A 576,716-nucleotide genomic window follows, 5' to 3' on the forward strand; every position below is an offset into this window, starting at 1 on the left:
GGGCGGCCCCGATGATATACGGACCCCTTTACTGGATACCAGGTGCAGTGGGAGAGTGATTCCGGGCAGTTTTAGAATGGAGCCCCAGGAGATCCCTGAAAATGCGGCCGCTCTGTTGCCTGGTTAGCCACGCCCCCCCATATGTACTCATTTTAACAAAATAATTTTAATCAGGAGAGATCACAACTAAGGTCAGGCAGCCGGTAATCATGAAAAAAGTGGAAATTATATTTGCCATGCAGAGGATTACCTTTAAATGCAGTAGGCAAAAATAGTGCAGTCATTTTTATTTCTCCAACCATATATTTATTAGTTTCATCAATACAGATTACACATATTGCTAATGTCTCTTTTGCTGCACTCCAAGTGCATTTTATCTGGGTATCTTTTATTTGTAGCTACAGAGATTTAAATTTGTCCAAAACAACCGCTCATTTCAATACGGACCTTGTGCACCTGATTATTCAACAGTGGAACTGTTACATAGTTACATAGTTAAATTGGGTTGAAAAAAGACAAAGTCCATCAAGTTCAACCCCTCCAAATGAAAACCCAGCATCCATACACACACCCCTCCCTACTTTTAATTAAAATTCTATATACCCATACCTATACTAACTATAGAGTTTAGTATCACAATAGCCTTTGATATTATGTCTGTCCAAGAAATCATCCAAGCCATTCTTAAAGGCATTAACTGAATCAGCCATCACAACATCACCCGGCAGTGCATTCCACAACCTCACTGTCCTGACTGTGAAGAACCCTCTACGTTGCTTCAAATGAAAGTTCTTTTCTTCTAGTCTAAAGGGGTGGCCTCTGGTACGTGATCCTCTTTATGGGTAAAAAGGTCCCCTGCCATTTGTCTATAATGTCCTCTAATGTACTTGTAAAGTGTAATCATGTCCCCTCGCAAGCGCCTTTTTTCCAGAGAAAACAACCCCAACCTTGACAGTCTACCCTCATAATTTAAGTCTTCCGTCCCTCTAACCAATTTAGTTGCAAGTCTCTGCACTCTCTCCAGCTCATTTATATCCCTCTTAAGGACTGGAGTCCAAAACTGAACTGCATACTCCAGATGAGGCCTTACCAGGGACCTATAAAGAGGCATAATTATGTTTTCATCCCTTGAGTTAATGCCCTTTTTTATGCAAGACAGAACTGTATTTGCTTTAGTGACCACAGAATGACACTGCCCAGATTTAGACAACGTGTTATCTACAAAGACCCCTAGATCCTTTTCATTTAAGGAAACTCCCAACACATTGCCATTTAGTGTATAACTTGCATTTATATTATTTTTGCCAAAGTGCATAACCTTGCATTTATCAACATTGAACCTCATTTTCCAGTTTGCTGCCCAGTTTTCCAGTTTAGACAGATCACTTTGCAAAGTGGCAGCATCCTGCATGGAATCTATAGTTCTGCACAATTTAGTATCATCTGCAAAGGTCATTAATAAACAAGTTGAAAAGCAAGGGACCTAGTACAGAGCCCTGTGGTACTCCACTAACAACACTGGTCCAATTAGAAAATGTTCCCTTTACCACCACTCTTTGTAGTCTATCTTTTAGCCAGTTCTCTATCCAGGTACAAATACTATGTTCCAGGCCAACATTCCTTAATTTAACCAGTAACCTTTTGTGTGGCACTGTATCAAATGCTTTAGCAAAGTCTAAGTAAATCACATCCACTGCCATCCCAGAATCGAGGTCTCTACTTACATTCTCGTAAAAAGAAATTAAGTTAGTCTGGCAAGATCTATTACGCATAAAACCATGCTGGCACAAACTCATAGTATTATGATTTGCTATGAAGTCCAGTATCTTATCCTTTATTAACCCTTCGAAAAGCTTTCCTACCACTGACGTCAGACTAACTGGCCTATAGTTTTGAGGCTGAGAACGGGATCCTTTTTTGAATAGAGGCACCACATTAGCAATTCGCCAGTCTCTCGGCACTATGCCAGATCTCAATGAATCCTGAAAAATTAAGTAAAGAGGTTTGGCAATCACAGAGCTAAGCTCGCTAATTACCCTGGGATGAATACCATCTGGCCCTGGACCTTTGTTAATCTTAACATTTTCAAGTCTCTTTTGAATTTCTTCATGTGTGAACCATGCATCATTAGTTGTATTACTAGAATTGGGACTGTTAAGAAGGAAACCTTCACTTACTGGTTCCTCATTTGTGTAGACAGACGAAAAATATGAGTTCAGAATCTGTGCTTTTATTTTGTTTTCATCAACCAGCTGACCCCCCTCTGATAGTAAGGGTCCCACCCCTTCCTGCTTCATTTTTTTACTATTAACATATTTAAAAAATAATTTTGGATTTTTTTTACTGCTTGCTGCAATATCCTTTTCTATAGCAATTTTAGCTTGCCTTATAGCTTCTTTGCATGATTTATTGGCCTCCTTGTACCTTATAAATGTTTCGGCTGTACCAGCTAACTTGAAAGCCTTAAAAGCACGTCTTTTCATACCCACCTCAACACCAACGCTTCTATTGAACCAAAAAGGTTTTGCTTTGCAATGACGTTCCTTGCTTACAAGTTGTAGTTGCATCCCCATTTACATTGCAATCCCCCATAGATTGTGCCCAAAGGGCAATTTCCGATTTCCTGGGTCACAGTTTGACTCATAGCTATCCCCTGTTTTGCCACTAGATGGCAGTGTGCTTTAATATAAAAGGGTGAGACATGCGACTCTAAGCAAATTGGAGTCATCTGTGGAGGCATCATTAGTCAGGGCTAGTGAGAATTAGCTAGATCTTGTAATAGTCTCTCTAGGAGAGCCAGCCAGGCTTAGGGTTACCTATATTGAGCAGCTTTGGGCTCCATCAAGGAGTGATAGAAGGGATTAGATCCCAAGGCTTTTGTGGCCTAGTCGGGAACTAGAGGCAGGTAATAGGGACTAGATTTCCCCTGGGTATTCCATAAGAGGTGTCCCCAGAGGAAACAGGAGAAACTCTGGGTATACGGATATCCCCCCTCAATCTGCAATTGATCTTACAAAATATATATATCCTCTGTATGTCGTTGTTGTTCTTCTATGAGAATCTATGTTAATAAATCGGTTCAGTAATTATTTCAAAAACCACTGGCCGCATTTTTTTATATTTACAGTGTGTTATACCCTGCCTCCACACAGTTGCGAGGGCTTGCTCCCTGGGAACTAAGGTCTCATCCTGGGCACATATTGGAGTAAGGCTACAGTTGGAGCAATGGTGGCGCTCATTTTACTATTAGCTTACACTGTTATATTAAAAAAAAAGAGTAAATCTAGATGCTGAAAATGTTTATTTTTTTCTTACAGATTTTGATATATAAAATTGTTTCTTGAAGTTCTTCCTCAACTGAATGATTTTTATACAGGTATGGGATCCACTGTCCAGAACCCATTATCCAGAAAGCTACGAATTACAGAAAGGCCATCTCCCATAGACTCCATTTTATCCAAATAATCCAAATTTGTATAAATGATTTCCTTTTTCTCTATAATAATAAAACAGTACCTTGTACTTGATCCAAACTAAGATATAATTATTGGAAGCAAAATCAGTCTACGGGTTTATTTAATGTTCATATGATTTTCTTGTAGACTTAAAGTATGAAGATCCAAATTACGGAAAGATCCCTTATCCAGAAAACCCCAGATCCCAAACATTCTAAATAACAGGTCCCATACCTTCACTTCCAAACTAAGATATAATTCATCTTTATTGAAAGCAAAACCAATCTATTGCGTTTATATAATGTTTACATGATTTTCTAGTAGACTAAAGGTATGAAGTTCCAAATTACAGTAACATCTGTTATCCCGAAAACCCCAGGTCCCGAGCATTCTGGATAACAGGTCCATACCTGTACATGCAAAAAACTAAATTATGATGTTTTTCAGTAGCACCTTGCAAATTGTTGCTTTATGCTGAAATTAGCCAAAAGGTCAAATTTGTCAGTGACTTGTAGTATGAGTGTTGGCTGAAGCTCAAAAATTGCACAAATAAATTGCCTAATATATAAAATAACTGACTTATTCAACAACCACTAAATTGAAAGTAGATTTAGATACGTTTTTCCTAATGTTGACTGTTCACCTTGAGGCCAGCTTCATCTAAAGAGGCATATATATATATATATATATATATATATATATATATATATATATATATATATATATATATATATATATATATATATATATATATATATATATATATATATATATATATATATATATATATATATATATATATATATATATATATATACAGTGTATATATATAGTGAATAAAGTACCCCCTCTTGTAAAATATAAGGATATTATTAGTTACCGAGGAGTTTCATGACCATATAAAACACGAGGCCGAAGGCCGAGTGTTTTTATACAGGTCATGGAACTCCGAGGTAACTTCTAATATCCTCATATTTTACAACTGGGGTACTTTATTTATTATAATACACAAATTTTAGTGAGTCATGTGACAGAAATGACATCACTACTCACCGTTTATAACTGATGACATCACTACTCACCGTTTATAAGGATATAATTTACAGGATATTCATGGCTTTTGTGTATTATATATAAATACACAATGCTCCCCTAGAGCAGAGGTTCTGAACCTTTAACTGTGAGCCATATTCAAATGTATAAAGCACTAAAGAGCAACACAAACAGAAAAAAATCCTGGGTGCTGCTAAATAAGAGCCATGATTGGCTGTTTATTAGCTTTTTATATGGATTTCCACCTTGGGGGCTTTGTTTGGCAGTATAGTTGTGTCTTATACTGCCAAAACTGCCATGAAAGGGAGTGATGAGCAACGTTACCTGTGAGGAAACAGTGCCCCAGAGTTTATTGCTTGTAAATGAAACTTATCCATGAAAGTTTACTTGATACTTTCCGTCCTTTTAGTAGCTTATGAAATAATGAAATAGAGACTGGAAAAAATACCTAATTTACCTCCCATAACACCTTCATTAACCAAAATGAGTCACAAAAATGTCATCATTAACACTTCTTACAATCCACAATGTCCATTTAATGAACAAACCATGAGTAGCAGAAACATCTCAGAAAAGGACAAAGTGAACAAAGCATATTGCGTTTGGACACAGACAAATATGGTAACAATAAAGGGGATTAAATTGTGCCTGGTAGTAGCTAATAAAACACAGGTAAGGTAGACTGCTAAAACATCAGGAACATTAAATATAATCTCTGGATTCACTGTATTGAGCTGTGCTGAAGTACATGTATTTAAAGGATCTCATACTAATTTATAGTAACTGCTAACTGCTAAGCAACAAGCCAGCCAACATGTATGGACCACAAAAACAAGTCTTATTTTAAACACATGCAAATGTCAAGGTAGTCAACCACGTCCTTCCTGATTAGTGGAAACAACAATACACGTCAGCATCCTTTTAGGAAAGTAATATTACTTACTGAGTACTTTACACAAGACCTTTTTACATTTTTTTACTGGTATAGGATCTGTTATCCAGACACCTATTATCCAGAAAGCTCAGAATTACAGGAAGGTCATCTCCCATAGACCCCATTTTCATTCTTTGTTGGCAAAAGTAATTGTGCACACAAATTCTGATAATGGCCTGTGTGCTTCAAATCAAAATCACACAGTTAAATAAATGTTCAATGCTTTGTGAGAGTAGGCTCTCTTTTCTTGGACATGCAGATACAGATGTACTGTATGTAACCTACTTTACTTGGTAGGAAATTATTTATCATTTACATTTAAAAACAAGAATTTTCTGAGAAGTAGAAGAAATAATAATTATAAGTGCCTCAGTGTGGGGAGAATTGCTTTTGTCTATAAAACAATTTTCCCCACATTTGCATGCAGTGTAAGAAAGTGTATTTAAATTCCTTAAAGGGAGCCTCCCATTCAACACATATCTGTTAATGCTGCTCCAGCACTGAAAATGCACTGAAATTCATTTTTCAAAAGAGCAAACAGAATTTTTTTTTTATTTAATTTTGAAATCTCACAAGGGTCTAGACATGTTAGTTTCCCAGGTGCCCTCAGTCATGTGACTTGTGCTCTGATAAACTTCAGTCACTCTTTACTGCTGTACTGCAAGTTGGAGTGATATCACCCCCTCCCCCCCCCCGAAGCCCTTCACTAGAACATGGGAAAGTTAACCAAATAACAGCTCCCTGACACAAGATAACCACTCCCTGGTAGATATGAGAATAGCACTCAATAATTAAAATCTAAGTCCAATTATGACTCCTCCAGTTACAGTAGGAGAAACAATGGTCTATCTGAAAGCAGTTCCATTGTGCTCCACTGGCTCTTTCCGAAATCACACAACTAGGCAAAAAGACCTGAGATGGCTGCCTACAAACCAATATTACAGCTAAAAAAAATACACTTTTTGGTTCAGGAATAAAATTTGATGGTGGATTGAATTATTTGTAATGTAAACATCATGACAGAATCCCGTTAAAAAAAAGATTTAACTATATGCTGCAGTCTCTATATATACAGTCATGCAGGATCAACCTGAATGCGATCAGCATGTGAACTTTGTGTTTCTCAGTCAAGTCCCATTTGCATTTTTTGAGCTTAACAAGAAAGCTAAGTCACGCATTTTGTTTGCTGAATAATTTCTGTCCCAGTAGTATTGCCATGCTTTGTATTTAGCTTAGCTTGAGTTTACAGAGGGTTACAGAAAGGTCTGAATATTTTAAATGGTTCAAATTGATAAATACCTTGTTATCTTAAAAATAAAAAGTATGCTATGATATTATGAAATATATGCTGTTATACAGCACTAAAGCTACTGCCACATTGTGTATAAGCACAGTCCGACAAACAGTCCCTTCGCTTGCATCTGTGGTTTCATGTGGTGTCTGCACCCAGAGAACACGCATTGGCCTGGGTGCAGCAATATGGAGTGGATTTCAGTGCAAACAATATATACTCAAGCATTTGGGAACCAAAATCTGCTCCATGTGTTTGAAAAAATAGCCTAGTGTGTCAGAAGCCTAATAGGGTATTGCAATCAAACTCTTAATATGAACAATTTGAAAACAAAACATTTTTAATTCGTGATTATTTAATAATAAAAGCAAGAAAATGTTGCACATTTTATAGTGTATCTAGTAGTGATGGGCGAATTTATTCGCCAGGCGCGAATTCGCGGCGAATTTGCGTGATTCGCGGCAGGCGAATAAATTTGCGAAACGCCCGCGAAAATTCGCCGAAAAAATTCGCCGGCGTCAAAAACGGGCGCCTGCGTCGGAAAACGGGCGCCGGCGTCGGAAAAAATGGGCGCCGGCGTCAAAAACGAGACGCCGGCGCCGTTTCGTGAATTTTTCGCCGTTTCGCGAATTTCGCGCGAAATTCGCGAATTTTTCAGCGAAGCGAAACGGCGCAAATTCGCCCATGACTAGTATCTAGTAAATTGTATGAAAAAAAACTTCTTGCTAGAATTATTTATATAGCGCCAGCATATTTCGCAGCGCTGTGCATCAGATTGAGAAAGAAACGCACTGTGCACATTTACGGAATTTGTTTCCAACCTCAACTATTACTTTCCTCTGTGATTTTTGATAGATAATTACAGTTAAGTTTTCAGCGCTTTTTAGTTCATTATTATATCAACATTTCTCCTCTAGATGGAGCTGGCCACGTGTTGTATTAGTAAGCATTCATGAATATTAGCCACAAGTCAAAAATTTATCGGGGGAAGTTATAGTCACTGAAAAAATATGAGCAAAGCAGAAATGTTTGCTGTGTATGGCAACATTTTCTTTACGCATGATTAATATATGTTTTTAGCATATTTAATGACACAAGAGCAAACTGAAAATATGAAGGTTTTACAAGTGGACAGTATATGTAATAAAATACCTTTAGCTTTAAGCATATGTGCAGTTTAAATTTCATTTTTTAAAAATGTTTATATTGTGGTTTTAAAGCATAAATATGCAAAATCAACAGTTATGAGCTATTTGGTTTACATCACTGGGTCCTCAGAGTTGTATGAATACCTACAATACATATAAAATTGTTATACAGGTATGGGGTTTGTTTGCTGGAAACCTCTGAATTACGGAAAGGCCATCAAATAATCCAAACATTTTAAAATGATTTCCTTTTTCTCTGTACTAATAAAACAGTACCTTTTACTTGATCCAACTAAGATATAATTCATTCTTATTGGAAGCAACACCAGCCTATTGGGTTTATTTAATGTTTACACACTTTTCCAGTAGACTTTACTTATGAAGATCCAAATTATGAAAAGATCTCTTATCTGGAAAACCCCAGATTCCAAACATTCTGGATAACTGGTCCCATACCTGTACCTGTGACTCTTCACTTTTTGTATTTTTTTACTTCATACTGACCCAAAATATTATTCTAGACCTAATTAGTATAAACCTCAAAAAGTTATTTATGACAAATGAATCCTTATTTAATAATTACTATGAAATGCACATTGTCATGTTTGTCTTACTTGTATTATCTTTGCTCTTTCTACGTTACCTGACATTTGGCAATTAATTAGATTTCCAGGCTTGAATGAATACAAAATTCAAGTTGGGGAAAAAATAAAGTTCATCCGTAAATATTTAAATATAATCCCTTTTCCTGATGTTGTGCTTATTATAGTATATTACTACAGAAGAACAGTTTAAAGAAGTGGTTTCCAAACTGTGTACCTGTCCCCCCTGGAAGGACCACAACAGTGATTGGGGAAGTCTAAGGGCTAGAAAAGTTGAGATTTGTAGGGAATTTGCTCTCCTAGACATTGCTGGAAGCCCAGGCTGTGGACCAGATAAGGCAGTGATCCCCAAGCAGTAGCTCAGCACCCCATTTGGTGTTGCTTCCAGGGGGCCTAAAGCAAGTGCTTATTTTACAATTCCAGGCTAATAAGCACATTTTTAAGATACAAAAACCAAGTGCCTTCTGCAGGCTGCCAGTGGTGCTATCAAATAGCCAATCAATTTCCTTATTTGGAGCACCCTCCCTGGCTCATTTTATGCTAGTGTTGCTCCCCAACTCTTTTTACAATTGAATGTGGCTCACTGGTAAAAAAGCTTGTGGATCCCTGAGATAAGGTGTGAATTGGGGTAACTGTTTTTTTTTTGTCTGTCCTGGATTTTCTTTTTAACTATGCCTGAATAACTGATATACAGAGTAGTATTTATTTATAGGCACACAAGGGCCAGTGCCTAGGGTGGCAGCTTTAAGGGGGTGGCTCAGGGGTGCCTATATAATCGCTAATTTATTTTAAAGAAAGATAAATAAACCTTCCCAGCCACCAGAGATTATTTGCATAAATCCAGCAATGGAGCTGGGGTGGGGTGAGGGGGTCAGAAGGTGATTCTTAGGAGGTGTGACGTCAAGAAAGTGCACCTAAATGATCACTGATGATATAGCATGAGGTAAATGAAAGGGCCCTAACCATATTGGATCAGAAAGGGCAGCGTGAACTGAAAAACATATAAAAGCCTTTGATTTAAAGGGGTGGTTCACCTTTAAGGTAACTTTTATTATGTTATAGAACGGCCAATTCTAAGCAACTTTTCAATTGGTTTTCATTATTTTTTTTTTTTATAGTTTTATAGTTATTTGTCTTTTTCTTATGATTCTTTGCAGCATTCAAGTGGCCGTCGCTGTCCCCTTCTAAAAAAACAAATGTTTTGTAAGGCTACAAATGTATTGTTATTGTTACTTTTTATTACTGATCCTTCTATTTAGACCTCTCCCATTCATATTCCAGTCTCTTATTCAAATCAATTCATGGTTGCTAGGGTAATTTGAACCCTAGTTACCAGACGCAAATTGAAGAACTGCTGAGTAAAAAGCTAAATAACTCAAAAACTTTAATAATAAAAAATAAAAACCAATTGCAAATTTTCTCAGAATATCACTCTCTAAATCATACTAAAAAGTATCTCAAAATTGAAAAACTAACACATATAGGCCTGATCCGTTTAATATGACTGTAGAACATACAACAAATAAAGTTTTCCTACCTACTGTATGTTTGTAACATTTACCATACGGTAATTAGATTTCCATTTTTACTGTAAATCTAAAGTCCAAACGCAATGTCCTGGGTTAGGCCCTGCAGTTGGTTTCTCCCCTTCAGAGTTAATTGTAACAAAGCTGTTAATGTCTGTCAATACCGAAAACTGTACAGTAATTCAACAACAACTTGAGGGCTTCTGTGTACCATTTAGCGTACTATTTCATTCGGGTATTGGCAACAGCCAAACTGTCAATAATGGTGAATTTAAACAGCAAAATCTAAAGGGCTTTGTGCTGCATATGAATTTCTAAATAGTGTACGAATCTGGTTAATATTTTAGATCAGCAGTAGATAGAAGCAACATTTAACACAGTTTAGCAGAGGAAGGTCCAGTCTGTGGTCCTCAAACTGTTGACATACAGCTTCTTCTCTCTAAAAGCTCCTCAAAACAGCTTACTAGCCCACAAATCAGTAAGCTTTTTCCACCTTATCCCATTGCTACAAGCAAATGTATTTCCTCCTTCTAGTCCCATTTACAAGCCACTGTTCTATCATGATCCATGCAGAGCATTACACACATGCAAAGCATATTAAATCTTACAAAGCCCTTGTTATATACATGCATGGCCAATATACTGTTAAGAACTGATAAGCATGATTGCCAAGTACCATCAGCCTCAGCCATAAGGAATTAACTGTAATTCTTCCTTGCCAAGACACACTTTATTTCATTTCCGCTTCGTTTCATAAGTCATAAAAAGACCAGGCAAGTGACAGTGAAAAGGTTTGAAACAAATCCTGTTCAAATGTTTATTTTTCCATCACTTCTAGTTTATTTTTTGTGACCTTCTTTAAGTGAGATTAGAGCAGCTTCTGTAAAGCCCCTGCAATCTGTGGTTAAACAAAATACATATTTTCTGTATCCTGTGTATGTAGGTTCTCAGAGGGCTCTTCAAATATTTTTTTTTTGTTGCAAACAGTAGGCCTGGATGCATTAAGAGCCATTATTCCTTTTATGTGTTGCAAAGGAGAGTTAATAGCTATGCGGCAATTAAAAAATGAACATAATTTTACACACTCACAAACCACTCACACACACACAAAAAGAACAAAAAATACAGCATCAATGGTGAAAAAAACATATTGCTACATAGTATGTATATCAGATCTTACTGCAAATATCCAGAAAGCATTCTGGATATTTGAATTGTGATGCGTGGCTCCTAAAGAGCTGAACTCTACCCTCCAGTTTAATGGTTTTCTAAACAAGAGATAATGCATCTGGTTGAAATGTTAGTGAAACAATATTACTTGCTTTAATTTACTTCTAACTATATAATAGACTTTGAAGCCATTGGCAGTTTGAAACATTGTTATTTATACTATCATTTTGAATGAACCAATATGTTATGTGTACTATGGGTCTATCATATCCGTAAGGTGGTACAATACGTATGGCGAAGGTGTTTTTAAAGATTTTTAACAAGAACACAGGTATAAGCATTTATGAAACATTATATCAATTTTACTAGGAAGTTTTAAATATGTGAGATACAGCAGCATATGTTTGCACAATTGCTGGTTATCAGCCATACAAAGGGTTAAATTTGCACATGATGTCACAGGCACTGCCACGTGACGTGGGTGGAGGTTATTTAATGAAACAATTGTGTATGTATTAGTACCCAATGGGGACCGAAACGTCGGTTATACATACAATGTAACAATATGTTCCTCTTCAGTGCACAGGGGCAGCTATTTGGAGAGAGGTGCTGTCCATTAATGAAATATATATATATATATATATATATATATATATATATATATATATATATATATATATATATATATATATATATATATATATATATATATATATATATAACTTTTGCAACAAATCCCAGTGTGCACCAATTCTTTGAGGAGCAAATGATACAAATTGGTTGCTATGGGTCACTGCACCTGGGAAAACATAGTTTATTTTACAGTTATGGGATATGTTATCCGGAAACACATTATACAGAAAGCTCAGAATTAAGAGAAGGCCAGTCCCCTTTAATCAAATAATTTGGGTTATTAAAATTATTTCCTTTTCCTCTGTTATAATAAAGCAGTACAATCCCATCTAAGATATAATTAATCCTTATTGGAGGCAAACCAATCCTACTGGGTATAACTGATGTTCAAAAATCTTTTTAGTAGATTTAAGGAATGGAGTTTTCGCTGTGGTTCAATATTTGCCATTATTAATCTGGATTGGAAATTGTTGTAGTTTAACGAGAGAGATCTCTTATAACTGGCTTCCCTTATATCTATTGAAAAGACATAAAGTGCAGGTATGAACTATATCATTATCAGCTCTGCATCAAGTATTATTTTAGGTGTTATTCAAATGTATCAGTAGCACAGTGCATACCTCCCAACATTTTGGAAATAAAAAGAGGGACAACAACGCGTAGCAAAGTGACTACGCCCATTTTTGGCCACACCCCCTAATTACCATGTTCATTTTACAAAATTTGGCAGGTTATGAAAGTTTGAACATATTTCTGTGTTTTTTTCAGTTATTACAGTTTTGGTCAGTGGTGGAACTACCGGGGGAGCAGGGGGTGCGAGCGGGTCAGGGCCCCCCCGGCAGCCCGCGTGCCACTGAAATGCGGGGCGAAAATTTCGTACGGAGGGGGGGCGAGGGGCCCAGCTGCGTGTCACACACCAGGGCTCGCCCCCCTCTAGTTACATTACTGGTTTTGGTAATGAAGGTAAATTGCCCTTTAAGCTGGGAGTCTAACTTCTCCCAAGGGGCCGCCTTATCTAAATTGTCACATTTACCTATTTGTTTATATCAAAATTGTTACAAAGTATCTTAGTTGCACCTGGTAGTTGTTCTGGGCTCTCTGCCAAAAGCCAATTGGGTTAGAAACTTTGTTTCTTTTTCTGGCTGTTCCGTGCAGAGAAAAAAACGGGACTTTTCAGTACAAACGTGGAACTGCTGTTGAGCTGTCAAAAGCCGGACCGTCCCGCTGAAAACGGGACAGTTGGGAGGTATGTAGTGTGTGGCAGTGTGGACTCCAGTACAGCTTACACTGTGTATCTGAGTGGATTTACCACCATTTAACTGGGGACACTTACAAAAGTGACAATTATAATTTAAGGGGAAAACCTACTCTTCCTACAGCTATACAGAATTATAAATTGAACCAACCTAATCATCTCATCAAACAGAAAAAAATAATTACTAAAATGATACATTATTTATCTAATAATATAAGAGATCCATTTTAAAGAGGAATGTAACCATACATCCCCCAAAATGTGCTTTATTAAGCACTACGGCAATTAACATCTATTTTTTATTTTAAGAAGTTCCTGAATTATTTGCATGATTAGACTTCTAATACCAGGCTTGTGACATAACTAAGAGTCAGAAAAGTAAGAGTTAAACTAGGAAGTGCTTAGAATCTGTATAGTTAGGGTCACTCTTCTTGGCTGTCAAAGAATGCTGTTGAGCTGGAGCCTGCCTATCAGCATAACTGGTGAAAATTGTTATTATTTCTGCTAAGAATACAAAAAGAATGCAAATTGAGAAGAAGTTGATAAAGAAGCACTTTATCAACAAACTCTACAAATTATTAAAAAATATTTCCTTTTTCTCTGTAATAATAAAACAGTAACTTGTACTTGATCCAAACTAAGATATAATTAATCCTTCTTGGAAGCAAAAACGGCCTATTGGGTTTATTTAATGTTTAAATTATTTTCTAGTAGACTTAAGAAATGAAAATCTACATTACACAAAGATTCATTATCTGGAAAACCCCAGGTTCCGTGCATTCCGGATAACAGGTCCAATACCCGTATCATGATACCTGTAAAATTAGGGTGTATTAAAGCAATGTCTGTTAGCCTCTTCTAGTAAACTGGTAACATCTCAGTGGACAGAATTTGTAACTACTGAGAAATTATTTGGTCACATAAATATAATTATTGATGAAGGATGTCCTTACCATACTTGGCCTTGGCACATAAATATGCATTCCATATACCAGTAATGGCCTAGGCAAATATCTAGCACTGCAAAAGCCATAGGTTCCTAAATTTGATTGGGTGCCCCAATACCTCCAGGGAGACCCTGAATTCTAGATGAGTAGGATGGAGCAAAGGTATAAAGAACATATACAAAGACTGAAATATGAATGCTTATAAGCTGCCCTGGAAACTCTTAGATTAGAGCACTTTGACTCAAAGGCATTGAATGAATTTGAAGATCTATGAATCAGGTCTCATGCACAGAGTCTCATGTCTCACTAACATAGTATTCATATTCTACTGAGGTTTCTTTTTTCCCCTCTGTTCTTTTGTTTATTTCAGATCGAGCATTCTTTAATAAAAACATCCTGCAAGCATATAAATGTGTCTGGTAGGTAGTTAATCGAGAATGATGCTGCATTTTTGCTCACAGTGGACATGGCACTCCAAGTGCACCAGTAAGGCCTACCGAATGCATTATTATTAATATTTGCATATACAAAAGATATATATAGCAACCCAAATATTTGTTGGATATAAACAGAAAATATTGGGTAAAAACTTGGCAAAATCCCAGGACATCAACTTTAGAATGCTACATTAATGATAGTTACACTATATTAAAGGCATCTAATGGCAGCAGTAATCACTCCCATACCACTGAGATGCCACCAGATATCTCTAAGATACTAAGTCAAATTTGTGAAATCCCTTTTTCTAAAGATAATGTAGCAAATATATTATCCCAGGTACATTCCAAAAGGCACCCAATAGATACATATTATTCCGCCAGTGGAAAATACAGACAGTTGCAAACACTGATGTGATGTTCACAAATTACCTAGCATTTTCAAAACTCCATGTCCCTAGCGATTGCCAACGAAATTAACAAGCTAAAATTAGTTATGTCATTTGATAAATTGTATGGATTATTATTAAATGAAGCAGAAACTCGCGTTACAGGAATTAAACATAAATGAAGCATTTATAAAATGTGCAATTTCCGAATCCCTGTGCAAAACGACTTGTGCTTTTAATGTGAATATCGATAATAATGGATGCATTTAGTTTTTTTTTATCTCCATATCCCCCTTTTTTGAGAATTGGGCTTACAGTATATATTAAAAAATCAGTGTATGATGGCTTTACATCACCATAATGCTGTTCAGTACCTTTCATTGCCTGTGGATTCCATAACATTTCCTATGTGCTGCCTGTAATCCTGCAATGTCTGATATTGGTACAGGTATGGGATCCATTATCCAGAAAGCTCCAAATTACAGAAAGGCCATCTCCCATAGATTCTATTTCATCCAAATAATCCAAATTTTTAAAAAGGATTCCCTTTTTCTCTGTAATAATAAAACAGTAGTGATGAGCGAATCTGTCTTGTATCGAAAAATCCACAAAACGGCATAAAATTCACAAAACGCATTAAAGTCAATGGGCGTTTGACTAATTCGGTTGCGCACCAATTTTGACGCGATCAACAATTTTTACACGCGTGACTCTTTTGTCCAAATGCATTGAAGTCAATGGGCGTCAAAATAATTTCATCGCTCAACAAATTTTTTTTGAATGAATTTTTCCATGGCGAATTTTTGCAGCAGTTTCACATAAACATTCGCAGTCTGCAAAGTGAGGAAATTCGATGCGAATCCATGCCTGGCAAATAAATTCGCCCATCACTATAAAACAGTAGCTTCACTAGCTTGTACTTGATCCAAACTAAGATATAATTAATCCTTATTGGAAGCAAAACCAGTCTATTTTTAATTAATTTTTTTTTGTTTATTTAGGGGCCAATTCGCTAACTTCGAGTGAAGGATTCGAAGTAAAAAAACTTCGAATTTCGAAGTTTTTTTTGGGCTACTTCGACCATCGAATGGGCGACTATGACTTCGAATCGAAGGATTCGAAGTAAAAATCGTTCGACTATTCGACCATTCGATAGTCGAAGTACTGTCTCTAAAAAAAACTTCGTCCCCCTAGTTCGCCATCTAAAAGCTACCAAAGTCAATGTTAGCCTATGGGGAAGGTCCCCATAGGCTTGCCTAACTTTTTTTGATCGAAGGATATTCCTTCGATCGTTGGATTTAAATCCTTCGGATTTTATCGTTCGATCGAAGGAATAATCCTTCAATCGTACTATCGTACTATCTGCGCTAAATCCTTCGACTTCGTTATTCGAAGTCGAAGGATTTAAATTCCCAGTCGAATATCGAGGGTTAATTAACCCTCGATATTCGACCCTAAGTGAATCAGCCCCTTAATGTTTACATGATTCAAAATCCAAATTACTGAAAGATCTGTTATCCAGAATACCCCAGGTCCCCAGTATTCTGGATAACATGTCCCATACCTGTATGAGCCGTCCCAAAATTCCTTTTCACTTTTTCCACTACACAGTCTTAGTAGAGTCCTGCAGATCGTAATGTTATTTTCAGTTGCTTTTTTCATTAGTTGTTCCTTTCTTATGATGATCGGCATGTATCAAGAGACCACTGCCCCCCTCAGCCTATGACCCTGTTCCCATGCCCACAACCAACATTTATCCTTCAGCTATGCAAACTTAAGGCTGCCTATTTGGAAACTCAACTCTGTAGATAAACTTATTGGGCCATGAGATGTATACCAAAATCCAAAACACAGAGATAACGATCACGTAAAAATGAATATACTCAAATAAATATGATAATGTAAAAATTGAATATGCTCAAATAAATAAGGAGGCATGCTTTTGAACAAAAATACAGTAAGAAAAAAATGGCTTAAATTCATGTGGCATTAAATACCAAAGTAAATAACCCATATTACTTTATTGCTATCATACTGTATAACAGGAAACCAATCAAGGCAAAATAACCAGTGAAACATTCCTCACAACTTTAGCTTTTGAAGAAAGCATGTTTAATGCCTTTACATTCAATAGGCAACTCTGAGAGACAGGTTTTACCTACACATCCCTTTGTGATTTGATTCCATCACTGAGTAACCGCAGTAAGCGAAAACAGAGCCAGTCTTAGGACAGCAACTCATAATATAATCCCTGAAATGTATTGCTTACTGCCTTACCCAAGGGACTTCATTTATTCAGCAAGGAAAAGCAATGCCATACTGAATGTTTCAGCTTATTTTCCTTCAGAATTGCCTCTTACCTAAAAAATTGAGCTTGTCATAAAAGCAAAATAAACCTTTAGCAGAGCTGTGCCTCGACAAGCTACTTCAGCCGTTAGTCTACAAGTGCATCGAACCAGAATAAAAGCGTTGTTAAAAGTAGACCAATGGTCATGATTTTTGGAGTGTGGATGCCATTTATAGAAATATTTTGGGTTTAAAAAAAGGCATCAGAATATACATTACATTTTTTTCCTGTGGACGCCTCTGAACCACGAGAAGCTCACCTTTGTAAATCTGGAGATGCAAGGACAGTAAAATTAACTAAAGTAGGAAGGACGGAGCTCATTCAGATTTATGTTATAGTAAATTTTCATTTTGAATCTCACTGGTTTCTAAAAATTCATCTTTCATCTACTGAATAAACACCAGAAGAGCGCGAGAGAGAAAATAATTGCTTGTCATGTTCAAAAGAGGAAGCTCTAAGCACTGGAAATATCAAGGTGCTGAATGTGCAGCCATTTGAAGGCTGTAAACAGCTGCAACTATAGGCAGGAGTTGTCATCTCAGCCTTTTAAAAGATGACATATATGAAATCCCTAACCAACATGGCTAATTAGCAAATTATTTAGATGCATGCCACAGACTGCATTACCTACCTACCTTCCTACCTTAATTGTTAATGTTGCATGTGGCTTTCATATGTGCCCATATTAAAATGAGCTGAGAGATGTCTGTGCTATCAGACATTTACAGCAACTGATACAGGAATGTGAGTTTTTGTTCCAATACAAGCAAGCAATTATCTATAGCTCCATTGTATTAACTTGGCGAAATATATGCGGTATGGCTCACAGTCCTTTTACATAGTGTCACTATATAGGTTTACAATGAATTCTTTTTCTATAGTGTGTGATAAGCAGCATGTTAGACATTTATTTCCATGTGCTTGGTTCTTTTTCTTTGCCTATGTCCTCCAATTTTTTTAAATTTGCAACCTTATCCAATCAAGAAGTGTTAACTTGTTGTTACATAGTAAGTACAGTGATTGTGTCATTGGTTCCCATTTAGTTACATGTTACGTGCACCCGAGGAAGGACCGTTGTGGTCCGAAACATGTTGTGCTTCAATAAAGAAATTCAGACTACATTGAAAGGCTCTCCAGTCCCTATTTTCGTCTATGATACTAAGTGGAGGTGCTTTCTCCAGCAACTGTTGATGAGCCTTAAAGAATTTACAAACAAGTGGATTAACAAGGAATTCATTGCTTAACATATTAATATATATGCAGCCAATGTTAGAGGGATTCTGTCATGATTTTTATTGTTGTTTTTATATCTAAATTACACTGTTTGCTCTGCAAATAATTCACTCTACCATGTAAAATTTTATTCCTAACCCAACAAATGTATATTTTTAGTTGTAATATTGGTGTGTAGGCAGCCATCTCAAGTCAATTGCTTGATCAAGAGCTTTCAGAAAGAGCCAGGATGGAACTGCTTTCATGCAGGCTATTGTTTATCCTACTCAATGTAACTGAAGGTGTCGCAGTGGGACATGGATTTTTACTATTTAGTGCTGTTCTTATATTTTATATATACCAGGGAGCTGTAATCTGGTTACCTTCCCATTGTTCTGATAATGGGCTGTTGGGGGAAGGGATAGGGGCAATATCACTCCAACTTGAAATACAGCAGTAAAGAGTGACTGAAGTTTATTAGAGCACAAGTCACATGACTGGGGCCACTTGGGAAACTGACTAGGTCTAACCCCATGTCAGATTTCAAAATAAAATATAATAAAAACTGTTTGCTCTTTTGAAATACAGATTTCAGTGCAGGTGTCTGTTTCAGCAGCACTTTTTCCCATGACAATATCCCTTTAATATTTCACAGAGTTTATGCTGTAGTCTAATGAATAGAAATACCCAATAACAGGTATATTGTGTGCTGTGAGTTTTAGAGGGTTATGTACTAAAAAATCTCTACTTTTTCTCACTTTAAAAAAAATAATTCGACCAAACTCCCAAACCTGAATCCCCTTAAATTTACGAATAAAAGTTTTTGAAAAATCGGGGGGACTAAGGATTCTGATTTTTTTTTCAGCTTCAGAGCTTAATAAATCTAAAAAAAAATAGTTTTTTTTCCTCTAAAAATGCGACGTTCGCAAATCAGATTGTACAAAAACCATTGCAGATCATGATCTCTTCCAATTGTAAACAGGAAATCTACCATTGTCTTCTACATGACCTTGGCAGGTTTGAGATGGAGTACTTTTTTTATTCAGAGTGACTTTTAGCAGCCTCAGGGTTGAATAAATCACGAAAAAATGTTGTTTTCCCTTTTAAAACTCCGACCATAAAAAAAAAAATCAGACTTTAATAAAGAACCCACTAAATGTATAATTTTGCCATATAATGAAGTTCACTCCAAAACTTGGGCATAGAGTGGGCATTTCAAACGTTTGCCTTCTCCCTGGTCTCTGTATTCTTTGAATTCTTGGGTCCAGTAAAAAGTAGCATCATCCCATATTCACTTTAGAAAATGGTAGTCTATTACCTCTCAAGCCAGAATTCAAATTCCTAAACAGACATGTCTGATCTTTTCATTGAACGTACTTGTGCCTAAACACATTCCCTGCACTGTAATTCGCAAAAGCTATACTGAATTTGTGCAGAGAAAAATTTTTTGCGCAAAGGCATAATTTTTGGCAAACTAATATTTTTCCATTACCGACTTTTATACATTTCCCAGTTAGCATACTGTCCTTTATATTTACCTCTTCCCATCTTAGTTCTTGGAACTGCCTTACTAAAGCTGTTTGAATGTCATAACAAATAATGTTTGTCTCCACTGTTAAGCACCATCCCATAGAAAGCTGGCATATACACAGAACATATTTATTCTAGCAATTTTCGAATATAAGGCAGAATTCAGACTCATTTTAACTAATTCCTTGTACCCTTTACTTTATCATTTGTAACTGTGGTGTTTATACAAATGGCCTGCAGGTGTCACTGTCTACATGAGTTACTGTGCATACTTCCTGTCAGCTTAAAAGTGAAAGTGAAAGTTACTGTTGTGTAATGGCTGCTTGAGCCTGCTAATAAAGCACTGTTATACTCTACTCATTCTCGGCTACCCAAAACATAACAGTAAACTCAGTTAAATATTTTTGTTGAGGGGGAGTGGGGGGTTTACATAAAAAGCATTGAAGTCAATGGGCGTCTTTTTTTGCTGTGTTATTTTTTTTTTCACGCGAAATGTATTGAAGTCAATGGAAGGTTTTTGCAGTGTTATTCTTGAACACTTTTTCTCATGTGTTTATTATGGAGACTTTTGCTGTGTTTTGGGGGCAAAAATTTGCTAATGGCCAAATGCACAATTTTGCTGCAAACCCATGACTGGTGAAAAATCTTGTTCATCACTAATTCGTTTTTCATACCATACAGCCTGAACACCAGGATGGAAATATACATCACCAGTCTGCAGTTGGGATCAGATCAACTGTGCTGTAGTGGGTAACCTTTGGCCTGTAGGGTTTTCCATAAAAAATGGAACTCTCTTTTCATCCCTATGGGATTTTTAGAGGCATATTTATCAATGGGTTCATAATTTGATTAATACACCTCTAAAATCCTATAGGAATGAACAGAGAGTACCGTATATACTCGTGTATAAGCCGAGTTTTTCAGCACCCAAAATGTACTGAAAAAGTCTGCCTCGGCTTATACTCGAGTAAGTGATAAAAAAAAAAAAGTCTGGTAGATGAAATATATGCATTAAAAAGAGCCCCCTCATCCGTGCAACACACATACGTGAGATACGTACATACACAGATGGTCTGCAATGCTGGACTGCCAGCTACCGCGCTGCAGTCAATAAACTTTAACCCAGAGATAACCCCCAGGAAACCGCGAGTGCGTCCTGTTACATGCTATTAAGAAACGAGCCTTCTCTCACCTTGGTGACCGGACGCGGCTGTTTGAATCTAACCGGAACCAGTGCTGGGTTTCTGTGCGCGCCGCCGAGTTCACGAAGCACATACAAGACCACGCGCATGGAGCGGTGTGTGCGCCTTAGCCTCCCTCACAACCGCACTGCCGCGTCAGTTTGTAAATATGGAAACTACCCGACCCCCACCTTAACCGACCCACTGGCTCCTGTGTCCCCCGCGGCCTGGGCATACGAATGGAGCGCCGCCAGGATCAACCTTTGGTAAGAGCGGTATTTGTAATATCTCCCAACTCCTCACTGATGTTATTTATCCTCATAATTTACAGTAATGATTTCATTAGTATATTTATACTTTACAGGCATTTATTGTAGTATTGCTTGGGGTTTTAAATCCTAATCAAACAGTGTTTTGGGCAGTTAGTCATGTATAAAACATCTGCCCAGTTGTAGGCTCATTTCCATTCAGGCACGGAGTTTAGTTGAATTGCATTGAGTTGTTTAATTTACATATATATACATGTATATGTTTGGGGAGTTTGTGGGTATAGTAAGTGTGTGATTATTGTGTGGGGAGAGTGTGTGTATAGTATATGTGTGTGTGTCTATGTGTGTATAATTGCTAGTGGAAAGTATATTTTGTCTCAGCTGAAAAAATGTCTGTAATATAAATCCACTGGGGGGGACATATTTTCAGTGATTTCGTTTTGCGCTGTAGTGATTGCAGCATTAAAGGGTTATAAATGGAACTTTCTGTTAATAAAAGGTTTAATTTTTCCAAAAATTACCGGCTATACCTGCTTGTCTAATGGTCTTAGTTGTGTCTAGGCTTATACTCGAGTCAATAAGTTTTCCCAGTTTTCGTAAGTAAAATTAGGTACCTCGGCTTATACTCGGGTCGGATTATACACGAGTATATACGGTAATTGCCTTTTACTGTGGTAAGCTTTAATTTCACACTTTGATAAATCTGCCCCTAAAGGCATATATCAAACATCTCACTTCGCCCTTTGTTGTTTTTCAGAAGTCACCCTTTCCATCAAGCAAGCTAAATGTATTGCCCAGCTACACTCCCTTTTCTCTAATTTTCATTTCTCTTAATTTAATATTTTCCCAGAAGTACAATGTCATGTTCTACATTCTGCCTGACAAAAGCTTCCTGCATACTATTCTATGTAATGTCATTTCAAAAATACACAAGGTAGAACAGTCCAGCAAAATGTACGCACTATAAATAGCAAATGAGGAAACAATATTTAAATAAATAACATTTCATGACAAACAAACATTATTTGCAGAAAAGAAAGATTTCCGAATGGAATTTTGTATAACTGGGGAAAAAATATATGATTTTGTAACTTTTGAGCTGAATGTTCCAATAACCGTTTTGTCAACAAGGGATTTAAGATTCACGTAGAGGGATTGAAATCCCTTGCAAAAGATTGGCACTTGTTTGTGATAACAATGTTAGATGCAGTCAGCATTCTAACTACATGAAACCATAATGAGCAGCAGCTTTTATCAGAAAGAGGCTTTAGGGCAGGCAGTGAAAGGATAAATATCTAAAAAATGAAATATGGGCTAACAGAGGACAAGACAGAAATCTGACACAAAAAGGAAGTTGTGTGGGTTTGTTTGGATGTTTAATTCTAGAAATACAGTATGCCAAGAACTTGATTAATATAATGTTTCAAATAGGACAACCCACTCATTCATTTAACTTTTATATCATGTATAGGGATGTAGCGAACTGTTCGCCCGCGAACTAGTTCGCGCGAACTTCGACCGTTCGCGTCCGCCGAATGTTCGCGAACGTTTGGGAACGTTCGCATTTTGAGTTCGCGTTCGATCGTTCGACCATTCGACCATTCGAATTCCTTCGACCGCTAAAAATCGAACGATTTCCATTCGTTCGAACGATTTCCATTCGTTCGAACGATTGTAAGCATTCGATCGAATGAAAATCATTCGATCGAATGGCTTCGATCGTTCGATTCGAATGAAAATCCTTCGATCGAACGATTAAAATCCTTCGATCGTTCGAATCGAACGATTTTAGCGGGTGTTCGAAGTTCGCGAACGTTCGCATTTTTTGCCGGTGTTCGCGAACGGCGTTCGCGAACACCAAATCGGCAGTTCGACATCCCTAATCATGTATGATGAAGTTAAAACCTAATTGGGATTACAAATAGTCAATTTTGCTATTAGGAGTACCAATACAGTATATATAATATAAATGTTGACATTTGTACTAGGTCTAGTAACCCATAGCAACCAATCATTCCTTGAATCAATTGAAACCTTTATTATATCAATCGTGTATAGACAGGCTTTACTAAAACGGTGTACCAGGGCATATAAAATAAGCTTCAAAAAGAAAGAGATTTGGAATGAGGCAGACAACAACTAAACTGCAGTATCAATCACCAAAAACATCCCATGTAGGAAAAAGTGGTAAAAACTAGATATACCATCAGTATCAGACTGGAGGCCCTGCAAAGCCCCCTTTGCCCCCACCAGCCACAACCCCCCTCTGGCCACCCCCTCCCCCCTTAACATTTGAGTAGTAGCTTTTCCTTCACCTGGGCCAGGGAGGGATATTGTGGCAGTGATGGGGGCAGGGAGGGAGGTCGGAAGAGCAGCAGTGCCGGAGCCCACTGGGTTTTTTCCTGGTGTCCCAACGGCCCAATCTGACCCTGTATACCATAGAAAAGATAGTGTAAGGGGCACTATGATGGGACTTATGACATTAAGAGGAGCTAGACTAAGAGTAAGTCAGTAAGAACATGTCAACAAAGATGTTTGCATCAACAGAGATTAAGCAACCTTAGCCCCCTTTTAAATTAGCTTTTTGCCACCCTAACACAGAATAATATTAACATCTTAAAGTGTTTCACGTTTACACCTAATAAAATTTAAATATTCATAGATATAAATAAATTTCCCAGGTAAATTGAAGTGTCACTATCCCTTTAATATGTGTCACAATTGTTGGTGATATAAAAAAACACTTACAAACACACACATATATATATATATCTATATAGACAGAACATAAAACATATATATATATATAAAACACTTACAAAAACATGCTAAAATACACTGTTGTTTAAAAATGCACTGCATTCATTATATCTTACTTGTCATTTATTAACTTCCATGCAGATGTAAAACTGCAATAACATTACTCAAATTAATGCAATAAACAATATGTATTAAGTTGCATTCCAACAGCATAAGGGCTCTTACAGACGAGCGTTTTTACCTGCGCTCCCCTGCGTTGCGTTTTTCTGCGTTCAGCCGCAGGGGACCGCAGGAATAGACGCATTACATTTTTTCCAATGGGGCTGTACTCACACAGGCACGTGTAAGCGCCGAATGCAGGTTGAGACGCAACATGCTGCATTTTTCCTGCATTCGGCGCCTACACACGCCTGTGTGAGTACAGCCCCATTGGAAAAAATGTAATGCGTCTATTCCTGCACTCCCCTGCGGCTGAACGCAGAAAAACGGAACGCAGGGGAGCGCAGGTAAAAACGCTCGTCTAAGAGCCCTAAAACAGTTGCCTGTGCCAAGATGGGTACGATCTCATAGGAAATACAGGTCTTCGTTTATTTCTGTGTTCTCCTGCACAGGAATGCATGAGACGTCTACCATAGGGGAATGCAGGCAGGGTTGCCACCTCACCCTTTTAACCTGGCCAGATATTTAATGCATATCCTGCATGGATAATTATCAGTTGATTTAGGAGCATGCTGCTGACTGAACTGATTTATGTGCAGCCATGCAGCATGCATCTAAACTAGTTACTAACTAGCCATGCAGAGTGTGGATTCAGTATGTGGCCGGTATTAATCTCCCCCAATGTAAGAGATATTTGGCTGGTTACCTAAAAAATTGTCTGCCTGCATTTTCCTTTCTCTACTTTGATTCTGACACTACCTGTGAACATTGCATATAACTAGCAACAATATGACGTGTTTTGTGTTGACTTAAATGTGTATCAGGTTAATGCTAAGTGATTTTTATGCACTGAAAATGCAAATTGTTTATTTTAATTATATTGTTGCAAACTTTGTATTAAAAAACAGCCTTACTAGTTATTTAATTTATACACACAAAAAGCATTTCCATAGCTAAGATGGTGCAGGGGGTGATGGCTTGTAACTGTACACTGTACTTGATCCAAACTAAGATATAATGAATCCTTATTGGAAGCAGAACCATCCTGTATAAAAAAAAATGGAAAATGATTAGATGATGTTCACCTAAAGTTATTTATAGTAGTGCAGGGATCAAGTTTTATTAAGTTTTAATAAACATTTTAAAAAAAATTAGGGTTGAGCTTTTGTTTCCAGGCCATCCATCAAAATTCTCCGGCTATACAGGATGTTATCTTAAAATATTGTGTCTTTTTTTTTTTACGTCTTAGTAAAATTAAAGTGATTTCTGTTTCAGGAAACAACTGCTACTGAAAATAAAACTTTTTCACTTAACACTTTCACACATTAAATTCTTATCATTAAAGTAAGGTTAATTTTTCATTCCATCCTGTTTTTTTGTTATTAAGATTAACTTTAGTGATGTGCGAATTTGTTCCATTTAGCTACCCCTCAAAATTTTAAAGGGGTGGTTCACCTTTAAGTTAACTTCTAGTATTATATAGAGTGGCAAATTCTAAGCAACTTTTCAATTGGTCTTCATTATTCATTTTTTAATGTTTTATAGTTATTTGCCTTTTTCTTCTGACTCTTTCAAATGGGGGTCACTGACCCCATCTAAAAAGCAAATACACTGTAAGACTACAAATGTATTGTTATTGCTACTTTTTATTACTCATCTTTCTATCCAGGCCTCTCCTATTCATATTCCAGTCTCTTATTCAACTCAGTGCATGGTTGCTAGGGGAATTTGATACAAAGAAGTTCAGCAACACTTCCTGGATACATGGGAGATTCCACTGTGCATTTTGGGAGTTTTAATTTCCGATGAAACCTCGAGAAAAGTGTCACTCACTGCCGCATAGTACACAACCGTTTTTTTGTTATTTGTGAACATGTCTACATTGTAATTGTTAAACTATAGTATATGCTCATATATATATGGGATTGCTAACCAAAAGAAATATATTTTAATTCAAATGTAAATAGTATCAGCAATGTGCCAGCAGGTGGCACTAACTTGTAAGGTTGGCCTGTAGGAGTTTAGAAAGGGGAGTGTACAAACTAGGGTTACTAGGCACTTCCTTTGTGGCCTATGAAGATCCAGTGACAAGACAAGCAACTGGGCCAGATGTAAATAACAGGGGACTGCACGTAGTTAGAACTAGGTTAAGTAGGTGCACAGTGTGCCAGGTTCACCTCAGAGTAGTTTAGGCATCTGTTAAGTAGCAAGAGCAGTTTTTGGCCCTGGCAAGAAGGTAGTGTTCTAGGTTAGCACTCTGGGTAATTTTGCACAAGTTATGGACTGAGCGTTCAGTAGGGAACCTACAGGCTGTAGTGAAACAGTCGGGAAAAGCTTGTGCACTACATGTGGACAGAACAGAGAAGGCGGATTGATGTGAGCCAAACAGTCACACCAATCTGCTAGTGCCTTTCCACAGGGTAAGATACTGGAGGCCTCTGTGAGAGAGAGGGAAAGAGAGAAAACTAAATTACCCCTTCTATTCACTTTTCCAAATATTCCTTATTGCTTGTTCCAGGTAGATTAAACAACTGACCCCTTACAGATGAGCCCTTGTATACATTTGAGAATTGTATGCACTAAATGGTTCCAACAGTGCTTATTTAACATTTAAAGGGGTGGTTTACTTTTGAGTTCACTTTTAGTTTGTTATAGAATGGATAATTGTACAACATTTTTCATTTAAATGTTCTGACTCTTTCCAGCTTTCAAATGGAGATCACTGACCCAATTCTAAAAAAAGAAATGCTCTGTAAGGCTACAAATGTATTGTTATTGGTACCTGTCATTACCTATCTTTCTAATCAGGCCCTCTCCTATTCATATTCTAGTCTCCTATTCAAATCCTAATGCTAGGGTAATTTGAACCCTAGCAACCAGACTGCTAACTTGCAAACTTCAGAGCTGCTGAATAAAAAAACAAATAACCTAAAAACCACAGATAATGAAAAAAATAGAAACAACTGCAAATTGTCTCAGAATATCACTCTCTACTAAAAGTCAATTTAAAGGTGAACAACCCCTTTTACAGATTTGTTATTATGGGCATTTTCATATGCGTTTCTGTGTGGTGGAACTGATAATAAAGCCAACACAAGGGAACCTATATTAAAATATCTTTGTGTAAGAGCCTTTAAAGGAACAGTAACATCCAAAAATGTAAGTGTTTTAAAGTAATGAAAATATCATGTACTGTTGCCCTGCACTGGTAAAACTGATTTGTTTGCTTCAGAAACACTACTATAGTAGTATAAAAACAAGCTTCTGTCGAGCAATGGCAGAAATTGAAAAACGGCTATATGGCACAGGATAACTAATGGATAACAGATAACACCATTAGACAGACAGAGCTTATTTGCTATCTGCTGTGTAACCTGAGCCTTTTCTACTTTAAATGGCTGCCCCCATTGCTACACAGCAGCTTATTTATATAAACAATAGTAGTGTTTCTTAAGCAAATGCAGCAGTTTTACCAGTGCAGGGCAACACTGCATTATATTTTCATTACTTTAAAACACTTTTATTTTTTGACATTACTGTTCCTTTAACCAAAAAAATTATAGTTCAGTAGCTAAAAAACAGGTAGCTCCAGCCAAGAGGCACAAGAGTACTTGCAACCCAGGGTGGATTGAAAATCCAGTGGGAGGAGTAGAGTGCAACATCAGAAGGCATAGCTGAGCCCTGTCCTTACTGCCTGAATGATTTGCAAGTCAGGGGCAGTTAGTAAACGGGCAGGGTGTATCTACATACCTCCCACCAGGGGCATAACTATAGAGGAAGCAGACCCTGCGGCTGCCAGGGGGACCCAGGAGGTATATGGGCTCCATGAGGCCCTAATTCATATACAATTTCAATAAATATTGGTAAAACAAGTCAACCTCTAAACATTTTGGGGGCCTGAAAAATAATTTGCTGTGGGGCCCAGTGTTATCTGGTTATACCAATGCCTCCCACCCTTTTTGGGTAGAGCACTTTTTTGAAAACAGAGTACCGAGCCCTCATGCCATTCAAGAAAGGAAGAAAGCAGTGAACAAAGTGCAAAAATGGCGAATTGCAACACCTTGGTAAGGGTGCCAGCGATTGATGTTAACCTGGCATTAGAGTATGCTTCTTTGGGCTCAAGCCTGTTCAGAATAGCAGTGGAGCAAGGGTTTCCTTACATCAGTAGTTGCAAAAACACACACGTTTGTGCCATCTCAGTGCACAATGCAGAACTGCAAGAAATGTGTTTGGATGCAATAGAGTCGATACACACACAGCCTTGCTTTCACTTGCACTTGTGGTTATTATATTGTCCTATAATCTCCACTCAGATTGTTCCAAGTTTGGAATTCAACTGAGGACCCCAGATAGATAGTAAAGCATTTAGGTGGGCATGATGTAAAGTGTAATTATTCAGACCCAAATGCTATATTATTAACCCATAATGTATTGTGTTTTCAGAATAATAGCAGTGTATTTAAAAAAGTGAATAAATCCTTAGAACAGCTTTTATTTCCATACACACAAATGCATTGGGAACACTGCACATTCTATTCCAAATCAAAACATGAAAAAACATTTATCAAATTTGTGTTATTCCTTTACAGAAAGGGAAGACAAGGGAATATTAGGCTGTTCAAAAAAATAGCAGTGTCTGCATTCTTCTTTACAAACTCAAACATTCACTATATAAACTAAAAAATGTTTCAAGATTTTGCTTTCCTTTGAATCACTGAACTAATATTTAGTTGTATAATCAGTGTTTCTGAGAACTGCTGCACATCTGTGTTACATGGAGTCCACCAACTTCTGGCACCTGTTACATTCCACAATTCTTCTGCATTTCTTGGTTTTGCCTCAGAAACAGCATTTTTGTCACCCCACAAGTTTTTTTTTATTGGATTAAGATCCAGGGATTGTGCTGATTACTTCATAACATCAATCTTGTTGATCTGGAACCAAGATGTTGCTCGTTTACTGGTGTGTGTTGGGGTTGTTGTCTTGTTGAAAACCCCATTTCAAGGGCATTTCGTCTTCGGCATAAGGCAACATGACCTCTTCAAGTATTTTGATGTGTTGAAACTGATCCATGATCCCTGGTATGTGATAAATAGGCCTAACACCATAGTATTAGAAACATCCACATATCATGATACTTGTGCCACCATGCATTTACTGTCTTCACACTGTACTGTGACTTGAATTCAGTGTTTGGGAGTCGTCTGACAAACTGTCTGTGACCCCCTAGACCCAAAAAGAACAATCTTGCTTTCATCAGTCCACTAAAATGTTGCACCATTTCTCTGTAGGCCAATCAATGTGTTATTTTGCAATTGTAACCCCTTCAGAACGTCTATTTTCCAACAATGTGACTTTGTGGGGGTTTCATACTTGGCTTGGCTTCACATAGTCATCTAATTGTAACAGTACTCACAGGTAACATCTTCTAGACCTTCTTTGATCCTCCTGGAGCTAATCATTGTCGTTTTATGTGCTTCTTTATATGTGCATATATATGTGTATCACCACTCCAACCAACTTTTTAATCAAAGTACGCTGTTCATCTGAACAACGTCTAGAACAACTCAATTTGCTCTAATTTTCAGAGAAATGCACTATGACCAGCATGCACAACTTTGCTGCCTTCCTCCCAGGGCAGTAATTGACACCTGTTTTTTCACAGAATGAATGACCTCACTAATTGAACTCCCCACTGCTATTATTAGGACCAAGCCTCAATTAATGATTCAGTTACACAGAATCAGCAGTCTGCATGACATGACTGTTGGGTCTGTTGGTTTTCTATTACTCTACTACACCAAAAAGAGGTAGCCGGAGAGCACTTGTTTCTTTAGTTTAAAAGATCATTTCTTTATTTTGCAGGCATTTACTGCACAATAGAGTTGAATACTCTACTACACCTACTAGTAAATCATTTCTACCAAAAACAGTGATTGATCAGCTTTGTAATGTGGGACTGCTATTATTCTGAACTCAACTGTGTGTATACTGTGTGTGTGTGTGTGTGTGTGTGTGTGTGTATGTATGTATTATGTATATATATATATATATATATATATATATATATATATATATATATATATATATATATATATATATATATATATATATATATACCAATAGTTTCTAAACCAGCACTCCCTTTGGTGAAAAAATGTAATTTGTATTGTTACATAGTATCTGCTTACATAGCAATACATAACAATAAAAATGAATTTTTTTCACCAAAGGGAGTGCTGGTTTGGAAACTATTGGTGTATGCAAAATTACCGTGCACCCCTCTCTTTATCTAAATTGCCTTGGAGTGCGGATACTCATTGGAAAATTATATATATATATATATATATATATATATATATATATATAATTAAATATATATATGAAATAATGTATTATAATAAATTAAAAATCTGCTTATAAACTGTGATTCCCTGCATTTAGTTTTAAAGTGTTCAGCTGCCGGGGAGTTTAGGAAGGAACACAGTTAATTCATTTAAAGGGGTCTGTACTGACACAGGCTCATGTAAGTACCAAATGCAGGTAGAATGTGGCATGTTGAGTTCCACCTGCTTTAAGAGCTTACATAATCATGTGTCAGATTAATGTCTATAAGGAAGAGTTGGCTGCGTTTCATCATCGAAAAATGGCTTGATGAAAGTTAGTCACTGAATACAGATGGTGATAACATATAGGGCTGCTGCTCTTCTGAGTTCATATTAAGCTAAACATATGTGCTAGCTTACAGTACTACTTTAGTTTCCTTAAGCTTAAATACAATATAGGGACAGAGAAATTCCCCTTCTAGTGTTTAGTACTCAACCATGCAGTTATTATATGTTTAACCTTTCTTGTTCTGTTATGAAGGGCACAGACAATGTAAGCTTTGATTGCAATTGAGATCCAGCCTTTTCAGACTGTTTAGCAGAAAAAAGACAGCTTGCTTCACTTTCAGCAGTCATAGATTTTGCAGCTGTAGTAATTGACTGTGACAGTCACGCCACTTCCCTGCGTTTTTCTTTAATATAGGGGAGGCATAGAAATCTGAACCTGGCTGTTTCTCTTGAAGATGTGGCATAATAATACTTCTGATTTGCTATCTGTCACTTTTCAAAAATGTAGATTTAACAGTTTTTCGTATATGTATTAACTTTGCCTAGTGACAGGCTCTGATCACAAGAAAAAGCAACACCTCCAGTGTCATTCCCATCCACCAAAGCAATATACCAGTCTTTTAACTTAAAGGAATTCTTTTATGATTTTATGCAAATAATTTACTCTACAATATAAAATTTCATTCCTGAACGAGCAAGTATATTTTTTATGTTGTTGTAATATTGGTGTGTAGGCAGCCATCTCAGGTCATTTTGCCTGGTCATGTGATTTCGGATAGAGCCAGCATTTAGGATGGAACTGCTTTCTAGCAGGTTGTTGCTTCTCTTACTCGATATACCCGAATGAGTCTCAGTGGGACCTGGATTTTTACTATTGAGTGCTGTTCTTATATCTACCATGGAGCTGTTATCTTGTGTTAGGAAGCTGCTATCTGGTTACCTGCCCATTGTTCTATTGTTAGGCTGTTGGGGGGAGGAGGGGGTGATATCACTCCAACTTTTAATATAGCAGTAAAGAGTGACTGAAGTTTATCAGAGCACAAGTCACATGACTGGTTACAGCTGGGAAACTAACAATATGTCTAGCCCCATGTCAGATTTCAAATTTAATATAAATAAATATGTTTGCTCTTCTGATGGAGCAGCACTATTAACTGTGTTTTGAAAAAAAAAACCCATAATGTCTTCTAAAGTGCTGTGGAATATGCCAGCATTAAAAAATTAAAGAACAGTAACGATAACTTGGCATATGCCCTTGTATTCAGATCTAAATAACCAATAATTGATTATGTGATGATATCACAATGGTATGTTTGTTTCCAGTAGCTGCAGGGATCTAGACAAACAAGTTGCCAAAAGCAGTAACCTATCTGACATTTTCTATAATTTTCTGACCTTCCCTAAATTCAATCAGTTTTTACAATGACTGCAGACTCTGAACCCCGAACCAGCATTTCTTTCTGACAGCTTTCAAGCTGACTGCTGTTTCTGCTAATAATTAAACATTTTAAGAAGCATTGAAAATCAAGCCACCCCCTTGTACATTTTCAAACACCAATAAAACTGGTCTCTATCAGCTTCCCTGGAAATGTGCCGAAATGCATGCCCTCTCAGTCAAACAGAAGGGCAAAGGTCTCTGACATTCTCCCTTGAGAAATTGCAAACATCAATATTTTTAATTCTTGCCGGGTCCTAAAGAAAGTTGCAGTAATATTGTTTTGCAATATCTGTTGTTAAAGAGGAACTATCATGAAAATTGTCATTCTCGCAATAGTTTCCCTTTAATAAGAAATGCTGTCCAGCTCAGCCATGATATCAGTACATTATATAAAGATGTTTCTTTGCAAAGAAAACAGCATTTAACAAAATAATTGTCTTTTTTTGCTCCACATAAGCAAATGCCAGATCAATACATTGTTAAACGTCACATTTTTACTTTGGTGCCTTTACATTGTAGTAGCAAATTTGTTCCTTCCTACAAAGTTTACAGCAGATGCGGGTTTTCTTTTTGTCTCCATAGAAAAATAAAAATTTCCTTAGAAAACTGAGCATCGGGTTAGATGCACTTTTGTCTTTGGCACTAAAACATTGTTGTAAAAGGATGACATACAGTGTTGTATCACAGTTTAAACTGGGGACATGACCACAGGAAAATAAAATGTATGGGGGGGGGGTAGGTATTTAGTACGAAATATTGCAGTTTGCCTATTCTTTCTATAGTCTTGAAAGCATTCATTCAGGATTAGGGATATCACGGCAGCAGAAGCTGCTTCAGATTGATGGGACCCCATCAGGCACCCAGCCCACTCTATTATAAAGATCTGTTTCGTCAGTGGCAGTGACGTTCTAAAGGAAATTGCCCATTTATGGCTACTCAGGCAAATGATATCATCACAATAGGTTCTCCTGTCTCAATGTGGATCATTTCTAAAATGAAATTACAGGCGCTTTCTGGAAAACAGGAGGCAAAAGCACCTGTTCTGTGTAACTACTATCCTGAGGAATAACAGCATCCAGTAATGAATGCATAAATCCTATTTGCAAGTCTGTAGCAAGAGAAGACAGCGCTTCTGCTGTTATAAAACAAGCCCCACATCCACAAGAAGTAAAGCTCCACGTCCATGTTTTCTGTTCTGCTTGAATATATAGGACATGTATTGCAATGCTATGCTTGCCACACTGCTGCAGTATACTTGTTTTGCAGCGCTCCATAGCAGGCTAAGCACAATTGGGAATTACCAGCACCTTGGATACATAATTTGAAATCTCTGGCCTTCATGCTGTTGTACGATCTGTGTGATGTTGCTGCGGGAATGTGCATATTCCTGTTCACTGAGTGGCCAAATCATCTTTTTGGATGCTGCTAGCAATACGTTAGCCATTTAAGGTAAGACAACGATGACTCCTTCCTTACTTACAAAAGCTTATGTTTGTGATCATTTCTCAGTTCTGAGAATGGAATTATGTGGCTGCAGTTAGTTCGGCTATTGTACATTTTAATTCTCTGCACTTTGTTCTGTTTCATCCCCTCTCTGTTAGTCAACTACCTTGACAGCATTAGGTAACTACGGCTATTAGGCATAGTACCAGTGCACCTTGCATGCAGGATAGCATTGCTTTAATTCAGCCTGTATCTTGCTTACTGTATTAGGCTGAATGGGAAATTAAGTAGAACACATGCAGTGGGATCAGTGCTGAGCCTTTTCATATTGCCATTTGCAATTCGTGTTAAGCGTGCCCTTAAAGCTTTTCTCATATTTTCTATTGGAACAACAAAAATGTACCAGCCTTCAGCCTTCGCTTGAGAAACAGCTTCTTTAGGGATTTACGGCAACAGAAGGAAGGCTTTATTACATTCAGAACGAAGGGTAATAGGCAGGCAGCATGCTTCTCGGAGACCAGTGAAGTGCACTGTGCCATCCATTAACCCCTACTGAATGAAGCTCTCAATAGAGAAAGCAACTTTCACGTTTTGTGTGGAGACATGCTAGAAAAAGATTGTTATGCAAATCAGACATCTGTAGATCTGTCACTGGCGACAATGATTGCTGTCCAGAATCCAGCAAGGAGTAAAGGCAACATCTTGTAGTTCTGAGTGTCCTTCTGCCAGACAGCATTTCATAATGTCACAGTCCTTACTGGGGTCAAAGAAGGTGCCTGTGTGACAGAATCTCACAGGAGGTTAGCCCAGCCATTGGCAAACTCTGATATCAAGTCATGGTTGGTTATTTCTGCATAAAAGAATACAGCAGCAGGATGGGTTTGACTGTGCAAAAGAGAAGACTTAAAAATGGGATGTTCAAACAAATGCTGCTTTTATTTTTACATTTATGATATTCAAAATATCCCAAAAATGCCTGATTTATTTTCCCACATAAGCTTCAAACTTGAAACCCAAGGGCAAATCTGCCGTATGCATTGCTTTTAAAAACCAACTTTTCCAAAAAGTCACCCTGTACACAATGTTTCTTATCCGTTCTAACTGTCTAGTTACGTTATTAATAAGGAAAAAGAAGCAAATTATTACTGACTTTCTTGACATAGAATCAAGTTCTACAGCAACACATTTCATTCCATAACCTTTCAACCTATATTTCACATTTATTATTTTAGTTAACAACAGAATAGTGAAGGAATAATTTTGCTCTGGTTATACCTTTTTATATGGCTTATGTTACACATACTTTACATATTTCTCCAATCTGTTAATTCTTTTAAAAAAAAATGAGAAAGAGGATGGACTGCTTATCTGTTTTAGACTCATTGTCCTTAGTATTTTGTAAATTACAATTCCAAACATCTTTATCCAGACAGTAGCTGTCAGAGGGTGCTGGGAATTGTGGTCCAAACTGTCTTAGTCTGATGGTTTATGACTTTGCAGCAGTTTTGCAGCTATCCATTTTGTATAAGCTTCAATTCATTAAATGCTCAATAAAACTATTTTTTATTTACAGGGCATAAAAACCATGTTAAAAAAAAAGAAAATATTAAGAATAATATATGCATAAAGCAATGGCTTTGCCACCTGCAGACTGCTCTCTTTCTGACCTTGCTTAGTAGTTATGCATAGCTAATGGACTGTGAGGTTTTTTTATTAATGATCTGAGATCTGTGAGCTTCTTTCTTTTTTTTTCAAAAGCTTTCGATTGGTATAATTGATCGCAATTAGCTATTTCTTTCGCTTTACTGTGCAAGCTCTTTACCATGAAGCTCTCTGAATAATAATGATTTTTTTCAAGTAGGCCCTTTCACCACAGGACGTGTGAAGCAAGTTGTCTGACAAAGCAGAAAAGCCCAAATGCTGTCCACACACACAGAGAGAGCCAGTTCATGTTTAGCAACTGGCTTTCCGTGTCAGCAAGATTTTATACTCATTTAGTATCATTTGATATTCACAACTCCAGACATTTTTTTATGATAAATAACAGATTTCTATAAGCATGGATGTACAATTTAGACCTCTGTAGCCAAAGATCTCAGTCAAGACCAATAGCAATGCTCATTTTATTTAATATCCTTACAGGAGCTCAGAGGGCTGTAGTATTAAAACAGTAAGAGGTGTCACAATGATTCACTGCTGACTGATCTAAGGTCTTAAGTGTATAGAAAATAAAATGAATGCCTCAGGGTATAACAATTACTACTATCTTTGTTTTTTTATATAAAGGAAACTGTTATGAAAGAGATGCTTACATGCTTGATTTACAGCCACAAACATTAAATACAAGGAAGTAGTTAAGACGGACTATGTTCAAATACCTCATTTAGTCTACACTGTCTACTGATTTGGCTCTATAATGGGACACAGTTAGACATAGGCATGTGCAATGACAAATTGGTGTGAATTCGATGGATACCTTCTTCCTCCGGTAGAAAGATGGAGCTTGCAAAGTATGTTGTATAGCAGAGTCTTCCCTTTTCAGTTTCATTGTCACTTGTTGTCACTTGATCGCTGTGGGAACTGGAGAAGACCTTGGCATTCTATTACGTACAAAGGATGTAGTAGGAGTATGTTGAGGATATTCAATGAAATAAATAGAATTGGTGAGCAGAACAGATTAGATGCAAGGATTCATTGTTAAATCACAGATGTGTCATCTAAAATGTTCTAAAATGTCATTTGTGTTTTTCTATTTATGTATTGCTATAATACTACTGCATAGTCTTAATGCAATTAAAGGGGTGTCAAAACCATGTTTCTATATTAGAGCAGTCCAAGTTTTCCCTTGTGGCAGACCAGATAGATATTAGACAGTCAGGTTAGAAATACCATTTTGGAAAACCAATTTCTTTGGTCAGTGTCGAACTGGGGTACCTGGGGCCCATGAGAGCATCTCACCCCAGGGGCACCCCTAACATACCCAAGGGGCTACTCCGCTCACAGCTTTCCCCTCCCCCCAAGTCACTGCAGAAATTAACATTAAGCATTAACTGCAGACATGCCATGAAAAAATTGCTAACAAGTTTATTAACCCCAGAAATGACAATAAGAAATGGACAAAGAGCATATTAGCACCATACATGACCGTAAGAAATGGGCAATAAGCATATTAATCTTAGATATGTCAGTAATGACCATATTAACCCCACACACGCCAGTATGATTACTGCAGAGAATGAATAGACTGAAAGCATTACCTTACGTTCTCTTGCACAAGCAGAATTTTACCATGCCATGGCCATCTTTAATCTTTCAAAGCAGAGAATTATTGCCAGTCCCACAGTAGTCTGCACACTCCTTGTGTGTTACCCCTCAATACACTCTATCAAAGCTCATCCTGTGCCTCAAATCACATATCCTCTTATCTACCTTCCAAATGTCAGGCCACTCAACTACAACATCTTCTTTGCCCCCATGCCACCGTGTCTCCTGTTCCATAGCCCTCACCTTTTCTTGGGCACCACGCTCTCAGTATCTTCTTCTCCCATATTTCCTAAAGAAGCCATTGTATCTTCTCCATTTGTTGCTCACACCCCTTCATCTTTTAGTCTTGTGTGTTTCACATCCTATACATTTTTTTTAGGAAAGTGTTTCCCCCTTTACTTTCATGTTCACTTTGTTTGTCATGTTCTTAACCTCTACTTATGCACTTTACCCCATATGCATCTCCTACTGTCGTCTTACTGTGTCACACTCCTTAACTTCTTTCATGACCCCGTGTGCTGCACCTTGTTCCATCTCACCTCCCTTAATACTATGCTGCACATACTCTTGCCTTCTTCAGTATATAACACCCCTGGTGTTAGGGCGGCTGGGGGTCCAGCAGGCAGACAGGAAGGTCAGTGGGAAGCCCATCAGGCTGACAGGAAGGTTGGCAGGGGGCCCATCAGGCAGACAGGAAGCACTAAAGGAAAATTAAGGATAAATTTATCCTTATGAAGCACATAACATTGTCAGACCCATATTAGGGGGTTCAGTGGAAGGGGTCCAGCAGCATGAAGGGAGGTCTGCGTGGGGCAGAGTAGGGTTATGGGGAGGATGGCAGAGGACTCAGCAGGGTGATGGTGTGCGTTGATGCTGGCAAGATGGAGACAACAGGGAGTGAGACTAGCTGTGTGCAGTGAGTGGGCCCACTGGGCTTTTTCCAGTACCCTGGAGGGCCAGTCCGACTCTGTGTCCTCCTACAAAGAAGTCTATAGACCTCATGGATAGGCTTGGGGCACTATGAAACCTTTAGATTGATATACAACCTATCAACCTTTATTTGGGAAGCTGTACTTGTTGGCTTTTATTGGCTTACAATCACATGAGGAATGCAAGTTTAGGAATCCTAGGTATCAATGAACTAAAGAACTACAATTTTGAAAATATTTTGTGTTACTGTATGTGCATTATCCAGAATGCTGGCGACCTGGGATTTTCCATAAATGAATCTTTCCATTATTTGGATCTTCATACCTTAAGTCTACTAGAAAATCAAGTAAACATTAAATAAACCCGATAGGCTGGTTTTGCTTCTCATACAGATGAATTACTATATCTTTGTTTGGATCTTGTACAAGGTAATGTTTTATTATCAAAGAGAAAAATCTTTTTTTAACTTTTGGATTATTTGGATAGAAAGAGTCTATGGGAAATGACCTGTCAATAATTCGGAGCTTTGTGGAGAACTGCTTTCCGGATAATGGATCGAATTTATGTGTAAGCTAAGAATATTGTTTCTTTCCCAAGTTAAAAGCTTTAGAGTCATATTTTGCTATAATATATGGATTACAATTTGCTTTGGGTATACTTTTATTTGCTGTTGAAGCAGTTTTGGAAAATACTAACTTAAAGACTCGTTAAGACTAGGCTAATGGCTAAAAATTGCACAGAAAAGTAGATAAACATTTTGAGGTGCATGCTAAGATTAACAGTACACAGGTAATGTATTATTTGGTCCAGTTGAAAAGGGTTGCTAAGAACACCAACATGAAGAAGGCCTAGAATAACTGGATATTCCATGATAGAAACTTTACGGTGTTGTCTTTTGAAAAATAGGATATAAGAATGTGAGATTTGTACATGTCTCAATGTAACATTACTTTTTTTTCACCAGCCTTGTGAGACCAACTTTAAGTGACGTTACAATCATTACTTTTTGAAGAGAAATATAATTAGGAGTCATTACATATAGGCTTTCTATCCAATGCATACACACAGTTCTGATTTTACAGTAAAAAGGGCCAGTTACAAAAATCTACAGCTCCACCGAAATGTTTGAATATGTTCAGTCATGATCCCAGAATAATTTTTTTGTATTTATTCCTAAATGTGTGTGAGATTAAGTAATGCAAGATGAAGATATTTCATATAATGCAATGGTTATAAAATGCCATGGTTATAATAACCACAGTTAAAGGAGAATTCAACCCAAATGTTAAAAAAACCCTACCCCCTAACCTACATAGACTCCCTCCCTACTCCCACCAGCTTAGCTGCTACCCCGGACAAATGCCCCTAACTCTTTACTTACCCTCCGTGCAGATTCTGTCCAGCGGAGTTCAAGGGCGGCATCTTCAGCCGATTCGGTAATCTTCTGAATGAGACCGGCGCTTCGGCAATTTTCGTGTGTTTCGGCGCATTCGCAGTTGTCGCGAAACAGAAAATTGCTCCAACTGCGCTTGCGCTGATACGCTGGTGTCTCCTTTAAAAACATTCTCTTCAAATTTCTGCTTTTAAGAGTTGTCCTGAATCATTCTGCCTTTCTTATGTGTGCCATACTCTGCCTGTCATATGCCTCCTGTGTGTGCCATACTCTATCTGCCCTATGCTCCCTGTGTGTGCCATACTCTGCCTGTCCTATGCTCCCTGTGTGTGTGTCATACTCTACCTGCCGTATGCTCCCTGTGTGTGCCATCATTTGCCTGCCCTATGATCCCTGTGTGTACCCTAATCTGCCTCCCCATGCTCCCTCTGTGTGTACATACTCTGCCTGCCCTATGCTCCCTGTGGCCTACTCTGCTTGCCCTACACTACCTGTGGGACGTGAGCATGGTAGGGGTTTGTTCTGGAAGTTTGTTAGCATTTGAAAATTGTTGTTAGGAGGCCTATGGCGTTTAATCATGAGCTGGGGGGGGGGGGTTCCTGTGTTATCCACAGGGGAGGAGGAGGCATATGGATTTAAGGGTATGTTTTAATATGACTTTCATTTCTACATAGTAGCGAAGAGTGATATCTCTGCAGTGAACATCAACCATTTGTTTTTTTGGTGTGCTACCACCATTAATGTGAATACGTTCTTTTGGTAATATGGGTGTGGTTTAAAGTAGGTGTGGTTTAAAAACAGGGAGTGGTCAACGCTGACTTCCATTATAGACCCTCCACCACGTAAACCAGAAAAATTCTGGCCCTCGGCACCACAGAAGTTGGACAGCATTGTACTGGATGATTGCTGTGAGTGGGTACATTTAAATAAAGGGATGTCATTGCTGAGGCTTTGCCCTGGTTGTTTGGACAAGCTGCTCCTCCTTTTCAATTCCTCATTTGCTTTGGAAGTAGTAGGAAGATCTGACACCAATTGTAAATTGTTTCAAGTTATCAATGTTCTACCCTACATCAATCCTGACTCACAGACATAACAGATTCCACTATCATATATCACCCATTTCCAAGGAAAAAATCAAGTGCTGTTGGTTAGACACATAGGGGGTTATTTACTAAGCTCCGAATACCTGATTTTTTATAAAATCGGACTTTTAAAAAAATCACAAATTTTTCGGAATTTATTAAACCCAGAGGGCTAAAAAGCCGGAATATAAAACCACGGCATCTCAAACCTGTTGAGGTTGCATAAAAGTCAATGGGAATAGTCCCATTGATTTTTTATTGTGTCTGGGGTTTCGGGCAATTTCACGATGTTTTCGGGCTGTCGTGTGAAAACGCAGAAAAATTTTGAGTTTTTGGGGAAAATTCACAGGAAAAATTGTGAAAATTTGAGCTTTTCCCGCAAATGTAATTTTTGGGAAAATGTAATCATAAATAAGCGTTAAAAACCCGAACGGGTTAGATCGGAGTTTGTAACAGCCGATATTGAGATAAATTCGGACCTTGATAAATAACCCCCATACGTATATGTTTACCAAGTGTGGGACCAGTTATCCATAATGTTCAGGACCTGGGCTTTTCCAGATAATGAATCTTTCTGTAATTTGGATCTTCAAACCAAAACTTTACTAGAAAATCATGTAAACATTAAATAAACCCAATAGTTTGGTATTGCTTCCAGTAAGTATTAATTATATCTTAGACTGGATCAAGTACAATGTACTGTTTTATTATTACAGAGAAAAAGGAAATTACTTTTTAAAATTTGTATTATTTGAACAAACTGGAAGAAAGGCTTTCAGGACTTTGGAGATTCCAGCATTTGTATTGTTCCTGGAGTGTGTAGGTGTTATATGCAAGAAGCAAGCAGAATTTTTACAGAGATCTGTGTCTTGGATGAAGTATAACATTCTTATTGTATGCAGGCAATTGGTACAGATAACAGCAAATGTTTATTGTGTGAAATCTTCTCACTTTCAAAAAGTTACTGTACATAGGGTCAAGAGTAAGTGTAGAATAAAACATCTGCACTGAACATATTAATAAACATTAAAACATTTATGACACATATTTTTCAAAAGCTTAACTCAAAATATTAATTATATATCAGCAGTACATTATTTATCTGATTCCCACCACAACAAAGTAACTATTTTCTTCATTAGATGTTGTAATTTGGCACAGGATAGCACTACCATAGTCACAACATGAGGTCTGGTGTTAGAGATGTTAGCCCACCCAGGAATTGCAGTAAGGGGTCTCAGTCTACAGAAAAATGTACAGTGTAGCTTGGCTATCAAATGGAGTGTTAGGTCCACAACAGCTGGAAATCTGCATCTGATTTATAAACTAATAATATTTATTTATACTCATATGGAGTTAGTTTACCCAGCAGCATATTTTCTTGTGATGAGAGGTCCAGGGGAGGTACCCTCTCTGTCCTGCATTAAAATTATATTATTGGAAAGAGGTCTAGTTATGTTCTACTGGGGACTGTCTGAGGGCAAGTTATAGGGATAATTTAACATTGTGTAGATATTATCATTTATTTTTATTTTTATACTTATTGTAAGTCACTTATTGTAAGGTACCCAGTCTTTGGGATCCCAGTTAGTGTTACAGTACATTTTCCCAGACCCGGCATCCTTCCAACAGACTATGTGGAAGTGAATGCAGTTGTAAAACAGTTAGATGCAGGTTGGACCACTTCCATTAGCAGATTTGTTTCCATTTTTAAATTGGTATCCCACCATCCCTGCTAATTGCAGATGACTAGCCATCGGTTAATTGTTTTCTGTTGGGTAAGGGGTCTGTTATGCCCCCTCAACAAAAAAATGAAATCTATTTTTACATTGTTGTGACACAAGGTTATTTTCAGGCTTTGTTCTAACAGGTCCCAGCTGCTCTTTGAAGTGAGGCTAACTACCTTTGAGAACTGCTGATTTGCAAAACCCATTGTAGTTATAAATAGATATTTTTCTGGACAGTCATTGTGGTTGCTCAAAATTTGCTGCAGTCATTATGCAAAAAAATTCTTTAAACGTTCTTGTATCCAAAATTAATCCTAACATTTCCATATTATTGTGTTAAATGCCACTGCCTTTGTTCCTACTCCTGCTACTAATTTTGTGCAAATGTATCCATTAATGCTGGGGAACCCCTTGAGCTACTGTCACCTCTGATGGCCTTATTTTAATTTGCTGCTCTAATGGACTTTGAAGCTGTCTGGATATGAGTAGCGTTCTTCTTGGCAGCCATGGTTTTGATTGCATAAGTTGGCAGCCCCATGTAAAGGTGGGGCTTAGCCCTTATTCTGCATTTGTATGATACTGATAATATATCTGCAACCATTTCCATGAATCTCCTGATCATTCTGGTTGGGAACAATAAAGAGTGGAGAATGTTGTCACTCTCTCAAGAGAGAGTGAGAGCCAGAGGATAAGTGGGCAAATCTTACAGGGATATGGGTGTAGGGCCATGTAAATACCAGCTTATAGTCTTCTATTTAGTTATTTACGGTATTGCCATTGTGTAATAGTTAATTAGATGATTTTTTGGCCTCCGACTGAAAATCTTAGACACTTTTATGGAAAAGAGGGTCAGAGAATTCTGAGTTTGAATTAAATGTCAGAACTTTGGAAAGTATAATGCCTAAATCATTCTGTGTATATAGCAATATTAGGAGCTATATGTAACAACCAATAATGAGTCCATATATTTATCTGTGGATTTGCAAACAAATGTGCCCACTAACTTGGCCTGCTGCCTTGATATCTTTAAATAAAAATAATGAGGCCATGTTTTGTCTGAAGATTGAGAAGGCAAGCAAATACTGTAATGCAAGCAGCTGTGTAATGCAGTGAGTTCTACTTCCTCTACATATTCACTGATTTTCTTTATGAATCAGTTGCAGTGATTAACTATAATACTGTTGTAATGGACCCATGGAAAATTAGCACTTCAGGCAAACTGCATGGCTGTATCAAAGCCAAACTAAACATTATCACTGGTGGCTGATACAGAATATCATTTTGGAACTGTCTAGTGGCAACATTAGAAGAACTGCAAATCCTTCCAAAGGTGTATTTGCAATTATAGTCATAGCAGCATCAGCTGACACATCAGTTCCCCACTTTTATTTACCTCTCTACCTGGGATATTGGATGCTAGAAGGCAATAGCACAGCAGTATGTCTGGAAAGGGAAAGTGGTCTTCCTGCCAAGATGAAACACTTTACACTAGGTTTACTGTATCTTCCGGCTTTAAAACCTACTTTAGACTCAAGGTTTATAGACTGCTGATCTGGCAATAAAAGAGTAATAATGGCTAGTACTTGTGAATTGGACTATCACATGTAGAGGATGGATAATAATGTCTTCTTGTCAGATTTATGTGGCTGATATGCTCACACACACTGTTTTCTTATATATTTTATCCAGCACCTTGCAGATGTTCTCTGTGTTTACATGGGAGTCTGAAATGCCTGTCTGGTGAGCACTAGCAATAGGGACTGATCATCCTTTGTAAAAAAAACTACTAAAATACATACATTGTACAATAACAATATGGCACAGGATTCAATTACATTAGTCCACACTTCATTGTAACAGGAGATCCCCTATCTGAACTTCTGAAAGGGAAACACTGAATAATTAAAATCATCTGCTAATTAAAAGGCAGAGGTGTTTAAAAAGTCAAATGCCTGAACAATCATTGAATTAACCGGAATCCTGCCAAAGTATGTATGCTCTACTTTTTTTCATAAATTCCAAATGCAGAGTGGATACAGAATATTTGTAATGCAGAACAAAAGGTTTATATATTTTGGCATTTGCTAAAACTGTTCAAACATCAGGCTATGTTTGATATAAGCATCTATCATGGCAGTCGCAGCTGTCACATTTGTCTAGGAGGAAAGTGGTTTTGCCAAAATACTGGGGCAAAGTGCTATTGCTTAAACAGTTACTGGTTGGTTATACCAGTATAATAAACAGTGTTTGTTTTCTAATCAGTGGTTTTAATCAGGTGTTTGTTCATCAGGTGATGAGTATATGCTGCTTCTATATCTGGCATATATGACTGAAAGCAAACTTGCAATTGTTGTTACATTCTCCCTAACCACTTCACCCTCATCTGGTAGCCACTTATAATAAAATAATATGAAACCAGATTTCAATTTCAGCTAAAGCAATTACTTTTAACACCTATACTAGAGTTGCCTGACTGGTTATTGGTGCTGTGGGGGTGTGTTGACTTTTCTTTGCCCAGAAGCAGAGTAGTATATATGTAGCCCCTCACAGCTCTGCTTTCAGACTATGGAATATAAACTGCAATTCGTTGTAAGGTTGAAAGCTGTTGGCTGCCTGTTCAGCAGATGGGAATTGCTTGGCTCTCCTGCACAGCTTGGGAAATCAGCCAGCCAGAAGTGAATTGAAAGGTTGGCACTAGTGGGAAATTTTGAGCATTACAAAAGACAACTTATTTCACTATTTTCTGGCTGTATTGAAACGCATCTTTAGAATTGTCCAAGTTTTTATGCTTAAAATTGTTTACCTAGATTGGGTAATGTGTTATATTGAATGGCAGGATTGTTAACATTCCAATTGCATTGTTTAGAAACATCAGTATGTAACAACCAATAGCTAACTTTCCTTGAGTGACCACAGTATATGCCCTTTCACCCCTTTTTACAGGTGGAAACTGTACCTAACTTTTTAACTGTGGAAACTGAACCTAAGCTTCAGTGGGCCTATCATTATTCATGTAGTTAGAGACCTCATCAATGGTGGAGCCTCTAAAACCTTTAAGTCTCTCATTGTGGGGATCAGAACCTTCTTTCTGCAGTTTTCCATAAGCTGCTCCTTGCTTTTATTAATAAAGTTATGATATATATATATATATATATATATATATATATATATATATATATATATATATATATATATATATATATATATATATATATATATATATATATATATATATAAGACCAGTGAGAACAACCCCTTATTGTTATCTTATAGCATCAAGTATTTTATACTTCCGTCATCATGTTGGGCATGAAGTTTCCAGATCTCTATAACGATCCTCCTTATAATGTCCTCTTTGCATTTCATGAAACCTCAAGATGGTCCCAGCACTAACTTGTACAGTGGTCTAGGTGTTCCTCTTTAGAACCACACATTCTCATATTAGAACCTCTGTCTCAAGATGCTGTAGAGGTTTCTTGACATCTTTTTTTTCCCTCCTCTGCAAGTGTGATTGGTGGACAGTCTTTATTATAGACACCACCCTAAGAAAAGATACAACAGGGGTACTTCCTCATCTTTCTGCATGTATTTTAGGTATATCATACACCTGGTATATATTCTTTTTGCTGTATTTCAGGTGGTAGAAAATCAACTAAATCAGGTGTTCCATGGCGTCCACATGACCTTTACTTTGCATGTTGTATGTTATGCAGAAAAGCAGAAGCAAGTAGTGTGTTTTGGTACAATGCACAAATATAGTGTTGCATATATGGATGTGATTACTTTTGTGAGTTTAAGTGTGTGAGGGTGTTTTTGTATATTGGGTTTGTAAATCATCCTTATTATTATGTTGGTTCATAAAATATGCAATTCTTGTTCACATGTCAGAAAATTCAAAATTTCAATCTGCATCTAGAAACTACAAGAGGTTTCATACAACCTAAACTTCATGCTTCTGACTTAGTTCAAGCTTCAACAGTAGTTGCACACTATTGCAGACCTGATATGGCTCTGTAACACCTTGTCCTGGTGCTAATGCCATTATTTTTGGACTCTGAAGAGTTTAAACAAGAAAATGCACAATCAAATATTGTATTATAATTCATTGTGTTGAATGCTGGTTATATGCTAATTAACCAAAAATGATTTATTAAAATAGGCAGTAGGGTAGATCACTCTTTGTGCAGCTGGAGAACCATGGGCAAAAGGTGAGAATTCTTATTAGACATAAGGGGTCATTTACTGTACCTCCTCACCAAAGTCTGCAATGTAGAAATTTTCAAAGTAGTTGGCATGCCTTTTACCAACAATGTAGCAGAAGTCTGGTTAGAATCATTTCTGGTATTAGGAGTGATGTATGCGCCCACTTCTTGAAACTGTGCTGCAGTACTTGAAGAAGACCACTGTGAGAACCCTGAAGCTACCATCTGGTTTGTAGGTGGTGGTATCTCAAGAGAAAGCAGCAGTGCAGTGAGCACAACTATACAAAAGTATACTATTAAGTACTTTTAATTAATTTGATTTTTACCACAAGTGACTTGTGGTCGTAAATTACCCTTATTGTAAAGAAGACAATAGACCTAAAAGTTGCACAGCGTTGCCATTATCAATGGCTTAATAGAAAATATACCACGGAACAACTTGGAACAAAATAGAATGCTGCAGTTTAGGTATATCCAGCATTTACTATTGATACTTAAGTACTGTTGCTCTGCCAGTGTAGTGTATGGGAGACAATACTAAGCAGCTTCTTTAATTTTCTAACCACTATTAATTACTGTTACTTATTATTCAAGCATTAGCTGTAAGAAGCAAAAGCAATATAATACATTTTAAGGGGTGCAGTTTAAAGGAAGTCTCTAACTAAAGAAGCACTACATTCATTAAATAAGTTAAGCAGGAAGGCAGAATATATACAGGTATGCAACCTAGTATCCAGATCGCTCGGGACCTGGGGCTTTCCAGATAACAGATCTTTCTGTATTTTGGTCTCCGTACCTTAAGTCTACTAGAAAATTTTGTAAACATTAAATAAACCCAATAGACTTGTTTTGCTTCCAATAAGTATTAATTATATCTTAGTTTGGATCAAGTACAAGGTACTTTTTTATTATTACAGAGAAAAAGGAAATAATTATTAAAAATTTGGATTATTTGAATAATGGAGTCTAAGGGAGATGGCCTTCCGAGCTTCCTGGATAACAGGTTTCCAGAATTACAGAAAATGTGCATGACCAATATGGTTACCTCAATGAAGCTGAACCATACTTTAGTGAATTGCTATAGCGTTACCTGCTTTAGCCTGTCAGAATGTTTAATGATTTGCTACGCTCTCACAAGTTGAGAAATCTGCTGTAGCAGTGAAAGTACCTTGCTTATGCACAGCTTCTAATATTCAGTCTAATATTGTTTTATTAATAAACATATTTATTAAGAATGATCTGTTTTATACATGATCTTGGAGAGGGTTCTCTGAGCATTCCTTTATCCATCACTACTCTCTCTAAACATTGCCAGAAACCTATAAACAATTCAGATGTTGCTGTATTCAGTGTTTTGCCAGCTTCCATACATGTCAAATAGTGGATTCTAGTTTGGTCGGACCATTTTCATTTTTTATTTATTTTAAAAAAATCAGAAGAATTCGGATTTTGATAAATAACCCCCCTAATGTTTGTTTGATTGTTGGCTGAACATTGGAGTCAATGATCTTGGTACCATGGTCGTATTTGTTAGTTAGTTAGCTAGCAGTACTAGCTATCGTCTCTTGTATATATGTTTAAGGGTTTTTATTAAATGTATTACATGTCTGTAATAGAGATCTAACCCCAACTCAGCATACAATTTGATGTACAATATGGTGGCTGATGGGGATGGTTATAGAATATATTTCCCTGTGCAAATCCTTGCATTATATTGTGCCAGTTGGTTGAGAGAATACACATGCTGTGGAAGGATTCATGTCCTGTACTGTAAGTTTTTTTGTAGGATTACAGATACTATAACAATCACTAACACCTGCTCTATATCCTAGTTGGGTCATTACAGATGATGTTGAACGTATACAATTAATACAATCATTTAGGTGATTAGCTGTAATTATTCATAGATTATCTTGAAAATTATGCATATTTAATCTTTTTTGCTGCATAATGACTAAAAAAACATTCTTTATGCACAGGATTGATATTACATTATCACTCAGTGTCCTCTCCAAATGTTCTGCCAGCTTGTGAATGTCAAGAAAAACCAAGTGTATTATGAGGCAGGAAAGAGTATTTATGAAATATGTTTCATACACCAGTCGGAGGTCCCTGTCACCCCTTACATAGTACAAGAATTACAATGGCAGTGTATCATTGATACACTAACAAACCATTATGATATCTGATATTAGTTAAAATCAAAACACATTCATTCAAATCAGTTTGACAGTTGATCTAACCAAGTAAATCCAAGGGGCAGGTTTATTAAGGGTCGAATAGTAAATTAGAATCCGAATTTTCGAAATTTTAAAATGCACACATTCGAATTTTAATCCCCCTATTTGAATGTAAATTTGAATGTGAGATTTATCAAACCTTGACCATGGAAACAGTCCTAATGTGAATATTCGCCACCTAAAACCTGCTGAGTTCATGTACAAGTCAATGGCAGAGGTCCGTTGAGCCATTTGGAGATGTTAATAGCCTTCCCGACTTTTTTTTCAGGAGAAAAATTTGATTCCTACCGAATATTAATATATATTATCATATTATTATTATAATATATTATAATATACTCCTATCGAATTTTCGGGTTGGAACCATTCAATTAAATATTCAAATCAATATTTGATCAAATATTAGACATTCAAAATTTTTCTTAACTTCCCAGTCGAATTGTGAGTATATTCGAATAAAAAAAAAAATTTAACTGAATTCAAAATTCGACCTTTGATAAATCGGCCTCTAAATATCATTTCTGTCATCACTCAGGATCGCTCTTGAAGGGACAACTCTGCACCATGCTGTCCATTGTGCAAATTTATAGAAGCCAATTTATACAATGTATACATTTATACTAATCATTGAAAAGGTGATTATATGAGTAAGAGCACATAAATTACTGTGGGGCCTTTATTTTTTCCTCAAGGATCTATTTGCATAGAACTATAGAATAACAGATACACTTGTTGCCAGGAAACAAGAGAACTTCATTCTACCTCTTACAACTTGAAAGAAACTGACTCATCGTACAACACAGATGAAACAATGTGATTTTGTATATATTTATAACTTTCTTATTTTCCACATTTGAACACTGGTATTTCATCTAGTCAGAATAATCAAATCACTCTTTATGGTATAAAAATAATGTAGTGATGCCAAGCTACTGCATTATAATACTTCTTTTTCCTGTCTCCTGTTGCCATGGTGTTTTATGCATCATACAAATCAAATATATGCATAAATGCTAATTTTCTTTGAGACTCAAATACCTTTTCTGTGGAATTGAATTTTCCTAAACACCCCTTTGCTTGAGTTTGTGCAATAATTACACCTGCCATGCTGTACATATTTCTACACATTCTGGAAACTGTAGTAACTTTCATCTTCAAGCACCAAACAAAGATAAAAAGGCTCCGTTGTGAATGCAAGTGCAAGTGTGATAGAGAAAAAGAAATCAAACATTGCACATATTGACATTATTCATTAATGGTCATTGCATTACAATTTGCTCCTTACTTTCCTATATTTTTGCACTGAGCCCATGTGCATCTATTGACACAAAGTGAGAAAGGCTGGTATTCCTGCCGAAATGTCAGTTTCTGTGCCCACATTACATTACATGTTTGTGTTTATTTGTAAGACCTGTGAGTGCTCCTTCTTGGGGACAATGTATATATATATATATATATATATATATATATATATATATATATATATATATATATATTTATTTATATTGTGGTAGAGTGACAAGGAAAAGGGGAAAGGGAAAAATGTCACTCTAGGCTTTAGTTTCTCCCCAGAGACTGAGATAGGCTCCAGGAAGGGAGTTATTAAACAGAGAATCAGTGCTCTGTTTAAAGACTTTAGTAGCCAGGGACTCCACTCCGGAAATCCAGCCCAGACATTGGAGTTCACCTTCCACAGGAAAGCTGTCTCTCAGCAGGGCACAGCAGGTAGGAGACCTGGCTGTGTAAAGAACTCTCAGAGGAGCTGGGAGTGCTGCCTGTGACCGCCTGAAGCAGAAAGTGACCAAGACCGTGAGTGGGGCAAGCTGGTGAGTCTGACTACAAGAGTGAAGGAAGCCAAAAAGCTGAGCTCTTTAACAGGAAAGAGGAAAGGGCCCAGTCTAGTCAGGGACTGCTTCTATGTGTGAAGTTAGTGTCCAGTGGGCAAGGTTTTTATTTTATGATTTATGTTTGTTTGCTTCAATGTTCACCCCTGTGCAAAATTGACATGTTTGTTTAAAAGTGGGAAAATAAACCTGGGTTTTCCTTATAGAGCCGTGTCTCACTGTCTAATTGCTCCTTTGTCCTATGCTGCCTGCCTACGATTGACAAATTCCCCCAAAATATACATGTGCAAGCTGCCAGTTTGCCACAATATATATACGGTATGACTTCTTTTTTATTAGTCAGTGTTCTTCAGTAGTTGGTAGAATTGCTGATTGGTACACTACTGTAAATCTCCTAGTCATTTGAGTTTTAGGAGTAATCTCTTTTGAGTGGGTTTCTCTTGATTTTTTCTATTTTGCCTGAGTATTCATTTGTTCCCAGCTCTTTGCTATTTAGGCACAATCAAGTCTTTAACTGACTAAATGAAAAATAATAGATTTTTTCCTTTAGGAAAGCAAACCAGTTATCTGTTGTTGACATTTTAGTGACATCTTATCCAACTCAGTGCTTGCAATGCAAATGTAACCAGAAACTCCATCAATACACAATTAAATCCCTGACTTTAACTCAGAGGAGAAAATCTTAGGGTGAAGACACACTGAGCTACTAGTAGCAACTACAGTACTTGTCACGCCTACAAAAATTGACAATGCTGATAATTTACTGATAATTATCTCTGTCTGTTTTAGCATAGGCAATTATAGGTATGGTTTATGGCAGGATATTTTCTAGTGTTTTGTAGCAGTGAGAAGTAGCTCTGTGTGTCTTCACCCTTATTTTTGTGAAACTGTTACTTAACTCATTAGGAAACAAAGTATTTGACCTCTGCAGTCTTTTTATTGTGCAGTTTTGTCAACAACGGCACCAATTATTGACCTGGGCAGCGTCAAGTCCTCCGGCTTATCCCCTCTACCTAACCCCCAATTTTCCTGCAATACTATAATGACGACACTTGGAGCCCAGGATGGAGTTTAAAGGTCACCACTTTATTAAAAACATCAATATAAATAACATGTAACTGTAGTATAACATTATACCATTAACCCACAGGAATGCTTGCCTAACCAGTTACTCCACTGACTGAACTGGCCACCACCATGCCGGCCACCCAAATGCAATGCACCTGGATGGACATGTCGGCGCAAATTACCTCACTCAAAGCTACCTCCCCAGACTCTTACCCAGAGAGGTACCACCACACTCCACAGATTTGGGAATACTACTCCATTACCCCACTCTGGCAAGCATTCCCCCACCAACCCCACTGCCATATGCAGCATACTTACAACCTACCAGAGCTGTCACAATTCTAACACCAGGGGCTAGGCCCGGATTTGTGGAAAGGCCACCTAGGCCCGGGCCAAGGGTTGCAGGATTTTAGGGGGGCGGCATGCTGCCCAACCACACCCACGTTGGTTCAAAAATCAATCATTTTTTAAATTTCCTGTGCGCTCTCTCTACCTCTGTGCCTGGTAAGCCCTAACCCTTATGCTCCTTATGGCCTGCCTAACCAGGTCAAAGCTTCCCTCCCTCCACTGCACTTCTCCTGGAAGCCCTATTCTTATTGGGGGAATGTAAAATAAGTAGCTAACAGAAAAATTGTTCATAGTGCATTCACAATTTGAACAAATATTTGCATTCCAAACAATTTTGACTTTACAAACATTTTGCAAAGCCTTTGCCCCTCATGTGACAGTAGGATAGCTATTGTGAATTTCATAGTTTGTTCACTTTGCGGATTTTATTACATCCACCCATTATTGTTTTAATAAGAGTCTCTTTGTCTATAGACCTGTTAACTCCACAGATTTTTTCAGGCGTCACCTGGGGGAAATTCAACATTTTGCCACTGGTGAATATTTTGTAAAACTGCCAGAAACTTTTGCCACAGAAAAACAAAGCGGCAAAGCACCTATAGGCCCCATTGTATATGATTGTGAATATTATTGTAAATTGCTGCAAATGTTTTCCAATGAAAACAACACAGTGACAAAGAACCCCTAGACCCCAATGTATTGTGCCATATTGCTGCTTAAAAAAATATGCATTGACTTCAATGGATTTTGCAAATTTCACAGTTTTGCTAATTTTCCCAAAAGGGACAAATTCACTCATCACTAGTTGTGGTTATGGTGGGATAGGATGTGGTTTGGTGTATTGGGGAATGGTCCTGGTGTAACTCAGTATGATTGGGGCATGTCACGAGAGTGGCCAAATAATATGAAAATCAGGCAGACTTCTAATTGATGTTATAGTATCTGTACTGCACTGAATGCAAAGTGATTGCATTTTAATTAAACCAATCAGTACATCCCTTCTAGCTCAAATTTGTATCTCATCTAGTAACCTTAAATTATGGTACATGAGAGTAAGGGCATTTACATTTGCTTGACATTATTCCAATGTGCCATAAGCTATGTGCTTTATATTCATTATAATCAGTAGTTATCAGGTTGTTCACTGTGTTTCTTCATAAGGAAATTGCAAAATCTAAAATGTCCAACAGATGCTGAGAGGATACTGTGTTTAACATAACAAATATTGCTTATAGGAAGGTTAAATGAGAAATTCATGAGAAACACAAGGAATAGGCAAAAGAACTTGGGGGTGACTAGCAGCGGGCTGGGTTTATTTGAAGGGGATAGTATTTAGGGCAGTGATCAGAAATTGTCCTTCTTGGAAATTTGCCTTCTTGGGCATTGTAGAGAGAGGATTTTTGTGGCCCCTGTGAAATACTGTACTGAGTACTGATCAGGACAGCAGAATTGACTGGTTATTCAACAGCTATGTATTGTGTTTCCCCTGAGAACTGCCCTATTCGGGATACAATCAGCGATGATCAATAAATTCAGTTAAGGTGGCTGTAATGCTCTTGAATATGTTAATTCAAGAGTAGCTATATAATAAAAAAATTTAAATATAGAAAATCATTTTTATGAAGCACAAAAAACCAAGTTCTTGCATTGGATAAATATTTAAATAAATCTGTACCTAACAGCACTGAAATGTACTGCTAAAACAACATATCAGGGTCCTATCCTTATAAATAAGTTTTAATGCTAGTTACTGTAACTAGGAACCCAAGGAGACTGCTAGGAGGCACCTTTCAGTGAACAAGGCCACCCCTGACGACCCTGGTCTTCACCGATGACAGGGAACCAGAACACATCAAGGATACTCGAAGTACAGACAAGGAGTAGGCGGAATCAAGGTCAAAGGCCAGGCAAGGTTCGGGACAGGCAGCACTTAGTTGAAGGTCAGGCTGGAGTCAAAACCAGGATATCAAACACGGACATGGTAAAGGCAGGATCAGAGTCAAAAGGCAGGCAGGAGGCAAAAACAAGAGTAGCAATCACAAGCAAGAACTGAATAAACAGAAGCCAGCTTGGGTAAGTAGGGAAAAGGGTAAGGAGCTATTTAAGGAACAAGGGGCCAATGGGAGAGAGGATAGGCTTGATGGACAAGAAGGGAACCCAATGGACACAATTCAGCCTAGAGCGTGCATATTTGGCAGGTGCGCAGGAACATTATGCGCAAATCTGCCAGATGTCTTGGCGCCAGAACCAGGCACAAATCCGCCTACCCAAGAGATCAAGAGTGTTACCACTGGGTGCCTAAGTGACAAAAGGGAATGCTCCATAGGCGCCTCCACCCGCACCCGCCTGTCCACGCGTCTGGGGGTAAGCTTTGACGGCCAACTGGAGGGAAGGGTTACAGAAAGCCAACACTATCTGTAACTAATGTAAATTCATTATTGAAGGTGAAATAGCTCTGAATAATCTTCATTCACTCTTAGAAGCCCATTTATCAAAGGTCGAATTTCGTATTCATGTGTCTAATATTCGATAGTTCCGACCCGAAAATTCTAATCATATTTGAATCGTATTAGATTCATACAAATCGAGTTTTTACTTTGAAAAAAAAAAACCTCGAATGTCAGGAAGGCTATTAACATATTTGACCCTTGATAAATCTGACCCTTAAAGTACAGTGATTAAAAAAGGCCTACATTGATGTCAGTGTTTAACTATCTATGTAAAATGACAGCAGCAGATTTGGTTTTAAAAATCTCCATGGATTATGTGAATTATGATCTAGGGTTTGGTATATCATTAGTTGATATTTTGTTTATGAGTTGTACCAATGTGTGCAGCTTGTAACATTATGCCAGTGTTTTTCTAGTTGACTTTTTATCTTCAGTGCGGAAATATTTGGTTCCAGATTGGAAAATAATTGTCCAAAACTTAATACTTGCATGCTGTTTGCATTGGTGAATAATGATTGTGATGGATATAACAATACCAATGTTCATGTGTCATTTTGCTAGGCATTTTATTGCACCTTAAGAATTAAATCCTTTTGACCACATTGTTTTGTTCTTGCCATATCACATCACTGAGGCGATTATAAGTATAATGTATAAATATAAGCGTAATATTTCATCTAGTGACTGAAGAAAATAAACTACTGAGATAGAGGACTGGTGATTCTCTATACTCTTAGATACCTTAGTCAACCAATGAAATATTGGTACTTTGGCTGATTCATCAAAACATTATAATTGTTCATTTGTTCATTTGTAATGCTCTTCATTATTGTCTAACTCAGTAAAGTTTATTGTTTATAATATTGTGTGTCTAAAAACACATTCCTAACCTTTGCCCGTCAGATTCATTCATCCAAAACTTTTAATCAACTTTTTTTGTAGTAAATGTGGATTTAGTGAAACTGTATTCTCAACAAATCATTAAACACCTGCATGCATATTCTACATATTCTATCACAATGAAGTAAGATAAAGGGCAATAAATGCATTTAACAAATATGTGTTCAGTCAATTTTCCCTTGCATAACAGTTTTTCATCATCGTATTAAATAGTACACTTTCTGAAATGTCAAGAATGATTTAGGATGTTAGTTAGGGAGAATAGTTGTGGCAGAAGAGTCCTTAAGAAGGGGATAGAATTGTTGTGGGATATTATATTAGGAGATATTATAGGACAAGTAAGCAGAATTTCCCCTTTTAGCCATGTGTTTTTTTTATTTGTTTTGTATATTAGTCCCTAAAACATCTGCGGCAAGAGTATTCCAAATATCATTCATTCTTTCTAAAAAGAAATAAACTATCCCTTCCTATTGGATTCTGTTGTTCAGTGTTCAAGCCATTCTTCTCTTCTGAACTATGCTTTCCCCAGGTTTCTGTTTTGTCTCTCCCTTTATTTCACATCATTATGTGATAAGCTCATAAACTTTGCCTGAATCTGTTCTCTTATTTAGACCATGCTCTGTTTTAGAGGCCTTTAGCGTTATGCAATCAGTTTAACAGCTACTTTATGTATAATTAACGCTTGTACAGTTTAAGAGTGATAGGCTTAAGATGATAGTGTTGATTGTTGTAAATAAATCCCCGGAGTGTAAAAAGTTGCAGCTTTCTACATTAAAACTGATTCAGATGTACTTAAGGATGAATAATTAATTCTGTTTTCCTGGTTAAAATTCCCTCTGGTACTTTTCCTGTTTTCTGCTGATTTTGAACTTTATAGCCCACTGACAATGTATTATATCCTCCAATATATCTTGTTTCCATGGATACCCCAATGATCTTCACTTGCATTTCTAGCCTTTTCCAACATATCACAGAAAGAGGTTACTCCAGTGATCCCTTTAGGCGTTGTTGTGAGTTTGTGGTTAATTATTAGACTCCTTTGCTGTCAGATGTGATATTTTTGTGTTATATCTCTTTCCCTTTATTTGATATTTTAGTTAAATGTGGTCTTTAAACACCAAAATTCTTGATTATGGAATGATGACTTTCTCACATATTGTAAACTTGTTAAATGCTGTGTGTGCAATAAATATATATATATATATATATATATATATATATATATATATATATATATATATATATATATATATATATATATATATATATATATATATATATATACACGGTGTAGTGAATGGTACAAAGTGCAAAAAAATGGAAAAAAATAATGAGCTACACCTTGCATCCGGGGCAAAAACTGATTTTATGCAGCAATTGCTCTGTAACTTGCACGCAATTTTTAACCCAGCATGAGATACAGAGCACAGATATGTGTTAAAAGCAAGTGCTGAATAAACGAGCAGTAGCTTTCCTGACTAAGAATCTTTTTGTGGCATACTCTTGTGAAACTATGAATATAGTAATATGGCATGTTCATACTGACTTAAAGGAAAATCAAACCTTTGGCTTCAAGGACAAGGAAATGGTTAATCACTGCAGGAGGGCTATCTTACTATCTAACTATCTATCTATCTATCTATCTATCTATCTATCTATCTATCTATCTATCTATCTAATCTAGCTATCTATCTAATCTAGCTATCTAGCTATCTAGCTATCTAGCTAGCTATCTAGCTATCTATCTAGCTATCTAGCTATCTAGCTATCTATCTATCTATCTATCTAGCTATCTAGCTATCTAGCTATCTATCTAGCTATCTATCTAGCTATCTTGCTATCTATCTTGCTATCTATCTTGCTATCTATCTATCTATCTATCTATCTATCTATCTATCTATCTATCTATCTATCTATCTATCTATCTAGCTAGCTAGCTATCTAGCTATCTAGCTATCTAGCTATCTAGCTATCTAGCTATCTAGCTATCTAGCTATCTATCTTGCTATCTATCTATCCATCTTGTTTCCTATACCAGTGATCCAGGACCATTGAGACTGCCCTGGGTAGTGCACGTGTGCAGAAGAAGAATATCTAAGGACTTACAATCTGAAATTTCACTCTGCTGCATATGTGCACCACCCTGGGCAGTTGAAAGGCAAGATGGCAGTGCAAAGCATTACAGAATTGTAGCCTGCTGTGTTTTTCAGTGAAACGTTTGGTTTAATGTTTTAATAATACTAGCAGGCAGGTAGCAGTTTGGAACAGGAATGATAGAAGCAATCTATTTACCGTTTCTTGGGATCAGCATTTTCAACTACAGGCTGGCAAAGGAGTCAGAAACTGGAGGCAGAAAAGGAAGTCTAATAATTCAAAGACCATAAAAACTGAAGACCAGATAAGAAGTTACTTAGAATATTCATTCTTTCTTTGCACTGATGTGATGTGCAACAAGAAGCAGAAATAGGATCACAATGTGGGTTTAAGGAGAAGTACCCTGGTCCTCTGCCCTGGCTCAGGGTATCAGGTAAGTGATTATAATTACTATGGGGTGCCTAATCTTTGACAACCCCTGGCAATTGCTGACTTTCCTTCTCCTTTAATGTTCTTTATTTTGGTTTTACAATCGTAGGGTAGTTACTTCATATTGTTATATTATTCAGTTTATTAAATAATACTGACAATTGGGAATGGAACTACATAGTAAATGATTTCCTATTGTTAGAAAATAGATGAAAATTTGCATTATCATTATATCTAAACAGTGTTTGCTTCTATATGTTAGCAAAGATTTAGATCTACTGAATCTTTAGAATATTTATTCTATTCTCCTTCAAACCAGTTGGTTGAATAATCATCCCATATTCTCTTGTGCAAAATATGACTTGCCACACAAGCATCCCTATCAGTTAATATTCTTTTCTCGCCTCATCTCCCCATGCATAGCCTTTTATTTCTGGACATGGAACTTTTATGCCAAATCTAAATGTATGTGTTTGTGATCTCCCGTTTGTTGTACCCCCCATTGAATGTGTCAAAAAAGAAGTTGCAGTGTGTCAAAAAATATCTACAGAATACTCCACAAAGAAAGAATTTGTCATAGCTAAGTTCAATTGCAAGTAAATGCTAATCTAATATAATTAAAGGAGAACTAAAGCTTAAGTAAAGAAGTAGGCTGGAAACGTTGTACATTATGTTTTGGGCTTCTATACCAGCCCAAGGCAACCACTGGCCTTTAGCAGGGAAGATCCTTCTGAAGACGACCCCAGTAGCTCCCCATCTTCTGCTGATTCACTGCACATGTTCTGTGCTGCTGTCACTTACTGAGCTTAGGGACTGACTCAAAATATACAGTACACATAGAATATAAATCACAGTAAGTCACAATTTAAGACGGATTAGTAATTAATACAGATAATTACTACATGGCAGCACAGAAACTAGTGCAACTAGCATCAGATTTTAATAATCAGTCCTGTAGCGTCATCTTATTTTACAGGCAAACCTCATTTTTCTGCTTGATGATTTGCGATGACTTCTAAGCTTAGCTTCTCAACAACTGATCAGAGCCCACTGAGCATGTGAGTGACACTTTCCCTGTGACAAGGCTGAAGTCCTGGATCATTGCTGCTATTGAGAAGCTGAAACTTTAGGCTGGTGCAATAAGTTCAATATCGAAAATATGCCATTTTTAGCCATATTCATTGTTCGTGTTTAGTTCTCCTGTAGTGGCTTTATTATATTGATTGAGGCCCAGAGTAACTGTTTAATTTTTAATTTTTTTAAATGTGTAAATTATAACTCCTTTATAACTTAATAAAACTTCAATGTGAGTTCTTGCTAATCCCAGTAAATGTGATTATTTGTCACAGTGAGCTAGCTTTTTGCAGCAAGGTGATAGCTTGCACAAGTGCACTTGTCAGTAGCAGCCAATCAAGTCTTTGCTTTCATTTCCTAAATTGTAGAAGACTGCTCAAAACTACAGTACTTGCTGATTGGTTCCTATTGGTAAGTTTAAATGTACCTTTGTTCGTAAATGAGTCTCGTAGTGTGAAAGAAATGGCTAATCATTTGCCATTATGCCACTACATTTCAAAAGAACATTCTTACACCTTTTTCATGGAAATAAATTCTATTACTTGTGTGCTATGGGGCACTGTAGCATACTGGGTGGGTCATGTGATGTCACAAGAAATTTTTCTCATCTGTGGCCCCCCTGGTGGACTTTGGAGCTGTGTCAGCTGGGCTCAGCCATAAGGCTGGTTAGGGTAAAAATGGAGGTGAATGGCCTAAGGAGAGTAACTATGTATTTGCTGTCATAGATATTCTTGAAACTTTGACTGAATGACTGATGCTGTATATGTGCTCATTCATAAACTAAGGGGGACCTTGGGCAAGAGTTGGACCTTCAAGTAGGGCTTCAACTGAAAAAAGTGTAGCAATATATAATAATCTACATTTTAAGCTTAATGGTTAGTGTGCTTCAGCAAGGTTCAGCTGTAGCCAAAAGCCAACCTTGTAGCAATAATTATCCTTTGTATCTCGGTCAAGTCACGACTTGACTTTTTAATTATTTACCATCAAACTACAAATGTGTATTTAACACCTTAAAGCTGGTTTGAATGTGTCTGAAGATTATTTCGCTTTTGTAAAAACTCCCATTGGTCTCTTCAAAGCAGTAGAGGACATATCTACACATTTAGAAACTTTAGTGGGAAATGATAAGGCTTGTTGTAAAGCAGGAGCTAAGGATATATATAACATGATAATTCCTAGGAAAAGTACAGTACAATACAGTGTCTTGATCTGAGGGAAATAAACCTGCTGGCTACCAAAGAAATAGGCAGTGATAAAATATATTATTATTTTACGCTATAAAGCTATAACATGCGTTCTTTGTGTTGCCCACAAAGTACAGGGCACTTGATGAAGAACTTAGTAAGACACCGACTCTTATTCGTGGAAATGTAACTTTGATTTCTATTGATAATTTTTATGACATTGGGCAGGTCTTAAGGCATCAAAACTCATATTGTAAATTCTAGATGGCAAACATGCTTTGCCCTTGAAAGTCTGTTCAGCAATGTAATTTATTTATAGTCTCTTACAACCCTGACTTCTGTCTTTAGTCCGACTGGTTGGAAAGCATTATAAATATGGCTATAATAAGCTATATCTATGGCAGTGTGGGATACAGATGGATACAGCACTGTGTTGGTGTAGACATATCAAAATCATATTCCTGCAGCTTGACCTTCACTCAAGATTTGTCTTTAATATGAACCACATGACAAATCTAAGGACAATTTCTATACTGTAGCATGTCAAGTACTATACCCTATTTATAAAAAAAAACATTATCAAAATGTGGGTTTTTTTTCAAACTTGTTTTTTATTGTCATTTTTGTTTGAATCAAATCCATTGATACATAACATTCTTCAGAAAGAGAGTGTACATTAAACATCAGATGACATTAAGGAAGTGTAACAAAAGTTCTTGTGCACAATGTATTATTAATGAAATCGTATGCAGTAGAGTCATAAGAGAAAGATTGGTTACAGTTAGCCATCTGTAATATACAATAAACAATTGAATACATTTTCCCAATAAACTATGCCTACTGTTGTTTCTCAGTAAGGGGGGGAGTTGAAGGTGGAAAAAAAAGGGGGGGGGGAAAGGGGTGGGTGAGCCGGGACCCTGTAAACTTGTAAGGATTATCTATTGTGTGTGGTCGCTCTGATTTAGTAGTGAAGGAATATGTTCAGTTAACCACGGGGACCATACCTTTACAAATTTGTTTGGACAACCACGGTTAAAATAGGTTAGTCGATAAAGGGGATTGAACTGTTTACTAATTCTATCCATTGCTTTTTCGTTGGAGGTTGGTCAGACTTCCATTTTAGGGCTATCAGCCTTTTCGCTGGTATAAGTAAAAACATACCAATGTCCTTTCCGCCACAGTAGGAGCAGTGTCTACAGTTTGGTGGAGGATAAAAAGGGTTATGTCCATTGGTATAATAAGCGCTAGGAGGGAGCTAATCTCCTGTGCAATCCTACTCCAGAATCTTTGGATTTGTGGACACTGCCACACCATATGGATAAAACCAGCCGGGGAGCCTTGACATTTTGGGCATATATCTGGGATAGAAGGCTTAATAAGATGTAGCCTATGTGGGGTCAGATAAGTTCTATGGAGGTATCTAAATTGGATCATTCTGTCCTTCGAGCTAATTAATGCAGAGTTATACGTTTCAAGTATTTCTTGCCACATTTCAGGGGTTAAGAGAGGGACTTCTACCTCCCATTTCTTGTAAAGTTTATCTAAGACTGGTTCTTTGGGGTTATTCAGGATAGAGTAGAATTGAGAGACTGGTTTTAGTAAGGTAGGGCTAAAAATTAAGGTCTCCAGTTTCCTGGGGGTGGTGTCCACTTTATCCCTGCCTAGTTGAGATTGGAGAGCATGTCTCAGTTGGAGAAAACGGAAGAGCATCTTATTGGGCAAGTCAAAGGTGTCTTTAAGGGCTGCAAAGGTAGGTATTCACCCTGTACTAAAACCTGACCTATGTACTTGATCCCGTAGTCTGCCCAGACTTTGGGGTCTGGTACTGTCAAGAGGTGAGGGAGGTTATGGTTATGCCATAGGGGTGTATAACTGGACACATGGGTGTCACCATTGGGAAAGTGGATCAAAAGGTGTTTCTATGTTATCAGGTTTTTATCCATATGATTAAGTAAAGGACTGAATGTCTAAGTTATGTTAGGATGGGCAAGAATAATGCTGTTATTTACACTTGTCCTATAGGTCTTTAAACAAAACAACTCAAAGCAATATAAATATATATAACAATTGAGGGTGCTGTTAAAGTATGACCACTTTATAGTGTGCATTAATGTGATATTTGAAGCTAAGACTCACAAGCATAAATACACTTTGCTGTTTAAAAGAAAATAGTTCTTTATTAATTGATTAATTTTTAAACATTGGATGGATAATTTTTTTCCATCTCTTAAAGAGCAGTTTGCAGTGTAACTGTGAAGAACATACAGAATATATAACCTTTTAAAGCTTTTCATGCTACTTTGATAGTTCTAATTATTTATCAGCAGTGAAGATTCCATAACTCACCAAAGTGAAACAGATGGGTAATTCACCAGAGGTTCGTCAGGCCAGTGAATATAGCTGTCACAGGAATGGCCAGTAACTGGGAAGAGAGATAAAATACAAAACACTACATGGAATAAAACAAATGGGATAACCGTAAACATGGCAGTAAGTAACTCCTTGAGTCTGACAAACTGCCATGCCAGACGTCTTTTATATTCTCAGTACTGAACAGTCAGTAATAATATCAAATTCTCTGGACTTCAAATACAGCAATTAATGCTACTTAAAATGCGGAAACATATTTTTTCAAGTGCTACTGAAGGAAACCTTCATAATGAAAAGGCTGCCCATGTTTTCAATTCTTTTACCAAACATATAATAAAATAGTGATGCCTATGTCTAGTTGGACTGGTATGCATTCTGGAAACTATTAAATACCGGTTTGGGATCTGTTATCCAGACACCCGTTATCCAGAAAGCGCCGAATTACAGAAAGGCCATTCCCCATAGACTACATTTTATCCAAATTTATCCTGGGTAAAAAGCCTTTTCCTGAATGTTATCAGAATCTAATATGGTTCTTTGTTTGCCCTGCAGGTGACAGTATAATTTTAAGTTAGTGGCAGTTCAGCTAGTGAGCTTTCTGGCTCCAACAAGGAGAGTAGTTGGGGTTTGTACCTTTGCGGTGATCAAGCCGCCAGACAAGGACATGAATGGATGAGTTCAGGAGCAGGGCAAGTGCCAAGGACCATTCCCCGTGGGATCCTTTGTGCTGGGGAAGATTCACCAACACATGCTAGTCTCCCTAAAAGAAACTGAACTGTATTTATCTCAAAGTGTGAGGATTTCCACTGATTGATCTGAATAACTATTTAAACCTTGTGATGCTGCTTAACTACCCGTCGTTCAATAAAGAAGTTCATTTGGTTTGAAGCAACAAATAGACTGCAATTTATTTCAGTCTGGTTGGTCTGTACACCAGAAAACAAGCCACGATCCACTTGATTGACGCAGGTTCTCCTTGCTCCTGGCCTCACCCCTGTATTAAAGTTTAGCATAGAGTCTATTTTATAATTAAGTGCTGGAGTGCTGCTGAAGCCCTGTCCTCACACTGGGCCTCTTTACCTTCTGTATCGATAAGTATCATTTGTGTGATTGATGTATACATCATTTTACTGTACAACAACATACAATATGTTGGTGCTTTATAAATACACGGTAATAATGATAATAGCTATGAAAAGTAACTGGGCATGCATGGCCAGAGGTATTTGAACATTTACAAATAACTAAAATCACTGAATAGTTTTAATTAATATATATTGAAAAAATAAAAGGAAGAATAATAAATAAACAATTAACACTATAAACAATTACACCAGTTTTGGGTTGGTGTTCATTACAGTGCACAATAAGCATAACAGAGAGATGCCTTTGGTTTGGTTCTTGAATGTCAAGGACATATCATTTTTTTATGTTTTTGAATTTGTCAAAAACATCTGGGGAGTCCAGTGTAACCAAAACCTTCTAGAACCTTAACCCTATGTTGTAGATGGATTGTCTGCCAAATACTACTAGTATTTGGCAGACAATCCATCTACAAAAATATGACAAATCTGCAAAAATATGACAAATATGAGAAAAAAAGAAAGAAGGGCTCCATCTATTTTTGACATATTTGTGAGCTTTTAAGCAAGTTATTCCTGCTTTAAGGTGTCCTTGATCAGCATGGCACTCTAATCCTTTATCTGTTTATAAATTATATTTCGAAGCTTTATTATATTGCAGTTCTTGGTCCACCGTTTATTGTTATCTTTACATTCTTCCTCTCAACACAAATTACAATATTTGTATTTGAATACAAAAGAAGAGCGTCAGGAAATTAGCAGTACCAGAAACTGTTGGAATTCTGCAAACATGTAGTTTGGTTTATTACTGATACTAAACACATTTATATAGGTATACTGCTGTTCAGATAATCTGAAAACGGCAGACTGGTATTTAGCATTAGTGTTCATGGAATGCTATAACACGCTGAGCAGTTTCTGTCCATCAGCAGAATATGTGAGGCAGTGAGTGAAAGCCTGGACTTGGCGCTGAGTCAAGTTCAAGTCTTGTTGCTAACAGATTCAGATGTCCGTTTGCTAGATTGAGGCAGTAAGTAACTCCTTGAGTCTGACAAACTGCCATGCCAGACGTCTTTTATATTCTCAGTACTGAACAGTCAGTAATAATATCAAATTCTCTGGACTTCAAATACAGCAATTAATGCTACTTAAAATGCGGAAACATATTTTTTCAAGTGCTACTGAAGGAAACCTTCATAATGAAAAGGCTGCCCATGTTTTCAATTCTTTTACCAAACATATAATAAAATAGTGATGCCTATGTCTAGTTGGACTGGTATGCATTCTGGAAACTATTAAATACCGGTTTGGGATCTGTTATCCAGACACCCGTTATCCAGAAAGCGCCGAATTACAGAAAGGCCATTCCCCATAGACTACATTTTATCCAAATTTATCCTGGGTAAAAAGCCTTTTCCTGAATGTTATCAGAATCTAATATGGTTCTTTGTTTGCCCTGCAGGTGACAGTATAATTTTAAGTTAGTGGCAGTTCAGCTAGTGAGCTTTCTGGCTCCAACAAGGAGAGTAGTTGGGGTTTGTACCTTTGCGGTGATCAAGCCGCCAGACAAGGACATGAATGGATGAGTTCAGGAGCAGGGCAAGTGCCAAGGACCATTCCCCGTGGGATCCTTTGTGCTGGGGAAGATTCACCAACACATGCTAGTCTCCCTAAAGAAACTGAACTGTATTTATCTCAAAGTGTGAGGATTTCCACTGATTGATCTGAATAACTATTTAAACCTTGTGATGCTGCTTAACTACCCGTCGTTCAATAAAGAAGTTCATTTGGTTTGAAGCAACAAATAGACTGCAATTTATTTCAGTCTGGTTGGTCTGTACACCAGAAAACAAGCCACGATCCACTTGATTGACGCAGGTTCTCCTTGCTCCTGGCCTCACCCCTGTATTAAAGTTTAGCATAGAGTCTATTTTATAATTAAGTGCTGGAGTGCTGCTGAAGCCCTGTCCTCACACTGGGCCTCTTTACCTTCTGTATCGATAAGTATCATTTGTGTGATTGATGTATACATCATTTTACTGTACAACAACATACAATATGTTGGTGCTTTATAAATACACGGTAATAATGATAATAGCTATGAAAAGTAACTGGGCATGCATGGCCAGAGGTATTTGAACATTTACAAATAACTAAAATCACTGAATAGTTTTAATTAATATATATTGAAAAAATAAAAGGAAGAATAATAAATAAACAATTAACACTATAAACAATTACACCAGTTTTGGGTTGGTGTTCATTACAGTGCACAATAAGCATAACAGAGAGATGCCTTTGGTTTGGTTCTTGAATGTCAAGGACATATCATTTTTTTATGTTTTTGAATTTGTCAAAAACATCTGGGGAGTCCAGTGTAACCAAAACCTTCTAGAACCTTAACCCTATGTTGTAGATGGATTGTCTGCCAAATACTACTAGTATTTGGCAGACAATCCATCTACAAAAATATGACAAATCTGCAAAAATATGACAAATATGAGAAAAAAAGAAAGAAGGGCTCCATCTATTTTTGACATATTTGTGAGCTTTTAAGCAAGTTATTCCTGCTTTAAGGTGTCCTTGATCAGCATGGCACTCTAATCCTTTATCTGTTTATAAATTATATTTCGAAGCTTTATTATATTGCAGTTCTTGGTCCACCGTTTATTGTTATCTTTACATTCTTCCTCTCAACACAAATTACAATATTTACACTATAGTGTCCTCTGTAAGCAGATTGTCTAAGGGGCAAGGTCATTTATTTCAGTGCGTTTGTTCCATTATTGGATCCTTCCATTTCAATTTAGTTTTCACTAACTTCGAGTGAAGGATTCGAAGTAAAAAAACTTAGAATTTTTGTGCTCCTCGACTATCGAATTGGCGTAAATTCGCCTGAGTAGAATGATTCGAATAGATCGAGCGCAAAAACGCTGTGACTATTCGCCATTCGATAGTCGAAGTACTGTCTCTTTTAAAAATACTTTGACTGCCTACTTCGCCACCTAAAACCTACCGAATTGCTTTAAAAGCCTATGGGAAAGTCCCATAGGCTTGTTTTCCAAGTTTTTGATCGAATAAAAAGGCATTTGATTGAATGAAAATCCTTCAAGCGAATATTCGATCGAGCGCCTATTCGCCAATTCGACTATTCGCCAGCGCGTAAATTCGCCCGAATTGTCTATTCGATTCTATTCCCCAGTTGAATTTCGAGGGATTTAACCCCTCGAAATTCGACCCTTGATGAATTTGCCCCTAAAGGGCAGATTTACTAAGGTTCGAATAGTAAATTCAAATTTGAATTTTTTTGGGGTCAATAGTCACAAATTTGAATTTAAAACCACCAACTCTAATTTGAATTCGAATGTGAGATTTACCACACCTTGACCCTGGAAACAGTTCTAATTTGACTATTCTCCACCTAAAACCTGCTGAGTTCATGTTTAAGTCAATGGCAGAGGTCCCTTGAACTATTTGAAGATGTTAGTAGTAATGATGAGTCACATTTTTGCCAAGCTTCGCTTTAAAGACTTCAATGGGAGAAAAAAAATGTTGCGAGTCAAAAACAGTCAGGTGTCAAAAAAAATTTTTTTCCCAAGGAAAACACAATTCGAATTTGATTCAAGTTTTTGGGTCGGGGCTATTCAATCGAATTTTAGACCTTCGAATTTGTTCATAAATAACATACTATTCGAATTGTGAATAAAATCACATTTATTAGAGTTTAAAAAAAATTACATTACTCTAAAATTTAACCTTTGATAAATAACCCCCTAACTGTAAAAAAAGTATGTGTGTGTTTTTTTTATTACGCTTAAACTAGTGTATACGAGATAAAAATGTAAGATTGTTCCACAAACATATTCTTTAATTTAATCCTGAAAAAATATCTTTTTTTTATTTTCTTAAAGGGGTTGTTCGCCTTTGAGAAAACTTTTAAGTATGCTGTAGAGAGTGATAGTCTGAGACAATTTGCAATTGGTTTTATTTTTTTTTATTATTGAAGGTTTTCGAGTTATTTAGATTTTTATTCAGCAGCTCTTCAATTTTCATCTTAACCAATCTGGTAACTAGGGTCCAAATTACCCTAGCAACCATGCATTGATTTGAAGAAGAGACTGAAATATGAATAGGAGAGGACATGAATAGAAGGGTCAGTAATAAAAAGTAGCAATAATAATACATTTGTAGCCTTACAGAGCATTTGTTTTTTTAGAAGGGAGTCAGCAACACCCATTTGAAAGCTGCAAAGAGTCAGAAGAAAAAGGCAAATAACTATAAAACTATAAAAAATAAATAATGAAAACCAATGGAAAAGTTACTTAGAATTGACTATTCTATAACATAATAAAAGTTACCTTAAAGGTGAACCACCCCTTTAATTGCCATAAAATTAACTGCTTAAATCCAAAAAAAATGGACATAACATATGGATAAATAACATCTGTGTTTATTTAATTTTACTTTATATCAAAATGTTAGCATTTGAGTTTTCTACTGCAATTCGAGTTTTTTTGTGTGCTTAAACTTACAAATTTGAATCAAGATTTATTAAGCAAAAAGGAAAAACTCAAAAATTCTGATTTTGATTTTTAGGCCTCCCGATGTTTTATTTAATTTAAAAAAAAGGGTATTTTTGTATTTGGATAGGGGTTTGTAGTATATTTTCCCTTTTATGTCACAAAACAATGGTCCTGTGATGTTCTGACTTCATAATATAGATTTTAATAAGGGAAATATTGGGCTGACATAAGACCTTTAAAATGTATTGCTGCTGTTATACTTCTCTTTAGATGCAGTAACTTAGCATTCAAATCCTGTTCCTAATGTTGTCCTTTTTTCACCTCAAAATTCTGTGCATTTGAATACAAAAGAAGAGCGTCAGGAAATTAGCAGTACCAGAAACTGTTGGAATTCTGCAAACATGTAGTTTGGTTTATTACTGATACTAAACACATTTATATAGGTATACTGCTGTTCAGATAATCTGAAAACGGCAGACTGGTATTTAGCATTAGTGTTCATGGAATGCTATAACACGCTGAGCAGTTTCTGTCCATCAGCAGAATATGTGAGGCAGTGAGTGAAAGCCTGGACTTGGCGCTGAGTCAAGTTCAAGTCTTGTTGCTAACAGATTCAGATGTCCGTTTGCTAGATTGAGTTAAAATGGTGTAGAAATCATTGTCCAATGATACTGTACATTTTTGAGCACAAAAAGTATTGCTGTTTTAAAGTGTATATTCCCTAGTTTGTTTTTTAGTCACTGACATTATTTACATAATTGCAAACATTAATTTAAGCATGTTGAAGGTTTTAAGCATTCATTGGGGGGTAGATTTCTTATTTATTGGGGGGGATAAAGGCACCAAATATAATTTCTTTCAGAAAAACGTATCGACACTCCCGTACATGTAGGGTGCTATCAGCCTCTCCCAGTTCAATTAACTGTGTGAAAGTCCACATGCAATAGAATAGAGGCAAGCACACTGACATTTCAAATATAATTACTGCGTAAGACAAGACTAATGTACAGTTTATTATAAATCAATTGCGTGTATATATGTGCATGTATCAATTATCTATTAACAGTTATCACTTTTTCTCATATTATTTATGGCTGTTTAACATCAATGAACAAATAGTTTCCTTTAATTAGGATTATTAATTTATTGTCACCAATAATAAATTCATGCTGATCATGCTTCCATCATTAGAAAAACCAGTGAATATCCATCATGTTAAAAATGGGAGTCACATCCTACCAACTAGATACTTTTTGGGTATTTTGACATTATTGTTACTTTTCAGGTGGTTCATTTTTGTACATTATCCCTTAGCAAACCTTACCAAACAGCTTAGTTTAAGGGGGTTATTTACTAAACTCGGAATGCAAAAATCGCGCAAAATTAGTGATTTTTTTTTTATAAAATCAGACCTTTAATAAAATTCAAAATTTTTCAGAATTTATTAAACCCCGAGGATGGAAAAGTCTGAATCAGAAAACCCTGCATCTCAGACCTGTCAAGGTTGCATATAGGTCAATGGAGAAGTCCCAATAATTTTTTAATGTGCGCTTGGTTTTGTGCAATACCCTGAAGTTTTTAGAGTTTTGTGGCAAAAATCAAAGTTTTCGGGTGAAAAATCCCAAAAAATTTTTGAAAATCGGATGAAAAATCTGAAAAAATTGTGAATTTTTTTTCCCGCAAAGCAAATTTTCGGGAAAATATAATAATAAATAAACCAAACCCAAGCAGATTTGATCAGAGTTTGTAGCAGTAAATATTGATTATTGATAAATTCTGACTTTGATAAATAACCCCCATGGTGTAAATGCAATAAAAGGTGATTTTGTTTTTTGGTTTTTTTGGGAAATGTTTTTTAAATTAAAGTTGGTGCAAGCTATTATTGCACTTTAGTAACTAGGCACCTTAGCATGTAAATAGTGTTGATCTTTATATCTTAATCTGTAGGTAGGCAGCAGGAAGCAAGACAGTTTACAAATTAAATCTCCAGGGCAGAATGCTTCTTGTATTCAGTATTAAAAAATGTAACCAAATTAATCATTCAATCTACTTTATTTCAAATATAATATCATTCCATTACTTTTGTTGGGGGAATTCCATTATGCAACTGCCCAACAATAATACACAGTGAAACATCTGTTCCTCCAGTCTCAGTTTATGTGCTTTGCTCATATGAATTATGCCATATATGAAGACTTCACTTTACCTGCTTTTCTTAAGAGCTTCTATTATCCATTGCATTACAGAAGAGAAATAAAGTATGTAACATGATGATAAGAAATGCATTATATATATATATATATATATATATATATATATATATCTATATATATATATATATATATATATATATATATATATATATAGTGATCTATAGTATATGGCCAAAGTATTCAGACATCACTTAATACATTTATTAATTCATTAATTAATGTGATGGGTCATTTTAGCTAAAGTCCTTGCTGAAACAAGTGTGTAATTAAGAACGCAGCCAAGCAATCTACAGCAACATATACTTGCAAACGTCTTGTATTGTAGAGCTCAGTGACTCTAGAGCAAAAGAAATGTGTTGCCTGTAGTTATCAGTCACACTGACTACTAACTACTTGTCCATTGTCTGAGTTTGACAGATGGCAGGAGAACACTATCTTTCTGACTGTAATGCAGACTGTAAAGTTTGGTGGAGGAGAAATAATTTTCTGGTTTTCATATTTTTGGCTAGAGTTGGTTCCAGTGAAAGCAAACCTTAATGCTATAGTATTTGTAGCTCACCCTTGAGTGTACTTTAGCTGTGTGTAATGTAGTGTGTGGACAGGACTACTGCTGATTGTATTGTGTTACCGACCCATTGGTACTTGAGCCTTGAGCAACTCCCGATACCTTTAATGCTCCCTGTAGCAAAGGATCAAGTCACAGAGAGGTTGTCTTGCAGCAAAATAACTGGTTTATTAACAGTGAACAGTTGAAATGAAGGAATTTACAGGCAATTGGATGTAATACAGTGTAATAATTGCAGAATCCCTGCCAAAGATGAAATAAGCAAGATATAGGTTACCGCACTCCTGGGGCAAATCTTCCCATCTAGTAGAACTTTGTGAATAGGCATACTCACCTTGACTGGTCCTCAACTCACCCACTGAATTCTCTGCACTAGATGTGGGCTCACCACAGGCTCCTAACTCCGCTATTTCTCCTCATTTGAGTGGAAGCTGCTCACTATCTTCCCTGAGCCTGCCTCTTGCTCCTAGTGCAACTATGACAAAACTTACTAGCACTATCTAACTCTATCTAACTTTTACCAAAACTGCAGCCCTGGACCTGTAACACCTCCCAGAGAGGTGAGGTCCCAGAAAAGACCTTGAGCACATGGTGCTGTATACATTTATAGTTTCACATACTACCCCCTGATGGGCAAACCTTAGCCTAGAGTCAATCCCAGTGGACCCAGGAAGGGAGACAGAGCTGCCTGGATATACTAAAGGACCACTTAGGTGTCCAAATACAAAGAGGGAACTGCCTGAGTTACTATACCTAAAACTCAGGATCCCTACATATATAATAACAGTCTTGAAAGCTGTGCTAACTTATTTGTGGAAACTGTTTGGGGGAGGGCCTTTCACAATAACGCTCCATGCACAAATGAGGTCTGTTTGTAATTAGTTTGCTGATAATAGAATGGGGGAGCTTGACTGTGTTGTGCAAAGTCATGACTCAAACCAACAGAACACTTGTGGGATGAACACTTAATTCACTAACATGACTGCCAGCCTCACCAATGCTCTTGTGGCTTAATCAAGAAGCAAATCAAATCAGCAATGTTATAACTTTTAATTAAAAGCCTTCTAAGACTAGTACAGGCCATTACAGATGCAAAAGGAAGAACAATTTTATACTAATACCTTTGAATTTGAAATCAGATGTAAATCCAGGTAGTGTACTGTATATACCGATATGAACATCTCATTATACTTTGCTGGGTTTCAACGATTTAACTTACAGGACAGGTGGTAAGATATAAAACTCTAAAAATAGCAAAACAAGGTTATATTGAATATAACTGTTAAAGGTTGCTTGTTTGTTCGGTATGTTAACTTTTATTAAACAGAATTAAAAAGATCTTCTTTATTTTCTTTTTGCTTAAGACATTGCCTTTCCACTTCGGTGACAGCATTTTAAAGCAGTTATCTCCATAACAGGCAATTTTTGCAAGGTTACTAAAATGCCAATAGAGATTTTTCCAAGCATTACATGTAATTTATATTGTAATGAACAGCAGCGTTGCCTCTCTGCAGCAGAAATTCCTTGCCAAGTTTGATTGATATTGTGTGTAATACAGGAAAAAATATTCTAAATCGAAATATTCCAATATTTGTACAATGTGCAATTGTCATAATTTGTTCCTTAGCCTGGTACAAGGAAAAACACAATTTATCCAAACTGTTAATTTAAACTTTTTTAGGCTTTGTTTAATGTTACTGCACCCAATTTCTTTATTTTCTTGTACAAAAAAACTTTCTGAAATGGAAATGAATAGTTGTGCACCACGGCACTTATTTTTAATAGGACATTGTGATACCTATAAACACTTCCATATTCACTGGCGCTGTCCAAGACTTCCAAGGAGGACCATGGTAATTTCAAAATCAGCTTTATTTTAACACACTGTGTGGTACAAACATTGTGCAGTGGGCGCGCTTTGACTAACGCGTTTCTTGCCCGAACACTCTGCACTTCCTCTCTGAGACGAGAGGACACATATCCCGGGTGAGCTCTGATGCGATCCGCATTTGTTTTTATATTTGCATTGTGATACCAATGTCTAGATCCATCCATATGTTTGTCACAACAATAAGGAAAGATGGGGATCGTATAATTAGTTTTCATGTGCCATTTGAGTGTTCTTTAAATAAATAATATGTTCCACCAATAGCATTAATATATAACCTGCCTATCATTTATGGTGACATAAGGGGTTATTAACTTACCACAGTGCAGGTGTGGTTGCTCAAAATTTGTTGCTGAGCACCAAGTGACTCCATCTGGACTTGGGACATTTTCAGCACACCTTTAATGCTTTTTCTGTGATTGTGTGCATCTCCCCCTCATAGATTTAATAAATAATGGGAAAAATGCTGCATTGTGGTTTAAAACATGGCAAATCCTATATAAATTGCAGTTTGCACGGTGAGAATTGGCAAGTGAACTGCCCCTTTAGTCTGATCCTCCTCTCAACAAAGCCTCAACTGCAAAGATTAATTAAAAATTACAAAACTACTCGTAGCCAAACTGTACATGTTAATGTGTGTGTTGTTTTGTTGTGAAAAGCAAAATAAAAACCTTTAAAAAAAAAAAAACTAAGCTTAAATGTTCATATTTTTCCAATACTAGTTAAACCTTCACTCTTTCCTCTTTTCTATGTTAGCTGCTACTTGCAAAACTCCATCAAGGTTCTTGGCCACTCCACTTTTATTTTATTGATTGTTATCAGCAGGTTTACATTTATTTTTAACCAAACTTAATAAAAGTTATTTTATTGTAAAAGATGTGTTTTTACTATTTCTATTTTTTTCAACCTTTCTTAATGCATCTCCTTGTAATATAATACCCATTATACATATTTCCTTGTGACAAGAGTGATGCAACTAGGACAGATCTTTTCTGTCTGTATTTATTTTCCATTGTTTGTTGTTTCCATGTACACTTGCCCAGAGGTTGTTTCTCTTGTTCACAGTGGTGGATGGTCTCAGGTCCTGCCTTTTTGGCCCAAAATTCAGTCTAGTGGGGCACCCCAGTAGGAACCCCAATACTTTTACAGCACTTACAGGGTCTGCTGTCATTGTTGTCATGCGCCTGTTCAATAAAGGGATACTGTCATAGAAAAAAAAAATTTTTTTCAAAATGCATCAGTTAATAGTGCTGTGATAAGACAGAAAAGGGGTTTTCATGAATGTAGTATTTACCTGATTCACACTGGTCCTCTTTTCCCCTCCTCTCCTTTAGCTTAAGCCCGGTGCTGGTTAGAGAGGTCAGCGCCTCTCCTACTTGAAGATCAGTGAAAGATAACAGACACACGATGGCAAGTGTAGCGGGGGTGACCCCTGCACGTTTATTACGTCAGATGTAACGTTTCGGGGGCGTGCCCCTTCGTCAGACATGCAGAACATCTCACACAACGTGCTTTATACCGTAAACAATTAACAAATGAATCCAAGTGAAAGGTGCAAAACTCAAAAAAAGCGCAAGTCCATATGTTTTAGAAATAAATCTCTCGGTCCTTTTAGATAGTAACCTTTTGGTTTTGTAGATTCTTAAGGTTGGTGTTCACACAAAAAGATTCACTGCTGCAGATGAATGAAATCTCAATTTCCTTATAAGAGTGAATGGACTGATGTCTAAATACAGTATACTGAATAGGTTACTATCCAAGAGGATATGTTCTAAAACATATGGACTTGCGCTTTTTGAGTTTTGCACCTTTCACTTGCATTAATATGTTAATTGTTTACGGTATAAAGCACATTGTGTGAGATGTTCTGCATGTCTGACGAAGGGGCACACCGCCGAAACGTTACATCTGACGTAATAAACGTACGTGGAGTATTTACTCACCACATATAGGAAGTGGCCCAGGTGCACCACCCTGAGGCCTCAGCTTGGGGAGCGAACAACCGTGAATAAGTCTGGTGGCAGGCACTCAAATAAAGGCAATCCTCCAACAAATTGTAGAAATCAAGTAGAAAACATTTATTGTGTCCTCCGCCTTACCCGTTTCTCGTTACAAACACCCAATCAATTCTGCGATGAAATCCGTTTCTCAAAAGAGCAAACAGATTTTTTTTATATTTAATTTTGAAATTTGACATGGGGCTAGACATATTGTTAGTTTCACAGTGGCCCCAAGTCATGTGACTTGTGCTCTGATAAATTTGAGTCACTCTTTACTGCTGTACTGCAAGTTGGAGAGATATCATCCCCCTTCCTTTCCCCCCCAGCAGCCTAACAACAGAACAATGGGAAGGTTACATGATAGCAGCTCCCTTGCACAAGATAACAGCTGCCTGGTAGATCTAAGAACAGCACTCACTAGAAAAAGCCAGGTGCCTTTGTGTCACTTTCAGTTACATTGAGTAGGAGAAACACATGAAAAAGCACATGATTTCAGAAAGCACATGACTGGGCAAAATGACCTGAGATGGCTGCCTACACACCAATACTAAAACTTAAAAAAACTATACTTGCTAGTTCCAGAATTATTTTTTTTATTTTTAAATGTATTTATTTTATTTTGTAGAGTGAATTATTTGCAGTGTAAACAGTGTAATTTAGAAATAAAAAATACATCGTAAAAATCATGACAGAATCTCTTTAAGTATTTGGGAATGGCTTGAGATATAGATATATATATATATATATATATATTTATACTGTATTTATATATATATTAAAAAAAAATGACAAGCCGCTTGTCCTGTGATTCTTAGGTACACCTTTCAATAATTCACCAATATCGCAGAGTTGCTGGTCATTTTTTCAATATATATATATACAGTATAACTCTCCTTTGTGTTTTACGGTGAAACCTCAATTATACACTGATTTTGAGCTTTCCTGCAGTTTACACCTTTTTTTGTGGTCCCAACAAATATAATGTATGATGCATTTCCCTGATTTTACAATTTCCCTGATTATACACCATTTATTTCTGGTCCCCTAAATATAAGCTTTGATTTAATGCTTGTTGAAGAAGTCTTCCAAGCCACTCTTAAAGGCATTAATGTAATCTGCATCACAACTTCAATAAACAACCGTATTTAATATTATTACATGAATTTATGTACAACGCTGTGCCAGTACTATATTTTCATAAAAATGTAATAAATGCTAATGTGAGCAGCATGAGTTTTACTTATGAAAGCTTCAACTCTAAGAAAAACTCTTAGAAGAAGAAATGTTCACATGCAATATTTCTATGCAGTGAACATTTCATAATGTATATTTTATCACTAGCTCATGCAGCCTGTACAATATTTAAGGAGATACTTTTCGTACCCCTTGAAATTCACATACAGTCTGGTGTTCAGTTCCTCCATGCTAATTGATTTAAGACAAGAGATTAAATACACCAGGCACAAATATGTGGCATCTGTGATATTCAGGGTTGTAGTCCTGTTGCAGGGTTTGCACTTTTGGGGTAAAAATTAACTGTTAAGGGCATGTGTATCAGAGAGTGAAAATTGAGCTTGCCAGTACACCAAACTCCTAAACTCCTTTGCAATTTTTTTGTACATGAATTTTAGGCATATTTATTATTAGGATTTACTTATTGTATATGATATAATGAAATATTATTATATTTTTTGTAGCATATTTATAAAAAGATGATAATAGAGATCCTTCTATGTTACAGGTATGGCATATATTATCCAGAATGCATGGGACTTTTCTGGATGAGGGATCTTTCTATTTGTATCACCATGCCTTAAATCTTGATAAAAATGTATTTAAACATTAAATAAACCAGTTATGATTGTTTTCCCACCAATGTGGATTCATGCAGCTTAGTTTGGATCAAGTACTGTTTTATTATTACAGGGAAAAAGGAAAAATGTTAATTATTTGTTTAAAATGGACTCTGTGAAAATTTGGATTAATTTAACCAAAAATTAAGATTCCAATTTATGAATAGGAGAATACAACACGTTTTGGAGATTTAACTTCTCAGTGGTGAAAATTCTCTTTGCAATGGGGCAAATTCCCATCTCTTCTCCAGGTGACTTCCAGTGAATATTCACCACATTTCTCTTGAAAAAGTGTACTAAAGATGAGTTGTGTTGTGAAAATACACCTGGCGAATTAAGTTGAACGTTGATGAAGTTAGTTGAGGAGAAAATTCATACTTTAGTAAATGTGCCCTATGGGAGATGGTCTTCATACAATTTAGAGCTTTTTGAATTATGGGTTTCCAGGTATAGAGATCACATACCTACTGTATATATGTTGCATAAATGTTGTTGAAATACTATAATATTTACAATATATTCATAATTTTTGTATAATTCTTTATGATTTTAATGTTGTGTGGGTGATCTATCGGAGATCATTCTTATTCCATGACTATGTCCTATAACTTGCATGCATTGGGCTGCATTATATAAACCTGGAAAGATACAGGAGAAGATCCAGCTGGGGCACCTGGACAGATTCCCAGCAGTCTTATCTGTTTTCCTATTTAGCAAAGCTTTCCTGAATGTCAGCAATATGGTCAACTACAGTAATTGCCAAAAATACTGTACCTGTATCAGTATATTAGAATACTGATTTGTGTTATTCCTGATGAAAAATCTATTTATTTTCCCCACTTGAAGGAATTGTTCTAGCATAGAAAATAAATGGTTTAGATTTAGAAGGAAAGTGTTTCTATATTTGTGACCTAGGTTCAAGTGCCGATTTTGGTTGCAAAACTTGTCAGGTTGGTCTTGACTATTGATGAGCAAATTTATTCACCAGGCATGAATTTGTGGTGAATTTTCCCATTTCGTCACCTGAGATTTTTTTCCTCGAAAATGCTGCAAACATTTGTAGTTGGAAAAATTAGCTGCGACTAAAAAGTCGTTCCTGTAAAAAATGTTGCACATTAAAATAGTTTTTGCTGCCTACTGACTTTAATGCTTTTGCCCAAAAAAAAGTCTTGATTGTAAAAACTGTTGCGCGTGTAAAAATTATTGCGCATCAAAATAATTTTGACACCCAATGACTTTAATGCATTTGGACAAAAAGCCACATGGGTAAAAATTTTCGCGCTCATAAAAATTGTCGTGCATCAAAATTATTTTGACGCCCTTTGTGTTTTGTGAGTTTCGCAAATTTTTCAGTGAAGTGAAACGGGACAGATTTGCTCACCTCTAGTCTTGACTCCTTGCACACCTTCTGCATTAAGCCTGTCTAGAACATTGCACTACCGTATTTCTGATTATAATATAAAATTGAAGATACAACCTTGTTTGCACCTATAATCATAATTCTGACATTGGTAAGTGTGTGAGATGCCCAAATGTAACCTATAAAAGCTAAGTTGGTGAATTAAGTGGAAAACAAAGTTACCTGATGTCAATGTCTACTCAGAAGGTACAGTGGATTCAAGTTCCTTTCCATACCCCTGTGCATGGCTATAATGTACAATAGACACACCCTGCCTGATACAAAGTGCCCATACAGTTTGGCAATTACATTCCTACTGTGACATAAAATGTACTTGGGAAACAAAAGTTTAGTCTCAGTCCCTTATTAGTCTTTGGGCACTTTGACAGGGGATTCCTAAAAGAGGTTTTCATATATTTCAAGGCTTGTGTTCCCAATATTCCAAAGCAAAATCCAGAGTGCCAAATACAGTATTACATTATATTTGGCTAAGCAGCTATTTTTTGACAGGTACGACACCAACATTTAGGTAGTTATTTACTAAAATCGGAAAAATTTCTCACTATTTTCTAAAAACCAATTTGTCCAAACTCGCACTTCACATTTTTACCAAACTTATCAATAAAACAAACACATTCAAATCGTGAAATAATCTGAACCATACAATTTTCTCGGATTTGACACCTAAAAAACCCTAAACGTTTTTTTCAGACTATACCCCGGAAACCACAAATTATTCAGATTATTGAACAAAACCCAGAGCAGATCATGACATCTTCCAAATGTAACCTCTGCCGGGACATCTACCATTGACTAATACATGACCTTGACAGATTTGAGATGGAGTACTTTTTTATGCAGACTTTTAGCAGCCTCAGGGTTTAATAAATCACACATTCCAGTTTTTTTTTCTATGAAAAAATAGTTTTCCCCTTTAAAACGCCGACCATCAAACTAGACAGTATCTATTTTTTAGAGTAAAGAGCTAAAGTGGCCTTCTACTCTATTGCTGCTAGCTTTAATGATCATGTCAGTGTGGAAAGAATGACCAGCAAGAGCCATCATAATGGTTGTATATCATTAACAAATGTGCATGGATCAGCTTCATTGCATTCACTGGAATTTCTAATTTTCATTCAGTGTATAAAATGTTAAAGTAAAAAGAGGTTTGGGTATGGGACCTGTTATGCAGAATGCTCTGGACCTTGGTTTTTCTGGATAAGCGGCCTTTCTGTAATTCGGATCTCTATGCCTTAAGTCTAATAAAAAATCATTGAAATGTACCCAACAAGATAGTTTTGCATCGAATAAGGATTAATTAAAAATTATATCTTAGCTGGGCTCAAATTTAAGGCAGTGTTTTATTATTACAGAGAAAAAGCTAATATTTTTTTTACATTTTTAATTATTTAATTAAAATCGTCTACGGGAGATGACCTTCCTATAATTTGGAGCTTTCTGTATTACGGATCCCATACCTGTACTAGCTTTAAAAATGTCACATGCAGGTGCATGCCTGTTTTGTTATGCAGCAATTATACTCCAAAAATTCTTTGCCACCTAAATTGTGTTTTAATGAAACACTTTAATGAGTTACAACAGGTCTAGTGTGGTGTAAAATATAATGTATCATTTTAGGCATTAGTCTGGCATTAAAGTAAATACACCCACTATCTCTTTGTAATAGATCATTTCTTGGATGACAAAGCTTGGTGGTGATTCCTCCATAAAGACTACATCAGTATTTAATAAGGAAGCCACTTAATTTAGACCAATGTGCTTTGGCAAGTAATATTTACACTGCTCAGGCAGCTACTGTAGTACAACACATGATCATGAAGCAATCAGCTGAAACACAGCGCATTTACAGGAAGGATGATTTATTTATGCTTAAGCTTGAAAACTAGTCCAAGACAAGGTTCAGCACTGGATAGGTTTGTCTGTGAGCAAATCAAGCAAACAAGTCCAGAAAGCATTTTTTTAATGAATTACAGATTAGTCAAATAAAACTAATATTTAAACCTGAACGCTGCTACCAGTGCCGGACTGAGAATTAAAATAGGCCCTTGCATTTCTGGTACACAGAGACCCAATCAGCCCACAGAGAGACCCAAACAGCCCACACCAGCCCACTAATTCTGACTTTCTATGACACCTTATAGCAGCCCCTCTGGCATTTGCCAGAACCCACAGATAGTGATGGGCGAATTTGCGGCGTTTCGCCAAAAAAATAGCGAATTTCGTGCGAAATTCGCGAAACAGCGTTTTTGACGCCGGCGTCCGTTTTTTGAAAAAAATTTTGACGCCGGCGAATTTTTGCCACGAATTTTCACGGGCATTTCGCGAATTTATTTGCTGGCGGCAAATCATGCAAATTCGCCACAAATTCGCGCCTGGCGAATAAATTCGCCCATCACTAACCACAGATTGCCAGTCCGGGCCTAGCTGCTACTGTTATCGGTAGATCTTGTACACAATACCCATTATCCCAATGCACCACGATACGGTCTTTTGAGAGAACAAGGTATGGCAGCTTCAGAAAACAAATGTTGATTCATTTAATGGCAATTACATCGAGAAACATGAACTCTCATTCTAGCATTTAGCAGAGGATGACAATAAAACTCCCTGACATCCAAACTGTCCCCTGTTCTCATTTAATTCAGTTATGTAAAAAAGGACAGGTGTCTTATTCTTTAACAGCTAAATCTAATTTAATTATTAATGTCTTTCAGCAGCTCAGATATTATATTTTGCTCACTACAAATTCTACAGTTTCTCTACACTAACCTTTGCAATTATTTAGTGGGTCATTGGCTCATGTCATTTGCTATAACAATATCTTGGTTTGTGAAAGGAATCATTTTGCCAAATCTTTTCAGTGGTTAAAGACAATATATTTATACTGACAAGAAGTAGATGTCAGCATTGTTAGAGGTTGTTTTTTTTTAATTACTGATATGCTAGTAGTAGTATATTTAGGTTATCCAGAAAGCTCCAATTTACAGAAAGGCCATCTCCCATTTTATCCAAATAATCCAAAGTTTTAAAAATGATTTCCTTTTTCTCTGTAATAATAAAACAGTAGCTTGTACTTGATCCAAACTAAGATATAATTATTGGGAGCACAACCCTAACAATGTTTACATGATTTTCTAGTAGACTTAAGGTATGAAGATCCAAATTACAGAAAGATCTGTTATCTGGAATATCCCAGGTTTCAAGCATTATGGATAACAGGTCCTATACCTGTATTACAGATGTGAATATTGATGTTGTCAATTCACTAAACTCATGGGGGTAAATTTATCAAAGAGTGAAGTTCCGCCACTAGAGTGAAATTCCGCCACTAGAGTGAAATTCCGCAGCTCTCAATTCATTTCTATGGGATTTTGAAAGGCGTATTTATCAATGGGTGAAAGTGAAAGTTCACCCTTTGATAAATACGCCTATAAAAATCCCATAGAAATGAATGGAGTGGCGGAATTTCACTCTAGTGGCGGAACTTCACTATTAACTTCACGCTTTGATAAATATACCCCATGGTTATTGGCTGCTTGGCAACTATCACCCATCTGACTTTTGGCATTAAGAGTCACATGCGTTATAGAATAATTTGCATTGTCTCAAGAAGTGCGGATCTTGTAGAGTTTGATGCCCAATAAAATGGTGAATGTCTTGATAATTTGATGAAATGGTCTTTATGGCTGGCACCAAATATTTCCTTTTAAAGGGAAGGATTTACATACAGTGTCATGTGCAGGTCACAGTCCATGTTCTTGGGTATTTTTCTTCATTGTCCTCTTAGTGGATAATCACTACTTGAGGCTGTGATCTCCTTGTATTGTGCAACACACAGTGGCAATAGACTTCATGAGACTAAAAGAAGAATAAACTGTAATTTGCTTTTATATTCATTGATATCACTGCAGTCTCCTCTGGATTCTCCTTCATCTCAGCCTGGAAATTCACTTGCCAAGAAGGAAATATCTAACATCACCCATTCAGCTCACAAATTGCTTAGTTTAGCTTTAGTAAAATACATATATTGAGTAGTTATTGAAATTAAATTTTACTTTTTGTATAAGTAGAATGAAAAATCTCTGTTTATCCACTTCTTGCCATAGTTACCAATTCTTTGAATTGGAGTGGGGAATTACTAAGCTAAAATACTTGTTCATTCTTGTAAGCATTTATATATTGACTGGGAAGAGAGAAGAGAACAGTGCAAGGGTTGAATGGAAACGGCAGTATAATTCATAAATGAATGCAAAGCACAATGATGGAACAAGAAGCTTGAATTAGCAGTCATTTTCTTTATGTATTACTGTGCCCACTATGTTATTGAAAGCTACTAAGAAAGGAAAGAGCAACATTTTTTAAACTGGTAAATAGTGTACATATTTATTTTAAGGCGACTGGGTCGGGGAAGTTAGGATTTAAATGGCAAACATAGTCTACAAATAATGCAAATAATTAGTTGACAGGATACCAAGATGATGAAAAAATAGAATTAATTGATACATTGTTATTGAGAAGACAAAGGAGTTATTCATTGTGGGGGAGTCAGTCAGGAGACACATATGATTTGGAAAATTGTGAGATTGAGTAGAGATGGATGATGGGCTGTGTCTATGAAGGGACATCAAAAAAGTACAGCAGATACTGTATGTACTAATAAGAGAATTTATAGAACATTAAACAGGGATTAATAAAGGGTGGCTAGGTCCAGTGGCAGAACTACTGGGGTTGTGGCGGGTGTGATTGCACCAGAGTCCACACCCTTTCAGGGCCTGGCAGTCGCTCGTGCCTGCGTAAATCCACTGTGAAAAATGTGCCCTGATGGCTGCCTACACCGGGGCCCAGGAACTACTTGTTCCATTACTGGCTAGGTCTTCCTCCCTACAAAATCTTTACCTACTGATCTTGGATAATGTTCTAGGCTTTATTTAATGTTAACTTGATTTTCTAGTAGACTTAAGGTGCAAAGATCCCAATAACAGAAAGATCCATTATCTGGAAAGTCCCAGGTCCCAAACATTCTGGCTAATAGGTCCCATACCTGTGTGTGTGTGTGTGTGTGTGTGTGTGTATATCTATATATATATATATATATATATATATATATATATATATATATATATATATATATATATATATATAATACACAAAAGCGATGAATATCTTGTAAATTATATCCTTATAAACGGTTAGTAGTGATGTCATCAGTTATAAACGGTGAGTAGTGATGTAATTTCTGTCACATGACTCACTAAAATTTGTGTATTATAATTAATAAAGTACCCCCAGTTGTAAAATATGAGGATATTATAAGTTACCTCGGAGTTCCATGACCTGTATAAAAACACTCGGCCTTCGGCCTCGTGTTTTTATATGGTCATGAAACTCCTCGGTAACTTATAATATCCTTATATTTTACAAGAGGGGGTACTTTATTCACTATATTTTTTTTTTTTTTTTTTTTATTTATAGAGAGCTGCAATGATCAGGGGTTTAGTTTCCTTTTATATTGTGTATGCTTTAAGGTCAGTTCTTCTCATTCTCATCGGGTAAATTCTGAATATCTTATGTAGATCAAAATAACTCAAGTATCATACAGTGGAGAAATCACTTTCACTCTACAAGGTTTTAGCATGGTATTGTTAGATAAAATGTTGCTGGCTCAGTGCTTAATGGTGCTCAGTTTAATTGGTATTTTTATGGTAACCTTGAAAAATCTGGCACATATTCTACCCTTATTACTGCAGTCTTCCAACTGATGGATTTATTTTATAATCAACTTAATATATTTTACCTTCTCTTATTAATGTTTGTAACGTTGCATTATATTTACTGTATAATTATGTTCCATTGTCAAGCCCAACTATTTTTTGCAGCAAACTGATGCTACTTTGTGAAATACACACGCCATTTTAAAAATATGTCTAAATAAATACAATTACAAATACAGTATTAACCACTTTATGGGGAGGTACAATCATTTCCATCATTGCAAAAGTGCACAGCCACTGTAGGTTGGTCCTATAATCTGTGGCACCGTATGGTCATTGCACAAACTCCCGTGTGAGTTCTAATGCTCATAAACACTTTTTTTTCAGTAATTCAGCATTTTTGACATTTGATTTTCTGTTATAGAGATTTTGTAGATCTTAGCATCAACCCCAGCAGTATGTCAGTCAGCCATTATGAAGCATTACGTAGACTTGCATCCAAATATATCAGTCAGATAATGTTTTCCAGCTTGTTTAATCCAATAACTGCAAATCCTAAGAAGCAATTATGTTAACTTACAGTGACTTGCCTACTAAATGCTGTCCTTGTAGCATGGCTAGTGATGGAATGGAGGAGTTTCCTTTACAGGAAGTTGATTCCAACCATCTCCTTTTGAACCCAAAGAAACAAAAAGAAAACTGGTAGCAAATGCTCAGTTTGCTAATTAATAAGAATATTAATATCCCAAAGAACCAAGTACGAACCACAGCTTTTCCTTACCCTGACTACTTGTTAAATAACTACATATAAAATAAACTGTTGGATTTATTATGAAATGCAAGTAATCTTTGCAGGATGGTTAATCACAATAATAGGCACAATACATTATAATACACCAATGACCAATTCCAGCTGGTGCTCATTTTATACTATCAAAATAAGGACCTTTCAGACACAGTTTATTTGGAAACAAGCTTTATATATCTGCTGTGCTTTTTTTTATTTTGTACACATATCACTCCTTCATTCCAACTTCAGCCTATTGCTATTCTTCTGGATCAATACGGCAATCAATAATTTCTGCTATAGTAACATTTGACTTCTGTATGTTTTCCCTGTTGTTTGTTTTAGTGGATAATTAATTGTAAATACTCCCCGTGGGTTCATATTTCATCAATGTTTCCTTATGGTAAGAAAATGTCTAGGTAAAAAGCACAACTATAATAACTGTGGAAATAGTTCTTGTTGGAGCTAATCAAATGATTTCCATGGTTTCTAGGAAAGGGCTGAAACACTAGGATATGTATATTTAGACTGAGTTGGGCCCTCTGACCCTATTTGTACTCTGTAACCCTTGTTTGTTACATTATTGGAAGACCCCTTTTTGTTATAAATTAATGTAAAGGGCTTGCTGGCACTATATAAATAAATGAGGATGAGTTGCAGGGTTGCACTAGCCAACTACAGGAATCTGATTCTAAGTTTATTTTCATCCACTTAAATGACTAGTGTGTCCATAAATATGAGTTAAAGAGTTGTCCACCCAGGGAATGGAAAAATGTTAATGCCAAGTAACATTCCAACATAAGTAAGTAACATACTGGTACTCTACTCGTAACAGATTGAAACACTCTTTCTGTTGCCAAGCAATAGAAATGTGAATGGAAAAGCATTAATTTCTTAAGCTCTGCCACCTGCCCCATATTCTGGGTAATAGTGATGCTTTCTGGTGAATTTACAGTGTTAAGTGTTATGCCATCTGCTGTAAATTCGTAAAGAAATCTCTACCACACTTCTAAAATGGCAGTGAGCAAAGCAGTAACAGGAACATAAAATATGTAATTGCCATGAATATTGTGCATCCTCCCTCCATGTGTGGGAAAAGATGTGAGAGTCAATGAGGATATAACATAGAGGGAGGACAAGTTAACAAGATATTGGTTATAGTATTGAAAATATGAGAAGGCAAAACCACTGGACAGAAAACAGTGGGCGTGGATTGAGAGAAAGAAGATGAATAGAGATTCTGGAATCAATTGAGAAAGAAATGTGGCATACATGAACTAGAGGAGCAGATAGAGATTGAAGGATTGAGAAGAAAGAAGGGAGTAAAGGCAGAATGAACAATGCTAAGGAGAAAAAGAAAGGTTTATGGAGAGAGATGTGACTGTTGGAAGGAAAACATGGAAGGAACTGAAATTCAGGCGTTTTCTATATTTGTGTAGATCATCAATTATCATCAAGTCCAAATGACAGAAAAAAACACTTATCCAGAAAAAACCCAGTTCAAGAGCAATCTGGATAACATTTCCCATTCCTGTACAATGTAAGAAAAATAAAACACTTTGGGGCAGATTTATCAAGGGTCGAATTTCGAAGATAAAAATACTTCGAAATTCGACCATCGAATTGAAATACTTCGACTTAGAATATCGAAGTTGAAGTTTTTTTCATCGAATTGGGGTATCATGCGGTCGAAGTAAAATTGTATTGAATCGAACGATTCTAAGGATTTCAGCGATCGATCGAACGATTTTACTTCAACTTCCAAAAACGTAGAAAAATGCTCTAGAAGGTCCCCATAGGCTAACATAGCACTTTGGCAGGTATAATTTGGCGAAGTATTGAAGTCAAAGTTTTTTTAAAGAGACAGTTCTTCGATTATCGAATGGTCGAATTTGTGACGTTTTTTCAATTCTAATCAAATTTTGGCCTATTCGAAAATTCACTTCGACCCTTAGTAAATGGGCCCCTTAGTAAATCTGCCCCTTAGTGTTGAAAACTAAATTGAAATGGAAGGATCCAACAATGGAACAAACACACTGAAATAAATGACCTTGCCCCTTCTTGCCCAATCTGCTTACAGAGGACACTATAGTGTAAATATTGTAATTTGTGTTGAGAGGAAGAATTTTTGAACGATTTTACTTCGAGTCGAAGTCGAAGTATCCTATTCGATGGTTGAAGTTTCCAAAAAATTACTTCGAATTTCGATTTTTTTTACTTCGAAAATTCCCTCAAATTCACATCGACCCTTGATAAATCTGCCCCAAGTGTGCTCTAAGTCCCACTATGCTCTAAATTGTCTTGTGCAAAACACTTTCCATCTGCATTTCTGGAATAAATGATTACCTAAAGTGTAATGACTTTCATGCAGTGTGTAAAAGACTGGATCATTTATGTTACATTAAGGTTTCAATACCCTAATGTACAACAAGCAAGCACCCCTGTCACCAACCACTGAACGTTGTAATGTACCTATATTATTCTAGCGACACTGTCAAATTGTCCAGCAGGTGTTGCTAAATGATTTCACCTAATACTTTTAGGAATATTCTTATGATTTGCTTTCCTGACTCTTCTCTTTATTCTCTGGCGCTCCATAGAAAGTGTATTAATATGCAATATGAAACGAGACACTAACATGTTCATAAGGCTTGCATCTAGTGCAGGTGAATGATGTAACCATGGAAACCGTAAATTGTTTGTTTCAAGCGTGTATTTGGCTTCATCACCTCACATTTCTGCACAGTATTATTAATGATGAATATTCATTTATTTTCTCTATTTCAAGGAATGATCCATATTTCTAAAAGAAAATAATGCTCTCTTTCTCTCTCTCTCTCTCTATATATATATGTGGATATAGATATAGATATAGATATAGATATATAGTATATAAAGACTCTTGCCCATTTTTTTTCCTTTAGAACAAATTCTTTAATGAAATTTTATCATTTGTGATTATTTCACATGGCTTAAATGACTGTACCCTTCAGAAGTTTGACGGCTTTGCAGTTGCTTTTATTGACCTGTAGAATTTCTAGCTAACCTACAAGGCATGGATAATAAAAAAAAGGTACTTTGAACACAAAACAATTGTGATAATAGTGTTAATTTGTTATGCACAGGAGGCCAAACAGCAAAGTGTGAAAACACAATATGAAAAGTGCATTAAAACTAAAAGGGTTCACAGATATATGATAGACAGAAAGGATACATCACAATTGATTTTGCTTAATGACTGCAAATGTTAAAAGAATTATGCGGTGATGCAACTTAAATGCAATTTAATTTCACCTTCTCATTGACTCCAATGAATTGTAGCGAAATTTCACCATGTTGTGACTTTTTTTCACTAATTGTAATGTATGCTCTGTGCTGCTGTAATTTTTCATAAAAAAAATGTATTTGGTACAAATTATGAACAGTCATGGGTGACAGTTTGAGCATATTTCTTTATTGTTGAATCCACATATATTTTGCTCTTTCAGTTCATGTGACTCAAGTTGTGAATGAAACTTTTTCCCACGAGTGCTGGTTTATGATTTGTATGATTTCTAGGAAATGTAGATTTATTTGCCAATAAAATGCAAGTTGGGCCCCGTTCTGGAGCACAGCGCATTAGATTTGGTGAATTAGGAAGGAGGGAATGAAAGTCCGCGCTTGCTGGGAAAATGGAGGATTAAAGCTGCACCAATCAAAAATGTGGATCCACATATCCACATACAAATAAACTGTAAAAACAAAGTGAGGTGCGCTATGTTAGAATGTCAAAAAACCTAGAAAAGAAAAAAAAACCAATAGTGTATTAACCTTTAAGATAAAGGGTAATGTGCGCTAAGAACTACTCACAGGCGATTAATAGAATGTCTTGCAGTGTTAAACCGTTATCACTTCAGTGTCCTGTTGGAGTGGGTCTCGTCAGCGCTGTACCTAGCGGGGAGAATCTCAAGATAGAGCAGAAAAGTCGGCTTGCGTGTAAAGAGGGACAGAAGGGTTTAGGCTTACCGGACAGTGGTATTTCAGTGCAATTCAAACCTCTGCTGGTAACGGTCCGGTGGTGCTGTCCTCCTGAGATAATTTGCGCATTTCGTATCCTGGAATACTTCATCAGGGACTGTAATATATATATATATATATATATATATATATATATATATATATATATATATATATAATCAAACAGAATGGAATGCACAACCATTAGTATGCAGAAACCTGGGTGCTAGTCTGAGAAGTATGTAGACAAAATGCAGGGATTGACAGCACTCCAAGGAAATACATCAAGTCAATAATTCAAATGAAAGTGGAGATTTATTGGTGATCCAACGTTTCGGCTCTGCACAGAAGCCTTCGTCAGGGAAAGAAAAGCAGTGCACAAGTGTTTGGGGGTTTAAATAGGGTAAAAAATGGCTCCAAGACACCTGTATACGATGCCTGTCACTCATCGTTTGTTATGCAAAGCAGTATATACATGTGGATACAAAGGCAAATGTTGTTATCCATGTTAGGTATGCCCCTTTGTATGGGAGAGTTCTGCTTATACACAGGGTGCGTCCTACTGTTACCCCACTCTGTCACATTATTCTGATGTGTAGCAAGCTACCCGTCCTATGCCCTGTATAGATGGGCTGGAAATGCACCACAAACCCACAGTGAGCGGCGTTCTACCGTTGCTAGGCAACCGATGTCTGTCGCCGAGCACTCAACTGCTAGCAACCGCAAAGGGGAGCCAGAAGAGACAGCGCTTGTGGGCGAATGTTAGCAGAGGGTTTTGCGGAGTGTGCAGTCACTGAAACCAACGGCTGCCTACTGCCAGCAGTTCTACCCAGCCGCATCATTAGGGTTACATGGGTGCCACCGGCCTGCGTCCTGCTTGTGCTCAGCTCACCTTGGTATAGGGACCCACATGCAGGGCAGGGTAGTACAAACACGTTAGGGCCATGCAGAGTTATGTTAGGGGAACTGACTAAAGCACTACCGCGTCCTTAAGCCAATTAACCTCCCAGTGGTCATCAGTTGGACAGACAGACAGGGCAAATATGGATACATAACAGATGCATATAGTCAGAGTGAACTGCGCTGTGTTTACATAAGAAGGGGAGGACAAACGGGTAAACCAAAATGACACTAAACATAATTGGACAAAAAAGCAACATTTGTAGCAAGCTAAATGGCAACAAAACAGGATACAAGGTAGTAAAAGTCAATATTGTTTCACAAAAAGCAACCCAAAGGCAAGGTCTCATTGAGACCTCGGGGAGCAACTGTGTCCAGTTTCAAAATCCAGCGGGACTCCATTCTCAGTAGGGCCTGGTCCCTATCACCCCCTCTTACCAAGGGGGGTTGATGGTCAATTGCCATGCACCTGAATGTAGGGAGAGAGTGTCCTTTGTTGAGAAAATGTTTTGCCACTGGTTGTAGAGCCTTACCCTCTTTAAGAGCCCTGCTGATGGCAGACCGATGGTTTGCTATTCTCTCCCTTAAAGTCGTACAAGTTTTTCCCACGTAATATAGTCCACATGGGCAAGTAATGATGTATATAAGATAAGATGAGGTACAGTTAAGTCTGTGATGGATTTTGAACCTTTTGCCAGTATGGGGGTGTGGAAAATCAGGTCCAATTAACAGGCATCTACACGTCACACAATTCGGGCATTTATAACATCCCAGCTTTTTATTCTGTGTTAGCCAATTGGTTTCTTTATGATAATGTCCCTTGAAATCTGTGCGGACCAATAAGTCCCTTAAGCTTTTGTCTCTCTTGTATCCCATCATGGGCCTTGGGGCTAAATGGAGAGACAGCGAATCGTCCATACTCAGCATGGGCCAATGTTCTCTGATGCTGGATGAAAGTTGTCGTGAGGCTGAAGAAAATGTTGTAGTGAATATCAAGGGGTTAGCTGATGATTTTTTTCTGTGTACACTTGTCAGGAGGTCGGATTGTGAGTTCTAACGCGCTCTGTTTAATTGCCCCTGAAGGAAGTCATCCGAATATCCCCTCTCCTTGAACCGAATAAACATTTCCTGTAATTGTGTCTCTGTTGTGTTCTTTGTACTGTTGTTACGGATCACCCTGAGGAACTGCGAGTAAGGGATGCCTCTAATTGTTGACGGTGGATGGTTGCTGGCAGCGTGCAGTATTGAATTCCGATCCGTGGGTTTCCAGCCCATCTATACAGGGCATAGGACGGGTAGCTTGCTACACATCAGAATAATGTGACAGAGTGGGGTAACAGTAGGACGCACCCTGTGTATAAGCAGAACTCTCCCATACAAAGGGGCATACCTAACATGGATAACAACATTTGCCTTTGTATCCACATGTATATACTGCTTTGCATAACAAACGATGAGTGACAGGCATCATATACAGGTGTCTTGGAGCCATTTTTTACCATATTTAAACCCCCAAACACTTGTGCACTGCTTTTCTTTCCCTGACGAAGGCTTCTGTGCGGAGCCGAAACGTTGGATCACCAATAAATCTCCACTTTCATTTGAATTATTGACTTGATGTATTTCCTTGGAGTGCTGTCAATCCCTGCATTTTATATATATATATATATATATATATATATATATATATATATATATATATATATATATATATATATATATATATATATATATGCAGTCCCACAGTACCAGCACTCATCACGATCAACGATCAATAAATCGTATATAGTCTTATGAAGGACAAAACACATTTTTATCCGACGTTTCGGTCCCACCTGGGGACCTTTTTGAAAAAGGTCCCCAGGTGGGACCGAAACGTCGAATAAAAATGTGTTTTGTTTGAAAATAAACACTATTACTTCACTACAGAACAGTGTGTGCTGATCCTTCATAAGACTATATATATATATATATATATATATATATATATATATATATATATATATATATATATATACAAACGCTCGCACTCTGATCCAGTCTTGGAATTACTGTGGGTGCTGGGTCAAAGCTTTAGCATACAGTAATTGGATAGGGACCCGCACTCCAATGTTTCGTGAAAAAAAGGTTTTTATTTCAACTTGTGCATCCAACGTTTCGGCCTTTATCAAGGATAAAATACAAGTGTTAGTAGGTGCATATTTATACACATGGCCCATCCCAAAAGGGGGCGCTCAATTATGACGTCATACATGTGAATCACATCTCATTAGAATCATTAGCTTAGTGAGCATATTAAATCGAATTGATTAATTTGATTTAATATGCTCACTAAGCTAATGATTCTAATGAGTTGTGATTCACATGTATGACGTCATAATTGAGCGCCTACTAACACTTGTATTTTATCCTTGATAAAGGCCCAGGCATGGGCCGAAACGTTGGATGCACAAGTTGAAATAAAAACCTTTTTTTCACGAAACATTGGAGTGCGGGTCCCTATCCAATTACTATATATATATATATATATATATATATATACAAGTTGTAGGACTGTTGCACACACTTCAAAAGAAGGTAATGCCCTGGTGCCAACAGAATATATATATATAGAATCTGTAGAAGGAGAGCTGTTGCACGCAAGGGACTCTTGTCTGAAGGTAAAAAATATCTTGATAAAGGCCTCACTGAGGGTCGAAACGTCGATCTAAATAAAACTTATATTTTTTACCTTCAGACAAGAGTCCCTTGCGTGCAACAGCTCTCCTTCTACAGATTCTATATATATATATATATATATATATATATATATATATATATATATATATATATATATATATATATATATATATATATTAAAAGGATTATATTGCATAAAACTGACATTAAACAATTACATAGATATTTTTTCATCATTAGGAAAAAAAAGTACCTCAAATGCTTTAAAAAAAAGCAAAACTGGATATATTTCTAACAGAGATGTTAACTAAAACATTTGAATGCAATTACTTTAGGAATTGTAGTTTAATCAGTCATAATAATCCGTTTTCATCTTCACAGTAATGTTTTCTTAATGCCAAATTTACCCATTTTCATTAAAGTATTTATGAACAAAGGCATGCAAGTAAGCGCAGGCATCAGGGAAATGTGTCACTGGCATGTGCTTTTACATTTTTGAATGAGCAGTTGTTTTTTTTTCAAAAAAATTATTTTTGATGTGAAAAAAAGAATATTCTAATAATAGTTCAGAGCAGGGCTGTCCAACTGGCGGCTGTGGCTCCGACCCCCCCCTTCTGTGGCCCCCCACATGCTGTCTTCTTACCATATGTAAAATTTAAATGGTATCACTACAAAGATTAAATGGTCCCTGCATTGTTTAAACCTCAAATTCAGACGAACCCACTGTATTTTCACATCCTCCGACACACTCCGTTCACACTTGTGACACCTCTATTGTTTATATCCTAAAGCCCTGTACTGTTCACACCTGAGACCCAGACTGAAACTGCCCACATTGTTCACCTGTTCACACTTTATTCAAAATGCTAATGGAGCACCAGCACTGTGTCACTGTATGTAGTACATATTAGAATGATAGCTTTCCCTGTCTCCTGCTCTGTTCTGCCTTCCCTCCCTGTGTGTGCCATTCTCTGCTTGCCCATTGCTGCTTGCGTGTGCCATTCTTTGCTTGCCCTATGCTACCTGTGGAATGTAAGCCTGTTAGGGGTTTGTTCTTGGGGTTTGTTAGCATTTGGAAATTGTTGTTAAGGGCCCCTAAAAAAAAATCCACATTAACGGTGGTTAATGTGGATTTTTTTTAAGGGCCCTTAGGGGGTTGATCTTAAAAGTTCTTGTGGTAACATGCACTGTATAGCTACAAAAAATTTGGATTTTAGGGCCTTTGGCCTTGCAAATAGATGAGGGCAAGGGAACCTAGTAAGAACGAGAGAGATATATACTATATGTTTGATGGTGATGGTGGCACTGGGTCACTAAAAATAGGGACTGGATTTCTTTTTCTATCATAGAGTGTGAAGGAAGCCACAAAACCGCAGAACTATGCTGCTACTTTTTATTGCATGACAGATCACATGGACTCTTTCTCAATTAAGAAGCCCTATGCTCCCTGTGTGCCATACTCTGCCTGCCCTATGCTTCCTGTGTGTGCCATACTCTGCCTGCCCTATGTTCCCTGTGCGTGTCATACTCTGTCTGCCTTATGCTCCTTGAGCATGCCCTGCTCTGCCTGTGTGTGTCCTACTCTGCCGGCCCTATGCTCCTCGTGTGTGCTCAATTCTGCCTGCCTATGCTCTGTATGTATGCCATACTCTGCCTGCCCTATACTCCCTGTGTGTACCATACTCTGCCTGCCATATACTCTGTGTGTGCCACACTCTGCCTGTTCTGCCTGCCCTATGCGCCCTATGTGTGCCCTACTCTACCTGCCCTAAGCTCCTTGTGTGTGCCCTACTCTCATTGCCTTATGCCCCCTGTGTGTGCCATATTGTGCCTGCCCTGTGTTCCCTGTGTGTCCCTACTCTGCCTGTCTATGCTCCATATGTGTGACATACTCTGCCTGCCCTATGCTCAATGTGTATGCCATACTTTGCATGCACTATGCTCCCTAAGTGTGCCCTACTCTACCTGCCCTAAGCCCCTTGTGTGTCCCCTACTCTCATTGCCCTATGCCCCCGTGTGTGCCATACTTTACCTGCCCTAGGTTCCCTGTGTGTCCTTACTCTGCCTGCCTATGCTCCGTATGTGTGCCATAATCTGCCTGCCCTATACTCCCTGTGTGTGCCATACTCTGACTGCCCTATGCTCCATGTGTGCCAAGTGTGACACTTGACAAAGAGCCTAGCTCGAAACATGTTGTGTCGAATAAAGCACTGATTTTGCAGCAACCCACTGCGTTGGACTGAAATTCATCACTTTCTTGTTCCAGGGGTGGAGAGGGGTGGTGATCGGGAATTGAAACTAAAAAGAAGGGAGGTGTGGTGGATCAATAAATTGAAATCTCTTCATCCATTAGGTCTTAATAGAATCTATGATTTGTTTCTGTTTTTATTAGATTAATATACTTTCAGAGGATTCTGATGTGATGTATCCCTTGTAGGGTTAATTAATGATGAATAAATTAGATTTTTCTCTCAATTGTGATGTGATTTCTCTCTCTCTCTCTCTCTCTCTCTCTCTCTCTCTCTCTCTCTCTCTCTCTCTCTCTCTCTCTCTCTCTCTCTCTCTCTCTCTCTCTCTCTCTCTCTCTCTCTCTCTCTCTCTCTCTATATATATATATATATATATATATATATATATATATATCATATATATATATATGTCAGTGTTGCTAATAAAGGGTAATGTCATTTTTTTTTAAAAAACCACTGCCAAGCCCACATGTTAGCCCAGCATTACCTTGGGGTTCTGACAACCGATCACACTTAACTGTGCAGTCACAGAAGTACTGAACCTGTCACTCAGATGGACTTTGCTATTAGATCACCAGAACAAAGACTTGACAAGCTAAGTATGCACAATAATTTGCTGATTTACATTGGGCTGCCAGCAGTGTGTTGCTCTGCAGTACTGTCAGCATTTGTTCTTCAGTCTTTAAAAGGATCAAACCAAAACCAATCTAGTGTGATTTATACATGTGGCTTTCCTTGAGCAGCTGTTATATTAAGAAGTTGATGCTGAATTGTGGATGTCTGGAAGTAATGCTGCCCACTTTAAAAGTTAGCTGCATTTGTTAAGTAGCATGCAGTCCTATGGCAGACATATTGATCTATGTAAACCATGTAATACAGCGATATATTTCAACAAAAGACTGCAACATTGTTCTGATCCAGTTACTCAAAGCTTGTTTTTATGAAGTTTCACAGAAATTGTATCCTGGCAAATGATTCAGTTTCACAAGGGGACTCCTCAATTGACCATCCACGTTCAGCCATCCCACTGAACCCCATTATTAAATACCTTAATGAAATACCAGGAATCAAAAATGGTGTAAAATGGCCACAGCATTTATTCACATTTTATCAAATAAATAGAACCTTGCCAGCCTAAGCCCAAAGGCAATATTCAAAGCCAGAATTCCACAAGAGATCGCTACTATGCTCTGTCATACCTCAATGAAGACTTGAGATCAGTACTATGTCATTATATCCACCACTGAGTATTAGGCTGCCTCTACCTACAGAGAGGATGGCCCCAAACTCTGCTACCAGCAGGGGCTACATCTTCCACCATGAGAGAAGTTCAGCAGCCCGACTGTCAGTCCTGAATCTGCAGTGTGTTGATGATAGGAAATCCAAGCAGGCTGTCACCTAGCACAAGGAGTAGTACTGTCTGTATCAACCCACTGTGCAGTTACAGGAGAGAACCTCTTTTCTCCCTCTTCTAAAATTTCCTGTGCAGTACTCTGGCAAGTTCCAACCACTGCTGTGACAAATAAAACTTACGATACATTATTATAGATCCACTGTTTGGATCCAGAGTAAAGCAAAAAACCCAGCCTGAAGCCACTGCCAATTATGCCTCAAGAGGGAAAAAAATTCCTTCCTGATCCCAATGGCGATTGGAAACATTCCCTGGATCAAGCATTTGACATTCACTTAACAAGAATAATACCATGCAGTGCATACTGAATAACCATACCGAAACCACAATATAACAGTACATGCAGGAATACATCCACATTCAATTATTAATATATAATATGAGGACATAAAGAAGAAAAAACTCCTGAAATTTCACAAAATATGCAAAAAGAGGGTTGGGTGGGTGAGATGTTTCTACCTGCTCAGAAGATAAGGAAATAAACTGCTTTTTCCTTTGACATCACATCCCTATCTTTCTCCACCCCCAGCTTTCCCCTGCCTTAACTCATTCCTTCTCACCCAAAAACAGCTGCATCTGATTCTGCCAGTCTTTTAACATAAACCAGTGTAATCTGGCTGCTGGCCATTCAGATCCCTATTCATGCAGCCCCTACGTTTAAAGCTCCATGGCTTCCCTATATATTGACCCTGATTCTACTTGTGAGTAGTCCATGTTAAAAACACCATGCAACTGTTGTCAGTAGCATTAAAATAGTTTCCCCAATATTTATTTAGGCCATGGTTCAGTAAAAGATCTAAAGCTAAAACCCAAGACCTTATTTATATTTTTGACTTCCATTTCTTGTGATAAGGACTTACTTTAATTCTCCTCTTCATGTGCTGAAAAAGATCAAGAGGAGGTGAAAAGCCCGGACACGCAATATACATTTGCCATAGTGAAGTCATTTTAATGAGACCAGCGAATATGCTGCCCTCTGCTTGAATATATATATATATGTGTATTTTATTTAGAATCAGCACTATTGATCTCCCAAAAGATCTGATTAAAGGTTTTGAAGAAGTCCCAAAGGTGATATAGTCTCCAAAACAAAGCACAATTAAACAACAGGGTTCTTTTTTTCATCCTCTGATGTACAATTACTGCTGAGCTATCTCACTTATTACCCCAGAAAAATGTGCTAAACAAAGCACTTCAACATTAGTCGCAATCACTACCTGCTTTGTGTGCTAGTATTGCTGCTGACAATATAGTTAAAAGACAGAAACACCCACTGTAACTGCACACAGCAGGCAAATGGGCAATGGCTATTCATTATAGTACTGGGATATTTATGCTAAAAGTGTATAAAGAGGGCAGAAAAGGCTCTTTAGGGATTCTTGTAGTCAGTCAGAATAATAAGTGTACCATTGCCAAAAATGTAACAATGGTAGTTACAAATGACAACAGCAAATCTGAAACAATTGCAGTAGAAACAGCACACTGAGGGTATAATTAGCAACTAGGAGGTAGCCATGTCATTATAAAATATTTCCAAGCAGTCTGTCAATAAAAGGTTAGGATAAGTTAGGACTTATATTATTAGTTTGTACTTTTTAAATTTGGCACTGCTGCATACAGAATACTGTACTTTGGGCATATCAGAAGCTGCACACATTTCAGCACATCTGATATCTTCTAAATACCACCTTTCATATAATAAAACTGGCTTTGTACAACATTGCTCTGAGTGTGCATCTTAAAGGATACATACAGTATAGGATAAACAACACCCCCCCTAATTTTGAAGTCATGTAAAATATATGGTGTTGGTTTTACTTTTGGCTGTAATTTAATTTTGTCTTAAAAAATTGCCCCTTTGTTGAGCTCCCTATAGATGTTCTCTGGTCCCTTCCTGTGTTTAAAATGAGGGTTGGGCATGTCCTAATGGTCCCTGCCAAACGCACAGTAGGAGGGGGACAGCCAATCACAGCCCTGCAGTCACACAAGCAAAGACAGGCGTCAGATCCCTATCAGGTCCTGCTAGCTGCTGATTGGTTCCTACAGTGTGCTGAGTGCTGCCGGCTCACCTGCACAGCCAGAGAATTCATTGAGCAGGAAGTGAAAGAAAAGGGAGAGATTATGAGGGTTTATGCAGAAATATTCAATAAATCAGCCCGAAACACTACTTTTTAAAGCACATTCCTTCTATATTTAAAAGAGTATAATGCACTGGTACATTCTTATTTTCTACACAAAATATCTCTTTTAAGTGCCATACAGTACAAACATTTAATTACTGGCTGTAAAGTAACATAGTTCCATCACTGTAGATTTTATTTGTATGGTTTATACGCTGCCCTGTGTCAAGCCATCATCTGTTTAATGGCGAATCACTGTGCAGCAAAATGTATAGACTGATGCAAAAGTTTAAACAGGGTTACTAATGGAACAATCCTAGTGTGGGGCTGCTTAGATTTTAGTATATCCAGCATTAGGCATTTTGAAGGCAAATGTTGGAATGTATCTGTGAATAGTGAGTTGAGTATACTACTAAAGCAGTCAGTTGGGTAACGGTAAGAAAGCCTAGTGTAGAGAGAGGCAAAGGGCTAGGCCAAGACAAACTGTGGTTATAGGGGTTGACATCATTAGGAAAGTAGATAAAGTAATGTGTTGTTCAGATCACTGCAACTGAATTGTTTGCTGTAGCTTTAAGAAAGATGTTCTTTTGTATCTAGTAATAACTAATAATACAAAATTCATATCCAGCACTAGTGTAAGTGAGCATTTAGCAAATAGAGATCATAGAGCCAGATTCAATTCAGTAAGAAAAAGGTTTACCATGTATAAAGGCATTAAATTTGACACGCAATTCAATTAAAAGAAACTTACCTCATGGCTTATCACATGAAAACTCTATTTAAGTCTATGGGTCAGATTTAATTAATCGAGAAAAAGTAATGGACGAGATTCAATTCGAGGAGAAAAAAAGGTTTCTCCCAGGTCACTTACCATGTTTTTCCATAGACTTCAATAGAATTTACCACGAGATACGTTTTTTTAATTGAATTGCATCTCAGGTTAAATCTCATCCATGACTTTTCATGTGAAAACCCTTTTGCTCACTGAATTGAATCTGGCCCAATGGGAAACAAATGGAAGTCAATTAGGAGAAAAGTGTTTTCTCCTTGAATTTAATCTTTTCGTGAGTTTTCACATGATAAACCATGAGCTAACTTTTTCTCAATGAATTTAATCTGACCCAAATGTTAAATGGGCAAACTCTGGCAGTTTAAGGGCATCTTGCAGTATATTAGCTGGAAATACTTTTCACATGTTTAAATGCAGAAGGAAATGGAATGTCTTTAAAATGCTGCTAAATAAATATATCTGTCAGTTTTTTCCCCTTGAAAGCAAGGAAAGAAAAACCATTATGGTTTGATAGAAAGGTTAGCATTGAGGTTGGTAAGAAAAAAACATGCATTTAAGGCATTCAAGTTAGCTAGGACTGCTGAAACTTTTATTAGGTACAAATTGCCCAGTAAATAACCAGTGCAATAAAGCAACTACACAAGCTAAAATAGAGAATCACAAGGGCATAGCAGCAAAGAGTAAAATAAATGTTTGTTTAGATATGTAAAAAGTATAATGAAGAGGAGAGACCCTAAAAGCTGCCTAAATTTTTCTTTGCTATTAAAGCCCCTTTGCCGAAAATTACAGAAATTGGCAAGCTTTTTCAGCAAAAATAGGTAGAGTCAAAAAGCACAAGCAATCTTAAATAGGCCTTAATTGGAGTGTGTTGGGTGTATCCTAAACTGAGAAGGATTTGGGGATTTTTGTGCATAGCTAACTGTGTAACTCTAGACTTTGTCCATCAGTGACTACTAAAGCAAATAATATACTATCTTGAATGGAATGGGCATTCATTTTAGTGATGAAAGCATCATTTGCCTCTTCCAGGTAAGGCCTCACCATGAGTATACAGTGCAGTATTGGGGGCCAGTTCTTAAAGGAGACACAACCCCTTAATAAAAAAAAACCTACCCCCCCTACCCTACATAGACCTCCCCTCTCTCCTCCCCCCAGCCTAGCTGCCCCCCGGGAAAATGCCTCTAACTCTTTACTTACACCTCTGTGCGGATTCTGTCCAGCGGAGTTCACGGCACCCACGGTCCTCTTTTCAGTAATCTTTGTAAATGAGACCGGCGAAGTGGTGCATGCGCAGTTGGAGAAATTTTCTGTTTCACGACAACTGTGCATGTGCCGAAACTCATGAAAATTGCCGAAGCGATGGTCTCATTTAGAAGATTACCAAAGCAGCTGAAGATGGCGCCCGTGAACTCTGCTGGACAGAATCTGCACGGAGGGGTAAGTAAAGAGTTAGGGGCAGTAAGGCTGGAGGGTCTATGTAGGCTAGGGGGTAGGGGGTAGGGTTTTTTTATATTAAGGGTTTGTTTCTCCTTTGAGGAAGATATTCGTGGGTTAGAAAGAGTACAGAGATGTGCAACAAATTGAAGAATTAAGCTCTAAGAAAAGACACTGTCAGGATTAGAGTTGTTTTCTCTGCAGAAAAGGCACTTACACAGGGTAATGACTACAGAGGAACGGTGTACACAAGCTGCTGTTCTGTTGAACTTTGAATGTGCTTAACATAGCTCTGCTGTGTGACGTTAATGTTATTATCTATGGTATCTCTCAGAAACATTTCTAATTAAACATTTAGACCACAGTAAATTCATCACTACATAATTTAAATTTCATGCCATTAGGTACATGGTCAAAGTTCTTATGTTATCAGTGCACTGCCTATACAAGCTTGGACATCTGAAAAATGTTATTAATGAAGTCATTATGTGAATTAACATATTCAGAGAATGTAATAAATCAGTTAAAATTGCTTTAACCACAAAGAGATGTAATAGAACGACTCACTGTATCACGGTCATTTAAATACATCTTTGTATTTCCACTCACTTTGATCTAAAGGAACAAACAATTGTACTACAAGAAATGATTTAATAATATGTTTAGTGTTGTGAAAAAAAGGTGTAAAAACAAAAAAAAATATATATCCCATAAAAGAAGTATAAACAGTTGAGGAAAAGTCATGCAGGTCAGGATTTTTTTTTATCTTCCTTGGACTTCAAAAGGTGCGGTACACCTTTAATGCCTGCTTTGAATCATTACATTAGTATCGAATGCAACGGTCTTTCAGTCTTGAGCAGTGCAATGTTGGTGTTGTATGGATTGCTAAGATTTAAATCTTTGGTTGCTGAAGAAATGGTTTGGGAATTGTTGCTGTCCCATGAAGACTTTAGTCTGACAATTCTTTAACTAACTTCTCTGCACTACATTATTTTTAATTTCATTTTGATCCCTTTGTTTCTTTTTAATCCCTTTTTAATTTTTTGGTCCCTTTGTTTATAAACAATCATTTCCATAGTCATGTTTTTTTACCTTAGTTACTGGGTGAAGGTTTGGCAGCATAAATCCGCTGGGAGCTATAAAGGTTTTGCTTGGATGCCAGGTCTGGTTGTTGCACATTTCCCACTCCTCATGAAGCTTCCTGTTGGGGACAGAAACATTGAATAAATAAAGTTTTCTTCACCTTACTAAATTCATCTTCTGTAAATGATGTGATGTTTTTGATGACATGTAAATTTGCTTAAGCACCCAGAAAATTAGAGACCACAATTTAAAATACAAAAAAAGAATATAGAAAAACATAAGGAGGGGGTTGGGCATTTTGGTAGCATCAAGTTGCAAATTATATAAATAGTGTGATGCTTTAGGATACTTTGGGCTGCTTTTCATCAGCAGGGACTGTGCATCTTGTTAAAAGACAAGAAATAATGCATGGTGTAGAATACAATAGCAATACTGCAAAAGAAGCTGTTTAAGTCTATTAAAAAGTGAATCTTATACAAATAATCATAATTTTTTTTACAAAATGATAACCCTTCTCGGTAATAATAAGCAGCACTTGCAGTGGATTCCCAACTAAGTATCCAAAGGGGCTGCAGTTGCACTGTGTGTCCATAAGTGCTTGACTTTTCTGAAAATACAGTGTAAAGCATTCAAAGAGACTTTTGGAGTGAGCATGTTAATTAAAGTGACAGTATCCTAAAGGAATACTTGAAGATTTAATTGACTGAATCAAAGGACTTCTTTGCTTTTCTTTAGTTATTCAGACAGTTTGTGCCTGCCTCGGGCCCCTATTAACACTGACAGAAGGAGTGTCAAAAGGGTTACATGGTGACACCCATCAGGAGGTGCAGGAAGCTCTTTTGCAAAGGTTACAGAAGTTACCATTACTATATCACTTATACAGCCGAAGTTCCAAGAGATTTACTTATACAGGTATAGGCTCTATAATCACAAATTCTTGGGACCCAATCATTTAAATCTTAATTAAACCCAATAGGATTATTTTGCCACCAATATGGATTCATGCATCTTAGTTTGGATTAAGTACAGCATACTGTTTTATTACTACGGCGAAAAATGGAAACCATTGTTAAAATTTTTTTATTTAAAATGGAGTCTATGGGAGATGGTCGTCTTGTAATTCGGAGCTTTCTGGATAAGGAATCACAAACCTGTAATAGATAAGCCTGTTGTACCCTAAATGATTTCTAGCTGGGCTTTCAGGATTATCAAAAGAGTTCTCTTTTTGTGTACAGGTATGGGAACCGTTATCCTGAAACCCATCCAAATAAAACATATTTTTAAAGTTGATTTCCTTTTTCTCTGTAATAATAAAATAGTAGCTTGTACTTGATCCAATTACTTGATATAATTAATCCTTATTGGAAGCTCAACCAGCCTATTGAGTTTATTGATTGCTTACGTGATTTTCTAGTAGACTTATGGTATCAAGATCCGAATTTTGGAAAGATCCGTTATCCAGAAAAGCCCAGGTGCCAAGCATTCTGGATAACAGGTAACAGGTGTATATCTTAAACAGCAAAACATGGAAGCAGCTTATTACATTTTAAATACCGTATCTTAAATAAGCTTTTAGTGTGACTTGGAAATCTTAAAGTATATGTTATCACTATAATAGAAAATACATATATAAATTCCCAGTGAGTATCTTATTTCTCACAGAGAGAGGTATTGGTAAAGAGTTAAGGTAAAGTGCCGGAAGCTGTTTTGTCTCCATAGCAGCCAACAGACAATGTACTCCATGAATAGAAATCAGATGAGAATTATAAAGCTTTAAAAGCAGAAACAAGTGATTAAATATGTATATAAGAAAAGGTGATGGGGAAAACAGGAATATGGATCTGTGTGAGTCAGTGAATGACTTGTACATTGTTGTCAAAGAGAGAGTATATAGTTCAGAAAGTATATCAGCTAAGGTGATATTGCATGGATGGAATGAGACCTGCTATGCAGACTGTTCAGGGGGTTTTCTGGATAAGTGATCTTTCTGAACTTTGGATCTCCATAACTTAAATCTACTAAAAAAAATAACCCAATAGGATTATTTTGCCACCAGTACGGATTGATTATATCTTATTTAGAATTAAGCATGGAGTTCTGTTATATTAGAGAAATCAGAGAAAACGGAAATCCTTTTTAAAATGTGAATTATTTTATTAACATGTAATCTATGGGAGATGGACTTCTAATTCAGAACTTTCTGGATAACAGTTTTCTGGATAAGGGATCCCATATCTGTAGCTTCATGTGGGCACTGAGCAATAATCTGATAATGTTTTAGGTAGATATGTGCAATGTGTAGTATATAACTAATGGATAAGTGTTCAGATATACAAGTAGTTGTAGTAATGGACATGGCAAGTTGCCCTAGATAGGGTATCCATTAGGGAAAAAGATATAGGGCTATGTTATAGGGCTATGTATGTCACTGAATTAAATGTATTAAATATCTGTTATTTTCAGCACAGCTGGAACATAGAATAACATAGCACAGAGTTATTTATATAAACATAGAATTAATAAACTTCCAATACAATTTCTTTCTGCACAACAATAGCTGCGTGTATTTTCTAACCTTGTTCCAAGCTGTTAGATCTTTACTATATCAAGTCCTCGCTGTTTCCCCCCTAAGCATACACAATGTCGTTCAATTCTGCATATTATATAGAAACTAGCAGAAACAGTTACCATAACAACCATAGTAACCACATTTCAACATTAGTATGTGTTTGGTAGATATTAAGGTGACAAAAAAACTGCCTGTTCTTTTTAAACCAGATTAAAAAAGATTGTATTATCAATATGGCCTTTTATTAGAAGCCTTTTCTGTATGGATTGACAACAGGGCTATTATTTTATATCTGCTGAATGGAAAGGAAGAGAATTTGTTGTCACATTCCTTTTTGCAAACACAAAAGATATGTGATACAGCTTATAATTTTATTTGCCCACTTTAGATTCATTTCATACAGTATTTTTTATGGACTGGCATCCTAGGCAAGAGCCTGTTCTGCTCACTACACACAAAGCCAGAGTTGTGATCTTTGTGCAGTATATATATATATATATACTGTATAGTACCTTTATTTGAGAAAAGGATGAACACAAGGTTTCACAACAGGAGTTTTCACTCTGGATTAGCAATATTCTACTACTGTACTGTAAGTATATAACTGGCGTTACTATAGAGAAAGCAGACTCCACGGTTGTGGGGGGGGGGGGGGACTACGGCATTGGCTTCCTCTATAGCACTAAAATCTCCCCTTCCTGCTGCTCTTCCTTTCAAGTTGTCACTCCCTGGCGGGAGCATGCAGTGGTTAAGGGCTTGCGGCGAGGGAGGGAATTATGGGCAGGAGCAGCTATGAGCACCAGAAATGACGGGGGTGCAGCGCTCTTGTTAAAAAAACGATGCTACCAAACTATCCTTCTGCTCTTGATACTATCCAATGAGCAGCTGTAGAGGAAGCAGTCAACATGGTCATAGGGGGGGCCACAGATTGTAGAAGAACCAATTCATTGCAGTCAAAGATATTAAAGAAAGAAATTCACCAACCCCAAAGATCAAATATGTACTCTCTGCTTCTGTAGCAGTTATGCCTAAACTTTTCTCACTGCTTACCATGTTGAACTTCTAGAAGTTGCCTATCTGAAATACAAATAGCAAGACTACAGTCAGGCTTTTCTAAAGCCTTATACATATATTTTTTTTAATATTGCCTTCACAAAGTTTTTGTATTTGAAATAGGTTCTTTGTAAGAAATAGAACCAGGTACTGTCATATGGTATGTGGGGGAGCAAGTGTCACGGTCGGCACCCTAAACCAGAACAAGTGCCAAGCTCCCTGGTCTCGGCTTCACCAGTAGTGTGACCGCCTTTGGCTTCGGGAGGAGCCCTCAGCGTACTCAGATGCCACCTGGACTTTTCGAGTGGAGCAAGGCAAGGAGTTCTGGCAGGCAAAGGGGCACAACTGTTTTTAGAGTCATTTAGGCCAAAGGTCACGGTACAAAAGGATTAGGCAGAAGGATGGTCAGACAGGCTGGGTCGAGGTAGGCGGATATCAGAATGGTCAAACAGGCAAAGGGTCAAACCGGGTGATCAAACAAAGGGTTAAGCAGAAGAGTTGTCGTAGGCAGGCAAAGGTCAGGATACAGATTGTCCGATAGTCAGGAAGCAGGCTAGGTCAAACACGGATAATCAGATCAGAATTCAAAGACAGACGCACAAGGCTCAGGAAACCACAAGAACTAAGGTCTATCACGGGCAAAGGGCTGTACAATGAATGGCCCTTAAATAGCATTCAAATTTAGTGCCAAAACGTGCGTCTAAACGTGCTGGTGCAAACACGCCAGCGTGCCTGCACCTTTAAGAGGCGTACCCTAGAAACAACATGGCGCCGGCGCTTAAGGACCATGCGGCGGGCGTCCCCGCCGCACAGGTACTTTCTTTACAGCAAGTAATGCAAAGGGATTATTTTAGCAGAAAACTGCCTTGGTCTGGGGTTCTTCCAGTGAGCACTTTTCATTCTGCTGTGCATATGTCAGTCCTGGGATTCTGAAAAAAAATAATCGTATGATGATTATAATCACTTGGAAGTGCCTAACCTGTGGCACCCCCAAGTGATTGTGACTTTCCTTCTCCTTTAAGCTGCCCTTGCTTTAACATCAGTACAATAATGAAACCATAGCTTCGATTTAGCTATCATATTTTGTAAAGCTTTAAAATATATTGCCCTCATAATGTAACATAGAAAACATTTTAATATTTGAAATTAAATTAACAAGGGTTCATATTTGGTAGCAATTCAATGATTCTGCTCTTAACCAGCCAGAGGCTCTTGTAGAGACAATGTGTGTGTGTGTGTGTGTCTGGCAAATGACAGGAAGCTGATCTGTTGTGTAGATGAAATGAAGCAATGACACTCAGCAATGACACAGGCTGATGAGACAGAAACCAATGTATCTTGATAAATGATGGCGCCAGTACCTATTTCCTAATTTGATATTAACCACTTTAAATCACTTATTTAAATGACTTGACTTCTAACAGCAACATTTACTGTAGGCTAGGGTTGTGGTGGGAAAAAATAAGAATGAGTATGTTTATGCTTATGAAAAAGACACAAAGGTTCATTTATGTACCGTATGCAAGTGCAGTGGGAAAAGTGCAATTTAGACCATATATTTTACCCACAATGCAGCAGATTAGTGATGGGCGAATAAATTCACCAGTCGCAAATTCGTGGCGAATTTCCATGTTTCACTGCCGACGAAAATTGGCTGGCGTCAAAAAAAACTCGTCGAACACTATTAGGACGTGGGCGTCAATATTTGAGTTTCGAATTTTTCCGGCGAATCGAAACAGGAAAAATTTGCCCATCGCTACAGCAGATTTCTAATAATTCCAGCAAAACTGCATCAGCGACGGGAAACTGCATCTGTCACAATTGCAGCTGATGTGTCAAAATGCACACAATTGCATTTGCACCTTTTGCTGAATCCGACACAAATTAATTTTTCAGGACAGTGTCATAATTTGATTCTTTAAGTGCACCTATTGACACTGCCTACAGAAGGCAACTTTGGCATTATTGCCGACTGCACTGAACTTGTACACTATTTGGAACAGGAGGTGGGAAGGACACACTGGTGGCCAGAGCATCTATATGAAATACAAGTACCTTTAATTTATGGTGTCAAAGTGAAACAAGTGATTTTTTTTTTAATAGATTGAAACCTATACTAACATTATAGTGGGATTCCTACAGCTTTACTGTGGATTGATAGATATATCACAAAAAGCATAGCTATAGCACAGTAGTTCTACATTTATTAACCTGATTTAGTTTGAGACTTCCCATTTCTTCCTTTCCTTATCTTATTGGTCCTCATCTTCCCTCAGGGGCCTATTTATTAAGCCTCAAGTTTTTCTGGTGGCGTTTTTAAGGGGAAAAAACTTGAATGTTTTTGAGATTTATTATGCTTCAACGCTGGTAAAACTCTGAATACAAAAATAGTCCAGCTAAAACCTGTCTAAGTCATGTACAAATCAATGGCAGATATCCCTTACAATTGGAAGATTTGTTTTGCCTTCAGGCTTGTCAAGGGTTTTAGACTGTTTAACACTGGTTTTTGTTTAAAAACTTGAAAAATTCCAGGTTCAAGTTGTCACAGAATTTTGTCAAGACTTTGCCCATACATACAATTTTAATTCTGATTTTTTTGTAAATTAAGCCAAACTGTAGTTGGAACTGGGGTCAAACTTTTATATTTAAATATTTTCACTTTTTTTTAAGCTTCGGATTATTGAAGAAATCCATCGCAGATCAGGTATCTTCCAATTTTAAAAGGGCCATCTGCCATTGACTTCTACATGAACTTGGCAGGTCTGATTTGGAGTACTTTTTTATTTGGACTTTTAACAAAATCAAAATAATTGTTTTTTTCCCTTTAAAAGTCTGAACAGAAAAAAATCAGACTTTAATAAATAACACGCTTAATGAATACCCCCTCTTAATGCAATCAAGCAAAATTCAGCTGGCAAAATTCATGTTATACATTTAGGGGGGAAGTCCGAATTTATCTCAATACTTTCTGAAAAAAACTCTGCAAATACGCACTTTTTTTTGGCTTATTTAACAATACACTAAATGAAAATTTTATTTGCGGGAAAAAAACTGAAAAAAAAAAAACAATTTTACCAATTTTTCTGAATTGCCCCGTAAACTCAAATTTTTTTTGGATGTTTGCCCGGAAACTACGAAACTTCGGATTAATGCACGAAACCCAGCTCAGATCAAAAAATCTTTGGGACTTCTCCCAGTGACTTATCTGCAACCTCAGCAGTTCTGAGATGCTGGATTTCGGATTCTGACTTTTTCCATCCTCGGGGTATAATAAATTCCAATTATAATTGTGATTTTTGTTTTCACTAAAAATTCGGATTTTATACTAAAAAAACACAAATTTTTCAGGTTTTTGCCATTAGGAGTTTAGGAAATAACCCCCTTACAATAAGATTTAAGAAGTGACAGGGATTACATTGTGTTAAGCAATTCAGATCTACAGGTTTCACCTCACATCACTTGACCAAAAATGCTATAATGCCTTTCAGAATGGAAGAATGATCTATAAAGGAACCACAACACTTTAATATTTAGTGTACTGAAGCAAACACAGCAGTTGTCAAGTGCGGAAGGTATTGATAGAAATGGCCCTAAGAGAAGACGCACTGATAAATGATCTGATAAGTGAGAAAGCAAGCCATCCATGAAGGGGGGAATAAATAAAATAATGCCTTGTCTCCATTTCCAACAATTTAAAAACTTCAATATCTTCAGCAAAACCCTGAACATATTCTCTGTGTTCAGAGTTCATGATCAGCTAATAGAACGTAGTACTTAAAGAGATCATAAATCTAACAAGATTATCAAGGTATAACATATAAAGATGGGTTTTATGGTCCAAGCCTAACCAATATCCCCTTAAGTTAAAATTTTATTGTTCAGCCACAGGGGAAAATCATTCCTTAAAAAATCATTATGCATCTCCGAGGGAATAGCAGAATAGCTTTAGTCCCTTTATTGATATAGTTTAAAAATCCATATTGCATATTGATGTATTTTTATTTTTGCTTTTTTCTTGGGCTGTAGTAAAAATGCAATACTTTTATACTATGACAGTCTTTTTCTGTGGTCGAAAACAGACTAGAAAACTGAATTGTACCAGTAATTTTAGAACTTTAGTATAGAATGCTGCAAGTTTAATATGTGGAGAAATGGCAGTTGTAAACTCCGATACTGGGAAAAATTGAGTTATGTTTGGGTTTGTAACAACCATTAAACAAGTAGTCTATCATTATATTTGTATAAGGCTTGCTAATGCGTAACAATGATAATTTAAGGTATGGGATATGTTATCTGGAAACCCATTATATATAAAGCTTCAAATTATGGAAAGGCCATCTCCCATAGACTCCATAACATCCAAATAATACAATTTTCTTTTAATTATTTCCTTTTTTTTTGTAATAATAAAACAGTATCTTGTACTGCAAAAAAAATTGCAAAACATGGAAAAACTTGTGAAATGCATTGAAGTCAATAGGCGCCAACATTTTTTACGTGAGACAATTTCACAGCAAATCAATGCTAGTGAAAACTTTCGTAACAGTACACTCAAGGCTACATACCTGTATATTATTACCAAATATTCGAACAAAACACTTTTGTGCTTTAATTGTTAAATGGGTTTTAATGGGCTTATTTTATTTTTATAAAATATCTAATTTGTAAGGTTTTTACTACTTTGAATAAACTCACAATTACAAAACACTTGAATGTTTGCTTATTTATTAAACAGTCTCAATGCAAGAAACTCGATTGAATACATTCGTGGAAAAAACTTGAATATCTCCGTATATAAGGAAAGCACTTTGCATTCATCAGATTTGAACTTTTTCTGCAATAAGTTGCCACGTTCCTTGTTTTATCTTAAGTTCTCTGTGGAATTTAAATCTTCTTTTCTACTTTCATTGCCAGCATTAAAGTAATCAATGAATCAATTAAACTGAGGCTAGTAAAGGACAGAACTCTGTGGTGTTCCTCCTGTAAGAATGGCCAAACTGGCAAAGCTTCCATAAACTCACCTCTCTATTTATGTATTATGGGCTATTTTCTAGCCAAGAACAAATATTTGGCATAAGCTTTAAACAGTTAATTACAGCCCTTTATTTAGCATTTTACTGAGAATATATATTTCATATTAGCCTGTACACCTGTACAGCTTACTGTCTAGTTTTTCCAATAGAGGCACTCACACACAAATAAGGTTTCATTTCATCAGATGACAATTATCACACAATGTCTGGGCTATGAGAGTAACTCTGTAAAAATACCAGAACATACAAACTTCCCCAAAGAAAGCACCCTGATCAAATGGACTCCATATTGTGAAGCAGCAGTTCTAACTACTGAGACACCATGCTGCCCTCACAAAACAGCATTAAGAGCAGCATCAGATAACTATACTGTATGTTGTCTACATAAACGTCAACATGTTGCACTACATTTCTGCCATTTGAACAAAATAGCACTTGTGTTATTCCCTATGTATCATGACAAAACCAATGTGTAGCAATGCCATATTTTATATATTAAACTTACTGTCTGGATTGTCTGGAAGCATGTGAGTTTCATGTATGTGCATATGTGTGAATGCAAGAATAAGGTGGGGACTTAAAGAGATAATGGGGCTCATTTATCAACATTGGGCAAATTTGCCCATGGGCAGTTACCTATAGCAACCAATCAGTGATTAGCTTTTTAAAGCCAGCTGCAAGTAGAACAATGCATGCAGCAATCTGATTGGTTGCCTCGGGTTACTGCCCATGGGCAAATTTGCCCAGTGTTGATAAATGACCCCCAGTGACACCAGAAATAAAACCATTTTTTTTACATCTATCATAATATTGTCTTCGCATGCTATCTATAATTTTGCCATACAAGTATTTATGATACTTTTAGATTACCCAACTGATCCCCCATGTTCCTTTCTAAGGGGGCTGCCATATTTGAGCTTCAACAGTCTGTTTGCTTTAGAAACTCTAACTGACATGTTGACATGGGACAGTCAGGTTGTCATAACAGTCAGGTTTAGGAACTTCACCTAATAACTACATACAAAAGCAGCCGTATGAATGAAAATTACCAACATGAGCTATAGGTAACTTTTGATGCACATTAATATTTTGAATAATATTTTTTTTGTGTGTCAGTATCACTTTAAGAGGGACCTGAACCTCCCTGTTGTCCCAACCTAAATGTATCCTTAAAAAACAACTGCATACTTTAAAGGAGTCTAACAGTATTCCAAGGATGTGTACCTAGGTGTATCTAACGCTGTATTCCTGTTAATTGCCTATGTATAAGATTCTACAATTACACATACTCAACTATGGGCAATATTATCAGAGGCCTACTAAGTATCAGTTTGTTTTTGGAATGTCGAATGAGTGGAGACAAATACAGAACCTAGATGTAATCCATAATATAATAAAATGACTAGAAAAGTAGCCATATATAATATTACCCCCTATAGTTTGCTGATTGAAATTGGACTTGAGACCTAAGGGCAGATTTACTAAGGTTCGAATGGTAAATTTCGAATTTAAAACCATCAACTCAAATTTGAATTCAAATGTGAGATTTATCTCTGTTTTCTTGAACCTGGAAACAGTTCTAATTTGATAATTTGCCACCTAAAACCTGCCGAATTCACGTAGAAGCCAATGGCAGAGGTCTGTTGAACCATTTGAAGATGTTAATTGCCTTCCTGACATTCAAGTTTTTTTCAAGGGAAAACTTAATTAGAATTTGATTCGATTTGGATTTTTGGGTTGTTCCTATTCAATCGAAAGTTAGACATTAACGTTTTTTTTTCTTAAATAACCTCCCATTTGAGTTGTGAGTACTTTTCGAATTTATTAGTTAAAAAAAAATTCACAAAACTTTGCAATTCGACCTTTGATAAATAACCCCCTTAGAGCTGAAATGTAATAATATTAACCACTGTGCCCCCATACTCTACATGTTTAAATTAGAACATTGTTAAGGAATGTTTGTTTTACTAACCTTTATTTCCACAAATACCTTTATGTCTATTTAGTGATGGGCGAAATTTGTGAAACTCAAAAATTGTCGTCCGAGGCAATTTTGGACGTGCGTGCAAAAAGTCTCTTGCATCAATTTTGACGCCGGCGTTAATGTCAATGGGCATCTGAATAATGTTGACATGTAGCGATTTTGATGCAACTTTTCAGACACGTTTCCAAAAAATTTTGACGCAGAGAATTTTCGCTGGAGTTTTGTGAATTTTTTCGCCGCCGGCGAAACACGGAAATATTCTGCAAATTCGCGCCATGCTAATTTATTCGCCCATCACTACTATTTAAAATAGCTAAGATCAAGACTTCTCACAAGTCCTATACATTTAGTTTTAAAGTTAGAATGAGATTAAGGTTATTTAGAATGTCACATTGAATTAACCTCAGAGAAGCTCATTCTTCCCTATATGTTAAATTAAGAGTTTTAACTATAGTATCTGAAACCCACCGCAGCAAATAATAAGGTTTGCACATTCTCTAATAAGCTGCAAGGGGTGTTATATTTATCAAACATAAAATTAATTCCTTACAAGGTGCTTTATTGTTACTATGTTATTTTGTTCAGTATCACCATATCTGGCCAGATTTTAGCCTACAGAAATTCAGTTTTGTTTTTTTATTATCCCCGTTTTACTGGAGAAAGTGTTAAAGCAAAGGATAAATGTTCCATGCTATCCCTCATATGTAATAAAAGGCACTAAGTTTGCCCAGAAGCAGTAACATATAGCAACCATAAGATGTTTGCTTTTATACAGGTGAGCAGTAAATTCTACTTGCTCATTGGTTGCTAAGGGTTACTGCTCCTGGGCAAACGTAGTGCCTTTTATTACATAATCCCCTACCTCCCATACGTAATAAAAGGCACTACGTTTGACCAGGTGCAGTAACCAATAGCAACCACTAAGATGCATGCTTTTAAAAAGGTGACCAGTAAATGCTTACCGCTGATTGGTTGCTATGGGTTACTGCTCCTGGGCAAACTTAGTGTCTTTTTTATAACCCCGTATTTATGTGTCTAAAGTTTGAATCCACTTATAAGAAGGGCAAACAGTGCTATTACCTGCACTACCCTGCACTAACTACTCCTAAACGCAGGCCTGGATTTGTGGAAAGGCCACAAAGGCGTGGGCCTAGGGCAGCAGGGGAGCAGGATGCAATCCAACCACACCCACATTGGTTCAGAAGCACTGGGGATTCGCAGGAGGTACAATTGTTTTTTAAATTCCCTGTACACCAGTCCCCAGTAGTCTAAACCTGATGCTGAAAATTTGTGCATGTACACAAAGGAAAAGGAGGTGACAGGGGCAATGAACGGCAGCGGGCCTAGGGGCTCCTGTAATGTAAATCCGGCCCTGCCTAAACGTCTTAGTAATCAGCAACGTAACTAGAGGGGGGCGGGACGTGCAGCCGGGCCCCGCCCCCTCCATACGGCCAGAAATGGCCGCATTAGAACAGTGGCGCGAGCTGCCGGGGGGGCCCTGAGGGGGTGCGGGCCCTGGCCCAATCGCTCCCCCAGTAGTTATGCCACTGTTGGTAATCAGACTGGGTCTGACTCACCCAGTGCCGGGGCCATGCTGGCAACCCAGCCAGTCGTGACGCCCCCTCCACTGCACACATAGGAAGCGCGCGCATGCGCACTGACCGCACACATGCACACTGACCACACGCATAAGAGGCGCGCACACTAACCGGTTGACCTCTCCAGGTACGCTCTCCCCCTCCCCTCATGTACGCACGCATGAGCACAAACAGGCGCATTGACTGGAGAAGAGCGGCACTCACTCAGCTGGACTAGGGGTAGGTAGCAGTGAAAGGTACGTGCCTGGCGCCCCTCAAGTTTTATGCCCTAGGCACATGCCTACTCTGCCTACCCCTAGTTCCAGCCCTGGACTCACCCCTTCCAGTTTGGGCCATTGAAACTACAGAACATGAGCCTTTTTTACTCCCTGTATCAATCCTCTGGTGACTCATTTCTCACATTGCAACGTACAGTCCCTTTACATTGACTCAAACTTGAAACAATGAAACATGTACATTCAACAGTCACATATTTCCTGTGCACACTGTGGTTATAGTAAGGCAGAAATAAATTAGCTAGGTTTCTAAAAGTTTTTTTTTAAAAGTTAACACAACCATATTGAGAGAACTATATTACCTATTATAAAAGCTACAGGCTTTAACCCATATGCATGTTTACAGGTCATGGAACACTGAGGGGTCCTGTAATATGAGTTGAAAGTAAGGGGGACATTATTTAACATAATTGCCATATTTCGGTGAGTCATGTGATACAAATATCAGCTCTAAGCAGGGTTTAATGTATGTAGATCAATGCTTAAACTGACCCAGTTTTTTGCTTCTATTTTATTGCATATAATCGAATTCAAAATAATTAGGTGCAAGTAATGTTCTAATGCTAATGCAATGTTACCCTGGAAAATCTGGAGTTTACTATACTTTAAATACCTCACCTTTCCAATGCATTTCCTCATAATTTGTGATTGTTCTATTTATCTTGGGCCACAAATAATTCCTTTCTGCTTTTGCTAATTTCAGGTTATTAGGGCTGATTAAACAAAGATTAGAGAATTTAAAGCCTCATAACCGATAATTGCTAGTTTAGGTAATTCAGTATCTCACACTAGATCTTCTTAGTAGAAATGTGTGAGTAAAAATACATGCAAGCAATGTAATCTATGAACTGGAGCTTTTAATGAGGCAGCAAAAGTCATGACTGACTGAATAATCATTCATATAAAACCACTGACTATGCAATTTAAAACTCAGCTGAAAAATACTGTTGAGCATAACTCAAGAGGCCCATCAGAGAGCTTATTTATTGTTTTTATAATCTATGTAAATAAAAATTCCTATTGTGGAAGCTTAATTAAGAGGACTTCTTATACTATATGTATTAGAAATTATATTTCTGGTGCATGTGCAAGAGTTCCATGTTGCTTTCAGTGGTTGGGAATATGAAGATGTAACGTCTTAAAGGAGAAGGAAAGATACTGAGGCAGTTTATTACCAATAGATTAGCTACAAAAGTACAAGCTAGAAGGCTATATTTATTCTGTAAAATGCTTTACCATAGCTGAGTAAATAGCTCTAGAAGCTCTCTGTTTGTTTAGGATAGCAGCTGCCATATTAGCTTGGTGTGACATCACTTCCTGCCTGAGCCTCTCCCTACTCGCTCATAGCACTGGGCTCAGATTACAGCAAGGACGGGAGGAGGGAGAAGGGAGGGGGAGTGAGGAGCAGACTGACAAGCCCTAGCCTGGAGGTTTAAGCTGAAAGAAGGAAGTCAGATACAAAAGGCCAATTGCACACAGTACTTTGAGGGTTTACTAGTGTTTTTATATAGACCTTTCTGATAAAGCATACTTAGTTTTAACCTATACTTCCCCTTTAAAACCTTTGGGATCTGTGTTTGCTATGTTTAAATGATTTAGTAGGCAGTATGCAGGATGGAGTATGCAGAACAGGAACTAAAGGATTTCAAAGGAATATCCATCGAAGAAAAAGCCTATAAAAATTCAAATGCCAATTTCTAAAAGCTTACAGTATAGGAATTTTAATGGCCACGCCATACATTACCATATGGAAGCAGCTTGCATTCTTTTTAACATTTGTTTTGCATCTCATACACATTTAAATCACAACTGTAGTTACAGTGGAACTGTTGTGTGTTGCTCTTTGCCATGTCCCAGTGTGTGTCAGATGCTGAAGGTATACCGATCATTACGAGCGCAGATGCTTTACATTGCTGCAGGTCAGATTGTATTCCCTAATGATCATTTGTTGGATAAACATTCCTCAAGCAAAATCCTGGAAGAAAGCACAGGGAAATGAGAGGCATGTTGGTACATCAGCAATAGCAGGAGTTATCTTTTAAAATAAGCTCTTCTTATATGACATGATATATAGTGGCATTTCAAAGAACCATTTGTCAAAACTAAATAGGCAGCAATGGAGGCTAAGACATGCTTTCTCAGGGCTGTTAATATGCCATACTGACATTCTCATATATTCTGTTATGGTGATGGCTTGAAGGTTGCATTTGTTTGTGTTTTAATTTTAAATATTATTTCATGAAAAAAAATATTTCACATGTGGACAATTATAAAACTGTGGAGTTAAGTAATAGCAGAGAGTCGCTTACTGCTTGAGAATGGAGCACCCCGGACACTGAAGGGTAAACAGATTAAGAAGGCAGGGTAGACAAGTTTAGGTTAGGAATGGGGGAAGGATACCAATAGGTGGAGGGTGAATGGAGAGCAGTGGTTACAAATAGTTATACCTCCTTTTCCACTGTAGGTAGCACAGGGAGAGACATCCCACAATCCCATGCTTATTTTAGTTTGGAGTATACTTGGTGTACTCACAGCTGGAGTTGGAAAGGAATGAATGGTTGAGTGAATTTTAGTGCAATAAAATATTTTATTACCGCACACCTCCTTCCACTTTTCTGCGTGGTGGTGCTGGTCCTCATGGTGACTGACATGGCAGATGGTCTTTTTACTCCAGTGGAGTCTTTGTTGCATTACTGTTTGTTTGTTTATTTATTATTGTTGGGTGAATAAAGCTTTGGACTTTCACAGCCATCCTGGACTTTGTATATATTTATATTAGGGTTTGCAAGGTGTTAACGTGGTTAATGGGTATGATTTTAAGTGACAACTGGATGCATTGATGCTGCCTGGCCAAATTTACATATGCACCAAATTACATTGAGAAAAGCCAGTTTTAGAGGGGCTGATTATATTACTTCATCCACCACCGCTGTCAGCACCAAAAATTGCAGGTGACTGTTAAGAATATAAAAACTGTTGCATATCATTTCCACAACTAAATGGGCATTTTCACTCTCTCCTTACTCGAAGGCAGATTGATTTGCAGACTCCCAGGGATGCAGAAATACAGTGGGGCTCATTTACAAACTTCACGCATGGCAGATTTGTTTGCAAAGTGAATATATTTGCACTGCACATGGTTACATTTATAAAGCTGAATAAGTGGCTGCAAATAGAATTGCAATTTTTTCACACTGCGAATGTCTATAACAGCTTTTTAAAAATACCAAAAATTGCAAATTGCGAATATTATGTGCACACTCTGCGTTTGAATTACGCCATAACTTAAAAATATTTGCAAAACACTTTCGCAAATTGCGAATTTAAGTTACTGCCAACGATATTTTTGCGCACAACAACCTCGCACAGTGGGAGCTCTCACGCAAACACCTGTCTCATTTGCGAGCCATTTGCGAAAATGTATTCTCAATGCGAATTCGCAAAAACTGGAAAGACGGGCACAGCTGTGCAATATTTTGGAATTCAGGAAAAAGGCCAATATGGCCATTTGCGAATAAATAGGCACTGTGCAAACTTTTTAAACGATCCCCAGTATGTTTGTTAGTATAATGGCTAAAGTGTTTCTTATTTATAAATCAGCTTTGGATATATGAACATTTTGTGAAATGCAACGATATACAGTAATGCCCCAAATCGTTCTTTTCCCAAGGAAAACGCTCCCATTTGGACATAATCAGAAGGCAAGACACATTAACCCTTTAACCGCCAAGCACGTACGGCGTACGTGCTGGCGGTTCAGGGCTCAGGCTGCCAAGAACGTACCTCGTACGTTCTTTTGCAGCTGAGCCCTTCTCTCTGCATCGGCGGCTTTTGCCGCCTCTGCAGAGAGTCAGGAGGGTAGACAGCCCCCTGGGCAACGTGGCTGGGGGGCTGTCAAGTCGGATCTGCGACGCGATTGTCGCAGATCCGACTTCAAAGTAGCAGAAGCGCAATGTAAGCGCTGCTGCTGCTGGCTTACCTCCTCCTCGTCGCACCACGCGCCCAGTCACTTCCTGCTGCGCAGTAACTCTGCAGACACGCTGCCAGGAGTCGTCCTTCGGTTCCAGCGATCCTCCTGCTACAAAAACGGTAAGTGCACTTTTTTTTACACACTTACCTGCACTTACACATACCTACAGTACATTTATACACTTACATGAACATTTTAGTAAAAATTTGTGTTTTTTTATTTTTTATTTTTTTATTTTAGCACACTTAGTCGATTTTGTACACTTATTTACACTTAATTACATGTATTTGCACACTCAGACAACTTTTATTAGTGCACAAATATGTATACACAAAAACTCACAAACAGGGTTTTTTTTTTTTTTTTACTTATTCATTGTACTGTTTGTTTTGCCTAAAAGCATGTTATTTTGACAGCGTGACTATTGGATAATCGATTTCGGCCACTAATTACGCTGCCGGATCAATTATTTTGTTATTTCATTGATTTACGCTATTTTTGTGGTTTTATTGCAATTTTATCCATGCATTATTGTTCCTTATGTATCTTTAGTATAGTTTTGCTGTTTGGTGCTTTGGTATAGAAAGATTTATTTTACTTAGTTTGATTCGCCAGAATATATGCTTTCCAAAAATATATGGGTTTCTGGGGGTCTTTTTACAGTTTTGGGGTCTTATGGCACATAACGCACAGTTGGGGCTCTCTTTTCTGCAGCTTAGTTGGCTAGCGTGAAAATTCATAGGCATGTTTTTCATTTGGGGTCTGTACACGCCACATACTTTGGTAAATCTATGCATATTGGGCATCAAACTATTTAGTAGACCTCTGACGTCCATATTTAGGGTGATTTTTCTTTATACGTAAAACAGTGTGTGTGATAAATGCGGCAAACTGCAACAATTTTAGGCGATTTTCAGAAATGTAAAAACCTCTGCGTTTAGAAAAGCTTTGCAGTTTGGTGTAGAAAGACGTCTTTATCTTTTTTGGATTCGTCAGAATGTGTACTTTCCAAAAATATATGGTTTTGGGGGGGTCTTTGCTGTTAGGAGGGTCTTGAGGCATATAATATGAAGTCAAGGGTCTATGTTCACAGAAGGCGAATCGGCAGCAGAGAAAAATCATATGCACTATTTTCATTTTGGGTCCGCACATGCCAGCTGCCTTGGTATATCAATGCATATTGGGCATCAAACGGTTCAATTGACCCTTGGCATCAGTATTTATGGTGTTTTAGAATTGTATGTAAGAAATTGGGTGAGATAAATGCGGCCAATTGCAATATTTTTAGGCAATTTTCAAAAATGTAAAAACTGTTGCTTTTATCGCCAAATTTAGGAAAGGCTTGCGGCTTGGTACTTTGGAGTACAAGGACATGCATACCCAATTTGGATTCGTGGGAATGTGTACTTTCCGAAAATATATGGTTTTCTGGGGTGAATGCACTTTTTTTTACCTTTGCTCCCCCCAAAACTATGTATATGTGTTGATTTTGCAGTACCTGAAATGACAGACTATATGGGGGTCTTCCTTTTGGGGCCCCTGTATGCCACGTGCTTGGGTACACCTATACATATCGGGCATCAAACTGTTCAGAGCACCCTAGGCTTTCATATTTGGGGTGATTTGTCTTGATACCTAAAAGTATGTGGGTAATACGATGCTTCAGGGTAGATATTTTGAGGTGATTTTTGGAAATGTCACCTAAATCACCAAATTTAGGAATGATTTGCGGCTTGGTACTTTGGCGTAGAAAGACATGCATACCCAATTTGAATTCGTGGGAATGTGTACTTTCCAAAAATATATGGTTTTCTGGGGTGAACTTACTTTTTTCTACATTTGCCCCCCTCAAAACAATGTAAATGTGTTGATTTTGCAGTACCTGAAATGACAGACCATATGGGGGTCTTCGTTTTGCGGCCCCTATACGCCACGTGCTTGGGTACACCTATACATATTGGGCATCAAACTGTTCAGAGGACCCCAGGCTTTCATATTTGGGGTGATTTGTCTTGATACCTAAAAGTATGTGGGTAATACGATGCTGCAGGGTCGAAATTTTGAAGTCATTTTTGGAAATGTCCCCAAAATCACCAAATTTAGGAATGGTTTGCGGCTTGGTACTTTGTAGTAGAAAGACATGCATACCCAATTTAGATTCGTGGGAATGTGTACTTTCCGAAAATATATGGTTTTCTGGGGTGAACTTACTTTTTTCTACCTTTGCCCCCCCCAAAACGATGTAAATGTGTTGATTTTGCAGTACCTGAAATGACAGAACATACAAGGAGGGGTCTTCATTTTAGGGCCCCTATATGCCACGTGCTTGGGTACACCTATACATATCGGGCATCAAACTGTTCAGAGGACCCTAGGCTTTCATATTTGGGGTGATTTCTCTTGATACCTAAAAGTATGTGGGTAATACGATGCTGCAGAGTAGATATTTTGAGGTCATTTTTGGAAATGTCACCAAAATCACCAGATTTAGGAATGATTTGCGGCTTGGTACTTTGGCGTAGAAAGACATGCATACCCAATTTGGATTCGTTGGAATGTGTACTTTCCGAAAATATATGGTTTTCTGGGGTGAACTTACTGTTTTCTACTTTTGCCCCCCCCCAAAACGATGTAAATGTGTTGATTTTGCAGTACCTGAAATGACAGACTATATGGGGGTCTTCCTTTTGGGGCCCCTGTATGCCACGTGCTGGGGTACACCTATACATATCGGGCATCAAACTGTTCAGAGGACCCTAGGCTTTCATATTTGGGGTGATTTCTCTTGATACCTAAAAGTATGTGGGTAATACGATGCTGCAGGGTAGATATTTTGAGGTGATTTTTGGAAATGTCACCTAAATCACCAAATTTAGGAATGATTTGCGGCTTGGTACTTTGGCGTAGAAAGACATGCATACCCAATTTGGATTCGTTGGAATGTGTACTTTCCGAAAATATATGGTTTTCTGGGGTGAACTTACTGTTTTCTACTTTTGCCCCCCCCAAAACGATGTAAATGTGTTGATTTTGCAGTACCTGAAATGACAGACTATATGGGGTCTTCCTTTTGGGGCCCCTGTATGCCACGTGCTTGGGTACAACTATACATATCGGGCATCAAACTGTTCAGAGGACCCTAGGCTTTCATATTTGGGGTGATTTCTCTTGATACCTAAAAGTATGTGGGTAATACGATGCTGCAGGGTAGATATTTTGAGGTGATTTTTGGAAATGTCACCTAAATCACCAAATTTAGGAATGATTTGCGGCTTGGTACTTTGGCGTAGAAAGACATGCATACCCAATTTGGATTCGTTGGAATGTGTACTTTCCGAAAATATATGGTTTTCTGGGGTGAACTTACTGTTTTCTACTTTTGCCCCCCCCCAAAACGATGTAAATGTGTTGATTTTGCAGTACCTGAAATGACAGACTATATGGGGTCTTCCTTTTGGGGCCCCTGTATGCCACGTGCTTGGGTACACCTATACATATCGGGCATCAAACTGTTCAGAGGACCCTAGGCTTTCATATTTGGGGTGATTTGTCTTGATACCTAAAAGTATGTGGGTAATACGATGCTGCAGGGTAGATATTTTGAGGTGATTTTTGGAAATGTCACCTAAATCACCAAATTTAGGAATGATTTGCGGCTTGGTACTTTGGCGTAGAAAGACATGCATACCCAATTTGGATTCGTTGGAATGTGTACTTTCCGAAAATATATGGTTTTCTGGGGTGAACTTACTGTTTTCTACTTTTGCCCCCCCAAAACGATGTAAATGTGTTGATTTTGCAGTATCTGAAATGACAGACTATATGGGGGTCTTCCTTTTGGGGCCCCTGTATGCCACGTGCTTGGGTACACCTATACATATCGGGCATCAAACTGTTCAGAGGACCCTAGGCTTTCATATTTGGGGTGATTTGTCTTGATACCTAAAAGTATGTGGGTAATACGATGCTGCAGGGTAGATATTTTGAGGTGATTTTTGGAAATGTCACCTAAATCACCAAATTTAGGAATGATTTGCGGCTTGGTACTTTGGCGTAGAAAGACATGCATACCCAATTTGAATTCGTGGGAATGTGTACTTTCCGAAAATATATGGTTTTCTGGGGTGAACTTACTGTTTTCTACTTTTGCCCCCCCAAAACAATGTAAATGTGTTGATTTTGCAGTACCTGAAATGTCAGACTATATGGGGGTCTTCCTTTTAGGGCCCCTATATGCCACATGCTTGGGTACACCTATACATATTGGGCATCAAACTGTTCAGAGGACCCTAGGCTTTCATATTTGGGGTGATTTGTCTTGATACCTAAAAGTATGTGGGTAATACGATGCTGCAGGGTAGATATTTTGAGGTGATTTTTGGAAATGTCACCTAAATCACCAAATTTAGGAATGATTTGCGGCTTGGTACTTTGGCGTAGAAAGACATGCATACCCAATTTGGATTCGTTGGAATGTGTACTTTCCGAAAATATATGGTTTTCTGGGGTGAACTTACTGTTTTCTACTTTTGCCCCCCCCCCAAAACGATGTAAATGTGTTGATTTTGCAGTACCTCAAATGACAGACCATATGGGAGTCTTCCTTTTGGGGCCCCTATATGCCACGTGCTTGGGTACACCTATATATATTGGGCATCAAACTGTTCAGAGGACCCTAGGCTTTCATATTTGGGGTGATTTCTCTTGATACCTAAAAGTATGTGGGAAATACGATGCTGCAGGGTAGACATTTTTAAGTGATTTTTGGAAATGTCACCAAAATCACCAAATTTAGGAATGATTTGCGGCTTGGTACTTTGTAGTACAAAGACATGCATACCCAATTTAGATTCGTGGCAATGTGTACTTTCCGAAAATATATGGTTTTCTGGGGTGAACTTACTTTTTTCTACCTTTGCCGCCCCCCAAAACGATGTAAATGTGTTGATTTTGCAGTATCTGAAATGACAGACCATATGGGGTCTTCCTTTTCAGGCCTCTATATGCCACTTGCTTGGGTACACCTATACATATTGGGCATCAAACTGTTCAGAGGACCCTAGGCTTTCATATTTGGGGTGATTTGTCTTGATACCTAAAAGTATGTGGGTAATACGATGCTGCAGGGTAGAAATTTTTAAGTGATTTTTGGAAATGTCGCCAAAATCACCAACTTTAGTAATGGTTTGCCGCTTGGTACTTTGGTGTAGAAAGACATGCATACCCAATTTGGATTCAGGGGAATGTGTACTTTCCGAAAATATATGGTTTTCTGGGGTGAACATACTTTTTTCTACCTTTGCCGCCCCCCAAAACGATGTAAATGTGTTGATTTTGCAGTATCTGAAATGACAGAACAAATGGGGGGTCTTCCTTTTGGGGCCTCCTATGCCACGTGCTTGGGTACATCTATTCATATTGGGCATCAAACTGTTCAGTGGACCCAGGATTTTATATTTGGGGTGTTTTACATTGATACCTAATGATGTGTGGGAGATATGTTGCTGTAGAGTGGAAGCTTTGAGGTCATTTTTCAAAAAATTCACCAATTTCTATAAAACATTATAACTTTAGGAAACAATTGCAACTTGGTGGTTTGGAGTACAAAGATATTTCTACCCATTTTTGATTCACCAGAATCTGTTCTTTCTAGTAATGGGTAGTTTTCTAGGGTAAACCTACTGTTAGCGGAATGTTTGGCCTTGAAATCAAAAGTATGCCGTTTGGGAAGTGTTGCTTTGGAAATTTGGTTGTGTACTGCTTGTAGATTTTGAGCTATACAAGTGAGAAATCTCCATAAAACTATATATATTTGGTATTGTCGCGTTCAGGAGACATAGACCTTTCTAAATCGGCTGTGTTCTCGTACATAAAATGAATGATGTTTCTGATATATGTGATTGTTCTTCGTGCAACATGATTTTTTTCATTTTATTTGACACTTAGAATCCAATATTTTATTAGAGAAGTAGAATTACACCAAAATTCTTGCATATTGTGAAAGTTCAGGTTGTCCTGAAAAAAACAATACATTGTTTTCCTGGGTTAACTAAAAGACCACCCCAGGAAAGGCCCTTAAAGTGAAAGAGTGCAAAATATCTAAAAACTGCTTGGCAGTAGATGTTCGCATCTAGGACAAAACGGCTGGCAGGGAAAGGGTTAATGGTACACATGACTATGTTCTAGAAGAAAGACACACAGTCACAGAGCAAATAAATAAAAGCAAAGATAAGGGGAAGGTTTAACCATGTACAGATATGAATTAATTATCCAGAAACCTATTACCCAGAAAGTTCCAAATTATGGGAAGGCCATCTCCCACAGAGTCCATTTTCATCAAATAATTTAAATTCTTAAAATGTATTTCCTTTTTCCCTGCAATAAGAAAACAGTATATGTTACATGATGTACAAAATATATTTAATACTTATTGGAAGCAAAACAATCCCATTGGTTTTATGTAATGTTTAAATCAATCTTAAGTAGACTTACTGTAAGTTATGGAGATCCGAATTACAGAAAGAGCCCCTATCCAGAAAACACCAGGTCCCAGGAATTCTGGATAAAAGGTCCCATACCTGTACTTATCTGTTGCACGGCCCTTAATAACTAACCCAAGAGCAATCTTGCACTTTATTACCCTCTAATGAGTCCCATGTTTTTAAATTCAGTACTCACTTTACTGTGGATCACAGTGTGTGCTTTGCTCATGAGTAACAATTGCACAGAAAGGGAAAAAAGCCTCAAAAAAGAGAGTTTGATTTATCATTCTAATGACAGAGAAACCACTTGAATAGCTGCCCTATAAAGTTACATTTTACACTATTAATAAGCAGTTGAATGAGACTCTATTAGCCTCTAGGCATAATTTCAGGGCTTTGGATGGAGGCCATTTGAATTCTTGTAATATTGTCAGTTTGTCTTTGGCTAAAGAGCTTTATGGGAATCAAAATATACTGTACATTATACAGCTTGTTATCTACAGCTGCCTTGTGCTTTCACAGTAATATAGACTTAGCATCTGCCATGTAAGAGAATTGATGGCTTTACTGATTTGAGATCTTGGTAGTGTAATATAATCTGCTGAAATCTAGTCTTGGAATTCTATTATTTAGCTCATTTATCTTCACTGCTGCATACATATAAATACTATGAACATATAGTAATGTTGTAAAACAGGAGCCATGCTCTATTCTATACATCATTACAGTGCAACTACAGTAAATAGGGATATACTAATTACTAATCAGAATTATGGGGGGATGTCATAAAAGCTGTTAACAGAATCAAATATATGCAATGAAAGAAAAAGTATTGCTTTGTGTGAACAATTTTAATTTTATGTGAATTTAATATAGCTTTTGTGAATATGGAAAGTATTTGTTCAATTTTATAGCTGGAGTTCATATTTAACAACAGAATAATATAGGGAAGCCATGTCAGTGATTACCGACAAATCTGTTTTGCCCATGGGTCGATGACTTTTTAAATGTTGAGCATTCCCTGTGAATCCCTGTGATCACTTTCCCAATTTCTATACCTGTTTAAAGATGGCCACACACGGGCCGATAAAAGCTGCTGACAGACGAGTTGGCAGCTTATTGGCCCGTGTATGGGGCCCTCCATCGGGCTTCCCCGATTGATATCTGGCCAAAAGTCAGCCAGATGTCGATCGGAAGGGACTAAAAATCCCGTTGGATTGTGGCTGCATCTGTTCGTTGATGCGGCCCCGCGATCCGACCGCCCGTTACCCATCATTAGGATCCAATCATTGGGCCCTGGGGCCCACAATCGGATCAGCCCGATATCTCCCACCTCATGGTGGGCATATCGGGAAGAGATCTGCTCGTTTGGCAACATCGCCAAATGAGAGGATCTCTCCGTGTATGGCCACCTTTAGCCTGCCCTGACAGATATCTGGCTAAATATTGGTGTCCATTAAGTGAGTACTGCATTGGCGTGTTAACGCGGTCATCTTCCGACAGGTCTGCATAGGGCACACTGTATGTAGGTCCTAGTGACGATTGGATCAGCCCAATTTCATAAAAAACGTGTTGTAATAAAAGTTATTTTTTATTTTGTGCACTTATGGTCATGACTTATGTCATCTAAACACATTAGCTAATTAAAGCAATACCGACATGTTCCTATAAAAATCATAGGAATTAGTAGAATCTGTGGCGTTTCGCAAAACGACGAATAATTCGCAAAACAAGTTGAAGTCAATGGGTGTCAAAATAATTTTGACGCACGTCAATTTTTATACGCTGTGGATATATTTCGGGGAACAACCGATTCCTCCGACGGGTGAATGGCAGGAATGTAGAAATGTATATTTCAGTAAGTTTCCTTGCCAGACCATGTATGGTATTTCTGTGTACCCCTTTTCACAATTACTGTAAATGCCAAGAGGTGTGTCTTTGGTAAGTCCTCCGGTCTCACCCAGGTGTCATGCTCGGGTGTTACTGTGACAGCTTAACCAGACAAAACCTTATCAGGTAGCCAGCTTGACATATGCATGCAGACGCTGTTGCTTGATGGACTAAATAAATTGCCTCATTATTACTAAAGGTTTTCCTTTCTGAGATTTTGTCTTACACAAGGTCAGTGGTATAATAAAATACCATCAACGCATGACTATTTTGTCCAAATGCATTAAGGTCAATGGACGTCCGAATAATTTTGACGCGTGATAATTCTGACGAGCGGCAATTCTGATGTGCAGCAATTTTTTTTGTCACAACAGATTTTTTGCTGCAAATCCATGCCTGGTGAATTTAATCACCCATCACTAATAGGAACATGTTAGTATCAAGTAGGTGCTACACCCAGAATAGTTCCCCTCAAAGCCGCCCCCAGCCCCGTGCAGCCGACCCGCTGACACTACTAAAAGATCTTCCGCGTTGCTTCAGTGACGCTGGGCTGGGGTTGGAGCGATCCTTCCTTTTTTCATTCGTAATTAGCCCATGGAAGTATTGCGCCGCCCCCAGCCCAGTGTCACTGAAACAGCACAGAGGATAATTTAGCAATGTCGAAAGGTTGGGTTTAATGCAGGTTCGCGGGCTGGGCGGCTTTGAGGGGAACTATTCCAGGTGCAGCACTTACTTGATACTGACCCCTTCCTATGATTTTATAGGATTTTGTCAGTATCGCTTTAATTCAATTATATTCTGCCTAGATCAATAAAAGAAGAGAAGAAAAACTTCAAAATGTTTCATTTGTGAATATTGGAAATTTGCTCAAGATTAACATTTTATTTGCACGTCAGAAAGAGCTTTTGGCTAGAGCTGTCTGTTTTTTTTTAACAATCTGTAAATTGCTATTAAAAGTAGTATCTTTCTATGCTTTGCTATTCTCTTCACTATTTACTTGACTACAGAAACAATCTTAAGGCGATGTAATTGGATCCTTGCCTCAGTGTAACAGGGAGATATGCATACAATGTAAGGGTCATTTACATGCACAAGCGCAGTGTGCACAGTACAATTTGGGATGCAGTTTGTCATGTTTCTTACCTACAATACACCATCCTTTCCCACAATTCCAGAGTAATTGTAGAAGTGAGGAGAATTGCATCCACTCCAACTGCAATAAGTACTGTACATGAAAGCTTGAATAACTGTGCTTACATTTCCATAATTTGGATCTCCATACCTTAAGTCTACTAGAAAATCATGTAAACATTAAATAAATCTACTTAGCTCGAGTGAAGGAATAGAAGAAAAAAACCGTTGAATTTCGAATGTTTTTTTTGGCTACTTCGACCATCGAATGGGCTACTTCGACCTTCGACTACGACTTTGACTTCGAATCGAACGATTCGAACTAAAAATCGTTCGACTATTCGACCATTCGATAGTCGAAGTACTGTCTCTTTAAGAAAAAACTTCGACCCCCTAGTTCGCCACCTAAAACCTACCGAAGGTCCCCATAGGCTTTCTAAACTTTTTTGGGTCGAAGAAAAATCGTTCGATCGATGGATTAAAATCCTTCGAATCGAACGATTCGAAGGATTTAATCGTTCGATCGAGCGATTTTTCGTTCGATCAAACGAATTGCGGTAAATCCTTTGAATTCGATATTCAAAGTCGAAGGATTTCCATTCGGCAGTCGAATATCAAGGGTTAATTAACCCTCGATATTCGACCATAAGTAAATTTGCCCCTATAATTTTATAGTGTAGGTAAAGTTTATTTTGCACAACAAACACAATAGAAATGAGTAATTTGGATCACCATATCTTAATGGTGATCCAATGGGAGGATTTAGCCCTCCAGAAACCAAGGTTCAGCAGACTTTTACTTTTTACTTTACTATTGCTATTATGCAGAGAGACACAGGATCCTCAATACTATGACTGGTAGGTAAACAAGTTAGGGACCGCCATATGGGGTTTACCTTGACGTGGTATGGTGGCTTTTCAACTTTATGATCATAACTTTGCAACTAAAAACCCCTGTCTTTGTTAACACATGCATTTGCATATCTACTGAATTACTTAGACAGGGGCCCAGGGAATGTGCACTGACCCATTTGGATATGCCAGTAGCACTTTCCCTTATACTTATATATATTTTTACTTAGCAATGCGGGTGCTCCCACAACCCCCCTTGTGTATTCACCATATCTTAAGTCTACCTTAAGTTCTGCCATATGGATTCATGCAGATTAGTTACTATCAAGTACAATGTATTGTTTTATTATTACAGAGAGAAAATAAATAAGGCATTGGAATTATTTGCTTAACATGGACTCTATGGAAAATGGCCATCCTGTATTTCAGAGCTTCCTGGATAAGGGTTTCCTGATAATAGACCCCATGCCTTTTATTTTCCCAAAAATAAAAAATAATTATGGGGTGTAGCCAGCTGCATACTTTTGTAGTTTATAGATGACCTGAGAAACTGTCCATAGCCATGCATGCATCAGTGACACATAAAGGGTCATTTCCAAATTTAGGCAAAGCCACTCCAACAACTGCCACCATTCCTTAAAGGTTCTCGCATCTCAAGCCACTTTCAAGTCACTTTCCTATAGTTGCCTCCCTGCTGCATGAGTACTGTGTAAATGCACAGAACCCTCTTAATCCATAATCACATACCAGCCGGAGGGCTGCCAGCTCACATCACTGCCTTGTTAGAACAATTTCATTTCAAATGGATCACTAGCAGTTTCTGCCATCCTTCATTGTACAATTCTGCAATATATCAAGAACCAAGGTGCATTTTTTCTAAGCATTCATCCCGTCACGTATACATTTTAAGGCACCCAGTTTCCATGATTTCAGTTATGTCATTTAAGAGGAAAGACAGCAGAACTGTCAGAAATATATATATATATATATCCACTAAATAAGACCTGCACTCTTAGGTCTTAAGAAAGTATAAAAAGATTTATTGTTTAAATGCGAGACTCAAAAGGAAAGTGCCTCGGAGGAGGCCGAAACGTTAGTCTCGCATTTAAACAATAAAACTTTTTATACTTTCTTAAGACCCGAGAGTGCGGATCTTATTTAGTGGATTTAAATTGAAATTATTGATACTGCACCCAGGCAACGTATATATTATTTTTCGAGAGTGCTGGCTACCTCGTGGAATATATATATATATATATATATATATATATATATATATACGTATAAGTTTCAGAAAGTACCTGCACTTTAACCCTCTCAGTTCGTGGTGGGTGCCCGGTCAAGTGGTATTATGCAACTTGTCAAGATGGACCAGCACTCCAGTTTGTTCAATCAAACGTGAATATTTATTTGAATAGTCACTCTCGTGTCCAACGTTTCGGCCCACATCTGGGCCTTTATCAAGATAAAGGCCCAGATGTGGGCCGAAACGTTGGACACGAGAGTGGGCCCAGATGTGGGCCGAAACGTTGGACACGAGAGTGACTATTCAAATAAATATTCACGTTTGATTGAACAAACTGGAGTGCTGGTCCATCTTGACAAGTTATATATATACGTATATATATGTGTATATATATATATATATATATATATATATATATATATATATATATATATATACACACACACACACACACACATACATTTTATACACTGGATTAAATAAAATGATTCACATACCGTTTGTATATTTTTTTTTAGTGTACTGGTCCTACCTGCAAAACTGTACATATTTTTGACACCTCAAACAAAAAGTAGGGATAGAGTGCCAATACTATTTTCAAAAAGATAGAGTGCCAATAATTTTTTCAAATATATGCATATATATATATATATATATATTTTTAATTTATGTGTTTTGATATCAAGTATTTGGAGCGTATATAAGAAGTCAATGCATACATTAACCTGTAATTATTTTAACAAGTAATTTGTGTAAAACCAATAACAAAAGTTTATAGTCATCTATCTCATTCCTGGCAAATAAAAAAAAAAAATTTCTCAAGAAGTAAAATATACTCGTAGTATGCTATTTATTCTTGTTTGCATAAGCACCCATTTTTCCTACTAACTGGATAACAAAGCAAACCACTCTAGCGAAGCCTTTATTTTCAGATGCCATTTAACATATGTCAATAATGGATTCCGATTGGCTGACAGCCATCAAGTGATTTATAGAGCTAAGCAGCTCTCCCCCAGCCCTTTTTTTTCTTCTGTGACTTGATAATGTAGCTACTCTGTTGAACAGCTGAGCATCAGCTTTATGTAGTCAGTGCCTTGGATAGCAGTGGGGAAATTCACAAGCTGTCCCAATTCCAGCAAAATTCAACAGCAAAGCTTCAGTTCTGGTTAGGAACAAAGGTAACACACAAATGCTCTGTTACTTTTATGTTGTGCAGAACAGTTGTTTCGTGAATATATTAACGTGTATTCCTGTTTGTTTTCATCATATATTGACATAGGATGTGTGGCTCACTTTATAAGGTTAAGTAAATATAGAAACTGTTCATAATCATAAATCCAATTATGTTTTTTTACTTTTATGGGAATGATATACTTTACAATATACTTTACAATTCATACATTTTTTACAAAATGTGCTATTCCCCATTATAACTAACACTGATGTCCCTGTGCTGCAAGCTTCACATGAATGGCTATGTATCACAACGAGGAGCATGATGACATCTGTGCTAGAATTTAGCTCCCAATCAGCTCCACTGCTTCACATTCTGTTATCAGCAGAATAATGCAAAGCTGATTCCAACACAGCAGCAGAACATTCTGTAGTTCCTTGAAGCCCTGGCTGGGCTCTGCTTAAGAATAACATCTGCTCATCATCTTGTTCGTGTGCTCTCTCACCATGGGAACTCTGATGTATTTGCGACCTTCTTAGTGATGTCTGTGTGCTAATTGGTGTGCACCACATGCAATTCTACTGTATGTGTATTTCTGCACATTAATGGTAAGCAGGCGTGTCTACTGGGATCTCAGGGAAACCTATCCTGTGAATGAGCATTCTGTAAGCTGCTAATTGAGGCTATCATTTGGCCAGTGTGCTTGGCTTTGCAAATGTAATGTATAAATCTCCTTGAATTAAAGTGCATGTAACCTGCAATTCATTTTTCTAGCAAGCTTTTTATTTATTCCTTTGTAGAGTGAAACAGACGAGTGTTTTTGGTTTGGATATTAGATGTGCAGTACTTCAGCTTTATTACAGTACTGGCTTTCATCTAGTTTGCTGTGTGCACTGGGGTCATTCAATGTACTGTGTTTTCTCTAATTATATTACTTTGGTTTGATTTGATTTGCACATGCTCTGAGGTTATTAGATAAACTTTGTATCTTTTTTATTACATTATATAATTTTGCTTTCCATGTTCCTTGGGATTTTGTTTTCAATACACTGTGCCTCAGTATCACTACAACTAATTTCACTTGTGCTGTTTGTTCCATGTACATTGCCTCATTAAAAACCTTATTGGTTTTATTCCCCTCCCCAAATGACTTACAGAGCCTGCCTGTACTTGATCAATTTGCTAATATGTAACTTTTAACAGAGCCTGTTTCATTATATATTAAAAAGGAGAAGATGTATGGGCAGGATTAACAGAAATCATTTCACTGCTGAAAATGGAGTCAATGTAGACTTCTAATTCCTGAGAGGTGGAAGGGGATAATAAAACGGGGAGATATAACAAGTGCCTTCCGCAGAATCACAAATATCCTGGCAATGACACTTTAATAAACAATGAGCTTTTCCAGTCTGTGAGGAAATGGCTAGATCTGCTTGAGAATTCCAGATGTTATTTGCTACCAGTTTGCTCTTCATCCTCCTGTTGGGTTGATTTCTATTTATAGGAACTTAAATGTTTTAAATAATAAATATACAACCAAAAATTATAAAACTTATATTTAGTGATGTGGGATGAAATACTTAGAGGAAATGAGGCCAAATATAGGAGGATACTTTAGGCTTATTGACATGGTGTAAGTACCAGCCTGTTTGGTTCTGTAGAGCCAGAGATTCTAAATGATGGTTCTGTATGAGTTATTGGCAGCTGCTAAGTGACATATTACAGTGGAAATTGTGAGCGCATTAGTTCTCATTTTCAAGTCATGCAAATTGTAAATATGGGACATGTTCTTATAATGTATCGTGGGTTGTAAATCAGGAACAATTGCACCTGTTTTAGAATAGTCAATAATGTTTTGGATTTAGGCCTAACTTGTGGTAACTAATTCAGATTAATAGGCACAATTGGCACAAAACAGTTTTAGCACAATCACTCATTTACTCTGAGTTAAAGGTTACAAGTCCGTGCATATTAAAAGGCAAGGAGCAAACTTTTGTACTCAGTCTGCTAAGTCTAAGGCCACACTGGGGCCAAAATCATCTAGCTGCAGTCTTTGCAATTGAAATCCAGTGAAGTCTGTTCGCAACAAGCCGGTTCAATGAAGAAGAGATTGGAGGCTATTTTTTTTTGCCCTATTTATGGTTGATTTCAGCTCCCATGTGACCCTAGCCTTAGAGTAAAGAGGTCTATGACATTTAACCCCTATATGTAATAAAAGTCAGTAAGTTTGCCCAGGAGCAGTAACCATAGCAACCATTGAGATGTTTGTTTTCAAACAGGTAACCAGTAAATTCTACCTGCTGATTAGTTTCTATGGGTTACTGCTCCTGGGCAAACTTACTGACTTTTATTACATAACCCCAACGTGTTCTGAGCTAAAACATATGCTGATTTGCGTAAACATTCAAAAATTTAAAATAAAATGGGAAAAAATGATTTTCCGCATGGACCGTTCTTTAGATTGACAACCACAAGTGCAGTTTTTAGCACAACTGCCATGTTTTTCCCACAATGCAGCACTCCCCCCCCAAATTCTGCCATTATTGCAGTTAACAGGGGGAGTTGCACCTGAAGCACTAAAATCACTGTAATTTAACTAGCACATTGACGCAAATCAGTTACACTTGGGCTAAAAAGTCCAATTGGTATTAATTCCCACATCTGATATGCAAGGGACATGTGTTCCCTATTCTTTCGGCACAAATGTGCTGCGTTTATTGACATCTGGTACTATAGGGACCCGGGAGCTACAGCCTGATTCAGAGGGGACAGTAGCTCCATGGTTCCTCTGCATCAGTAGGTGCAACTGTGCTGCATTTAGTATAGGAGGCAAGAAGGACGTATGCCAAAATGCAACTATGAGTAAGTGCAAGAAGTGCCTTTTGCACCTTTATGAATAGGATTTTTCATGCAACTGAGTGCGTTGAAATTTGCACATCTGTGCTAGTGGTCAGAAATGACCCCTTCTGTTTTAAGTTGATTGTGAGCACAAGGGGAGCTCACCAAACTCTACAGAAAGCTCTTGCTTGTAATCATCAATTATCAAACATATTCATTCGTACACAAAAACTGGTACAGACGCAGTCTTGTCACTTTTTCACAGTGTACACAAGTGGAAAAGCTAAAGTGTATTATACTTTTGTGCCAAAATCTGCTCTGTCTGTGCACGGATGGACTGATCCCATGGCTGCCAGCTTACTTATTAAGGAAAAAGAAGGAGGAGGATTACCTTTTTTTCCGCTTGTGTATATACAGTATATAAACTGATCCATATACTGTACATTAGCCTTAAAGGAAAACTATACCCCCCAAACAATGTAGGTCTCTATAAAAAGATATTGCATAAAACAGCTCATATGTAAAATCCTGCTTCATGTAAATAAACCATTTTCATAATAATATACTTTTCTAGTAGTATGTGCCATTGGGTAATCATAAATAGAAAATTGCCATTTTAAAAAATAAGGGCCGCCCCCTGGGATCGTAGGATTCACTGTACTCACAAACATACCAACAAACCATACATGTTAGGTCACATGAGCCAATTAACAGACAGAGTTGTGTCTTTTGCTTCCACACTTCTTCCTGTTACAGTTAGAGTTGAAGTATTTCTGGTCAGGTGATCTCTGAGGCAGCACACAGACCATCACGAAATGGTGGCTCAAGGCAAGAGATGTAAAAGGGCAATATTTACTTAAATATATATTCCAGTTTGGTAAGATTCTTTAATATGCCACTTAATATGATATGAACTATCTGTTGCTTAAGTGTTCATTTTGGGGGTATAGTTTTCCTTTAAGCAGATATTTCACCTGTAAAGAGATTTTCATTTCACATGTATTGATTTTCACTTGAAAGTAAAGGGGCATTTTGGTAACCCACTAGAGTTTTGGACATCAGCCATTGTATCTATTATTAACATCAAAATGTCATGCCAGAATCAATATGCTGAATTTATTTAATCTTTTATTTATGAGAAGGAAAATCAGCAACATCACTCAATAATCATTTATTATGATGAATTAATGTCCACATTGTAAGTATTAACATTTCTGACTTGAGGGGTCACCTGGGATTGGTGTATCAGTGTATCCAGTCAGTCACACTGATGCTTTAGACAGCTCCTTACTTATACAGGCAGCTATACATTGGCTAGCTGTACATTCTGTAAGCTGACATTCAACAGATCAGGATTCTCTTCTCTAGTTTAACTTAATCCAATGACATAAATCAGATTCTGAAGAGGATTACATACACTATATTCAGAGCATCTTTGTTGTATATTTGCCTTGCAAAGCTCTGTTATTCTTTATTTTTGATCAAATATATATATATATAAAAACCCCACCAAATTAAACTTAAAAATCGCAAGGCCTTTATTAAGAAATAACTTACCGAAACTCCACTTCCGTTTCCTCTTCAGAAAGGGCGATGATCCATCGTGCAGCGCTCGATTTCTCTGGCTATCTCCTATAAGGAAGGCATGGAGAAATCGGGAGCCACACGATTGATTGCCTGAATGTTTCTGAAGAGGGGTGCAATCTGAGTTTCGGTAAGTTATTTCTTAATAAAGACTTTGCGATTTTAAAGTTTAATTTGTCTTGGTGTTTTTTTTCAATGTATACTTTCAATTTTTTTTAAAAAAAAATTTGATGTTAGTGGTCCTTTAAAATTTTTCTTAAGCTTATAAACTCACAAATTTGAGGTATGTTCCACAATTGTATTCAATCAAGAATCTATATTCATATTGAATACATAAGCAAACAATCAAGTTTTAAATGGACATTTATTCAAATTATTAAAAACTCTAAAATTACACAAATTCAAATGTTGATAAATACGGCTCCCCGATGTATAGAATGTGCTGATTTAATGAAAGTTCTGGTAATATATATATATATTTTTTAAGGTTAACTTAGTACCCTGTGGTAGACAATGCAATTAAAGGTAAGATATTCCTACAATACAATACAAACTGATCCTGTGTGAAGGAAATTGCACATTTACTATGGGTCGAATATCGAGGGTTAATTTGAAGTTGAAGGATTTACTGCATTTCAATCCAACGATCAAACGATTTTCCTTCGATCCCAAATTGGCTAGAAAGCCTATGGGGACCTTTCCCATAGGCTAACATTGATGTTCGGTAGGTTTTAGGTGGCGAAGTAGGTGGTCGAAGTTTTTTTAAAGAGATAGTACTTCGACTATCGAATGGTCGAATAGTTGAACCATTTTTAGTTTGAATCGAAGTCATAGTCGAAGGTCGAAGTAGCCAATTCGATGGTCGAAGTAGCCAAAAAAATACTTTTATTCTAATCCTTCACTCGAGCTAAGTAAATGTGCCCCATACAGTTAATTAAAATGATTGGGGTAACGTAATCCACTAGCATAAAAGTACAATTATAGGTATATGATCCATTATGTAGAATACCTGGTTTTTAAGACAAGAGGTTTTTCTGAAAATTATCCACCATACCTTAAATCTACTAAAATAATCATTTAAACGTATAAAAATCCCAATAGGATGGTTTTGCCACCATTATGAATTCAGCTTAATTACAGTCACATACACATATGGGATCTATTATCTGTAATGCTTTGGAGCTGAGGTTTTCCATATAATGGTCCGTTCAGGCATTGGGGCATTAGGATTTTCTTTGAACTCAGCCTTGTTGTGCTTAGCAGTAAGCTGCCCCTGGTCTCTTGACAGACACAAACATGATGCATTTCATATTTCTAGTAATGGAAATTCACTTTAACCATCATTTCCCTTTAATCGAATCTGTTTGAAAAAGTTTGCTTTGGCAGCTGGAAGTATCTTCAGCTTAAAGCAATCATGCATTTCTGAAATTTATTTTTAATATCTGTACGTTTATATAAGCCAATGGGAAACTTTTTCCTTTTTTTCCTTTATTAAACCAATAGTAATATCCAAGAGCCAAGTGAGGTAACATACTTCTATGGGGGTGAAATGAATATATTTAAAATTAAAGCACGATGTGTGTGAAGAAAAGATAATGCACATATAGGCAAGTAACTAGAGCTGCTAACATGTGCCCCTTACAGGACTGCATCATGCCAAAGACTAAGCACATGTTTCACTCAGCCATGATGAGAACAAGAAGTTGGAGAATAGGGAAATCTCAGGATTTCTTCCCAATATAAGTGAATACAGTACTTACGACAAATAAACAATTTAAATTGAATGCATTTATATATTGGACTAAATTAACCTTATACATTGAGCTTGCCTTAGAGATGAGCACTGACATGTAAGATACAGAACCTGTGCACAGTACATACAGTATGTCAAAGCAGACAGCTGACCTTTGCACTGCAGCGACAAGACTGAGTAAATGATTATCTTATATTTATATAGCTCTGGCATATTCCACAGCACTTCAAACACTTCACAGAGATTATGCCTTATCCCGGTGGAAGTGGAGCCTCTAGTCTAACTCTCTATCACACACATAATGGGATCAATTTAATCAGAAGGCAGTGCATGTTCCTGTATGCTAGAAACAGGAAACAGAAACAGTAAATATGATTTTATTTTAACAAAGCTAGACACAGAGGCATCTGCATTCACAAATTTATTCCTGCTGATGAGACTTTCAAGTCATGCTTAGTAGAGGTACTAGTGGTGGCACTGTTCACTGATGTCCGGGATATAGTGGCTGGGTCACACAAATGTAACACAGAACTTATTGAAAACCGGCTAAAAAAACCAACAGCTTAGCTTCCTTCATTTTGCCTGTAAGGAAACATTTTCATCTGCCCCCCCCCCATTAAGATTTACATTGTATTTAAATACTGGATAGAAGTCCTGCATGGATTGATAATGTCAGATATTGGACACAGCTAGCATTATTCTGATGACGAGCTATTCCTTCCATTTGAAAGGTGACCAGTGTCATGAAAAGCTCTGTTGTGCCTCATATGCTAGCTGCAAATGTCTTTAAGTAACTCGTTTTAGGTTAGCCAATGGATCTAATCCATCAATCCCAAACGTTCCAGTCTGTGAGGTTTTTATCACGTTTCTCAGACATTCTTGGTGTGACCATAACATTAGCAATCCATCGAGCAAATGCAAGGACATGCACAATCATTTCCATAATTTGGATCACTATACCTTAAGGGTGTTGATTATGTATCCAAATTTTAATTTAACTCAACATTTTCTGCTACAAGCTCCAATCAAATCCTCTCGGTTTTTTATGCTTATTTATTATTACATTTTCCCGAAAATTTGCTTTGCTGGAAAAAATCAGACTTTTGCGTTTTTTTCGGATTTTTCACTGAAATCTTATTTTTTGACAAAAACTTGCACGAAACCCAGTGCACATCAAAAAATCATTGGGACTTCTCCTATTGACTTATATGCAACCTTGACAGGTCTGAGATGCCTGACTTGGACTTTTCCATCCTTGGGGTTTAATAAATGATTTTTTAAAAGTCCGAATTTTATTTTAAAAAAATCACAACCTTTTCAGGATTTTTGCATTCGGAGTTTAGTAAATAACCCCCTAAGTGTTCTAGAAAACATTAAATAAAGCCAGCAGGGATTTGCCACCAATATAAATGTATGCAACTTACTTACCATGCTGCTTTTTTTTTTTTTTTTACTAAGATAACATTCTGTTGGAGATGGGATCTGGGGGGTTTGCAGACAAAATTCCTGTACCCATCTCGTGAGTCTTTCCAGTTATGCAATCAAAAAACATACTTTAAAAATGCAAAATCATTTCATTAAAACTGATGCAAATGGAAAATAGGTGCTCAGCAAATGCTACAATGAGTGATTACAGACTGTCAATATTGCCAATAGTCAATAGTTTGTTACCCCAAGCTTCTACTGTATTATAAGCTGATTAAGCCTGATGCTTGGTATTTCAACAGAAAATAAAACCTGCACAGCAAGGCAAGTGTATAAGAGAAACCCCTGAAAGTTACAGCACACAATGGCATTTTCAGGGCAATTCACTACAAATCATCCCTTCATTTACATTTAAACCCATATTGAACAATCCAAGGAATCAGTCCATACGTATCCAAGTACTTTTCTTTGCAATAAAGACAGTGGGAGTTATTTGGTCTAAAATCCTACGTTCAAATGAATGCCCTGTGAGAAATTGTAATTAGAAAACCTTTGAATATATTTATTCAAAACTATGTTACTCTGTTAACTGACCCTGGGTAGATATTTTTTCAGTGTTTGTATCTAAAAGGGAACGCTATATGAGATGTGTTATAGGGGATATTTTGAGCTTTCTGCAGGACAGATTTCTGGATACGAGATCTCATACCTGTACCCATCTATTCTGAGTCTGTCCAGTAATGTAATTATAAATGTAATTTTAAAAGCAAAATAATTTCATTGAAACTGGTGCAAATTGAAGATATGTGTTCAGTAACTGTTACTATGAGCATAAAACACTCAAGGTACAGTGGCACAGTAAGTGGCAAAACCCAAGATGGAGTGGCTCACACTAGCAAAGTGGCTAACACTAGCGACTTTTCGTCAGCGTTGCCACCCGCAAGGACATCTCCAATTCACTAACAGGTGCAGGCACCAATTAGCTAGCAAACGGGACCATTGCTAGCGGTCATTCACACTTTAATGCCAGGTTACTTTTCGCTCTGGCGAACGGACGTTACTCCGCAAATTCACTAAAATGCGGATTTTCATGGACGTTACCTCTTTCGGCAGAGTTGCCTTCGCCAAGTGCTATAAAGCAGCTAGATCTCACTCAATCTCAGTCACATACATGATATCCTGTATGCTGACAATGCATTACAGTTTAAAATATGGTGGCGACTTTTTTCCTTTTTTTAAGCGGGATTTCCTGCAAAAGTCCTAACCTTGATAAGCATGGCTGTGGTGCATACAGAAAAGGATTCTTAGATAATTAGGCCAGTGAACCAGCCTTTTCTGGTTTCATAAATATGAGTTTCAAGTTGAACATCGTACCTGACAAGTTTTGGAACACCAATTCAGATATCCCTGTGTTCTAAAAGATAACAGATATAAATAATGGAACATAACACATTTCATATTATTCATATTAAGAAAATGTAAGGTGATTTATTCTTAGCTGTTCTTGATATAGAATTTTAATGAGAAACAGAAAGCCAACAGATTCATATACTGTATACTGTGCCAAATGAACATATCTAAAGACTTGCGTTTCTCTAATAAATGTGTTATGTGTGGGCGTTGTAAGGAAAATGGGATTTGATTGACAAGAGAACCTGTAGAAACTCTTATCCAAAACTCTCATATATTGAGCAAATTTTGTATCTGTAATTATATTCCTTTCTAAATATCATTTGGTTGATTGTAATTGACACAAGCACCTTGGCTAACATTTCTGGATAATCATTTTTTTTTTGTTTTTGTATTATTGAATCCTATTCCAACTGTTTCTTATCTGTTAGTTACCATTATTGTTATCTTCAGATATAATGATAGTATGTACACCCACGTTTATATCAGAATAGAAGAGCCTTATCAATATTTAGTGGATCACATTATAGTTATACTCAAAGACTATGTAAGGCTCCCACATTTGTGGGACAGATTTATTTATTTTGTTAACTATCTAAGGTGTATAGTTTGCTCTAGAGCTTTGTAAGGGTGGAGGACATAGAACATTTACTAAGGAGCATGGAGCCAGCTAATAAAAGAGGGTAATAAGGGTTGTGGTCAAATAATATTCCAATCTTAACAATGTGGGTTCACCTAACTCTACTCCACTTTTACTCTACCTTGTAGAATATCACATATTGGCAGATAGCATAATATAAGGTAGGCCCAGTGGCATAACTACAGAGGAAGCAGATCCTGCAGTCACAGGGGTTCCCAAGGAACAGGGGGGGGGCCCGGACCGCGGGGTCTTCTTCCTCTATAGAGCTAAACAATTCCCCTCTGTCTTACAGACAGTGAAAAGGGGGTGGTGGGAGGCGGGGAGTATGTGGAGAGCAAGGGTTGGATAGGGAGCTCAGGGGCCCTTCAGAAGATTTTTTGCAACAGTAGTTAACAGTAGTAACAGTAGTTACGCTGCTGGATTGGTCTCTTTATGACCAACCTGGTTTCGGTTTTGAAATGCCTAGTAGCTGGTTTTATTGGCAAAAGCATAACGGTCATTAGCGAGAGTGGAAGAAAATTGCTGAACATTTGAAAATAACAAAGACCTTGTTTTTGTATGGATTATGGTAATATATTGCCTTTTTTGTCTTTTTAGAGTCTCAATGCACATTGTGTGGTGAACCAGAAGGTGAGTGTGAAATTATTTCATGACTTCAAGAGAATTCAAACACAAATATATTCGCAAATGTGTTTTTTGGGTAGATCCTGTTTGTGTTTATCTTGCTGATTTAATTGATGGCATCAACACAATGCCAAGCTTATTTAATGTTGCCATTCTTTGAAGTCTCAATTGAATTAAATCGAGTGGGCACAGTACAAGCTTTAGGCTGCAGTATGTCTTTTAACCAATACTACTGAATAAACAAACTGAATCTCATTTGTTATATAGTAGCCTGAGGTGTGGTGAGTTTGTTTATTGTTTTCTCCTTTACGGACATAAGTGTTCTGTTGAGGTGCTCATAAAAATACGAGATGTGTAAACTAGCATCACCATTCTTTTTACAGTGTGTTGTTGAAATCTTCATCATTTGTAAAATGTAATGAAGAGTGTTTATAGGAATTTATGCTGATTGTATCTTCTGGCTAAATGTAACCTGTTGTCCTTGCAGTTGTCCTTGCTATTGTCCTTGCTGTTGTCCTTGCTGTTGTCCTTGCTGCTTCCTATAAGCATATTATGAGGTTGGTTAGAATGTTTACTGTAATCAATATAATATAACATAATACAGGCATAGGTATTGCCCACCTTTACTAAATCATTGCTATCTATCATCTGTATCAACACATTTGGTTCAGATGGCTAAAAAATGCCCCACCACTTCCATACCATTTAAATTATAGATTATTTATAAATTATTTCCCCATCTGTAAAGTTCTCATAGTATACAATGTCATATTTTAATCCACTCTGCATATGGCAACAAGGAGCTTCATCTAACCTTAAAGGAGTAAAATCTTACCTTCCTCAAGTCAGAGATAATATTAGATCCTAAGCCACATGGGTGATTTAATCATAACAGATTTTAAAGGGATTCTGTCATAGGAAAGCATGTTTTTTTCAAAACGCATCAGTTAATAGTGCTGCTACTACAGGATTCTGCACTGAAATCCATTTTTCAAAAGAGTAAACAGATTTTTTTTATATTTAAATTTAAAATCTGACATGGGGCTAGACATAATGTTAGTTTCTCAGGTGCCTCCAGTCATGTGATAAACTTCAGTCACTCTTTAATGCTGAACTGCAAGTTGAAGTGATATCAACCCTCTCCCCCCCCCAGCAACAATAGAACAATGGGAAGGTAACCAGATAACAGCTCTCTGACACAAGATAACAGCTCCCTGGTAGATTTAAGAACAACACTTTAGGGCTAGTCCACACGGGGAGATCGGCAGGCGTTTGCGGTCGCGGCGACAAAGCGCCGCGCCAGTCGCCGCGACCGGCGCAGGCGACAGTTTTGTATGGGCGCCTATGTAAAAACGCCTGTGCTAACCACACCAGGCGATGCGCTTTTCAAAAGTCGCCTGAAAAAGCCTGGCGAGGCATTTTCAGGCGACTGTTGAAAAGCGCATCGCCTCGTGTGGTTAGCACAGGCGTTTTTACATAGGCGCCCATACAAAACTGTCGCCTGCGCCGGTCGCGGCGACTGGCGCTGCGCTTTGTCGCCGCGACCGCAAACGCCTGCCGATCTCCCCGTGTGGAATAGCCCTTATAGTAAAAATTCATGTCCCACTGTGACTCCTCCATTACATTGAGGTAGGAAAAGCAATAGCCTGTCAGAAAGTAGTTCATGCTGGATATATCTGAAAGCACAGGGTCAGGCAAAATGATCTGAGATGGCTGCCTACACACCCCTATTTCAAGTAAAAAATATTCTTTTGGTTCAGGAATTATATTTTATATGGTAGAGTAAATTATTTGCAGTGTAAACAATGTAATTTAGAAATAAAAATTACACCATAAAAATCATGACAGTATGAATGGCAAATGTTGACACCAGTAGCCATATTCAGAGAATAGCAGTAGCAGTTTTATGTGACCAATTCAGCCTTTGTCCAAAATGATAAAAATCTTTCTGACTTCATGAAGGCAAAACGTGTAAAAATAAATAAAAACATTATTCCAGCTTCTGAGGGCTAGTAACAAAAGAGGGCTTATGACTATTGTGTGACTATTTTGGTCTCACAATCCTACTTGCATTGCATTACCCCCGTCGTAAAGAATGTTGATAACTATTTATTAACTATATTTAACTATAAATTCAATTAATCCCACAGTGATAAGGGTAGTGAAAATAAGCGGAGCTCATCCTTCCTGCTGTGTAGTTTGTCGGCCGCAGCTCCCACGATAGTCCAGCAACTCCAAGCCGGAACCTGCAACACTCTCTGTACAAACTAACACGTTTCGTGCCCTTACATGATGAAGTGCCAATAGTAAGGGCACAAAACACGTTAGTTTGTACCACCCACTGCCGATGTAACCTACTGTGTTGAATAAAAGCCGCCTTTCAAAGAAAATTGTAGCGACGTTGCGTGATTTGGCCATCGCTGAACTGCGGTATACAGAGAGTATAAATTCAATAAACCTATACCATACCAGCTAGCTCTAAGTTATCAAAGTTGAGCACAGTAATTTTTCTGCCTTCAAGTCAATAAATATTATTTACTTTAACCTGTTCTGAAATAAGAAAAGGGTCACTGTCATCAAAATAATATCATTTTCTTAATTAATGTGTAGCCCAAGTTCTTTTTAGGGAATGTGTATCTAAAGTTCTAAAATATTATGCAAACATAATAATGCTGTTTTCATCCCCTCACACATAAAGTTGCAATGAATTGACCTCTTTTTTTCCTTCAACTGGGTCTTACTAATTGGCAGAGCCTTCGTTACTATATTTTTGTAAATAAAGGCAGTTGCAAATTATGCAAGTAGCATCTGACTCTCCAGATGGTCTGCTAAAATGTTCTAAACACATTGGGAATTTAAGTTTTTGAGAAGAAAGGTATTAATAATAACTGTAAAATAATCTTTAGGGAGTTCCTATCACTTATTGGTCACTTCACCATAATACTCCCACGTGGCTGCCCATTTCATTAGTTTAGCATTTATGACTGTACACTTATTATAATATAGAGAAATATATATTATAATAATAAAGAGTATATATGTATATATATATATATATATATATATATATATATATATCAGTGATCCCCAACCAGTAGCTCGTGAGCAACGTGTTTCTCACCAACCCCTTGGATGTTGCTCCCAGTGCCATCAAAGCAGCTGCTTATTTTTTAATTCTTGGCTTGGATGCAAGTTTTGGTTGCATAAAAACCAGGTGTACTAACAAACAGAGCCTCATGTAGGCTGCCAGTGTTGCTCTCCAACTCTTTTTTACATTTAAAATTCATGAGTAACAAAGGTTGGGGACCCCTGATATACGATTAGGTCCATAAATCATTGGACGGAGACAACTTTTTTCTAATCTTGGTTCTGTACATTACCACAATAATTTTTAAATGAAACAACTCAGATGCAGTTGAACTGCAGACTTTCAGCTTTAATTCAGTGGGTTGAACAAAACGATTGCATAAAAATTTGAGGAACTAAAGCCTTTTTTAAACACAATCACTTAATTTCAGGTGCTCAAAAGCAATTGGACGAATTAAAAAACTAAAAATAAAATGTTCATTTCTAATACTTGGTTGAAAACCCTTTGCTGGCAATGACAGCCTGAAGTCTTGAACTCATGGACATCACCAGATTCTGGGTTTCCTATTAAATGCTCTGCCAGTTCTTTACTGCAGCGGCTTTCAGTTGCTGTTTGTTTGTGGCCTTTCTGTCAGAAGTTTCAACAAGTTAAATGCATGCTCAGTTGGGTTCAGATCAGGTGACTGACTTGGTGCTGGCTTTTTTTTAGATGTTTTTAGCAAAGTCCAATCTAGCCTTTCTATTCTTGATGCTTAGGAGTGGCTTGCAATTTGCAGTGCACCCTCTGTATTTACTTTCATACAGTCTTCTCTTTATGGTAGACTTGGATATCGATACGCCTGCCTTGTGGAGAGTGTTGTTCACTTGTTTGGCTGTTGTGAAGGGGTTTCCCTTCACCATGGAAATTATTCAGCGATCATCCACCATTGTTGTCTTCTGTGGACGTCCAGGTCTTTTTGCGTTGTTGGGTTCACCAGTGCTTTCTTTCTTTCTCCAGATGAACCGAACTGTAGATTTTGCCACTCCTAATATTGTAGCAATTATTTGGATGTGTTTTTTCTGTTTTTGCAGCTTAAGGATGGCTTGTTTCATCTGCATGGAGAACTCCTTTGACTGATGTTGTTTGTTCACAGCAAAATCTTCCACATACAAGCACCACCCTCAAATCAACAGGGCTTTTATCTGCTTCATTTATAATGACATACCGAAGGAATTGCCCACACCTGCCTATGAAATAGCCTTTGAGTCAATTGTCCAATTGCTTTTGAGCCCCTGAAATGGCTTTAGTTCCTCACATTTTTATGCAATCTTTTTGTTCAACCCACTGAATTAAAGCTGAAAGATTGCAGTTCAACTGCATCATTTAAAATTCATTGTGGTAATGGACAGAAACAAAATTTTAAAAAAGTTGTCTCTGTCCAAAGATTTATGGACCTAACTGTATATTATGTGACAAGCTGGATGCCTGTACATGCATTCAAGACATTTCCCCTCTCTTGGATTCCCACCATACAGAGTGGCTTCCATGGTCTGGAACTTCATTCACAGCTGTTTTGTAGGTGTTTTGTAGATGGCAGAGGTACTTGGCACATGCATGGATGTCTAAATCATGTTTTGCGATTGGCCCATAGTCTTTGGTGTGCACAGAAGTAAAGAATTTAGTTCAGGATTGCACTTTAGCAAGTGCAAGATTCTTTTGGAATACAGTTTATTTTTATCCGTGCCAATTGGCTCCTGTAGTGCGTGTCCTTTTCTACAAATTGTCGATATTACTCCCCAAGCTATGGGTTCGGGCGCTGCACCCAAGCCACCAGATGGCATTGGTGAGTGTGGTACATTTACTGTGATTTTCACTTCATGCTTTAGATGTGTTAAGGCTGCACCTGAACGTGATAGACCTGGGGTTTGCACCGCCATGTCCAACTTTGCACTGGGTGAGCCACATTTGGAAATTTTAATTCTTTACTCGTGGGATTGAGCCGCAAATTTTTCTGTCTTAAATGCAAATCTCCCCTGAGTGAAAAATGACAGATTCCTCTCCTGTCTGAATAGGCCACATTTGTGCTTTCTCTGCTAGACTTTTCTGTTGAGGAGAGAAATTGTGTGCCATTGGCCAAAAATGCTACCTAGGTTTGTATTCGCTTAACACTTTTGGCAAAATCTTTTGTGGCAGATTAAGTATTTCTTGAGACCAAAAAGTCATGTTTTCTTAAACCCTCATGACAGTGCAGAAATTCAAACAGAATGAAATACTCTATTAAGCATGGGTCATGGGGTAGCCGGAAATCATGTTTAAAATGCGGCACAATGAAATTCTATGTGCTATGTCTGTACCCAGATACAGGATGCTGAGAGCTAGAGCTGTATGTTTGGCATTAATGTTGTATGGATTGTCTTTATTGCTTAAGATTTATTGAGCATTTCTAACTACTGTACTTAACCTTCGTACCCCACAGCAGAAGCTTGGCCTGTCAACTAAATATAGATGCTTTGTTTGCTTTGTTAGTATTCTGTCTACGGCTATTCTAATTCAATTACTCCGCATAGGAGATACAGGGTATATATTCCTTACAAGATTTAACATGGCTGTGTGTAGCTATTTATATTCTTTTCAGGATGGCGTACGATATTGAATTCATAACAGGTATTTAGAAGGGTAAAAGAAAAACTAAATAGAATGTGTTGCCTGTATAAACCCTATGCATGCTTTACTTTAACATATCTCTTCACATTATTGCATTGGATTTCATGTTCTTCTTTGCATTGTTGTTGTTTGTACGTAAACATTTTAGGGACAATTATTGTAATGTTTTACACATGGTTTAAAAAGGGGATGGGATTTTACTATAAAAATAACAGTTAAGATGCAATCCACATCAGGGTTGCAAAGTAAATCTGTCATCAATTGTGTACTCAGTATATTAGCATGAGAGTGTTCTTGTTACAGTTCCTGGGGTTATGTGTGTACCCTGCAGAGTTCAATGTACATAGTGGCTCCATCTGTGCTGTGGATTGTCCTCACTGCGCAGAAGGATCTGTATTACATTAGAACCAGCAGATTATTTCCCCTACAGACGTGATTTAATCTTGATACAGTGGAACTTTCCCCTTCTGATATCTAGAGCCAGGCAGCTAATTCACAATATCACCGATTAATAAGCCTATGGAACTTGCTGCTTCTATGCCATTTTTGACAACTGTGGGTCTAAGGTATTTTGGACATTTCGTTACCTGTGCTAGAGGAGTGAGAGTGACAAAATGCACAGTGTGACATTACCCTAAAAGGAGGACAATAGGAGCTTGTATTGCTGAGAATCAGAGATTTAAAACTTACTATACTTGTGGACCCAATTTTCAGAGAAATTCTGGAGAAAGATATTAGGGAATTTTAAGCAGTGGTGGGGTTTGTATATCTGTGTTGAGTGAATGGGACTTTAATATGAACAAGAACTCTATTTTATTCTATAATTTTATTCTATAGATTACTAATTTATAATTTGTGCTTATACCAACAATAATTTGTCATCCAAGGGCTACCCACTCAGGCACGGGCACTAAATTTAATCGACTACACCTTACTGCCTTAAAATAGGTTTTAATAATTGTAAGTGCCAACCAATTTTTAACAATGGAAGTAGTTAGATAGGACATTATAGCCCTTCACTCTCTGGAGAGACAGGCAACATGAGAGACAGAAAATGATCTTTGTAGATAGTATTACTGACATTCAAGCAAGCTCATTGCAACTGTCTACTCACAAATGACTCACAAATACTGTAACTAAACAGCGATGCATCTTGTTTGTGCCAATCACACACACACATTGGCTAACACAGTTATATTTATTATCCCTTCCATCAACTGATGTGCTGAAAGTCACACAGCTTATATCAAGGTAACTAGCACTAACAGTGTAAAGCACCAAACACTGGAAATCTGTGAATTATTTTATATCAATTCATTTTATCACAAAAAAGGACAAGAACAAGTTTTGTACAAGAAAATGACAAATGCTATTAGGTCAACATAGGAGCTATACTATCTCCCTAGTTAATGGATTCCGTATATTTGACTTTAGCCCGTTAACCAATTCTCTTGTTTTTTTGTGAATAAAACGTCAACACTGAAAATATATTTGTCTTAAAGCACTAAAACGATGTTGGATAAAAATGAAAAAATAATATTTGTGCAAGGATTCAGTCTCCATGCTTTAATATGTTGTGAAATTGTGAAGTGTATTTCACCACCGCTGAATGATCATCTTTCCTACCCAGAGCCAAAATATGCTAACAAAAATGAACATCGGCAGATCAGATTAGTGTCTTCCCTACATACTGTGCTGGCTACCACATTGGAAGTTTGCCAATGCAGTAGTAACATAGTAAGTTAGGTTGAAAAAAGACACATGTCTATCAAGTTCAACCTTTTAAGTCACATAAAACCTACCTAACTGCTAGTTGATCCAGAGGAAGGCAAACAAACCCATTTGAAGCCTCTCCAATTTGCTCAGAAGGGGGGAAGAAATTTCTTCTTGACCCCAAGATGGACTAGTCCCTGGATCAACTTGTACTATGAGCTTTCTTCCATAACCCTGTCAAATGCCAACTTTAAATATGGGATTGATGGAGTCATCCAAAGTTTCTACCCTTGGAAATATCTTTAGTTCTAACATTATCATTTATTTTTGTTCCACTGAAGATTTGTTATTTGCGAGGCAAAATCTGACTTAAACACTATTTTTTTTTTGATTTTGTTACCACTACAAGCTGTCATCATTTTCAAGCTTTTAAAGTCATTCCAGTTGGTCAGTTCATCAGATTGTGCAGGAATTGTTTTCTGATAAGGTGTTTCTTGCACAGTCTGGCAAGCTCTGCTGACATATTGTCTAAGATATCTTATTCTATTTGGAAGATTGATAGAGCTTTTAATATAGCTGTAAAAAAGGACAGATTGGAGCTTCGATCAGATGTATGTAGGAACGACGGAATTTATCAAAACTGTAAGAAAACTGGTGATTCTCACATCAATAGCCAAAGGACATTTTATGCTATAATTTCTGTAGAATTTAAAACTTTAAAAAATTAAAAACATGGTCTAGTTATTATAATACTAGGGGGCAAATTTACTAAAGGGTGAAGCGACAAATTCGCCAGCGTGACGTCATTTCGGTACTTCGCCGATTTACGTACGGTCACTGGCGTAACTTCACTAGCGAAGGAGATAGACTCTAGCGGTACTTCGCTCCCTAACGCCTGGTGAATTTTCACTCTGGCGAATGGATATAACTCTGCAAATTCCCTAAGATGTGCGTTCGCCACCTCAGACCAGTTGAAGTGCAATAGAGTAGATAGGACTTCCTCAAAGTTTAGTTGAAAAATTTTCTAAGTCCCACAAAACGCTGGCGTCTTCCTTTTTTCAGGGTGATAGGCTGCAAAAGAGTGCGGGGTAACCCGCTTCCCCCTACATTTCCCAACATATGGCACATAAACTATATATGGGCTCATGTGTAGGGCAATATAACAACTCTATTTTCTTGTATTAATGTTTCCCGGGCTTGTGTAGTGTAATATATTTGCTGCAACATATACGTCCATTCAACTTTAATTTCCCGCCGTATGCAAATTAGGCAATGCTAGTGCAACTTCGCTTTGCTTGGCGCTGTAAAACTAGCGCAACTTTGCCAGCATATGGCGCCCTGGACGCAACTTTGGATTTTAGTGAATTATCTTTGTCCTGGAGAATCTACGCCTTGCGAAGTGTTGCGATGGGAGCGAAGCCGTCGCTGGCGAATTTTCAGAGGTTAGTAAATTTGCCCTAGGTGTTCCACAATGATTTCCAATATATTGATTTAACACCCTTATATATCCTTAAATTGAAATCGCAACACTGGTTAAAAGTGGAGGGCATGTGCAGGCCCGGACTGGCAATCTGTGGGTTCTGGCAAATGCCAGAGGGGCTGCTATAAGGTCCCATAGAAAGTCAGTATTTAGTGGGCTGGTGGGGACTGTTTGGGCCTCTATGTGGGCTGATTAGGCCTCTGTGTACCTGGAATGCCAGGGCCTATTTTAATTCTCAGTCCGGCCCTGGGCATGTGTCATGTTCTGGTCCCTCAATGACATACTATACTGTATGTTTCCTACACATTTTGGTACTTAAAGGAGAAACAAACCCTTTACCAAAAAAAACTCCTAACCCCACCCCACGTAGACCCCCCCTCCCTCCCCAGCCTAGCTCCCCCCCCCCCGGCGAAATGCCCAACTTTTTACTTACACCTTGGTGCAGAGTCACAGCATTGGAGTTCACAACAGCCTTCTTCTGGGTCTTCGTGTCTTCCTCTGGTGCTTTGGCAATTTCTGTCCATTTTAGCGCATACGCAGTTGTCACAAACGGGTAAATTGCTCCAACTGCGCATGCGCAACTTCTCCGGTCCTTTGCAGGCAGATGCAAAAAACGTAAAGGCCTGTTTATCAACAGTCCAGTTTTAGAGGTTTTTGAAACCACGACTAAACACACTTTTTTCATTCACCATGAATGTCATGGAATTTATTAAAAGATCAAAACTGAAAAAGTATGAGCGGGAAAAGTTGCGAAAACAGCAACTTTTTTGACTTGTCGCACAACTATGAGTTTTTCGTATTAATGCAAGAAAGCCAGTGTCAAAAACACCTTAAACATCTAAAACCACAAATAAAAGAAAGCTCCTCCTGTTGTAAAAGGGACATCTGCCATTTACTTCTACATGATTTCTAAAGATTTTAGCTGGAGTATTTTCGTGTTAGGATTTTTTTGCAATTTTGTCTCATAATAAACCCTCTGAAGAGTTTTTTAATGTCAAAAAGCCCAACCTAAAAAAGTTGTGGTTTAATAAATTGGTCCCGGAGTCTGATCATTTATTGAGTTACCTTCTTCATGGCTAGGTGGCAGAGATTTATTTGTAATTCTACACAAAAAGCAAAACCATTTGTGATTCATTTTCCCTAGTGGGAGGTGTTCCTATTTTTTGCATTCCCTTCCTATTTAGCACCAAAGCAATTTAATAAACTGCCCCAGGTAAATGCAAAACTAATGTAAATAAAAATGATAACATGCAGAGTTATATACTCTGTGTAAAGTCTTAGGATATGGCAGGGATTTTTAGATACAGAATGTAACAAATATCTTCCAAGATACAATGCAGGACCAAATTCCATTTGTATGAACAGCTTGTTTACAATTTACTACACTGCACAGCACTATTAAAACTTGGCTAGAGCATTGTAAAAAACAGGGTCACTTTTTTATTAAGAGTATTCTTTTCAATAAACACAGGTCATGGACAACCATATTTATTCTAGCTGGGGACAACAGATTTTAATAGAAAAAAATAATAATGATGATGCAGAAAAAACCTGCATAATTTAGTGCTGCCCTCCCTGACATGACAACCTTTTCCCGAAAGTCCAAGGTTATCCCATCCTCATTTTGGGACCTATGCCCATACTTTTATTTTTTATCAAAAGATAAAAAAAACAACAACAACAGATTCTACATCCTGGAGTCATTAAATCCATTATAAACTGTATGACTTTAATCATCAATCATGAATTTGTTAGCATTGTATTAACACATATTTAAATATTTTAATCCAAATTAACCATGGAACCGAAAGTGCGTTCTTAGAATGTATTGAGTGACTGTATAATAATTATTGAGTAATTATTAACATGTTGTTGTTTACCAGGAAGCACTGTAGCAAGAATGCAAGGGAAAAAAATCTAATTACCCAATGCTGTTAAAAAGCTTTGCCATGAGGCTTGTTGGGTTATTTTGACACTAAACTTTTATATGTAAATTAGCAGAGTTGGTGTGACACTGATTACCTTGCCTGTCTGAATGAGAATTGGATGTCACACAGAATTTAGGTCCTGTCTGAGCTCATTAAATGCAGACTTATTCTAGCCACATTTTTAAGAAAAACAGAAACACGTCAAGCCAAGAGAACTTCCAACAACATTCTCAATCATGTTTGCTACAGGTGGAAATTGTGTCTAATGTACTGCTTCACAATAAAAGTGTTTTCCATGAACATGCCATTAGTTCTGTAAATTGACATTATTTCTAAACACAGCCATGTGCCTTTATCTTAAACCAACACTATTGCTTTCTTTTAAAACCTTCTGTTGATCTTTTACTTTCACCACTATTCCCTAAGGGGGCTAATTTATCAAAAATCCAGTTGGCTTTTTTTTATTGATTCATCAAAATGGCTTCCAAGAATTCCATATTGTTAGTCTTTTTATATACATGGAAGATCACAGAGACTGACCAGCTGTAAACCATCACACCTGCACCCACATGTTCCAGTGACCAGCAGTAGCAGTGCCCAACTCTGGCTCCAAGGCTGGCCAAGTGCCCTATAATGGCAGAGGGAGCACAACAGGGCAGAAGACCCTTTAACAGGTACCTGCCCAGCCCCCCCCCCATTGTTGTGCCCTAGGCAGGTGCCTCTTCTGTCTACTGTTCCTGCCCTGCCTGGCATCATTTGCAGGCTGAACCACTAAATGCTGGGTGTCTACCATAGAAACTCTGAGAAACTTGTAACAACAGATCTACAATACAACGCCTAATTTCCTACAGGAGTTGCCTATGCCCATGTCCTCTCTTGGTTCTGTCACAATAATAACCAATGTAATTTGTGCTTTAATTTTCTAACAATACTTTATTTTTTTGAACGATGTACTAGATCAGTGTGTACTGATTTTATTGCTTTGGGTAGGTGTCCTTGTGCAGTTTAGTTCTTGTTAGCAATTGTGCATGTGTGTGTGTTTTACACCTGATGAATTGATTTGCATACCATAAATGATATGAATGCATTCTACAAGAGTTATTAGCATCAAACAGTAGAAAAGTCAATATGGCTCAGCTAGAACTTTTCTTCACAGCTTTCTCCTCAGAGACCCCAGCCATTGGTTCAACAAAAAGCAATCTGGAAAGAAAATAACCCACCGTACTCTAGGGTACTCTCCTCTGTTTCATTGCAATCACTGTGCATTAAGTTTGTGCCAATGTGTATGAGCTCTCGAGTTCTAAAAGCACAAAGACTTACAATCGTCTTTGTGTTTAGCCTTCCATATACAACAAAAGCTCATCCCAAGAAATATTCAAATTGACGCCTTCAAGAAAAGATGCCTAGCCTTATATTTTGTCTCTTTAATTTGTGTTTTGTTTTTTTAAGCAAGTTAATTCCCCTCGGGACTACCAGTGATGAAGAATAGAACTCAAACCATAATGTTTAAGTTAGTATTTGTATGATTTAGAAATTTCAATTTTTCAATGAATATATTATTTAACTTCATATTTCCCTTGAAGCTCCATGGTTAGTGGCTGCAAATTATATTCCATGAGTACAAAGTTTCTAGATTGGTCTGTCCAATTTGAAGTTCAAAGAACATGGCGTTTTAGTTGTAAAGGGTAGATGACCTGTTAGATTACCTTTTTTAAACCTTCATCTCTATGTGCACACCATATGAATAAAATTCTTTGCCCACATTTGTACTGTCTATTCTATAAGTCATGTCTATTAACCTTGTATTTTGTAAAACTAGCAGTATTAATGAAAAATGTTTTTTCTTCTGTCCATGTCGTAGCCTTAGACTGTACAACGGAGTATCTTAGTTATGCAAACTCACATTGCTTCAATTATTTGACCCTGTTACGATGAATTAGAATTATCCATATCTCAGTAGACCAGCAATATGCTGCCAGTTGCTTGATCAACTCTGACAACCTTAGTAAAGATCTAGGGAAAAATGAAAAGTTCAACAGCTATAAAGCTTTAAGGTTCCCAGGGTTAAAGCTTAGCTTATTTTTTACTGCTGCAATAAGATCACAGATGGTGACTGCATTCGAAAATCTTATTATAAAAGTACATTTAATTGGATGCAGCGCATTATAAATATAAAACTGAGGATTTTTGTTGCTGATTTGAAGTTAGCATAAAGAATAATTATACAAATGTACATGTTACATGTTCTTGTAAAGATTATATAGCAGGTACTATATGGGACCTGTTATCCAGAATGCTTGGGACCTGGGTTTTTCCAGATAACAGATCTTTCTATGATTTGGATCTTCTTAAGATCATGTTAACATTAAATAAACCCAATAAGCCAATACGGATTCATTATATCTTAGTTAGGATCAAGGTACTTTTTATTAGTAAAGAGTAAAAGGAAATAATTTGAAAACATTTGGATAAAATGGAGTCTATGGGAGATGCCCTTTCTATAATTTGAAGCTTTCTGGATAACCGGATTTTGGATAACAGATCCTATACCTGTTCAGCAAAAAATCAGGTCTGGATAGTTCATGTTACATGTGTGCTTGTGCATTGAATGAACATATATATACATGTATATAAATGTATATATATATATATATATATATATATATATATAATGTTTAGATAGGGACCCGCACTCCAATGTTTCCGTGAAAAAAGGTTTTTATTTTAACTTGTGCATCCAACGTTTCGGCCCATGTTTGGCCCAGCACCCACAGTGACTTCAAGACTGGATCAGAGTGCGAGCGTTTGCTGATATATATATATATATATATATATATATATATATATATATATATATATATATATATATATATATATATATATATATATATATATATATATATATATAAGCAATGCAGAATAACGGCACTCACAGGACTTGCTGAATCAATCTTCCAAAGGTGTATTTTGCTCAGCGTTTGACCCTCAATTTGACCCTTCATCTTGAGCTATCCCACTGAACCCCATTATTATATACCTTTATGAACCTAGGAGATGGGTGTAAAATGGCCACATCATTTAGTCATATTTTATATTTAGGACCTTGCCAGCCTCACCCCCAGGGCAATTTTCTAAAGCCAGGATTTAACAAGAGATCGCTATTATGCTCTGCCGCCAACATGAGAGAAGTTCAGCAACCCTGCTGCCGGTCCTCCTGTCACCTCCTGGCACAAGCAGTAGTAGCCTCTGGATCAATCAACACGCTGTGCAGTCACAGGAGAGAACCTCCTTTTTCACTCTTCTAAAATAAACCTGTTACCTGTGCAAGGTCTTACTACTGCTGTGACAAGTAAAACTTAAAATACATTATCATCATCTGCCGGGCCAGACCCCCTCTCCCGATATCTACATTTTGGGGGGGGAAAAGTTTGCGGCACCGCACATGCGCGCTGACGGACGCAGCTCGCGCATGTGCATGGCGCGTGTTCATCACACAGTAATGCCAAGCTTGGCGCATCACAGTAGGGGGCCAGGGGGGCCGGAGGGGGGCCCTGGACCAGAAGTCCTGGTGGGCCCCGGGCCCCCCAGTCCGACCCTGATTATCATAGATCCACTGTTTTGATCCAGAGGAAGGCAAAAAACTCAGCCTAAAGCCTGTGCCAATAATGTTTTGAGAGGGAATAAATTCCTTCCTGACCCCAATGGCAATTGGAAACATTCATTGGATCAAGCATTTGACATTCATTTAACATGAATTAATATAATGCTGACTCTCACATTTATACTGTATAAAGATACAGAAACCACGATACAACAGCGCATTCAGGAAAACATCCATATTCAGTTATTAATAGATAATATGAAAACATAAAGAAGAAAACTCCTGAGATTTCACAAAATATGAAAAAAAGAGGAGGATGGATGGGATGTTTCTACCTGCTCAGAAGATAAGGAAGTGAATTGCTTCCTCCCCTGACATCACATCCCTCTCTTTCTCCACCCCCAGCCCAGCTTTTCCCCTGCCTTAAATCATTCCTTCTCACTAGTGATGAGTATTTTTTCCAGACATGGATTTGCTGCAAATTTTTTCATTTCACCATCTGCAAAAAAGTTGCTGAGACAAAAAAGTCGCTGAGACAAAAAAGTCGCTGAGACAAAATAGTCACCACAAGAAAAACACACATTGACTTTTGCATTTTGCATTGCATCCGGAGTGAGAAAAAAATTGACGCATGCATAAAAATTTGTCCCACGCAAAAAAAAAAATGTTGACACCCATTGATTTCAATGCGTTTCACGAATTATTCAGACAGATTCATCACTACTACTCACCTAAACACAGCTGCATCTGATTCTGCCCATCTCTAATCTAGACCAGTAAAATCTAACCTTGTCATTCAGCCCCTTGGCTTATACTGTACCTCCAGGGCTTTCCTTTCCTTTATAAACCCATTGCATTATGATCAACTATGTTTCTTTGTTTTACCCAGTTAGCTTCATTTGATTATTCTCTGTTTTGCAAATTTCTGCTTTGTTTGGTGCCTTGACATAAAGCATTTTTAATTTAAGCGTCAATTAGTGAAACGCTACTTTTCTTGTTATTTTTAGCCAACAAATCACTTTGGGGATTCCAGTGATAGTCTGCACCCCAGGAGTTTATACAAATTGGGGAAATAACCGTGTGTAGCTAACAGATTACATCTGTGATTTATGAAAGGAAGTCGTTCTCTGTAGGGAGCAGCTACTGGTATCATATGAAAGGGATATATCTTCATGGGGCTGCAAGTTGTATGAATTTCTGATGACACTGTTGTGTAATGCATGTACAGTAACATCTTTTGTAATTAGCATTTCTTCCAGCCTGGCTGCTAAATGAATTATAAAACCTCTTCTCTGTTTCAATATTGATGAAACATTTCTAATAGAAAAAAATTAATCTGTTTAGCGTATTCTCTTTCTTGCTTGCAATCCTAATCTCTGTATGTGGTAATTATCGTGAGGCTGAGAACAAGCAACATTCACCACTAAACCTGTATTAGTTAATAGGGAATGGTTGGTGTTCCCATCACCCAAAAAAGTGTTGCCTTACAAGTAAATATGTTTGTCTTTATTCATTTGCTTATTAAAACAAGCTGTTGTACTGTCATCTTTTAGCTTGTAAGGCTTTTTTGGACACTCTTCGCCTCTTGTATCAGTTGTTGGTTGCTTTGTATGCAATTCTGCATGTTCAGTGTATAAACCTATTAACTGCGCAGAGTATGTTGGAGCTTTATGAACACATGTTTCAATACAGTTTCACCTAAGATGATGATTATTATAATCAATAATGATAACAATAATCATAATAATGATATTACATGCATTCTAAAGTCCCTGGCTCTTTCAAAAAGGACAACGTTTAATTGCAGAAGTGCCTTTATTATGTTAGATGCTTCACTAAAGCCTACTACTCATTCTATGATAAAACTAATGGGATACGCTGCATGTATGTTCTCTGCTCTTGACTGCAGTTATTATATAGCTGACAGTATAACTCCAAGCAAGTCATCAAGGATGCCTCATGTGTAATGAAAAGGTGTGTTGTACCTTGGAAAATGTATAAGTATTATCAGTAGAAATAACGTATTCAATGCCAAATACAAAGTGTTGAGCCTCTGTATGTATCAAGTTAAAATCTACAGTGCAAAATTGTACCTGTGAACCCTCTTCTGCACAAAGTACATCCCAGTAGGAGAACTGCTCTTCAATCTCAGCCTCTTGTAGCATGCTCAGCTCCCATTTGCCAACATTACCCGTGGTGCCAAGGCTGCTGAGCTAACTGTTTCATGCACCCAATTTCATTGTTGGGCATATCCCTCCAATTTCTACAGCAAGATTAATTTCTCATAAAACAGCATACCTCCCAGTGCCAAAGAAATCCCTCTAATTTACCTAAGCCAAGGCTCCCAAATGTCTTAGCTTCCATCAATCTCAAATCCCTATTGTATTGAATTCCCTGTTTTAATCACTCAGCTGTCTGTTCTAAGCCAAATGTCAGGCCTTTGAGCATTAAACCAGAAGTGAGATTTCAAGCTAGCTACCAAAATCTTTTAGATCTACACAGTAACACAAATATCCAGTCTCCAACTGTGAGTCCCCTATAGTTGTATTAAAGGGCACCTCTTGGGCAAAATCCAACCAAAAGTGCCGGCTAATAAATTGCCCCTCGCCAGCCTCCCCCCAGCCTAACTGCCCCCCCCCAGGGAATTGCCCCATACTTTATACTTACACTTGGTGCAGATTCTGGCATCGGAGTTCCACGCAGTCATCTTCCAGGTCTCTGTGTCTTCTTCTGGCGCATCAACAATTTTTGCATGCGCAAACCGCCAAATTTCTCCAACTGCACATGCGACGACATGCAAATCTCTCAATCAGCTTGCTGAAGACCAGGAAAATGGGTGCATAGAACTCCAATGCGCCGAGAGGTAAGTATAAAGTATGGGGCATTTCCCCAGGGGGAGGCAGTTAGGCTGGGGGGAGGAGGGAGGGGGGTCTACTTGGGGTGGAGGGTACAGGTTTTTTGGTTAAAAGGGTTGAATTTTCCTTTAAGCACATGCATGTGACGTCAGAAGAACAATTGTGCATGTGCTCTGAATAACATGGTCAGTCGTACCAGGAGCTCGCTCCCCATGCGAGTATCCCTTGCGAGTATCCTAATGCTAGGAAAAAAAACTATTAGCCCAAAACCTTTGGTTGGGAATAATATTTTTGCCCAACAGGTGCTGTTTAAGCATACATTGCTAGATACTTCATTGCCAATAAAAGAAGCCAACGAAACCTAAAATCGAGGGCCTCAACAACTACAGACCTATCGCATTAATATTGGTTGCTATGAAGAGCCTTGAAAATTGATTCTCAATTCTTCAATATCAATTTCATTTTTCCCAACTCTCTGGGCCCACTCCAATTTTCATATTACCCAAACAGATCTACAGAAGATAGAGTTGCCCTAGCTCTGCACTCTGCTTTACTACACCTAGAGAAGCCCGACATTTACATACATATGCTGAACCTAGACTACAGTTCCACTTTCAATACTATAAACCCTCACATACTCATCAACAAACTCACAACTCTAACTCTGCCTCAGCACCTCTGTAACTGGATTTTTGATTTTCTTACTAACAGACCACAGTTTGTTAAGATTGGGAATTGCATGTCTATAAGTTTGCAGATGACATGACAGTGCTTGGTCTTATCCAGAACAGTGATGAAACCGGATACTGACAGCTAGGGACACATTTACTAAGGGTCAAATTTCGAAGTTAAAAAACTTCGAAATTCGACCATCCAATTTGATACTTCGATAGTCTAAGTATTTTTTAGATCAAAAACGGCCGTTTTCAAGGGAAGTAAAAATTTAACGATTCGAAGGATCGTACAAAAAAAAAAACTTTGACTTCTAAAAACTTAGCCAAAGACTCATAGAGGTTCTAGGAGGTCCCCCATAGGCTAAACAGCAATTCGGCAGGTTTAAAGTGGTGAAGTGTCAAAGTCGAAGTTTTTAAAGAGACAGAACTTCGATTTTCGAATAGTCGAATTTGTAAAGTTTTTTGAATTCGAATTGAATTTTGGCCTATTCGATGGTCGAAGTACCCAAAAATTACTTAGAAATTCAAAGTTTTTGAATTTGAAAATTCACTTCGACCCTTAGTAAATGGGCCCCCTAGTGTGCAACATTATTGTATATGGTAGCAGGGCCACCATCAGGGAGGCACAGAGGGTACTATTGTACCGGGCCTGAAGAGGGGCACGGCTGTGCTGGACTTTTCAAAAAGCCAGGCCCCCCCTTAACCGCGGAAAAGCCATGCCACCTCTTCCGTCCCAAAAAGCCGAGGTGCCGAACAGCTGAAGTTCTGAAAGCAGCGAAAAGATCAGAAGTCACGAAAACAGCTGAAACTGAAGTCCGGAAGCAGAGAAAAGACCTAAAGTCTTTTTTTTTCAAAGGTGTCGAAGTTGAAGTCCTGAAGCCACGAGTTCAATTCTACTCAACACCAATTTTTTTTTTTAAACCCCTGGCCACCAATGTATTATTTTAATACTCTAGAGGCCCCTGCCACCAATGTTTTTTTTAAAAAATATTCTCTGGGGCCCCAAATTTTTTTAACTTGTAAGGGGGCCCTGGCGCCAATGGTTTTTTTAAAAAAAAAAATTCTCTGGGCACCAATATATTTTTACTTGTAAGGGGGGCCCAATTTAAAAAAAAAAAAAGTTAAACTTGTAGGGGGGGCAATTTTTTTAACTTGCAGGGGGGCCCTGACCACCAATTTGTTTACAAAAAAACTTTAATGGGGGCCTTGGTGCCACAGGTTTTTTTTAACTTATAAGGGGGCCCTGACCATCAATAGCTTTTTATAACTTTTGTGTGTGTTACATTTTTTAGCGCTGATGTCTGTGTGGTGTTTTAACTGTGGTGTGGAGTGGGCGGAATCTGGGGTGGGGCTTGGGGTGAGCGGGGCCCCAAAAATGTTGTTGTACAGGCCCCGCGATTTCTAATGGAAGCCCTGTATGGCAGAGAGCATGAACTGGTTTACAGATGATCATAGATTTAAGAAAACATCCATATCAACACAAACCCTTACATGTCAAAATAGAGCAGATTGAAAGCATCAATTTCCTAGGTCTATACATTGCTAATTCTTTAAAATGGACTCACAACACAAGGTCATAATCTGGAAAGCTCATCATCATCAACTGGACTGCACAAATCTTCTTTTAAAGAGCCACGTTTGAAAAGCATTCTAACAGGCAACATAGCAATGTGGTATGGTAGCATCACACAGCAAGAAAAAATCTCCCTCCAGAGGGTGGTAAAAAACTCTGAACAAATCATCTCCACCACAATTCCATCACTGTCCGATCTAGACAACGTCAGATGTAAGAACAAAATTAAAGCCATCACTAGTGACCAGAGTCACCAAGGACATAAAAATATTCATCTGGCACAAGCTCAACTATTCACTGAGGTACAAAGAGGGCCGGATTTACATAGTGGGCGCCCCTAGGCCTGCAGTTATTCATCGCCCCCATCCCCTCCCCTTTATTTGTGGAGCAATGGGGATTGGCGCACAGGAAGTTTAAAAAACTATTGTATCTCCTGTGCATCCCCAGTGTTTCTAAACCAATGTGGGTGTTGTTTAGAACTTGTTGAGTTACAAAAACTAGAAATAGTATAATAGAATCCTTAGACTGAATGGGGTCACAAAAAACCTATATCTGCCCTCCAGACCTCCTGATCTATAGTCCTCCACCAATATATTCAATTTACTATTATGAGTAGAAGCAAGCAGGTGGACTTCTGCAATAAATGTGAAATGTGAATAGCCAAAAGACCTCTCTAAAATACAGTTAAAATAAGTTGGCAAATATCCACTGTATTGTGTGCTGGGTTGCATTCTCTACATATCATTACCTCTTATATTGAAAATTCCCAAAATCCACATTGCCTGTTTTTTAATAGTTGTTGATTTGTTAAAATACTGCTCTGCTCTTTATCTTCTGCATAGATACCTTGTCATCTTTTGTACAACTATGTATTTCCAACTGAAATATTAGATTCCACTTCAGGTGCAATTTTGTAGCGCATATGTTATCTGGGCAACAGTAAGGTGAACAGATGGCTGTGAATATCATTAACAAGTTTATTAAATGTTGTGTGTAGACTTTCCATCTTAGCGTATTTTCCTTTGGGACTACTTAACAAATGTTGTGTTGAGTGAGAGCTGAACCAAAGGGATCTATACACTGTCACCGTTAGGCTATGTTACAGGTAAATGCCCCACATTTCTCAACAGAGACTTTACAGGGAAAATTATAAATATGCATCTTTAGATAAGGCAGGATACCTTTTTTATTATAAGATGGCCCAGCATAACCTTCAATACTTCAGTTACTCACCTCAGGGGATGTGTACATTCATAAATGGCTACAGGAATGTACTGCTGATTTTTAGCATATGGTTTGCTTTTTGGTAGAAAATCATCATTTTAACTCAGCATTTTAAATGAAATGTTAAATAAGCTCCTTGGCTGATAGAGCAAAGCCATATTTATAATTATAAAACTCTAATAAAAATATAATCTTTCAGGTCTACATACATTACATCACTTACCTGCAAATTGCATATGTTCCCAATATTACACTGTAAATGATAAAACATGAAGCTATGAGATATATTTGTTGTGCATTTAAGAGGGAGCAGATTTGTTTGTAAAACAATCTATAATAGAGACTTAAGAAGTGCGTATGGTGCATATGTGGATTAGACCTTTATATGTGGATTAGACCTTTCTTATTCTAGTGAAAGGGATAGGCTATACTGACTGTGCTATGCTTTAAAGGAAAACTATACCCCCAAAAAATGTAGGTCTCTATAAAAAGAGATTGCATAAAAAAGCTCATGTGTAAAACCCTGCTTCATGTAAATAAACCATTTTCATAATAATATACTTTTCTAGTAGTATGTGCCATTGGGTAATCATAAAATTGCCATTTTCAAAAAATAAGGGCCGCCCCCTGGGATCGTATGATTCACGGTGCACACAAACAATCTTTACTTGTTAGGTCACATGAGCCAATTAACAGACAGAGTTGTGTCTTTTGCTTCAACCCTTCTTCCTGTTACAGTTAGAGCTGCAGAATTTCTGGTCAGGTGATCTCTGAGGCAGCACACAGACCATCACAAAATAGGGGTTCAAGGCAAGAGATGTAAAAGTGCAACATTTACTTAAATATATATTCCAGTTTGGTAAGATTTTATAATATGCCACTTAATATGATATAAACTATCTGTTGCTTAAGTATTCATTTTTTCCTTTAAAGAACACAGCCGCTTCAATGAGTTGTGGAGGATGTTGCGCATATATATATATATATATATATATATATATATATATATATATATATATATATATAAAATCATTAAACCATTACATTGCTTAACTATTACATTGCTCAACCCCAGCAGAACTTTTTATCAAAGTATGTTGTGCTTGTGTTACCTGCATTCTGCATGAACTTTACAGCTTACATGTCCTGTTTGCAGATGTCAATGTTACTGATAATGTGTCAGGAAAATGTAGGCTTTACATGTCCTTTAAAGTTAGGTATATCACTCTTTAAGGCAATAACAAGTGCAAAGCACAAAATGTATATGTTAACAATGATACGCCCACACATGCTTTATATACACAATGTGCCAAGAGCCAATGTTCTGGCTCAGCCGCCTCTGATGAGTTGTGTGTGAACCCTAGGGAGCTGTGAGGAGGCAATACTTCAGGAGATTCTTTAGTATGTTGTGCCTTTACATGCTAACTTGTGCATAGTGAACCACATGTCAATGCTTTAACTACAACTGTGTGCATCAATGTGCAGGAAGTCACATACTAAGAAAAAAATCACATACTAAGATAAACTTGCCCCACCACTTTTATGATGGTTCATTAAACTTGTGTTCACATAGGTAAATCATGCGTAAATTGCAGTAAATAATTGCATCTGTAAAATCTTGGCCTTTTTATTTGTAATACATTGTATAAAAGTCCAACGTTCTAGTACAAAAAAAAAAAAAGACAAAGATTTTACAAGGATCTGTATATACCGGCACTCACCAAACTTCAATCGAATTCCGGGTGCTCCTCGTTTGATGCATGTTGTAGAAGATTTTAGGACCACTCACAGATATAACTGTGAATTTATTGAAGTTTCACAAAATCCTCCACATCTACAGGTTTCTTGCACACATTTGATATGCTAAAGGTTTACTTAAAGAATTTCAGGCGTGAAGTCCTCCTTGTTCCCTCCTCTTTTGGTACAGAACTGTTCCTGCACAGCGCTTCTTCAGCAGTCACAGTCACACACCGGAACAGCATCACTCCCTCCCCCAGTCTTGGAAGCTTGCATTGCAATGTTTGATTTGTTTATTAGAGTTAAAAAAAAGTCAGATTATGTACATCTATACATACTATATATATTGTGAGTTGCATATTTAATTAGTTAAAATTGGGGCTTAAAATGTCTGCTTTAATGTCACAACAGTTGGCGGTTATAGTCCTTGGCCTCATAATGTTTGGTGTATTCAGGGTTATTTCATATGCCCACTTTGGCATTCGGATTAAAATACAGCTATAATGCGTTATCGTTTGTTATGTCAATATATTGGTGAAAATATGGATGCCAAAGATGATTCATGATGTTATAATAAAGCTGTGGCCGAACTCTTACCCACACAAGCTTATGTCTCTGTGTCTTTTTGTCAGCCCTCAGTAACAGGTAAGGGGAGGGAATCAGTCTTAAAAGCCAAGGAAAACTCTATAGTGAGTACAATTATGTAGCAGATTGTTTAGAAAAACATCCTCTAACAAATATAATTTAATTCTTCGACAGCGCATCATAGAGAGCAGATGGGAGGGAGGCAGTGGACTTTATCTGGACTTCCAAAAGGCAATTGCCATTGTACAACACAAGAATATTAACAAATATGGCATTGAGGGAAATAAACTGAAATGGATAGAAAACTGTCTTGGCGGAAGAAGACCGAAGGTCAGTATAATTATTGCAACTGTAGGTCACATGGTCATAAATGGTTTTGTTAAATGAACATAAACTAAATTTGAAGCAAGATAACACTTTCAGGTAATTAAATATCTTAGCAGTTAAGGAACCTCTAGTTAAAATAAGAATGAACACATGCAAATATGTTTTGTAATGTGTAAACCAGCATATGTTATAGTAAAGTGTAATGAACCAGTGTCTTTGTAAGGAATGGTCTGGAATCTCTATGTCATCAGATCATTAAATAGTTTCTTTTCTAGTTATTGGGAGCCTGTTTGAGATAATTGGTATATATACTGCACTGATGGGCCAGTGGTTATTTCATTTCCTGACTCATTAGTTAGTAGACAGAAGTTGTCATGTCAAATTAGATATTATTAGTGGAGTTCCAATAAACACATATTGTTGCAGGTGTTGCACTGGGAAAAAAGAAAAAAGATATTTTATACAAATATGGTTATAAGTGCAGATATTATTCAGTACAGGTAACATTATCTTTTTGCCAATTCGAAGTTCTTCATATGAGTGGAAACCAATATACCTCTTGCTCTACTTAGAGAAAATAACACACAATCAACTAGTCTCCATTGAAATAATGTAACATAATAATTCATTGTGGCTGAGGTACCATGCACTAACAGGAAAATAGCATGAACATATACAATACATAGTAACATTGAAATTTAGGCTGTAAAATACACACGTCCATCAAGTTCAGCCTTTAAGGTCCATATACAGTTTATCGAGACAAAGGCAAAAAACCTGTTTGAAGCCTCTCCAATTTGCCTCAGAGGGGGGAAAAAAATTCTTCCAGACTCCAAGATGGCAATCGGACTAGTCCCTGGATTGTACTATGAGCTATCTCCCATAACCCTGTATTCCCTCCCTTGCTAAAAAGCCATCCAACCCTTTCTTAAAGCTATCTAAAGTCTCAGTCATCACAACTGATTCAGGGAGAGAATTCAACATCTTCACAACTTTCACTGTAAAAAACATCTTCTGAATATTTTGCCGGAACCTCCTTTCTTCTAATTGGAATAGGCGCCCACGTGTAAGCTGGAAGGAACTACCAGTAAATAAAGCATCAGAAAGCTTATTATATGATCCCCTTATTTATTTATACATAGTTATCATATCACCCCTTAAGCGCCTCTTCTCCAGGGTGAACAACCCCAACTTGGCCAGTCTTTCCTCAGAGCTAAGATTTCCATATCTTTTACCAGCTTAGTTGCCCTTATCTGTACCCTATCTAAGTCAATGTCCTGGTTGAGCACTGGAGACCAAAACTGTATGGCATATTCTAGATGGGGCCTTACCAGTGCTCAATAAAGTGGAACAATTACCCCCTCCTCCCATGAATCTATGTCCTTTTTAATACAGCTCAAGTGTATAAGTGGCTTGGATATTTTAAACATCCCAGATGCATGACTTTACATTTATCAACATTGAATCTCAATAACTCCAGTGTATTTGAATGTACAAATTTATATGTGTTGTGAAAAATGAAGTAATTCACATTTTTACTAATAAAATAAGTAAACCAATATATAATCATTAAATCCTTGGTGCTCATGTAACAGAACCTGCACCTTTACATTTCAATATTTTTTTTTTTACTTTAAGGGCCTAGTTCCGACATGTGAATTTCTTTTTTTTTCACAAATCTCTAACAATGCGTGCTTTTTCTATATTTTTTCTAAAGCTCAGCAAAAAATCATAGGAGTCGAACGATTTTATCTTGTGTGAAAAAAGTCATCATAAAATTGTAAAAAAAAATCTGAATTCTATGATTTTTTTCGGATTTTGTGCTAGAAACCCAGCTCAACTCAGAAAATCTTCAAATTGTTAACAGACATCCATTGGCTTTTACATGTTCTCGCCAGGTTTAAGTTGGAGTACTTTTACATCTGACTTTTAACACCACTGGACTTTAATAAATCTTTTTTTTTTTCTCTGAAATTTTCCCTTTTAAAGGTCCTACTAGAAAAATGTGTTAGAACCACAGGCACCCAATATCTTTCTTGGACTATATATAAGGGATCTTTTTTAAGAGTGTGCCCCTTAGTGATCTTCTAACAAGCATGTACTGCTCCCCAGGGAATTAGGAGGTGCAAACCAGTCACAGTGCTTTCACAGTGCAGGAAGTAAGGACAGGGGATTATTTATTAAAGTCCCATTTATTCTGGTCTGAGTTTAAAAGGGGAAAAAATGTTCTTCATAGAAACTCTTCGAGATTCATTAAACCCTGAGGCTGTTCCACATCCGAATAAAAGAGTACTCCAACTCAAACCTGCCGAGGTCCCGTAGAAGTCAATGATAGATTGACTGCTACAGGAGGTTTATGATTGGACTGGGTTACATATAATACAGTAAATTCAGTAAAAATGTGCATGGGAGTTTGGTTGAAGTGGTTTTAAGAAAATAGTGAGACATTTTTGGATCTTAGTAAATAACCCCTAACGTTTCAACAATCCTTGTTTTGGACAAACAGAAAATACACATACCCATAATTAAAGATTTTTTGTAGTTCATTGCCCTGATATTACCCATATGTATAATTTACTATTTTAGCTTTACATTTCCCCAAGAAATGACTGATCCTGCACTACTAAGCTTCTTCAATCCGCTTAACATAATACTTATACACTGCTTGTCAGAATAGGAAAAGAAAAAATCCTTCAAGGAAGGCTAACGTCTTATATTTTTCTGTGCAAAACTTTCTCCACATTTATAAATATTTAAATATTTATTTTGGAGTTATCGTGCCTCGGCAGATCTTGTGAAACGCAAGCATTCTTTTTAAATGTGAAAAACAGGCTACTTTTGTACTCATAGATTCACGTTCTTTGTAGCAACACCCTGCTGTGTTCAAGAGGCTAGTAATTGGGCACCAGTAGCAGCTTACTGAAGTATTCAGTAGAAGGAATTGTTTTTTTTTCTGAGACACAGCAAATATCATTTTGAATATACTTCGAACAAACTTTTTATAATTCTTTCAGTTTTGGAACACAAAAACTTTCCATGGGAAACAGTTTATCCTTAACTTTTTGCTTTTAAAGTAATCAGCATTGGTGTGAGGGCAGAAGCCCATACGATATTGTATATAATATAAAGTAAACCACTGTGCAGTATTTATTAATGGATCCCATACCTGTATTATAAATGACTAGTGTATGGAAATACTCCAGCCAGGTAAAATAAGAACCATACCAACATATTAAAGAAAACTAGATGGTTGACCATAAATGGGATTTATATTTATGAATAGTAGGATGGTTAAACAACTTAAGTTTGTATGTGGTCTTGAACTTTAATTGTAATTTATTTTAATGGGGGCTAATTCTGTATAAGACTTCTATGTGGTTTATAATTTACTGTAGTTGCTAGGGTGATAAATATAACAATGACATGTATTAAATATAGAGAAAAAGAGTCCAGCATTGCAGACCTTTTTAATTTATCAGCGTTAAACATATTTTTTCCAAACCATCACCCACTGATGTATACTTTATGTTCTTAAACACGGAATTCTTGCTCATTACCCTTTTTCAACAAGTCAGATAGCAGAACTGAATCAGAGAGGGTAAACTAACCTAGATAAGAGGAGAAATTTATATAGATTGATTAGAAAATCGTAGAAAAGCAGGACCTAAAAACTATGTACAAAATAAACAAAAATGGATTATATTATAATTCAGTCCTGAGTTTTGTGGGATAATAGGGTTCTTAATCCCTATAACTGTACATTTCCAGCTGAAATATTACATTCTGCTTCAGGTGAATTCTTGTAGGGCACAAGTTATCTGAGCAACAGTAAGGTGAACAGTAGGCTGTGGATAACAAGTTTACTATGTACTCTGTGTAGACTTTCTATCATAATGTATTTTCCTTTGGGACTACTAAACATATGTTATTGTGAGTGAGAGTTAAAGCAAAGGGATATATACACTGTTATGCTCTGTTGCTGGAAAATGCCCCACAACAGAAATTGCATAAGGCAGTATACTAGTTAATTTATTAATAAATAGACCATTATATCCACACTGTGGTCAAACAATGAACATGCTTTGTATATCTGCTGAAATATAATTATAAAGCAATGTAATCACTTGGACTGCAAGCTCTGTGGGGCAGGTTCCTTCTGTGTATCTGAACACTTGCAGCGTATTCTTTGATGTTGTTGTACTTCTGCATATCTATTTTATTTCTGCATTCATTTAGAGAGCTATTACCCTGCCATGTTATAAATGTATTTAATATAAATGAATAATATTTAAATAACTATGAACACAAGTACTGTAGCTCTATACAAATACACTGGAAAAAACTCTCTTTATCTCTCACCACTAAACATTGGCAATAGAATAATTTGTTCTAAAGAGTCCGAATTTCAAAATGATACAATTATTGCATGCCAGCTTTCCAGCAAGCTGTAGTGTATTAAGATGGTATTTCTTCAGTTGAAACACACACTTGAAACTGTGGACCAGGGCCGATTGCCCACAATCAGTGCCAGCTGGTGTCTGAATGTAAGCAAATTCGACTAACAATATTGCACACATGCAAATCACTGCTGTAATTGTGTTATGTCAATTGGGTGGTTATTTATGAAAATCCGAATGTATCGGATTTTTTTTTAAAAAAAGACCAAACCAGAATCCACGATTTGACCTTATTTATTATCAAAAAAAAAAAAGCATGATTTAATTGGATTGGGGAAAAAAGTAGATAAAATCGAGTGAAAACCCGAATCATACGATTTTTTTCCCGAATTGCTCAATTTCAAAAAAATTTTTTGCCTGAAAAGCCCAAAATATTTACTTAATTCCAAAGCAGACCACAGAAACTTCTAAATAGAATAGGGAACTCTCCCACCTTGGCAAGTCTGAGATGGCAGATTTTCAGCCTTTTTGCAGCCTTGGAGTATAACAAATCTTGAAAAATTCTTTCCACTAAAAATCCGGATTTTCTTGTAAAAAAAAAAACTTGACGATTTTTAGTTTTTAATATCAGAGACATAAGGGGTCATTAACTTAACCCCTGGGTGCACAAACAAGAGCACTAAAAGCATGCCCCTTAGGGGCAGATTTATCAAAGGTCGAGGTGAATTTTTGAATTGAAAAAATTCGAATTTCAAGCTATTTTTGTGTACTTCGACTAGGGAATAGTCCAAATTCTATTCGAATTTGCAAAAAATTCGAAAATTCAAAATTTTTCATGTACTGTCTCTTTAAAATTCAACTTTGACCATTCACCATCTAAAACCGAATTGCTGTTTTAACCTATCTGGAGTCAATCAAATTTTTGGGAAAAACTTTGAATCGAATTCGATCGAATGCGATATTTCTTCGATTCGATCTATTTGAATTTGGCCGAATACGGACCTATTCGATCGTAAACTGAACTATTCGACCCAAAAAAAACTTCGACTTCATTTCGGTTGGTCTTTTTGAATTCGAATTCCGAAGTTTTTTCAAATCAAAATTTGACCCTTAATAAATATGCCCATATATAGTGAATAAAGTGCCCCCTCTTGTAAAATATAAGGATATTATAAGTTACCGAGGAGTTTCATGACCATATAAAAACACGAGGCCGAAGGCCGAGTGTTTTTATACAGGTCATGGAACTCCGAGGTTACTTCTAATATCCTCATATTTTACAACTGGGGGTACTTTATTTATTATAATACACAAATTTAAGTGAGTCATGTGACAGAAATGACATCAGAACTCACCGTTTATAACTGATGACATCAGAACTCACCGTTTATAAGGATATATTTTACAGGATATTCATGGCTTTTGTGTATTATATATATATATATATATATATATATATATATATATATATTATTTTTTTTTATCCTTAATAATATCCATACGTTATAAGTGTTAATATTCACTAGGTATCAACAGATACATTCTGCAAAAAAGCTTTTTTATCAGAATTTTTTTAAATTCTGTAGATGTCCAATTGAGGATAAAACTTAGAGCATTTAATACAGTGTGATAGTATCCCTTTGAATTTCAAGCTGGAGAACTCCAGACAGAAATAAAAAAAAAACTTAAATAATTGAAAAGCCATATAAATGAAGATCAGTCATAAAATGTATCAGAATGTCATTGCCTACATTGTGCTGAAAGTTATAAGGTGACATGAGATGATCTTATTCTTTAATTCCAGCCTCATCAGGCCAGTTAAATGCCAAGTTTTTAAAATGTATGATGTATTTAAAATGTAAAATGTATTTAAACACTTTGGAGATACTGCTCTTTGCATTCCCATTGTAAATTAACCCTTACATCTCATCTAGCCAGCAGTGCTACTATGTAATTAGATTGCATAATATAATTCTGAGTGCATCTAAATATACAGCCATAAAGCAAGGCTGGTGTGCTATAGTTTGCCAAAAAGGAACTACGAGAGTTCTCAAAAACTAGAAACAAGTACAAAAATGTGCTACATCATTTTTTATTTTAGCCTAACACTACATTTTTACTTTATACAGTATTACAAATTATATTAAGGAAGCACCAAAAACATTTTTTTTTCATGGGATGAAAAATCTCAGGACTCTCAACACGGTCCAAAAATCGTACGGATTGAGGATTCGTACGATCGGATCTTTGCGTCTATGGCCAGCAGTGAGAAATATCCCACCAGTGTTATTCATTATAGTTTTATTCTTCTTATTGTTGCTTCTGTGCTCTTTAATTATTAACATGCAGCATTTTTCAAGACACCACTGCTTTTTATAGCAGAATTATTATACTGGACTATGCACCTTAAATCCATACACAGCTTTAAAAAAGTTACATGCAGTTGCTTTGTGTTCTGCCAGTCATTTGGCAGAAAAAGTTTACAAAGGCTCCTTTTATTTTCCTGACTGTGTTTTGTGTATGGCCACTATATGAAATTCAGTTCTCTTGTGTACTGTATATAACCAGGGAACTAGAATACACCTTCTTTTAACCTTGCTGCTGGGGGCAGGTTCTCTGTAGCTATGAAGCCTTGCATTCTGCAATCTAGGGTTCACCCCAGTTCATATGTTTGAATGTACGTGTAGGATGTATTTAATTAATCTAATTTAGAGGAAAAGGATTTTTAACAATAATATGGCTGTACACCTAAGATATTCTGACACAGGCAATTAAGAACAATCATAGCAATAGGCAGTAAAGAACTTAGTTGCATGTTACAAAATAGAAACAGAACAGTATGTAATTCAGCCACATCTGTGAGCATTCCCCAACAAGTAAATAACATAACCTCACTTTGTTTATTTCCTATTGTAACGCCTGACAGTACAAAGTCTTGTGAGTTTCCTTCTTTTATGAGTTTGATTGAAGCATCACAATTTAAAAGACAAACAAGCAAACACTGACCAATCAAATAATATCTGATTTACTGACTGATTGCACTTGAACTTGGTTACTGGAAAACAATTGTATTCACTTTCATGGAAACCCAAACAAAACAACTCAAGTGTCCTCAGAGAATGACATCACATTGTGTATACTGTCTGTAGCTAAAACCACTGTATTTATACATTTATAAAGTACCTTTATTTTATAGGAAAAAGGTTTTATTGAGAAGACTGTGCAGTTATCCATAGTAACAAACAGATTTAATCAAACTATTTTAGAATGATAAAAAAAAGAAAAAGGGCGATTAGTTGCTAAGGTTTAGGCTGGACATTCTCAGGCAGACATTGTTTGCCAGTGAGCTCCTCCTGATCAAGTACGCAGCTTTTTGACCTATGTTTGGAGCTAAAACAATCCCTTTGTGACAATATCTGGTTATAAATAATAGGAAGGTTATATATATATATGAAATCATTCATAGTTACAGCCATTTCAGGAGTATACCGAACACCGAATTCCGTGCCATAAATAGAATCTTCCTATTTATCAGCTTTGAGTACCTCTACGGTGAGACCCACAGTTTGGGTACCTTTAGATTTTTAAGACCAATATAGTAGCCACAGTAACTCTGATAATGTAGCTTCACCAACAACTTTTCCCAGCCATTGACGTATAAATGATGTTGGGGATTTCTAAATCTGTAATTGTTTAATATAATGTCCTTTTATGAAAACTCCCAAGAGAGATAAGCTGTAGCTCATGAAGCTCAGAGATCATAAATGAAGGTAATACATTAACATATATGATATTTTAGCCCTTGGCGATTCCAAAAAATAAAAAGGAAGATTTCATTACTCATTACTTTCATTACTCTTTTCATTACTCTCCTGCAAATCTTAGGGCAATGGCACACAGTATATTTTTTTTGCCATTCGTAGTAAAATTGGTATGTGATCCTAATCACTCCTTGTGTTGTATGTACCCAGTGGAAGACCACTGCAAATCCAAAACTCACTTTTCCTAATGGCCGTAACATTCTTGCATAGGTTAATTATGTTGTTACTCATATAGTTTATCTTTTCTATTATACATAGTATAAGCCATTACATTTTCCCAAATGCTAGTTACTGTATATGTCAATCAAACACAAACTAGTACTTAGTTCTTCAGATCTATATACTCAACAGTATTTGTAACATAGTAAGTTTTGTTGATAAAAGACATACGTCCATCAAGTTCAACCTTTTAACTTTTTTTTAACCTGCCTAACTGCCAGTTTGTCATACAGTTAAAATAATTATTTTACAGTATATGTACATTTTTGTTCAAGGCATAGCAATAAACCCAGCAATATGACTATATTTATGTTGGAACCTTTTTTTTCCTGCTTATTTAAAATAAAACTTGCATCTCATCCTATTTGTCACCTTGAATGAAATGCCGACCGATACTATTTTTACTGCTACAGCTGTGCCATTCATAGCTTAAAGAATGGCAGCCGGATATTTTCGTTCTTGTTTCTTTGTCAGCATGCAGTTCAAGCTGTTTACAGGCTAAAATATACAGAGCCCTGTTTTTCTGACATTTAGGAAAGCCATTTGTGAAAGCAGACAGATAAAGGACATCACTGCAAATGCCAGAGGATCATTCTGTGGTCCTGCAAACAGGCAGCAGGGTAGAGCCTTTACAACACTGCTCGTTTGCTGCTCATTTATTTGCCTGTAATTACAGAGTCTTTGGGTCATTTACAAAACTGTCTCATAAAAGTCAAACATTTCAAAATGCTTTGGATGCCAATTAGTCTTTGCCATATCTTTTTTTTTTTAATTAAGTATTTATCAGACACCAGTACAGTATGGGATCCGTTATCCGGAAACCTGTTATCCAGAAAGCTCTGAATTATGGAAAGGCAGTCTCCCATAGACTCCCTTAAAATCAAATAATCCAACTTTTTAAAAATGATTCCCTTTTTCTCTGTATTAATAAAAAAGTACCTTGCACTTGATCCAAACTAAGATATAATTAATCCATAATGGAAGCAAAACAACCCTGATGGTTTTTTTTAATGTTTACATGATTTTCTAGTAGACTAGTAGGTATGGAAATCCAAGTTACAGAAATATATGTTATCCGTAAAACCCCAAGTCCCAAGCATTCTGGATAACAGGTCCCATACCTGTATAGAAAACATTCAAACAAAACTTCATTTTACATTCATCCACACGTTTGCTGTTTTTCAACAACCTTTACCTATTTTCACACAGCTTTATATCGTACCCCTTACCATTTAAACTTTTGTTATTTAGTCCTTAAACAAATTCTATTCTAATACAGGCAGCCAAAAAAAAAAATCTTGTAGAAAGTGAGTTCAACTTGCTGAGAAAAAGTTCAATTCAATTCATCACAAAGCTTGGCGTCTGTATATGGGAAGCATAAATGTAAAACATTAACCATATTTGATATTAGAAAACTCTGGGGAGGCAGGATATTAAAAGCTGTTGATATCAGAAGATTCATATTGCTTTCAGAAATCCTGAAACAGATGGATAAGAAAATGTGCCCATAGTAGAAATCAAGCAGAGGTCTGGTGCTGGAAGGCTTATATGGGTACAGTATTTGTGGATATTTAAAATGACCGATTGCTCTATCAATTCCATATAAACTGCCCACAGTTTTCGCTAGAGCTGTGTGAGCATTTCATAGCGAAGATGCTCTAGCATTCATTTGTGCCTAGAGAAACTTCGCTAGTGATCTTGCGCTTAGGTCAATTTGCATAGGGCAGGAAATCTAAAGTTGTATGGACGTCTTTATTATAAATGTTGCTGCAAATGGTTTAAGTTACTGGTTTATATTACACATGTCCAGGGAACCTTAATAAAGAGTTAATATAATGCTCTACACATGAGCCCACTGTAAAATAAATTTTCTGTATGTTATAAAATGTCTGGAGAAAACCACTTACCCAAAAAAGTAAATTAGGACTTTTGCAGCCAATCCCGCCAGCATTGTTTGAATTTTAATGCATTTTCAGCAAACAGGATATGATGTAAGTGACAGAAGATTGAGGAAGATCTAGCTGCTTTTTAGCACTTTGCTAGGTCTGATGCGAAGTCAACTCTGGCGAAAACGGTAACGTTCAGTAAAATCCACACTTTAGTGAGTTTGAGGAGTAACGATCATTTGCCAGAGCAAAAAGTCGCCTGGCAATAGAGTGCGAATGAACGCTAGCCACGGTCCCGTTCTAACTGAAAGATACACAATTTTAATAATAAATATAGTATAAATAAAGTTTATTTTGCACAACTAACATGATAGAAAATAATTTGGAATTATTTCTTAGGGTGACAGGTCCCCTTTAAAAATCTTCCAATTACATTAACATTAAAACTAAGGCTGTCATGTAAATGGAGCACAGACTGTCACAAATTATTTTCAAGCAAGTTGAATTTTCTTAGATGGAATCCTGAAGGTTAATGTCTGCAATAGGAATAGGAACTTTTTTATATATATTTATATCCCAAAGAAGTTGAGCAATCTAATAAAATATAAACACAAGAATATAGGAAAATACAGGAAATATGATTTAAAAATATTGTTTAAAAATAAAGGAAATTATCAGAAATATCCTAAGATATCATTTGATATGTAGTTGATTCCATTTCTTTAAAAAATAAAGGAAATTATCAGAAATATCCTAAGATATCATTTGATATGTAGTTGATTCCATTTCTTAGCATTGCTGGTTTTTGTTTAAATCTTTTTGATAGGTTACATTGGAAATTAATGATGTAATCTATTGTCTACCTACCTACCTACCTGACTTGGCGGCCAACAATGGAGACAGAGGGAGAGTAAAGAGGGACCTGCCAATTAGAGGTTACAATATAAAAGAGAAGTACATTGTATTTTAAACACAATTCCATTGGACAAAATCAAATATAAAAAACCCACAAATGTAGTGTATGTAATAGAGGCCCTACTGAAAAAGTTATTTCTAAGCAGGTCTTTCTATGTACAATTAAAATTCACACTGTAATAACTGTTTAATGAAGAATATCACAATGTGAAATGTGAGTTTTATGTGTATTTTTTTTAACTTTTATGACTTTTATTGCATTTCCCTAGTATAGTTTTATCTGAAACAAAGCTCAGCGGGAATTGCATTTAAGCAGCTTGTGCAAATGACAGAGTTGTTGTTATACCTCTTTGACTGAAAATATTATCATCATGCAATAATCCAAAGCTAAGTTTGCAGGTATAAAACTGTCACCTATGCAGAATGAAATAAATGGAGCCATGACTAAATATAGACAAGTAGAAGTGAAGGTCATCTTTAACATCAAGCTAATGCGAGAATACCGGTTCTGGCTGACAGGCTGCGAGCTGAGAATGAATAGAGGGCTTATAGTATCTTAGAATAACCTTAAACCAAATGTATTAGGAAGAGGGCTCTCTATACGATCTATTATCTGTTTGGTCATGTACCACTTTCTCTTTTATTACCAATTATTGTTTTGTGTGTGTTTTAGTATTGTTTTATGTGTTGAAGAGGGAGGATTTTATTTTCAGGATCTTATCATAGTTCCAAACATAGTTCTTAACATTTGGCACCCCCAAGTGCACCAAGTCTTTCCTTCTCCTTTAAATCAGCCCTAACAATTACATTAGTATTAACAAATAAAAGCTAAATACTGTACAGTAATAAAAGAACATGCAATACTTGAAGCATAAATCCATAGTTTGGGTGATTGAATCATACCTTTAAAGGAAATGTCAACCCAAAATATATTTTTTTTGCCTAATGCATTGCTGAAAACAGTGTTTGTCTGGCCTGTTCTGTTCTCTTCTTGGTCTTTGGTGCATCTTTAGTATTCTTTTGATTAACCATGTGGAGCTGTATGTGTTTTATATTGGGATTGTCATGCATTGAAGCCGTTCATATGCAGTGTCGGACTGGCCCACCGGGATACCAGGAAATATCCCAGTGTGCCAAGGTCTCATGCTTTTAAATTTGTGGCCTATTTCATGGCCATTCCCTATTCTATGAGGCTAAATAGATGGAATAATAGATTATAGTGTGTTAAGAAAATAGACTAGGAGAATAGAGGTTGATTGAGGAGATGAAGAATAATAGTACTGAGAGTGGGCCCCTGGTCTAAGGTTTTTGGGTGGGCCCCTGGTGTCCCAGTCCAACACTGTTCATATGCATGGCCCATTTAACAGTTGGGTATATATAGTGATGCAGTATTCCAATATCCTGTTTATAACTGCTTGATAAGGCCTTATAGAGGCTATAGCTTCTCAGTACAGAGGTGGTTTGTCACTTCAAAATTCTAAACAGTACTGCTGGTGAATTTACCCCATAAATCACTAATTCGGCAACTTGCTGGGACCTGGTGTGAGAACGATCGGAGAGTTGTGTTCCTCAGTGGAATGTACGCGCTAAACAACAGCCAGTGCCATCTTGGATTGGCAGAGAAAGCATCCTAAAGCTGAGGCACCTAGCTGGATTGGCTAGAAGTGAGCCGGCACAGAGGGAAGGTGCCTTATCTTGCCCTTAGGAGAAATCGGAGCACAGGATCTCATGAGATTAGTCCATTATTAGGGGGCACATGTGTGTGGAAAAAGAAGGGTTGTAAGGGACGCCCCATTACACCCTTTTGTTTTGTGAACAATTGTACACATCCCCTGTATACAGCAATATTTTGAGACCTGCTCTAGGAGGAGTACCTCTCACTTAATTTCTATTGTGGACATTAATCACTTCAGAGAACTATAACTCCCACATAATAATTTTGCTTGCATAAACTCCATTTGTAGATTGGGGGGGACTACCCAGCTGTTACCTGTTCTAAAAGGAAATCTTTAAGGAATTGTTTATTATTGTGTTTTATAAATAAGTGACCATCTACTTCAATTTTACAAATTGTTTTTCATGAATATTTGGTACCTGGCCGGCCAAGTTTTATTTAATTGACCTAGTAAAAAAAGAGAAAATTATAAAGATGAACTTTCCATATCAACGTGGTTTTTAATTATACCTTTTAAATTATTTATCTTATTTATTGTTACCCTCAAACGGACCTTGGGGATTAAAGGTGTCATAACGACTAGTTGGAAAAAATACTTTCCCTTTAATGCAACATTACTTAATAATTGTCTTGGTTATTTAAGGTCAGTTACTACAGAATTCACTTGCCCCAGCTGGCTTCTGTCTCAGATCCTACCTAAGCCTACTACTTTAGTTGTATTTTCTGGTATTGACCTCTGCCTGTTCTTTGACCTTGTAGTTGCCACTTGGCCTGACCTATTGCCTGTCTTTCCTGCCTGTACCTTGTTATTGCCAAACACAAGAGTCCTCTGCACTCAACCCATTATCAATATATTTAAGACAGCGACATTTTGTGCATACTGCTACTAAAAAATGCCTTACCCTTTAAACAAAACAGGGATTGTTTGTCCATATATTGCAATATATTTAAGCTGGCCAACTACCTCAAAGTCATCCCATATCTGGCCAGTCCTATGCTCACTGATTCATTAAGAATTCAATTGCTTCATTATACATTTTACAAAGGGACTGGGTTTTACCTGCAACTTACTTGCTGCTTTCAAAGTAAACCTCCATACTTGGCTGCCCTTTATTAGACACCAGTGGGATCACCTGACTATAGCTGGTGAGCACAACTTTCCCTTGTTTGTCCTTGTTATTGCCAGTCAGATTTCTGTAGTGCACAGTTTGCCTGTTTGTATGACAGCAGAAAGTCTTATGGTCCCAAAACAGTGTTAGTGAAGATCAGTACTAGTATAGCTGTTCTGTTTGGGTTGAGTTCAACATTCACTTTTGCATATGTGAGAAAGCATAGCATAGGGTAGCAGACAATTTTGCTCTCTGATACAATATTTTGGTATTTATGATATTTATATGTAGATAAAAAAAACTATATTCAAATGAACTGTTGCTAGGTCAAATTACATTATTCCACATATTAAAAAAGTGTAACAGTCTCTTTAAGCTAAAATTGTTCTTAGGAAGTATTATTGATACGAAGCTTCAACAGTAATTGTAAATCTCACATTTAGCATTAATGGGCTGTACAATTAGCATTTATTTGTATTCTAAAAAGAAAATATTATTCAGAAAATGGATATGCACTCTTTTTTATCAATCCTCCTTTCTTATTTTCTGTTCCTACATGAAAAAAACCGAGCTACCTTTTAAATGATGATATACAGCTTTTGCATTGATTTAATGACATCCTTGTTTTATATTTTTAATTTGACATTATATTCACCCATTATAGTTTCTTTTTCATCTTTTAAAGATCAGACTGTAGGTAAATCCAGGCTTCGCTTTGCTTCCTTGTCAATAAATCAAGTTGAGCAGGGGTATTGGCGCTCCCACAATTAAATGTATGAGCATGACTTCTATGGCCATAAAATTATACAAATCTTTTCACTTTACCTATGTTTATCAGCCATCAGTAAGCAGTGTCCTTTAAACTATATATTGAGGGTTTCTTAAAATTCCAGTTTCAAGCAAAAAAGCCTGAATGCCAATATTTTAAGTGGTGCTTTGTATGAGTGAATTATCTCAAGAACTTAGGTATGACAGTCTCATAAGATAGTGATGTTCAGTTGAATCACCAAGAACAATATGAGCAAAATGTCAGAATAAAACTGCTTTCAAAATAACATGATAAATGGCAACAGCCAAAACATTTTCTTTGAAGCAGTACTTCTAGTACAAATGCCTTTGGAAAGTGCTACAGACATAACCTTTTGTGAATCAAAAGGACCTCAAGCTCCCTTCCTCTAAAAATACACTGCCACCATACTCTTCTGGCACGTATAGCGATGTGGTGGTAAGAAGAAAATTACCCTGGACAGGTGCATTTTGTTTTTTTTTTACTTTTTTACTTTTAAAAGTAAATTTAGCAAAATCTATGGTATAAAATGATGTTTTTGTTACTTTTTAATTGCTTTTTTTAAATACTTATTTCTTAAAGTTCTCATTTAATTCAGAATGTTTTCCAAAATCTAAGAGAAATTATATATTCCTCTCAAAAGGTATATTATTCAAAGAACATATCTTTTAAAGGAAAGGGATAGGTTAATCTTTTTTTCAGCTGACGTGGGGAGGCCTATTTGTGTATTTTTTAAGGTATTTTTCAACCTCGACTAAACTCAGATTTTAAAAAAAGTACAAATGTCTACTAAAAATTCTAATATAAATGGCACCAACAAATAAAAAAGCAGAACAAATCCGAATAAGAATTTCATAAGAATTTTCATGCGATTACAAACTAAAAACTGAAAATCTCTAAGCAAAGAAAGATTCAACAGTTTGATAAGGACATCTCCCATTGACTTCTACATGACCCTTGCCAACTTTTAGATGGAGAAGTTGTTCATGGTTTTTACACTTATTAAATATCAAAATTTTAATGGTTCAGTATAATTAAATACACAATTTGATTCGGGGAAACGAAAAAATACATACATTAGCAAATCATCCCAGGAACTGAAACTGAACAAAAAAAAGATATTATAGCTATAGATAAACACCAATTACACAAATCTATTTTACAATTATTTGAAGATCCAAAATTAAATAAAATCATGAGTTATTTTTACATCTCTTTTTAGCATATCTTCAGCTGTCTCTCCTGCTTTCCAGAGAGCAGCAAGAAAATAGTCTCTATATTTGAAGACAGGCATAACTCCCATCATTAATCCCATGTTTAAAATCCTTGCCTCCAAGTAGCGACAAGGTTCAGATTTGGGAATCCAAAAACTAGAAACATGTGATGATAAGGAATGACAGTTCATATATACATTTTTAGACACCACAAACAATACAGCTAATACTTCAAATTCACGATGGAATGGTTATTCTCATAACTGAAGGATTGAGTGTTCTTTTTGGTTCCTACATCAAGCAGAGAGAGAATGTTATTGCTACAGCCTTATCTAGTTATAATAAGATATTTTGCATATACAGTATATTGTTATTGGAGATTCTAGTTTTTTATTTATTTATTTTATTACTAACATGGTGTTTAATGATCAATTGGTTATATATATAGATAGATAGATAGATAGATAGATAGATAGATAGATAGATAGATAGATAGATAGATATTCTATCACAGATCTTGACTGTTTATTTCAAAAATTATTTGCAGAAAAGGAGTGCTAATTTGAAAAAAAGAGGTTCCGTGCCAGATTAGGGTGGCTGGTGGTGGAGTATAGCTAAGGTTTGGTGCAGAATTTATCAAGTAAAGGTTAAATGTAGTGATGGGCGAATTTGTGCCGTTTCGCTTCGCCGAAAAATTCGCGAATTTCGCGCGAAATTCGCGAAACGAAACATTTTTGACGCCGGCGCCCGTTTTTTAGACGCCGGCGCCCGTTTTTGGTGCCGGCGTCCGTTTTTTCGGAAATTTTTTTTTGACGCCGGCGAATTTTTGCTGCGAATTTTCGCGGGAGTTTCGCAAATTTATTCGCTGGCGGCGAATCGCGCAAATTCACCGCGAATTCGCGCCTGGCGAATAAATTCGCCCATCACTAGTTAAATGGGTTTGATAGCAGCTTTTTCCAGCTCATGAAATGAATTAATAATTTAATTATATACAGTAAACAACGATAATAATGGATAAACCAACCTTTCAATAACTGTCATTTCTGGAATGCATGGCTGTTAAATACATAACTCATATTACAAGTAGACTGATATGAGAGATTATTCTTCATTTTCATTTTATTGATGGTCATAAATCAGCAGCACAGAGAGACTATGGAAATAACAACACATGAGTTATAGAAAAAATAAAGTGGCTCAATACACACACACATGCTATGCTTTACTACTTAGGGGCCTATTTATTATTCTGTGAAAAACTAAAAAAAGAGAAGTAAAAAGACATGTCAAATAAATGGTGAATTTATCAAGGTGTGTGTTATTTTACACCATGCCAGATTTGCCGCCATTATTTTACATTGCTTCAGACCTTTGTAAGTAAAGCTGGCCATAGACGCAAAGATCCGATCTTACAAATCCTTGATTTGTACGGTTTTCAGACCGTGTGTGGAGAGTCCTGACATTTTTCGTTCCATGGAGATCCGCCATTTTGTCGATCGGACAGGTTAAAAGATTTCTGTCGGCTGCAGGTAATATCTCTGCATGTATTGCCGATCATATGATTTTTAGTGGGAGACTGTCACCAGCTTTAACTTTCGTACGATTGCTGTCAGGGGCAGAACATTGGCTGATCTGTTCTTTTCTACTTTATGTGATCTGAATGGTTAGTTGCAGGTGGGAGATGGGGAGGTCCGATCGTTTGAGGATTCTAACGATCGGATCTTTGCATCTATGGCCACCTTAAGTTCCAGCAGAAGTTTCTCAAAGAAAAGGCCGTTATGCTGCACCGCAACGTCTTTCAAATTATTCTGGCAATTTTTACACCACATGATAAATCTGCCCTTTAGTGTGATGTAAGTTATACAACAGTGTGTGGAATGCACAATATTATGGGAGAACCCTTTCTCCCTTCTTCAGGTACAGATCATCCTAATGATAACCAGCAAGCGATGTTATAATGCCTTTAAGTGCTTTAGAAATTCTGGATGGAACTGTAATATTTTATGTAAAAGCTCTCACTGTTTGCTGGTGATTAGGCCTCAGGGGGTTTGAGCATCTTGAGTTTAAGCCCTCCTTTGTGTAATAGAACCCTCCTTACATCTTCTGGAGGGTTTCTATAAATGATAGAAAATGCTGTTTCAGTTCAGTTCAATCCTGCTATATAGTTCTAAAATTATTTGGGACAACATATAAATTCCTTAAAAAATGAATACATTGTAACGGATAGCTTTGATCGGGTATAGCTATAATGTGGTTATATATGTATAAAATGCTTGAATGACCCCTTCTCAGTCTTTCATATGCTATCTTAAAATGTGACAATTGAAACTGAAAAACTGTTATTAAAAATGAAAAAAGGACTAATACAAACTGAATTTTCTTCCAGTAAATATTTAGGGAAACAAAAGACGCCCTTAACCTAAATCTCGTTTTAGCAGAGTGAGAAGCTACAGTCTATACCCCAAAATAAATACTTAAGCAGCAGATTTATATCATATTAAGAGGCAAAGTGATCTGTGTGCTGCCTCAGAGATCACATGACCAGAAATACGACAGCTTTAACTGTAACAGGATAAAGTGTGAAGCAAAAGACAGAACTCTGTCTGTTAATTGGCTCATGTGAATTAACGTGTATGGTTTGTTTGTGTGCATTGTGAATGGTAGGATCCCAGGGAGAGGCCATGTTTCTTACAATGGCAATTTTCTATTTAGGATTACCCAGTGGCACATACTACAAAAAACGATATTATTATGAAAATTGTTTATTTACATGAAGCAGGGTTTTTTACATATGAACTGTTTTATGTAATATATTTTATAGAAAACTACTTTACTTTGTTAATGTTATAGTTTTACTCTGTACTGTTTTGGAATAATAACTGCCCTGCTCCTGGGTGAAAATAAAAGTCACTTAGGGGCACATTTACTAAGGGTCGAATATCAAGGGTTACTAAACCCTCAAATTCGACCCTCAAAGTAAAATCCTACGAATTTGAATATCGAATTCAAAGGATTTACCGCAAACCCTACGATCGAAGGAAAAATCGTTCGATGAAATCCTTCGAATTGAATGATTTGAAGGATTTTAATCGATCGATCAAACGATTTTCCTTTGATCAAAAAAACCTTAGAAAAGTGATGGGGAAGGTCCCCAAAGGCTAACATTGTACCTCGGTAGGTTTAAACTGCCGAAGTATGTAGTCGAAGTATTTTTTAAAGAGAAAGTACTTCGACTATCGAATGGTCGAATAGTCAAAAGATTTTTAGTTCGAATCGTTCAAAACACAGTCGAGGTTGTAGTCGAAGGTCGTAGTAGCCTATTCGATGGTTGAAGCCAGGCCCGGATTTGTGGAAAGGCCACCTAGGCCCGGGCCTAGGGCGGCAGGATTTTAGGGGGGCGGCATGCTGCCCAACCACACCCACGTTGGTTCAAAAACACTGGGAATGTGTTGGAGATACAATAATTTTTTACATGTCCTATTGATGATGAACATTTGCACGAATAAAGGGGAGGGGACAGGGGCGACGAAAGGAAGTGGGCCTAGGGGCGCCCACTATGTAAATCCGCCCCTGGTTGAAGCACCATCAAATACTTCACTTGAGCTTAGTAAATGTGCCCCTTATTCTTTAAAACATCCTGACTCCTTGCAATTACTTTGTGGAGACCTGTCACAATCACCCTAACTATCCATTACCGTTGCCCCCCCATCCCCTACGTATAGAATAGTACCTGGGGAACTGAGTACAATATAGTATGACTGAAGATTCTTGTACCGTCTGTGGTTTATACTTTCCCTGAACGATAGCTCTCAGCTTGCTGCCCAGCTAAGGATCAGATTGCTGAATAACTGGTTGCCTCTGGGATTTGTGACACACAGCACACACAAATATATAGGTTTTCATTCACTCTCATATTGTATGCAGAGGCCTCCCTTGGGATGAAAGTGAGTGTAATGCTTTGCAGAGAACTAGTTAGGAAAGAAAGGGAACCATATGGGGAACACTGATCACAGATAGAAGGAGCTACAAACAGATTTAAATGATTTAGGATTTATGTAATACAGAGATATCTGAATAATTCATATTTTAAAACCTCTCAGCTCAGAAAAAAAGTGCTAAAGGCCCTAAAGCATATAAGATTGTTTAAGTCGTGTTTTTCAGTCTTGGAAAATGTGAGAGGAATTATTTTTTAGCAGCTCAAGAGACTGCTGTTCTATTTCTGGCAACGCTGTGCCTGATGAGAATCATAATCCAAGCTGCTTGCAGTATGTCTGAATTAAATATTCTATGCAAAAACCCTCTCTTTCTCACTATAGGCCCCACAGGGAGGTGAGATGAGAGGGACTGAAATTAAAGCAGCTTTCCGTCATTAAACTTATGTGCACTGTTGTGAATCAAAGGTTAGTTGTTATCATTGAATTGGTGCTCTGGGAAATGCTACAGATGGGCACTTTTGGGCAATGCCATTGGAAAAGACGGTTGCTGAAAACAAGTGATAACAAAGACAAAGAAGCATAAAAAATTGTGCAGCAACAAGAAAAATATCAGAAACAAAAGACTTGTTAATTTTAATAATCTTTCAATAAACTTCAGCAAATCCAACATACTTGGAGGAATGACCCCCCCCCCTGCACCAAGCCAACCACACACATAAAGTACATGTTTACTATGCAGTAAGAGAGCTATAGATGTGTTGGGTTAGAAAGGAAAAACTAAGGCAGGAATGATGGGTATACCACCATGGCCAGATCTAAGGTTCAAAGTCTACCCCAACAAAGTATTTTATTTTTTATTATACTGTGTCCATATTTAGTGATGAGCAAATTTGTTTGCCTGGCATGGATTATCGTTATAATCCTGCATCAATATCGATAATGGCATTTCACCAGATTCCCTTGCTTCTTACAGCTCTGCTTTTCTCAGGGCACAACTTGCATGGACCAAAAGCACAGGAGCACGTGCTCCCCCTGCATTGGCCCAATGAATTGTAATTTTGCGCCTCTTTGTGTTCCAGCACCTGTTTCCATGCCATTGGTAAATGGGCACTAAAGAGTTCTCATTAATTTATGCAACATATGCCATTAAGCTCTAACTGTGTACAGGAGTATACCATAGTAATAGTATATGAATAATCCAGAGACAAACATGCTTTTCATTATTTGTATTTTTCAGCCTTGTAAAACCTAGTATTTTTTTTGTGCACTCTTACGTAAATTATAGAATTTTAAGGCAACTAGACTGCTCTGTCAAAGTAAAATCCTTGCAAGTGACAACCCTCTTATTGTATTATGTGGCGCCTACTTATTAAAGTGTCTGCAAACCTTACGGTTTTATAACTAGGTCACTTAAGATTAAATTTAATCACTACCTGCTTGCATAGTAAATAAAAGAATGTGTGATCTCTAACAGAAATATAGAAAAACAAGGATTTGTTTATTCAGTATATTTCTACTACATAGACCTTTAGATACACTGACATAGTTTGTTCTTTTCCTGTAAACATTTCTACCTAAGCTGCCATTGATGGAGCAGATTGTTATAATGAATCAATGTTGTGAGCATCAGTTTCAAAGAAAGTTTGCTATTTGTTATCAATATCAGCACACAACTGTGGGAACATTTTCTTTCATATACCTACAGTGTACAGGTATGGGATCCATTATCCGGAAACCCGTTATCCAGAAAGCTCCAAATTACGCAAAGGCCTTCTCCCATAGGCTCCATTTTATCCAAAGAATCCAAATTTTTAAAAATGATTTCCCTTTTCTCTGTAATAATAAAACAGTACCTTGTACTTGATCCAGACTAAGATATAATGAATCCTTACTGGAAGCAAAACCAGCCTATTGGGTTTATTTAATGTTTACATGAGGTATGAAGATCCAAATTAGGGAAAACGCCATTATCCGGAAACCCCAGGTCTGGGATAACCAGGTCCCATACCTGTATATAAATATATTATAAATTATACAGGTATGGGAATTGTTATCCGGAAACCCGTTATTCCGAATTACAGGAAGGCGGTATACCATCGACTCCATTTTATCCAATTAGTCCAAATCTAGGGACCCCCCTTAGATGTCTAAACATATTTCGGAGACCCGCTTATATGGCCAAGCCTTATGAGGACAACTTCACTTAAAGGGGAAGCAAAATTACCAGTCCCCTACAAGAGCATCTTTTTCAAGTATATGTTATGTACCCAAGCATGCTTTACATTAATTCAGTGCTATTTTTGGTATAAATAACACAAATGTGTTATTAAAGAAAATTCTGTAATTCTGCTATTAGTTATACTAAAATTGTGTCTATACTAAGTAACAAAGTAAAGTGATTTCAAAAGTACTGCAAAAAAATACAAAATAAAAGCTATTTGGAGCATTCAATAAGCTTCACATATTTCCTTACAAAAACTGGTTGCATTTGCATAAACTGGAAACATGTATCTACAGATTTAAAGCCAAAATTCTTACTGTTTCTGATAAAATTAGATGTTACAAATTGAAATCTAGTTTAAGAATATTCAGGACAATAATAATGATTATATAGTTTATTATTTGTATAATTTTCTGCTAAACAACAATACAAAAATTGCATCAAATTTTACACCTGAACTTTATAATTCTGTCTTAGTTAAAAAGATGTAAAAAGCAGTTAAATTTATAAAGCAGCTTGTTAACGGTAGTCAGGTTTATCAACCCACACAAGCCAAGTTACCATGGATGCTGAATTTCCAAACTATAATTAAGTCTATATAGCATGCATATAAATGCATTCAAAAGAAACTGACATCTTAGAAGGATTTCGTCCTGTTTATCATTATCCTATAGCAAATACCAACAGGAAGTTTCTATCTGGGCAGATACAGGGTTCGGGCTTCATTAAAGGAACAGTGAAAATAAAAACTGGCTAAATAGATAGGCTGTGCAAAATAAAAAATGTTCCTAACAGAGTTAGTTAGCCAAAAATGTAACGTATAATGACTGGAATGACTGGATGTCTAACATAACAGAACTTCCTGCTTTTCAGCTCTCTAACTCTGAGTTAGTCAGCGACTTGAAGGGGGGCCACATGGGACATAACTGTTCAGTGAGTTTGTAATTGACCCTCAGCATTCAGCTTATATTCAAAAGCAGCAGGAATGACCCATGTGCCTGGTAACCAATCAGTGTAAACCAAGAGAGCTGAAAAGCAGGAAGTAGTGTTCTGGCTATTATGTTAGACATCCAGTCACTCCAGTCTTTATACATTACATTTTTGGCTAACTAACTATATTAGAAACAATTGTAATTTTGCACAGCCTTTCTATGTAGCCAGTTTTTATTTTTACCCTGAACAATTTCTTTAACTAATCGCCTAGTTTTTGCGGCGACCAATATCCCCAAACACCTTCCCTGACTCTGTGCCGGCTTAAAATGAAAAAACTGTGCTAATCACATGCGACGGCTCATTTTCCAAAGTCGCCCGAAGTTGCCTCATGAGGAAACCGAATCGCCACGTGTGATTAATGCCGCCATTTTTTTCATTTTAGCTGGCGCAGAGTAAGGGAAGGTGTTTGGGGAGATTGGTTGCCGCAAAAAAACGAGGCGATTAGTCACCAGGCAACCAAATCTCCCCAAAACGCCCTGTTTGGCCTGACCCTAAGACACTGTCATGAAAAAATGGCTGTACTCTATACTGGCACACTTGGCATGTTGTTGGGAATGTCTGGTAAAAAGGTACTTTTTACACTTTATTTTCTAATAAAACCCTAACCTATCTGTATTTGTACATTTTTATGCAATAATAGGATCGGTTGTATCCTTTTAGTCAGTGTTTTTGAGCTCTTCTGTTTTTTTAGCTGCTCTTGTCATCTGCTATACAAGTGTAATGTTATTTTGACCAATGGGCTACCCCCATTCTATTATTTCTGTAAAATAGCAGAATGGGGGTAAAATTCAGCAACAAAAGTATTTGCTATCTCTTTGGTGGACTGTGTCTCTATTTGACCAGGTGGTAAAATAAACACTTTAAACACTTGTTCATCCAATTGATAATGTAACACAGGCAAGTGGCTTCCTTTACAATGCCCAACACTGTAAACTTCAAAAAACCTTACAATCTGCATTTTTTTTAATTATGGAGGGATGGGAGGGGGTTGGCACATAGGTGCCCCCAGCCCCTGAGTGAGTCAGAAGGTATGGAGCGGCAGGAGCGGAGTCTGCATCAGGGCTAAAGCTGCTCTCTTCCCTGAGTGGGAATCCAGTGCTCCATGCAGAGAGCAGAGCCCTGGGGATACAAGTGCTCTGTAATGAGCACTATGGTGCATGTTTTTGCACCTCTTAACAATCCTGCACTTGTGCCCCAGTGGTTTGTAAATGACCCATATAGTGCAGATGACAAACCAGCCTGTCCCCGGCACTACCAGATACTCACATTAGTGTATTACTCCAGAAATTTCTATTCCTGAGCCTAACTGTCAAGTGACGCTGCAAAGTACTAACCCTTCTGGTCTATTGATTGGAACCTCTGGTAGCTCTATACCCTGATCTCATCTGTCACTCCTAAAGCGAGCTTTTACAAATCTTTTCTGACATGGTCCCATACCTCCCAACTGTCCTGATTTGCGCAGGAAAGTCCTAATTTTGACAACTGATCCTGCAGTCCCGGATTCCTATTAAAATGTTCAGAGTTTCTCTTTGATCTCCTGCACTGATGCCAGAAAAAAAGATACAAAGTTTCTGAAACTGAAACTAAATCAGAGGCCTTTGGCAGAGAGCCCATTATACTATGTAACTGCACTTAGATGCAATTGTAACTAAGATACAAGTACAAGTCTCTTGGGAAAACTAAAGCCCTAAAACCCTCAGAAATGTGTTCAAACATTCCATAACCTGCCACGTGCCGTGGGAGGGGGGGTCGCCGACCCTGTAAACTGTTCTAAACTGATACATTTAGTTGATACATTTGTTATCTTTGTCCCTTCTGAGCAGAATCCCATGGTTTCATTACAGGCAGCTGTTAGAATTGATACAATAGTTGCTAATACTCCAGAGATGCTGCTGAGAAATGTATCAACTCACTGTTGCAAAATTTAGAGTCTGCAAATGAATTACTGAGCTGTCAGACTCAAACACAAGAGACAGGAACATTCAACTTTAAACTTAGATTTTGGAAAAACAGTAAAAAAGAAATAATGGAAAGTAATTGAAAAAAAATCTTAATTTCTGGGGAACAATCTAAAAACAAATGAAATGAAAAAAGTGTTTGGAAGATGAACAACCCCTTTAGGTTAACTTTTAGTATGTTATAGAGTTTTAAGTGATTTTTTAATAGGTCTTCATTATTTTTTTTTGTTATAATTTGTAATTATTTCCTTTGCCTTTAAATGGGGGTCACTGACCCAATCTAAGACTACAAATTTATAGTTTATAGCATGATTGCTAGGGTAACTTGGACATTAGCAACCAGGTTACTTTTAACAGCAATTTTATTGGGTTTTCATAAACACAACAGATTATAATTCACATATTAAGTATGTCAAGATAAAAATTGCAAATTGGAGAGCTGCTGAATAAAAGGCTAAACAACTCAAAAAACACAAATAATAATGAAAAACACTTGCAAATTGTCTCAGAATATCACTCTCTACATCATGCTAAACTCAAAGGTGAACAACCCCTTCAAGTAAAATACACAGATGGAGATTGCAGGAAAATGAGATCCAGAGTGAGATGTAGATTAGAATCTAATAAAAGCAGACAAGTGATGAATTTGATTCGCTATTTCTTTTTACTACCGCTATCTAGTTAGTTTTGTAAAGGCTAATCAGCATTTTGTCTTGCCAAGGCTCTATCTACCACTGTTACACACTGCCACATGCAAGATGTCTCAATTGTGGCCACTGGCTTATGAAATGGGCCCCCTATTGTGTTTGATACAGGTGATGGCATATATAATTTAATAAAAGAAAAACATCCATATTTTCTTTTGTGCGATTTTATAGAAATCTAAGTGCAATACTGTATATGTACAGCATGCATGTTGTCCAACAAAACTCTATTTTGATTCTGTGGCAACATGATTTATTATGTATTTTGCACACAAAAATATTGTATATATATACCGAGTATTCCATATATCTGTGCAGGCATCATAGGGGCAGATTCACTAACAGGCGAATTTTCGCCAGCGTCCTCTTCACACCCCTAGCACCACTTCACCAGGTGCAAATGCGATACGAATACGCTAATTCACTAAAATGCGAAGTTTCACAGTTAGCACTTTACCCTGGTCTGAGGTGACAAAGTCAACTCTGGCGAAAGAGGTAATGTGCAGTAAAATCAGCACTTTGGTGAATTTGCAGAGTAACGAACGTTCACCAGAGCGAAAAGTCGCCTGGTGATAGAGTGCGAATGAACGCTAGCAACAGTCCCATTCGCTAGCGAATTGGTGCCTGTTAGTGAATTGGCGATGTCCCTGTGGCTGGCAACACTGGCAAAAAAGTTGCTAGCGTTAGCCACTTTGCCCTTTAGTGAATCTGCCCCATAGAGATCTCGTCGGGTCCCCTAGCATGGGGCCACAGCTGAGAACAAGGGGCTGCCTGTTGGGTAGCACTGGGACACAGAAAAAAAGTAATATGGGAGTACAGAATCCTACTTCACAGAGTAAGATATTCGCTGAATTAAAAAGCACAGAAGCCTTTACATGTCCTTTTACTTTCTATAAAACTCTGAAAAGGTCACATCACATACGAAAGCAACAATCCAGCATGAAAATATGATCTTGTCTGCAATTACCTTTACTTAGTTCCTTCGCTCAGTTTATAGAATGTTAAAATAGGTATAAATGTCACCAATTATTTCTGTAAGTGTTAAATTACCTTATTTTAGCCCATTAAGAACTTTTAGCATTATTCCTTGTACCAAAAAAGAACCTCACTTTATCTTGGCAGCTCTTAAGAATGCTGATTTACAAAATGACTGTTGCTAAGAGTGGCCTGTGTTATGAATGTCCTCAATAAATATTAAGCCCGTGGTTAGTATGTATATTGTACATCCCACGTGGCAGCCTAGTAGCACCACAGACCTCTTGCCAAAACATTTTATTACATGATGTGCTTTTCAAAGCAATATAATGCAGCATTTCATTTTACAATGTGTGACCTTATCAGAGTGTAATTACTTAATGAAAGGACACTACGCCAGTTTCTTCTTAGATGTATCCGTCTTTACTGCCTGTTATTTCCATCTGATTACACTAGCATTAGAATGTAAATTATTGCTTTGGGGTTGACGAGCATCTTTGCTTAGAAGTGTAGCTGTTGGGGGACTGTGCAGTTATGGGTATCAAGCAGAATTGTGTTTGATTAGATAGCATCATAAATCAAATATATTGCTATTATAAACTGGCAGTTTAATAAACTAGTAGTGTTTGTATAGATAATTCTCTATTCTGATCTAGTGCAGTTCTGCCAGGCACAAAATTGGTGACACCTGTTTTCTACGCCTTTCAAACCCCATAAAAGGAGTTTACTAAGGGGGTTTAGCTATACAAAGGGGGTTATTTATCAGAATCTGAATTTATCTCATTATTTTCTGAAATATATCCCAACCAAATCTGCACAAGTTATTTCCGCTTATTTACCAATACATTCTCCCTAAAAATTCCAGTGTGGGAAAAAACTCGTGAAAATCGTACCAAATATTTGAATTGTACAAACTTTTCGGATTTTCCGCCTAATTTTTGCCCAAAAACCACCAAATCTTCGGATGTTTGCACAAAAAACCCAGCGCAAATCGGGATATCTTCGGGACTCCTCCTATTGACGTATACACAACCTCGGGAGGTCTGAGATGCAGGCGAATTTTGACTTTTTCCATTCTCGGACTATAATAAATAAATAAATCATGAAAAATTCGAGGTTTTTGTTTCACTAAAATTTTATAGTCAAACAAACTTGAATTTTTCATGATTTTGACATTCGGACTTTAATAAATAACCCCCATGTGTTATTAAGGCTTATAAAGATAATGCGTGAAATAAAATGTGAAACTGAACTTTGCTGTTGCTCTCATTTACCTCTTTCTGTTCCATAGAGGTTTCTCTGTTGGGCACATACTGTTATATAACCCCTTAGCCACCACAAGGTTTAAACACCCTTCCAGACCTTTAAATAAGATTAAGCGCTCAGCCCCTTAGCCCCCATAATGGTCTGTATCTGGATTGAACATCCTGCCTTTCCCCCCCAATCCCCTTGTTAATTAGCACCCAGCAGGACTAAACAACCCTCATTCCTCAAGAAGAAGCATTTTCTTCCTGAATGCTGCTTTATTCTAATCCCATAAAAACACTGTCCAGTCCTAGATCTACCCTAATTAAAGGGATTGTTCCCCTTTAAATTAACTTTTAGTCTGTAGAGAGTGATATTCTGAGACAATTTGCAATTCGTTTTTATTATTTGTGGTTTTCGAAGATCGAAGTCGAAGGATTTTGCGCAAATACTTAGATCGAACGATCGAAGGAATAATCGTGTGATCGAACGATTAAATCCTTCGAATCGAACAATTCGAAGGATTTTAATCCAACGATCGAAGGATTATCCTTCGAGCAAAAAAATTTAGCCAAGCCTATGGGGACCTTCCCCATAGGCTAACATTGGGTTTGGTAGCTTTTAGGTGGCGAACTAGGGGGTCAAAGTTTTTTCTTAAAGAGACAGTACTTAGACTATCGAATGGTCGAAAAGTTGAACGATTTTTAGTTCGAAGTAGCCCATTAGATGGTCGAAGTAGCCAAAAAAACTCGAAGTTAATGAATTGGCCCCTAGGAGTTTAAATGGTTCAATCTGAATTTAGGCTCCTCTAGTGCCAAAAGAGCAATTTTGTTTTATGCATTTGCAATGTGCCCCCAGCTCTGATGCTACACAGCAGCGGGTCTGAAATGCCCCTGATTAAACCAATGAGTCAACTTAATTTGTTCTGTAATTGACATTACAGTGCATTTAAATGTTATTTTATATAAAAATAAAGCCTAGTATAAATAAATTCAGCTTCCACTAATTTATACCACAGCCATAGAGTTTTTTTTACAGGCTGTTTATTTAATGGGAACATGATTAAAACTATATATACAGGATTAAATAATGTTTGGGTTATATGATTTTGGCTTTGGAGAACACATCCCTCCACACGCTCAATATAGCTAGGCAGACAGACAAAATCGCGGACGTATAGTTGAGTGTATATTTGTAACTTTGATGTGACTTTACCCTTAGTGAGTGAGCATGATAAATATACGTTGTTATAATGCCATCATATTTCATCCACAATACATGCGTTTGCCCTTGCACTGAGGTCCATTTCTGGTCTTTTACGTTCTTGGCCTCTGTTGTCAACAACGATAGATTTTACATTTAGTGATTTATTATAGTTCTTGGCCTGACACATTACTATTTTGAAATAGTAATGTAAATGTAGTAATGTATTGTAAACATGACAAAGTAGCCAATACTCAGAAAGTCTTCCAGACTGCATCTGTATCTATTTATATATACAGTAGATTTATGTATTATTAGGTTTAGGAAAATTAAGCAGAAATATATTGAAAAATGATCTTAAAAAGAGTTTATTAACCTGGCACAACATACAAATTTGCTGCAGAGAATGTGGCTATATTGATTACAAGTTTGTAGCCAAATAACATTTATCAAGGGTTGAATCTCGAATTCATGTGAGTTTTAGTGATGGGCGAATTTCCATGTTTTGCCGCCCGCGAATGTTTTTGCGAAACTGCAGCGTCAAAAATTGTTGTGAAAAAAATTGCCTCGCTCATAAAAATAGTTGCGCATAAAAATTATTTGGACACCCATTGACTTTAATGCATTTGGACCAAATAAATGCGCATATAAAAATTGTCGCGTGCGTCAAAATTGACGCGCATTAAAATTATTTTGATGCCCATTGACTTCAAATTACCAGGGTTTTTTTTTAACCCACAATGCAGCACATGCTGCTGCTTGCATACAATTTTATGTTGCAAGAGCGAATTGTTAACCAATTCTCTTGTAGAACAAAACAAAAATAGAGACTACACAATGGCGCAAATTTACTAACCTCTGAAAATTCGTTAGTGACGGCTTTGCTCACAGGGCAACACTTCGGCAGGCGTAGATTCGCCAGGACAACTCTAATTCACTGAAATCCAAAGTTGCGTCCAGGGCGCCTAATGCTGGCAAAGTTGCGCTACCTTTACTGTGCCAAGCAAAGTGAAGTTGAGCTAGCGTTGCCTAATTTGCATACGGCGGGAAGTTAAAGTTCAATGGACGTATATGTTGCAGCAAATACATTAAATTACACAAGCCTGGTTGAGGTTGAGCCTTTTATTACATATGGGGATATTTATTTTATAACCAACAATTAGTCAGATTGCACTGCCTCTAATTGTTGTTTTGTACTATGACTGGCACATTGCTGTACATCTAGTGACCAGGCACCACTGCGCTATTTTTATTTTATTTTTTAAGGTGAAATATAACTGGAAAACCTTCTGTATTTACAGCTGCCATTTGGAGTCAGAATGGATTTTTTATTCACCCTCAAAATGGAGATGGTTATTAACGGGCTTATCTGCTTCCTTTGGATTACTTTTAAGTAGGTTACCCCTATTTCTGGACAACTAGAAGGGTTACATAGTTAAATTGGGTTGAAAAAAAAGTCCATCAAGTTCAACCCCTCCAAATGAAAACCCAGCATCCATACACACACCCCTCCCTACTTTTAATTAAAATTCTATATACCCATACCTATACTAACTATAGAGCTTAGTATCACAATAGCCTTTGATATTATGTCTGTCCAAAAAATCATCCAAGCCATTCTTAAAGGCATTAACTGAATCAGCCATCACAACATCACCCGGCAGTGCATTCCACAACCTCACTGTCCTGACTGTGAAGAACCCTCAACGTTGCTTCAAATGAAAGTTCTTTTCTTCTAGTCTAAAGGGGTGGCCTCTGGTACGGTGATCCTCTTTATGGGTAAAAAGGTCCCCTGCCATTTGTCTATAATGTCCTCTAATGTACTTGTAAAGTGTAATCATGTCCCCTCGCAAGCGCCTTTTTTCCAGAGAAAACAACCCCAACCTTGACAGTCTACCCTCATAATTTAAGTCTTCCGTCCCTCTAACCAATTTAGTTGCACGTCTCTGCACTCTCTCCAGCTCATTTATATGCCTCTTAAGGACTGGAGTCCAAAACTGAACTGCATACTCCAGATGAGGCCTTACCAGGGACCTATAAAGAGGCATAATTATGTTTTCATCCCTTAAGTTAATGCCCTTTTTTATGCAAGACAGAACTTTATTTGCTTTAGTAGCCACAGAATGACACTGCCCAGAATTAGACAACGTGTTATCTACAAAGACCCCTAGATCCTTTTCATTTAAGGAAACTCCCAACACACTCCCATTTAGTGTATAACTTGCATTTATATTATTTTTGCCAAATAGCATAACCTTGCATTTATCAACATTGAACCTCATTTTCCAGTTTGCTGCCCAGTTTTCCAGTTTAGACAAATCACTTTGCAAAGTGGCAGCATCCTGCATGGAACCTATAGTTCTGCACAATTTAGTATCATCTGCAAAAATAGAAACAGTACTTTCAATGCCCACCTCCAGGTCATTAATAAACAAGTTGAAAAGCAAGGGACCTAGTACAGAGCCCTGCGGTACTCCACTAACAACACTGGTCCAACACTGGTTGAATGGAAAATATAACTAATTGGCTGTCACGCCTCTATGCCTAAGGCATAGACAAGGGGCAGGCAATATATGATTGACATCTGAAAGTTTTAAGAGTTTATAACAGGTATGGATGTTTTTATAAAAACAAAATTTGGGCTTTAAGGTTAATTTGAAGAGGACATTTATTAAACGGCTTTTAACATTAGGGGGACAGGTCTCCTTTAATGTTATTTTAAGACTTGGCAGCTGTAGGCTTTTAGGAGCGAACAGCACAGATAAATACAAGTTGCAGCTACTGTGTGTGGCGTTAGTCTTAAAATTCATGTTCAACTAGTCTTTAGTAGTTTGTTGATTCTGAGTCACTCTTTTTCTGTTGTTTTTTTTTTTTTTTTTGTTCAATTATTTGCCTTTTTATCCTGGAATCAGTGACACTTGGGTGACAATTTCAACATGATACCAGTTTTATTCTGAGTCTGGTTTTGTATTTACGATTATTTTTTATCATTTGTATTCTTATTTGGGTCCTCTCCTATTGATATCTCAATCACTCAAGCCATTTTCTCATTGCTACTAAGGTAAAAAGAAGCCTAGCAACTACATTACCGTTTAAATTCCAAATTAGATAAGTATAGCCCAAAATGTTAACAAAAAAAAAAAAGCTTTTTGACATCTTACTTTTTAAGAATGAAATTCAATAAACTACGCTAGACAATCAATCTGAATAAATTCTTCTTTAATGAATATGAATAATGTAGGGTGACATAACCAACACTCTGGCGTATGCTTTGATCTTCATTTCATAATATACTTTACTAAGCTTTGATCTTAGTTTTTTTTCTTTTGCAAAAAGGGACATCTGCATATTTCTTCATTATGTAAGAGCAGCACATGTAAAATGGAAACCGTAGGAATAAATGCACATCCTGTAAATTCCCCAAGTGCTTGATGCATTATGGAACTTGACACCTATGGCCTCTTCTCTGGAGTGTTTGTATTTTGCACTGAGGCTTCAGTCTTCATATTACAGTCAACTGACATTGGCAGATTTCAACATGGGTTATAAATTTCATTAAATCACATTTATGCTTCTGATATTTTTATTAATTCAGAAAGAGGACATGGTGCTCATGGAATATGAAAACTATTCCCTCACTCCCACCTGCGTCAAGTAAGTAAATACGCCGGAGGCAGAACTTCAGGGCATACAGCACTATAGTTAATGTAGGTTTCCTCTGCAAATACCCAGGTCCTGAATCTAAACGGAAAAATGTGCTATAACAAGCAAACATTACATGCAGATGTGTTTTTTTTGCATGCTGAGCATAACCTACCTAACCTACCTCAAAAACGTGGGAAATATTGTGAACCTGCAAAATTTAACTGAAATTAGAATCAATGAGAAGGCTGAGTTCTTTTTCAGTTAAGGTAAAAGTGTCAAAATATATCCCAAGTATATATAATTGTCAGGGTTAACGTCAAAAATGTTCATTGTGATAATAAACATTATTGTTAATAATACTATGCTCCATATTCCACCCCTGAATCGAATGAAGAGTTCCTTAGCTCCCCTAAAAAACAATACCCCTGACTAAAACATCGCTATAATTCATTCCTACTTATATCATCTCTTGAATTGGGAGTCATGTGGCTTTGTTCTCCCTTAAAAATGAATCCCCAACCTCCATAATTTCTATTTACAATCAAGGGACATTACAGAAGATGCCATGTGCCATACATGAGCCCAAGAATGATTAGGAGCATATTAGCAGAACCATGATTATAACTAAATGCAGCATGTACCTGGGATTTTTACTTATGGAGATAGCTGCAAGGAATCCTACAATAATATGGGAATGGTCCATTCTTATCATGTTTGGCTGATACCAGGCTTATAGATAGTGCTATTCTACAGTTACAGGAGTAGGCACACCACTACTGCCATAGAAAAGTTATCACTGCTAAGAGGTACACTGTCATGTCATGCATTGTATAGTTTAGAAGCACATTTTTTCATAAATGTGTCTTTTATATTCAATCAGAAGTTGAAGATCATACCCAGAGGATGTGCTGCCATAATAAGGTATCGCTGAACTGTACAAACATTGTGCTTCACATGAATGAGTTCACAGTAGCAGGCATAGGGAAACAAATCAGTGGATGCAGTGGATGCATGATTGCTTATAGTGTTGGCTGCAGGGAATCCTGTATGGATTGGAAGGATTCATAGTATATGGTGCCCCCCGGAATATTCATTGTTATAGGATATTGCTGAAACTATTACTTTACAGAATTGTTGAGTGTAGTGTGCCCAAGAGCAGGAGTAAGGAAATATAGTTATGGACACCATATCACATAGCTTCCATATAACTAACAAGCAGCCTTTTCTGAGATCACTTAACAAGTCTTTTAAGTTGCCGGGGAAAATCATTCTGATATTCCTAATTTGAAATTAGTAGTCCCTACCATGTAAATTTCAGGACATTTCCTACATGTGACTTTTACTATGTCAGTTGTCAGGACAAATGTACATAAAACTTATGCACAAACTGTGATCCATTCTACTGTCTTCCAGTTAATCGTTTAAGTCAGGACCCAGGAGTAGTGATGAGCGAATTTTTCACCAGATTTCGCCACAATATGCCCATAGACGTCAAAATAAATGCTGTCACCCATAGACCAATCCATTTTTTTTTTGCAGTTTCGTGAATTTTTGACAAAGCAAAGGTAAGATTCGCCAATCACTATCCAGGAGTCCTACCTCCATACTCCAGATCTACTCCATTCTACATCTCTGCTCCTTCTTCCAAACACTGTCAGGCTTCCTGTATGCATTATCAAATATGCCTCAGATAGGGTAGATGAAGGTAGGGTGATAGGATGAAGGAAGGAGCTTAGAGAACAGCAGAGGAACAATTGCACAGGGAGGAAGAGCCACGGCACACAAAGGACAAACCAGAGCAAACCAAAAGATATAGGGGAGAAAAAGCTGAATGTGTGAGGCAGTTTGCAAGGGGGCAAATGATAATTTGTAGGTTTGACAGGGGCAACTAATATCATGATTGCTTTCAATGCTCGGCCGGACGAAAACAAGCAAATCAATGATTGGTTGCTACAGCTTGCTGCACAGGTAGACATTTGAGAATGATACAGAATGAACCTGCCATGGGGAAGCAGTGTGGCAAAAAGCTAAACACATACATTTTTTAAAAATGGTACAAAATTGCCCTATAGGCTATGCTATATTAGAATGGTATTTTATTTTAAATACTTCTTGTAATGGTAAATATTAATTTGTAAGGTTTACATTACTCATTATATTACTCCAAAAATGTAGATAGGCAGTGATTTGATAGATTCTGTAGATAGATAGATAGATAGATAGATAGATAGATAGATAGAAACACATATACACATAACTAGGTAGATAGACACAAATATATATATATATATATATATATATATATATATATATATATATATATATATATATATATATATATATATAGTTCATCAAAAAATCTTGATGCACACTGGGATTTTATAGAAAAATATAAAAAAATTAACTCTTTTATTTAATATATCATTAAAAGAAAACAGCCCCAACCCCATCTTGGACCTTTATCAAGACACAGTTTCATGTTTAAAACCCCAATAAAAAGATAAGATCAAATTGGTAAACCAATCAGTGTACAGCTACACCGTGCATCATGACATCATTAAATTACAACCACTCCTACAGGTAGGTTGAAGAGAACTAAACTTTATATGTCATTGCAACACTGTATCAGAGGTAGTTAAGTCAGTGTCGGACTGGTCCACAGGGATACCAGGAAAACTCCCGGTGGGCCCAGGTGTCAGTGGCCCCTCATGCTGTTAAACTTTTGGCCTATTTCATGGCCATTCCCTATTTCTATGAGAACAACATGGCTAAATAGGTGGAATAATGTGCTACGCAATATGTTGGCGCTATATAAATACATTTTAATAATAATAATAGATTATGGTATGTAAAGAATAGAGACTAGGAGAATAGAGGTTGAGTGAGGAGAGGAAGAATAATAGTACTGAGGATGGGCCTCTGGTCTAAAAACCTTTGATGGGCCCCTGGTCTAAGGTTTTTTGGTGGGCCCCTGGTATCCCAGTCCGACACTGAGTTAAGGTAAGCACACTACTTGCAGTATATATATTCTAAAAGATCGGTTAAAAATGTTTATAGATATTGCATTCTGCAGTTATATACCATATGCAAAGGATATATATTGCAAATGCCTTGCTAAGTTACTGTACAGATGAAGCCACACACCATTTGTTAATGCTAAATCCTGTTTCTAGATGGTGCTAAAGTGCTTGAGTTTTTTCAGTACATTGTTTCTTATGGACTAAGACTGTTACACTCTAGCACCATCTAGAGGCAGGATTTAGCACTAAAAGAAATTACATGGTGCGACAAATTGTGAAATCCTGATGGCTTCATCTGTACTTAAGCAGAATGTTGTAACATGGTGTAATCTACTTATTGCATCACGAATATTTTTCAATAAAACAAATTTAGATTGGCTGTCCTTGTCTGGTTGATCTGATAACATCCCTTAAATCTACAGTAGACAGATTCACTTCAAAAACGACATGCAAAGCTTTTGCCCTTATGAAAATATATTTACTTTAAGCTATTTGCCAATTTCTAAAGTGGCCTGACAATAAATGCTTGGCAACCCCATTTGTATAAGAAGCCTAGCTGGACTGGAAAGTTCATCTAAAAGAATTTCTACACACTAGAAATCTATACCGAGCAGTAGAAATTGGCAGACAAGGTAGATAAAATGATCTCTGCGATCAATTCATGTGCTGCTTTGAAAGCTATCTGCTATCCTTCAAATTCTGGGATACAATGTTCAACATAAATGACCTTTTAAAGAATGGTCTGGATTCTGGAACATATCTTATGTCAGAGTACTGCATGCTATTAGTATCGTTTTCATAGAACCTTGTTAAAATGGCATTTTATATTGCAGTAACCTATACGACAAGAGTGCACAATTAAGAGGAAGTCAGTTTTGTTAAGGTCATTTCTTGATATTAATGGCAGAGCAGTAAATTGTTTTGCTTTTTTTTTCTCAGCCTGGGATATATAGCACAGACACATGCATGTTCATTGCAACTAAACATTCTAGTCTGTACACTTTATTTTTTTATATTATTTTATAATCCATGGATTCATTCCATGTATTTTCATTCTTTTTCAAACAGTAAAGGTAGGTGTTGACTGCATATAAAAGTTTTCTTTCTTGGGTTGTTCTGATAAAAAGACAGTGTAATATCACTTCTCTTGCTGAGTAAGTTTGATCCTGTGATGCTGCATTTAACAATAATTACTTGGTAAAGCAAGCAAGCAAACCCAAGAGATGAGGCGAGCACAGGGGGAAGCATTTTATGGGTAGTTGGTTCAGGACAGCTTCAGGGTAGTAAAGAAGAACTATTTATTTTTATATCTTCTAATAAAAAAATAACTTGACAACTTGGCGTTACTGGTATCATACTAGGCAGCCTGCCATGTCTCAAATTTAACCAAAGTTTTAATAGAAATGTCTGTACTTGTCAAATCAACTCCAAGTAAATCTTCCGGTCAGTTTTTTAATGTACTTTTTCATAGTAAAATAGTAAGTTAGGTTAAAAAAGCACCCTCATTCATTTTACATTCACTTGTTTTAAAGTTTTACTTATCCTTTAAACTTCAATATTAGAGAAATGGTCACAGATAGAAAATAGAAAGTAATTGGAAAAAGTCTGTATTTCCTGTGAACTATCTGAAACCAAACAAACTGAAAAAGTGTTTGAAGTTGAACCCCTTTAAGTCTATATATAACCTGCAAATTGCTAGTTGATCAGTTCAGTTTGAAGCCTCTCCAATTTGACTCAGAGGGGAAGAAATTCCTGACTCCAAGATGGCAATTGGACTAGTCCCTGGATCAACTTGTACTATGAGCTATCTTCTATAACACTGTATTCCCTCCCTTGTTAAAAAGCCATCCAACCTAATGTATCAGCCTGTACAACTGATTCAGGGAGAGAAATCCACATCTTCACAGCTCTCCCTTCCAAATATTTAGTTCGAACCTCCTTTCTTCATTCATTCGGATTATTTGGATATAATTGAGTCTATGGGAAACAGTCTTTCTGTAATTCCGAGCTTTCTGCATAACGGGTTTCCAGATAACGCATCACATACTTGCATTATGTATGTTGATTTACTTAGTAGAAAAAACACAGCATCCACAATGTAACCAAATTGTATGAGCTAGGCTGTTCTGCAAGGTTGTATATAAAGTAACAATATTAAATAGAAACATTAGGGTTGGAGCCGTGCACCCAGTTGGCCAAGTACATCATGCCCCGCCCCTCTGCAACCCAGTTCAGAACCCCTGCTCCAGTCTCGTGCACAAACCAGGCTATTCTAAAATTTAACTTTTAATAATTCTATTATAAAAATGTATGAACTCGTAAAGCATGAACCTCGTGACACCCCACAAACACACTGACAAATTCACTGCGTATAAGTACACAGTGCTGGACCGTGTCCATAAAAAACAATTAATTAAAACAACGCAAAGGTGGACAGATGGCAGGACCCTCGTAAGATCCTTGATTTAGGCTTAAATGGCACCTTGCTTGATAATCAAGTCAGTAGCGGATCGCAATGGACTGCCCCCCTCCATTCCAGTCCCACACAGAACGCCTGCCTGTCTACGTTGGGAGAAATAGGAGCTTCTCTCACCATCCTCCACCTATGCCGCCTTGCCCTACGCGTTTCGCCGCGTGACCGGCTTCCTCAGGGGCATAAGTGAGTTGCGGTCCTGGAGTGACCGTTTAAATACCGTCTCGCCGGTATCTCCAAGAAGCACTTCCGCCGTATTACGTCATTTCCGGAAGCGTCTGGGTTGGTGCGGTTCAGCTTGGTTTAGATTCCAATGCGCATGCGTGTACAGCGCACGTCTGTGCTACGATTCACTGTATTGCAGATTCTACTTCGCATGCGTGCTTAGTGCAAATCCACTCCGTGAATACCTATAACTTCTATTGGTTTTAATAATCAGTGGGGGACTATTACAACCGTAATATATGAGTATAGTTATACTCTTAGGTATACATTGACCCATATTTAGCCCTATCAATTATGTACTCAGCACAATAAATCATAATAAAAGAGTCAAATAAACAAAAAAAAAAAAAAGGAAAAGAACACGGAAAAGAACACGGAAAAGAAAAAAGAAAGAAACAATATAAGTATATAAATGGGGAAATAAGATAAGTATATATATATGGGAGCCCTACAGTGAACTGCTCCACGGAATCATAAAAAAGGTGAAAAAGTAAATCCTTCATTAAGGCCATTGGGGGATTTGCTATTCATGGCATAAATCCATCTGGCTTCTGCCTGCAATAATTTTTTATTGACATCTCCTATTCTTGAAGTCTGTTTTAATTGTTCTACTGCAAAGAACTGCATCACTTTGGTGTTACCATTGTGACATTCATTTATATGTACTGCTACTGAGGTACAGTATTGCGCTTATGTTTAACGTCCCCCACATGCTCCAAGACTCTCCTGCGAAATTCACGTAGAGTTTTGCCTACATATACTTTTCCACATATACATTGCATCAAGTAGACTACACAGGTACTCTTACAGTTGATATAGTTCTTTATGGTATACTCTACATTGTCCCGTGGTTGAGTGACATTTAGTGTTTTTGTCACTAAAGGGCAAGCTAGACAGTCTCCACATTTGTGACAGCCCTTCATTTTTGATGTTAACCATGTTGTTTTAGTGGCTTGAGTATAATGGCTCCTTGTTAATGTATCTCTCAAATTTTTGCTCCGTCTAAAAGTTATTAGCGGAGTTTCACCAATCACTTCCTTTAACTGTGAGTCTTGCTGTAATATATGCCAATGTTTATTCACTATCTGTTTAATTTTATTATGTTCTGCACTGAAATCACCAATCAATCTGAACAATTTAGTGTTATCATTGCCATTCCGACTATTCACTTTACTGTTGCTATTTTTAGAAATCAAAAGGGATTGTCTGTCCGTATCCAAGGCCCTTTTGTAAGCTTTTTTTTAGAGAATTATGACTGTATCCCCTCTCTCGGAAACGTTCATATAGCTTTTTGGCCTCACTCTTAAAATCTTCTGGATTGCTACCTATTCGTTTGATTCTTAAATATTGTCCCACTGGGATTCCCGTGATGGTTCTTTGGGGATGTTGGCTACGTGCATGAAGTAAACTGTTAGTTGCCGTTTCCTTCCTATACAGAGTTGTTGCTAAATTTCCCTGTTGATCACGGTAAATTTTTATATCCAAAAAGTTCACCATTTCTTTATGTATCTGTGCTGTCACCTTCAAATTAATATTGTTATTGTTAAGTTTGTCAACAAATGTAAAGAATTGCTCACTGGTGCCTGACCATATAATAACTATATCGTCTATATAACGAAGCCATAGCGATATCAGTTGTGCGTATTCAGCTAGTTGCTCGTTGAATACATGATTACGTTCCCACCATCCAAGAAATATATTGGCATAGGTAGGTGCGCACGGACTCCCCATCGCAGTACCTCTAATCTGATGGTAGTATTTGTTATTGAATGTAAAATAATTGTGTGTTAACACAAACTCTAATAGTTCAACTATGAAATCATTATGTTTGGAATATTGTTGACCTCTTTGTTTGAGGGTTTCCCTTACTGATTCTAGCCCAATTGTGTGTAAAATGCTAGTGTATAGGGACTCTACATCCAAGCAAGCTAAGAATTGGTGCTCTTCTAAAGTAATGCCATCTAAATGGTGAATGGCATCTGTTGTGTCCTGTACAAAGGAAGGAAGACTGTTCACAAATGTTTTCAAAATTTCATCCAAATAAATGCTGGAATTTTCAGTGAGACTACCTATGCCTGAAACGATTGGGCGACCTGGGGGCAATTTAGAATTCTTTTGAATTTTGGGAATGGTATAGAACGTGGGTATTATCGGATGTTTGGCTGTCATAAAGTCACATTCCTCCTTACTCAATATTTCTGATTCTCTGCCTGTTTTCAAAATCTTTGATGGGTCTAATTGAAATTTTGCAGTGGGATCCGCATGTAATTTATTATAACAATTTCTGTCATTGAGAAGTCTCAGACACTCCACTACGTATGCTTTCCTGTCTTGAATGACAATGTTGCCACCCTTATCGCTTGGTTTTATGATAATGTCACTATTTGATTCAAGATCTCTGAGTCCTTTACGTTCTTTCCACGACAGGTTATTATATGACTTAGGTCCATATTTGATGTTATTGTAAAGTGTTTTAAACTCTGTTGTACATGCTTCTATGAAGACCTCTATTTTAGGGCATAGTGAATAAGGTGGGGTAAAGGTACTTTTAGGTTTTAATGTGGAGAATGGACTTTTAATTTCCCTTCTGTACTTATACGCAGTGAATTTGTCAGTGTGTTTGTGGGGTGTCACGAGGTTCATGCTTTACGAGTTCATACATTTTTATAATAGAATTATTAAAAGTTAAATTTTAGAATAGCCTGGTTCGTGCACGAGACTGGAGCAGGGGTTCTGAACTGGGTTGCAGAGGGGCAGGGCATGATGTACTTGGCCAGCTGGGTGCACGGCTCCAACCCTAATGTTTCTATGTATATTGATTTATTTGATCTACAAAATGTATCCTCAAAATTAAGTTCAAAACCTTGATGAAGTAGGTTTAGTTCTTGGTTCACTGGCATCTGGTGTTGAAGTTGGTGGTATCTGAATGTAAAAGAATGGGATGAAATAGTAGTTTTGGGATGTAAAGCAATAGTGGTAATTTAGGAAACAGAACACAGTGGGGCTCATTTATAAAGTCTGAGCAGCACAGAATGGTTCTCCCAGTGAACATATTTGGTTTTTATTATTATTATTATTAACATGTATTTATATAGCGCCAACATATTGCGTAGCACTGTAAAGTAACTGTGATTATACAACTACATCACATGAATTACATACATAGAATATATGGAGTAACAAACATCACAATCAATACAGGTACAAAGAGGTGAGGAAGGCCCTATGCATAGGCATACAGTCTAAAGGGAAGGGAGTAATACACAAGGTGTGGGAGTGGGCAAGATCGAAGTAAGTGGGTGAGAAATGTGGTGTTGTATGTGGTGTTGCGTTTGGTAGTTAAGCAGAGTGAGGGTAGGCTTCTCGAAAGAAGTGCGTTTTCAGAGATTTTTTGAAAGCAGAAAGGTTGGGAGAAAGTCGGACAGATCGTGGGAGAGCGTTCCAGAGGAGGGGTGCAGCCCTTCCAAAGTCTTGAATGCGAGCATGTGAGGAGGTAATGAGAGAAGAGTTGAGTAGCAGGTCAGTAGAGGAGCGAAGTAAGCGAGTGGGTGAGTATATAGAGATGAGTTCAGAGATGTAGGGTGGAGCAGAGTTGTGAAGTGCTTTGAAAGTCAGTGTCATTAATTTGAATTTGATTCTGAAAGGTAACGGAAGCCAGTGCAGGGATTGACAGAATGGCGAGGCAGAGGATGAGCGGTTGCTGAGGTGTATGAGCCTCGCAGCAGTGTTCATTATGGACTGGAGAGGTGACAGTCTCTGGAGGGGGAGGCCGATTAAAAGAGAGTTACAGTAGTCTAGACGCGATATGATGAGAGAGTGAATAAGAATTTTGGCAGCGTCTTGGGTGATAAATGATCGTATTTTGGATATGTTCCTTAGGTGGAAGTGACATGATTTAATAAGTGACTGAATATGAGGAGTGAATGACAGGGCAGAATCTAGGATAACCCCAAGGCACCGGGCCTGGGGAGAGGGGGTGATAGTGGAATTGTTAACTATGATGGATACTTCGGGGATGCTACTGGTGTTTCTTGGAGGAAAGAGAACCATTTCAGTTTTAGAGAGGTTTAATTTAAGGTAGCGTTGCGACATCCAGGTAGAGATAGCGGACAGGCAGGAGGAGACGCGAGTTAGGAGTTCTGGGTTGAGATCAGGAGATGAGAGATAGATTTGAGTATCGTCAGCATAGAGGTGGTAGTGGAAACCATACGAATTTATTAATTTGCCAAGGGAGGAAGTATAGAGGGAGAATAGTAATGGTCCCAGGACAGAGCCTTGAGGAACTCCAACAGAAAGAGGTAGGGGAGAAGATGATACTCCATTGTAGGAGACACTGAAGGAACGATTGGTGATGTAAGAAGAGAACCAGGACAGGGCTGTGTCACGAAGGCCAAGCGACTGGAGGGACTGGAGGAGGAGAGGGTGATCTACAGTGTCAAATGCGGCTGAGAGGTCAAGCAGTATTAGTAGTGAGAAATGATTGTTGGCTTTAGCGGTTAAAAGGTCATTAGTTAGTCGAGTCAGGGCAGTTTCTGTGGAGTGTTGTGGCTTAAAACCAGATTGTAGGGGGTCCAGCAGGTTATTGTCAGAGAGGAATGAGGTAAGTCGGTTGTAGACTAGGCGCTCAAGTAGTTTAGAGATGAAAGGTAGCAGAGAGATAGGTCGGAGGTTGTCAAGATTGGAGGGATCAAGAGAGGGTTTTTTCAGAATGGGGGTGACAAGAGCATGTTTTAGTTGAGAAGGAAACAGTCCAGTTGAGAGCGAAAGATTAAATAGGTGAGTTAAGGCTTTGATTAGACAAGGATTGGTATTGCGGAGAAGTTTCGAGGGAATTGGATCAAGCGGGCAGGTGGTAAGGTGAGAAGAGGCCAGAAGCTTTGAGACTTCCTCATCAGTGACAGGGGTGAAGGAGCACAGGAGAGACTGGGCAGTGTGCAGGGAGGGTGGTGGAAGTCTAGGGGGGTTGAGTAGTGTAATGTCCCTTCTGATAGTGTCAATTTTGTTTTTGAAGTGCTCAGCAATATCTTGAGCAGAGACAGGTGTGCATGGAGGGGGTGGAGAAGGGGAAAGGAGAGTGTTAAAGGTGGAGAAAAGTTGTGCTGGTTTTTTAGAAAGGGAGTTAATGAGTGAAGTAAAGTATGTTTGTTTGGCTTGGAAGAGGCTGGTGTTAAAGGAGCGCAGGGCGGATTAGTAGCTCCAAAAGTCTGATTCTGAACGGGATTTGCGCCAGCGACGCTCAAGTGCACGTGAGTGTCTTTGGAGCGCTTTTGTATGAGCAGTATGCCAAGGTTGAAGTGGTTTGGGTCGAGAACGTTTAGTTTTTATAGGAGCAAGCTCATTTAGGGCAGTGGTGAGAGTACTATAGTAGACAGAGGTAGCCTCATTAGGACATGAGATGGCTGAGATATTAGAGTGAAGAGAGTCAAAGGAAGAAGAGAGATGCGACACGTCTACAGCTTGCAAGTCACGGTAAGTACGTGTTTGGGGAATAGCAGGGGGTGAGGAGGGAGTTAGTGAGAGTTGAAATGTGAGCATATTGTGATCAGAGAGGGGAAATGGGGAGTTAGTAAAATTGGAGGTTGAACAGAGTCTGGTAAATATGAGATCCAGAGCATTACCATTGGAGTGAGAGGGGGAGTCTGAGCACAAAGATAAGCCTAGGGAGGAGGTTAGTGAAAGAAGTTTAGAGACAGAAGAGTTGTTAATGTTGTTAACGGGTATATTAAAGTCACCTAATATGATGGATGGGATGTTAGATGAAAGAAAGTAAGGAAGCCAGGCTGCAAAGTTGTCCAGAAATTGTGCAGTTGGTCCTGGTGGTCGATATATAACAGCAATGCAGAGTGAAACAGGAGAAAAGAGCCTAATGCAGTGAGCCTCAAATGAGGAGAATGATAAAGAGGGAACAGGTGGAAGAACTTTAAAAGTACAGCGGGGAGAGAGAAGCAAACCTACCCCACCTCCAGGTCTGTTACCAGGTCTAGGAGTATGAGTAAGGTGTAGACCCCCATAGGACAGGGCAGCAGGTGAGGCAGTGTCAGTAGGAGAGAGCCAGGTTTCAGTAAGCGCAAGTAGGTTAAAGGAATTTGCAATGAAATGGTCGTGTATAGCGGTAAGTTTGTTGCAAACAGATCTGGCATTCCAGAGAGCACATGAAAGATTAACTGGGTTTTTGGGTATAGGAGTAAGTGTTCTGTACTGATTGAATTTGCTCCGGAGAGAAGGAGCTCGTGGTCGTGATATAACTGGGATGGGGTAAGGGCCAGGGTTTGGGGAAATGTCCCCAGCTGCCAGCAATAGAAAGGAAAGATAGACTAGGTGAGAGTGGGATTTATAAGTCCTTGGTTTGTATGAAAAGGAGGAGTTTTGTGGAATAACTAAACAGAGTACTTTATAAACTTCATGTGTGGAGAGGGAAGGAGAGGAGAGTAGAGAGGCTGAGATTTGTATAGAACTGGGATTTGATGGAGGAGGTAGTGAAAAGTGTTTTATGAAGCATGAGAGTGAAAGGAGGAGAAATGCAGGATAAAGCATGTTTGGAGTAAGAAGTAATAAACTAGCAGGTACAAGCAAATCTGTTTTCTTCTTATCCCAGATGGTTCGCTGTTGATTGCAGGGGAATCCGGTTCCTTTTGCCTTGTCAATGCCTTGTCCAACTGTCTTGTTTAACTGTCATTTCTAAGCACTTGTGAAACTTTAGCACTTAGGAAAGGTTAGCACTCGTGCCATGCCCCAGACACGAGTTTGGTTTGGTTATATTTATAAAGCTAGTTAAGAGTGGTGTATTTAATGTGCAAACAGAATTGTGAATGTTCATAAGGGCTTTTTAACTATGGCATAATTGCAAATAGTGAATATTTATGTGAACACTCTGGGGTATATTTATCAAAGTTAGAAATCGACACAGTCCTCTAGACTGAAATTCCGCCACTCTGCATTCATTGCTATGGGATTTTGAAAGGTGTATTTATCAAATGAACTTTCACTTTCACCCATTGATAAATACCCATGAAAATGACTGGAGAGTGGTGGAATTTCACTCTAGTGGACTGTGGCGATCTCTAACTTTACTCTTAGATAAATTTACCCCTCCGTGTTTGATTTACCCCACAGCTTTGGTGGTGGAGAAATTTTTTGCAAAACAGTTTTTTCAAGTTGCGAATTTAATTACTGTAAACACTATTTTCGTGCACAATAACCTCGCACAGTGCCTGCACTCATGCAAACACCCATCTAATTTGCGAGCCATTTACAAAAATTTTTGTGCAATGCAAATTTGCAAAATACAGAAAGATGGGCATAGCAGTGCAATATTTTAGTGTTCAGGAAAGAACATTGGCAATACAACCCATGTTGTATTGTGAATAAAAACGAATATATGTGCTGCGCATTAAGTAAAGTAAAGAAAATTCATATTTTTAATACATGTGCTATTTATTTGGTTTATGTGTGCATACTGTCTTTTTACTGAGCAATGAATAAATGCATGCTTTTGAGATTATCAATATATATTGATATATAACTGCCAGTCAGTGTGTAAAGGGATAAAAATAGTGTTCAAACATTATCTATGGAATGCCACTGCATACAGGTTTTTATTCAGTCTTCTGTTAAACTGTAAATGCAAAGAGAATTTTAAAAAATTGCTTCACACATTCACACAAGAACTTGGTTTCCAGGAATACCGAACCTGAAAATAACGGCAATTACATCCTGTTTATAAAATGTACAAATGATTTACTTTTAAGGACTTGTTAATGCACATCAAGAATATGCAAAATATATAAGGGCCTCTCTGTTATTTTTTAATTATGCTTTTTTTCATGAGTTGGAAATGATACAGTCTACATTAATTAATGCTATCGATAGTTCAATTTCTCTTCTTTTCTTTTTATTTATCCTCTGGTCAGGGTGTATTTATTCTATTTGTTTATTTTATTTATTTATTCGATATTGCTGCTTACTTCTTTTCCAATGTCCTTAGTTGGAAGGGGGATATTAGAATGCCTATAAATAAAGTATCAAGAGCAACAAAATAAGTAAAGCAATTAGCCAATCAAATGTCAGATTTCATGACAAATGGACTGCTCTATTGACCCTTTGCTTTCAGCCATCCCACTGAACCCCATGTTACATACTGTACCTTAATGAAACACCAGGAGCTAGAAATGGTGTAAAACGGCCACAACATTTATTCACATTTTATCAAATAAATAGGATCTTGCCAGCCTCACCCAAGACAATATTCTAAACCCCAAATTCCAGAAGAGTTCGCGACTATGCTCTGCTATTCCTAACTTAAGACTTAGCACTATGTCATTATATCAGTAAATCAAAACAAAAAAATGGAAGAGGAACTCCAGCAAGATAACTGCAAATTATTTATTCCAGGTTGTGGTAACCATGTAACCACAACCTGTAACAAATATTTTGCAGTCATTCTGCTGGAGTTCCTCTTCGGTTTTTTTGTTTTGATATACTGGTACAGTGGAGTTGCAAGCACAGAGCAACTACATGGAAGTCAAACACTTTAATTGTATTGTACAGACCACTTACACCTACAACCTCTTTTTATTTCCTTATATCCACCACTGAGTATTTGGCTGCCTCTACCAAGAGAAAGAATGGCCCCCAAACCTGCTATGACCAGGAGCTGCATCTCCCACCATGAGAGAAGTTCAGAAGCCCTACTGTCGGTCCTGAATCTGCAGTGTGTTGATGATAGGAAATCCCTGCACCCTAGCACAAGCAGTAGTAACCCACCGTGCAGTCACAGGAGAGAACCTCCTTTCTCCCTCTTCTAAACTTACCTAAACTAAACTTATATTTCCACTGTTTTGATCCAGAGGAAAGCAAAAAAAAAACCCAGCCAGAAGCCAGTGCCAATTATGCCTAAAGAGACAAAAAATTCCTTCCTGACCCCAATGGTGATCGGAAACTTTACCTGGATCAAGCATTTGAAATTCATTTAGCATGAATAACATGCAAAATCTGACATTTATACTGTATACAGTACCAAAACCACAATATAACATGCAGGAAAACATCAACATTCAGGTTATTAACAGATAATATGAGAACACAAAGAAGAGAAACTCTTGAAATATGCAAAAAAAGGAGGAGGGTGGGTGGGATGTTTCTGCCTGTTTAGAAGATAAGGAAGTGAAATGTTTATTCTTTTGACATCACATCCCTCTATTTCTCTGTCCCAGTCCAGCTACCCCTGCCTTAACTCATTGCTTCTCATCCAATCACAGCTGCATCTGATTCTGCCAGTCTCTAAACATAAACCAGTGTAATGTGGCTGCTGGTCATTCAGATCCTTTGTCATGCAGCCCCTGCATTTATAGCTCCAGGGCTTTCTATTATAAAATCTCCAGCAGACAAGGAAACTCTAAAGGGCTGATTTACTGTATATTATATAATTTGAGTGGTACAGATATTTACTCTTTAGTTATAATAATTATAATTTCCATATTTCCAGAAAATGAATTGTACCAATTTGACAAGTTTCATATAGAACCACGCTGCATTATAATTAATCCAAAGCTCATCATTTTCGAGGGGCTTAACAAATCAGTCAGGATTCAGTAACAGTTGGCCTCTGATAAAACGGCACACTTAAAAAATGCCTAAAGGTTTTGATAGGTAGGATAGATGTAAATTCATTAAAACTCATTCCTGACTGCCACAAATTTTTTCCTGACAGTGAGGAATATTTTAATAAATGTGACAAAAATCAAGCTGCTTGAAGTCTATAAACTGAAATTTGGGATAGGAAGGTGCTAAGTGTATATTCCATTCTATTTAATGACTGAAATGACACATGACCCCTATAATATTTCTTTTTAACTTCCACAGTATAAGGAATTTCATAAAAACCAGGCATCATTAAGAAACAGAGAAATGCACATCATCAATTTAACATTTGTTAACATTTAACATTATTGGAAATCCCTGCTGTGACTCTCTATCTTTCTCTCTTGATCCCAATTTTTTTTCTGCATGTTTTCTTCCAGTTACTTCTTTGCATACAGTTTATCTATCTCTCTCCAACCCCTTCCATCGTTCAAGCTCTCTCTTTTACATTTTATAGTTTGTCCCCTGGACCTAATGTAACACTTTCACCACTGCAAATATGGCCTATAAAGTAATAGCCAGTGACAATTATATTGAAGGAAAATGCTTACCTTTCATTAATAATTAATAACAATATAATTTTATCACAGTCAAAAGGTTGTGATTAAAGAAGAAAACAGATGTGAAATAAAGATAATCACTCAGTGGGTCATGTAAAATTGTCATGTTAAGCAATAACATACTATAGCAGCATCGCTCAAGTGACACAGGATATTTAAATGGGCCCATAGGTTAACTCAACAAATATAAAATAGTTGAAAATATTCTTGTCATATCTGCATATCTTTGCTCATGTAAAGAGGGTTATTCAAGATTATTCAAAAATCAGTTAGCATTACATTTACAATGGCTTGAATATATCAATACTTAGTACCTTTCATACAATATGGGGCCCATTTACTTAGTTCGAGTGAAAGAATGGAATTAAAAAAACTTCGAATTTCGAATGGTTTTTTTGGCTACTTCGACCATCGAATTGGCTACTTCGACCTTTGACTACGACTTTGAATCGAACGATTCGAACTAGAAATCGTTCAACTATTCGAGTCGAAGTACTGTCTCTTTAAAAAAAAACTTCGACCCCCTAGTTCGCCACCTAAAACCTATTGAAGTTAATGTTAGCCTATGGGGAAGGTCCCCATAGGCTTAGCAATCTTTTTTTGGTCAAAGAAAAATCGTTCGATCGATGGATTAAAATCCTTAGAATCGAACGATTCGAAGGATGTTATCGTTCGATCGATTTTTCGTTTGATCATTCGATCAAACGAATTGTGGTAAATCCTTCGACTTCAATATTCAAAGTCGAAGGATTTCCATTCGGCAGTCGAATATCGAGGGTTAATTAACCCTCGATATTCGACCATAAGTAAATTTGCCCCTATATGTATGATTGACTTCTCTTTTAATTCTATTTATGAGATAAGCAGCAGGAGGCTCTCCATCTGTTACTGAACTACAATTCCCAGCTATAGCTTAAAAAGGAATTGTGACTTTCAAGTTCAGCAGCATCTGAAAATAGGGTTGGACTGGGGGGCCTGGGACCCACTGGGACTGCTGTCCAGGGCACCCCTCCGGACCCCCTTCTGCGACGCTGCGCATGTGCGCACAGGAGCCGCACGGCGCACATACGACTCAAGTGGCGTGCATGCACGCACAGGAGCCGCACATGTGCACGGAGCCGCAAATTGGTGCACTGCGCCGCAAATAGTTTTTTTTTTTTTTTTTTAGGTCCAGGAGATTGGGAGAGTGGAGTCTGGCCCGGCAGGGGCCCATAAGGGCCAGGGCCCCCCGGGTTTTTTCCCGGTGTCCCGCCAGGCCAGTCCGACCCTGTCTAAAAACCCAATTAACCGCAACAATTAGAGACAGAGGGCTGTGGACAAAATGTCCCTGAATTATCTGCTTGGTAGACCATGAGATCAATTGTCTGTTGGCTTGGAAAAGGAGTTGTGGTTAGATAAAACCACAGTAGAGGTTTTTGGCTAAAGTTCAGTGAAAAAGGGGTAGAAATCAGTGCACTAGAGTACATTATAGAGGGGAAAGAATTAAACAGTGGGTCAGATTTTCATCAGCAGGGACTGCAATCCTTGTTACAACAGAAGATGGGGGTGTTTTATTATGTTATTGAACAGTGATTTGACATGTAAACAAATAGGAGCATTTTACCGTGACTGTTTACACCCTTGTAAATAATCTATTTTATATGGACAATATGTAATGAGCATTGCAACCACACACAACAGAATGTTCTAAAAAAAAATTCAAAGGTTTGGTATGATTTCAAGCTAAAAAAGCCCAGTTTAGTTGTTCTTCTTCAAAGGGCAGTATACACCCTTGTTCAAATTGAGTTAAATAAGGGTTTGTGCTGAACAAACTTTTTGCCTATTGTTGTAATCATGAAACATTTATGTTTTTTGTTATTGATTGAGCTAAACATGCAAACAGGAAAACTAAAGCTTCTCCATGTTTGGCCTTTGCAAGTTAGATAATTAGATTCCCAGAGCACAGAGATTCTACTGGCATTATGGACTTCTGCTAACAAAACCGTCACAACAAAGGTTAAAAGGTAGGGGATTAAAATACTGTAATCTCATTATATAGGATTAAAATACTGTAATCTCATTATATACATCGGGAACCAATCATGGAATAGCTTCAGTTTTTCCTGCTTGGCTACAATGGGCAAAACATATGTTTGGCACAAGCATTATTCGTTGAAATCATGTTGAATTGGTGGTATGCTGCCCATTTAATTATTCTGCACTGTTACTAAATTGTCTTTGATAAATAAATTATCACTTGATTTTTGGTTATTGTATTTAGTCTCGACAAGATGATTTTTCTGCAATATCATTTTGTGTCTCATTTTCTAATAAGGTCACTTAGCCTACTCAAATTATATTATATAGAGGCTGATAAATTAATTTTGAATGGAACTTTTAATTTAAAGAAGAACTCAACTTCAAATTGCTGGGGGTATGCCAAAATGTTAGGCACCATCCAGTGATTAAACTTGCTTACCTGATACCTCAGCCCAGTGCTCCTGTTCACTAAAAACTGCACCTGCCTGGAGTATTAGTGCAGAAGCCCACTCTTTCCCCATCTTCTTCAGGTTCTTTAGTCTTCTGTTAATAGATATGTGTAAGGTAAACCCTATATTTAGAACATTTTGATCCTCCTGAAAGCAAGTATGCCATTGCTTAGACTGATGAATTAATGAATCATAAAAACAGATGTTTATAGCCACAATGCTCAATATGTTGTCAATAATTAATAACAAATATGTATTACAATGTATAAGTTTATAATATTCTCATTTTGTTCCTTAGATCAACAGCAATATTCATGGTCACCTTCACAGCAGTTCAATGAAGAAAAATATTCGCCCGCCCTAAGAAGCATGAAAGGATTATCTGGTAGTCGTAACCAATCCCAGCTATGCTCTGGACATACATGTGGTCTAGCATCTTCTGAGGATTGTGAACATGTGCATGAACATGTCCATCATGGTCAAGAGCCTAGGCAATCATATCTCCTTAGCCCGACAGAGAGCTATCAAATGGACCATCACCATTGCTCACCACGGAGCTCCATTCATTCAGAATGCATGATGATGCCTGTGATGATGAGTGATCACATGTCAAGTAGCACTTTTCCCAGGATGCACTATAGTTCACATTACGATACCCGAGATGACTGTACTGTGACACATACTAGTAGCACTAAAATAAATAGAATTCCAGCAAATCTGTTGGATCAATTTGAGAAGCAGCTTCCTCTACATAGGGATGGATTTCATACCTTACAATATCAAAAGGCATCCACCGCTACTGAACAGCGAACAGAAAGCCCAGGGAGAATAAGACATCTTGTTCATTCGGTTCAGAAACTTTTTACAAAATCTCATTCTTTGGAAGGTTCCTCAAAAGGAAATGTGAATGGTACAAAGGGAGACAGCCGAGATGATCACCATCATAGTCACTACTCAAAGCATAGCAAGAGGAGTAAAAGTAAGGAACGAAAGCCAGAGAGCAAGCCTAAATCTGGGATGACAGGTTGGTGGAGCTCTGATGATAATTTGGACAGTGATAGTACTTATCGAACATCTAGTGTAATGAATAGGCATCATGCTGATCACATATCTCATTGTTATCCTGAAAATCTTCAGGGCCACTTTGGAGATCTTTCCCTAAAAACATCTAAAAGTAACAATGATATGAAATGTTCTGCATGTGAAGGGCTGTCCATGACACCTGAAGGTAAATTTATGAAAAGGAGTTCCTGGTCTACACTTACTGTAAGCCAAGCTAAAGAAGCTTATCGCAAATCATCATTGAACCTGGATAAGCCTCTAGTTCATCAAGATATTAAATCTTCCTTGCGACCATGTCATTACCTTCAGGTAAGATTCTGGCTCAAATGACTTTCCTAATAAATTTGTTTGATAATGATCTAAGTAGGTAAAAGAGAGTTTGAAAAATATATAAATGGAAAGTCAGAATATCTTGTGCAGCTCTGAACTATTATTTACTCATATTTCTTTGTTGAAGTTCCATTGAAATGTGCATTGGTTTGTAGGTGCAGATGCAGTGTGAGCTGTCTAATGATTTTCCAGGATATTCCAAATAATTAGATTTTTATGGATACCTTGCCTTCTGTTTTTTCTATTTTTCCTATGGTGTGTTTTGTCTAGTAGATATATCAAGTAGCAAATATACAGTGGTTTATATGTGCTAGTGCTTAGTTTTTCCTGGCTTTTTGAAGGTGTTTCAGCCTTGTCCATGGTACTAAAAATGTTGCGAGGATCCACACACAATTCAAAAATCGTACTATATCTTTGTGTCTATGGGCAGCTCCTGTTCCTACAAGCATGAGCAAAACAAATGACCAGTAACATTGAGAACCCCTCAATTTGTAAATATATTTCTATAGTAAACTGAAATAGCTAGCCATATTCATTGAATCAATGAAATGGGCTGAAGGGGAGCTGACCTATTCCCTTTACTGTTTAAAGACTAAAATAAACTGCTGCAGACACTGTAAGGTTTGTCCTGTCAAAGGAGATGCAGTAATTTGTTCAAACAATTTTAAAATTATTTTAGAAATCTCCCAGTTAGAAGTTTGAACAGGCTGATCATCTTAATTGTATATTGCATTGGTTTTTATGCTTGAAAAGACTAACTACCTAATTATGCACCATATGAATGTTTTAGTCCTCTGTTTTAAAGGATGATGTAACATGCATTTCCCTGTAAAGCAAAGTATGCTTAGGAAACAGTGGAGCCTGAAGTATGCACCAGAACTTTTTAATATTCAGCCCTACAACATTGATGTTTTATAGGTGTTAACTTGCAAAGAATATAGAGATAGAGAACCTAGCAGGCAGATGTTCCTCTTGCTTGAGCTAACTTGAAAGCCATGCTGTTGAACCTTATGATTTACTTGATAAACGCAGCACTATTTGGTTAGCAAAAGATCTGCTAACACAAGGATACAAGGACACAAGGATTGCCCAGTGATAGTGCATCTTGGAAAAAAGAGCAATTGAGATTCTGTTGATAGTAAGATATTCAAAGTAAGCTTATAAAGGAAACGTGGGGTTTAGACATTGAGAAAGGAGGTAAAAGAGGATAAACGATAGGTGAAACATGGCTCTTTTATTATTCACTGTTTACAGCTGGACTTTTCATATTTGCCCTCACACAAACCAGTATTGTGTGTGAGGATTAATATATTTAGATTTTAAAGGGAAACAACCACCTAGAAAATTGTTAGTTGGATGAAAACTGTGCCCTAAGCTCCATCAATGAGAGAAGCATTGGAAAATAAATGATTTACTTTATTTTGAAAAAGTTACAGCTACTTGGAATTTTCTGGTACATGTGGGCTTTTGTGATTTATTCCAAAGCTGTGATTCAAAAAGGTTTGATTGGTTGAAAATGTCTGTGTTCTCTTATCACAACCCTGCATCCTAATGATTTGTTTTAGTGTAGAAAGCTCATGATTACAGTATCTTTTCTCCCTAACCTGTAAAATACAGTTGTTAGAGATTTAGATGAGGACCACTCAATCATGCCCGTGCAGACAGCTAAGATAAAATAAAATGCAGTCAAATATCTTAGTTCAATTTTAGCCAGGCCACTTTTTCAGATTTTTTTCAGACTACCTTTCATGAGATATTGTACCTATGACTTGAAGTAAAACTAATGTAAGTGCATTATTTACAAAGGGATTATGATCTTAGTGTGGCACTTATAGGCCTGTAAATTTAATATCTGCGGTGGGCAAATTATATGAGGTTTGAATGTGATCATTCTGGAAAATGACTTTATAAACAGTATCAGTGTGACTTTATGAAGGACAACACATGTCAGACATATTTAATTTTTATGTTAAGGTTAGTAAGAAGTTAGACAGTGGGGTTGCAGTAGATGTGATTAGTTTGGATTTTTCCAAACCTTTTGATACAGTGTAGTATTTGACTAAGTCACTAAGTCGCCTATACTCCTAATGGGGCTAAGTTAGGCAAATCCTTGATGGTGAATAACCTAGGGGTACTTGTAGATAATAAACTTGCCTGTAACAAGCAATGGCAGTCAGCAACTGCAAGGGTAAACTAAATTTTGAGCTGTATTAAAAAGAAAAAAAAGAAGAAATTAGAAGAGAGGGTAATTCTTCCCAAATACAAAACACTGGTAAGGCCCCACCTAGAATATGCAGTTTTGTTCTCAGAGTTTAAACATGAATTATTGAATATTATGGAATCAGCAAAATTCATAAGAAGGGCAATTAAGATTTTTAAGGGTATGGAAATTCATAAAGTTATATTGAACAGCAGGAAGAATTTCTTTTTTCCCTCTGGAGGCAAATTAAAGAGACTTCCAATGGTTTTTTTGCCTTTCTCTAAATCAATGAGCAGTTATGAAGTTTTCATTTGGATGAAAAGGTTGAACTGTATAAATGTGTCTTTCTTCAGCCTAAATTACCAAGTTACTAAAGAGGACCTTTAATTTATCTATAAATAAAACCAAGGTTGAAATAGTGAAACAGTAGGCATATCAAAGTGAGAAAATATAAAATTAGGGAGGGAAGAGGGGTAATGATGAGAACAAGGAGCGTGAAAGGAATAATGCTATGGAAAGGCATAATGCAAACAAAAAAGAAAGAAATCACACAGATGCAAAGAGTGTGAGGAGGTTGAATAAAATAGCAAGGGGTACCTGTGCCTCTCTGGATAGATAAACATGGGTAAGTGCAGAAATATTTGCTTGTGGCTTTCCAGTGCTGCTGTAATTCTTTTTGACTGTTGGCTTGTGTACAGAGCTGCAACATTACTTAAATTTCATAAGTGCATCCTTCCAGACTTGAGTCAGGTAATACGTTTAGTTCAAAAATACATAGCCATTAACAGAAGTAAATCATGCTGTGCCTCTCCATTGTCGGTGACTTTGCAAGAGCCTGTAAGAGCATCAACATTAAACTCTAGGAGTGTTAATGATTGGCAAAACAAGAGTAGAAACAAAAATAAAATTGCTATAATTTTATGCTTTTTAACCAAGGTGCATTTTGCATTTAACTAACTCAATAATTTTGTTTTACCTTCCCAATATTAATCACAAACTTTAATTCTCAGGTACGAGTATGGGATCTGTTATCAAGAAACCCATTATCCAGAAAGCTCTGAATTACTGGTAGGCCATCTTCCATAGACTCCATTTTAATGAAACAATTCAAACATTTTAAAACAGATTTCCTTTTCCACTGTAATAATAAGACAGTACTTGTACTTAGAATTAATCCTTATTGGAGGCAAAACATTTGGTTTATTAAACCCTATTGGGTTTATTAAATGTTTAAATGATTTCTTGGACATATAAATAATGAAAAATCCTCTTTTATGGAAAATGCCAGGTCATGAGCATTCTGGACAACAGGTCCCATACCTGTATAATGGGAAACTACGGCTATACATAAAAATTCAGCTAGAAATGCTACACCTTGTTTGGTCATTTATAAAGTGCCGCCTGCACTGCATTCTGCACCGAGCACCAGCTCTTCAATCACTACAGTATTTAAGCACTCAATTATCTAGTGGTTACATTTTCTTTTAGAGCACAAAGTCCCCCCCCTCATGAGGCACAGTCAATGGATCCACTGAATGTATAAACAATTTCAATACATAAAATCACATTCTTTAGTGTGACTGCAAATAAATAAACACTATTTAAGCTTGTGTACATAATGAAAAAGCATTATCCTAAAATGCGGTGACAGCACATCTTTTAACTGTTTTACACTTATTTCCTAATAGATTGAATAGAGATCTGTTCACTGGCTGCATATTGTCAGTGTTTCTTTTGCACTTTTATTGCCAGGTGCCTCAAGATGAATGGGGAGGGTACCCATCAGGTAGCAAAGATGAAGAGATTCCCTGTCGGAGAATGCGAAGTGGAAGTTACATAAAAGCCATGGAGGAAGATAGTGGAGACTCTGATACAAGCCCTAAAACATCTCCGAAAATATCGCCAAGGCCAGAGCCTTTGTTAAAATCAGTTGGACACAGATCCCATGTGGAGATTCAGAAGTAAGTGTTCTTCTGTTCACCGTTTAGTTAAACTCTTCATTATTTAATATGTCTGCATAAATTCAGAGTATTTTATCACTCCATTCTGAGTAACATAAACTTGAGCATAATGAACTTACTATGGATATTTATTCAGTACATTTCTATTTAGAAAATGAAAAATTTTAAATATTGTGGGGAAATGTAATATAGGTCACAAACAGAAAAATAGTTCGCAATGTGAATAACATTCCCATTGCGAATAATTTTGCGAACATTTTAAGAACCCTTTGCACCTGATGCATGTAATAAAACTTCTTAATGAAAAAGTTGTTACATTTGCTCCAAAGGTTAACACCACTTTCAAGCAGGTGTTAAATGTTTGCAATGCGCAATTAAGATTCGCAAAGTTCTAAAAGCCTAATGAAGAATATTACATTGGGACGTGCACATTTTTATTCTTATTTGTTCTCTTTGCAATGTTTAGTACATTTTGCCCTTAATATCTTGTTAATGACTGTAAAGGCATGGATATACTGTAAGTAACTTGGGGATAGTGAATCTATAACTCTCATGATATCCTTGTGCTACTGCAAATGACCATGATTTTGCACTTTTTGCACATTATTACCATTTTGATGCATATAGACCTTATTGAGCCCCATGAATACAGTTCTATAGTCAAAGTGGTCAGTGGGGATGGGGCGCATTATTTTTATTTAGAAGCGGAGGGAGTGCTGGGGGCACAGGCTACAACAAGTCCACATACCAACTACCTGCTTTATAGCACAAGTGTTTGTGTCCCAGGTCATAGTAAATGACCCAAGTTTTATGACATGAAGCAACCTCAGACTGATGGCACATCCTAATTAAAGGTTAAGTAAACCTTTAAAATAAGTGAGTGTAAAATTGATGAGGGGGCTATTCTAAGCCCTTTTGTCACTTACATTCATTATTTATTTTGTTTTTATTCCATGATATTAAGAGATACATGTACTGTTATTATGAATAAATTTTGTTACCACAGCGCCACCTGCAGGTCATTTCCCACCAGTCTGACCACCAAGTAGTCAAGGAAGTTGTCAGGAGAAAGAAAGAGGCTGCTCTGATGTTCTTCTGCTTAGGAAAAACATTCAAAACCTTTCTCACATATTTCCTAAGCAGAAGAACATCAGAGAAGCCTTTTTCTTTCTCCTGACAACTTCCTTGACTACTTGGTGGTCAGACTGGTCAGAAAATGACCAGCAGGTGGTGCTGTTGTATCAAAATTCATTCATATTAACAGTACATGTATCCCTTAATATCTTGGGGAAAAAAATCAAAATAAATAATGAATGTAAATTACAAAAGTGCTTAGAATAGCCCCCTCGTCTGTTTTACATTCACTTATTTTAAAGGTTTACTTATCCTTTAAAAGTAGTTCCAACCACTAAATTCCATAGTAAATTCACTCTGTTGCTGAGCAGTTTACAGAAAGTATTTAGTTCTACAGCAAATTTTTTTTAGAAGAAGAAGATATGTTTTTGTATTGATTTGTTATTTATTTTTCACTAGGAATATAGCTCTTAACACTATAATGCGCTCAAGAGAGTTCAGGTGACTGAAGGTCCGACAGCCCACTAGGGACCAAACATATTTGAAAAATGATCCTGTCTAGTAACAATTCCCTATGGCAGTTGCTTGTCTCTGGAAGAATGCAGGCACACTGCTTGTATGAATTGGGCTGTTTATCAACAGTTTTCAAGTTGAACAAATACATGCCAAAAAGTCAGTAACCACCACAATGCCCCGTGCAAAGCCAACATAGCAGCTTAATGATAATGGAAATTAAGCATTTAAACCATAGCCAGCCTTCTTTATGAGCATCATGCATGTGTAGTAATAGCCATCCGGAGTCAAGCACATTCCTCATGAATTCACAGAACATAAACTAAGACGTAATTGTGGTGCAAAATAAATTTGGTGTATTGGTTGTAATATGACTTATGTCACACTGATCACCCAGCTACACTTCTCGTAACATAATAGCTGCACAGCAGAAACCTTTCAACTGTTTAGAGTTTTATGAAAAGCTGTCAGAAGTTTAACATTATTTACTGCTCTATTGTGCGTTGCCTTTAGATACCAGAAAATAATTCAGAAATATAAAAACGGAGCCGATGAGTGAGTAAAATGACTGAAAAAGTAGAGAATAAACAGCACTCCAGTTGCCAATTAGATGAAAAATTGAATGTAAGTATTTATTGATCTTTAGGTCATTGAATCAAATGCCCCATCCCCTTATAAAACTAGCAGTGCTGGATGTGGGATTTGTTGTTGATTATCAATCAATGCTTTATACAGAGTTTTCATTTAATTGGTACCTAGAGTGCTGTTTCTCTTTGCTTGGAGAATAAACATTTGTGTATCTAAAACAGGAAGTTGACAAGTCACAATCACATTAATCATTTAACTTGTATAATTTGTTTTAATGCATTAAATACCATCTGTTTTGGCTTTTCAAGGCAGTATATAAATTCCTGCTCCCAAAAGAACAAGATGCGAGAGTCCATATATTGTACTATATTTTACATTTTACATCATTTGGATTGAAAAAGTCCATCAAATTCAACACCCCCAGTGTATATAGTGAATAAAGTACCCCCTCTTGTAAAATATAAGGATATTATAAGTTACCGAGGAGTTTCATGACCATATAAAAACACAAGGCCGAAGGCCGAGTGTTTTTATACAGGTCATGGAACTCCGAGGTAACTTATAATATCCTCATATTTTGCAACTGGGGGTACTTTATTAATTATAATACACAAATTTCAATGAGTCATGTGACAGAAATTACATCAGAACTCACCGTTTATAACTGATGACATCAGAACTCACCGTTTATAAGGATATAATTTACAGGATATTCATGGCTTTTGTGTATTAAATATTGATACTGTATATACAAATATCAATATATTAATATACAGACCTATCAATACAGTTCCCATTCATATATATATTAAAATATATATACACTAGTGATGAGCACAATTTTTTGGAATGGATTTGCGTCAAAATTCCGAATTTCGCCCATCTGCTGCAAATGGATCCATGGATATTAAGAAGTCATTAAAGCCCCTCTTAAAGATGATGCCATCACAACATCATCTGTATTCAACAACTTCATGTTATTGTTTCAAATTAAGGTACTGTTCCGCAAGTATAAAGGGGTGGATTCTGTTGCTTGATATTTTATACGTGAAAAAAATCCTCCGCTATTTGTTTATAATGTAAATTGTTATCAAGTCCCTTAAAACTCAAAACTGCACTATATACTCAAGGTGAGGCCTTGCCAGGGATCTACAAATAGGCAAAATTATACCATTCCTTAATTCAATGGCCTTTTTTCATGAAAGAGAACACTTTATTTGCTGTCACTCACAGAGCGAAACACATTTAGTACCCTGAGATAAATACTATATGGTTCTGGATTGGATCTTTGTTTAGTTTCACATGAGCAAGACTTTTTTGAATCTTCCCTAATCAACCAACTATCAATACTTACATTATTATGAATTGGTGTAATAAAAATTAAATCTTTTTAGATTGTTCTTCTGACAAAAAACTGTTCAATATCTATGCTTTTTCCCTGTTCTCATCAACTAATTTCCCTCTCTCTGATACTAACTGCCTCGTCCCTTTTCCTTCATTATTTACATATTTAAAAAATAATTTCAGACTTAATTTATTCCTTGTTGTAACACCCTTTTTACTCTCTATATAAGCTTGTCAAATGGCTTTTTTTTTTGCATGCTTTATTGGCTTTCTGCCTAACAAAAGTTTCATCTGTCCCAGCTAATATGGATGTCTTACATGAAAGTATTTTCTTACCAACCTCAACACTAACCTTTCTATTAAAACATAATAGTTTTGCTTTGCTATGTCTTTCCTTGCTTACATGGGAAATATACTGATATGTATATTTGTTAAGCAGCATTTTAATGACATTCCATTTTTCCTTCTCTGTTTAACCCTGTGAAAAGTCTTTCCTAGGTTATATGTTGCCAAATTTGAATGCTTAAAATGTATCAGTTAATATTATATAAAATGCTAAATTTGCCTGCATCTAGCAACCAATAAGATGTTTGTTTTCAAACAGCTGACCAGTAAAAGCAACCTGCTGATTGGTTGCTATGGGTTACAAGATATGTAGCAAACGTAAAACCACATATTATATAATCCCCATAACCTCAAAGGAGACCATGTTATCACCCACAATAGTTTTGTAGACACATTCTGTATTACTACAAAAAAAGCCTCTTTCCTAGTAGGATCCTGAGCTACCTAAAATAAAAAGTTTTCATTAAGCAAACATATTAGCTTTTTCTAACTTGGTTTCCCCATTACAACAGTCAATATTTAGATAACTGAAGTCACCCATAATACAAGTTGACCTAGTTATGAAACCTCTTTCATTTGTGAAAGTAGCTGGGCTTCATTCCTTCCCACTCATACTGCTAATATGCTTAGTAACCTTAAATCCAGCTAAAATCTCTACTCACAGAGCTTCAACCCCCCCCATAACACCCTGTGCCATCTTTAGTGCATGTCTTTAATTCTGACTTTACATAAAGACAAACATTCCCCCCTTTTCTTAGATCCTAAATCCCTGAACTCCATCCCCCATTAATTTTATTATTAGTGACAATATGTACCAATACAGCCTTGTCATATCCAGCTCCACCTAATAATTTGCCTACCAGATCGACCACATGCCGAACCCTGGCACCCTCAGAGATAGCAAACTATTTGGTTGTTTTAATCCAGATTACTTTATCTGGTTTCTTAAAGGGATTCTGTCATGATTTTTATGATGTAGTTTTTATTTCTATATTAAACTGTTTACACTGCAAATAATTCACTTTACAATATAAAATCTAATTCCTGAACCAGCAAGTGTATTTTTTTTAAGTTGTAATATTGATGTGTAGGCAGCCATCTTGGCTGGTCACATGCTTTCAGAAAGAGCCAGCACTTTAGGATGGAACTGCTTTCTGGCAGGCTGTTGTTTCTCCTACTCAGTGTAACTGAATGTGTCTCAGTGGGACCAGGATTTTACTATTAAGTGCTGTTCTTAGCTCTCCCCGGCAGCTGTTATTGTGTTACCTTCTCATTGTTCTGTTGTTAGGCTACTGGGGGGAAAGGGAGGGGTCTGATATCACTCCAACTTGCAGTACAGCAGTAAAGACTGATTGAAGTTCATCAGAGCACAAGTCACATTACTGGGGAAAGCTGGGAAACTGACAATATGTCTAGCCCCATGTCAGATTTCAAAATTAAATATAAAAAAACAGTTTTTTTTGAGAAATGGATTTCAGTGCAGAATTCTGCTGGAGCAGCACTTTTCACTGATGCGTTTTGAAAAAAAAAATTTGTCCTGCGTTGTTTCGCAAATTTTTCGCCGTATGATGAATTTGCCGCGAAATTCACAAATTTTTTGGCGAAGCGATTTTTATTTGATCAAAAAAAACATAGAAAAGTGCTCTGGAAGGTCCCCATAGGCTAACATTGCACTTCGGTAGCTTTAATGGTGCGGTCGAGGTTTTTTTAAAGAGACAGTACTTCTATTATCGAATGGTCGAGCGATTTTTACTTCGAATCGTTCGAATCATTCGATTCAATTGAATTCGATCAAATTTGACCAATTCGATGGTCGAAGTACCCAAAAAAATACTTCGAAATTTGAATATTTTTGCATTCAAACTGTTCACTCAAGCTTAGTAAATCTGCCCCCAAAAGTATGTTAAGCTCCCCATAGACGCAACGATTCTTCTTGCCGAACGACCGATTTTAGGGAAGTCCGACCAATCATTCGAAATCATCGTGCGATTATTGGTATTCGAACAATCGATTTTTCGGCCGACATCTGTCAGGAAATTGATCGGCCAGGTCAAAAAATCTTTGTCGGTCCCAGTGCAATCTATCTATGTTTGCAGGGCCAAGTAGGCAGCTCCCCTTTGTTTTCCTGGCAAATTGGTCTTTTTAGTTGATGGTCACTTCGTATGATCATACGATTGTTCCGAGAAAATCGTAGTCTCACGATGAGGATCGGCTCTTTTAAAAATCTCAACGTCTATGGCCAGCTTTATTTTAACCAGAGATTTTATGTGTCTGTCTGGTCTCCAGGAAATGAATAGATATAGAGGCCTGGAAGGAAGAATAATTTAGATTGCCCTGATTTGCAAAGATCTATCAATGATTTGCAATGTTCTCTGACGAATAGAGAAGAGTTTTTTTGTAATGAAAAGGCGTAAAACAGGCATCCACCTTTGTTCCAAAGATTTGCTAGTAATACTGTGTATTAATATTGCCCTATACAAATTGTTCCAATAAAATCTACGAAATTAGAGATAGTATAAGAATAATGATGATAACATATATGATAATATAAGAGTTATAATGTGATACAGCAGAATTCCAGTGAATAAATGTTACTTGTTACATTTTACTTTAATGCTTAAAATGGATAAGCTTATTGAACTAAAAGGCAAAAGATGACCCACCCACAGTAATAAGTCATCATTAACACTATTTATTTCTTGCGCACCAGGAAGAGAAGATTCATTTTGTGTAATAAGGCTTCCAGTAAATAACTGTGTGCTTTTCCTTCATCACACGCCCATTGCACAGCCTTGCCTATTTCCAAACATGTTTAGCCAAGTGCAGCTGGGTGCAGACTTTGAATGATTCAAGTAGGATTCTTTATAATTTTACATTTCTGTGATTATCATTGAATGTTTTTGAATTCATATCAGACGTTGAATATAAGGAAGTAGTTAATTGAATACTGATGGATTAAATGAAGAAAACTAAAGCCAAGTTGAACAGAGAATGGCAATGTACAAGGAATTATATTCCTTATTATATTAGTCTCACTAAAATATGGGGGGAATTCACTAAAAGGCATTACAATTATGTGATGGGGAGGTAATTGTAGCCAAATGCTGTTTATCATCAGTAAATACATCTAGTAACATTGCATTAAATGAATTAACGTAGTAACTTAATTGAGGTAAAAAAGCACAGGGCCGAAAACAAGTGTAATTTGATTAGATCTCTAATAGAAAGATGTAAGATGCTTGGAAGACTTATGTCGGTGACCTGGCAACCCTCAGCCTGTTTTCTACAATAAATGTTGGAACTGACTGCAAGTACCAGATCCTAAATTACCATCACCTGTCAATTATTTAAATGACAGCTGACAGTATGAGCTGTTCCAAACACAAAAACATGGTTATGAATATTAGCTGTAGTTTATACAAGAAAGTTTGTTTTAGTTAATGTCAACATCTGTTGGTATATTTCATTAATTTCTTCCTACTAGTTTTTAATGTTCCTGTTGGGGAAAAATCCAAAACCAAGTTTATTATTTATATTATAAACATACATGAGCTACGTGGATCCTGTACTCAAGTGAGACAGAATACAGAATAAAGGATTGACTAGACATTAAGGGGCCGATTCACTAACTTCGAGTGAAGGATTCGAAGTAAAAAAACTTCGAATTTCGAAGTGTTTTTTGGGCTACTTCGACCATCGAATGGGCTACTTCGACCTTCTTCGAACTATCCGAACTAAAAATCGTTTGATCGACCAGTACTGTCTCTTTAAGAAAAAACTTCGACCCCCTATTTCGCCACCTAAAAGCTACCGAAGTCAATGTTAGCCTATGGGGAAGGTCCCCATAGTCTTTCCAAAGTTTTTTTGGTCGAAGGATAATCCTTCGATCGTTGGATTAAAATCCTTCGAATTGTTCGATTCGAAGGATTTTATCGTTCGATCGAAGGAATAATCCTTCGATCGTTCGATCGCACTATTTGCGCTAAAATCCTTCGACTTCGATATTCCAAGTAGAAGGATTTTAATTCCCAGTCAAATATCGAGGGTTAATTAACCCTCAATATTCGACCCTTTGTGAATCGGCCCCTAAATACCCTCTGATCATGGGAAGGGAGGTAAGCGAGTACAAGGGAGTGATGAGCAGAACATTTCAGTGTCCAATTAACTCGTATGGGAAAATAAAGAAGTAGCTGTAGATGAGCTCAGGGACGATACTCATAGGCACAAGGATACAAAAACAATACAGGATACTGATAAGAACCGACTCGGCAGATGTTACACATAACCTTCAAGAAGGGTCTCATGGGCACATGGAAACTGTTCACTCCACTAAGGGGGGCCAAGCATGGCCTGCAAAACGATTCCTCCACAATTCTAACAGTGAAGAGTAGAAGAGGAGGCTACTGAATCACAGGCCTCTTAAAGCAGGAAAATGTTTCAATATTATAACAATGGTGCTCAGATTTTAGGTACTGAAACCCATTTGTTGCTAGGCAGTGCTAATCGGAATACAATTGACTTGGCCTCTTGATTTTACCTTGATTTAACGTGATTTTAATTTTCATTATCATTCTTTGCTGATCTGTCCACCTCTAACAGAGCCTGTCTAGCTCAGCATTCTTCTAATTTCTGTACCAGTAATATTACAAGGCAACATCAGACCACAGAAAAATGGAAAGGGAAACTGGGTTAATGGGCTTAACCATTTGCTCTCCACAATGTGTAGTTCTATATTGTGACTGTGAGGACCCCATCCACAAATAACTTTTTCTATGTGCTGGCAGAGTTGGGAATAAATAATGTATTTTATTTTTTACGTTTTTTTGGTCTTGTTTGTAGAATCGCTTACGGCTATCCGGGGGTTAAGTCTTTTAGCAACGAATGCATGAGGTATAATGAAACATATTTAAGACACCCGGGATAACCAGAGGTGGTATTAATTGTATATTACTGAACCTAAATATTGCTTTGTTTTGAGCCAAAAATTAGAGTAGCTACTCAGTAAAGGCCAGTCAGGTTATATGCAATTTAATGCTCTGTAAGGAATTTATATGGAACTTGATAAGTCCCACTAAGGAAATCATTATAACCCACTGCTACATCCAGTGAAACCAGTTTTCCCAGATTTATACCATGGATATGTGGTGCTACAGAAGTTCACCAAGTGTAGATGTACATATATTTTGGCATATCACTCGCTCTTCAAATTCAATGGTATTCTCTAGCTCAAAAAGCTCTGCAGACCTGTCAAATCCTCCCATTCTAAATTCTTTAGTTAATTTGTATTACTGTTGTCATGTAGAAAAAGTAAAAAAAAGTCAGAGGAAAGTTTAAAAAATCTTTTGCGATCAGGTAACACAGCAAGCCAAAGTAGCATTAATGTTAAAACTTTTTAATGTCAAACAATAAATTAGACTCATGGGACATATATTATGTACAATGAAATCAGTAAAAATTAGTCTTATGATGTAATTCATTTTTACATGAATTCAAATAATAGGATAAAAGGTTGTGTTTTGAACTGTGGTATAGACAATGCATAAGAAAATTCTTTGGCAATTCTTGTACAGTGATGACCATATTAGTTCTGTAAAACAGATTACCTGACTCTCACTCGAAAGGACCTTTTAGACTGTCACAGATGGTAGTACAATGTTTATTGTGATTCTTCTCTTGAAAATGATCAAGGATTCCTTCATTGTAGATAATTGTAATGCCAGAATCATTGCCTGAAATCACTCCTGACAACAAAATGCTATTTATGGAGTATTATATGCTATATAACACAACAAGGCAGAAAACTCATTCTTCTTGCAGAGATAATCTATATGTCATAAAGTTGAGTACATGGTAGACAAATATTCACCAAACTTGTTAGCACCAGTTCAGTGCATGGCTGTAAACATCCCGAATTCCAGTTGAAACACTGGTGGGTGCCCTTTAGACTGGTATTATTATTATCTTCCCAAATAATCAATGGTGAGATTATCCTATATCCAACAACTGTCAAATCGAAATTGTAAAAGAGAGGCATCTTCATTATCACTATAAAGTGTTTTATGTGTGTCTGGCTTTTAATGGGATACTATGTCAGCTAAGCACTATTAGAATTCCCTTTCACTCCCTTCAAATCAGATATAGAAATTAGTCATGCGGCAGCAATAATGATTTGATTATTTGAGATGCAGTGTGTAGTGTGTGTGCAGAACGATGCATTGCCCAGGCAATTATTGAATTATGCGTCAATGTACTGATGACATATTAAGGAGGGCAATGGGAATTATTTTCATTTATGTACTAGCATAACATTTCTGAGTACTCCATGAACCCTTTGCAGCTAGGTCCCCTAACATAGAGACTAGAGTTAAACATAGATGGGCTACATGTAGCTACCCAGACACCGATTGGGCATCACTGATTTGATAACGACAGCGTGCTTTTCATATGTCTATTTTAAAGGAAAATTACAAGAAATCTACACCTTGAATTATGTCTTCTGTACTATCCAAAGCAACCATAGACTTTTGGCAGAAAAGACCCATACCTTCAATACCCATACCCCCAATAATTCCCCTTTTTTCTACTGATGCATGACACATACTTGTGGCTGCTGTCAATTACTTGAGCATAGGGACTGACTCACAGTATGTATAAAAAGTAAAATTGACATGACATGTAAGCACAGACAACAGTGCATCCTGCATCAGAATTGATTATCAATATGTCATCTTACCATCTTAAAGGAACATACTGGTCTGCTGTAGGAGAGGATTGGGGAACTGGAGGACCACACAGCACAGGTTCCAGGAGACTTCACCCAAATCAAATAACTATCAAACAGCCACTGATTATACTGATGACCTTGAAAGCAGGCAGAGGCGTTTAAGTGTAAGAATTGTGGGTCACCATGAATGGGCTGAAGGATCTAGCCCTGGCATGTTTGCTAAGAGGTGCCTTAAAGATCTACTGGGCCCTGAACAATCATCTGTCCAATTTGTGGCTGAGCAGGCTTGTAGGGTTCCAAAATGGCCCTTTCCCCCAGGGGCTCCTCTTTGGGCCTATTTATTATATGGGCAGGTGATCCTGCCACAGACAGATTGAAACCCTATTCGCATACATCTTTATTGACACTCAGCAATATGCATGCTACATGGGCAGCACTGCTGCATTATCTCATATTGACCTTAAACTAGTCACAACTGAAATGCTACAAATTCTAGGAGATATCAAGACACTTCCCCAAGTCTGCTCTGATCATGCCAAAGTGTCTCTCTTTGTGGGGAGCATAGATCCGCTTCCAGAAGGCAGCCCCTGCGTGGTGGGCAACTTGCAGGTGTTCAATTACTTAAATACCTGGGTATTTCTGTTCACAAGGATCTTCATGCCTACTATAGCTTTACCGTATATACTCGCGTATAAGCCGAGTTTTTCAGCACTCAAAATATGCTGAAAAAGTCCTCCTCGGCTTATACCCGAGTCAGTGCTGAAAAACTCTGCTTTGGAATCCAAATTGCTAAATACTGTAATTTGTGAGGACAGATTCGGTCTTTAAACTGTACAAGCTTTTCAGAACGTGGGCCAAAGCTTTCAGTTTAGTGAATCTTAAGGACGGGCCTGGGAGAGGGGATCCGAGTCACTGTACGATAGATAACCCTACAAATTTGCATCGGGAGTCTCAGTCTTTGTAGCGCGTAAGGGAAAGAACGCTACCTGTTACCCAACGTTCCAGCGCAGATCACTTCCACGTCACAGCCTCGATCTCGATCTTACGTTTGGACGTTGGTCAGTGGCGGAACTAATGCCCCCCCCCCGCAGCTCGTGTACCGCCGATACTGCTGTATCTTTCAATGATGTTCCTGCCATCCTTTTTGGTATCTGCCTCGCAGGGCGATATTATTTGATTGTGATAGAAGATACCATTCTGCAAGCACAGGGGGGAGTGGGGATTACCCCAGTTGACGAGGAAGAACTGCGACCGGAGCAGGTTAGTGTCACTGTGGTGCGCATTTTCATCCCGTGAGGGAAACGCCAGTTGGGGTTTCCCTGTCAGTGGAGTGTGTTGTTAAAGTCTTTTATCATGTTGCCTTTGGTGGCAGCAGTAGATTTTCCATTGTGGGGGAGAGGGGCAAAACTATCAAGAAAAAGTTTTAGGGTGTTAAGGTGCTGAGAGATTAACTGAAAATTGAATGAATGTAGTAGAATACTCAAGCTTTAACTGCTCACAACATTCTGTAACCAGAGCTTATGAGAACCTTACCTCAGAGGGCAGCACCCCACATGTAAAAAAAAAAAAAAACATTCCTGGTGTTATACATGGAATTGCCATGCCATCCTACAGTGAATTCTGGGGGCATTTATATATGGAATTGCACTGTGCAATCCTACTGTGAATTCTGGGCTCTTGAGTTTTTTTTAGGTCAGTAATGCTGTGTTCCAGCAACCTCTAAACATACCTGTCTATAACAATTATTTAGAATAGAAAATGCCTGTTTTTACAGCATTGAAAAGTCTCCTTTTACCTGCTGCATTTCTCACCCTCGGTTTATACTCGAGTCAATAAGGTTTCCCAGTTTTTGCAGGTAAAATTAGGTACCTCGGCTTATACTCGGGTCGGCTTATACACGAGTATATACGGTAATCTTAATCCAATAGTGCAGTCCTTAAATGCAAATCTTGCTATTTGGCAGAATCCCCCCCCCCCAAACACACACACACACACACCTCTATAGCTGCCAGCAGAGTTAGAATATTGAAAATGCTTTTTTCTATTAGCACTGCATAATTATCTCATTACCCTTCATGCTCATTTGTTTAAACAGGAGGACAGGCTTCTAAAAAACTTGTATAGGTATGGGATCATCCATGGTTAGCTTTTAGAAAACTATGTGCCCTGTAACAGTAGGTGGGCTTGCCCTACAAGACCTTAAATTATATTTCCCTTTCAGGAAATGTATTAATCCTAAACTAGACATAATAATAAATAATTAAGCCATTATACAACTCATGTATCTATATAGAGGTCCACCCCCATACATACTATAATCCACTCATCCCAAAAGGCCTTGTATATAGAGCTCTCTCAGTCTGGTTGTTATGGATTCCTTTATGCAGAACACCTATCTACTTCAATTTCAACTTGTCCCCAAATACATTGTTGGGTCAAATATAGCATTAAAACCCTAGGGAATATTGATAAAGATGGTGAAAAGATGGTGAATATAAGCAATGCCCGGCTCTTAGAGGGGAATTTCTCCTTCCTTTTAATATGGTATTCCGATACATTCATATATTGATAAAAAAAAACTTTTAAAAAATAATTGATTATCAGCCCTGCAGCAGCAATTTCTATTCATTTCACTTTCTGATATTGTTTTTATGATTTCCAAGCAGATCCGAGATAGGAGTCTGGTGGGGACATCTTTTAAGGCACAATACTGTTATAGGGATCCTGAACCTCTGGTCTTGTGGGTTACTTTAATCTATAAAATACAGCATTTCTAGCTATATTCATTTTATGCTTTAGTTCCTGTCAGAATATACAGTAACCCATATGATTTGTTATGAATTACACAGCTCTGCATGATGGGAAAGTAACTTCTAAATGATTGGCTAGAGGCGAGGATGGGTTTGTCAATTACCATTTTCAGTACTGGAAGCTTAGAAAGCAGGTCTGTGTTTTGGATATAAAATTTCAATTTCAATGCAAATGCTGCTCAGTAACCATACTGGATAACACATTCGCATTTTGTATTCAAGGTTAGCTTAGCATATCAGTCAAGAAGAAAATGTTGTACCTAGCAAGTTACTGTGAAGAGCTGGAGAAGAGATTTTGTCATTTGAATTCTGAATTAGCATGTGGCATGTTTAATAAGAGCATTTAGTGAAAAAAAAATCTATTTATGTTCATACTGCTGAAAAACATATTGAAACTGGAACCTTTTAGGACAAAACGTTGTATAAAATGGGGCAATGATTTTATCATAAAGAAAATGTATGGCTGTGTCTAAATATATTAATACTAACATGTTATACCTGCCAATTGAGAGACAATCAAATCAAGCCCTTTGATGAGTTAGAATGCTTAGATTCTGTTTTTATGATCACTTTACAGCAAAAAGGAGTCAATGAAATTCCAGATGGCAGAGAACAAGAACTCTCAACAGCCACTACTTCATAAGGGAAATGTTAGATGGTGAAGTTCTGCAATAGCTGGAGTGCTTTGGATATATATTTTGAAGACACAAAAACACAACAGACTTTTGAATCTCTGGCATTTCTGGGTTGTTGATAAATGCCCCTGAAATTGCATTGTCTAATGAAGCATTTATGCTGTTCTGACAAGTGTCTTCGTTGTGCTGTAGAATTTGATGAAAAATGTTTTTTTAACTACTATGTAGAGAGCAATTTCTCATTCTTTATCTTGCAGCTGCCTAAGAGCTGGTACTTCCCTTTCCTCAATCAATTATTACTGAATAAGAAACTGATTATGGTTCATTATCACTGCAGTCATGGATAAAGTAGGCATTTATATAAATTGCTTCAAGTGGAGCAATGACATTTGTAACACTTTTTTATTTATATTTAGTACCACTGACAATCACTTATCAACAATCTGCAACTCTACTAATATATTTTACATGGCTGACAAATGCTAATCTGTATTAAAGAAAACATAAACTAATTTTAATTAAGAGTACATGTGTTGCTATAATCATTTAAAGATGTGACCTTTCATTAACAGTAGTTCCATATTGAACAAGATCTGCCTACGTTCTTTTTATTGATTCAAAGTGACAGCTGTGAAACTATGGCAAATGGTAGTCATTTCTCACCACAGAAGATACCATGGAAGACTGTTGATGTTTTTTTTTCTAATTAATCTGTTTATTATGTTGTAATTTAGAGTAATGGCAAGGTATAAGTTATTTGACAGGTGGAACTTTCCTCTGGCTGCTTACCTTGATATTTCCATATAATGAGCAGATTAAGCAGCAAAATAATATTAGAGGAAGGCATTTAACGGTTTCACATTAAGACAAAGTCTTTACGTAGTTTTCATATTTTTCTTACTTTCATTTACAGAGTTTACATATACTGAATGTAATGTTGAGTAATGTAATGAGTGCTTTGGTTGCACCAGGAAAAACTGCTGCATTGGGGAAAAGGATGAAGTAACAGATTAGTAAATTTATGAAAACACCTTATTTGTTAAGATGATTCTTCAGATATTCAGTACAAGCAGTACTGATTTTATGTAAATAACAGGTGCCTTTAAAAAAAAATTATATATATATATATATATATATATATATATATATATATATATATATATATATATATATATATATATATATATATATATATGGCTGTATTTGTGGACCAGCTCAAGAAAAGCCAAATAAATGGGTCCCTGGAGTGAATGGAGGAGAGCAGGGTGGGGCTTGCATTCCATGCTCCATTGAGTGTTTTCAGTTGCCCAGCTAGAGGTTGATGTCTAATTAAAAAAGAGGTGTGAGACTTTCATTTGAAGCAACGCAGGTGGTTCTTCACAGTGAGGACAGTGAGGTTGTGGAATGCACTGCCAGGTGATGTTGTGATGGCTGATTCAGTTAATGCCTTTAAGAATGGCTTGGATGATTTCTTGGACAGATAATATCAAATGTTATTGTGATACTAAACTCTATAGTTAGTATAGATATGGGTATATATAATTTATGTGAAAGTATGGAGGGGTATGTGTATGGATGCTGAAAATCACAAATTTTTCGGAATGTATTAAACCTCGATGATGGAAAAGTCAGAATCTGAAAATCCGGCATCTCAGACCTGTCAATGTTGCATATAAGTCAAAGGGAGAATTCCCAATGATTTTTTGATGTGCATTGGGTTGAGGACAAAACCCCAAAGTTTTCGGAGGTTTCAGTGAAAATTAAGAAAAAATCTTGAAAATCGGATGAAAAAATCTGAAAAATTAGTGAAAACCTGATTTTTTCCCGCAAAGCAAATTTTCGGGGAAATGTAATAATAAATAACAGTAGAAAACCAGAGTGGAGTTTGTAGCAGAAAATATTGAGATAGATTATGACTTTGATAAATAACCCCCTTAGTCATAGGCTGTGGCTAAGTATGTGCAACAGGAAGTGCCCGCGTGCGCATGCCCAATTGAGCGAGAGGCATTCGCTAGCAAGCATCAGGAGATTGGTGCGCAATACCGGTGCTTGCTTGGCCCCAACAATCACTTAAAATTGCTGAACTAGGGGTAGGCGACATGGAAGCTACGTGCCTGACACCCCCCAAGCTTTGTGCCCTAGGCATGTGCCTCTCCTGCCTACCCCTAGTTCCGGCCCTGAGGCTCAGGTTACAGACAAATAAGCTGTGTAGAATACAATGGGATTGTACATAACTTTTCTTATGTAACATGTGCCTCTTCTCCATTTTTCAGACTGAATGGCTGCCCCCACGGCTATACAGCAGCTTGTTGATATGAACAATAGTAGTGTTTCTAACGCAAATATTACCAGTACAGGGCAACAGCATTATTATGATTTTCAAGGTTTGAATATGACATTTGTTTTGCGTATATATGCTGGCATTTTTTAAGAAAAAAAAACTCAAACGTGAATGTAAATCTAAAAGCTGGCGAGTTCATGTCAACGTCTATGGGCGTTGGCAAAATTCTATGGCAAAATTCAAGCCGTTTTTCTTTATTCGGGTTTTCAGAGGTTTTTTTTGAGCTTATAAACTCACAAATTCAAGTTTGTTTAAGCCTATAAACTCAACAAATTTGAGGTACATTAATTTTTGTCACAATTGTATTAATTGTAAACTTTTTCACAAATAAGCAAACATTCAAGTTTTTTTAAATTGTGACTTCACTTTGAACTATTTTGATAAATAGGCCTCCATATATATATATATATATATATATATATATATATATATATATATATATATATATATTCAAGGAGAACCGAAACAAAGTCCGCACACGCTCTCCTTCACTTAATGAACTCCATTCATTGTGGGTTCTGTGCTTAAATTGGAATGTATAAAAGAAATTGGAAGCAGCACGCACTCCAAGTTAATTTACTATTTATTATATAAAGGCATCAACATTTCGGTTCTCTGTCTAGAACCTTTGTCAAGATGGAAAACCAGAATAAAACATTTGTTACAAAATTACAAAATTTAAAACCACCTATACTCCACCTTCTGTTTGACAAAGGGGACTCATCAACAACAGGATCAGCTTGAAAACATAGTGTAGGTTTATTAGACCAACGTTTCAGTTCCTCACAGGAACTTTGGTCAGGGAAGGGGCTCACAGAGCACTGTGATGTGTGTAAAATAAAAAGACACTTGTTTCACAAGGGTACTGCTGGCTCAGGAATGCTTTGTTCCAAACTTTGACTATATGATTGAGAATTGGCCGTGCACCCCTGAGATTGCTTGATTGGAGTGTATAAATTTTACTGAGGCAGAGACTAGTGTGAATTATTAAGCCTCCTTTGTAAAATGCTAGGGAATATGCCTGTCTCTATCAAGTCAAGGGCAATATGTATCTAGAACATTTCTTATTGTTGTATTTATGTTATATATATCCGATAAAGAAGCTGATTTCTGAATAATGTATGTTTGCAGCTTGTACATGCTGTTGCTCTTGACATTGTTCACTTTGTTTTACTATTATTTATGCTGCAATATAAACTGTGATTATGTTTTTCTTGAACATGATAAAAAAGGATTTCAGGATAAGAAATATATCTGTTCTCCCAAGACTGAGATCAGATTCATTGCTCCACTGTCAACAGGTTGACATGAAAAGCAGAATAATTTGATAGTATTTTATTCAGGCATAGTGCTTTTTTCTAGAATCACATCAAACAGACTAGGCACAGATCCCTTGGCTAGCTCACGCAGTATCTTCAGATAAAGTATGGCAAATTGCAGTTAGATCTACATGGGGTTTGCCATTCTGCATGGACCACACTACATATTAATTGTGGCTCAAGACCATCCCGTTAAAGAAAAATTAAACCCTTAAATGTATACTATCATAAGCATAGTGCGAGGCTCCACATTCATTATCTAAGGGTAGAATGCATGCGGTTTTGACCAAAGACAAAACAAAAGCCACAAGTCCTTCCAGGTCACTCTCCATCGAAGATTCATCTACTGTAAAGGGTAAAAATAGCCTGCATGTTTTTAAATCCAAAGTACACAAGCTTGCATATTTTGACAAAATTGCATTTGCCACCCAGACCCCCCCCCCCCCCCCAAGGATCTCACATCCTGGACTGAATCAATGGTTCTGCCTAAGTTTTTGTCATCACCAAACAGACACACAGATACATTGCATCCAATCCACCATGCCTTCCCATTAATAGAATAAAAAAGGAACTGATACTGAACTCTGTGTTATGTTTTGGTAGCCGAGGATTAGTAGAGTATAACAGTGCTTTATTAGCAGGCTCATGCAGCATTACACAACAGGAAGCAACTCTAACACCACAAGCTATATAGTAAGTATGCACAGTATAAATCTTGAGCACAGTGACATCTACAGGCCATTTGTATAAACACCACATATTCCCCCTATAGTAGGAAAGCATTTGGACAACTATAATAAACAGCAACAATTAAACAGTATGCATTTTAAAACAATTTTATACATTTTTCACATCACAATGTCCTTGGTCCATGCAGGTAGTTTTCTGATTCTCTCATTACGCCTTATAGTTTCACTTTCTTCAGGCATCTTGCAGTTGACATCAGGAGTAGGAAAATGTCCTTCATCAAATGGAGTTTCTCCAAAGTCATTCCTAACAGGAGCAAGACGACATGCATTCCATATGCGACCATCAGACAGTTCATATGTGTATGGTCCTCGCTGGCGTCTCACTTCAAGTGGTGTAGTCGATTTAGATTGTCCTTGTTTCAGTATTCCTGGTTTCTTAATTCTGACAAAAGATCCAGGCTGAAAGTGCACTTCCCTTGCACCACGTTTTTTGTCTGTATAAGCCTTGCATTTGGCTTATTGACGTTTCAAAATGTCAGCAGTAGATGATTTTGTAGGCACAGTATTTTGTGGAAGTTTGATGTCTCCAACATGTAATTTAGTGCGCATCTGTCTGCCATGTAATAATTCAACTGGAGATGATTGGGTTGTTGCATGGCGCATTGCTCTGTAGTTATGTAGGAACTCTGTTGTAAATACTTTCCAAGATTTCCCAGTAAGATTTGCTGTCTGTAGTGTTTCTTTCAGACTTCTGTTGAATCGCTCGATTTCTCCATTTGCTTGTGGGTAATACACTGAAGGTTTCGGATGCACAATCTTCATGAACATCTTTAGCAGAACTACGGCAGATCTTAGCAAAATGTCCTTCCTTTTTGCATTTGCGGCACTGTAAAGCTTTTGCAGGACATGTAGCATAATTTGCAGTGTGTTGTGTTGAACCACAGCAAAAGCAGTATTTTTTATTTGTATTTGCTGCACGGTTTTGCAGTGAATCCCTTTCCTTAGCACTGTATTTTGCCTCTGACTGTGCATTATTAGGCCACAGTGTTGAATTCACAGAAAGACTTCTAGCCTCTGCCACTGCTGTTTCAATTTGGCTAGCAACTGTAATAGCCTTTACAAGGGTTAAATCCTGCTCTAGGAGCAGTCTCTCTCTAATGCGAGGGGAGTTTGTTTTTTCCACTATTTAGTCTCTTAGCATTTCATCTGTTAGATTCCCAAAGTCACAGGTAACAACCAGCTCTCCCAAAGCTGCTACAATTTGTTCTGTGGATTCGCCATTACGTTGTCCACGTTGGCGGAATTTATATCTTTCAGCAACCACATTTACTCTTGGCATGAAAAGGTTCTTTATAGCATTAAAAGCAGTTTCATAAATCATCAGCTAATGGTAATGTATAGAATATATGCTGTCCCTCTGCTCCCAGGCAGTGAATAAGTAAAGCACGCTTTCTAGCAGCAGAAATCTCCCCTTGATCAGCAGCAATAATGTGATTTTCAAACATACGGATCCAAGCAGTAAAAGGTATGGTAGGTTCACCAGGGTTTGGAAGAAAAGCTGCAGGCTGCTGCAGAATTGTTGCCAATTTGTTATGTTTTGGTAGCTGAGGATGAGTAGAGTATAACAGTGCTTTATTAGCAGGCTCATGCAGCATTACACAACAGGAAGCAACTCTAACACCACAAGCTGTATAGTTAGTATGCACAGTATACATTTTGAGCACAGTGACATCTACAGGCCATTTGTATAAACACCACACTCTGCAATACATCGCTTAGAATCCCAGTATAGTATCCAATGTTCCCTATCCACATTCCTTTAGCCAGTTCTCATCTGCCCCTCTTTTAATGGCAACTTTACTGGCCCTAACCACTGCCTATGTCAGAGACCAGTCACCCTCCAGGTTTTATTCATCTTGTATAATTCCTTTTTTTGTGAGTTCTAATGCCTTCTGTGTCTTCTGTTTCTAACACTTGTCACACTTCAAATGCAACACATATTTTACTTGCAACTTACTCACTGTGCAACCTCTAACTTTTAGTTTTACAGCAAATAAGTGCATCACACCACTTATTTCATATAACAACATGCCCTTGGCAAATATATTGTTATTTAACTTTATTCTTACCAAATTACATTACCTTTCCCCTCCACTAATACAGAGTTGTCTATTCCTTGCATTTTGAAAAGTGGAATTAAAAGCATCTTTTGCATTTATAATGTAGCTGTCAGGTCGTGTTATTAAGCAGCTCCAGTTCTTCACGCTGCAATCACCTTGCCTTGTACAAAACATATTGCATACAATCTTCTCTTAGACAATAAAAGATAAAATAGCTACCATGCCTGCTTTGCAAATCTGACGTGCCAATGGGTTTTTTTAGTGTAAATGATGGCTTGCTAAGGTTCATAAAGGATGTAGATCAAGAGTGATCTTTATTTGTTGCTCTGCATTCATCAACCATGTTCCTTTTCTCTTTTTATTTCTTTTTTAGCCAGAGCTACCTACAAGCTGCAAGTGAAATGCTTCCTGGCCTTGTTCTGGACCCATCAGGGAATTACAATTCTCCTAAATTTCGTTCTCGAAACCAGAGTTATATGAGGGCGGTCAGCACACTCAGTCAGGCCAGCTGTGTCAGTCAGGTTAGAACACTTACTTCCTGTTTAATATTTACACCCTGTTTTGTTGTACAGATATAAATCTAATGACCGTTTTCATTTGACTGCAGTAGATACATATCTGATTATTAGGAAATAATCTATGCAAGCAGAACAAGTGCCTTTGTTGTCTTTTTTGCAATGAAGTACTCTCTGTAACGTACCTTACTTTCCATTTTCTTTCAATGACTGATGTGTTGGTCAGAAATATATCAGGTGATTTTTTTTTTTATTCAGGTTCCTGGTTCTACTAACACCACTAACTTCTCCTTTCTTCTCAGTTTGAAAGACGATTATTGTTCTGGATTGGCAAAAGTTGCTATGCAAGTTCTCCTACAGGCAGGAAAAAAATGTGGCAGTTTTATTAAAATTCAGAATGGGAAATCTGAAATGTTCCTGACAGTCAGGAAAGTGTTTTAATAACCTGGAATATTTATCAAGCCCTTTTGGCTTTTTTTTAAAATGTGGCAGTTTGTTAGAAAGTATTTGTTGGCATTGAGTAGTCAATCCAATTGTTTCCTGTGCAACAGTAGCACAGAGCTATTACACCTGATTCAGATGGTAAGTCCCCAAATAAAACAGGCAGGGCCGGGCCGAACCAGCCGGGCGCCCCAGGCAACCCCACTGGCTGCATCTCCCCCTCCGTCGCGCGCATGCGCACTTAAACCTGAGCACACGCATGCGCACTCGAACCTCAGGCGCGCATGCGCACTGACCGGATACGTCACCCCTCACGGAAGTGTGAATGCGCACAAATGAGCACAACGAGAAGAACTGCAGAATGGACAGGGGTAGGCAGCAGTGAAAGGTACGTGCCTGGCGCCCCTCAAGCTTTGCGCCCTAGGCACGTGCCTACTCTGCCTACCCCTAGTTCCGGCCCTGAAATTGCACAGGAATTGCATTAGATCTAATTCAGGGTAGGACTTTGTCAGGCTAGCCAGATTGATTTTCTGTGTTACTAAATATAAGTATTAACATGGAAAATAATTTTGAAATCTGAGCCTTTTTGTGCATTTTTAACACACAGCAGCAATTCCCTGCACAATAGATACTGTATACTCTTGACAATCATTGGGCTTTGAATTTGACAAAAAAAATGATTGGTATGTGTATGTGAATAAATGCTTCTAAATAAATCTGTGTCATTTTATAAGCCTAATTACTTTCATATTAAAGTCATTTCAACAATCTTTTTGCAACATATTCTTGTACTCTGTACAATTGTTTCTAGAAAAAAAATCCTTACATTTTTGCTGCTTTTGGGAGTGAAATCCACTCCCAAATAATATATAATTAAACTGTAAATTTTATGCTTAGAAACCGTGCTTAGTTATATCAGTAATAATCAATGGTCAGTGATGTAACGTGTCATATGACTCACTGAAACTTGCATATTATAAAAATAATGTTCCATGACCTGCATGAAAGCATTTGACCTTCAGCTTCATGTTTTTATATGGTTATGGATCTTCTTTGTAATTTATATATAATAATATTATTAAAATTATTATTTATAATAAGGGGTACATTATTCCCTATATTATATTTGTCACAACTGATAGGGGCAGATTTATCAAGGGTCAAATTTCGAGGGTAAAAAAACCCCTCAAATTCGACCCTCGAAGTAATATCGAATTCGAAGAATTTTAGCGCAAATCTTTGATCGAATAAAAATCGAACGATTTTAAGTGATCGATCGAATGATTTTTGTGTGCTGGGGAAGGTCCCCATATGCTAACATTGCACCTCGGTAGGTTTAAAGTGGCGAAGTATGAAGTCTAAGTATTTTTTAAAGAGACAGTACTTCGATTATCGAATGGTCGAATAGTCGAACGATTTTTACTTCGTATCATTCGAATCATTAGATTCGATCGAATTTGACCAATTTGATGGTCAACATGCCCAAATTCGAATTATTTACTCGAGCTAAGTAAATCTGCCCCCTAGTATTAGTATTAATTAGTATTAGTATTCGTTGGCGGTTCACCTGTCATCAAATGTGTGTGTGTCAGCCATGGTGCTTTTTTTTTTTTAAATAACATATAGAATGGTGGACATTTTGACATTCTTCATCACATAACAACCAACCCATATTCAAGAGACCTACTGTGATTATTTATCTGCTATAAAAATATCTAAAATCCCAGGCTTGAAGGAAGAAAACACAGACATATATGAAACAATAAATATTGTTTTCAGTTACAAATAAAACCTTTTTACAAATATCCTTTAAATCAACTTTCTTTTTTATGCCAGTGTCCCCTAAGCCATTTTTAGATATTGTTGCACACATAAAACATTTAAGTGTTTTAAAGTAATAAAAATATAGGGAATTATTTATTAAAGTCTGAATGCCAAAAATAAATACAAATTTTTTGGGATTTATTATACCCCAAGGATGGAAAAAGTCTGAATTTGAAAATCCGGCATGTTAGAACTGCCGAGGTTGCATATACAGTAAGTCAGTAGGAGAAGTCCTGAAAATATCTTGATCTGCGCTGAGTTTTGTGCAATAATGCGAAGATTTCGTGGTATTCAGGCAAACATTTTCGGGTGGAAAATCTGAAAAATTTGTATGGTTTTTTTTTTTACGATTTTTTGGTTTTTTTTTCCCGCACAGGAAATCTTTGGGAAAATGTATTGATAAATAAGGGGAAAAAAACCCATGCAGATTTGGTCAGAGTATTTTTCCTTTAACACATGACAGTTATTTGACTGATTTTGCTTTCTTAATTTCAGTATTCTTTCCACTCTGTTGGCTTTGTTTCACTCTAACTCTTAAACACACTGACTGTACTGAAGTTCCATAAGACTGTTATGATTGATTACCTTTGCACAGTTTCTCTAGTCTCTGAGGGTGCAGTCGCAGCTCCTTTATATACTGTAATTGTTGGTTTAAATGAGCTATCCATCAATTTCATTTTATCCTTTTCTCTGCAGAGATTCCCTTCTAAGTCATGAAAGGCTCAGCACATTTTAAGTGAGATTCAACTCAGCAATGCCACCATTCAAACATACTGTATACAGTCCTTAGCTCAGGGAATATAAATTCTGCTTCCTTTTGGTTGGTTTACTCCTTTTGTAAATGTATTCTGCACAAAAGAGTAGGAGACTATTCAAAGAAGGCTGGAAAATTGAATTTAGATTTTCTTAAGCACAAATAAATCCCATTCATTTTTTTCCTATGTAAATAAATAAAATTCCCTTTAAAATTTATATTTTTGATGAAGTAATTTCTTATCTATGTTTCTTGTACTCCTGAAATGTTTCACCCATGCCCAACAACGCTTGGCTTTTGGGAATTGCGGTTTTGTCCAGGATTTACATAGTGTGCACCCGTAGACCCATTTCCGCTTGTATTCCTGTTCCCGTCCCCTTTTGTAGGACAAATTTTCATCATTGGGACTGGAGCAATGGAGATCGGTGCATAGGAAATTCAAAAAACTATTGTATCTCCAACACATCCCCAGTGTTTCTGAACCAATATGGGTGTGGTTGGGCAGCATGCGGCCCCCTAAAACCCTGCCTCCGTAGGCCTGGGCCTTTCCACAATTCCGGGCCTGGTTATGTAGCAGACAGAACCAGTAGGTGGAATACCCTGCAACTAAAGTAAATCCAAACATGTATTTCCTGGTATCCGCCTCCTGCTTCCTCCTATGCCCTCTGCTGCCACTGAGGCCATCAGTATTTCTGTTCCCATTTGGACAAACAACATAAATAAAGTATTCATCATCTATCTATCTATCTATCTGTCTATATATATTTATATCGGAAAGGATACGGAACTTCCCCTTTAAGGCCGTGCACCAATAACACATAATCTAGCTGTAATCAAGCGAGTGCTGCTGTATACTATATATATTTATATATAGATTCCCAGTATTAATATACATATCAATACTTAAGGACAGTGTCATGGTTATGTGATTGTTTAATTAAAACCATAATTAATCTATATGTTTAATAATCTATTATACATGTTATATGAAAGCATAATATGTAAAACTGTACAATTATTTGCACAATAGAATAATTCCCATTGTTTCTATGTCCTCATTATTTGGGGTAAATAATAAATTCATGTTCCTGTAAAATGTAATTGTTTCTACATTTTGTGAATTTTCCAAAAGAGGTGATGCTATGCTGCCGATACTCTGGAATTTCCATATTGGGTTTGTACATGGTAATTCCATTGAGATCTCAGTGAAATCTAATAAGAGATTGTTCTTTTCTTTTTTTGCAGGATTTCCTCATTGAAAGTCTGCAAGAATGCTTTACCTCAAAGGAATATCCTGAGATCAAGGTGGCAGTACCCTGTATATTCCCAGGCTAGGAGAAGTCTTTACCTGTTTTCAGATACACAGCATCATACTTCCTTATTTTACTGCTAAAATCCACTTTATAGCTGTATGATATCATTGTTGTTCATTGCAGGTCCCACACTGCAATGATTATACACATCATACAGAAACACTGCAAATTTGGAGTTCTAAAGTCATGCAAGTAACTTCTCTTTCTGATTTTCATAATTACCAAAGTTTGTCTGAGCAGTGATACTTAGGGGCAGATTTACTAAGGGTCGAATTTCGAAGTTAAAAAAACTTCAAAATTCGACCCTCGAATTGAAATCCCTTGACTTCGAATATCGAAGTCGAGGGATTTTTACCGTATTCAATCAATCGAATAGAAATCGTTCGAACGTTTTCTAGCGATCGATCGAAGAATTTTTATTCGATCAAAAAAAAAACGTCGAAAAGTGCTCTGGAAGGTCCCCATAGGCTAACATTGCACTTCGGTAGCTTTAATTTGGCGAAGTATGAAGTCAAAGTTTTTTTTAAAGAGACAGTACTTTGATTATCGAATGATCGCTTAGTCGAAAGATTTTTAATTCGAATCGTTCGAATCGAAGTCGAATGTTCGAATATAGCCTATTTGATGGTTTTTTGATGAAATTTTTGAAATTCAAACCATCACTCGAGCTTAGTAAATCTGCCCCTTAGAGGCACATTTATCAAGGGTTACATTTCAAATTCATTTTTTAAAAATTGTAAATGTGACAAATCTAAATGTATTAATGAAATCTAATTTGCTCAGCTCAAATTAATTGAATTGATGCGAAAACTCGAATCAAATTCAGTTTGAAATGAAAAAACTCAATGCCAGGAAGGCTGCAAACATCACCAAATTGATCCCTGGACCTCACCCATTGACTTCTATAGTAATTTGGCAGGTTTTAGGTAGTGAATATTCTAATTTAAGTCATTCAAGGGCCGGAGTATGATAATGAGAGTTTTGACCAAAAGAAAGTTTATAAAGTCGAATACAAATTTTAATTTAGTCCCTTAATAAATCTGCCCCTTACAGTATTATTCAGCATGTTAAGGACGTCCCTTCTAATTCAAATGGCTGCAATTTTTAGATTGAAGGTGTACATTTGATGTGATAAATGATTTTTGAACCTGAAATGATGACAGAGCAAGTCATTTGCACTGACAGATCTCTGTGTATGGACTATACCATAGTGAGGAAAACTCTCATTTCATTTTACATTTTCCTGTCATTTACATTGAATGCAAACTTACTATGGTATAAAAATGCCTGGTAATTACTCACACATTATAAATGTTTCTAAAAAAATATTTCCATTTGTATAAACAAACTTGAACACCCAACTTTAGGTTTTAATATCTAATGATATTAATGAATGGACTGTGCAAATATTCAATTGATTTAGTACAACAGCTGTACGTTCTACACAATATTTCATCAGTATTCTGCACAATAGAAGAATTCTCCTTCTCTGGGAGTGATATGACATAACAACTGCCATCTTGTATGCTTTAATGGAATAAAGAAGTGGAATTTGTTGTACAGTTGTTAAGGGAAAAAAAATATCAACTTTGTATATACTTTGAAATTTAAATCAATCTATTAATCTTTATCTAAATTCCCTTCTTCTTCCATAGATTCTGAAAGTCATATGAGATACGTATTTTCATTATTTGTTAAATGTGATGCTCTTAGTTGCTCATTTAGAAAATTATTTCAAACCAGCATTTATATTGCTTTAAAGGTTTTCTGTTCAAAAGTTTGATACACTTGAATTGTAGTGTATGTGACTGTAACTATACAGCTTCTTCTATGCACTGTTAGCTGAGTTTTACATTCCCAAATGAAGCTAAAGTCTCTTTAGTAATAACCAATAGTAAAAAATATATAAACAATTATTCTGCCAATATAAAACACATGCTGTATGATTGTTGCATTTTTATTAATGACTGAGAGACAACATGCAAGACATAAAAAAAATGACTTTTTAAAGGAATACTGTCTAGATTTTAAATGTGTAGTTCTTATTTCTAAATTGCACTTTTTACATTACAAAAAAATCACTCTTGTAAAATGTTATGCCTGAAACAACAAATGTGTTTTTAGCTATAATATTGGTGTGTAGGTAGCCATCTCAGGTTATTGTGCCTGATCCTGTGCTTTCAGAAAGAGCCAGCACTGCTTTCAGATAAGATATTATTTCTCCTACTCAGTTTCATAGGAGGAGTCCCAATGGGACTTGGGTTTTTATTATTGAGTGCTATTCTCATATCTACCAGGGAGCTGTTATCTTGTTCCATGGAGCTGCTACATTGTAACCTTACCTTTGGTCTGTTGATTGGCTGCTGGGAGGAAAGGGAGGGGGTGAAAACATTCCAACTGGCAGTGCAGCACTAAAGAGTGACTGAAGTTTATCAGGGAACAAGTTCCATGACTGAGGGCACTTGGGAAACTAAAAACATGTCTACCCCATGCCAGTTTTCAAAATTAAATATATAAAAAGTGTTTTGCTCCTTGAAAAATGCATTTCCCTGCAGAATTCTGCCGGAGCAGCACTATTAACTGAGACAGAATCCCTTTAAGGAGGAATTGTTAGTTGTTAATAGATGTTATTTCACCACAGAGTATATGAGTAGCAAACTAAACTGTAAATGAGGCAGATTTAACAAAAAGCTTATCATAGGAAATTCTTAACATTTCCAAACTTATAATGTCATCAGAATTAGAGGGGAATGATTCAAATAACAATTCTAATTTGCATTATACTGACCTTTGGATTTTTCTAAGCACTTATCTATCTACAAAAAGATAAAACCGTTTCTCATTTCTCTTTTACTAACAGTCATCTACCATCGTTTTAACAGCAAATTTACAAATGTTTGAAACAAGAGTCTCATGATGCTGCAATCATCACCCTTTCCCGTCATCTTCTTGTGCTTCATTGAACAACATTTTGTTCACTCTGTTCCTTCTAACTGTTGTTGCTATTATGGTAATTATCATGAATTATTTTACCTAGTGCTATAATACCAATGTATTGTATCCTCTCATTTCAGATGAGCGAGAAAGAAATAAATGGACAATATGAGTCGGTAAATGAATCGGTCTTCAGTGAAGCTGACTCGCATGCAGTGGATGCTTTGGACCTCCCAGGATGCTTTAGAACAAGGAGCCACAGTTATTTAAGAGCTATACAGGCTGGTTATTCACAGGATGATGACTGTATCCCTGCTATCACTACTTCCAATGTCACCTCATCTACCAGGTCAACAACAGGTAAAAAAGAAATACTTTGTAATGATGTCATATAGCCATCTTATAAACAAATTGCTTTGCTATATATGTAAAACTACAAGAATGTAATCATTTATTATTATAGTATCTATTATGTTAAAATAAAATCATGTTCTGAGGAGCATTTAATGTATATGTAGTTATCTCAGATGCTCTACTAAACCAGCAGCATCCTCACACCCAAGTGTCAATTGGGCCTACTTAGATGGCCTAGATTGTGGGTTAAAATCCTTAAAGGAGACATAATTGTGTCTTCTAGTTTTATATACCCCATCCCTTTGACTGTATAGTGCTCTGGTAAAAAATGGTTTAAATCAAGCAGACAGGCCACACCAAAGTATATCAGAACTGTTGCTTTAATCGAGACTTTCATACATAGTAACATAATAAATTAGGTTGAAAAAAGACACATGTCCAAGTTCAACCTTTAAGGTCTATATTTCCTTCCTAACTGCTAGTTGATCCAGAGGAAGGCAAAAAAAAAAACCCTGTTTGAAGCCTCTCCAATTAAACTCAGAGGGGGAAAAATTCCTTCCTTCCAGTCCCAGGATCAACTTGTACTATGAGCTTTTTTCCCTCACTTGCTAAAAAGCCAACAAACCCCTTCTTAAAGCTATCTAACTTCTCAGTCTTTATGACTCATTTAGGGAGAGAATTCCACTTCTTCGCTGTAAAAAAAACCTTTAGAATATTTAACCAGAACCTCCTTTCTTCTATTGGAATGGGTGTCCATGTGTCACCTGAAAGGACCCACTGGTAAATAAAGCATTAGAGTGATTATTATATGATCCCCTTGTATATTTCTGCATATTTATCATATCACCACTTAAGCGCCTCTTCTCCAGCATGAACATCCCCAACTTGGCCAGTCTTTCCTCATAGCTGAGATTTTCCATACCTTTTACCTGCTTAGTTGCCCTTCTATGAAACCTGTCTAATTCAATAATGTCTTGTTTGAATATATATTCACAGGCATTCAATATATACAGGTCACTCACCGCAAGTCCCTGGTCCGGGTGCAGTGCCCCGAACCCGAGCTTTGGGAAACTCAACAGTCAGTAAAATCCAATATTGCGCGCACTTTCACGGATCAGCAGACAGCAGGTGTTTTAAAAGGCTTTATTTCCCCAACAATTCACCTAACGCGTTTCGTGTGTCATCACTCATAGGCATGGAATTGAATTTAACTCAATTTTTCATGGGGACAAAGAGTCTAAAATAGGGTCAGTCGCTGTGGCACGGAGATGGACAGTTGCCATATGGTGAGAGCTGAGAGACATGCGGGAGGGACTTGGGCTAAGCTAACTGAAAAATCACACTATAAGAGAATTTCAGTCTTTTACAACTTTATGATCCTACATGCAATTATTTAGTAGATCCCCCATATTTCAAGTATTTTCATCATATTTCAATGAAGTGGAATAAAGATCTGTGTTAAAGGCTTATTCAATATATGTACTTATGTAGGTCACAATTTTTTATTTCTCCTTACACATTATACAATATGAATTCCTTAATACGTACTGCATAATATGTAATTACATTATCAGACCATTACATTCCACAGGGGGTATGAAATAATAACCTTCTGTTCTATGGTACTAGCTATGAAAGATACTTTTAAAACATGAAGTATGTGTGCAACAAGCTTATGTCAAGATTTCCTGTTCTCAACCTCAAAACTATAACACGGTTATTCTAACATCAGTGGTAGCTTTTCGAAAGGGTATTAAGGGATAAGATACTGGACTTAATTGCAAATCCTAATACTATGAGTTTGTGCCAGCATGGTTTTATGCGTAATATCTTTATATCTTTTATGCGTAATGATCTTACCAGACTAATTTAATTTCCTTTTATGAGAAGTTGAGCAGGGACCTCAATTCTAGGAAGGCAGTGGATGTGCTAAAGCAATTGATACAGTGCCACACAGAAGGTTACTGGTTAAATTAAGGAATGTTGGCCTGGAACATAATATTTATTTGTACCTGGATAGAGAACTGGCTAAAAGATAGATCACAAAGAGTGGTGGTAAATGGAACATTTTCTAATTGGACCAGTGGTGTTAGTTGAGTACCACAGGGGTCTGTACTTGGTCCTTTGCTTGGTCCTTTGTTTATTAATGACCAGGAGGTGGGCATTGAAAGTACTGTTTCTATTTTTGCTGATGATACAAAAGTGTGCATAACTATAGGTTCCATGCAGGATGCTGCCACTTTGCAAAGTGATTTGTCTAAATTGGGAAACTGGGCAGCAAACTGGAAAATGAGGTTCAATGTTGATAAATGCAAGGTTATGCACTTTGGCAAAAATAGTATAAATGCAAGTTAAACACTAAATGGCAGTTTGTTGGGAGTTTCTGTAGCCCCTAAAGCAAGTACTGTCTTGCATAAAAAGGGCATAAACTCAAGGGATGAAAAGATAATTTTGCCTCTTTATAGGTCCCTCATAAGGCCTCATCATTTAACATCTTAAATTAAAGTGGGCATCAAGCATAACTTTCAAGCACACAATGTATTTGGTTTCACTAAATGGTCTCTTAATTATAGTCTGCACACTTACTGGGTCATTATGCTCATCAGAGCTTCCTCTTACCTCCCCTAGATATATTTCAAGATCACTACAACTTTGACATTTTCTGCTAAGCTTCATCAGACCCTATCAGGCATTTACTCCATCAAATACTGCTTTGGTTGATGTAACAACCCTTCACCATTATTGGCTTTTTGCCAATGGCTCTGTTGCTCCTGAGAGATCAGAGTGTACTTAGATTAAAGTGCTCTTTTGCAGCTTCTGATTAACATTCCTTTTACTAAACTAAGCCCTCACAAGCTAGGGCTAAACACAAGCTTACCATGACTAAACACATTTGTGAACAAAGAGCAAATTGAGAGTACTTTAATGTGTTAAAAGTCACAAACTTTGCCCGAGGTTTAATAACCTATAGCAACAAATCACCTGGTATTGTACCGGTCATGGGACAGCAAACATCTGATTGGTTGTTATAGATATCTAGAGCTTGTTCAAAGTTTGTGACGTTTACTACATTACAGTACTCTCAGTGTAATTCCATAATTCATATAGAAGCTCAGCTAAATATATTTTGGAGCCAATAAATATGGCAAGTATTCAACAGCTAATTTGTTTCACCATCAGGCTTATTAAGGATATTTTAACTTTACTTCAAAGGGGTATTCTGGTCAAGGAAACTTTCCATAATTTTGATCACCAAACCTTAGGTCTACAAAACATTTAAGCATTAAATTAATCCAGTAGATTTTTTTTGCCACTAATATAGATTTATGTAGTTTAGTTAGAATAAAGTACAAAACTGGCAAAATACAAATGAAAGCTAGAAAAGCATAGGGTAATGGAAACACAGGTCATAAGCATTGCCTTCCCCTCAAAATAATCTGTTAGGTTTATGAAGGTTTTTAAAGACAGGGAAGCACTGTAAGAGCAGTATAATTATGTATGTTCCCTTACTGTTATAGGGCTGTTCACTCTTATCTCTTCATAGTTTGGGATCTTATATGAAGGGTGAATAGGATATCATTATAGATACAGAAAATCAAAACTGGCCACAGATGTCCGTAAATAAATGTGTATTTATGTATTGTATGCATGAATGTCATGTATTTATTATCATCTGAGCAACAAGCACACAGTTTGAACATATACAGAAGCAGTGATTTGAGATACATTATGACATTTTAAGTATGTTGTAGTCTCATCAGACTTCTTAATGTGTAGTACAGGCAGGGATCAGGCAAGAGACGTGGTCAAAAACAGGCAAAAGTCAAGGGCAGGCGGCGATAATTGTAGTCAGACAGGCAGAGATCATGAACCAGAATTACACAATAGAAAAGACTTGAGCAGGATCTGAACGCAGAAGCGAACTTGGGCAAGGAAGGAATGACAGAGGAGGTTTAAATAGGGAATTTTGGTGATAAAATAGAGGGGAAGTGAGGTAAGGAACACAAAAACCCTTAAGCAAGATGGCGCCTAATGCTTCAGAACATGGCGATTTCCAGTTTAATAACATCATCTCGCATGCCCAATTGCACAGCAACGTCCTCCAAAGCGTGCACATGCGCGCCGATGCACAGGAGATCTGCCAGCCGGTGCGCAAGAAGGTAGGGGAGTGCACTGGCCTGGCAGTGCACCTTACTGTACCCCCCTTTCAGTAGTGCCCACTGGGGGCTCCCAAGGTTTTTCTGGAAATTTTTATGAAAAGACTTAAAACGAGGAGCGTGAGTATCTCAACCCAGACTCTCTCCCCCAGGAACAAAACCTTTCCAATGTAAAAGATATTGGATTTTACCTCTAGTTATTCTGAGTCAATAAAGCCCTGAACCTCAAATTCCTGTTGACCATCCAAGAGACTTGGAGCAGAAGGGGAGTGAGCAAAAGAAAAGACATTGTTGACCACAGATTTAAGGAAAGAAACATGAAAAGAATCTGATATGTTCATATTAGAAGAAAGATTCAACTTAACTGATACAGGATTAAAGTGATACTGACACTAAAAATTCCGCTAAAAGTTCTGCTTTTGTAAGTAATTGTTACTTAGTTCCTAAATTTGACTGTTTTGTCACCATGACTATCCCTTCTTAATTTGTCAGTTAGAGTTTCTAATTCAAACAGACTTCTGCTGCACAAATATGGCAGCCCCCTCATAGGGAAAAAAGGGGGTAAGAAATGTAATGTAAAAGCATCAGGCAGATACGTTTATGGCAAAATTATAAATAGCATAATGTTATGATAGATATTTTTAAAGGTTTATTTTCTGGTGTCAGTATCTCTTTAATGACGTCCTTCTGTGAAGGTTGATGGAGCTTGATATGAAAGCCACAGAGTCCCGTACTTGAAAGAGAGGACCAGGACAACATTGTTTATCATCAGCAGATTTTTGAGAGAAAAGCTCACAACGGCTTGGTAAGCACAAATCCATAAATCCTTAGATTAGGACCATAGAATCAGCAGCAGGAACATCAGTTTTACAGAGAACCGTAGGAACGGCTTTAGAATGTAACCCATAGACACAAAAGAAAGCAGAGAACCCCAAGGACTAATGTTTAAGATTATTATTAGTGATGGCCGAATTTATTCGGCAAGCTGAAATTCGCGGGCAGTTTGCACGTTTCGCCGCCAGCAAATAAATTCGTACATTTGGTGTGAAAATTCGCCAGCGTCAAAAACAGTTTTTTCGACAGTTCCGACGACGACGCCAATTTTGATGCCACTGATGATTAAAACCATTGACTTTAACCAGAAGAAGCCGAGAATTTCAAAAGCCATCATGTATACTAGCAAAAGGAAAGCTGGGCTAGCGTGCCCTAACCTGCACCAATACTACAAAGCTATAATCCTTGACCAAATGACAGACTGGCATCTACCAACCGGAACCAAACAATGGGTGGACATGGAGAGGTGGATATACCTTTCAAACATGGGACATAAAGTTATAGACCACGTCTGGTCTATGACCAAGCACCAGAAACCACTTACGAGCACGCTACCGCACACTATACAGGCAACGCTACAAACTTGGTACACAACCAAGTCTAACCGGCTTATAACCAATCCCCCAACTGCCTTTATGCCAATCCACATACTGGAAGGGGCTACTCCAGACCTGTGCCTAACTCAATGGCAAGCAGCAGGCATCACCAAAATGGGAGACTTATATGATCAGGGCGGTCTAGTTACTTTCTCTGTGTTGCAAAGCAAATTTAAAATACCGAATACACAATTGTATACGTATATACGACTAAGGCACTATATTCACTCAAACAAATGGAATGGCTTACAACAACCAACCCTCTTTGATATCAAATGCTGGGCACCCAAGGAAAAAAAGAAAGGTGCAAAATCCATATACAACTTATTCCAAATGACCGACCAAGACAAACCTTTACCGGCAATGGAAAAATGGCAATCTGAGCTAAATATCCCACTTAATACGCAAGTATGGAGACAACTGTTCCTACAAACTTCGAAATACTCACGAGCATTAAACCACCACGAACTCACTGTTAAAATTATGTACAGATGGTACATGACACCTGACAAAATTTCGAAAGCCTATCGCAATATACCAAACCAATGTTGGAGATGCCACTCAGGAGAAGGATCCTTATGGCACATATGGTGGACATGCCCAATAGCACAAAAATTCTGGGAGGAAGTAAATTCTATCCTAATAGACATTACAGGAGATAAAAGAAGTCTACACCCAGCATTGGCTCTTTTGGGATACGAGACAGAATCGAGAGACAAAGCTACAAAGTTGAAAATCATGCGCCTCTTACTAGCAAGCAGATGCCTACTAGCAAGAAACTGGAAGACGACCAGTTTACCCAACAAAATACAGATACAGGCTGAAATAGAACGGATGACCCTATATGAGACTACCTTTTCCCAACTTGCTTAAAAATACTAAAGTGCTAAATTACTCACCTGCATTAATGCGAGCGAGCCCAGTACTCCGAATTTTTCTCCTTCTTTCTCCTTCTTCTTCTTTCTTCCTTCTCTTTCCTCTTCTCTCCAAATTGATGTAATTTCAAAAAACTGTTAATAAAAAAAAAAAAAAAAACCATTGACTTTAATGGGCGCCTGTGTCAACTTTGACGCCAGCGCACATTTTGACGCCGATAAATTGTTGCCGACATCAAAATCTGCATTTTGTGAAAAATTTTCGGTCAGTTTTGTGAATTTCACAGCGAAATTCCCGAAAATTCGTAGTAAAACGTGACAAATTCTCCCATCACTAATTATTATGTGCAAATTCAGCACAAGGGAGGCATTCTGGCCAATTGTCTTGGTTGGAGGGGACAAAGCAGTGAAGAAATTGTTCTAAAGATTGAGTTGTTCTTTCAGTTTGACTGTTGCTTTGCGGATGGTAAGAAGAATAAAAATTTAATTTGAGATGAAGCAATTTACAAAAACTTGCCAGAATATGGAAAAAAATTGGACACTCCGATCAGATACAAAACTGGATTGGAAGCCATGAAATCGAAATATTTATTTAACAAAGACTTTGGCCAAAGTGGGCACAGAAGGGAGTTTCTTCAAAGAGACAAAGTGAGCCATCTTGGAAAAACAATCTACTATGACCAGAATGGTAGACATATCCGATGATTTAGGTAAGTCAACAATAAAGTCCATAGCAATTTCAGTCCAAAGTTGTTTAGGTACAGATAAAGGCAGGAGTAATCCACAGGCTAAAGAACAAGAAATGTTTTGTTGGGCACAGACAGTACAGGAAGCCACAAATTGAGAAACCTCATGAGCCAGGGAAGGCCAACAAAAATATCTAGAAATGTGCTCTATAGTTTTTTAACACCTGGATGTTCAGCTAGGATGGGGGAATGAGCCCACTGAAGAAATTAATGAACCAGAGGAGGAGAAACCAACATCCAGGGGGAGCCTTAGAAGAACAATCAGGAGAGAGAGAAACCAGAGCAAGAATATGTTGTAAGAGGCATCAGAGGACTCCAGAACATGAAAAGATCTGGATTAGGCATTGGCCCTGGTGTACTAACAGCCAGGCTGGAAGAAAATAATAAAATTGGAGTGGGAGAAAGAGAGAAACCAATGAGCCTGCCGAGGATTGAGTCTCTTACCAGTGAAAATGTACTCTAGATTCTTGTAATCAGTCAAGATGGTAATGGGCTCTGAAAATCCCTCCAACAGGGCTAGCTTGATGCTAATAATTCACAATTGCCCACATCGTAGTTTCCCTCTGCAGAATAAGATTTTCTGGAGAAATAGGAATAGGGATGCAACGAATCCTAAACAGAAGGTCTTTTTGACAAAATTGCACCAATCGGAAGCATCAACTTCTAGGGTGAAGGGAAAAGAAGAATCGTAATGAGTTAGAACTGGAGCAGAGCTTCAGGAGACCAGGAGAAGTTAATCATTTTCTTAGTAAGGGCAGTGATTGGTGCAACAATTTGGGAAAAGTTTTTAATAAATCTCCAATAAAAATTGGCAAAACCTAAGAATCTGAATAGCTTTTAAATTCATAGGAGGATGCACCTTAAAGTCAGTGGAGGATATTATATTCCCAAGGAATGGAATCTCAGATTTATGAAACTCACAAGCTTAGCATAGAGATTATTCTTCCTTAGACTAAGTAGTACTTTAACATAGAGAATATGTTCAGATTCAAAGGAAGAGAAAATTAGAAAATTAAAATATCATTAATAAAATCTTGAAACACAACATTACATAAGCCGAATAGCATGACAAGATATTCGTAGTGCCCATCCCGAGTATTAAAGGTGGGCTACAATTTGTTACCCTGCGAATGAGGATAAGGATATAGGCTCCACGCAGATCTAATTTGGTGAAGATCTTGCCACCCTTGAGGCGGTCAAAAAGCTTGGGAATAAGAGGAAGTGGGTAGTGGTTCTTAATGGTAATTTTGTTCAGGCCGAGAAAGTCAATAAAAGGTCTCAAACCCCATCTTTTTTTTAACATAGACGTCAGCTCCAACCAGGGAGTTAGATTTCTTAATAAACCCATTTGCTAAATTTTCCTGAATATAGTCATGGCTTGGGTTTTCTGAATGGAAAAAGGATATGTTCTGCCTCTTAAAGGAATAGAACCAGGAATTGAATTAATTAGGCAGTCATAGGGTCTGTGAGGGGGTAGACTCTCTGCTCTTTTCTTCTGAAAAACATCAGAGAAGTTGCAGTAAAATGACAGTAAAAGTTCAGAAGAATCGGAAATTATAGAACATGGAGATTTCCAATTAAATGATGTTACCGCACATAGAGTGCGCGCATAGGAAGTGATTTGCCGGCTAGTGTGTGAGAAGGTAGTCCAGCTGTGCTCCTTACAATTACATTGTCTTCCTTAGCAGAGAAAACAAAATGTCCCACACTGAAGTCTATAAAAGTGGACAGATGCTTCAATATTGGGGCTCCTCAGATGCCTATTAGTATGGGTAAAGTCTTCCCAGAACATGCCCCATTTTTAAGCCCCTCATCTGATCAGTAGTATTATGTAAAGCTAACCCTCACATGCCATTTGGATATCAGCTCTTAATTAGATGTCCTAGCTATGCTTTTGTTCCAAGGCATCCAGCATACGGATAGCTCTGTATGTGGGATATTTGTAGGTTTCTTCACTCAGCCCTTATGCCACGGGTTCTAGATCTGCCTCCTCCTTCCTTCAAGTCTCTGGTCTCCCAGGAAATTCTCTAGGGAATATCAACAACAATCTTAAAAGGAACATAACACAAAAAAATAAACATGCAGAATGCTACATTTCCATAAACAATTAAATTGGTATTATATGCAAAATGGTTTGTAAGCTGTCAGGAGCCACTTAATACAGATTATTATACTCAAACACTGACAAAGATCAAATTCATGATATAACCAATAACTTCACAATAAGAACTGGTTCCTACAGCTTGAAAGCAGCAAGAAACTGACCTATAAACCCTCCATTCTCAAAGGAACCTGTTTTGAAAAACCGATACATAAAACTCTTGGTTTACACAAGCAAACTATGAACAATTGGCTCTATTCAGCAGAGAATAGTGACTCACACTGCTTCTGGTCTATTAAAAGAAATGACAATGCTTGCAAGGAAATGACTCAGAGAATGCGTACACAACTTAGACAATTAATGGAATATTTTTACATAAATAAAAACCAACTTGTGTGTATGTGAATACTATTGTTCGTACACATACAGTACATATACAGCTATTTATTGTATGAAGTGTATGAATATGCATTTTTGAATAGATACATTTGCCACCCTTTTGCACGTGTACCTTTATCTCTAGTGTTCTACATGAAACATGATATATGAGAATATACTATATCTTTGATAAAGCTCCTAATGCAGATCAACATTTTGGACACAAATGGTATGTATACACACACTCAACTCAAAATAATTTTAATATACTCTGAGTTCCAGAATTTAATGACAATGTTACCTTTACTTTAGCCATAGTGCACAGTGCACTCCGCATTAAACACGTAAGGCAATCTTGCTTGCATCAATCCTGTGTGCCATTGGACTTTTTTCTATGGAACAGTTCTTACTCTTCAGCATGATTAGGTGCCTTTGGATTTATGGCAGCGGTAGAAAATTTAACAGCATTTTGATAGAGCAGTAGATTCATCACATTTGAATTTAATTCACTCCTGATATATTTTCATTTAGCCTCATTTACTATGGGACAAGGGGACAAGTGCAAAAACCAAGCTCAAACCAGACAGCTTAACACATAGTATAAGATACAGAATATTAAATAATAGCTCATACCTCCTGAAAACTCTTGAGGACGTGGAGTAACAATGTGCAATACAGCATGTTACAATCTAACCATATCTTCTTCCATGGGGCTGATCCAGTGACATCCAATCATCAACCTTGTTTTAGAATAATGGTACCGTAAAACCACTGAATCAAATAAGTGCATCTGCTGTGCTAGCACAGTCTCCAGAATGGTATCTGTGCAGTGGGTGTGTTTTTGAGACTATATGTGTCGTTCTTAACTAGAAATATTTGTGACCTGAGACAACAGATGTATTCCTTGTTCTGTGTAAACATTCTAAGACCCTAGCAAATAGGATGACCCATAACCTTGATCTTCTGCTATAACACAGTAGTTCTGTACCAATGCCTTGCTCTATAATCTTTGTTCTTTGATAATAACCAATAAATGCCTTAAATCTAAAACCCTGTTATCTACACATGCCCATTTATATAAACCATACTATTGATGTGCACCCATAAAAGCATTTTCAATGAATGCACCAAAGTAATTAGAAAGTTTCAACGATGTTTCAGCCATCACCTTAGCAAAAAGGAGAGCCTTGAAGCCACTTACCCAACAACTGAGAGAAAATAATATTCCCTACAGACAGGGATATCCCTTTAAATTGATTGCTGTCAAAAACAGCAGGTCGTATTTACTGCAAGACATTTCTCAGGCTTAACAATTCTTACTAGCCTTGGAACTGCCATTAAGGACATATCCGTACAGCTACCGAGACGACTGACTCCTGACAAGATACGACACCGAGACGACTGTCCCCTATGGGACAAAATACCAACAGCGACAATGGTCTACCAACGCCAGATCAGTACAACCTCTTCCTCAAAGAGTAAGGGATACAACTACCTTCAGAGACCCCCAGATGTAAGAACTCGCCGCTGGAAATTCAGTATTTCATCACACCTCTGAGAAGTACTCCGCGAAAATTTTGATACACCTTTACCTACTCTGATAACTCCAAAACTAGGTTATACCCTGAGATACAGTCTGAGGACTATTCACCAACCTCCTCAGCTAAATCTAACCTATTGAGTGCAGATACTCGGTTACATAGAAGGATGATAACTAGTGGACCGTGACTCACAACACTGCCATTTGGCTTTACCAATCTGACCACCTAGTGCAACCTTGGAGAGTAGATGAGTACACAAACCTTCCACGCTTCCTTCATATTATGTCTTACTTGTTTCTTTACAAAAGTTTTATTGTTTATGTGCTGCAATGTTTTTAGTTTAACATCATGGTTAAATTTTTGTTTATTGTTGAATATGTGGTACCTAGACATATGTAACCAAATTCGAACATATTCGAACGATTATGATCCTGAAAGACCTAATACCAAACAGCAATCAGTGACCACTTCCAGTAAGTATAAAAAGAACAATATATGTAAACCGCGATGGCTAATTTTGTCTCTCTACACCTTAAGGGTGCAAACTCCCCATTGAAAAGGAAATTGCTGCTTAAAGAACTACGAAGTTTAAAGGCGGATATAGCCTTTCTCCAGGAGACACAACACAAAAAAAATTAGATCTGGAGGCTAGCAGATGCTAGATATCCTATATATTATTCCTCCTCAAAAAAAAAGCAGGAGTAGCCATCTTAATGCGTAATACAGTTAATTTTTCTTTGATACACAAAGAAGTGGACACAAATGGTGACTATATATTGGTTCTTAGAAGGGGTCCGAATTACACTCCTCAACATCTATGCGCCAAACAGAGGCCAGATTAGGTTTCTAAACAAACAAAAAAAATCCAGAGGACCCTATAGTTCTAGGAGGGGATTTTAACCTAGCACTTTCACAGGTAAGAGACGTTCTTATGGTTAAAACATACACACCTCAGAGAGATTTAGAGATCTCCTCACAAAGGTTTCGTCAAATAATATGAAAACTACCGGTCCTGGATATATGGAGGATCAAACATTCCAAACAAAAACAATATACCTTCTATTTCCACCCCCATAGCACACATAGCCGAATAGATTACATATTGATTTCACCTCAATTAAGCCATCCCGACCTCAAGGCCAAATTAGGACAAATAACCAGGTCAGATCGCGCACCGATAACAGTTCAAATACCATTAAAAGATCTCCACAGGACAAAGTCTTATCAATGGAGACTAAATGAATCCTTACTGACTTCACCCAAACATTTGAAACTAATTGGGACCAAACTAGAGGAATTCTTTAAGTTAAACATAGGTTCCATACAAGACCTCTAAACTGTGTGGGAAGCTCATAAGGCTTTCATACGTGGTAAATTAATGTCCTTAGCTAGCCAACTAAAATGCAATAAACAAGCCACACAACGAAGGGCCTTCACGACTCCTTTTAGAGCATCAATTCTCAAATCGGCCCACCACACAGCACTTAGCTAAAATTACTATCTTGAGAAATAAAATTAAAGACACAAACACAAAACGCAGAGAAAACAATGCAGTGGACCAAACAAAGATATTATGAATATTACAGGGCACATACTATGTTAGCTAATAAATTAAGAGACCGTAAAACACTCCAGAGACCATTGCTGATTAGCAAAGGGAACCAAATAGAGTCGAACCCCAATAATATTCTGGAATATTTTAAGGATTATTATGAAAAATTATATAATTTACCCATTCCAACTAGAGACTTAATTCAACATCAGGAGGCCTTAAAAACTTTCTACAGCAATCTGGACTCCCCATTCACACCAAACAGGAACTGAGTTTGCTAAATGTTCAGGTAGCAGAAGAGGAACTGGCCTAAGTCCTAAAGGAACTCCTGGCCAAAAAATCACCAGGACCAGACGTTCTGACATATAAGTATAATAAATGCTTCCTCAAAGAAATATACGGTAGAATGTGTGACCTATAGAATGGCTATTTACAAGGTAACCCCATACATAGAGATATTTTAAGATCATACATTACAGTAATCCCTAAGGAAGGACGAGACCACACCAAATGTGCCAGATACAGGCCAATATCGCTCTTAAATACAGACCTTAAATTTTTCACCAAACTACTAGCTAATAGGTTAAATGAAATTCTCCCTTGACTAATCCATAAGGACCAGGTATGCTTTGTCCGCTGGAGACAACACACGCAGGGTAATTGACCTAATAGATATACTAAAAGTGTCGACGCAGAAAAGGCATTCGACCGCAGTTGGCAGGATTAATTTCCAAGACATTTCAGATACACAATGGAACGAGGCAGGGATGCCCCCTATCCCAACTTCTGTTTGTGTTGAGCATAGAGTCTTTAGCGAACAGGATAAGGTTTAATCCAGATATTAGAGGAATTTAAAGTATGCCTATATGCAGATGATGTACTTTTTACATTAACTCAAACCCTCACCTCTCTTCCAAATTTACACCAAGAACTGAATTTATATGGCCTATACTCAGGATACAAAATAAATAATGATAAAATGGAGGTATTACCAATAAATGTACCCTAGGCTACTTTGAAGCTGCTGAAGCTAAATTTTGACTATAAGTGGAAAACACAGAGCCTAAAATATTTGGGCATACTAATTACCTCAAAATATAATATCCTTTACAAAGTGAACTTTGGATTGCCACATTGAAAATGACCATCCTACCCCGACTATTAAACTATTTCGAGACTCTTCCAGTAGATATACCTAGACCTGCCCTGCAGAGCTTCCAAAACCTATGTCATAAATATATATGGGGAAGAAAGAGGCAAAGAATACAGCTTTGGCAACATACAACTGCGCACCAGCTTGTTAATCTATTTGATATGCGAACTAAGAATTTTTTAGACAAGCAACAGATGATAGAAGGGCATGAGCCCTACACCCCCATCATTATGGGACCAAATTAATAGAATAGAACATGTGAGACATATGGAATATTTAACTGCCATATTTCATAACATCTCGTTAGCGACAGAGGAAGACTGGTTTATGTGGAACTCTTACTATACCAAGCTCCAAAGTAAAGTTTAGAATCTAAAATCGAAACCAAGTAAATTGGTACTAATATTTCCCCCATAATCTTCCCATATGTCAAGGCCATCAAGTACCTTTCCCCCTATGAGACCGAAGAAACAGAAAGAATCCTAACATTGGTGCATAACAAGGACCTCCAATAGCCACAATACTATGAGGTAAAACTAGCCTACTGCCTCCAGGCAAGCTGAATTGCTTAGTACCACACACTTACCTTTTCTTTCTTTTTCTTTTGGTTGTTCCTTTTGCTTATCTTATGTTTAGTGTGAATATTGTCGATACATATCCATGTAAACAATGAATGAATATACTGTACTTTTTTAAAAATGGCTGTTTTTTATTATGTGAATTCAAATTAAAAAAAAAAATTAGAAAGCATTGTAACAGCCATACAAATAAAAAGCGCTCCATATGTACAGCAATTACTAATTTATATGGCTAATTTTTCCTTTTAGCCACACTGAGGTTAGGTTATCTTCGCAAATAACCAAAGATGCACAATTACTGTAATTTGTTTAGAACAAGCTTGCAGTTTTATTTACCATAGTACGCTAAACCTTTCAGTAGTTCCAAGATTATCAAAATCTACCTTATTACCTTCATAGACACACACTTCATATTTTACATTTAGTCGCTATTCCTGCGGTAATCGATCACTTGAATTAATCATATATAGTTACATTTTTAAAGCCAAGTTCTAGCATGTCATAACCTACTAATTAACATTATTTAGATTACAGTAACTGCGTTTGTACAAATGGATAATGTCATCCATAATGTTAATCTCAGGCTGAAATGTATGTATAATCTGGAAATGAATGTTTTTACAACCATGACTGCTTGCTGTGCCAAAGCCTATACACTCTTATATGTACAGAACTGCTTACTGAACAGAATGGAAAATGACACATTGCCTGAAACACTGTATTGTTTTAGGTGTTCTGCTCATTGAATCCACTTACTGTGGGAATTACTGTGGGTATTACTACCCTGGTGCCCTACACTAGCAAGGGCTCTGTAAGCGGTAACTGTGCCTGTTCCATACCTTCAATATTATTTAGTAGCATCAGAATTAAAGCAGTCTAAACAAAGGCAGAAGTCTATATATTTGATGCTGTATCTAGTCTAACAATAAGATTTTGAATTCTCTTAAAATTTGCAACCAGGTAAAACAGAGAAGACTTCTGATTTTAGAACATCATTTGGTGGCACCTTTACATAATTAACCACATTCCCCTCAGGGTATGGAATTGGAACATTCCACTTGGTGGATCAATAAGGTGATACTGCATTATTCGTTTTTACATAATAATCCAATTGGCCGCTTTATCAATATCAGATTCTGGATAGTAAAATCTTTAGGTTTAACTAAATTAAACACAATAGAAATTAATTAAAACAGGAATTAACAAAGTTATCAGACACTCCCTCTTTTGAGACAAGTTGTCTGCATGCCCTAATGTTTCAGAACCAATTTTATTCCAATTACTCCCTTAATTAAATTAGAGACAAGCCGAAACCTAATTAAATATCAATTTTCGAGGAGGATTGGCTGAAAGGAAGGGATACTTGTCCACTGCTCCATTAACATATTTGCTTAAAAGAGCTCTTATTTAGTTACTGAAACAAAAAAAGACGGTAAGCAAAAAAGCTGCATATTGTCCTCCCCTCTCCTTCCACATTAAGCAATGAGAATTGAGCAATTGGGATTTTGAGTACTCAGATATTATCTGTTGGTTGTCAGATTTATTAGCTGCGCCTGTGTTAGTTAGCCAGTAATTTATAAACTAAAGATGGTATTTTTTGGTTATAAGGAAAGATAAGTTGCATACTAATTGGGGGATGTAATATGTTTGGTTAGTGCAAAACACTTTTGCAAACATGTTTGTGAACGTTAGCGACCAAGATTTTCCAAATGGCTTTTGTGAACATGCTCAGGGTATGTAAAAAACAAAACAAAACTGATTTTTGCTTAGCTATAATGAGTGCTGTATTATTCTCCAGCAAATTATTTAACATTGCAAGCAACACTAAACATTTTCAAAATAGCCAGTTTAAACAACATTTGTGATTTTAATTACATTCCCCCTTTTGTGTAGTAGTAAATACTATTACAGTCGACCAGGGGTAACGTAAAAAATGTTTTTAAGAAATTGGCAACATGGGAGTCTTTTTTTTCTGTTGAAAAAGTAGTTTTAGCATAGTGGATAGGAGGTTCTCTAACAATGTAGGGCATGTGTATAGCAGTATACTCAGCAAAAAATGCACATCATAATGCATTTACTCAAATGCAATTCAGCAAATTGTAATGTTTATGGTAATTTTGTGTAGCATTTTTATTTTACAGTTAAATACCAGGTCTATTGATGAGCGAATCTGTCCCGTTTGGCCAATAAACTACAAAAAGATTTGCAAAACAGGACAGATTCGCTCATCACTAGACCTGATATATAACTGTAAAATAAAAATGCTATAAAATATGTCTGTAAAAAAACAAGCAAAAAAAAAAAGTGATGATTTCAGATAGAAAGCAAAGGTGTGACAATCGTGTTGTAGACAATTCCAGATGGTAAGAAAGTATAAAATGTGCCCACTGTATGGATAGATTGATCGGTTCACTATGAAAGTGGATTCCCATCCTTTTCTGTATTAATCACTGACCCCATTCATATACTAATGTACAGACTAGAAATATATATATATATATATATATATATATATATATATATATATATACACATACACACACACACAGTATACTTGATACTTGATAAAGACCCTAATGAGGGCCGAAACATTAGAATCACAAGTATGAATAAAAACTAAATATTTTCACAAAATCTGAGTGCGGGTCCTTTGAACAATAATATATATGTATAACAATGTATGTATAATATATCTCATGGCTAAATGTACACCTTATGAATTAGCACAACATGGGACCATGTAGTATAATGCAAAACAATCTTAATATTGTCAAAAAGTGCAAAGTGCAGTGACAACATGATATAGGTACAATATCAATATATTACAATATAAATACTGTAACACAGTTTCCTTCAGCGCAATGAAAGATACAAAAACCAAAGCAGACACATTAGGCAAGTGGGAAAAACCATACATTTCGGGAACTATAACTGTCCTTTATCAAGGGGATTCCGCAACCTCTGGGTTTTCTCACAATGCAATCTATGTAAATAATCAAAATCTGAAAGTAGAGACTTTCTTATTTCTGCAGTCTTCTTGTCTTCTCTTTCTCTCTCTCTCCTTTCAAATTTTAGCTACATAGCACCTGGAAAGGGTTGCTTTAAGGAGGTATTTCAGAATTTTACTCCGCTTGTGACTGGTCACCCATGTTGCAAAATAGACAAGTATTACAATCCAAAAACTAGTTTTCTAATACCACACATTTCTTTTATCTTACAGCTGCTACATATGCGAATTACAAAAAAACACCTCCACCAGTCCCACCACGCACCACCTCAAAACCACTTATCTCAGTGACAGCACAAAGCAGCACAGAGTCTACCCAAGATGCCTATCATGACAAGCGAACTCAAAGGATATCACCTTGGCCTCATGATGGTAGGGGACTTTACAATTCCATAGAAAGCCTTGACAGCAACAAGGCCATGAATCTTGCCCTAGAATCTGCTGCAGCACATCGCCATGCCTCAGAGATAAAGAGCACCTCTGTAAAAAGCACCAGCGATAAAGCTGTTCTAGTGAAAAAATCGGATGAATTCCTTAAGAAGAGGCGAGCCTCAATAGGAATCCAGGTAATGTTATTTGCATGTTCTCAACGAATATCTGATTTTTGAAAAATATTATTACCCCAGATGTTGTATGATGAGTGCTACATTTTAAACAAAGAATAAATCCATGATTTCCAGCTTCACTGGACAATATCCCTAGCACACACATTTGTTAGACATGGTAAGAAAAGTAGATGGGCTAAATGACTTTATGGATTTGCTTCATGGGTAATTTGTGCTTTTAAGTAACTATCATTCTAGTCCTGCAACCTGCAAAAAAGTATTGTGATGCTATAGTTGAAGTGCGGGCAACTCCCCCAAGACGATAATCTAAACAGAGAACTACTTGGTATGAAGTCAAATATAGCGCACATATTTCTGTACATTATGATTACATTTCTGCAAAAGCTCCACTGCCTATTATGTTTGCTTTCTTAGGCCTCATTCACACTATTGACTTTCATTCAACTTTGTTAAGATCAAAAATTGTTGGCGCTCCTAGGTGGCTACAAATGACTGATATCTATATAATTTTCCTATTAAAATTATACTGACACAAAAAAATTTATTTTCAAAATATTAATCTGCATTAAAAGTTACCTATAGGCCATGTTGATCATTTTTCGCTGATAGTTCTGCTTTTATAAGTAATTGTTACCTAAACCTGACTGTTTTGCCAATCTGACTGTCCTTTCTTAACTTGTCAGTTATCAAGGACTACTGCTGCACAAATATGGTAGCCCCCTCATAGGGAAAAAAGGGGGTAAGAAAAGTAATGTAAAAGCATCAGGAAAATACTTTTATGGCAAAATTATAAATAGCATTCATAGACAATGTTATGATAAATAATAAAAAAAGGTTATTTTCTGATGTATCTCTTTAAGGATGTTGAATCTAATGATGCACGCATGCACACAAATACCATAACTACATATGTTTTCACAGCAAAATCCCTATTAGGAAAATCCTATGACTATGGATTTACTGTATATAGACCTAGGCAAACCTTTGAGTATACCCACACCCACAGGTATCCTTTTGTTATGCCGATCCTTTACTTTTATTAAAATTACATGTCTTGTCTCTGTTCTGAAGGCTGAGAGGCCAATTTATCAAGGTCGAATTTAGAATTCATGCGAGTCTTTTTTTATTTGAATATACTCAAAATTCGACTGGGAGGTTATTTAAGAAAATTTGAATGTCTGATATTAGATCAAATGATACCCCCTACCCTACATAGACCCCCTCCCCCCCAGCCTAGCTGCCCCCTGGGGAAATGCCCCTAACTCTTTACTTACCCTCTATGCAGATTCTGTCCAGCGGAGTTCACAGGCTCCATCTTCGGTAATCTTCAGAATGAGACCGGCACTTTGGCAGTTTTCGTGAGTTTCTGCGCCTGCGCAGTTGTCGCAAGACAGAAAATTGTTCCAACTGTGCATACGCCTCTTCGCGGGTCTCATTCTGAAGATTACCGAAGAGAAGAAGATGGCGTCAGTGAACACCGCTGGACAGAATCTGCACGGAGGGCTAAGTAAAGAGTTAGGGGTATTTGCCCGGGGGAGCAGCTAGGCTGGGGGGGAGGGAGGTCTATGTAGGGTATGGGGTAGTTTTTTTTTTATTAAGGGTTTCTTTCTTCATTAAATTGTCAGTTAACCTTTTTGTTCAATTTATTTTGTTACATTTTCTTTACAATCATGGTACATTTCATTTTGATAACTACTGCTTTAACATTGCTCTGTATTGCCTGGCTCGTCTTTTGAGCAACTATCTCCCTGAACTGCCTCAGCGTTTTTCCCCATAGGCTACAATGAAAAGTTGCCTGCGTTAATGCACACACGGCGATGCGTTTTCAATAGTTGCCTGAAATTGCCTCACTGAGGCAACTTTGGGCAACTATTGAAAACGCATCGCTGCGTGTGCATTAGCGCAGGCGACTTTTCATTGTAGCCTATGGGGAAAAACGCTGAGGCAGTTCAGGGAGATAGTTGCTCAAAAGACGAGGCGGTTAGTAGCCAGGCGACAAAATCTCCCTGAATCTCCTCGTGTGGACTAGCTCTTATGCATCCTGCACTACGGGCCAAAACTTTGCTGACTCCTGCTGTCTGGGAGAAAACAATCAAAAATCCCATTTCAAAGCCACTAATGCTTTTAGTGGAAACTATACATACCAAAACACAGATTACATGAAAAGTCATCATCATTTATTTATATAGCGCTGTCAAGATACGCAGTGCTTTAAAGTCATGGGTGTAAACCCCTGAAATAACCTTTTTTTAAAGGCATTAAAGGAAAACTATACTCACTGAACCATGTAGGTCTCTTAAAAATATATTGCATAAAACAGCTCATATGTAAAAACCTGCTTCATGTAAATAAATCATTTTCATAATAATATACTTTTTAGTTGTATGTGCCATTGGGTAATCAAAAATAGAAAATAGACATTTTAAAAAATAAGGGTCATCCCCTGGGATCCTAGGATTCACAATGCACACAAATAAACCAAACAAACCATACATAGGTCTGTCTTTTGCTTTCATACTTCTTCCTTTTACAGTTAGAGCTACATTTGTGGTCAGGTGATCTCTGAGGCAGCACAAAGACCATCACTAAATGGTGGTTCAAGGCAAGAGATGTAAAATACCAATATTTACTTCAATATATATACACCAGTTTGGTAATATTCATCAATATGCCACTTAATTGATATAAACTATCTGTTGCTTAAGTATTCATTTTAGGGGTATAAGTTTTCCTTTAAACCGTTAAAGAAAAACTCAGTTAACCAAATAGTGATGTGTAGTTGATGGAGCACTAAGAATGGAACATAAAAAACTCATCTTTACTAGGGAGTAATCAGATCTGCATATTCTAAATATTATATTAAAAAAGTAATATATATATAATCTGCAATTACCATTTATACTGTACGTTTTTCATTAAAAATTATTACATCCTAACAACGAAACGCACAACATTAGTACAAATGAAGACATTTAGTTCAGAATCCAATAAAATGGCGGATGTGACACGGAAGATTATTTATTCAACAGAAGCAAGCAAAATATAGGAGCTGAGTGGATCATTTCATACAAAATGTCCATTGATTTTAGGATTGATTTTAATTTACTTTTTTTTTTAAGTATTATTTGAAATATTTTCACCGTTTTGCTACATGATGGCACTATAACTACTCTCATAAGCAGTATTTTTGGTACAAGCTCATTATGTCTTTAAATAAAATATAATGACCAATAAGAATATAACAAGAAGGAAATGCATGCACTAGAGAGAGAAATTTGTTTGTTCAGTGGCACTTCATTAAACTCAAAACATAATTAGCAAACATATATTAGTATTAAATGGGGGAAGGTTAATCACTTATTCCACTATGCTATCAATGCCCATAATCAGGGTTCAGGGTTTATATACTGTATGACAAATAGTAACAGTTCAGAATCTGCACTTGGAATACTGAGCTGCCAAACTGAGACAACAGAGACAGGGACATCAGCTTTAAACTTCAGTTTTGGAAAAATGGTAAAAAAATACAAGAGATGGAAAGCAATTGAACAAAGTCTTTATTTCTGGTGAACAATCTAAAAACAACTGAACTGGAAAAAGTGTTTGGAAGGTGAACAACCCCTTCAAGAAGATGCTGGTACTTTTCTAGGCCTTACACCATACGTAACATGCCCCAGGTCTCATCTTCAAAAACTTTTATCCATGTTGGAGGATAGTTTAAGTTAAACTTCGGGCGACTTCGGAAAACAATGGGCTCCGATTGCTATCCCGCTGGCGATTTAGATTCTAGCCGGCGTGGAGGCAGTTTGGGGAGTTTAGTCGCCGAATAAGAGTCGATTTGTGGCCGGGCGACTAATTTCCCCGAATCGTCTCATCTGTCTCTGCCCTTAGTGTATTTAGCCACTTTTTAAAGCCGTAACTGACAAGATTTTGGCTAATATGCACATATTTGCTATAGGGTACAATGATTTTTCCCACAGCACAACTGATGAGCAGTTTTATAAAAAAAACAAGAAGGGCATTAGCAAAATGCTTTTAGTAAGCAGTGTGGAAAATTGAACTGCATAAGCACAAAACAGCATGCATCCAACATACTGTCATTAAAGATTTTAAATGGCTCCTCTAGGCCTTTAAATCAGATTTAATCATCTGGCTTGCAACACTGTTTCAGGAGTCAGAGCATGGAGAGCATAGAATATAAACAGACATATATTGCTTTTAATAAATAACTGTCAAATGATATTAAATTATTGACAATGTCTAATGTATTCTATTTAATTGCAAAGTTGTAATTATATTTTCTTTCGCTGTGCCAACAAAACTGTTGTTGGGTAAAGGACTTGTTTAAATATTTTTTTTAGTAGACCAGGTATGAGATCTAAGTTGCAAAAAGACCCAAGGTTTCAATTATTCCATATAATAAATCCTATACTTATAGAAAAAGCACACTCTTGCTTCCACTACCGAAATATTAGGAAACAGGTCGGAATAGTTTTTAGGTGATTTAATTTATATATGTGTATATTAATTATTGGTGGCTACTTTAGCATTTATACTATTGCTTTCTTTTGGAATTGTTATACTGGAACCTAGTTTATCCTATATTTTCATCTTAATTTAATATGATGTAATATCTGACTTGTTTCTATTCCTTAACACAAAAAAAACTTTATTGATCAGGAAGAGAATAAAGTGAATGTATAGAATTACACTGCAGGCCTAAATGTTGATTAGGGACTCCCTGGAGGGTTTTTATGCCATCTACAAACTCATTAAGGGGCACATTTACTATGGGTCGAAGTTAAATCCTTCGACTTCGAATATCAAAGTCGAAGGATTTACCGCAAAGATCGAACGATCGAAGGAAAAATCTTTGATCAAACGATTAAATCCTTCGAATCCAACGATTCAAAGGATTTTAATCCATCGATCAAACGCTTTTCTTTCGATCAGAAATTGCTAGGAAAGCCTATGGGGACACATTGGTGCTCGGTAGGTTTTAGATGGCGAAGTAGGTGGTCGAAGTTTTTTTTTAAAGAGACAGTACTTCGACTATCGAATGGTCAAATAGTCGAACGATTTTTAGTTTGAATTGTTCGATTCAAAGTCGTAGTCGAAGGTCGAAGTAGCCAATTCGATGGTCGAAGTAGCCAAAAAAATACTTTGAAATTCGAAGTATTTTTTATTCTAATCCTTCACTCGAGCTTAGTAAATGTGCCCCATAGACAATGGCATACAGTCCTAATGAATGTTTCTGCTAAACCATCCTGTAGGGCTGCCAGTGTGTAATGTAGGGCAAAGTGTTCTCACTGTGTTTTGTTTAGTTTAGTATTTAGTTGTCTGCTCTACTCTTTTACTTTTATATATTCATGGATTGCCAACTAAAGACATTTGTAATTTAAGTGAAAGTTTATGATTAAAAATAAATAATCCACACAACACTCTGAACAAACTGTAGGGTCAGACCGGCCTGCTAGAATAACAGCAATGTACCAATGGGAAGAGCTCAGTTTGAGTCTATTTCCATTATGGCTCAGTAGATGGAAAAAACTGTAGGTGAGGTTCTGTATATCTCTCCCAAATTGCTCTACGAGAAAGCGCATAGATATAGTAAGAAAAACAAGGTGCTTTAGTTGTGAAATATTGAAATTAGAAGAGCCTTGTTTTCTGTTGAGCTGTTAGTTCTGCATCTCATAACTCTAACAGCCCATGTAAATTGGTATATATGTATGTCTAGGTCTACTGTATATTCTTTTCCTTTTGATGAGTTGCTGGAAGCTGGCACATCCGGAAATTATGCTCTGATGTAAACATCTTCCACTATTTTTAAAGTTACAGGGATTCTCCTAACAGTAGGGAAAAATACAATGCATCTTAACAGCGTATTGAAATCTACTAGGCAAAGCAGTAATATAGAGTTATAATGGCAGTACCTTTTGTACCTATCAACCCCTTGGAACTTAGGAACTTAGGAACATGCTTTGACACTTTTGAAGCAAGGAAGGAACTAAAATGAATTAGCTCAGGAATCTTTTTGTATGCAGCTTTACTTGTTCTTAATAATTTATGATAATATAATTTGTAATGTCAGTAGCCAAATTATAACTGTTCTGCACATCTGAAAGAATACAGTACTGAAACATAAAAGGTTAAAGTAACGCAACATAGCTCTGGAGGGAAACAGTAAGAGAGTGACAGGTCTGCTGTAAATTTTCATAGCAATGTCCTCCCTTGGCTACATATCAAAATGGTTAATTATATGTAATTTCCAAAAAATACTTCTGGCCATTTTAATGCTACATTTAAATAAATAATTGATGCCTGTTAGGTACAATTACGACTATAACGTGTATGTATTTGAATAAAATGTATTCTACTTCCTTCATATTTCACTTCTTATAGTTCTGTGGATAAAAAAATTATTTGTACATATTGCTGTTTCCTGGAACATGTCCATCCAAAGGAATAAAAGATGCTGTATGCTATTTACTTTAAAGAAAAGTTAACAGTTGACTTCAGAAAATGTAAGCGTCAGGCTAAGTTCCAAACGAATCTTTACATAAGAAATGTGTGCAATTTGCTTAATTATTTGCATTTTGTTGAAACTGGCCAGTATAATAGTTGGTGTATGCAAGAACACCAGGAGGTCCAAAGATTTTTCTGCCCTGTATCTATGCCTCCATGTAAAGGGGCACTTTAGCTGCACTGTGGTGGATGGCAATTTCTGAGTTGAAACTTTACTCAGCATAAGAGTTCAATGATATGAACAATACCACCTTATCGTTTTGGGCTACAGAAAAAAAAAGAAAAAAGGGGAAATGGAGAGAAAGACTGTGTATTAGAATAAGGTAGAAGTCAGGAAAAGAAACGAATGGCAAGAGAAGAGGTTGAAAAAGTGAGTTGTGGGTTGCAGAAGACAGGAAAGAAGGATCATATGGGAAGGAAGAGGACAAGAAATATAAAATAATGAATGCTACCATGGAAATAGAAAAAAGACACGAAGACGGGCAAAATAAAGACAGAAGAATGAAAAAGTAATGGTGTTAGAGAATGAAGAGAAGTTAAGTAGCTAAAGAAGAAAAGCTGCAAGAAAAGTAGGGAATGCCTTATCTTGAGTGTCTTATATATCAATGATGGAGGATAAAAAGGATCAAAATATTTACAGTATATGATTACATACCAGTATGGCATCTTTTATCTAGAATGCTTAGGACCCAGATGTTTTTATTGTTTTCCAAATTAAACAAAAGATCAAAGCAGAACAATGAGGCACACCAATACAACTTGTAGCAAAAATGCCTAATAGGAAAATGAAGAGTAAATATGATTGGTGAAGCAGCCATCTAAGTTGTTTAACATACAATAAGTAAATAAAAATCTGATCATATAACAAAGCAACCAAACTAACAAACCACCAAACTGCGCTTAGCGAATGTTACTAGATTCTAAAATTGTACCATCATAAAGCAAGGGCTGTAAACAAAGAAAATATATATACATATCCATTGAACCAGCAAAGATTAGCTTATAAATGTAAAAGGCCCAACGTGTGTTTTGAAGCTAGAGTAAATTTGATCCCAGAATAATGACCAAGTTTTAGTAAATGACTGTTTGAGATGTTGTTCTGCTGATTCTGCTAATCCTTATTACTTCTTGCCAGCAGAGTTGCCAGTGCAGGAATTGAAGTTTCTTAGTAGCAGCTGTACACATCAAAAGTAGACTTAACAATGGGTCTTTCTGGGATTTGGGTGAAATAGGTCCACATCTAGTTGGGTACATTTCGGACAGAAGGTCTGAGAACCCACACCTAAAGACTTTTATATGGTTTCCCATAGCCCAAGTGAACCAATTTAAAATGTTGTACTCTCCAGTTTTCGGACACTAAGTGCTTGTTATATTTACTAATGGAATTTAAGCGATGGGAAGGCGTGATTGCCGATTGTAAGTAACCAGACCATTTTTTAGCCACTTTCTTTAGTGGATGGGATTGCCTGTTTCATGGAGAACAAGAAATTAGATCTATGTTCATTTTCAAGAATATCATTCATTGACCTTGAGAGCCAATATTTCTGAAGAACATAAGATTTTTTATTTTGGGCTCCAACTAAACCGCTCTTAATGAACATGTACTTTGAATGATCACCTGGTTGTTGTGACTTCTAAACTTGGGCCATTTTAATTTTAAGTTTCCATTGGCAGAATCTACCACATCTTTCATCAATAAAGGTAGATTTTTCTACTTTTCTTATTAGAAAGGAATGGTGCATAGCCCATTTTAGAATTTCTCCACAGGAGCTGTAGGGGCATAAAGGAGTCTGCATGTGATTTAAATCGTGACTTGAAAACAAGAGTTTCCAGGTGGACAGCAAGGCTCTAAAATTAGTCACTTTCTATGGCATTTTACAGCAGCCCATCTGCCATTTGCCAGAACCCACAGATTGCCAGTCCGGGCCTGCCAGTAAATGCCACCAGCTGATTGGTTGCTATTGTTCACTAGGCAATATATAAATGACTATTTATTAAATACTAAATAAACCCAATAGGAAAAACATGGATTTATGCTAGCTTTGGTGTGAATAGTACAAGGTACCTTGTTTGATTATTAAAAAAAAAATTAAATAGTTTAAAAAAATCTAGAAATAGTTACTTAAAATGGGCAGCCTTCCACAATTCATGGCTTTCTAGAAAGAGATCCCATGCCATAAATCTGAAGTATTGTCATGTTTGTACTTAAATACGTACAGTACTTATTCAAAGGTTACTGCCTTCAGAAAAAATTTACCCTAGTGTCAATGGTGTATGGTCCATTAGGTTGTCATCTACCCTCGGGCAAGGACTTGTGCATAATTACACTCTATCATATGTCAGCACTGTATATACAAAAATTATAAGTAAAAATGACACAGATTTGTATTCACCACTTTTTAAGTTACAACAACAAAACTCCCCTTTAGTGTCTCAAGGTAAAGTCTACGGAAAGCATATTTAATAGGCAGCTGACTCCTCAAGATATTGGTGTCTTTGTCTTTTTATAGCTATACACGAAAAAAAATCACTGATATTTCCCAATTTTAATTAAAAATTACTTGAATATTAAATCTCTGTTCATTTTCTGCATGTTTCCTAGCTTTAAAATAAAAAATTTGATTTACAAAAGGAAAAAGTTAAGTAATTTGCTGCTTCATTAGATCGAATCCATCCTCAGAATACTCTCTGAACCATGAGTAATTAATCTTTATAATTAAACTCCTTGAGGTTAAATGAACAGGTGTAGCTGCAACATAAATAATGCTTTTATTAGGTCAGTAGCTTTCTTTTGAATTCCAAATGCATCATTTCAATACTTCATTAATAACCATTTGCTTGACGTATTTTTGAAAACTGAAATTGCTCACTTTTAAAATATTTTGTTTCTTGACCTGAATACTGTATTTTCTCCAGTAGGACAAAAAATATTCCCAGAAAAACAGATGCTGAGAGAGGAATAGTGAATATAAACTTGATTATTTCAGAAACTTTGCAGAATATTTAATTGAAATTTCTTATTTAGGTATGATGAAGCTTATATTAAATTGAAATTTTTGCAATAGTTCCAATTTAAGGGAGAAGGAATGGGCCAGTAATGGGATTCTTAATTGGAAGAAGCCTTTCTCCCCATTTGCATCCAGGGTCTGGCTGTGCTCTGCACATAGCTCTGGAGGGCATATTTGGCACCAGGTGGATAGCACACATGTTTTTGAATAAGTTTTTTTGCATTAGTGCTTGCACCCTTTTGTGATCTATATTGGTGCACATTTTACATCACTTGGAGGGAACCCTATGTAAATGTTCAGCATACACATTATTGATTCTGACCTTGAGTCTTATGCATAAGTTAAAGTCTAAAGCACTTGTGTCTAGAGTAGTTGTAAATGACCCCTAAAGACTTTGTTACAGTGAATTTGCTAAAGATACTTTAGCTGTTACACACAGCACCATGAGGACTATTGTTTGCCAAAATCAATATGATACCTTGCCTTCTATTTATCTTATTGTAGAATTTCTATTATCATGACAATTTCTAGGTTATCTGAAAACTTACAAAATTGAAAAATGACAAAAAATGCACAACTTTTAAAGTCAGTTTTCAATTATAACCTACTGGAGCACATTTGTCACTGTGATTAAACAGCTTCTTTGTTTTTATTCAAATTTCTAACAATGTTATTATTGCTATGAATATTCCAAGTTTGGTTCTTGCGAAGTAGATAATTAAATTCTCAATGCACAGATTAATCCCCTGCATAATGGACTTCTGCTTATCTGTAAGCCAAAGCAGTCACACATAGAGTGAATGGAGGGGGTTGCTAACTGGCAATCTAATTAGACTGAAACTACTCCATATTGTCCTTGGTCCTCAGTAGTTTCAATTCCCCTGTTTAGCTAAAAGGTAGAAGTAGTTAGAAGTATGTTCAGCACAGACCCTGCTCAATGAACTCATGATAAACAAGAGTGTATATTGCCAATTAAATGTCAGAAGTTTTCTGTATTCGTTCTAGTGCAGAAATAAACATACTGCTTTGTGGAAGTTAATTCTTTGAAAGAGTATATTGGTTTATTTCATCAGGTGGAAGCTGCAGACTCTGACTCTGAGAGTAAAGGACATCGGGAATATCATTCTGTGGGAGTGCAGGTGGAAGATGAAAAAAGGTAAAATCTCTGTCCCATGCAAACATGGAATATTTGATTTAGGAGCATACAGTCCCTTTGCATGCATGTGTTTAGTTGTAAATTAGATTTTGATAGATTTGTTGTTAAGGGAACGGTTGTATGTGCTTTAAAAGCAGCCTTGATGTCAATAACTCAGTTGTTTTATATAAATGTAGAGACATAAATGCATTTCCTATATTCTGTATTTACATGCTGCTAGTCTAAATGATGCTTTAATATATGACTCTGGCTCTTGTACAGATTATTGTACATTAAAAAGAATTAATGACCGATAAACAATTGCTGCATCAAAGACCAAGTTCTGTTGTGTATAGAATCTTTACAAGTTAGTTTCACAGTTTTTTGCTTTATTTTGTTCAGGCAAGGGCGTTTTAAACGGTCAAACAGTGTGACTGCAGCTGTGCAAGCTGACCTTGAGTTAGAGGGATTCCCAGAACATATCACAATGGAGGACAAAGGCCTACAGTTTGGATCTTCATTTCAGAGACATTCTGAACCTAGTACTCCAACCCAGTATGGTGCAGTAAGAACAGTACGGACTCAGGGATTGTTTAGCTATAGAGAAGATTATAGGACGCCAGACACATCAAATCTACCACCACCAGACCCATGGCTTGAGCCATCTCATGAGACAGTGGATTCTGGTAGAATATCCCCTAGTAGACAAGATGGTACATGGTTCATGAAGCTGCTTCATGCGGAAACTAAAAGAATGGAAGAATGGTGTAAGGACATGGAGAGAGAAGCAGAAGAAAATGACCTCTCAGAAGAAAGTAAGAAAGCATGAGAAATCTCAAAATTGATGTTAAATTCAAAACCAGACTGCATAAGATTAACGGATGAGCTTTGTGGGGAATATTGGATTAATATCAAGTTGTATTTATTGCATTGTATTGAGTCAATATCGTGGATCTCATTGTGTTTTCTCTCGATAAGCACACCCTGCTGATAGCTTACACGCTTGTTAATGTACACAAACTACACTAGCTTAATAACATCCTCATACAAAAAGCACAGAGAACAGCTTAGGTTTGTAATTGCATGGATCCAACGAGAGAACTGACACTTGAAAAATTCATATCTCTACATTTGAGTAAAAGATTTAGATTTGTAACTGGATGACACAATGCGGGTTTTTTAATTAAGTCATATTGTATATAAAGATAAATCCAGTGTGAAGTGGATCAGGGCGAACTGTGGCCATTGTAATAAATATTATAAATGAATGAAAAACGAGGAAAGCATTTTAAAAGCTTAGCAAAATATGCTTTGTTATTCGATATTTGTGTACAGTGTTATTGAAGTAGTGAATCGACTCCTCCATGGCTAGAAGGAAGTACAGGAACAATTACAGCACTTTCATCACAAAGAAATAAGCATTCCATAAAGCATTACAGCTGTCAAATGTACCAGGGGAAGTCTAATGTTCTAGATACCAGGATGTTGTTAGAATTTCTTACAAGGTTAATGTGCTCTCTGTACATTAAACAGTAAAATCAAAAAGTGTAACACACAAGGATATATAGCAGAGGATAGATACAGCTGAGCAAAGGTGCCAGGGTGGTGGTTGTATGACTACCAGTAGGATAAGGTTACCAGATCATTGCTGGGCTGCACTGGTACAAACTGATTGTTTTTAAATAAATGCAGTCAATCAATCCAAGCACCCCAGCTTTTTTACATGATCTAAGTACTTCATATTATAGTTACTTTTAAAAATAGATACCTTATAGTAGATACCTTATAGTAGATAACCACTGTATAAGACCAAACAGAAATGGTTAAACATTACACTAAATACAGGTATAGGGTTTTATACTCAGAATGCTTAGGAACTGGGGTTTTCCAAATATTGTGTTTTCTGTCATTTATATTTCTGCTAGAAATCAATTAACTGTCAATTTAATCATTTTAAAAAAAAATTGAATTATTTGTTTTAAATAAACTTTGTGAGAGATGGCCTTCCCAGAATTTAGAGATGGAAAGGCCATACCAATACCTTTAAATATTAAGATTCATCACTAGCACAAGTATAATGTGCTGTATGCAAAAATGCATCAATGCAGCATTATTTCCCAGAATTTTAGCATAACAGTAAGGGGATTATTTATTAAAGTCTAAATCAAAAAACTCAAAAAAATTTAATTTATCGAGATTCATTATACCCTGAGGATGGAAAAAGTCTGAATCCGAAAATCCTCCATCTCAGACCTGCCGAGGTTGTTTATAAGTCAATGGGAGATGTCTCTATAATATTTGGAATTTTCTGTGGTCTGCACAGCCCAAAACTCCAACTATTTTAAGTGATTTGGGAAAAAAACATACGATTCGGGTTTTTGCTCGATTATATTGAGTTTGCCCCCGATCCGATTAAATTGTGCTTTTTTATTAATAAATAAGGTCCAATCGTGGATTTTAGTTTGATCTGACTTTTTTTATTTAAATACTCAGAACAATTCTGATTTTGATAAATAAAGCCCTAAATGTAAATCATTTAACATCACAGATGAAAATTAGCATTTACATTAGTATACTGTGTGCAAGTTCACATTGAGGGTGTTTGTGAGTGCACAAATTACATTTCAGGACAGGTGATATTTGCTGCACCTTATACTATGGCAGGGTGTAATTCATTAGGTGCAAGCCAATTGTGTATGTAGACAGAACACCCAAAGGGAAGAAGTAGAAGAACCAGTCACAGAGAAGTGTAAAGATGCTTTACCTTGCAAACGTTTTGCATTTGTAATTGAGTACATTTATTTATCTGGATACAGATTAATTCATAATGTTATTAAACTCTTCTTTGATGCAAAAAACATTCCTCCTTGGCCCTAAATCTTGAACAATTCTTCTCAGATCTAGGTAAAATCAGGAGCGCAGTTGGAAGTGCACAGCTTCTAATGTCTCAGAAGTTTCAACAATTTTACTGGCTTTGTCAGCAGAATATGGTAAGTCTCTATTATGCCAAACTTACAAAAAATATTGTTATTAAACCCTGATTTTGTGTTCTTCACAGGATCAAAACAAAATGTAAAATCTGTGAAAACATAATATCCAGGAACATAAAACAAGCGTTTGCCTGTATTTGTTTCCTAATATTTGTAGACTAATATTGTTAAACAAGCTACATCTAGAGTTCTATTTTTCTACTTTCTTTTCTGCTTGTTGCAGGCATTGGTTTAAAATGGCAATATATACAAAGACATTGCCTTGTAACATAATGTATATACTGTAGGGACTCTAAAACAAAGTTTATTGTGCATCTTAGAGCTATACATTGTCAATTACAAATAAGCAGAAGAGTGATATTTTGTATATATGACTGATAAATGTATAGATGTTTGGACGTAATTATAAATGTAGACATATATGCATGATGGGACTGTAAGTTCTGAAACTTGTTTTATATCATTTATGAACTCATGCTTTTAATGGACTGCATACACATGTGGGGCCATTTGCTAACAATTGAATATGGTTTTTTTTATAAAACAAATTGCAAAAAATGTGTGGTTTTTGTTGGCAGAAGTGGTCTTTATGATGATCACACAGGGAACACTCAGCACATGCTCACAACAACTTGTGAGAAGATTTACTGGTTAATCACTCAGGGATCACACAGCACATTTAACAGTGTGGAAAACCAAGAACAATATGGTGGAAGGAAGTGGAAACAGAAACAAGCGAGTCCAGTAATACAACAGCATATATTATTGAAAACACAAATTGCCAATATTCACAGTGCCACCTTGTGATCGTTTCAACATAGCACACAAAGTTTAAGCATGAATGTTGTTGTATACATTCCAACACCTCTTCTCAACAGCGAAAGGCTTCAACTGATAAACCAATCTTGTTTAACAGTTCTAGGTGTCTCTTTGCAGGTAGAGGCTTGGTAAGGATTTCTGCAACCGTGTCCTCAGTTGGACAATACTTTAAGTCAAGCTGTATCATTAGTGTTATACTTGATTTTAAAATTCCACTTACAGCCAATGGCGTTTCCTCCTGTTGTGAGCTTTCAGGTTTCGTTGCTATGTAGTGATTTAATCTCCTCTTCAGCAGCCTTTATCCACTTATCGCCTTCCCCTTCTGGAAGCTGTGATATGTTTCCAACATGTAGGTTCATGTATGCAGGCTGTATTTGCTTTGTATAAAAGTCGAGCAGGTGTCTTGCCCTTGTTCTCTCTTGTTGAACGCCTTGGTTCAGTGTCGGGTTTGGTTGGGTCTGCTCATCTGTGGCGTTTAATTCAGTGCCAACTTCAACTACTTAGAACTTCTTGGAAATGTAGCCCTTTGCTTTGCTTTTCTTATTGAACACTCTTTCTTGAAGTGCCTTGGTTTCTTGCATCTGAAGCATACTCTGTTCACTTTCCTACATGGCATTGTTTCTATGGCCTTAAGGACTGCCCCAGTATTACTCTCTTTATTGTCAATAGCTTGCTCCTTTATGTGCCTGTAATCACCTATGAGCCTGGGTTTGACAAATGCAAGTGTTAGTTCAGCTTCAGGCCTTCTTTCCAAACTGCACAGAAGTATGACAGATACATGACTGTCTTTTATATCCTCTCCTATTGCCCAGAGTTGTGGCACAACCTCCAACATTGCATTTATATGTTCCTGCATGTCTTTTCCTGTGCCCAGTCTCATCCTTACCAGGACTAGTTTGCTAATCAGGATGGATCTTTCATACAGCATTTTGCATGCCTTTAGCAGTATCCTGATGCCTTATATGAATAACCTGCTCATCATCCACTAACAGACTTGCTATTTATGAAGGTCCGAATTTATCTTTTTATCTATGTAGTAGTTCTAAGTTAAAAATCCTAGCAACTCCGATTGCCCAAATGGACCTTATTTATGATGAAAAAAGTCAGAAAATGCTTCAGAACAAACCGAGGCTAAAGTCATATAATCAAATAAAACTTTCACTGGTTTGACTTTGGTTTTGAGGTCTTGAATTATTGTAAACGTATTTGTTTCAAGTCATCTTCTGTGTGGCCTAAATCAAAAACAAGAGTCTACAGATTCCTGCGTTTTTTCTGCTCCAAGCGCCTTTGGTTTGCTGCATAGTTCCAAAGTGGAGATTCATCCAGGGCAAACTTCTGAGCTTTCCCCAAACATTCCGAATTGTACAGAGTTTTGTGCAAAAACTAAGATTTTTTTCGTAGTTTAGGAGTTTTTAGTGCAGAAACCTCAAACTCATCGGATATCGGTAGAGACATCAGGGCAGACACTGGGACCTTCCCCATTGACTTATACAGGACCTCCAGAGCTTTTTTTCAGATTCAGAGTTTATAGACAATTGGACTTTAATAAATCTCGAAAAAATCGTAGTAGTCCCCCCTGAAAACTACAAATGATTCGAGGTTTGGATATTCGGAGCTTGATAAATAACCCTCTTATTGTTGCTCGTGCCTGTCTGCTTTTCTTATCCCATTCCTGGTGATTAACATCTGGTCTATCTCGAGTTATAACTTCCCACAAGTCATCTGTGTATGGACGCTGGGTTTTCATTTGGAGGGGTTGAACTTGATGGACTTTGCCATTTTTCAACCCAATTTAACTATGTAACTATCTCTGGAGAGCAGCATTTCTACTTTACATACAGTTACATAGTTAGTTAGGGTTGAAAAAAGACAAAGTCCATCAAGTTCAACTCCTCCAAATGAAACCCATCATCCATACACACACCCTTTCATACACTCACATAAACAACTGTATACAGTCATATGAAAAAGTTTGGGAACCCCCTCTTAATTCTTTGGAGTTTTGTTTATCATTGGCTGAGCTTTCAAAGTAAAATTCCTTTTAATATATAACATGCCTTATGGAAACAGTAGTATTTCAGCAGTGACATAAACTTTATTGGATTAACAGAAATTAAGCAATATGAATCATAACAAAATTAGACAGTATTAATATGTAATCAACAAATCTGGACTCTGCAGAGTCTCATCTACTAGGTTCCCTATTAAAGTGTGGTGGTCATTAAGGGAGTAACATTGTTGGGCAGATGTTTCGACTAAAGCTCCCAATCATCACTCAGTTTGAATTGAGGGTCCAGGGAAACATTAGGTAGGGCATTATTTAACACAGTGATCCCCAACCAGTAGCTCGTGAGCAACATGTTGCTCTCCGACCCCTTGTATGTTGCTCTCAGGGTCCTCAAAGAAGGGGCTTATTTTTGAATTTCAAGCTTGAAATGAAGTTTTAATTGCATAAAAACGAATTACAGTCCCAAGTAGAGCTTCTTGTAGGCTGCCAGTCCACATAGGGGCTACCAAATAGCAAACCACAGCCCTTGTTTGGCACCCCAAGGGACTTTTTTCATGCTTTTGTTGCTCCCCAACTCTTTTTACATTTGGATGTGGCTCACGGGTTAAAAAGGTTGGGAACCCCTGATTTAACACAACAATCTTGTCAGCACCTGTTTCTATAGTATGCTCAGTAATTGGTGCAGGTCACACCATGGTCACATCCATCTGATTATCCACCACATTTTAATAGACTGCTCCACCAAAAGAGATCTTCTTAAAAGCCTTTAGTTAACTAAGGGATTTGACCCGGGCACCATAATTAATTAAAAAAGGCTTTTAAGAAGATTTCTAGTGGTCTATTAAAGGGGATGTATGGACAACAAATATAATCTTCTTTGCCTTTGGGGAGTGAATATAAGCATTATTAAAATTGCAAATAATCATTTTTTATGAGCCGGTTTTGAGTTGCTTGCAGCGCAATCATATCCCCCACATACCTGCTCATTTCATCAGCGTGCAAAACCTTCATGACTTGTGGCTGTCTCTTCTTCTTGGCCCGCCTGCCTCTTCTTCTAGTCTCGCCCGCCTACCAATGAAAAACGAGTAGGCAGTCAAGACTTGGTGAGAAATGCTTTTGAGATGTTCTGGCCCTTAATGTGGCTTTTTACTAATAAGAAAAAAACAAATATATACAGTAATGCAGCTTAAACTGTTGTGCATAATACAGAAACCCAACATACTTGTGCTTTTGCATCTCTACGTCCTTTAGCAAATGTAAGTCATCCTACTAACAGTTATATAGCTGCCTGTACTGGCCCACATAATGGATATATTTCTGCAGTTATTGTACATTCATCATTGTTTAGTAAGTCCTTTGGTTAAAATAAATCCACATTGTTGCCTCTGCTTCCTTTTTCTGTTTATGGTCTCATTCTAACTACATTTATTATGATTTTGACTTCCTTTTTATTGTGAGCGGTTACATCTGCAGACTTTAGAAGATTTCACTAATTGTGTAGCATAGTAAAGAAGTTGTTATAAAAGCAGGCTCCTGTGACATCTAAAAAAACACATTTTTTTAAATCTGTTATAAATCTTTTAATAGAAGGTTTTTCACTGTACTGAATACAAACTACTTACTTTTTTCTGCAATGCTATCACAGTAGGTGACTTCTGACGCTTATGTAATTAAACAACCTGCCTGCTATACCAACAATACTGCTGAGGGAGAGCTAAGCAGTGGTGAATTAATGGTAACTACTGGACTCCATTCTAATATTCAGGTAGCTGCCATGATGGAGATGCAGGTGGTACTTCTATACTGGAAACATTGAGAACGCTGACATGTAGAAATTAGTAATGTGTACCAATTTTCACTAAAGAAACCCTCTACTTGAATTCAGATATCCTAATGAAATTCCAGTGACATTTTTCATTTTACGTACCTTGGCATATCTGCAAGCACTTCTCTGGAATTCAGCGATTGCACTGCTGATGATCTAAAGCCTATTGTAGCAACTATGACATGGGAACTGGTTGTAGAGCATAGACAGACATTCTTCGACTACATAATAGCCTTGATATCATTTCAAATTATGAATGTGTTGTTATGTGCATACCCATACAACACCAGAGGAGTATGGTTCCTTTTCCTGCACCTAAACTTTTGTTTGCTTTTCATCTATGAATTAATAGCGCTGGAATGTAAAGAAGTATTAACCATGAATTTACAATCAGGGTCGAACTTATGGTAGATAGTGTAGTTAAAGGGATGGTTGACCTTCAAGTTAACTTTAGTATGGTATAGACTGGCCTATTCTAAGCAACTTTTCAATTGCTCTTCATTATTTTTTTTTTTTATAGTTTTTGAATTACCTACTTCTTCGGACTCTCTCGAGCCTTCAAATGGGGGTCACTGACCCGATTTAAACAACAAATGCTCTGAATGGCTACACATATATTGTTACTGCTTGCTTTATATTCTATTCAGGCCCTCTTCCATTCATATTGTAGTCTCTGATTTAAATCAATGATTATTTGTAGCCTAGCAACCAGATAGCTAAGTATAGTTGTTTGCTGTTGTTATCCTGTTTTCATGAGAAATGTTCCATCAACAGTCAATCCCATGATGTGATATTTCTGTACGCAAAAGCTAATCTGGTGCTTTTATCCCAGTAAAATACAACTAAATAGGTGTGCAAAGACTGATTTTCCCAGCAAACAGAAAACTATATTTTTGTGAGTTGAGAGATAGGACCAAGCGACAGCATTTGCTGCCCAACATAATCAAACCTGCAAATATTCAGTGTTCCTATCCTGTCATTATCCAGTTCCAGTTACTGCTCCAGTTTCCTTGTATCTCCAGTATCCTTGACTTTATAGTGTTGACTTATAATTATTCTATATGGTATTCAGCCTGTTCCACTTTCTGTCAAAACAAAACAGTGGGTATATGAAAAGTATGACTAAACAAATACTAGTTAGTAGTCACTACTATAAATATAAAACAATCACATCAATACAATATATATATAATTACTCAATGCAAAAAGGGAAAGGTTGTGGGAGCACTCTATGGCTAAATACTAAAATACAATGGAAGTGCTACTGATCTGGCCAAATTAACTACAGACATAGAGAAAAAGAAGAGAGAGATTGATCAATGCACATTAACTGGTCCCCTGTCACATACGTAAGTAATCTATGCAGATGCATGTATTTACAAAGACAGGGGTTTTTTAGTTACAAAATGATAATCATAAAATTGATAAGCTACCCCACTACACAGCAGCTTGTTTATATGAACTATAGAAGTTTTTCTGAAGCAAACACGTCTTTTTAATTACCTTAAAACTATTTAGATTTCAGCATTACTTTTAGATAAAGAAACTGTACCATCAGAAGTGAAAACCTAAAGTATCAGCCTTGGAGGGTGTCTCTTGCAGGAGTTTACTAAAAATGGGGAAAACATTCTGTTTCTGAAATAAAAAGGCTCCTGACCAGTTTTTGGTTACTTTGATTACTTCTTAAAAAAAATGTTTTATGTAATTAGTAGCATTTATTTGTATTCTATTTCTGCCTCCATATGGTGCGGATGGAGATTTCTATCTGTTTAGAAATACCTAAAATGTCCATTTTAGTCAAATCCATTCAATTTCAGTAGTATTCCCTTAATGGCTACTGCAAGATGAACCATTCTGTCTTTTATATTTGATTATTATAGGTCCATCTATGTTAATTGGCACAGCTAAGCTTCCTTAGCAGATTTATACTGCCACTAAACGTTTGAAATCTATTGAAATTCATTTCCTCGTCTCCTGCATGTATTTTATTGACATTATCAGCAGATGGTTAAGTTGCGTAATCCTTACAAAGTATGCTGTGGAGTTCTTCTTATAATTTGTCGTTGCTTGGAAACTTCACACTTTTCTGAAGCTGCTGTGGATTTACAGAAACAGTGTCTTCTACTTTTGTTTGCTTTACAGAATGAGTATCCTGATAAAGTGTATGTGTTTCCCACAAGAATAATTGTTTCATAGCACCAAATTATATATTATTATATAGATATATAGCCTCTCCGGCCAAGCAGGAAAGAGGAAATTAAAGGAGAACTAAAGCTTAACTAAAAAGTAGGTTGGAAATGTTGTACATTATGTTTTGGGCTTCTGTACCAGCCCAAGGCAACCACAGTCCTTTAGCAGTAAAGATCTATCTCCAAAGATGCCCCAGTAGCTCCACATCTTCTTTTCTGTTGCTTCACTGCACATGTTCTGTGCTGCTGTCAGTTACTGAGCTTAGGGACCCACTCACAAAATACAGAACTCATAGAATATAAATGGCACAATATAAGGTTGATTAGTAATTAATACAGATAATTACTACATGGCAGTACAGAAACCAGTGTAACTAGCATCAGAATTTAATAATCAGCCTTGTAGCATTAGCTTATATTACAGGCCAACATCATTTTTGGCTTTATAATTTGTGTCGACCCCTAAGCTTAGTTGCTCAGAGCACACCGAGCATGTGAGTGTCGCAGACAATTTCCAAGATGGTGACCCCCTATGATAAGTTTGAAGTACTTTAGGCTGGTGCAATAAGTTCATTATATAAAATATAGCATTTTTGGCCATATTCCTTTTTTGGGTTCAGTTCTCCTTTAAGCTGAAATACAAATACTGGTGGAATTGCTATGGTTAAGTGCACAGGCAGGGCCCAACAATCATTCTTTCTACATATCTGGTCAGTGGGTGAATAATGGAATATCAAGAACAGGAGCCATAACATTCCTGCAGAAACTTTGTATCAAGGATGCAAGTTTGAACATTGCTATTATATATATATATATATATATATATATATATATATATATATATATATATATATATATATATATATATATATATATATATATATATATATATATATATATATACCGTATATATACGACATTATAATAAATACACACAGAGAGCTTTGACTGAATATAAGTCAAAGTCATTTTTAATTTTTTAAGATAAAGTAAAGAAACAAATGTTTCAGGGTCAGACAGGTAGAAAAATTCACTGGCACACGTGGCAGATACAAGCAGTGTCAATCCCTTGCAATTTATTAGTGAAAAAAGCATGGGTTTACCCCGAAATGTTGCTTTTTTCACTAATAAATTGCAAGGGCTTGACCCTGCTTGTATCTGCCACGTGTGCCAGTGAATTTTTCTACCTATTGGATTGGGAGGGTGCCGATCCCTCCATCATTGAGCACTGGGCTTATAGTATATCGAAGGCAAAGGTGTGCGGGTATTTTTTTCAGGGTCAGACAGGGCTGATGGGACACCGGGAAAAACCCAGTGTGTCCTGGCCCTTGTGAGCCCCACCGACCCAGGCTTGATTTCTGCCAGGAACTGTGGGGTAGGGTAATGGGGGGAGGTCCCTAAGTTAGAGGGGTGGGGTTCCTGGAGTGTCCTGGGGGCTCTGGACACTCCAGTCCAACACTGAAAAGGTTACAATTAAAATATAACATTCTAAAAACACTCATACAAGTTCCCTGTCTGTAGGAATTATTCTGCACGCTTTTCTGGCCAAAATGTAAAATGAATTTGCATGACATGTAGCTTTTCAAATTATACAAGTTTCTTTAAAGATGAAAATGTCAAAATGTAAAATAAAAAAAATGTGAAAAAAATAAATAAATAAAGGGGTCATTTACATTGTGGTGGGCAACGTAGAAAAGTTAGGGTTAGGGTAAAGTGTTTTAACCAAAAAGGGGGGTAAAGTGTTTCCAATAGTGCTGCAGATTCTTAGCTGGATTAAGATCAGAGCTTTGCCTGGGACACTAAAGGAAATTTACCTGTAAAAAGCAAGAAACAACATTGTTACTTTGGCTTTATATTTGGCATAATTGTCGGGCTAAAAGATGACCATTTTCCTGGAGACATTTATTAAAGGAGAATTCAACCCCTTTGGGAATTCCCCCCTCCCCTGTGTTCCCCCCCCCCCGACCTACCTCCCCCGGGCAAATGCCCCTAACTTGTTACTGACCCCTCTGTGCAGTTCCTCTCCTGTTGAGTTCACGGCAGCTATGTTCGCCCGTCCGCTCTTCTTTCTGTATTGGCCGGCATTTGGTGGCACATGTGCAGTAGAGCACGAAGTTTCCGATTTCTTCTTTCGGAAACTTTGTGACTTTTGGCGCATGCACAGTAGATCCTTAAAGGGATACTGTCATGGGAAATTTTTTTTTTTCCAAAATGAATCAGTTAATAGTGCTGCTCCAGCAGAATTCTGCACTGAAATCCATTTCTCAAAAGAGCAAACAGATTTTTTTATATTCAATTTTGAAATCTGACATGGGGCTAGACATATTGTCAATTTCCCAGCTGCCCCAAGTCATGTGACTTGTGCTCTTATAAACTTCAATCACTCTTTACTGCTGTACTGCAAGTTGGAGTGATATCTACCCCCTCCCTTTTCCCCCCAGCAGCCAAACAAAAGAACAATGGGAAGGTAACCAGATAGCAGCTCCCTAACACAAGATAACAGCTGCCTGGTAGATCTAAGAACAGCACTCAATAGTAAAAACCCATGTCCCACTGAGACACATTCAGTTACATTAAGAAGGAAAAACAGCAGCCTGCCAGAAAGCAAAGTGCAGGCACAAGTCACATGACCAGGGGCAGCTGGGAAATTGACAAAATGTCTAGCCCCATGTCAGATTTCAAAAATGAATATAAAAAATTTTTTTTGCTCTTTTGAGAAATGGATTTCAGTGCAGAATTCTGCTGGAGCAGCACTATTAACTGTTGCGTTTTGAAAAAAACACGTTTTCCGATGACAGGATCCCTTTAACGATAAATCCCTCTACTACTCATGCGCCACCAAATGCCGGCAAATACAGGAAAAAGATCACACGGGTGAACATGGCTGCCGTGAACTCAACAGGAAAGGAACTGCACGGAGGGGTCAGTAACAAGTTAGGGGCATTTGCCAGGGGGGGAGGTCGATCGGGGGAAACACAGGGGAGGGGGGAGGGATTTTAGCACAGAAGGGGTTGAATTCTCCTTTAAGAAGATTGAAACAGATTCTGTACCATGATTTCCTTTAATTTTGCATAATCCACCATTCTTGCTTCTATGTAACAAAATGCCCAGAACCCACTGTTAAGAAGCTGCTAGTTTTTCATTGCTTTGAGCTTTGGCCAAATTTTCACAACAGACCACAAAACCTTTTCCCCACAGTGCAACTGGGACATTTTAGGCTAATGGTACACTTATGCTTAAGGCTTTTGCCAAATTCCGGACGTTTTAACATATGGATCTTTTTGAGAAATGGCTTATTTTCTTCCTATAGGAAGCAGACCTTTTTGATCTTCATAGTCCTCTCAGAATGAATTGCAGTTGCTGCTGAACAGGAAAGGTTTTATCTATGCTGAGATTCCCATAATTTTAAATGGGAATAGCACGACACTACTATGTCATTTAGTTGTTTAGATAAAGAATTAATTTGCTTCCCCTTCCATAAAAAATACTAAAGAGCAACAGGAAGCTATTGGCACTATTCTTTGAGCCTACTGCTCTTTAATTACAGTTGCAGGACTGTTCTGGGAAAGCTGACAAATATGAGAGCCTTCCATCTTTGCAGCACCCAGCAGTTATAATTACTTGCCTTTTTCTTCTGACTCTTTTCAGCATTCAAATAGGAGTCACTGACCCCATCTAAAAAAACAAATGCTCTCTAAAGTTTTAAATGTATCATTATTGATATTTTTTATAACGCAACTTTTTATTAATTCCTTCTCTTATTCATATTCGAGTCTCCTGATTTAAATCAGCACATGGTTGCTATAGTCATTTGGATCCTAGCGACCAGATCTGTGTCTGACTCTTGGAAAGGGGTGGGGTGTAACTCGACTCATAAAAAGATAAATATTATTAAATAAAGATAAATATTTTTGTATCTCTTTTGTAATACCTTATTTACATGCCCACTGAAAACATTTGAGTATTGTAATTTAAAGGTGTAAACATTTCTATGGGTACAGTCGCCTACGGTATCAAAGCAAACGTTATTGGTTGCTATAGGTTACTGCAAAAAGAAATATTTCAAATAGGGTGGTTTGTACCTCTGTGCAAAAGCCTGTCCTTAAATAATGACATTTTTGAGAATGCAGCGTAACACGTACTTGCCACCTGTATATCTCTCGTTGACTTTAATAGCTTATGTAAGGTATGAAGTGGTATGTAAATTAATGGCATCCAGTATGGTGATTAGGTTGCATACAATTAAATACACACCTTTATCAATACATCATTTATTTTACGCCGCTTTTTACACAAATTCTTTGGTGAAAATCACTTTACACAGCATGATAAATAATTTGAAAACAATTAAATTCTGATGATAAAGCTACAAATGCCTGGTAAAATGTGGTCACTGATCGGAAAATTACATTGGAACTATGAGGATAGGATGGCTCAGCCAAATACAATGCTGGGAAATTGCAGTATAACAGAAAGGAAGACTGAATTGGGCAAGTATAGCAAGGCCCAAACACCAAAATTATAAAGCAAGATGTTAAGATACAGTTTGTTTGGCGCCATAAGTAAAAATAAAAGTGCTACTTCATGGAACAAAACTGTCAATCAAATGATTGAAGACAGTTTTATGTGGCTTACTGAGCTCATTGTTCCACCTGTGACTGTTGGGTCCATGCAGGTGCAAATACAAATTACTATGCACATGCAATTATGAAGAGTAATATACTGCATTGCCTAAACGACTGTCATTCTTAAACTCATGAACCCATAAACAAATGTCATTTTGATTTATCTCTACAGAACAGGGGGCTGCTTTCTGCAATGTAACTCATTGTTAACTTAATGTAACCCAATGTAAATCAAGGCCTGGAAGAAGGAAATGGTAGTTTATTATAGGATTATGTAAGAACAGATTTATCTCAATGAAAAATCAGCACACACTCTTGCAAACAGCAGTGCAAACATACACTAGTGCTGGAGTCCGCCGGGAACTGCACATGCCATTAACACACTCGCTGAGACCTGATACATATTTCTCACTGTTTAGTACAAGGGTGAAGCACTCATCCCTCTAGGGCAAGTCGTACTGTCTGTCACAACTTCATTTTATTATTGTTAGAACGCTGTTAAATCAATCAGTAGCTCATTCAAGCTGACAAATCATTTTGTGATATCTTTGTATAACAAGTTAAAGCCACTGAGGTCTGGCTCTAAATCCCTAACAGAGACATTTTCTATTAAACACTTTATTTCTCATGAATTGTTTAGTGCTTTAGTGTGATTTGTTCGATATTATTGAAATGGAATATTAGTCTGTTTGAATTAAAGAATTCACGTCATCAAAGATTCGTCTACTTTGGAAAAATAAAGGAAATGCTGCCATCTAGTGGTTTTTCAGATTTAGAGACATAAAATAGTCCTCTATACTGTTATTTTATGTTTGTATCCCTAAAACTGCATATCGGTTAGCAGTTCATCTTCCAAACACTTTTTTTCACTTTTGTTGTTTTCAGTTTTGTTCACCAGAAAAAAATTACTTTTTTCAATTACCTTCCAAATTTTTTCCAAAATTGAAGTTCAAAGCTGAATCTTCCTGCCTCTGGTGTTTCAGTCTGGCAGCTCAGTGATCCAGGGGCAGATTCTGAACTGTTACAATTTGCTACATTAGCAGCATCTGTGCATCAACACAATGGCATAACTAGAGTGCGCTGGGCCCCCCCTGCAAAAAAATCTTCAGAGGGGCCTGGCGAACTCTGATCCCCATCCTCCCGCCCACTTCCTGCTCTGCATCTGCCCTGCCCATGTCCTGCCTCTGCCCCGCCCACTCAACACCATGACTCCACCCACTCCCTCCTTCCTCGCTGCAGGTAGGAGAGCAGCTGTGGAAAAGGGTTTTTTTTTATTATCTATAGAGGATGCAGACCCCCCTGTACCCCGGGGCCCCCCTGTGACTGCGAGGTCTGCCTCCTTTATAGTTACGCCACTGCATCAACAGCTGCCTTTAATGAAACTCAGGGATTCTGCTCAACAGGGTCAAATACAAAAATTGTATCAACTAAATGTATCAGTTTAGAGCAGTAACAGAGTCAGCGATCCCCCTCCAGCTACTTTAGAAAGACATTAAAAGGTGAAAAATTCAACTTAAATCTTCAGTATTAAAAAAAATGGTCACAGACAGAAAATAGAAAGTAATTGGAAAAAATTCTGGTGAACTGACTGAACTGAACAAGTGTTGGACGGTGAACAACCCCTTTAATCTGAATTGATGTGTACTCCCTTCTGTTATACAGCACTGTGGAATATGATGACGCTTGTTCTAGATAATAATAATAATTATGTATGTACAAATACATTAACACTGCAGACAGGGGGCAACAAACATTGCATAAAATGTTTATTATGAATTCTAATGCCAAACAGAAAGCTTTTTCAAAGAATTTTAATGAAAAATGGAAACGGAAGTGCAGTTTTTTTTTTTTGCTAAACTGTCTTGTCTGTTTTTTTTGTGATTAATTTAGGACCCAAGTGCCATGCCCAGACCAACCTCCCAAGATTTAGCAGGATTCTGGGACCTGTTGCAGCTCTCCATAGAAGATGTAAGCATTAAATTCGATAAACTGCATCAGTTAAAAGCCAATGATTGGAAAGCAATTGATTCACCCGAAAAGAAGGTAGGTACAAATATGTATTTTGCCCTTCCAGAAGACTTGTTCTATGTATTATATGTTTCACTTTCCTATAGAAACTCACTAGCCTACAGTTTATTCATTTCCTGCAGAATTAGCTATTTTCTGAAGGGCTCATTCACATTTACTACACTGCGGCTAGAGATGTCAATTGACTTCATCAATGGAACGATTAGTACTCTGGATTACACAGATCAAAAAACCCTTCCTACTAATAAATACTATAGCTCTGGGTATGTGGATATCAGCCTCATGTTGTTCTCTAACTATTGTGCATTGTTACCCCAAGTATGGCCACCTTTAGAAGCTCCCTAGTAACATCTTCACATGTTCAGATACAGGAGTACGGCATGCTGCCCAACCACACCCACATTGGTTCAAAAACACTGGGGATGCGCTGGAGGTACAATGATTTTTTTTTTAATTTCCCATGCACCAATCCCCATTGATGATGAAAATATAAAGGGGAGGGGACAGGGGCGACAAACTGCAGTGGGCCTCGGAGCGCCCACTATGTAAATCCGGCGCTGAGTTCATCAGAGCAGCTCCCTACCTGTAGAAATAATCATCACACAACATTAATATTATCCTTACAGAGGCCACATTTAGAAGGTAACACACAACCATCCAGCAATAATTGGATAATCTTGGTTCACACTGGTGCTCAGTCACTGGCAACCACAGGATTAACTTCAATATGTAGAATGAGTGTTCGATTTCTCCTCCTCGGCTATCTCCTATAAGGAAGGCAGGGGGGAGAAATGGAGCGCTGCACGATGGATCGCCGAACGCCTTTTCTGAAGAGGAGCAGAGTTTCGTTAAGTTATTTCTTAATAAAGACAGTGACTTTACATTTTAATATTACATTTTAATATGTGTTGGGGTCTTTTTTTTGTAGCTTACTAACAAATTTTTTTTTTTTGCTGTTTCTGGTCCTTTAAGACCCGAATTTCAGGTTTCCAAACCAGAAATTTGTCTCTTCTAGCGCAGCGAGCGCAGTTACGCCCCCCCCCCCCGAGGTGTGCTTGGGGGGGCGGCAATAGCAAGCACAGGAGCCAGGATCAACCTCTGTATCCTTAATTAGTAGCACTACCTCTGACATTGCCTTAACCTCCCACACAAAAGACATAATTTCCCACTAGTGATTGGTGAATTTATTTGGCAGGCGCGAATTCACTGCGAATTTGCGCAATTTGCCGCCGGCGGAAAAAAAATGGATTTTCGACAGTGAATGTGCGCCGGCGTCCAAAAAAACAGATGACGGCGTAAAAAACCCGCCGCCAGCGTCAAAAACAAGATGCCGGTGACGTTTCGCAAATTTTCCGCTGTTTTGAGAATTTCGCGGGAAAAATCACAAATTTTTTGGCCAAACGCCGCAAATTCGCCCATCATTAATTCCCACATCCCATTTTTCACATCCTGATACTCCTTTATCTGCTCAGGAATTCTAACCCCTGTAAACAAATGTAAAATAGCTTTTTTGCAACTTACATATTTTTTTTACAGAATTTTTTAGAAATTATTATTATTAGAAATGATTGCACTGCTAATATAATAAAATAGAAACAACAGCACCACCTGCTGGCCAGCTCTACTATCTGTCAGTCTGATGAAAATTTCAGAAGATGAAGAGGAGTTTTTCTGATGTTGCTTTGACATCTAGAGGCCTATTTATAAAGCTCAAATTGTTTTGATCAAGTATAAAAGAGGGAAAATCTGAATTATTAAGAGGAAAAGAAAAAACAAATTTTTCAAGATTAATTATGCTCTGAAACTGGTAATAATTTGAATCTAAAAATACTCCTACTAAAACCTGTCAAAATCATGCAGAAGGTGGTCTCTTTAATAATTGGAACACGTTTGTTGCCTTCATGATTCTCGATAGTGTCGGGCTGTTTGATGATGGTTTTCGTTTGATAATCTGATAAATTCGAGTTTTCTGGGTGACAATTCGAAAAAGTCACATGATTCCAATTGTTGTGAATGGGAGTTTGCTTGAATTAGAAAAATATGAGTGTTAGTAAATATGCCCCCAAGAGTTGTAGAACTACACATACCACTCATATGTAATAGTTTATTTTCTTATGTTTATTTTATTTTTTCAGGATGACAAAAAGCTCCCACATCCTATAATACCAAAGAAACCCACCAGAGGAAAATTCCCCATTGCTAGAGAAAGATCACTTGATCTACCTGACCGACAAAGACAAGAAGCAAGAAGAAGGTTAATGGCTGCAAAAAGAGCAGCGTCATTTCGGCAAAATTCGACAAGTGAGCGAGCAGACAGCATTGAAATCTATATACCTGAAGCCCAAACAAGGCTTTAAATACTGCAACATTTTCATTTTTTTGTAACAGATAAAGACATGCTTGTACAGTTTGTAACACACCTGGTCATTTTAGCCCTATCTCTCTACTGAATATACCCTCGTTGTTGTGTTCTTTGTGCCATAAGCGCAGTGGAATGCTTTTTTTTTTTTCCTCCGAATTCACGAAACTCACTGCAAAACATATTTTGTATATCATGCCAGACATCCAACCAGCTACATGCACAGGGCTTGATATGACCTAGTTTCTCCAACATGTTCTCAAGGACAACAAGAAAAACCTCTCAAGATGGAATCATGGTTAAAATTCTTATTTCTATTTTTATAAATCATTTGATAATTAGGAACAACGATTAAACAGACAAAAGACTAATGGGTACATCTCGGCCCCTCACTACAGGCATTAGCTATTCCAAGTAGAAGGTGCTACAAATTTGAAAGGATATTTAATTGTTGACCTCTGGTTCCTTTAAATTGCATCAGTAGAGATATGTATCCATGCTGCTCCACCCTAGCACTGCTAAACCCTAATCACAATCTCATCTCAAGAGCCTGGGTCTGAGCAAAGATCTGCCAAATGATTAAAATTCCAAAGCTTTTGGTTCCACAGAAAATGTGACTGCTATTCCAGCTTGTTTATGGAACATGGCTAGATGCACCTCTACAATCAACAGTGTGTCCAACTAGCTGCTCAATATCAATGCAAGAGAACTTCAGGGGAGGGGACAAGAAAAGAAAGTGAATGCCTTAAATCATCTTTTTTCTTAGATATATATGGCTCATTCGTTTTGATTTACATTGGGTTCCATTTTATTTCTTTTAATAGATATACAATTAAAATATTTGCAGTGTATGCTATTTATCCCACAATGCTATATTTATTATGTTGCTAGGGCATCCTTGAAGAAAAAAAAAGTTGTTATACCAGTTTGTGATGTAGTAACCATTTTAAAATCATAACTATAAGTGGGTAATATTTGGTTCTTTTAAGGTACAGTAATGGTGAAATGTGCTTTACATCTGTATTTATTTTCCTCACTTCATTTTTCCTGGAAGTGTTAAAGCTCGAGCTTGTTTCTCACATTCTTATTTAATGTGACAAGGAAGACGGCAAGCTTGGCGAGAAACGTGCACTCCTGAAATCCCTGAAAACGTAGCATATTTTTTAATGATGATTTTCATGAACTGTATGCAAAATATAAAGAGGAACCACTGAACCTCAGCGTTTTACTTGGAACTTCTAGAGCTTTGTTTTTCCTTTTTTTTTTTTCTTTGTTATAAAACTTCCCACTGCCTTTATAGCTAATTAACAGAAAGGGCTCATATATCCAAGCTGTAACCTGGTTATGGTATCAGGGGAAATAGACAAAGGAATTTCTAGCTATTTCTTAAACACTGGAATTTGGATTACTGCCACCGTGCACCCCAGAATTTTGGCAATGTATTCCTGTAAAATCCTAGTGATCATTCATGGTAAGGGATGGCCCTAATACAATATAAGAATTTCTACCCATTCAAGCCCCTAACTCTGCGTTGTGCCAGGGTAAGGCAATAACTAAAAAGAAACTTTAGATTCTGTTATAGCCCAACCTGGTTACTAAGGCTTGACACTACTTGCCTGCAGTGGTAAATACATATCTAAGATATCAATGCCACATTAACATGTTTAAATTATAACCAGATAATCATGCACCAATCAGCTGAATCACTTGCTGGGGTATCAGCCAGGAATGAAGTGCAAGCCTGTAAAAGTGACCATTGGCCATGACAGGGCATATTCTACATTAACTAGAGAATTCAGCTCAAGAATTTCTATCACTAGGCCTATCAGGGTTTTCAGCAGTAAATTACCTGGCCTTGTTTTATGCCACCTGCCCATCCTGGCCCTAACTCCCCAAATGCTGCTAAATTCTGCTGCAGTGTACTTTGCCCATCTCATGCCACATCAGGTCATGTCACTATATGTAGTCACCCAAGTGTTTTCTGGACACTTGAGTAGCTGAAGGCATTTGTAATGATAAAAATATATCTAAAAGGTGTAGTTTGACCAAGTGCTTCCATGTTATTGCTAAATATGCAGGTTAATTACAAAGAAGAAAGATTTCACATTAACAGAAAAGTAAAGGGGACTAAACCCTGCAGTATTTTTTAATATTCAATGCAGAATAATCTATTAGTGGACTTTACTTTTATACAACTGCACTGTCAACTATATCAACCTACCCTGTATGCCAGTTGTTTCTACCTTGTGTATCTAGACATCCTGGGGGGGAGACCCAGAACTTTGGCTGGGGGCAGTTAGATGTGCACTTATGGCTGAATGACTGAAACTGAAATATTTTCATGAAGAAGTAAACGTTATGAGCAAGAGGAACCTGGCCATACAGGGGTGCTCACCTCAAAGGGGCGCTGGAACCAAAAAAGTCTGCATTTACTGCTGTAGTCTATCCCATCTTTGGATCTGACCTACGGTAATCTATTAAGAGCTAGACAGCAAATTGGAAGACATGCTATGGGGCGTGCTTATAGCTTGACTTGCTCTGCTTCATTATATATCCATTATACTTGTGTGCCTGGGTATACCTTGAATGCTGTATATTTTTGGTCAGATCCAGTGATGTCAGAGACTTTAGCAGTTATACAGAATACAGTTAGGGTTGCCACCAGTCCGGTTTTGACCCAGACAGCCTGTGTTTTTGAAGGGCTGTCTAGGTCAGAACAGCCTGCCCAGTTTTCCAAGTTAGGAAAACCATCCAGGATTCCCTATGACTGACACTGCGATCGGCCAATTTCCACGTCATAGCTCCTGATGTCATAGCTCCTGATGCCACATTCATTCTTCTTACCTGCAGTGTAGTATTTGTGACAATGGTCTTTTTGAAGGAGGTGCATCACAGAGAAACAGACATTATTGATCCCAAGAGATTACAATAATATATTTTACCTGCTTTTAATTTTACATATCACATAAATCACATGTTTGTTTAAACCCAACCTACCACTATCTGTCTATGGTTTTCAACATAAGGAATATATAGATTAAATATATTGAGTGCTGAGACACTGATAGGTGAGTTGGCCCAAACAAACTTTTACTTTTTTTTAAAAAAAAATTATATTTTCATAGACAACAACATATATACCGTTTCACTAGCACTTTGGAGTCAATGTGCACTTTATGTGTTTCTCAGTATAACACAGAGACAGTCAAATGATATTATTAATGAGGGATGCTATTTTAGCCACCATGTTTCTTATGCTAAGAAGTTCCTGCTAAAAGCAAATATACAAATACGCATGAGATTTGTATTCCAGAGATAAAAGCATGTTAAGCCTCCAATTTATTTGCTTCTCAAAGTGAGTATATAGACTGAATACATTGAAAACTGTAAAAAACAAAAAAACAAAAAAAAAACATAAATCCATCTCGAAATATGTTTTGCCAATGCCGCCTTAACATATAATGGAAAGCAGAACCTCTATAGGTTTTAGATGAAAAAATATATCCCTAGTATATTCTACATACAATTTGTAAAGAGAAAAAAAGATAAAAGTATATATAGTGAATAAAGTACCCCCTCTTGTGAAATATAAGGATATTATAAGGTACCGAGGAGTTTCATGACCATATATACAGGTCATGGAACTCCAAGGTAATTTCTAATATCCTCATATTTTGCAACTGGGGGTACTTTATTTATTATAATACACAAGTTTTAGTGAGTTATATGACAGAAATGACATCAGAGCTCACCGTTTATAACTGATGACATAAGAACTCACCGTTTATAAGGATATAATTTACAGGATATTCATGGCTTTTGTGTATTATTTATATATATATATATATATATATATATATATATATATATATATATATATATATATATATATATATATATATATTTATTACATTGTCAGCTTATTGCAATGTAATTATCACCACAATATTACCAGTAAAAAAAAAAAAAAAAATATATATATATATATATATATATATATATATATATAATACACAAAAGCCATGAATATCTTGTAAATGATATCCTTATAATTGGCGAGTACTGATGTCATCAGTTATAAACGGTGAGTAGTGATGTAATTTCTATCACATGACTCACTGAAACTTGTGTATTATAATAAATAAAGTACCCCCTGTTGCAAAATATGATGATATTAGAAGCCTTCGGCCTCGTGTTTTTATATGGTCATGAAACTCCTCTGTAACTTATAATATCCTTATAATTTACAATAGGGGGTACTTTATTCACTATATATTTGCCTTTTCTTGAAACAATACAACTGCTTCATTATTAAATATTGCAAAAAAGTAAGCAGACTGGACAAACCTTCTCTAGGAGCAGGGGTGCTCCGCCAATGAGGTGAGTTAAGCAACTCGCCTCAGGCGGCAGCGCCAGATAGGTTTCCAGTGGCGGCAAAAAGCCGCTCCTGGTACCTTTAAGAGTTGAATTTCCGGTTTTGAAACTAGAAATTTGGCTTTACTAGAGCGAGAGAGTGCAATTGCGCTCTCCGCACTAGTGTTCCTGCCTCCCCTCGCTAAAGGTAAGCTGGCGAGTGGGGGGCGGCATTTGAGGAGCCACCTCAGGTGGCTTCTTCATCAGATTTGGCGCTGTCTAGGAAAATAGTCTACCATGCAGTTTAAAGGAAGAGGAGAAGATGTTTGGAAGCAGGAATATATCAACTTATTTATTTCCTTCTGGTTTTTGTCAAATAATAGTGCCAAATAATATGCCACTTGCATGTCTATGTAAATCCTGGGGAAAGATGCAATTACAATAAAAATCTGAGGTATAGTCATACACTTTCAATTAATTTTATATCCCATTGGATTTTGTTTATTCCTAGTTTTGGTAATGGATATTAAGAAATGAGCTTAAAGGGATTCTGTCATGATTTTTATGGTGTAGTTTTTATTTCTAAATTACACTGTTTACACTGCAAATAATTCACTCTACAATATAAAATGTAATTCCTGAACCAACACTAATATTGGTGTGTAGGAAGCCAACTCAGGTCATTCTGCCTGGTCATGTGCTTTCAGAAAGAGCCGGCACTTTAGGATGGAAGTGCTTTCTGGCAGGCTGTTGTTGATCCTGCTCAATATAACTGAATGTGTCTCAGTGAGACATGGATTTTTACTATTGAGTGTTGTTCTTAGATCTACCAGGCAGCTGTTATCTTGTGTTAGGGAGCTGCTATCTGGTTACCTTCCCATTGTTCTGTTGTTAATCTGCTGGGGGGAAAGGGAGGGGGTGATATCACTCCAACTTGGAGTACAGCAGTAAAGAGTGACTGACATTTATCAGAGCACAAGTAACATGACTGGGGCCAACTGGGAAACCAGCCCCATGTCAGATTTCAAAATTAAATATAAAAAAATCTGTTTGTTCTTTTGAGAAACGGATTTCAGTGCAGAATTCAGCTGTAGCAGCACTATTAACTGATGCATTTTGAAAAAAACATGTTTTCCCATGATAGTATGCCTTTAAGTTTTCCTTCCATTTCAACATGGTTCTCGTCAGCCACTGAGACAATACAGGACTTGTAACATCATTTCTACTGGCTAATTATTCAAGTGCTTATAATAATAAATAGTATTTAATGGTCGATTGCTGGGTTTATAAATACTACAAGCCTCTTTCTTATTTTTATAACACTTTAACAAAGCATCTTCATGGCTTAGGGCTAGATAATGTGTTTTGATTGGACAAGTAAGAGCTGCTTCATAAATCCACAAAATGTTAATATTACAGAAGCCTCAAATGTAGCATAAGTGGAGGTTCTATAGTCAAACTATCCCATTCCAACTTTACAAAGGATAACAGTGACCCTACATGAGAAGTTGCAGAAAGGATGGTTTGGTAACAGTGGCAAGTACAAATAGTTTGAATGAAATGGTTTTAGAACCACCCTGGTTATCTAAAAAAGAGTTAATAGTTTCAGTACATCAAAACCCATAAATATTAATTAAACTTTCATCATAACATTTTAATATGATTTTTTTTACTGCATCATCAAGTAACCAGCCACTTTCACTATTTGAAACAGGGCCTGTAACGAAAGCAAATACTACTGAATCAATAATATAGTATTTATTATAGTATGAAAAATATATTTATTTGGACCTATATAATTCATGGTTTGTTTTTCCTTTACTCCAATGGAAGACTATATATACAGTAATGTATACAAATGTCTACTGCTAGTGGTAAAATGTTTTCGGTAAAGAATTAAATTTTAAGTGCAATATTAAAAAAAATACAACGAATTAAACCGCTAACATTCTATCAATAATAGCAGAAAAAAGCCATGTTTATCTATGTATTGTATATATAAATAGCTAAAAAACAATAAAATGATGTTTCTATGAAATTGCTTTTTATTGGTCCCTTCTGAGTCTGCTTGGGAAAGAGCAACAAGGGAAAAAAATAGGGGTAGGAACAGAGAGAACAGACCCATCTGCTGACTGGCTCTAGTGTATCAGTGGTATCCTGAACTATCTGTAATTTTATCCCCAAGCTTTGGGTCCATAAACGATTCTGTCTAAATCACTGCAAAAAACATGACATTCCTCTAACAGTTGCATCCATAGTATTAAAGCAGCCACAAAGTAAAACTGAATTATACCAGTTTTGTGTTTTTGAGAATAAAGTTGCCACCAATAAAGTTGCTTTTCAATGCATTCACATAAAAAAAAAATTTTTTGGCCATGTAACATTTTTGCTGAAGCAAGATTTTCCAATACTTTTTTTTCCAATTTTCAATTCATACAAATATTTGCAGGCAATTATTTTTCTAATTGATCCCAGTGAAGTAAAACCATAGCAACCAACGACATAATGGATTAATTAACATACACTATAAGATATCCAGTGTGTTTTTTGTAACGGGCCTTGATATTAGAAAATGGTTTGAAACCAATGAGAGAAACGAGTAACATGAAACTACTGGACTGCATTGGGAGATGGAAACAGGAGTTTGGAGAGCTGGTAACTGTTGCAGGGACAGGGAATATATCAGATGGACAAATCTGGAGAAGGGAACTAGAAAAGATGCAGGAACGAATGGGTTTAAACATACAGTAAGAATGGATCAGGTGCATGGATGAACAGACATACAGATGGGAAACATATATTGGTGTTTATGGTACTCATTGTGGAACCATTCATTTTGGGGAATAGGGTGAGGCTGTAGGTGGCAAGGGCTTTAATACAATTGGCTGCCTACCACCACCCCATATTCAGTGTGCAATGACTGGCACATCATCCACCTGTAAGTGCACACAGGCTTGATTTTAGCAAATCACTTTTATCATTTACACCACTCAGTTTTTTAAACAAATACATTTTTATATATTAAACTGTTTATAACCGAGTGTTAACATATGTCAGACTGGGAAATGTAGCTATTTCCGTGATAACATCGCCTGACAATGATTATCTGTTGTTCCTACCCCTGCTAAAGAACAGTCTATAATCATATGTGTGTCACATGCATACCAGTGATTGACTGGAACCCTGTTGTGTGAGGAAAGGGGTTGGTTGGAGGCACTAAACAGATAAGAGGGATTAAAAGACGACAGCCTAAATCAATGTCCACAAAGTCCCACATAAACTATGGTATTACTGCTTGCAAGCAAGAAAAGTCACTTAGTATCCAGACAGGATCACTTTATGTCTTCTAGTACAGATTATCTAATACTGTATAAGAGATGATAGGGATAATTTACTTATGCCCCATGTGCATGTGTAGGGGTCAAGACACACGGAGCTGCTAGTAGCAGCTATTTGTCACAGCTACTAGAGAATGCTGAGAATTGCCTCTGCTAAAACACACATAGAGACAATTATCAATAGAAACAATTATCCACCCCAGTTTGCTCCTACAAATACCACTATCCCCACCCACTACCTTGCTTTCCTCTTGCGGCTGCGATAGGGGCCACGGGGGGTGGAGCAATGGTACCCTCAATTCCCAGTGGGGGGAGCAGGTCTGGGTTGGCAGAGACCTGCTCCCCATTTGCATATGCAAATTAGGGGTGGGAAGGGGAAAATATTTTTTACTTCCTTGTTTTGTGACAAAAAGTCATGCGATTTTGCATATGTAAATTAGGATTCAGTTCGGCTGGGCAGAAGAATTTGCCCGAATCCTGCTGAATCCTGGCCAAATCCCGAACCAAATCCTGGATTCGGTGCATCCCTATAAGAGATTCATAGGCTAGCCAAGTATCTCTGTAATACAGCTCTGTTCCTTGAACACTGGAATTAATGGGAATCACCATTAATTTAATTTCAATTGCATAACTCTGCACAAAATTTTTCATTTGCATTTCCACATGATTACAGAAATACAATGTTTTACCCATAGCAATTCCAGGTCTGCCCAATGCAACAATTTCAAGCAGTTTTCTGCCCAAGGAAAGCATGATTTCCCACAGGTGAAAAAGTGCCATAGACTTTCTACATATTCTTCAATGGCTGATAGGGGGAGACGGAAGCTTCTCTACACTATTATATCACCAATCATGGATTGGACAGAAGAAGAAATTATTAATAAGCTACTCTGTGTTCCAAGAAGCTTTTGTTCAATTTATTAGTAATTAAACAGTAATGCTGCATCCTGTTTACCATTCACATGCACAAACTAGGAAACTGGACAATGGGATTGCTTGTTTTTTTTTTTTGTTTTTTTTTACAGCAGCAGACAATCTTCTATGTGGCCTCTCTCAACATACAAAGCAGGCTTCCCTCATACTAAATTAAGTAGATTAGGGTTTCATAAAATACTTAACATAAACATAAGCCTTATTAATATCCAGACACCAGCTAGAAGGGGAATTCTTGAAATGTGTGACGTAGGAAAGCTATGTGGTGTAACACGTGATATTAATGATCTCTTTGTTAGCATATGGGAAATATGGAAGAACTGGTTTAATCTATGACATGTGAAAAATATTATCTGAAACAGCTTCAATTAAGACTAATATGCATTCCCATGATAAAATATCATTTTTAAAAACTATGTGACACTTTAAGATATGACTGTTCTCTATATTTTATCTGTAACTTTGAAAAAAAAAATTCAAGAGAGATGATTACCATTATTTGATTTTCAGTGCTTCTATTACTGTAGAATTCTGATCAATTAAGATCAGCTACAATTGCTTCTCCACTCAACTACAAACATCCCATGGATCATGGGAAGTGACCAAGTAATAGAGTCCATTTATGAACAGTTAGGCACAAACACAAGGGATCTAAAAGCTACAAAACTTTCCAGCACCAAATTAAATATTTGGCGCTAAGTACAGAGCCCTGTGCCATCAGGTACTTTCCTGTTTCTTTCACCATGCTTCGCTGAAAACAATGCGAAAAAGTCAGCGAGATGGAAATGCTTTATTGTACTGTGACCTTTTGCCTACAATGGGCATTGAATAACTACAGATTGGTTCTCACATCATTTTTAATTATAAGTTTAATTGGAATAATCTCTGATCTGAGAATTTATGCTGAGATCCACTGCTTCATTAAAAAAAGCTTACTGTATATACAGTATACAGGTACTGGATCCATTATCCGGAAACCAGTTATCCAGAAAGTGCAGAATTAGGGAAAGGCCACCTTTTTCTCTGTAGTAATAAAACAGTACCTTGTACTTGATCCAAACTACGATAAAAGTAATCCTTAATAGAAGTAAAACCTATTGGGTTAATTTAATGTTTACATGATTTTCTAGTAGAATTAAGATATGAAGATCCAAAAACCCCCAGATCCAGAGCATTCTGCATAATAAGTCCCATACTGCTTGCCACCTTAAACTTAACATGTCCAGGACCAAATCGATGATGTTCCCACCTAATCCTGGCCTCACCCCACATTACAGTTGACTCCCTACATCCAATCTCCCAAGGAAGATGTCTGGATGTCCCCTTAGAGCCCTTCATTCTTTTGCTCATATCCATATATCAGCTCTCATCTCCCCCACACGCTCCCTCCAGGCCTTGCACTTAGCTCAGGACAATCTACTGACCATACAATTCACCAATACAATTGCACATAAACCTTTCTCACTTGCATCTCGAATCTGGAATGCTCTACCACCTTCCATCAGGAAAGCTCCCACACTAACAATTTTTTCTAAGATCCTTAAAAATCATGTTCTAAATGAACCACTTCACTAATCTTCCTCTACAACAACAAACCCTTGACCCCACCCATTCTTTTTAAATTTTCCTTATAGATTGTAAGCTCTATGAGTCAGGAACCTTGTGCCAACTGTGTATTGAAACACCTAAGCACTTAAACATACTGTATATTGCTTTAGTTTTACTGAATCACTGCAATACAAGCAGTTTTTGTTCTATATAAACAAATGCATACATACTTTGCACTGCTCTGCATATAGGGCAAAATATACAGTATTTAACCCTTTCCTTCAGAGAAGTGATGCTTAAATCTTTTTGTCGAGGACAAAGATAAAATCTAAAAATCAGCATCACAAGCCATGATTTTGTTTTAAATGAAAGACACAAAAAGAGGTCCATCTTGAATTTAATAATTCAATAAGGGAGTTTGAACTACTTTTGAACTTATTGCCTAGTACTCATGTAACTGCCCTTACAGTCTAGCATCAGCCCTTTCACGTTTTACAGCATGGAATTTATTGCCCAATATCTGTAAGTTCCATTTCAGCATTAATGACTGAAGAATAATGAGGTATATTTCATTGTAAGCAGGGCTGAATTAGGGGTTTTGTTGCACCTCAACAAAACCCCAAAATTTATAAAACATCCATAAAATACTATACGGTAAAATTCCTTCCAGATATAAAATATCCACTTATATCTTACTATAATTATTTTGTGGCGCAAAAGTAAAAACACAAGGATTATTGCCTATATACTGCTCCCTCTGGTCACCTCCTACTGAACACTTTAAAAACGTCCTGTAATTATAAGAACGGATGATCGAATCTCCTGGTGTGGAGAGCAAAGGGTTGCATCTCACACTGAGGGGTATGAGGGCAGCATAGGAGTGTCTCTTGGAATGCTCCATACCATGGGGGGAGTGCAAGGGGCACAGAAATACTTTAAAACACAACCTGGGTTACTTATTCCCACCTTTTAGTACCCAAAAGCAAATATGCAGAAAAGTGTTGCTTACCCTCTATTAATCTGGGACCAAGATAAAAATGCCTTTGCTCCAGCCATTGCCACCAGTACTATGCACAGATTGTAAAAGGGATGTTATAAATACTTATGGCTCTAGCCTAATTACTCCTACTGTCCTATTTTTACAGATAAAAAAGCTAATCGGTCAAAAAAACTAAGAATTGTTTATTGAAATTCGACACAATAGAAATGAGACCATATTATTATTTTCAGAACTGAAAATAATACAGGCTTGGCTTTAGTTTGCATATATACCTGCTAGTATTGTATTCTTTTTTTTAGCATTGCCTGGCTGGGATTTCTAGTTTGCATATGGAGACCAGAAGCCATGCTTTCTAGTGTTACAAAATCATTGAAACATCTGTGCTGCTTTGAGTTTCTAGAGCAGACTACAGTTCTGTTTGTCTTTGTAAGTGGGCTGTGAGGAAGTGCTTATCAGACTGTATGTAACCTCCTTTCTAGGACTCATCTAAGAGCTGCTCGGTGGAACAGGCCTCTGCAGGGCCACACTTGCACGGACCTGTAAAGCATGATATTGCAGTCTGCCTTGTAGCTGAAGGAGGAGCTGAGCTGTAGCACAATTGATACAGCCACACAGCCAATTGTCTCCATACATACAGTACAATGCTTTTCATGGTATGAATTAATTAGTATCACTATTTTGGTCTGTCTCTAAAGCATGCCTCCCTCCTGAAACTGGGGAAGGGGGAGGAATACTATGGGAATCAGCATGTATTTCCTTCCTTGTACTGTACATGCCTGAGACTGGAAGGGCTGCACCACGGATTTTGCATCCTAGGATAAAGGTGCAGTATTTGCTAAGAAGAAACAAAAGGCTGCATCTGAATTAAAGTAAGTCTTTATTCTTTATTTTTGCTACAACAAAACAAGGTTTATTGTTCTGCTGTGGATGCTGAAAATCCCTGCCATTTAACCCCAAAAGCTAAATTCAAAGTATCCCCTTCCTATGATATTTTAAAATTCTTGTATAACCTTCTTTATGACTAAAACGCCAGCACAACACAAATGCAAATGCCACAACAGCCATAATGATCCTCAACTTCGCAGACAAATAAAAGCAACTTTCCTATCCTTGTTAATGAGCTCCCATGATCTATAAGCAGTCAGTAGACACCAGTCTGTAGCAGCAAAGGGATATATGATTTCTCCAGGTAGGTCATTAAACAGGTTCCATCCTACATGGCTCTGTACCCCTGCCGACTGCTACAGATACTGCATCACTGACGTACTGTTGAACAACCAATAGACTCAGTGGAACTACCCTAACCAACCATGTGATTTTCTACCAATGTAATAGAAAACCATGGGCATACTTGTGCGAGTCTCTGAAAAGGATTTCTTTGAGAAGACATTTTTTGATATTTTGCACACTCCCTTTGTAAATTTCCATTAAACAAACCAGACGGGCAACCCCATCAGCAGACAGTATACAGTACAAGTATAGCGCATGGGCTTTTAAAACAATAAACCTGTGCACACCTGGAATCTAGACACTTCTTAATGCTTTGGGTCTTGCGTAGGCAATGCTGTCTGGTGAAGGCTTCTCTTAACAAAACAGCACATGAAAAAAAGCAGAATATATGTACTGGACATTGAAGTCAATGCATAAAAGGGGGATTATCCCATTACTTAGTGCTGCGGTTAGTCTTGATATTTCAGAGGGGCTAAGCCACTGTTTGTGATGTTATGAGCAATATGAATTTATGGATTTCACGTGATTTCTATATTTGTATCAGGTTATGCCCATGGATTAATGTACAGGTCCATTTTATCCCAATAATCCAATTTTTTTAAAACGATACCTTTTTACTTGTACTTGATCCAAACTAACATATAATTAATTCTTATTGGGTTTTTTTTAAGGTCTACATGATTTTCTAATAGTCTTGAGGTATGAAGATCCAAATTACAGAAAGATCTGTTATCCAGAAAGCCCCAGGTCCTGAGCATTCTGTACAACAAGTCCCATACCTGTACTTACATATAAATTCTATAAGTTACTTAGGGTGCCAAGTATGTTACACGTTAATGCATTAACATTTGATATCTGTTGTTCCTAAATAATATTATGAATCATGACTGAATGAAACTTGGAAAGAACTTAGAAAAAATGATATGCTGTGATTTTGCAAGGATGTACTATAGTAGTATACTAATTACAACTGACCCATATGTCTAAGTAGCAAATACATTTAAGGAGTATTTACTTATGCTGTTGCCCCACGTGCAGGAGCACTAGGAGGTACAAAGTCACTGATTCTCAAAAACTTACAACTAGGTGGTTTTTACACACAAATGGAGATATTTGCACCTTGCCCTGTATTTGGTAAATGAGCCCTTTAGTTCCATGTTATTACATACAATACTACACAAGCATTCCACTGGCCTCCATTCCTTTACATGGTTGTGAAACCATTTGGGGGGCCTCTCTCATTATATCAATATTGATCAAAAAACTTTTCTTATTAACTATTGCCTTCTATGAGATTCAGCAACCAATACCATTCTTTCTTGATCAATATTTATCATATAAAGAGACTGGAGCGACACATGGGTTTTACCACCAGCGATTCACATTATTGCTTAGGGTCAGGCCACACAGGCCGTTTTGGGGAGATTAGGTCGCCTGGCGACTAATCGCCTCGTTTTTGCAGCGGCGAATCTCCCCAAATGCCTTCCCTGACTCTGCGCCGGCTAAAATGAAAAAACGTCGGTGATCGTTTTTTTTTTTTCATTTTAGCCGGCGCAGAGTCAGGGAAGGTGTTTGGGTAGATTGGTCGCCGCAAAAAACAGGCAACCAAATCTCCCCAAAACGCCCTTTGTGTCCTGACCCTTATGGGAAAGCTTTTTACTGGAGAGTCCAGGAGATTAATTGCCCAGAGAAGCAGCAATTTATCGATAGCGATTAATCTCCTGGTGTGTCAATGCCCTTAGGGATACTGGGTAAACAACATATCATATAGAATTCAAAAAAAGAATTGTACCATAAAATAGTTTCTCAGGTTCTGTGTCTTAGGCAAGTAGTACAGCAGTTCACTATCCTGATTTGATTATTTGTTTGTACTGGTATCTTTCCTGAGGAGGGGATGAGAATTTGTAATGTTCAGAGGCAAATGTACTGTTTATTGAGTTAGGGTCATTAAGAAATTAGGTTACAATCATATTTTATCATGCTGCATACTGGAATTGTGGAATTATAGTCAATTAACACATCTGTAATGTTAAAAAAATGTCTGCCACTGCTTTTGGGTGTAGATAATTGCTTTGTTGCACACCATTGCTAGGGGCTAGAGCCAGCCTGTAGCCAATCACAGCTTAAAAGCCATCACAATTTAAACTCAAAATTAACAGTAAGCATGATGGTTTATCATGGTATAAATATTAGAAGCTATTTAATATTAGAAAGAGACAGGCGTTTGTTAAATTGTACAAAACTATAGGTTCCATTCTTTGCAGAGTGATTTGATGAAATTGGAAAACTGGGCAGCAAACTGGAAAATGAGGTTCAATGTTGATAAATGCAAGGTTATGCACTTTGGCAAAAATAATATAAATGCAAGTTATACACTAAATGGCAGTGTGTTGGGGATTATCTGTTTTTTTTTTGTAAATATACTGTCTTGCATAAAAAAGGGCATAAACTCAAGGGATAAAAATAAAATTCAGAGGGATGAAAGATTTAAATTATGAGGGTAGACTGTCAAGGTTGGGGTTGTTCTCTCCGGAGAAAAGATGCTTGAGAGGGGACATGATTAAACTTTACAAGTACATCAGAGGACATTATAGACAAATAGCAGGAGACTTTTTTACCCATAAAGTGGATCACTGCACCAGAGGCAACCCATTTAGACTAAAGGAAAAGAACTTTCATTTGAAGCAACGTAGGGGGTTCTTCACAGTGAGGACAGTGAGGTTGTGGAATATACTGCCGGGTAATGTTGTGATGGCTGATTCTGTTAATGCCTTTAAGAGAGACTTGGATGATTTTTTGGACAAGCATAATATCCAAGGCTATAGTGATACTAAAATCTATAATTAATATAGATATTGGTATATATAGATTCACTGGGTGTGTGAGTATGTGTGCTGGGTTTCATTTAGAGGGGTTGAACCTGATGCACTTTGGTCTTGTTTCAACCCAACTTAACTATGTAACTATTTATAAACACTGGGTAAATTTGCCCATGAGCAGTAACTGATTGCAACCAATCGGTAATTGGCTTTTTTCAGCCAGCTGCTTATTAAACAATGAATGCAAGCATTTTATTGGTTGGCACAGGTTACTGTCCAGGGGCAAATTTGCCCAGTGTTGATAAATGAGCCCCATTGTGTCATTTATGACTATGCCCTGCTACTCTATGGATAAAAAGCACTGTTTTTTATATCTGAAAGTGTAAAAAAATAATATGTTTAAGGGCCCTGACAGATTTATTGCCGGCAGGTGGTAAGGCACCCAAAAATACCTGGATCTACTGCATACAAAACACTTTACATGAAAATGCCTTTTTCCTCAAGTTTATGCCATTACATTGGGTTCAGTGGTCAGAAGAAGCAGTTTTCAAAAGCGAATATCTTTAACATGAAAGGAATTTTTTTATGCACATTGGAAAACATGTTTATGTTCCCTTTAAAAGTAAATAAAATAAATATTTCCCAAGCTGGGTGCACTGCATCCTTTCTCCAAGATTTGCAACTATCTAAATTCACACATTTTATGGAGACTGTTAGACTTTGGACCTTCACGCTAAAAACCTTCACGAAAAAAAAAAAAACATGCGGCACAGGATATTGAAGAGACAGTACACAGTTTTACTGGCCCACAAACATCCGATATTTTGGTTCTTTCCCTTATTTAAGGATAAACGTACACTCGAAATCCCTTATTGCTTATACAGGGACATTAGTCTTAAATTGCAATGTCTGAGCTAATATCTGGAACTATTGTGTTTACTTCCTTATCCACAGCCTTTAAAACTGCCTATTTACATCAGCCAAACACTTTGTGACCACATCATTCTCTTAGTAGGAAGTGGAGGCACACTGTGGATCAATTAATTCTCAAAGCTTCCATTGTCCTGCAATCCTGTTCATGGAAAGTTTTCTTAAGCAAATTGCCATTTGGTTATGTTAGGCTACAGGTTTTAAACACACATAGTTTCCTGAGAGCTATAGGCAACAAACGTAGAGATTTATTCAGCTAGCTGTGCCTCTCTCCTCCCAGAAAAGAGAAGGGGTGTTTTCCTGTGCTTTAGATAAAACAGATGGGACTGTGAGATAAAATCCAGGAAGGAAATAAGGAATTGATTATTATGTCTGATGATACTGTATACTTTACACATAAAAGGATATACAATTACAACAAAGACAGTAGGGTAGACTTTTGGTTTCAGGCCATGATGCATTTTCATTTGTCTAGACTCCTTATTCCCAGCTCATGGCCTTACAATAATTCAGAAAGGGTGTATTTTACTCAGAGTGTACCACTCTATACACCTATTATCACAATTATCACTATACACCTGGAGTTACTATAGCTACAAACCACAGTGTGTCATCAACATATGACAAATTCTTCAAGCGAAAACCATAGCATTAACATACATTTATAGATATCTGGCTAACCAGCAATTGTAAACAAAATATTTTATATGGTCATATTTGTATCATTCTTGTATCAGTCATGTGTCATATTTGTATCAGTTATAAATATTATTCTATTTGTATTTCATAAAAAGTATGAATGGCTTTTGACCTCTATCATTATTATTGGTTTATAAAGTGCCAGCAAGTTAGTTACAAGGTCCTTTAAATTAACATCCTGTATAACAAACAAGGTCTACTGAATACAAATAGGATTAGTGGGCCCTGCCCACAAGAGCTTACAGTAAAGGGGTTAGGGGTTATCTTTATTTAGGGCTGGACTCCACAGTGCATTTTTCGTCGGATCAGCGCCCAGTCACAACAAGTCACAGAACAACATTACATCCGACATGATACAACTGTCGGATGTGAATGCAGAAAGCAGCAACTTGTTGCATGTGTTTTGTTGCCGGGCGCCAATCCGACAGAAAACACCCGTGGAGTCCAGCCCTTTAGTGTGAGAATTATTGTAGTGTTTGCTGTGCAAAGCAGTATGCTGTACAATCCTGCATGGCAGCTTTCATCTTCAAAAAAAAACAGCTGATTTCTATAAATGTTATTACAGGTTCTAAAGCAAAAGCAACGTTTTTACATGAGCTGGGTAAGAACACACTGTATTAAAAAGTGGTCTCAGTTATTGGCCAGGAAAAACTATGCCATGTCAATAGAAATACATCACTTAGTCTATATATACTGTATATATATATATATCCATTACAGGCCACGCAAGCTTAAAACAGATACAGATACACTTATCCACTGAGGAAGGGAGCGCGAGGCTCCTGAAACGTTTGATTATAGTCTGCACATTAAAGCCTTGGAGGTACTTTAAGTACACTACCCGCATTGGCATTCGTCTTCATTATTTTTGTTCTACTATTGAATGAATATCGATACACCTACCTCCTGGAGAGTGTTGGTCACTTGTTTGGCTTTTGTGAAGGGGTTTCTCTTCACCATGGAAATGATTCTGCGATCATCCACCACTGTTGTCTTCCGTGGAAGTCCAGGTCTTTTTGCGTTGCTGAGTTCACAAGTGCTTTCTTAATTTCTCCGGATGTACCAAACTGTAGATTTTGCCACTCCTAATATTGTAGCAATTTCTCTGCTGTTTCTCTTCGGGTTTTTTTTCTGTTTTTGCATCTTAAGGATGGCTTGTTTCACCTGCATGGAGAGCTCCTTTGACCGCATGGTGTCTGTTCACAGCAAAATCTTCCACATACAAGCACCCCCCCCCCCTCAAATCAACTCCAGGGCTTTTATCTGCTTCATTGATAGACATAACAAAAGAATTGCCCACACCTGCCCATGTCTGTTCACAGCAAAATCTTCCACATACAAGCAACACCCCTCAAATCAACTCCAGGGCTTTAATCTGCTTCCTTGATAGACATAACAAAGGAATTGCCCACACCTGCCCATGAAATAACCTTTGAGTCAGACCAAAGCCTCTCTAAGGGTAAGGCCAAACGAGGAGATTCGGGGAGATTTTGTCGCCTGGCGACTAATCGCCTCATCTTTTGCGCGACTATCTCCCCGAACTGCCTCAGCGTTTTTCTACATAGGCTAGAATGAAAAGTCGCCTGCGCTTATGCACATATTTTTCCCATTATATTAATGATAAAAATTCAACCTAACTCCCAATCACGATATGGCTTGATTTACAAAAATATTCGGATCAAAAATTGTATGTGCGCGAATTTTAATTTTTGACCAAAAAACTTGAATTATTCAGATTATTGAATGGAAACCACAATTTATTTTTATCAATGAAAACCAGCATCAAACAGCTGAAACTCGTGAAACAATCATCAATGCAAAAAACATATTCCAATTGCAAAAGCAATCGTCTGCCATTGATTTTTTCCATGATTTCGACAGGTTTTAGCTGGAGTCTAATATAATAAATTCCAGGTTTTTTCGTTTCTCTATGAATGAGTTTTTCCCCTTAAAAAACTCAACCACAAAAATTTCAGGTTTAATAAATATGCCCCTTAATGTTACAATGTTTTAGTAGTCTTAAGGTATGTTGATGTAAAATATACAAAAACCTATTCTGAAAAAAAAAACCTCAGGTGCCTAGCATTCCAGGTAATAGATCATATAACTGTAGGCTTGTAATGTATTTTATATGGTGTTTTTTAGGGATCTGTCTTGTGAACTTTTGTTAAATAAGTCCCAATTGGTGTATGGTTTTAAAGATTTTAAAGGTTGTAGTCCAGACCTGCATATGTATAACTGGATAATTTGTGAGTCTGAGTTTTGGCTAATCTCTGAATGTTTTCCCAAGATCTGACCATCTGAACGTTTCCCTTTTGTATCTTGCAAGGGTTTATGGATTGTAGAAGGTAAAGGAACCACAGAAAGGGGTTAATTTAGTGGATTTTGGGTTGTTTAGAGCTTTATCAAAAGTTGTGTACAAATTGTGTAGCTACATAGAAGGTGTATTTAGAAGGCAAAAGGATACAATCATTAGGGTCAATACTGATTCATTCTCAGCGCCCAAAATGAAAATTGATTGTGGCTATCATGTATCATGTACTTGGCCAAACATTTTCTGAATACCTATACATTCTGCTAATGAAATGCGACTTACACAGAGCTCTTATATACAGGCTGAGAAATGGTCCAATGTGCCAGTAGCCTTACACAGAAAGGTTAAATGAAAAAATCAAGTGCCATATTGCCATGCTTTAGGTCTATGCTACAGGATATATTCTCCACTAGTCTTTTTTGGCTTGCAAGAAGTACCTGAATGTGCTTATGTAGTCTTAAATGTAGTTATGTTTGTCACTAATGAGGATTAAAAATGGTTTGTCAAAAACTATAGATTAAACAAGTAGACAGTCACAGAAGGATGCTCTTTACATATGCTATTTGAACTAGGGATGCAACCAGTCCTGGATCAAAGTCTGTTGCCACCGAAGGTTCAATCCTTCATGTCCCATCATTGATCACTAGCAAACTGCTCTTTTTGTAGACTGCACCCCATGCCCCATTGTGCTCTAGGCAGGCACCTCTTCTGACTTCCCCTAGATTTGGCTAAATACCAAACTGAATCGCAATCCTCGTTTACATATTTGAATTTAAAATAATTTTTAAAAAATTGCACCATCTAGAAAAGATGCATTCATTAGTTCAGTATCTGAACTCTAAGATCTAAATCTGATATGTGTGTTTTCAAACTGACATCCACCATGTGTGGGCAGTGACAGGCAGATGCATTTGGTATCAGTTACTGCACATAAAAGACAATAGCCAGTTATATCAGCATTTTCTCTGCTAGAGGGTGGGAAACAGGGAAACCTGGTTAGGATGAGACAGGCTAAAAGGAGCCAAAAAGCCTTCACAATGCAAGACATGCAATGTAAAGCTTTCTGTGCCATTTTAAATATGTCAAAAATTTAAATATTCGGGCAGCCGAAATGCAGCTTAATGGTTAGGGCAACATATAGCCAAATAGTTCTCTTATACATTTCTGCTAGAACAGACTGCAGACTGCAATACATTTGAGCAAAATTCCCCAATGAGGCTGAATACTTATTAGAAGTCTGCTTTTGTAAATCTGAGCCCTAATTTTAATATGTACAGAATTCTTATTCTTCAATAAGATTGTTCAACTCCCTTTGGACTAAGAAATGGAGTAGAAAGCTGTCTGTTTCAAGTGTTGGTGTTCAGCACAACCGCCAATTTGTATAACTAAGGTATGATGCAACTAGGATGAGGTTTGTCTTTATTCCTGTGACAGTAAGAATTAGTGTAGATAAGTTCCACGTTTTATTATTAGTAAATAGCTAAGTTCAAGTTATACTAAGGGGTTGATTTTTCAAGGGTCGAATTTCGAGTTTTGGGAGTTTCTAAAAACTCCCATCAACTCCCATAAACTCGAAATTTAAAAAAAATTATAATTTTTTAAAAACAGGCGAATAGAATCAAGCTGCAAAGCTGCAAATTTTTTAAAATCTTTTTGTCAAAAGTCCACCAAATGACTCCAAATTGATTGTAGGAGGTCCCCCATAGACTAAAACACCAATTTGGCAGGTTTTAGATGGCGAATGGTTCAATTCTTAAAAGGGACAGTACATTTTCAAAAATTTCAAAATTCAAATATTTTTTTTTTTAATTCGAATCGAATTTGGACTATTCCCTAGTCGAATTACACTAAAATAAACTCTAAATTCAAATTAAAAAATTCTAATTTTCAATTTGACCCTTGATAAATCTGCCCCTTTATGGCTTGGGCAGTGTACTCTTGCAATACTGTTTTGCCTCGAAAATGACTCCCCATGTAAATGCCCTCAAAAATGTAATGGGTGAAAAAATTAGTTGCGTGTCAAAATAAATTGTTGCCCATAGACTTCAATGCATTTTGGCGAATTTTCGCAAGTTCCCAAATTTTAACGAAGCAAAAAGGGTCAGATTTGCCCATCACTAATAATGACAAATTGACCATTGGCTCTGCAACTGCGCAGTGTATTACACTTATTGCAGTTGTCTTGATTACTATTTTGATCCATTTTGTTTTACTGCAGAAATCCGTAACAGTGAGTTAAAAATTAGCCACTGAAATCAGCCACACTGCTTGATTATACTACTGCATATATGGCTGATTTGTGCTTTTCTTTTACATCATCTATTCTGCAGTACAATTGCAGGAATGTTGCAGCAATTTTTGAAAGCTGATTAGTTTAGTTTGATTTGCTGGCTACAATTGACTGATTTAAACACTAACCCCCATATGTAATAAAAGGCTCAAAGTTTGCCTAGGAGCAGCAACCAATAAGATGTTTGCTTTTAAACAGGTGACAAGGAAGTGCTACCTTCTGATTGGTTGCTACAGGTGATTAATGCAGTAAACATTGCACCATATATAACATAACCCCTATAATATTTTATTCTAGCGAGGAGGTTCACATAGCCGGAGATGGATTTGGAAGGGGTTGAACCTCAGGTACACCCCAAAGTGTAACAGAACTACATAATATATTGCACGTAGGGTGTTGTGATGTAGCCTTTTCTGACTTACGGCAAACAGGGCATTAACATCATGGATAGTCATAGGATATGCCTAACCATTTGTAAATCTAATGCAAGAAGGCTCTTGTTTAATATTGCTATCATTAATTGCTGGGAGGTGTTTATTTTGGAAAAGCATAAATATACCTGTAATACCCCAGAGGATTCTTTGTGTTAGGTGTAGTTTATGTTCCTATTTTTTTTTAAATAGGAAAATCACTACAACATTGAAGCATTCTAAACTTTTAATTAGTCTTACTGTTTTTAAAGGGGTGGGTTCACTTTTATTATATTATAGAATGCCTAATTCTAAGCAACTTTTCAATAGGACTTCATTTTTGCTTTCTTATAGTTTTTGAGTTATTTGCAGTTTTCTTCTGACTCTTTCCAATTTTCAAATGGGGGTCACTGAGCCCCATCTAAAAACAAATTCTCGATAAGGCAACATGTATTGTTATTGCTACTTTGTAATTACTCATCTTTCTATTCAGGCCCACTGCTATTCATATTCCAGTCTCTTATCCAAATAAGTGCACGGTTGCTGCTGAAACTGCAAACTGGATAAAAAGTTACAGCAGGGAAGATAAGTATTGAACATGTCAACATTTTTCTCAGTAAATATATTTCTAATGAGGCTACAGACATGAGATTTACACCAGATGTCAGTAACAACCCAAGTTATCCACACATAAAAACTCAGTCCATAAATTAAGTTATGTGTAGTAAAGTGGAATGACAAAGGGGATTGAACAAATGAAGAAAAGTGGGTGGAAAAAGACATGGCAAGCCAAGAAACCTGCTGAAATCTGTCAGTATTTACTATTCAGAAATCAATCCTGCCCCCTATCAGTGCAAATTAATATCAGTTGGTTTAGTCCTAATTGATGGTCAATAAAAAGTTCTCTCAATACAGAGGTATCACACAAGAAGCATCTCATGAGAGGTTAAAGCAAAGAGCACTCCCAGGACCTCCGCAACCTTATTGTTGCAAAGCATATTGATGACATTGGTTACAGACGTATTTCTAAGCTTCCGAATGTTCCAGTGATCACCGTTGGGGCCATAATCAGGAAGTGGAAAGAAAATCATTTCATCCTAAATCAGCCACAACCACGTGTTTCTCACAAGATTTCTGACAAAGGAGTCAAAAGAATAATCAGAAGAGTTGTCCAAGAGTCAAGGATCACTCACAGAGAGCTTCAGAAAGACCTTGAATTAGCAGGTACAGCTGTTTCAAAGAAAACAATAAGTAACAAACTCAACTGACTCTGGTCTCTATGCACAGTACAAGACTCCACTGCTGAAGAAAAAGCATATTGAAGCTTGTTTTAAGTTTGCTGCAAAAACATTTGGACAAGCTAACTAAATTCTGGGAGCAAATGGTCTGGTCAGATGAGACCAAAATTGAATGCTTTGGAGGTCATTGCACAAATCATGTTTGGATAAGAAATGGCACTGCACATCACCCCAAAAACACCATACCAACAGTGAAGTTTGGAGGTGGGAACATCATGGTGTGGGGCTGTTTTCAGCATATGGTACTGGCAGACTTCATATAATTGAAGGAAGATGAATGGAGAAATGTACAGGGACATTCTTGATAAGAATCTGCTGTCGGGGCGTGGCCTGAATGTCGAGCTAAAGACACGCTGATCACCGAGGCTCCCGCTCCTTGTGCCTTAAAGCGATATATTTCGGGGACCACAGCATTAAAATGGGGAGGAATACAAAAGGAACAGCCATCGTCGGCAGCCAGAGAACCCCGCTGACCAAAAAAACAAAGGAAATATCGTCCTTTTTCGAGAGTAGCCAACACTCTCACTCCGCCACACAGAGCCCTAAAATGGCGGACGGAGAGGAAGACGGCCACAATGATGACTCTTCAGGCAAGTCTTCACCCGTCAACAGGCCCTCAACCATCCCGCCAGAGCTATTAAGCCTCTTGGAGGCACTTCCACAAAAGGAAGACCTGTCTCATCTACTAGTGGAAATTAAAGAATCGCAGAAGCAAGAGACGGCTGAAATTAAACAAGAACTACATAACCTCTCGACGCGCATCACCACGCTAGAGGGCACTTGCGACGTGCTCACCTCCTCCGTGCAGGACAACGCGCACCGATTAGACCGTCAAGATCTACAAATAATCTCGCTAAAGCGGATGCTGGAGGACGCAGAGAACCGCAACCGCAGATGCAACATACGCATAAGAGGACTGCCGGAGGGGGAGGGTGAGTCGGACCTTCGTGAAACCATGCGCCACCTGTTTAACGATCTTCTGGGACAAGACAGGGATACCGACATACCCATTGATCGCCTTCATAGGGTGGCCCGAGCGCGAGAGGGGAAGCCAAGAGATATACTGTGCTGCTTCCACCATTATGCCACAAAAGAAAAAATACTTCAACAAGCCAGAGACCTAGGAACTGTTACTGTAGATGGCAACGCAATCGAGCTCTACCAAGACTTGGCATACTCCACTGTCTATCAGAGACGCCTTCTCCGCCCAATTCTGAGTGCCCTAAAAGAGAAAGACCTCAGGTACAAATGGGCCTTCCCGTTCGCCCTGGTCGCACGCAGAGGAAATAGATCCTTTGTTCTAAGAGACCCATACGACACCCGGGCCTTCTGTGAGCAACTGGGACTACCCGCGATACGCATACAGGAATGGGAAGAATACATTTATGGCCCAGAGCCCAAACAGCACACTGAACGTAGAGTCCGGGACTGAGAGGAACGAACTGTAAGTTCTTTGACCCTTTCTTGTTTAGAGGTTTTGAGGGCTTTCCCTCTACGTTTCACAAAGGGGTTAAGCTGCGTCACTCCATCCCACGGCGAAATACCTTCCCGCCATATGCTGGGAGTCCTAAACAGCAGCAAAACCCCATACCCCCGACATGTCCAAATAAGGACATAGCCACTTTCCACAGTCTGGCCCTACAACTAACATAGCGCTGACTATCAGGAGGGATACATCACTGAGACTGTTTGATACTGACTCTGAAACTCCCCTTTATCAAGACCTCCCGATTGCTCTTCTTATATGCCCCATCGCAGGGGTAGTCTGTGCCATGATCCAGTCTTCCACACACCCTTAGTCTTCCTAATACAACGAGTGTCCCGCAATTACAGAAGTTACCTACATCTCACATAAAGTGCAGGGCAGCCTGAGGAAGCTCGGTTTCACCCTTTACTCCGGTGCCAAATGCTCCACATGCTCTAGGAGACACAGAAGGACGTCTACTTCTTATGGGCACCACACCAGTAACGGTGTCAACACTCCTATGCTCCTTCTACAACACCAGCCTTCTTATTGGGCTGCTTGGTTATTTGTTATTCAAGCTGTTCGTCTGTGGCCACTAAAAGGACTGCCTAGGAGGGGTTGCCCTAACTCCCACCTAATGAGCATCTAAGCCTAGATGGAAGATCCATGGCCAACTCAAGAGAAAGACTCATACATATGAAGACCCGCAACGCAACCTGATTACCCCTAAGGAAAACACATGGCCCCTTTGTGGTTGAACCCAGCAGTCTGTTCGGATAAACATTGCGACTATATAATAAAGCTGGGATCAACCCTAGGCCCAAAAAACATACTTATCTAGAGTAACCCTTATTTCCTACACTGGACCACAGGGGACAAGCCATGCTTAATGATTGTTGGGTATTTTTTTTTTTTTTTTTTTTTTTTTTCTTTTTTTTTTTTTTTTTTCTTTCTACCTGCACCTATGTACTTACCATATAATGCTTGCCTTGCAGGTTGACTTTTATGGTATACAGCAATTTTATTTAATCGGGTTCATTAACACACTGGGCCTAATAATCATAGCGATGCTGCTCCTGAATGTCTGAAGGCCTATGGCATATTCAATTTGATACCCAAAATGTTTGCCAGTCACTACCTATCATCCCTAGCCTCTGTTAGAAAGGAGCAGCCTAACTGAAGATAGATTTAATGTTTTCCGAAAGTAAGGCACACCTACCCATAGAGACTCCAGGAACCTGCTAGGGGTTCATAGACGTCCTTAACCCTAAACCTAACCACCCCCATATGTTTGGTTATAAAGAAACTGTTATCCCCACTTGGTATCCATTGAGGTTTTGATGCACATCGGAGTGGGGGCCTCCCCACTCTGCGTCCACCTTCCACGTTTGGTATATACCACGTTCGCTACCACCCCCCAACGCCACAGTTCCACTCCCCTGGACGCGTTCCATACCGTCAAAGGGTAGCGGCGTTTACTGTCTATTTTTGCAGCCTTACCACTAGGCTCCCTCTCTCTCTTTTTCCCCCTACCCCCCTCTCTACTCTCCCCCCTCTCACCCCCTCTCCTTTCTACCCTAACACCCCCCTTTCCTCTCTCCCACCACCCCTTCCTCCACACTCTCCTCCCCCCCTTTTTTTTTTTTTTTTTTTTGTCTTCCTTGCCCTCACAGGTGATGTCCACCCCAACCAACCCCAAAGCCGCTCCAGCACGACTCCACATAGTGAGCCTGAATGCGAATGGCCTGAATACTCCCCAGAAACGAATTCTGCTCTCAAGCGAGCTTCGAAGACACAGAGCGACAATAGCTTTCATTCAGGAGACGCACTTTAAGGAGGGATGTGCTCCAAGATGGAATAACAGGTACTATCCAGAGATATATACCAGTAGATACCAGAACACCAAAGTCAAAGGAGTAGCAATATTATTTGCACGAGACTGTGGTTTTCTGTTATCAAGCAAAAAAGAGGATCCCCACGGTAGATTTGTATTTGTCAAGGGAACAATCGCCAATAGGAAATATACGTTTGCCAATCTGTACCTCCCCAACACGGACCAAGTTACGCAACTAGGTGCAATCTTGCACACTCTTATCCTATTCACAGAAGGAACACTGATTCTAGGGGGCGACCTCAACTGCCCGATGGACCCCATGTTAGATACAAGTGCAGGAAAGTCTAGTATTTCAGGGAAACAAATCACAAAGCTAAAAAAACTACTACACAACCTTCAACTGGTTGATATCTGGCGCCTACACCACCCCACCACAAAGGACTACACCTTCTACTCCCATAGACACAACCTGTACACCCGGATTGACTACCTACTAATATCACACAATAATATGGGAGAAGTCAAATCCACCAAGATTCATAACCGAACATGGTCAGACCACGCGCCCATAACAATCATACTTCAATTGCCAACCACAACCTCCAGAACCAATAGCTGGCGACTAAACGACTCTGTCCTCAAAGATACTCAAACACTCACCAAACTAAAGGAACATATTCAAACTTACTTCAAAGAAAACGCCACTGCAGACGTCTCAGCACTTACGTGCTGGGAAGCACACAAATGTGTGATTAGGGGAATACTCATCCAAATAGGGTCTAACAATAAAAAAAATAAAACTAACAAGCAAAATGCATTGCTCTCCAGGATACGGTCTCTCGAGACGCAACATAAACAAACAAGCTCAGAAAAAATTCTGGCTGAACTTACATTAGCTAGGCAGGAACTTAATAAATCACTAGATACCTTCACCAAAAGAGCCATAACAATCTCAAAGCATAGGTTTTACGAACACGGAGACAAATGCGGACGCCTCCTTGCCCGTATCCTGAAGAGCAAACAAGCCAAGAACCATATCCCCTCCATAAAAGACACTGCAGGTAAAATACAACACTCCACAGATGAAATAATCAACACCTTTGAACAATACTACACCAGCCTATACCAACTACAAGATGCACCCCACATTCTCAACCGAAATGATACTAGCATGTTTAAAGAATACCTTACAAAGTCTAAAACCCCTAAGCTTAGAAGAGCCGATATTGAGGCCCTTGAAACCCCCATAACATTCGAAGAAGCAAAGCAAGCGCTAAAACTCACTCCAACTGGAAAGAGCCCAGGCCCAGACGGCTTCTCGACTCTATATTATAAAACCTTTCAGGATACTCTGCTACCACACTTTACAAAAGCCATGGCTGACATTACCAATGAGAAAAAATTCACCACCTCTTCCTTGGAGGCACATATCACACTAATCCAAAAATCCGATAAGAACCCTCAAGAACCTGGTAACTATAGGCCCATATCGTTAATCAATAGCGATGTGAAACTCCTTGCTAAAATCATTGCAACCAGACTCCAGAACTACATTCAATACCTCATAGACCCAGAACAAGTAGGATTTGTACCGGGAAGAGAAGCCCGAGACAATACCACACGACTCATAGACCTCCTACACATAACCAAACAACGCCGATACAAACTGCTACTCCTATCAACAGACGCGGAAAAGGCGTTTGACCGAGTCAGCTGGCCATACATGTTTGAATGCCTACGATACTATGGCCTAGGCCCCAAGATGCTATCCTGGATACAGTCCCTCTACTCCGGCCCTATCGCCAAAATTAAAGTCAATGGCTCACTGTCAAGCCCCATACACATTAAAAATGGCACTCGACAGGGGTGCCCCCTTTCTCCTTTCCTTTTCATACTATCATTAGAACCACTCCTCAACACTATCCGATTACGCCCAGAAATGCATGGCCTGCAAGTGGCACATCGCCACCACAAAATCCTAGCATACGCAGATGACCTGCTCTTTACAATAACAAACCCGGAAGTAACTGTACCGACCCTGAACTCGATCCTAGATGAATATAGTAAAATGAGCAACTTTAAAATCAACCTGAATAAATCAATGGCATTGAACATATCCCTGCCCTCAGAAACAATTGCCACAATTAAGCCATTTTTTCCTTATACATGGTCCACACACACATTTACCTACCTAGGGATTAAAATAACAAAGGAGTATTCGGAATGGATAGACATCAATCTAAAAGATTTCATAAATAAACTAAAGAAAGACTTACATAGATGGGACTCCAACCCTATATCCTGGTTTGGGCGCATCAATACAGTAAAAATGAATATTCTCCCAAGGTTACTATACATCTTCCAAGCGCTGCCCATGCCAGTTTCAGACGCTTACTTCAAATCCATACGAGCCCTACTTACTAAATTTATATGGATGGGGAAAAAACCCAGACTGAGCTGGAAAATACTCTGCAGACCGCGCCAAAGAGGCGGGACTGGCTTACCAAACATAGCCCACTACCACCAAGAAGCAATATTGAATCGCATCATAGACTGGTCACATCATATTGAGAACAAAATATGGGTCAAAATAGAACAAGAAGATACTAAAACCCACCTCGTACACCTCCCCTGGATAGATAACATACACAGGAGACTGATCTATAAAGACCACCCCTTAATAACATATACACTAAAAATTTGGGATAGATTAAAAGTACCATACTCTCTAACTAAACACCCGTCACCTCTCATCCCGCTACTGAACAACCCGGCCTTCCCAGCAAGTACGGAACCAGGCTACTTCCAACAATGGCAGATTCAAGGGAACTTACAACTAATACATTTCTTAGAAAAAGGCGAACTTATCAGTAAACAAAAACTCCACAGCATTAAACCTTTTACCACACTAGATCACATGAAATACTCGCAAATCGCACATTATTATCGCACACTAGGAGGGTCAAAAAAACTCTCTCGCCCACTGACGCAGTTCGAGAAATATTGCACCTTCATAGACCCACCAAAACACAATATTTCAATGATATACAAGTGCCTTCAGCAAACAGAGGATCTGTCAAAACTACATTTTATCAGATCTTGGAATACGGATCTGAATCCTTCACTTACAGAGGAGCAGATTGGCAACCTTATATTGAAACTCCTTTGTGGTACTAGGTGTAGCAGACTTCAGCAAATGAACTACAAAATTCTTACCAAATGGTACAGAACACCGGCAAAACTCCAGAGTATATTCCCACAAGCATCCGACATTTGCTGGAGGTGCCTAAAAGAAAAGGGCACAATGCTACACATTTTCTGGGATTGCCCTCCGATAAAATCCTACTGGGACCAAATCATCTCCATATCCGAAGAGATTCTGAATGATACCTTAGGGAGACAACCGGAATACTACCTGTTGTTCCACATGGAGAAATCCATCTCTGCCTTTAAGAACTCTCTTGAACCATATCTTTTTAATGCAGCAAAATGTCTCATTCCATTACACTGGAAAACTACACAAGCCCCAACAGTAAAGGAATGGCTAACTAAGCTGGAGGAGCTCTATGTCTTCGAGGAGATGTCCGCAAACACAGAAGAACAGAACATAATCTTTGCCTCTGTCTGGTGGAGATGGCTCCATTTTAAAGAAACGGATCGGTACAAACTACTGATCTAATAGGACTTCACCGAGCGAGGAAGATACTTGAGGGCCAACTGGTCCACCCCCCCCCCTTTTTTTTTTTTTTTTTTTTTTTTTTTTTTTATTTTATCTCTCCTCCCTCTCCACCCCCTTCCTCCCCCCTCTATTCTTCCTCCCACTTTCGCCTTTCTTTCCTATTCTATCAACTCTGGTTATAAAATTTTGCACATTGGTCCGCACCAGACCAACAGATAGCCCTATTATGGCAAAAGTTCAATATTGGGATTACTATGTATACTATGGAAATGTGCATATCCGTGTTTTTGAGTTATGTCAGAAAACTAATAAAAAGTTTTAATACGAAATATTCAATAAAAAAAAAAAAAAAAAAAAAAAAAAAAAAAAGAATCTGCTGTCATCTACCTGGATGCTGAAGATGAAATAAGGATGGACATTTAAGCAAGATAATGATCAAGTACATATAGAAAAAAGTCTTTAAAAATTGTCCATATTGATATTGAAGGAAAACTATACCCCCAAAATGAACACTTAAGCAACAGATAGTTTACATCATATTAAGTGGCATATTAAAGAATCTTACCCAAACTGGAATATATATTTAAGTAAATATTGCCTTGAGCCACCATTTGGTGATGGTCTGTGTGCTGCCTCAGAGATCACATGACCAGAAATACTGCAACTCTAACTGTAAGAGGAAGGAAAAGGCAGCACTCTGTCTGTTAATTGGCTCATGTGACCTAAGAAGTATAGTTATTTTGGTTTGTTTGTGTGCACAGTGAATCGTACGATCCCAGGGGACAGCCCTTATTTTTTAAAATGGAAATTTTCTATTTATGATTACCCAATGGCACATTGTTATGAAAATTTTTATTTACATGAAGCAGGGTTTTACATATGAGCTGCTTAATAACTTAATTTATGGACTTATTTGTTTTGAGCTTTGTATGTGTGGATTACTTGGGTTGTTATAAATTTCATGTCATTAGAAATATATTTACTGAAAAATGTACACATTCAATACTTATCTTCCCTACTTTAAAGAACTCAAAAATAGCAAACAATAAAAAATTAAAACCAATTTCAAATTCTTTCAGACTATCACTCTCTACATCACACTAAAAGTTAATGTAAAGGTGACCAAGTACTTTAAAGGAATTGTTCAGTGTAAAAATAAATACTAGGTAAATAGTCTGTGCAAAATAAAAAATGTTTCTAATATAGTTAGCCAAAAATGTAATTTATAAAGGCTGGAGTGACTGGATGTCTAACATAATAGCCACAACACTATTTCCTGTTTTCTTGGTTTCCACTGATTGGTAACCAGGCAGTAAATTGAGGGGAGGGGGGCTACATGGGTCAAAACTGTTGCTTTTGAATCTGAGCTGAATGCTAAGGATCGATTGTAAACTCACTGAAAAGTTATGTCCCATGTGTCCCCCCCATTAAGTTGCTGACTAAATCAGAGCTGAAAAGCAGGAAGTTGTGTTCTGTTCGACATCCAGTCACTCCAGCCTTTATACATTACATTTTTGGCTAACTATATTAGAAACAGTTTTTATTTTGCACATACCGTATATACTCGAGTATAAGCCGAGTTTTTCAGCATCCAAAATGTGCTGAAAAAGTCTACCTCGGCTTATACTCGGGTCAGCGGGCAGTAGCCGAGATTGCAGTCACTTTTAATCATTCCTATACCAACAGTTCACTTGGGGAGAGACTGCAATATCCCACAATGCCCTCTGTTGGTTTTATGAAAGAATAACAGTGCGCCCTCTGTTGGTTATATCAAAGAATAACAGTGACTGCAATATCACACAGCGCCATCTGTTGGTTGTATCAAAGAATAACAGTGACTGCAATATCACACAGCGCCATCTGTTGGTTATATCAAAGAATAACAGTAACTGCAATATCACACAGCGCCATCTGTTGGTTGTATCAAAGAATAACAGTGACTGCAATATCACACAGCGCCATCTGTTGGTTATATCAAAGAATAACAGTGACTGCAATATCACACAGCGCCATCTGTTGGTTATATCAAAGAATAACAGTAACTGCAATATCACACAGCACCATCTGTTGGTTGTATCAAAGAATAACAGTGACTGCAATATCACACAGCGCCATCTGTTGGTTATATCAAAGAATAAAAGTAACTGCAATATCACACAGCGCCATCTGTTGGTTGAATAAAGGATTAACAGTGATGGCAATATCACACAGCGCCATCTGTTGGTTATACGAAAGATCAGTGATGGTTTTATGACACACAGCACTCTCTGCACAATTCTCTGTCACCATCAACTTTGCAAAGAAGTCCGGTCGATCGCTGGGGGAGTCTCTTTGGCGGAAGGTGCGCTGCTGGGAGACAGGGCTGTAGTTGTGTCTAGGCTTATACTAGAGTCAATAAGTTTTCCCAGTTTTCGTAGGTAAAATAAGGTACCTCGGCTTATACTCGGATCGGCTTATACTCGAGTATATACGGTACTATCTATTTACCCAGTTTTTATTTTTACACTAAGGGGAGTGACCCCCAGCAACCATGAAACAGATTCATTCTGGACCTGATTATGTTTAATTTTATAACCGAGATCTTTTACTTTTTAAACTTTTGTCCATCATTCAAGCAACTGCCGGGCTACTAGGTTCAGTAACCCTAGCTCCCAGAGAGGTCACGTGCTTAAGATGTAAAAATAAACGTAAATAAATTATTATAAGTGGCCAATTTAGAATGTGAACAATTGCAATTTGATCAGTCTGGGTCTATACACAGACTGATAGCCTGCTGATTTAGCAAATGGGGACCACATCAGCAGTCAAGGTTTTTCAGTGTGTGGGGGTCTGCTGTTTACAACATACTAACCAGCAAATATTATAAAAGTTGAAAACAAAAACATTGCAACAAGTATTAAATTCTTATTTATTTTTTTTAACTGGGCAAAGCAAATGTTTTAAGACCCGTTTGCTGGTGCCACATACACTGTGCACTGCAGGTCTGGGACTCCAACTAGGCACTGGCATTTTAAGTACACAGAGGCCCAACCAGTCTCCTACCAGCCCACTCCACAGTGACTGTCTATGGCAGTGATCGCCAACCAGTAGCTTGCGAGCTACCCCTTGGATGTTGCTCCTAGTGGCCTCAAAGCAAGTACTTATTTTTTCATTCCAGGCTTGGAAACAAGTTTTGGTTGCATAAAAATCATGTGTACTTCCAAACAGAGCCACCTGTAGGCTGACAATCCTCATAGGGGCTACCAAATCAAGGCACTTATTTGGCTATCCTAAAGTTTTTGAATGCCTATTTTGCTCCCCAACTCTTTTTATTTTTGAATGTGGCTCACAGGTAAAAAAAAAAAAAAGGTTGGGGAACCCTGGTCTATGGCATCCTACAGTAGCCCCTCTGGCATTTGCCAGAATTTACAGATTACCAGTCCAGGCATGGTGCACTTGAACAAAACAATTGTTTGTAATGTGCATATTTTTACTTAGGATAGAAGCTTCCCAGTTTGGAATTTCAGGTGGTGTCAATGCAACAGGTTTTGGTTGTAGGAGTCAGTGACCCTCATCCAGACTTTAAACTGAAATGTGGCTAGCAGCAGAAGTGGAAGGCAAATAACTCAAAGAAACAACAGAAAATGAAGCCCAATTGAAAAGTTGCTAAGAACATGATTATGTTTTAATATCTTTTTTAATAGCTTTCCCCATAAAAGTTTGTTGGGAGGGAAAATATCCCGTCCCTGTTGTTATTTTTATGATATAGGGAAACTATTACTCAGTAGCCACATTCTTGTTGAGGATTAGGATTCAGTCGTGCCCCGATTTCTGGTCCTATTAGGCCTTGATCTACTGCTGAGCCCTGTTTATAAGCCAGAGCCCTGTTTGTCGAAGGCTGAGCAGGTGGCAAATTCAATTCATGGAAACAGGGAGCGCTTGTCTTTAATCGCACTCCCGTGGTTGTTTGCGTATAGGAATTATTGCCCACTTTGTAATTGCACCAGCTGCTCGCCGCCAGCCTACATGTTCGTTTGACACAACATCCATATCCTCACGATCTATTCTGCACATTCCTACCGTCTCCATGATTTCAAAAATAATCCAAATAAACTAAAAGCTCGAGCAGCTCCCACACTTCTCTCTTATCGCCTTCAACCCCGCCCCCTGCTCTTCTCCCAGCCTCATTCCCAATTGAAGCTCGCGCAACGTCATCCTCCGAATAGCCAATCGCTGCTCTTCGCTTGCACGCTCAATTGATTGCTCCATTCTGTTGTCTATGACAGTGTTCATCGTGTAATCCCCTCGGCTCTTTTTAATAGGCCCCACAGGGATGATGGGAATTGTAGTTCAGGACATCCTGAGAACTATAGGCTGAGGATATCGGTGTGGGCACTCCTTTTCTTTTTTACTCCTATAACAGCCTTCTCTGGTTATTCCTCATTAAACATCCCATTACCTGCTTCTCTCCTGTTTTTTTTTTTTTTGTGCAACTCCCTCCCCTTAGACCCCCCCCATACCTCCCTCCTCTGCCTGGAGCTTCCCCTCCTCCTCTCCCTCCCTCCTCTCCTTGCGCCCTCCCCTCCTCCCACAATGATCAGTTGGAGCAGAAGTGGGAGATCTCATGCTTCCAGGATGGAGACATTGAGCAGCCTGTTGTGCCTGTGTGATAAAGTTTAACTCCAAGCAGTTATACTTGTCCTTGCCTTTCCAAAGCCACTAATCAGCCTCTCATCACCTCACAGGGAGTTTGATTTGTGCCTCTACTGCAATGTGGAAACTCAACAAGAGCAAAGTTCTTATAGAGGATTCACCTGATGAAGAAACTCAGGCTCAGCCAGATATCCAGGTAAGAGAGCCTTCTATATACTCTCTCTATACTATCTACTTGCCATAGGCAGGTAATAACAGGGTTAAATGGTGCAGCTTGTCTAAATAGTATCAAAACTATAACCGTCGCTGTTATTTTGTACATGGGGTTGAATTTAGTTCATATTCTAAAAGAAATGAGAAAATAAGAAGGCATAACAGAAAAACAACAGTTTTAATGAAATTGGATTTTGACATGTTTGTAATTGCTTGGGTTAGTCTCCTTAGCAACCATATAGTAACATCAGGTCCAGGGAAGAATAAAGAGATACATAAATTACAGAGACTAAATACAAAGTTGTTTTGTTTTCATCTTTAATTGTGGATAATCTCATCTGTCATCGTAGCTTTCCACTGATTGGTGATGTGTTAGTGCTTGGAGTTAGTTGTCTGTGGAGGATCACTATTAAATATATCTGGAAAATGTGTAAACTGCAGGGAAACGGATACTGAATAAGTGTAAGGGGTATTCTGACAACTGAGCCCTTTTCCATTTAAGAGGGATTAAACCAGTCACTGTTTAGGCCGTGAATATGTCATGCAATCTCCTATTGTGAGTCCCATAACCACCACACGCGTGTAACATTGATACCTGACGTGCAGAGATATCAATTGTGGTTTTCGTGTGATACTTATCAGTTTCTGGCAGCTTAAGTGTTATCTGCTATGCAGTCTTGATGCACACATGGGAACTATTCCACTTGGCTCTGCTGTTTTGCTACAGTTTACTTTGCAGAATAAATTAAAGGTTTTTCTGTTTTTTTTTCTTTGCTTTAATTCATGTTGTAAAATCCCTTTAAATCCAGATAAAAGACACTCTGTGTATACTCAGATCACAAGTTTCATTCTTAGGTTTATTCTGTCTGGATGTTAAATAACTAGGTGACAGTTTAAGAATTCAGGGTTCTCCCCCACTCAGCCATGCTGCAAATTATGTTAAGTGCTATTATTAATGAACCTGACATTGCACACCGGATCCTGTCCTGTGTTCCTGAACTGTCTGTTCCGAGACCAGTGTTTGGGAACAGGGACACATTGTGTTTCCAAGAATGGTGGGTACTTCAAGAATTCATAGCAAATGACAAGTAAGCAAGTACACGTAATTGATAGCTTAGTTTGTGGACTTTGTATGTACTGTATGTAAGTATAACTTTATATAGCGCTACTAGGATATGCAGCACTGTACAATTTTGTGGTTTAGAAACTTGTACACAGGGAAGGCAACATTATGATAAATAATAGTAAATACATATAAATATGCAGCAATTATGTGGTAAAAGACAAATTAGGAAGGAATTTGCTGGCCCATAGGGCTTGGCTATGGATAGCTTACAAGGAGGAGAGGCAAAGGACACAAAAGGTTGGTCACTGCCCTTAAGTTCCAGGACTGGGCAGTTAGTGTTCTAGTGCTCCAGAAGGTAGAATCTGAGTTTTGAAGGGTTTCCTTAAGCAGATATCCAGGTATAGAATTCCAGGCATAAGGAGCAACAAGATAGAAAGTAATGATGTGTGGGCCGGCCCGATACCCGTTGGTTTACCCGCTGGTCAGGCGGGTTCGGATCGACCTCGCACTGACCTCACGGGTGGGTGCGGGTTTAGCTCTTCTCCTGCTCTCGCCGCCCACCACCTTCAAATGGCAGCTTCCGACTTCCGGCTTTATAGCCGCGCGCCTGCTCGCCCCGCTCCTTTTGTGACATCATCAGCAGAGTGGCGCGGGTCTATAAAAGGAACCTGGAAGTCGGATGAGTGCGGGCTATGTGCGCATCTCTAGTAGAAAGGTTTAAGATGAGAGATAGCAGTGCGTGTGGATGATGTGAAAAGATGGTGACTTTGAGAGGAGTGAAGGAGACAGCCAGAGGGTATGGGGATTGGGGAGTCAAAAAATGGAGTGAGGAGCAGAGGCTTGAAGGGCCTTGAATGCTAGCGGAAGTATGTTGTATACTATCCTTTGAAAGCCAACCAAAAAATATTTTTGTCTAATAAAACAAAACATAAGCAACTTTTCAATATACATTCATTGCATTCATTTCTATGGTTTTTATGTTATTTCTATATGTAAAGTTAGTGAAAGCAATGTTTGTCTGTCCTTTTTTATTCTCTGTCCTAGTGAAGTGTAAAGTGTAATTTTTCACCTTCTGAAGCAGCTGTGGCAAGGGAAGGTTGGCGACCCTGTAAACCAGGCATGTCCAAAGTCCGGGCCGCGGGCCAATTGGGGTCCGTTTTCAAATTTACACCGGCCGTCATAAAAATAAAATTAATAATAATGAGGCCCCCAGCACGAACAGGAATCCCATAGCAGTAATATTAACGCACATTAGTGAAATGATCTGCCACTTGGTCTATACTGCTGCCTGTGTGCTGAAGGTGTTAGCAATAGACACGTACTGGCATGGAGTGACGCGCCGCTCTCGCATACTTCTTTAGGGCTGAAGGTGCAATAGACGTACTGACGTGCCAGTACAGTGAACAATAGATGTGTGAGAGCGGTGTATCACTACATGCCAGTACGTGTCTATTGCTAAAACCTTCAGCACACAGGCAGCAGTATAGACGACCATTTCACTAATGATGTGCCCAAATATTACTGCTACAGCAATGTGATTCCGTGTTTAAATGAGTCGCGGACAGGGCCGGATTTACATAGTGGGCGCCCCTAGGCCCACTGCCGTTCATCAGCCCTGTCCCCTCGAGGGGGACAGGAGCAATGGGGATTTGTGCACACGAATTTAAAAAATGATTATATCTCCAGCGCATCCCCAGTGTTTTTGAACCAACGTGGGTGTGGTTGGGTAGCATGCCGCCGCCCTAAAATCCTGCCGCCCTAAGCCCGGGCCTAGGTGGCCTTTCCACAAATCCAGGCCTGGTCGCGGAGAATAAGTCCAAACAGACTCCACTTCCTAAACGCCGTGTACGCATCCATCTCCAGGAGTGAATACGTAATACTTCTGTACTACTTTCTTCAGTTTGTGGGGTCAACTGCTTCATTACTGAACTCTTGCTCCTTCTAGATATTCACACTTTTCACAGTCACAGTTTAGAGTTTGCACCTGAATTACTGATCTGCCAGATTAAACACCAAAGACATGTGGTAAAACAGTAAAAAAATAAATAATGGAAAGTAATTGAAAAAAGTCTTTATTTCTGGTGAACAATCTTAAAACAACTGAATTGAAAAAAATGTTTGGTAGGTGATCAACCCCTTTAATAGCAATTGTTTTTGCAGATAACTTTTTAAACACTGCAAAAAATGAATACGTTTATATTGGAAAGTTACTTTGAATTATGCTTTCTTTTATTAGGCACGTTTATATTTTGGGCTTCACTTGCCCTTTAACAGGCAGTTATAATAGAGATTTTAACGGGGGGGCTGAACAGATTCCCTCTTAGGAGAGGGCAGAAGGACTAGTCTGTGAGTTTTCCAAAGGAAGACGCGATACTTCTGTACTACTTTCTTCAGCACTCATTGTTTTTGTGTGTTTGTGGGGTCAACTACTTCATGACTGAACTCTTGCTCCTTCTAGATATTTACACTTTACAGTCACTTCACTAACAGTTGACTCATAGTGAAAAGCTATATGGTTTTCAAAATTGATTTATTGACATGCTGTAGCTATTACAATGACTTTTATTCCATCTCTGCTACAAGATTGGTACTAGCTCTGAGCCAGATTTGGGAGAAAAAGGAATAAATATTTAAGAAATTGAATTACTTGCTTAAAATAGAATCTATGGGAGATGGGATTCCTGTAATTTGGAGCTTTGATAATATCTAGGTTCTCTATAAGTCATCTCATACCAGTATCTTTAAGCTTTTTAAGTACAAAGAGGACCTGACCAAATACTGAACCTCAAAAAAGTCCATAAATCAGTCGCCTAGGAGAACCAGGATCATGGCTTGTGGATCTTGAATTTTCAGTGGCAGTGTGGTGGTTATGTATGTATACACAATTTTATTTATATAGCGTTACTTATGCACCCAGCAATGTACAGTATAACAATAAATAAGTAGAGCAAACAGGGACCACTATAAAAATAAATCTAAAGTACAGTTGTATTAAATAAGTCCTACGTATTAAAGATACAAGAGGAAGGAGGTCCCTGCATCTTAGAGTTTACAATATACATTGTACAAAAGTCTTATTTTGATGGGCAGCGTTGTTATTCAAGCTCTGGCAATACTCAATGGAAAATTCTTAATCATATAGGCTGGCAATACAGTTAATACTATGCAATGGCGCAAGATTTTACACAAGGTGTAAAGGAAATAAATGAATTAATTAATAATGAAATAACCCAATAATAAAACAGTATCTTGTACTTGATCCAAACTAAGATATAATGAATCCTTCCTGAAAGCAAAACCAGCCTCTTTAGTTAATTTATTGTTTACGTGATTTTCTAGTATACTTAAGGTATGAAGATCTAAATTACGGAAAGATCTGTTACCCGGAAAACCCCAGGTCCCGAGCTTTCCAGTGTGCGGGTAAGGAATGTATAAAATGTATACCATGTGATATGCCAGCATACTTTTCAAACAAAACATACTGTATAAGCAAAATATAATATGGCAAACCTATACAGCAGCATTTATTTGACATACATTTCAGGTGCAAATGCCACAGTAGCCTGTTTATTGTGCAATATTTATGTCATTCTACCACCTATGTCGGCACAGTTTGTATATGCTCTCTAGTACATTTTGGTATTATTAAAGATACATTTATGTGAAAGAGTTGGCATTTAGATACATAATACCTCTGCCACATACAGGAATGCACTGAAAATCTGTCCCAGAAGCATATCCAAAATACCACAGTGCTCTCCCTAAAATAAGCAAGAGGCCCATGAAAAAGGAGCTCATATTTGACTTTCATATTCTGACACACACAGCAACAAGCTTCTAGATGTGCTGATGTAATGGATTGGCCTACTATACTCTTTCTCTCATGTCAGCCACACTTCTGTCTGATGAAATCAGATAATGGGTTGACAACTATCACCTGAGGGGCCCACACATATTGAGACTTGAGATGCTCTGACCATAAATTTTTTTAGCCAGATTTGTAACACAAGACACACTTTGATTTCTGCTGCAAACCCTAGAACAGTCTAAAAGGAAAAGATAAATGTTCTACATAGTGAGAAAGGCATTTATTCTAGACAGTGTGGAAGTGATGAAAACATGTCTTCGGTGCCCTTGTTGGTCAGGCTCTACTTCCTATATGGTGACAGAACAAGATGTGTTTGTGTTACTCTTCTGCATACCTGTTAACAGGAAGACTCATTTCAAGCAACAATGCTCTAATCTTTACATATCTTCCCAGGGTCATTGTTGGACAGGAAGCCTCTTGCTGATAAGAGATAATAATGGCCCCATATTGATAGTTCAGTACAAAGGGCACAAACACAAGGAGCTACTTGTAGCAGTTAAGCTGGCCATAGACGCAAAGATCTGATCGTACGAATCGAGGATTCGTACGATTTTCGGAACGTGTGTGGAGAGTCCCGACATTTTTCGTCCGGCGGAGATCGGTCGTTTGGTCGATCGGACAGGTTAGAAAATTTCTGTCGGCTGCCGATAATATCTCTGCGTGTATTGCCAATCGTACGATTTTCAGTGGGAGACTGTCATTAGCTTTGGTTGGACATAGATATCGTACGATTGCTGTCAGGGGCAGAACATTGCTGATCTGTTCTTTAACTAATCTGACTGGTAAGACTTTGATCTGAATGGTTAGTGGCGGGTCGGGAGATGGGAAAGTCCAAACGTACGATGATTCGTACAATCGGATCTTTGCATCTATGGCCAGCTTTACTTGTCATGCCTAAAAAAATAGACAATGCTGATAATTACTGATAAATGTCTCTGTGATTAGCAGAGTAAATTCTCGGTATGGCAGGGTATTTTGTGGCCTTTTGTACTAGTGACAAGTAGCTCCGTACAGTCAAAATTATTGCATAGTAAACCAGTTCACACATGTTATTCAAATGAATCAGCTGCGTAACAAGCTTTACTTTAGTGTTATACCATTATGTTTTTTTATGTAAACTGTTTTAAGGGCAAAAATAAGATTTCTTGATATTTCTGAGATGGGAAACAAAATGGTTAAAGTCGCTCTAACCACAACATTTTCCAAAATGTGTCTAGTGCAGGGGAATGCATATTCATGACATTGGTTATATCCATAAGCTCACAGATCTCAAGGGCACTTAGAACTATTTATTTTAAAGCAGCTATTAATGTTATCCTTTATATAGTGCTAACATGACCTGCAACTAGGTGCCAGCTAGTATGTGAGTCTGCAAGTCTGTGTATAGGGCCAAAAATGTTGTTACATAAACTTTCAGAAAAGCTAAAAAGTGTTGAGTTGTAAATGTAGTTCTCCACCTGATATCAGGGGGACTCCGCTTCTGCAGATGCAATCCTGGCCCTTATTCTACCCAAATTGGCCTTTCTGATGCTGCCCCCCACACACAGCCCCCAAACTGTGCTTAAATTTTCAGCGTTGAAGGGGAGATGAGAAGGGGCCACATCGTAGATGCTCAATTTTGAAAACCATTGTGCTGTCATGGAGAACAGCTGCAAGCAAAGTAGTATCAGTAATTATGTATGGGGATTGGGGCAAATGCAAGGCTTTTTTAGCAGGATTTGGGCTCAAGAAAGTTCCTGGCTGAACTTTATCCAAACTCTTAAAATCACATGACTTTAGGTCACACAATTAAAGAAAATGCAGCATTTTTTCCACACTCTACATTCTAAATTAATTTGCATTTGCAAATTTGGGTTCAGAATTCAGCTTTGGGAACGATTTGTTGTTCAGCCAAATTCCCAAAAATCTATCATGAAAATGTTAAAATGCTTGTTTGGCTTTATTGAGCAATTCTCAAAGAAAGCATCTCTCAACACGAAAAATCGACATACTTATTACTTTGTAAACCTGTCAAGTATAAGAAAGCCTATCCTCTAATAAGGATGATGTAAATGATAAGCAGGATATTATTGAAGTAAATCGGATTATCACAGCTACTTCTCCTAATTCTGAGACTAAGGCTAATGTCACACAAAAAAGCAGGTGGAGAGAGAAGCTCCCCTCTGCCGTGTCTCTGCACTGACTGCCTGTGTGTAGACATATAGCTAATAGCCTAAAATCACCAATATCCCCTCCACATGTCTGCACACAGGCCAATGCCATGCCTGTCAGTACAGAGACATGACAGAGTGAAAGGCAGCACAGTGGCTTCTCTCTGCCTGTGGAGAAAATGCAGGTGGTGAGAAGCAGACTTCACCTCGCTTGATATTAGCTTAAGGGTATTCGCGACACTAGTCTGCTTCCCTGTAGGAAATATACCTTTCCAGCTGCATGAGTGAAAGAATGGGTGCCTTTTAATTGCTTTTTTCTTTTAGTTATTGTTAAATTCCAAAATCAATGCCAGCCAGGGTGGCAGCATTTGTATTCTTGAGGGAGACAACTCCATTGACATTGTTTGACATGGAAAAGAGTGTCAGTCTCTAGTGATAAGTAGGTTGACCCAAAATCAGTTGAACACGGTCGTGCCAACAACGTGAGCCCCGAGTGCAGGTTCCGGTGGGTAGTGGGTCAGACATTAAGCAGAGCGCCTTCCCTTTTTTAATGTAAAAAGTGCTGACCCTTCCCCTATGTGTTTAATGCCACCCATACATGTATTATGAAAGGGAAGTCAGATTGGGTGTGGGTTATAAAGCATAAAAACATATAGACAACAAAAAGAATAGAATTTCTTTATTTTGGGACTTTGTAATAATTACATGCCTTATTACCGTATGTGCAAGTATAAACACTACTTGTAGTTTCCAAAAGTCAGGGGTTAATTCATCAAAAAAGAATATATGTAAGTATAATGAAAGATGTGAGGCTTCTGGTGAAGCAAAACTATTTCAGGAGTGCAGTAGTTGTCTCACCAGGAGATGTCACAGGGTTTAGCAGCCTGAACAAACAAACTGGTGACATTTTTACAGATCGTATCCCTTGGCAATACCTCAAGTATGGCACGACTGCATTGCTACCTCCTTTTAAAGCAACACTGGTGCAGGTTTGCAATATAAGTGGTCAGAATTGGCAAGTGTTTTACTGCCATTATTGCCCTGGCTAGTAAACCCTGAACAAACTCCTAGGGTGAAATTAGCATGACTGAACAATTCAGGGTTGAATTCCCTATACAGGATGCCTTTCCAAACAGAAGCCCCTGAAAAACGTACCCTCCTTCCTAGTGTTTCTTGTTTGTAGCACTGGACTCTGGAGATACCGTACACTGTCTCTAACCCTGTGGTGTGTCTTGTTTTCTGCTGTGGACTAGGAACTGCTTTCTCCCTTTAAAAAATGAAAGTTCATTTCAGAAAGTTCTCAGGAGCAATAGACCTTCCCTTGTTAAACATGAATTCAAAGCATAGAACTTGTGTTGAGCATTCTTTCTGCCTATTGTTTATCATGAAAATCTTTGATTTTTTTTTTTTTATATATTTGTTGAGCTAAATACAGAAATACAGGAATCATAGTTACTCCATAGGGCACATTTATGTCCACAAGTGCAATTTTGAGCCCTATCACCATGTTTTATCCCAGATCTCCATCATCAAGGGGACAAAGTGCCTGAATTAACTCAACAGCATGCACATTTCTTCACAGCTGGGATGCAATTTCTTGGAAGTCTGTCTGGCATAATTTCTGGTGTTTAGAATGCGAGTGACTCCTGTACCCTATCTCTATTTAGGCACAAGTGTACTGCGCCTAATAATGCTGAGAGAGAAGGGATCCCTGGAGCTTACTGCATGTTCAGGAGGTAATTCCAGGGTTACCGTGGGTCAAAAAGTAGCACTCGATTTGGAATGAAAGGCAGGAAGGACTGAGCAGATGGCTGACGCAGCAGGTTTTGGCGTGAAATGCTAAATCTTAAGTGTCTGTCAACATCCAAGCAGAGGTAAGGTTTCCGGATGCAGGCATGTCAGGCAGAAGGGGAGAATATTCTTGGCCTGCTTTTCTCTGCAAATTGAGATCCGACTCTTCTGTTCCTAGCCGAAGACAAACATTTAAAAATAATGTATGAATGTATTTGGTTTATTTGCTCCTCTGGAGAGCTAAGAAGAGTGCTATGTATTCTGTAATCGTAGTTTCAAAATGTCACAGTTCAAGAGATCATGTAGTTCACATAAACTTTCTTGCTGTTTACCAAGTGAGTGTCTTAGCTACATACAGCATTTTAGGACAATAATTGAAGTATTCAGAATGTGAGTCCCTACTGTTGATCATAAAGCATCTTAAGTAACTTCATCAAATCTTGAAAGGTTAACAGTGTTCATTATGTTCTTCATTTATTTACTGGATGATTGTAAATGGTGGTTTTAAATAATAAGGAAAATTTCATAGCTAGGAATCGGGTGGTGCTTAAAGTACTGATATTTTTCTTCTCAAGGGTAACAATAATAATTACAATCCGCTTATTGATAAATGCGTGTTTGTAGATTTATTTTGCTGCATGGAGAGGGCTTGGAGGTAGCCAGTATTTAGAAATCCAATGTGTTTGTAAATTTAGGGCTTGTTCACATTTCAATCATTTTATTATCTCTCATGCAGGGAGCTACACGTGCTTTTTGTCACCAACAAATTAGGAGTTAGGAGGCAGAAGTCCCACCCCTTTGCTTTAGACTGTAGTTTACTATTATGTCACATGTGTTCTGTGTGTTTTTAGCATTGCTTTCAGACAAATCAAGTATTTCTACTAGGAAAACAACAGCAAGGAGCTAAATGTGCCAATATTTACTTACTGTGCTGCTTTGTTACAGTCATATTTACCTTTCCAATAAGAATCTAACATAATTTTTGGGGATATACCGTGGGGCATGCAGATGGCACATACGGAAGTAAACTATTTATTTAATTTTTTTAAGGGATGACAATAATCCAAATTACTTCTTACAATAATGTTTTTTTTTTTTTTTTCAAATTGTAAGTTTTATCTGGTAGGGAAAAATTAATTGCAAGATGCTGTATGTGCTAAGATGTATTTACTGGGCTGTGTTGTTGTATTCATGCTTGCCTTTCCTTACCAAACCCAAAGGGATCTCATTTCACTTTACATGTATCTCTAAAAAAGAGTTGGTAATACCCACATGAACTTAAAGGAACAGTAACACCAAAAACTGAAAATATATCAAAGTTATGAAAATATAATGTAGTGTTGACTGGTAAAAGTTGTGTGTTTACTTCAGAAATACAACTATAGTTTGTATAAATAAAGCTGCTGTGTAGCAATGGGAGAAGCACTACATGCCAGAAAAGGGAGAAAAGTCACAGTTTACATTGCAGATAACAGATAAAACACCATTGTATTCTACAGAGTTTTACTGTTATCTGCTAAGTAACTTGTGCCTTTTCTCCCTTTTTCCAGCTTGGATGGCTGACCCCATGACTACACAGTAACTTAGTTATATAAACTAGTGTAGTCTTTAGGAAACACACAGTATATTGTTTATTAATTACTTTAAAATACTTTCATTTTTGGTGTTACTGTTTCGAATGTTCCTGTCTCTAGTGTCTCAGTCTGGCAACTCAGTGATCCAGTAGCATCTGAACTGTTAAAATTTGCTACTTTTAGTTGATACAATTAGTTGATATATTTCTCAGCAGTATCTGTGAAATATTAGCAACTATTGTTTAAATTCTAACAGCTGCCTTTAATGAAACTTAGGGATATAGCTCAGCAGGGCCAAAGATAACAAATGTATCAACTAAGGCAGATTTACTAAGGTTTGAATGGTAACTTCAAACTTTCGAAATGTTTTTTTTGGTCAAAATTCACAATTTCAAGTTTAAAAACACCAACTCGAATTCTAACTTGAATGTGAGATTTATCACACCTCGACCCTGGAAACATACTTTGACACCTAAAACCTGCCAAGTTCATGTAGAAGTCAATGGCAGAGGGGCGTTGAACCATTTGAAGATGTTAATAGCCTTCCTGACATTTGAGATTTTTTTCGGAGAAGAACTCAATTCGAATTCGATTCAAATTTTCGGGTCATTCCTATTCGATCGAATGTTCGACATCGAGTTATTTCATAAATATGCTTCCATTCAAGTTGTGAGTACATTCAAATTTAGAGTTTGACATAATTCACATAACTCTAAAATTTGACCTTTGATAAATAACCCCCTAAATGTATCAATTTAAAATAGTTAAAGATTCAGCAACCCCCCCCCCAAACTGCTTTAGAAGGTGAAAAATTAAACTACAATATTAGAAAAACGGTCACAAATAGAAATTAGTTGGAAAAAGTCTTTATTTCTGGTGAAGAATCTGAACCCAACTGGGTTATGTCCCAGAAGACTAAGGGACCACTGGGACCTTTCAGAACATTGGAGTGATTTACATTTGACTTATCATTTTAAATTTTAGTAAAATGGGCCAAAGCCGTGTAGAAAAAAAGGAAAAGCATCTGCAGTGCAGAGGCTATGTACACATGATGTGCATTCAGTAGAAGCATGAAGAATAACTAAATTCGTTCCCTTAGGCTAATTACATGCCAGAAGGGGGAAAAAATAGCAAAGAATAAAACATGATATTGTGTTCTGTTGTGTTTTTTGTTTTGTTTTGATCTGGAAAACTGAAAAAGCCCCAAGTATGACACCTTCACCGTTATTGATGTAACCCATAACATGACAAGCTCTTTGATCTTGGCTTCCAGCACAGAACAAAGTGTAACCTATGGGTGAATACTGCTTTGAATCTGAGTGACACCATCTGTTGCACAGCTACTTGCACTACTAATGCCTGTTGCAAGAGATATATATATATATATATATATATATATATATATCTATATATATATATATATATATCTATATATATATATATATCTAACCAAAAAAAATAGAAAAAAACGAAAGTACTTGCGGCACATGTTCACAAAAATGAAATCTTTACTCCATCAAAACATTGCTATATATACTAAATATCATATATACTTACCTGAGTTCATTTTGACTGATAGTTTCATTCAACTGAATTAATATTCTAGCAGAAATATATATTCTGTTAATCAAAAACCGATCTGTAACATTCAAAAATTTTCAGATTTTTAAACATAATTTTGAGTGTTGTTTGGCAGCAAAATATTTGCACCTGGATAAATCATTTATTGCTATTAAAGAGAAATGAAGCGCTTCCCTATTTATCCAGTTAGACACGTCTTGTGCTCCCTGGCTTTGATCTGCCCTTCCTACAGACCGCAAGTGCTTTGACTTGCTGAAGGTGTTTTGGAAGCAGCCGAGACACATTCATATCCTCCAGGGTCCATTTAAACTTCTTTTTAATCAGAGTGTATATAGTATTTAGCAACGGTGCTTTCCCACAGGGACAGCTTTCAATTTCTTTTTTTTTTGAATCTCAAAGTGTGTTAATTAGTTTGCAGTAGATACAGTTTTAATATACCCTTAGATACAATAGTGCAGTCCTGTTTAGACATGAAAAAGGCATCTGCTTTCTTTTTGGCTTATCAGTTAAAGTGGACCTGTCACCCAGACACAAAAATCTGTATCATAAAAGTCTTTTTCAAATTAAACATGAAATCCAATTTCTATTTCTTTAAAGCATTCTTAACTGTTGTAAGCTCATTTAAAAATCTCAGCTGTCAATCAAATACTGTTTTGGCATAGAGGTGGGGCAGACAATTACTTTAACTTTCCATTCAGCACTTCACTGCTCCCACGTTCTCTTCACCATTTAATTGTGTAGTCAGGGCATGATGCAAGGCTTGCCTTAATAACAGTGTCCACAAAATGGCTCCTGCCTGTTGGTTATACTTATGAATACCCAGACTGAAGGAAACAAGATTTAAATAATGTATATAGTGTAATTATTATTATTTTATTATGAACATGTATTTATATAGCGCCAACATATTGCGTAGCACTGTAAAGTAAATGTGATTATACAACTACATCACATGAATTACATACATAGAATATATGGAGTAACAAACATCACAATCAATACAGGTACCAAAAGGTGAGGAAGGCCCTATGCATAGGCATACAGTCTAAAGGGAAGGGAGTAATACACAAGGTGTGGGAGTGGGCAAGATCGGATTAAGTGGGTGAGAAATGTGGTATTGTATGTGGTGTTGCGTTTGGTAGTTAAGCAGAGTGAGGGTAGGCTTCTCGAAAAAAGTGCGTTTTCAGAGATTTCTTGAAAGCAGAAAGGTAGGGAGAAAGTCGGACAGACCTTGGGAGAGCGTTCCAGAGGAGGGGTGCAGCCCTTGCAAAGTCTTGAATGCGAGCATGTGAGGAGGTAATAGGAGAAGAGTTGAGTAGCAGGTCAGTAGAGGAGCGTAGTAAGCGGTTGGGTGAGTATATAGAGATTAGTTAAGAGATGTAGGGTGGGGCAGAGTTATGAAGTGCTTTGAAAGTCAGTGTCATTAATTTGAATTTGATTCTGAAAGGTAATGGAAGCCAGTGCAGGGATTGACAGAATGGCGAGGCAGAGGAGGAGCGGTTGCTGAGGTGTATGAGCCTGGCAGCAGTGTTCATTATGGACTGGAGAGGTGACAGTCTCTGGAGGGGGAGGCCAATTAAAAGAGAGTTACAGTAGTCTAGACGCGATATGATGAGAGAGTGAATAAGAATTTTGGCAGCGTCTTGGGTGATAAATGATCGTATTTTGGATATGTTCCTTAGGTGGAAGTGACATGATTTAATAAGTGACTGGATATGGGGAGTGAATGACAGGGCAGAATCTAGGATAACCCCAAGGCACCGGGCCTGGGGAGAGGGGGTGATAGTGGAATTGTTAACTATGATGGATACTTCGGGGATGCTACTGGTGTTAGTTGGAGGAAAGAGAACCATTTCAGTTTTAGAGAGGTTTAATTTAAGGTAGCGTTGCGACATCCAGGTAGAGATAGCGGACAGGCAGGAGGAGACGTGAGTTAGGAGTTCTGGGTTGAGATCAGGAGATGAGAGATAGATCTGAGTATCGTCAGCATAGAGGTGGTAGTGGAAACCATAAGAATTTATTAATTTGCCAAGGGAGGAAGTATAGAGGGAGAATAGTAATGGTCCCAGGACAGAGCCTTGAGGAACTCCAACAGAAAGAGGTAGGGGAGAAGATGCTACTCCATTGTAGGAGACACTGAAGGAACAATTGGTGATGTAAGAAGAGAACCAGGACAGGGCTGTGTCATGAAGGCCAAGCGAATGGAGGGACTGGAGGAGGAGAGGGTGATCTACAGTGTCAAATGCGGATGAGAGATCAAGCAGTATTAGTAGTGAGAAGTGATTGTTGGCTTTAGCAGTTAAAAGGTCATTAGTTAGTCGAGTCAGGGCAGTTTCCGTGGAGTGTTGTGGCTTAAAACCAGATTGTAGGGGGTCCAGCAGGTTATTATCAGAGAGGAATGAGGTTAGTCGGTTGTAGACTAGGCGCTCAAGTAGTTTAGAGATGAAAGGTAGCAGAGAGATAGGTCGGAGGTTGTCAAGATTGGAGGGATCAAGAGAGGTTTTTTTCAGAATGGGGGTGACAAGAGCATGTTTTAGTTGAGAAGGAAACAGTCCAGTTGAGAGCGAAAGATTAAATAGGTGAGTTAAGGCTTTGATTAGACAAGGATTGGTATTGCGGAGAACTTTTGAGGGAATTGGATCAAGCGGGCAGGTGGTAAGGTGAGAAGAGGCCAGAAGCTTTGAGACTTCCTCATCAGTGACAGGGGTGAAGGAGCACAGTAGTGTGGGAGTGTGGAGGGAGGGTGGTGGAAGTCTACGGGGGTTGAGTAGTGTAATGTCCCTTCTGATAGTGTCAATTTTGTTTTTGAAGTGCTCAGCAATATCTTGAGCAGAGACAGATGTGCATGGAGGGGGTGGAGAAGGGGAAAGGAGAGTGTTAAAGGTGGAGAAAAGTTGTGCTGTTTTTTTAGAAAGGGAGTTAATGAGTGAAGTAAAGTATGTTTGTTTGGCTTGGAAGAGGCTGGTGTTAAAGGAGTGCAGGGCAGATTTGTAGCTCCAAAAGTCTGATTCTGAACGGGATTTGCGCCAGCGACGCTCAAGTGCACGTGAGTGTCTTTGGAGCGCTTTTGTATGAGCAGTATGCCACGGTTGAAGTGGTTTGGGTCTAGAACGTTTAGTTTTTATAGTAGCAAGCTCATTTAGGGCAGTGGTGAGAGTACTATAGTAGACAGAGGTAGCCACATTAGGACATGAGATGGCTGAGATATTAGAGTGAAGAGAGTCAAAGGAAGAAGAGAGATGTGACACGTCTACAGCTTGCAAGTCACGGTAAGTACGTGTTTGGGGAATAGCAGGGGGTGAGGAGGGAGTTAGTGAGAGTTGAAATGTGAGCATATTGTGATCAGAGAGGGGAAATGGTGAGTTAGTAAAATTGGTGGTTGAACAGAGTCTTGTAAATATGAGATCCAGAGCATTACCATTGGAGTGAGAGGGGGGGTCTGAGCACAAAGATAAGGCTAGGGAGGAGGTTAGTGAAAGAAGTTTAGAGACAGAAGAGTTGTTAATGTTGTTAACGGGTATATTAAATTAAAGTTATATGTGCTTGACTAATGTGATAAAATAGGATTTTGAATAATTGTTTTGGGTGACGGGTTCCCTTTAAATTACCTTAGTTGTTCATCATGAGATGAGTTTTAGACTGAACAGTCCTTCATTGCCTTACATAATTCTGAGGTAACTAGCTATCATTCAAGGGCCATATGGGCAACCTCCGGAGCAAGACTCCTTGGCATTGGTAATATCGAAACCATTGAGGTGCTATCTATCCCGCTAAAATTTTTTAATGTATTTATTTTTATTTATGTATTTATTTTTAGGAATCCACCGCAGTGGGTTGTAACCAGCTTGTTAAAGCCACTAAAAAAAATCAATGAGCATAAGAGTGGGCTTATTTGTCTGTAACCACACAGCATGTGTTATCTGAATCTTGAACAGTGCAGACTTATAAGCTGCTTGTGGGTTCTCAGATGTTTAATTTTACAAACACATCTGCCAAGACCTAAAATTATGGTGTGACCTAAAAATGACCATGGTTTGGTTCCCAGGAGGTTAACATCTCTCCAAGGGATGAGTATGCCTAAAAACACATTTGATGTGCAGCTAAACATTACTTAAATTATAGCTAAAAGGCAAATGCTAACTGTTGTCTGACAAATTTTTTAAATTGTGAGTAACCAGCCAGCCAGGTTTAAGCAATCAAGCTGTTTTGTATAGAAAAATAACATATTTAGTTTTTTTTATTTTACCATGCAGTGCTGGCCGAGATTTATGATGTTTATTCTACAACCAAAATTTCTAAGGAGGACCATTGTGCTTTCCTCCTCAGCTCATGTTCTTAGAAGTCTTATTAATCTTTCTTCATGCCCAGTAAGCCAGCAACATTTTTAAAACATTTAGCATTCCTTTTGCGTTAACCATGCCTGATCAGCTATGCACTTTTGCGGTAAGCTGCTGTAGGTTTGACTACATCCACAGTAATTAACCTTTCACTGAAATATTTGTTAAGTAGCTAATGCCTGAAAAATAATGTTGAGTGATGGATCTGTTGTTTGTTGTACTCTGCAAGCTTAATTGGTAAAAAATACATTGTAAACTTTGGCTCATGAACTGGAACTCTTGTATTCTGGCCATGTTGTATTCTAGTAGCCAGACACAACAGGGAGCACATTTCGAGCTGTATTAAGGTTCAGCTCTGAACTTCACAGAAACTTCTGCCCAGTGTCCTGTGCACTCAGCTCATGGACCTTTCAATTGTAGTGAAGTCTGGCTATTTATTTATGTAGTACATGGCAGTCTATGGTTGTGATATCCTCTAAATATCAGTAATCTAAAAAAAAAACTTGACTGTTTGTCCAACAGAGTTTTGCCTAACTCAGTCTTTCATTTTATCCCCTCCCAGATCAAAGACCAACTTCAAGAAGAAGTGCAGTCCCCAGTGTCTCAGCTTGCTACAAAGGTATGTTTGTTGTCCCTTTTATTCTATGGCATAGTTTTACTTCCTGTAAAACCATTTCTAAGGATCATTTCTAAGCAACACACCTTGATAAATTCGCCATTTATTTTTCACAGCTTTTTACAAGAATAATAAATAGGCCCCTTACTGTTACACGTGTACCTGGAATTCTGTGGAGAAGGGACAGTCTCTGTGCCTAATAAATACAGGACATTGTGTTTAATGCCTTCTTAAGCCATTAGTATCCAGGGTAGACAAAGTAGAAATACATTACCACCATATTTGTGAGATCAGATCTCTGGTTACTATGTATTATTTAGTTTGAAAGGTGCTCTGAGGTAAAGCCATCTCAATGTACACAAGGAGGCCTTGTCCCAGTAGGTTTGGTTACCTGAGAGTTATTGAATCCCTCTGCACCTTTTTTTTTTTTTATCTTGTAGTTTTATCAAAAGCTTTTCTTTTTTTATTCCCTTCCTGAGCTTTCTCCCTTAACTCTTGCTTCACTGTCACTATACTATTTTGGGCTGAATGTTTGTGCCATAATTTATCTTAGATTGTAAGCAAAATAAAGTTATAATTACAATAAAAAATAATAATTAGAATTTACTTTTCCCTCTGTGTGCTAAGTTTAGGGCCATGGCACACAGTGCTACTTACGCTATATCTATTAACATTCAGATGAACCGGAGTGCACACCCATTACTAGTGCAGAAAAACACGCACAGGTTAGAAACCAAATACAACACTTAGGGGCCAATTCACCAAGCTCGAGTGAAGGATTCGAAGTAAAAAAACTTCGAATTTCAAGTAGTTTTTTGTGCTCCTCGACTATCGAATTGGCGTAAATTCGCCTGAGTAGAATGATTCGAATAGATCGAGCGCAAAAACGCTGCGACTATTCGCCATTCGATAGACGAAGTACTGGATCGAGCGCAAAAACGCTGCGACTATTCGCCCATTCGATAGTCAAAGTACTGTCTCTTTTAAAAATACTTTGGCTGCCTACTTCGCCACCTAAAACCTACCGAATTGCTTTAAAAGCCTATGGGAAAGTCCCACAGGCTTGTTTTCCAAGTTTTTGATCGAATAAAAAGGCATTCGAGCGAATATTCGATGGAGCGCCTATTCGCCAATTCGGCTATTCGCCAATTCGACTATTCGCCAGCACGTAATTTCGCCCGAATTGCCTATTCGATTCTATTCCCCAGTCGAATTTCGAGGGATTTAACCCCTCGAAATTCGACCCTTGATGAATTTGCCCCTACATATTTAACACATTGACAAACAATCTAATGAAAGTAGTTTCATTTTTATCACAGGCATAATTAACAGATATCAGAATCCAAGGATGCCATAGAACCAATAGGGGCTCATAACTCAAAAACTTTTCTTGCTCATTACAAGCTAACCTACTAGATTAAACTGACTATCCACAGCTGTAGAAACAAATGTGCTTTGTAAGTATACAAAGGTACTCCCTTCTCTGGGGGATGCTTATTTCTTAAGTTCATCCTTGGTTAAGCCAAGCAATTATCCTGTCATGTTTTGTAATAATTTGTTCATACCGTTCAGACAGTAGTAAGGACATCTTGACCTGATTATCCAAAATACTCAAGGGTATTCCAGATAATGGATCTTTCTGTAATTTGGATCTTCATATCGTAATTTTACTAGAAAATCATGTAAACATTAAATAAACCCAATAGGCTTCCAATAAGCATTAATTATATTTTAGTTTGAATCAAGTACAAGGTACTGTTTTATTATTACACAGAAAGCATATAATTTTTAAAAATTTGCATTATTTGATTATAGTGGAGTCTATGGGAGACAGCGTTTCCATAATTCCAGGCTTTCTGGATAATGGGTTTCCGGATAACGGATCCAGTACCTGTACCTGTAAATGGGTTGTTTAGACAAATAAGTGTTTTACATATGAGCTGCTTGGTGCAGTATATTTTTATAGAGAACTGCAATGTTCAGGGGTAAACTCACTTTTCATGTCTAAGAAGCTCCCTACAACATGAGCAATAAGTGCTATTGCTCTGAGCTGAACAGTCCATGCACCTTAAAGGGCAAGACAACCCTAATAAACATGAATCTTAAAAGTGTTAGCCTTGCACTGAAGTCTGCAGTGCTGCTGAGTCTTCTTAGTCCTACACAATTTCACAGCAACACAGCCATCCATTATTTGCACAATAAAAAGTCCCATAATGCAGCGGATTTAGACAAGACCAAGACAGGGATTCTTGTGCAGAATAATCCTAGATGAGATTAGCGCATGCTCAGATGGCACCTTATCCAATGCATTGATAAGGTGCCCATCTTTGTGATGCTATGTTGGGAACAATGCCACCTGCAACAAAGAAAGCAGCAGAAGTTTTAGTCAGCAAATTATAAATAAAGTAAGATCTATACAGCAATACAAATTTAGCAGTTGGAACATCAATAAATCTGCTTTAGGGGTTTCCTTGTCCTTTAAACCTATGCATACACAGGTAAATGTAGATCTTGTTAATCTTTATACAGGAATTGGACCTGGAGTTTTCCGGATAAGGAACCTTTCCTAATTTGGATCTTCATACCTTGTCTACTAGAAAATCATGTAAACATTAAATAAACCCAATAGGCTGGTTTTGCTTCCAATAAGGATTAATTATATCTTAGTATTATAATTATATCAAGTGCAATGTACTGTTTTATTATTACAGAGAAATTTGGATTATTTGGATAAAATGGAGTCTATGGGAGACGGCCTTTCCGTAATTCTGAGCATTCCGGATAATGGGGTTCCGGATAACAGATCCCATACCTGTACATGCACAGATACATGTTTCTTTCAATAATGAAAAAAATCCCAAGGGGAGCTTTATTGCCTTTGGTCAGATACATCAGCCAGCCCCTCCTTCCTGTAGCAAAACAGGAAATACTCTGTCTGATCAGGGCTACGGACACTGAATTTATGCATACCTCCCAACATTTTGGAAGTAAAAAGAGGCACGTAGTGCAGCAGGGTTTTTTTTACCACTCCCCTTTCTGTGACCACACCCCCTAATTACCATTGTTAATTTTTTAATTGTTAATTTTACAAAATTTGGCAGGTTATGAAAGTTTGAAAATACTTCTCCTTATCTTAACAGTTTTTTTGTGTCTCAAAATTGTTATAAAGTATCTTATTTGCACCTGTTAGCTGTTCTGTGCTCTTTGCTAAAAGCCAATTAAGTTAGAAACTTTGTTTTTTTTCTGGCTGTTCAGTGCAGAGAAAGTAGGGACTTTACAGTACCTGGGGGGACTGCAGGTTGAGCTGTCAAAAGAGGGACTGTCCCTGCAAAAAAGGGACAGTTGGGAGGTATGTTTATGATCTAAAATAAAGGGCACTGGTAACCATTGTTCTGAAAGACAAAGCCATATATGCATGGGATGTACCTAAAATGTATTCTTCCTGTAATCTGTATGCATTGATGTTTAAAATCAAAATGTGTGGTTTAGTTTTGTCTATGCAGCAAATTATAAAACAGGAGCTAAGAATTTCATTGATTTTTTTCAGTCTCCGCATACACCCAGGCATTCCAGACATTTATACCATGTTCTACTAATTCATCTTTAACAAAATTATAAAGTATTACTGATTTCATGGTCATATCAAACGCCCTGATACCTGAGGCAGTATTCCCAGCCACTCTTATGGTCCATTTGCAGTCGCCTTCATATACATGTCTGTGTAGTGTGTGTCAGAAAAACCTCTTTGTCGCTGTATTCACTAGTATGGATTCAACCAAATCCCTGTATTTTCTTTTTTAAATTAAAGAGTTTGGTTCAGGACATGTATAAATGTGAGTGACAAATTTTCTGTATAACAAAAGGCTTAGTTGTTGGGATCTAAGAGCCTAGCAGCACACTCCCCTGCTGCAGAATACTCTTCCCTTTACTTGTCACTTGGATGGCCAGCAACCTGGAGGATTCCTGAGCTTGCACCAAAGCCACCAATAAATGCTGGGAATTGCAACTGCTGAACCATGCACAGTCCTAATGTTCTGTGATTGAGAAAATCTAGATTGTGGCAGGACATGGTGGAGGAACACTGTATTGGACTTGGCTGAGGGCCAGAAAACTGTATATTGCTGGATGGCTACGAAAGATTGGAGAGTGTTATGACATTCATTCTTTTTACCAAAAATATTTTGCTGTTGTTTACAGCTGAAAAGCTACATAGCACTTTCTAACACACTTATTCTATTTCTTACCTTTACTGAGGGGCAGCATACTGAGGGAACCATTTACTTTAATGCATGTAATGATTCAGATTCCAGTTACAGTGAAAACTCCATTTTAAAACCCCTGATTTTAAGTTTTTCCGCATTTTACACTTGGTTTTGTGGTCCCACCAATATATAATGTTTTTCCCTGATTTTAAATTTTCCTAGATTTTAAACCATTGTTTTCTGGTCCCCTGAAAAAGTTTACTGTATTTGAAGTAGGGTTGCCATCTTTTCTGACGGTAGAGACCGGGCAGGGGGCCGTGACGTGGAAGGGGGGCCGTGACGGAGGGGGACGGGCTGTGCCATCAGGGGGCATGGCTTTAGCTCGCCGATTGCTGTGTCAATCATGGGGAATCCTGCCGGTTTTCCTAATTTGGGTTTTGACCCGGGCAGCCCTTCAAACTACCTGGATGTCCTGGTCAAAACCGGACAGGTGGCAACCCTAATTTGCAGCGTTTGCAACCTTTTTCTAGCATAGCCCCAGGCTGAGCTGTATAGTTGCAGAGCAGCAGAGGAGGAGTGAATCCCAAAGGCAGCAGAAAGTTCACTAATTCATTGTTTGTCAGATCAGTTCCCAGCTGTTCACTCAAGGTTAAATTAGTGCAGTCTTATCGGCAAACCTTAATCTATCACACCGCAGGATAAAACAGTGCTTGTGTGGGAGAATCATTCCATTTATTAAAGAGGGTCATGTTGACCTAAGGTTGCCACCTTTTCATTTGGGGGAAAACAGGCTGGAGGGCAGATGACCTCCGGGGAGGGGCTATCCGGGTTAAATCCGGACAAGTGTCAACCCTGTGTTGACTCTTTTCAAGTCAAAACCTTCAGGATAAGAAGCATTGATATGTGTATGGAAAGGTGATGTTTGTACTCCCCAACAGCTCAATACAGCACAGAGATGTAAATTTTTAAATAAATAATAAATGAAAGTGGAAGGTTTAATTTTATTTTCTGTCTGAAAAACAATTGATAAGATTCTTATTAGTGATATTTGGATAATTATTTATTTATATAGCGCCAACCTATGTCAGTCTTTTACAGAAATTATGCTTTACAAGTGGACAGGGTAATAGAAGTTGATAGGATCATTGCTAAACTGGTGTTTTGCTTTAAATTAAAGGATTAGACACAATGAAATATTAGCCATGCCATTTTATAATAGAACTACACTATATAATACATGCCCTTCTGTCTTTTTTTTAATTCTGATACCTGTATATTCATTTCAAAAGATTTTGATTTTGCTACTGCTTAAAAATATGTATTTCACTGAAGGTTTAATTGATGAGAAGCCACTAACTGTGTGCAATCTGATTGATTTTGTGTTGAAAAAAAAAAAACAGGTCAAACTAATTGTTGCAGTTCAACCCAGACTTTCAAATAGATCGAATAGAAAACAATAATACATCAAATTTCATATTGGACCGCTTCCATTCTATGTAGTATTTAACATAGTAGCTTACACTAGATAACCAAAAATCTTGAGAAAGTGAAGTGCACAAGAAAAGGGGATGAAATTCCCCCGCCTAGTGCATTAATTTAAGGCCAAATTATTCACATTGCACCCATGCCACTGCATGTAACTATTATTTTGTCTCTATACCCTGAATTATCCTCTGTCTGCACTCATTGAGTGAAAATAAAAAGTGCTAAATTGTCATAGGTTGTAACTCATAGCAACCAACCAGTTGTTGCATCTGCCTCTTCCTGCTAATAGGTTGGTATGGTTTACCAGACTTGTAAATGGTAATTGATTAAATCGGAAAGGTGTGGAAAATGTCGGGTAAAACAAGGTTATCTTCTATCATGCCCTTCAGATTTTGCTGAACTACAACTGACAAAGGCTTTCTGTAATTATATTGGCAAGCAGCAACTGTTGCAAGGCTGGAATTTGGCCATTCCTGAACTTCTGCTCCACATGAGACTAGAAGGATTATATGGTGACTTCATACATACTTTTATCCCATATCAGACTTCAGCTGTAGTTAGAGATCTGCAATCATCGCTAGCAATTTAGTCAGATCCATTTGACTAAGAATTCCAGATCAAAGGATTGGGTGATCATGCTTACCTGACTGCAGCAGATGTCTTGTTATGTACAGCTGATAAAAATGGCAAATCTGAACACCGTCCAACTAATTAAAGAGCATATTACTGAATCTGTGATAAATATCTACATTTAGCAAAAAGAATGGGCTCACTAAAGTCACTTAGAAATGTTACTAAATAAGTAAAATAGTCACTTGAGTGACAGGAAAGATTAGATTTGCTCATGTTATTATCGGGGTACCATCACTATGCGCCTTATCAATGACAGCCTTCCCATTATGGATGCAGTAGATCCTAAAGTATGATAGAAATTCATTCCGGGTTAGTCCTTGTATTGTGACACATTCTAGACCATACATTCCCAAGCACAATGTTGGTTGGAGTTGTAGCAGATATAAAGCCAGGGGAGAGAAGAGCCTTTCAAGTAAAAGAATAATACTGAAAATGAGTTGTCTCATGTGGGCTTCACTTCATCTGATGAGTAAATTGTGTTGGGTCAGGCTGGATTGAACATGAACCCAGAAAGAAATATTTCTTAATACCATATTTTCCAAAATGTAGATCTACATTCAGATTTTCATTGTTCAAAAGGTTAATGGAGGGAAGTTAAATATGTGGAAGTTTCCAGCTCACAAGGGACTGAACTGCTTAGTCTGTAGACCTGTAGTTTAAAGTTTAGTGGAAGAGTAGAAAGGTGGTGTGATAATATACTTTGACCACATTTAAAGAGAACATTTCCACTTCAAAATACTCAATTTCTAGGGCTGGCCAGAATTTTAAGACAATAAAATAAACCGTGAATTACTACTAAATAAAAAATTGACTGATTTTGATAAAAACATGTAAATATTTATGATTTAAAATATTCAGTGAGTAATATAACTAGAACTGTGGTACTGAAGCAGCTCCAGAAACAAATGATGATAACATGGCCCTTTAAATTGTGGAAATGAAATACATTAGAGCAGTGCTGTCCAACTTCTGTAGTACCGAGGGCCGGAATTTTTTCTGGCCTACATGGTGGAGGGGCGATAATGGAAGCCAGTGTTATCCACTTCCTGTTTTAAACCACACCCACTATAAACAAGACCATGTCCACATTAATAGTGGTAACGCACAAAAAAATAAACAAATTGTTGGTGCTAACTGCAGGGATATCATCATATGCCTCATCCCATCCTGTGGATAACACAGCAACCCCCAGCACATGATTAAACACCTTAGGGGCCCCTAGCAACAATTTTCAAATGCAAACAAACCCCAAATACCAGGCTTATATTCCACAGGCAGAGCATGGCACACACAGGGAGCATAGGGTAGGCAGAGTATGACACTACAGTGAGCATAGGGCAGGCAGAGTGCAGCACACGCAGGGAGCATCGGGCAGGCAGAGTACAGCACACCCAGGGAGCATAGGGCAGGCAGAGTATGGCACATGCAGGGAGCATCGGGCAGGCAGAGTACGGCACATGCAGGGAGCATCAGGAAGGCTGAGTACGGCTTCCCATGGGTCGCCAGTTGGACAGCACTGCATTAGAGCATTCTTTTGTTTTCTAAAACTGTATGTTTGTTCTGAATTTTGTCTCTAAGAAGTCTATGAAAATCAGGAAAGGCAGTGTTCCAAAAGTGTCAGGAGAGTTATACTCAGGAATCTAAGCTGAGGGGCAATATTTCTTGGTAAGGAAAATCCATCTTTGATTCTCTAATAATGGATACAAGAGCTTATAGTAATGTCTTGGCTGTGTATGTCACTTCTCCACATACTCCAACAGAGATCCGAGATAAAGTGCAGTGATAACCGTCTGCTAAGTAATAGGATCCAGCCCAGAGAATGCTGGGTACTGTACTCTTTGCTGCCGGCTGTAACGGAGCCTCATCTTTCACCAGTGGTAGCAGGTGGCTTTTAATCAGCTGAACTGGGATAACGTTTGGTCTTCTCATTCTTTTTCTTCTCTTTTTTTTTTAAAGGAACTACAGAGTTTGAAGACAAGTTTCTCTAGCATGAAAGGACAAGTTACAGTAAGTTATTTAAGAATCATCTTAATGTATGTTGTATTTAATGCATGGAATAAAGTATCCCCGACTGTTAAAAGTAAGGATAATTGAATTTACAAAGGAGTTTCATGGCCATATAAAAGACAGAGGGCAACAAGCCATTTTTTAGGTTATGTTTCATCAAGTCATATAACGCACAAGTGGCACTACTGATGCAGTTGAACCAGTGAAGGATGTTTATTTTCTCATGAAAAAGTGGCTATGTTTCAGGCCTATACAGGGCCCTTTGTCATGAGCAAATAAACACTTCTCAGGTTCAACTGCATCAGTAGTGCCAATTATGTTTTTGTTTTGTCAAGATATTATTTTGGGCTCTACACCTGGCAGCACCTGACACGTGACATCACTAAACAGAGTTACTAACTGATGACATCACTAAACGTTGTTTATAAAGATATAGCTTCATGAATATTCATGGCTCTTGTATACATATATCCACATGCTCAGTTATTTACAAAAAAATGGTATATTGTTATTAGGGGCAGATTTATCAAAGGTCCTGGTGAAGTTTCGAAGTGAAAAACTTCGAATTTCAAGCTATTTTTTTGTGTACTTCACTAGGGAATAGTCATACTTCGATTCAAAGTTGAAAAAAAATTTGAAATTCGAAGGTGGAATTTTTTTGAGGTACTGTCCCTTTAAAACTTCGACCATTCGCCACCTAAAAGCTGCCAAAGTGCTGTTTTAGCCTATGGGGGGAAAAACTTCGAATCAAAGTAGATCGGAGTATGATCGAAGTACGATTCGACGTAGGCCAAATTCTGCCCACTTCGACCACCATTTGGTTGGTCTTTTTGAATTCGAAGTTCGAAGTTTTTTTAACTTTGACCTTCGACCTTTGATAAATATGTAGTAGTCTTCGCCACTAACTTTGTATAAAATATCTGCAAGAGTGAAGGAAAATATGTATGTTGGTATATTGGTTTTCATTTAGGGACATTACAGGAAAATCTGTTTAGAGCCAGAGATTGCAATGCCATTCAGTAGCAACAAAATGCTGTGTGTGCCATTGCCATTAATAGGGTGTCTCCAGTGAGCTCCAAAGATCCTGTGCTTTTGGCCAGTAATTGCTATGCATTTACCATTTTAAGGTATCAAGTTAAGAAATCTCGTAGTGATTCAGTAGGAATGTGGATCGGCACGATCCTGTCTGCCCTGCTTACAGATAGATGCATATCACTTGAAACTGCAGGACTGACAGATACCATACTAATTATAGATTACTAGACATTAAGCCCGTTAAATTAACGGGCGCTAGAACATATGTCGTCACATACCTCCCAACATTTCAGAATGGGTAACATTAGTAGGCAGGGCCCCCTTTGTAGCACTGGTGGCCAGGGGGTTAATGCTGGTGCCCAGCGGGTGTTAACATTGGTGGCCAGGGGGGGTTAACATTGGTGGCCAGGGGGGTGTTAACATTGGTGAGGTGCTTAGAATTGCATTTTCTTTATTTATTTGGGTGGCGGTGCCTTTCAGTCGGAATGCCAGCAGAGTAGATGCGATTTCCACTGTGTGGCCTGTGCAACTGTCAGACGTGCGATTAGAATGGTCAGTGTGAAGCCTGGGGAAGAAGTGGCAGTTGGATGGTATGTGGCCAGTGTAAGGGGGTAGAACGGGAGGGAGAGTTATGGGGATTAGTCTGGTGGTGGGATTTACCTCTCAGCGTGTTGCCTTCCTTCACTTCGGGGTCAAACTCAGCAGATAAGATCCGATGGATGCCGAACTTGAGGTCTTTGCTGGAGGGCGCTGGCTGGCTGCTCCCGTGCATTCTCGCTCTGCCAGAGACTCCGCAGCCGGTTCGGTTGGTAGTGGGGCAGAGGGGACAGTCTGTGGTGGAAGCCGGACTCAGGGGTGACCGGGGTGGGTCTGAGTGGGAAGCCAGCAGCAGACTGGTATTGGGCCGGGTACATGACCCCCACAGTCAGGGCTGAGTAGCATGGGGGGCTGTCGGGGTCGCCAGCGTGTAAAATGTCAGCGATACAGAAGGAGGGTTTCTTGGCAGTGTCCAGAGTTGCGAATCCCACGGCCCCACTCGCGGCTGCGCCAATGCAATATGCCGGCCACAGGTTCAAGTGGTAAGAGGCGTAAAACGGGGCCAATCCAGTGGCGTACATCTCTGCCCCCGACCCCGGGGAACACTGGGCACCCGATTATCTCTCACTTTGCAGGGGTCGCCGATCAGCTCGGGGCAATTAGATCTGTGGCCAAGTTGCTCTGGGCTGAGACCCCACAGATTCTCTATCCTCAGACTCCGCTAGACTTTGCAGGAACCGGCAAGAAGACAGATCGTGGGGCACATGCGCAGTAGCGCATTGGCACATGCGCAGTAGCGCATTTCCACGGACACAGCGTCTCCTCCTATCTCACCTTCCAGCGCTCGCTCCCGTCTCCAGGACCGGCACAGTATCTGTGAGCAAAGGGGGGCGGAGCCATGACGTGGGCGCGCCGGGCCGGATTACTCACTGCTGAAGGATAGCCCGAGCGGCCACAGTACACCCAGGCAGCTCTTCCACCACGGCCCAGGACAGAGTGGGAAGTGTCATCGTTTCTCCCATGCGTCTAGTCTACCTGCGGTGTCGTGTGGAGTGTGGAGAGTCTGCTGTTGCTATGTTGCTAGGAGACGGTCCGTGCTGCACATGCGCAGTAGCACATTTCCACTGCACATGCGCAGTAGCGCATTTCCACGGACACAGGGACGGACTGGACGCAGAGACACTTGGATTTTATTATTATAGATAAATAGAAATAAATGGATTATAGATTTAAAGGGGCTGTTCACCTTCCAAACACTTTTTCAGATTGTTCCCCAGAAATAAAGACTTTTTTCAATTACTTTCCAGGGACAAATATAACAAATGGATCAACTACTAAATGTATCAATTTAGAACAGTTTACGGGTTCGGCGACCCTTCTCCTCAGAGCTGCTTTAGAGGGTGAAAAATTATACTTTTCACTTAAGTATTAGAAAAATGACGACACAAAGAAAATAGAAAGAAATTGGAAACAGTAGTTATTTCTGTTGATCTATCTGAAAACAACTGGTTGTTTGAAGGCGAACAACCCCTTTAAGTATAAAAACTTGGAAAATGTTTGTAACAGTTGTCAAAATGTGTAGTTGATCAGTATAATGCATCTATAAAGGAGAAGAAAGTCCTTAGCACTACACTTTGGGGTTTGTTAATGCCTCGGCAGTACAATATTTCTGCTCCTTTTCATTTACACACCAATCTCCCCTTCACAGTCCCGGCTACTCTAGGGCCGTCTTTCTTTTTGTGTTATGTGCCTGGATAGGCCCAAACTGAAGTGATAATGAACTAAAGTACTATGAATATGTGCTTTATAATAATATAAAGAGTCCATTGAATGTAATGTACTCATAATCTTAAACTGTTAACAAGTATATTTAAGAGCTGAACTGTATTTGTAATCCTAAAATGCTCTATAATGAACCATTTATAGATGTGTGATTGTTCTTTATACTGAGCATGCCTGCATGGGCTAAACAGTTTCTTTTCATTTCCGACCTCTTGCAAAAGAATGTTATCTTTATGAAATACCATGAGAGAGGCCATCACTGTAACAGAGTGTGGGTGAAGCATTTATGTGCAGCTATTCTGGCCCTAGTTCAACTAGTGAGATCTAGCTCATGTTGAAGGGTAGAGCAAATATGTTTTTAAACATAACATTTACACTGGAAAAGAAACTGCTCTGGAACTATAAGCAATATGTTTGTTATTAAAAGTAAAACAAAAATAATTGAAGTTTCTTAATATCATTCCATAGCAAACAGAGCAAGACATGTTTTGTGTGTACTGTAAGCCCCTCTAATAGTTCAAATACCGGTTCATTCAAAAATGCCATAATAACTTCATTGCAGAAAAACACCACTATAATATGTTTCAGAAAAAAATGACTGTATAATAATTAAGGACAGGGGTCCTTAGGGTCTACTTAACCAAGATGTTGCTCATTGACAGTTGTGTTTGGGGTCGTTGTCTTGTCAAAACACCAATTTCAAGGGCATTTCCCCTTTGGCATAAGACAACTTGACCTCTTGAAGTATTTTGATGTATGTTAGTCAAGCGAAATTGGGGAAGTGCCGTGAAATAAAGGAAGTCATAGATGAAGGGCAGATAATATATGATTGACAGCTAAGACTTTTAGAAGAGTTTATGACTGGAATAGATATTTTAATAATTCATATTTTATAATTAATATTATTATAATATTTTCTTGTTGAAACTCCCATTCCAAGGACATTTCCACTTCAGCATAAGGCAACATGACCTCTTCAAGTGTTTTGATGTATTGAAACTGATCCATGATCCCTGGTATGTGATAAATAGGCCCAACACCACAGTATGAGAAACATCCCCATATCATGATGCTTGTGTCACCATGTTTCACTGTCTTCACACTGTACTATGACTTGAATTCAGTGTTTGGGAGTCGTCTGACAAACTGTCTGTTGCCCCTAGACCCAAATCTTGCTTTCATCAATCAAAATGTTGATGCCATTTGTCTTTAGGCCACTCAATGTGTTCTTGGCAAATTGTAATCTCTTCAACACGTCTTTTTTTTCAACAATGAGACTTTGCGAGGGATTATTGCCGACAGCTTGGCTTCACATAGGCGCCTTCTAATTGTAACAGTACTCACAGGTAACTTTACACCTTCTTTGATCTTCCTGGAGCAGATCATTGGCCACGTCTTTGCCATTTTGGCTATTCTTCTATCTATTTGAATGGTAATTTTCTGTTTTCTTTCACATCTTTCAGGTTTTGGTTGCCATTTTAAAGCATTTGAGATCATTTTAGCTGAGCAGCCTATCATTTTCTGCACTTCCTTATATGCTTCCCCCCCCATCAACTTTTTAATCAAATTATGCTGTTCTTCTGAACAATGTCTGGAACAACCCTTTTTTTTTCAAAATTGTATTTATTCAGAATTACAAGTTCAATAACAGGAAAAAAAAGTTATTGATGCCAGGTATTAGATCAACTTAATCAATATAGTAATATTAACATAAGTAAAACAAAGATCAAAGACTTTGTGACCAATAAAATAAAGATGTATCCATACTGATTTTATTAAAGAACAGTTTCAGCAGGTTTTTAATTTATGTGGGGTTGGTGGTGTTCACCCTTATTGTTTCAGTTATTGTTATCATTCCGGATAACTTGTTAATAGTCTGTTAATATGGTGACAGCTGTAGATGATTTTCTTACTATATCAGAATTTGTGAGTACTCCTTATGAACAATCCCGCTGCCCCTATATGCCTAAACTGTTTAATAATGTGCGGTGTGTTGAAAGATTTGTATTTTTCAGTTGTTTGTGGTAAAGTATATATTTTTTTATTTGTCAGAGTTTAAATCCAGTCAAGATGGAAAAATGTAATGAAGTTTTTGTTTTGTGAGATAGGCGGATGGCTTTTGTAGCTGCCGCTGCTAGTGGTACGGCCAGAGCTTTTTCTGCTGTAGTGGTACTTACATTGGATGAAAGTTTGCTAAAAATATCCCAAGTAGGTGTGACATTTAAAGTTTTTCCTAACAGATCTGTCCAGTGACCAGCGACATGTGACTTACTCTACTCTAATTTTCAGAGAGAAAAGCACTATAACCAGCATGCACAACATTTGCTGCCTTCCTTCTTAAATAAGGGCCCAAATTGACTCCTGTTTTTTCACAGAATAAATGACCTCACTAATTGAACTCCCCACTGCTTTTATTTTGAACAAGCTATTATTATTTTGAACACTGCTATTATTTGGAACAAGCCTCAATTAAAGATTCAGTTACACACAAATCAGCAGCATGCATGTCATGACTGTTGGATTTCTATTACTGTACTACACCTACTAGTAAATTATTTGCCATTTAGAAATATAATTTCTGCCAAAAGCAATGATTGATCAGGTGAGTGATGTTGGACTGCTATTATTCTGAGCACAACTGTAAATGAATGTTCATAAATGCTGAAAGCCCAAGCCCCCAATTTCACTTGACTTATACAGTAGAACCCCCATTTTACATCCCCTGATTTTAAGTTTTCCCTCATTTTACATTGTTTTTTTGTGGTCCCATATATATATATTATGCATAATATATTTCCCTGATTTTACATTTTCCTGGATCTTACACCATTTTTTTCTGGTCCCCTGAAAAACGTAAAATGGGGTTCTACTGTATTAGTAAAATAAAAAAGGGTTCACAAGTCTGCAGCTTGACCCCAAATCCTTGAGATATTCACACTAATTCCCAGACTACAAATGTTTAATCAAAACGGCAATTTCATTTGATTTTTTTAAAGCATAAGATTTGCAGCCAAGTAAGTTACAGCCTTATAAACTGGGAAGTCCTAATGCAGGTCTGCTCATGGATAGTTTGGCTTTCAGAGGACAAGAGCAGATTTGCTTTGCCGTGTGTATTTCTTGCCACCTATGTTTGCCAAGCTTTATCTGTCTTGATAAATAACGTGTTTCTGGCTAATGTGAAGGCTGGGTGTTGTTAAATAATAAAAATAGCTTAAAGATGTATTTTCCAAGAAAATTCCATTCTCTCACAACTATTAGAATTAAGGGTAATTTGAAAATAAATAGAAGATAATAAACTTGAGCAGCACAGTCACGCAGTGTTTAGCTCTACTGCCTAGCAAAACTCAAGATTCCAGGGGCTTTGTGCAAGGAGTTTGTATGTTCTTCCTATTCTTATTAGGCTTTCCTTCAATTATTTACACACACACACACACACACACACACACACACACACACACACACACACACACACACACACACACACACACACACACACACACACACACACACACACACACACACACACACACACACACACACACACACACACACACACACACACACACACACACACACACACACACACACACACACACACACACACACACACACGTCTTAAATGGAATATATATCCAACTGAAGTGGAAAAATGAGTAGATATTCCTTCATTCATAGAACTGGTTTATTTAAAGTAATATACTGCATGGTTCCAAAGAAGCATGTAATCTGAAGTATGTTTAAATTTCCAAGAATTTATTTGCTGAACCTTTTGCGCTAGTAAATAAACCTGAGGGGGTGCAGGCCCTGGCCCAATTGCACCCCCTGCTCCTCCGGTAGTTCCGCCACCGTTTGAGATGTAAAATGGTTTATTACTGTGCCGGCCTGACAGTTGCTGGCAGTCTGTTGGGCAGGTGAAATCTGTTTATTAACCGTCTAACTTACAAACATAGGTGCTATATTGCACCAGTGCAGTTCATAAACAAATTGCTGGTTAGTTGCTATGGGCAACTGTATTAATGCAATCTGACACCTATATTCATATTTAAATCTGACCAGTGCAAATCAAGGCAATTGTTCATGGATAAAGTTAACTAAAGGTGGTCATAGACACACCAATAATAGTTTTGTACAATATTCGATGTGTCTATGGTGGGTGAATGAGCCGACTGATATCGGCAGAAGATTTGGATAATTATCGGCTTGTCAATTGGGCTGCCTGGAAAATTTTGATCAGGCACCTTTGGAGGCACCCCGAACATTGGTCAGTGTTATGTGCTGAATTGTCAAATATTGGTAGAATTCTATTGTTTCTACCTGTATATCTGTACAATTAGTACTGAAAACAAACGATCCATGGGTCGTGGGAAAGAATGTAATTGTAACTTCTATTGCCACCTTAATCCAGATGTTAGTCTGGGACTCCAGTAGGGGAGTTATTTGCAGCAGAAGAAAAGTGTTAGATTGGGATAGCACACAACTGTTGCATTTTCAGCAGCTGATAGTAAAATGTAAACTGTTTTAAAATAAAAAAAATGTTGGATATTATCTATTATTTTTATACTTTTACAAATCAGATTCTTTTCAGAAAAGTTATTTCGCAGGAATGCATTCTGAGGTCATTAGGCCTAAACTGATGGCCACGTGCCATTGGGCTTGCACTTAAGCACTTATAAAAATTGTACACTATTAATAATATTAAGATTGACATTCATTTTTGTTGCTCGTTGAAGGGAACTTGGAGTCACATTCCTTACGCAATAATCCGTGTGTTCCACATCTGCATCCGCAGCTTCCTTGCCCGTTTGAAGGAAACTGTGTACATTGTCTTTGCCTGTTGCAACTGTTCCAAGTTATAAGTGGCCATTAATGACTGTGTCTATATAAACACTTTCGGTGTTGGACTGTATAGTAAGTGCTTTAAGTTGTCAACTTGCCCATTCAAGGAAATATTTTTTTGCTATTTATTTACATAAATGTTTTTACATTTGTAATGGCTTTTCCTCTTCTGGAACAACTGTAATAAGAAGAAACTGATATTTGTGAAAGTCTGTTTCTAATGAAATCAGTGTATACGGTGGGTACACAGGACACCCCTTTGCTTCTGCATGGACTCTCTGACACCTCACACCATAATGGTCGTAATAGCACCATTATTCTAAAGAATGTTCAGAAGTAATGATTTAGTTGAGATGCTAACTTTTTTTCCAGTACTTTTATTTTCTCTACAATGGTACTCAACTTTTTCTTTAATTATTATAAGACATTGGTGACACAACAGTGATGTTTTTGTTAGCACCCTGATGGAATTCTACTTGCCACTTGCATAAGTTCAATTCTTTGCAAACTAAACTGCAGCCTATTTTCATTTGTGGACACTTGAAGGGACACTAAAACTGTAAAGCAGTCCCACTAAGCCCCTTAGTTCTCTATAGTTAAGTTGAGAAGAAACATAATTACACATGGAAACAAATTCACCATTGAGAATTCAACTGACCAAAAACTTAATTACAGATGCAAGAGAATCAGCCAATGAGAATGCTGATTCCCAGCACTATACCATCCATCTTGATATTATATACAGCGATTATTGTGCCATTAAGGGGTCATTATATCATACTGGAATCTAACATGGGGCGGAAGAACAGACTTATTCAGTGCTGGAAAACTGTTTAATGCTTCCAAATTCAAATGCAGGAACAAAGAACATGGAGCTAGTTTTACATAGATCAGCTGAGATTCTCATTGGAGGATTATCTTGCATTGTAATTTTGCGGCAGGCCGTTTGGAGTGATCTTTCATAACCCTTATACTGATGCCAGTACCCACTACCACTTACTGTGTAATGTGCATGAAGTGCCAGTACCACTATCCAGTGTACTCTTAAAGGAGAACTAACCCCCTAGTTACAAAAGCCCCCCCTAACTGCCTGTTCGCCCCCTCCCCTCTCCCTCTACGCACTGTGAGTTAGTAAAAAAGAAGCCCCTGAAAAAAATCCTGACCCTAAAATGCAGAGCAGCGGAGTTTCCAGGTACCATCTTCTGCCCATTCACATTCTCTTCTAGTCTCAATGCAGACAGGAGCAAGCAAACTTGAGGCTCACCTAAAATGAACTCAAATGCTTTAAAATGGCAACCAAAACCTGAAAACTACCATTCGAATGGATAGAAGAATAGCCAAAATGGCTATGACTCTGCTAATGATCAGCTCCAGGAAGATAAAAGAAGGTCTGATGTTACCTGTGTACTGAGTACCTAAGTACTGTTACAATTAGAACACTCCTATGTGAAGCCAAGTCCCATTGTTGGAAAAAAAGATGTGCTAAAGAGATTACAATTTGCCAAAGAACACATTGACTGACCTAAAGAGAAATGGAGCAACATCTTGTGGAATGATGAAAGCTAGATTGTTCTTTTTGAGTCTAGGGGTCACAGACAGTTGGTCAGACACTGAATTCAAGCCACAGTACAATGTGAAGACAGTGAAACATGGTGACACAAGCATCTGATATGGGGATGTTCCTCATACTATGGTGTTGGGCCTATTTATCACATACCAGGGATCATGGATCAGTTTCAATACATCAAAATACTTGGAGAGGTCATGTTGCCTTATGCCAAAGAGGAAATGCCATTGAAATGGGAGTTTCAACAAGATAGCGACCCCAAACACACCAATAAACGAGCAACATCTTGGTTCCAGACCAACAAGATTGACATTGCCCAGTCCCTGGACCTTAATCCAATACAAGACTTGTGGGGTGACATCAAAAATGCTGTTTCTGAGGCAAAACTAGGAAATGCAGATGAATTGTGGAATGTAACAGGTGCCAGAAGTTGGTGGACTCCATGCAGCAGTTCTCAGAAACAAGGCTTATACAACTAAATATTAGTTCAGTCATTCAAAGGAAATAACATTTTTTAATATATTTTAAGTTTAGGGACCGTCTGAAGGGTCCTATCCTCAGCAGTCAGTGCAAGTAAAACGAAGGGGGGATTTCACTACATACAGTCAGATTTATTATAAAAACTGTACACATTTTTTAAATTCAAATATATTAGAGCTTTCTTTTTCATAAAAAAATTGAATTTTATTTTTTTGCCTTTATATCCCCTTTAAGTGTTATGCTCCCTGGAATTCTTGCTCAGAACTGGCACATTTGCAGTATAGGCAAGTTGCAAGGAGAAATATTTCTCATTATGACAAGTGAAATGAATGTCAACCTAAAAATGCAAATGTGTATGTTTTCTGGTCAAAACCTGCCCTGTAAGTAAGGACAGGGGTGCCTTACTGCACACAAGGGGTAGAATGGGGAGGTTTAGCCAGTATTGGCATTTCCTCTGCCGCATAATAGAAAGTATTGAAGTGGACCAGAAACATTAGTAATTTGTTGAATGCTTTAGAGCAGTAATCCCCAACCAGTGGTTGCTTACCAACCCCTTTGATGTTGCTCCCAGTAGCCTAAAAGCAGGTGCTTATTTTTAAATTTTTGGCTTGGAGACAAGTTTTGGTTGCATAAAAACCAGGTGTTTTGCCTCCTGTAGGCTTCCAGTCTACACAGGGATACCAAATAGCCAACCACAGCCCTTATTTGGCACCGCAGGGACTTGTGTGCTGCTCCCCAACTCTTTTTATTTTTTAATGTGGCTCACGGGTTAAAACGTTTTTACTGTTACATAAGTGTCTGTCAACTATAAAACAGGTTATATTTCCATAAATACATTCACTTACAAATCTGTAAAATGCTTCCATGAAAGGAGGGAATTTATTATCCAGAACTGTGCTCTGAAGGAGCATCACCTTGAAAGGTGCTTTCATATAGCAGCAGGATGTAGCAACACGACTATGGGTAATCACAAAATGGGCTTCGGAAAGCAGACTTTGACTTGTTGAAATAGAAGGTGTCAAAGCTGAGCCACAAGAGTCACAAACAGACACTGGCACTTAATAAATTAGTCATTTTTCCCCTTTTAGCACCAGTGGATTTATCTTTCTTAAACACTGCTGTTGTTTTGTGCTAGGAGAGTAATACCTTACTCCCCTTCCAGCCAGTAGGGTTACATAAGAACAATCATCTGCAAGCTGAGACTTTCCATCTGTTGCTGAATTTCATTTTCCTGCATTCATGAGTCAAAAGTTGGAAGTTGTAGACTGGAACGATTTGAAGAGGTACATTAAGGTTATGCACTTCAGATTTAAAAATATCCAGGCTACTTATACAATCTATTGGAATAAGATAGCAAAGCCTAGAAGAAGAAGGACCTTGGTGTACTTGAGGATAATACTCTTTAGCACTAATAAGCAACGGCAGTCTGCAGCAGCAACAAGCCAGTAAGCTGCTATTCTGCTTTAAATGGGGTATATGATATGATGATATCATACCTCCCAACTGTCCCTTTTTCGGAGGGACAGTCCCTCTTTTGACAGCTCAACCCGCAGTCCCTCATTTCTCTGCACTGAACAGCCAGAAAAAGAAACAAAGTTTCTCACTTGATTGGCTTTTAGCAGAGAGCCCAGAACAGCTAACAGGTGCAAATAAGATACTTTGTAACAATTTTGAGACACAAAAACACAGTTTAGATAAGGAGAAATATTTTCAAACTTTCATAACCTGCCAAATTTTGTAAAACAAACATGTTAATGAGGGGGTGTGGCCACTGAAAGGGGTGTGGTCAAAAAATTGCTGCGCTACATGCGGAAAAACATTTTTTGTCCCTCTTTTTACTTCCAAAATGTTGGGAGGTATGTGATATGATTTATGGATAGGTATGGATATTTTTTCCCTTTTACAAAGCACTGGTAATTCTAGATTTTTCAGTGAAGTTTTGCATTATTTTTAAAAAATAACTACTGTAAGACAGTACAGAAGATGGTATGGAAAATCTCAGATATGAAGAAAGGCTAGCCAAGCCAATTCACTCTAAACCAGTCTTCAATTACTGCAGGTGCTGGGTCAAAGCATGTTATGTATAGTTCAGAAGAGCCCACAAAAATCAGTGAACTATCACATTTCATTATTCCTACTTGTGCACCAAGTATAATTTTGGAGAGAGTACCCCTATAATGAGCGAGTAACATCAAACAGCTCTCCATTTTTTTTTTTTTTTTTTTTTCTACCCGAATGTACAGTTACAGGGACTGACCAGCAAATGGCGCTGTTGATAAAAAATTCATTATGTTAAGAGTTAATAAAAAGTAAAATAGTTCTGAAACTAAAAAAAAAAATCTAATTGCAAATATTTACATATCCATAAAAAAAGGGTTAGGTGCCTGAGCAAGTGAGAAAATGCAAGGCTACAAGAAAAACTTTTTTTATTTTTTTGAAAGACAAACTAGAGACTTCTTTGGATGGGACCATTTTGCCTTTCTCTGAATCAGCTTATTAGGTAGCATTTGTTGTATTCATATGTACTTCTGTAAACACCTTATTAAATCAGAGCAGAGCTCTCTTGTGTTACCTCTTATGTCTCTCAATATTTGTATTTTAGCTGTATGTTTAATGTTCTTTTGTACAGCACTGCAAATGTTTGTCAGCTACCTTTCATCTGAATCTTGGAGTGTTAGGTGACAATGCTAACATGTTGTGTTTACATAGTGTAACTTAGATATAATTTGAGACATTTTTTCAGTATCACTAGGATTGCCTTCTTTGTTCTTTAGAGATGAAACAAGGATGTTAAGGGGTAGCTGGTGACACCATAGGATGCAGTTTTGATGTGGCAGTTAGTGATTGGCTGGATTCTGCATCACTCAGGGCAGAGTCCTTTTGGGCTTTCAATCCCTTGAATATGGACAAGCAGTTTTGAATCAGACATTCTATGTAAAAACCGAACTGTGTGGTTCAAACCCGAGGATGGCTAAATGAAAGGCAGGCAGTTCACAGCACATTTAACATTGATTCTTATTCTATTTAAGAATAGATCAACTTGTCTTGTAAAATAAATAACCAACGTCAGTTGGTGCCATGCAGCTAACTTCTTACCTAATGTGCAGAGATTTATTCTTCTTTGGGCCCTGAGCTGTGCCTTGCCTTTCAAATCCTAGCCCCAGTCATACAACCATTTCACCTCCATGACACTAAGCCCCCTGGAAATCATGGACTCAGGATATGGATAGACTTATGGGTGAAGGATGTGTGGAACATTGGCATTGACTAATTTACATGGCGCTGATATATATGGTCATATAGTGAGAGTAGCTTTGCATGCTGCAGGCTGTTTCTCCAGCTAAAGGTGGCCATACACGGGCCGATAAAAGCTGCCGACAGCCCGAGTCGGCAGCTTATTGGCCCGTGTATGGGGGCCCCCGACGGGCTTCCCCAATCGAGATCTGGCCGAAAGTCGACCAGATCTTGATCATATGGGACTAAAAATCGCGGCTGCATCTGTACGTTGATGCGGTCCCGCGATCCGACCGCCTGTTCCTGTTCGTTAGGATCCGATCGTTGGGCCCTAGGGCCCACGATCGGATCAGCCCGATATTGCCCACCTCAAGGTGTATGGCCACCTAAACTCAACTGTGTGCCAGTGTCTCTCAAAGCCCGTTATTAGGAGACAAACATATACAGAAACACATCTAGACTGTCTTTGATCAATGGAGATTTTACAAACCATTTTATTGCAACCGACTGAGCCCTTAATATTGAAATTAGATAGGATTCCTGTTATTCTCTTTAAAAAGCATTTAGCACCCATCATATATCTCTGCAAGGAGACCAAACTAATGTGGAATGCAGAGCAAATAAGAAACCATGCATATTTCTTGCTAATTTTGCCATTTAAATACACATTTGGTGAGAAGTACTGATGATTTTCACAAGAAATAGCCTCAGGGATATACGCTCCAGCAACTGCTAAACATTTCCTGCCCCAGGGAGTAAGAGAAACAGAAATGCATTTAGCTGGGTTGCGTCAGTATCGAGGCTTGGTAGGAATGTACGGGCAGTTTCAAGCGGTGAAAACACACACAGCTTTTCAGGGAACTTATGCGCTCACATCCCATAATTTGAGTGTATAGGTTCAGTACCTTCTGTAAACAAACACTGATCAAGGTCTGTGCATTCTGTAGTTATACAAAGTTACTATTCAGATGGAAGAACTCCTGTAAATATGCCTGCTGGTATAAGCCAATTAAATATTCCCATCTAAAGCTAAAACTAATGCTAGATTTCTAGTCTATAGATTTTTTTCTGTATAAAATCATCATTTTACTAGACTCCAGCCCATAAACAAGTTGCCAATCACATGTAATGCAACTACTCAGAATTAAAGGGCCATTATATCTTCATTTTTATTGTGCCTATTGATTTATTATTTAAATATGTGTATTTTACTTTTGTTTTATGTCACTTAGCTTCTATCTGTATGTTACTGGCTTAGCTTGCACTTAAACCATTATCTGGCTAGCAGGCTTACCATGTGCTTCTTTATCAGCCTGTTGTCACTCAAATCCCCACTTATAACTCTGCCTCCCACTCGGTTGCCCCCCTGGCTAATATTTCATTGGCCTAGCCAATAAATCACCAGCTAGAACTGGGACCACTATCACACATTTTTGTATCGGTCATGTCAATGCCAGTAAAGTTGTAATTGTCCGTACTTTTCTTCCCTCCCTATAGTGTTTTGCTTCCATATGCTTTTAAAGGAGAACTAAACCCTAAAAATGAATAGGGCTAAAAATGCCATGTTCTATATACTGAACTTATTGAACCAGCCTAAAGTTTCAGCTTGTCAATAGCAGCAATGATCCAGGACTTTAAACTTCTTACAGGGGGGTCACAATCTTGGAAAGTGTCTGTGACACTCACATGCTCAGTGGTCTCTGAGTAACTGTTGAGAAGCTAAGCTTAGGGGTCGTACACAAATTATCAAGCAGAAAATGAGGTTTGTCTGTAATATAAGCTCATGCTACAGGGCTGATTGCACTGGTTTCTGTGCTGCCATGTAGTAATTATCTGTATTAATTATAATCAGCCTTATTTTGTGACATTTATATTGTACTGTATATTTTGAATGGGTCCCTAAGCTCAGTAAGTGACAGCAGCACAGAGCATGTGCAGTGAATCAGCAATAAAGAAGATTGGGAGCTACTGGGGCATCTTTGGAGACACAGATCTTCCCTGCTAAAAGGGCTGTGGTTGCCTTGGGCTGGTACAGAAGCCCAAAACATAATGTACAACATTTCTAGCTACTTCTTAAGTTAAACTTTCCTTGTCCTTTAAACCATTCTCATCTACCAATACTTACATTCTCCAAGCCTCCCTCTATTTATCATTCCCATCCAAAAAAAAATCACAGACCCACCTGCTGATGTCACAGACCTACACTATCCCCCTGCCCCCATAATGTCAGTGATGAATCCATCTGAAAGGTAGCAATCCTATTCCTGATCAACTCACCAATTTTCTAATTCCGCCTTTTACTATACTTCCCCACCACCTCAAAGTCCCATCCCCTGCCCTATCAACTCTTCAGGAAAGGTGGCAACACTATCTATGATGTAGGAGGGGAGTGGGAATGTAGAATGCTATGGGACATGTCCAGCCAGTGAATGGAAATCTTGGTAAAAAGGAAGAACACTGGAAACACACAAGGGGTAATTTACAAACGCTAAGGCAGTGTGCAAAGTGCAAAAAATGTAATGTAATGTGCTAATGCCGGACAGCAGCACTAGTTGTGTTAATACTAGATGTATAGGCAAGTGTTAGTACCAGGTGAAGAGCCCCTGTTAGTAGAGTGCAGGCCTTATTGCCATTGTCCACTGTTTCCAGAAAATGACTGGCAGATCTTCTGTGTGACTGGAGTTATGGATGCAGTTTTCAAATGTATAAAAAGTTTCTCAGCAGCATGCCTTCTTCAATTCTCCCGTGGCGCCCTCTGGATGTTTGGCTTAAAATCTCTGTACAGTATAAACATGAAAGAATAGGAATTCACTACATAAATCAAATTGTGGCGTGAAATAAAGGACAAGGAGCCAGGTAACTGCACACATTGCACTGCGAGCAAGAGGTCCCAATGTGATATTCTGTACTGTCCCCTTTAACCAGTGTTGTTATTAACAACATGAAATCTAGATGAATGTAAAATACAATGTTGGCATCTGACCTGTACTTTACAGAGGGACATAGTAACTAACTTTGTAATTTGCTTTAACAAAATGCTTGTGTAATTATTCATGATTTTTGCATTTCAAGAAGATAAAGTATTTTTTTTAACTGAATTGTCTTCATTTATTATAGGGATGCACCGAATCCACTATTTTGGATTCGGCCGAACCCCCGAATCGTTTGTGAAAGATTCGGCCGAATACAGAACTGAATCCTAATTTGCATATGCTAATTAGGGGTGGCAAGGGGTAAACATGTTTCACTTCCTTGTTTTGTGACAAAAAGTCACGTGATTTCCCTCCCCACCCCTAATTTGCATATTCAAATTTGGATTCGGTTCGGCCGGGCAGAAGGATTCGGCGGAATCCGAATCCAGCTGAAAAAGCCTGAATCCCGAACCGAATTCTAGATTCGGTGCATCCCTAATTTATTAGCTCTGCATACTTAAAGTCAATTAAAATATTTGCTGAAAAACTTGGCCATAAAATCTTTGAATTGGTTTGCATGTTTATAGAGGCGCAAATATACTTTTTTCTTTTCTTTTTGCTAATCTGCATCACAACAGACACAATGAGGCTCGTTTATCAACATTGGGAAAATGTCGAGTAGCTCATTCACTCCGATACACTTGCATGTAATGTGTGAAAAAGGCCACTCACTGCAAGATCTGCAAAAAAAGTGTCAAAAAAAATTCTCCATAATGCAAAGTCTCTCGTTTCTTTGCTGAAATAGAGTGTTGATGCCAGAGCCGACATAAGTTCATAGAAATGAATACTAGTCAAAAAAGAACTATTGCTCATTTTAATTTTTTTATTATACGTGTTTAAACCTCGCACATTATACATGAAAAGTATACATGGACTGAAAAGTAATATATTCACAACCAAGACTTGCATTCATTCTGTCATTATTTTTGCTGTGACAAAATTGTGGTCAATATTCGTCCATAAATGCTTCTTTATTTTTGTTCTCAAGGTCCAAGGTGCCAGTTTTAGAGGATGGAAGGAAGTGACCTCTATATTCAACAAGGATGATGAACAGCAGCTGCTAAAAGGAGCTAAATGTCCTAAATCTAAAGTGTAAGTTGAATGTACTGTTTAGCCCTCCAGATGGATCTCTTTTCCTTCCTAATTAGTACATGCGCCAATTCAGTTGACCATCCTTCTCACAAGATTCCATTGAGTTTAGTCAAACTTACTTGCAAATTTCAAGAATAATGTGCATTTTTGGACACGCTTCACCATGTTTTTTTGCTACCCCCCCCCCACACACAATTCCATAGTTATTGCAACCATGATGTTTACATCTGAGGCAATTGCGTCAAAACTCTTCTGACATCCATTATTTCTGCACTTCAGTTTGTTCTATATTGTTTGTGACCCTTTTGCTTGACCTTCATAATTATCATTGTCATTTGGTTTTAATCCTAAAAGTACTTAATAGGCAATTTAGGTGATACCAATTTTTATCTCACTTAAGTCTCTTTTTTTTTTATCTCATTGTTTCCTCTGATCATTGTCTGCTGTTTCTTTCAAGTAAATCCCTTGTTTCTCTCATCATAGTCACTTCTCTCCTCCCTTTAATATCTATATCCAGTTTATTTGGTTTCCTAAATCTTGTTTATAATGCATTTCTATTGTACATTCTAAAAAGCATTCAGAGTGCCATCCCGCCGGCAATTTAGATTCTAGCCAGCGGGAAGGCAGTTCGGGGCAGATCGAGTCGCCCGAAGAAGAAGCGGTTTGTCGATGGGCGAAATAGCAGCGTTTGTCTCTACCCTTAAGCCATAAGAGCTGTATGACATTCAGCCATTTGATGAGCTGCTTTTAATCAGGAATGCACCAAATCCACTATTTTGGATTCGGCCAAACCCCGATTCCTTTGTGAAAGATACGACCGAATACCGAACCGAATCCGAACCCTAATTTGCATATGCAAATCAGTGAGGGGGAGGAAAAAAGAGAGACAAATCCTGGCCGAATACGGAACCGAATCCTGGATTCGGTGCATCCCTACTTTTAATGATGTCTTTTTTTTTTTTTTTATCTTTGTTACAGAATATCTGCAAAACCAAAAGAAGATATAAAGACAGAAAAGAAAGCTGGCTTTTGGGACAGTTTAGCAATAAAACAGAACATTCAGCCAAAGAAAGCAGATGAGATTGAGGGCTGGGAACCTCCACAAATAACCGTAGAGGAGTCTCCATCCTTTCCTGATGATGTATTAGATGATCCCAATTCCTGGCCGGGCTGGGAGGATGAAACCAAAGGATCCACAAAATATACAAACCTGACAAGTTCAGGAAATAGCTCCAGGTGGAGCATAAAATCAGCGGGGAAACTGGTTAGTATTCGAAGGCGGAGTAAAGGAAACCTGACCGAGAACTGGGAGGAGTTAGAATGAAAACCACGGCAAGCGAGCAATATGCAATATCCTTCCACTGTGAGGCTGCAGGTTTCATGATTTTCATGTCATTTTATACCAAATTCTATTAAGTATTGATACCTACTTTTATATTTATCTAGATCCTACAGAAATAAATTTGCACTTCTACTGTCTTCAAGTGATTTAACAGAGCCGTTCTGAGAAACAGCTGTGAAAGGCGAGGGTGCTTCTTGTAAAAAGGAAATTTGGTCATACCAAAAAAATAAGATTTTCTCTGTGAATGTATACACTGGCTGTAAAATAGACTGAATTAGACTGTTACCATTTAAGGCAGGGATGTGAGACAGGCAGCTTCCAGCTGTTGCTGAATTGCATATTAATTCCTGCTAGCTTCAGTGGTGTGAGAGGAGGTGTAGTTCAGCAACAGCTTTATGGCAAGAGGTTTATGGGAGATGTATGTGCGCAACAGATTGAAAGTCTCAAGCCCGGCATCCATGAGATAGGGTTATTTGCCTTGCACATTAAACTGTCAAGTGCCTGTATTTCACCTCGCTAATGTATTTTTGATGCACAGCTTAATTTATTCATAAATTAATTTAGTCCTGTTTTAAACAACTGGCTTCTTTTTAATGATGTGTTATAGAAGTAAAGCCAAGTATCAAGTATATATGTGCAATGTTAATTTCCAGTATATGTCTGCTGTAATAAGTATTATTTTTAAGGACTAGGTAAATAATACAAACCCTCTAAGGCAACGGTGGAAAGTGGAAGCACTCCAGGCTACAAAGAAAAAAATATAATACGTTTAAATCCAATGGAAGTGCAACTGATTTATCCTATTAATCAATGCACATTCCCTGGTCCCGTCTCACAATAAATTCAATATATATGCAAGTGCATGTGTGAATAAAGACAGGGGTTTTTAGTTACATAAAATTGGTAAGCCACCATACCACGTCAAGGTAAACCCCATACGGTGGTCCTTAACTGTTTACCTCTGGCCAATAATATAAAAGCAGTAGTCCTTGGGATCAATGTCTCCTGACCTTGAGTTTGGTTTTAATGAGATCCTCCCACTAGCTGCTGCAGCTTTTAAAGGGAGAGATTGTCCAAACCAACACCCATTTTTAAAGGTATGGGACCACTTTAGTTGAAGAGGCGGGTAGGGGGCGCTATTACAAACCACTGAGAGCATCGCCCGCTCCAGGCTACATAACTACAAGGGGAGGGAAAGTGGAAACTGTTTAGCTGTTGCTGATTTTACAGCATCCAGTTCACCAGCAGCTGGAGATCTACAGGTTCGATGTTTGAGAAGAATTTTGATACAGTTGCTGCTTTTGAAAACTACAACTTCCAACTTACTCATGGCTGGTTCTTCAGGAATTTTGGGAGATGCAGCTAACAAAAGCTGGAGGACCAAGGCTTGCTCTAAAATATCAAACAAAGTTGAGGTGTTACTGGGCTTTTCTGTATTCCTGTGAAGTTGATATGAATTATTTCTCTCATACAGGGGCGCAACAACCATGAGTCAAGTTGAATTTACTCACAATTTACATGGGCGGCAAAAAGCATTTTTAAACAGGAAATTTGGCTTTTCAACTGCAGGGGTCCCCAACCTTTTTCACCCATGAGCAACATTCAGATGTAAATAGAGTTGGGGAGCAACACAAGCATGAAACAAGTTCATGGGTTGCCAAATAAGGGCCGTGATTGGCTATTTGGTGGTACCTATGTGAACTGACAGCCTACAGGAAGTTCTGTTTGGCAGTGCAGCAGCTATTTATGCACCAAAACTGAGCCTGGAATTCAAAAATAAGCACTTGCTTTGAGGCCACTGGGGGCAACATCCAAGGGTTTGGGGAGCAACGTGTTGCTCACGAGTTACTGGTTGGGGATCATTGTTCTAGTGCATGAGAGTGCAATTGTGCTCTCTGCACTAACGATGCTAGATGGAAGATGAGGGGGCTGCATCACAAGACCCACCTCAGGGCAGCTTAGGGGCCCGCATCGCCCCTGCTCTCATATCTTTTTTGCCACACTAGTTGTGCAGATCAAACTCCAGCATTCCTTCACCTGCTTTACTGGTGGCAGCATTATGGGAAATGTAGTTCTGCAACAGTTAAAGCTCATAAGCCTTCCCTTACCTGATTCAAATCCCTCTGCATGCATATTATAGACACTGTTTTCATATACTCAGAAGGCCCTACAAGAGCACCACAAGAGATAAAGCGAGCATTACAATATTACTACATGGAGATTAGTCACTAGTGGTAAATCTGCACTTTCATGGGCGACTAATTTCCTGAAAGTGCTTTTCAATCTTCAGTAATGTAAACTCCCATTGGGAAAACATACACGTGGCTTTTGAAGCAACTGCGGGCTACTTCAGAAAGCTTCAGTGGCTTGTACTTTCCCAAACAGTGGTTAACATTATTGCCGGTGGAAAGCTAACTAGGGACAGTAGCACAGATTAATAGCAGGGGCCCTAAGGGTTGCAGTTAAACAGACAGACTGTTAAGGGGTAAGGTTAATGGCTGAAAACTTTACCATGGAGATTTCAGATTGACTATAGTGCGAGAGAGCTATGCAACGTAGTATTCATTATTTATATTGTTTTTATTGTTGTTTTTTTGTTAGTGTCACTGTTAAGAGTACACCCCCCAAAATATATGCTTTGTATTTGGAATCTTGAATAAAGAACTAAGCAAGAAACCTTGATACAATATTGTTGTTTGTAAATATGAGTATATTGGTACTTTATATTATGTTAATAAAACATCACAATACATTACACTGCATTACATAACTGCACGTATGCTGAGATGGTAAACATATGTAATGGTTAAAACTCAAACCCCACCCTAACCCGCTGCTCCTCCACCCACACCTGGCACGCTCCCCTCTTTATATACCCATGCCTACCCAGCTATGATGTCACAAAAGGGGCATGGAGAAATATTTGGTATTATTAGTTATCAGATCTAAATGATGAGCATTTTTGCATTACATTTGTCTGCACCATTAGTGGGACCTTGTTTAAAGTCCTGATCAAAACTTTCACCTGTGGCTCACCTTCTGGTCTTGAACCTGCCCATCCTAAGATTGGGGTAGTGACAGCAATTAATGTCCTTGCCGGAGGAGCCCAACAGGAGCAGGACTCACTTGTTTTCCTCTGGTATTTGCAGTTTCTGGAAGGGTTAACAAACAATAGAAAGTTGTGTTTCCCTCCAATTTTTAAAAACATTAAGCAGGGGTGCAATGAGGCTGTGATCACAAAATACATATAGACAAATACAAGAGATCTTCTGCACTCAACCCATTATCAATATATTAAGGACATTGAGACATTTTATGTCTTAAGCTACTAAAAATGCCTTACCCTTTAAACCAGGGCTGCCCAAAAGTTAGATCAGGATCTACAAATAGACCTTTAGCTGGTGATCAGTAGATCTCAAGACACTGTCAACAAACAAACAGCTTGTCTAAATCACTCTCCTGTTTCATGCTTTTCATTCAAATTATAGATCACAGGCAAAGACAATGTTATGATGGATGTAAAAAAATGGTTTCATTTTTGGTGTCAGTGTCTCTTTAAACTAGTAAATCTTATAAACATGAAATTAACCCAATAGGCTGGTTTTCCCTATATATCTTAGTTTGGATCAAGTACAAGGTACTGTTTTATTATTACAAAGGAAAATGATATACATTTAAAAAAAATTTGATTATTTGGATAACATACAATGGGAGACAGACTTTCTGTAATTCGGAGCTTTCTGGATAACGGGTTTCCGGATAATGGATCCCATACCTGTATATGAAAATGCTTAAACCTGAAATAAGTTTTTAGTTTTGCTGTGTTACCCACTCAAAGGTTTTTCAGTTTGTAATAACTAAATCAGATTTAAGGAGTGTCCAGGAATCCTTTCAACTATTAGAAACTGGCAAGTGAGATGCTGGCAGCTTTCCTTTGCAGTTTCAGGTGTCATACAACTGATGTATTGCTGCACAGCTGTAAACAAGAGGTGCATATTGGCTAAAGTCTGCACATTCCACATTTATGCAAAGCTTGAGCCTGGTACAAGCAATGTCCACTAAGGTAACTAAGTACTTATAAGGGGAGATTTTTGAGTTTTACTGTGTTTCTAATACAGTATCTCAAGAGAAACTGGTTGCTGCTCTTAAAGAGGACATATAAGGTACTTTATAACTTAACATAGAATTTACTACAGTGTATATACTGTAAACCCAATATAGTACAGTATTAGGTTTGAGATTTAACACCACTTTATTATCTCATGAATCATATGTTCACAAGAGGATTTTATGCAGCACAAATTGAATTTGATTTGAATTTGAAAAAAAACCCTCAAATATCAGGAAGGCTGCTAACATATCCAAATTGATCCCTGGACCTCTCCCATTGATGTAAACAGCAATTCGGCAGGTTTTAGGTGGCGAATAGTCTAATTCGAATTAAGGGCCAGAGTAAAAAACTCGTATCGAGTTTGGATAAGTCCCTGGTCGAATTTGACAGTTTTGACCATAAAAAAATTCAAAAATTTTAATTCGAATTTTCAATTCGACCTTAAATAAATCTGCCCCTGTGTTTTCTAATAACCAGAAAAAAATCTTGAGATAAAGATGAAGGTGAAAAGATTGCTTCGCCATTAATCAGAGTTGATCCAAATTCAGTCTTGACTATTATCATGTTATAGTACCTCGTCTAGCCATGACTGAATTACTTACATCCACCTAATGCACATTCTATCTATTATATAATTTATAATGCAAGGCCAACCCTGGCACAAAAGTACAACTATTATAATACAGGTATGGGTTCTGTTATCCATAAAGCTCAGAATTCCAGAAAGGCTGTCTTCTATAGACTCCATTTTATCCAAATAATCTAAATTTTTCCTTTTTCTCTGTAATAATAAAACAGTACCTTGTACTTGATCCAGTCTAAGATATAAGTAATCCTTATTGGAAGCAGACCCAGCCTATTGGGTTTATTTAATGTTCACATGATTTTCTAGTAGACTTAAAGGAGAACTAAACCCCCGTGCTTTTAAAAATCGCTACCCCCTACCCTACATAGCCCATCCTCTCTGCTCCCCCCAACCTAGGTGTTACCTTCAGTAATTGCCCCTAATTCTTTACTTAACTCTGTCATTGTAGCGGAGCTCAAGGGCGCCATCTTCTGGCTCTTCATTCTTCTTCGGGTCTTCTTACTTCCCTTTGGCAATTTCCGCCACTTACGCCGCATGCACAGGTGTCAGAAACCAGAAAACTGCTCTAGCTACGCATGCACTGACACGCCATTCAGTTCCAGAAGAGGCGAAGATGGCGCCCGTGAGCTTAGCTGCGAAAACTCTGCAAGGAGAGTTATGTAAAGAACTAAGGGCAATTACAAGAGGTAACACCTTGGTTGGGGGGGTTAGCAGAGATGGGGGCTATGTAGGGTAGGGGGTAGCAATTTTAATAGCAAGGGGGTTTAGTTCTCCTTTAACGTACAAAGATCCAATTTATGGAAAGATCTGTTATACAGAAAGCCCCAGGTCCTGAGAATTCTGGATAACAGGTCCCATAACCTGACCCTTGTATGTTGTACTACAGCAAAAAAAGGAAAGTTGTAATCAATGCTAAATTTCTAATCATTAGGTGGGGGGGGTGCATGGAGGTGTGACCACAAAAAACATACAATGACAAGTTCTTCTATTGATTCAGTGATATACCAAATCCATTATCAATACATTAAGGACATAGAGACATTTTGTGCATACTGCTACTGAAAAATGCCTTACCCTTTAAACAAAACATTATTATTTGTCCATATATTGCAATATAGTCGAGCTGGCCGACTACGTCAAAGTTATCCCTGGTGTCCTACACTGTAGCTAGGAAGGGAGGGAGCTATAACATATACAGTACAAATAAACAATAGCAAAAAAGGGAAAGTTGTGCTCACTGTTACATTTTCAACAATTTGGAAGGGGTGCAATAAGGCTGTGACCTCAAAATTCATATAGATAAATACAAAAGGTTCTCTGCACTCAACCCGTTATCAATATATTAAAAGCAATGAGACATTTGTGCATTAAGCTGTTAAAAAACGCCCTCCCCTTTAAACAAAACAGGGATTGTCCATATATTGCGCAATAATAACTGATCAATGCACATTTCCTGGTCCCCTGTTTTACTAGTAAATTAGTGTCTGTACAAGTGTATATGTTTTCAAAAGCAGGGGTAACTAAAGCACCCATAGAGTTGGCAATGTAGACAGCAATGTTGCTGGGGGGATGTGGGCAACTGGGCATGTGATATCGCTGTGCATGTGCACAATGTGTAGTTATGTCACTAAATGTGCGAGTGTTTGCGGTGACTGCACCATGGTAAATAAAAAACTTTTGGGAGACCGGGGGGTGGGAGAATTAGGAGCCTCCCAAAATTTTCAGGAGACTTGACAGCAATGCACTCAGAAACTGGACCATTACATTTATAATATAATATATACGTGACAAAATTGGTCATTGGAACATAACCATACTGTATATTATATATAAAAGTATGGGATCTGTTATCCGTAAACCCATTATCCAGAACGCTCCATATTGGAGCTCCAATCCTATTGGGTTTAATTCATTTTGAAAGATTTTTTAGTAGTTATAAGGTATTGAAAGCTCCACTCCTATTGGGTTTAATTCATTTTGAAATTATTTTTTAGTAGACTTAAGGTGGTCATACACTCTTAGGCCAACAGCAGGGTGATAACGGGTTAATCCGACCCTGGGGGCCGAACAATCGGATTACAATGAAGCGTTGCATCAACTAGCCTGGGTCAAAGAAAAAAATCAAACTTGCCCGATTTATATCTGGCCAATTTTTGGCCTGATATCGATCGGGGGGACCTGTCGGAAGCAGGCCTAGATTTGTGGAGAGGCCCCAAGGCCCAGGCCTAGGCCTAGTATTTAGGGGGTGGCATGCTGCCCAACCACACCCACATTGGTTCAGAAACACTAGGGATGAGCAGGAGATACGATCGTTTATTAAATTTCCTGTGCGCCAATCCCCATTGCTCCGGTCTCAATGATGACAATTTGAGTAAATAAATGGAGGGGATGGGGTCGACAAACAACATCGGCCTAGTGGTGCCCACTATAGTAATATATGGCCACCTTTAAGTTATTGTGATCCATATTACATAAAGACCCTTTATCTGGAAAACCCCAGGCTCCAAGCATCCAAATCCCATACCTGTATATATATTCACAGTAAGGGATTCAAGGTCAAAGGGGCGAGTGACAGAGGGGAGGGAGGTGAGAGTGACAGAGGAGAGCGGCGAGAGTTGTAGAGGGGAGCAAACCTGGACTAGGAGTAGGCAGAAGAATCTTGAACAGGCACCTGCCCATCACCCTCACATCATTGTGCCCTAGGCAGGTGTCTCTTCTGCCTACTCCTAGTTCTGGCCCTGCAGTGTGGTGTTCCTGGGGCACTAAGTTGTCTAAAGAAGGGCTAAACTGATCCAGGTAGGCAACAGATCAAGACCCCTATGCTGATCAGTAGTGGGACAGCACCTGTGAATGCTCAGTGCAGAATGGCCTGCGTGATAAAGTAAGATACAGTCTTTCCTTTACTATTTTTTTTTTTTCTAAAACATTTTAACCCTTTATGAACAGTTAATTGTGAGTTTTGTTACTGAAAATACAAATTGATATTTCTTTCAAATTTTCATTTTTCTTTATTTAATAATAAAGCCATGTTTGCCATGTATCTGATTCTGCATGTAGAGAGAAAGAGAGATCGCTGCATTTTCTCAATTGTTGTCTTTTCAACCTGTAACAGCTCTCACAGGCACTGCTTATAGAGGTGAATGGGTGCTGCACGGCACTTTGTCAATATGTGAAGAACCACCACTGGGGAGAACATTAGAAATTGCAGCAATGGGAGGTAGATAAGAAATTGCAGCAACAGGGTTAATTGAGAAATAGTGGCAGCAGGGGGGAGCCCCATAATCCATGGGCATCCAGCACTAATGTTAATGCCTCTTTAAGTCATAAATGCTGCTTTCAGATATTCATGGCTCTTACACATTATTAGTGTAGTATTACTAGTGTGAGTGCCTACTGATCATGGCACTACATGCTGCTGGGGTTTTTCAGATACCGACACTGTCAGTACTATACAATGCTCTCTCAACTCTATCAGCAGTAGGGATGTAGCGAACTGCCGAGTATGTGTTCGCGAACGCCGTTCGCGAACACCGGCAAAAAATGCGAACAGTTCGCGAACAGTTCGCGAACTTCGAACATCCGAAAATCGTTCGATTCGAACAATCGAAGGATTTTAATCGTTCGATCGAATGATTTCATTCAATCCAATGGCTTCGATCGTTCGTTCGATTCGAACGACAATCGTTCGATTTTAGCGATCGAATGGTCGAATGGTCGAACGATTTTGACGCTAACGCCTATTGGCGAACGTCGCGCGACGTTCGCGAACTTGCGGCGGACGCGAACAGTCGAAGTTCGCGCGAACTAGTTCGCCGGCGAACAGTTCGCTACATCCCTAATCAGCAGTACCTGGGAGAGCTGCTACAGGTTCATGACAATGAAACTTCCTGAAATGAAACTATGAGCTTCATCTCATGGAAATAATAATAATTCTGTGCCCTTTCTGTCTTTCTCTCTCAGATTCACTAAACATCAAATTTGCGCTAGCTTCCGCTTCTCTCACTTCGCAACACTTCGCCAGGCGTAGATTCGCCAGGACAACGCTAATTCACTAAAATCCGAAGTTGGTCCAGGGCGCCAAACGCTGGCGAAGATGCGGTAGCTTTACTGTGGCAAGCGAAGCGAAGTTGCGCTACCGTTGTCTAATTTGCATACGGCGGGAAGTTAAAGTTGAATGGACGATATGTTGCAGCAATAACATTACATTAGACAATCCCGGGAAACCTTAATAAAATAAAATAGAGTTGTTATAATGCCCTAAACATGAGCCCAGCGTATAGTTTATTTGCCATATGTAAGGAAATGTAGGGGGGAAGGAGGGTACCCCAGAAAAAAATTTAAGATCTTTTGCAGCCTATCACCCTGAAAAATGATGATAGATGATGATAGAGTCGCCAGCATTTTTATTTTTTGAGGAAATCCTATCTATTATCTATTGCACTTCGCCTGGTCTGAGGTGGCATCGGCAAGTCTGGCGCAAGAGGTAAAGTTCAGTAAAATCCGCATGTTAGTGAATTCGCGTAGTTACGCCCCTTCGCCAGAGCGCAATTTCGCCAGGTGTAAGGAAGCAAAGTACCGCTAGAGTCTATCTCCTTCGCTAGCGCCCGTTAAATCGACAAAGTAATGAAATTACATCACACTGGCGAATTTTTGCTAACGTTAGTCACTTCGCCCTTTAGTAAATCTGCCCCTTTCTCTCTCTACAAGCAGGAGTCAGATACATGGCCAACTCCAGCTATTATTATAAGATAATGCCAAAAGAAAATAATTAAGAGAGAGGAAATATAGATTTGTTTATTAGTAAGAAAAAAACATAAGAAACTGTTAATAAAGGGTTAATAGAATTTAGAAAATATAAATGGCCCCAAAACTAGCTCCTCTCATACATGTGGGTTTGGCTTATCTCATAAATGTGCAGTACAGAGCATTGACTTGAAAAAAGTAAATGTCCCCTACAGGTATGAGATCCAAATCCATTATTCAGAAAGCTCCAAATTATGGGAAGGCAATCTACCTTACCCCCAATTCTATTTAAATAATTCTACATTTTAAAAATGATTTCCTTTTTCCCCTGTAATAACAAAACAATAGCTTGTATTTAGTCCCATCCAATAAATACATCATTCTGATTGGAGGTAAAACAATTCCTATTCAAGGCCATATTTACCATACAGGGACTTGACGGCCTAATGTTTAAATGATTTCTGTAGTGGACCTCGGCTATGGAAATCCAAATTGCAGAAAAACCCCTTATCCAGAAATCTCCAGGTCATTCACACATCTGTCATAACCAATGCATAAAACAGTTTATGATGCACATTGACACTTTTTTATGTACATATGCAGCATAAAATAATTCAGACATTATAATAAGCACAGTTTGTGAGATCGAATGTACACAATTCTGCCAATGTTCCCATATAAATATTCTGCATTTTCAGTACTTTCTTAGAGACAAACACCATCTGTTCATGTGTGTATGGATGCTGGGTTTTCATTTTAGGGGTTGAACCTAATGGACTTTGTCTTTTTTCAAACTGATTTAACTATGTAACTACTGTATGTAACCATCTAGCTAGCCTGAGTTTTTTGAGTTTAAATGTTAAAAAGTCAGAATCATTTTGGAACAATAAGTACAAACCCTTGGCCATGCAATTTCCATTCTTTCCAATTAGAATTTCAGTGGTAACAAACTTAAAAGCATCAAACACGGAACCATTTTTAACATTACTTTCATAACATTTTAGTAAAGGTTCTGACTGTGAAAAGCATATCCGGAACTAAAAAAGTGTCCTAGTTCTTATAAACTCTCCTCGGATTTAGTCCCATTGTATTTGGCATTGTAATGAAAAAAAGTTAAACTTTGCATCATGCCAGAAATGTAATTTTAGATGTAAAAGTAATTCCTGTTGAAACTCTCAAAACAGTGTTGCAGAATCCTGCTTTTTTCCAGCTAGGACTCCGGTTTCTTGCCTTGTTGTAGGAAGAATGCAAGGCATTATGGGTAGTGATGGGCGAATTTATTCGCCAGGCGCGAATTCGCGGCAAATTAGCTTGATTCGCCGCCAGCGAATAAGTTCGCGAAATGCCCGCGAAAATTTGCGGAAAAAAACGGGCACCGGCGTCAAAAACGGGCGCCGGGGTCAAAAACGAGACGCCGGTGCCGTTTCGTGAATTTTTCGCTGTTTCGCAAATTTCGCACGAAATTCACGAAAATTTCGGCGAAACGGCGCAAATTCGCCCATCACTAATTATGGGTAGTAATAAGCCAACCTGTCTCGTTTCACTTCGCCGCGTTGTGGACGTTTTTCATTTTCATGCAAAATGCACTGAAATCAATGGGCATCTGGGCATTTTGTTTCTCAAAAATTTCAAATGAATGAAAATCAATGAGCAATTTTACTCAAGTCCAAATAAATGCTGCTTCTTTCTCGTGTGCAAAAATAACGGAAAAGACTGCCAGCCCATGGTTTTCCTTAAAAAAATAATTGTTACAAAAAGGAGATGTGCCATAATTTGACCAAAATATTGTATGTAAGCTCACATGTAAGCTTTCAATTATTTTTAAAGGCAAACCATACGCTGGCATATTTCTCCTTATTTTAGTGTACAATGAGGTTGAGTTGAGAAGCAAATATTCCGCTTCTGGTAAATGACAAATTCTTCTCTTCTAGGGTGGAGAGAACAATTGAGCTTCTCTGTTCTAACATAATTCCCCTTGGACCCCCTCTGGCGCCAAAAAGGTGAGCGTGGGGGGAGGAGGGGGAGAGCAGCAGGAGCAAGCTGCCTCAGGGTGGCAGAGGGACCAGGATCAACCCTGAGTTGGCTAACTCCAGAAAATGGTTTAGATCAAGCAATGGCACAAGGGTGCTTCTAGCAGCCATTAACGCTGCAGCGTGTGTTTCGATTTCTTTCATCTTTTAACTAGGCCTTTGGAGGGGCTGTTTGGGCCTCTTTATACTTGAAATGTCTATTTTGAACTTCAGTCTGGACCTGTGACAGCTGCTCTCTAACGTGTACATCTGAATGACATACAAGTTAGAGAGCCACCTCTTGTGAATACATCATTGCTGAATGCAGGAAGTGCTGTATTCATGGCCCCTGTACCAATATTACTATCTACAGAGCAGAGAGCAAAGTACACAAAGCAGGGTGGATTGCACCCGTTATTTGTACATCCACTGTAGTAAACAACCCCTTTTTTTTCTAACAGTCAGGACAAGCTGTGCTGGTAATATAATAATTAGCTGGACAGATATTGCTTTCAATAGCAATAATGCTTACAATTCACTAATGGATATGGTAAAGTTGCTAAGATTTACATTATGTGCATGATGCAAATATTCTTTTTTTTCCGTATGTGACGGCAGTTGCCCTTTAATCCTTGAGCACCAAATGAACACTCAGTTTGCTGAGTACAGACCTTGCTGCAGTGGATTATTCTAATGGAGGAATGAGGCTTGAATGCTTAACCCAGAGCAGTGTGCTTGGAATGTCTAATCTTGAGCCGCCTGATGGAAAGCATATTAAAGAGCAGTGTGTTTGGAATTCTAAGCAGAACAGAGTATGTGCAGTGCTTAAGCTGAAGCAGTAAATTAGGTAATGTAACATATGAGGGCCATTATACATTTATTTTTTTATTTTCCCTTTGGATTTGTTTGATGGAAAGACCTGAATGTAAATGTACTTCCCTATATTATCTTTCCATGAAGGTGTTACCTGTAAATATGTAAGGCATTTTGGCCTATAGACTGGCTAAGATCCTTAGCACCTCCCATGGGCCTCCTATTGTTCAATAATCCCATTTCAAGAACATAGAAGGGTGCCTGGCCTAGCATTCCAGGGTATATACATAATGTCATTTGGGGCTTAGCATAGCAGAGGCATTCTTGTTTATTTTTCATAGACTATAAAGACAGATAGTGGTATTTCTCTGCACTGAACACAATCTGGCAGAAAAGCTAGCACCCTTAAAGGAACAGCAACACAAAAATGTAAAAAAAATCATCTGCAATGCAATAACCACACATTAACAGTCACATTAAAATCTCTTGCTGTAAACAGTGCTCAGATTTCTTGGAATCTCTCTATTGGAATTGTTTATGTGCCAGGTCTGTTGTGACACTCACATATTCCGTATTCATAAACTCCCCGGCAAGTGCTACTAAATGTTATTATACGCATACTGAATATGTTTCAAGATGCAATTATAGAGAAAATTTGGAATAAAAACTTTAGAAGATGTATTAAGATTAGTTATTAGAACACTTTACATACTTTCAAAATAAAAAAATGTATATAGTGTAGTTGTGCAGTGTGTTCCGATTTTATGGTAGCAACTGACTCCCTAAAAGTTGCAATTACTGAATGTTTGTGTCGTTTTTTTAAGAATAATTAGTATGGGGGATATGATTAGGTATTTACTCTAACTATACTATTGAGATTATAATAGAATTGTTATGTTTTGGTAGCAGAGGATGAGTAGAGTATAACAGTGCTTTATTAGCAGAGTCATGCAGGCATTACACAACAGTAACTTTCACTTTCAAGCTGTACAGTACAAGTCCTGTGCACAGTGACACCCACAGGCCATTTGTATAAACACCACAATAATTATGTCATCCAAATGGGTCAGTGAAACTTTTGAGCAGTCTTGAAGGTATATCAATGCCTTGTTCAGAAATTGTTCAGTGTAAAAATAAAAACTAGGTAAATAGATGTGCAAAATAAAAATGTTTCTAATATAGTTCGTTAGCCAAACATGTAATGTATAAAGGCTGGAGTGACTGGATGTCTAACATAATAGCCAGAATACAACTTCCTGCTTTGCAGCTCTCTTGGTTTCCACTGATTGGTTACCAGTCAGTAACCAATCAATGACTTGACGGGGGGCCATATGGGTCATAACTGTAGTTTTTGAATCTGAGCTGAATGCTGAGGATCAATTGCAAACTCACTAAACAGAAATGTACCATGTGGCCCCCCTTCAAGTCGCTGACTTACTCAGAGTTAGAGAGCTGCAAAGCAGGAAGTTGTTTTCTTTTCTGTTAGACATCGGCTCACTCCAGCCTTTATACATTACATTTTTGGCTAACTAGCTATATTAGTAAAAAAAAATATTTTGCACAGTCTATCTATTTAGCCAGTTTTTACTTTTACACTGAACTATTCCTTTAAAGGTCACATATAGAACACGAGCCTTCAGTTGGATAGCCTAGGTGAGCGGTGGACTGACCAAAGATGTTTTGGGCCCCCAACCACGGGTCACAATTTCCATAAACATATTTGCATCAAATCTTTCACCCTAAATAGGGGAAATAGCATGGGATTTGTCCTCAGCATGGAAAGCAATGACAAATTGTAATTTTGAGGCAAACTGATGACAACTTCTGGGGTATCTGGGCCCACTGGAAACATCACTAACAGAACCCCTACCCCTGCTGCTGAGCCCCTCCTCATCCCTGATGCACTCTTACCCTTAAATAAGAACACTGTAAATGTGTTCCTATTCAGGATGGGTTGCTTCCTTGGGTATCAGTTTCACAATGTGCAAAAAGAATTCCATTACAAAGAAGAATTCCATGAAAAGGAAAATAAATACTAAACAATAGGGCCCACCACTCATGTTCCAAAATAAAAACACCCTTTATTGGTTTATCACTTAATAAAACAAAAACAAATATTAGAAAATGCAGAAAACGTGACTGTGTGCAAAAATGGTACAAATTTCCCATATTTAAAGTAATAACGGCCATAAAAAACAAATTTTTAAAATATGACTATACAATAAAAGTTACCTATTGGTCATACTAAGAGGTTTGTTTTTGTAAGTAATTATTAGTTGAGGTTACTAAATCTGACTGTTTTGCCAACCTGACTGTCCCATCTCAGACTGTCAGTTAAAGTTTCTAATTTTAACGGACTCCTGCTGCACAAATATGGCAGCCCCTTCATAGACGAACACAGGGAGTCAGATAGGTAATGTAAAAGCATTGGGCAAATACTTTATGGCAAAATTATAAAAAGCATGCAAAGTCAATTTTATGATAGATGTAAAAAAGGCATCATTTCTGGTGTCAGTATCTCTTTAAATGTACCTATGAAGCAATGAGATGGGTAGATTCACTTGGCATCTCCCAAATGCTTTATATAAGGTAAATAATTGAATTAAATTAAAAAAGTAAATAATTGAGGAATTAAACCCACATATACAAAAAGTACGCCATTTAAATATTATTGATATGTCAACCCAAAAAATTATTTTTTGCCTAATAAAAGAAAACACAATTATAAGCAACTTTCCAACATGAGTCTATTAAAAATTGTAAGTGCTTTGAAAGTTATTTGTTAAAACAATTGCTATTAAAAGCAGCATTTCTCTTAACTCCAGATTGTTACTTTTTAAACAATGTTGCAAAAGTCAATCTCCTACAGCAAATCGGGTCTGTCAATCCATTGGTTTATGTTACATTGTTTCAAAAGACAGAGCCACCAGGGCAGGGAATAGAAAGGGACAGACAAATACTGCTTTCAATAGCAATACATATACACATAACTCAACAACCATAGAAAATGTGTAATGAATGTATATTGCAACGTTGCTTAGAATAATGTTTTCTGTTATTAGGCAAACAATTATTATTGGGGTTGACAGGTCCTTTAAATAACTGATAACCTCGTCAGTTCCCATATAAAGTGTTTGTATACACTTGTGCCTTTTACTAGGGCAGTAGCAGTATTTTATAATATGGGTGTTTTCCATGTTGTTATAGTTTAGTAGCTAAGATTTCATTGTATGCACTTTGTATGTGAATATATTGTATGTGCAAATTACTTTTGTAAATAATATAATTCAGCCCAATACAATTTATGTCAGATTATTCTATTTATATCTTTCCTCATCCTTTAATCCAGGAAAATTTTTGTGTTTGTGTACAGTAAAATGAAAAAATTCAAAAGGAAAAAGCTCAGTGACTACACACATAAAGGTAACCTTGTGGTCTTTTTATATTTTCAGATTTGAACACAAGATGGCGCTATTGCTCTGAGCATAAAAACCTGACTAACTTCAAAAAGAGCCAAGTACGTCTTGGAAATTTTTCTCAGTGTCTGGGTCTTTCCAATGTGTTTAAAGGAAAAGTAACAGTATTAAACAGTATTAAAATAATTAAAATATAATGTAGTGTTGCCCTGCATTGGTAACTGGTGTGTTTGCTTCAAAAACACAACTATAGTTTATATAAACAAGCTGCTGTGTAGCCATGGGGCAGCCATTGAAGCACAGGATACACAGTAGATTACAGATAAGTTCTGAAGAATCTCATTGTATACTACAGAGTGTTATCTGCGTCCTCACCAAATGAGCGTCTCTCTCCTCAATTTGCCCACCTTGAGGTGGGAGATACGATCTGATCGTGGGCCCTGGGGTCTAATAATCAGATTACAACAAGGATATTATGGGTGGTCGGATCAAGGACCGCATCAACAAACCAATGCAGTCCTTCATCTGATTAGATTTTTAACGCTGCCCGATCAACATCTGCCCGACTTTTGTCTTGGTGTACTTGAAATGCCAGGCCATATTTTGACTCTTAGTTCTCACTCGATTGTGGTTTTCCTCTGTCAAGCTGCCACGCACTGTAGTTGCAACACCACAAGCAGACGCCACGTACAGGGGAGGCAGTTGAGGACCATGTGGCACAATGTTTGAAGTAGGTTGGACCAAGCCCTGCAGAAATGTAATGGAGACATTGTCATCGGGCAAAGTACTCTGTAAAGATCAGATTGAAGTTTTAAGATAAAATTATATTATCTTACAGTAAAAATTGTATTGTATACATTTCTCATAGGCAGAAATTATAATATTTATGTATATATGTTTTTGCTGAGAAACAGAAACCCTGCTCTAAGAGTTTTAGCACCTGTCCCAGGTTGCTCATAACATTCCCCCATATTTCATAAAAGGCACAAAGTTTGTCCATGTGCATTAACCTATAACAACCAATAAGACATATATGACATACAATGTACCAATAAGTAGTATCAGATCACAAACTCCCTCCCTCCCCCCCCCCCGCAAAAGTAAATACCCCTAAGCCGGTAATTAACCTTTGTTGCAGAGTCAGCGCAGCAGAGCTCACGGGGGCCATCTTTTGCCGCTTCAGTTATCTTCGGGTCTTCTTCCGCCACATTCGCAACTTGCACAGTTGTAGTGAACCGGGAAAATGCTCCAACTGCACCTGGGCCGATACGGAGCTTCCTTATTGAGACTAACAAATTGGCTAAAGATGGCCCCCGTGAGCTCTGCTGCGCTGACTCTGCAACAAGGGGTAATTACCGGCTATGGGGTATTTACTTGTGTTAACTCCGGTGCGGGGGGGGACTATGGAGAGTAGGGGGTAAGGGTTTTCATTAGAAAGGGGGTTTAGTTCTCCTTTAAAGTCACTGACTAAATCAGAGTTAGAGAGCTGAAAAGCAGGGAGTTGGGTTCTATTCTGTTAGACATCTGTTCACTTAAACCTTTACATTTGTGGCTAACTTACTATTTTATAAATATTTTTTATTTTGCACATCTATTTGCCCACTTTTTATTTTTACATTGAATCATTCCTTTAAGAGGAAACAGGTTTGCCATTATTTGGGCTTCATATTAAGACTTTCTGCAGTACTTGTATCGTCCACACCATGTCTTGTCTAAGCAGCTAGAAAGACCCAGAAATACTGCTTAGCAATATTTGTGCTTAGAGTCTGCTTCAGAATTTAATAGATAATTATATAGAATAAAGAGAGAAGGCGCACGCCCTTAAATTAAACTACGGGGTGCTAATCCATAGGTGACTCCCCATAAGGGTCTCCATTTAGAATTGCAAATATTAAGAGTAATGGATAGCACACCCGTTTTAAAAAATCAAATAAGTTTATTACAAAAAGAAAAAAATAATAAGAAAAAATAATATATAAAAAATAAATATAAGAAGGTGAGCCCAACGCGTTTCGACCTTAAGGGTCTTCCTCAGGGGCACAAACTAAACAAAATAAAACAAAACAAAAAAACCAAAAAGGCAGCCTTTTTGATTTTTTGTTTATTTTGTGCCCCTGAGGAAGACCCTTAAGGTCGAAACGCGTTGGGCTCGCCTTCTTATATTTATTTTTATATATTATTTTTTCTTATTTTTTTCTTTTGGTAATAAACTTATTTGATTTTTCAAATCGGGTGTGCCATCCATTACTCTTAATATTTTTAATAGATAATTAGACATACACCTCAGGCAGGTTGTAAAGTGCAAAGTCATTTTATTACCCTTTTGGGGCATTTGATAAATTAAACCCTTCTTCTGAGAAGATGTATCTCTATTAATCACGATTTGAATTTGTGTCGTTTTAGAGGTTTTTGAAACCGCAAATGAATTCACTTTCTCTAAAACCAAGAATGACATGATAGTTATTAAAAGATCTTAATAGAAAAAGCACAAATAAAAAAATGCTGAATTATCTACAACCCCCCCCCCCAAAAAAAGTTTTTTCGGGAAAAAAAAATCTGTAAACCTCTAAATCGAATGGATTAAAACGGGCACAATCAGATCAGCACAGCTGCCACTGACTTCTGTAGGACCTGTGAAACCAACAGCCTGGTGTCCAGACAGTGGGATTATGGGAGCACAGTTCTTTCTGAGGTAGTAAAAACCTTCTGTACTGAACAATAATATCAACTAAGGAATATTACTTTTGGTAGGAAACTTTTTTGGGGATGAGATCCATTGTGTGCACCTGTAACTGATTCCAGGTAATTGTGTAAGAATCATATCCACGCCTGACAAAGTGCCCTTTGCTTCATATGAAATGTGTTGATTGTTTGCTGCTCCTTTGCACTCCTCTTACCTTTCATGTTTTTTAATGAAGCTACAATAGAGATTTGCTTTAAAAACCACCTCAGTGTTTGCTCTGAGAACTTCTCACGTGAAACTGTGTGTGACTGCATTGTTCCACCTTAGAGCAGCTGTACCTTTCAATTCAAAGGAGAAAGTAAAGATGCTTTCAGCCAGGAGTGTGCTAAACTTTTACCATTGTATGTATTTATCTGAATGTTTTCTTAACGTATTGTTCTTTTTTTACTTTTTTGTTACATGTAAACCAGTATTGCAAGCTTAGCATAAAGGTAAAAGGTCGACAACAAAGAAAAACACAAATTTAAAGGGAGGCTGTCATCCCTAGGACAACAATCATTGCTCTGCTTTAAAGTGCTGCAGAGAAAGCAGTTAGTGTGATGCTGCCCAAACAGCTGCTTTTGGGGACACAAAGTTTACCCTTCTGCTGTCAAACCCACTGCCCATCTGAGTAAGCAAGGTGCCATATAACAGCACTGCCTCCATCTGTGTTTCTCACATCACATCATCATCACCCTGCTCTTCCTGATAGCCACACTGCTAGTCACACTTTCTGTACAACATATTACACATCTTAGAGGTCATTTCTTAACAACATAACAACAGAACAATAGAAAACACGCTACCTCTCCCCTATATGGTTAATAAGCTTCTTCCATGGATTTCATCTTGAGGAGAAGTTTTATTTGTCGTCATGGAATTCATGAAAATGTTTCTTAAATGTTGGTCATTTTTGTCATTACAGCATTCTACATATAATTAATTCAAATACTATTAAGTGTATTGAAAAACAGATTTATAGATTATCCCTGGCCACAAATTATAGGGCTTGTGATGCTTCTTATGTTCACCTGACAGTAGTAAGCAAAATAATGGAATTGCAAAGTGCAATCTGGGCAAAGACAAGGCTTTTCGCTGCTTTGAATCCTCTATTTCGACTTTGAATGAAACACAGGTAAATTGTTAAAGGGACACTTGGATATTGTTCTGCCAATGTGCTGTCCCTTATATCATGAGAGCAACTTGTGCATACCAGTGGACCATACACCTTCAGACACCCCACACTCGAGGCACAAATATTTTTACAGAATCAGCCATCAGTGCATTCCACAACCTCACTGTTGCTTCAAATGAAATTTGTGTTCCACTAGTCTAAGGGCAGGGGCACACGGGCAGATTCGGGGAGATTTAGTTGCTTGGCGACCAATCGCCTCTTCTTAAGGCGACAATCTCCCTGAACTGCCCTCCGCCTGCTAAAATGAAAAATCGACTGCGGCAATGCACTCGCGGCGCTTCGGTTTCCGAAGTTGCCCGCAGTTTCCTCGTGAGACAACTTCGGGCGACTGATGTTTCCTCATTATAGCAGGTGGAAGGCAGTTCGGGGAGATTGTCGCCTCGAAGAAGAGGCGATTAGTCGCCATGCGACTAAATCTCACCGAATCTGCCCGCGTGCCCCTGCCCTAAAGGGGTGGCCTCTGGTGTGTTGATTTTTATCCCCCACTATCTGTCTATCATGCAAAGGCAAAGGTTTAGAATCCAAATTCTTTCCATTTGTCCCTGTATAGCCCTTAAATCAGCAAGCAAATGCTATATGAGGTAGAGCAGGATCAGATTTGTAGGCACAGATTTAACTTTAGAGTGCATATCTCTTTTTAATGCTTATGGTACTTGACTGCTTCTGATGCATCTTTAATGGCCTCTAAGGACACTCCTGTAGCTGGCTGTGGATCTGTATCCTTGTCATGCCTGCCAGCAACCTGATCATGTGTGCTTGTATGGTTTCCTATGCATATTTCATTATATTCATTATTCGAAAGTATTTGCACTAAAACAAAGGATCGGGTCAGAGGTAAAAGTGGGTGAGATAAATTTCATTAGTTTTACGCTGTACTGCTGTTTTCCTTTAGTGCTCCAAACAGAAAATCACCATGGGTGTTCAGGGTACAGGACTACTGTTTAGTATAATCCTTGTGATCAGTGGCAGAACTACCGGGAAAGCAGGGGGTGCGATTGCACCATGGCCTGTACCCCCCCCCGGGCCGCCAGAGGTTCACGTGCCCACGTAGTTGGCAAGAAGTTCGCTTCTGAAGAGGGGGGCGGCTGAACAGTACTGAACCCACTTTTTACACCATTTTAGACTAATTTGTATAGGGTCTGGGTATAGGGTTCCATACAAGGTTTCATCTATAAAAACATTTCTAATCATATAATAATACATTCTAAAAATGTACCAAGCTACAAAAAAAAAAGAGTAGCTGCATTAACAACAACAATTTAATATCATTTTTTTTAAATTGAATCTCGTCTGTGAATTTGTCTATCACCCGAGTGCAAGGTTTCTATGTTTGACCAAACAAAGCTTTCATGTTTGCATTTTTTGTTTACCAGTTCTTTAAATCCTGTGAGTGCTATCCTTGCCCTGTATGTTTATATGTATATATAAGGTGAAGGTCTTCTTTCTCCATATATATATATATATATATATATATATATATATATATATATATGGAGAAAGAAGACCTTCACCTTCCTTCTTCTACAATACAGATTCCTCTTAGGCTGGCCCTCTTTCAGTCTTTGGCACTGGAACCTAAGATATTGACTTTTACAGCAATAGCACCTGCACCCATGTTTACACTAGTCATTACTGTCTCAGACACAGCAGCCCTGGGGCAGAGCAGAGTATTTATAGCTAGGATATGGGCATCTGGATGTCGGTACATGTGTCGTTTAGTTTACAGCAACAGAGTCATCCTTAGGGAGACTCTTTTATATACGGTATATAGCCCCACTTACTGACACTCCCTCTAATAAGCATCTTCTCTTGATTCCTATACTTCCTCCATACTTGAGATTTTTTGCAATCTCAATATGACCTTGACTCTGGGACCTTTTATTATCTTTTTCTCCTTGGTCAACCTACTTTTTTAAGCTTTCAGGGGAAATAGAAAGAGCAGAAATGAGTTAATCATTTCACTACATACAATTAATTAAAATAAAGAAACACAACAGTACAATGTATTTTTAAAAAACTAAAAGTGGCAAAGAGAATTCGCCAAATAAGAATAAATATTTGCATTTTTCAAGGTAGTATTCTTCATTAGACTGTTATTACATCACAAACTTGAATTGCACATTGCACACTTAAAGGTGCAAACATAACTTTTTCAGTAAGAGGGTTTTATTACATGATGCACACCGGGACTGGGACTGCCCACTGTCAGAAGTGTTTGCTTAACAGTTTCTGGGTTTGCAAAAGCTATATTAAATTTGTGCAAATGAAAATTTGTTCTCCAAAAGAAATGAATTTTCACATTGTAAATATTTTTCTTATTATTTTCTGTTATTACATTCCCCAAGAAGCCAACAAAGTGGTTAAATGTGAGATATTTTAGGCCCAATACTGACCCCATGCCCTAGGCTGTTGGCCACTATAACCCAATTTAGTGTTCTGAAACATATATTACACTTTGGAATTTGTTCTTGCAGTGAGGAGCAAGTGATACATGTACAGCTGTCCTATTGAGTCTCTGTGCAGCTCTGTCAGGGCAGCCATCACGGGGGACAGGGGGGAGAGTTGTAGGGGGCCCGAGGGTAAGGTCGGTCCCGGCCAAGCCACACTTACTTGATTAGCTGGGCCCCCCATCTTTCTGAGAGCTGCTGACTTCTGGAAGGCATGGACGTTTAAGGGGCCCTGGCCACCAATTTTCTTATAATGTGGGGGAGGCCTGGCCACCATTTATTTTTTCTCATGTGGGGTCCTAGCCACCAATATTTTTTTATGGGGGGCCCTGACCACCAATATCTTTTTATTTTTTATTAACATGTGGGAACCCTAACCACCAATATTTTTTTTGTTTTTTTTTACTGTGAGGTGGGGGGGTGGACCTGTGGGATGGGGAGGGCGGACCTGTAGGTGGGGCTTGCGGTGGGCACAGCCCAGAGGGCCCAGGAAATGTTGTCGTATGGGGCCCTGTGATTTCTGATGGCGGTCCTGAGCTCTGTACATTTGTATTAACACAACTATATGTTGTCCACTGTAAAGTGTGCTCTTCAAAACATTTACTCACCTATTGGCTCAGCAATTTCTTCTAAAAAAAATATGATAGAATGCAACAGGACCATTGAAAGATGTTGTCAGTGCAGGATTGTATGGTATGGTCAGACATAAAGAAATCTAGTCAACAACATCTATACGGCAAACATCAAAATACTGACATCTGGTTGCCACAAGAATAAGGTTCTGATGTCACAATGGCAAAAGCATTGAAGTGCTGTCTGAGCACAGCATGATTATGAGTGATATAGTGACGCACTAGCACAACATTACAAAAGCACAAATGAACACTGCTGGAACAATAAAAGCACACTGCAGTCCAGGAGAGGGCAACCCCACACTTAAGTTTATCAAACACTTCTAACTGCTTTTCATTTCATGCGTTCCTATAAACGATATGTTTACTTTTTAAATAAAAATACATTTTAAAGTAATGTAAATACTAAATTCATCAAGAATGTGTCAATCTGCCATTATCATTTCTGGTTTCCAGGATGGTAACAGTTTGGCGTAAAAACAAAGAAATAGTACATAAATCTCCTTTTAATTGGACTGATAAATAGACCCACTACTAATTTGAAATATGGGCTTGATGCTATGATGATAACCCATGGGAAAGATGATTTAACTGCAGTATACTTTGCACAGTGTAAGTATAAGGGGTATATCTGGCCAGACACATGACAGAATTCCATGCTCTCTGAATAACTGCTTCACTAACCTAACTGCATGGCCAACGTGACAGGAGCGTGTGTCCAGCTTATGACATGAGCTCATTCAGTTGGGCTTCTGTACAAAGGTACATAGATACTATCTAAACTTTATAGACATACCTGATTCCACGGATTGAAAGGAAACTATGTTACTCTGGTGAACCATTTCCCAACATCCCTTGGTGTCACAGTGTAATGCAACCCCTTCCTTGCCTTGTTTCAGTGAGAAGTGATGAACTGTGTGGCACTTAAAGTCCCTTTGCTTTCCATAATGGATGAATGCATCACTTCACGATAAAACAAGGTAAAAGAAGGAGTGAATAGTCCTGAAACCTAAAGGTGGGTGGGGGAGATGGTTCCAGCAGCACAGGCAGACTATAATGCTTTCCATATTTGAAATCATGTATATATGTTTAAAAAATACATTTAAATTTATTTCAGCTAGTGCCTATGCACCTTTTTTACACAAGCCCAGCTGATTAAGCTCATGTCAAAAAGGGGGATATATTTCCTTTAAAGGACAAGGAAAGTCTAAAATAGAATAAGGCTAGAAATGCTGTATTTTGTATACTAAACATAAGCATGAACTTACTGCACCACAAGCCTAATCAAACAAATGATTTATGCTTTCAATGTTGGCCACAGGGGGCTGTCATCTTGTAACTTTGTTAAACATCTTTGCCTGATCCTGCACATGCTCAGTGTGGTCTGGGCTGCTTAGGGATCGTCATAAACAAAGCTGCTTGAATTCTGCATGGCTGGTAAGTAAGGCGGGGGCTCCCCCTGCTGTTCATAAGTATGATTGTTTCCCTGCTCAGCAGTTAGGGACCATCTGACAATTCCTATCCACAGCAGTAAATGAAGGGAGAATTTCACTGCATACTGTCAGGTTTCTTATAAAAACGGTACCCATTTTTTAATTAAAGTATATTGGAGATAGCTTTCTTTTTTATTAAAATAAGTAAAAATGGGATTTTATTTTTTTGCCTTTCCTTGTCCTTTAAGCTGACCCTGTTATATTGCTGTATTAAATGTCCTGAGTAGCCAGATCTGCTGAGGTTCCTTTGGTTCCCCATTTTTCAAACTCACTGTATATGTTCATTTCATTTCTCCTGGAAGGCCTGTTCATCATTTAGGGAAAAAACAGCTTTTGGTGATCTTCCCAGTCTCCTGCTGCGGAAGAATCCAAACGTTCAGGTTTTTCTGACTATAGTTTATGGCCTGGATTTTAAAACTCTAGATCAGCTATCCCATGAAAAGTATTTTGTGATACATACGTCTAGACATTTTAAAAGCAAATAAATTATTGGTTGTTACTAGACCTGGGGCATACTTTGTGACTTATAGTGCATTGCCCCAAAATTTCATATGTGTGTTTTAAGAAGAAACAGGCCATTGAATTGTGGCCCATATGCCGTCTAAGGTATGCCGCTTTCATCTAGTAATATCTTTTCTGCAACTGAACTACACTGGACAAAGTAGTCTTATATTTGACAGGAATCATATACCACCCCCCAGGTAGTTTCCAAACCTGGATTCCAAAAAAGGCACTGAATAATAAAACTTGCAAAGCGCAGGTTTCTTTTAGGGGGAAGACAATGGGGGTCATTTATCAACACTGGGTAAATTTGCCCATGAGCAGTAACCCATGGCAACCAATCAGATTGCTGAATGCATTGTCCTACTTGCAGCTGGCTTCAAAAAGCTAATCACTGATTGGTTGCTATAGGTAACTGCCCATGGGCAAATTTGCCCAGTGTTGATAAATGAGTCTCAATGACTTTTTATTTGCTTAGGGCAGAATGTCAAAACAGGCAGGGGCAAACACTGACATTCTTTGTTTCTTTTAGCACCTATTCATTTCCCATATAAAAAGTGGCAGTAAAATACAGGGAAAAGATGGAACAACTTTCCTCAGTTTTTCTGCGCACAGAATCATGAAGTGAAATATTTCCTGCCCCATTCCCTGAGAACTACTGACTTGGATTTATTTGTCATTGACTGTTATCCAGATTGACACATTGGGTAAAAAGACCTGTTCAACCATCAGAATGAGTAACCGATGGGCCAACCTTAGCATCTCATTTGCTTTGCATTTTGTAAATAAAAAACAATTGTATATTTTCTTTTATATAATATCTTACAGTATATAATTATTTTGTTGGTGTTTCATTGCACTTAAAAATTATTTCTACATGAAAAGAACTAACAACCCCCCCACCCCCCGTATGTGTGGGACTTATACACATAGACACTGACAGGGTGTAATCTGCTTTTTATACCCATTGCATAATGCCTTCAGTACATACTGTATTTGTTTATTAGCTCTAGTGTCCATGTGTAACCAGCTTTGAAGCTGATAAGACAAAACCACCCTGTAGACAAAGCATCAGAGCATTCACGATTCCCAGTTACCAGCATGAGCCTCAATAGGATTAGTTACCTGTAAGTACGGAATTGCTGCTTAGTTACAATCTTTAATGAAGGTGAATGTTTTTTTATTCAGCAACACATTTCCGTTTCATGCCCTGCCACCATATGGCATCCTCCAGAAAACAATGTAATTCCAAAGCTAGAAGAAAAAGTGCCGTGGGCTAAGTGTTTTTTTTCCACCACAATCAGTGAAACTGGGGGAGATACGTCTGACGAAGTGGGAGCTGATGTGACAAGATTGACACATTTGAGCTTGCACTTTGTCGTGAATTGGCCACAACTGCACAATTTCCCTATTGGCCAAAGTCGCATGACTACAATAACCACTAAGGAATTTCTAGCTTTAAGAATGCATTATTGCTATCACAGGATACAGTGGAGCCTTGTTTCCTATAAGGAGTTTAAGATCACTTTAGGTAGCCTCTAGGAATTCTACATTGAAAACCCCTAACTCAGCTATAGCTCTAAGCCAGTATTGTTGTTTAACCAGTTGAGTAAGGTTCCACTCAACTGGCTAATTACTTTAATGATTTCTAATCAGTCAGCTGGAACTTCCACTGTACTAATAGAATTAAATGGGTTAGTAGTCCCTTGCCTGTTCGAAGTATCTGAAGGGTAGGAATAGTCAATTAAACGGTACTCCTAAGCATTTTCATTATGCAAGGGAGTTCTGGAGACATCATAAGCATTGTGATGGAGCTGTAGGTTTCACTACTAGTCAGAGAAATATCTTCAGCTACATCGTCACATCATCAAGGTATCTATCTGGTTTTGTGACAAATAGAAATAGGGAAAACTAACCAGTGTGTAGAATTTTACCAAGCTGTGCAGCAAATCTAAGTTTTATTTAATTATATTGCTCTAGGTAAGGGCTCTGCTGAGTGTAAAAGAATACACCTGTAATTTATAGAGATCTGATGCGCCATGCTTTCATATTAAGCTCTTACTAAATGTGAACACTTATGCTGTTTTGTTTATTTATGCTGTCCAACTGTTTTATTGCACTTCATGCACAGATGCACACTCCTCACCCTTGCACCTAGAGAAAGGGCCCTATTTAGTCATGCTCCACCTGTCTGCTAATGGCCTGTTTTAGCTTCTGCATAAAACCGAACACCATTTAACTGTAAGAAAAGAACCAAAACATAATTAGTCAACAAAAGATAAGCAGTTATTCCCTGTAAGCGTGCAATCTATCTTGAGGTAGTTAAACTTATCAGCAGGAAAGATAAAAATTAATCACAAGAGATGTGTAAGGTTATATCTAGTGCGGAAATCATAGTCAGAGCATTTGTAAATGTAAAATGGTATGATTATTATAAAGAAAAAGAATCTGAGGTAGGTCTTTAAGTTAGCGAAAAAAGGTGATAGGAGAATTCAACATTCCATAGACACTGAGCAATTAGTGAGAAGACCTGTAAACAAAAGAGGATTCTTATAGTGAATAACAGATAGAGACATTCTTAAGCAGATCACAAATGACAGGCGAGAATTTTATAGATGATAATTGGAATTAATTGAGACTCAGCCAAGAGGTTTAAGAAGGACAGAAGAATGTATACAGATCTCAGGGGTAATGTGTTAAAAGTTGCAAAGTCGGTGCCAGCTTTAGCAACCAATTAGATATTAACTTTTAAACTGGTGACCAGTACATGCTGCCTGCTAATTGTTACTATGGGTTACTAGTAGGGTTGCCACCTAGCCAGTATTTTATTATTATGGTTAAATGGTTGATCTCAATGTTATTAACAGGGAAAACAGTATTTTTTTCCAGAAAATGCAGCATCCCTAGTTACTAGATTTAAAGCAGATTATGCATTTAATTTAAATGAATGCCAAAAAACTCGCAATTCGCAAGAAATAACGCTGAAACAAACTGCTAATTAACACCATCCATCTCAAGTCAAATTTGTCTCATCACACTTTAGTAAAGATGTGAGCAACGTTAATTTTGTCTCAAGAATATTCTCAGAGATAATGGACACTGGGTTAGAGATAATGGACACTGGGTTATAGGCAATTTTTTAAAAATTAAGTAAACAAACTCCACAGTCCATCAACATGTATGTGTGCCCTTGGTTTGTTTGTGTTCACCATGAATGGTAGGATCCCAGGGGGCGGCACTTAGTTCTTAAAATGGGCATTTTCTATTTTAGGAGTTCTTCTGGGTCCTCTTCTGGCACCATCTAGGCCATTGACCCCCGACCGGTGGTCCATAAACAACATGTTGCACAATAGCCTCTTGGATGTTGTTCCCAGTGGCCTCAAAGCAGGTGCTTTGTTTCGAATTACTGGCTTGGAGACAAATTTTGGTTGTATAAAACCAGGTCTACTGACAAACAGAGCCTCCTTTAGACTCCCTATCCACATAGTGGCTAATAAATAACCAATCACAGCATGCAGTTTTGTTCTCAAATATGACGAATGATCGTTCGTGGCAATCTACTGACCTACAACTTACCATTCACATTAAATAAAGTAGTAAAAATAACCAATGATGTTCTGGCCATGAATTGACAGCCATCAATCATACAAAAGTTATGTCCGACAAATAGTAGTGACGGTCACCTATTGATATCGTCAGCAATACATGCAGAGATATTGTTAGCTGTCAGAAATCTTCTAACCTGTCCAACGACTGATCGCCATGGTACGAAAAATGTTTGGTTGATCCACACCCAGTCCTTCTATGGCCAGCTTTAGTGTATACAATAGGCCAAGGCAGGGTATTACTCTAAGTCTAAAGAAAGCTGTTGCCATTGGCAGTCTGATTCAGTGCTCTGAAATATGTCCCCCTGACTATGGCTGTTGTCACCTTTGATCCATTTTCATGACCATTTTAATAAAAATACCTGTTACAGTTTATAAAACAACTTCCAGCAAACACAGACTGTGTGCAGTGCCTTACACTTCCAATATTTATAACTATTGGTGCTACATAATGGGGCTACAGTTGGTTGTATGAACTGACAGATGCAGCAGTAAACTTAGAAATTAAGTTACTGTTGTTTTAATCTTATTCACATAAGGAACCTGAGCCATTCCCAACAAAATATAGCAAAACCAGGTACAGCTCTTCATTTCTATAAAATGCATAAACCATACACAGCCCATGATGATTAATTCATCTCAGGCCTTTGCTTATTTCTGCACTTGTGCTGTGTATATATACTCTGCCAGAGCTAAGCTTCACCTCTATATTCTGGTCAGAGCTACAGAAATTGTTTCTGTGAACAATGAAATCATTTGGGGATGGTATTACTTGACAGTAGGTGGGTGGGCAGCCTGGATCTGCAGAATGAAACAACAGCCTTCCAAACATACAGCATACACGTGTATGCTATTTACAGTCAGTGTTTCATGTCTGAGCAATATTAACATCCAGCTAATCCCTATGCGTATATTGACAATTGTCAGAGGTTTTTAGGCCTCATTTAGTAGAGGAAACATTATGTATAAACAGTTCCATCCTGGAGGTGAAACGTGTGATTATTTTGGGAGAGTGGTGTGCTACAAACAATAAACTGTTGCCCAGGGATGATAAATTTTAGCTTTCAAACAGAGGAAAGCTTTGTTCTAATGAAGCAGACAAGGCTTGCATGTGTGGGTGCTAGTGGGTGAATATCATGCCAATGAAACTGGTTAGGTGAGATGTGTGTTGCCAGGGTATAAACTTATTACTTATAAGGAAGCTTGGGATGAGTATGCTTAAATTAACCAATGGCATTTATTACAGTGTCTGTAAAAACTGGTGTACACCCTGGGGGATTTAACTGACATTAGGGATGAAAAGTTTTTGGTAGGATACTAAGAAAGCTTTGACATAGTGTCTATATAAATGCAAATGCCATTTGTAGGCACATCATTATGTTAGCAGCCACATGCAAAGGCCTTAACAAAGAAACAGAGACACTAGATATGACTGTGCTGATAATTCTGGCACCAGATAATCACAGGGGCCCCCAGTCTGCCAGTCATCCTCTAATTCTAATGCAGTACATTCAGGCCTTCAACCTATTCCCTCATTTTGCTGAATAACAAATCCAACGCTGAAATTGTCTGTGATATTTTTGTATCAAACTATTGAAACTTGCCATTAATCATTTAAGAGAAAGAAAAACTGAAAAATGCTATGGGGATAAGTATTCAGCCCCTGCTTTGTGAAAAACATAAATATTACATTGATTATAATAATCAAAGACACAATTTCCTTCCAATAGGTCTCCTTCATTAAAGTAAATGCATAAATTAGGAAAAGAATACAAAACAATATCCAGGTGTTTGAACGTCCCCGTTCAGTTGCAATATTATCAGGACACGGAAGCTTCACCAGTGTAACCAGATGCTGCCTTAATAAGGTCTTCCCTCAAAACTGCAGATAAGCCAACTATCAGACAGAGTTTAGTAGCTGAGAGTGGAGTAATGGCACACCACTCAACTACTGTATATGAAGTGCTCTGCATCATGACAGTCTCTATGGGAGAGTTGCACAAACAAGTCATTACTCAAAACAGACCATGAAAATTCATGTCTGTTTTCCAAAAAACTGGCCTGCTTGCAATGTAGGAAAAGTGAAATATAAAGGTAGAAGCATCACAGCAGGCCTGGACTGGTAATCTGTGGGTTCTGGCAAATGCCAGAAGGGCTGTCATAAGATGCTATAGAAAGTCACTATTTAGTGGGCTGATTGGGAGCAGATTGGGCCTCTCTGTACTTGGAATGCCAGGGCCTATTTTGACTTCCAGTCCAGACCTGCATTACGGTGCAGGGCTGCTTTCATCAGAAGAAGTTGGGCATCTCATAGAACAAAGAATAGATACTGAAGCATGGTGAAAACTTCATCTTCCAGTAGTACAATGATCCCAAAGCCAAGTCCAAAGTGACACTGCAATAACTGATAATTGTACAGTGGCCTAGTGTAGGGCTGCCCAACTGGAACCATATCTGGTCAGAAGAAATTACACATAGCACCTATCTGTAATTACACATAGCACCTTTCGTCAGCGAACGCTTCGCCACACTTCGCGCCACTTTGCCAAGCATAAATTCGTTACCAGTACGGCAATTCACTAAATTGAAAGTTGTGTCTCAGCAGCAGAACGCTAGAGAAGTTTCGCTAGCCTTAATTTGTCAGCGCGAGCATTGCTTAGCGATCTGTCGTTAGTGTTCACTTCTGCCTAGTGAAACTTCGTTGGTACTCTTACACTTGGGTCAATCATAGAGACAGATTTATTAGAGATGTTGGTGCAAATGCTTGAAGTGGCCACTTATTATTATACATGTCCAAGAAAGTTAAATAAAGACAAAAGAGATCCTCTAATGTCCCAGACATGAACCCACCCTAAAACAAATGTGGCATGCCCCTAAAATGGTTTGAAGGCAATCCCACTTTAAAATATGAAAAAACCCCAGCATTTTATACAACGTTTATGAGTTTCGTACATATAGGATATGATGTGACTGACAAAAGATTGACAAAAGATTGAGGAGGATGTAGCTTCATATTATCAGTTCGTCTGGTCTAAGGTGGTGAAGGAAACTCTGGTGAAAGGGGTAATGTTCTGTAAAATTCGCACTAGTGAGCGATGTCCCTCCAGATGAGATTTCTGGTGAATTGTCGTTAGTGACGGCCACTTCGCCCTTGTCTGCCCCTATATGTTTTTTTCAAGTTCAAAATCCCCTTAAAATGTATATTGCTAAACATCTTACTTATTGGGATGACTTTGCATCCTTAGTACAGCATAGGATTACATACTTGTGAAAACAGAATATGTCATTTTTTTTTTCTTGACAATTTTATACAGGCACATGTCCCTATAATAAAGGCAGCCTATCCTTATTAAACTCCCTTACAGGACATTGGCAGACACAGCACATCTTTGCGAGAGTGAATAAAAGCAAATACTAGCGGAATTTTTGTCTCAGTGGATTCAGATTTGGTTTATTGTCATCACGACTATATACCAAAGTACACAGTGAGATGAAATTACAAATTTTCAAGACCAGACTAAAACTGTCATATTGATAATATAAAAAATAGAAAACATTATAAAGCTATATAGCTAGACAATACACAATACCACAGACACAGTCATAGAGTCAATACTATAAACAAATTAAATAATACCATAATATAAAGTATTAAAGTAAATACAGAAAGTATTATTACTATACTATGCCTTACCTTATGAATTCTAAGCTCATACTAACGTACAATACTTTCTTCCATACTTCCTAACTGTACCGCTTTTTCCCAGCTCAACCCGCAGTCCGGGATTGTTACTGAAATGAACGAATAATTCCACCGGCACACAGGTCTTTAGTTGCAAGCAGGGATAACCCTTGCTAAATTTTTATTTGCGTGATGCAACGTTTCGGGGGGGTGATCCCCTTGGTCAAGCATGACAAAGGGGATCACCCCGAAACTTTGCATCACGCAAATAAAAATTTAGCAAGGGTTATCCCTGCTTGCAACTAAAGACCTGTGTGCCGGTGGAATTATTCGTTCTGGAAGTTTGTGGGTTTCCGAAGCCCTCTCGGCCGGGCACCGGGCAATACACGTTTTTGGTAACTATGATTGTTACTGAAATGTCCAGACTTTTTTCTTGATCTCCTGCACTGAACAGCCAGAAAAAGATACAAAGTTTCTAAAACCTAATTGGCTTTTAGCAGAGAGCCCAGAATAAGTGGCAGGTGGACTTAGATACATTTGTTACAATTTAAGATATGCAAAGAAACAATTGTAACTATTTAAGATGAGCAGGTCTCTTGGGAAAACTGTGACTTGCAAGGGCAATTCACCTTCATTAGCAAAACTGTAATAACAAATAAAACCTGACCCTAAAACCCCCAGAAATGTGTTCAAACTTTCCATAACCTGCCAAATTATGGAAAATGGACATGGTAATTAAGGGGGTGTGGTCATAAAATGGGCTTGGTCTAAAAAAAATTTTTTTTTTTGCTTTTTGTCCCTATTTCTGTTTTCTAAATGTTGGGAGGTATGAAGTAATGGAATAAAGTAGAACACTTTCTTTAGCCCCTCTATGAAAATGTGGTAAGAACTGGAGCAGAGTGACCAACTTGTACGAGTATGTTGTACAAACCTCCGTGTTAGAATTCACAAAAAAATGTTTATGCCCAAATTTTTCTGCCATTGCAGTAGAACATGAGACATGCTACATATAAATTTGTGAGGATATAACATTCATTTTAGCTTATTTAGCACAATTATAAATAAGAACTTTGATTAGGATACTTGATATTTAGAGGGAATTTACAGATTCATCTACTTACTCATCCTTCTATTCTGATATCAGAGTTGCCTAGAACAGTGTTGCACTGGGATGGTAGGGGCCCACTAGAGAACCTTAGACCTTGAACCAACTCTCCAAATGTTTTATCCTCCTTACTCAACCTCAACTTTATTCTCCTAGTCTCTTTTCTTAACATTCTATACTCTGTATCCATATATTTAGCCTCTTTATTCCCATACAGAAATAGGTAATGACCATGAAATAGGCCAATGACCATGAAATAGTCCACTGACCATGAAATAGACCAAATAGTTGGAAGCAGGAGAGCTTACTGTCACCTGGGCCCACTGGGAATTTTCCTGGTATCCCTATAATCCCTAGCATTTAGTTTGTGAGTCTTTGGGAAAGCAGTTGCCTACTGAGTATCCCTCCCACTGTAGTTTGCATTGGTTGATAAAGGATTTGCATGAGTGTTACAAGATTACTCTTCAAAGTGTTATTCCAATTGTCACTGGATTTTCTTTTAGTTCTGGCTTGATCTTATCTTCCTTGCATTTGCACCCACAAATCTGATTGTACTTTTCAGCTATTCTATTTTAATTTAGATTTATATAGATTGTAACCACCATGCATATATCACTAAAGCTGGCCATAGATGTTGAGATTTTTAAAAGATCAGATCCTGATCGTGAGACCACGATCTTCTCAGAACGATCGTACGATCGTACAAATCTACCATCAACTAAAAAGACCAATTTACCAGGAAAACAAAGGGGAGCTGCCTGCTTGGCCCTGCAAACATAGAGAGATTGCACTGGGACCGACAAAGATTTTTTGACCTTGCCGATCAATTTCCCGACAGATGTCGGCTGAAAAATCATAAGATGTACGATCGTTCGAATACCACTAACCGCACGATAATTTCGAGGATTGGTCGGGCTTCCCTAAAATCGGTCGTTCGGCAAGAAGAATCGTCGCTTCTATGGGGACCTTAACTTGATATCTTAGGTACAGAAAAGGGGTTAAGGTGACACTGACCATAGATGCAAAGATGCGCTCGTTTGGCAACATCGCCAAACGAGCGGATCTTTCCCCGATATGCCATTAACAAACATGGCTATATCGGGTGTAATCTGATTGTTCGGCCGTATGGCCGAACGATCCGATTACGATGTGCCCTGGGTTCCGGCGGGATCGGTCGGGTCAAAATCAAACCTGACTGATCGACCAAATGACCGATCTCCACCGGACGAAAGATGTCGGCACTCTCCACACACGATCCGAAAATCGTACGAATCCTCGATTCGTACGATAGGATCTGTGTGTCTATGGCCACCTTTAGGTGCAAAGCACTGTTGTTTTTAGCACTGTGATGCAATTGTCTCCTTGCACCAACAGATGCTCAGGCAAGAAGCACTTTGCCGGAGTTTGATAGACCTGCATACAACATGGGCAGGAGGGGTACAGAATATAAGCATCCCCTGGCACACACATAGCTTATGCATCATTCAGAAAGCACAAGCTAGGAGCACCATGGACTACAATGTGCTAGGGAGCCCTGCATATACTGAATACTCAGAGCAGATTGCACCGTGCAAGCATTTGACATTAGTGCTGTACTACATTAGTGTATACAGGGTTCTAAGGGAAGCCCTTACTAAGGTATAGACCTTAGTTAATGAGCCTTTGTGACCTCAAATAGTGGCCTAACAATAACCCTTTAATACTTTTATCTGCCTCTTGATAAATAATAACAGTTGCTAAATTTTTAGAGTACTCTGACACTCACAAAATAGCACTGATTTTTTTCTATATGCTGTATCATTAGTATCCCTGGAAGCAAGGGACCCTAGCCCAAATCATAAAAATTAAATCTAGACCATTATTCCTCCTCTAACAAACTTTACATTTGCCATTAAAATTTCAGACGCATAGGGTCCCATGATCAAAACAGAGAGGCAGAGCCACAGCTAGAGGAGACCCCTGGCAATGCTGAAATGTTGGTGCCCAGGTATGGGATCTGTTATCCGGAAACCTGTTATCCAGAAAGCTCCAAAGGCTGTCTCCCATAGACTTCATTTTATCCAAATAATCCACATTTTTAAAAATGATTTCCTTTTTCTCTGTAATAATAAAACAGTACCTTGTACTTGATCCAAACCAATATATCATTAATCCTTATTGGAAGCAAAACCAGCCTATTGGGTTTATTTAATGTTTGCATGATTTTCTAGTAGACTTAAGGTATGAAGATCCAAATTACAGAAAGATCTGTTATCCAGAAAACCCCAGGTCCCAGAAAATTCTGGATAACAGGTCTTATACCTGTATAAGGAGAGAAATATATATAAATCAAGAATGTCCAACCTGTTGCCCCTTAAGCTGTCATTAAATTATTACCCATAAGCCCCCACCCACCCAAGGGGCTCATTTATACTGGAGACCTCTGCTAATGCCCTCTATGTCCTACCATAAAATGGCAGCTAGGTGTAGCTATGACTATTATGAAAATAAAGAACTATAGAAATTAGAATTCTTTATATAAAAGTACACTGTGCAGTTTTAACATATTCCTAATTACTAGCTATAGTCTGTCCACTGTTGCTTGAAAATCCTTCCTTTGGCAATAAGACATTGATAAATGAATCCTTGGTGTTTGCAGTATATTGATGAAATGATTGCGTAGTGTACACTAGGGCATTTTAAACAGGACGTTTGCAATGTTGACACAGATAAATAATTATGTTACAAACACAGTCTTTATAAATCTAAAAGAATCGATAGAAGTTCGATCTTTGTTAATTGTAACTCAGCATGAAGATCTTCAGCTTACAGACTGGTCGTTAAAGAGACAAATGCATACAGTAGATTGTGTTTGTGTGTAGAATGTTCTCATCGTTATAGTTTGCATTAAGTATGAATAAACAGAACTGGAGCCGGTAACTGAGTTCATAACATTTGCATGGGTTTCATGGTGGCAGATGAAACTGATCATACTACTATGGTAGGGATCTTAGACTGTGGGGCTGATGAGAATAATAAACAATGTCTGTAAAGGGCTGCATACCATTTTGTCTCTTTTTAATAAAGGATAATAATGTGTACATAATGATGCTGCATATTTATACTTTATATCCACATTTGCTTGGGGTAGCATGGAGTAGCAGCATACTCTTTTTGTCAAAATAGCTCTGTTGCCTTTCTACAGGTACATTTATACTGCCCAAATACACATTTTAATCATCTGATATAGCTTTTTGACATTTACCTATTGCTTTGAGCCAATAATATCCTCCAGTGCCCTGATGCTGATCAGGTTTATTATGCTGCATTACATAGATAGTTTAGCATGACTGTGCTATCTCATCCAATCTGCCATGGCTTTTATTGCAAAGCAGGTTGAATGTGTTAGCAATATGGCAAAACACTGAGCTAAAGAGAGAGATAATGAAAATACAAAGGTCAAACGGTTCTTGCATACAAAGTATTTAGTATTATTAGCATATAAAATGTTGACTGGGCCAAAATCTGGATCTGGATTGGTTGCTAAGGAAGACCATTGATTATGCTTTCTAGAAGACTTATTTTTTGTTGTTACCCTTTTGATTAGACAGAAGGTTTCATCTCCTAGTCAACCAGTATAACTAGGGCTGGGAATTCTCTGCCATTAAAATGTAACTTGCTGGTGCTATATAAATGATGATAATGAGCCTGTATTGGTAAAGGGGAACTATCGCGAAAATGAAAATTTAATATAAGCTTAATCATACTGACATAAGCAACGTTCTAAATACAATCAATTAAAAATTCTGTTTCTGAAGTAATCACGTTTATCTTTACTATCCCTCTCTCAGCATCTGTTTCTCTTCATTCTCCCTTCATGCAGGTGTTGGGTGTCAGATATTCACTGACAGATCCGATATATCTTATAGGGGGGGGGCTCATTTTGCCTAGAAGGTCGGTCTACCTAAGCCTTTCATTTTCTCTTCCATTGTAAGTATAATGGAATATTCTTAGTTTTAGTTATGTCCAATCATTCTTATCTTTTAAAGGGTATAGAATAGGAACAAATAATAAACTGTGCATCAAATTAGGGGAGCACATTCTATTCCCATATCCATGTCCTTTGGCAATCTTCATGTTTATGAAAACAAATTACCATAGTGGTTAAAGCACCATTTCAAGCAGTGGAAGATTAAGACTACTTTGCGGCTTTTAGGAAATGAGAGCTCGTCTTGCTAAATTTATACAATGTTCATATGCTTTGAGATTAATCACACTGCAGTTGTGCCTCATCAAGGCAGATTAACCCTTTGCTTGCTGTTTGCCTTTGATCTTGCCACGCTGTGTGTTGCCTTACAACATGTGCCACAGTAGATAAAAAAGAAACTTTAAATCTATGGTGCCAAAAGTCAGGTCCTTGTCAGCCGGCCCCATGGATGTTACTCTGAAAGTCAAGTGACTAATGCATTAGATGGGCATATTTTATCTCCCTGTGGTAGCTGCCTTGTCATTAGTTTTCCCTGGAGCACTACACTTTTACCTCATTATAATCTATTACTGATTTTGAATAAGTCACAGAGTTAGCTTACCTGTCATTGTTTTAATTTCCTACCCAGCAAACAGACATCATCAAATGACTATATCCTGGGAAAAACCTCAAAATGTAAAGCTGTGTATAGGCTTAGTTTTGCTTTTGAAGTTCGGCATTTTGTGTAGATGTGATTTATTTGGATTTTGCCAAAACATTTGATACAGTGCCACATACATGGCTGCTTTCTAAAGTAGGATCTGTTGGACTGGTAATGTTTATACATGGATATAGGATAGAGTAGAGAGGGTGTTTGTCAATTGTATATTCCTTAGAGTAGGGTTCTAAGTGGGGTCTCTGTATTGGGTCCACTTTTATTTCATTTGTTTATTAATGACTTACGGGAGGGCAATGTAATTAAGTATCAGTGTTTGCAGATGACTGACACACAGTCGGAGAACAGGCAATTGCACTCACCAAGCATAGAAACCTGCTTGGGGTGCAACTTTTCGAACCCAGACCCCCCTGCTAAAAATTCTCCCTCCCCCGCATGAAAATGTGTGCAACCCATGATTTTACATGCATTGCGAGTTATCCCCAACCCCCCCCCCCCACACACACACACAGAACCAGTTTTTTTGTCTTAAGGTTTCCTTTAATTTATTAGATACTGATATTTCAGTTATGAAATTAGTAATAGTGCTATAACTCATCATAATGCTGCCATCTCACCTCCCAATATATGAATAGTCAGTCATGCCTTGATCCAACCAAAGCCCTCCCATGTACAGAAAATCCCATTTTTGGAGTCAATGATACAAGACATTCTGTCCTATGCCACTGTACATGCTCCTATGGATCAATCAATGTTTCATTTTACTCCCCTCTGCTTGCTGTCTTATAATCTGACAACACATAAGTAATATCTGTCTGAAATGCCTGACTGTCAGTTTATGTGCAGGTTTTCCCAACAAACCTTTTGCACTGGCATTGATTGGGATAATGGCAAACAAAGCTGACAGCTTGCCTCCATTAGCATGTGTATGTGCTATCATCCATCCGAGGGCATTGGTCTACATGTCTTATTATACCACATGGCCTTTTAAGCATATAGTACAGCCATGTGTGGCCATATTATACAACACTCAAGAAACTGACCTAAAAAGTGTGTGCATAAGCAGGCCCGGACTGGCAAGCTGTGGGTCTGCTATCAGGTGCCATAGAAAGTCACTATTTAGTGGGCTGGTGGGGGCTAATTGGGCCTCTGTGTACCTGAAATGCCAGGGCCTATTTTAATTCTCAGTCCGGACCTGTGCATAAGTATCTATAAATAGTAAGGCCTGCCCACAATTTTAGCTTATAATTAGTATTATATTTGTGCCATTGCCTGCAGGGGCATAACTACAGAGAAAGCAGACCCTGCGGCTGCATGGGGGCCCAGGAGGTATAGGGGCCCCATGAGGACCAAAAAACGAGCAATTTCAACATATATTGGTAAAACAGGACAATCTCTGAATATGTAGGGGGCCCTAAAACTAACTTTCTGTGGGGCCCAGTAACATCTAGTTACTCCACTGGTTGCCTGCATTACCATTTTGTTTAATATGAGCATTGTATGAATTACTTTTAGAAACAGTTGCTCATTCTGCAGCACTTATAAGCAGGGCCCAGACAGCGCATTACAATGTTGGCTCCCACAGCTGTGAAGCATTTAATTCCTCCTTAGGGTATTGCAGATCTATGCGTATTTTGTTTACAGTCAATATTATTTGGTTAATTAGCTTTTTCTTGCAGTGCTGATCAGTGTCAGACTCTGGCTGGTTTCCAAGGCAACCAAAGCAGGCCTATAGGGGGACTCCTAGAATTCTCGTCTTTTTAACATTTCTAAAGCAAGAGACTGTGAATGGTGAAAGGATGTGCACTGATGTGTGTATGAGATGCAATGCAGGGCATGTGAAGTGCATATCTTGTGGGTGAATTGTATTTATGCTTAACATTTATTGCAACGAGCAGTGCTTAATACTACAATATTAAGCACATTAATATGTACAGCTATAATAATCTAGTTGCTGCTATTAGCAGTCAAAAACTGTCTAAAAAAGCAATAATCCTCTGTCTACACTGTTTTAGCACTAATTGAGCAAATCTCCTCTGCCATTTATTGCTAGGGTTGCCACCTGTTCTGATTTGACGGACAGCCCGGTTTTCGGTCTCCCCTGCAGGATCTCCCCTGATTGACATGGCCATGCCATAGCCCCGCCCCCATTAAGTATTAACCAACTTAGTTCACCATGTGTATTGCCAATTTTGTTTATTATCTGTTCCATCAGTACAGTATATATGCAGCTATAGAGATATAAAGGTATGTTTGCAGATAAGTCAACTAATCTCATGTAAAAATGGTGATTCTGATCCAGTTCTTTTTTTAAAGCCTAAGGGCTATGGCACATGGGGTACTTTGTCTGTCACTGCTCCATGTGTATTAAGTACAGGGCTTTTCATTTATTTCTATCAGGAGTTGTGACAGGTGCGTATTGACCCCCCACTGTTCTCTGCTGGGGGGGGGGGAAGGCATTTAAAACACCCTTTCTCCTCTCTTTAAATGATAACATAAAATAATGTCTCAGAAATACCAAGTGGATCGTTATCACCCTAATGGCAGCATATGAATATTGGCAGTCAACATTTCCCAGGTGAAGGCCAATACGATGTATTCTTTGGCTTGGGAGTTTGACAGCTGTTTAGTTATTTCTTTGTCCTTCATATGAATTTGAATTTATAATGACCTTTTAAAGTAATTGTTCAGTGTAAAAATAAAAACTGGGTAAATAGACAGCATTTGTAAAATACCTTTTAAAGTAATTGTTCGGTGTAAAAATAAAAACTGGGTAAATAGATATTATGTGTAAATAGGAAAAATGGTTCTAATATAGTTAGTTAGCCAAAAAATGTAATGTATAAAGGCTGGAGTGACTGGATGTATAACATAATAGCCAGAAAACGACTTTCTGCTTTGCAATTCTCTTGGTTTACACTCATTGCTTACCAGGCAGTAACCAATCAGGGACTTGATGGGGGACACATGGGCCATAACTGTTGCTTTTGAATCTGAACTGCATGCTGAGGATCAATTGCAAACTCACTGAACAGTTTACCCAGTTTTTACACTGAACTGTTCCTATAGGGTATACAGGCAGATTCAGGGAGATTAGTCACCTGCGGCAAATCTCCTCCACGACGGCTAAAATGTAAATCGCCGGTGGGATGGAACTCGGATCGATTCGTTTTCCAAAGTTGCCCTGACCCTTATAAGGTTGAACTTTATTCATGTGTTTCATTTTAACCTGATCTACTATGCTACCATAGAAAATTGCCTATCCTCATTTTAGTCTTAAAAAACTGGTTCTCCTAATCTGTCACTTTATATAGATTTTTTTTTCCTATTCATATTTAAACAAAAGAACAAGCAAGTAATTGTCTTTAGCATATGTTTTCCTCTAATTAGTCCTAAATACCATTTGTTTGATCCAAATTACAGGCCTTAAAATATTAGCCACATTAAGCTAGTTAACTCTACCCCATTAGCAACCTAAGCTATAAATCCCATTAGCAGCTTGATAAATAGCAACACTCTAATTATCGCAATCAGTAGCAACATTTGTCTGTATAACCTGATCATTTATAAAAGTTTACCGTTAAAACCTAATGGCCATGCACAATTGTAAATACTGAAAAATAACAACATATAAAGCCAACAAAACAATAGGAGCAATAATATTAGTATTGCAGCACATTTTTTCTTGTTTATGTATAAGGAAAAGATTATTGATTCTATTCTTAGTAATCTGATTAAAAGTGTTTACTTCACATAACCTAATTATGGAAATACACAAAAAAAAACGATGAATCACATTAAGATCAAATATTAAAATATGTACCCATACATTCCATTTGTAAGTTGTCAGATCAGGTCATACAAGAACTTCTCTATATACATAAATCCCAATAACTATTTTCATTCTTAAGAAGTATACAGCTCTCTCTTGAAAACTGCCTATTGTATCTGCGAGTAGAACCACTTCAAGGAAAGAATTTACTGCTCGAATCGCAAATAAATCCTTGTGGAAGAAGGCATTTTCCCACGATTAAGCAAATCGCTGCATATAAAGTGTTTTATATGTGGCAATCCTCATTACTATGGATTAAAAAGTATTTTCGGACACTTTGTTGCCCAAGGGCAACAAGATTTCCCCTGGGGAGAGAAAGCACTATGCATGTCATTGCCTTTAGGGCTCAATTACTAATGACAGGTGCAAGCTCTGTGCATGCTAATAGGCACAACATTGTATGTCCACTACACAGTGCTTCATCTAGCTCTAGTGCAAAGCACTGACTATTACTGGCCCAGCTAGAGCAAGTTGCAGAACACAGTGCTATGTAATGCCTGTAATTAATATAGAAAAAATAAATATGGCTAAATGCACACCTTATATAAGCATAATAAGGTAATATATTGCAATACTACCAATGCAATGTACAATAACAACAACTGGTACAATATCAATATGTTGCAATATATATGCCACAGTTTGCCAAAATTATAGAACTATGTCAATATATCAAGGGTATTCTAAAACTTTTGCTCTGAGGAAAGCTCTGGTATGTATTGTAATGCACTGATATTGCTGCAACTGCACAATGGCAGCATATGAATATTGCCACTCAACTACTATTCTACTTCTTTTCTCTTTCATCATGCACGGTACAGCTGTGGGTTTATTGCAGCAGATTTGCTCTCCCCAATACTTAACAAACATGACAGTGTTTGAGGGGATTTCTAGTGCCTGTAATACCCAGGTATGTGCATACATACACATACTTGAGATACTAGGAGAACATCTGTGGCATTTGGAATTGTCAAAGAAGGCTAGGTTGGAATCCTGAAAATGGAACATCAAAACAACTGCTAAGAGGATTATTCCTTGTGAAGAGTCTGACAGGTCTTACTAAGAGTGACTGACAAATCAGAGAAAGAGGACAGAGTATATTTTATTTAAGGCAGTGGTAAAGTGTTTGATGTCTCTTGCACTTTTAAGTCACTTCAGTTATGCGTTGAACATGGACAAAGTGAGCTTAAATGCTCTACCACATGGTTACCCATCAGCCATTTTCAGACTTTATTTGGAATACTTAATGAAAGCAATCTATTGACTGGTTGCTAGGGCTTTCTTGACTAAGGCAAACATTACACATTTGTGCATTTCCTTTTTCCTTGCTGTGAGCAAAGCCAGAGGTGAATCATTACAAAGAAAGCAAACATCTACTGTATATAACACAGAATAACAAAACAGCACATAGGGTAAAACTAAGAGTAACCGATACAGTATATGTGAATATATTATACTCACCAAGATCATTTCTAAAGTTGCCAATAGTGCTCCCATGGAAAAACAATGTTATTAAGGTGCTTGCCTATTTTCACTCCTTATGATCTATATACATCAGAGAGGCATTGCATGACTGGGACATTTGCATGTGTGAGTCAACAGGATGGCAGCTTATGGTTATGGTTAACACCTGTATGCCTCAAAACAGAATGGGACATTTCTTTAGAGATAAGCTGCCTCAGCAAACACCTAACTTTAATATTAAAATTCTAAATTAATAAAATGACTTACTGCTGTGAGGGAATGTTCTTGCTATTGCGATTATTAATAAATAAAACAATTTCTTCAAACTGATGTTTTTTGAAACACAGATATAAGAGTCTAATGGGGTATAACTGCTTTCCCTTTTTCCTTTCTCTTTAATAAATCTTCTGGGGGAGTGCTTGAGTACAAATGTGTTCTGCTTTTTATTGGACAGAATTTGTCATGTGATTTTATCATTGTGTATTTAAATGTTCTTTGAATTGGACATCATTTAGCATATGATTAAGGACTAGTTGAGTCCAAAACGCATCAGGCTGTGATGCATCTACATGTTCTTATGTAATTTTTTCTAATAGCTAACAATAAATGAGAAACATTTTTAATGGAGCTGCGGCCTACATTTTTCTGATTATGAGTTGGGAAGGCCAGCTTAACCCTTAAAGAGCATTTCTTTAGAGATAAGCTGCCTTTCATACGTTCAATGAAGTAATGCAAACACCTAACTTGAGTAAATTGAGTCTTGGAAGTAGCCCCTGTAGATCTTCTTTGACCAGCTGAAGGGTAAGCAATGAGTACTGAGATGCTGAAAGTGTTAAGGCTAGGGTCAGACAAGGCCAATCTCATCCTGCTAAGATACACAAGAAGCTACTCTGCTGCTGATTTGCTCTCAATTGTTCCTGCACCAGAATACATTGCTTTAGCTTGGTTGCAAGCAGACGAGGTGGATTTTTGGAGTGAAATGCAAAATTTCAGCACTGAAATCCACCATGTCTATCTGCACCGAGCAGACACTACTTTTGTAAAAAAAAAAAAAAAAAGAGCGGAGCATCAGGGCAACATGCAAATGCAAAAAAGGGCACAAAGTGTTGATAAATGATGAAGTATGTCTTTTTATAGCAAAGGTATACAACTCACAGATACATAAATAAGTATTTATAAATGTTATCAGTGTCACCATCAAAACTAGCTTGAAACTCTGTGGCCCTTTATATGTTTAAAGTTAAGGCACCCCTTAACAATTCAGTGATGCACAGCCAGTGGCTCGTAAGCAACATGTTGTTCTACAATTCCTTGAATGTGGCTCTTAGTGGTGCTTTATTTTTGAAATCCTGGCTTAAAGGCAAGCTTTAGTTGCATAAAAACATGGGTACTGCCAAACAGATCCATCTGCCACTCCACATAGGAGATACCAAATACCCAATCACAGTCCATATTTGGCACCCCATGAACTTTTTCCATGCTTATGTTGCTCTCCAACTTTTCCCAGAAATTCTTTTCTGCTTTAGTACTTTGTGCCACTGAGGATCTACAGAACAGGATGCATGTTGAGAAAGGGTTGTACTGAACAACTGACAGCGGTAATTGTGAATCCAGAATTGGATATGCTTTCTCTCTTGGATCCTTTCATGGGATTATATCTCACAAATCTTTGCTGCAAGTCTCCAATGTTTCTCAGTTTCTGCATAAAATACACACAGCTATCAAATAACTCTTTGTTTTCTGCTATAGCCTGCCAGTCTCCTCTGTTTATCAGTTTCATCTTAAAACACACACAGCTATTAGTCACCTCTATTCTTTTCCATGCACGCTAACTGGCACGCTTTGGCATCACCTGATGAACGTGAAGGAAAACTAGGCATTAAATCTGCCTCAATGGAAGTGCCAAATTGAAGAAGAGACATCTTGTGCAGATGAATTAGTTCTGTGTATCAGCCTAAAAACCCTATGAAAAAATGAATTTCAGATATATTCTGGCTGTACTGAATAATTTAATTTTCTTTTCACTTACACTCTATCCATTTTGCAAAAGTCAGCTAGCACCAAAATAATGTCTGCAATCTACAAAATGGCCATACTAAAAAATGGAGCACACAATACATAACAACTGAACCCACTGCCAGTACTTTCTGTGGGGTCAGCAGTAGTGACAAGGGTGTTTATTCATTCATTTGACATGCAAGTGGAATAGTTTAGCAAATAAGAATATTTCTCCTGTGCTGATCCAGCTGCTGTACTGAGTATAATGGGACCTTATAGTAGTTATAAAACCGTAGTCTTGGTTAATTATTCAGTTAAACAGCTCAGTTCTCAAGCACTGCAAATGACCATACCCCATTGTTCATGAAATATAAAATACATTTGTTATAATGTGTAGTTCACCTTCACCAGTGTCCTTCCAGCTGTTGGACTGACTTGCAAACATGGACACTGGGCAGCGGCCCATTCAAATTAAAAGCCTTTATTTTACATCAAGGGCAGCAGCAATGTGAACATTGCTGCTGCCCTGATTGTAAAATAAAGGCTTTTAATCTCAATGGTCTGCTGCCCAAAATCCATGTTTGTGAGCTATAACTTCTCATCCTCCCAATTGTTAAAGGCTGTGTATTAATTCCCTTAGATGGGATATCACTGCCTACATTGGCAATGTCCCCCAAAACTCAAACCCTGTAAAAACACAGTAATGCCCGTAGACAGTTTCTATCCTGTTTTAATTTAAGTGCTATTAATAGAATTTACCTTAGTAATTGCAATCTTGTGATGAGCCTGTAAAATAAGTCTTCTCTCCATGTGATAGAGACTTTTGCTATAAAATACTCTTTAGTTGCTCTCTATAGGAATAAATATTCCCCTTATCATGGGCTGAGGGTGCTCTGACCCCCCACCCTGCTCCTAATCTCAGTGGAACACATCGCTGCAAATATAGCTAGGAATTCTCACAGCATGTGCAAACAGAATCTTTGCTCTGATGAAATAAAAAGAAAAGTAAATAAATAGGCGCCAAAAGGTTGTCTGGCTGTTAGACTTGTTATTTATGCTTAGTATTGGCATATTCCATGTCTAAATGGCTTATGATGAATAAAAACAATAGCGATACCAAATGGGTCTTAAATTCTAAAACGTGCTGCCATCTGTTTAGCCTAATCCACAAAGAGTTTAATTCAAAAAACAAAGTACAAGTTAACAACACTTTGAGGATATTTAAATATGAAATCTTACAATAAGATACCTTTATTTCGTGCATTTAAAAACCATACCCCCCAACCTTGCAGGTCTCTATAAAAACATATGGCATAAAACAGCCTATATATATATATATATATATATATATATATATATATATATATATATATATATATATATATATATATATATAAAACACTGCTTCATCTACTTTCTAGTAGTATGTGTCATTAGATAGAGATCTGCAATTTCTAAGTACTAAGAGCTGCCCCCTTGGTTTATTTAATTCACTCTGCTCACACACAATACATCAGCTCAAGGTAAAATAAGTAAAAGGACAGTATTTACTGATATGTATATAACAATAAGGTTTTTAAAAGGTCACATATAAATTATTCGTTGGTTATGTTTTCATTCTGAAGTTATAATTTTCCTTTGTATAGATTCAAACATAACAAGAACTTTCAGACACATATACTGTATGTATTCCCATATAGCAGGGCTGTCCAACTAGAGGCTGCAGGCTGCATGTGGCCCTCAAAAACGTTTTTATGCCCCCACTCCAAATACTTCACGGTATGCCAACACAATTTTAATATTTGCTTTGTTGCTGGAAAGGCTTTTTTTAAGTTGCAATGATTTTGCAACATAGTAATGCATTTGTGCTCACTCTTCCCAGCTAGTTTCCTTTAATGTAAATGAGTAGGTCCAAAATACATAACACTGCAGTTACTTACCCACATGCATTTTTGGTACTGATTTAAAATAAATCATTATTACCTGAAGGGACCAACATCTACACAGTCTGTAGCTGGGAGCCAACTAAAGAAAGTATTCTCAAGGGGACATCTAGTTGGGAAATAAACAGTTATAGGTTACACATCTATCAGTTTGGATATTTATGAATAGTTTAATACACAAAGCCTTTAAAATGAAATGTTCTGTATTGACGAAGCAAGCAAATGTAAGCCTCTCTTGTCCATGAGTGTAAGTAAACCAGACTGCACCAAACCAATATTTTTTCAATTAATTTTTTAAAAAAAACTGACTTTTCTGTCTTCCAGCGGGACAGTTTGTAGAATGCTATCCAGTTCTGCCTTATCTTTTTGCTCCCCAGATGTTGGTGGACTTCAAATCCCAAAATGCTTTGCATGTTAATTACATGTTAAAACATAGTGTAGGAAGAATACTTTCAAATAATATGAACAGAGCCAAGATTAAAACAGGATAAAAGCAAGCTCTTTGGTCTCACACAAGTTGAAAAGGATATTTTCTTTCTTATTTGTGGCAGAGCCAAATGCAGGATCTTCGGGAGGGAGTTTTCAAGTGCAAAAGATTAAGTTATAATCCCATGACATCATAGCTCTGCTAATCAAACAGACTGCAAAGATAATGTCCTCAGCACAATAACATTCATGTGTCAGTGAGGCAGGGACAGATGGGGAAGAAGAAACAGGCTGTGCAAAGCGTGGACATTTTTAAAAGACAGGTGGATTATACGCCTATAGCAATTGGAAAACCTATTATTCATTCATTAATACAGTGATGTCACTTGGGCACATAGTTTTGATCCTTGACTGTCTTGATCCCCAGATTGATGCAACAATTTGCTCTAATTGCCAGCTTAATTAGGGCAGCAATCTACAGGAAAACACTCTGCAGAAAAAATGACATCACAACTGAACTGGCATTTGTGTTCAATTCCTCATAATTTCTACAAAGTTGTTAGCTGATTTATGGCTGGATGGGAAATTGATAGAGTAATTATACATATCTGAACCTGAAGTACTGAACAATACGGTTTAACCAAAATATAGGTACAACTACAAGGAATATACCCTCAAGCTGAATGTAGATTTGTCTAACATTGCCTGAATGCCTTGGGTAATTTGCTCCTTGACTCTCTACTATGGGCCCTAATATATACACTATCCCCATACTAGTGTACAAGGTTGTTATCCCCACTACACCAACTCACACGGCTATATCTGCTATCCTACAGCTATAATCCCTATTATAAGCACTGTGCCTACTTCTGCCTACTATACCCATAGTCACAGTCCCTTTCCATAGGCTATTACCCTACTGTAATTGTACGCAGCACCCAGTCGAGATTCAAATAATGATGGTAATGTATGTTACAACATCCAAACAATGGCAGCTTTGCCTAAAATGGGTACAGGATCTCTCTTAGGGCATATAAACACATAGGAAACAAAGAAACACCAATTAATTTCTAGCACCCAAAAATTTAAATCCAAGCCTCAATATATATGTATGTTTTCAAATACAGTGTATATACAGTAAATATGGCCTATTCCAGTGTTTGAAAAAAGATTCCATTCATTTACACTAAACAAAAGAAAGATTTAAAAGACAGATGTTTTCTTAACAGCTTTATTGTATAGCAGGGAAAAATGAAAGATTTTTGAAAAAATGGGAAATTAAGTATGGTTTTATACAGCGGTATCAAAAGATTTATGTTGCACTGTAATAAGATATGTCGATTTTATATACTATGGAGTTACATAGAAAACTGTACGGGTGGAAGAATTATTTAATCCTGTGAATCTTGATTTTTGCTATTATACAACAATAAAAATGAATATGATTAAATAAAAAAAGATTCCATACATGTGTGAGAATGAAAATAAAAGGCATAAGGTGACTGTTAACTGTTAAATAAAAAGATACTATGAAGCAACAAGGAGTCCACCATTGACCATATACAGTAGGATCCAAGTTAAACTAACGGCTATTATCCTTATTATACAAATTATATAATACATATTGTTTTGTGGTGTAGGGGTGGATCAAGGAGCATAACAGGGATCCCTGCATTCCCCACAGCCTGCATCCATGAACCAATCATACCCACAGACCCCACACCCCTGCTTTCTCCACACTAGTGATCCAAAAATATGGGGGGGGGGGTTAGCCTGTTATGATAGTCTCCAGATCCCCAGGTCACTGCATCAGAGAGAGCAGAACAAATGCCTGAGAGCACACTTTGCACACAAAATCATACATAGAAAAACCTAGTTATTTGCTTTGGTTTAAAACAGAGATTCATGGGGTTCAGACCAAACTAAGCAGAGTTTAACATAAATTTGTGAGTTACGTGATATTCATTCATTTCAGCCCAGGCACCAGGGCACTTATCTGATTTTGATGCATTTTTGCATATTTTTACATACACAAGATTTCACCCCAGCCACATCAGTATTTCAGATTTATACAAGGCAGCCAAAATGCAGCATATTTTTCCAATCATTTCTTAATAAAACCATGCATAATTGTCTATTCCCAAGTGATATACTAAAGGAACTGGTTTATATGTGGAAAACACACATGTTCCTTTATATGTACAACTTTCCATTTTTTTTCACAAAGCTGTGGGGAATGTAGTAGAACTTGCAAATGGAAAAATGTTCATAAATATGTGTTTTGTAATGTTATATTCTTTAATAGGCAGCTATTACTTTGCATTTTTCAATTGTGTTTGGAGCAATTTTACAGGTCTGTTTGAAGGTGGCTTTTTTGTACGAATATAATATCAAATCTCAGTAAGAGTTTTTACTTAATCGGGGTATTGACTATAAAATTCCCAGTTTTTTTTTTACCATTGACAGATGGGTCGCTAAAAACTTTTGTGGTTTCACAAGACCTATATTAAATAAGCACAAAAGAAAATGTATTCGCACTTAACACATTTTTCCCTTTAAGTACTTTTAGTTTATGCCCCCACTAGACTTATATCCATTTTACCCCCACCTGGTACTGTTTGTTTTAACAGGCTCCAAATCCCATCTTCTCAAAACAAACCAAAGAATCATCTTTTACTAAATATCCCCAGCTGGGGCCCATATCGACACTTTGGTTGTTGTAGCGTCTACTGGGGTATAACATTTCAGAGTTTCTTAGTGTGTCCCTTTTAGTAGAAGTGCTACGACAGATGCTTCAAGATGAAATTGCCAATAAAATAAACGACAGGTTTAAACAATCCATGTTCATTTTTTAAACAAATTCAACTTTAGAAAATCCATTATAATTGTTTCCAACCAAAAGACAGAGAGCGCATGCATAATATTTAGATACTTGTAACTACAAATTGCTTCCATAACCATCCTTTCTAGATGCAAAGTAAGATTTTACCTAAATTAGCATTGGAGTGCTACAGTAGCACAACTCTTGTGCTCACACAACCCACTTTCCAATGTCTGAGCCTTGATTATAGTTCTGGATAAAAAAAAAAAATTATAACAAAAATCTGTTTCAGTTCTAAGTTCAGTCATCTGGGGAATATCCCTGTGCAAGAAATGCATTTTCCATGAGGTCAAGCTTGGCCTTGTGGCTCACATAATAATCACTGCTGATTCTATTAACCCTGTGGAACTGGGATACAAGCAGCCTACATATGTGGCCTGGGGGATGGAACCTGTAATTCCAAGAGTAGCAAAAGCTCACTGACAGTCTATTGGTGCACTGGTAGCTTTTCTGTTTACTGTCATTAACTCACTTCAAAATAGGTTTGCCTTAGAAAATGTATGGCTTAATCATTTTATCTTATAATATGAACTGTGCAAGAGTTCTGCAAAAAGAAATCACTCCTTACACTGAATGATCCGCCAATACAAAATGATTAGCTGAACAGTGTTATTTATTTATACTATCACAATGCTTGAATTCAGGTTCTCCCAAGCACAAGCATTTATCTACGAACTATTACTATTCTTCAATGCTGAGTGAGACGCTCTTGCACTGAAAGTTGCTGCTTTTTAATACTGTTTCCAAGCTGTTTCTAAAGTGAGACAATATCTGAGTAGCTGCTGAAAGACATGCATATACAATGAGGTGATGTGGCCACCTTCCAGTCTTCCACCTACCCTTTGTGTAACTTTTGAACCTTAACAAATCATTAGCGTCAAGGAAGCAAAATGAAACATAACTTACTATTAGTTAAAAAAAATGTCTAAATCAGGGCCAAAATAATCAATAAAACACTGGGAAAATGTAATTTATATGTAAACGTAAGAAGCCTTGACTTATCATTAAGGAAAAAAATGAATATGCAGGTTAAACATACATGGCAGCTGTTTGTACTATCTATCATTGCGAGTTGTTTTCCTTTGATAGCAGTATGCGCCATATAGTTCCAGAAAGTTGACCCTAATATATTAGGTATCAATTTTCAAAAGGGCCACTAACATTTCCCTGGGACAGGGAAATACCTACACCAGGCTGAGCAGGCTATGAAAAATTAGGCGGTTGTTCCTGATAAGAACTGTGGAATTTCTGTAATATTTCCCAGTTCTCTGGCCAGGCCCCCAATGATGCCAGGTCACACCTAGGTCTTCATCCCAAAATCATGGCTACTTTCTTGTGGGGACATTTGTACACAAAATGGAGAAAGGGTTCTAATAAGAAAAGTTTTAGTCAGACAACATGAAACAATGGTAGCTTAGAGCAACTATAACTAAGCAGTGATTTTATCTCCACTACTAGTACCTGACAAGACATTTTGTCACCTGCGATAACTAATGCCTGCCCTGGGTGACAAAACATCCCTTATTTCCTTCCTACCAGCTAAAAATACCAATCACCAGTGGGGAAACATACATGGTGCAACGTTGCCTGAAGTTTCCGCTCAAGAAGACTTCACGTCACTTTGAAATGTAGTCACGCTGCATATGTGCCACAACCAGCATTTTTAGCCTGTAGGAAGGAAGCAAGGGATATCACCAACATTTGTTGTAGGCAACAAAACGTCCCTTGTGCCATTGCCCTAAATCACCATTTATAGCAGATAGGCAGATCCACTATATTCATCCAAAATGTGCAATGATAATTAAAACAAAACAGACCTCCAGAGGTTCTTTTTTTATTGACAGCAGTGGAAGGTGCTGGAGTTAACCAGTGGCCAAGAAATGTCACCTATAAAATGCATCAACACATTTCTGGTCACGGGTCAAGTGCTATTCCCAGGACATTCCTTTGTTAGCGGAAAATTACCTGCCACAGTCCCAGACATTTTGATTACAACTTCTGTCCCAAAACAAACTCATCATGGAAACTGTCTGTAGAACTTTAACCAGGGTCAGAGAATATTTCCTATGTGTACATTTTCTTTTAGTTCTGAATGAAGATAAATACATATAGGGTGCTTTGTAGCATTATTATAGGAAGGAAAACCTGTCCATGAGTTCACAGCTGCTTTCCCTGTTCTAGCAAGAAATTGCATAAAAAAATCACTTTGGTGTTGTGCTACTTCTTAATAAGTTATGGACATCACATAATTGTTCCTTTTTGTTGAAATACCATTTCATTTTTTTATACAAACTCTATATAAGTATAAGATCCATGCATCTGTTTATCTGTAATCAGCCATGGGCATTCTAAGCAGCAATTTAGTAAATGTTAATGAACCATTCTGATAAAGGTTAATTGATTCTGCTTCGCCTTGTAGAACGATGGCTCTAACCCAGACTTTACATCTAGAATTCCTGCCATATATCAAGAGAGGGCTTCTATTTTTTGTCAGAAAGGAAATAGGAATAGTCACATGAGTACATTGAAATGAATTCTCCCATACCAGCATAAAAAGAGCCAACTTTATGGCAGAAAGATAAAGTATTTTTTTGATACAAAGCATTGTTTTTAAGGCAAATATATATTTTTTATTACCAATTTTTATTCATCTGGTAGCAGTGCCACTTTTGTTGCATGCTTTCATTGGTTGTTAGATGATTCTGCATGTTCTTGTTCAAAGTTGATGTGTTAGTATTTGAGGATATGCTGGTTGGATGCCATCAGTTTATTCTTAATTATGTTGGGGCCTACATTTCCCCCAAAAATCTTCTGTCTGCTGTGATGATACTAAACCTTTGTTTGGTGTTTCTCCATTGCTGACCCATGCCTGTTCTTGACCTTCCAAATTCTACTTGCTGTTTTTTTATGACCCAGCCTTGGCCTCAGCTCTAATTGTGTTCTGCCTCCCTGACCTATGTCCTCTTCACTTGTTTATGTTACTCTGTGCTTATTATAACCTCTGGCCTATACCTACTAAGCTTCTCTGCTCATTTCTGCACCTAAGTTCAAGTCTTCTAAAAAGCTTTTGTGAGCAGGGACGTCTGACTCCATTTTTATCTGTAACCCTTCATTGTTAAAGCATTGTATATTTATTATAAGTTAATGTAAAGTGCAATGTAATTTGCTGATGCTATATAAATAACTAAATAAATAAATGATGATAATAAAGGTTACAATATTTTTATTCACTTTTTTTATTCAACTGTTTTTGTTATCTCCACTATTTACTAATGTATATTTGGGGTTTCCTCGTCTAAAAATATTCACTGAAGTGGTTAACAGCTTTATAATCTACAGTCATTAGATAAATACATTTTCTAGCAGTCTATCAAAATCTCAGTTTAAAAAGAATGCTGAAAAACGTGGTATATTACTGCCTTAGATTATAATGGTTTTCACAGACTCAGCAAAAGCGACAGTGTTTTGTAGCAGAAACATCCTATTTTAGTTTGACCTGGGAAAATTATTATAGAGCTGACCTATTGTTAAAAGATTGTTCATTCCTCCCTCGGTTCAGTTTTTCCTCTATACCTTCTGCACCTTCCTATAGTTATCATCTACTTTTATAACTGTATTCCTGCAGTCAGCCCAACATATACAAAAATAGGTATTTTAAATTACATAGTCCTGAAATCCTGAGAAGTTAAACAAGTATGTCTTTTTAATAACAGTAAAATCTCAATTTTACATCCCCTGTTTTTAAGTTGTCCCTTATTTTATACTGATGTTTCGAGATCTTACCAGTACATAATAAATAATGTATTTCCCTGATTTTACATTTTCCTGGATTTTACACCATTTTATCCTGGTCACCTGAAAAAAATAAAATGGGGGGGTTCTATTGTAGTGTATGTTTTTGTATCTTCTTCTTTGTTTGCAGCCTTCTTGTTTCAGTTACCCACACTGCTGACCAGTTCTTTGTGTTACTGCTGGACTTTGATCCACCAAGTACAGTCAAGCCACAATCTTCACAATAGGCTCTGCCTGCCCTTTTCTATGGCACGGTCTTTACATACCAAGGCAATCAGATTGTATGCTAATGTCTGTCCTGGTATATGTGATTCATATAGACATGCTATACTATGGACAGACAGGAACACCTAGGCTGACATGCTATAGCTTCATGTTAATGGGTGTAACAGTACAATTGTTACTATACAAACTATAGTATGCAAGTTCAAAAGAAACCCTGCTTTATTCACAGTATATACATTTCTATATTGTTTCAAATTTTTTCCAAAGCAAAATTCATGTGAAAATCTGAATTTTGATTTACATTTACGAAAGAGAGTTATATACTCAGGTTAGATATATGCTTCTGAGGTCCAGTGTCCGTTATTTCATCAGGTTGCCTTTACTGCAATACATATTTTTATTTATCCTTACACATTGCCACTTCACCTAATACACCATATAAAATTCTGCACTAGTCAGCATGTCATACAGAGCACAGCACAAGAAAATCCTGAAAATACAAAGCCATTAAAACACAAAAAAACCCATATGCATCTGCAGATAATATGCATCTAATTTGCCCTTTTGAAAATACTGCATGAGTTCTAGAAAACATACTGCTTCTGTTGAAAATATATTTATTTTCACTTTCATGTTTAGCTCGTGAATATACATTACCTAAGCCTTATGGTACATGATAAGGGTTTCCACCTTTTCTGGAAAAAAATACCGGCTTTCCTATATATTTATCTTTTTTTTTCCTATTATTAACATTGTGATCAACCATCATTTTTACAAGCCAGGCTGGTAAAATACCGGCCAGGTGGCAACCCTATACATGATGAATTTAGGCCATGAAAATACCACTGAAAAGGCAGTAGAAGTCCCATGGCCATGACAGCTGCAAGAAATGTACCCACTTGTGTTTTTGCGAAAGACACAAGTGAGAAGCTAAATTGCCCTGTTTCACTTTGGAGAACCATTACCAAAACAGCAGAAAATTTGCAAAAAGTAAACTGGTGAATTTCGCATCAAATGCATTGGGGTCAATTGCTATTTTTTCTCGCAACAAATGCTTTCAAATGAGTGGTCTTTTTTCCCCTTATGTATTTTCTCGCATCAAATACATTCAACTGCTGTTTTTGCTTGCAATTTTTCCGATTAAAAAAGGACCTGGCAAAATTCTAGTGGAGACTCGCAAAGATTTTCAAGATTTTCAAACACCGCACATCTGTATCAGGAGATTAAAAAAATGAGCTCATCTCTAGGTAAACATTATGGGGCAAAATCACTAACCTCTGAAAATCTGCCAGCGACAGCTTTGCTCACAACACAACACTTTGCCAGGCATAGATTCGCCAGGACAACGCTAATTCACTAAAATCCGAAGTTACATTATTGCACCAAGCAAAGTGAAGTTGCGCTAGCGTTGGCTAATTTGCATACGGCGGGAAGTTATAGTTCAATGGGAGGTATAAGTTGCAGGAAATACATTACACTACACAAGCCCGGGAAACCTTAATAAAATAAAATAGAGTTGTTATCTTGCCCTACACATGAGCCCAGTGTATAGTTTATGTGCCATATGTTAGGAAATGTAGGGGGGAACCCGGTTACCCCAAAAACAATTTACGTTATTTTTCAGCCTATCACCCTGAAAAGGAAAAGACGCTAGCGTTTTTTGTAACTTAGAAAAATGTTCAACTATATTTTGAGGAAGTCCTATCCACTCTATTGCACTTCGCCTGGTCTGAGGTGCGAAGGCAAGTCTTAGTGAATTTGCGCAATTACGTCCATTTGCCAGAGCGCAAATTCGCCAGGCATTTGGGAGCGAAGTACCGCTAGAGTCTATCTCATTCGCTAGCAAAGTTACGCTGGCGACCATTAGTAAATCGGCGAAGTGCCGAAATGACATCACGCTGGCAAATTTTAGCATGTGTAAGTCACTTCGCCCTTTAGTAAATTCGCCCCTATGTCTCTGCAGTGCCTTTAAGTTTGGTTATTGGGAAACAGCCAATAAGAATCTATGGCATTTTGATCACTGGAATCACTTTTGGTTTTGAAAACTAACTGTACCAACAATAACATATGATTTCCAGTATAGTGGTCTATTGTAAGCAGGCCCAGAATGGCAATCTGTGGGTTCTGGCAAATGCCAGAGGGGCTGCTTTATGGTTCAATAGAAAGTTACCATATAGTGGGCTGGTAGGGTGATGTTTGGGCCTCTGTGTACTTGGAATGGCAGGGGCTATTTTGACTCCCAGTCCAGTCCTGATTGTAAGCCTAAAGCTGGCCATACATGCCCTGATTTGGTGAATTTCAATCATATGGTACAAACGTATGGGCACGTGTGGAGCATAATCTTCCACGGGCAACATAGCATCTATCTGACACTACCCTAAGGGTTTTGTCATTATAGGCTAATTGTTCCCTTTGTTTTTGTGGGCCTTTAACGACAGCATTCCCAGTGAATTGGTTAAGTCTGCAGCTGAGAATGTGAAATGAGCACAGGCCCTATTAACATGATTATTTTTATGAACTGTATAGGAAGGAAACCTGACTAAATGAAAAAGAATTATGTTGAACTCAAATGTTTTCTAAAGCTTGGGGAATATTGCATTACTGCAAGAAACATAGCAATGATCAGTTCTTGGCATCATGTTCCAAAGATAAGATTTGATAATCTTGATGAAAACAGTCTGCCCGATGAGAATATTTATGACAGTGTTTTAAAGGGAGACAACTATAAATATAATATTAAATCATACAGGGCTCTAATCGTTTGGGTTGCTTACTGTCCTTTGTTATATATATTGTTCTGCCAACATACAGTATAATGCTATTTCTACTGTCTTTTTCTCATTAGGTGAAGAGGTGGTTCACATTAAGTTAACTTTTAATATGACCTTACAGCTATATTTGAAGACACTTTGCAATAAGTCTTTTTTTTAAATTTACTGCTTCTCTCAGGCTTAGAATTTAATTGTATCTGGTTGTTAAAGGAACAGTAGCACCAAAAATAGTTTTAAAGGAATAACAACATAATGCACCGTTGCTCTGAACTGGTAAAACGGATGCGTTTGCTTCAGAAACTCTACTATAGTTTATATAAACCAGCTGCCTTGTAGCCATAGAGGAAGCCATTCGTTCAAAGGATGCACAGTAGATAACAGATAAGATCTGTAGTATACAATGGGATTGCTGCATCTGTTATCTGCTATATATCCGGTGCCTTTTCTCCTTTTGCCAGCTTAAAATGCTACATAGCAGCATGTTTATATAAACTATATTTGTGTTTCGGAAGCAAACACACCAGTTTTACCAATGCAATGCAACACTATATTTTATTTAAATTTATATTACTTAAAGTGGACCTGTCACCTACTCATAAAAAGCTGCATAATAAATGTCCTTTGCAAATTAAACATGGAACCCAAATTGTTTTTTTTTTCCATTAAAGCATTCATACCTGTTATAAAGGCGATTAAATATCTGAGTTGTTAATCAAATATTACCTTCCCCGCCGAGGTGGGGCAGTCAATTACTTTCAATTCAGCATTTCCTAGATGGTACTGCTCTCCCCACGTTCTCCCTCCCTCCTCACACTCTATAATTGTGTAGGTCTGTAGGGCAATATGTATGGGCATTAGGTCCCCCATTCGGGTGCATACATAAGCTTTTGGGGTGATACACAACTTGTCTTAATAACAGTGTCCACAAAATGGCTCCTGCCTGCATGCTGTGTAATTCCAAGACTGAAGGAAACAAAATTTAAATAATAAATGTAGTGTAAGTAAGTTTTATTTTGCTCAATTAACTGATAAAAAATAATTTAGACTTGTTTTTTAGGGTGACATGTCCCCTTTAAAAACTTTTGATGTTACTGTTCCTTTAAGGTTTATTAATCTAGCAAGCAGGCTGGAGTTAGCAAATCAGAATACGACCAGGATAAGATTTGAGTAAAAAGATAAAAAATAACATTCCAAAACTTTTGTTAACAGGAGTCATTTATGAACACAGTGTTGATGCTTTAAAATGGAGAACACCTATTGAAGCAATTCCCTAGTACAATTTTTTTCATGATCTACCAAAAGGTTGGAAGATATACATTCCAGGTACTTTTCATCTTACCTTGAGGGATGTTTGCTGGATTTTCCAGAAATGATGCACATGTGTAAAATTTGCTTGTGCAGGGAAAAACAAAAAAATATGTGTGCTATACTTAAAATCAAGGTAAACAATGTTTTCTTCAGTTACCCTTTGCACTATGGAACAACAATTATGGATTCAGTGACAAAAAAATACCCAGAGTAGCAACAATACCAGCAAGCACAATTTTGTTTGCCTATAGCCTGTTTAGAGACATGCATAAAAATATTACACTGGACTGCAAAGCAACGCTGGAATTATAGACAGTAAGTTGAGTCAATAGCCTCAACTGACTTGTGCCAAGTAATTCGGTTGCTAATACCATCATTATTGCTGTGTGTCAAATGTGATATCATTCCAAAAAAAAAATCTGGGGAAATAATGTGTGCTGAAACTTGGTTTCTGAAATTAAGGCTAACTTGCTTCTGTAATGATATATCATGCAAGTCAAAAATCAAAAAAAAAAAAAGCACAACTACTCAAAAAAGAAAACCTCTGTTCATTAGAAACACAAGCTGCTGCTGGGGGGAAAAAAAGTGTTTCGAGAACACCCCTTAATCATAGACTTGTATTTGCACACATTATGGTATAACAATTTAGAATGAGCCTGCACTGTCAGTAAAAAGCTTGGAGACTGTGAGTCATATTTTATAGCAAAAAAGAGATCCAATGTACCTTACTATGAATGGTTCTTTATGAGAAAAACAAACATAAAATATGATGTACAAGAAAGTAATATGTAACAGTATCTATACTTTATATCAAAGCATAAGAAAAATGGTATAATCAAGAATAAATACATACAGGTATAAGATCCGTTATCTGGAAACCTGTTATCCTGAAACCTCTGAATTATCGAAAGCTCATCTCCCATTGACCCCATTTTAATAATTTACATTTTTAACAATGATTTCCTTTGCAAAAATAAAACAGCTCCTTGTACATGATCCCAATTAACATACAATTAATCTTTATGGAGACAAAACAATCCTTTTGGGTTTAATGAATGTTTAAATTATATTTTAGTAGATTTAAAGGGATACTGTCATGGGAAAAAATGTTTTTTACAAAACGCATCAGTTAATAGTGCTGCTCCAGCAGAATTCTGCACTGAAATCCGTTTCTCAACAAAGCAAACAGATTTTTTTATATTTTATTTTGAAACCTGACATGGGGCTAAACATATTGTCAGCTTCCCAGCTGCCCCCAGTCATGTGACTTGTGCTGTGATAGACATCAGTCACTCTTTACAACAACAGAAACATGGGATGGTAACCAGATAGCAGCTTCCTAACATAAGATAACAGCTGCCTGGTAGATATAAGAGCTGCACTCAATAGTAAAATCCAGGTCCCACTGAGAAACATTCAGTTACATTGAGGAGTTGAAACAACAGCCTGCCAGAAAGCAGTTCCATCCTAAAGTGCACATGACCAGGCAAAATGACCTGAGATGGCTGCCTACACACCAATATTTCATTTAAAAATACACTTGCTGGTTCAGGAATGAATTGGTAGAGTGAATTATTTGCAGTGTAAACAGTGTAATTTAGAAATAAAAACGATATCATAAAAATTATGAGATAATCCCTTTAAGGTATAGAGATCCAATTTATGGAAAGACTCCATATCCAGAAAACCTCAGGTCCCAAGCATTCTGGATAACAGGTCCCATACCAGTATGCACTATATATATATATATATATATATTATACACAGTGGCGTAACTAGATGTTACTGGGCCCCACAGCAAATTAATTTTAGGGCCCCAAACATATCTAGAGGTTGTCCTGTTTTACCAAAATGTAATGTATTGAAATTGTATGAATTTGAGCCTCATGGGCCCCCTATACCTCCTGGGCCCCCTGCAGCTGCAGGGTCTGCTTCCTCTGTAGTTACGCCCCTGATTATACATATGAGCTTCATGAGCGTTTATTAAACTCACCAAAAAGTGTCCATGACTGGCCTTAACTTAGAAAAAATTCTCCTATCTGTAAATTACAGTTTAGGGGAGAAAAATAACACTGCGAATTTCATTTGTTTACAGCTGCTTACTCTTCAATTTATGTAACCATTAGGCAATGACAAGTTCAAAGAAATACTTTCATTAATCAGGCAACTTTTTATAAACAAAGTATCAAACAAGACTAAATATGTTGCTGCCTAATTCTGAAAAAAATCCCTATGATCACTGCTGCTGCCCTTTGCATTAGTGATATTCATTGAACAAGAAAGATCAACAGACTAAGGCAGCCCTAATTAATCTGAAGCAATATGCCATTTTAATTTCTTCATACTTCTGCTTCTTGTTAGTTAAAGGGCTACTTTCACACTAAAATGTCACTTTGTAAATGATTTATATTTCATTTCTACGTACAATTTTATATTTTTTTGAAATGGTTATGGAGCTGTTTTCTTTGTCTAAGCTTTCTTATTTCAATCACACTGCCATGTTAAAGGAGACATACAGTTTGAAATTAAAAGGGCTCTACACACATTTATTTAGCCAAGCAAAATAAACAGAACTGTATTCTGTTTATTTATCCGATTTAGAAATTCATATTATACATATATTTGTACTAAAGGGATATTTTTTTACCGTTACTACATGCGCTCCTTTCCTGTAAAATGTTCATGGTTATAACAATGAGACAACAGTGCAATTTAATAATACACTTTAAAGTTATAGGGAAGAGCTTTTGATATGAAAATAACAAAAGCGGTGTAAAGGGGATACCTTTATTGGCTAACGAAGATGATAATCACAGCAAGCTTTCAGAACATTGCAGTTCCTTCTTCAAAGCTGATTACAATGAAGCTATGTTGGCACTGACATATATACAGCAATTTGTTTACAAAAAAAACTGTGATGGACAAAAGGAGAAACAACACATAAGCATAATTTGTATTACAAGCAGGGACAGATTTACAGAGAGGTGGATTATGCAAAGTAGTCCAGACTAGGCACAAATTAGACCTAAAGTGTGAAGCAGATAACAGATTCCTGTAGTAGTTTGTTGTCTCCACAGAAAAAATGAATGTGTCTGTTTCTAGTCTTGGTAATTTACCATAAATGCATGGCCAAAATTTAGTCCTGTCTCCAGACTCCTAAAGGTTTGCATAAGTTTGTATTCCCACACTTTGCGTTCATTTTCTGTTTTGAAATTGCCTTTGATGACAGAAATTTGAAAGTCTCCCAGACTGTGGTTGGGGCTATTAAAATGTTCACCTACTGGTGTGTCCAATTTTTTATTGTTTTTGTGAACCGGTGGTGATTGGTTCTTTTTCTGAGGCTTTGTCCAGTTTCTCCAATGTAAATGCCTCTTGTTGGGCACTTTGTGCATGTTATTGCATAAACCACATTGCTGGATGAGCAGGTGTAGTGGCCGTGTATATATTATTCCTCGATTGTGCCAGGAATTTGTACTCTGTCTGCGGAGAGGATATGTGGGCATGTCTTTCATCTCTTTTTTCCACATGGGTGGGTCCCATTGTTCGTGGGTCCTGAAAGTGATCTTCTAATAATGAGTTTCCTTAGGTTTGGAGTTTGCCTAAATGCCAGAAGAGGTGGATCAGGAAATATAGTATGTAGTCTGTTGTCTTTTTCTAGTGTGCCTTGTAACTCTCTGGCTATTTTTCTAAGGGTCTTTAGCTGTGGGTTGTAGGTTGTAACAAGTGGTACCCGATCTGTTTCTCTTTTTTGTTTGTATTTCAGTAGTTGGCTTTTAGAGACTTTGGTAGCTCTGTGTATGTTGTGGTCTATGACCCTTGGGTTGTAGCCTCTGTCAATGAAGTCTTTTCTGAGGGTTTCAAGGTTCTGGTCCCTTTCTGAGGTGTCAGAACAGATCCGGTTGAAGCGTAAGGCCTGGCTGTAGATGACTAGAAACAGACACATTCATTTTTTCTGTGGAGACAACAAACTACTACAGGAATCTGTTATCTACTTCACACCTTAGGTCTAATTTGTGCCTAGTCTGGACTACTTTGCATAACCCACCTCTCTGTCCCTGCTTGTAATACAAATTATGCTTATGTGTTGTTTCTCCTTTTGTCCCTCACAGTTTTATTTGTAAACAAATGTATATATGTCAGTGCCAACATAGCTTCACTCATTGTAATCAGCTTTGAAGAAGGAACTGCAATGTTCTTTTAAGCTTGCTGTGATTATCATTTTATTTAGCCAATAAAGGTATCCCCTTTACACCACTTTTGTTATGTTTCATATCAAAAGCTCTTCCCTATAACATTCTCAACGGGCTAACACGGTGCAAAAAAACGTTACCTGATAATACACTTTATTAAGTTATATAAACAGTATCATCCTAAGTCTTCCAATTACAGAATCAAAGGGGGTAATTCACAAAAATGTTGATAAAGAAAATGTTGTATACAAATATTGTATTTGCTCCGACTTATTAACAGACAAATTTTTCATAATTGTTCTGCCTCTGGTGACAATTTTCAATGTAGTTTAAAGGTGGGTGTGTTTTTTTTGTGCCGTATGTACAACCTTTTCAAGAAATAGTTGTACCTACGACATTTTTACAGAAATTTATTTCCACCATAATGAAAATGTTGACAGGTTGATAGATTAGTCTTAAGTCTGTGGAGAGAAAATATTTTGGTGCACAAACAATATTTTCACAGTGCAACAACATTTCTTTTACCATGTATACAACACTTAAACATTTATTGTGTAAAAAATTTACACCATTTCAACAAACCCATAAAGCTACAAGATACTTTCTGAGAATTTGTTGTGCTTGTGACATTTTTACAATTTGGCGAATGACATTTTAAGAACTGTGTACTTACAGACAATTCCCACTATGACTCTTTTTTCTGGTTGCTTTTCTTTTTTCAAATGAATTTCTACATACAATATACACTAAAATATATATGACAGTAAAATGAGAACATACACTATGCATTAAAACAATAATTAAGCTCAATAGTTAAGCAAGGAATCATATAACTTGTGTTTTGGGGCTTCTGTACCACAGTCCTTTAGGAGGTAAGACCTGTGCCTCTGAAGATGCCCCAAGAAGCTCCCCATAATATTTTGTGATGATTTATACCACATGCCCTGCTCTGCTCTCATTTATCTGATCTTAGGGACGTACTCACAAATTCAGTGTTAATACAGTATACAATCAATACAATTAATTGAGGCCCCACTCCTCTTTTAGCATGACCCTGGTGACCCTTAGCTAAGGCCCCCTGAGGGAGACCTTGCTTAGCATGATTACTGATAGCTGCCTTGCCAATGATAGATGTGACCTCACTTTCAGCCAATTTATTAACTTCTCAACAGCAGCCCAGCAGCACTGACCTAAAAAGATCTGAAGATGAAGGTTTGAATCATTACTGTAATAGGGCTACTGAACCTTTGGGCAAGTACAATAATAAAACACAGCATTTCCGGCTTTAGTTCTCCTTTAAATGAAACCACTTTTTAACAACAATAATGTTTTTAAGCAGGAATTAACAAAAAAAAGTTCTAGTTTGATCATAGTTTCATTTTAATTAGCATTCAGGAAAGAACAGTCGCGTTTCTTCAATTGCCAGCAGGTGAGAAACAGAGGGAAAAGTATCAGGGTTTTATCTGGTATGAGTCATTTCATATACAACTGCCTGCATTGTGCTGTATAATATGAGAGCTAATGCCTGCAGCTTTCATCTTTAAAACACATGTTTGTTTTATGATTACTGAACAACTGTACAGTAGACAAAGAAGAAAGTTTTGGTTTCGTCATTTCACCTTGTACATTATGCTGCTTTCATAAGGCTGTTGCATTGCTAAAACAAATCTTTGGATAATAAATTTCAGCATAAAGCAGTTTCCATATCTATTGTATATCCTCATGTTGCATTGTATTACTGACTGGTGGAAAAAGCTATTCTTGTCCTTGCTCGTTAGTAGGATGTAATGCTCTATGAAAACAGGAAGTTACAAATGCAAAGACAATTTTTTAAATTCCCAACATTCTTTTTTTTTGGACAGTTACATTACATGAAGTTTTGTGCTGAAATCTCTGCACATCCACATTTGTGTTTTATTATTTTATTATTGAATACTGCCGAGGCTTAACACACTAGCACAGACTGCCACCTTCAAGGATGTATCCTTAAACGGCATATAGTTTGAATTGAATTGCATTGTATACTGGAACATAACAAAGGTGTGCAGGCAAAAACATACATGGAGACAAAAAGCAAATTCAATAACTGCAGGCAGGTTAGTCAGTTGCATAGTTTTTAAGGCAATAACTGCAATTGACTTTAATGCATTTGGAAAAAAAGTCGCAGAGACAAAACAAAATCGGCAAGACAAAATTGTCACTGTGGCAAAAAAAGTGCATTTGGAGTGAGAAAAAATTGTTAAAAAATTTTTTGATGCCCATTGACTTCAATGCATTTCGTCAATTTTTTCGGGTTTTGAGAATTTTTCATCCAAGCAAAAAAGGATAGATTCACTCATCACTAATATAGCTTTATATAGTGTTTTGTTCCATATTGGTTTACTCAAACAAGGCAAAAACAATAAAAGCTTTTAAACGCAATATTCCATAAAAATGATATACGATAAAAGCCCCATGGGTTGAAGAGCTAAAGGTCTCTAATGTATTTATTATGCAAAAGTCCTTAGGTGAGAACTATATAGCAAGCTATGCCTTCATACATTTTTCTAAATTCATCTAATTAATCTAAAAGTATTTTTTTTTCTTCTCAAACTGCCCCAAGGCACCCTGCGATCAGAAGCAAAACATAAAAAAAGCTTCCATTCAGTTAAGATCGTGAAACCTGGGGAGGATATCCAGAGATAGTGAGATGCTTTAGCTGATAAAACAAAAAGATGAAGTACTATTATTAACTTAAAAAGGCTCTAGTAAAGTTGTGACAATTACAAGTCATATGATCAAGAAGAAAGTAGAAAGCCTATAGACATCTTGACATCTATAACTAACTACATACTCAGGTGAGTGTTTAAGATAATATCGGGCCATGCATTGTATACTACACATAAGACAATACTGTATGTATAAACAAACAATAAATTAGAGTTTACCTTGCCCTCACATTACAATCCCCCTCTTATAGCCAGAACCCAATTTCCTTCTTTAATTCTCATATCCCACACTAAAAACTGCATGATGTGACTGATCTACTTCATACGCAAGCAGCTTGTATGTTATTTTAAAAACCAGTCTTTCTGCATCTGCTGAAAAAAATCTTTAATCCTTTAGTATCCACAACTATTCTAATTCCGAAGTTTCCGAAAATATACTTAAAGGTTGAAGTAACTAGACTTGTTTCTACAGGTCTATGGGTGGTCCTGATATAACCTTGGAGTTGAAGGTTTGTTTTCACAACATAGTACAATGTGTAAAATGCAAAATTACAAGGTGCCCTAGAATGGAGCACAAAGGGTTACAGTGCTGTATAGAGTGCTTCCTGCATTTGGCAGTGTTGCAGTGTGAGCTAATTTGTACTGGGGCCACAGAATGCATGGAAGAAGCTTCGTACCTTCAGCTTGCCAGTGGTAGGCATTAAGTATAGTGCTCGCCTGCACCCCACATCAAGTGCAGAGCTCAGCCCGCAACTGAATTGTGCATGCACCCAACGGAGTGCAGTTTTGCATCTCTTAGTGCTCTAGGATTAACACATTGGGCAATGGTAAATGAGCTCTCTGACCTCTTAAAACTGCATTCTTTGCAGGAGAAGAGCAAATTTCCATTTGGTCCCTTGGTAACCTGTGAGACGATATCTTCTGAGACAAGAACACCTCTGCTTATTCGCAACCTAGTTATCTGTTGATCTACTCCAGTCACAGGACTGTCAGGCGCCCAGGGCTGTACCATCCCCTGTTGAATAAAGAGGATATAAAATATTGCTATATAGCAAACTATTGCACCTGAGACAAGTCTGGTTTAAAACATTCCTACAAACTTAGTAAGAAAATACATTAGCAAATTAAAGGGATTCTGCCATCTGTTTGTAAAAACGTATTTGTACAGTGCCGATCAAGCAGTTAAAACAGGGCTGCCTTTAAGGCACTTGAGTTGAATGCTCCCCAAATTGTGTGGGTTTTGACAAAATGGCCCTAACAGGTGAAAACTTGCTAGTATGAATAAAGCTGGCCATAGATGCTGCCCGTCTGTGGGTTGAGAATAATCGCCCCATCATTTTTCGTACCATGGCTATTGTTTAGTCGATCAGACAGGTCAGAAAATTTCTGTAGAGTAACGATAATATCTCTGCATGTATTGCCTATCTAACCATATCCATGGCTGACTGTCACTACTATTAAAATCTATCTAGCAGTGAGTGACATGGTGTGGCATCTATTTTAGACCGGTATATGCATGAGTTCCTATATCTTTTAATATGCTGAATTCATACCATAATGTGTAGCAGGAGTGTGGAACACACATCAAAATTCTTGTACGTTTAATGCCATTAAGAATAAAAGACAAAATATAAGGCAATAAACTGTTAAATTTCATCATTGTTTGAAATATCTTACTTAGAGATCAGTAATTCATGGGTACTGAAATTCACAGAAATCAGTGGTTGAGGATTAGGCTTTTTTTTATAATTATAAGCATGGTCCAATCACATGGCAAGAGATTTTTATCATGACCTTTTTCTTTTTACATTTAGGAATTACCCTGTAGCCTCCTTCCATAGAATACAGTAACTGGCATAACTTCTAAAAAATTATTTGATCTAAATATAAAACAAAAGTAAGAAAAGAGTTCATTTTCAAAAATTAATTGGATTCTTACAATCAAATACTGTCTTTTTTCAAATCTCCACATACTGTAGCTCATGAACAATAAGGAATTCTGATTGTCTTGTATTTTGCATTCAACATATGAGGACACAGGCAAGGCTTTTGGGAAAGACCAAATAGGCCAGGGCTCAACAGGGCAGCATTCTGGATTTTGATGCTATGTATTTTTTGAGACTATTCAGCTAGAATATATAGTCCTGTGCAGCAGTACAGCTGTATAAGTTGTACATTCTCAACATGTTGAACCTGCTTGGAGACCATATGCTATAAATATGGTTTTATCAATATGTTGCCCTTCTTTCTGATCAAATATCCTTTTGCAACTGAACAACTACAAAATACACATAACTGCCTAACAGCCAGGGTGCTATAGTAATGTATAGGCTGAATGAAAAAAACACTTGTCGCTGTTAAAGTGAAGGGCTATTGCCCACTTTGAGCTGGCTGATGATTGAAATCTTATTGTGTGTTCAATCAACTCTAGCACAGACAAATCTGACTTTACTAATCTGTCTGTCTGTGCCATTTCATGATTTACAAGCATAAAGAACCAAAAACACCTTAAATGACAATTTTTCATTTTACTTGACATACAGTTCTGCCCATTATGTAATAATTTTCTTAAAAGTCCTGCTTTTATTGCAGAGAATTAACATTTTTCATGCCACATTTGATATCAGCCTTGGATAATACATATTCATGAACTGCCTCAAAATCCCTTACAGAAATACTTCAGGTATATCCATGCAAAATGATAATGCTTTCTAGAAAGGGTGTTCAAAAGTGCAGACTAAGTGAATACTATAGATGCATTTAGAGCATTTTTAATTCCCCATCTTTTAAGGTGGCATGTTTGAAGTCTAAGGGAAAGACATCAAAAGCTATAGGTGGTTGTGTATTAAATAGCATACTGCTTGTGGGTTTTTTCAAAGAAAGATTCCTGTTGCATTCCTTCAAATAGGTTTTCTGACGCTTGCAGAATCTTTGGGGAGATTGTGAATAGTGAATTGCTGAGCATAATTTAAATGATGAGAAGAAATGTAAAGTAAAGAACAACTACTTTGCACTGCACGATCCTCCCTATGCAGGGGGAAACTGTGCCTTTGAAATGCCAGATGATGGCAGATGCCCATATCTGTATATTTTAAAATGGACCATCTCTGTAATTAGAACGTATATTGGAAGAGTTGGGTTGGCCCACGCAACACTGGGAAAAATCCAAGTGGGCCCATCCCTGTTGAACATGAAAGTCGGCCACCACTGCTCCCCGCTCTGCTGTTGTTCATTCCACTATGAAATGCATGGCCATCTTTAATTTTTTAACAGCAAAGTAAGTAGTGCTGAAATCAGCTTTGGCTGGGGGCAGAGTGGGGAGCAGCAGGGTTGGGTGGTGGGCCCTTCTGTGGCTGGATGGTTAGCCCTTAAGTTGGGTACCCCAGTCCGAATCTGCAATTGGGAGGTGAGGCAACACCGTTCACATCTACACCATTAAAGGGTTAAAGCAAATGATTTGCTAGTGATGGTCTGCCCTTAGTATGAACCAATATCACAGTATTTTCCCCTATGCAGTTGTTTGAAGGTGGAATTAAAATGCCACTTCTGCTGTGCCAGTTGCTGATATTCTGAGAAATACTGGATGTTGTCACATAGTTAATGCAGGTAAAATACAGCTTTACAAAATATAATTTATCCTGGCTATAAAAGCAGTTTGGGATTTGTTCACAGCAGTCTTCAGTTAACTAAAGATATATCACAGCCATATTAATCTCTATAACGTGGAACATTGAACAAATGAAAATGATCTGAATGCTACTTTTTTGTTCGCATTGTAGTGCAGTGAACTATCCTGTAATAAGGTATCAGAATTATGACAAGCTGTAAGTTAGAGATACTGCTAATCATTTCTAATCATATATACAGTAAGTTTCATAATAATGAAGCAAAGGGAGTGTCAGATTAACATCTCATTCTATCGTATTTGTTTAGAATATTTCAGATTCTCAGAGTGAAATCTGGAGACATGCAAGGATGAAAACTTGTACTTGTGCAATGCTTATTTCTGACCATTTCCAATTTAAACACACCGACTTAATCACACTTTTATTTTTTTTTCCCTGTTAAAAATCTTAAAATTTAATTTGCTCTGTGCATATTTCCCCAGAAATGTTAATGGTAACTGCCATAGGCATTGGAACCCGTGGGGCGGGGGGAGAGGGACATACCATTCTATGATTTTCAACCACTCAAAAATATATGGCGTGTTGGAGCTCTTTCTGACCTTGTGTTTACAAACTAATTATATGGCAATATAAATGCATGAAAACATCATGATTAATGCCCCAGTATAAATGCAGTGATAATTTCATCATTAAAGGGGTTGTTCACTTTAAGACTAATGTCCAAAAATGTTAATTTGGGGACATTAGCCAAAAGTGAGGATTCCCTTTTCATGAGCAAGCATTTAGTTCTTAGTAGAAAAAAAGAGATGAAAGAATATAGGTGTTTAGGTTTAAAAAACATGTGTCTATCAGGTGTAACCCTCTGCTCTATGATCCCTATAAATCTCCTGGCCGATCCAGAGGAAGGCATAAAAACACCCATCACCAAGTGTTCACTTTGTCTCACAGAAAGAAAAAATCCTGCCTGACTCCAAAATAGCAATCAGATTAATCCCTGGATTAACTCTCTGCATATCTTAATACCTATAACCTTGTATTTCTTGCTTTTCTGAGAAAGCCTCCAGACCCATCTTGAAATGATCTGCCAGCGTGACATATGCATTCTGCATTCCACTGCACTCTTTTCACCATCTAAAGCCCCCTTTCATTGCTGTAGATTAAATCATCTTTCAACTGATGATTCAAGAGCTGCCGTCATGTCCTTTGGGAGCACCCATTGGTAAATAAACCACTACAGAGACTTTTTGTATGACCCCCAGATATATGTGTATAAAGTGATTCTATCCCACCTCAAGCATCTCTAAATCAATCCAAATCAGCTGGGCTTGACATCCAGGGATGTAGATGTTATAATCTATCACAGTCACCTGATTATCAGGAAGTCCAGTTTTCCACAATGCCCCTCCTCCATGGGAGGATAGAATGGATCTGGGGCATGACCTAACATTCAGGAATCTTGCAATTAGGGATGCACTGAATCCAGGAATTGGGTTGGGATTTGGCCAGGATTCTGCTTTTTTTCAGCAGGTTTCCGATTCGGCCAAATCCTTCTGCCTGGCTGAACCGAACCTGAATACTAATTTGCATATGAAAATTAGCGGCAGGGAGGAAAATTGTGTGACTTTTTGTCACAAAACAAGGAAGTAAAAAATGTTTTCCCCTTCCCATCCCTAATGCAAATTAGAATTTGGATTTGGTTCGGTATTCGGCCAAATCTTTCTCAAAGGGTTTGGGGGTTCGGCCGAATCCAAAATAGTGGATTTGGTGCATCCCTACTTGCGATGAAGAATGTACAAGAATCTGCCTGGAAAAAGAAAAATAAGATAATAATCCCACTGTGACAAGGAGTAATACGAATGATAAAGTCGAGACTGTATAATTTGACTGAACTTTTTAAATTGCGATGATAATGGTAATTTTGTTTTTGCAAAAGTAAGTATATTTTCAATGATTTCTTCCATATAGTCTCATTAAGAGAGTAATATAAGCAAGGCCAGCCCATATCCCTGCTATATCATCAGCCTCTGGCCTAATTTCTAGTTACATGGTCACTTTAAGATGGCAGCTTTACATCTCAGCGTAAATACCACTGAGGCCTGAAAAACTGGAAGAATGCCATTCAGTTGCTTGTGTTTCATAGCATAACCATTTGTGTGAAAGTATTCAGCTGAACATGAGATGTCTCCTCATTCACCCAGTGTTCAGCGCCAGCTCTCAGAGACTCTGAATGGGAAAACCACATGGAATCATCTTCGTGGACTTCACTAGTGGTTACTGAAAGGGGGAAAAGAATGTGCTTAATGCTTCCCAGATTTGTTAAACTACAATTCCCAAAAACCTTCGATAGCTAGGTGGATGCTGGGAACTGTAGTTTAGTATCAAGTACCATCCTACACAGAGGGTGGTGTCCCATGAAATAGATGCAAATGTTGTGCATACTGACAACATTTGTTAAAGATACTTGCGTCCAATCTCGCTTATTGCACTTCTGCACAATTAAATTATTTAAATTGCTTGAATTACGTCCATCCAGTCTGCACTAATGAATGCTGTAAGTGGGCCTATTGACACTGGGGAACCACAGTCTGAACGTGGCAGTAATTCCAGGGTTCCCATAGTTGGTTCATCAATAGGCGCAACTGACTTGTCCCAAAGGAATCACACAGTAATGCGCCATATTAACTATGAGTATCAGAAGTGATGTACAACCCAACCTAAATTTGCCTGAGTTGCAAAAATGCACTTTACTGGGAAAGCAGAATGAACACCTCAATTAAAAAACACAGAAAAAAAAATTTGAATCCCTATATGAGACACTTTAGCTGCAAAATGGCGTTTCTATATAAATGTGCACACTTTTTTTTTAAATGATCCTTTATTTTAGTATATGGGCTCCTTTACTTCATGTTGAAAAAAATATTTTTTACAATTTACATTTTGTGCTCCATTTTCACATTCTTTGACCATTATTTCAACTACTTTGTTATTCTCCTCTCTCTTTCTCCTCCTGATACAGATGATCTTTGCCTCCCATCTCTCCCCTTGTTCGGCAAACTTTAAATTATATTTTCTCCTCTCTTCCCTTTGCCCCCGGATTTATTTCTTTCAGCTTCTCCAGATACAAACTCAAATTACCTGATCCATTACAAAGCCAATGTAGATTGCCTGCAATGTGCACACATATATAATTATTCATGCAACACCATAAATGATCCTAGGAATTAACCGATTATTAACACCAGCGCTTATGTTTTAAAATTACAGCAATGTAGCTGACAAAATCTTTCAGGATTTGGAGGGGAGTTGTAAGATATAGTTCAACAACACCCAAATACCTGTAGATTTGTAAAACTGTTATCTGCTTGTGGTTTTAATAATGGGCCCAGTGATTCTAGGGACCCAGAACGAATGCGCTGATTACCCTACCCTAATACTGGCCCTAGGCAGTTTCAGGCCGATTCAGTTGCGGTGAAAACAAGTTCTAACTATACCCAACAGCTGTATTCAGAACAAATGAAGCAGTTAGAGTTGCAGTTATTTTATAAGTTGGGGGGTGGGGGGGGATATTCACAAAAACTATTTTCACATACTAAAAAAGCCTCACAAAGAATAACTATGAACCATGGCCCATAAGAAAGGCGTTTCAGAGCACATGGCCCTGTCACACAGAGCTAGCAATCTGAATGAAATCTAGATGCACATATGGAATTTCCCTCTACTCAGTGAACTCTCAGCTCAGGGAATAGATTTCAGTTATCTGGCTCTATCTTCTACAGTCTCAAAAATTTTAAACACATGTGGTGTGCATGCGCTATGTAAACAGAAAAAAAAGCACCGATTTTTTGATCACACGTAATGCTTCTTCACCTAACTCTAGAAAGTTCTGCAAGGTCACGTTTTTCTTTTCTTATTGAAGGGTTTTCAAGTCATTTTGTTATGAAAGGGGTGATCTGACCAACCGTGAACATGCTGTGGGCTTGAAGAGTTTTTATTTGGTGGGTTAAAGGGTCTAATTGCCACTCTCCAGCTCCACAACATCCTGAGGGGTTTTGATTCGCACAATTGGAAAGCAAAATCCAGCAAATAACAGAGAAACAGACTCAATAACAGTGTCACACTTGCAGAAATCCCCCCAGGGCAAGCTTCGCAGCAGCAGAGGTACTTCCTACCCTGGGCAGACATACACATACATAAATACACAATCTGACAAACTCACAGACGCAAAGTACTCTCACACACCCTCATGCTGCTGCATATCCCGTACTGACTCCAATGCTTATGGAAAATGTTGAGTCTGATAATGTTTTCCATCTGACACAGAGACATAATATGAATCTGATCCCAGCAGAACATACAGAGCTGTGCCCACTCCAGACAGAGATACAGCCTCTCGGTAAAAAAGCAATTTCAAATCTGCACATTCCATCCACCTAATACCAGAGGAATGTGAGAGTCTCTAAGTAAAAATCTGCCTCGGATCTGTTTAACAATGACTTACAGCACTAAATGTTTCGCCCTTTCCCAGCATGGGATGCAAACAAAAGCCAAATGTTCTGCTATTTTCAGTGTAGGGATTCAAACTGAGATGGGCTTTATGATTAGGAGGACTCCTAATGTCTCATATTTTCCATTTGAAATCAATGGAAGCAGCTGGGCGCTGAGGCAAAATCAGGCTAACAACTGCCATTTTGTTCCAAGAACATCCATGCTGTCTGCTGAACTGTGTGTGCTTGTTTGTGCATCACTCCATTGTAGTGCACTAAAAGTCCCAGGCAGCATCTGACAGTATAAGGAGTGTAGGTCTGTAAACCTCTGGCTGGATCCCCTGACTAAAAAATGAATTGTTATAATTACACACACTTCATAAGTGACAGATGTCTTAAGGGCAAGGGCACACATAGCAATTTGCCTGCTATCCACCTGCATTTTGTACACAGGCAGAGAAAAGCAGATCCGCTTTCATGAGCTCACTCCTGTAGTTCCATTGACAGGCCTGGTGTCAGCCTGTGTGGAGCTTGTGTACAAAATTCAGGGGGAAGAAAGCAGACAATCGCCTGTGTGTGTCCTTGCCCTGAGTGTTTAGATCCCCAACTGGCAGTCCTTGCAACCACAACTCCCAGTATCTCCCAGTAGCTGGGCATCTTTTATTTACATAGGTTTTGTTTTTTAAATTGCAGGTTATAGTTGCATGGCACAGGGTACCCTATACTCCATCCCTGCCTTCAACAAATCAACACATTAGTTGCCGCCCCCCCCCCCCAAAAAAAAACAAACAAGTCCTCCACTTTCTAGCACATTCCAGTTTGCCCCTCTGACTTCCATCTGCCACATCTTACCAGGCTTGCAAAAACCTCTCTTAGGGTGCTGAACTTAATATAAAATGCAGCAACTACCTTCCACTCTTATCTGTTCCACTTTGACAATATGCAATTCTATTTTGATTCCTTTAGACTAGTGGTTGTCAGTCTTTTTTTGACTCAAGTCCCCTTGGAGGACCTTTAGTTTAAAGAAAAAAACACTGCTGTACCAGCAAATCATTAATAGTTTCATGACTACATTTGCAACTCCAAATCTCACCATAATTGACACTGTAGTTGAGCTTATGGAGGTATCTAAAGTAGAAGGTATTCATTTACCTGAAATCTCAGCCTAAATAACCCTCCTGCCACTGCTACAGGTCCAGTGACAGCAGATCTATCATCAATATGCTTACTTTGATGTCGGCAATATTGGGCTGATCCAATCTTTCGGCCTGAGGGCCAACGATCATATCATAATTACCACTATGCAGGCTGTCGGATCAGACAGGTTTGATTTTACCATCGGATCAAGAGGCCATTTACTTTCCGCAAGTTCAATGTTGAACACAGTTCAGAGAAGAGCAAGGGTAAATGTGTGTAACCAGCTTTTACACTGTGTATGCTCACTGAGGAGAACTGCGTTGTGCTTTGACACAAAACAATTCAGTTATTATTATTATTAATAATAATAGTATTTAAGGGTAAGGCCACACGAGCATATTCGGGGAGATTAGTCGCCCCAACAACAAATCTCTTCTTCATGCGACAATCCCCCCGAACTGCCTTCCCCCTGCCCTCCGCCGGCTAAAATGAAAATCGTCTGGGGGAAGGCACACGCAGCACTTCGTTTTCCGAATTCGCCCGAAGTTGCCTCACGAGGAAACTTCGCGAGACTTTCGGAAAACAAAGTGCAGCGTGTGCCTTCCCCCAGGCAATTTTCCGTTTAGCTGGCAAAGGGCAGGGGGAAGGCAGTTCGGGGAGATTGTCGCCCCGAAGAAGAGGAGATTTGTCGCTGGGGCGACTTATCTCCCCGAATCTGCTTGTGTGGCCAGACACTAAAAGCACCAACATATTCTGCAGCAGTATTTTTTTTCATGCAGTTTCAAACCAATATGCAACCAGCTCAACAACAAATCATTAAAAACTATAGAAATCAAAATACACCAGATAACAAACATCAAGGTAATTATCCTTTAAATCGTATAGAATACTAAAAACTACAGGAAAAGTGGGTTGATTCCTTTTATTTCTTATCACCTTTCTGTTTGCCTAATAAAGCCAATTTCCTTGTGTTCTTTGATTTGTATTTACGTTCTCTTATTAATATGTATTCTGTGAGAGCTTTTTCCCGGGACAACAGGACAAAGACAGATAACAGGTCTTTTGTGTGACCCATGGCTACTTGGTGTGTTTTGCACTTTTTGTTTTCTGTGGTCCTGAAATGATCAGGAGTCACACATTTATGTTTTCTTACTATCTTCCCAACCTTAAGATGGCCATAGACATAAAGTTACAGTTCAAAAAGAGATTCATATGAATTCTGGATCATGTGTGGAGTGTCCCGACATTTTTCATACCATGGCAATTGGTCATTTAGTCGATCAGACAGATTAAAAGATTTATATTGGCTAGCAATCAGATCTCTGCATGTATTGCCTATCTGACAATATCAAAAGGCAACTGTCGCTACCATTTACCGAACGTAACTTTTGTATAATTGCTGTCTGTCGATTAATGGCCAAAACATTGTCTGATTTATTATTTTTCCAACTTATTTTAATCTGAATGGTTAAAGGTAAATTTTTAGGCTGAAACAAACAAGCAATCGTCGTACAAAGAATAGAATCTGCACATCTATGGCCAGCAGTTTTGCAAGAAATGTATCTGTACTACTTTATTTATGTGAAGTTTTAACAAGTTATCGCATAATATCACATTTCAGACTCATAATTTCACATCATGTTAGATGGCCTAGTGGTGTGGCATACACTATTGTACCGTAGGTCCTATGGAATAGTGCCCATGAGTGCATACCATGTAATGTGTAATCTTTGGAATCGGTTACGAAAATGAGTCATACATAGTAAATTAGTGCTTAATATAAAAATTCAAAAAAAATTAAACTGTAAACCATTTGAGCCCGGGGGAATCGTGAGGACCTTAGGTATTCTTAGAAGGGGGAGGGGGTTTATTCCCTCAAATGTCATTTTGCTTCTGAGAGAGTAGGTGGGTGGGTGAAAAGGAAGTTAGTTGGATGTAGGATGTAGCAAGTCCCATTGTGACCATACTTTATAAAAGTGCATCAATTGGGATCGATGTAGTGCTGCCAAATACTCCATTCGTCTGATATCTTGGATGGCTACTTTCAGCTCGTTATCCGTGGGAGGCCCTGGTTTCTTCCAGTTTCGAGCTATTAGACGTTTAGCTGCAGTTAGTTTGAGGTTGGCCTGTTTCTGTACATGTTTCTTAAGTCTGGGAAATGGCTTCCCTAAGAGGAGCGTTTGTGGCTCCAAATGAATGGGTTGTCCCAGTAGGGGTTCTAGTAAATCCAGAACTCCTTTCCAATAAACCTCTAAAATAGGGCACGTCCAGAATATGTGGTATAGTGTGCCTTCCTCACCACATTTTCTCCAGCATGATGCTGTAGTAGCTGGGTATATAGAGTGTAGTTTGGCGGGTGTCATATACCAATGTGTGAGGATTTTATAGTTAACCTCTTTATGTGTGACACAAGCTGAGGCCTTCCTGAGGTTTTCCCATATTATAGTCCAGTCATGTAGGGAGAGCTCCTCTCCTAAGGACTGTTCCCATGATAACATATATCTGTGTTTCACAAATGAAAGTTCCGTGTCCATCGTAAGAATTCCATAGATATCTGAAATTAGACCCTTTCTATGGGATCTAGTAGCCATAATAGCGTCCAGTGGAGTATGGTTTATAGGAAGTTGGGAGCCGATCATCTTCAAGGCGTAATGTCGTATCTGAAGATGTTGATATTGTAGGCTTCTAACTATATTGTAGCGTGTCTTGCAGAAGTTCCATATGGCCAAAGTCAATTTCACAGAATTCAGTGTAATGTCTTTCAAAGGAATCAGTTTGTTTGTATCCCACAGTAAAAAGGCTATAGTATAATGTTTATATATTTTATATCTTTTATATCTGTAACGGTCTATTTCCTATGACGGACGAATGGCTAGTGTCAGAGGGTCGATATCTATTACCCCCACCCTCTATGACGCTATGACGCTATAGGGCCCAAGGCAGGATGGACTATAAGGGCTAATGGTCAACTGTGGACAATGGTCACTCATATAACTTATACTAGGCCATACAAATAAATGATCTCCACTCTGTTCCTTAGATTCCAGAGTGTCAGCATAGTGTCAGCATGTCTCTTATGTCCTTTTGCAGAAGTGTTGCTCAATAGCTGGCTGTACCACAATGGCTATGTTTATCCAACAGACGTTTACGAGGCTGTGGACAGTTGGAACCAGAAATCTCTTATGTTGCAAAACTGCACATCTTACAGGAATGTATAAATATATATGCCAGTATGTCTCCTCGCCAGACCATGTATGGTATTTCCGTGTACCCCTTGTCACAATTACTGTAAATGCCTTCTGAAAGCTATATAACGCTTGGACCAAGAGGTGTGTCTTTGGTGAGTCCTTGGGTGACATTCTGTGTGTTACTCCAACAGCTTACCCAGACAAAACTGTTATGTTGTATTCTGTATGAATAAACTGCCTTACTGAGTTTTGTCTTACACGAGGTCAAAAATGGTACTACTAAAAATACCATCAATATGGAAACATTGCATCATTTTCAATTGTGACCCATTTACCACAGTATGATTTGTCAGACCAGGCTACTGCTTGTCGCAGTTGTGCTGCTAGAAAATATTTGTTAATGTCTGGGGCACCCAGTCCTCCCCATTTAGTTGGCGTTATCAGTACCTTCCTAGCTATCCTATGTGACTTGGAAGCCGAAATGAATTTAGTTAGTCTAGTCTGCAAAACCTTCATAACTTTATTAGGTATACGAATAGGGAGTGTTTCAAAATAGTATAATAGTCTAGGGAGAGATACCATTTTGATCGTGGCCAGTATTTTGCTGAAAATCTTTAGATCTGCATTTAGTAAAGCTATCGGGCAATAACTAGCACAGTTTTGGGGGTCCTTTCCTTCCTTCAATATCAGGGAGATATGGGAGTAGAGCATAGAGGGGGGTGGGGTGGAGCCTTCTAGGATATTATTGAAAATTATGAGCAATTGTGGTCCTAATACCTTATAAAAGGTCTTGTAATATAGATAGCTTAGACCATCTGGCCCTGGGGCCTTTTTCGTTGGTGAAAATGTAAGTGTGGCCTGGAGTTCTTCATCAGTAATAGGGCCGTTAAGATTGGAATTAGCTTTATCAGTTAGTGTAGGAAGCTGTGATGGAGATAACATGTCCTGAACATGCCGTTCTAAGTCCCTAGAGATTTTTGGTGGGGGGGTGGTAAATTATAGAGTGTATTGTAATAGGTCTGAAATGCATTTAGGATCTGGTCTCTAGTGTGAGCTAGGTTACCTTGTTTATCTCGGATGGCTGAAATAGCTCTCTGGGCTTTTTGGCCCTTCGAACTAACGGGCCAAAAGTATGTGAGCTTTATTACCGTATTCGTAGTATCGTTGTCTCGTGTATGTGATTGCCTTTTCCGCTTGTGCTATGTCTAAGTCTCTTAGTTGACCCCTAAGTGAGGTAATGCGGGCTAGTGTAGGAATAGTTGGGTTGCAAGTGTATTTACTTTCTAGCTTTTTAAGTTGTCGAACCAGTAGTAATCTACATTGGGTTGTCGATTTTTTCAGGTTACACTTTTACTTTTAATACTATAGAGCAGATATGTTTAACTTTGGCTATTGCAGGTTCAACAAAAGCCAAAGACTGAAAACTTGTGCTGTACTGTGGACTTTTGCATAGGAAAAATAAGACTCTGTTAATGAAAACCTGTTCTCACATATAATTTGGACAATGCTGATAAAAACTTATTAACCTGGGTCCCTCTGTGGGTCCTCCATTAAGTTTCAATAATTCTTATAGCTTATAACTTTTTCATCATTTGCTGGTCTTTTGCTACTGAGTTTGCAGGGGGTTTCAGTGAATCTGGAATATGGGATCTTGTACCACAGTACAGCTGTAGGCTGAAGGTGCTAAGACACAGTGCAAACTTTGTAGTTGTAGAAAGGATTTGACGTAAGAAAATATCGATCACTTGTTGGGACATCCATATCTTGCTGTGAAGGGAAGAGGGACCTACACAGAATGTTTCATTGGTGACTGCTGAGCTATTCCCCTTAATGCAAGTTTTACATAGGTAACCATCTTAACAGGAAGTCATTAAGAACACAAACAAAGAACTATACAACCCTAAACTCGTCAAATGACAAAGATCAGGCTAATTCATTATTACTAAAACAATTGCAAGTCCTTCTATTATTCCAGCTGGAGAATTCCAAACAGGAGGGTGAACAAACAAGGAGACATTTTCTGGAGAAAACAAATATTGGCTTTTCAGTCTCCATTATCTTTCTAACTATTAATAATATTGGCCACCTTTTCTAGAAAAAAATACCAGCCATCTTGTGTTTTTTTATGGTTTTTCCCCTATAACATTGCGATCATGCAACATTTTTACTGACCAAGATGACAAAAATACTGGCCAGGTGACAACCATAGGTAGAGAGCGAAAGCAATTTCTATAATTAAAAAATGAGCCCCAGTATGTTTACAATGCTTAAAGCTATGGCTGTTGTTATAAAGAAAAAGTTGTAGGATAGAGGTGTGTCATTACCCATGATAAGGAAGGATTAGCCCCATAATTAGTGTGGATTAGTTTAGTGATTGGCAACATTTGGTTCGCCGGCTGTTACAAAGCTAAAAAGCATGAGCCCTTGTTAGTTAGCTATGACTCACAATCCATGATAGGAGCTGTGCGTCAGCTGGACCAAAACCTGAATCATTATCTGATGGAAAAGGGCTGGGCAAGGATTGGGGATTCACAGTTGTTGCAAGGCCATGGATTACCCATACCTTGATCAGTATCAGGGTGCTTCACAACAGCTGGAGATTCTCTCTCCTTAGATCAGTATCTGGGATCTCCTGTACATCAGCTGACATTAAACACTGAGAAAGTTTCATACAAGCCTTGAATAATGTATTTTGCTTCTGACCACAGGTTTCCTTATCATTCTGCCACATTTACATTTATTACTCTCTGGGCACTATTTACAGCAGTGTGAATGCAGATGCCTAAGCCTGTTGTTTTCTGAGATTTTTCCTCTACATTGATGTAAAATACATTTTTTTTCAGGTTACCGCTACCAGTGACTTTACTTCAAATAAATCACTACAAAATATCCGTGTTGACAAGACCTTGGGTTTTGATAAAGCAGAACCAAATGGATAACTGTGATTGCTGCAACAGACGGCTATGAAAACACATTTATGTACCTATTATCAGTGCCGTGTCACCCACTTAACTTGAAAGTGCAAGTGAATGGATTTCAAACATACTCATACACCATCAATTATAGTGCACTGTGTTTTTTATATAAAAGGAGAAAGCTATTTCAGAGTAGATAGATACCCACACACCAAGTAGCAATATCTCTGATGGTTGTTTATACTCACAAACACATAGATTATGTTTCACTCATCAATAATATCATTGCTTCTGAGATTCCTCCTTTGGGCAGTAAAGAGTAATAAACGTTTTATGGTTCTTTACTAATAAAATATATTGCACTTACAATGTTCCACTTTAAAAACACCTTTTAACACCTTTTGGAACATTTGAACTTTTGGAGGTTGGAGAGAACCTGCACGATACTGAACTGGGGATCACACTTGCGGGCAAATTTACTAACCTCCGAAAATTCGCCAGCGACGGCTTCACTCACAGCGCAACACTTTGTCAGGCGTAGATTCGCCAGGACAACGCTAATTCACTAAAATCCAAAGTTGCCTCCAGGGCACAAACACTGGCGAAGTTGCGCTAGCATTACTGCGCCAATCGAAGCGAGGTTTCGCTAGAGTTGCCTAATTTGCATACGGCGGAAAGTTAAAGTTGAATGTACATATATGTTGCAGCAAATTTATTACATTACACAAGCCCAGGCTCCCGGAGTTGTTATATTGCCCTACACATCAGCCCAGTGTATAGTTTATGTGCCATATGTTAGGAAATGTAGGGTGGAAGCCAGTTACCCCAAAAAAAATTTACACTCTTTCGCAGCCTATTACCCTGAAAAAAGGAAACGATGCCAGCGTTTTTTGGGACTTTTTCAAATATTTTTTAGGAACTCCTATCTACTCTATTGCACTTTGCCTGGTCTGAGGTGGCGAGGCAAGTCTGGCGCAAGAGGTAACATTCAGTAAAATCTGCATCTTAGTGAATTTGCGTAATTACGTCCATTCGCCAGAGCGCAAATTTGCCTGGTGTTAGGGAGCGAAGTACCGATAGAGTCTATCTCCTTCGCTAGCGATGTTACGTGCGCACCCCTTAGTAAATCGGCGAAGTTCCGAAATTATGTCATGCTGGCGAATTTTGCCCCTTGGTTGGGGACTTTGTATATTTTTTTGAATTTACATTTATGGTACCTATCCACATTGAAAATTCATTTTTGGGACCACTATTTAAAGAATATGGAATAATTTTGTTTTTTAAATTGACACCAGCACTACCGTAAATATAGAAGAATTTTCCTTAGGACGTCTGAAAATACCTTTAAAGAAAGAATGGGGAAATGACAACAAGTTAAGTTTTATTTAGTAATACTATAACTAGAATAATCTTCTTTCTTTCTTTTTTACTTACTTTCTTTCTTTCTTTTTCATCAATGTGGTCACACTCACTCAGTCTGCAAGTTGGTACATTCTAAAAAGTTCTGTCAGACAATAAAAACACTGAACCCCAGAATGGGAATGTGACGGGCTTCATTTGGGCTTCATATAAACAGCAGAAATCTGCAGCCCAGATGCTAGAACTTTTTCTGGGCTGCGGGGCATGTCTGGTTAATTTATATAAATAAATAAACCATATATTTAAATGTATAATTAGGCAATGTATATGTTATTATATTGCCCTTTGTAAGTAAATACATTTTGCGATTATTATCTGGTTATTCTGGTCCCTGTAATAAAATAAGAACTGCCCCATGTTAGTCAGAGTGTTAATCAGGACTTCTTATCAAGTCTAAACTTACATAGTACTATATAATAAGTTTCATCCAGAAAGGGTGTTGGTGTGGGAATGTGAGATAATGTTTAGAAGGGGAGCTGTGGAATACTGGGTAGATACAACTTTAGCTGTATAATGCTATTGTCCATAAGTTGTGATACAGTAGCCCAGTGCATTCATGCAAACAAAGTTTTCCCCTTTATCAGGTTGAGAAACTATTTTTCTTATCTGATTAACTGATAACTCTATTAACTTCCAAGCTGGTGAAAAAGGCCATTACCAATGCAATCCTTACACACAACAGCCACATTATGTACATTGTGGCCTCCTGAGTGCACTGACAATTAGAGGCACATTTATCAATATTCGAATTTCGAATTCATACAAGTTTTTTTTAACTCACATGAATTTGATTTTACTCACAATTTGAATATTCGATTATTTATTATAAAAATCGAATATCCTAAACTTGGACTCATTTTATAGAGTGAAAAACTCTAATCGAATTCGATCAAACTCGATTCGAGTTTTTTTCCTCTCCCAATGACTTATACAGTAATTCGGCAGCTTTTAGGTGGCGAATAGTTGAATTTGAATGCTTAAAGGGCCAGAGTATGATAAATCTTGAAAATCTAATTTGATTTTTTAAAAAAACTCGAATAGAGTTTGGATAATTTCCTATTTGAATTTGACAGTTTTGACCATAAAAAAAAAAATTAAAAAATAGTGTTGAATGAATTGCTCAACTTTTGGATCTCACTGAAATGATGGAGGAGTTAGGTTCCTGCCACTAATCAGCCGGCAAATGACCTATTCTTACATATGCCAGTCACCAGAAACCGCAATTCAATTTCCCCTTCCACTAACCCTCTCTAATTTTAGAGAAAAGTTATGTTTTATATATTTCCATACTTTTGACGATTGAATTAGAGGTTGTGGCTAGTTATATATTGTGCCAATCTATTATTCAGGCACATCATTGCTACCTTGGAGTAAATTTAGATTGAAAAACTGATGAGGACAACATAGAGCTAGCCATTCATAAGCACCAAGATACTGTAGCTTTCGCTTCCAGGTAAGATTGCACTAAAATATAACTTTCTGCCATGGTTATCCCAGCCTATCATACCTAATACATCCTTTAATGTTAAACACAATAGTAAAAGTTTCATTGTATCACAGAAAATGTTAAGATGAAAGAAATAACTTGCTGAAACAGACACAGCTTCAAGCCGCAAGTGTAAATGATTCCATAAGACTCCATGCTATCTAACCCATGCGATTAATCTCATTTGTCACCTGGGTAATTCAGCATTGACAGAATGGAATACTATACTCCCAGAGCTCAATAAAATGTGATTTGTAATCTGCAAAAGCAGCTGAAAAGATGGAGAAAGCAGCAGAGCAGCAATTAGTCTATGTGTGGCAGACAAATATGTACCCTGAAAAGCCTACGCAAAATATTCAGCGACAAGAAATTGGACAGGGTATGAGCAAAAGGTCATTTAAACATGTTACATCACATTTATTGGTCACCACAAAATGTGTGAAATTCTATCCAGTTCCTATAAGAAACTTACTGGGAGAAAGGACGTTTAAGAGGTGCGTTTGTGGGAAATAATAAGAATATGGCCCAGTGTCTCAAATGTGCTGCAAGAGCTGTTAAAAGGGATATCCTGTGGATAATGTTCTTACACTCAAACCACTTAAACATGTTAGAATATTATTAAAATGGAAAATCTAAGGTTTGTGTGCATGGAAGTGATACAGATATAGCATGCTTTTACAAATATCAGAGGGGAACTACAACAAAAAATTATTTAAGGGGTTGTTCACCTACCAAAACATTTTTCAGTTCAGATGTTTTCATTAACATCACCAGAAAGAAAGGCTTTTTTCAGTTACCTTCTATTTGTGACCATTTTTCTAATATTGAAGTTTAAAATTAAATTTTTCACCTTCTTATGCTTTTCTGAAGCAGTTTCGGGAGAGGGTCACTGACTGTTTGATATATTGATACATTTAGTTGATACTTTTCTTGTCTTTGTCCCTGCTGAGCAGAATCCCTGAGTTTCATTAAAGGTAGCTGTTAGAATTGATACAATAGTTGCTAATATTCCATAAATGCAGCTGAGAAATGTGTCAATTAAGGCTAGGGCCAGATGAGACCAAAATCAGCTTGCTGAAATCCACAGGCCGATTTCAGCTCCCGACCACTAGCTAAATCCTCTTCTGTGTTCTCATCCAGAAGCCTTGTGTCGGCTCCAGCGTGAACACACTCAAAGTATTTTGGCTCGAAATGCAAACTCTTTCTTCACTGAAATCCACTGATTGTTTTTTGTTTTTGCACTGGAGCCGACACAAATCTTCCGGACGATAAAACAGAAGAGGGTTCAGCTAGTGGTCGAGAGCTAAAATCGGCCTGTGGATTTCAATCTCATCTGGCCCTAGTCTAAGGGGCAGATTTATCAAGGGTCGAAGTGAATTCGAGGGAATTTTCGAATAAAAAAATTTTGAATTTCGAAGTAATTTTTTGGATACTTCGACCACGATTCTGGTTTCCTGTTTTGTACCGTGACCCTCGGCCTAAAGACTCTTGCTAACAGTCGTGCCCCTCTGCCTATCCAGAACCTCTAGCCTTGCACCTCTCGTTTAAGTCCTGGTGGCATCCAAGTAGCTGAGGGCTCCTCCCGAGGCCAACGGCGGTCACACTACAGGTGAAGCACGAGCCGAGACCAGGGTGCTTGGCATTTGTTCTGGTGTTGGGTGCCGACCGTGACACTCCTGAACTGAAAAAAGTGTTTGGAAGGTGAACAACCCATTTAATCACAGCTTTATCTCAAAATATAATTAATTAAAAATTCTGTCCTGCTTCTGAAATAATCTCGTTACTATAGGCTTTCCCCTCTCAGCAATCTGCCTCTTTTCATGCAGGAGTCACAGACTTTGATTGACAGTTAGGTCTAATAAATTGGCACATTTTCCCTTTGCCTAGACAATGTATAATTACAGCTAAAAAAAGAATACTAACACCTAATTTTGTTCTTTGTATTTTTTTTAAATGGAGCTCTGACAGTTATACTGTATATATTTTTTCTCTTTAAATTTATTGGAGTTGCCTTGCAAGACACCTGACTTTGCATTTAAAAGGACATATTGCTAAAAGACTGAACTCTCACTTGATTATTATTGCAGAAATATTACAGAATTAACTGAATATATATATATATATATATATATATATATATATATATATATATATAACAAACAAGGGAAAGTTGTGCTCACCACTAGTTTTTAAAATCATTAGGCGGGGGTGCAATGAGGGTGTGACCACAAAATACATATAGACAAATACAAGATTCCTCTGCACTCAACCCATTATCAATATATTTAAGACAGAGACATTTTGTGCATACTGCTACTGAAAAATGCCTTACCCTTTAAACAAAACAGGGATTGTTTGTCCATATATTGCAATATATTTAAGCTGGCCAACTACGTCAAAGTCATCCCATATCTGGCCCGTCCTATGCTGTCTTAAATATATTGATAATGGGTTGAGTGCAGAGGAATCTTGTATTTGTCTATATATATATATATATATATATATATATATATATATATATATATATATATATATATATATATATATATATATATATATATATATATATACATACACACACATAAAAACATTTTTATTCCCATGTGATGAAGCATATTCTACCCTCTAAGAAAATGGTAAAATCCAAGATGTTTTTAAGAAAGCTATATAGACTTTTAGATGGTTTCAATCCTGTCAGTCTGTCTTTCAAGTAGAATGACAGCACTATCCATACATTTCTTGGGCATCGATTCAGGGAAACTGAAATGCAACTAGGAGTGTACAGCAACATCTTTGAACCATAGCGAGCCATTCTGATAATGCTATTGCAAGATAATTGCTTTGGAATTTATTTCTGTGAGACTAGTCCAAACCAATTTTAAATCTGTTTGTACTCTTGCAGCACTTTGCTGGCACATTTAACTGCACACAAATGAATGGATCCTGATCATCTAAACTGCATGAACATTGCATAGTGCAGCTGTCAGTCACCAAAATGCATGGGTTTATGCTGACAACAAAAACTCAGAAAGGGCAGTACTCAGAAACAAGTCTAGTCTGGTGTCTCTTCTAATTTTTAAAGGCTATGTGGACAGAAGGCATTGTGTGTTTGTGTTGTCTGAAAACTGCATGCGCAGTATAGCAAGTGGGACTGGGCAAAAATGAATAATTAAGAGTGTACCGGTGTCATAGCTTCTGCAAATTCACAGCTTTAAACCAGTGTTCCTGTGATGTTTATGGACCTTAAATAGTAGCATCAGTATCCCTTGCTTTGCACGCATACTCTGAGAACATTAGTATGTTTCCTTTGTGTTTGCCAGCAACAAAAGGACCTGTCTGCACCCTATTATTTTAACTGACTCATTCTGTGCATTTTTTTTTTACATTTATCTCATCAACAAGGCAGAGGTGATCAAGGGATGCTATTTCACCCCAGTAATAAATCACTAAATCCTAAGATACCATTTCCTGCTGGTGTTTGACAATCAAATAGCTGAATTCAACAGGTTTTGCTTTAAAGGATGTGTTTGCCTCATGTCTAACAAAACAATGGAGTTTAACTATTAAAAGAAAGAATGTTGCCTTTGCTGGTTAACTATGAAATGGTATGGCTGGCACAAAATATTTAGTGATAAAGGCTTACTGGCAGCAGTCCGAAATTATCTCATTATTTTCTGAAAAATACTCAGATCAAATCCGCATTGGGTTTCCCCCTTATTTATCAATACATTTTCCAAAAATTTACTGTGCAGGAAAACACCCGAAAAAATCATGAAAAAAAATGATTTGTATGAATTTTTCGGATTTTCTACCTGAAAATGCAATTTCTTTCTGATTTTTGCGCGAAAACCCAGCACAGATCAAGATATCTCTGAGACTTCTCCCATTGGTTATATGCAACCTCAGCATTTCTGAGATGCGGGATTTTCGGATTAAGACTTTTTCCATCCTTGGTGTATAAAAATTTATATGACAGTGTCCCCCACTGTAACCTACAGCACTTCAATATCCCTCCGAATTGTGTCCATAAGTTACCCTCCCATTTAGACTGTAAACCACATGGGGATGGGTCCTCCATCCTTTTGTCTTCTTGACACTGATCACTTAAAAGAATACTGTCATGGGAAAACATGTTTTTTTCGAAAAAAATTCTGCACTGAAATCAGTTTTTCACAAGAGCAACATTTTTTTATATCTAATTTTCAAATCTAGAAAAATTTATATCAAAAAATGATATAAGTCCCAAAGCTTTCTTCAAGTAAAAAATATTAATTTATTGAAGTACATTTTAAAAGAATTATAGCTGGTACATACTACCCCCCATATCCCACCTTACGCGTTTCGCACCCTCTGGCGCTTAGTCATAGGTGACACACCTATGACTAAGCGCCGGAGGGTGTGAAACGCGTAAGGTGGGATATGGGGGGTAGTATGTACCAGCTATAATTCTTTTAAAATGTACTTCAATAAATTAATATTTTTTACTTGAAGAAAGCTTTGGGACTTATATCATTTTTTGATATAAATTTTTCTATAGTTAATGGCCCTTTTGAACTGGGGCGAGTCCCGTGGGCTTGGTTTGATAATAATATGGACTCCCGACTTTGTATAGAATTGTGTAATTTTCAAATCTGACATGGGGCTATACATATTGTCAATTTCCCAGCTGCCTCCAGTCATGTGACTTGTGCTCTGATAAACTTCAGTCACTCTTTACTGCTGTAATGCAAGTTGGAGTGATATCACCCCTGCCCCCCCCAGCAGCCTGACAACAGAACAATGGGAGGTAACCAGTTAACCAGTTAACAGCTCCCTGATACAAGATAACAGTTCCCTGGTAGATCTAAGAAAAGAACTTAATAGTAAAAATCCAAGTCCCACTCAGACACATTCAGTTACATTGAGTTGGAGAAACAACAGCCTGCCATGAGGAAGCAGTTCCATCCTAAAGTGCAGGCTCTTTCTGAACATGATCAGGCAAAATGATCTGAGATGGCTGCCTACACAGCAATATCATAAATTAAAAAAAAAACTTGCTGGTTCAAGAATTACATTTTACATGGTAGAGTGAATTATTTGCCGTGTAAACAGTGTGATTTAGAAATAAAAACTACACCATAAAAATCATAACAGAATCCCTTTTATCTGTATTGTAATTATATTTTATATCTATGTGAATTGTATTTTTAATAATGCACTTATTATTACTTATTAATGCAGTGACCCCTTGTTTGTTACTACTAATTTATTGTTTTTCTGTACAGTGCTTTGCCCTCAAGGAGCGCTATACAAATAAAAATATGCATACATAATAAATCCTGAAAAATTTGTCTTTTTTTTCCACTAATAATTCAGATTTTAAAATAAAAAAAGAAGAATTTTTTGGGTTTATGGCATTCAGAGTTTAATAAATAACTCCCTTAATGTTCATGTGTATGTGTTTCCCTGTATACTACAAAAAAGTGTATCATAAATTGCTTTTGTAGTTTTTATTCTTAAATTAATTATAATTGTACTATTATCATTAATTTGAGGTCACATTAATCAATTAAAATTATGCCATTTATAAATAAAATAAATGTTGCCTTTGCTGGTTAAGCCACAACACAGTGAAATGGCAAGGCTGGCACAAAATATTTGGTGATAAAGGCTTAGTGGCAGCAATGGACACGGCCCATTTATCAAAGTCCGAGTTTATCTCATTATTTTCTGAAAAATACTCTGACCAAATCTGCATGGGTTTTCGCCCCTTATTAATCAATACATTTTCCCGACAATTTCCTGTGCGGGAAAAAACCTGAAAAAAATCTAATTGTATGAATAGACAATACATACATACATAATAAATCCCGGAAAAGTTGTTTTTTTTTTAATAAAAATTCGGATTGTAATGTAAAAAAACAATCAGGTTTATGGCATTCAGAGTTTAATAAATAACCCCCTTAATGTGCCATGTGGTGCATGTGTTTCCCTGTATACTACAAAAAAGGTGTCTCATAAATTGCACTTGTTTTTATTCTTAAATCAATTTTAATTGTTTTATTATTATTATTATTATTAATTTGAGTTCACCGTCATAAATTAAAATGATGCCATTTATACATTATTTCATCAACTCATTTCTTCCTTTTCAGTATCAATGAATTGACAATGTCATGATTCAGTAAATATATTCATGTATCTAATTGGTATGAATGAATGGACTATTTCATAAACAATCAACATATTCACGTGTCTGATTATATCACAATTCATCCAATAAATAGATTTTTGCCCAGTTCATTGTAAGTAGTCCATCATATTTCAATAACTGTTAAAGACCAATAAAAGCTTTTAGTTGCAAGCTATGTATGCGTTTCCATGCACTATAATAAATAAATAATTTTGCACATCAATGTTGAATACAGAATGTTGTGTCTCATACCCTCTTCCCATATTAGATTGTAAGCTATTTTCAGCAGGGCCTCCTTTACCCCCTGCATCTGTCACTATTTGTAAGTAATGTGTATGTTTGCTCTAGACACCCCCGTTATACAGCGCTGCTGAATATGCTGGCACTTTCTTATTGTATTTCTTATAATAATTCAATGAAGAACATGTTGAAGCATTTAGTATCCATACCCACAGGGCAGATCAAAACATTGAACACAGAAGATGGTACAATGTCGAATTCCAGGCAGCAGCAGTTGCCATCTGAGCCTCATTTCCAGGGACTGTCCTTGCTTGTGACTCTGTTCTCTAAGAAAGTCTGACCCCCAAACGTGACCCAGCTTTTTTAAAGCGACCAACTGCAGAATATGAATACGTTTCGGCTTTAAAACAGTTCCCAGTGGCTGCTGCTCCCTCTATATGAGTGGGATTTTTGGAAAGAGATGGTTAAAGCACATGGGCAAAGCTGACTTGTTTGGTATGGCCCTAATCGTGCCCCCTACAAATCATCTACGGTAAGCGAGTCGCCCAAGAACCGTCAGAACGCGGCTGAATAAAGCACGACGCTCAGCAGCTTCGGCGTCGCTCGTGTAGTTTAACAAGATCCAAACAGTTACAGGGAGGGGCAGATGCCTAAATATCCACCTGAGGAGAGCTGTAGTTCAGTCGCAGCTGCCTCCATATCAACAGTTTATTAATACTTTCCCAAAGTACTTTCACTCTCTGTTATGATTTCCTGAACGTCGCCTTTGTGTTATTCTGCGCTTCCTCTGTAGTAATTCCTGGCCACACGGCGTCGCTCATCCCTTTTCCATAAGCCCTCAGTTGATTGACGAGCCTTGCTGGGTTGCCACGGTGACGGAAAAAGAAACCAATGGAGCTGAGAGGCGGAGCGTTAAAACAACAAAGCCTGCCCAACTCAATTCATCTTTTTAACTTAGACGCGCCTACAAATCTTTATTACCCACGTGCCTTGCGTAGAAAGGGGCGGGGCTTCATACGGTATCCAATTACTTTTAACAGAGGTGCCTGCTGACGGGGCACTGGGGCGTGACCGCCGGGAGATTGACACATTCCCCTTCCCCCAGTCCTGTGCTGTGGCTGCAGTGCGGGATCCGCCAGTCTAAACTCGGGAGATACCCGAAAAGCACCCTCTGGAGGGGGGACGGAAAGGCTTGGATTTAATCGGTATAAGGGGCGTATAGCGACCCGAAAGGACCTGAATCTGGATACACTTTGTAATTAGATGAGTTAGTGGATAGCCCCCCTGCATTTTTACTGGCGGTAGTTCGGTCCGTTGGAAGCCCAGAAATGCTCCCGGCTGTGTGCGTGATCCTGGCGCTGTCGGCAGTGCAGGGGCTGGAAGGTAAGTGCACGAGCTCAGGTGTCACTATACCGAGAGTGGTGAGCGCGCATCCCGGTGCCTTTGTTTCAGAGCGGTCTTTGCAGCGCTCGGGCACAAGCCCAAAGGGAAAGCTCAGTGGAACACGGGGTATCCTAGAGCGGCTCTTGCTAGGGACCCGGGAGTGTGTGTAAGTTACTCACTAACCTGGGAACGACATTCTTCCACCTTCATCTGTATTAGTGGCACATCCACTCGCTGAGCTCATTATACAGTTCTTGCTGTCTCCCTTTATGTTCTGTGTGCTCGGCGCTGAGCTCCCTGCTGGTCCTGTGCAAATCCCATAGATACATAGTTATATATATGAGTACATAGCCCTCCTCTCATTGTGGCCCACTATTCTGTGCACGTCATGCAGGGCCCCTCATATTTGGGGTGTTGGCACAAGAGTGTTCATGCGTCTCAATTTTATACCTCAGCTGCTGCAGCCCAAATAGTTCCTGGTCAATTGCACATACATCATTCAGGGTGTCCTACCTGTGTCCCTTCCACTCCCAGTATTAGCCAAAGGCCAGGGCCCTCAGCAGCTTTAGGGCCACAGGTGGGAGAAGGCTCCATCAGGTGGTACAGAGAGCTGGATATTCAGTCAGGGAGAATTCAACAAGATGGAGTAAAGTGAAATTGGAGAAAGCAAGATTAACACAAAACAATACTAAAAACAATGTTATATTTGCTAAAGCCTAAGTCCCTCTTTGTGAAATTCCATGTCATGGCATTTTCCATTGTCACTTTGTGCGCCACATTTATTTTGGACAAGCTGGTGCCGTGGCCTTGAAATATTTGTAAATGTTGTTGTTTAAACATAAATTGTGCTCCACTTCAAGACCAATTTTCATACTAATGGCACTTTTGAAAAATTCCCTGCAGCTGTCATAACACAAATATCCCACTTGTGCTATTCATCAATCTCCAGCCTGTGGCTTTGTTGCTGAACTGCATTTTCTAGCATCATCTGGAGGCTATTGGGGAATGCTGGGATTTGTAGTCTACAACAGTGCCGAGCCCCAGGTTGGAATAAATAATTAATATCATTGTGGCTAACTAAGCGCATTGGAATTATAAATATCAACCTTATGTGCAGTTTTGGAATGCCAGCCTAACAAGCAGTGGGGTAACAGGTTGGAAAATGCCCCTTGAATTTTGAGCATCATGTCACATGCATTCTATTTTCATAATTCCTATTTCATTTAGTTTTATTTTGCTTGTGGGACTTTGCTTTTTTTTATATTAAAACATTTTTACTACCTATGTTTAAGAGTATGCATTGACAATCATATACTGCAGGGAGGAATAAATGGACAACCAACACAATTTGGAGATCCCTTTAGTAGCCCCAGACTATGATACAGCTTTAGTATTTACAAACTATTGGTCCTTTTGCATTTCTGCTTATGGCCTCCAGTATGATTGTGTAGTTTGTAATTTGTATGCTCGATCTATACTATACCCTTTTACTGTACAGCGCTATGGAATATGTATCTATGGAATACATACCATACATAATAATGCTCATAATAATGATATTTGTACCAAAGTTTGGAGCTGAATAGTTTTTTGTGGGTTTCAGTATACATTAACCCCCCCCAATCCACATGCCTGAGGTGCATACTAAAGAGAAGGAAGCTTTTTCCTTACAAAGGGTTGCAGCCAATGTTGCAAATTTGCTGCCTAACAAAACGTGTTTGTATCCCCAGACACAACTGTGACCAGCACCTTTTTTTCATGCAAATCAATGTTACGACTCAGGACTCTTTTCACAGGAGAATAAAGTGATGCTAGCCTTATGTCTTTTCATGTGCATATGTGTTTTATATACTGGCCAAGGACAGGGTTGGGATTGATAAAAGTTGCCACAATGTCATGCATATAGACAAATACAGTGACTCTCCCATCTGGATAAATGTTCTCTTCTTTGTTCAATGAAAAGAGAACAATTACAGTAGAACCCCTATTTTACCTTTTTCAGAGGACCAGGAAATAAATCTAAAATCTGGGAAAATGTAAAATCAGGGAAATGTGTTAAAAGTAAATTTTTCTTCAAGTACTGAAAGGATATAAGCTCAGGAGTCCATTTTACTTTGAGATACAATATTGAGTCAATAACAAGGGTTTAGCATTGCAGCGTTAATGTTACAGTATGGGGGGGCATGTGCAAGGCCTCTCTGACACTTACATACACAACCTATAGCTGGCCATAGATGTAAAGATTTTTAAAAGATCCAATCATTATGGTGAGTCCACAAATATTTAGAAACAATCGTTTAAATGTGTGATGTGTCCATCATCTAAAAAGACCATTTCAGGCGATATTGCCAGCAAAACTGAAGGGTAGCTTTTTGCTTGGCCCTGCAGACATAGATAGATTGCACTGGGACCGATAAAGATTTTTTAACCTGGCCGATCAATTTTCTGACAGATGTCGGCCGAAAAATCGTAAGATGTATGATTGTTCGAATCCCACTAACTGCACGATAATTTCGAAGGATTGGTCGGACTTCGCTAAAATCGGTCTTTCGGCAAGAAAAATCTTTGTGTCTATGGGGAACTTAAAGCAATAAGTGATTGGTGCAGGACTGTATAAGGGGCAGACTAATTGGAATTGACCATTTACAGGCAGAACCATGGCAAAATATACACCCGGCTAGTATTTTAAATCTCTTTATTTAAGTAATAACATTATTAGAGGAAAAAAAGCAGTTTTTGGGAACATCAGGACAACATTTTGATGTAAAATCTGGGAAAACATTACTTAAAATCATTGAAATGCATTATAAATTGGTGGGACCACAAATAAAAAAAAAATGTGAAATGTGAGAAAACTTAAAATCAGGGAACTATCGAGGTTTCACTGTACTTTTTTTTTTCCCTACTTTATATGATGAAGCAAGTTCACATTCCAGTTGTCAGGACCCTTCCTGCAAATAAACAAATCAGCCAGGGGGGTTTGTAGTCTTAATAAATTTAAGATGGCCATACACATACTGAGATTTTCAGTCCATGTATGTTGGGTAGATAGTTGTGATTGATGTTTTTGTAGTGGGTTTGTTGATCGGACATGGGTTTGAACATTTTATCTCCTGATGCACCATTGTCCAGTGCAAATGTTCCAACTGTTGACCCAAATAAATGGGAGATTAGAAAGGTGGCCAGTGCATATTGGCGAGTGTATGGTCACTTTAAGGTTAGGGCTGCCACCTAGCCAGTAAGGACATTCCCTATTAATAGGGAAGAAATATACTGAGAAGGAAAGCCAGTATTTTTTTTTCACCAGAAAAATGGGAAAACTAAGCCCAAAATGATATTCGTTCTGATTGGGGTCTATGTTTTTGCAGCTTTGTGGATTTGGTAAGCAGCTGAACAATTTCACGTTTTTTTTTTTTGGTTATGTATTGTGACAGGGGAGAGAGCTCCTTTCTCTAGGTGCAGAACAGCCATTTTAGTGGGTGATTGGTGAGCCTGGATGAGAGAGGGGATTGGTGTGACTGACACTAATGCAGAAGGATCACCTCTGCATGCCAGCCAGACGGGCTGCCGAAATAAATGTTGTGGGGGAGGGGATTGGCTTTAATGAAATGTGACTGTCACCTATGCATTGAGTGTGTTACTGATTGCCACATTACCTATGCTAACGTTAAAAGAAATTAATCTTACTGAGAGCAAACAATATTGTAGTGCTTCCTTTCCGTCTTGGCTTTTTCTGATGTTATCTCTCCTAGGGCCTATGTGAAGTCTTGCCAACGATATGATTGATACCTGTTTTATCCAAATCTGACACCTCATTGCATTTTAAAGTTTAATTTGCAAGGCTTTAATTTCCTATGTTAACTCTCTTTGTCTGATATCCTATCACTGGCACAAAGGCAATAATTGCAATGGGCAAGATACCACTGCCTCCCTGGGCTTGTTTGTATTAAGATTGCTGATAATGGCAAAGACAGGTTGGACAGAAGAAAACATTTGATTGACAAGCACTTCCTTATTTGATTTTCTCACAAGACAGCAGAATCCCCACCTGGATGGGCATTGGGAATCGTGGTTTAACAGAAATACACAGCAAAAAGACAGGGCTATCCTGCAAAAAGTGTAAGTTAAAAAACAAGTCTTTATTAGTCATAGTTAAAAGTTTAAATACATCTCCATAGGCCCTACATGTTTCTTACTCGCCCATGAGCCCTTGTGGGTACAAAATGCGTAGGACCTATGGAGATGCATGTATACTTTTAACTATGACTAATAAAGACTTCTTTTTTTTAATTTACACTTTTGGCCCTGTCGATTCCTCTTAAGTGCCGGATAGCCCCATCTTTTTGCTGTGTATTGCAGTTTGCTGATCCCTGAAGCTGGAGCTCTTGGGCTGGTGCACATGGACCATACAATCAACTTGGTGAGCTATTTACATTGTTATTCTGGAGCACCTTTCATTGCAAGTTGTTATTTAACAGTAGCTGTAGGGGAATAGACAAATCCTCTTCAAAATGTGGCTCTCAAGGTCCCAAATGCAGTAATATAGTTTACATTTTGTTTTGTGCATGTAGTTACTAATGTGGTTTCATCCTGCAGACAGGCGTGTCCACCTCTAGGTCCCACGGCAAGAAACATGTAAGGTTTGCCCTCATTAAGGACTGTTGAGTCAGTCAAAATTCCAGAGTCACTAATGAGCTCACAGGAACTCTATATGTATATACATGTATATAACCTGGCCAGTTCTGACCATTGAGAGCAAGCAGCACCTCTGACCTGCAGGAACTGCTACATTGCAACAGGTGTAAATAGTTGTGCCTCTTGATCTGGGGCTGGTTTGTAATCATTAGGCTTCAGGCAAATATATATAATTTGTAGTTTTGTACTTCAAAGGCTGGGAGTGATTTTTCTTTCATAATAAATACTATGGCAGGCATTTCAAACTCAAATAACATGGATAAAACTCGACGAGGCCAGCAATTATTTAAAGAAGGGCCATATATAGAAATAGCTATAGTATATAAAGGGACTAACAGAATGTTTTGCAATGTTCTTGTGTTCATCATTCATTACATTCATATGATAAAGGCTGCTATAATTCTTTTGCATTGTTTTAATTTGCCAGATGTACATAAAATATCACCAAAAAATGTGGATCTGATTACCATGATTGCAAAATAAATTTTACAAATATCTACAGGACATGTTTACCACATAATCGTGTCAAAAGTAGAAAGAGTTGGGGCTACATTTCACTGGAAGAATGAGAAGGCTCTGGGATGAACCACAAGAACACCAGTTTGTCATGCCTGCTCTGTGGGTCTTGCCAGCATTTTTTGAGGAAGATATTTAGAAAATGTATGTACATCTAGGGCTAGCTGGGGATATGGAGCTGAGTTGCCATATTGATCACTTTAAATGGATTGCTGACTTGCAGTGCCAGGCCAGCCGGGCGCTGTAGGCAACCCAGCCGCAGCAGTGCGCAACCGGGGACGCGTGTGCACAACCGCACATAACCGAGGACGCACTTTGACTTCAGAGAGCACCCACTTTTCACTGAGGGTAACACTTACCGGACTAGGGGTAGGCTGTATGTGAGGTACTTTCCTGGCGCCCCCCAAGCTTTGCCCCCTAGGCACGTGCCTCTTCTGCCTACCCCTGCCTTAGGACATGGGTTATAAATTCCGTATGCTTAGACTTGTATGGGGCACATTATAAAATGAGTGAAATACAATAGAGCACTAGAATACACTGTTGACTGAAGTTTTTACTCCCCTCTTTATCTTAGAAAGATCCAAAAGTGATACATTCTGAGTACACGAGTACATGTGGCTTTTACTGGTATGTACACACTTTGCAACTTTGTAATTTCATACAGTTTGAAGGATAAAAGGCCACGCAGAGCCTTGCTGCTGTGTCAGCTTGTATTTGCACATTTTTGTGGTGGTGTGTTATGCATGTTGTTTGTTAGGGGTTGCATACTTTCATGATTTTGGGATTGGAGTTGGCTGATTGCTGTTGTTCTGGTTTGATAATGATTTTGTGCGGTGGTGTTGGGAGGGATAGAGATGGTTATATGCGTATTATCTTGGTCTCCTGCTTTGCTTTCTCTGAGCATATTTTTGTGTGCTTGATTTGGAGCTTGTCCTCATATTCCCTGTTAGTTTTCCTGCTTGTTTGAGCTTTTATGAAGTGTACAGTGACATGGCTCAGCTTATTCAGCCTCCCCTTAATATGAGGATTATACACAGTGTAGATTTTGGTGCAGTGCTGTATGTGCCTATAGTGAAATATAACCTGACCAGTCTGTGTACAAAGAAATTGCATTCAGTGAATTTCACAGCGGTCTGCTGTACGGCATACGTGGAGCACTCGTGTTACCTGGCAAGTCAATAGATGCAGTCCTTCTCAAACATTGCGATTGTGAAGTATTATCCATTTTTACTACATACTGTAGGCTATAGAAAATGAAACCACTGTCTGTAGAGTGCATCAGCCTGTTAATATATAGATATTTGCAATGGTCTGTTTCAGATGCCAACTAGTTTCATTTTAGCATACCGTCTGGAACAGTTCCGTTCAACTTTTTCACACAGAGTGTTGGTTATGTTCCTTGGTTGCATGATAATAAAATGATACCATCCTGATAATTCAGTGTAGACTGAGGGCCAATTACATCCATTTGGAGGCCAGATTTGGTTCCTATGCCCCCAGCTGGAATAAGTGTTGTAGAAGGTCATTGTAAAGCCAAATGCAATCAGTTGATGTTTCCAATTGCTTTAGTTCTCTTTCTTCTCTCATACTGATAAATTATTCTGTCTGATAACTATCACTGATTCCAATAGCTTCTGCATGGGGAATGCCTTCCTTCCACAATGGAAATTCTGTTTAAAATGTATCCTCCATCCTATGTATATTTGCTCAGCACAGTATGGAGAAAATTCTAAGCAGCTTCATACAATTTCCAACATGAACTAAATGTAGGAGCTAAAATGAATTAGTGACAAGTGCTTTTTTCCCACAGTGATTGTCAGATTATTATCATTCAGAAACCACGTTCCCTTACCCAGATGTAAATGATAATGGCAGGAACTGCCCTGTGTGTCATTGGCCAAAGCCCTTGCTGAAACAAAAGCACCAGCTCCGTTGTCCCATGATATCTTGGTGAACGCCATAGTGACAACTTTCAAGATTATAGGGACGTCTGCTTTAACAATATGTAAAATGCTGGCTTTGATTGTAACATATCATGGTATATGAATATATGCACAGTATATTGCTGGGAACATGAAAGCTCTATTTCTATAAGCAACATATGAAATAGGAGGCCTAGCAGGTTGTATCTTGGTGAGTGTGTTCTCTCTCTGCCCATTTATTTCCATGTTGCTATTTGGCGTCAGTGTTGTATCTGTACTGTACCACTTATTCACAGAATAGGGATAGTAGAAAACAAAATAAATTATTTATAAAATACTGTGTACATTTCCCAATAGTGAAGACTTCTTTAAATCCTTTTTTAGTCTATAATTAAAGGGGTTGTTCACCTTTGAGATAACTTTTAGTATGATGTCGAGAGTGATATTCTGCAATTGGTGTTCATTTTTTATCATTTGTGGTTTTTGAGTTATTTAGGCTTTCATTCAGCAGCTTTCCAGTTTGCTGTTTCAGCAACCTGGTTGCTAGGGCCCACATTACCATAGCAACCATGCATTGATTTGAATAAGAGATTGTAATATGAATAGGAGAGGTCTGAATAGAAAGAGGAGTGAAAACAATTAGCAATAGTCAGTTACCCCCATTTGAAAGCTGGAAAAAGAAAGAAGAAAAAGGCAAATAATTAAATAACTATAAAAAATAAGCAATGCAGACCAGTTGAAGTTGCTTAGAATTGGCCATTCTATAACATACTAAAAGTTATCTTAAAAGTGAACCACTCCTTATGCTAAGATTCCAAATCCCAGCATCACACTTGTAAAGGACTCTGCGACTATGTGCGATTTGCCCTGTTAATGACTGTTATATACTCGAGTATAAGCCGAGTTTTTCAGCCCCCCAAAATATGCTGAAAAACTCTACCTCGGCTTATACTCGGGTCAAGCGCAAAAACGGTCACCGGCATCTAAGAATAGTCGCCGGCGTCCAAGAATAGTCTCCAAGAATATTCGCCGGTGTCCAAGAATGGTCCCTGGCATCCAAATACGAGACACTGGCACCTCCAATGGGAGCAGAAACCCTCAATTTTCTGATTGAGGCTTATACTCAAGTCAATAAGCTTTCCCAGTTTTTGGAGGTAAAATTAGGTACCTCGGCTTATACTCGGGACGCATTATACTCGAGTATATACGGTACTTGCCTTTTTTTTTAACTAATGGGTGCAGGGCGTCCATGCCTGTGAAGAGGCTGTTTTCAAGTAAATAAACATAGGACCCATGTGACTGGCATTTCTTTACCTACAGGGTAAAATGTGTATAAAGATCCTTAAAATGCTACACTAGGATTTTTGTCCTGCATGACTGTTACGGTTGAAATAAAGCAAAGATAAGCTGGCCAAAGATCTTTTCGTTATCGTAAGACTAAGCTTATCTTGAAAGGATCATTTAAATGCATGATTTGTACATCAACTAAGAAGACCATTTCAAGCAATGTTGTCTAGTTGAAGTGAGGAAAACTGAGGGTATTTCACTGTGACCGATGAAAATTTTCTAACCTTGCTGATCAATTTTCTGACTGATGTCGGACGAAAAATCGTTAGATGCGCGATCGTTCCATTCCCACTAACCTCACGATAATTTGACAGATTGGTTGGATTGCGCTGAAATCGGATGTTCATCAAAGAAAAATATTTGTGTCTATGGGGGCCTTTAACTATTTGTAAATTGAAGATGACCTGACTATAGCCTGTACTTGCTGAGAGCGGTGCCAAAAATGGCAAGACTAATGTCACACTGGTGATTTCCACCACTTCTAGGTTTATTAAATGTTTCCAAATTTGACCAGTGTGCTGTAAGTCACGCTGTGTTGTGGACACTGCTGCTGGTTTTTAGCACTGTGGTCACACTGGGCAGCTGTTTACTCAGAGGGCAACCTGTCAAGTGTTGTCTTAATGGTGATAACTCCCCTCCTTGTACAGCCCCAATGTTATTATTGTTATTTATTTGTATAGGGCCAATAGCTCCTGCATTTCAGTTCAAACAAGGTAACATTTAAACCCAGCATTATAGCTGTTGCAACACATTAAGACAATTTTAGCACATTATCATTAATTACAAGTAGTTGAGAGATCAAAGCTGTGATTCATTGCAAGGAATAAACTTGCAGAACTCTGTGGAGCCATATTCGGCAAGTAAAGTCCCTTGTGTGACAAGGGTATTCACTGACAGTATGGGGGTTGGAAATGAGCCACCGGCTAATATTGCCCAGTGCCTTTTTGTGGTCTGAAATTATGGATACGTATAGGAGGAGGGGTCTGAAATAATTAGGGGCTGTAGTGGTGGAGAGCAATTTGTTCAGCCCTGCAGCTGAAGAATGCATTGCAATTCTGCTTTAATGGACAGGTTGCAGTTGCTAGGCCTTGGGGTACACAGATCTACAAGTAGCAGCTACTTTTTGTGGCTACAAAATACTCTGCCATACACAATACTGAAAATTGCCTCTGCTAAAACATACGTAGTGTCTTAGCAAAGCCAATTATCACTATTGTCTATTTTGTAACTGTGACATGTAGCTGGGCAGAGACAGACAAGAAGATTGGAGGAGATTTAGTCGCCCGGCAACAAATCGCCTCTTCTTTGGACGACTAATCTCCACGAACTGCCTCCCCATCGCCTAGAATCTAAATCGCCGGCAGGATGGCACTTTGAGAGCTTTGTTTTCCAAAGTTGCCCGAAGTTGCCTCACGAGGAAACTTTGTGCAACTTCAGAAAACGAAGCACTCCGAGTGCCATCCTACCGGTGATTTATATTCTAGCCGGCGGGGAGGCAGTTCGGGGAGATTGGTCTTCCGAAGAAGAGGCGATTTGTCGCTGGCCGACTAAGCTCCCCAAATCTTCCCGTGTGTCTTACCAATAGCTCTGTGTGTTTTCACCCTTATGGAGCACAGGGAACTATTCTGGTACTTGGCACTGTTTTAGATAATTCGTGTGACAGATCAGCAAATGGTTAATGTAATTTAGTTGAATCTTTCACATTGTATTGTGTTTTGTTCTGAGAAATTAGCAAATGCCCTGGTTTCTTATTTTTTCCTTAAATAACTGTTGAGCGTGTGTTAATGGCTGCTATCATGGCTATTCAGTGTTCTGTAATTTTACAGGCAGTTAGAATTTTGTGCTTGCTTGAAAGTTTATTCCTTGCTAATCGGGGGCTTGTATTTACTTCCTCCTAAAGAGAAGGGAACCGTCTAGTGATGTTTGTTGGCAAAGGTTTCCCATAGTATCCTGCTGACCCCCAGTCACTCGCTCTCTGTGTAAGGCACAGTCATTCTATTGTTTGCAATGTTGTTAAAAGAGGAAAAAACCTTAATCATCTAAATTAGCTCAGAGTGAGGGGAATGGAAGCAAGTAATTCTATGCCAGCTGAAAGCTGATAATTGTATGCAGATTGGAAATGATAGGGAAATTACACAGTTAATGCAGATAGTTGTGAATGGTAAATAGAAGATTAATAAAGCCAATGAAATTTTAAAAAAACTAACCTGATGATTTTCTTTAGATTCCCACAGGTAGAAAGGGCAGGGTTTATCACAAGGATGTTATCTCCTTAGAGTAATAAATCAGTGAGCTCCTTTGTGGTGCTGCGTGTAAGGTGTTGCCTTATCAAATACAGAGTTTCTCTATCTTTGTCTTGTGAACTAGGTGTTTGCTAATGATTGCCCTACATCCTGCTAATAAATGTACTCAATAGCCCCATATAACTAACTGCCTAGTCTCCACTGCATTGCTTGCATAGTATATATTGCATTTCTGTGCAACACCTGACTGGAAAGGATGTGTGTGGTATTTACACTTTACATCAAACAATAGCAGTGAATGTTTTTATGTAGTGCTTTCAGTGTTGTGTCACATTCCATGGTGATACCTGGAAAACCCATGAGTCAAACCTGCTGTTTTTTTGGTTTTATTGGGAACTATTATGACGAGTTTGCTCAGTCAGGGGCAACGATAGCAGAGAGGCTGTAAGCCTGCGTTAGGGCTATTTAAGGACTGATCTGGTGGGATCCTTGCGCACACTCATAGCGAATAAGGGTTCTGTGTTCTGCCAGTGACTCATCTTTTCTGGAGTTTCTGCCTTGGTAATAGTTACAGATGTGCCAGGTCATGGGTAACACCCCTTCCTCACCCCTTCACTTTGTTCAACATTCAGAAAGCAGTGGGGAGGGTTCATTAAGCTCACACCTAGGTGTTGTATGTCTGTAGTTTTCCTTGCAGGGAAAACACAAGATTTGCAAGATCCCTGTAGCTTTACTTGTCTGGATTTTTTTTTTAAAATGTATATTCCATTGCAATATTTGGGATTTATTGGATTCATTTCAATTCCAATACATATACAGAATAATTCAGGCCATGATTTGCATAAACTGAGGTGCAGCCTATAGCACGGTTCTGTATGTGCATGCTTAGCATCATGCTTCTCTCAGTCCTCACTGTGACGGAGCTCCTTCAAGGGTTAAACGTGGTATGGAATTTTTTAATTACTAATTTATACATCATTTCCCTTGAGAAGGGGAATCACTAACTGCGGGGTTCCTGGTGCTTACAAACTAGCACTGAAACAGCAGCTTCTATGCTTGACATATTTTTAACAACGACTGCTTGTCTTTACACCGATGGGAGGTTCCATTCGATTTTTAAACTCCCAATTCCAGATTTTCAGTTTTTCTGTTCTGGGTCTATACCCTTTCCATTGCCTTTGAAGGAGCTTCTGGTGAAGTCCTTGCTGTAACCTGCATGTGGGAAAATCCATGGGATTAAAGAAATACTTGTATAATGGTGTGTGTCTGTCTCTCTTGTGTAAAGGATATAAACAAAGTTCACCAGTCGGGATAAGAAAACAAAAAAAGCGCTTCGTGTTAAGTGATGGGAGAATGGGCACCTCTTATGTAGCAACCTTGGCACGTTTGTAGTCAATATGGATTCCAATACAGTAATATTCTGTTTTTCATCAGCTTTGTAGCTGCCTTTAACCCCTAGTAGTTGGTGCACTAGTAGTGGGTGCACTCTTGTGTGTGGCCAGACATCAGCGTGCAACATAATATATATTTAAAGGGGTTGTTCACCTCCCAAACACTTTTTACAGTTCAGTTGTTTACAGATTGTTTCCCCGAAATAAAGACTTTTTTCAATTACTTTCCATTATTTATTTTTTACTGTTTTTCCAAAATCTAAGTTTAAAGTTGAATGTCCCTGGTGTTTCAGCCTGGCAGCTCAGTAATTCAGGTGCAGACTCTGCAGACTGTTACAATTTTGCAACATTTTGTTTATACATTTCTCAGCCGCATCTCTTGAGTATTAGCAACTATTGTATCAAGTCTAATAGCTGCCTTTAATAAATCCCAGAGATTCTGCTCAGCAGGGACAAAGATAAGAAATGTATCAACTTAATGAATCAATTTAGAACAGTTTACAGGGTCGGCGACCCCCCTCCCAGAGCTGCTTTGGTGAAAAATTACACTTCAATATTAGAAAACCGGTGACACATAGTAAAGTCCACACGAGGAGATTCAGGGAGATTTTGTCGCCTGGCTACTAATCGCCTCGTCTTTTGAGCAACTATCTCCCTGAACTGCCTCAGCGTTTTTCCCCATAGGCTACAATGAAAAGTTGCCTGCGTTAATACACACGTAGCGATGCGTTTTCAATAGTTGCCCAAAGTTGCCTCACTGAGGCAATTTCAGGCAACTATTGAAAACGCATCGCCGTGTGTGCATTAACGCAGGCAACTTTTCATTGTAGCCTATGGGGAAAAACGCTGAGGCAGTTCAGGGAGATAGTTGCTCAAAAGACGCAGTAATAGAAGAATATAAATCTTCCTTCAGGCTGAACTCAACTCAACTCTGAATGCTGAGCCTGAGACTGAGGAAAGCGCCGCAAACCACACCAATGCGCCAGCTCTGTGCCTCTCTCCATCGACAAACCGCATAGTGACGTCATTGACGCACGTACCCAAGTCACGCCGGCAGGAGCTTTTACTTGCCGGCAATGGTGGAAGGAAGAAGGGAGGAGAGGGAGGGAGCTATCAGATGGATGTATTCCGCCCGTGCCCAGGAATAAGCAAAAAAAAACAAAAAAAAAAACAAAATTATAAAAAAAAAAAAAATTAAAAAAAAATCCACTTAAAAGTGCGCCCCACAGTGATGGTGCCCTAGGCAGCTGCCTACTCTGCCTACCCCTAGTTCTGGCTCTGGTGAAATAGAAAACTTGAGAGCTGCTAAATAACTCAAAAAACAGAAATAATAAAAAATCAAAACCCATTGCAAATTGTCTCAGAAAATCACTCTCTACATCATACTAAAAGTTACTTTAAACGGGATCAACCCTTTTAAAGCCATGTGGGTATTCGAAGCAAAGTCTCTTTTGGGTATTCCTTCAATTAGAGCAACTCCTTCAAAAGATTCTACTTTAATGATTATATTTTTGCTTGTCTGGTCCTTTAAATATGTGCACTGTTTTGTCTGTCCGAGACACTTTTAATGGAATTAAATCTGAGTCTCTTAAAGGGGTTGTTCACCTTTAAATTTACTGTTAGAATGACGAATTATATACTGAGACAATTTGCAATTGGTCTTCATTTTTTATTTGTGGTTTTTGAGTTATTTAGCTTTTTATTCAGCAGTCAGAAGCAGAAGGCAAATAATTAAAAAAAAAAAAAAAAGATATAAAACAGAAATAATGGAGACCAATTGGAAAGTTGCGTAGAATTTTCTATTCTATAACATACTAAAATTAACTTATAGGCAAACCTCCCCTTTTATATAAGGATATTATATTGTACTGACTGGTTAAGGATTTACGAAACTAAATACTATGGCTTTTTTTAGCTGAGAAAAGAGTGCTCCTATGTCTGAGGCACTCGGTTTCAAAGTTACTGCTGAGTAAATTCAAGCAAGCATTGTAGCATTTTTCATCATAAAAATGTGTAGGCAAAGAAGTTACTTTTCTATGCCCGAGTGTTCCATTGTAGAAAAAACACAGGGCAGACGAAAAACACTTGTAACCAGTTATATTTTCCCATTATTGGTTGAATCATTCATATCCCTCAATAATGCTGACTTCTTTCAAAACAAGTCACCTGTTTCTACTTTTCGTGCCTATATTATTTATATGCTAGCTTTATAGAGGTTGCCTTCTTCAGAAAGCCACCCAAGTATCCAATGGGCTCATACCCTCTGGTATTTTTATGGACTGTTTTAAATAAAGAAAACGCACAATGATTGGGTGGTGGATGCAGAACTTGCAGCTGTTCTTCTTAAGCTTCTCTTGACCTTGAAAATGCAGAAGGAGCAAAACCAGCGTTCCTGCTGCAATGATGACACACCCGAAAGTGTGTTGGGCTTATGATTAGATGCAGTAATGGCATATACAGTACAAATGCTTCCATTCTAAATCCACTAATGTTGTGGTGTAATTAGAAAATATAAATAGAGGCAGTGGGGCTCATTTATCAACACTGGGCAAATTTGCCCATGGGCAGTTATTAATAGCAACCAATCACTGATCAGCTTTTTAAAGCCAGCTGCAAGTAGAACAATGGATCCAACAATTTATTTGGTTGTCATGGGTTACTGCCCATGGGCAAATTTGCCCAGTGTTGATAAATAACCCCCAGTGTCTCCAGCTATTGCAAAAGAAATATCTTACAGGGGATGATGGGCATGGTAGTTTAGCCACTAGTCCAACAGTATAAAGCATATGCATCTAAAATGGTGGCAATAGTGCTGTAGTGCTGGAAAAGCTTGTTTTTGTCATGTGACATATTCTTTATAAATTCTTTTTATTTTCTTTGCCTACTCAAAAATTCTTTTTTCTTTGCTCTATTAACCTTAACTGTCTACAGGGCTCTATGGGGAATAACCCTTAAATCGGTGCCAATTTAATTAGCAGAGGGAGAGCGATAAGTACTGTAAACAAAGGCAAATTGCTTGAGAATACAAGTCAGGAACATATAATTTTAAGCACACTGGCAGTTGTTAAACTGAAAACGGCCTAACACCGAGGCGCTTCATAAAGGGAAATAGCGCTTGCAAAATGAATGGTCAATAAGCGTGTATAAAATTAAATGGAAAGCATGCTTTAGTCTGTATATATATACAATTAAGGGCAGGCTAGGCTAGTCCGAAATCTGTACTAGTTACACTTCAAAATGTATTTCTAACTCCTTAGTGGAAAATTGTGCTCTATGTGCCATTTAAAGTACAGATATATATTGTGGCAGTCTATTTATTAGTACACTATATAAAATAATAATCATAGTTCTGTTCCCCAGTGCAGATATGATCCATAAAATATTGGTCCGTTTACTCAGGAGCAAGTTAACTTGCCTGTGAGTTCAGCCTGGGTTTAGAGGGAAAATAAGAAGGTTGTTCATGCACTGAGATTCCCTCTGCACCCAGACATGTTTGAAAATGTGCTTTTTTTGCAGAGCAAAGTAAATACTGTTTCTGTTGCTTTTGTTTGTGCATAGCCAGATTCCCATTCCCATCTTGTATTCAGTGTTAAAACAGAGGTTTCAAAGAAGAACAAAAGTATACAACGCTGAAATAGAATTTAATCACCATGTTTATTTCTTGTTCTAGCAAACTCCTCTCAGGTCTCCTGTAGGTTAGGCAGAATTAGGCGGGGGATTGTGCTTCAGATTTATTAGCTGGACCATTACATAGTGCAAAATACTGTTTTCAGGATGGAATGGCTCAACCACATTTTCTCCCTCATCCTCTGTGTAATGAGCTTTGCATACTCCATATGCCAACATCTTAGTATGGATCTTGTAGGCATGAAATGAACAATGTGCTTTTATCTGTGTGGAACATTTTTTTGCCTCACTCTCTTGATTAGTGGTTCCCTACATATATAGAGTGTTTATATTGTGTGTTTGTATGTATAAGTATGCATGCTCCTCCCCCTCCCGCATGGGGCCCTTTTGTGAGCTGCTTTGCAGGGAGGGGGGAGCCCCCTGGGACTGTCAGATGAAAGGGAGGACGGTCAATGTTAGGATTAGCTTTCCCTGTTTTACACAACAATCTGCCCCAACTTAAGTTCATTCTTTTTCTTCTTTTTTTTAATGAGAAAAATGTGTCCAAGTTGAAAGCAAGCCAGAGAGTCAGAACTTACAGTGAAGCATTATGTTGTACAGAGAAAAACTTCTTCTGGCCGTGTAAGTGCTAAAGTGACGTAGTAGTGTGGCTGAATAATGTGTAATTTTGCCCATGTAACTCCAGCAATATATTTAACACCTTATACAATTACAGCACAGGAAAGAAGCCCTGCACTGCTCAACTGGAGACGGCCATTTAGGTGATAATTACAGAATGGCACTTCAGCAAAGGGCCTGCGGCGTCCTGTGCCTATAATATAATATTGTAAAAGAGACTGAAAAAGGCATGTCCATTAAGAACAAGCCTTCACTAACATAATACTTCATTGGATTTCATTGATCCAGAAGGTGGCAACCCCCCCCCCCCTTGCTGAAGCAGTCCTAGATTTGCCTCAGAAGGGACAAAAAAAATCTTTCCAGACTAAAAAAAAAAACAGTGGGACTAATCCCTGGATCAACAGAACATACGATTAACGGCACTATGACAACCATTGTTGGGAAAGACCCACATGAGATCCATTAGTATGATTAAATTAAAGGATCCAGAGAATAGCAGTTTATTAGGTGGGGTCGGGAGAAGCTGGAAGAATGATTTAGGAATACCATCCTATGAAAGTGATAACTTTCCACTTAGAACATTGTGGAAGTATATTTGTTTCATTCTTTTTTGAATCTTTATGTTGTATGGCTAAATGGGGATGTCTGCTGGTTATCAGGGAAGTAGAACCATGACTTATGAGGCCATAGGTTCTCATGCTCTAAAAATTACTTTTTCTTTTACTTGTTAGCTGATATTGCCTTCTTTTTCGAAGTTTTCTTCATAGACTGCAGTAGAACAGAAGCATTTATTCTTGACCATTCAAGATGCTGCATTTTCGATTTGTGCTGATAATGTGCCACACTTGCTGGTACCTTTCTTTATTTATTTTTGGTCAATTATATTTTTTGAGCTGAATAATTGAGAATATCTTTTCACAGGGGTAATTGTTCTTGAATACAGTTCAAGTGAACAGAATTACAATATGTAGAATTTTGTGTGCACACTGAATGTAAGCATGTTGATCGTTTGCAGGGGTAATTTTGTGCTCCTAATTGCAGTTGCTTGAGGCTTCCACATGGCTGGACTTAATAACCTGATCTGCTTTTATTTGAAGAAGGCCAGATATGTTTAAATGTCGTTGACATTATAATTCTTAAGAGATTTGAAACCCTTGTTGCTTTTTTTTTTAGAATAATCACCTTCAACATTTACTGTAAAAACCAAAATGTGCAAATACAGGTATGGGACCTGTTATCCAGAATGCTCGGGACACGGGGCTTTCAGGGTAACTGATCTTTCCGTAATTTGGATCTTCATATTTTAATCCACTAGAAAATCATGTAATCATTAAATAAACCTAATAGGCTGGTTCTGGTTTATTAACCAGGTACGAGTTTATTATTACCGAGGAAAAGGAAATCATTTTTAAAAATGTAGGTTATTTGGATAAAATGGAGCCTAAGGGAGATGGCCATTCCGTAATTCTGAGTTTTCTGGATAACGCATCCAATACCTGTATTACTTATTTCTTTTCACATAGGGACAAGTTATGTCTTAGCTGCAGTTTGGCTTTTAGGTTGGTATTGTACAGTGCTTTCCATCAGAAGCGTGAGATTGGTCACCAGTCAGCTTCTAATGGCCTGACCTCCAGTCTCTGTGGGTGATCTTTTAGGCACCATTCTATACATTTGTTTCTACAGTGCAGAGGATGCAGGCCTCGAATTGGACATTTATCTGAGAGTAGACAGATGTTGCTGAGCTCACATTGGAAAAGGATTTAGGAGTGGTACTTACATAATCCTAAATTTACACCACCCCCCCCCCTTACATACCAGTAGTGATAAATGCAGAAGCAACTGCTTCACTGGGGATTTAAGGAACAGTTCAGTGTAAAAATAAAAACTGGGTAAATAGATAGACTGTGCAAAATAATATAGTTAGTTATCCAAAAATGTAATGTATAAAGGCTGGAGTGACTGGATGTCTAACATAACAAAACAGAACACTACTTCCTGCTTTTCAGCTCTCTAACTCTGAGCTAGTCAGCGACTTGAAGGGATTCCACATGGGACATACAGTAACTGTTGAGTGAGTTTGCAACTGATCCTCAGCATGCAGCTCAGATTCAAAAGCAAACCGTTATGGCCCATGTGGCCCCCTCAAGTCTCTGATTGGTAACTGTCTGGTAACCAATCAGTGGAAACCAATAGAGCTGCAAAGCAGGAAGTAGTGTTCTGGCCATTATGTTACACATCCAGTCACTCCAGCCTTTATACATTACATTTTGGCTAAAAAACTTTTTTTTATTTCTATTTACCCAGTTTTTATTTTTACACTGAACTGTTCCTTTAAGGGAGGGTGATTCTTGAAAGGTCAGTTAGTACTTTTGGCATACGGCAGTTCCTTGTGTTTGTTAATGCTTAAAGCAATGAGCTCTAACACTTTTTCAGTATGCTGACCCTATTTCAACCTCCAGGCATTTTATGGTCTCCCATATGTTTCTAGAGTTTGTGCAGCCACATGCCGTCATGATGCTACACACTAAAGCAAACAAGCAAAAATAAATCAACTTGTAAAGTGCATTACAAGAGCCTCTTAAAAATGTATGAGGCAGTGATGATGGCCTGATGATGAAGTCTGTAGAATTTTCACATTTACTCATGATAAGATGTTCACTCACAAAAACTTTGGTGAGTAGGGCAAATAACATGCCCACATATATAGTAATATCTGACCATAAAAAATAACCAAATTGACTAAACCAGTAAGAAAGGGTTTTATGCCACATAATGCACTGGATAAATATGATGCTAGTAGGAAAATGTTTTAGACTATTTGTGTGACTGTCCATTGTAACGAGTTGAATTTTTTTTTTCCTTTTCTCTACAGAGACTCTGATGGATACAAAATGGACAACATCAGAACTAGCATGGGTTGCCTACCCAGATTCAGGGGTGAGTTTGGAGATTTTATCTAAAAGTGTGCCTGCTCTCTTGCAATTTAATATTAATTCTGTTCTTTGTAGATCTTCTTTGCATTGTTCTTCTTTCTTTCTTTTTTTTTTTTTTTTTTTTTGCATCATTTCTGCTGGTATCTAAACATTTCCTTGTGCCCTACTGGCCATGTAGACTTGAACTGCCTTCTGGTTTGCTGTAACCTCTTCTTACTTTTTCTGCTCTACATCAGTTCTCTTACATGTCACTTCTTTATTATAGTGGGAGGAAGTAAGTGGATACGATGAAGCCTCTAACCCAATCCGGACATATCAGGTTTGTAATGTACTGGATAGTAATCAGAATAATTGGTTACGTACACAATTTATTCCTCGGCAAGATGTTCAGCGTGTGTATGTGGAGTTGAAGTTTACTGTTAGAGACTGTAACAGTCTGCCTAACATCCCAGGATCTTGCAAAGAGACATTTAATTTCTTCTATTATGAGTCCGACTCTGACTCTGCTTCTGCTGACAGCCCATTCTGGATGGAGAACCCATATATTAAGGTGGATACCATAGCTCCAGATGAAAGCTTTTCACGACGGGATGCTGGGCGTGTTAATACAAAGTTACGCAGCTTTGGACCTTTATCTCGCACAGGCTTCTACCTGGCTTTTCAAGACTTGGGTGCCTGTGTATCCTTAATTTCAGTACGTGTCTTCTTCAAAAAGTGTCCTCAGACCATTGCTGGATTTGCAAGTTTTCCAGAGACAATTACGGGGGCTGAACCGACATCACTGGTTATTGCACCAGGAACATGTGTGCCCAATGCCCTAGAAGTTTCTGTGCCTCTCAAGTTGTACTGCAATGGAGATGGAGACTGGATGGTTCCTGTGGGTGCTTGTACATGTGCAGCCGGATTTGAACCAGCTGAGAAGGACACCCAGTGCCAAGGTATCCAACATGGGGTAGACTGAAATCATATGAGTAGCAAAGGGCTGGGAACCTATACATGGGAGCAGTATGTCCATGCAACCTTTCCAGGCATGTGAAAGGGGCTGCTACAGGTATAGGATCCGGAAACCCATTATCCAGAAAGCTCCGAATTACAGAATGCCCGTCTCATAGACTCCATTTTATTCAAATAATCCAAAATTTTAAAAATGATTTCCATTTTCTCTGTAATAATACAATAGTACCTTGTTTTTGATCCAAACTAAGATATAATTAATCCTTATTGGAAGTAAAACCAGCCTATTGGGTTTATTTAATGTTTACATAATTTTCTAGTACATTTAAGATATGAAGATCTAAATTACATAAAGATCCGTTATCCGAAAACCCCCAGGTCCCAAGTATTCTGGATAACAGGTCCCATACCTTTACTTTTTTCTGTTCTGCAACTGTAAATTGTATTTTTACCGCTAAATGTTTATATTTTTTCGCAGCATGCAAACGTGGAACATACAAGTCAAAGCAGGGAGAGGGGAGCTGCATGCCTTGCCCCATCAACAGCAGAGCCATTTCTTCAGCAGCCACGATCTGTTCCTGTCAGAATGGATACTACCGCGCTGAAGGAGAGAGTGCCGAAACTGCGTGTACCTGTAAGGAGGAGGGATGTGGAGGCAATGGGGAGAAAGTGATGGGACCACAGGGAATGGGGAGAGTGTAATGGGGCCATAGGCTGGAAAAGGGAGTTTTCTTAGAGTAGGGCAAAATTTAGGTTGGGGCCCAGAGAGGGAAAACAAAGAATCTGACAGCAGATAAGAACCATTTGGTCCATTTAGCTTACCCATTTTCCCAACCACTTAAAAACCTCAGAGTAATCCTATACCTAGTCTTGTTTCATACCACTTATGTATGCAAATCCCTATACAGGCTTCCAGTTTCTTCCTGAATCAGATTAAAAATCTCAGTAATTAATAAATATACACACACACACACACACACACACACACACACACACACACACACACACACACATCAGAGTTGGGCTTCTAACTAATACAGGTCAGTTTTCCTAACTACCAGGAGAAGGCCTACCGCCTGTCTCCCCAAAACAAAGTACATACAGGAATAAATAAAATCCCAAACCTTTTGGTGATTTCAATCCCTCTCACACAGGCAGCTTTCCTGTGTCTTTTCCCCAGCCAGAAACTCCCCACTCTGGCTTGAGCTGCCTTTTTAATTAACCACCTGAGATACCTCAGTACAACTCAAAACACCCGGGCTGGACTAGCAGTCCCGGAATCACTCTGTTAGGAACCTGGCGCATAAATAAGCTCCGTCCTGGACTTTCCCAGGTATCCTGGTAGTGACCTCACCACAATAATGTGTATATATATATATATATATATATATATATATATATATATATATATATATATATATATATATATATATATATATATACATTATATTATATTTGCGTGCACACACACACAAAATGTATGTATACATAAACGCATATTTGTGTGCGTATATTATATATGTGTGTATATCACACACACATTTTCTAAAGTAATTACATATAGTTCTTCTCATGGCATATTCTCACATAATCCCGATTTCTTTAGGTCAACAGAAATTAAGCCTGTAGCCAGAATTTAATGCACATGCTACATAAAAGTGCATTATTATTATCCTTTTATTTGTATAATGAATACATTTTGCACCGCAATTTACAGAGTTTATTTTTTACATTGGCTCCTGCTTTAGTGGAGCGTACAGTTCCCCAATAGACAACTTACAAGGGTTCATGTCATCAGCAGTCCGTTAGCCTACCTGTGTTTTGGAGTGTAGGAGGAAACCAAAGCATCTAGGGAAAACCTATAACTTTTATGAAATTGTGCCCTTGTCAGAATCAAGGTCAGGACTCAAGTTCTGCAAGTCGGAATTTATAACTAAAGTACCACTATCCTGTTATATTAAAGTTATTATTACATCCATTTGTCATGGAGTGGCTTAATACTGGTAGTCATGAGGCAATGTTCTTTCAAGTTTAAAAAATTGCATTTTAGTAATCCTTTATGGTTGAAATTCCAGGTATGTTTATCATAGAGAGCATGAGTCAAGAAAGAGTCAATGGCTCTCTGTCTACCTCGCACAGGGATTTTATTGTTTACGGTCCTACAGCATAGTGTCAGTCCTTTAGCTAACATTAGCAGAGGTTGGTCTGCAGAATAGCACCAAAGATGCTGCTGCTGACAACATCCTGGCGAATTCTCATTGACTGAAATTCTAAATTTCCATAAACCTATTTAAAATGGCTGTATATTCCCTGAAACCAACAAGTGCAGCTTGAAAGATCACTAATAGGTCAGTAAAGGACCATGGCTAAATCTTGCTAGTGTTTCTCTTTATTAGAGGTCAGCATCCTACTGCATTAATTTACCTCCTAGGTGAAACGCTGCCAAATGCTGTTCAAACAGACATTAACATGTTAGGCTAGATTGTGTTTATGCTTTCTTCCAAAAGGGAACATATTTAATGCAATTCATTCTTGTTTAAAATCGGCAGCCCTGGCATGCTTAAAGGAATTGTTCTAACAAAAATAAAAGCTGGGTTAATAGATAGGCCGTGCAAATAAAACGTGTTTTCAATAGTTTTTAAGTTGAAAAGATGTAATGTATAAAGGCTGGAGTGACTGGTTGTGTAACATAATAGCTGAAAAGCAGGAAGTAGTGTTCTGGCTATTATGTTAGACATCCAGTCACTCCAGGCTTTATACATTACATTTTTAACTATATTAGAAACATTTTTTATTTTGCACAGCCTTTCTATTCAGCCAGTTTTTATATTTATTCTGAACTGTTCCTTTAATAGCAGAGAGACTTTCTGTCTGTATTAGATGAACGAGAGGTTTTCTGTGTATAATGGAAAGTCCTCAACAAGCCATTGCGTTTAGCTCATCTTTTGATTATGAAGAAGCGTACTCGATATAAACAAAAGTGGGTTTAAATAAAATTCCACTTTGTAGAATTTTACCTAATCCATTTACATACAGGATAAGTTTGACAAAGGTTGCAGATCTACATAAAACAAAACAGCAGTTTTGTATTGTGAGAGGTTCAATGGGATTCTGTTTTCGGGTAAATATAAACTGATACAATTAACCTTTAGCTGAGATACATACATCTGAATGGGATCTATACAACTGTTAAAATGTTTAATATTCCATGCAAGTGCTGGCTATGAATTTGTTGATAGTGTCCCTGCTCTTTGCAAGGGTCACAAGATGCTGACATTGCAGTTCAACCTCACTTTCCTGCCTCAGAGGATCTGTTTTTAATCTGTGTTTTTAAACTTGGCTAGGGCCAAGCCCTCAGCAGATTTGACAACTTTAAGAAACAAACTTGAGCACTTACAGGAAGAGATTCTTCTAACAGACTTGTGGCAGGGTCTCTGTTGGAGTGTGCAGTGAGTCACCTAAGGGTGTGGGACAGATTGTCTAAACTGTGTGAATAGCATTGTATATAACAAATGTACACCTAAACCCCGTCTTTCTGTATTAAAGAAAATAACGAACCCAGAGAAAGTACACTAAAGGCACATTTGCTATGTTGTGTTAAACAAAATTTGATGAAAAAACATTGTAAACAATTGTGTAAAATAAATGGCAAATTTATCAAGGTGTGTAATTTTATGCCACGCGAACTCCAGATTTGACTCCATTATTTAATATTGCTTCTGGCGGAAGTCATTTAAAAAAAAATGTACTCCTTTTTTTATGCCCTTTTTATACAGTGAAGCCTGCCAATGTGTGGTGTATTATACCACTGTTTTTTACACAGCATGATAAATATGCACCTTATTGTTACAAAAAGAGTCATAACTTGCTTTTATTATGCCCAGGGTCAGACTGGGGGGCCTGGTGCTGCTGTCCAGGGCCCCCTTCCACCCAACCCTGCTGCACCACCACCAACGAAGTGTAGCTGGTGATGAATCAGTGACAGAAAAAGGCAGCAAAAGGTTTAATGGTAGGAGTGCTTAAGGGCAGCTAGCAGAGAATGATGAGAATCAAGCTTGTGCCTAGAGCCAAGCAATTACTTTAAGCTTCTTCTATATAGCCATGTACTAAAAACCTTAAAACTGATGTTTTCTAGCACCACATGAGCTGCCCATCTGCAGGCGTATCATTGGTCAGGCTAAGAAAAGGGTAAAAGTTCTCTGGGGTAATTACAAACTGTAATTAATGAAATCATATACTGTATCTGCTTGGAGTTGGACTCCATGCAAGATGATAGGTAATAGACTGGATTATTTTATGGCAATCTCTACTCCATCTTATTGCTTACAGGACCAATTTTGTATGGGGGAGGCTGAAATAATTAATTTTGATTTAGTTTTCCGGTTAGCTGACACCAGTTTACATAATTTATATTTCCTCTTTCCCCAATGTTCTAATGTAATAGGCTTTAGAAAAGATGGGCCAGTATCTCCCCTAAGGAATGGAGGATCAAAAGGCGCTCTTTATCTGTGATATGGGGGTCTGTTTTCCCATACCTATTTAATACTAGACGTTGACTTGCAGTCCTAGCTTGAAGTTTATAGAAAAATGATTTACCAGGAAACTGACCAGTTTCAGGAATGAAAAAAGGAAAGCACTTAGCGTCGACTTAAAAGCAGCATTTGAGCAGTTTCACCCCTATGGACATTTTTCTGAGAACCCAATTAGACAGAAGTTCAGTGAAACAGAGATGCCTGTGATGGGTGTAGCTGCAGTGAGGGGAAATAATGAAGAATCTGTAAAATAGAATCTTTATCACTTTCTGTTTTTTATTTTATTTCCAGCTGTGCCCTCCGCTCCACGACATGTTATCTCCAATGTGAATGAGACCTCTGTGGTCCTTGAATGGGCAGAGCCTGGTCATTTAGGCGGTCGGGGTGACATTCTATACAATGTGATCTGTAAGAAGTGCTTGGAGCGACTTTGTTCTCGCTGTGGTGATAATGTTCAGTTCTGGCCACGTCAGCTCGGTGTTACCCAGAGGCTTGTCTCAGTCAGTCATCTCCAGGCCCACACCAAATATAGCTTTGAAATCCAGGCAGTCAATGGAGTCTCTGGCAAAAGTCCACATATCCCCAACTACTACACTGTAAATATCACAACTAACCAGGCAGGTAAGTAAGTGAAGCACTGAAATGTGTGCAGGGGGTGTAGTAAATGTATTTGGGGTTTGTAATCATTATTTGGTAATAAAACAAGCCAAATCCTTTATCATCACAACCATATCTTTCTTGTGACATTACTTTAATGCCATGGAAAAACCATGAAAAACTTTTGTTTGTGTATAGTGCGGTTTGTCAATTGAATTCAGATTTGCAGTTACAAATTAGGATTCAGATTCAGTTCATCATGTACCTCAATGTTTTTTTCACCCAAATCCAAAAATGATGGTTCCTGCCCCCTAAGACAAAAGATTCCTTTGTAAACCTGTTCTTAAGTAATAATTTCTAATTTGTTATTATCTGTTAATAATGATAATGACACTTCTAATCACCAACATAGACTGTAATGCTGTACAACTAAATGATGTTTGTTTTTAATCTGTGTGCTCTTTCGTTCCCTAGCCCCTTCAGCCGTGCCAATGGTGCAGTCTCATCGAAGTTCAGCAAACTCTCTTACACTGTCCTGGGCACCCCCAGAGAGCCCCAACGGCATAATTTTAGACTATGAAATAAAATACTATGCTAAAGTGAGTTTCTTAAGTCCAGTTTTTTTGTTTGCGCATATCCTTCCTCCCACTTTTAGTCCTTACACTCCTCATCTAGGTGCTTTCCACCAATAAGCCATGCAACAGCTGTGATCTCTCCCTACTCTCCCTTCTTTTCTTACTATCAGCTCCTTTTGTGTAATAACGCTATTCCTCCTTTATCTTCTTTTGACCCGACACCCTCTTCTCCAGCTATTCCCCATTCACATTACATTCACATGTTTATCTTCTAGCATTCTTCAGTGCTCGTATGTCTGTATGCTTGTCTTTGCATTGCCTAAAGGTGGCCGTAGGCGCAAAGATCCGCTCGTTTTGGCGATATCGCCAAACAAGCGTATCTTTCCCCGATATGCCATTAACGAGCATGGCTATATCGGGGGTACCGATTACGATGTGAAATGGCCTCTGGCGGGATCAGTCGGGTCAAAATCAAACCTGTCCGATCGACCAAACGACCGATCTCAGCCGGACGAAAGATGTCGGAACTCTCCACACACAATCCGAAAATCATACCAATCTATGGTCTATGGCCAGCTTAACCCTGCTCCAGTCTGCCCCCCCCCCATTTGATTTTATTCTCCCCCCCCCCCAACTCAGTATGCTTCTCTTTCAGCACCTCCCTCCGTTGCCCTTTCTGCCCTCCACCCCTTCAACCTGTGATGTTATCACCATCTCCTGCTTTTTATTTCACATCTCTCATTCCCTCTCATGTTGTTTTTTTTTCTTTTCTCTGCCAGTTTCTCCTTTTCACTTGACAGCTCTACTTGCGCTGAGTGCTTGTAGCCCTCTCATTAATATCTTTATACTTATCCTTACTGTAACGTATACTGTCATTATTCTTTCCTTTCTCCTCTCGCCTACTCAGACATTTACATGCTTTATAGCAATCTCCTATCTTTGCCATGTTTCAGTCTCTTTTCTTGACTCATTTGTATTAATAATATATTAATTCTCTGTGTCTATTACATTTCTTCCATCCCCTTTAGGGCCATAGTGGTGCAGGTAACACAGTCACCAGCCAGCGCACAACTGTGCGAATGGAAGAAATGACCCCAGATACAGTGTATGTTGTTCAGGTTCGAGCCCGTACTGTGGCTGGATATGGAGCCTATAGTGAACCAAGAGAGTTCCAGACCATTGCCGAAGATGGTGAGTGAATATATCCTATTAAACCCAGACCATAAACTTACTTAGCTACTGATTTCTCTTATTGGGCCTAATAATCTCTGTTGGACGCTTGGGACTGTTGGGGCAATGTAGTAAACATAACAAATAGAGTTAATTGTTTGTCATAAATGTTAGATGGCACCTAAAGATGTCTCATTATCATAATTTATGTGTATAGGGCCAACAAGTGTTTTACAGTCAATTTTAAAATCCGTATGCCTAGACTATGCAAACTCATAACATACACTTAAAAATATACACTACTATATTAGTTTGTTTTTATATTTAAGTATAAAGTATACTAGAGTTGTTTAGTAATTTCCCAACAACATCCATCCTGTGTGTGGTACCAGTTTGTCACATAGCAGGTCGTTGTGTCCAGTGGCTCTAACTCTCTGTGCTCTTTGTGTCCATTGATTCTCCCTACAATCCTGTATTTTTCATTTTACCCTGTGACAACAGCCTGTTGTATCCTCTTCACTTCTCCCTATGTGTGCCATAGCTTGTTCTTCTACCGCATATACATATTCTCCTTACCTGTGTCCTCTGCTCCATCCTTGTACCCATTATACTCACCCACCCCTCCTTTCCCTTTTCTCCTTACCTATTTACCTAACAGGTGACCGGAGCAGTCTCCAGGAACAAGTCCCGATGGTTGTTGGCTCTGTAACAGCCGGACTCATTTTTATTATTGCAGTGGTCATTATAGTAATAGTTTGCTTCAGGTGAGTGACGCTTGGGCTAAAAATATGGTGTGTTTGCTGTAGGCAGGTAGATTGATGTATTATCTTGCCTACAGGGGATGTTTTTAGCAATCTCTTTGCTTAGTAAAATATATTACCGTGTGGACTGTTGGGTATTACCTTATTTTTTTGGGAGTACTTGTATTATTTATGGCTATATCTATACCAACCCTTTTTTATTTATTTTTTCTACAGCCGCAAGCAAAGGAATGATTCTGAATCTGAATACACTGAAAAATTGCAGCAGTACAGTGAGTGCCTATTTCCCACCAAGTTTTGACATTTTTATTGTCTTAATAAGTATATTCTTTATGTTCTATATGTGGTGAAATGTCTTTCATTTAAAAGACCCTGGCAGGAGCAATTTCAGTAACATTAATTGTGAGGCCCATTAGCTGTTACTAATGTACAACTTCAAGTATCTGACTGTAGTTAAGCCACAACTTGAAGATTACTGTCTAGATGAGAATTTGGTGAAATTGAATGCTCCTTTTCACGGTATTGCTCCATAAGTGCACCCCAGTTCTTGTCTAATGTGTGGTCTTACTAGATTGTTATGCAAACGCATTTAATTGCCTTGTTTATATGTTCTATCCCTAACTTTATTATTATTATTATTTTTGCTGCCCCTAACTGTGTTGCTTACAGTTTACAGCCAAACCACATGGTAATCTTGGCATACGTGGCCCCTTAAAATGATCAGTCCGACTGATCAACCACTTGTTTGATCATCCACAAAAAATTTGGACCAGCCCATGAACAGTTTTGCTAGTTGTGTGACCAGAAATATTTGGTATTATACTGCAGTCTAAGCTTGTTAATTGGTTGGATATTCCGTTATTTTCCAGTTGTGGTCAATTTATACTCAAATCAGAATGGTGCTCACTTATTAAACTTGACTTACCGTTCTCTGTCACAGTGGTGCCTGGCACGAAGCTTTACATTGATCCATTTACATATGAGGATCCTAATGAAGCTGTGCGAGACTTTGCTAAAGAAATTGACATTTCCTCTGTGAAGATTGAAGAAGTAATTGGTGCAGGTGGGTGGTAGGATATGGCTCACTAAACTAGTCAGTTTGAAATCATCCACTCAAACATACTATTGTACTGAAGTGAAGTTGGGTGTACTTGGGGAAAAAACTGTAGGCCAGGTCAACTCATAATAAAATGATATGGATATGAACAGATGTAACTGTATGATTTACACTGCACTGTGTCTCTTTTGCAATGATTTGTAGGTGAATTTGGGGAGGTGTGCCGGGGAAGACTAAAGCAAGCAGGGCGCAGAGAACAGCTCGTAGCTATAAAGACACTGAAGGCAGGTTACACAGAACAACAAAGAAGAGACTTTCTGGGTGAGGCCAGCATCATGGGACAGTTTGATCATCCAAACATCATCCGACTGGAGGGGGTTGTGACAAGGAGCCGGCCTGTCATGATCTTGACTGAATTCATGGAGAATGGAGCCCTTGACTCATTTCTAAGGGTATGTTTGAGAGATGAATTAATAGAAAGAGATAAATGTTAGGGCAATGTTAGAGGATTGTAAGGAAGAGCAGGTTATTAGATACCACTGAGGGGAAGCTGATTGACAGCATTGGGTCAGGAGGACTTGAAGAAAAATTGGGCAGTGAGAAATGAATGCCTAAACATAGAAGTGTGGGTGGCATATTGATTACACTGAGCAAGGAGAAAAGGGTCAGGCTAGTTAACATGAGGTTTGTTGTGTGCTAGGGCTGCTGTGTGACTTGATCAGTTGCAGGTAAAGAGCCGAGTTTTGGAAGGAACTGGTTAACTATAAAAATGGAAATGTATTTACACAGTGCTTTATATTATACAGATGAATGATGGACAGTTCACGGTTATTCAGCTGGTTGGGATACTCCGTGGCATTGCATCTGGAATGAAATATTTATCTGAGATGAACTATGTACATCGGGATCTTGCTGCAAGAAATATCCTAGTGAACAGTAACCTTGTCTGCAAAGTTTCTGATTTTGGTCTCTCTAGATTTCTAGAGAACAGTCGCTCTGATCCAACTTACACAAGTGCATTGGTAAGTTGTTATTTTGTGTGTGTGTGTGTGTGTGTGTGTGTGTGTGTGTTTTTTTTTTTTTCTAATTTTATTTTTGTTATAAAAATCGAATCTAATTGTCATCCTTTGTGCACATGGTTTGCCATTTCCATGTTTTTAATACAATAGTAATTTCCATTTCTTTCTTAGGGAGGAGATATTATCTATACAATTTTGTTGCACAGTGAGTTTTATCAGTGTATGGTACAAATACCAGGGCGGTGGTGTCCGACTCCTCAGTTTATGGTACCTCCGACTCCTCTGATTTGTAAAGAAACAACACCAAAAACTAAAAGTGTATCAAAAGTTCATTATAATTTTATGAACTGTTGCTCTACACTGGTACAACTGGTGTGTTTACTTCAGAAAGACTACTAAAGATTATATAAACGGCTGTGTAGCCATGGGGGCAGCAATTCATGCTAAATAAAAGGGCGCAGGTTACATAGCCAATAACGGATAAAACACCATTGTATTGGACAGGGATTATTTGTTATGTGCTATGCAACTTTTGCCTTTTCTCTTGTTTTCCCAGCTTGACTACACAGCAGCTTGTTAATATAAAATATTGTAGTTTTTTTGAAGCAAACACGCAACTTTAACCAGTGTATATTTTATGTTAATTACTTTAACTCTTCCTTTTAATATTCTAATGTATTTTTCCGTGTTGATTGAAAGTTAAGTACACAACATACAAGGCATTTTATCACTTTAAAAGCTCATAAATATAAACCACATCCTTTTGTAATTCCAAACCAATATTTTAAAAGTTAAACATAAACCAAAAACAATTGGAAAACCTAAAACAACTTCTAAATTAATTGAACCTGGCAAGCTGTCACAATACAAATTCTTTTTTCCTTATAAGGGAGGGAAGATTCCAATTCGTTGGACTGCTCCAGAGGCTATCTCGTACAGAAAGTTCACTTCTGCAAGCGATGTCTGGAGTTACGGCATTGTCATGTGGGAGGTTATGTCTTATGGAGAGCGGCCATATTGGGACATGTCAAATCAGGATGTAAGTGGGACAGTGTGTTGATGAGATACACGAAACTAAACTAAAACTTGTGTATTAATGAAACCTTCACTGGCAGGTAATTAATGCAATTGAGCAAGACTATCGGCTGCCACCTCCTATGGATTGTCCTTCTGCTCTACACCAACTTATGCTGGACTGTTGGCTCCGTGACCGCAATTTAAGGCCTAAATTCTCTCAGATTGTTAGCTCACTGGACAAGTTAATACGTAATGCAGCGAGTTTAAAGGTGACCAGTCCTGGCCAGGCAGGGTAAGTAAAGTGTATTTCTTAGTGGCATTCTTAGCATCCATTTATGATACTATCATATAATTACAGTATTTACTCCCTTTGCTTATATTGGTGAACTGGCCACTCATATAGTAAAATAAACTGGGGTTATTTAAATTATCTGTAGGTTCTTCAAGGTGTGACATTGGTTGATTGCTCATCTGCTATCACCTATACATATTGGCTATATGCTTTTCTCTTATAAGTATTCCATACTTCTGCTAAGTCCACCTCTGCAGCTACAAGAATAGTAGTCTGTGATGTCTAAACGGCTTTCTCTCTCTCTCTCTCTCTCTCTCTCTCTCTCTCTCTCTCTCTCTCTCTCTCTCTCTCTCTCTCTCTCTCTCTCTCTCTCTCTCTCTCTCTCTCTCTCTCTCTCTCTCTCTCTCTCTCTCTCTCTCTCTCTCTCTCTCTCTCTCTCTCTCTCTCTCTCTCTCGCTTTTGTTTCCTCTTTCTAGAAATCACTCTTAACTATCTTCTCTTTGTTGTTTCAGGGTATCGCAGCAGCTTCTAGATCGTACTGTTCCAGATTACACTACTTTCCCCACTGTGAGTGATTGGTTGGAAGCCATTAAGATGGGGCAATATCAAGAGAATTTTCTGAGTGCTGGATTCAATTCCTTCCACTTGGTAGCACAAATGACCGCTGAGTAAGTAGCCATAACCCTAAGTTTGGATCCATATAAAAGAACCACACCCTGCCACAGTTTGTGGGGCCCAAGAGATATTGGAGGTCCAGTTGAGTGCTGACTGATAAGCTGTTTCAATAAACATTTATCAATATTGTCATATTCCCAGTTTGGGGGGGGGGTGCTAAAACTTTAAGGTAAGCAACACTAGAAAAATATAATTTTTTAAAAAAAGGGAATCCTCAACTGGATCATTGACTGGCTGTAAAGAATAGCAAGTGAAGGGAATATTTGTGCAGATCTTTCAAGTGTTTTTATTTCATTTCCCCCTCAGGGACCTGCTCCGTATCGGGGTGACGCTGGCTGGTCACCAGAAAAAGCTTCTCAATAGTGTTCAGGACATGAGACTACAAATGAGCCAAACACTTCCAGTCCAGGTGTGAAACTACAGCAACCAAGGAACTCATCTCTTCATATTGAAGAAATAATATGGACTAGGATAGGGCTCAACAGGGAGCTGAGGAGGTGGACAAGAGAGAACTGTGACAAAGGGCAGAGATTTACAAGAGAAATCACAATCTTGTGCACCAGGACTCTCTGCTCTCTGCTTTTGGTTACTTGCACTTGGTGATGATGTGCTGCTGTGAGAACATAGCCCACTCCTACATATCCTCTGTGTCCTATGCAGTGTGAGGAGAGTGGAAGAATATGCAGGTAGGGGTGTTTTTCAAAAAGACTTGCAGTGTGACAGAATGAGGTTGTGTTCAGGGAAGCAGTGAGGAGTGTGAGAAGGAAGCGTGTAACTTAGGGTAGATTCTGGCTTGCATGATATAGCTGAAGCCCTGGATGGTACAAGAAAGCCAATAAAATAAAGTCTTCCGCCTACTGCAGAATTTCCAGAGGGTTACTGGATTTCAGAACTAGCTATTCCTTACATTTCTATATGTACCTGCAGTGAAAGCCCAGAATCTGCCCCCACCTCACAGAAACAGGCACCACACCCATGTGTACACTGCAGTGCCTTATGCAATTTGCTCAACTGCAGCCAAACAAGACTGCGTTTCTTCTTGGATTACTAGCATATATAAATATATATATAAGTGTATGTTCCAGGCTGTTTTGTTATTAACAGCCAAACAAGTGAGTTGGAACAACTGAATCTCATCATGTGATTGATACATTTCTATACTGTGCTGTATTTCATTCCCCAGAGAAGAGCCAATATGGCACAGCTCATGGCTTTATCTTTCATGTTTGCTTTTCTTCCCTTCTGTTCTTTGCCGCCACGCTTTCCTCATATTCTTGTAATCTTTCCAAGTCTGTCCTTTCTTATAATCTCAGTCTGGCTTCTCATCCTGTGTTTCCTCGCACATTTCACTCTCAAGCTTTCTCTCTTCCTTTCTCTCAGCTCTCTCGTCTCTACTATCCTTCCTCCTGCCACCATGTTGCTTTGTTTTTATTTCGCAAATACTCTTGACACTTTTGCAATTTTGAAAATGTGTTTTAGAGTGGACTTTGTCATAACATTGCATTTTACAATTGTTTTTATAAAGAAGTACTTTTTTCAATTAAATTATTCAAGAAAAGTATATGTCATTTGAGTTGTCCTTTGTTGTTTTTCTCTTTTGTGCAAATGGATAGTTCAACCGTGACATGTGTAATGCCTTGAGCACATTGACCTGCTGTATTCCTGAAATCTTATATGCACTGTCTGCGTGTTGTCTCCCTGCTACACTGTGGGAATAAATTCCAAGAGACAGCCAGTGAGTGGGTGCTGGGAAACCATATCATAACCACAAGTCTAGTATGCTCAGTGTTTTTTGCTTACAAAGAAGTGGATGATAAAGACTTGTCTCCCTGTTAGTTTGAGTTAAACCTTAAGGCAAACATGTGAATCATAGGGATGTTCTACAGACAGATTATATGTAACAGATTTTTGGGTTGGTGTGCTCACTCTGATTCACAATAGCAGTATATGCCAAGTACATTGCAGGCTTTGGTAGTGAAAAACTGCTTCTAATCGGCCTCCAGTCACTACATGAACAGAGAATTTGTTTGTTGGGAGCTTAAGGGGGAACTCCATAAAAGCATAACTTTAGCTTTTTGAAAAGTAAACATATTGCAACTTTGCAATATACATCAATTAAAAAATATGCAGACTTCTCATGATTTGTAATGGTTTGGAACAGTTCCCTAAGCCTAGCCCCTGCTCTCCTGCTGATCTGTCTGACTACTTTCCTGAGCTGGCTGACTACTGTTATTTTGTATCAACAGCCATCTGTCTTCGGTATCCTCCGAAACCCCACAATTCCCTGCACACATGGTTTCAATAAGGAACTGAACGTCACAGTGCAATGCATTGTGGGTTATGTAGGTTCTGCATGCTGTCTGTGAGCTGTGGAGACGTTATTACAATTTGTAACATCCGTGTTTAGTCCCTATTTCTCTGCCAGGATTTCAAATGATGCAGAAAGAGAAGAACTGTTAAACAACTGGATTTCAGCATAGAAAATGACATTTGGCTTGGAAGCCGGAGTTCCCCTTTAAAGACTTTTAAAGGTTAATTGGCTTACATTTTAAAAAGGTTTGTGTGTCAGGGACAGACAGTACTCAATGATAAACTAAATAAAAAGGAAATCTTTATATTGTGCAGACACATGTATTGATCAGAATTCCTTTTTAGTGATGCATTTGTAACACAGGACTTGTTACAGCAATCCAGTAAAATAAATGAGCCAAGCATAGCTAAATGGCATCTCATAATAGATAAGGCATTTATTGTCAAAATACTGAATGTTGTGTAATGCTGCTGCTTACCTCTCTCACAATCAACCCGCTGGACCAGAAGATTCTGAGACAGAATTGAGCCCCATTCAGTTCTAGGTTGGCCAGTGATTCATACCCACCTACATGCGTCTCTGTACTGGCTGATCGGTTTTCATGGGATTGTCTGTAATGCTCACAAAGAACATTGATATCCAATTTATTTTGAACTGGATGAGCTTTTTGTTTGTTGAATGCATGTGTATCAAAGGAACCCAGCCACAGAAACCACAATAAAAAACAAAAGTTATGGATTAAAAGTAAGACTAATATTTATTTCTACTGCTGACCTCTGTTAGGGCAAGTAGCAACCATTATTAGTCAAACGCAATTGTTCACCTTTTCAATATGAGCCTCAGTCCATTGTCTGTATAGTGTGTGCACTAGTGTCTAGAATTAACACGGAGACTAAAAAAACAGACTGTTTTAGACAAAGCTTAATTAATATCAGGCCTGGTCAAAAACAGCTGCAGGGCCTTACTTTATCCCTATGCATTTAGAAAAATGCCTTTATTTTTAATATATTTAGCAGCTGTGTTTGAAATGAATTATAACTTGAGTAGAAATGCATACCCATGTACCGGGATTATATGTAGAAAAGTGGCATATGGTAATTACTATCTAAATTACAAAAAATAAATGTTTTTTTACACTTATTTGCAAGGTGCTGCAGAGACCTTCTCCACATCCCACTTAGGCTCACAATGTAATGTATCCCCTCCCTCATTGTGAAGTGATGGATTCTGAAATTATTTCCATCTGGTTTCTGTTTCCAGAGAATCTGTGCACCCCTTTATGTAAAGCAGAGGGACTTCAAGTCTCAGAATTCCTCAGTTTACAGTGGAAAAGGTTGAGATTGGGGTGCAATACACTGTAAGTTTAAGGGGGGTGGGAAATGGTTCTTAGGAGTAACATGGTTTCCCTGTGGAATTAGGTGTATTTGTGTAAAAAAAAAAAATAAAAAAGCTCAAATGATTATGCACTGTCTGCAGATTTCCTTTAAAACACAAAATATGCATTGGGTATTTGTCAGTTTTGTCAGGCCGAATTTCTAAAAAGTGGATTGGGTGCAACAAAAACGAAGGAAGTTACAGTAAAAATACAATGTAATGCCAATTTGTGTATGCATATACAGTACATGTGAAATATGTAGTACCATGGGCATCCAGCTTTCATTGATCTTCTGCATTTAGGACACTATATGAAAGATCTGGTTGTTCTGGATTTCTAGGCTAAGGCAAACATTTACTAAGTTACTCATACCACTGGTATATGAAACTCATTTTTCCTACCTAGGCCCCATATAAGGGTAATACGTAAGGCCTCGTTGCCATACAGAATGCTTTAAGTAACTGGCTTTGTACAGTTCTTTACACTTGTGTATGTACCCAGTACAGCTGTGTTCAGAATAATAGCAGTGTTTTTAAAAAAGTAAATAAAGCTCATAATCATTATAATAGCTTTTCTTTTCATACATGCCAATGCACTGGGAACACTGCACATTCTATTCCAATTCTAAACATGAAGAAAATGTATCAAATGGTAGTGTCTGTATTTTTCTTTACAAACTCAAACTTTCACTGTATAAACTGAAATGTTTCAAGAGTTTAGTTGTATAATCAGTGTTTCTGAGAACTGCTGCACATCTGTGTTACATGGAGTCGACCAACTTCTGGCACCTGTTACATTCCATAATTCTGCATTTCTTGGTTTTGCCTCAGAAACCGCATTTTTGATGTTGCCCCACAAGTTTTCTATTGGATTAAAGTCCGGAGATTGTGCTGGCCACTCCATTACGTCAGTCTTGTTGGTCTGGAACCAAGATGTTGATCATTTAATGGTGTGTTTGGGGGTCGTTGTCTTGTTGAAACACCCATTTCAAGTACATTTAAGTTGTGCTCACCACTAATCTTTAAAAATTATTGGTGAGCACAACTTTTCCTTGTTTGATATATCGTTTATACAGGAGCAGCGGCCAGCTCCATGTTGTAGCTCCAAACCTTCCCAGCTATAATCAAGTGATCCCAGTTGTGGCCAATAAAAGGGCAGCCATGTTTGAGAGTTTTAACATTGAAAGCAGCAGGTAAAACAGTCCCTGTGTAAAATGTATAATGAAGCAATTCTTAAAGAATCCGATAAAAGTTGAGTGTAGGACTGGCCACAGCAGGGTGACGTTGACGTAATTGGCCAACTTAAATATATTGCAATATATGGACAAACAATCCCTGTTTTGTTTAAAGGGTAAGGCATTTTTAGTAGCTTAAGGCACAAAATGTCTCATGTTTTTAATATATTGATAATGGGTTGAGTGCAGAGAACCTCTTGTATTTGTCTGTATGAATTTTGTGGCCACAGCCTCATTGCACCCCCGCCTAATGGTTTTAAAAATTAGAGGTGGGCACAACTTTCCCTTGTTTGTTTGTTATACTATTACCGAAAAACCCAGGCGTAGGCTGCATGGTGTGATACCCTGATCTCGGTATCCTATGTTAAAACATAGATGGTTTCTGTACCAAAGCCCCCTACAAGTTAAAAAGAAAAAAAACTGGTGCCAGGCCCCCTGCAAGTTACAATAAAGTGGAACTTACCCTTTATAGTTCCTCTTTGGCGAGTGGTCTTCATTGTTTTCCATCATGATTCTTCTTTCTCTTTCCATAGCGGGCTTCTTTGTTTTTTTTTTCCCTTTGCCGCATATTTGTTCTTCTACGGAGCAGCTTCTTCTGCAGCACGCCATGACCCCCTGAGTACCAAAAATTGCCTGAACGGGACGACAGTCACCCCTGTGCCCCCCTGATGGCAGCTCTGACTGCCAACTCCAATTTAGACTGTAGCTATGGGCTTCCCCAAAAGGAGCAGCAGACTTGGGTCCAGTGAATAAAGCACCAATATCCTATTGATCAGTAATGGAACTAGTAGCCCCTGGGCCCACCAGGATTGCCGGATTCTTGTCGGCAATCGCACCCACCACACCCTTGGTAGTCCTGCCCCTGCTATTGATGCAGAGCAGCAGATATGAAGCAATCCCCACTTGGCATACTTTGGGCAAAATCAATCAAAACATGCAATTGCATTTGCTTGGCGCATTCAATGCAATTATGTCAGATGCAATTTGGCTGCAATGATTCTGAAGTTATGGGGGAAAACAGAATAGGTCCATATGCACATCTTTTTTTATAACTTTCTTTTTATTGAGTTTTTTTTTTTTTTTTGAGTTTCCCATAATGAACAAATAAAAGTAAACCGAATAAAGAAAAGCTTGTTCCGGTGTTCAGGAATTACATATTGACATTTGTAATGACTTTGGCTTTGTCTGGTTATTGCCCAATTTATCTGGGATTACATCCACACACTGTTCCAAATTTACAGATACAGTAATAAAACAATTAGGCTTATAGTGATCATTTCTAGAGGTGGCCCATTGGGCAACTCTGCTGCAATGCTCCTTCTCAGAGTTATACATGTTATTGTTATATATAGTTAGAGTTCTGATACTGGCTTCAGTGGCTTCTCCCTATTTTCCTTCTCAGGCGTAGTGAGTTCCTACGTACCTTATGTCTCTTACATTTTGGCTTATGGATTCCTATACGTTAAGCAGTCTCACATTTGATCTAAATGTTGAGTACACCTTATTTTCCTATGTCTCTAGGCTATGTCATTTGCGGTGGTCCCGCCGCTTGGGTTATGTCCCAGTTATTCCAGACTTTATTGAAAATATCTATACTATCATTTCGGAGTGCTGTCAAGTGTTCAATTCTCCTGATATAACAGACTCGTTATAAAAGATCCTGTTCTGTTGGAGGAAAGGTGCTTTTCTATTTCCCAGCTATAACACATCTGGCTGCCGTGAGAATTGAGTTGGCAAATTTTTGGGTTGGGTTTTTTAATTTAGGGATTCTCTTCCCCAGTATGAATATTAGAGGGTCCAGTTGTGGTTCAATCAGTAGCACCTTAAGTAACCATTGTCTCACTCTCTCCCAGAATGATTTGATTGCTGGAAATGTCCAGAATATATGCAATAATGTACCCTCATGTCCACATCCCCTCCAGCACTGAGATGATGCAGATTGTGGAAACCACTTAAGTAGTAACGAGGGAGTGTGATACCAACCCATTAATATTTTATAAATGTTTTCCTTAAGGGTAACACATATAGGCGTTTTAGTAGCATTTCCCAGATATTGTACCAAGTCTATGGTTTGGCCAATGCATCTTCCCATTTTTTCATATATGTGTGGGGAGTGGCGTTGAGGTCTTTGTCATTAAGGAGACCATACCATTGGGATATCCGCTTCCTCTGCGAAAACCCTGCCTTACAGATTCTCATCATCAGTTTCATTTGCCATACTGGAGTCAGGATATATTTTCCTCTTCTTAAAGGGGACTTGTCGCCTAAATAAATGATTCCAAATCCTATTTTATGATGTTAGTCACTATCTATGTATATATTGATATCTCATGGGAGCTTTAGGGAGTGACAGGATGGGATCTGTTTTCCCATCTTAAACAGAAAGCACCTTTTTTTCTAATCTCAAGGGTATTTCTACCTACCATGGCCTGCCCAGTTTCTGCATTATCCCCTCAAATGAGGCCAGTATAAATGTGTACATCCAAACTGACACTGATAATAGCTGTGAAACAAATACATCTGCAATAAGCACAGGGCTATCATTTGCCTGGCCTGCTGGTTATAATGGACAGTGGTCCTTCCAGCTGACACGTGGGCACCCATTCCGATTCGATGAAAAGAGGTTCCGCTAAATATTCTGAAGGATTTTTTACAGTGAAAGTTATGAACATGTGGAATTCCCTCCCTGAATCAGTAGTGATGACTGATACATTAGATAGCTTTAAGAAGGGGTTGGATGGCTTTTTAACAAGGGAGGGAATAAAGGGTTATGGAAGATAGCTCATAGTACAAGTTGATACAGGGACTAGTCCCATTGCCATCTTGGAGTCAGGAAGGAATTTTTTCCCCAATGAGGCATATTGGAGAGGCTTCAAACTTTTTTTTTTTGCCTTCCTTTCCATCAACTAGCAGTTAGGCAGGTTATACAGTATATAGACTTAAAAGGTTGAATTTGATAAAGGTGTCTTTTTTCAAACTAACTTACTATGTTACTATGTATAACAGGCGAGTGCTGGTTGCCTATACAAGTGGGCCGACCCAGTGAAGTTGGATTTCATGTGTTTTATTCAAAATTTAATTGACCTGAACTTTCTCCAAGTCTTCTGGAGGCAAAGTGGGCGGTAACATTAAAATACTGTCTTTGTTCATGGCCTGGCTCAGTTTATTGGTAAATACTCCTCATTATTTCCCATGTTCTTATGCACATGAACACATTCTTGACAGAATCCGTTATCTGTTATGACCAGAATAATAACAGCAGCAAAATAACAGTCATGCATGTTCCATCTGTCAGGGCAATGTAATAAATTCAGTTATTGATAATATTTTTCACATTTGTTATAGTTTTTCTTACTGCAACGAATAATGACATTTTGCTGCTATTATACGATCAGTGGGTTTTATTGCTCAATAGGTCAAATGTGAAATAAGTTGAGCTTTGCTCCTAGGTACCTAGCTAACCAGAGGTTAAAAATAGGACATTTTTTTCTTTAAAGGGTGACTATTGCGAACATGAAAATGTAATGTATGCTTCATCACACTGAAATAAGAAACTTTCTAAATACAAGAAATTAAAAATTCGTTATCATTTCTGAAATAACGTTTTTCTTCACTATTCCCCATTCACCATGTTTCTCTTCATTCTGTCTTCTTGTAGGAGTTGGGTGTCAGATATTCAGTTAGATCCAATATATCTTATATAGATCCAATATATCTTATAGGGGGCTCCTTTTGCCTAGAAGATATATTAGAGCTTACTCTATTAAAATTACCAGACATCATGTCTCTTTACATGCAGAATCTGTGCAAAAGGCAGTTATTTTGTTAGATTTTGTTTGTACTGGAATCAGTTATTTCAGTGAGCACTATTTCATCTGCTAGGAAAGGAGCCCCCCTATAAGATATATTGGAACTGTCAATTACTTTTTTATGTAATTAAGCTTTTTAGAGAAAATGTCTGGTTCAGTCCCTGCTTACCTGATAATAGCTTTAAAGGAGAACTAAAACAATTGCCTTAACAACAATCGCCTTGCTTAGCTGCCTTCCATCGCCCACTTCTCCCATCATATTGTATTAGGCAGAAAGTTATTCATATTTAAAAACCCAAGTCTAATATTCAGAGCAGGGCAGCAGAGTTCATCGGTGCCATTCATGACGTGAACCCCTGCTGTTAAATTAAGGGTCAGACCACACAAGCAGATTCAGGGAGATTAATCTCCTCTTCTTCAGGGCGACAATCTCCCCGAACTGCCTACCCCCTGCCCTTCACCGGCTAAAATGAAAATCGCCTGCGGCAATGCACACACAGCGATTCGTTTTCCGAATGTGCTCGTGTGGCCAGACCCTAAGGTAGGGAAACTTTAAATGCTTGCTTTATAAACTCAAATATAAAGAAGCTGTTACAATTTTTGTTGGGTTTAAAACATTTTTTGAGGTCCAGCGCCTATGTAGGGGTAGCCACACGTGATACAAGAAGTTCTGCAGGAGGGCAGATGGGGTGCTGCAGGTACAGTTTTTGCACTCAGGCCTGTGGTCCCCAACTTACACCACTGGCCAGTATATGGTTAAGGCCTTCCTTACCTCACAAATACTTGGAAGACATTCAGGGGTGCTTCGCCAATGAGGCAAGTTGAGGCTGTCGCCTCAGGTGGCAGTGCCCCACTAGGTACCAGGGGCAGCAAAAATGCTGCTCCTGGTACTTTAAAAGCGAATTTCTGGGGGAGGGGGGGGGGCAGCAGCAACTGCTGCTGCCTCAGGCGGCGGAGGGGCCAGGATCACCCCTGAAGACATTGCTATATTAATTTTCCTCTTTTGGTGTCAAGAATATAGATAACATACTATTTTGTGGTCAATCCCGAACAGAACCTAACCAGGGCCAGGATGAAGAAGCAAAAAACACTGCTAGATAAAGGTCTACTGACTGATTACTGAATGTAAGCATTCTAAAATGCTTGTTCCCAAGTATAGAAGTTCACATGCAGTGGTTGTCAAAATTTTAGGGGTTTAAGACTTAAGCCAACATCAGGTTTCATGTTTTTTTGGTGATCTGTCCCACATAAGACATGTCCAGGGCCAGGCTGAAGACTGGAAGGAAAGTAAGAAGATTCTAAAATGATTGCTGCTTAGAATAGAAGTATTCAAAGCAATTTCTGGGGGTTCAAGCTATGATATATATGAGAAGGAAAGTCTAATTAACATTTGGCACCCCCAAGTAATTATAATCACTAACCGGGTACCCTGGGCCAGTACCCATAAAACAGAAAACTACACAGGCCTTGGGTTCTTTTCATTGAGCACTATGGAGTGATTGAGTCTTCTTCTGCTTCTTCCTTTTCCAATGGCCCTGGGCTGGTGCATGTATGAAAAGCCAGGCTTGAGAAGCAGCTGGCTTTTTTGTTGAAATTCAGCTTTTAACTCTACCAAACATGTTTGCCTGCACAAAGGATGAAGAAACTAAGAGGATCGCTCCATAGTGCACAGAAGTACTACAGGCCAGTGCAGTTCTCTGCTAATAGGAGCACTGGCCCAGAGTATTAGATGAAGCATTACAATTACTTGCGAGTGCCTATCATTTGGCCCCCTCCAGTGATTTTAACTTTCCTTGCGCTTCAAGAGCCATTGTCTGGTGCCTGCTCATCTGAAAACAGTGTTAAGAAAACATTGCTGTATCAATATTTTTGTTGTAGTTTCAAGACGAAAAAAAATAAGCCTTCACACTAAATCTCACATCAACTGGCCATCAGTGTTGTCACTTTTCCTGCTGTAAAAAATATTTGTGGCCCCTCGACGATGTCTCACTGAGGCCAATAGGTTCACTAAATTTTTTTTTTTTTGGCAGAGAACTGGGATATTTCCATTGCTCATCAACTCCAGCAAGGCCCAACCCTCTGTCTATACATGCACAAGAAAAGAATTATTAGCAATAAATATTACCATTATTTCCAGTCACTGCATTAACCTCTTAATGCCCAGAGGGAAGGGCAGTCCTCTAAACCACAGTTTCCTTTTTCCACTCCTGAGTGCTGACGGATGACTCTTCATTAGTGCAGAGGTTGCCCTAAATTTTAATTTTCCTATATTTCTGCATAATCATGATTAAACATGATGTGTTTTCCACACATCCTAAAATTAGAGACCTGATTTAATGATGACAAGCTTTCCTAGTCTAGACGTAACAAAGCCAAAAGTTTTATTTTGATCTCGTACATAAACAGAATATTCTTTCAGTAGCGTTGGTCATATCCAGGTAGTCTTTAGCAAACGGTAGACACCCAGCAAAGTTCTTTTTTGGAGGAAGATACCTTCTTCTTGCAACCCTGCTATGCACACAATTGATGTTTACTTTTTTCCTCATAGCAAAGCAAAGACCCAGATCTCTGTTCTTTAAATAAGGCAGGGCCTCCTGCACTCACACATGATTATCATCCCATTGATTGAAAAACCTGGTCTCTAGTTCTGAATATCTCCATTTAGGAGTGTGAGAAACAGATCATGATTTAAATCATATTATGCACCGCTGTAGCAGTGATACAATTTATAATAAAAAAAATTAAACCTATATAATTATTTAGGACATTTTTTCTTATCCTTAATATATGAGTTTATGGAGAGAAATGATTACTGGGTTGTCCAGTGCTACACTGGAAAGTAACTCAGAAATGTCGTCCCATGGAACCAGTATACAGTATACCTTTACTTTACTAACATTGAGCAATATCAAGGCTTCCAATGGCCCTGGTAAAAAAAATATTTAGCACACTATTGGATATATATAGTTAGTATATATTGTATGTATGTAGTGTATATCATGCCTATGGAAATCAGGTGCAGGAGTATTGGGTGCTGAGTGGTAGAGGGGTTTACATAGCTTCTGAGAAGAAGACACATCCATTTTGGTGCAAATATGGAAAGTCTCACATTTGTTTGTGGAAATCAGCTGAGCGTGTGCACAATTTCAGTCCCCATGTGTCACTAGCCTAAGGGTCAGGGCACACAGGCAGATTCGGGGAGAATAGTCGCCCAGCGACAAATCTCCTCTTCTTCAGGGCGACTAATCTCCCCGAAATGCCTCCCCTGCCTTCCGCCAGCTAAAATGCAAATTGAAACGATTAGTTTTCCGAAGCTATTCCTCGTGAGGCAACTTTGGGTGACTTCGGAAAATGAATCGATCCGAGCGCCATCCCGCCTGCGATTTACATTTTAGCTGGCGGGAAGGCAAGGGAGGCAGTTCGGGGAGATTAGTCAGCCCGAAGAAGAGGCGATTTGTTGCAGGGAGACTAATTTCCCCGAATCTTCCTGTATGCCCTGACCCTTAGCAGTGAATAGTTATTAAAGATCCAAGCACCAGATATTCTTGATAAAATATGGATCTTGCTTTATTGTCTATAAAACCCTAGAAAATAAACCCCAGAAAACCTAGATCATAAAATAAATAACACCACCCAAACAAACAAGAAATTAAGTCAGGAATATAATAAGGGGAAATTGTTTCCAGATTATCAGTCACCTTGTAGTTTCCTGACCAATTTAAAAGCATCTGGATATAGGCCTTCTTCCTTCATATGGCCTTAAAACTCCTGTTTTTTCATATCTCCCAGCTGTCCAGTTTTTCGCGGGACAGTCCTGATTTTGACAGCTCAACCTGCAGTCCCAGGTTTGTTACTGAAATGTCCCAACTTTCTCTTTGATCTCCTGTACTAAACAGTAAAAAAAAGATACAAAGTTTCTAACTTAATTGGCTTTTGGCCCATAACCCAGAATAGATACTTCATTAGCAAAACTGTAATTACACATAAAAACCACAGAAATGTGCTCATAACCTGACAAATTTTGTAAAATGGATATGGAAATTAGGGGGTGTGGCCATAAAATAGGTGGGGTCAAAACATTTTCGTGCACCAATTTTTTTGTTCCTCTTTTTATTTCCAAATGTTGGGAGGTATGTTACTTATATACACAGTAGGCTATACCTCAGGGATCATTTATGAATGTAAGCACCAGTGGCATAACTACCATGCATAGAATGTTGCAGTTCGCAGCCCCCTTGATCAAAAAGTGAGGGCAACTTTTAGTACCTGCTTTGAAAGTCACTCACAAGCCGCAGCTCCCTTTTCACATTCCATTTCTCTGTAACAGTTTTGCCTCCAAAAAGGCTTCAAGATCCTGCTGGTAATCAAGTGATTAATATAGGGGATTCAATTAACTGGCTTCAGTAATAAACATTGCACTTCCTTAATACTATAGACACAGTTATATGTTATGGAGAGTTCGTTTTAGTTCAATAATGCAGCCTGTAGACCTTATATGGCAGCGTTTACAGCTTACGCCTAATAATATTAGATTACTCTTAATAATATGAATTATCAAAAGGCTATTGAAAAACGACTTACTGTACATTAAAAAGACCTCTTAAGGATTATTTATAGAAAAAGAAATGTTATGTTTTAAAGTACACAATGGCTCATGTATAACTGCAGTTGCAGCTGTGCTAAATGGACTTTGCAAATGTTGTTGTGCACAGTTGACACCATTCATTAAAAGTCATTGAAAAGGCTCTAAAGTTGTGTTCAGCTCTATGATGAACTGCAAGCAGGTGTGTCTTAATGCTTGGGAACCATGGAGCTACTGCCACCAGGTCCACCATCAGAAATTGCAGGGTCCTGTATAACAAACTTTTCTGGACCCCTGAGCCCCTCCCACCAAAGTTCCCTCAATTTCCTTCTATGTACGTAAAAAAAATCTGTTCTGCTCACATTTTAAACTGGTGTGCTCAGTTTTTAAAAACAGGGCCCCAGCAAGTTAAAAAATATACTGGTGCCAGCGCCACCTACAAGTTAAAAAAACATTGATGCCAGGACCCCCTGCCCTAATGTGTCAGTGCTCCTTGCAAGTTAAAAATTACATTGGTGCCAGTGCTCCCTGCAAGTTAAAAAAAAAGCATTGGTGGTCAGTGGAAATTACCCTTTATAGTTCATGGTTGGCAAGCAGTCTTCTTTGTTGTTTTCTTTTTTTTTCCTGTTGCAGGCTTCTTTGTTATTTTCCATCGCTTCTTCTTAATTTTTTTCTGCTGCCACTTCTTCGTTCTTCTCCGGAGCTGTTTCTTCTGCAACATGACTGTGGCCCCCTGAGAACCAGAAATCTCCAGGGCTCGGGACGACAGTAACCACTGTTCCCCCTGATGGCGGCCCTGATTCCAGTTAATGATTGATTGGTTGTGATATAACCAATCAATCATAACCAATCAATCATTAACTGGTTATGATATAAGTACCTGCAACCTGTATATGAACTGCCAGCAAATGAATGTGATTCCACTCTAGATCCCGCCATTTAAGAGAGATTGGGTCCAAAATCCAGAAGCTTGTTTTCCATGTACATAGAGCTAGCCCCTGCAGTCCTTAGAATTTCTGCATCCCAGCAATGCAAAGAGAAAACTAAAAAGAAAACTAAAACCTGGGACAAAGTAGAAATCTGTTACTATCAAAATAAAGTATTTCTGAACATTTTTGTACCAATACCACAATGTCATTTAGAGGAAACATGCTACACTGGCTGAACCAACAAATATTGTTAGCGGACAACAAGATCTAGTTGGATGACGCACTAGCTTTTATGATGTTTACTTTAACACCCCCTTCTGATGGAATTTATATCCAAATAAGTAGTGCTTTCTAAATGAAGTGCACAAACGAACACTTTTTGTGATTTTTAGTACCCCAGCCAAAAGTGCTACTTTAGCTGACTTGTACAAGTGTTGGTTTATGCAGACTGAACAAATGGCATAGGTGCCCATCTCCTCATAAATGTGAAGTCAGGGGTCATGTGAGTTGGGAAATCCCAGACCAAAGTGTTTGTACAACTTCTTACCACTTAAGTGTTGGGTGAGGTTACAAGTGCAGGCATGAACTTTCCATGCAAGCAAAATACCTGGTCAAACATTCTCAAATATCATTACAATGCTTGGTATAAGAAACCATAGACAGCCGCTACCAAAGTGAGGATGAAATAAAATCGCACTTTACTTTAACATGGTTTTACACAGACCTTCCTACCTAAGTGGAATGGGCTCTGACATGTAAAAGTTATTATTGCGTTGTGCAAACTCTGAGATTCCTTTTGCTGTAGAAGTTTGCTTTGCTGCCCCCATTTACATGTGAAATCATGTCCACATGTCATACAGAGGATGCTGATGTATGTGCAAACACAAGTCTCACGTTATTGGCTCATAAACTATAAAGAAATTGCTCCATGATGCAGTCAGATCTGGTATAACTTTTCTTATGGTTTGCTGGATTCAGTATGTTCCTGCGTAGGACAACTATGTGTGTAGGATGCAGACATTGGGTGAGTTGGCTGTTGTTAGAACTTAGTTGGAAAGCAGATGGAGATATAAGACCTATTTAGTGAAAAAACAAAAGGTACAAGATGTGGGGCAGTGCCAAAATGAAAGCATTTAAAGGTGAAAGGGTATGGAAGATAGATAAGGTGGTGGGAATAAGATATGTACACCTAGTGCCTTCAACTTGTGCTTCTTCAACTGTGTATGTATGACAAGTGTTTTTTGGAAAGCTCGTTGAGACAATGCTTGATGTAAACTAGTACTGTTCTGTGGTGCATTTTTTTTTTTGGTCTATGTGATCAGGCCCTGAGAATGATTCAGTGTTATTTAAATAATTTTGTCATGAACTAGTAGGCCATCCTTGATCTAAACAAAGCCATGATTCTCAGAGCCTTCCTCCATTTCTGTTAACCTGGTGTGCTTTACCCCAACTTTACTGCACTAAGTAAAAAGATATATAATATTCATGGTAAGGGGGGGGGATTATGACTCATAGCTAAAGCAAGGAGACAGGCAAGATAACTGAAGTGGACAGGTCTGACTGCTGAATTCTGTATGATCTGGAATGGGGACTGACAGGTTACGGACATTCCAGCCAGGAGGAATTTGTAGTAGCCAAGGTAAAAATCAGTTAAGTGCATTACAATTTTAGCAACGTTTTCCGTTTTCATAGATTGTATTGTTGTGAGATAACACCAAGAGAGGGTAGAAAAAAGGGAGGTGCATTAAGTATAGCAAATTTGGGTCATTGATGGAGGAGAGCTGAGATGGGAGGAGGGAAGACTCATTAAAGCGTAACTAAAAGAGAAAAAAACATTACATACCATCAGGTAAATTACCATAGGTGAAAAAAAGTGTTTTTCTTTCCATGATGTAAAGACAAAATAATTTGAAAGTTTTGTGGAAAGAAAAGTCTTACTGTGAACCCCAGAAATTGACAAATTTGCTTGCCAAATCATTTGTTATTCTCCAGTGCAAACTGCATGTAAATGTCATCCTAGTCAGCAACTATTTTAGCTGCTCTTGTGACCATTACAATTGTAGAATTTATTAAGTATGAACTGCTTTTTTTAGGACAAAATTGAACTTCTGTACCAAAGTGGCATCAAAATTCTAGGCTCTGCATATGTTGTGGAACTCTAGGCTGTCAGTGGAATGCTGGGAGTTCTAGTACCGCAACATATGGAGTAGGAGGTTTAGTTCAAAATTCAACCAAATGCCAGATTTTTTGCAGTATTTGGGCAAATCTTCAATGGCTGGTCAAAAATAATATCTTAACACTTAAGGGTTGATTTATTAAGAATGGAAGAAAGGAATCAGGTATATAAATTTAAAAAATGACTACTAGGTTCTTTATCACATTCATAGTTGATTGCATTTTTCTGGCCTAACACACTTTGAGCCTATGAGTAAGGGACGCAAATTTTTATCTTTGATTATTTGAGGAACATCATACCATTACTTTAAAGCAGTTATTCCCAACCTGCTTCTTTTCAGCTCATTTCCCAGCAGACAAAGCTGATAGGCGAACTGGGCACTATAGATTAGAAATGGAGGTTTAAAGGCTGAATATGGTACAACCTCAGCAAACCATCCTACTGAAAAAGAAATGACTATTCTTCCTTTGCCTTATTAGGGAATCTGCTTACAAAGGGTGCAAGGAGAGACTCCCCCACATTATAGAGTGCCTCTTCATTGGAGAGGCCCTGAATGCAAAGGAGATAAGGGTGAATGGGAAACCTTGGGCATGGAGATAGAGAATACTATTTTGGTCTATAGTGAGATAGTGAGAGGACACGAGAGGAACTACCGTTGCTGCTTTGGATAGAAGGGCGGCACTGCATACACGGAATGCCTTGCACACAGAACAACACTGTCTCTCTTTATTGCCAGAAAAAATACTCTGTTTTGATTATTGGGAGGGACTGCAGAGGAGGGGTGTGGGCATCCTGTTTTGTGCATGCTTTAGGGGGTACCTCTTTTCGCTGGCACGGGGCCTTCCTTACCGGAAAATTCTCTGCTGTTGTGAAAACAGGTTTGTGATCATATGACTTTTCATGCAGACGGAGGATAAGATAACAAGTAAAACAAAAACAGGATCTGTGGGGTTAATCCATTACTAATACCACGCTTCAATTGACCATTTTGATCTTAAACAGAATTTGACAGGAGATAAGGGTTCTTCGGCTCACCTGGCCAATGTAAAACCAAACCAACTTTTTTCATTCTTGGCCGCTTTTCAAATTCCATACAAATTACACTCATCTCAAGTGCTTTTGAATTCTCTATATAGTTACATCTATCATCCCTATTATAAGGCCTTAATTAGATTACCATATCCGTTAAAGGAACAGTAACGTAAAAAAAATTAAATTGTTTTAAAGTAATACAAATATAATGCAGTGTTGCCCTGCACTGGTAAAACTGCTGTGTTTGTTACAGAAACACTACTTTTGTTTATATAAATAAGCTGCTGTGTAGCAATGGGGGCAGCCATATAAAGGTGAAAAGGCTCAGTTTAGACAGCGGATAAATAAACTCTGTAGAACATAATGGTGTTATCTGTTATCCATTATCTATCCTGTGCCATATAGCCGTTTTTCAATTTCCACCATTGCTACACAGCAGCTTGTTTATATGAACTATAGTAGTGTTTCTGAAGCAAACACATCAGTTTTACCAGTGCAGGGCAACACTACATGATATACACTTTCATTTTTTGGTGTTACTGTTCCTTGAAGCAGTTTGGCAGTAGGGTTCTTATAGCAGGGACTTCTTTCTCTATGCAGTTTTTGTTAGAGGCATCTCTTTCATATATTGTTCTGATTATCTCTGAGAAGCTCTTTACTTTTGTCACTCTACAAAAATACTTCAAACATGGGATTTTCTTTGCGTCGCCCTTGCCCTGCCAATCACTTGTCACATCACTTCTCTATATCTGAAATATATATCCTGTATTTGTTCTGAAGTTATTGTATTATTATTTTAAACTATTTAAGAAAGCTGAGTTAAATAAACACGCGAGCCAGTGTACTGGTCAGAGTTCTGTGTGTCAACCAATGGCAGAATTAAAGCTCATATAAAATAAATGAACCCAGAATCCATATATCTCAGAATCCTTGATTGAGCCATGAATAAATGTAATGTAATGCTAAAAAGGTATTTTGTTTCTTTTTTATTTAGGTATGGGACCTGTTATCCAGAATGCTGGGGACCTGAGGTTTTCTGGATAACATAGGTTTTATTGCATTACCGGTTGGATAAGAATGTTTAGCAATGACAAATATGATAAAATCACAACTCACCCCTGAACAGAGCTGTACTGTCCTTAGCATCCCTATCATATAAAATGGCATTTCTCCCCTCCAGTATACCCTGTAATGAAATAACACCACACACCTCCTTCCCAGAATCCCCTTAATTGAATAAACACTGCTCCGTAATGGATAAAAAGAAATTTTCTTCCCAAACAGATGCCTGTAATGAATGAGCTATGCTTAATCCCTGAACTCTGTATAATGGACCATCAGTAGTTCTTCTGTCTACACAGAATAGCCATTGGTGCACTTAAAGATTAATAGTCAACACTGCCATATTTTACTGGGAGATAGTGATGGGCGGATTTCTCCCATTTTCCCGAAAAATCTACGGAGAAATCGTGAAAATCTGACATTTTCAGAGAAAACGTGAAAATCTGTAATTTCATGAAAATCACGAAAATCAGCAATTGACGCCCGTGTCCAAGCCCTGTCAATGGGCGTCCGAATAGTGTTGAAGCGCTGCGATTTTGACGCGAGCACCGTGCATCCAAAAATTAAGCAGTTCAAAAATCCCATAAACCCACCCCTACACCCTCCAGCCCGCAGAGTCCATCCCTCTTTTCCCTCTTTTGTTTCCATCAAACAAACCAAATCAAAGGCCAGTTTGCAAAGTCTTGGATTGTCCATGCGGCATTCCTTCCCCCACCACCAACCCAAATGAGCATTCCAGAAAAGTCTTTCCTGGACCAACCTTCTCCTGTTTTCATCACCCAACAAAAACAAAAACATCACACTTTCATATTCATATCTGAATAGATTCTTCCAGGCTACAGAAAGCTGCACCTCCAGCCTATAGAAAAAGAGAGGAGCAGTATCAGTACCCAGGGAGCCATATACATACAATAAGTAGATACCTTGAGATGAGGGCATGTTCATGAAGATGCAATAGTAAGGTTCACCCCTCGCCATAGATTCTGATTTTATGATGACCTCTTTATATCATTTCCCTTCAGGAAACTCAACTGAGCCAGAGCTGCCTTCACTATATTATCTGGGGTAGCGCCCAACTGGCCAAAAGATCTCCTGCACCTATGCTGTCAGATCTGGTACTGCGTGCATGCAAGTATGATGTAAATTGTCTCACGGTCCAGTGGGTGGTGTATAGCAGGAACCCGATAGGCTGAGTCTGCATAGTTCAGACTCTTCAGGAGTGGGGATATTAAGAGCTGCTACCATCTTACTATACACATTTCTAGTCACTGGGCAACTGACAAATAAGTGCTCTTGGGTCTCCACCTCCCCACACCCCCAGGGACAATCTTTGCTGCCAATGGTAAGATAAGTCAAGTTGCCTCGGACATAGAGTTTCCCTTGGAGTGAAAGCAGGGCCCGAACTAAATGTAGGCAGAGTAGGCATGTGGCTAGGGCGCAAAGCTGGGGGGGGGGGCGCCAGGCACGTGCCTTCTCTGCTTCTCCTACCCCCTAGTCCGGCAGATGTATGGCGGCGTGTGTGCTTCTCCGGTTCTTACACGTATGCGAGCATTCGGTTTTTCAGCATGCACACTTTTGGTTTTTCGCGCATGCGCACGTTTGGCTTTTTTGCTCATGTGCGCCTGTGGGCGTTATGCCTGGCCAGGCTGCCTAGGGCGCCTGGCCGGGTTGGCCCGGCCCTGAGTTAAAGCCAACAGTTGTCAAAAAACTTAGAGGGGAGTCTCTTGTGATTAAGAAAGCGAAGGCTTTTCTGAAGGATGTTCCCTACAAAGTCTCTCAGAGCAAGAGGAGCAGCAAAATAGTCCCTGATCACCCTGTGATACAACTGCCTTCGGGAAGATGTGGCCAGCTCTCCTACCCTGACATCCCACCTCTTCAGAATCCTCAGAGCGAGAACTAGGTATGATGGGAGGGATCCCTGTACTATCCGAAATCTCTTCATTCTACCACCTTGAAACCATGTCCCTACAAAGGGCGATACCCAGTTCCTGATACAGACTACCCACAGGGAATCATTTCCTTGGGCCAAGCCCCCAAAGTTAATCTTCAGGAAAAGTGACCCAAAGAAAGCCACTGGGCACAAACCACCCTCCTTCCGCTGCAGTTACATTATCCCCCCTTTTGACTGGATTCAGCCTGTGTCCCCAGAGCAACTGGAAAAACAGACTGTGGACCCTGGTGTAGAGAGATTCTGGCAATGGATACAAGTATGTTACAAACAAAAACAGATGGGCCAGGTAGGCCTTGATAAGATTCACCCTTTCCCTGTAGGCCAGCCTCCATCCCTTCCATCGCTGGGACTTTGTTGTTCCAACATCCAGTTTCTCATCCCAATTTAGCCTGCAATTGTCTTCCCTCCCAAACTTTATCCCCAGGATTTTTATGTGGGATGGGGCAGTTGAAAATTCGGGGAGCTGGAAGTCGGCTCACCATTCAACATCCAACAAGCTTCCGACTTGTCACGGTAATCATTGACCCAGAGGCCTCAGAGTAACTTTTGATGGTTTTGTTAAGCAGCCTCCTGTCCTTGGACTGGATACCACAACTGTCACATCGTCCGCGTAGGCGAGGGATGTCAATGTCTGGCATCTGGGGACCGATATACCCCTCAAGCCACAGCTCTCCGGACTGCGCAGGAATGGGTCTATGGTAAATACGTACAAGAGTGGGCTTAAGGGGCAATTAGACCAAGATAGAACGTGTTATGCTGTTAGGATGACGAGAAGTGTGTTATTTAAATACATGTTTCAGTTGTCTTCTTTGTCCTGGTATCATTGGAATTACATCATATAATTTAGTCGTGGAAGTACCAGTAGGACATGGATTTTACTGTTCATTATCCATATTCATGTTACTTTCTGGTCCCTATACATTTGTTAGACTGTGTTATAAATAATGCAGGTAGTCACGTAACACTGCTATTTTTTTTCTGTTAATAAATTCTTTTCACTTAAAGGAATTGTTCAGTGTAAAAATAAAAACTGGTTAAATAGATAGGCTGTGCAAAATAAAAAATGTTTCTAATATAGTTAGTTAGCCAAAAATGTAATGTATAAAGGCTGGAGTGATTTGAAGTATAATATGTCAGTCAGAACACTACTACTTCCTGCTTTTCAGCTCTCTTGGTTTACACTGACTGGTTACCATGGTTACCAGGCAGTAACCAATCAGAGACTTGAGGGGAGGGGGCCACATGGGTCATATCTGTTGCTTTTGAATCTGAGCTGAATGCTGAGGATCAATTACAAACTCACTGAACAGAAATGTACCATGTGGCCCCCCGTCAAGTCACTGACTAACTCAGAGTTATAGAACTGAAAAGCAGGAAGTTGGATTCTGGCTGTTTTATTTGACATCTGTTCACTCCAGCCTTTATATATTACATTTTTGGCTAACTAACTATATTAGAAACATTTTTTATTTTGCACAGCCTATCTATTTACCCAGTTTTTATTTTCACACTGAACTATTCCTTTAAAGCTGTTAGTTTTAATGGCTTTCTTCTGCTGACTGAGTTGTGTCTGTAGGTTTGTAACATTACCAATGCAAAGTAATTGTAGCATATTGGATTTTTTTAAAATTCAGGAGCCTTGGGAATGGTCAATCCCATTATTATAAAACCACAGGATTAGAGTTGCACAGGAAAGGTGACTCCCTGAAGGAAAGTGGCTTTGCAATAAAGGACTCAATTAGTGCAGTGGGATAAAGCCTACATGCATCAGAGATTAAGATTTGGGTGGTTTAACTGGATTAGGATTACTGCTATATCTTCTTCATCTTTTCTATTACTGCACTTAATTGTGGAATTTTATTTCCTATGATAATTTGCCAATGGTTTCAAGAATGAAGTTTTTGCAGTATTCCCATGAACTAGCGTGAAAAGCCACCTTCTCTGTTTGCAGATTGCTGTCTCTGGGCATCTTCACGGAACATCCTATTTCATTGCCCTGTTCAGCGTAGTTGCAGCTGCATTGCAGTTCTGCTGATTTATTTGAACAGGTGCCATAATGTCATAGAGCCTCCAGTGAGGAACCTCAGTACGATGTATTCTGTACTTAACAAGCAATGTGTTTGGTTAATGTCATTCACAAATTGTTTATATTTCACACTTTCCCTTCTTCCGTAACTGGGTTGGGCACATCTCTTGCGCAAAAGCAACACATGGTATGTGCCAGTGTCTGTAGATTCATTCTGAACTGCAGCATTCAGTCATGCCTGAAATAAGGGTGAATAGAATGACTTGCCTTTTGACAATGTACTGTTTTCTTCTCAGCTCAATGTCAGCCAATGGTGAGTATTGACTAGTCTTCAGAGATCCAATTGAAGTCTCATGATGGGGAACACTTCTTCTGTCCGAGGATATGACAAAGGATATGACAAACTAAAGTGAACTGAAGTTACTTTCATAAACAGGCTATATTTTCCCTTTAACAGAGCACTTAAAGGAGAAGGAAATGTAAAGTCACTGGAGGTACCAATTATTTAGACACCCTCCAGTGTCTGATGGAACCCCCAGTTACTCTAAGCACTAGCCTCCTACTCCCTTCAAAAACACACATTGGCCCAGGGTTTTGTGCAGGCCAGGTTGCCTCAATTTTGTACCAAGCATCTCTGACTCTCTCATCTCTGGTACTCTGTTACTGAAGTAGTTGTGTATTGAGCATGTGTCTGCCCAGGATGGTGACACTTTTAAAGAAAAGAAGGGCCGGCACAGGGTAGGAAGGTTAAAGATTAAGCACTGGTGTGGGTGGGGGGGGGTGCCTACCTAATAAATTAGAACCCCAACACCCAGTAATTTTACATTTCTTTCTCATTTGATGCCTCATTTACTAAGTGTGTTAGTATCAAATGATATGCTCAAATTAGTTTTTTGTTTGTTTTTATTTAAATGCCATGCACAAAGCATGCTCAAAGCTTCATTTAGTTGGTACAGGTATGGGACCTGTTATCCAGAATGCTCTGGAACTGGGGTATTCGGGATAAGGGATGTTTCTATAATTTGAATCTTCATACCTTAAGTCTACTAGAAAATGATGTAAACATTAAATAAACCCAATAGGCTGGTTCTGCTTCTAATAAGGATTAAATATATCTTAGTTTGGATCCTATACAAGATATGATTTTAGTACTACAGAGAAAAAGGTAATCATTTTTTAAAATTTGGATTATTTGGATAAAATAGAGTCAATCTTTCAGTAATTCAGAGCTTTCTGGATAACGGCTATACCTGTAGTAGTACCTCCTAGATGAACTATGCCTTTAATGAGCAACAAGGCGAGGTAGAGCACACTTAGGTCGGTTCTGCTTCTAATAAGGATTAATTATATCTTAGTTTGGATCATGTACAAGATATGGTTTTTATAACTACAGAGAAAAAGGAAATAATTTTTTAAAATTTGGATTATTTGGATAACATCATAATGGATCCTATATCTGTAGTAGTATATCCTAGCTGAACTTTGCCTTTAATGAGCAGCAAGGTGAGGTACAGCACTATTGCACACATGAAGATTTTACTTGGACAAGGATTTAAGTCCAGGGCTCCCTTTTGTGTTCTGTGCCCACACACACCCATTCTTTAGCACCAGCTGTAAAGGGTGTGTAAGAGAACTCCCAAAACTTGCAAGGGTGATGTCTTTGTTGACATACAGTAGATGCAATTTGCTGCTGATTTACAAAAGGATGAAGCTTTTGTGCCCCATATTGCCACATCCCTTGTGATTGACAGGCACACAATTTTGCTCTGTGTTTAGCGACAATTAAATTTGAAAAAAAAATTTGCTTTGTCAGTACAAACGTGCCAATTTTTACCCCCTGTCTGTTATTAGCAAATGACGTTTGGGTTTTATGTCACAAGCCAGTGTTCTAGAGTGAATCTCCCAGCATAATGACTGCAGTGTAGAGAATGTGAAACTCCAGTTAGCAGACAATGAAACTGACTCACTGTACCGCAGCTCATAGGAATGTCGAATTCGGCTTTCAGTCTAGAAAAAGCAAAGCAGCTTTGTCACTGCTGAGGGATTTGGATCTGGGTGGGGGAACTCAGCTCAATAATCACATCCCTACAACCAGATTTTCTGCTTTTTATTTTCTCAGGTTCCTTATCCTCCCTTTTTATCTCTGTTTTTAAAGCTTCTAAAAAGGTCGGAAAATTTGCCCTTTGTTGTAGTAAATGAGTTGTACTGCATATTAGTCATTCTATGTCTACCAGTAATGACTAGTCAAACAAAAAGGATCAAAGCTAAAAAGGAAGCATCTCATATTTACAAATAAATCATTCCATTGGCTGTCAGGAAAGTGGGGCCTGTTTGCAGATGTCGCACAATGATATTTCTGTGACGTATAATCATAAAATAGTGTGCATGCCAGAGAAAAAAAAATTAAAAATACTGGTTGACCAGATTTAGGGGGTTACTTACTAAACTCTGAATGCAAAAATCACAAAAAATTCGTGATTTCTTTTTTTATAAAATCAGACTTTTAAAAAATCACGCATTTTCAGACTGTATTAAACCCTGAGGATGGAAAAGTCAGAATCTGAAAACCCGGTATCTCAGACCTGTCGATGTTGCATATAAGTCAATGGGAGAAGTCCCAATGATTTTTTTTTTGTGCGCTGGGTTTCGGGCAATACCCCGAAGTTTTCCGTGTGAAAATTCCAAAAAAAATTGTGAAATTTGTGAAAAAATCTGAAAAAAATTTTGAAAATCGGATTTTTTCCTGGAAAGCAAATTTTTGGGAAAATGTAATAATACATAGGCGGAAAAAAACCCGAGCAGATTTGATCGGAGTTTGTAGCAGAAAATATTGAGATAAATTCGGACTTTGATAAATAAATAGAATACTGTGTTTGCTGCCTTCTTCCTTATACATACTGCCAGTTTCCTGAAAAGTTAACTGCATGCCAGTAGTACTGAGAGGACAGCCAGATCTAGGGTTCCCAGTATGGATTTGTGAAATAGTCATTGCTTATATACTATAAACTGACGATGATCCTATATACTGTATATACTGGAAACGGTTGGTCTAGTTTTCTATTTCCATCAATCAACTTTGGATCAAAAGAGCTGTCAGGTCCCTTGATCCTGGGCAAAATGGATATGTCCTTTATCAATAATTTGGTTTCTATTCTGTGACCTTTCTTATTCTTTAAATTCAATAGCCAAAAAAGCTTAAAGGACGAGGAAAGCTATGGAGGCATTTTATTGCCAATAGATTAGTTGCAATAGTGCAAGCTAGAATGCTATATTTATTCTGTAGAATGTTTTACCATACCTTAGTAAAAAGCTTTAGAAGCTCTCTGTTTGTTTAGTATAGCAGCTGCAGTATTAGCTTGGTGTGACACCACTTACTGCCTGAGTCTTTCCCTGCTCACTCATAGCTCTGGGCTCAGATTACAGCAGGGAGGGGAGGAGGGGAGGAGGGAATGGGAAAAGGGAGCAGAAGAGAGGAGCAAATTGAGCATGCACAAGCCCTAGCCCTGGAGGTTTATGCTGAAAACAGGAAGTCTGATACAGAAGGAAAGAAATGCAGTGTTTCTTTTGACAAGGAACTCAGGGCAGCACTACTTTGAGGATTTACTGGTATATTTAGGTGGACCTTTCTGATCAGGCTTATTTCGTTTTAACCTTTCCTTCTGCTTTAAGACATACATAAATTAGGTTATTTAATTTCACAATTTTTTACTTAGTATAGCTATGTTCGTGTTCTTGGTGAATAGGATTATCCAATATCCAGGGGTGCTCCACCAATGAGGCAAGTTGAGCTACTCGCCTCAGGCAGCAGCACCCCCCTGGTTGCCAGGGGCGGCAAAAATGCCGCTCCTGGTAACTAAGAGCCTAATTTACGGTTTTCAACCCGGAAATTCAGCTCTTCTAGTGCAGAGAGCGCAATTGCTCTAAGCGATATGGACCGCCCCTGCCCTCTCCGGCGCTCTAAAGGTGAGTGCCGTGGGTAGGGGTGGGGGCGGCAAAAGAAGGCCGCCTCAGGCGGCATAATGGCTAGAATCACCCCTGCCAATAATAATACACTATGGAACTTCATGCAAAGTCTGCTTTGTGTGGAAAGACTTAAAGATTAAAGTAACAGTATAACCAAAAAATTTAAGTGTTTTAACGTAATGAAAATATAATTGTTCTGTTGCCTTGCACTGGCACTTGAACTGGTGTGTTTTCTTCGGAAACTCTACTATAGTTTATATACTGTAAACAAGATGCTGTGTAGCTATGAAGGCAGCTATTCAAAGCTGAAAAAGGAGAAAGGGCACAGGGTACACAGCCGATAACATATAAGTGCAGTGGTCTTCAATGTGATTCTACAGAGCTTATCTGTTATCTGCCATGTATTCTGCTTCAATGGCTACCCCTTTGTAGTGTTTCTGAAGCAATCATGCTAATTGTACCAGTGCATTGTATCATCATTCCTTTAAAAACTCTTTAATTTTAGATGTTACTGTTCATTTAACAGACACTATCAAAAGATGTGGGTCTAGAATGTGACACCATTCAAAGACAGAAATGTTGGCCAATAGTCAATGGAAAATATTTCCTGGCTTATACCATAAAAACTCCATTAAAATTTGGAACGGAATTAGGAGATAAGTTGCTCTCATTTAATTTCATTTGTCCCAAATTTTGGTTTCAAGGGATTCTGAAATGTGTTGCATGATTTTTTTCCCTCAGTATACACAATACAATAAAGGAATTTCTGGACCTAATCTCTACTGGTACAGAATATCAAATGCAAAAAAGCTATCACAGGATACAATACTTTTTAATACTTTTTAAAGCAAAGTTAATGTTACTAGGCTGAAAAGTCTGATAGAATACAACCTCAAGTAGTTAGTGAGCTTTGAGTTTTATCCAGGTCTTTTTCTCAGATCCCCTTTAATCTGTTATGTATCAGTGGATTGAAGGAAACTGGTATACTTATGTTTAAAAAATAAAAGCTTACAGTCTCAACCAGGCAGTTATAAGCCTGTAAGTCTGACATTCATAGCAGGGAAAAGGGTGGCCTGTTATTAAATCACAATATATGTCCTGAAAAATCTTACTTGCACTTTAAAATAGTGCAGTTTCAGTAGATGTGGTCTTCTTGGATGTTGCCAAAGCTTTCAATACAGTGCCACATGTTGCTCTCTGGGGAACAAGATTGCAGTGGTTCTGGAGGGTAGAGCCCTATGTAGGACACATGGGTTTAGGTCTCCATTAAGGGGGATGTTATTACTATGCATAAATACATCATGGGGTCATATAATTATTGCTTTAAAGCCTTTTTAAAAGCAAGCAAAGGCACCCATTGAGGTAAAAGAATAGAGTTCCATCCTGTGGTACAAGAAGAGAGTTTTACAGTGAAAAAGTTGAGGAATTCTGTCTGCCAAAGGATTGAACTGACATATACAACAGACAATTTCAAGAAATGTTTCATGTCTTGTAACTTTAAAAATTGCCATACACCTAAAGATCCACTCATTTGGTGAAGTAACCACACAAGTTGGCCACCTACACTTTGAGCTAAATTGTGCTGATCTGATTGCTAGCCCAGAGACCAATGAAACAGATCATAAATTTAATGGGATTTTTAAATCTTCACAATAAATATCTGGCCAAAAATCAGGAGCACACGCCATGGTAATCTGCCATTGGCTGCAGTAAAATATTTACCCACTAGATTAGCCAGTTTGGCATTCTCTGGAATTTATATGTTCTAGAATTTATATATTATTGCATTCAGTACATAACACTTCTAGGACTACAGTGGCAAATGTATTGATTTTGACACCTCTTGCTGGTTAGCAATAAACCACATCTATTGTAAATTACATATTTATTGAAAAGTGGATGAATATCTGCACAAAAATGCACATGAAAGATAATTTACACCTAACACACTTTGCCAATGGGAGGACTACCCTTTGATAAAAAGATGGACACAATCAAAATCTCAGGTAATAGAAAATCCATCAAACTTTTAACAAACACATCATTCAAATGACCTTTATTTAACAGTCCTACTTCTAGACCTAAAAAAATAACAACTAATTTTTATAATCTGTAGAATTAGGAATTTTATCCAGATTGCAAACCATTATAAATCTGTCATACACCATTGGCTTTTACCATTTCATCATATGGACAAGCAGCCCTTTGACTCATTCTTTACCAACAAACAATTATGACATCAATGTGATCCATGAAATGCGATGGTGATGCATTGTTTAATTACCTGACTCACAATCCATATTTGGAGCAGATCTCTGAATGTGTGTTTTAACACCCTCTGTGAGTGGAACAAAACTATATATTGCCCACACCTGTGTGCCAACCTCAGCCACACCCAACTCTGTACTGTCTATATTATATTTTGATCAGGTCTAAATAAAGTTAGATAATGAGTAGACTATTTACATCTAAGAGGGTATCAAATGGAGAAATCAATAGAAGGGCAACAGGACCAATCTTTAACATCTGTATAATCAGAGTAGTTTAACATATTCATTTTCCTGTCTGTCCAAGTTAAGTGATAAATAGAAATGTGTTACTATACTCCCCAACCTTTTTTTAACCCATGAGAAACATTCAGATGTAAAAGGAGTTGGGGTGCAACTCAAACATGAAAATGTTTCTGGGGGTGCCAAATATGGGCTGGGATTGACCATTTGGTAGCCCCTATGTGAACTGGCAGCCTACAGGAGGCTCATATTAGCCATAAACCTGATTTTTATACAAGAAAAACTTGCCTACAAGCCAGAAATTCAAAAATAATCGCCTGCTTTTAGGCCACTTGGAGCAACATACAAGGGGTCGGAGAGCAACATGTTGCTCACGAGCCACTTGTTGGGGAACACTACTCTTGGGTGTCTCCTTCTATAATACATCAGACCTTTACCCACCAGATCCTTGGATTAGAAAGTGTAACCTTTCAAGCTTGTTTCTATCAATTTTGGCATACAATATTCCAACCTTTGATTTTTGTGATGCACATCACCCAGTTTTGTTTTGGTAAAAACCACCATCAGTGGAGTGGTATAACAGATTGGTGAATATGGAGTATTTCTCCCTATTTCAGATATATATTAATTTCAAAATCAAAGATTACAATTGGATGAAGGGCAGGCAGTAAGGACAGGGCCCCAATAGGAGCTGAGTATCCTGCCACTACTACTTTGCACCTCAAAATGACACACAAGGCAGGGGTGGAATGCGGTGGTAGGAGAGGATGCCTACATACCTCCAACTGCCACCCATGCAGTGGGAAAAGTGCAAAAAAAATTAGCAGATTGCAGGCTTTTTTTGTATCTTGTAAAATGTATAGGGCATTGTAAACAATGCCTATTTTTATGAATATACATTTAAACTGCTTATAAGTCAATGCCCCTCTGCCCCCCCCAAGCAGTCACAGGGTTTGCATCCTCTATATTTACGCCCATGGTCTCATCTCTCTTGCTGCAGGTATGGTGCAACATCACACAGACTGCTTTGGTGAGTTCCCCATTCTCAAATTGATTGCTTATGGTAGATTAACTGACAGTTTCAGGTGTTGGGCTGAAGCAATAGTATGAGCGATGGTGCATCTTTTAACGTTATTTGTTGCACTAATCATTCAGCCTTTCCACTTTTTATTTATGGTTATATAGTATAATGTAGACAATGACATTCTGAGGCAATTTACTCACCATGGCAAACTGGAAGGCATATTCATCTTGAGGTCTAATTGATGCAGCCCACAGTGGGAACCCTGGAACTAAAGCCACATTCAAGGGGACTAAAGCTCCAGGTTTGTCCGTTGTAAGTAGGGTTGCCACCTTTTCTGGAAAAAAATACCGGCCTTCCTATATATTTATCTTTTTTCCCTATTAATAACATTGAGATCAACCATCATTTTTACCGGCCAGGCCAGTAAAATACCGGCCAGGTGGCAACCCTAGTTGTAAGACCCAGCCTGTGTCTCTTATGGACAACAGTAGGCTGCAGTTAATGTGCCTCCTAGTTGCCATCAGTATTTTGGTTTGGTGCTGCTCTAGGCACCCAACCTCAGTTCACCCCATCAGCACACATGCAGTATTAAATGGCATAATGTACATGTATGGAAGTGAAGTAATTCATGTGTATATGTCGTCACTTTCGCCTGCTACAGGCCAACCAGGTACCACACTCCTCTGCTGCTGGATTTAGTCAAGAAATATACAGCCACCCCCCTAAAGCTGCCACCTTAGGCACAGCACCTTGAGTGACTAGATGGTAAACACAGCCCTGGTTGCCATAGATTCTCAATGGGTTTTATACAATACTTTTTAAAAAAAAAAGTAAAATCAAAACAAAATAACCAGGTTTTTCATTAAGATTCAATCAAAGACAAATTGCTTCCACTCTACCTGCAATTTTTATAGCGTCAGGTGCAAGCTGCTTTCCCACTGCCAAGGGAACCAAATAGTGTAGAAATATTCACGCTGAAGCACTCCCAAATGGTGAAAAATCTATGTTTATTATTGCCAAAGAGTAGGCAAAGTTTCAGGCTTCTGCCCTTTCTCAAGAGGCTTTGCCTAGTCTTTGGCACTAATAAACACAGACTTTTAACCATTTTAGAGTGCTGCAGCATGAATTTTACTAAGGTAAATAAACACAATCAGTTGGAGGTGCCTAACTTTTGCCACCCCAATTATAAATTGTCTATCCTTCTCCTTTAAGGTAGTGTTTATACAGTATATTTAAAAATGTTGTGTCCAAAAATCAATTGATATCTGTCTGGTTTTGGCAAAATATCAGTTGGGAAGGTCCATCAGTTGGGAACCTAGCACACTGCGTTTCAGCATCCTACTGGTGAGTTGCATGTAGTGGAAAACTTAGAGCAGCTGCTGAAAGGGTAGACGTGGCCCCCTAAATTACAATTTGATGTATTTGGACCTTTTTTTAGAACAGGTTTCTATGTCTTTGCTATTTTTTACATTTATAGTCAGGAACACTAAAAGAAAGGGGGGGGGGAATGACCCTAAGAAAAGCAACTCTCTTCCTTCCCAAAGTCACTATCAACAGAAATTCCCCACCCTGAAATGTCAGCTCAGGTCTCTGACAGTTAGCTCCTGTCACTTGCCTTGGCTACCAGGAGAGAGGAACATGGAATTCCCATCTGACCAAGATAAAAGTTTACATATGAAAGAGTATAGATCCTAGCGGAGCGCTCAGTCATCTTGCTCTGCCTCTGTTCTCACTATATACTCAATATGAAGCACTTCATTGTGAAGTGTGATGGCCTTGCAGACGTGGCATATTGGATCTGCCACTTACTTATCCTGGGAGATTTCCTCAGTATAATGTAGTTTGTCACACTAATTATCACTTATTGTAATACAGAAATTACATTTCCAGTGCCACTTTGATGTTGTCCCTTTCCCCTGATTCTGTCTCTCAATTGTGTCTAATTTCAATAATGCCAACGTAAAAGCAAATATGTATGGTAAGCATATTCTATTATTATTACTTGAAATAAATAGCATTTTATTCTCTTCAGTGCCAAAAGAATAAGATGCTGAGGGTTTTGCAATGCGTTGAGCACCAGTGCTTGCTAAATGGTGAAAACTGGCCTCATGCCTGTAAAATTCTGCATATTTTAGGCAAGTGACTTTTACACTTTTTAGGCTCATTTTAGGAACATTTATAAAGGGGACCTACAACCTTTTAAATAAATGATATATAAAAATATAACCATGCATGTAAGCCTGCTATATAGTTGCAGATGTATTCATAGCAGCCAATAAATGTTAGCCCCAATGTTGCCATAAGGGCCTATAATTTGGGAACCTATACTTCAGGGGGGTCGTGGCTGAAACAAAATAAATAAAAATTTTTATACAATTGCACACAGCTGCTTAAAGAACTATATTTTATTTTCATGGTTGCTTCCCTTGAAAGAGTAGCTATCAGACGTCCTTACTTACTCTGAAAAAGAGTACTAGTTCAGCAATTTAAAGTGGTGTTCTTAATGCACGCTTCAGTATACTAACATTTCTCATGTATGCATGTTTCCATTAACAATAAAGGTTAGCTATGGACTAATTGTGACACTTGATGAATGACTCTGTTGAAAACAAACATGAAAGAAAAGATTTACCCCTCTTTTTTGCCTAATAAATGTTCACTAAAACAAATTTGTATATATATCCGCACAAAGAGACTCATTTATCAACTTAGTACTGTCATGATGTTTAGTCTGCCATTGTAAAATTAAATATTTTGTCCATAGGCTCCAGTGAAACAGTGCCGACCAGTGGACAAACCGTATTTTGAACTGTCTCTTTAAGGTCCCTATAGACGTAAAGATTTTTCCTTGGTGAATGACTGATTTTAGTGCAATCCAACCAATCCGTCAAATTGGTGGGAATTGAATGATCGTCCAACATCTGTCAGAAAATCGATTGGCCAGGTTTAGAAATTTTCAATGGTCACAGTGAAATCTATTTATTTTGCTGCATGTCTAGCAGGCTTCTGACCCACACAATTCTACCAAGTCGTATTTAAGTCCACCCTTTTCAACCCTACTCATGTCAATGGTATCTCATAAATTATTTCAAAGATTTGAACCTTGGCCAATGTCCGAATTCTCAAGTCAACACGAATAATTGCTATTTACCATAGTGCTGCAACCCTAGCACATATTATTATGACGATGATTTATTATTGTGGCCCTAAAATACTCTTTGGTGTCACATGGAACGTTCAAAGTTTGCCCAGGTCAAAGAGATGAACAGTAAATGCTACTTTTGACTGGATGCTATGGTTAACTAAACCTATAGCAGAATTTGCCCCCTTTATATTATCAATTGTATTGTTATTTATTGACATTCTTTATTGATATCTGATTTTTAATGTTATTGCAGAAAACTGATCAGAATCCCATGACCCAATACCTGATCAGGGCATGGACCACTATCCTGACTATCTCTAAGGTGAGGGCCATATTGTGCAGTGGATTCATTTTCTATAGTCATGTATGCACAGGCCTCTAGTTAGATACAACAACAAGATCCCATCTACCAGCTGGGTGGCCAAATGAGGCAAAGCACTTAGCACGTAAGGTCAGCTTACAAATGAGTTAACCAGTTGTATAAACCAGGCCTTTTGTCTTTGCTTCTAATTTCTGAGCTACTTTTATCTATTAAACTAAAAATAAATTTGTTAGGAGAGACCAAATGAATAAAAGTACAGACATCAGACATTCATACAAGGCTCCATAAACTTTCCATTTTCCATGTGACCATGCTTTTAATCATAAATGTGATCCACGTGCAAATTCATAAATATTAACATAGTTGCAATAAACAAATTGGGACCCTGCAGAAGTTGTAGTATCAACAGATGAGCTCCTTGTCTGAATTTTCACACCTATATCTGTTAAAATTTTGTCCAGATATCTACCGGACAGGCTTGTCGATCCACAGGCCGATAAGCTGCCAACTCATCTAAAAATCGGCTCATGTATGGCCACCTTTACATTATATACTGTATAAGTGGACAACTGGTGGTTCTGCAGATTTTGTTAAACTACAATTCCCAGCTACATCTATAGAGCCACTTTTCCTAGCTCATTAAAAGTGTAATAGGGACATGAGCAGGAAGAAGATTATAAATTGGTATTGCGATCCCTGTTTTCGCATGTGATTTACTTGGATGAATTAACTTAATTAATGTTAATTGTTTACTACTGGTTAACATGTCAGCACTGTATAAATAAGTACAATTGAAATCTACTGAAACGGTTTGTTCTCACTGTTAATTATAATAATGTAATGGAGTCCGAAATCGGTTTACAAAATGGTGGCCAAGATGGCGTCCAAGATGGCGGCTCCCTGGTTCCTCACGGACGCAGCCGGATGATGTCGACCTCTTCCCGCACTCTGATTGGTCGCCGGCGACGGAATGGACGTTGGCGTCAATAATTGGCGCCGGCGTCAGTCGCACACGTCAGCGCGTCGGTCGCTGACGCCAGCGCGTCCGCGCACACATTATGACGCCGATGCGTCCAAATTGGCGCCAAATCTGGGACTATATTAAGGAGCTCTGGGAATTCACCTGTGCCCAATTATAGGTTTTAGCTTGCTACTCCTGGGTGTGATCTTGTGAAAATCCTTGTTATCCGTGTACCGACCTTTGCCTGAATTCCTCGACCTTGAACCTCTTCTGCCTGGACTGATCTTGTTGCCTGTTTGACCATTCTTTCGTCTCATCCTTATCTGTACTGCGAACTTGGACATTGTTATTTCCTCCCTTGGTCCTCACTACCTCTGAGGCCTTTGGGCCTTACATTATAATTGGGCCATGGACCCTTCGGAGGAAAATCCAGCGCCACCTGATGTCGGTGGAGCGCTTCGTGGTCTGGCTTCTCGGATGCAGTCCTATGAGGTACAGCAGTCTCATTTTTGTCAGGCCCTGGAAACAGTACTGGCAAAGTTGTCGGCCCTAACACCTGCTGATCCAGTTCCTGTACCCATACCCGTGGCTCCACTCCAGGTCTCCGAGCCCCGCATTCCGGCTCCCCCACTCTACAGTGGTGACCCCGAAGCTTGCCGCGGGTTTATCAACCAGTGCGAGGTCCACTTTACACTCTCACCCAGCCAATTCGTCTCCGAACGTGCCAAGGTGGGCTTCATATTCTCCCGCCTGCAAGGGAAGGCATTGGAGTGGGCTTCACCGCTATGGGAGAAGGAAGATCCTATTATTGACAATGCCAGGTCCTTTGTTCGCAAACTTCGTGTTGTGTTTGATGCTCCGGGTCGTGCCACAGCTGCTTCCGCACGCCTGTTCCATCTTCAACAGGGAACTCGCCCTGTCTCGGAGTACGCCATCGAATTTCGCACCCTGGTTGCAGAAACTTCGTGGAATAATGACGGGTATCACGCTGCCTTTTACAACGGCCTGGCAATACGTATAAAGAATGATCTGGTGTCCAGGGAAATTCCATCCCGCTGGGAAGATCTAGTCGCCTTGGCCATAAAGGTCGATACTCGGCAGAGGGAGTTTCAAGCTGAGCTCGACAGAGAGCGCTCCCCAACCAAGAGATTCCACAGGTTTCAACCTACTCTGGCTCCTCGTTTTCAAAGACCCTTCCTTCCCAATCCGGCTTCCACTTTGTCTTCTCCAACTCCTGCGGCTTCTGCTTCTTCTTCCCTGCCTACGGAAGAACCTATGCAGATCGGACGGGCCCGTCTTACCGAACAGGAAAAGCTTCGGAGAAGGGCTGCTGGACTTTGCCTCTATTGTGGTGGAAAATCCCACTTCGCCTATGAGTGCCCAGTGAAGCCGGGAAACGCCAACACCTAGGTAAGACTGGGGAGACTTACCTGGGTGGAATTGGTCCCTCTCCCCATTCTTCTGCTCAACGCTTCCTCCTTCCTGTGCAGATTCGTTTTGGAACCCAGACGATTTCTTCCGAAGCCTTCCTTGATTCCGGCGCAGCTGGGAATTTCATGGATAAAGTCTTCGCTGAAAGTCACTCCATTCCCCTGCAATCTCTGGCTGTTCCCCTTCGTGCATTGGCGATTGATGATCGACCGTTGTCTTCTGCTATTATTTCTCACTCCACCGATGAACTTTCTGTTATTGTGGGAACCATGCATCTTGAAAGATTGTCTTTTCTTTTAATTGACTGTCCATCCACTCCCATTGTGCTTGGTTTACCCTGGTTGAATACCCACAACCCAGTAATAGACTGGGCTTCCTCTCAAATCTCCCGTTGGAGTCCTTTCTGCCAACAAAATTGTTTACCCACCAAATCCATCATTAAAGTTTCATCTGTGTCTCCAAATTCTTCTCTGCCCTCTGTTTATCAAGCCTTTTCTGATGTCTTCAACAAAAAGTCGGCCGAAGTTCTGCCTCCCCATCGCCCCTATGATTGTCCCGTCGAACTTCTTCCTGGGACCATGCCTCCCAGAGGCCGCACCTATCCGCTTTCCCCTTCTGAAACCCGTGCCATGAAGGAGTACATCCAAGAGAATCTGCAAAGAGGTTTTATTCGTCCTTCTTCTTCCCCGGCTGGAGCCGGCTTCTTCTTTGTAGAAAAGAAAGATGGAGGTCTGCGGCCCTGCATTGACTATAGGGGTTTAAACAAAATTACAGTTAAAAACCGTTATCCCCTTCCCCTCATCTCTGAACTGTTTGACCAACTCAAGGGGGCTTGTCTTTTCACCAAGTTAGATCTTCGTGGGGCTTACAATTTAATCCGGGTCAGAGAAGGAGACGAGTGGAAGACCGCATTTAACACTCGTGACGGGCATTACGAGTATCTTGTGATGCCATTCGGCCTCTGTAACGCCCCCGCGGTCTTTCAAGAATTTGTAAATGACATTTTCAGAGATTTGTTGGGCCAATACGTGGTGGTGTACTTGGACGATATTCTTATTTTTTCCAAGAACCTTGCTGAGCACCGTCTACAAGTCCAAGAAGTCCTTTCCCGTCTACGGAGGAATAATTTATTCGCCAAGTTGGAGAAGTGTTCCTTTGAGGTTTCGTCCATCTCCTTCCTTGGTTACATCATTTCTCAACAAGGCTTCAGAATGGATCCTGCTAAAATTTCCGCTATCCAGGACTGGCCTCTCCCCACCAGTGTTAAAGCTATCCAAAGATTCATTGGCTTTGCCAACTATTACAGACAATTCATTAAGGGGTTTTCATCCAAGGTGGCTCCCATTCTTTCCCTCATCCGAAAAGGGGATAAGCCTCAGCATTGGCCACCTTTAGCTTTGGAGGCATTCAAGACTCTTAAAACTTCTTTTTCTTCCGCTCCCATTCTCAGACACCCAGAACCTCTCCAAACATTCTTCATTGAAGTGGATGCTTCAGATGTCGGTGCTGGAGCAATTTTGTCTCAAAGAGCATCTTCTGACGGAAAACTACATCCCTGTGCCTTCTTTTCGAAAAAATTCACCTCTTCTGAACAAAATTATGACGTGGGAAATCGTGAGTTACTGGCCGTCAAGCTTGCTTTAGAAGAATGGAGACATTTGCTGGAAGGTTCTTCTGTTCCTGTGACCATCTATACAGACCATAAAAATCTAGAGTATATTCAGACACTCAAACGCCTCAATCCTCGTCAAGCTAGATGGGCACTATTCTTCTCTCGCTTTAATTTCATTTTAACCTTTCGGCCTGGTGCTAGGAACAAGAAGGCGGACGCTCTTTCCAGAAGCTTTCTTCTCGAAGATCTCAATTCTGCAGAACCAGAATCCGTTGTGCCTCCTACAAAGATCATCGCTGCTCTATTTCCCTCTTTGGTCTCTCAATTATTGTCTGTTCAATCTTCTGCTCCTGTTGGAACTCCTGTTGGTGTTGCCTTTGTCCCTCCTGAACTTCGTCATTCCATTTTGGTTCAGTCCCACAGCTCCAAGCAGGCCGGTCATCCGGGAATCAGAAAGACCACTGAACTCCTGTCTCGTCTTGTATGGTGGCCTTCTCTAAGAAAAGATGTCAAAGACTTTGTTTCTTCTTGTTCTGTGTGTGCTGTATCCAAGTCTGGACATTCCCCTCCTAAGGGGTTACTCCTACCACTACCCATTCCCTCCCGCCCATGGACTCATCTATCTATGGACTTCATTGTGGATCTCCCTAATTCCTCCAGTTACACAGTTATTTGGGTGGTGATTGATAGATTCAGCAAAGTGGCACATTTTACTCCTCTTCGGAAACTCCCCTCTGCTCCTGAACTTTCCTCACTGTTTATTAAACACATTTTTCGCCTCCACGGTTTCCCTGCCGAAATTGTCTCTGACCGTGGATCGCAATTCGTTTCCAAGTTTTGGAGGTCCCTGTGTAAAGCCCTTGGTGTTTCTCTTCAGTTTTCCTCTTCTTACCACCCACAGTCTAATGGAGCGGCAGAGAGGGTTAATCAGGCCCTTGAACAATTCCTCCGATGCCATGTATCTTTGTGCCAGGACGATTGGGCTGATCTGCTTCCGTGGGCTGAATTCGCACATAATAATGCCTTACATGTTTCTTCTGGAAAATCTCAGTTTTTCTGTATCTATGGTCTTAATCCTTTGGCTTTTCCTCAGGACTTATTACTCACCAATGTCCCTGCCGCCAATGACCAAGCTGCCCACATGTCGGCCATCTGGCACGCCACTGTCGTCAATCTGGAGAAAAGTTTGGTCCAGAAGAAATTCGCCGATCAGAGGAGAATCCCTTCCCCTCCGTATGCACCCGGTGACAAGGTTTGGCTGTCTACACGGAACATTCGTCTCAAAATCCCCTCTCCTAAACTTGGTCCCAAGTTTATTGGTCCCTTCTCCATCGCTGAGATCATCAATCCGGTGGCGGTCCGTTTACAACTTCCCCCGGAAATGCGGATTCCGAACGCCTTCCATGTCTCCTTGCTCAAACCTGCAGGTACTTCTTCTTCTTCTTCCTCCTCAGCTCCTGTCATGGTGGACGGTCATCAGGAATTTGAGGTGAAAAGAATCCTGGACTCCCGGGTTTCGAGGGGTACCCTACAATACCTCATTGAGTGGAAGGGGTTCGGCCCTGAGGAGTGTTCCTGGGTAAGAAGTTCGGATGTCCATGCTCCTCTCCTGGTCCGAAAATTTCATCGCCAGTTTCCTTCTAACCCAGGTGGTCCTGAGGCCCCCCTAGGGAGGGGGGTACTGTAATGGAGTCCGAAATCGGTTTACAAAATGGTGGCCAAGATGGCGTCCAAGATGGCGGCTCCCTGGTTCCTCATGGACGCAGCCGGATGATGTCGACCTCTTCCCGCACTCTGATTGGTCGCCGGCGATGGAATGGACGTCGGCGTCAATAATTGGCGCCGGCGTCAGTCGCACACGTCAGCGCGTCGGTCGCTGACGCCAGCGCGTCCGCGCACACGTTATGACGCCGATGCGTCCAAATTGGCGCCAAATCTGGGACTATATTAAGGAGCTCTGGGAATTCACCTGTGCCCAATTATAGGTTTTAGCTTGCTACTCCTGGGTGTGATCTTGTGAAAATCCTTGTTATCCGTGTACCGACCTTTGCCTGAATTCCTCGACCTTGAACCTCTTCTGCCTGGACTGATCTTGTTGCCTGTTTGACCATTCTTTCGTCTCATCCTTATCTGTACTGCGAACTTGGACATTGTTATTTCCTCCCTTGGTCCTCACTACCTCTGAGGCCTTTGGGCCTTACAAATAGAAGAGAAGCCTTTGCCTTTCCTGTTGGCTCTTTCACACAAGGCAAGTGCAGAAAGAATAAGGCTGAATTTGAGTATTTGCAACATTCTGCAGAATTTTGAAAAAAATGGTATTTGCACCATAATACATAGCACATTTACACTGTAAAACAGGAAATAGCTTAATGGTCCTTATGGAAGGGAAGAGAGAAAGACTGAATGCTGATTTATAACATGTTCCTTTGCACGGGTGGGACCTACCTCTGTGTGTCCCCGATTCCCATCCGTGAACTGTCATTTTAAGGAGTCTGCTTCTCTGGTAGGAGTTTGGGAATACTCAATCATATTTATGTGAGGAAAGAACCGTTCTGGGATAAAGCTGCTGCTAAATATTTATTAAACTAAACCAGAGAATTCATTGCCTTAGAAGTCTGTGCTAATTAAAGGATGTCATGAGAAAGAGAGAAAGAGAGAGAGAGATTGCAATCTGATGGGACTGCTTGGCAGGCTATAAAAACTGTTGCTTGATGAGCAGACGCATGAGAGAGAGCAAAATCAAAAGCTTTGTCCAACTTTATTAATCCAAATAAGACCAGATTTACCTTCCATGTATGGGCAGTTTTTTTGAATAGCTGGGGTTTGTCATAAAATAAATACGTGCTTTACCACCCCCAAAGTCTGCTCTAACCTGGTTTTCAAAAGAACCTAGAGCCCTTTGTAATAATCCATGAGAGAGAGTGCAGTGCAGCTTTTAGCTGGAATACCTTTCATTCTTGTATGCTGATTTTAGGACCACTGGGATGAAACATTTGTTGATTTAAGCATCTAAGGGTCATCTCGTTTGCAAAGTTCCCAGGTATGGCAGGAAGTACCATGTTAACTAGCTTGTGCACAGCCATTCTGTTAACTCTAAGGAACTTCACGGACAATTCTGGCCAATTATCTTGATAACATGCTAATCCCTATTGACAATTGCAACTTTCACTCTCCTTTCTACAAGTAACTTGGAGGGAAACTGTTTAGTCGTCTTTCACCAATGTTGATTCTTAGTCCAACAACAACCTGCCCCACCAAGCTGTGTTATATTATAGCAGATATTGTGTTGGAGTTCCTGATGCCACAATGCAGCCGAATGTAACCTCAATGTAACTTCAGCTGCACGTGCAATTGACACTTAGGGGCAGATTTACAAAATTCTAGTGAAGAATTCGAATGTAAAAAACTTCGAATTTCGAAGTATTTTTTGGGTACTTCGACCATCGAATTGGTTAAATGCGTTCGAATTCGAACGATTCGAACGATTCGAAGTAAAAATCGTTCGACTATTCGACCATTCGATAATCGAAGTACTGTCTCTTTAAAAAATACTTCGACCACCTACTTCGGTAGATAAAACCTACCGAAGTCAATGTTAGCCTATGGGGAAGGTCCCCATAGGCTTGCCTGTGATTTTTTGATCGAAGGATTTTCCTTCGATCGTTGGATTAAAATCCTTCGAATCGTTCGATTCGAAGGATTTGATCGTTCGATCGAACGAAAAATCCTTCGATCGATCGATCGCAGGATTTGCGCAAAATCGTTCGACTTCGCTATTCGAAGTCGAACGATTTTAGTTCCCAGTCGAATATCGAGGGTTAATTAACCCTCGATATTCGACTATTGATGAATCGGCCCCTTAGTATTTAAAAGATTCCAGTGTGAGATTTCACACACTTTATACATACAGGAATGTGACGATATTTACCTATTTTTGTTCTTGTTGTTGGTTGATAGGTACAGTGCAAGATTTCTGTCCTGTTATGGTATGTTAGAAGACAATGGCGACTGCCAAAGTTAAATGCATTTGGATGCCAGTTCCAACAGGGCAAGAATTACCATGTAAACAGGTATGCAATCTGGAAGGCTTGGGAGCTGGGGTTTTATTAATTATGGATCTGAATGTAGTTTTGCTACTAAAAAACATTTAAATATTAAATCAACCCAATAGGATTGTTTTGCCACCAATATGGATTCATCCAGCTTAGTTACCATCAAGTACAAGGTACTTGTTTATTATTAGAGAGAAAATATAGATCCTCATAAAAATTAATAACGATGATTTGCTTACAGTGGACTCTATGGGTGACACCTTCATATATTTCAGAGCTATCTTAATAAAAGGTTTCTAAATAATACATTTATACTACACTACACAGCTTTTGTTGCACGTCCCCCCCACAAATTGTATTGGGACACATGATCCTGCCTCATTCCATCTCTGTATAAAATACATTGACTGAAATGTGCCAACATAGTCCCCAGCAACAGAAGGGTGTTTACATCAAACATAGAAATACTGATCAATATAGGAGATAGAAAGCCCTGTAGAACTTTAAAAAATGATGTTGTGTACCAACAAACTCTATAGCTGTTTGGTTGGAAAAGTAATACATTTTTAAACAAAATATATATGCAATATTTTACAGTAGCGTCATCCTGCAGTTCCCTAAGCTCTGACTCCATCACCAGTAAAACGAGGACATGAGAAAAATTATAGAGAAAACCTGGGTCTATAATATGGGTACCGTTTTCATGCTAATAAAATGCTCTTTTTCACCAGATCAGGATCCCATTAACAATTATACACAAAGTGATAAATAAAACAAGACATAGGGAAATACAGTACTTCTCAAAGAGCGAAACTAGAGTTCGCCAGAGGGAAATCTGACCCCTGTCTTTTCACTTTTATAGGAGTTTTATATTTAGAAAAGGTTGAAATTAGAGCTAGAGGCCCATTTATCAAAGGTCGAATTTTTGTGGTTTTAGAACTTTTTAAACACTCTTAAACTCTGTGATTAAACTCTGTGTAAAATCACAAATGCCATGAACGATAATAAAAGATCCGATTATAAAATGTGCAAATGGAAAAAAGAAGCTAAACGATGCTCTAAAAAAATATCAATATCTCTTAAAACTCAAGAAAATTTAGTTTATTTGGACAATTACTAGTGGAAAAAATCGGAAAAAGGCAGAATGGTTAAAAGAAAAGGTCCAGTAGGATCAGAGCAGTTCCCATTGACTTCTATTGGACCTTGACTACTTTTACTTAGAGAAGTTTTGTATTAGAGTTTTTCATTGTTTTTACACATTCATCTCGAAATTTTTAGAGAAATTTAAAAAAAAAATTGTGGAAAAACATAAAAAGCAGAATTTTAGTAAATTGGCCCCTTGGTGTTATCACCTTTTGATTAATATGGCTTTAAAAATTCTATACCAGTGAGCAGTGAAAATTCCCTCTGGTGAACTCTTTGATAACTATGTCCCACTATGGGAACTGTATATTTGAGGCTTGAACCAAGGTATGTGTACGTGGCGTTTTATATTTAAAAAGCATAGGTGATCATAACCAGTACTCGAACAGAACCCAGGGCTATATATATGGGGGTAGAATTATTACTAGGCCTGTGAGATTTAGTTCTGATGAAGGTACATATCAAACAAATCTCTGTTACAGCAAAGCTTGTTTATATCTTCCCCCCTTTCCCATTGAGATTACATATGTAACTGTACGTTATCCTGAATCGGGCTTCAGTTGAACTTGATCCTACTTGGGAAAAAAAGTAGGCTGAGATTTGGCTTGGATCCCAAACTAAGGCAGGATAAGCTGTTTTTTCTTTAGCTTTCGAGGCACAGTTTCTTCGTTTGACTTTTCTCTTTTCCTCTCTCTCTGTCTCTGTTCTTGCCCTTGTGCTCTCCCTGTTTGTGTGTGTCTATTCCTTGCACTCTCATTGTGTATGTCAGTCTGTGTTTTTGTCTTTCCTCCTGTTTGTCTCAGACTCCCCACTCCCCCTCCTCCGGCTCCCAAACGCAGGCACTCTCAGTTCAGCCCTGAGGCTGAGACTTGATGGAAAGCAGAAGTGATTCTTTACTAACCAGTAAAAGGGCAGAGAACATGAAACTCCAGCACAGGACTGTCTCCTGCCAAAGCTTTGCCCTGCTGTATTAAGCAGACCCTCTGATACAGTGTGAAAGAATCAAAGAAGAGAAATGTTGTGAGTGGGGGAGGGGCTCGTGAATTAATTAGAGAAGGTTATACAGAAGGGGATGCAGAGAATAAATGGTAATGATAGAAAGAGTAGTCTCATTAGTAGAATAAGAAGGAGAGATGGCTCACTACTGTGGGAGGTTTGTAGTGGTAAAGAGAAAGATAGTTTATGGGCAAGATTTATTAACAAGAGGAGAGTAAAATATTAATGAGCTTGTCTCTGAAGCACTGATTCCATCCTCTACCTTCTAGCTGTTTTAGGAACCACAGCTCCCATTAGCCCATTGCCCTACAGCTGGAAATAATTGCTTTATAGGGAAAGTGAAGAACATGTTGCACCCATGTGAATTACTTGGACCCAAAGGCATTGCTTGGAAAGGGTCTCCTCCTGGCAGTAGCCACACAACTATGATCTTAGCTTCTTGCTTTGAAACTGTGGGAAGCCTTCCATAACATCAGCCAACTCCATGTCATCTAGGAGATAATGATCCAGTTCTGGCATCTTTAAGACTGTATTTCATGTTACACCAAAAATAACTGAGGAATGAGGTCTTCAAAATGCCAGGGCTGGAACATTAGCTCCCAGATGATACCGAGTTAGTTGACATCTCTAGGCATACTAAGCAACACTTTTGCTGGAAAGAAAAAGGTTTCCATTTGCAAATCTTGTCCATTCCTGGCCATAGACAAAAGCTGGACATTGGCCCCAGAATGCACACACAGGGGCATATTTATTATGTTGTGTAAAACAAAATTTGCAGAACAAATTGTGTAAAAAGCTGTGTAAAATAAATGACGAATTTATCAAGGTGTGTGTACTTTTATGCCATGAGAACACCAGATTTGACGCCATTATTTTACATTGCTTCCGGCAAAAGTCACTCTAAGAAAAAAAATGCGTAAAAAATTATGTTGTTTTTTTACACTGCGACAACTGGCAATATGTGTTGTACTACACAGCATAATAAAAATACCTATGAGAGTTTGAAGAGGATCTGACTTAGAAGTATATTAGTAGTGATGTTCCGGGTGATTCCCAGCTGGCCCTAGGCCCCAGCTGTCCAAGCTTTCTCTTCTCTGGAAAAGTGAACACGTTGGACAACTCACTCATCATGCAGCTCACATCAACAGTTATTCATATGGATCCAAGTCCTATTTTTTAACCACCCAAGAGTAAAGCGTCTTCTTTTCTACAGGGCACATTATGGTCTCTTGGCATTATTATCCATTATTATCATTATACATTTTACACAGGGACTAAGTTTTACCTGCAGCTTAATTGCTGCTTTCAAAGTAAAACTCCCAAACTTGGTTGCCCTTTTATTAGCCACCAGTGGGATCACCTGACTATAGCTGGGAAGGGTGGGAGCTATAATAGTAGCTACTACAGTGCTGTAGCCCCCACAACTAATGGTTTTCAAAATTGTTTGTTTTATATATATAATATATATAGTGATATAGTTTCGATCCCCCACAGGGATCTTCGTCAGGAGCAAAAACAAACAAACGAAGATCCCTGTGGGGGATCGAAACGTTGAGGCTTAATAATAAAACATTTTTTGTTTTTTCACTAAAACCCTGTGAGTGCCGCAATCCTTTTTCACTGCTTATTTCCCATGCTGGCACCCAGGTATTAATTTTGTCTACAGAGTGCACCATTCCTTTGGTTATATATATATATATATATATATATATATATATATATATATTGTAAAGAACGACCAGCAACAGTGGGATTTTTCAATTGATCAAATTATTATTATATGTATAACCGACGTGACGTTTTGGTCCCAATTGGGACCTTTCTCAAGGCAAATATATATATATATATATATACACACACTATATATATTTTTTTAAAACACAAATAATTTGTGGTTTCCTTTGAGGCTGTTGTAAGTTGTATTAAAGCTAGCAATGTTATTTAGCACTTGGCCTAATATACTGCTGTTGAGGCAAGTACACATGTTTAAAGGACTTGAAAGCATATGAGAAAAGATCTACTGCAGCCCTTTGTGTAGTGCTGTCAGCAAAGGATTATGATCAACATGAATGTAACACTCCAATAATTTTGAAGGCGGGGGAGGTGTAAGACAACTGGAATCAAAAAAACATTTTACTGGCTTATGGTACCAACATTGCCGAAAGTGACTTTAAGAATAGATGCCTCTCAACTGTCCCATTTTTCGCTGGACAGTCCAGATTTTGACAGCTCAATCTGCAGTCCCGTATTTTTACTGAAATGTCCAAACTTTCTCTTTAAACTCCTGCACTGAACAGCCAGAAAAATATACAAAGTTTCTAACTTAATTGGCTTTTGGCAAAGAGCCCAGAATACATGGCAGGTGCACTTCGATACTTTCATAACAATTTAAGATAAGCAAAGAAGAAATTGTAACAATCGAAGATAAGCAAAGAAGCAATTGTAACAATTTAAGATAAGCAAAGAAGCATTTGGGAAACTGTAACTTGCAGCTTAAAGGGCAATTCACCTTCATTAGCAAAACTGTAAAGACTCATAAAAACCACTGTAATGTTTTCACACATTCATAACCTGCCAAATTTTGTAAAATGAACATGGTAATTAGGGGGTGTGGCCACAAAAATTAAACATCTACAGGCCATTTGTATATATTTGTAACACCACATATTCCCCCTATAGTAGGAAAGCATTTGGACAAATGTAATAAACAATAACAATGCATCTTAAAGCAATAATATACATTATTCACATCACATAGTCCTGGGTCCATGCAGGTAGTTTTCTGATTCTCTCAGTAAGCCTTATAGGTTCACATTCTTCAGGCCTATTGCAGTTAACAAGTATAATGGTTGGTACAGCACTCTCCAATATATTTTATACAGACTTACTCTACTCAATTAATTGGGTGGTGCAGGAGATAAAAAAATAATTTAAATAACTTAAAAGTATTGCAGTTAACATCAGGAGTAGCTAAATTTCCTTCATCAAATGGAGCTTCTCCAAAAGTCATATCTAACAGGAGCAAGATGACTTGCATTCCATATGCGTCCATCAGACAGTTCATATGTGTATGGTCCTCACTGGCATCTCACTTCATGTGGTGTAGTAAATTTAGATTGTCCTTGTTTCAGTATTCCTGGTTTCTTAATTCATTCTGACTAAAGATCCAGGCTGAAAGTGTACTTCTCTTGTACCACGTTTTCTGTCAGTATAAGCCTTGCATTTGGCTTGTTGACGTTTCACAATGTCAGCAGTAGATGATTTTGTAGGCACAGTATTTTGTGTTTTTTTGTATTTTGTGGAAGTTTGCAACATGTAACTTAGTGCGCATCTGTCTGCCATGTAATAATTCAGCAGGAGATGATTGGGTTGTTGCATGGCGCGTTGCTCTGTAGTTATGTAGGAACTCTGTTGTAAATACTTTACAAGATTTCCCAGTAAGATTTGCTGTCTGTAGTGCTTCTTTCAGACTTCTGTTGAATCGCTCGATTTCTCCATTTACTTGTGGGTAATACACTGAAGATTTCCTATGCACAATATTCCTCTCTCTCAGAGAGAATTCAAACTCAGATGATACAAACTGTGGTCCATTGTCTGATGGATTACCTTCTCTGTTGAAGACTGTAGACAGAAATTTTATTACTGTAGCTGATGTTATATGAGAAACAAATGCAATTTCAGGCCATTTACTGTAATAGCCTATCAAGGTTATAGCAAATCTACGGACCGACAATTTCAATAGCAAGTTTTTTCCATGCTGAATCAGGGAATGGTACTGGTTTTACATCTGGTCTCAACTTAACTTTGTGTACAAAGTTTTTTGCACAACCTAGTGAAGTGTTGCTTTGTGGTTACATTTTAGACCCTGGCTGTGTGGCAGGCACTGGTTCAGTCACTGGCAAACAACCAAGCACAGGGATTGGATCCTTTAAGTAACTGACCAGTTTCAGGGCAGGAGCAACAAGCGGATCTTTTGCAAAGTATTTCAATTTCAAAAATATTCTTTGGTAGCATATAAATAGCTGAACCTGTATCAAGCATCAGGTTAATGGAGTGTCCCTTGTGAGCAGAAGCAGTACTGACACTGACAGTGCATATAAACTTGTCTGGAATAAATGTACCAGCTTTATCCACACTTAATTCTGTAACATTTGTAGTAGTGACTTCATGAACATCTTTAGCTGAACTACGGCAGATCTTAGCAAAATGTCCTACCTTTGTGCATCTGCGGCACCGTTTAGCTTTTGCAGAACATGTAATTTGCATTGTGTTGTGTTGAACCACAGCGAAAGCAGTATTTTCTATTTGCTGTATGGTTTTGCAGTGTAGGTGAATCCATTTCCTTAGCACTGTAGTTTGCCTGTGACTGTGCATTATTAGACCACAGTGCTGACTTCACAATCTGTACATTCCCAGCAGTTCCCTGACTGAGAGTTTTAGCCTCTGCCAGTGCTGTTTCAATTTGGCTAGCAACTGTAATAGCCTTTGCAAGGGTTTGTTTTTCCACTATTTGATCTTTTAGCATTTCATCTGTTAGATTCCCAAACTCACAGGTAACAACCAGCTCTCTCAAAGCTGCTGCAAATTGATCTGTGGATTCGCCATTACGTTGTCCACGTTGGCAGAATTTATATCTTTCAGAAACCACAATTATTCTTGGCACGAAAAAGTTCTTTATAGCAGTAAGAGCAGTTTCATAAGTATCATCAGATAATGGTAATGTATAGAATATACGCTGTCCCTCTGCTCCTAGGCAGTGAATAAGTAAAGCAGGCTTTCTAGCAGCAGAAATCTCCCCTTGGTCAGCAGCAATAATGTAATTTTCAAATATACGAATCCAAGCAGCAAAAGGTATGGTAGGCTCACCAGGGTTTGGTAGAAAAGGTGCAGGCTGCTGCAGAGGTAGAAGAGCCATCCTTGGTGCCATTTGTTATGTTTTGGGTAGCCGAGGATGAGTAGAGTATAACAGTGCTTTATTAGCAGAGTCATGCAGGCATTAGACAACAGTAACTTTCACTTTTAAGCTGACAGGAAGTATGCACAGTATGTCTTGAGCACAGTGACATCTACAGGCCATTTGTATAAACACCACAGAGTGGTAACACCCAGAGCAATAAAAGCAGCAAAAGCATTTCAAGTAAATGCCAATGAAAACATTTATCCAGTTTTTAGTTAATTAAAATACATTTAAAGGAAAATTATTTTTTAAGTAACTTGTAAAGTGCAGGTACAAATAAAAATGGTAGACATGATGTTATTGTGCTTATCTAATGTGAAAATTCCATAATTTAATTTTTGCCTGCACATTACCTATTTCATCATACCGACCAAAATTCGGGGTTAAAGTGCAGACTTTCAAAAATGAAAATAGAATCAGTTTTCAACTTGGCAAAATGAACACCTTTAGAACATAGGGGTATGAGTATGCTGCAGGGCAGGCTGTGTAAAGTACAGTACAGATATAGCTATTCATGTAATACACACCCAACCACTGGCTTCCATTTAGAATACAATGCAGTACCCATTAGCTGACCCAGGCAGGATGGCTCATTCATTGTAAACTTAGGGACAGCCCTGGGCAGTTCATGGCGTCTGTGAAAGACAGATTTCAAGCTTAGTGCTGTAAACAGGTAATATATTGAAAACAGGCAGCCATTATTTTTAGATTGTAATCTCTTTTGGGCAGGGCTTTTTTTACCTCTTGCATTGGTTGTTGTTTTGTATCTAATATGTATGTTCAGTGTATACATTGTACAGCACTGTGGAATATACTGGCACTAAATTTGTGTTGTTAATTATAATAATAATAATAATAATAATAACCACTGGAATACTGTAAATAGGTGCCCAGAAATAGACTGAACAGTATAAACATTACTTATAATATCCTAATATATCATCCTGATAATCTGTTCAAATGCTGTAAACTTATACTGTTAACATAACTGAAGAATTCTGAGAAAAAGCGATTTAAAATAGTGATTGAATATGGTGTGTTTAATTATTGCACTAAACTATAATCACTTATACTTATACACAATTATGTAATATTAGGGATGATTAGACAGAGTTCCTGGAAAGGGTTCAATTTGAGAAGAGACAGGGATCTCACATACTGCTAAAGGTTGGGCCCAAACACCGGCACTACCATAACCTATACTTTGGCATTAAAGGACTATTACCCCAGCTTTGGGTATGGTCTCTCTTCATGTGGATTTATAAAGAAACATTCCCCTTAAGGTTTATGCCACACAGGGCATTTTGATCCTCATTTTGCTCTTGCAGAGAACAGTGGTGGTGGAAAAGCCTGAGATTGCCTGTCACCGCTTTCTATAGCAGACGTGCCCTTTGTGAGCAGCAACTGCCTGTCACCGCTTGTATCTGCCATAAATAGTACATTTCCCATACTATGCTATGAAGAGGAGTGACATGGTGAGCTGATGTAGATGTCAATATTCCCCATGTACCATTTCCCTAAAAGGTAACTACATCCTAAAAACCAATACCAAGGCTTATACGGTAAATCCTTTACCAAATAAAACAGATATCACAGCTTAAACTATAATATATATGTAAATCACTTTCGGTCTAAACTGGATTTCTGCTTATCTGATTTAACTTGTCAGATGCAGTTTTTCAGTTCGCCAAAATAAGTCTTGTGAGAATTAGGCCTTGGAGGAGCAACACAGAGTTAAATGAATGTATCTCCCTGGTTAGCGTGTATATTTAAATCTGTCTGCATTATATTACAAGACAGAGGATTGCAGTTATTGAAGGTGACCCCCCTTCCCTCTTTCTCTAGTCCAAACATGTCTTTTAGCAAAGGGGCAGAGACAGTTGGCTTTGAGGGAAAAAAGGGATGGAAGAGACATATGCAAAGGAAAAAAGAATTACACAGCATGGGAAATGACACAAAGTCATCCTTATATATATATTCCTCTTCTGCAGTTCCTCATCCTCCCTCTCCTCCCTCATTCCTCTCCCTCACGCTATCACTTGGAGAAACACCAACACATGACCCACTGACCTCTGGGGAAGGAAGAGGAGAGAGACATGGGGCGAAGAGAGGTAAAGAGAAGGGGGAGGCAGCCAAGAGCCAACTGGGAGGGCTAGGGGGTTCCCACTGAACTGTAAGGCTGGAACTAATTTCTTTCTTTACCATCTCCCCCTTGTCATGCTGGACAGAGTGGGATTTATGTAGAACCAAAGCAGAAGGAATAAATCAAGGAAGAGTATAATGGACATTACAGTGGTGCAGTACGAGGAAAAACAGCAATGAGAAAAAGCAGATCATTTTTAGAGGAGGGAAGGGATAACCAGTGATAACCACCATTAACTAAAGGAAAAGCACCACCAAGGATAACATTATAGAGTGTTTGGCATGGGAGGGGATTATAGTGCTGGGGATGGTGAATATTAACCCCATTAGTGCTAGATTAATACTTGCATTTCTACTATATCATTATGTTTCTGCTATTCCACTCCTGAAGAGTAGGCTCCTTTGTGGGAAATCGAGGTCACTTCATATAGTCCACGTGGTTCATTTGACAAGTAGCCGCAGTGGTAATGAAGTCATGGAGAAGCTAAAAAGTTTATAAAGCCACAAATCCTAGATTGAAAGATTGTGCTCCAAATAGTCGGCACAGTTGTTTGCAGTGCCTCTCTCTTTAGCTATAAGACTATGATTTAATTACAAATTGTGTGGGAGCGCAGAAGGCCTCAACTCATTTCATGGACTGAAAGGGTGGTAAGAACAGGACTCTAGTGGTCCCTTCACGTGTTCTGCATTAGATGGCAACACAGTGTATAGCTCTATAGCTCTTTTTAAGGTTACTCTGCATCAATGTGAAGGGTAAAACAAAAGCCATTTTATCTTAAAAAAAGCTACTAGCAACACTCACAAATGTGGGAACATTAACAAACCAAGAAGATATGTGAGATACTGGGTCTTCTCCTAGTATGCAATGAGCAAGGCTGCTGCACCTGCACTCTTATTTTGTTGCTTATTATTCTGCCTTTCCAGACAGCTTAGTAACATGCTCCAGCACACAGCCTAAAGTAGATCAAGATGGCTGTCATAACAGGTTTTGAAGCTTGCTGCAGCTTGTGCACATATGCCTAGTGTTTTAGCTGTAAGCATTGGGTCAGAATGCCTACTAATATGCTCATGGAACACTCCTCTGTAAGAAAGTGTTAGTTCATGCTTCAGTGGAACGCAAGAGGCCTACAGGAGATGAGGAAAACACAGGTGCTGGGGAAATACAGGTGCATCTTGGACAGAAAAAAAGGCACATCATTTTCTATACCCCTGGCCCCTGTTTTTCATTAGCCCTCCTGTGTTTTGCTAGAACAAGCCCATTTTTTTCAGGGAGAGGGAAGAGATACTGTTATTATCGGGTGTTAATGTAAGATATGGAGACAAACCAGGATAAGCCATTATCTCTGAGTCCAAGGGAATTCAGGATTCTGATGAGATGGAAGTGATCAGCAGTGTCAAATGCAGTGAGAGATCAGGGAAAAGCCAAAATGGTAAAGTGTCCTTTTTGCTTGGCTGAAAAGATGTAATTACAATTTTTATATATAGCGCTTCAGCAGAGTGTATTTGACAGGATCTGGATAGGGGCCTAAAAGTTGGTTGTCAGAATGGCTATACACATAGGAATCTTTTCCTTCCATTTAATTCATTTTTAACACCGTAGCTGATAAAAATGCTTCTGTGCACCAGGCTGTACTCATACCGCAAGTAAAAGTGGTTTAACCCTTTACACACCTGAACACATTGAGCTATTTAAGTTGTTTATTGGGAATGCGCAATGCAGCCTCGGTTAAAAGAAATGTAGAATGAACAGCTTTGGCACACTGGTACTTTTATGTTGGCACCATAGATTCTGCATTTTCTGGCATATATGGGTTACGTGTTCAGTGAGCATAATTATTTTATAGGAAAAAAGTTCCCTTGAATTGACATATAAATTGCTCTCTCTCTGTATCAGCCCACTGCTGTAACATGGTTTCCTGGCAGGGTCGGAAAAAACTCGGTGGGCCCGATCCTTGTGGGCCTCCAAGACCCGCTCGCTGCAAGTACACAGGGAGTTGCACCAGGCTCCTGAGTGGTGTGTGGGGCCCCTGAGGTGACGACCACGGGGGCCCTGGACGACCCGAACCTTAATGGAGATATTTTTAGTAAAGGTGCAAAATGAGCTCTAGTTTCTGCAACCAAATATCTGATTGGGTGTTATGAATTACAAGACCTTGACTGAACTTTGAATCTTTCATAACCAGTGACTTCTAGCATTCTATGCCAGAAGTCACTGGTTCTGGAGTGGCTCCTCCCTCATGCTAGGTTCATATATGGCATCTCATATACCATCTATAGGTACATGGGAAGGCCACGAAGGCTCGGGTATAGAGCGGCAGAAATACTTCCCAGCTGCATTTGAATGGGTTACAAGAAATAGAGAAAAGCTTGGGGGCAGCACAACAGTACTTTAAATCTCCGGGGCGCCAATCCCCAGTGCACCGAACTGGAGTAGGTGGGACTTGTGTATGTGTGCGCAGGAAAAGTAAACGGGGAGAGATGACGGGTGGTGCCGGCCTAAGGGAAGCCGATTTTTTAATACGGGCCTGGTCATCCATGAAGTGCCTTGCTCCCCCAGCATAAATGCAAATACATCAAATGAGTAAATAACTACACACATAAAGCAAAAAATATAAATACTGTGTGGGATGTGAATAATTGTAATTTCCACCTTCATCGTACATGCTAAGGAACAGATTTAACAGCCAGTTCAATGTGTACTGTATATAAATATATATATAATACACAAAAGTCATGAATATCTTGTAAATTATATCCTTATAAACGGTGAGTTCTGATGTCATCAGTTATAAAAGGTGAGTTCTGATGTCATTTCTGTCACACGACTCACTGAAACTTGTGTATTATAATAAATAGAGATGTCGCGAACTGTTCGCCGGCGAACTTGTTCGCGCGAACATCGGGTGTTCGCGCTCGCCGGAAGTTCGCGAACGTCGCGCGACGTTCGCCATTTTGGGTTCGCCATTGTTGGCGCTTTTTTTTGCCCTCTCACCCCAGACCAGCAGGTACATGGCAGCCAATCAGGAAGCTCTCCCCTGGACCACTCCCCTTCCCTATAAAAACCGAAGCCCTGCAGCATTTTTTCACTCTGCCTGTGTGTGCTGAAGAGATAGTGTAGGGAGAGAGCTGCTGCCTGTTAGTGATTTCAGGGACAGTTGAAAGTTTGCTGGCTAGTAATCGTTTTGATACTGCTCTGTTATTGGAGGGACAGAAGTCTGCAGGGGTTTGAGGGACATTTAAGCTTAGGTAGCTTTGCTGGCTAGTAATCTACCTTCTACTGCAGTGCTCTGTATGTAGCTGCAGTGGGCAGCTGTCCTGCTTCTGATCTCATCTGCTGACTGCTGCAATAACAGTAGTCCTTGTAAGGACTGCTTTTATTTATTTTTTTGTTGTTTTACTACTACTACTACTACTACTACTATAAGAGCCCAGTGCTATTAGTCTAGCAGTGTTGGGGAGTGGGACTGGTGTGCTAATCTGCTGCTCCTAGTAGTTCAGCAGCACCAACTTTAATTTTTTTTTTTTAATATTCATTTTTTTTTTATTTTACTTTTTTTATTTTACTACCGCTGTAGTAGTGTATAAGTTGACCTTTTAGGCATTATTTGCCCTGTAGGCATTATTTGCACACTGTTTTCTTCAACCCGCCATCGAGCTGTGTGACCTTGTTCACATTCTGTCTAAATATCCATAATATTACCGTCTCCAGAAAAAACACCGGAGTCACTTTTTTCAAGCAGCCATAATATATTTTACGTAATCCGTATCCACCGCTGTAGTAGTGTATACGTTGGCCTTGTAGGCATTATTTGCACACTGTTTTCTTCAACCCGCCATCGAGCTGTGTGACCTTGTTCCCATTCTGTCTAAATATCCATAATATTACCGTCTCCAGAAAAAACACCGGAGTCACTTTTTTCAAGCAGCATTCATATATTTTACGTAATCCGTATCCACCGCTGTAGTAGTGTATACGTTGGCCTTGTAGGCATTATTTGCACAGTGTTTTCTTCAACCCGCCATCGAGCTGTGTGAGCTTGTTCACATTTTGTCTAAATATTGATAATATTATCGTCTCTAGAAAAACCACTTGAGTTACTTTTTTTCAAGCAGCATTCATATATTTTACGTAATCCGTATCCACCGCTGTAGTAGTGTATACGTTGACCTTGTAGGCATTATTTGCACACTGTTTTCTTCAACCCGCCATCGAGCTGTGTGACCTTGTTCACATTTTGTCTAAATATTGATAATATTATCGTCTCTAGAAAAACCACTTGAGTTACTTTTTTTCAAGCAGCATTCATATATTTTACGTAATCCGTATCCACCGCTGTAGTAGTGTATACGTTGACCTTGTAGGCATTATTTGCACACTGTTTTCTTCAACCCGCCATCGAGCTGTGTGACCTTGTTCCCATTCTGTCTAAATATCCATAATATTACCGTCTCCAGAAAAAACACCGGAGTCACTTTTTTCAAGCAGCATTCATATATTTTACGTAATCCGTATCCACCGCTGTAGTAGTGTATACGTTGGCCTTGTAGGCATTATTTGCACACTGTTTTCTTCAACCCGCCATCGAGCTGTGTGACCTTGTTCCCATTCTGTCTAAATATCCATAATATTACCGTCTCCAGAAAAAACACCGGAGTCACTTTTTTCAAGCAGCATTCATATATTTTACGTAATCCGTATCCACCGCTGTAGTAGTGTATACGTTGGCCTTGTAGGCATTATTTGCACAGTGTTTTCTTCAACCCGCCATCGAGCTGTGTGAGCTTGTTCACATTTTGTCTAAATATTGATAATATTATCGTCTCTAGAAAAACCACTTGAGTTACTTTTTTTCAAGCAGCATTCATATATTTTACGTAATCCGTATCCACCGCTGTAGTAGTGTATACGTTGACCTTGTAGGCATTATTTGCACACTGTTTTCTTCAACCCGCCATCGAGCTGTGTGACCTTGTTCACATTTTGTCTAAATATTGATAATATTATCGTCTCTAGAAAAACCACTTGAGTTACTTTTTTCAAGCAGCATTCATATATTTTACGTAATCCGTATCCACCGCTGTAGTAGTGTATACGTTGACCTTGTAGGCATTATTTGCACACTGTTTTCTTCAACCCGCCATCGAGCTGTGTGACCTTGTTCCATTCTGTCTAAATATCCATAATATTACCGTCTCCAGAAAAAACACCGGAGTCACTTTTTTCAAGCAGCATTCATATATTTTACGTAATCCGTATCCACCGCTGTAGTAGTGTATACGTTGGCCTTGTAGGCATTATTTGCACACTGTTTTCTTCAACCCGCCATCGAGCTGTGTGACCTTGTTCCCATTCTGTCTAAATATCCATAATATTACCGTCTCCAGAAAAAACACCGGAGTCACTTTTTTCAAGCAGCATTCATATATTTTACGTAATCCGTATCCACCGCTGTAGTAGTGTATACGTTGGCCTTGTAGGCATTATTTGCACAGTGTTTTCTTCAACCCGCCATCGAGCTGTGTGAGCTTGTTCACATTTTGTCTAAATATTGATAATATTATCGTCTCTAGAAAAACCACTTGAGTTACTTTTTTTCAAGCAGCATTCATATATTTTACGTAATCCGTATCCACCGCTGTAGTAGTGTATACGTTGACCTTGTAGGCATTATTTGCACACTGTTTTCTTCAACCCGCCATCGAGCTGTGTGACCTTGTTCCCATTCTGTCTAAATATCCATAATATTACCGTCTCCAGAAAAAACACCGGAGTCACTTTTTTCAAGCAGCATTCATATATTTTACGTAATCCGTATCCACCGCTGTAGTAGTGTATACGTTGGCCTTGTAGGCATTATTTGCACACTGTTTTCTTCAACCCGCCATCGAGCTGTGTGACCTTGTTCCCATTCTGTCTAAATATCCATAATATTACCGTCTCCAGAAAAAACACCGGAGTCACTTTTTTCAAGCAGCATTCATATATTTTACGTAATCCGTATCCACCGCTGTAGTAGTGTATACGTTGGCCTTGTAGGCATTATTTGCACAGTGTTTTCTTCAACCCGCCATCGAGCTGTGTGTATTATCGTTTCCAGAAAAACCAACTGAGTTTTTGTTGTTGTTGTTGTTGTTTTTTTTAAAAATAATGCCAGGCAAAGGCAGGCCGCCACGCAGAGGCCGTGCTAGGGGCCGTGCTGCTATGCAATCCTGTGGCCCTAGCAAATTGCCCAGTTTTAAAAAGCCAATGACCCTGAACTCCCAAAATGCTGAAGAGGTAGTTGACTGGCTTACACAGCACACCCCATCCTCTACCGTTTCTAACTTTACCACAACATCCTCCTCATCCTCCACTGCTATGGCCACCCCACGTAACACTTCCTCCACCACCGGTGCCCCTTCTTCACTGGGGTCAGAGGAGTTATTTTCCAATGAGTTTCTTGAACTGAGTAATGCGCAACCATTATTGCCAGAAGAAGATGAAGGAGATGAGGACCTTACACCAGATTTAATTCTGGCAGAGAACACGATAGAGATGGACATAATGAGTGATGAGGAGGAGGTCCCCGCTGCTGCTTCCTTCTGTGATGTGTCAGAAGAAATTGATGCATCTGAGGAGAATGATGATGAGGAGATTGATGTTTTGTGGGTGCCTAGTAGAAGAGAGCAAGAGGAGGGTAGTTCAGATGGAGAGACGGAGAGTCAGAGAGGCAGTAGGAGAATAAGACTTAGAAGAAGCAGGGAGGACAGCCCGCAGGGATCAGCAGGGCAACAACATGTATCGGCACCTGTGTTCAGCCGGCCAACGCACCCGCCATTGCCGCCAATACCGCCAACTCCGCCAACTTCTACTGTTACCGCCAGATCGCACACTTCCAAAAAGTCAGCAGTGTGGGATTTTTTTAATGTGTGTGCCTCTGACAAAAGCATTGTAATTTGCAATGAGTGCAGTCAGAAACTGAGCCTTGGTAAGCCCAACAGCCACATAGGTACAACTTCTATGCGAAGGCACATGAGCGGCAAGCACAAAGCACTTTGGGAGCAACACCTCAAAGGCAACAGGCAAACTAAAAGCCACACTCCTTCTGGTCCAGCATCTTACTGCTCTACCTCTGCTCTCCTTGACCCGTCTGAACCACCCTCCACTCCGCCTTCCACCTTGACCACCTGTTCCCATTCCCAGTCATCTGCCACCAGCCAAGTTTCTGTGAAGGCCATGTTTGAGCGTAAGAAGCCAATGTCTGACTGTCACCCCCTTGCCCGGCGTCTGACAGCTGGCTTGTCTGCACTCTTAGCCCGCCAGCTTTTACCATACCAGCTGGTGGACTCTGAGGCCTTCCGCAAATTTGTAGCAATTGGGACACCGCAGTGGAAGGTACCCAGCCGCAATTTTTTTTCTAAAAAGGGAATACCACACCTGTACCAACATGTGCAGAGCCAAGTTACCGCATCTCTGTCACTTAGTGTTGGGCCAAAGGTCCATATGACTACTGACGCATGGTCCTCCAAGCATGGTCAGGGCAGGTATGTCACCTACACTGCCCACTGGGTGAACTTGGTAATGGCTGGGAAGCAGGGAATGGGTAGCTCAACAACAACAGTGGAGTTGGTGTCACCGCCACGGATTGCACGCGGTTCTGCCACCACCTCTACTCCTCCATCGCTCTCTACCTCGTCTTCTTCTTCTTCTTACTCTGCTGCTGGGTCCTCCTTCTCCTCCTCCACACCTGTGCACCCCCAGCTCCCCCTAGGCTATTCGACGTGCCAGGTACGCCGTTGTCACGCTGTCTTGGGGATGACGTGCCTGGAAAGCAAAAACCATACCGGATCTGTACTCCTGTCATCTCTGCAGTCACAGGCCGATCGGTGGCTGACCCCACACCAACTGCAGATCGGAAAAGTGGTGTGTGACAATGGAAGCAATCTGTTGGCAGCGTTGAGACTAGGCAATTTAACACATGTGCCCTGCATGGCACATGTGTTAAATTTAATAGTCCAACGTTTTGTCTCCAAGTACCCAGGATTCCAGGACGTTCTCACCCAGTCCAGAAAGGTGTCGGCCCATTTCAGACGTTCCTACACAGCCATGGCACGCCTTGCTGACATTCAGCAGCGCTACAACATGCCAGTCAGGCGTTTGATTTCTGACAGCCAGACTCGCTGGAATTCAACGCTCCTTATGTTGGAACGTCTGCTGCAACAACAAAGGGCCGTCAACGAGTACCTTTTTGAACTGGGTGGTAGGACTGGATCTGCACAGCTGGGGATTTTTTTCCCCCGTTACTGGGTGCTTATGCGCGATGCCTGCAGGCTCATGCGACCTTTTGAAGAGGTGACAAATATGGTCAGTCGCACCGAAGGCACCATCAGCGACCTAATACCCTTCGCTTTCTTCCTGGAGCGTGCCGTGTGACGAGTGACAGATGAGGCTGTAGACCAGCGTGACGAGGAGCTGGAAGCGCACGATTTCTGGTCGGAATCACCAGAACGAACCCAGGCACCTGCTGCAACGCAGGGAGAGGTGCCAGAAGTGGAGTCAGAGGAGGAAGGTGGCTTTGTGGAGGAGGAGGAGGAGGACCAACAGGAGCAGGCTTCCCAGGGGGCTAGTGGTGACCTTTTGGGGACCCCTGGTCTTGTACGTGGCTGGGGGGAGGAGACCGTGGATGATGCAGTCCTTGATAATGAGGAAGCGGAGATGGATAGCTCTGCATCCAACCTTGTGAGAATGGGGTCTTTCATGCTGTCATGCCTGTTGAAGGACCCCCGTATCAAGAGGCTTAAGGAGAAGGACCTGTACTGGGTCGCAACGCTACTAGACCCTCGGTACAAGCATAAAGTGTCAGAAATGTTACCAACATACCACAAGTCCGAAAAGATGCGGCATTTACAAACCAGCCTGCAAAACATGTTGTACAATGCTTTTAAGGGTGATGTCACTTCAGGAACTCATCAACATTCCAGGGGCAGAGGTGCCAGTAATCCTGCCACGAGCACACCTGCAAGGACAAAGCCCTTTGGCCAGTCTGTAACGTCAGACATGCAAATGTTTTTCTGTCCAAGGCAGCGCCACAACCCTTCTGGATCCACCCTCAAAGAACGCCTCGACCGGCAGGTAGCGGACTACCTGGCATTAACTGCAGATATCGACACTCTGAGGAGCGATGAACCCCTGGACTACTGGGTGCGCAGGCTTGATCTGTGGCCAGAGCTGTCACAATTTGCCATGAACCTCTTGTCTTGCCCAGCCTCAAGTGTGCTCTCAGAAAGGACCTTCAGTGCAGCAGGAGGGATTGTAACTGAGAAGAGAACTCGCCTAGGTCACAAAAGTGTCGATTACCTGACCTTTATTAAAATGAATGAGGGGTGGATCTCGGAGGGTTACTGCACGCCGGAAGACTTGTTCTGACTTCTATGCAGCTGTCCTTCTCTTCAAGCCTCATGACTCCACACACAGCTGTCCTTTAGCGTCCTCCTCCTCCCTCCGCCACCGTTACAAACTAGGGTGCAAACCCTACTGGTTTAATTTTTTCTGGCCTCTGTGCTTCAGTGGCTGCAACCAAAAAAACTGGGCAAACAATGTCTACAAGGTCAACGTATGGCAAAAAATGACTATTTTCAGCATTTATATGGCATATTTTTTCTGGCAACTGTGCTTCAGTGGCTGCATCCAAAAAAATGCATATTTTCTGCATTTATATGGCATAATTTTTCTGGCCTCTGTGCTTCAGTGGCTGCAACCAAAAAAATGCATATTTTCTGCATTTATATGGCATAATTTTTCTGGCCTCTGTGCTTCAGTGGCTGCAACCAAAAAAATTTATATTTTCAGCATTTATATGGCATAATTTTTCTGGCAACTGTGCTTCAGTGGCTGCGACCAAAAAAATGACTATTTTCAGCATTTATATGGCATATTTTTTCTGGCCTCTGTGCTTCAGTGGCTGCGGCCAAAAAAACTGGGCAAACAATGCCTACAAGGTCAACGACGTTGACCTTGTAGGCATTGTTTGCCCAGTTTTTTTGGCCGCAGCCACTGAAGCACAGAGGCCAGAAAAAATATGCCATATAAATGCTGAAAATAGTCATTTTTTGCCATACGTTGACTCAACGTATATGGCAAAAAATGACTATTTTCAGCATTTATATGGCATATTTTTTCTGGCAACTGTGCTTCAGTGGCTGCGACCCAAAAAATGCATATTTTCTGCATTTATATGGCATAATTTTTCTGGCCTCTGTGCTTCAGTGGCTGCAACCAAAAAAATTTATATTTTCAGCATTTATATGGCATAATTTTTCTGTCAACTGTGCTTCAGTGGCTGCGACCAAAAAAATGCATGTTTTCTGCATTTATATGGCATAATTTTTCTGGCCTCTGTGCTTCAGTGGCTGCAACCAAAAAAGTTTATATTTTCAGCATTTATATGGCATAATTTTTCTGTCAACTGTGCTTCAGTGGCTGCGACCAAAAAAATGCATATTTTCTGCATTTATATGGCATAATTTTTCTGGCCTCTGTGCTTCAGTGGCTGCAACCAAAAAAATTTATATTTTCAGCATTTATATGGCATAATTTTTCTGGCAACTGTGCTTCAGTGGCTGCGTCCAAAAAAACTGGGCAAACAATGTCTACAAGGTCAACGTATGGCGAAAAATGACTATTTTCAGCATTTATATGGCATATTTTTTCTGGCAACTGTGCTTCAGTGGCTGCGTCCAAAAAAACTGGGCAAACAATGCCTACAAGGTCAACGTATGGCAGTTGTTTAAAGAGAACAGTAGATTACTAGCCAGCAAAGCTACCTAAGCTAAAATGTCCCTCAAATCCCTGCAGACTTCTGTCCCTCCAATACAGAGCAGTATCAAGCAGATTACTAGCCAGCAAACTTACTATCATCTGTCCCTGAAATCACTAACAGCTCTCCCCCTACACTATCTCTTCCAAGCACACACAGGCAGATTTTTCAGATACATTTTTGCCCTTGATCCCCCTCTGGCATGCCACTGTCCAGGTCGTTGCACCCTTTAAACAACTTTAAAATCATTTTTCTGGCCAGAAATGTCTTTTCTAGATGTTAAAGTTCGCCTTCCCATTGAAGTCTATGGGGTTCGCGAACCGTTCGCGAACCGCTCGCGTTTTTGCGCAAGTTCGCGAATATGTTCGTGAACTTTTTTTCCGACGTTCGCTACATCCCTAATAATAAATAAAGTACCCCCTGTTGCAAAATATGAGGATATCAGAAGTTACCTCGGAGTTCCATGACCTGTATAAAAACACTCGGCCGTTGGCCTTGTGTTTTTATATGGTCATGAAATTCCTCGGTAACTTATAATATCCTTATATTTTACAAGAGGGGGTACTTTAATCACTATATATAATTGCTCACATAGATCCACACTCCAATTTAGTGAATCATTTCATCTTTATTTGCATGAATCTATCTAGTGAGGACACTAGATTCATGCAAATAAAAATGATATGATTCTCTAAATTGGAGTGCGGATCTATGTGATCAATTATGCATAAAAGATTTTGATCCAGCACCCTTGATAACACAGAAAATCCGGATTTGAGTACAGCTGCCGTTGAACACACACAGATATATATTTTATATATATATATATATATATATATATATATATATACACACATCTATATATATATATTTATATATACATAAATATTCTCTTATTTATCATGCTTTTCAAGCTTTTTTTTATTTTTAAGTGGGAAAAAACTGAATTCCTATATTTTCCTATAGACATTCATTGTACGTTGTCCAAAAGCGTGAAAAACTTTTCGTGACTTTTCACCTTGGTCAGTGTGATGCCTCGCTGCCATATGGTGCCCTGTGCAACCTCACCAGTTTCCCCAAAGGCTGCTCCTGTTTGTTTTCTTTAATGCAAATCCTTCATTACTGCTGGAGCATATAACTGTGCAAGATCTCAGGAGCCCTGCACTCCATTTGTGTCACTACTTGCTCACTGTCTGTGCAACTCACTACTGTTGGAAGCTTCACCAGCGTTAACCCTATAATCTCTGGAATTTTTCTCGGGCCAGTGTATTTGTTTTGCATTCATGGGGGTAATTTTGATGCAATCATTTTCACTTCTGAATCCTTTATAAAAGAACTGAGTCCCCAGGTGAGAATAGAGTTTGTTCACTAATTAGCTGACATGTTCTCCTTCTCCCCAAGATTATCTCCTTGTTGTTACTCTGGGTTACCATAACCGCTCCCAACTACTAATGAGAATCACATGTTCTTTCCTCGGCCCCTGCTGTGGCAGACTGGCTGTTCTGGGTTAAGATGAGGACAGCAGCCCCAGCATCTTCCTGCTCCGCCACTCCATCTAGACATATTATAGCTCCTGGTGGGGGGGAATAAAGATATATTGCTTCATCACTTTTGGAACTGTTCCTGACCCCAAGAGACACCTGACATATTGTTCTGACCTCAGGCCACCGTAAGCACTGTAAGAGCATTGTGAGTTGTCCCACTTTAGATGATCAGTTCTGGTGATCTCCAGTTCTGCAGCCCTGGTATTGAAGTTTGGAATGCAATTATACATTGCTGCATAATCTGATGGCACTTCAGAAATAATTTCCTGAGTTTGGAACCTTGGTAACATACATATATATATATGTATATATATATATATATATATATATATATATATATATATATATATATATATATATATATATATATATATATATATATATATATATATATATACAGGTATATATATCAGTGTGTAATTTTGTGTAATTGCTTCTTGCTAATCGCACGTTTTCCTCTTTTACAAATAAACCAGGATTGCCTGGACACATTCAAGTGACAGTTACGTCAGGGCCTTTGCTCACGTTTGTGTGCCTGTGAGGTTTGAACTGTAGAAATTGTGACTGTCTGGCCTTGTACCACAGCTTTTTGTTGTGGGGCCACATTGTGCTTTACAGCATGTTCGGAATATGCTGTACATAAGTGTTTTCATGAGTCTGGAGAGAACCCCACATATGGACCCCAGCAGAAAACGCCCCATTCACAAAGACGCTTTTTCCATCACGTAGAAATCACTTGTAATTTTTCTGCATTTTTCATCCATCTTCCATGCATGCTTGGTTTTAGTGCAGTGTGGTTTTTTTCCTCCCTGGAGAAGAGTAAAAATACCTGTTTTGACAGGAAAATTGTTCCAAGCAGTCTTTAAAAAAAAAAAAATAAGTCTCTACACCAAAGGCCCTGCTACTTTAACCCACAGGATGCTGGGAAGTTCTTATTCATTTGATTTCACCTGGGCCAAAAAATGCTGCAGGTATTTATGTGATACCAAGCACACATAAACACAAACAAAACTACTATTTTATTTGCTTACATTTTAAATTACAGGTTACAGCCTATAGTCTGCATTCTACATTACACAATGGGCCTGCTTTGTGCTTTATCAGTTTCTAGATGGTTTATATGTACAAATGAAATATTGTAAACTTGTTTTCATTACATGGGTTTATTAAGCCTTAGAGTTGCTCCACCCAAGTAAATAAAGATCGTTAAACTCACTAACTGGCTGTTGTGGGACTTCATCTCTCGGTTGAGAGGTATGTTGGGAGCTTTATTTCTGCAACAGCTGGTTAGCCAATCTTTATATTATCTTGTTGTTTTCTTCTCACACTCTCTTGATTCCTTAATTTAAGAAGAAAAAAGCTATTTATATAAATACAACATTACCATTCTTATGCCTTCCATCCCCCAACCCCTCCCCAAAAACTCTTAATCCCCAGCATTGTGTGCCTGCTAATTATGCTAAGCACAGGGTAGCCAGTGGCACATGGTAAATAAACTTATGCATACATACAATCAGTGTAAAGACAGAGCATTTCCCATTTCCCTGTCAGTAAGAGGATTAATGAGGGTGACAGGAGGGAATACCAAATGTCCTGCATATTAGAAGGACCATCACTGATGCAGCAGGTGCATTTGGTCCCATCTGCCTTGTCACTTTTAGTGCCCATACTTTACTAACGCTGGGTCTACTCTCAGTGATGTCGTCCCATTATGATCTACATCCATAAAACCACTGTTAGCATTCTTTTCCATGGAAAATATTCCTTAAATATTATATTGATTTATGAGAGAATTTATATTGCTATATTTACCAAACAACTATTTCTTATGTAACCTTAATATAAATATCTTAAATAAAGAATGAAACAGGAGGCTGATTTAGACAAGCTGTTTGTTGCTAATGTCTTGAGATCTACTGATCACCAGCTAAAAGTCTACTGGTAGATCCTGATCAACCTTTTGGGCACCCTTGAACTAGAGGATCTGCCCCCTTTGTTTTTCTCAGAGACTCCAATGCCATATTCACCCCATCCATTCAAACATATCCCTTTGCCCCTGCTTTTGGCACCATGTTTTGACCCAGTCACCTCGCAGTGTCTGGTTATTCTCAAAATGCTTTGTATACATATGTTCCAGCTGTTATGTCACCCCCATGTCATTAGACCCCTTGCTTTCATGTTCTACACTGCTGCAATATTCCTGTACTTGCCCCAAGCACAATAACAACACTATAGAGATCATTTACTGTTAGGAAGGAGGTGTGCAACCTGGAACAATGTGCCTTTTTTGCACATTGCCTTTCTTGTATAAAGAATTGCTGCAGGTCAAGTTAGGAAGTAGCAGAGGAAGCAGGCTGCAATCAGTAAGGGCAGGGCTTACTGATGCTTGGACTGTTTTATTTGGCAGCTGGGGTGCAGAAAGCAGCCAGACTGGGGGAAGAAGTGCTGCCTAAATGAGTATTGAGGCATACTCTTGTGCTCCTTAGTGCTCTTGCATTTCTTCCACTGGTCATTGTAAAAAATGACCCAGTCTATATTCTATACTGCCTGTGTCACCATAATGTAGAGAGCACAGAATCCAACATGGAAACAAAATCTTAGAAGCAGGTCCGCATTTGCAGCAAGTCCACAAAAGATAGAGCCTAGGGTGGCATAAATGAAGGGGTGGCATGCTGCCCAGCTGCACAAGTCATTTGTTTGATTCCAGAGCACTAGCAATTAGGTGCAAGTGCTTTGGTACCAAAAAAGGATGTGAATGTGTGTGATTCTGTGGTAGTGGGCGATGGAGGACGCTGGAGCACCATCAGAAGAAATCCGACACTGGAAGTCTGAAAAACAAAAGGCTCTCACTGTAACAGAATAAAGTAATGTTTTTTTGTATACAGATTATACAGACACTGAAGCACTAACTATTAAAGGAACAGTAATACCGAAAAATGAAAGTGTACAACTGGTGTGTTTGCTTTAGAAACACTACTATAGTTTGTATAAATAGGCTGCTGTGTAGCCATGGGGGCAGCCATTCAAAGCTGAAAAAGGAGAAGAGGCACAGGACACCCAGCAGATAATTGATAAGCTCTGTAGTATACAATGGGATTCTTCAGTACATATCTGTTATCTATTGTGTATTCTGTGCTTGAAAGGCTGCCCCCATGGCTATACAGCAGCTTATTTATATAAAGCATAGTAGTGTTTCTGAAGCAAACACACCTGTTTTACCACTGTAGGGCAACACTGCATTATATTGTCTTTCCTTTAAAGGACCTTCATTTTTTGGTGTTACTGTTCTTTTACAACTATCCGTATGCGTGAGGGTCAGTTAGTGCCACATTTTAGTGGATGTTAGTGAATGCTATGTGCTGACAGCCTGGAGACTGTTATAGCCTGGTGTCTGTAACAAGGCTCTTGCACAGTTCTAAAAACCAATTTAATGCAAAATAATGAGTTTTACCTTCTGCGTATGTGTGTCAACTACTGACGCTTCAAAAAAAAGAAGAGTGAGCCATATGAACAGCAGACCACGTGGCACCCATGCCTGGAAGCGGACAAGGGTTGATGATATATTGAGTGGCAGATGTACTGATAGCCGTCACTTTTAATTTGGGGATGCACATTAAAAATGGATTGGTTAAGTAGTGATTATTTTTAATAAACCACACACTTGGCATCACTTGCTGCTTTTGTTTGTTCAACCCTGATTGGTCATTTGGTTATATTTATCTTCTTGTGGTCTCAGCAAATGTTGCACAGAGCTTTAGCCCAGAAAGTTTGAAAACCTCTAGGCTCGAGGACACATTCTGAGACGAAGACCACCTAGCAAGGGAATCTATTCACACTCCAGAGCTAATGTATGTAATTCCTTTGTGTGCTAAAAAAAATAATCTACTTGCCTATACATATGGGACCTTCATCTTTCCAGTTGTTTAAACTACTACTCCCAGCATCCCCTGATGGCCTTTGACAGCTGAAGAGACATAATAAGAAACATCCCTGCCATAAACATGAATTAGTATGCACTAGAGGTTAGCTGAGAGAATTCACACTTGAATCTTGAATAATTTTGAATAATTTGCGCCCTTTCTCCAACCTAGAATTTAAACCTCTTGATGGTTGCTATCATCTGTGTCCCTATGAGACAGATATCAGTTGTATCCATTATTTACTTCTCTAGTTAAGCATACCAAAACTCAAATAAGCCGACTAAAAGCACGTTCTATCGTGCAAGTCCCTATTTACCTCCTGGGTTGGTCAATAATGTGTATGTTTCCTGTATGTTTGATATACATCTGTTGTACAGCACTTCTACATCAGAGCGTTAAGTGTTGAAAAAAAAATAAAATAAAATTAAATAGAGGTTTATTTACCCTTTTTACCAAGGATTGGAATTGCCCCATTGGGCAGACATAGCAAGCAGCACCGTGTTTGTTGGTATAGGCCAATCCAATAGGCACATATCAGGAATGCAAAGCATTATGGCTGTTGAAGGAACATGAAAGGCATATCACCTATATTTACTTTATGGTAAGGTTAATATGAATATCTGTATAAACATCTCCATGACCAAACAATACAACAAAATGGACAGTTGGAGGTAAACTGATCACTTTCTTTGCTCTGTCTTAATGTGAGGCTTTTCAGGAAAGGTTTTTTGTTTTGAACTTTGGCAGCACAATATGCACCTATTTTGATTTATTTGGATTAGGCCTGGGCAGAGCCTTCAGCCACATTTTTGTATTAATAGCAAAGTTATTTATTGTAGATTGGATTTAAATTCTGGCACGTTTTCTCTAGAAAAGAACTAAGCAACGTGGAATCACTCTGCAAGCCTAAAAAGGCTGCATTTCCCATCTAATCCTTCTTGCAAGCATCGAGTGCCCCCTGCTGGTTAATTGGTGGATCAGCAGGGGGCTGATGGATCAGTAGTAGCAATAGATCACAGACGGTAAATATATACTTCAATAGCACAGCAGCCTACATTGGCACTTATCAACTGACCAGAGCTTCTCTCTCAGTACATACTCTTATCAAACTCTTTTAGGAGTATTTATACTCAGCTATATTTGTGCGTACACCAGCAGCATACTTACTGGATATAGAGACTTATTGCTCATTCTACATAGTTATCTCTATATCATGCTGCCACAGTAAGCACCTATCATCAGACATTTATAACTATATAATTAGGCTTCAAGTAACATGAAAATGGAGCTACCAATTGCTCTCCCACTATCTCTACCCTAGAAAACATCCATTGTGTGGATAGGTACTTGTCCTCTTTAGGGGATTTGCTAACAGTTTGGGTGAGGGGAGCTCTTTATAGCAATAGAATATGGAGAAGCCGCACACCACACACTCCCAAAGGTTCTTATCCTGGTGCCCAGTGATAGAGGAATCGGCAGCCTCACAACAAGGGTAAGAAGAATTTCACTGGCACACAGGAATTGTAGTAGTGACTACAATTCCTGTGTGCCGGTGAAATTCTTCTTACCCGAGCTCTTTATAGCACCCATAGTGACCCTGGGAGACAGACCCCTATTGCTTAGCAGGGTAGTTTTAAATATTGCAATCTGGGACCTCAAGCATGGATACTAATGAATTGCTACATTTATGGCTTTAACTCTATTTACCCTATTAAAGCAGAGATAGACAGGGGATAAAGAAAAAGAAAAGAGCTGGCTGATACTGTATATAATATAGAAAAGGAGAGAAGTTAGGATAAATAATGGAAACAGAGAAATAGCAAAAAGCAGGCTAAAGGCGGAGGATGAGCAGGTGAGAGCAAGAATGCACAAGGAGAGGATGAAATTATACAAGAGAAGGGGAAAAGGGAATAAAAAGATGTGGTGAGTGGTTAGCAGACCCCTAGGCCTAAGGTTTCTTGCCATTCCAGTACAAACACTGAATTTCAGATTCCCTGTGAATGTATGTTTCAGGAGTCTGCAACTAACAATGTTCATCAAGATAAATCACCTGTTATCTACCACTTTGAATATAGATCAGGAGGTAACATTGTATATGGTATTGTTAAAGCAATACAGATGAATTGTCGTAAACTACACCCAGCATGTACTGTAGGAACATAAACAGACAAAGTAGACTTTATTTGTGCTTCTGGTTCATACAGTACAAAATATACCTTTCAGAGTCAAAAAGAATGAGCAAGTATGTACCATCAGTTCTGTCTGCTCTATCTGATGGATGGTAATTAATAAGGTACAGACTGTGTGCGCTAGATGCTGTACTTCTTACTTGGATCAGCTATCCATTAACTTGTGATAGGAAAAAACACCACATTACCTAGGACCTCTTATCCAGAAATATCCTCTTATCCAGATATTCCCAAGAACTTCACTCACACTACTGCTTGAAGACAATGTTGCCAGAATTGGTTGACAGGTCTCTGTGCTCTCTCTACCTTGGAGGTCATAAATGAATCCTCATGAATTAGAAAAGCAGCAATAGAGTCCTTGTGAATCAATCTCCATTACAGAAGTTAACAGCAAGAAGATAGGAGTCTCTAGAGGTCTCTAGAGGTTAGAGGGGCAAGAAAGAGGCTGGCAGTTAGGAACAAGGAAAGAGGCTGCAGATGTCAATAGGTTAGTGTGCCGAGCATATACAATGTTGAGAATAACAAAGGTTTTGGGAGGTTTGGCCTCCTCAAAAAGAGCCCAACTGCTATATATGTAATATGAATAATGTATATATAGATAGATAAGTATATGTCTATAGATAGATAATTATATGTTTATATGTTTGAGAGTGTTCTATTGGTAGCTTCTCCAAATACAAAAATCTCACCAACTTTTCTAAATGAATGGGCTTAGTATTTCAGCTAGGTCCTGAGGCAGGTTAACTGCTATTTTTTATTGGTATTATGTAAATTGTTAGCTCACAAATATAAAATGATTTAGAATGCCTTGTGTTCAATAAGTTACATATTAAGCGAAGGACACAGTGTCGGACTGGGACACCAGGGGCCCATTCTCAGTACTATTATTCTTCCTTTCTTCATTTAACTTCTATTCTCCTAGTCTCTTTTCTTTACATACTAATCTAATCTATTATTCCATCTATTTAGCCTCTTTGTCTCATGGAAATAGGGACTGGCCATGAAATAGGCCAAATGTTTAGCAGCATGAGGCCCACTGACACCTGGGCCCACTGATATCCCAGTGGGCCAGTCCAACACTGGAAGGACAAGATCCCCATATAAAGTAATAGTATTGATAACTGTGAAAGCTAAATGAATGGTGGCCATACATTGGGCTTACATTCCCAAAAGACTACTATTATACCGTATAGTTATTGTTCCTCAAGGGGAACTGTTTTGAAGAGCCAGCAGAGCCAGAAGAAGATACACAGCTCTCAGAACTCCCCTGGGCCAATAGGTGAGTGTCATGCTTTGATTAAGATGGATAGTGGTGGCTAGGAGAAGTGAGTTTAAAAAGAGTTACCTTTATAAAGTAACCACCATATTGTTACAGGAAGCATCAATGTGTCTAGTACAACACTGATGAGTTAGTCACTGCCAGGATTTAAAAATTGTTCCGCATCCTTCTAGAAAGAGAATTAGTAATTATGTGTATGAAATAAAAGCATTGGTCATTCATTTAGGGAGTTAACCGATTTCAACTCTGGGGGTCAGAAAATATTTGTCTTACCCCTGCAAGGTTAATATGCTGGCGGGTTTTTGTTTGCTTTTCCCTGGATCAGCATAAAGAGTGTTTTGCAAAGGCTGAACTGGATGGACTTTTTTCAACCCTTCTAACTATGTAAGAAATGTTAAGGGTCACATGCCATCGAAATTAAGATTAGTCATTAATGAAAATATTTTTAATGTTTACTCTTTCTCAAAATAGGCCGTAAGGGTGAATGCAGGAAGCAAGTACTTTGACTTCACATCACATAGCTGTGAAAGACCCATGCTTTCCAGTGGGCTGCTATCTCTGAAAGCCCTCCACAGCCACTTCACACCCTTACTGGCTTTCTGCCAGCCGCCTTTAACACCTGATATGAGCATTCCACCCCAATGTCAATGCACTCCCACCCAATCACATGAGCCGGGCTGAAGTTGTTGCATTCTCTGTTATGGCAAATGCAGCTTGGGCTGAAATCTCAGATTTAAATACACTAAAAAATATTGTAGTTTCCAGCATAATGAGGGGTTGACAGAATAGTTCAGTCAGTGACTTTGATTTGATGTGATTTGAAGTCTTTTCCCAAAGTTCATACACAATTTAGTGACCCTTTTCCCCAAGGACTGGTATACTTCAACAGTCTCAGATCAAAAATGTATGAAAGAACCTGAATCTGAATTGCAAACTAATTTCACATTTTGCAAATTGCTGTGATTTATATGAGTTAGAAATCTTACAAAAACTGTTTGTTCACCGCCACTCCGTCCCTGGCATCTGGAGACCCCCATTTAAAAGGACTCTCGGCTGCAAAAGTGAGCTGAAATCAATGCACGTCTGCATCATACATTTTTCATTAGTATCCTGTTTGTAAGTGGAGGTCTGGTAACCCAGCCTGTGAATGATTAGAATCTGTCTGTAGTAAATGAGGATGCCTGAATTCCTCACCCTGCCCTCTCCGTGCATGTCAACTTTATCCAAAAACCTATTTTGAGCTCAAAGGGGCCATACAGAAATATATACGTACAGAAATTTATACATACAGAAATGGAATGTCAGAATTCTAATATGAAACATTCTTATGTTTACATGCAAAATACCTAATCCCATACCTGAGGTTTGACTTTCACATGCTCCGTTCCCTACATTATTCACACACCCCACTGAAGAGCATAAACATCACCAAGGCATGTAATATAAATCAGTGTGGATTGTGTGTGCCTCTGGGAGAACTAATATGGATCTGCTAGCAGTGTAGGGGTGCATGGGACTTGTGTGGGTCAAGTGGGCCTCTTCATATAATAAAAGTGACATTTTAAAGCAACAACCAAATACAGGGAAAGAAATAGAAACCAGTGGCATAATTAGATGATATTGGGCCCCACAGCAAATTATATTTAGAGCCCCCAGAGGTTGTCCTGTTTTACCAATACAGTTATGGGACCTGTTATCCAGAATGCTCGGGGCCCGATAACCAGATAACGAGTCATTCTGTAATTTGGATCTTCACACCTTAAGTCTACTAGAAAATCATGTAAACATTAAATAAACCCAATAGGCTGGTTTTGCTTCCAGTAAGGATTAATTATATTTTAGTTTGGATCAAGTGCAAGCTACTGTTTTATTATTACAGAGAAAAAGGAAACCATTTTAAAAAATTTGGATTATTTCATTATAATAAGAGTCTATGGGAGATGGCCTTTCCGTAATTCTGAGCTTTCTGGATAAGGGGTTTCTGGATAACGGATCCTTTACCTGTATATATTAAAATTGCTCATTAATTAGAGACTCATGGACCCCCTATACCACCTGGGTACCCCTGCAGTCGCAGGGTCTGCTTCCTCTGTAGTTACACCCCTGCTAGAAACCCCCATTTGTTGTTTGTTTTAACTCTGAATGTAAATGGAAGCCTGAGAGGTCAAAGCCAAGAAGGCTGCATGTGTTGCCTTGGGGCCAAAACATTTCTAGTTACATCTCTGTGTATAGGTCACCACTACTGACCTCTTTGTATGTGGATGTGGGTCAGTTTCAACACCCTCTGCAACACCCCATGTATTGGATGCACAAAATCACAAGCACGCGCACAGCAGGGAGAATTATTATTACCTGACAATTTGTATTTCTCCTGTGCTGAACGTAAACGCAGGCTCTTCAGTCAGCAGGGATGGTTGAAGAATGTGAAAGCTACTGTCCCTGAGTGAGCCCCAAAGAGAGTTTTCTATAGTTCCTAAGCCTCTTTTACAAATACTATTGTGGTCAATATTATAGTATTGACAGCATTTAAATAATTCTTTAGTAGAGTTAAGGTATGGAGGTACAAATTAAGGAAAGACTCCTAATCCAGAAAACCCCAAGTCCCAAGCATTCTGCATAACAGCCCCAATACCTGTATTGTGGGACCTTGGAGCTACAACCATCCTGAACAAGACAGCAGCTTCAGAGTTCCCATAGTGGGCTCCTACAATTGGTGTAACAGGCTTGAGCTCCAAGCTTCATACATTAATTTTTTTTTAAAGCCGCAAGTACACATTTTTCAACACAATTACACTCAAACATGCGCACACAATGGGTCAGTTTTAATGCATCTGGTGTAATTACAGTGAGTATAAATCAGTGCATTGTTGCAATAAAAATTATGGGTGAGAAAACACTGAAAGAATCACAGCCGACAAAATTGTATGTTTGAGCTTTTGCTAGCATTTCACAATATAAGGCCATATTTGTTAATTAACAGTTTTAAAATCACACACCTTAAAGGGCAAGTTAACCCCAAAATAAAAATTTGCCTAATCAAAGAAAACATTATTCCAATATACATTCATTAAAAATGCTCAGTGCTTTCATAGTTATTTGTAAAAATAATTGCTCTTTAAGGCAGCATTTGCTTAATGTCTGGTTGTTACTTTTTGAACAATGTTGCAAAAGTCTTGGTTCCCCAGCAAAAACAGGTCTGTTAATCAGCTGTCTTATCTTACATTGTAATAACAGTCTTGGCCATCAGGACAGAGAATAGAAAGATACAGACAGACACTGCTTTCAATAGCAATACATATACAAATAACTTTAAAACCAAAGAAAACTTGTAATTAATGTATATTGCAATGCTGCCTAGTATTATGTTTTCTTTTATTGGGTTAAATGTTTATTTTGGGGTTGACTTGCCCTTTAAAAAGTGAATAAAGGCTGGGAAATCGCCCTCTGACTGACTATGGCATTTTCCATATGATAGATATGCCCATGTGTCAGAAAATAATGCCATTGTTTGTTTTGTCCAAGTTAAATATATATAACCGTATATAGAGCGCTACTGTAGGAGTAGATTTCACAGTATTAAAGCGGATTATGGTGTTCTGGCTGATGTTTGGTCAGTACCTTGCAGTATAGTAGTGTCCACTTATTTCAGTGAGAGGCCCATCTAATATAGACAGCAGTGTGGAGCTTACCTAGTACATCGGGAGAAGAAGATCAAATACACTGAGCATTCACTATATATTTTTATATGAATTTATATTATTTTGGATGATATAAACCAGTAGTTGATGATCATTCCTTAACATTTTCAGTTGGGTGATGTTCACCTATAGAAGTGCGATGCTCACATACCATATACAGTAGTGTTATGTTTGCCTAATTCATAACGAATATCATATATAGTGTATTGCATGCCTATGACAGAAATGTGGTGCACAGTTAATATGTTCACAATATCAAATCTGATGATTTCTGACCAACTGGTTCTTTTTTAACATTGAAATATACTGAATGTCGAATGTAGAAAATCTGATCAAAATCTGCCATGTAGTTTAACTACATCATACTTCTATCATACAGATAACAGTGCAGAGCCCATAATAACAAACAACAATGTGATAAACTGAACTGTCTGAATCCTGGTGGATGATAAATGCAGGGGCCGTAGTAAATTCATCTTGATTAAAGGTGTACCTTGATGGCAGTGGAATACAAATGAAAGCAATCTAAACTGAAATCTTAAACACTTTTCATTTGTGCACAGAATACATGGATATTAAGTCGTTTTTCATATGCTGGTGTTTTCCCATTAGATAAAATACTGAGAAAAATGTGAAATATAAAATTAATACAATGTTGTACCTAAAGTACATAGGCACATTTGATGAGTGCAGTACAGAACCCCTTCATAGACTTAGCATCTGCTCCTACCACTGACATTGTGCAAGGTTAGCTCTGCTGCTTTAGGTCCATTGTTGCTTTCCTAGAACCTGGGGCAAGCATATGTAGGTTTTAAGTATAAGGCTTTTATGTGTCTTACACCCACAAGTGTTCCTTCCTTGTGCTGCTTGCATGATGTGCCCATGGCCCAACATACATGTTATTTACATGATAGATGCAATATACACACAAGAGTAGGCCATTCAGGTGCAACTCCATATTGGAGGTGTATATAGTCGTGCTTGACAACACTGGATCACCGTACAGGAGCATTCACACTAGGAGGAGCCAGGACTAAATGAGTCCCACGGAAGTCGAAACCAGAAGCAGGATGGCTAACTATATTTGCCAACCTTGTTGCAGTTACTAAAGATATATAAGGAGAGGTTTTCAGACACACAAAGATGTGGTTCAGGAGAAGGCAGGCAGAACGGCCAATGCAAGAAGTAGAAACCGTCCAAAACTCCCTCTCTCCCCTAGTTCTCCTTTAGTGCAGCTCCTTGTGTATGTATATTCCCAGGTGCTCAACCTCCAGCTTCCCCACTGTATCAACACACTTCTCAAACATAAAATAGGTGGCACTCTGGATAATAAACATATGGTTTATTGCAGTGCCTTCAGCAGTCCGCTGCAATAAACTATACATTTATTATCCAGCGTGCCACCTATTTTATGTATGAGAGGTGCAAGGAGTAGACTGGTTGGAGATAAATCATACCTCCCAACTGTCCCGTTTTTAGAGGGACAGTCCCTCTTTTGACAGCTCAACCCGCAGTCCCTCGTTTGTACTGGAAAGTCCTGTTTTTCTCTGCACTGAACTGAGCCAGAAAAAGAAACAATGTTTCTAACTTAATTGGCTTTTGGCAGAACCCAGAACAACCAGAGCAGCAGATAAGATACTTCTGTAACAATTTCAAGATAAGCAAATGAGTAATTGTAACAATATAACAGGTCCCTTGGGAAAAGTTAGACTCACAGCTTTCATTAGCAAAAAAAAAACCACAGACATATGTTCAAACTTTCATAACCTGCCAAATGTTGTAAAATGAACATGGTAATTAGGGGGTGGCCGCCACAAAAATGGGCATGGTCAAAAAAAATGTCCTCGTGCTACCCGTGCCAACTTTTTTGTCCCTCTTTTTATTTCCAAAATGTTGGGAGGTGTAGATAAGTAGGTTTGACTCTCCTTTATATGAGGAATCAAGATATGAGGATGTTAGAAATGAATGGCCTGTATAAACACATCCCACCATGGTCTACTTTATTCTCATTTAATAAGCTGACAGTGTAAAGGTACTGCTATCATATATGTCTCTAATCTATCAGTAATATTTTACTTGAGAACAGTTACCTTCAGCCTTCAGTGAAGCTTCATGGCCAGCAGAGGGTGTGAAAGGCAAGAAACCTTTCTAGACTGAAGAACAACTTAAAGCCTATCACGTAGCATACCTTTCCCCAAGAAAGGATTGTAATGTTGCATAAATGTATCATAAAATGACGCAGTCACTAATATACAGGGTAATGTCATAAGGAAAAATACGTTATTGGGCTCTTACTCACATTTAATTGTCAAGCTTTTATCTGTTGATAAGGACCAAGCATTATAAAGTGACAATGATGATTGGTGAATGAGTGAGAAAAAAACCACACCACCATGTTTTTTTGCACTTTTGCTCCCCTGCACTTAACGTCTGTGGGGCAGAATAGGGGTGGAACGTGAGCATTCTCTGTGGCTCCCCTTACTTGCACACCATTCACAAATCCATTCTATATTTTACAGGAAAATAAGAACAATGATTAACCTCATGAAAGCCACAATCATCCTGCCCGTATCTCCTGCCGAGCAGTCATTTTCCAGTCTCCAGTCAAAATTTCTTATCATTCTGTTCTAAGGCATTCTGGTTACACCCGTCCTTTATAAATCATGAAATAGTTCATTGCACTGTTTATTGCCGGGTAACTCAGAACAAGAATTGATTTGTCATAATGAGAAGGTCAAAGTGTAGAAAAAGTAATTTGGAGCTGTCTGTATCAAGCGAAAAACATGGATTTGTTTTTCTAATTGTGTACTCAAAACTATACACAGATAGTAAATAATTTGCTATAAAAATTGATTAATAGATTAATAGAACTTTGAATGACATATGTTATACAGTGTGTGTGTGTGTGTATATATATATATATATATATATATATATATATATATATATATATATATATATATATATATATATGCTGTGAAAGGCTTTAGCACACACTTCAAAAGTTACATACCTGGGTGCAGTTCAGAAATCAAA

General features: G+C 38.2%; 3 protein-coding genes across 8 annotated transcripts; all 3 read left to right on the forward strand.

The window, feature by feature from the left end:
- The first annotated feature begins 33,330 nt into the window (after positions 1 to 33,330).
- LOC108718024 (disks large-associated protein 2) lies at positions 33,331 to 297,973 on the forward strand. 3 transcript variants are annotated; one of them, XM_041564735.1, is made up of 14 exons: positions 33,331 to 33,799; positions 140,600 to 140,632; positions 163,902 to 164,057; positions 215,640 to 216,712; positions 220,686 to 220,894; positions 241,770 to 241,917; positions 246,176 to 246,235; positions 249,318 to 249,537; positions 267,263 to 267,615; positions 278,222 to 278,304; positions 278,686 to 279,098; positions 281,182 to 281,273; positions 294,630 to 294,782; positions 296,903 to 297,973. In XM_041564735.1, the coding sequence occupies exons 3-14, from the start codon at positions 164,021 to 164,023 to the stop codon at positions 297,122 to 297,124; spliced, it is 3,063 nt and encodes a 1,020-aa protein (XP_041420669.1). In that variant the 5' UTR covers positions 33,331 to 33,799; positions 140,600 to 140,632; positions 163,902 to 164,020; the 3' UTR covers positions 297,125 to 297,973. The 3 variants fall into 3 exon arrangements, with proteins under 3 accessions (XP_041420669.1, XP_041420670.1, XP_041420671.1); XM_041564736.1 differs by lacking the exon at positions 246,176 to 246,235; XM_041564737.1 differs by lacking the exon at positions 163,902 to 164,057.
- Positions 297,974 to 308,952: 10,979 nt separating this feature from the next.
- On the forward strand, positions 308,953 to 376,435 carry tdrp.S (testis development related protein S homeolog). 2 transcript variants are annotated; one of them, XM_018265574.2, is made up of 6 exons: positions 308,953 to 309,167; positions 331,991 to 332,094; positions 349,041 to 349,097; positions 357,371 to 357,421; positions 374,853 to 374,956; positions 375,935 to 376,435. In XM_018265574.2, the coding sequence occupies exons 2-6, from the start codon at positions 332,017 to 332,019 to the stop codon at positions 376,278 to 376,280; spliced, it is 636 nt and encodes a 211-aa protein (XP_018121063.1). In that variant the 5' UTR covers positions 308,953 to 309,167; positions 331,991 to 332,016; the 3' UTR covers positions 376,281 to 376,435. The 2 variants fall into 2 exon arrangements, with proteins under 2 accessions (XP_018121063.1, XP_041420672.1); XM_041564738.1 differs by lacking the exons at positions 308,953 to 309,167; positions 357,371 to 357,421 and having other exon boundaries at positions 331,493 to 332,094.
- Positions 376,436 to 467,342: 90,907 nt separating this feature from the next.
- Positions 467,343 to 501,070, forward strand: ephb3.S (EPH receptor B3 S homeolog). 3 transcript variants are annotated; one of them, NM_001096746.1, is given in 16 exon segments: positions 467,343 to 467,568; positions 486,800 to 486,864; positions 487,126 to 487,798; positions 488,293 to 488,448; positions 492,638 to 492,967; positions 493,418 to 493,542; positions 494,547 to 494,709; positions 495,347 to 495,452; positions 495,666 to 495,721; positions 496,390 to 496,512; positions 496,711 to 496,958; positions 497,313 to 497,528; positions 498,415 to 498,564; positions 498,641 to 498,834; positions 499,347 to 499,502; positions 499,816 to 501,067. In NM_001096746.1, coding segments are annotated over 16 exon segments (2,925 nt in total). In that variant the 5' UTR covers positions 467,343 to 467,513; the 3' UTR covers positions 499,925 to 501,067.
- The last annotated feature ends 75,646 nt before the right edge of the window (positions 501,071 to 576,716 follow it).

This window comes from Xenopus laevis, chromosome 5S (assembly GCF_017654675.1).
Source record: "Xenopus laevis strain J_2021 chromosome 5S, Xenopus_laevis_v10.1, whole genome shotgun sequence".
Lineage (NCBI taxonomy): Eukaryota > Metazoa > Chordata > Amphibia > Anura > Pipidae > Xenopus > Xenopus laevis.

Coding starts and splice junctions, on each gene's coding strand:
- LOC108718024 (XM_041564735.1), top strand. CDS start 164,021: ATGGATAGAAAACTGTCTTGGCGGAAGAAGACCGAAG. Junction 249,538..267,262: donor ATCTACCAGGTCAACAACAG/GTAAAAAAGAAA, acceptor TTTATCTTACAG/CTGCTACATATGCGAATTAC. Junction 278,305..278,685: donor CAGGTGGAAGATGAAAAAAG/GTAAAATCTCTG, acceptor TATTTTGTTCAG/GCAAGGGCGTTTTAAACGGT.
- tdrp.S (XM_018265574.2), top strand. CDS start 332,017: ATGTGGAAACTCAACAAGAGCAAAGTTCTTATAGAGGATTCACCTGAT. Junction 332,095..349,040: donor AGGCTCAGCCAGATATCCAG/GTAAGAGAGCCT, acceptor ATCCCCTCCCAG/ATCAAAGACCAACTTCAAGA. Junction 349,098..357,370: donor TGTCTCAGCTTGCTACAAAG/GTATGTTTGTTG, acceptor TTTTTTTTAAAG/GAACTACAGAGTTTGAAGAC.
- ephb3.S (XM_041564067.1), top strand. CDS start 486,808: ATGGATACAAAATGGACAACATCAGAACTAGCATGGGTTGCCTACCCA. Junction 486,865..487,125: donor TTGCCTACCCAGATTCAGGG/GTGAGTTTGGAG, acceptor TCTTTATTATAG/TGGGAGGAAGTAAGTGGATA. Junction 497,529..498,414: donor CAACTTACACAAGTGCATTG/GTAAGTTGTTAT, acceptor TTTCCTTATAAG/GGAGGGAAGATTCCAATTCG.